Source organism: Gambusia affinis, linkage group LG24 (genome assembly GCF_019740435.1).
Source record: "Gambusia affinis linkage group LG24, SWU_Gaff_1.0, whole genome shotgun sequence".
Lineage (NCBI taxonomy): Eukaryota > Metazoa > Chordata > Actinopteri > Cyprinodontiformes > Poeciliidae > Gambusia > Gambusia affinis.
In genome coordinates, this window is record NC_057891.1 from 10,837,127 (window position 1) to 11,302,159 (window position 465,033).

Here is a 465,033-nt window from a genome sequence, read left to right on the forward strand (position 1 = left end):
GATGGGCTCAGAAGAACTTTCTTTTTTGTACTGTCTAGACAACAATTCCCGTCTTCATTTAGGTATTTGTTTTGTAACTGTTAATTTTTTTTAAGAATTGCTTTTCGCTCAAAGTCTCAATGATTCAGAAAGCTCCTGCATGTCGAGTCTAGTGGTTTTAATCATCCCAACATGATCTTTTTGCTGCAGTTTTCAAGCAGAGGCATCGTTCATCCTTGTCACATTCAGCTATTTCAATCTTTATGATTATTTCTTTGCAATAGCTGAGGTGAACAGCTATAAAAGTCAGGTTTTCATCCCTCAAGGAGGTTTGTATGAGGAGTTATTGCTTTGTTTCACCAAACTACAAGATTTTCTACATTTCCAAACAAGGGAACCTGCTGGAAATGGAGAGTATAAATGACAGTCAAACAGAGTTCGCCGTTAAATTCACGGTCAACTCGAATCAACTGTGACCGGCTATGAGCGGCTGTGACACCTCCCTCCGTTTCTGTCTGGAAGGCGCCGTGCCGTGTTCTGCGCACATCGGTGATCTCAGCCAGCGATTCCCTCCCTTCCAGCTCCGAATGTGACACGGTGAAATGAGAGCGGCGGCGCCTACGCCGTCCGTCAGAGGGGAAATGTGTCATGCATACTTTGGAGTTTGAACACCGTCTGCAGCCATGAGAAAGCGGACATTTTCTTTGTGTTTTATATTTACGACCGCCTTCCCTCATTTCTCTGAGCTCTAGTTAAGTAAGGCGAGACTCGAGAGTTAAACCCGGGCTGCCACTCTAGAGCTTATTCACCTCAACGAAGGGGAATTTCTGTTCAGTGGCTCTGAGGTTTGGGTAGATTCAGAAATACGTCTGTCCGTTATGACATTGCTGCTGCGAATTTTGCTTTAATTTGTAAAAATCCATCTGGAAACTTGCTCAGTTTTCAACTCGTTTGCCATAAACTTTTGATAAACTTCTCGGAATATTGTGACTTTGTTCTTGTGCATTTCTCACATAATACATAATACTACTGTTTTATTCTTGTATTTAATTCACCAATTAAATACAGCAAGATCCTTTCAGATATGAACCTGACAAGAGACGAAGAATAATCATATTTTGAGTTTGGTTTCTGGGGCCAAACTACAAAGCTTCTGAAATGCAGGTATTTCCTCTCTTAAATAAATGTAAGACGCAAAAACTAATCAAGAAATGCCTGAATGAGCTAAAACAGATCCTTTCCAGGACGGAGAAGCCTATCTGACTACCAAATGAGCTTTAAAACCTCTTCTCGGCACCTGATTAGGTTTTTAGCGCCGACCTCCATTTTCACACTTTTGGCCTTTCAGGGCTTCCATAGTGTAAAAGCTGAAGTCCGAACACAGAAAGAAAAAGGAAAAAAAGTCACAAATAAACAAAGAAAAGCACACAGATAGCTCCAATGTAACTGATCTGTATTGCTTTAATGTCTTTTTTTTTTCTCATTCGGAACAGGTAAGCCATGACAGTATAATGTAAATGACAAGAGCAACAAAATCTGAGACTCTTTTGTACATCCTCTGCAACACATTCATACAACAGACAAATGCCATTTGTCAAGAGGTCAAACAATCTTTTTTTAATTTTTTTTTTATTACATAAGGTAACTCTTGACTCAAAGCCAACAGGTACAATGCAATTCAATATAAATATTCATTTAGGCAACATTTAATTATGGCATTTTATTATTATTTTTTTCTTTCCAAATGGCTACAGATGGGAAGAAGCTTGTTAGTTCTCAAATCAAGCCCGGTGTAACCCCCCTCCGCGCCATTGTACATTCCGAAAAATCGCCATCGCTTCAAAAAGGAAAGTGACACAAACGCGAACTGAAAGAATAAATAAGAATAAATAATCCGCTGACTCTCAAAAGAGACCTTTGGCAGTCGGACAAAGCTGCAGCTGTGGAGGTTTTAGCATCGCCGTGAGACACTTCGGACTTTATTTACCTCCAGCACTGACACCCATACGAAATTTACGCCACTCCTCTCTATTGTGGACATTTGTGTGTTTGTGCTCCTCCGATGCACAGCAGGCTCGTTTTTTTTTGTTGTTTTTTTTCCCCCCTCCACAGGCGATGGAGGCGGACACATTTTTGGAGCGCTGAGACCTCAGTACAAACAAATGGGGAAAAAAATAATAAAAATAAAACATTCGTAGTAGAGTGAGTCAACTGTACGTCCCATAACACTTGTGTGTGTCCTCTCCTGTTGGGAAACGTCCGCAAATTCAATTGAAGAAATCGGAAACAGAAAAGCCATTTGGTATAAAACGAAGCGGCACGAAGAAATGCAATCTTTGGCAAAATGATAAATGGAACCAGCATGAGTACATATTGCAGTGAGGTCTGGCTTCTGAACTTCCTCTTTTTTTTTTCTTTTTTTTTCTTGAAAAAACAAACAAACAAACAAAAAAATATCTAAACTCTACAAATGCATCTGCACGCAAGAAAACGCTCATCAGCTTCTGTCCATGCAACTTTAGCTCATTCATGCCCCGCCTCTTTTCTGAGAGAAAGCAAAACGGAAAAAAAATTAAAAAATAACAATAATACAATGAGCCGAAAAAGAAACGTACATGTACAAAGTAATGTACACCATATATTCAAACACATCTCAAAATCCTCAGACTTTGAAATCATTAGCCAAAATAAGTTTTTTTTTTCTCAACCCATTTTGTCTTTATCGAGACTGTACAATATATCTATATATTAGTAATCATGAGGGAACAAAGCAATAAAAATAAATACTTTTTCGCTATGTCACCGTTCAAAGAAGTATATCTATGTACATTTATACCAGTATCAATTTTTTTTCATTAGCTTATTGTGAGTGCATGTGGGTCAGCAAGCAGGTGTTGCGCACAGTGTGTTGTTTTTCCTCTGTCGTTCCAGAAGGTAGCTAAACGTGAAATCTGACGACGCTTAAAAGTGAAGAAACTCACTTTGCACTACACTGTTCTTACCAAAAGGAAACCTGGCTCAAATCAACGACAACCGAGTTGAATGTGTGTTCAACGAGCGGGCTTTAACGCTAGTTTTTAACCCTCCTTTCTGCTCTACAGCTTGAAAGAATAAAATAAAAAATAGGTGAAAACAACAAAATTAAATAAAATTTGTCTCCTTATGAAAAGTAATCTTGATATTTTGTAGGTTTTTCTCCCTTTGTCCTCAAAAGTATTGAAATGAAATGATTGAAACACTGTAAAGTTACATAGCAAAAACAGAACAAGTTCCAATGAGAAACTATTATGACTCAAAAACACAAAAATAAAAAGACACTTTTTAAGTTAGTAATGATTAAGCATGTATTCAGTATTTTTTTTTTCCTGTCTTTTGTTCCAAAAGAAAATCGTTAAATCGTTAAAAATCGTTAAAACCTCTCAGGTTTTTTTTTTTTGTAACGAACACAAATTTGGGGTTGAACAGAAAATAGGTGAGCCCGTCTCACGTTGTGCTGACGGGACGACGTGACGACACCAGAGCTGGAGATACGAGACCTGAACTCTGGTTGTCACTCGGAAGGGATTGAGGCTAAAATGGACCAACAAAAAAAGAAAAAAAGAGAGAGAAAATAAAAAATAAAAACTTTGGAGTACGTCACTTCTCAAATATTTCCCAAAATGTGCCAAAAAACTTTTCTTTTTTTTTGCAACACCGTGAAACAAACAGCAGTGTTTCCACAAAAAAATGATTTAAAAAAAGAACTGGAGAAAATCAGAATATTTGCTGAACATTTTGTCTTTTTTTTTTGTCAGCATCCTTTTTGCTTCAAATGTGAAACATGAAATGAACATTTATGAAAGGAGCAAAAGTCGAATTCCCTGATAATCAGAAAGACGTGACTACAAAGGAAGAAAAGAAAATGAATGATTTCATTTAGCTTTTTCGTTTGTTTTGTTCTATGAGGTACTAAAATGTCAAATTTTGCAGCGCAAATCACAAAGAGAAACCCAAAACCGTTCTGGGTCCATATAGTTCAGCCTAGTTCTGTTCTCAGCAGACAAAAATGTATAAATATTTTAAAAATGTTTGTCTCAAAAGGTCCTGAATAGTTAAACGTGGGAGGACTCTGTAACAGAAAATAAAAATCAGAACTTATTGCTTACATGAACCAATAACAACAGGAAATACACAAACGGAACAGAACAGGATGAAAAAAAAAAAAGAAAAAGAAAAATGTAATAAAAAAATAAATATATAAACTTGCCATCAGAATAGCTACTTCAGTAATCTGTCAAATTTTCAGAACTCTGAAAAGACTAAAAAATGTCTATTTCATGCAGGTTTTGACAAGTTTAACTCTTGTCTAAAGGTAGATATTTCTTTATCCCATTTTTTTTTTTTTTTAAATTGCACACGCATGGCAAAGAATGTTCTCAGTGACGGTAAACGGAGTTATGACGGAGGTGCATTTTGGGACAATAACATGCATAAAGAACAGTGCATAGGTCCAGGTCATTGGGCCGGTTCCCGGTGGTTTCCAGTGTGTTTCTGTGGCAGCGTCTTACAAACAGATCAGTTACTGCAAAGCAGGTGCTGATGGAGGAAGTCTGTAAGGAAGGAGCAGTGGCGCCATCTTGTGGACAGACTGTCTGCACGTCTTTAGGCGGCTTGATGATTTCAGGCTGGAGCTTCTACAGCAGTTCTTTTATTTTAAAGGACTGGATGCTGAAAGAAAGCGAGCATGGGTTTGCACCGACACAAAATGGCCCTAAAGGTTGTGTTTTTTTTTTTGTTTGTTTTTTTTTTTTAAGTAGATGAGGTCTGCTATGCAGTTTAGATCAGTTGTTTCACTGCGAAGCCCTTTCCAACACACAGCAGACCCGTAAAATGACCTCTAAGTTGTTCACATTTACGTTTTTTTGTGGAAAGTAGAAGAACCGAGCTTTAAAGATCAAGCTAACATGCATAACGACTTCAGAAAGTTTTTTTTTTTTTTCCACCCTCTTTTTTTTTTTCCTGAAGAATCTTTCTTCTCGTTTTGTTTGTCTTTTGTTTCACTTCATCTTTTAAAAAGAGAAAAATATTAATGGCTTACTAGCTACATCATTCTTGCACTTGTATTGCAACTACCTTTGGTAAATCAACAAAACGAACGGGGGGCGGGGGAATTTAAAAAAATCCACAAAAAAAATCCACAAGTTCTTACATGTTCCCGTCACTCAACGTTACAACGTCGCGTTCCTGTCGCGTGCTCAGCTCCACTCCACACGTCCGCTAGCTCCACTCTGTGCCGACGCCTCCGGCTGGAGACGGCTCCCGAGAAAGACACACCAGCAAGGCAGACAGGGGAAAAAAGAGAAGGCGAGAACAAAGAAAACAAACCGGGAATAAAAAAAAAATAAAAATAGGACAACGTTGAGTCCTTTTAAAAAAGACGCCAACGATGATGGAAGATTGCAACCCGGCCTACTGCCGTTTGACGTTTCAGGGTTTCACCGCTTCATCGTCTTGGAGACAAAGCTGACGATGGCCGAGGCCGGCTGGTCTGGGTCCAGCTCAGCAAACAGATGGCTGACATTGTCCGTTGTGCTTCCTTGTTTCCTCGCAACGAACCCAAAAAGCCTGGAAGAGAAGAAACATCTTAGCTTAAACTCTAAAGTATCACAATAACTCAGCTGTTGAAATGTGAGCTTACCTTACTGATCCACCTCCTTCTTTTACCCATCTAGTGAACAAAAATAGGAATTTTATATTGTATTACAATTTGGTGGTTGTCAACATACACGCTGCTAATTGTCGGTGAAACATAATTCTTACTTTCTGTCTTGGGGGTCCAAATCACAGTATGTAACTGTGTTAAGAGGATAATGTCGCCGGAAGAAAATTCTGTACCAAAAGACACAAATGACCTATTACCAGAGACTCAAGGCCCACATACACTCAGGCGTTCTTCACTCTGCGGAGGTCTGCGCGTACTCGAGGCAAACTCGAAGTGGACGTCCGCGCAAAGATTCACTTTTCACGCCTGTGTACACGCGCACCGAAGGAGACGTTCCCATCAAACTGCGTCTGTGTGCGACGACGACGCGATGAGGTCGAGAGCCGGCACGACCAGCTGCGAGGACGCGCGGCTGCTAGATTGCTGGAGAAGAAACGAGGCCGGGCGCCCAGCTAGCTCACAACACTTGCTGGTATCCATTCAGATTACGGGAAATGAACGCGTTTTTTTTTTTCAGAAGAGATCTATGCCATCTACAAACTCGACTATGAAATCCCAACTGTCCGTGGGCATTGTACGCAGAGTGTTTAAGGTACGCCTGAATATGTGGAAGCCTTTATGCTATCATCATGGTATTATTAGAGGCTACTGTAGTTTCCTTACTTTCTCTGGCTGTCAGTGAGGGTGATGCCCTGCATGGACACCTTGAAGTGGACAGTGGTGGCCGCTGGGAGTGGGTTGGTTGCCAGTGTCTGACTAATGGCCTTGGCAATGGCCTGAGGCCCCGTGAGTGACTCCATGTCCACGGAGTTGATGAAGAGAACATTACATGCTGTGAATGAAGGAAACGGGAGCCGGTCAGTGTCAGCTGATAGAGGATGACTGGAAGAGCCAATCATGCATATTCAACAGTCAAATGTGAGTATTTTTAATGCCGTTTCCCAGTTATATAGAGCATAACAATCCAAGGTGCTTCAAGAGAAAGCTGTTGTACTTCTTGTTTCTCGAAGATCCTTCACATCTGACTCTTCAGTTCTCATCCTGGGTTTGGAATATCAGGCTTCTTAGATGTAGGCAGAATTGTCACACTAATAGGACTGTTAAGGTCACATTAGTCATTGACCCGATGACCAGTGGGTCAATGAACCACTGACTGTTGTCAAACAGGCTATTTGACAATTGGGGACAATGTTTATCTCTGATCTGAGGCAAATTTTAGAACAACTCGTTTTGCTGCGTTTTAAAAAAAAAAATTTTTATGTGTTTAAAACATTTCATGCACAGCGTTCCATTCCACCTCTTTCTGCCATTCTTGCAGCGATATGCCTTTTGCTCCAAACTTTATTAAAGATGTCAACAATGGATGGAAGACTTGTGTCCATCCAACCTTCCATGTTTGAGCCAGAGTCTGACCCAGAGCAGGAGAACGAAGACGATGGAGTCATGACCTGGTTCAGCAGTACCACAGCAAACGCAGTGACGTCACAGCCAACAAAACATTATAGTGAACAGAGAAAATGAATAGTCTACAAAATATAACATACAGATATCTACACAGCACCACGAGAGAATGAATTTGCATTCATTCAAGGGCTCCAAAAGTGGATTTTTGGACGATATGTCCCCCTTTAACTGTCCTTTTAGTGTGAATTTCCATGCCACAGGTTTTGCAGGTGAGCAGATTCCAGAGCAAAACTGTCTGGATGAGAACAAGGAGACCTTCGATAAACAACAAGTCAGGTGCTTTCCATTTAGGAATTTGGGAGGCTTTACACACAGATACTCTTCTACTGTCACTCGCATGCATGCCTTGTCCATGCAATAGTAAATATCTTCAGGAATCATTTAAAGCCAACTCCATTACAGCATGTTCAGAACTACAAAAACCGTGCAAAACCAGTATTTACCATAGGCTTCCTCAGGAACCTTCTGAACTGTAAAATAAGGGTGACAACATTTGAGACAATGTTTCTAAAATATGTTGTCTAATTTTACTCTACACATAAGTACCTTATGTCCTTCACTTTCTGTAAAGTCTTCTTTGCCAAATATAATAATAATAATAATAATAATAATAATAATAATAATAATAATAATAATAATAATAATAATAATAATAATAATAATAATAATAATAATAATAACAAAAACAGTTTCTAGGGACTCTGACCAGTGCTGGCTGCCTTGTTTGTTTCCAGAAAGTCTCCCAATGCAACAACTAGTTGCATTGGGAGTTGCATTAAAAAAAGACTAGTAGTAGAAAACAACTGCATGATAAAACTGCAGAATCCCTACTAAAAACCTAGCATTTCTACTCTTAATTTCCATGAATCCTTACCAGCTCCCTGTTTGAGAAGCTCAACAACTGGATCAGTGGGTGTAGCAAGTTCCAGCGCCTCTTCATTTGGATCTTTAGGTCGGGAGATTAAGTGGTTATGATCAGAAAACAAATGCTAGGCACATCACAGAATGAAGGCAACAATCACTTCTTCATGAGAATCAGACAGCGTTAGGGTGTTCCTGACCTTTGGTGGGGATCATCAGCTTGCAGGGTAGAGCCAGAGGAGTCATTGCATGTTGGTACACCAGAGCAGAGAGACATCCTGCAAATACACACACACACATGCAAAAAAATAAATAAAATCTTTGTGTGAAACTGGACCGCCGGATTCAAGAACTCCCAACTCAGACAAAAGGTCAGATACCCACCAAAATAGGGTTCATTGGGGCAACCTTTCAGGCGAACGCCTTTGGGGCTGGTCTCAATCAGGAAGTGCCTCACCAGCTCGTTGGTCATGTCGGCAGCTACCAAAGGATCACAATACATGACATCATGCGAGTAAAACAGGACACAAACCTCATGAAAGTGCTGAATGTGTCACTGAGGTTACCTTTTTTGTTTTGCTGGACAGTTGGTGGGGGGCAGGCCACCTTCATGGCCAGACCGTAGGCTCCACGGAAAGAGTGGCTGTCCCGAATGATGAATGCCCCTGGCTCCCTGTCCTTTAACAGACTAATGGCTGGAAAGAGGATGTAGGAAGTCAGAATACAAAGGAAAATACTGGATAAACTCTAGTGTATACCTCTAGATACAGCTGAGACTAGAGGTAGTCTAGTCTCAAAACTAGTCTAAAAAAACTATATTATGCCTTAATATAGTTTTTTTCCACTGTCTGACGTTAAATCAGACTAAAATGTGAGCAGTTTTTAAGGCTCGTGGTTTTTTTCTGCACAGCATTTGTAAATCTTTGGGTTTGGCTGTATTTAGAGCCCTCACCTTGTTCTCTGGAGATATCTGGCTTGTACCAGAACCTCGAAGTGTCCTGGACAAACTTAACATTCATCTTAATGTCTGGATAACCATCTGTTTAAAATAAAACAAACAGGAAAGATGATTACTGCGTACACAAGCCAGCTGCAAGCTAACACAACCCGTCCCGTGTCTCACCATAGATGGACTTGGAGACGTCTGGCAGGGCGTGTGTGCCGGAAAGGTTTGGCGTGCTGCCACCGCTGGCTGGCGTCAGGTTCCTGTTGTCTGTCCTCTCTGCGTCTCCGCTGGACATGTGTCTCTTCTCTGGAAGCTGTGGGGAGACGGGGAAGGCCGGGGTGGGAGGCGGCTGGGCGCTCCCCTGGCGAGAGGCGGCCCCCAGCTCATCGGGTGTGCTGCGGCCGCTCGACGCCGTGCGGCGCCCCATCAGTGGACTCGGGGGGACGGCGGCGGCTGCAGTTTTAGTGTTTCTGCCTATCAGAGGGCTGGATGGGGGCTGGTGTCTGGTCAGGGAGGGGCTGGCTTGACCTAGGCGCTTTTGAAGGGCAGGGCTGGGAGGCGTGTTGGTGGCCACTGTGCGGTGGAGGGTGTTGGGGCTGCCGGGGACCGTGTGCACACCCATGATGTTGACCTGGGAGCCCTCAGGGGACGCGGGCCTATTGGTGTAGGGGGAGGCGGGACTGTGGGGGGCGCTGTCTGAAGAACCAGTCCTCCTTCTGAAAATTAAAAACCCATTTACGTTTTCCTGAATATTCACATTTACTAAATTCTCCTACATACAGGCCCTTCCAAACGTGTCAACACCCCTTGAAATTGTTTTTTTGTTTTTTTTCCTACAACCCTCTTTATACAAATAAGGTATATTATTGGGATTTTTATGCTATCGACCAAAACAAAGTAGGGTATAATTATAGTACACATTCCAAGTTATCAAACAGTACAGTACGCTCAATCGGTTATTCCAAGTATTTTAGACTTATGACACTGTAGCACAAATTTGTAAGAAGCCTCTCTTTAGACTATTATCACCAATTCGCATCTTTAACGCAATCAAGTTGAAGGAGAACAGTACTGGAGGGACTTTGCTGCCATCTAGAAGCCAGAATCTGTCTAGCCTTCAGGTTATAGAACCAGGCTGTATCTGAAGTACTTTAACTATGGATCGGATCACACAAATCCATCGGTGTAGTTAAGGTCCATCTTGAAAATCTTCAGTGAAATCTAAATGTCAGATTTTAAATGTTGTCTAAATATTGCAAATTTACATCAAATCTGAATGTCTGTCTTTTATTATATTTCTAAATACAATCATTAAGTAACCCAACACGCCTACATGACAAATGGCAGTGGTGCTTAATGAAGCAAAAGCAAAAAATGAGTGTAATAAAAATTTAATGAACTGTATATTTCTACAAGCCAGTGCATGGAAGTTGGTTGAGCAATACTGACCTACTGAAAATGCTTGTGTTTACTTAATTGCGGGCGGTCAGAGTGGGAAGAACTCACCCGTCAGTGGTGTGGACAGGACTGCTGAAGGACAGAGGAGCTGGGAACGGTTGTGGTCTCGAGTCCCCGGCGCTGCGATCATCTGAGGAGCACAGGAAAAAACAAAAAAAAAAACGCTCAACTCCAAAAGAAAATGTTTGCTTGCAATAAAATACAAGGTTGTTTATAAAAATGAAAAAAAATTAAAAAGTCTGAAGAATGTGAAACTAGTTCAAAGCAGAAGTGTCCCTACCTTGCTGTGCATTATTACAATCAGAGTCTTCAAAAAGGAAGGACAAAAAAAGAAGACAGGAGCTCAAAACAGGAATGTGGAAGCATGTCCCTTATGCTTCTACATTTAAACAACTTTTTCAGCATTTTCACATCAAAGTGGAGGATTCGTGGAGTTCATTAAGTCGGTTAATTTGAGGAGTTTCCAAGTATGAAAGCAAAAACGTAATTTCTTTGAGATCTTCAAGATTTTCTTTTGCAAACACGACAGTCACCTCTGTTCCTTTTAGCAACGTGACCCTCACATGGAGACCCTAAATAAATCCAATTTGTTGCCATTTGAATGTATCTTCAGTTATCTGTGTCTGAAATCAGCATTTGTTTGATCAGCTACAGAACAGAGTTGCTCCTTAGAACACTGACCTGATCCACCTTGTTGATGAGGTTTTAGTCCCAGAGCAGACAGAGGCGTCTTCGTCAAACCTGGAGTAGATCGAGCTACAAAAAAATTACACAAAAGCAGTCTTTGTGTTATTCCTTAGATATTTTGACCTTCGATCCAGGTTTAATTTGAACTCTAGGGTTTTTCATTGCTTACATTTCGCTACACAAAGGAATTCTTGTTGCATAAATGTTAATCTAATATTATTTGCAACATAGAATTTCATTAAAATTTGTTCTTTAGGCAATCCAGCAACAAAGTGAAAATTTTTATGCTTTGTCTTTTTATATATATATATATATTTTTTTTTTCTTTTTTTTAAAGGATAAATAAAGAGGAATCCATTGAAATCAAATTTAAAATCCTAATTCAAAGAGTCAGAAGAATTCTTACCACTGCTTTCAAAAGAGGAACTATTTCCATGGCGACCAATCTCATCATCCTCAAATGCTTCCCGGTAACTGTGCATAAGACCCTGAAGAAAAAAGTATTGTCAGACGGAACTTCTCAACAGTTATTTTAATCTTAAAACATACCAGTGTGCTTAAAGTCCATTAATACACATAGCGGAAACCATTGGAGCGCTATCACAGATGCTAACATCCAATGTCTTCCTTAAATCCACTCTTGGGGATACAGACAATTATTGCCAAAAAAAAAACAAAAAATACATAAATAATAAAAAAATGGTCCTGCTGGTTTGGCTGCTTTGCAAACACCAGCTTCCCAAGTACTGAATTTACTTTTGATTATTTCACCTGTGGTCTACAAAAAAAAAAGGTTGCAGATTTGCAAATTTTCTGCAAATAATTTGGAGTTATGTTCCATAGAAAAATCTGCAAACACTAAACAGCAAATAGGTAGCAGTTTACTGTAATGCTAGTTAGTGCAAAAGAATGTTTCAGAGACAGAGGTGTGTAACTGCCTCTGAAACGCAGGTGAGCGAAGATTTTGGGCAAAAATAATATATATATATAAATCTCTGTCCACACTGCATGAAGAGATTTACAGTTACAGTCTGCTCTGCTAGGCTTGGCCCAAAGATCAGGTGTACCTCTCTGGGTCTTCCACCTGGATTCAGAGCCAGGTTGTTGGCGAAATCCGGCGAATGAGATGCCGAGACGTTGTCATGACCACACTGGTAGTGTCCCTCGCTCGTGGTCCGGCGCCTGCCCGTCTCCTGCGTCACCTCTGGGGTCATTCCTCTGGAACGAACTCCTGAAACCCACCGAGATATTCACTGCAGAACTCAGGACATACTTTCTAGAAAAGCTCGTAGAACATTTTCCAACTTGCCAAGCCACAAGCAAACTATCCACACCTGACTCTGGTAGAACCCAGCTCAAATTTTTGATTAGAATTTTATTGGGAGTCGAAAGTAAAACTACATGATTGGGGAAAATAAACAAGCGAGGCAGGAAAAATACATCAACCACATGAGAAAGTGAAAAGTGAGGGAAAAATGGACAAACCAGAGAAGGAATAGGAGCGATGGCGGTCAGATTGTTGGGATGTCATGCTTTCACTGATGCCCCGAATACGAGCGTTGTACTCTGTTCCAGGGGGAAGAAAATTCAGGTGATGGAGGGGAAGCAGCAGGTGGAGGAAGAGGAGGGTGAGGAGGGTGCAGAGGAAGATGCAATGACAGCAAGAGGTTTTCCACAAAGATGGATTAAACAAAACAAGCAAAAAAAAAGAGAAAGAAATCAAATATGGAAATAAGCTTGGAAACCCTTCCCCCACTAGGAGGCACCAGAGAGCTTATTTACATGAAAGTGCATTCTGAATGCATTCTTACTCTCCTTCCCATCTCTGCTGTCACCAGCTGCACTTTGGTTCAGTTGCAGAGCTAATTTTATGTGGCCAGGTCAGAACTGCGGTACAGAACTCCACCGTGGATCTGCAATACAAACTGCTGAAAGCGGCACTGCTCACGTTCTGGTACACACAACGTGAGTCTTCTTTAAGTCTCTGTCAGCACTTTGGAAGCAGCCAGGTAACTGCATCATTTTAGTGAGATAATGCGGAGTCCTGCACTATTCCTACATCCTGTTTTAAGGATTATCAACCGTTTTTACAAGTAAACATAAAGAAAAACATCTTACAACAGAGAAGCTCCCACGTATATACCCAACATCAATGTAAATACTTTGTAAATACCTCAGGTAAACTCTAAGAAGGAAAGAAGACTGAATCCTGATTTGGAAAATTATTCATATCTACTTTCCATATATTTCATAGGAAAGTTAAGGCGTTTCAGTCATGTCAATCAAAAACTAAAACAAAGTACACACAAAGTTGTATGTTTTAAGTCCTTTTTTCGTTCCCTAAGGTTTAGACTTAGTAAAAACCCATGTTTCAGTTTCCCAGAACATAAAAATTGTTTCAGTTCATTGAATCGAACACAGGTCCACAAAAAATTATGTAATAAGAAACTGTTTTTAATGGGTTTTATGGAATAATAAAAAATTTCTGGCTTTCCTTTAGTTGTATCATGTAAATAGTGTAATCATAAAAATGAATAGATATAAACGCTTGAAATAAATCACTCCATTTGTAGTGAATCGATCAGTTCAACAACTAACATAAAACCTGAATGCCTTACCAGCGATACGGTGAGCAACCAGGCCTTCCAAGTTCAGAGTCTCCTCCTCTGCATCTTGCTCTCTTGGCAAGGGAGAAGAAGACATTTCCTTGGGTTGGGGTGTGAGGGTAGGAAGAGGAGAAGAAGAGGTGCTGTATCCTGGGTAGGGCGATGACCCCTGTAGGTCTGGGGAGTGTGAAACTCTGCTTGTTGAGTTTATTAGTTTCTGGGGAGACTGCTGGTTGAGATTAGCGGAAGTATCAATGGGATAGTGATGGGTTGCTTGGCGTGTGTGGAGGTAGGGCTCAGGGGTGTGTGTTGGGGTGGTGTTTTGGTATGGGTAACCAGTGTTGGACCTTTGGGGTGAATATGTTGGAGACTCCGTGACGGGACTCTGGTTTGGCACTGCTGGGACCCTCCCAGGTTGCCGCTGATGAGAGGTGCTGTTCATTGACCCCAAGTTGTTGTAGCCATGGATGGCAGAATCCCCTTGGTAGGATGGCCTAGCCAGGGTCTGAGAGAATGGTATCTGGGATGAACTGAGGGTGTTATCTCCAGGTGGTGCACTGTGGGACTTAGACATGTGCGAGTTGATTGGATCTAGATCAAGCATTAGCATGTTAAGTGCCTCTATGGACTGTTCAATGTCTCGCTGTGAGGCAGAGGTTGGGAAATGAGGGAGGCTGTGGGTTGACTGAGGAGGAGGCCCAAAGGGATCATCTGGAAGACTATGCTGGTGCCAATGGTTAAGACCTCTTTGAACTGCCTCTCGACTACTGGTACTCCTTTCCGGGGCTTTGGGCATCATTTTAGGGTTGGTCTCAGGGCTGCTGGGTGGCTGAATCCCAATGGACTGTGAATGGTACATTCCTCCTCCATTTTGGTAGTTGTTGTACCCCACCTGCGGTGATGGTGAATCTACGGACCTCTCCTGCATTGCTGTAGGAGTTCGCACTCCATGTACAGGCATTTCGTTCAGCTTTTCCCCAAGAGCGTTTCTCTCAAGGTACGGCCCGTCGTTCTGGCCACCAACAGGTGTCTGTGATTGGTAGTAGAGGCTCGCTGGCGTTGCCTGACCCTCTAAAGATGAGAGTGTACCCAAGCTATCAACGCTGTTGCCCTCTTGACTAATAGGAAGCTCGTCGTCAAGGATATCAGTTTCACGCTCCTCTATTGAGGGTGCCCTAAGAATCCTGGTATGGCCCCCGTTGACATGCACCTGCGCTGGAACCAGGTGTCGAACCCCTCCCCCTGGACTGGTAGATGTGGACAAGTAAGCCTGGCGCTGAGTTGGTGGCTCAAGGCCACTAAGAAGCTGGTCTAGTTCTCGTTTCTCCTGGGGGCTAAGTGTTGGGTGGGGTGTAGTTGAGTTGTTGTGACCTGCAGCTGTGTGCAAGGAATGGCTGTGCTCATCAGTTCGATCAGTCTTGATTGATGCGGTAGAGTTTCCTGAGTCACTGCTCACAGAAAGGGTATGATCTACGGCAGGAAGGGAGGTGTGGCCTGCCACTGGAAGGGACTGCTCAGTCTTTTGGAGGTGATGGTTAGATTGCTGCAATGAGCCCTCTGTATTCGTCAAGGGGTTTTCAAGGACTGGAAGGCCATTAATGGTAACAACTCCCTCCAGGGAGTCTTTCTTCCGGACCCGGGCATAAAGACTTCCATCAAGTGGACCTTGAGTATGACCAATGTCTGAAAGAACAAAAAGGAGAAAATCATATTTAAAGTAGATGTCAAAGACAAGTACAGCTTTATTCATGAAGTGGTACATTTGCTCTAACCAGAAGCATAGAGGCCACCCTTTTGCATCCAACTTTTGCAGTCCAAAGGTTCTGCATGTGTCCCCTCTACCAGCAACATAACCTCTTCAGCTCTATTAATAGCCAATTTGTAGTTCTGAAGCTCCTGTCATGTTGCGTCAGCACAGGCCCATAGGGGCCAACATGAAACAGCTAGGGTCCTGCCCTACAAATGGAAACATTTTAAACAGTGCCAGCTTGAATGCCTGGAGATGAACTAGGTGAGGAGAAGCAATCTTCCTCAGGTTGACTTCTGGCTGCTAAAATATATTAGTCATCTCAAAATGGTTACAAACATTTTGGAGAACGTTTTACTTTCTGCTGCATTTGACTAGTTATTGGCTTGGGAATACAGACCAAGTATCAAAGACATTTTTGATATAGGTTACACTTCCAAAAGGTATAACTCAGTTTATCAGAAATTCCATATTATTGTTAACCATATTGATATAACTAAACACTAAACCAAAGTTGGCTTCAATAATACAGGTTGCATTTGCAAAGTGACAGAAAATATTAATGACACTGGCTCATATGTGGGGGAGGTTCCAGATTGAGTGACGCCCCCTGGGGCCAGATGGTGGATCGCTTGGACTGTAGCTATTTCAAAACCCATGTCAACAACAAGTTCTTGGATGCAGTAGCAACAAGAATAAGCGGCACGAGAGGAGGCTGTAAACACAGTTTGTCCCAGTGGTTGCGCTACATGTTAACACATTATGAAAGTATAAACATAGGTTTAGATTACAATTTCTTGAGGAATAGTCGGGTTTGGTCCACCACATAATGCACTAATTACAACCAGAACGAACACTCCTTCATTATAAAAAGCAGTACATTTAGAATGTAAAAACAAAATCACAACAACGCTATGCCGTAGTAATAAACTCAACAGAAATCTCATTTTTACCTGCACTAGGAGAATTTTTAGATCAATGTATAATCCAAGAATATTTCCTCATCTTGAGACAGACTGTACATTAGTCGATCATTCGGCTCAGACGAACAAGACTTTCTCCCTCCGTCCTGAGTCACAACCTAACATCGTCTAACATGTGCTCCACTGGAGTGAGGTAGAACTCTACCACTGAAGCTGCCAGGAGGGGTGAGCTGGCACTCGGATGATTTCTTACTGTTCCCGGCAGCTGGGGAGGGGACTCTACCAACGTAACCACATCCATCATTACCCAGCTGTCCGGGAAGATATGCTGTTTCGGACAAACTGCGGTTCCTACGCCAATGCCATTGGGGGTTCCCTGTACCACGTGTCAATAAAATCCAACTTATTTAATCCTTGCCCTTTTTCTTTACATTTAAAATCTTTTTCAAGGCATGAACGTTTGGTATTTTGTTTAATTTATGTGTGAGCTGTATTCTCCACTATGCAACCTCTTTGGCTGTCTCCACCTTCTGACCTTTAACAGGAGAGGCAGTGTCCTTGTTCTTGTTTATAGAAAATTATCTTTAAAAGCTCACTGGCAAAAAAATGACTCAACTTAACTAGGGCTGAGCAGATCAAGGAACACAACAGTGCCATAAACATCACAACATTGATGTTTATGGCATCAATGCCATAAACATCATGGCATTGATGCCACTTCTAAGAACATTGTTCTTAGAAGTGGTTTGCATGATGTGTCGTTACCCCACTGGTTTCTGCATCTAGAATGGCTACCAGGGGAGATTAAAGGATCTCTTAAATAAAAGAACATTATAACATATTGTAACGCTCAAAAAGGACAATTTTACATAATACCATCCTTTAAGCCCAATCTTAATATAAATTTTCTACAAAATAATTAAACAAAAACCTAATAATGTCTATGTAGACTTTTGAGGCTTAATAGTTGATTCATTACTTTCAAATCATGAATTTCTCTCTGAAAAATGGAATTGGATGAATTGGGGGCTTGTCTGGGATTTGACCTGGAAACCTGTCTCAGCTTAAATTAATAAATATATTAGTAGTAAATGGAATCTGTTGACTTTAAGACAATTACTGCTCTTGAAGATATATTAAATATTTTATAAATGTTACCGCATTTGGTACTGGTATAGAAAGTCAGGTCCCGACTAGTTATCTCCAATCTGAATACTGTAATGGGAATTAAAAGATTGTTCACTTTGTGAACAGCGACACATCACTGCTCTCACATTTTTTAAAATGTAATATTACAGCCAGATGGCACTACTACCAGCTACTCCATGAAATGACCCTGATTATAAATAACAAACAAACAGTACTCTATTGGAATGGGACAAATACCTTTCCTCTGATGTCAGTGAATAACCTAAGCTCAGCTCAATTTAGATCGGTTGACTCACAGCACAAATAGCTAACAACTTGCTTCCTTTTCTAGAGAATGAGTGCAACGTCTGCAGCATCTTTGTGCTTCAGAAAACAGAGCTACATGTACCAGTGCACATTTTAATACTTAAACAATTCAGTTTGTTTAAGTAAAAACTTATGGGTTTGTCAGTATCTCGTTTTTTATTAACACCTGTGTGTGTTCTACATTCTTTCATGTGACAGGTGCTTTCCCTTTTGGTGAAGGTGCAATAATTATATCTCACACAGCATCACACACAAAACCTCCAAAGTACCTCCAAAAGTCAAAATGGGTCCATCACTTCATGATGCCGTAGTTAGGCTAAATAGTCAGATACTTTTTTACCACATTATCATTATTCGCTACTTGACCTTGTAATATTTACCCATGCATTCTTTGGTTAAACAAAAAATAATTAAATTTTAGTTTCATGTTGTATCTGAACAATAAATATATGTAATGATTTACAATGGCTACCTAAAACAGTTTGTTAATCTGCATCTCTATTGATGTGCTTATTATTTACATTGTAATTAGCCATGTGCTATCCAGCCTCTTTGGTTTATGACTAATAATATTTTTTTCCTTGCTAGTTCATATTTGTTCCAACACTGATCTATAATTAAGTGCCATGGTGTTAAAGAGAGTTTGGTGTCACGTTATGCTTCACTGTTATGATAATTAACCTCATGCTAATTAGCCTTGAGTGAACATACCTCTTGAATAAAAATGTGAAAAAAATGTTTCAGTTTTTTTTATCATTGTCAGTTTATCTGTTATCATTGGCAATTTTTAATTGCTCACTATAGTGATAAAAAAAAGCTTGACATTAGGCATTAATGATTGATAAAATGATTAACGTGCTAGTGAGTCACACTGGAATCAGTCAAATGTTAACCAGAGTAGAAATGTGGTTTTTCTGGTAATATTTCTCCATTATTATCAATTATTGCTGTCATATCACTGGGTTGACTACAGTTCTGAGGAATATCTCAGTCGATTCCTGTAAACATGATACATGAATCAATTTCAGTAACCTGCGCTCAAACTTTACCTTAAAAAAAGTTTCAAAAAATTACAAAAACAGCTACTAATAATCTCTTAATCATTCATTTTGTCGGCACAGCTGGAAAGAGTCGTTCCTGTGAAGGATGAGGTGACAGCCCATCAGTGAAAAAGGTGTCATGGCCGCCGTATCGGTGACTGGCACAAGGACAACTTCTGCCGTTTTATATTTGCAATGTCTGCCTCTCAGCGCGTCTGTCACCGTCCAGCTGTCACGGTGTGCAGTGACGTGATGCGATTCTGTCTGAGTCCGTCACCAGAGATTGCTTTCAGGATGATGTCACCTATCCGTCCGTCCATCCGTCCGCCTGTCTCTCTGTCTGTCACCCGAGTGGCTGTCATAAAAACCTATCCGTTGGACCGTCTGTCACTAACTGTGACTTCCAGGCATGTTGGATTCCCAGAAAATGGTGAGATGCAATGGATTTTAGAGAAAAATGTGCACGAAACTTATTGCATATGATAAAAGACTAAATGGAGCCAGGCGGGACCATGTGAGGGTATTTGGTCTGCATGTCTGCCCCCAACTGGAGTCCTTTTTTCCATCCGTTCATCTGCATTTCACTCACAAGGATCAGGCGCCTGTCAAAACACCGCATCTGCTCGCTGTCTACCTACATGTCCGATTCTCTGGGAGCTTTGAAGAACCAAATTCCCCCCCAAGAGAAAGACTTCCACTGCCCTCTTTAGGTATTCAACACCTTGTAAAAATAGCTGCAGGGAACGCCAAATGCAGCCTGTAGCTTCCTTCAGGTGGAAATCTGATTATACTTCAAATTTAAGTAATTTTGATTAGGATAGAATTACTTAAGTACACATCAGAAGCAATTCAACCGGTTTCCACCAAGTCACTGGTGCCACGTTTATTAGAATCCCAATTATTCTTCTAAAATAAATAAATAAGAAATCAGATAAATGTGCAACTGAAGTATTTGTCGTCTTTAATCATTTCAGATAATTACTCCTGCCCGATCGGTTCGTATCTCTCCAAAACGGGAAAGTCAGAAAGATTTGTGTTGATTCTGATTAGGCAAGCAGTTATTTCTCAACTGATTATACACGTATCTACAGTTAGAGCAATATTTCAGATTTTTTAGCAGTACATTAAATGGTTGCTGAACAACTAGAACCAATTTAGGTGGATTTTTTTTTTCTTGTCAAAAGAAAAAGGGAAAAAATAGCTCAGTGGTTCCGATAAGAATCTCTTCCATTTTTTCCCACCACAAAAGATGCGAAATGTATCTATTAGACGCGACAGTCGACGCATTCCAACACGACTTCGTGGGACAAAACGACGAGCAGAGCGACAGGGATGCAGTAATGAAAAGGAGGACGTTGGCAGGATTTGTGGGCTGCAGCTGGAACGCCCAATGCTGCCAGCAGGAGGTCCAGCTAGACGTGTTACGGACTCGGCTGGTATGGATAAACCCAACTTAATGAATAGACGTTTATTGATTCAACGCAGACGCATCATTTCCTCAATCGCTCTGCACCGCATCTCCCGTTTTTCACCGTTCTTCCACAGACTCGGCTCCTCGCCGCTCTCCCTGTCCTGCAGCCCAAGGTCTCTGCACGCACCAATCAGCGCCTCTAATAGTTTTGGCGGACCCAAATTGCAGCCTGCTCATAAAATGTTCCACACTCAAATTGCTTGCTCCATGACTCATTTGGTACCGCATGGGCGCCAAACACACAGGATGCAGCGTTGCCAAGGAAACATGATAAACAGACAGGCAGGTTCCAGACTGAGCAGAAAAGTTGAAATGCAGTATTTCTTTATATAAAAAATAAAAATAAAAAATAAAAATAGGATCTAACTTTTCATTTTGACATAATTTTATTGCACGTTTATGCAAGCAGACAATTAAATTCCAAAATATGAGTCATGTTACACTTACTAGAAAGTCCTGCTGTCAGCGCCGCTTCATGATTTCTTCCAACTTGTATTTGTTAAAAAATATCCCCAATCTTCAATATTGCGTTAAAAAAAAAAAAAAAAGTCCTCACTTACAACACAAAAATTCGGAATAGCGATCTGTTTTCCCCTCGGAGCCTCACTGTCCCTCGTCCCTCTCTGTCTGTCTGTCTGTCTGTCTCTGGGCAGTTATTCCAGACATGTTTGAGGGCTCAGCCCCAGCCAAATATGGGCGGAGGGCAGTAAACAAGGAGGCACAGTCTGCCTGCACCGTCACTGATCTACTGTACGTTACACACACACACACATGCACACACACACAAGTTTGTATCAGGACCTTGAATTGACATTTGTTCATTTCTGTAACATAACCCTAACCATTACCAGTACATTCCCTAACTTTTAAGTTAAGTATGATTCACATCATAAATCTAAATCTTACCTCCGACCCTAAAATTAGCACCAAGAGACCAATGCCACATCCGAATCTTTCTTAAACTCTCAGTATTTTTAACAACACTGAAAGTTGTTAGAAATATAAATAAAGAATACAAATCAAAAGTACCTTTCAATGGCTACATTTACAAGGAAGAGCATAGTCAAAGATAATGTTGTTTGGACAGAAGAGTCAAAGATGGAATTGTTCTGCCAAGTCAAGTTTTTTTTTAGTGTATAACATTTCAGCAATGAGGCAGTTCAGAGTCCTTCGTGTGACAAAAACGGAACTCAGTTAACAAACAAAATTACGTCAATGACAAATGAAAAAGTTGGAAAGCAGACCAGAATTATGGCAGCTCTAGACAGTTCCTTTAGCCTTGATTTAAAGGAAGTCAGTGTTTCAGCTGTTTTCCAGGCATTTTTGGTTTATAGAAGCTGGATGCTGATTTTTTCCATGTTTGATTCTGGTTCTGGACGCAGAGCAGAACCAGAACCAGAACCAGAAGATTTGAGAAGTCTGGAAGGTTGATCCGACAACAGCAGGTTTTTATGCCGTTCAGTAATATATAAACCAACAGATTTACATATTTTAAAGTCTGTTCTCTGAGCTGCAGGGAGCCGATGGAAGGACTTTAGACCAGCTTTGTGCTCCTTCCAGAGGATGACCCAGTTTCTCTGTTTGGAAGCTGATTTGCTGGTGTTGATAGTAAACAAGCCCCTCCGAGGCGCAAGCAGTGGCCTTCTGACCCCGCTGCCCTCCAGGCTGGCAGCTGCTGCCAAACTACAGGACTGCCTATGAGGCGATGGAAACACACAAACGGCACTGCCCGCACACACACACACACACACTTCAACAGGAAATCGCAGCGAAAGGGAAGTAATTAAATTTTTTAAGCGGGAAAGGTCGCTTCCCACCACTGCGTTGGAATAGTTTAAAATCAGTCACTGTGGAAGGCTATGATTCAAGCTATTTACCCTAATAAATAAAATAATATTTCTAAAACTGCCTTTTTGGATTTGGACTAGTTTGATGAGCTGAAACATTCATATGTGACAAAACAGAAGACATCTATCACCAGACAAAAACTCTGTGCGCTTTAGAAACCACTCTGACTCCTAGAGGTTGGTAATGCTAATGCTAATGCTAACATGAAAAACATTGATTTCTCCTCAAATGCAGGCTAGGGCTGCATAAAAATGAAACTGCCCTTTGAAAGCTGCTGAAAACAAAACAAATAGCGGCTTCATAAAGAAGGGGAACGCTGTACAGGAAGGTCGGGAAAGGCTGCCAAGTGCGGCTCTACTGAGACTCACAAGTCCTCCTGTCTGAGCAGGTTTTTATGGCAGTAATCATCATCACTGAAAGGAGCCCAGGGACCTGGCCAGATCATCAGACTGTTAGAGATGGAAGGAAAGTCTTCTTTGCGTTGCATTATTCAGCGGAAATCTACGGAAGGCCATTTCTACCAACATTAAGAATCCAAAGTTGTGCTTTTTTTCAACCAGCTTCGCAAATAAGCCCAACTTCTGTAATATGGAGAGCATTTGTGGACATTGATTTCTCCATCTCCATCTCCCATTTCGCCCAGTACTGTTGTTCTGTCACATGATATTTGACATGCACGACTGAAAATGAAATCAAACATAAACACATTCAAAGATAGAAACCTTTTTAAATATGCTGGAGTTTAAAGTTCCAAGGTGAGGAAATGGGTTGAACATTTTTTTATTTTTTTTTATTCAACATATCGACTCCTTCAACGACAAACTGATGCGTTACAGCAGATCCTTCCTCCCACTCTAGAACCATCAATAAGTATTTGCGCACCTGTAAATACTTTTAAATAACATTTCTTCTGTCGCTGCACATTTGATTTCTGCACCTGTTTATTTTTCATATACTGTTTTTTTCATATTTATGTATGAAAACAAATATCATTCTGCTCAGATGCAGATTTCTTGTATTGGAGTAGGCCCTTTTTGATGACTGCGTGCTATTTTTATGTTACGGTCAAGAACAGCATGCTGTTAATTCTATTATTATTACAAATCTTGTTTCATATACGTTTATAACACTTTTTGATGTTTTTTGTGTGTGTGACTCTACATACCTTCATGCTGCTGCTGCACCTGAACAGAACTTCCCAAATGCGAGAGAATGAAATACATTTCTATTCTATTCTGCTGTTTATCCGGTTTGCCACTAGAGGGCTCTGCTCATGAAGAACTTGCAGAGCTCAGAGCTACGCGGAGCTTCCAGGTATATCATCAACGTTTTCGGCAACATATTTCGTTTCTATTTAAATTCTCAAGCCCCCGACGGGAACATTAGCCGTGAGCTCAGCAGCTCGTTGGAGCTGATCCTAGTAGGTGTTTCAGTTTACAACCGTTCCCCCCCATCTGGGGGGGGTTAGCTTGTTGCAGGGTGACTGACGCCCCCCTATTTCTGCAGTGGCTATTTAAAGAACTCAATGACAGGACAGAGGAGGACAAGAAGGGGGTGTGAAGCTTCACAGGCAACAAAAATCTGGAGCTGGCTGCTGTTGCTTTCTTTTTTTTTTTGTGATCAGTTTTAGATTTTTAGTCTTTATTATAATAATAATAATTTGGTTTTAGGCTTAAGAACATATCTATTCCCTACTTAGGGGGCTGAAGGAAGCTGTCAGGCAACATTCTGAATTGACCAACGTTTGGTTTCAAGAATTTGCTCAAATATATACATGATCTACTGTCTTACGGGAACAAATGACTAACTTGAATTACAAAGCTTGAGGACTTTCTGAGACAGAAAATGTCCACGCAAGGAGTGTGTGAGGACATACCGTTCTCGGTGTCCACTGCGTCCTCACTGGGATGGCTGAAGCTCTCGTATGAGTCCCAGCGGATCAGGGGGTCCTGGGTGTTGTAGTCCACAGAAACACTTGGCCCGTTCTCCAAGTGGTCCAGACCTAGCGTACGAAATTTATTATTATTTGTTTTTTAAAAAGAAGCATTTTTAGTTGAATTCTCTCCCGATGGGTAAACCGGGTGTTCAAAGTGGTTAGAAAGTCGGAGTACCTCTGATTTTTTCTGGTCCGTAGGAGAAAACAAACTCCACCTTCCCGTACTCTGGAAACCTTTCATCTGTACAAACACACAGCAGAAGGCAGCATGCGTCTTTGTCTAGAACTGCATGAAAGTTAAAAAGACTGGTGAGGCGTGACCCTAATTGATTCAGAACATGTTGGGACATAAAAAGCCAAACGCTTCTCGATCACCAGGACGTGTCGTCAAATGTTCTGTGGACATTTTAGCTCTGAGTTCAGTCAGACATGTTAGTAGCGATGCTCTGGTCTGATGCTTCACAACCTGAACCATGTTGGCCTAATGGAGTGTCCTATTTAAAGGCCGATCTGAAATCTGTGATCAAAAAGTCCCCAATGTGGCTCAATATAGACAATTATTTCAATAAAAGTTGATTAAATTTCCACCATAGTGATATAAAACATTCACTAGCCATGTTTCCATCAAATAGTCACACGGATTTTGAGCAAGCTTTTTAAATGTCACAAAAAAAAAATTCAAATTAGGTGTTTTTCCATCTACTAGTTTGGAGTGAATCAGTCAGGCTATGAAAAGTGGAATTTCGTCAGATGCTGGCCGTAATAAACAGGAAGTAGATGTTGGAGCGGAAACCCTCCCGTTATTAACAACACGGGAAATAATTTGATTGAGTTTTTAAAAAATGACTGTTTTTCCTCTTCAGATAAATATACAATCAGAATTAAAGGCTGTCCTTTCATTTAGCTGAATTGAAGGGGAAAAGCATAAGCTATAATTACATAGTCATTCTTTTTATCTTCATTTTTATGATTTCTTTATTCAAAAGGACAGTATTTTTTTTTTTTTGGTGGGGGGGGCAATTTAAATCCTAATAAATCTTAAATGCAGCAGAAGAAAACATGTTTTTACAAGATCCTTATTTTATTTTGTCCTAAAAAAACCAATTAGCATTAAAATTTCTATGCTTTGCCAACGTTATCTTAATTTGAAGCTATTGTTTATTACAGTCAATAATCATATCAATATATAGAAATAGCTTTTATAAATTCTCTATGTAACATTTTCGTAAAATTGCATACCTAAATTATTTTTATTGAAAATGGAATGTGAATAATGTCAATACATTTGAGAAAGAATATAATAAATATATATCTTAATTTATTTCAAACAAAATTGGAAGAATTTTAATTTAAAATTTATTGTAGATCTCTAAAAAATAAATAGCAATCAGTTATACTTCATGGAGCAATTAGCTTTCCAATAGCGCAGTTTGACCAGAAGAGGGCACTGTTGATTATGAAACTCTAGACAATCTGTCTAAGCCTTTGACTTTGATCTTTATGTCCAAGTGTCTTTTTTTTTAACATGCAGCGAGAAATTATTTTACGACTCATACGTATAATTCCACTGTTAATAACAGATAATAACACCTTTGAAGGTCTCATCAAGCTCCGACTTCCCAAAAACGACCCCAAGGTCGTGGATGGCACAAGTGTGGAACTGGACCCTGAACATCACGTCTCTGGTCGGGTTCCTGTATCTCTTATGGTAACACTTCAGCTACAAAGAACAGAGTAGGAATTGTTACAACAGATGGAATATAACAATATAAGTATAAAAAGACTGCAGTCCTACCAGGATGTCTCCTTTCAGAAGCAGTCCAGGTTCTATGGTGATGCAGATACTGGTGTTGCTGTCTCCCTGCACATTGCTGCCAAAGCCAAAGACAGTAAGGCTCTTTCAGTTGGGAATCACATCAAGCGTTAGACTCTCTGCAGACTCAAAGCCAAACCACACTGAACTGGAAGAAAAGTTTCCATACTAGATTCCGGATGTGTAGACCGGCTGCATCGCCTGGTAGATCTTCAAGAACGGCCGACATCCTGTCGGGAAGCGGCAACAAGACGAGTGAGACGCGCCGGCAAGCTGCGTCTCTCCTGCAGACCTTTGGCTGGGGAACTCACCGCCTTTGGATTCAAAGTTGGGTATGCCGTGCATGATGACATGATGCAGGAAGAGTGGCTTGTTGTTGATCTTGATGTGTCCAGACAGGAGGCCGTTGAAGTACTGCACATACCTGCAGACACACCATGGGCATCCTCAGTCTGCCCCCCAGGCTCCAATCTGCTCCACTCACAGTAGGTGGTGGTTTTAAACGGGGTCATTTTTATAGGCAGCTGCCCAGGCCAACATTGAGAGACCAACTTTCTATATTCCAGTAAAAATGTGCAAATATATGCTCTAAGAAAAACAAAAAACAAAATTGGACCAAAACACAATTTTCAGATATTCACTATCTTCCCCCTATATTTTAGTGATCTTCCCTATTTCAGTTGGATTACCTTTTGAATTCTAACCCAGTTTCAGTCTCAGTATGACGTGTCTTTATCCTCCTTAGGATCCGATGTGTACGGAGGGCTGCTAGGTGTCTGTAGAGTTAGTATAGTCTGGTTGTTAACGATGCTAATGACGATTGTATCAAAAGTAACCTTGACCTCCAGGTCTCCATGTAAAACACATCCTCCTTGTTCTCCTGTCAGTGACCAGATGTTTTGGTTTCTGGGAAGTTCAATTGGCCTGGCGAAGAGCGAAGGAGCTGCAGCTACAATATGATGGTTACTTATTTATTTTTACCCAAAATGTCACTGAAATAAAGAGTTTTCTGGAAGGGAGCAAAAAAAATAAAAGTCCACCTTTTTTTTGTTGTTGTTGTTTTTTTTTGCCTTTTGGAGAATTTCTGTAGGTTCACTTTGTGGTTCCCTCTGAAAGAGCTTTCTAACACTTTCCAGTTTGACAAATATCAAAAACTGAAATGTAATTCACAGAAATTTTTGCAATTTCATTTTCATCGGTGACTTGATTACTACAATTCAAACAATATGCTTTGTTTTATTTGAAAGAAATACACTCATTATTAATTTAATTATAATACTAAATGCATAAACCTAAGGAGTATATAATCAAAATAAATGGGTATCGTTCCACTGATGAACATGGACCATGTAAGGTCTACATCAGAATTATCTAAAAAGAAAAAGTAAAAGGAAATTTGTCATGTAATAAAATTTCTTCAAGTTAACTTTTCAGTGGAATTAATAATAAAAAGTAGCCATAGAAAATAAAGGGATAACGATTTACCTTCTCTGTGACGGCTGACCGACAGGAAGAGCTTTGTCCTCGTAGAATCGCCTCATGGCAAACCTGTCGAGCGCCTGGTCAGCACTGCATGGCATGAAATCACACAGATGTTATTATTCTGGATTTAAATTCAAAATGGTTCCTTTTTTTTTTTTTCCTATAAGGCAAGCAAAACTCTTTTCACAACTTTATGAAAATACCTCTTGGCTTTAAGTCCTCCTGGCTGGGGCCCGTTTTAAAACATCTGGTTGTATTAAACATGGATGACATTTTTCTCTCACAACGCCAGGAAAATAAACTAGTTAGGACGGACTGCTAAGCTAAAATATCACATCGGTGTTTAATACTCAAGGCCTTCGTTTGATGGATTGTTACTCCTGTCCTCACATCCCCCCTAAAAAAACGGGGGTTTGAAAGATCAAAGTACTCAAATGACAATTTTTCAGAAAGCGACAGCCTCAAATCTTCTACCGTGGCATTGTGGACTTCACACAGAAACTTAGAAAACAGCACAGGTGCATTGATAACATGTTTGCGTACCTTGCAGATATGTTGCTGTAGTGCATGTATGCAGCCACCACTACGCCTGTTCGGCCTCGATTCCCCTGCAAAACCGCAGAAACACACAAGAAGACCGAGTTAAAGTGAAGTTCACGTTGGAAACACTGCAACCACTTCCTGAAAGTTCAGAGAAGGATTTCAATTTTCATGATGTGACACCAGGCAGGACGTGGCGCGTTTGAGGCGTCGACTTGAAGCGCATCTACAGGTGTGCCTCCATTTCTGTTTGATGTTTTCAATTAGCCAATCAGAAGCTTTCGAAGCCATTTCCCCAAATCATTTGGTTATCTTAGAAAGCAACGTCTGGCATCTAGCTAAAAAAACAATAAACACTTTTTTTAAAGTGTGGCTGATCTAAAGCAGAAGTTTATTCAGACTTCAAAAATGGTTTGAAACAAATAAATTTTTTGAATTAGTTCTTTATTTTTGATAATACATATTTTTCTAAATATTGTTTGATTTAATGTCAAAGAATAAAATGTCTGGAGGTCATGTAAGTTCAGGAAAATTCATTCTAATGGGATATGCAAGACTCTATATAAATTCATAAAAATGAATCTACACAAAAAATTTTATGGATAAAATATGTATTGATTATTTTTTATGAATATAAAAATTCATAAAAATTGATACATATTAAAAAACATTTTATGAATTTATTTTGTAGCTTTCTTGTGTCTTCCCCAGATCTTTCTTCCTATTCTAACCCCTGAGTGTTTGGTCACCTTGTTGTGCAGCAGCACGACGTTGCGCTGGTCTCCGCTCAGCCACGTGTCCATGGTTTTGCACATGCTGCAGATCTTGTCCAGCGCCGGAGCGTGATGATCCGGCCAGCCGAACTCCAGGACCTGAGCCGGACCAATCAGAAATCGTTCGGAAAGCACGAGCCCGTTTCACTTTTCACATTTCACTTTCACGCGGCCTCCGCTTCCCACCAAACCGCGTTCGTACCTTGTGGTTTAACTTGGTTAGGTCGTTCCGCTGCTCGCTCAGATTGAGCACCTGAGGCAAATGAGACAAGAAGGACACATTAAAGCGGTTCAGCTGGACGGAGAACGGGTTCTGGGCCCGGACTAGTCTCACCAGGTAGTGTTCGCCGTGCTTGGACCGCAGCATGGTGGCCACCTCTTTGAGGTTGTTGGCGTAGCTGCGCTCGTCGGCCGCGGCGGGGAAGGAGAGGGAGATGATCCTCTCGGTGATGTAGACCAGGTCCACCTCATAGCTCTCCTCCATGGCCTGAAGCGCGCTGTGCGGCAGAGGCACAGACATCTAATCTGAGTTTTGCATAGTTGCTGCGACATCTTTGGGGGAAAAAAAATCCTCCATTCCTCTTGGGAACAGATGACAAACATCCACTTGACCAAATCTAAATCTTGCTTAATTACCACGCTCTCAGGTGTTTCCTATTGGTAGAGAAGGAAAAGCCTATTCTACAAATAGTCTCATGTCATATTTACACCACAGGGAGAAAAAATAAATAAATCGCAGCTAATTATTAAATGTTGAAAAATTGTTAGAAGCAGGGGCTAGGATATGCTGGACAATGTGAATATAGAACATTTACCCTGACTGCTTTCTCAGAACCTCCACACTTCTGCAGGACCTTGTAGATCCCTAAGAGAAACAGGAGAACAGAAAAAGAAAATAATCATCTGCAAAACATCATGTTCTGTCACTCGGTGATTATATGCACCAACAGTGTGCCACCGATTGGTAGGAAAGAGTCAATAAACAGTCAAACCTGGAGAAAAGAAGCACGAAAACATTGAGCATTAAATGTAAAGATGGAGGAAATTGTTTGAAAAATAAAAGCAATTAATAAATAAAACATCCAGCTGTGACAAAAAAATCCCTGAAATTTGAACAATTTAGAAAATGTGTTTATTAATAATAATATCATTTATTTTTTTCAGTTTAACACCCTATGCAAACATTATACAAATGCCATTAACACCAGCTCATATCCTTTAAGTGAACTGCAAGAAATACAGAAAAAAAAAAAAAAATCAGGCATCGGAAGCAAATACAGAAACATCAGTGCTGCATTGCTCACAATATTAAAAATATATGGAACAAAAGACAAGAGAAAAAAAAAAAGAAATAGCTGCTGTCCAAAAGTATTTGCCACCTAATATTTCAAATAATCAAACATAACTTGAGAAAAATCCAAAATCACTTTTCACACGATTATTTTATTACAGAAGATCAGCAACAAACCAGGAAAAACGTATGCAGCCCCTCACACCTACTGATAACGATAGTTTTAATTCAGTCACACTAGGTGCAGCCCTTTAATCTGATTTGAGTCCTGACTTTGACTAGGCCATTGCACCATCTTCAAAAATGACAGCATCTGAAACGCCCTTAACCGACTGAATGCATTAACTCAGCTCTGACAGTTAACAGCTGCATGGTGAGCAATCGGCTTCATCAGCCGTCTGACTGATGAAACTTTAATTTGAAAAAAACAAAAAAAACAATCATAAAATCCTGACGGAACTGATCAGTTTCAAAACATGTTCGATATTATTTAATTTTAATACTTATCGAACGCAGACGCAACTATTTATTAATATTTTTCCAGTAGATTCTGGTGCACCTGGCCTTTTCCTGATCTTAATAAGGGCCACAATTGGAAAGGGGTGGGTCCCAGCAGCTGAGGGCCTCATGCATGCCAGCACTACAACTGCGTCATCCAGTCTTTATTAGTGATAATTTGATAAATCATGCTGCATTTTGTCTCCTGCCTTCTCTGTCTTTGCTTTGCATTTAGTTGAACTTTTCCTTTCTCGTAGATATTCCCCTCCAACTCCATATTCCATCTGAATTACGCCTCAGTCTGGAGAAACTGACTAAGAATGCTGGGAATGTGAGAGGAAAAACCGGCGGCCCAATGTTTTCCCTGTCTGACGAGCTTCGTTTTGGTCGACAGCGTCTGGAATCAGAGTCTGGCTCATCTGGCCTCAGCGGAGCCGCCACGGTTTTCAGCACCAAACCACCGTGGACACATCCTGCAGAAACGAACCCAACAAAACCGCCACCTTCTCCACAGACGTACCAACAAAAAAAAACACAGAGGAATGATCTGGCACTTTGAATGAAAAACCAAGCTCATCTGGGAGGAAATATCAAAATTAATCGGAGCTTCTTTTTGAGAGAAAATGAAAGTCACCATTTGTGAATTCCGTTTGCTGAGGATGCGAGAAAGAAGATAATTTACTGAGTCTTTTTATCATTATTATTATTATTATTATTATTATTCTGCAGAGTTTTGTGTGAGTTTCTATAAAAGCTGGTGAACAAAGGGAACCATCTGTGTTTATATTGCTGCTCTGAGTCATCGTTGATCTAATTATTCGGGTAACATCTGACACAAACGCTGACTCGTTAGAAACGAAAGGCAGAGAAGGCAAGGGATGCGAGAAGAAAATTGTGCTTTAACAAATGTTCCGCTTTTTTCCTGCCTTCTGCTTTAAATAAACAGTTTTCCTTTCACATTAGCAGCACTCCTCATGGAAACAAAGATCAGGAAAAACACCTCGGATCCTGTCGGACATGAGTATTTAATATCTGGACAGATTTGAAAAGAGTTTCAAAATTGCCTTCCTGTCCTAGGAAGACCTAGTCTAAGGAAGACCAGAGGAACTGCATGGAAGGACAGATGGATGGTGTTCAAATAAACACAAGTCTTGCATAATTCTTGTTCCACAGATTAGAGTTGCACTGACAGTAGCAGCATTAAATGAATGAACAGACTTACCGGTGTATCTACATGCTTTAGCGGCAGCTGTGGAGTGGGAGGCTGCAGAGACAGAGGAAGGGTCATCAGATCACTGGCTTTATTTCACCACAAGGAACCAACAGCATGTTCAGGTTAAAAAAAGGAAGGAAGAAATTGGAATAAAAGATTCAAAAGGGCCGGTTCTTGTCGCTGAACTTCTACTTTGGTCATCCAATTCCTAGATATTGTTACAGATGAAGAGCAGAAAACACAACTTCTCATGCTGAACGCTTAGAAATCGGAAGACTGATGAATCCGCTGGTCTTCCAATCACAGTCCGCCATTGGCTGAGCTTACATTGTTCATGAAAGAGAAGGAAAACTTCAATTTCTAGCTCATTAAAATGAAAATGAGTCAAGTCTTTGCGCCACAGAGCATAAATCATTTTCTGCAAGGCTTCGGAAACAGAAAAAAAAAAAAAAGAGAAATAAAATTGCTCTGGCTGAAGCTCCTCTTCCTCCTCCTGCAGCTTGGTGTTGAAGTTCCTTCAGACACTTGAAAGTAATGAGGATGTGTCTCTTCAGAGAAGAGTTTGCCCCCTCTATTGCCCCTTGAGCATCTACCCATCTGACCAGTTTTAAAAGCCTACACTCTTTCAAATGTGAAGGTCTTTATTATAATTGGTGGACTAAATCTGTTTTCATTGTAGACGACTATCAACTGGTCTTTAAAGTTATTTATATCTAAGTCTTAATAGGAATGACAGACCCAAGTCTCTGGTGTTTTTCTATTCATTTTTTGTGTCCCTCATGTGTCAAAATCACAGATCATAATCATCCCAATATCTCCATGTTCATCTCTGCCCACAACCCGACCCCTTTCATCACCTCTGAAGATGAACACACTTCGTCCGCTTCAGTCTGAGCAGACAGGGGGAAAGCGCTCGTGCTTACAGACGCCGACCTTTGACCCATTTGATCTACAATCCCAGGATGTCCCTTCCTGGATTAGTGTATTAGAGGATTTCGAGGCCAGTAACTGTCTGAATATTTGCTCAAAGATCTCGTACTCACCGGCTCACAGCTGGTCGCTGTCTGACATGATGTGGTGACCTGGGGGCGAAAAGAGAGCCGATGAGCGAGGAGGGCAGGCGTGTAAGGACAAGTCACAGAAACAGCAAAGAGTGAAAACATAAGCTCAACACAGCAGCACCAGTGGACATTTCTGTTTATTTTCCCAACATAAATCACATCCATTCCCTTTAATTTCACTCTATAATCCTGCCCCGATTTTCCATGGCCCCCCATACAGCTCTGTGCCCTTTAGAGGGGGCTTCCAGCCTCACTTTAGAAGCTATTAATTTGAGAAAAACAAACAGGGCTAAAACAAAACCAGCTGCCAACAGATCTCTAAAATAAGCTTCCATATGTCAACTTTGTTGCTTCAATCTGTTCAGCACTAATTATTAGGTCACTTTATGGCTTTAAAAGTGTCAGTTTTACTATGTTGGCTTATTTTTATTTTTTATTTTTTTATATATATGGACAAAAATGTTCTCTTTTTTTTTCTTTTTTTTTTTTCCAAACTCAAATGGAAGCAAGTAACAATGTTTTGGATGCGGAAAAGCCTTTATTAACAGAGGATCTGTAGCTAAAGTGAGTACAGGTGAGAGGGAGTAAGCAAGACAATAGCTAAAACCTAACCTTCATCTCAGGTTGTAGCATAGAAAGTCACTACATGAAGATAAAAAAAAAAGTTGCAACCAATTTAGGGCTGTCAACATTAATGCGATTAATCTAAAAAGTTTAATGCATTATTACTACATAATGCAGATTAATGTAATATTTTGACCGAAAAGCCTCACTCCTGCAGAGGGTTACCTAGTTCACGGTGTGGTACAAGTGTGGAGTCACAAAAGCAAGTGAAAATATGAGGGAGGGCAGTTAGACTGGAGAGCTCAGCGCAAAATTTTCCTTTAAAAAACACAGTCTGATCCCAAGACGACAAGTCCTGTCTAAAAGCAGAACATTTTTGATTCATCCAGGCTTTTATTTCGTCAAGACATTGGGACTTATGGATTTGATACAGTCGAGTACCATCGGCACAGCCGTGGAAATAATCCCATGCCGTCTGGAAACATATACAGTAGAAAGAACTGGCCTAAGCACTGAACCCTGTGGAACTCCACGATTATGGTTCGTGTCAAAACACTTTGTTGCCCGCCAGAAATTGTGAGTCCAGTGGAAAGTGGGAGTTCAACTGGCAAGCAGAAAGCTCTTCCTGCTGGAATGAAGGTGTTGGGTACATGCTACTCTACTGGTTGCTAGGTATAATATCATCTGTCTGTTAGTAAGTATGTAGGTACCTCACAAAGAACATATAAAGCACACCCAACCCATGCAGTATCGCACATGCAATACACAAAAATGGGGGTTTTGAGTGTGTTTCTGCTTCTACTTTGTTGATTGTACAAGCTAGCACTAGCTAGCAAGCTAATTTGGTAAGAGTTCAAGGTAAGAGTTTAAAACTCTTGTGCGACAAAATTAGGATTAGTTATGGCCTTTTTATTGATTTTTGTCAGCTGGAAATTTATCTGGGAGATAATTATAATAGTTGGAGTTTAATACTGCTGATTAGCAGCCAACACTATAAGTTTTTTCTTTGTTTTGTTTTTTTCTCCCCTCCAGGGGGTGTTTTGTGGGCTCTAGGTTCCCTTATATGACAGTAGGCTGACAGAAGGGGGGGAAGGAGAGGGGGGAAGACATGCAGCAAACGTCAGCCGGGTCCGGGAATCGAACCCGCGACCGCCACGCCGAGGACTGAAGGCCTCCAAATGTGGGTCGCGCTATCCCCTACGCCACCACAGCACGCCCCCAACACTATAAGTTTAACAGTAAGTGATATGTAGCCAATATTTAAAGGACAGAGTATGTGAGAACAGCAGTGTAGGCCTCCCAACAAATGTGACCTGTACCCTAATTTTACTGTCACCTCTAAATTAGCAGGGTGTTGATTTCCTGATGTTGCAATGCAACATGACGCATCTTTTAATAGCAACCCGGCCATCACCAGCCCATTTGGACGTCAGAAAAGTTTTCTTACATTACCCACGGCAAGTGAGTGGCTCCTAATAGTCTGGATCTTCCCCTGTGTCTAAAATCACTGATTATAGAGCACAAACAACAATTCTATGGTAACTTATAGCTACCATCTGATTGTATTTACTCCAGTGTGTACAGATAATCACGCAGAGGGAAAGTTCGTAAGGGAAACAGAGTTAAGTGGGAGCCTATAACACCTGGTATCCCAACATGCTGTGAGCTGACAGCTATTTACAACCACAGGGATGAGAGAGCGCTATCAACGGATAGCAGGCACAGTTAGGAAGGAAGCTGCCATAATTATTTGCTGAGGGAAAACAAAGAGCTCATTGGCTTTGCAATCAAAGTTATCAACAGTACCAGTGGCTGGATAAGAAGCAATCGCATCCATAACATGCCGACGTGCAAAACTAAAGAGTCGGTCGACAAGTCGTCGCTGGTGTGCGGCTTGCTCTGAAGGAACAAATATCGGAAACGGTACGAGAAGGTGATGAAGATTAAAGGGATCCGAGGAAAGAGTTTTCTGCTACTTGACTAAACCTGGCTCTACCTGCAATCAGAGCAATGATTACCTGGAGCTTTCCAGCCACAAACACTCCATGAGTGTCTGACCTGAAACAACTGCTGGATGTATAAAAAAGCAATTTATGTCCACTGCTGAGTATGGTGGGGGAGCAGTGATGCTGTGGGTCTGTCTCTTCCAGAGGATGTAAGACCTGGTCTAAACTGTACAGAAAACCTTTGAAAGAAGAGAGCAAAAGAGAGTTCCCAAGACTCTGGACTATCCAGACAGACTGTGCAAAGGGGTTTGGGCAAAGGTCCAGCACTAAAATTATTTTGAGACTTTTTCCCCCCACATCTTTACCAAATGTCCAAACAAGAGTGGAGGGAACTGTAGTGTGTTTCAAGGAGACTGCAGAAGGTGGTGGACATATAAACATGCGGCAGCGTGCTCTGTCCTGGTTGACCAAGGAATTTCACTCTGAAAACCAGTGACAGGATTTGTTCAAATCTAAAGTTAAAGCGACAGGTGAGATTCTTTTCTACTTTCTAAGTGCTTGTTCATACCGAGGTTCTTTGGTCTCTTCGAAAGATGTAGCGGTCAGGCTACAGTTTGCTAGAAAGGACAATCTAATTCTGTGTGTTTCAGCAACATTTGTCTTCATTTGGGGTTTTCTAACTGATATTCTCTACCTAACATTTAGGTTTTCCAAGACATTTCTTGCCCTCTTGACCTGCTAGCTCAAGGACTGTGATCTTAGCACATCAACATGACCTTAGCTGATGGATCCCATTGGGTCACTAGGGACGTCTGAGAAGGAATAAAACAAGAGGTCAAAGGAAAGACCCAAGGGAGGCTTCTGGAATCTTGGACTGGATAAGAGGCCCCATTAGGGGCCAAACAGAGGAAAGTTAAGGCTGGTCATTGTTCAACACTAAAGGTCAAGTCTCTCAGGTGAGATTCTTTCTATTTCAGTGCTTTTCATACCGAGGTTCAGAATCACCAAGAGTTTGAATGATTTCAGAAAGGACAATCTAATTTGTGTGTTTCAGCAACATTTGTCTTCATTTGGGGTTTTCTAACTTATATTCTCTACCTAACATTTAGGTTTTCCAAGACATTTCTTGCCCTCTTGACCTGCTAGCTCAATTGTTACTGTGATCTTAGCACATCAACATGACCTTAGTTGATGGGAGAAAGCATGCGTTTGCCACCGTGCATAAATCATCCCACAGGTTCCACTAAATAAGCCCGCCGTTGGTCCGACCGCACTAAGAATTCCTCAGGCGCTCCTTTCTGCCCACACAAGAGCTGCTACCACACTGATGGCGGCGAGCCCAAGGAAGAAAATTCTTCTCTCTCTAAACGCGGGGCCAAATAAGGACTGAAGCTCAACCGGGTTTGCTGCGCAGAGATTTATACATTGACTGGGTTTCTGTTTTACTTTGAGGTCTTTGCAAATTTGGCGGAGAGGATGCTCTTTTCCTTCTTGACACAATGTCAAACATGCAATACATGTTTGAGATATTGTTACAGAAAAAGGCACTTTCAGTGACTGCTTATAGATTTGATTTTCCTCAATCTAGGAGCGAAATACTCAATTAAAGCTGATACAACTATCTCAAAAAAACTAACTAACTATTCAATGTAATTTACAGTCAAAAATATGAATTTCTGTTTTGTCTACGTGGTTGATATAACTAGTGTTCAGTGTCTACTAACATTATGTAATGACTTGGCAACAAATACACTGGATGTTTGTATACATGCATACAGTTTCTCCATAATTGTCCAATGTTGCAGATGATTGATCACTAACTAACCAAAGAATTGAACAGAAGCAACAACACTAGTATTCACCTGTTTGAGAATTTTTCTCTAAGTGACTGCAAATTATTCGTGAATTTATTTGAAGAGGATATTTTCCTCTACCACTACAACTATAACGCAGTACCATATAACATGCCTATAGTCAATGCAAAGCCCACAATACAACTTTAAGTCTGATTTGATCAAACAAACATAAAATTATTTTAAAATGTTAGTTGTCAAAACATCTTCCTGGTATTTAAAAAGTTCAAATCCATTCTCAATCTCTTGGATGTCACCAGCGGGGATTTGTTTTGGAAATGAGAACTAAATGACTACCACATGGCTAACACTCCATAAGCAAGCATGGAAATTGGTGACAAGCAGCGTTAGCGTCTCCTCTAAACAGTTCGGACAATCTTCGCCACAAGTTACAGGCAGGTATTGGCGACGCGATTCATCGCAGCGAATTGCCATGATGGCGCAGCTATTATGAAGGCCGGCAAGTTCGGCACTGACACTGTTCCACCTCCAAACCGACATGCCATTGTTTGGTGGGAGAGCAGAGTGCGGCTTTCTGTAGTGGACACGCGAGGGGCCACAAACTGCGGATCAGGGAGAAGGCAGCTATTTGATCATCAAGTGAGAGCTGAGCAGGCTGTGGCTTGGCTGTTGTACCCCTGGTTACAGCTTAAATCACTGGATAGACGACAAAACACTCCAATAAACAGGAAAATGATGAATGTCAGATGTGTGATTGTGGCTCACTTTGGATACAGGTTGAAAACCACCAAATCTGAACGGCTGCCTTGAAATTTCACGCAAGATGAACATGACTGCATATAATCACAGGACATTTGATCTGGGATTCAGTCATGGGAGACTTCTAGTGTTTGGCACCAAGCTGACAGAAATCTACCTGATTCCTATTTCCTTTTGCAGGGAAATAAAAACGTCTGCAAATTTGTCAAACTTTTAACAGCCGGGCTTCTGTGGACCGGCGCATGTTTTGGTCATTACTGGAAGGCGCTGATCGGCATGTCCCGGACAGCCTATCAGTTCCGGTTTAATTAGGGACGACGGCGGGAAGCAGTTTCTCGCCTGACCACTAATTACACGGCGAAGGAAGGGGAAACGACTCCAAGCCAACATCAAAGCTGCAAAAAAAACTCAATAAAACAACAAGAGCTGAGAACCTGATGTGTACTTTTACGTTTGGTCTGACCGCCTCAGAGAAAAATATACCAGAATATGTTAAGTTGCAGAAAGAAAAAGCTCACTATTCTTCACTTATTGACAGATGTGAATCAGCGGTTAAGCATCAATGCTTATATAAAATTTTTTCAGCATATATTTTGCAAGCCAGAGGAGCTTGCAGTTTGAACCGAGTTTTGTTAATGTTTCACGTTTTATGAAGCTATTCAGTGTTTGCAGGGAACTGTTAAGACATAAATCTCTGGGAGAGTTAAAGTGAAGCAACAAATGCCCTTGAGATTTGGCAAATGAAAAAGTGCAGCATCAGGATGAGGTTAAGTAAAAAACATTGGCCAAAGACTTAGGAGAGGATTAGAGTTACAACTGTTTCTCTCTCAACTTTTGGCCCTTTCAGTGAAATCAATCAGAATTTATTGCCATGCCTTTATTAGATTGAGGTCAAAGGTGATTAACTGCCAGCATCCTCTCTCAAAAGGAGAAAAGCACGAGAAGAGATGTGAAGGAAGAGTGCGGATGAAATTCCTCGTCAGCAATGCTGCAGCAGATTTTCCCGGGAGAAGGGAAAACACATGTTTTGCCTGCTGTGTTGACCAGTTGTTCCCAGTCTCTTGCTGACTCCGCTGCCACAAATCACCGCTCGTCAGGTCACGAAAGGCTCCCCCCCCGGGGGACTCCAACAGCAACTCCCGTCAACTCGGCCTGCCTCGTTCCCACGGGACAAACTTTCCCATGGCTGAGTCAGAGCAGCCCACATTCAAAACATCCCGAGGAAAAAACGAAGCTTCTGCTGGAGTTGATATCCAGGAGCCTCTCGTGGTCGACGCTGTACAGCTTACTCGCCTACTTTACCTATTCTATATTTAAAAAAACCCCACAGAAAACCTTTTGTCAAAGCTGACAACACATCCCATAAACATTCTTACCTGCACGCAGTCCTGTTCTGCCTTGCTGCTACTTTTACATACTCCCTGCCTTCACACCCCTTCTAAGAGAGTCAAGGCAAGAAAGCGAGTACTGTAATGCAGAGACCGTCCTCCTCTGCCCCCTTACTCCAAACAACAGCAGTAATCCCAAACGCGTGCCAGTAGAGCTACTGGACTTGAGTCTGCGTGAATGCGGACTTGTCTGCTCAGCCTCTGGACTGGACCAGGATGCACACGTTTTACTGCTGGCTTTGGATCCTCCCGTCAACTGCCAAGAAATTTCAAAAGACACTATATAAGGCCAAGAAAGTGGCTAGGGGCTCCTTAAGACTCCGGTACCCAAAATGAGAGAGCAAAAGTCATTCAGGGGCAGTAACTGTATCCCTCTGTATTCCTCCTTCTGCTAACACACTCTCCTCCCTTCTTTCCCTTGTAGGTCTCTTTGGAAGCTGCTGACTCTACAGAGAAGGGGGAAAGGTTGTTGTTGTTTCAGTTGAGCAAATTAGGCTAAATATAGATTCACTGAATTGAAAATGCATTTGATGGAAAGTTAAAAAGATCATGAGCTCAGCAAAATGCCGATTCCATATGTGGTCTAGACGCACGCTGTAGTTTGTCCAGCAGATTCCGACCCTCAGAAACGATTGCTCCAAGAAGGCGTGGACTGTTGATTTTACCAAATCGCTAATGATTGGCCGTAACGTATGTGAAGTCATCAACTCGATGAGACCTTCCGGAAACGGCCACAATACCTTTACCAGCAATAAAATGTCTTAAACATTTCTCCTGCTCTGATTCTAAATGCTCAATCTTTGGAATTGTGGCCGACACAGACTGAGCATTTTCATTCACTTCCTCTGATGCCAAACTACAACCATTTATAGATAGACTACAACTTTACAACAACGTGGAAAATCGACGTCATTGTTCACAACTCCTTCTTGGTTTTATCTACCACCATAGTGGTACAAAGAAAGGGAGTTGAAGATATCTTCACCGTAGCGCATATTCTTGTATTTGTAAACATATTGCTAATCTTCAAAATCAGTTTTTTGGGGGGTTTTCTGGTCACAATTCAGAGACAAATTTTTTTTCTCCTAATGTTTTTATCGACTGTTTAACAATAAAATATGCACCTTATGAAAATAAAACAGTTTGTTTTTTTGTACGCATTCAAAAGTCATAAATTCGGGTCAACTGCCTGTTGCAAAGACCACCAGAAAGTTCTCCTTTTTAAAAGACAGATGGAGGATTTATGTAGTCGCCACCCTCTGGGTTTTTCAGCTCCTTAAGTGAACTTAGTTCTTGACCTCCAGATGATGACGGAGGTAAATTAGTCCATCAGTCATCAGCTAGCGCCTGGTTATTATAACGTTTATGCCATTTGTCTGCCAACACTATCTCTCAGCTACCGGGCTGCGTCTGTACTGCTGAAGGGTGTTGCTATGGAAGCATGCGGCGGCGGCTCTTTGAAGTGACGTGTCTGTACCGGGGAAACAGAGTTCCTTCTGTGTTGCACGGCCGGGGAATGAAGAGGTTTGGCTCTGGTTGTTCTCAGCGTGTGAGCGTGTGAGCTTGTGTGCGCGTCCCGTCGTTTTTTCGTCTCTCCCTCACGGTCGTGCCTTTTCCACTTTCATGCTTGGATAGGTACTTTTTTTGTTTTTTGTTTGTTTTTTTTCCACGCCAACATTCCTGAACCTTCCTCATCCCCGTTGAGTTCTCAGTGCGGTTTTTGGTCTCGGCCCACTTTCTCTATTTTGGAAGATAAACCTGATCAAAAATAAGAACCGTAGATGGGGAAAATATTCAAACTTTACTAAAAATAAGTTAGGAGTGCCTGTTCAGGGCTTAATCTGAAGAGGGGATTTTGGGATCAGTGATTGCAGAATCTATGAATGTTCTTCGCATAATAACGAAGTTATGAAAATTATACCCGTTAAGCCCATAATGACGCTTGCAATTTAATAATTGTTGGGAAGCAGCTGCACAAGCCACTATCTAAACAAACTATCTTTGGCGATAATGGCCACCATGTTGGCCCGGTGATAAGTAACCTAGCATAACCGTAACCACTAGAAGCATACTAAATAATATGTAAAAAATAGTCTTTTTTGCATTTTAAGGTAACAATTTCTTACAAATTCTTTTCATTTGTGTTGCTTAAACTGCCACGTTTCTCTAGATACTGATTTTTGCTACTCAGGTGGAAGTGGAGGTTCAGTAAAAAAAAAAAAACCACTGCTCAGCAGCAGCATTAGCTTAAATGCAAGCTTGTGGGAATGCGAAACCTAAGAGAAGTTTTTACTGCTTAAATCTGCTCCTCCCTTACTTAACTGCAGACTTTTTCTATGAGAATTTTATTCTAGGGTGTTCAATATTCAGTGTCACATACGTCAAGGGTGGAGCAAAACAGAAAAAAAAAAAAAAAAAAAAAAAATGAAAGGCTTTGGAAATTAAAAGGCAAATTGCTGGTGTGCTCTGGTTCGGGTTGTTTACAATCCTGTATGTGAAACTCAGAACTGATTTAAAAAAAAACCCAAACAATTATCACATGGTTTTTTTGATTTTTGTTGGAGTTTTTTTTTTTTTTTTTTTTTTTAATTGATGATGCTGCTACAAGTGTTTTGAGTGTTTAGTATGACTAATAAAGTTCTACATAAGTTCTGTCATGCTAATGTTCTGTGCAATTCTGAATCAAAGACAGTTTTTGTCATAAGTTTCGTATTATTTACTATGTGATTTAAAATAATAGCTGTAGTAAAGTAGAATGGAATTGATTTAGTGTCAATCAACGTTGCTTTAAACGGCCAAAACTGTTCCAGCTATGTGTCCCCTAACGCCACTTTATAGAGCATGTCATTTGCAAAGCATCTAATTAGAGGCCTCTCCCAGTTTCCACACATCACACAAGCACGGATGTGGATGAAAATGTCAGGATGCTTAGATTACAAAGTGTTGACCTCGGTGTTTCACAGTTTAAGACTCCCAGTCTAACCTTAAAACTGGGGCTCAGCTGTTTTATGGGCCATGCAAGAAAATTCTAATAACCAGATTATCTTTTATTTTTGACAATAAAAGTTGCGTCGTGAGACGCCGTCCTGGTTGGTGGATCCGTCCACACTTCGTAAAGTTTAGTTGCACGTCAAATTTGCGCTCACAAATTTTCATTTGACCAATATGTTTTTGTTTTGTGTGTAACTAGCCAAACGTATCAGTTTGAACATGATGCATTTAGAGCTCCCCCTTTTTTTTAACATTCTATTCGTGGATTGCGGCCACTTTGTAACCGCCGTGTTTCATGCTGTTCGTTCTCCGAAATATACGACTTTAAGACGTGGAAATTTGTTCTGTGGCCGAGGTGGAATGGGAGCGTTAAAACGTGCAAAATGTCAGGGACCACCGCATTCATTTAGCGAGGAACATAAACATGCGATAATTGGATTTTAGGAAAAAAAGAAGTCATTTTGAGACAAATTAATCTCCGGCATTGTTGTGTGCATGACAAATATTTAAACTTCATGCGTTCTCGCTGGTTTTCGTCCAACCCCTTCCCATCATTCCTCTCTCTCCCTAAGCCTCCCTGCCAAACCCCGCTCGCGTATTCCAACCCGCCGGCCCAGCGAACACGACAAACCACGGGAACAGCATTCCTGGAGGCTTGTCTGGGATAAATCAGGAGGAATAATGAGAACGGCTCTCTGTAGAGGGCAGGAGAGAAAAGAGAGGATGTGACCGACTGATGCTTAGCGAGATAAAACAGAGGACTGCACTCTGAGTATTTAATGGCATGCTGTTTGGAGGATCTACTTGCATAGTTTGGTTGTGCTAGTGCCAAGTTTATGTCAGGCCAAGATCCACAAGATAAATAAGGGGGAAAAAAAAGGCAACACTGGAATAAAACCAGGGAAATTCATTACTGAAATCAAGTGAAGCAATCTCAGCGCCTCACCTAAACTGAAGTTAAGTCTGAAAACAGACGGAGTTGCGAAGAAATTCTGAACTGATGCTCTGTAGAGAAGGATCCAACGTTCACCGGACGTTTGAGCCAGTAGCAAGTCGGTCGAAGTGGATTTCTGCCAAGTTGAAACAACTCCCAGCCCAAAACTCTCACGATTCTCGCAAACGCCATGAAAAGAATTTTAGATCAATTCGTATCAAAAAGTTCCACCGTTCTAAAATTCTTATACAGGCATTGCCAGATTTACTGTAGTTTCTCTAAATTAGACTGTTTTTAACAAAGTTGAATTATTGATTTAAAGTGTGTATTCCAGAGTCATCATCGAGAATCAACGACATGGAGTTAAAGTTAGAATTAGACAGAAATTTCTTTGTTGCCTAAAACTTAGGGATGAATGACAGATTGGTTCTATCAGATATGAAAATCAGTCCCATTTTTTTCATATGGGCCCCTACTAAAAATCCAACAGATTGCTTTTATTTGACTCAATTAGATTTAATAAACTAAAAGTTGAACATCTGTGAAAGTCGCCCACAGGTTGGCCTGATGCTGGCCATGAAGGATCCTGTAGCCACACACGGGACGCACATTTCAGATAGAGAAACGTGCGCAGTACGGAAAAAATAAAATAAAATAAAATATAGGTCCAATAAATAAATAAATTGACACCTACAAAGAGATCAATAAATACAGGTAAATAAAAGAATAAAGTAACTTCAACGAATTAAATTAATGCATATCGCACAAAAATAAAAACTTAAATAAATAAATACATAAAAATTACAGAAAACAATATTGACTAGTCCAAAATGCATATAAAAAAATCAGAGGAATTAATGTAAAATAAATATAAAACATTTAATTGAAATAATTTCAGAACAGTTTGGATTTTTATGAACAAAAATTATAAAGAGACTTTTGTATTCTTCATCAACTTTACAATGTAACAGCAAACATAAGAATCTTTAAAAAAACAAATGTAAATTACAATTCCTTATTTACTCGCAAAAGCTTGAACAACAAATAAATAAATTAGCTGCAATGTTTCTTGATAATGTGAAGAGGTCAGGTTGGAGGAGCGCAGCAGGCTCAGGGTCTTACCTTCACTTCACACTTTTTATGGCAGGACAGGCGGCATGCTGAAACAACAGAGGCGGGTTATTAATTGATTATTGAGTAGCTTAAAAACAAAACAAAAAAAAACAACAACAACAACAAAACACAAACATATGCTTGGTGTAAAAGCAGAATCATTTTTTATTGCTAAATAACTTCCAGCTCCAGTTTTGAGAGTAGGATGCTACAGTGCTGCCCTCCAGTGGACAAAAACAGCAATCAACCACTTTTTTTGTCTTTAAATTTATTGATTTATTTTAACATTTAGAGATCTATAGTGACTTTTTTTTTTTTTTTTTTCAACTTTCATGTGATTTAAAAATAATTTGATGGAGGCTGGGAGCCCTATCCCGCAGCTGGTGGTCTTTACGAGCAGAGATGTTTCTGGTTGCCTGAGTGGTAGGAAAACACTCCCAGGTTAAATCAGGTAAACCTGTGTCATGATGATGAATGAATTACTTAGTAGCTGTGCTGGTGAAGTGCTGCCTGCTAATTATTTCAATCAGAAAGGCAAAGCAGAGCGGAAACGTTCAGCTCGGCTCTGTTGACGTTCTGATGTGACCTTTTACATCCTCTTGGATCTAGAAAAAAGTTTCACACTGCAGAAGCCCTTGTTTGACTCCCCCAAACCGAGGAGGAATGCCTCTGTGTTTATCAAGTTGTTTGTGATATGGGCAATATGGCTCTCACCCAGGGCACAATTGCTTCAGGTGACACAAGCATTCAAAAGAGACAAAGGTCATGAAAGTGGTTCTCCTCTCATTTTCCATCCGTGATGCAGAGCAGCAACAAACATTCATTCTGGACCCACAATGCATTGCTGTAGAATTACAGTAAACTATTTGAAATTAGCCTTTTTGACAAAAAACATATTATGGTCAAATAGGCAACATTAGCAACACATGTTGCAACACATGTTGTGTCAGTGGCACGCACTAGCATTAGCCAAACTAATGGTTACGATCAGTGCTTTGTGGCTAAAATAGCTAACGTTTCGGCTATGCTAGCCTGTTTCTTAGCTCTGCTTTGCTCCTGCTGACCATCAAACAACCTCACTGCATCCAGCCATCACAAGTCTCGCTTTTCCTGCCCCACTCCATCACACTGCCAACACTAACAGCTGTTTGGTTTTGAAGAGCGAATTTTACTGCCACAAGGTTAGCCAAAAAAAGGCCAAAATCCGTCAGTGAACAAGAAAATATCTGGAAGTTGAATGTTACGACGTTTCTCTCGCTCTTTTTGTCACCTTGAACAGAAAATCGATGAATACATCACGCAGGAGGTAAAATCTCCAAGCTACCTGCTACTTTCTGGATGTAGTTTCTGTTGGGTTTTAGCTTGTCTTCTGCTGTATTTTAGGGTGTATGACGATTAAACCAAGAAGATGAAAGAGAACAGAATTCTCTTGTGTCCTCATTTTCTTTTGCTCTTCCAGGTCTAACTCCTTATTTCCTCTCTTCTCCCCCTATTTTAGCTCCTTCGCCTGCCTCTGCCCCACACCCCATCCCTCACCCCCTTTTTCCCTCTCTTTTGCCTCTTATCTAGGCTAATGCAGCAGCAGCCATGCTAATTTTAAACACCAAATCCTCAGCCAAAGCCCTTCACAAGCCCCATCCTCTTTCTCATTTCTCTACACTCTTCATCTCAGCCTCAGCTAAAGCCGCTGTCTTTGTGACGTCGTTCGAAAGTGACAGAGCGATCGACTGAAGATGTGTGAAAGGCAATAAAGGGAGAAAATGAGGAAGGCAAATATTTCTCTTGGAGGGACAATGAAAAATTTGGGTAATCAAAGCATGTTGGTAACACTTGCAAGAGGAGTTTAGTCGTATTTCTGCTTGTTCAGAAAAGCAATATTAGCTAAAGCTGTGTTTAAATTTGACACATACAGTGGCTTTCAAACAGTCAATGTGTCTGATGTAAAGATTAGGCCAAACAGATCATCAGAGAACCTATTGATCTAGGTTAGTCAAGATCAGCTGTTCTAGCTGGATGTTTACTGCCATCATCAGGACAATGCATATATCCATCTATCCATCCATCCTTCCAGGCTCAGACATCTCTCTGCTTGGTGTCTCTATCCAAGTATGCTAGGTGATTTTAAGGTGTTCCCAGGACAGAAGGAACTTAATCAGATACCTGAACCATTTCGGCTGACTGATTTTGATATTGACCCTTTGCAAGTAGGTCACCTAATCACGCAATAGTGGGATGACAGACATCATAAGTGAGGGACGGGAGTGTTGAACGGAGTAACTGCGATTGTTTTCCCAAGTTGGTTTTGCCAGTGTAACCCTCAACTTCTACTTGTTCATGTTAAGCTAATTCATCTGTGGAAGCAGTTCATCACAGACAGTGGTATTTACAAAAGTTGAACAAAGCTAGGTTTGAAACCAACCCAGACCTTCTCCTTCCTGACATGTTTGTTGATCTGATCAAATCACCAATTTTGTCCGAATTCACACCACATGATTTGTACCAGGATGTCATATACGGTGTTTCTTCTTAGACTGGAGGAGAACGTTAGTTGCTGTTTTATTGTGTAGGCAACCGCTAAAGACTAAAACTTACCAAAAGCCTCCTCTTTAATTCTAAATTCAAGTCAATGTCGCTGAAAGAACATGAAGTTCTCTGTGAAACATGGTGGTGGCAGCTTCGTGATTTGATGTTACGTTTCTTCAGATTAATGTGAGGGTTTTTTTTTTTTTGTCAACATAGATGAAGGAATGAATTGTTTTGGCCCCAAACTTGCCTGGGAGTCCTAAATCAAACAACACAGGACTCTAAACAGTTTCAAGAATTGTTGCCAAAAGATGATTTAGGTAAAATAATCACTTTTGACAAAAAAAATACTATCTGAATCCCAGACACTCACCTTTGCAGATGAGACCCTCCTTAGTGATGGCCTGCTTGCATATATCACAACTCTTTGCCTTCTTGAAGGGCTTCAGCTTGAAGGTGTGTGTGTGGACGCCCTCCAGCTCGTCGGGCTGCAGGAAAACAACAAAAGAGGAAAACATCAGAGTTCAGTCGACAGAACGGAACAAGATATTCACTGATAATTTCACGCATTTATTCACGGGACAGATTGGGCCGTTGATGTCACTGGATTCCAGTGAACCAGATCTCTACTGTCACTGATACAGCGTTTGACAGAGAGGATTTACATGCCTGATTGCTTTTAGGCTTTAAATGATGCATCTCAATGCATTTTCTCTGCAGTGGAACTACAGCAAACAACAATGATGATTTTTAGGATTTCCACGCATACACCACGCTAATCTTTGGCTAACTGTCTCTTAGGAAGCGATAACTCACCTTAGAGTTATTCCAGTGTCTACTCAAACATGCTTGTTGTCATTGTCAACAAAGTGAATGAGCACAATTTGAAAACAAAATAGATTCAGAATCAGTCAGATTACTCTACATCTACATGTTTACTGATAGTCTACTGCTACCGATTAAACTTTAAAAGGATTTCATAACTCATTTTTTCATTAAAAAGGACAATTTTTGTTGTTTTAAGTACAATTGGATTCAATAAATAATTTTTAAGAAGTTGTACGGGGAGTCATTTGCTCACGTTCATTGGATTTTATTTGTTGAACTGAACGACTGATTCAGGATAAGGACTTCATAGGGAACTTTGTCGCAGGATTCATTGAAAAATACGACGGAAACACGCTTTGCATCTTGATATTTCCAAGAAGTCCTTGGGGTGCAACAAGAGGATGACAGCTTCACAGGGAATCTGGCAGTCAGAGAAAATAACGCTGACACAAATGGAGGTGGTGACTGCAGCTGTGGTGCGTTGAGTGTTTTTCTTTTTTATCCATCACAGAGAATCCCCATGAGACGCTAAACAAGTCCATTCCACGACTTATCTCATTCACTATCAAAGAAGAACTGCTTTAAAGTGTCCTGCCAAACAGCTGCATGTTCATCTGCTCTGATTCGATTTGTACAAAGTGTTTCATTCCTCGACAAAATAAAAAAAAATAAAAAATCCGAACACATCCAACGCGTTTAGATCTCCTTCTCTCTTCTCTTGTGTCTGAGCAGCCGCCTTATGACTCACAGTAATGATGCCATTTCCTGCGTGTATTTGTGCAGCTGTGCCGCTCTGGGCTCTAGGAGCCAGCATCTTGATCCAGCTGTCACCTCGACAGGTTAAATGAAGGAAGGATTCCCTCCATGGCCGAGCCAAACTGATTCAGTGAGTCACCGCTGACGGCGAGGAAAAACCTGGGATATGCAACATGTGGTCAGTCAGCGATGACTCTAGCTTCTCTTTCAGCAGCTTCCGTGATTTAGCGTTAGCGTTCAGCTGAGTGAAAAACTAATTCCTCCTCCACTGAAACAAACTAGTGCTAAAAATAAATGACTAAAGCTACATATTGTAATACAGGAAACACCGACGCGCGTTTTGGAAACATGAAGAAGTGCTATTTGTACTTCCTCCAAGTGTTAAACGGCCTCAAACAACAACAAGCTAACCATTACAAGGTTCATTAAATATTAATGCTGACTGGATACCGAAGGTCTATAGAGATCACTTCTAGGATTTCTGACCAACAGTTGGTTGGTCTAAATGAGATTTTTAAAATTCCCACTTTAAACTCAGAATTCTGAGGTAGTCCACTTCATTTTCAATCAAGTTCATTTAACACTTTCCATTGTTTATTTCGCCTTTACACATTCATAAAGATGAAGGTAGAGTTTCAGTCTTCAGTACTTTTAGCACTTTGCCTTTGGAAACACTCCCAATAAATACTCTGCTCTGTTTCCATTATTCTTCATCCACACCATCTTTACCGTTGAGAAAACAGATGAAACCCTTCAGCTTGCGTACTTCTTGATAAAAGTTATTTATGCGCCGTCATATTTGAGCTCATTTTCCTTTTAGCCTTTCACGTTTTTCCCCCCTCCATGTCCCACATCTAATTTGGCTCAGAGCTTATTTATTTATTTATTTTCAAAAGTCTGCTTCTCATCGTTTTACTTGCTTATCTGCCCACATCTTAATGGGTTTTGTCACACTGTGACACTCTCACCACAGCTCGGGAGAGAAATCCTGAATTTGGCTGCACTGAGCCGGACAGAGCATGTTAAAGAAAACAGCATGCTAGAAGAGATTTATCTTTAATTATTGGTGATTTTTGAACTGTTTTTGGAGCACTCAGAGCTGACTGATGTCTCATGTGAAAACTGAAGGACTTAAACTAGCAAGTAACAAGACGTGCAGGAAGAAAGGATAAGGTTAGGGTCTTCCTCAGAGGTTTTTATGTCTTTCACTACTGTAGTTCTTGGTGCAGCGCCACCACAGGGGCGGAGGTGAACAGCTTTTTCAATTAGGTTGGTTAGCTTGACACAGTGCAGTGTGAAAGTGAACCGCAGCAGCTGAAAATGGAACAAATGTTTAATCAAATAGAATCCGACTACCAGACGTGAAAACACCCTAAGTGTCTGGATAAAAAAAAAAACATTTATAGCCAAGAGAAAGAACGTCTTTCATCAGTCCTGACACTGGACTCTTGCGAATGAATTATGAAGAAAAATGTTGGAGTAACACCTTTAACAATCCTTCGTTGCTTTAGCTTTAAATCTCCACAATTGACATGTAAACCAATAAAACAATCTCGCTTCAAAAATCTGTAAATCTTCATCGAATTCTGAGAAGATTTAACAAATCTGGGTGCCTCACAGCAGAAACTCCGTTTTTCGTCTTGCATTTTTACAGAAATTTTAAAAGTTTCTTTCTTCAGGCTTCGTCGTTTATTCATGTCCTTCAAATTAGCCGACATTGTTCAAAAATTAATAATCAATATCCAATTGCTTTTACCAACTCGTCCGCGCAAAAGGGTTTTTACAGTGCAGGTCCGGTCCGGGTTTATAAATAGAACTCAAAGCACCTCGGTGCCACTCCACAGCCCCGATGTTAAAGATGACCTGGCAGAAAGCCACTGGAAAGCTGAACCAATCACACGCGGCCAGCTGTGTCACAGCCAGGTGCCATGGTTACCTGACTGCTGTGGCAACCGGGGTCAACGCGCCCTGTCGCACCACGATGGATGAGGCGCGACGGGAAGAACGGGAGAATAAAAGCATCCGGAAGTTTGCGGACACACACTGGCCAGGAAGTATCGAGAAAACGGGGGCATCAAATATTAGCTGTGTGTGGGCAAGAGCTACATCTGGAATTTACTGTCACTGTTTAAATAAGAGTGGATTAGATAGATTTCAGTAAAACAAACAAACAAAAAAAAACCATCAAAAAACAAAAGCAAAACAATAGAAGTGAGTTGTGCTGGGGGAAGGGGTTAAACTTTTCTTTTGTCTGAAGGTAAATATGCTATGTAGCTTTATTATCTTGAATTTAGCCACAAACAAAAGAAAACTAAAATGCTTTTCCTGTAATTACCAGCAATAATCTTGCTGCAAAAGTCACTTCACGTTTCCAAATTTAACTGGAAACCCATGCGCTCCTCGCCCTGCAGGCTGCAGGAGATTCCCAGGAGGAACAATGTACAGGAGAGTCATGCTGAGTGGCAAGGAAGTCGAAGCAGAAATGGATGTAGATGACGGGCGGGAAAAAAAAGAGATGGTTTAAAGGAAAAGAAGGAGAGGAAGACGGAACAAGAAGAGAGTATGATTGTGTACATGTGTGCACGTACAGAGGAGACCCAGTAAATCAAGGCTCGCCGCTCTTCTCCTGCAGTTGCACTTAGCTAATGAAAAGCATCGCTACGCCAGTTCGACCGCGACCCCACTTAGAGCCGAAGAGACGGGAGGGAGGAAGTCTCAAAGACGAGCTTCTATCCCTCTGCCCGGACACGGACTGATATGAACCCTGTAAAGAGCCTTTTTCCTTATTTCTGTCTGACATTATATCCGTTTAGTCGATTCTTTCCAATCTATTTTCTGTTCATTTTAAGCTGAGCCAAACTCCATCCTCAGATAAAGCCCGCTGTCATTGGAGGAAGGTGTAAATATGACAGTAAAACCATCGTAATCCAGAGGAGCACCACTTTGAGGTGCTCCGTCCGCAATGCCCAACAATAGTGTACATCCATGAACACAAGCTAACCCACATCCATTTTCATTCCCATATTTAAAGCCGGCGAACCGTTTCTATTCCAAGACTTCCACATATGTTTCCGTTTATTGCCCAGTAAGAGGGAAGTCTTTCTGCATGAATTGGGAGAATGGGTCTTAAGCACACAATGCGGGGACATGTTGAAGTAAAGATGTGTGGTATCGTCTTGCATTATGAGCTCATTTGACACAAACCGTGCAGCCCTTCAAACGCTCGGGTAGAATTCTCAAACAGAGCGCTGTAAAGCAAGCACATCTCGGAATAAAATACGACACTGAAGTGACTTGTTTGAACTTGATTATGTTTTTCAGAGCCATGTGTGGCTGTTCAGCTGTACTCAACTCTAGAAAAATGATAATTTCAGTCGCTGTTAGCGTATGTTTGAGTCGTGTAGAGAAAAGGCTGGAGATCATGACGGCATGAGGGACACGCCGCCGAAAGAGAGGGAGTCCAGATCCCGCCCGACCCGCTGGTCACCCCTCTTACTGGATGAGACCGCAACGCAGCACCTGCTTTCAATTTGGAGCGAATTGAAATTCTGTTGGGAACAATGCTGGCCTTTGTGAGACAGAGAGCTGCAGAAAACAGGAATAGCCGAGGAGCGATACTAGAAGGAGAGAGTGAAGAAACCAGATTTCATAAAAGGTAGCCGGGTAAATATGTAGAGCAATTCCTTACATAAATACATATCAACATGTCATTGCTGTTGCTCAATTTCATTTTCAGAAATCATCGTTCTTCAGTCCGTTACATGTAAAAGCATTCCAATCATTTATACATTCATTTTTGTTGAATTTCCCCCCCAACTGGACAGCAACGAGAGTACATGACATTCAAGTCTAATCTGAGAAATGGAGACAACAAAACTTCACCACAGTTTTAAAAAGTTAGATTGTGAAAAAATGGACTAATTAAAGTTCATTTTAATGAGATGGGACTGCGAGTCCCTCCCCTGCTTGTTTCTGGGCCTTAAGTTGGCCGTTGAATGGAAACCAAAGTGGAACGAAACGTGTGCAGTTTCCTAAGAGCTTCTGTGACTTTAACTTCATCAGGTCAAGCCCTCAAGAAAGGAAAACAAATTATACGTGGAGAGGCACGTTCAAGACTGAAAGACTTTGGACCAGTTACTGAATAATCCAGGAGTATTAGACGGCAATTAGACGTGTGATCAGGAAATTGGACGGCTGAGTAAGAAGTAGTTGAACATGGAGAAAAAGCTCATCAAGAGCTACTAGAAAGAAGATTTTGACTGAAACAAAGCCACTAATTAAAGTTCCATCTTTAAAAAAAAAAAAAACACTTGAATCCCAAAATCACTAAGTAACAGTTCAAGGAATCCTTTCTTGTTTTCAACAAGAACATAATGACAGAAGGAAAGCTTAATTATTCTGGTTATAAGCCCTTGGGAGACCTTCTTCATTGTGCGTATGACACATTAATGATGGGTAAAAGAATCACCCATCTTCATAACTAGCAAGTATCGTAACATCATAACATAAGAAGGTAAGCTGCCCTCGAAACCTGACAACTTTCTGACGCACAGGAACAACTTTCATTAAGCAACAGCTGGCAATCTTAACCCAATCATATTTGCAGAATTATTCTAAATGGACGACCAATTTAAGGGCGTCTCCATCGAGCTAACGTACAAACTTTGACAAAACCACTCCAGACTTTCTGCTAGAGAGCTAAATTCATGGTTCCCTTCATCACAGCTAATCCTTCAAATACTGAGGAGTCACGTATCACGTATGCTGATGGCAGTGAAGCACTACCATCAGCATACCTTTGGGATGAGTTGTCATTGATTTTGGGAGATACAGTTCCATGTTTCTGTAGTTTGGATATCGGTTTTCATGGTTCCCAAACCCTTTCCATAAATGTCCATGGCATTGTTCCTGTTCTCCACAAAACAAAGTCACACCCAAATTGTTAGCCTACATCATTTATTTATGGGATTTTGTTAGTGGCCCCAAGTGCTCAAATAAGTAATATCTGAATTAATCAGAAAATAGGTTAGGATGCCCTCAGTTGGAGCCACTTCAAACATTCAGTTTTGCAAAGATGGGTGAATGTTCATCAGTGCAGACGGAGTGTGTGCACAGCAGAGCATGAGATAAAGGAATCTCAATGGGTCCAAACTGGTGACATTAAGTAGCATTTGTATTGATTCTAGACGGACAGACAATTCATGATTTAAAGGGAGTGATTACTTTTTCACACTGAGCCAAACTGCTTTGGGAAGGTTTTTTTACTCAGCTGAGTGTCATTCTGCATGAAAGCACTTACCTTTGAGTGTGAAGACCTGACTGCAGCTGTTTGTCCTGTTTGTGCATGTGTGCAGTGCAATCGATATCAGGTTTAGACAGAGAGAGCCAAAGATCAATGTGCTGTGATCATCAAGTCTGGCCTGCTTATGATCATTGCTCTGCAGCTAATGAACCTGGACTTGCATGCTGGCTAATGAGCTCTGCTGTTTCTGACTATTGTTTCAGGAAAAAAGAGAGAAACTTTTAAAACGAACGCAAAGATGTAGTGTTTGAATTATTCATTAAGAAGTGCTACAGCTGATGTTCTAACACACACTGCAGCTTTTTACGTGGTTTGATCTTGGGAAGCAGGTACTTCTAACTTTTTAAATGTCTTTGATAAGATTTAGGGATACATGGGTCACATTCAGTTGTGACCCACAATGAAACATCTCAAACATAATGTTTCATTGTGTGTGAGCTAAAGGAGTGAAAAGCAAACATCCGATTTCCAGATGTTATCTGTTCAAAAATATTACAAGCTGGTTGAAAATAGGGGAGCACTGATTCCAGTTTGCTGCCGATTCCGATGTTGGCTGATACCCTATCTTTGTTTTTGTCTGAAATGTCACTAAGTATAGCAAGAAAGTCGCTGAGTTTACAACAGTGAATTATTGTTATACAGTGAACTACAGCAACTAATGTTGCAAACGTGCAGACATGACCTGGTGAGCCGGTCTACCACTCAAACCTCTCTCACAGGAGAGCAGACAAAGACAGTGGTTGAGTTTTAGACCTTTGCTGAGGTAGATAAGATCAGGGGAAAAGATTAGCTTCACATGCAAGTGTAGGCCAATCACCAATCTCCCAAAATTAAGGAAATCTGCGCCAATAACTCAATTAAAACAATGAGTATTATCCTAAATGGGCAGTTTACAAATCAACTTGTTGGTGCACTACTCTGAGACAGTAAAAGAATTACCTTGTTCAATCTGAAGTGTAGTATAGTTTAAGACTGATTCATCACGATTAATCAACTTAATCGCTCCAGCCCAATGACAGTTCATGAAATATTTCCCCGTGGGAATGTGCATTTAGCTTGGAATTTTAAGTGTTGGACCATAAACATAGATCTGTTAGGTTTCATGAACTCAACTTGCTGCTCGTTTTCTAGAATAACAAACTTGTCCAGCGATGTCACACTGTGACCATACCAGTTCCACGAGTACTACCCAAAACATGCATGCAACAGAGTTGTTTTGGTAAGAAAAGTGCTGAAAATACAGATCCGAACTGTGCTTCAGTCTTGATCTACTAGCTGTGTATTTCCTGTAGCCATCCCCATGTTAAAGCTTCACAATTTTTGACATTTAAGACTTCTAAAGGCAGAGAGAAACCATCTCATCTGGCAGCTACTGAGGTATGCGGGCTGAAATTCAAACTGCAGTATGAGAAATGGGGGCAGAGCATCTCACAGTGCCCAGGGGAAGGGTGCTAAAGCTGAGTTGAGGGCTAGCTGATGGTGGCCTGGGGGTCTGGAGGGAGGTGTTCAGTCACAATGGATATAAATCACCTGGTCATAAATACACAGAGCATTGTTTAGCCAGAGTGACAGCAAAAGGTCTCTGAGGAAAGTCTTCACTCCATGTTGGCCATGCATTCATGCACAGTTACACAGAAAAAAAAAAAGAAAAAAAAAACTGGAGCAAGGATGAAGCTCTAGTGAGAACTGGAACCAAGACAGGACAGGACGTCCCATTGGAGGCTCATGACCAGAACTGGGTCTGAGTACAATTCTGTCACTGGGAGGACATCAGCATCAAAAAGCCAACATTCAGCTGTCAACTCCATAACATCATTAGAATGAGCAACAGAAACTGTGCAAATGAACACTATAAGCTGAACCAATGAGTGACTAGCTTGGTAAAAACTAGCTCCTCGTTCTACGCTGTAAACAACCATCAGCCACTGAAGACTTTTGCTGAATCCCGTGAAGAGAAGGCCACAATGTCATTGCAAGCAATAAAATGTCGTAAGTATTTTGGACTAAATGGTTTTGTTCACTTCCTCTGCTGCCATTGCCAAACTACAACAACAGGCAGATTACAGTTCTAAGACAGTCACTGTTCACATCTCTTCCTACAGTTCACTGATTGGCTCGGTTGAAATTGATCCTTAGAAATCCAGTTCTATGGGACACTGAAAGGAGATGAGAATCAAGCGCAACTACATAAGAAGGCAATGGCCAAGATAACGTGTCACTAAAAGTTTGGAAAAAGACAAATTGATCAATCGGTCAAATGTGATTACCTCTTAGGCTATCAAGAACAAGAGTTATTGTTTATGGTGTTCATAAGCAGAATCTGAAATTGAAGTCATGGAGGGTCTCTTCAGGTTCTCACCTTCGTTTTTTTGTGGATAATGTGGTTCTGTCGTCCTTTTCAAGCCATGACGTTCAACATTCATTGGAGATGTCGGTGACTGAATGTAAAGCAGGCGGGATGATAGTCAGTGGAGGTGGTTGTGTCTCTGAAACCTCCTTGAAGGTTTTCAAGTCAGATCCGAAGTGGAAGATCTCTAAATCCCTTCTGGCCTGGAAATACTTTGGGATCCTCCAGAAGGAGCAACAGGGTGACACTAAGGAGAGGGGTGTCTGGGATTTTCTCCTGTACCCGCTATGTTTGCAACTTTATCTTAGAAAGCATCCATCAATGTTGTAGATTGATAGATGTACAACGTCATCAGAAAACCTCCAAGCTTTGTCTTTTAACTTTAAAAGAAAATGATTAACGCGGTTTCTGTGGTATTTTTATGGAACTCTTAAGCCCACGGCCACACAAGGAGGATCCACGGTAAATTTATCACTCAATAATTTCTTCACTCAACACAAGCTGATTACAAGGCAGGGCTAGCATGATTACAAGAGAAAAAGGAAATTTCTAGAACACATACACACACGTGCACCAACTCAAACAGAGGTGTCACACGCAGAGGCATGGCAGGCAGTAACAGTCCGATCAAAGGCTGATTGATTTTCAGAGCTCTCTGGGGATTCTGGTCGGTCAATAAGGGACTCTGTTAGACAACTCAGGACATGATGGATCTGCCATACGTCTTGCCTGACAGCATTGCAGCTTCCGTGAACTTGGCTAGAGCAGAAAATAGAAATATTTATTTGAGCTGCCTTGAAATTGTGAGGCTTCAGTTAAGTGAAGGTGAAAAGATTTGAGGAATGTAAAAGGGGAGCCCCCGCTCCCCCCAAAAAAATTATTTTGCGCATGTCAAGTAAGTTTTGTTAAGCTCCTTTGCATTTTATACAACAGTAATGAGCTCACAAATGTATTTGACCAGCGCTGTAGGAACTAGCTGGCATTTGTAGCTTCTTCTGTCAAATCTAATATTCTCTCTCAGCGTGTGGGGCTGATAAATTATTAATAGCATGTATTTGAGGAGCTTTCTGAGAAGCACCTTCTCACACGTCACTCAGCCTCTCCACTCTTGTTCCTCTCTGTTGATGACGTCACACCTCCTAACATCCCTTTCCTGCTCAGCGTTCAGCTCCTTTCTGTTGTCGGTGTAAAGGCTCTTGATGCGCTATTGAAGGCTTCCATCTGCTCTGCTTTGCATGGGAGTGTTTTCCTTCCACCCTGCCTCTTTCCACTTGCATCTAAATAGCCCTGTGCTCCACTGCAAGCTGGAGAAAAGTAGGGCAGATGCCTCATGTACATGTGTGTGTCCCATCATTGCATACTGTGTGTGCATATTCTGCAATCTAAAGAAACCATTAATTCAATTCTAAAGCTAATGGTAGACACTTAAGGTAAAGAGATGATGCAAAGTCTTGACCTTGTAAAATGCTATCAAAAACATAAAGAAGGTGTAAAAAGACAGAAAGGAGTTAAGGGTCTTTTGCCCAAGTTGATGTGTATCACAAATTTCAAGGGGTTGTTTGGCGTGTTTCTGTGGAAAGCCCCCGGTTTCTGAAGCACTCAGTCAGTCCCAGATAGAAGAAGGAGATTAAATTATACAGGAGAGCCCAGAAATAGCTCCAGTGCCAAGGCCGCGTGGACCCCAGACGCGAGAACAAGGCATTGCAAGTCGCCACAGGAACAGTCAACCGGATTAGTGCTGCCCAGACCACCGAACGGAGAAGTCTACTATAAATTGGACGTGCGATGGGATGAATGAGAAGGAACATAGTGGTCCTTGAACTTCCAAAGCAAATATGAAATCAGATTTGTGGGACAAAAAAAACTTTCATGCTTCAAGTGAACTCATCAGTGGACACCCTGTTGGGATTTCTAAAGCAACTTTTCAGCGTGAACTGTTCACTTCCTCAGAGTTTACATTTAAACACAATCACCCTCTTAATTGAACATGGAAGCCAGCTGTGAAGAAATATCCTTCCTAATTTATGTCCCTTTCTCGTTTAGATTTGTTTGTCTTTCTGAAAATGTTTTACACAAAATGTAGATCTCTTACCCAGAACATGCAAGAGAGGCAGACCCAAGTCCTGGCCCTTCCGGCCAGAGCAGAGGGCAATGACAGAGAGACAGAAGGCATCCTTTAAAAAAAAATAAAATAAAATAAAAAATATCCAAGCTCACAGCCAGAATCCACAGTGTTCCCAAAAATTCTGAGCGTTTCCACCCAAACCCTGGTAACAAAGATCCATGCCAGCCGTTTGAGATGCACAGAGGAGTAACAAACCCGGTGCTGCTTGGCTTTAGTCAGTCTCCCTCATGTGAGCGCCCTCCCTTCTCCTACGTCTTGAAGCTGTCCCTCTTATTCTCTAGCTCACTTCTGCCTTGCAGTCCTTTCCTCTTGAAGTGTGGTAACTTTATTCCATTTTTTGGGGGGGAAGGAGGTGAGTGCTAACCTTTACTTTTCTCTCCAAACACTCCCTCTCCTCAAATGATCCTTGTTAGCCCCTCCTTTCCCCTTCCCTCTCTTTACACACATGCACATACATACTCTATTCACTGACCAACCCTCCACCCCCACTTTTAGCTTCCTTGCATCGCATACCTCACCTCTCCTTCCCTCCATTTTTTCTCCTGGAAGCATGCTCACTCATGTCTGCGCTAATGTCACTTCAATTTTTCATCGGCAGCCCCTTCCTGTTTCCAAATCGTCTCTCCTCCTGTGAAATATCTGCAGGACAAACTGGCTGCTGTGACTCTGCCAAGGCCCAGTCCAAGTGCCTACACAATATACAGTGCATCAGAAAAGTTCCTTGCAACAGATATGCAGATTTGTATGTGATATCATAACCCTATATGTGTTTGTTTATCTTGAATTTAGTTATTATTGCGCAAAGTCTCTAAAATCAGATTACTAACAAATTTTGTACAATAATGACAGGAATTGCTATGTTGCTATAGGGTCTAAAGGAGTTGCCATGCCTCTGTTAATTTATCACCACATCCTCATATCCATCCCTTCTACCTTCATCCAGCCCTCAAAACAAAGAGCCATAGAGACAGTTGTGCTAAGGGCCCCAAAACTCTCTTTCCGTTATGGCTGATATGTTTGCCAGATCAGCAGATCTCCAACATCCTGACCCCTAAACCCTACTGTTGGGTTCACTCCTAACCCTTATGACAGTAAACACAAACTACATTCATGAACCAGAATAAACACGGACAGGTTTTCTTTGTTCATGCACCAGCTGGAAAGGAATGGTATTTGCAAGAGTAAGGGCTTTGGACTTCAGGATCTCAGAGTTGGTTGGTCCAAACTTTTAAAGTTTTTCAACCCTCTAATGAAAGAGGACATTCATTCATCAAACAATGAAGGACTCATGTGGCTTCTGGACTTCCCGCTCCCACTCTGGCACTCGACAGGGTTTGTCCCCAGTAGGGAGTCAGGATGATGTCACAGCAAGGACTGCCAACTGCCTCAACAAGCCTTACAAGCAACACCCAATGGAAGGTGGCTAAGCATCCACACCGGGAACATCTTCAGACCCAAAGAACAGTTTTTCCAAACTATTGATGATTGTTCAGGAAGTTCACCAACAAGCTTCCAATTACATTCTCTTCATCTAGATGTTCTAGTTTTGTTGTCCTCTTGGCAACTCAAACATCAACTACACCAAAAACAAACTTTGTAAATTTTGCTGCAATTTATTTTCATTGTACTCAACATGCTGTTGAAACACGTGCAAAGGACAATGTTAGATTCTCCAATATGATGGCATATTGTCAAGACACTTGGTCCCATGAGTGGAACTCTCATACATTTACACATTTACATGATTGAACAGCCACCCTCACTGGTCATTAGTAGATGTTGCAAGAACAAATCAGTGTTTCTTACAGTAACTGTAGAAAGTTCATGATTATTATTATTTTTTAAATATATAAGACAAAAATTCTGTGATGAATTTCTGATATTGTCCACTATTAAAGGCAGACTCGAGAACTGCTCAGAGATGATCATGCATCTTGAGTGACAGGATTCCATGTGTCAATGAATACACAACCATGTATACAACCTGTTATACAACCATCTACTGCAAGATCTGTTGGCCAGGAGTATACACAGCAGCCCTAAACATTGAACAAGAAGAAGTGTGAGAAAATTTTCTAACTGAACCTGCTCTTCAGGTGATTCTTAATTGGTCATAAGCTGATATCTGATTTTCTAGAAATGCCAGGACAGGATGTTTAAAAAGAAAAAGAGAGAAAAAAAAATCAATTTTAGATCTCGCATTTATCTTAAACTTTTATATGTTACAATTTCAGTTTTGCCAACTTATAGATGGTGCTACTTTGTTTCATCTAAATCATCCTGTTAAATTTCACACTTAGCACTGTTTTTCTGGAGCTGAGTCTTTCTGCTGAAATGACAAATGTAAGTCAGCATTAACTTTTATGCTGTGTAATGTATTTTTAGGAAATGTTTATTTTTTGCAAAATCAAACAACTATAAAACATGAAGGTATTAAAAAGAATAAAACTCCATAAGACATATAAGAAGTTTAGAATAGTCATTTAAATTAGTGAATTATTCAGAGTTTTTCAGCAGCTTTTTTTAGTAAGTGACATTTTTTATCTTTCTGATCTTTTTAGAATTATTTGTTACTCATTTATTCTACTGACCTAATGCATTGGACCCGAATGCATTGGAGTGTTGTGTCCACCTTAAAACAAGATCATGAATAGAAATGCCTAACTCTTAACAATGGATAACAAAAACTTCTACAGATGTCAAACTTTATTCAGATGAAAGTAAACAGCCAAATAAAGTAGCGCTTTAGGATTCAAAATGAATTTAGGGGAAGCTAAATGCGCTAAATGTTTTCAAAGTTAAACAGAAAATTTGAACCGCTGAAGTGTGCCAACCCAGTAAATGATCAGGGACGCTCCTCGAGTGCAGAGCACCTAACGATCCCTTCTTACTCTGTTTGAAAACACATTTAAATTAGTTTTTATGCAGAATATTGAGTCTCTCTTTGTATTCTGCGGGCTTTATAATTAGTAAAACAGAACAGCTAAAATGCTTGCAGAAAGGCTAGAGTACCAAATATTCATCCATACACTGCATTGCACATGGAAAAGAATCGCAGAATGCATGTGTTTGTGTGCACAAACCGCAGCACTGAATCAACATTACCCCCGCTGCACAGGGACATTACATCACTCCACAGTCAGATCCATAAAGGGCTAAGAGCCAATTCATTTTGAGAAAACACCCCCTATTGATCCACGCTGCTTTCCATCACTTCCACTGTAACAGTTACCTCAATCTATAGGCTCACCTGACACATTATCTCTGTGTGTGTGTTTATGAGCGAGGCGGCCTCTGCCTGTGTATTTACATAACAGGACGGCATTAGGGAAATGCTGGAGAAGTCACTTAACTGCTAGGAAGCTTTGTTCAGATAGATTTTTTGTGCATGTGTTTGATGCATTACAGCCATGTTTTTTTTTTCTTTCTTGCTCTAAACTGGGCTGCTAGCAGCCCCTAGTGGCCTCCAAATAGTCAACAGCAGATTGACTCCATGTTTGCTTCTATAGTTATTCCTCATATAATCACTCTGAAGGATACTTCAACAGCGAAACTCACTGATTCCAAAGGTGCTGGGCAAGCTTTGCTTTATAAATGCACTTGAACCAGTAGAACTCTCGATTCTGACGCAGACGACATCATTAACAATCTTTGCCACCTGTTTAAAGCCTGTGAAAACTCAGACTTGCATAGATAGACATGGATAGATTCATTAATAACCAAAAATGTGTTAGAAAAGATCTATTTGAGAAGAGGAGTCTCCTGCTGTTGCTGAAGAATCCATCACATTTTAAACATTCATGCTAAAATAATAAAGAATCCATCAAGCTCTGTGGGCCTGGAAAATTCCCTTTCTGCTCTCTGGGTGGAATTTACAGGGCAAGGACGCATTTATTAAACTACTACAGATGCAGGTAAAAGCTGAGTAAATTATAAAGAGCATATGAAGGGGAAGGGAAAAACAAGCTTAAAACGCCACAGAATGATGTCGAAGGAGAGGATGCTTCCTTCATAAAGCTGCATCATTGTCGCCTTAGTAACACATATGGAGGAAAGCTTCACCCAGCACCACTCCCACCTCCCCCCCCACTCCCCCGCCCCATCTGCCTCTTAGAAAACCACCGCACATCCACGGCCGAACACGCATCACGTCTCCTGTAGTAACCCGGCCCCGTCATGTGGGGACTGCTTGAGCCGCGTTGCCATGGAAACTGAACACCTCACAGCAGTCCTCAGAGGGAAGATGTGGAGCCACCATACCTCTCCACTTTCACCTCCCAGTCGGCTTTTCAGCTCAACAGGGCAACAGCAGACGTTACGGAAATCTATTTGTCATGCAGCAACTTGCTTGAGTATTGAACTGAAAGTCAAATAGCACAGAAGGGACGTAGAAGGGACTAGATGGAAGTGAAATAACCACAAAAAAAAAGATGACTAAGACTGAGAAAGAAAAAAAAAATCAAGAATGTGATAATGGCATAGAAATGAACCACAAAGAGATCAAAAATTAAGAAATGAACCCCCAAGGAGACATAAATTTCAAGTACACAGACAGTGGCTGACAAAAAATGACCAAAATTACATCTAAATTAAATACGCAATTACAATCAGGAGACAAATGAAGGAAATTTGGAAAATGTCGATTGAAATGCAAACAACACTTACGAAAACAAGTCAAGAGAAGCTGAACTAGACATGAAATGGTTATTGTACCCCTGGACCTGTTGTGTCCTGATCCATCTACATTTATGGTGAAGAAAACTCTCCAGAGAAAGCTCTGTTTTATTTATATTATTTTTTCTAAGTAAAACAAATTCTTACTGACAAACTATATATCAAATATCTAGACATCTGACAGAATCTCACACTGCCCTTACTTAACAATATAAGGGTTCAGACATGCAAACGAATCATGCAGGCTGCATGAATAGTCTCTCAAAAGACTAAAGGCTGGCGTGTTAAGGTTATGCTTTTGAGAACAAGCAATGGTATTTTCAGTAAACCAATCAACATTTTTGCTGAATTATGCGTCATTACTGCAAGGCAAGTAAAAACATGGAAATTATGGAAATTGAACTGAGGAAAAAGGGACCTATGAGTGGATTTCCACACACAAACGCTACAAGAGAATGTGTCGAAAGGAGGGGCAGAGTGGTGGGAATGAGTGCGGGCGAAGAGATAAGGAGCTGCGGCAATTGGGCGAGGGTGGTGGTGGTGCCGCGGAGGGGAGTGGGTTTTCTCTTGGTGTTGGTGCTGGAAGAGACGTGTGCCTGCAGCATTGTGAGCTACAGCGTCACCAGCAGACTATGTAATGACACTACGGGAGGATCACAGCAAGTTTAAACCCTCATGTTCAGAATCCTAGGAAAGTTTCTAAAATTGACGATTTGCTTTATGGTTATATTCTGCTAAGGGCATTTTGCGATACGGTGATTTTGTTCATGTTCCTTGAGTAACAGACCCTCCATAACACCTGGCACACTCTTCTTGATGTCACTGGAAAAGTTACCAGAACAATAGTTGCTACACGACTCATCTGATGAATCAAATAAATGAAAAATGTATAGATTGCCAGTTAAGCTACCTCTAAAGCATGTTGGCTTGTTGGTTACTGTTCAATGAACTCTATTTGGCCTTAGAAATATGACACATGACTGACGAAGTATGTTGTAAGCATGACAGACTTGCAATCACCAACTAAGAACAGGTTAAACAGGATAAAAAGGAGGGAATACCGCAAGTCCTTTTCTATGAAATGCTCCCATAATGGTGCATCTCAGTTCTGCAGGTTTTAAATCAAGGTGACCCTCCTTGGCAGCAGGATTTGCCAGAAGTTTCAATGGCAAATCTTTAAATCAGATCACAAAAGTTCTCCATTCACCTAAAGTTAGCCACCTGAAGACCTCCTGAACATATAACACTGACCTTGAATCAGCACTTGGAGCCCTTTGTCAATGGTCTTCTAGAGACAATGGTCCATTGCCAAGCTCATTTTTTGCAGCTACGTCATTTTGGTGGTTTAGGCAAGGCCAGTTGAATGCAAGTCACAGTTGGGTAATTTGATTGAGAACAGAACCAATCCTGAAGTAGACTCCATGCAGATTGATCAGTTCAATTAGATGCTAAAGCAGCAGAGAGGCAGTTGGAGAACAGTCCTTTAAGTCAGTCATTTCCTACTACCCTTCTTGCACATTCATTGAGGTCTTACCTTGTTTCGCTTGGCTCCTCGCAGAGGAAAGAAACAGGCAAAGAGGAACTTGCCCCAGCTAATGACAGCAGCCAGGCACCAGTTGAGGCGAGCCATGCCTGTGTCTGTCCCGTCTTGTCTGCCAGCCTTCTTATCTCCCACTCTCTGCACTGGCAAAGGATCCTGCAACCGTCTTCAAGACTATGGAAAGACAGGAGATCCTCTTGTCCTAGTCCCTGGAGCAAATATGAAGTGTCTGAGTCAGACAATGATTGAGGATTTATGTTCCTTTCAGGAGGTTTTGGAAATTTTGGATGTCTGTCTGCAATTCCAATTTGTAAGGAAACAAGGGGGGCTACCAGCAATCCCTGAAAAGGACTAGACCTTTGAACGATCTTGGAGGACCTGGAGCATTTTTTGAGCTAAAAAATGTCTCCCTGTCTGTTCATCCATTCGTCTTCTCAGCCTGGTCTGGATGAGTCAGTCCTCAAAGTGTGATCAGTACCGTCGGCTGCATAATGCGAAGAGCCCGCTGCTGATCGACGACACCGCTACACCTACGCTGGCATACCCTCACTCACTTTTCCCCCTCTCACACACATACATACGCTCGCCTGCATGTAACGCTGTCCTGGCAAATGTGTTCGCAGGCAGAACAGCCCCCAGCCCCCCGCCCCTTCCTCCTCTCTCATCACTTGGCTACCTCTTCAGGCTCAGGATCGCCGGTGCTTCGCATTCACACACTCCGCTTACACACACTTGTCCATCTCTTTCGCTCCGTCCTTCTCAGCGACACACACGCTCTCACACACATACATGCAGTGATGCTGCAGCATTTACTCAGTCAGAGCGGGAGGAGGGGAGCAAAAGAGTCAGGAGGGGTGGGGGGGTGGGGGAATGAAGGGGAGCAAGGAAAAGGGGGCGGGGGGTGCCCGCATTTGCAGGGATATTTGGAGTTAAAAATGATGACATAAACAAAAGTATGCAACAGACGGGATGGAAAAAGGCTCACAGGAGAAAATATGGATGAATGCGAGAGGACAGGAAAGGAAGGCAATGACAAAATGGGAAGCAGCAGGTCGCTGGAAGAAAAGCAGGAGAGGGGAGTGTGTTTTAGAAAACTGTGCACACACGCAGACGGATGGATGAAAGCTGAAGCTGATGCGATGCAGGCGCAGGTCGGTGACTGTAGTCTGAGAAGAACTGGGTCGCAGAAAGGAGGAGAGGGAGAAAGGACGGAGGAGAGGGGCATGGTGTTGAATCATTGTGTCTTGGGTGATTATTTCCTACTATCTCTCCCACTCTCTCTCTTTCCATACACAAACACACATGCACGCACACGCCCACACACACACACTACTGCAGGTGGTGCACAGCCTCATTCACTCTGCTGCAGTCTCTCTACGCTTCAGTGGGAGCACATTCTCACTGCAGAACGCTTTCCTCTGCTATACCCCCACCCCCTCCATCCAATCTCCAAACCCCTTTCCATGCAGCACACCACTGCCACACTAATACAATCACAACACATCAAAGCAATGAGCAAAGGAGATAAACTGTGCAGAGGAGGCTTTTCTGTCAACCAAAGCTTGCTTAGCCTACAGGGCCGATGGGGGAACACAAATGGTTCCCTCTTTGATCCTAGAAAAATAAGTTCAAATCCTTTTGATTTTACTCTAATATCCTGAAATGCAGAAGCCACCTAATGAATGTGTGGAGATTTAATCAGAGAAGCAGCGAAGAGGCCAATGGTAACTCTGCAGAAGCTGCAGAGTCCTACAGCTCAGGTAGATGAAGCATTCAACAGAACCATTACTAGCAGTGGCCTCTGCAAATCTGCCTTTATGGAACAATGCCAAGAAACCATAGTTGAAAGAAGCCTATGGCAAGATATTGACTGAGGTCAGTAGGAGAGTGTCATTATCATCAGTGAAGTGAGTTCTGTACCAACATGGGCTTAAAGGCCGCTCAGTGAGGAAGAAGCCATTATTTTGGAACCAACATAAAAAGACAATAATAGCTTGAAAACGTAATACCTTCACTGTTGGAGAATTTGTCGTTGGACATAATGACCATCACTACACTTGGGCAGTAACCTTACAAGCCTCACTGCTGTTCCAAATGGGGAGCACTGTGGTGGCAGCATCACGTTTTCTACAGGTGGAAGTGCAGCACTTCACAAAACAGATGCAAGCAAAGCGCAGTTCAAACCTGACACAGTAGGAATGAGCCATATTTCTTCTTCGCTATCATAAGAATTTTATCAAAAAATATCCAGAACACTTCACCCGAATAATACAGTTTAAAAGGCAATTCATGTACGTAAACTTTTAATATTAAAGAAAGATTCAAAATGAGCTCTGTCTTATTTTAGATTCAGGCTAGGTCTCTAAAATGAGAGACACTTCTTTGGGAACAGTAATGCAGACTTGCTAAACAAGGAAGACAAGTGTTTCAAAAGAAAAATTAAGAAGACCATAAACCAGGAAGAGAGCAGGTGGCCTCAGGTGTCTTCTATCAAACAGCCTTGATTTTTCTCCTCAGGGAGGTTTCATAACAATTCACACCTTCGACATGTGACTGTATCACCTCACATGATGTCCTCATTAGAAAGCACCTCATAAGTAGCAATCGCCCAAACGACTAATGGAGACCTATGGGACCTTAACAGTCCTATAAGTGCAACTGTCCAATCCCAGAAACCTCATTCTCTGGTTAAAACTTGTGCTTTGCCTTTCGATTGTTATGTCCTTGATGGCAGAGCATCTACTTATCTTTCTTTGCAAAAGCTGCAACAAAGTGATATTTAGCTACAGCTATGAAACCCTATGCCATGTAGTGAAATAAAAAGATATTTCTAAGGTTGGTCTGCACAGGTGTTATGCAAACTAAACCTCCTTTCTGTTTTCGCCAGTACCATTTCTCTCTCTACAGGAGGAATGAACGAGGAACATGTTCTGCCCAGTGTGAGACCGGGCATGTGTCCCATTTCTGGCAATGTGCTGACCTTACCCATTAGGCATAAGCAACTTGCATAATCACTGCTGACTTCTATTGACTGGCTTGTCACGCTGTCTATGCCTTTGACTGGAAAGCCTGCGAAAAAGTGCTAGTTGCCAGTAATACTTCTGTCTAAGTGACTTTTTATTGTCATCTTTGGAAACATGGGAATTTTCCATGAAATGCAGAAAAGTAGGTTGATGTGCAGTCAGTTGCACAATTGAACTCTACCTTTAGTTTTATTTTTTCCAAATTAGGACATTAATTTAAGTTTCAGGTCATTTCTGCAGAACAGTGTCATAAATCTTCATTTTTAAACAAAGGTAGAGAAATTTAACTTATAGCAGAAAGGAAAAAAAATAAGCATAAACTTAACATATTGGTGTAAATGTGGTAGTTTTTTCAAATGTTCCAGTTGAGGAAAGGATGATCATCTTAGATCTCACCTCAAGCATTTTTGAAATAAATTAAAATTGCAAAAACTCTTCAGGAAATGATCCCAATAATTAGGCTAGGTGGTGTTATTGTTGGCATTAGCCATCAGATATAAAGACAAGACTTTTCCAAAAATCTGTGGGATCTTTAAATGTAAAGAAAAGCACTAAAATGTGACCCATGTTGACATTTGAACTGATATGAAAGGTTTCATTTTTAGACTGGAAGGTCCAGGTATTCTGAAAACAGTCAGGCAACTTTGAATGGCGGCTGCAAGACAAACAGGAGGCAGAAGGAGGTGGAGGGTTTAGTTTTGTGCACCAGCAGCCCATTCACATTCAGTGCACAGAGTGTGCACTGTACAGGGCAGATAGCAGATTAGGCCCCACTGCACACCTCATCATTCACCAACATGCACACTAATATGCTTCCCATTTCTTTCCGTTTTTTCAGGTTTCTCTCAAACACAGGCTAAGCTCAGAAATATGCTGTTTTTCTACTTTTCTTCATTGTACAGATTCACTATATTTAGGTTTTAAAAATGTATCTTTAAATAGTTGGTGTATAAAAGGATCAAACTCAAATTCAACATCCTGCTTTGACATTGTACAACAACGAAGCCAATCCAGACTCCCAGGTCATATGTAAAAAAATATAATAGTAATATAACACTGTGCTTTTTCTGAAATGTCTTGCTTCATTAGATCTAATCCAGCAAAAAGCACCGCAGAGACAGAGGTGACCCCTTTTTGGCCTGTAATCAATGACTCAGTCTATTAAGTGAAGGTGCCCTAATCAGTCAATCTCAGTGGCACATGAGCATTGTAGTAGCAGGTACTTTACGTTTGTCTAAATCGCCATAATATCCTATATGTTTTCATAATTAAAAAGAAGGCCAGGATTAGGGTCTTCAGTTCTCATACAGTCTTATTTTGTGGCCTGCTCTTGGAAAATCCTCCAGGTGACAGGTCCATTTTTAGCAGGAGCAAATCATGCTCAGGGACAGGGAGGCACCTGAGTGCACTTAGAGTGGAGGTCTATGGGCGGTGACACTTCTGGGGCTGGCTGCCAAAGGAAACTCAGTTATCTAGAAACATCTACTCCCCTCCCACACCTACCCCCACCATCAACACACATACAAACACGTGACCCTTACCAGCCTTTCCAGCATCACCTAGAGATATGAAACCACAGGAAGTCTTAACATTAGCAGGTAAGCTGCTGAACACACGTGTACTGGATCGGTGGTGGTCTGGAATTTACCTCACAACCCTGAAGATGGAGCGATAGCACAATGCATTCTTCTGCTCTAAAAAGTTGCGCTTGTTTTGTCACCAATCCACGTTTTCTAACAAACTAACAAAACTAGCCTCGGAGGATTCATTGATGAGGTACTGATACCAAGGTACATGGAGTTCATTGACTACATATCCAGTCTCAAGCATTTGATCTTTGAGATGCATCATAATTTTGCAAAGGCCATTGCTAAGTTGTGGCTAGGTCGATAAAACTTCTTTCAACTGGCGACTTGCCAGACCGGGGCATCTTGGCACTCGCTTTGAATATCACCAGAAATTACATTGGTGATTGCATTTTATAATTGTTCTCAACGGTTGATGTTGTACCCAACTGCAGAGAAACAAAACCGGAGTGGTTTTGAAGATTTAAGAAAAAGCAAAAAAGGAAAGAGTAACTTACAAAAACCACAAGAAACCAGAGTTGAACAAACGCAATCAACAATGAAAACCCAAGGAAGGAGACACAGGGAAAATGCATGGGAATCTGAAAAAAAATGGGAGAAACCAGCAAGGAGTGACTGAGAATGAGGTGCTTAAGTACTGTGAGGCTGAATGAAAGATATTGGCTGATTAGCTAATGGGTTGCAGGTGTGATTAGAGAACAGAAGGCAGGCTGAGGAGAGAGGAAGTGACATAGGAGCAAGGGACAGTACAATGGGGATCAGAAAACAAATCTAACAAAATAACTGGACATAAGAAACATAATAAAAACAAGAGTTACTAAGAAAAGTACTACAAACATAACTAAAATCAATAAGAAGGGCCTGAAATAAAAGCAGAAACAAGGCCGAATTAAAAACTAACAAATCCCAAAACAAACTCAAACAACCCAAGAGCCTGACAATAATTGTTGCCTTTTAATCTCCTCAAATATGTAATCCTTTTTCACCCTAAATAATTTCCAACAAACGTAACACCAGACTTTTCTTTTCAACTTATGACAGTTTGTGAGTTTGTATGCTACATGGCCATAGCCTTATTAGCGTAGATATTGTTATTAAAGTTTCTTCTTTCTAGTCCTTTTCCTCGTCTAAGGGCAACCCATGTTAGCTCAGCAGTGTTTCTTATGTAGTCTTCAGCGATGCAAACATCCCAGATAAACAGCAATCAGGTATCAGCCAGACGACAGTAGCGCAATGCAACTCAACAGATCCGTTATCGTCACCATCAGCCGCAGGCCAAAGCCAAATTGGAATTGACCAGAGTCTCAGCTCTCTGTCTTTCAGTGATCCATGTTCTGCCGTTTTCAGCTAAGCAAGTTGGGGAAGGTTGGTGTATCTGTTCAGACTACAGGAGTTGTCAGGGTAGTGGCAACTTATCACGATTGTTATGAGACTGAAACAAAAGACAACTATGAATTCTTAAAATGCTGCGTTCTTACAGCCACAAGGTGTTAGCCTTCTGCAGCGAAGCAGGACATTGAATCGAAACCATTTCCATGTGGAGCAAGCTTGGAAAAAGCCTGAGGGAAGATTTTCTACAACCCACCAACAGAAATACACACACACACCTCCATATCAAAGGATTCAGCTCATAGCACACATCCCGCTGCTGACTTGGCTGTTTTCCAGCATGCTTTTAGCCCCGCTAATGTAGCTACCTATGTAGGTTAAAGACCCCCTTGCGGTCAACAAAAACACCAGTGCCAGGGGAGACATCTCAAGGTGAACACGGTGCTCCGATCATACACTTCCCTTTCAGAGGTACTGTCAACACTGAGCAAGACAGGAAAGACAATGTCAGAAAGACACATTTCAGCTGCTGTTGATTTATTCAGAGAGGGAAAGGACAAAGGAAACATTCAACGTCATTTCCAACCTTAGAGTAATAAACCTGAATTCTCATTTCAACTGGAGTAAGAATTTCTGTCGTATGTAGAAAGACGGACTCTACATTGAAATCCCCCGGCTTGATCTGCTGTGCTTAGGAATTTTCAGACTCCTTAATTCCCTAAATGAGCAAAGAAATCAATAGGAAGAGCACAGGCTTTTACTCTGTGTAATTATACAAATTTATCACCGATCACAGCCTCGTATTTGAATACTGGCTGCAGAGACTCTGTTATACTGTGAGGCAAAGTGACAGATCAGCGCAATGCAGTTCATCTGTAAAGAAAGACTCAGCAGAGTGTTATCGGGGATAAGGGCAATTTGCAGTGCTGGAGATAAAGATTAGAGGAAATACCCATAAAGCCAGAGAGGGAGAGAACATTGGCCAGCACTGATTTTCTTCTGGCTAATCAAAAAGCTGGTATTTAACATTCTGTGAGAAACAGTAGAGACCTCTTTAAAGTGTTTACTATCTGGCATAAAGAACTGAACACAAAAACACTTATTTGGTGTTTGGTTGATTGCTTTTTAGGAAATAAAATGGTTTTACTCTGTTGGAAAGCCACTTAAATGAAGCCACATCAAACAGTTCAGTCGTTGGGTCTACCAATGCCAAACAGCTCATTCTGCTACTGACTAACGTTTGGTTTCGTTTATTGGATTGGGAGATGGAAGTCAGAAGAAGGAAGACATATTGATAATATCCCACTTATGCTGATGATGTTATTATTTGTGACAGATTTTGCTGCACCATGCTTGGCAGTTAGTTGTCGAAGCCCCAACTTGACCCCTTTATGGTGGAATTCAGTCATTAAAAAGACAAAAAAAAAATGATAGCTTGTTTTAATTTTGCTGTTTAAAAACATGATTACAATGAACATTTTGGCTTGATCTCCATTTTCAGTGTGTATGTTCTTTAGCTCAAGACTCTTCCTTACAATCTCTCAGTAATAACGGTTTTAGGTTTTCCTAAAAGCACAACTATTTCGCCAGATAGATACCATTTTAATATGAGCATTCTTCCCATATATAGAGGCTCATATGCACATATTAATTTCCCTTTCTAAAGGAGTTCGGTTACTTTAAAGGTACAATTACTGATATAAAACTTGTGGTTGGATGAAACTAAAATGAAAGAATAGCAAAATTGTCAAGGTGGAAGAGAAAGGAGGATGTCATGTTTTATGTTTTAGAAAGCCTCAGATGCAGGCAGAAGTCAGAGTACTGAGTAACTGAGAAAAACAAAGACATGCAAGTCTGTCGTGACGGAAAACAAGGACAATAATGGGAGGGATGAGTGGAAAATAACATCAGATACAGGTGAGGGTAATCAGCGTCAAGAATCAGATTTGTGCTTCCATATGTCATACTAAATCAGATACATATCTGATAGATGCCTCATGTCAATGAAGAAGCCAGATTTACTGTATCTGGACACAAACCAGTTAAACAAGCAGTGATTTTTTTTTCTTTGCTAACTTTATCTTCTGATCTTGTGAGTTCTAGTGTTAAACAACTTTAAAACTGATCGTTACAAAGCGCCGTCCACTATTACTTCGGTAAACAGTTGTGCTGCTGTCTGACCTCTACACTCTTTTGTGCATGAAGTCTGATTGCGGCCACACTTATTTAGTAGTATAAAAATCTGAATTGAGCACTTAATTAAACAAACAAAAAAAATGTATTAAACTATTTAGATACAAAACTTTTAAATCCATACCCAAAACATTTGACCCAAGCCATAAAATTTAAAAAGTGATTCTGCCAAATATTATAGGTTAGGAATGAAGACTTTGTAATTTTAAAGAAAGTAGCAGGGACTTTGATACTACTAACAGTGAAAGTGATCAAAAGAAAAGGAGAAGAGACTGTCCTTCAGAGTCTGAGTCTAGGAGAGTCAGTGAGCGATGCGTCTTCCCTGAGGGAATTCTAGTAAATGAAGCGTTCTAACCGCTTGGTTTATCCAATGGGACAGAACCTGAGGCAGCACTGTCAGACTGTCACAACACACTCGTGTACACAAGCAGGCAGAGACAATCTGCACACAGAGCTAGGAGAAACACATTCGAGCTCTTTTCCATCCAGTTTCTGCATCAACAATATGTATTTATATCAGTCGTTTTGCTTATGGGATAAAGGAAATGAAATGTGTGAAAACCGACCGTCTGTCAGCGGACCAAACGTGAGGATGACGCTTTCCGGTAACAAATTCGTCTTTTCCTGGTGTCTGTGCACTGTTGCCATGGGAGACGTTTATGTAAGCCATGTCTAATCCTGTTAGCGGTTACTTAGGCTGCAGAGATGCACAAGTGTACACTCCGGCCAAAAAGAAAGACATCCCAGCTTTTCTCTCTTTAAGCAAACGCTTCCAACATCGTCAATGTCAGGAACAGACGACCTGCACATTTAGCCTAATCACGACAGGCATTGGTAAACGAAAGATATCTGGCTATTTCCTCTGTGAAGGGCATGGATGCAGGTCCGATTGTTACAGTAAACAAGCAGAGTGTTTAAAATAGTCACACAAAAGAGGATTATACAGAATGAAAGGGGAGCGAGTGGGAGTGGAACAAAATGACTAAAGTAGAGGCAGACGTGAACGATGAGACTTCTCGATGGAGCGTTTAGGTCTCATAAAGATCCACTCACCAGCCATTTCATTAGGTGCATCTGATCAATTGCTTCTGTACAGAAGCAGCTCATGAGCTTATTACATGGCAGAAACCCTATGGCTCTATGAATCTAGATTTGGTGAAGGCAAATTGCCAAAGTTCAAACTTTGCATCAGAATGAGAAAGAAGGGGAGTTTAAGGGACTTTGAATGCGGCATGGTCTGAGTACTCACAATCAGAAACCTCACAATCTTTTGTGGTTTGATGAAACTAAAATGAAAGAATAGCAAAATTGTCAAGGTGGAAGAGAAAGGAGGATGCCATGGATTTTGATGCACAACGGGAACTTAGACCACTAGGAACAAGAAACTGAGGATAATTCTCACCAAAATTTGTCAATGTCAGATGAAAAGTCAATGACTCTCTGACCATGTCCATCCTTTTATGACACCAATGTACACATCTTCTACTGGGATCTTCCAGCACAATAATGCAACTGGTTTTTTGAACAAGACATTGAATTCACTGTACCTCAAAAGTCTCCATGGTCACCAGATCCAAGTCCAGTTGAGGAACTTGGGGATGTGGTGGATTCACAGCATTGAAACATTGTGGTGGATAGATATGGGTTCTCTCTCTCTTCTTTCTGGGTACTCCAGCTTCCTCACACACATCTCCAAAGTCTGCTTTTTCACCTAAAGATGGCAGTGGTTAAAAGATGTCCTCACAAGGGTGCACCGATTTATCGGCTCTGATTTCCTTAATTTTGGGAGAACGGTTATCAGCCAATACTTACCTGTGAAGCCGATCTTACCTCCCTATCTTCTCTACCTCAGCTAAAGTCTAAAAATCAACCACTGTCGTCTTCTGCTCTCCTGTGTGAAAGGTTTGACTGATAGATGCAGACAGCTCATGTCTGCATCTTTGCAGTTAACAATAGTCACCCCATTGTTACTGTCTTAGTGGCTTTTGGTTATATTTAGCCAAAAGACTCAGCAGGTCAGGCTGTTTAAAGATCTGCAATCTTTGATCAGCCAGAGAAAAGCAATCATTGCAGCCCTACTCACAGTCTAACTTCGGAGGCCATGGTAAGCGGTGGCATGCTGGTAGAATCGCACCAAACAATAATAAAATCTGAAGTTTCTTCCCTTACATACTTTTAAAAAAAAATAATACAATTCTGTTGAACTATGCAGAAATAGGCACTAGTGGTGCAGCAGAGGTACATCTAAAAGTTGCAGGACACCAGCCCTTGAGGACTGGAGTTTGACACCCCTGCTCTAGAGGGCGATGCACGGGGGAATTCTGTCTTTACGGCAACATATAAAGCAAAAGAGCCCAGCCAACATTTCTTATTTGCTGTGCGCATGAAAACATGTCTATAGATTTGTGGTTTTGTGATGATAAAGCAGTTGTAAAACGAACTGTTTACTCTCAGCAGCCAGCACAGCACTGCAGTGCAGTCACGTGTGACGTTTCAATAGTTCAGACCCCTGTTACATCTCAGCTACTCTGATTCGTTGTGGTAAAAACAGAGAAATCATACGGTCTCCTCACCTTCCCTTCTGCTCCATTACAGACCCAGGTCTGTAATCTGGCCGACTGTTGGCATCTGGCTAATGACTGTTGTGGTGATGACAGATTGGTTGTCCTGGTATTTGCTTTTTCTCCAGTGCCAGAAGCCAGGGGCGCAAAGCTGGATTCAAATTGTATGTCGCGCTCATTGGAGAAGAAATGAACCATCAGAGGTTGGCTCAGCAGCAGCCAGGGAGGAGGAGAGTAGAGCAGGAAGCATTGCCCTGAGTCAGTGGAAGTTTGTAAAGGAAAGCTGTGTTGATTGATGACACACACACAAAAACAAACATATTTAATGTTTTTCTAAGAAAAATCATTAAATTTAGATTAGATAAAGATTTGGGCGTATTCCAACTTCAAGATGTAAGGCAGAAAAAAAGGAAAGCTTTGCCTACTGGCTCAGATACTTTTCACACAAGTTCACCAACTCAGTCTTCCTCTCCATCTACAAAGATGGCACCAACAGAAGACTCACCAACAGAAGAAGTATACCCTTTTCAAATCAAATGTTATGAACACACAGAATTAATGTCTAAAATTAGCTATGCTGTCATTTTAGCGTTATTAGCAGCTTACCGCTTTTCTGTGTCCCCTGCTTCAATAGAGAAAATAAACTGACCCTGAACCAGATGAAGTCTTTCGGAAAATGACTCTTGTTACTGGTGGAGGTTGTTGAAGAACATGTCCTTAAAGCGCTCTGCTCTGACGGACTTTCCCCACGAATGTGGGAACATTCCCGAGAGAAGTAACATTTAACCAGACAGGCTCCGATACGGAACCGAACATTTTGACTTGTCCACTTGCAACTTCTACACAACTGAACTTGGACTACTACAGAATTACTGTGAGGAAGAAAAAATGGCGGATTCACAAAACTCGTTAGCCAGGAGTTATGTTCCAGAGCAGTGATGTCATAGCCAAGGAAACGTAGGAAGTAGAGGAAAATTATCAGACTTAAAAATATAACTCAAAAAGAAAAGCCTTATTTATTAATACAAAATAAAAATAAAAAATAATTTAATGCACGTAGTGTTGCTATATACTCATGTACAGTAGGTGGCGCCGGTATGCACCTGTAAGTTGCTTACGACCCGCCATAATAGAAAAGAAGAAGAAGAACATAAAGATAACTACGCAGCACCGGGAGAGAAAACTTTTTTTTTATTTCATTCCTGGGCACTCACAGTACAAGAAAATTTATTTAAGGGCTAAAAAGGTCAATTTTACATGATTTGTTCCCTTTAAAGAAGCAAACATTGCATCATCTGCAAAAAGTAGCTTTCCAAGCAACCTGCGTCTGAAGATTATTTATAAAGTTCCTTCCCTCAAGATTCCAGAAGGGAAAGCAATATTTATGTTGCAGTTTACCCACATCTCTGCCTTTGCTAATTTATAGAAATGACGCAACACATTCAGTATAACCTAAGTCAAAATGTAAAAGATCTGAAAATCTGCGCCAGCGGTACATCCCACTCATTCTGTGCCAGATCAGCAGCAGCGGTCTGACATTGTGAAGCCGTGCAGTGTGCGATATGAGGAGTGACCCGAGTGTGTGGAGGGTAAACGGAGAGAGTCCCTCAGAGATGGGGGGAGGAGGGGGGTCATGCTTGTTCTCCCTCGCCCTCTTTTTAGAGTTCAGACAAGTCCCATGATGATAGGAGATTAATGAAGCTGCTTTGGCACTGTGATCCCTACAGGACACACAGTCACAGGCATACAAGGACTATTCATTCTAGATTATCACAGCTTCCATCTACCTCACTCCAGCAATTTTACATCCGAGAAGGCTTTTTTTTTTCTTCCACCGATAAAATTCGACACATCCTTTCAGTTCTATGCATTTTGTCATTAATGTCAAGTCAGAAACGAAACCTTCTCAGCGACATTTTGAGGATGTCTTTTAGCAATGTGAGTACAGTGATGATATAAGCAAGCTGCACCACATCTCAGAGTCAGAAGGATGTCGCATTAACACATGGACTTATCTCCTGCCTGCAGTCAGGTCATCTGGTTTCGCAGACCAACACTGCCCCCCTGTGGTTGATCTTATGTACTACAACCTTACCCGGCCTTCAGTCAAGTATTTATCTGAATGGTGAAATGCACTTTAGGAACCATCTGGATCAGAGTAACACACAAGATAAAAAATAAAGAAAGAACTTAGGATTCTGATGTTTAATTGATATGCAAATATCAAATTTGTTACCTCCCATCGTGGTGTTTTAGACATTCAAAAAAAAAAAAACACAAGAGCACGTTCCCCCCCCCCCCCAGCACTTACATCTTTTTCAGATTGGTTGGGTGCTGCCTCTCTTCCAGAAATTTGCAGAATTAATTTTTCTTCATGGCTATCAAATGCAGAACCATTACCAAGAAGAAAGTCTGACTGAAGTCAATGATTCATGTCTTTTATTCTTTAAATCATAGGCTAATCTCAGATCATCCAGAAAATGTCTCATTTACCTTTGTCAATGGTGGGCACCTCTAACTAAAAATTTAAATTCTGTTAACCCTAAAGTACTAAACATTAGTTCCACTAACACGCTACACTAACAAGATAGTTAGTGGGATATAATGATAAAGCACGATCTTCATTCAAATTATATCTGCCCATGAAAAATGACAACCCTTGAGCACCAATTTAATTTTAACATAAGTTACGTCTTACAACGCCCTAAAATGTTATATTGCTTTTATGTTTACATCTCGTTTTTCTTTTGTCTGTCTGAATGTTTTAAAGTTCCTGGGTAAAAAAAAAGAAAAGAGAACTGCTGTGTAAACAATCTTCAACCTTCACACCAGACTTCTCGAAATTGATAAAACTTCCACACAGACGTTGAGCTTCATTCAGCTCAACGTTTGCAAAACTGGCGACTTGTAATTTATCCAGAACAGTTAACATAGCGGAAGTTAAGTGTGCTAAATGGGTTGAAAGTTAGCAAAAATTCGAAACCACTAAAAAATTTACTCTGCTACTAGGTCATTAGCAGAAGTGTACCCACCTGAATCCATATGGAACGCCAAACACTTTTGCCAATTGTTCCTAGTTACAACACACTATTTAGGACAAGGTCATTTATGAAAAATCTAAACTTCATACATTGCAGAATTTATTTACTTATTAAAGTAAAAGTAATTTCACAATATATCCACAATCCATTGTTGTGGATCTTCTTTCAGTCACCTACGTTTTGAACATGAAAAAAACAACAAAAACACCTGAACACACTTTTCCACCTAACTTGAAACAGCCAGTGAAATTTATTTGAATTAAATAAAGTCTGGTACATTTCACAGCTATAGGAGCCTACACAGTAAGCAGAACGTCTTGTTGTCCGTGCGCAGAACTACGCCACAGGGTAGTCCGTGACAGTTTTTGTCGCGTAAATACTGCCGGGGACATGATGGCAGCAGCCAGATATTGCTCCCCTTTACATAACAATAACTTTAAAAAAGGAGATACAAAGAAACTTGTGCGACTTTAGGAAGCATTTATACGGTTTTTCTCCAATATACGTCACCAAATCGTCATGCTGTGAAAAGAAAACCACAGAAGTTTTTTTTTTTTAGTTAACACAACGACATGATTAATAATGTTATAGTGTTGTATACCTAGCCTCTAAAATTAACAATTCATCTCTCAAGGATGTTTCTCTTCTCTAAAATCGTTTCTCAGTAGTTCCGTCCAGTCAGGAAGATCAATGATCGATCGATTCAGGAAAGCACAGCCTGAGAGTTCTTGATACCGATCATATTGTCTGCACTCATTGACCTCCTCATGGCAGATTTGCTCAAGTCCTTGTACTTGTCTTCACACAGCCTGGATATGGCCTACGGAAAGTGTAAACACAAAACTTTCAGTGCCCGAAAACAAGGCCAAAAGGTACACCAAAGGGAAAAAAACAAAACAAAACACTTTACGCACCTCCAGTTTCTGGGCTCGCTTATTGCTGAGTGGCTCCAGAGGGAAGTTGAGGTTGTTGTCATCGGCCAGAGAGCGCAGGTCAAAGTAATACTTGGCGTAGACGCTAGCCGGAACGTTGATGTTAAACTGTAGCAGCTCCAAGAAGTGGCGCTCCATCTCATTCCTGACCAACGCAAAGATCTCATCAGTTGTTGAGTCCATCTAAAGTCCATCTTAAAAGAAAGCCAGTTGAGGAGCAGCACTCACATGTCCTCCACTGTGATGTCCTTTAGGATCTGGCAATAATCGACGTTCCAGACGGCCTGGTCGTCCCAGACTTTGGATGCTAGCAAGATGGCGCCGAGAACAATGCGCTTCCAGTTGGAGGGACAAATGTCTAGCTCAGCATACGTCAAAAGCCTTTCAAGGTACACCTGGAAAGAGACAAATCATCCAAATGGGAATACCACTGTCCCAAACTGCAAAGTCTTTTATCTTACATATAGAAATCAAGATGTATGTGCTTACCAGAGTAACGATGGCGCACTCGGCCGTGAGCTGCGCCGAGCTGAAGAGCGTCCTGATGAAGCGGTAGATGAGTTTGTGTTCGGGATCGACCACAGAATAATCATCTGGAATCTTTTCTCTCTGTTGGGAGGGAGACTCAAGTTTCATCAGGTCCCACTGAACAAGTGGCCTGACGTTTGGTGACAGACTCACCGACAGAGGGTGCTTCTTCTCATCGAATATATCCAGCGAGCGGTTGGAATCTCTGCGGAAATATATCCAAAACCACAGAGAGCTAAACTTTTAAATGTCAAGAGTTGTCTTTAAAAATGGGACAAACAAGAAATACCATAAACCCCCTGTACTTGTGGTGGTTAAAGACCCCCACTAAGAACATTTATAACTGCCTAGCAAATCAGAACCAAGCTGGTGCTCCTGGATTGGCTGCTTTGCAAATGCCAGGATGTCAAGTAGCATGGTGCGGGGAGTATTTTCGCTTTCAGCTTGCTGTGAGGAGAGGAATACATGACAACAGTCCAAACTTTTCCTACCTGTTTTTGATGTGATAGTATATGGCCAAAGCAACACTGGAAAACACAGAATAAAAGATTTAAGGAAAAAAAAAAACATGAGGAGAGAGAGAGAAAAAAAAAAAAAGCTTCCATCACATGTCTGCATTTATTAGTAACCTTAACGACCTAAAGAGGTGAGAATGCTTACCATCTGATGGTGCTCTTCAGGTTTGGCTGGCTGACTGTGCTGTCGTCAATAAAAATTGTTGAACAAGAGCTGTATTTTTTAGTCAGGAGTCCTGGGGACATCTGGGACGTTCACAACAATCAGCATTAAAACAAGGATTTTTCAAGTTGACAATGTCCTGGCTTATTTACATGCTTGTTTCACTAAACCCAACATCTCCATCCCGCATCATCAAATGCTTACTTTCTGCTTTCTGCTCATAATACTGTGATTTAATGCACATCGGCTACTCCTAGGAATAAGATAAAACCGGGCTACCATTTGTGTTAGGGAGAAAATTCAAATGGTCCTGAATTTTGGGAGATCGGCCGATACCTACATGTGAAACCGATCTTATCCACCGATCTTTTCTACCTCTGCAAATGTCTGAAAATCAGCCACTGTCCCCTTCTGCTGTACCAAGGGAGAGGGCCAACTGAGTTGCCCACCCACTGGGTCACGCCTGCACATGTACGGTTAATAGTAGTCACCCCACTGTTCCCAACTTTGAGACTTTTCAGAAAAAAAATGGACCGGTATGTAAAAATCGTTAACGGACAAAATCTGAATCATCAGGTCAGGCGATCTGGTGATCGACCAACCACTGCAATAGGTGCGCCCAATTCCTATGTTCAAATGTTATGATCATCTGAAATATCGAGACAAAAGACGAACAACTGAAATCAGTTTTTAAATCATGCTTACGCATGAAATTATACATTTGATAAAAAAAAAAAATTGGCCTCAGGTTTCTTTTGGGGGTTTCCGAAGGTAAAACAGATGAACTTACATGGTTCATGTAGTTGCTTTTCCTTTTTTCCCGCACTGAGAATGAGACAAAACGAGTCAGACAGGCAAGTAAATAATAACTAGGCACTCTAGAGAGAGGAATACCGACCATCCGTCTGGGACTTGTTGAGGAAGAGGGTGCTGGCTCTGGGATGGTCCGATGGGTTTGCCTCATGGGCCAATTCTGTTGCAAAGGAAACATTTCACTGAACTAATGGTGACACATTAACATCAGAGGGCATTTCTCCTGCCCACGAGCCAAACCAACCGTCAGGAAGCTCCCTGTCGCTGATGTGCTGCAGGTAGGTGCCCGTGTCCTCACTCACGTCCTCTGTGGTGGTGATGGGACACTCGTCCAGGTCCACGTGTCTCCGGTGGAGTTTTGGACTCTCTCCTGGAGAGAAGCAGCAGGACACGGAGCCTCCCATTGCTGACCTACAGCTGTCCTGCTGCAGCCAGAGCTGGTTCCCATATAACTAAAGCTTGGGCCTTCTGCTGACAACGCCGCACTCCAGGGGTCAAAGTTCAACCTAAACCTTTTAGGAAGGAAGTGGGTATGGGGGGCGCTTAAAAACACATAACACCTTTAGATGGGTTTTATATCAGTTTCATGGCGCCAAACATTCAGCTTAGTGAAAATGTTACTCTCTAGCTGCAGAAAGGGGTGCATGGAACCACTAAGGTTTCTGCACAGACAGCTGACATATTCAGGGCGTCTGCATGCTTTCCCCAGGATTTGCATGGATGAAACCAGCAGTTTCCCAACAATAACTATTTAAAATGCAATCTGATTGAACAAAGCGGAGTTTCTAGCGATACAGCAGTCCCAGGCTCGTCTATCTGCCTCCATGGCTATCCGACTAACGCTTAGTTCTACCCAGGCTCGGTTGCTCCCCCTTCCAAGGAATAATGGATCAATCCATGTCCGCTGCAGCCGCAGGACCTGCCTCAGGCCCGGGCTGGTCCACCGGAACAGAACACGGACTCAGCAGCTGGAAAAACCTCCAAACGTAACCGGGAGCACAGGAAGGAAGCGCCTATTACTGATACAGAGAATGTCCATCTCGTCGCATTTGCAGGAGACACGTCCTCTACGTCACAGCGGTGGTAGCGTAGCAGCAGCGTTCAGTGGCAGCTTCCGAATTTTGGATTTCAAAATAAAACGCCGTGTGCCCAATGTGTTCGCTCAAATGCCATTTGATTAGAGATACATGTGCAAGCAGCTGGCTATCACACATTGTAAATCAGCAATGGTGATGCGGTCGGAATTAAAATCACTTTTTGAATGAATATTTAACATGAAATTTGGTTAAACCTGCTGTCTGACAAAATATTAATGTCTATCTTCAGCTCGTCATCTTAAATCGCGTAATTACTATGCTTTTATTCTGAATACCTAGCGCCAATGAAACGGAAGCGACAACGTTTCAAAGCTAATTGATTAATGATTGATTTAATGAAGAGACCACGCCTCTCGAACGGCTTTCAGAAAAACACGCTCTCTCATTGGGTAATATTATCTAAGGTGTAACCTGATTGGTCGACTCGTTCATTGATGGGACTAGATCCAGACCGCTTTGTGCTGTCTATGTATAGGTTTAATCTAACAAGAGACATTTTATTAAGATACATGTTCGGTGTGAACCGACGTCCGTATTATCGTGGACTGGTACCGAAATATCAGTATACCTAAACAAATGTACACCTAGAGGTGGACCGGAGATGATGTTAAAAAGTCACAGAAGATGGCACTACTGAGTCAGTAAGCTATCAAGATGCGAGAAGAAGAGTTTTCACACTGGCTATGTTATTTATTTGAAGCATGGCTCTTGTTCCTTATGAAGAAAACCCCCTTCCTGCATTTTCCAAACTCCATAACTCCTCAGCACAATTCCGTTTTGCTAACCAGGAGCTCCGTCTGGCTCAGGACTGGAAGAGGCTGGGGGTGGCTGCAGTAGTCTGGGATGCGGTAAGTGACTCACTTTGCCGCAACTCATTGGGCTTCGGGAGAAATCTGCAATAATATATTTTTTGCCCCCTTTCCAGGCGGTTGTTATGTGTATGTATCTGGAGCTGGGAGCCGTGGAGCTAAAGGGGAAGAAGGTCGTTGAACTGGGAGCTGGGACTGGACTGGTGGGGATTGTGGCAGCTCTGCTGGGTAAGCTTATAGCTGACTGACTGGTGTTTTCCAAAGCCAGTATCCAAGCCGATATTTAGCACTTTATGTTAGGTTTACACCCTAGAAATCTATCTTTAAAATCAAATAAATTATATATATAATTATTTTTTTAAATGCTGCTATATATTAGCATACAAGTACAAGATAATTGCTTAGGGGTTGTGGCAGCATTTGGAAAATGAAGGCATTTAAAGTATTCACAGTATTTGTCTGATGCTGATTATTGGAAAAAAAAAGAAAAAGACTGAGCAATAATTCATAAAACATCCCTCTTCCCCCAGGTGCTCATGTGACCATCACAGACAGAGAGCCTGCCCTGGAGTTCCTGTCTGCCAACGTTGCGGCCAACCTCCCGCCACCGGCCGGTGACTTGGTGGTGGTCTCGGAGCTGACCTGGGGTCAGGGCCTGGAGCGCTTCCCAGAAGGGGGATTTGACGTGGTTCTGGGAGCGGACATCGTTTACCTGGAGGATACCTTTCCGTCCCTGCTGCAGACCCTGGAGCATTTATGCTCGGACAGCACCGTCGTTTTGCTGGCCTGCAAGATCCGCTACGAACGGGACGCGCGCTTCCTGAGCATGCTGAGGCGCAGCTTCGCCGTGGAGCAGGTCCACTACGACAAAGACAGGGACATCCGTCTGTACGAGGCGTCCAGACTCCCTAGAAGAAGGGATTTATGATAAGTCGGATGTATGTTTTACAAAGCAATCCGGGAAGGTTAAAGAGAATAAAAAATAAAAAAAAAGGAGCAAGAACACGTTTATTTTCAGCTGCCAAAACTCTCATTTATATGGCTCTAACATAAATGCACTGTTATACATGTTAATGTTGACATTTAGAAAATGTGAATAAAAAAAAAATTAAAAAGCAGCATTAAAAAAAAAGCATACCAATTTATGACCATACATAAGAGTACAATATGGCATTCTGTTTCATGAAAATAACAGCTTTGTTCTGATTTGGTCTCACTTTGCTTTGCGTTTTCAGGGTTTCGTGAAATTTGGAACAAATCCCGTCTTTAACCAAACACCCGTCTGCGTTCGGTTCAGGGAGCAGTTAGCTCTGAGCCTTTCGGGGTTTTTTAATTTTATTTTTTTACTTTTTTGAAATGTCTCAGGATTGTAAAAGCAAGGAAAGTGCTTGTTGTCTTACAGACTCCTCAGGTGAGAGGGGGAGACGTGTGTGGGGGGGGTCTTTATAAAAAAAAAAAAAAAAAAGAAGTTCCTGTTGAGGATAAAAATGGAACGTTCAACTGCAGAGACTCGTCTTCCCTCCCAAAACTGTCCAAATATGGAACCAGGCATATTGTACATTATAAAACAAGCAATCTGTTCATCCAGTGAGCTTACAAATAAAGTTACGATGAATAGAAGTAGAAATCTTCAGTTTTTTTTTTTTTTTACCAGGTTCTAATAGTATTTATACAGACTGTTAAGACCAGAATAAGTAAAAAAAATCATTTTAATTACAAGAAAGGAACTGAGAATAAAGGTAATAAAGTAATAGCAGGATGACGCTAATTTCAAAACTACATGGAATATAATGTATTAAAACGAGGAATGTTGAGGATTTTGTGTAATTATACTTTGGTATCTTTTTTAACAAATTACATCAATTTAAACAGCATAAAACTATTATGAGCAGGACTTTGAACAGTCTACTTTGAAGAGGGGGGGGGACAAACAACTTGTCACAATGGTCACATTAGATCTTAACTAAAAATGATTTTTCTTGTAATTCTATGAATTTCTTCTAGTACAATTGTGTCTATTCTCATAATATAAGCTTATTCTTGCAATTAAAAAAAGTATTCTCTTAGACTGGCCCTAATAGTCATATGTTTATATGTTTAAATTTCTCAAAGTTATGGCCCAATTTCAAAAGTTGAGAGTTAAAAACCAAGTACGCCAAGTGTTAAGCACGGTGGTGGGGGGGTGATGATTTGGGCCTGTGACATGCGAGGTCACCTGTCTGAACGTTCATTGGGCTATATTTCAGTTTTCCACATTGATAATCCATTTTTCTGCATTAAATTCTGACTTTTTCAAAGTAGGTTAGATTTAAATAACATTTTTAACCTGATAAAATAAAAGCCCTGCCTATTATGTCATAATACACAAAAAAACCTTTCTAATTTACAGATGTACTTTTTGCTTTAATATATGCACATACTCATTTTTGCTGCAAAATGTGTTTCTGTAAAAAAAAAAGAAGTAAAATTAGCTTTAAAAATAAATTTTCATGACAGTTTTTTTACATTCACTGTTAATAAAAACAAAACAAAAAAAAAACACCAAAAACCAGAGAAACCATTACGTTATCATCAAAATGATTTAGCAATATTTTTATCTTCTAGAAAAAAAAGGGGGGGAAAAAATAAGACAAATGGTGTCTCAAATGTTTCCCAAGTTCAATACTGTACTTTTAAAGCTGCATTTTACAGTTCATATTTAGCTGTTTGTCCTAAAAAGGGATATGTAAAAAAAAAATATACATATGGCGTCACAGAAGCAAATAAATTGAGAATAAACAAAATACAAGTCAGAGATAAAACGGCCCACCTACAGTTCATAGCGTGATTAGGTAACAGATTAATGCAAGTTAGGAATAGAAACGTAACCTCTGAGTTATCAAGCGACCGGCCTTTTGGGAGGTGGTTGATGTCACTTCCTCTTTGCTGGTGATTCAGCCCAGCTTGATTGGGCCCAAGTGACTGGAATGGTTTCCATGACGCTCACTGTCCTCTTATGAAGGAAAAGCGAGGCGTAAAGAGGGACAGGTGTGTTTTATGTCTCAGTAATTCCCACTGTCAGATTTATCATCAGTTTTTTTGTTTGTTTTTTTTTTTTTTGTAAGAAAGCAGGAAACGTAGAAAAGGAGTGGTGGCTTCCGGGTGCGGCTCTGAGCAGAGTCTCTGTACATGGAGGTGGGGGGTTGGGGGGAGGGGCTCTACTCTGATTTGTGGCAGTACAAGTCTTTGAGGGCTTTGAGTTCCTCGATGAGGGTTTTGTTCTGGTTCTCCAGTACGGCCACACGGTTCTCCAAACACTTCACGTACTCCTTCTTCTTCCTGCGACACTCCCGGGCTGCCTCTCTGCGTCACACACACACACACACACACACACACACACACAGCCCAATAAAGTTTCGTATTACTTTAAAAAAAAAAACTTTTCTGTGTCACTTCCAGACGGTAAGCAGCACCTGTTTTTCATTAGCCGGACCTCCCTTTTCCGTGTGACTTCCTCTGTGCCGCCTCCTGTTCCCAGCGCGGGAGACGCTGTCATGACGACACCCGGCGTGATGGTGCTGGTTGGAGCTGTCCGGATCTGATAGGCCTGGACGTCGCCGGAAGCAGCTGATTGGAGGAAACCGACAGACACGCAGGGCATGTTTAAGACAAACAGGAAGTGGTGCAGCGCCATGACGACTGATCTAGTCAGTGAAATACAGTGAAGTTGTTGGGTAAACTAGCAAAGAGTGTCCTTGGTTTCACCTTGAACCACGACCTGGTTGCTGGGGACGAGGATCTGCTGGCCATCGCTGGTCTGGGCGTACTGCAGGATGGTGGTGCCGGGCTGCGAGGCGGTGGCGTTGGCCATGGTGAGGGTCTGCAGGCCCTGGACCCCGTCGGTGCCGTTGCTGGCCAGCTGGATGGCCCCGCCCTGCGTGATGGCGACTGCAGAGGGAGCCGCTGCTTCAGCTTCCACAGATCACACCTGAAAAGCTCACCATCTCACAATTAAACTTACTGTACTGCCCACTGCTGGTCTGATAGATGGGGGTGGGCATGGTAACTGTGGTGATGGCTGGACCCGAGTCGTCTTCAGATTTCTCCTCCTCAATGCGAGGCACGGCGGGAGCGTCGGACGACAGGTCGTTGAGAATCTTCCTGTTTGGGAGGATCAGAGCAGATGATGAAGGTTTTGGCGCTGAAACATCAGAGAAGTCTTCCTCTTCTCTCCTCTCTGACCTGTAGGACGGCCGTCTGGACAGAATCTCTCTTCTCTTCTGGGAATCCGTGACGCTGTCCACAGACTCCTGGGAGTCCTCGCTCTCCACGGTGGAGATCTGGAAGAGCAGAGGGCTTTGAGTGGCAGAGGCCTGGGCGGGCGCGGCGAGGCGAGTTAGCGGCGTACCTGAACGGCCTGGACCTGAGGCGACTGGATGACGGAGGACTGAGCCGCCTGGATCACGCCGTGCACCTGCACCGTCTGACCGTTGGGGAGCTGCACAATGGTGACCCCTGGGGTGCTGGACGTCACCTGGCCTGCTGTGATGGGCGCCTGCAGACACAGCAGCATGCCAGCGGCTCGGCTTTAACGAACCAACCCAAGCGGCGGCCCGGTAGTCGGCCATGATGGACGGAGGGGATTACCTGGGCAAGGGTGATCTGCTGCGCCTCGGACTCAGAGACTGCTGCTTCACCGCTCTGCTGCACCTCTGAACCGGCTTCCATCTTCATCTAGAATCGGCAGCGGACAGAAACATTACATTACAAAGTATTCGCTCTCCACTTACACGTTTGGTTCGTGTACCAGGAAGAGTTCAGAGAAAAAAGGGCTCCAAACCAACCTGAGTTTAAAATACAAACTATTGCTGATCAAAACCAAAACCTCCCTCTGATTCACCCACTTGTAGGTGGAAGAAAACTACTGAGAATTCAACACGGTGGTGGCAGTGTGGTGCTCGGGGACTGCTCTGCTTCTGTCTTTTCTCCAGCAGAAAAGACAGAACTGCTCCACAAACTAATCACAAATATTAACTTCCAAAAAAAAGCAGTTATATTATTACTATTTTTATACAATCACAAATAAATCTTTGAAAACTACTTTACCCTAAAATATTAATATTAAAATGAAAATCATTGTGGGATTATAGCCACTATAGAGGCAGATAATATAGACCTACTTTTTCCTTAATAATTAAAAAGTATTTTTGCTATTACTATTTTTATTAAGTGTTTTATTGCTACTATGAAGCCCTAAGACAGCCCAAAGGTTTGCTGCAACATTTTGATGCCTCATTCTCTATTCATTATTTATATGCGATACATATGTAAGAACATGATTCAATATTTAAGTAACTAGGCAGGCGGAAAAGTGAAAAAGACAGTTTCCAGCATGCTTTTACTGGGGGAAAAATGTGACGCCATCTGGTGGACAAATCTTGTCGTGGTGAAAACTTAAAGAAAAAATTTAAATATATATACATAAAGCTACAATCGGCCAGAAATAGATAGCACGTCTGATAAAAACAGATGACTGCAGGCTAGTAATAGGCTGAAAACTTGAATCATTCAGCACCTCTTAGTCGCTCCAAAACTGGTACTTCATTTTATGGGCGTTAATCATATATTTCCCTCTCGTCCGTTTCAAAATCAAAATAGCAATGACGTCATTGATAATTGTGGTACAACTGTAGCATTCTATGTTGGCGGCAGTAAGAAGAATCGTTAGTGCATTTTGGGATTTTCCCTCAATGCTTTTACAAAAACAACAAAGCTTGAAACAATCAAGAAAGCCCGGTGATAAAGTTGCATCCACATTGCTCTGTCCTACTGTACAGTAAACTGCATAGCAGTTTGGAAATGTTGAGTTCTGGCTCTGACAAAGGGTGTGGTTTAGCTTTACGGACTGCAGAAAAACACAGTTAAAACATTTGCTCCAAAGTTCACCTGGGCTACATGAAGACTTGGCAAAAACTGCTGAATGGCGTTAAAAACTATGCATCATTTTTATTTCTAGCCTGCGGCTAAATGAACAGCTAGGAATAGCATTGCTATTAATGTTAGCATGCTATGTGGCTAACATCACAGTAATGAATGAGGCTAGAGTTTAGCAAAAGTTAATTTATGCTATATTAATACTCCAGTTACTTAGCCTTAATGTTAATATATATATCTCAATGTTTGGAGCCTGGTGTTAGCATTTCAATGTAGCTTTCCCTGAAGCCGTGTTAGCCGATACCGCTATGTTGCTAGCTGGAAGCTTGCATGGAGGGAAATGTCTGCATGCCAGTTTTTTCTTTACAGGACACATTTACTACTTTATTTCATCCGTCATAAGCCACTACTGATTGAAAATAAGGCTATGTTAACGTTGAAGAGCAATGTGGTTCAGAAACGAATTCCTATGCATTTTATTAAATTAAATAATAAAACCCACTCCCATATTAATACCTATGTCTCAGCCTGCAGAGACTGACTCATTTTGTGAGCCTCCGCCGCCGCAACAGCCGCCGCCATGATCTCTTTGTTGGCCCTGTGCGGAAATTTGGCTACAAATATCGTCAGCGGGCAGCCATATATATTATCTGTTTAGCAAACATCGGACGCGTGTCCTCTTACCAACACAGACTCGCTTCGTCACTCCCGGGTCTACGGAGCTCCACTTTTATTCAGACCGACACGTAAGAGACCGCGTCAGGCTACACCTCCGTCGCGTCACCGAGAACAACAACACGGAGAGGAGGACGAGGCAGACGACGACAGCAAAGGATCAACTCTGGCGAGAAGCTCCGAGGCTCGGCGGGTGAAGCCGAAAGGTTACGGAAAATGCCGACACGGAGATAACCGAGAATGTAGCTTTTTCTAGTTCACTTTACTTAAAATAATGCAAAGAAACGGCAAATATAAACGTTTTAATTTGGAACGTTTTATGTTGTTTTTTTCCCCAGAAAAAAAAGCTATTATTTAGTCTTCCTTCTACTGCCACCTACTGTAGTGGAGTGAGGACTGGGACGCTAAAAGTGCACTAAAATTACAAACTAAAGTGTTTAGTTTTAAAACGAATAAAAATGTCTCTCTGTCCTCTCCATTATTTTTCTTCATGCTCCACATTGAGAGCTAGAAAAACATCTTGTATATCCAAAATGTATCCATTTAAGGATATTTCATTTAAAGGGAAATGAAACCTTTTTAGCAATTGGTAGAGGTACACACATTGCACACTGGGTCGTGGTGGCCACAATTTAAGACTAGAATAGAAATGCACAAACATTCAGTTTCATAAAACAAACCCTTGAGCTGTAGTTGCAATTATTGGCCATGTGATGGCAGCAAAATCTTTCCTTATTTTCGTTCTCTGCTTCAGTCGCGTCAAATTACTGTAATCCTCGCCTAATATGATCGAATACACGTGAGTCATCCTTCAAATGCTTGACAGGCATTGCATTAGCAGGTCATTTGAATGGGAAGACCACGGCTGCATTATTTATCAGGTAATAAACCGCAACATGCTTGCTCTTCCTGTGCTTGTTGACTAGAGCCATGAAATGTGCTCATTAACTCTCGCCACTCGGTGCACCAGGATGCTTTCTGCGGGAATGAAATTGGTCCTAAGCAGCTACAGCTGGTCCAAATCCTGCGAGGACGGGAATGGGATTTCAGTCCAATTTATGGCCATCATTTATATGTACGAGGTCATTCCAGGCGCTCTGCATACACATCAGCAACACTTGTGGATGTGCTCAGTTTCTCCTCTTGGCTGATTTACTCCATCAGTGTGGAAATAATCTTGATCTGACCTTGCTGTTTAAAATAATAATAATAATAATAATAATAGCTTGAAGTAAAATCTTAAAATCTGCACTTTCCAGCCGTGATAATGAAGCATCTGATAAACATCCGTCACCAGGCTGCCTTTATTTCTACTGCGAGAGTGCATGTCAGAAACTTGATTGTGCATTGATTTCCGGTAATGATGACCACCAGCTAGGATAGCCTTAGCTAACCATAATTAGCCCAGCATCAGAGGAGAGCTTCCCCTTTTTATCAATGAATGTTGCACCTGGAGATTCTCTGTTGCAAATTCTACGCATGTTTTCGGTTTAACTGCATTTTTGATCATTCATTCACAAGAAAAATGAGCGAATGATTGCATCCTCAACTGCACCTTTCTGTGTGCCTGCAGCTGCGGTTTAGTCGTAGCAGCTAAAATAGGGAATAGATTCAAAATAAAAATATTGCCTCAATTTTCTTGAAGAAAACTGAAGTTTTTTTTTTTTTCTTTAAATATTACCCATGTGCCGTCTTCCAATGTGGTGTAAGGGTGGGTTTATTAAATCCAAGTATTAATAGAAATGTTTAAAAGTTCTAAGTTAGATTAGGGCTAGGGTTAGCCTTTTAGTACAAATTCTTTTACAAAAAACTTTAATAAAAAAATATACTGCAAAATTATAAAAAAGACTGATAACATCACCGATCTCCTAGTTAAGGTAGATCAAAGCACTGCACTGAGCAGCAGGCTTTTTTAAAATGGGCTCTATAATTTGTTTTTCTATTGTTTCTGCTTATTATGTTAAAATATTAAGTATTTGGTAGACACCTATAAACATCTGTTCTAAGTTTTATCAAAACAATTCCAAGGAAAAGCAACAAAAACACCTAAAAGTCAGCAGTTTGATTTGCAAAATTTAAACCGCTCTGGAATTTTGCAACCAAAATAAAAATGTTGTGGCGCTACTTTTGAAATATTTGCAAGGAAATTTGCTGGGGTTATTTGTGATAATTTCAGTATACCGCTTTGCTCTCACGTCTGTTACGTATGACGGCAAATGTGACATATATGGAGGCCTCAGTCCTCGACGTCACAGGTTCAAATCCAGGCCTGATGTCTTCCCACCTCTCTCATTACACACCTTCCTGTCTGACCACTGTCATATAAAGGCTACTAGAGCCAATAAAACCTTCCAATAGAAAAAAAAAAAAGACAAAGAAATTGTCCTGTTGTGCATCTGTTGATGGACCCAAAGGCAGAGAGACAGAGGCAGCTTGTAGATAAATGATTTGATAAAATAAACTAACAAAAACTACAGGGAACCAGGAGCAAAGAGGAAAAAAACACCATCAGAGAATCAAGGCGGTTAGGAGGAGTGTGAACAGGAGAAAGGTTGAAATACTTTGAGGGTGAATGTTGGAACAAAAGACCTGGGCTGATTGGCTAACGGGTTGCAGGTGTGAGGAAAGAGAGTTATTCCTTGTAATCTAAGAGCAACAAACAGTAACTGTACAAAATAAATAAACATAATGAACTAGAATCACTAAGAAGAACTGAACTAATGTAAAATAGATCTAATCAAAGATGGAGACAAAGGAACACAGAATGATAACAAAAAAACAAAACAAAAAACTAGAACCAAATCATCAAACCGACCCCAGGATGTGACGGAAATACAGTTTCCTCCAGGTGGGATCTAGCATCGGAAACGCGATGCTGTTGACTTTGTGTGATCAGCATCATCTCAGGAAAACCTAAAAACTGAAGGGAGAGCGAAATAATAAAAAGTATCATACTATTTATATTGGCCACGTATTTACTTGATACCAAACGCGGCTCTACCTGTTTGGCAGTTTGCGAATTTATTTGCTGACCTGAAACATTTAATTGTGACAGAACCGCGAAAATAAATCAAGAGAAATCTGAAAGGAGGCGCTGCACTGTGTGAGTAGGAGGAGGATGGGAGCATGAAGCAGAAACCCGACTTCAATCCGAAGCCCATCCCTCTTCTCTCCCCTTAAACCCAGCTGTTAAAGCCCCCGGCTTAATGCAAGTCTCTAACACCCCCATCGACATCCAGCCCTCCATGTCACTCTCCTTAATTTGTCTCTCCCTTCTTTTCATCTTCTCTCCTTCCATTTGTACCACACTGTGTATTTTTTTTTAATCAAGCAGTCATACAAATATATTTTTGAAAAAAAAATCACGGCCCAGTCCAATTCTTGGCGAACCGTCTCTGCGCTGATGCGGTGATGCCCCGCGAATTATTAATATTCCGTCGACGTTGTTGTCTGCCTTTTAGATGCAGCCCCTCAGTCAAAGAAAATACCATACCTGCCAGTCAAGCAGGGGGCGCCGTGGCAGAGATCAGGTCACATGGCCGCGCCGGGAGGTCAAGAGAGCGAGCAAAAAATACGAACACACAGCCAGGAACACGTGGTGCATTTGAATACCACTGACCTTATATGCATGCTGCTTTTCATTGTGGTGTGGAATTACCTGAATTGCATATGAACCAGTGCACCTGGCTGGGGTTGCCATGGATACAGGGCCCCACTCTCATACCCTCCCTCTCTTTCTTGCTCTGTATCTCACAAGCCAACTCCTTAAATTTGAAGATGTGAGTTTCAGAGATAGAAAGGAAAACTATTGCTCGGTATCAAGCGGCAGCTGTGAGGCAGGGAAGTTTATCTGAACACGGAGCCGGCGCCGGCTGACCCAAACCTCCCGCTAATCTGGCCGGAGGCGGCAGCTCGCATCGGCCGATCTCAATCAGCCGGCTCCTTCTTCCTCCCAGCAGCTCCCCTCCCCCATCACTCCCATTTTTATTTAAAGGTTAAATATGTTCAAGTCTAATCACATCGCCATAAGCACTTTGAATAAGTCACCTCTCAGTGGATATATCAAGGTAAGGATTTTCTTCTTCTACTACTTCTTTTTTTGTGTCCTCGACTGAATCTTGAGACACGGAGAAAATCTAAAATGTAAATGTGATTTCATTTTCAGTTTCATTACGAAACAATCATTGCGTTGTCAGTCACCTCCACTCTTCCATACAGACAGACAGACAGACAGACATAAATGACACCTTTCACTTCGTCCAATTTGTGTTCATCACAAAATGCAACGGCGCAAAAGTCAAGGCACGACAACAGAAGACGACGCATGCAATCAAACAAACAAACAAAAATTCAAAAGCAAAACAAATATAAGATACACAATCCTAACAAACCCAGTAATAATATGTATTTTTTTGGGGGGGTATTCTCATCAGTTCAATTTACTTGGAAGAAGACACTTTATAATACAAACCCATTGGTTCAGAGCTAATTCTATAGAATTTCTATTGAATTATTAATAATTTTTGGTAGGTTTTGCCATGTCTAATTTCATACTTTACTCATGTGTCCTGATTATTAATTATTTCTTTTGGATTATTCCTGTCATGTTCTTGTGTCGGTGTTTTGGTTTTCTTATTCATCCTCATTAGTTTCATTTGTGCTTGTTTAGGTTTGGAGTTCATTTCTTCGCTTAGAAGGCGTTATGTCCTTCTTAATGTTACGCTTCTTGTGTATTTGGATTTTTTTTTTTCGTAGATTTTTTTTTTCTTAAAGCCTGTTTCTCCTGTTTCTCAGTTCAGCTAATTGTCCCAGATATCCAGCTCATTGAACCCCGCTGTGTTTCTCCATCTTAGTTATGCCACTCATCTATCTCACCAGCTATTTAGATTCCTGGCTTCTTTATTCTCTTTAACTCTGGTTTTTTTCTTCTTTTTTTTTTTTTAGAAAATATATTTTGTTTACCGCGACACTTAAGCGGTTGTCTGTAGTTTGGCTCTCTAAGGTCCACAATGACAGTCCATATGGAGTTCAAATCAATCCAGTTCAGGCAGAAAAGAAAATCAACTTATCAACTCTGCACTAATTCCTCATTCTGTGTAAGAACGTGGGGACAGTGGGTCAGTAAGAGGGGAAAAAAACCCGTAGAGTTCATTATACCCAAATGTCCCAGTAGAGCCGTGTTTACCACAAAGGGGCGTCACTGTGTGTAGAGTGAGATTATTTCTCAGGGCAAAATTAGATTGAAAAAATATTGCATTTTGTCCCCAGATAAATTAAGCCCCTGTTGAGTAACTGGCTGTTATGACCATCTTTATGACAGCTATTTGGTTTGAACTAAGGCTGAAAAGTTTGGAAATGAATGTCTTAGACATAATTGAGAAGGCCAGTAAGGTCAAAGTCCTTCAGAAAAGGAAAACGTCCGACATGCTGGGAATCAGTCGGCAAAGAGCAACATGAAGGTTCAAGATTAGAGGCAGCAGGAGTTGCTTCAAGGTGAAAGTGGATCAGGCAACAAGAACCATCTACGTCTGGTCATTTTCCCCCATAAGAACAAATAATGAGGTAAAAATGACGCTCTGAGACTTCATGCAGTGATTATAGATATATATTTAAAGGCAGCCTGTATTGTCTGTAGTGCAGAATGAACCCAAGGTTATCTTTTTGTTTCTGTGTAGCATCAACAGCAAGATTCTGGTCAATTCTAGCTAAATCTTCTCACCCTTCATCCTCGACGCCACGTCTGTCTGACTGCTTTGAAAATGTTTGAAAATGATTGGTCGATTTCATGACCAATCAAGCAGAAGCTCAATTTGAGCCACTGATGTCCTGTGTGTTGGGTTTCATCAGGAAATGGTGATGACTTCCAAATGGGGAAACTTTTTCAATATTCTGCTCATGTCGCCAAAGCACAATTTTGCAATTACACTGTTTCCATATGCTAATATTAAAATTAAAATCACACATGAATAAGCGTGGTGACATAATGAGTTATTAAAAATCAAGGCGGAGAATATAAACAGTTGCATGAGTTATAGTAAAATTTCAGATATATTCATATTTCAGACAGAAATATGTCTTATTCAGACATTGAAGCGACAAGTTCCTTATACTTATATAATATTTTTAGAAAAATATTCAACTAAACTATTCTTCCAACCTGCGCTTCTTCTTTTCAGTTTCTTTCGTTTTTCTTTTTTTTTGCACAAACAGCGCTGGTCTTCCTTTTGTTCTTGGCGCGGTTTCATAACCGCTAAGATTTCAACAGTTTTTTTTGCACCAGTTTCCGTGACGCTGGTCGTCGTGAGAATCTAACAACGGAGTAAGAATGAAAGACAAATGAAATATTTGTGAACAAAACCTCCGGCGCAAGCTTTTTATTTGTTTCAAGTCACCTCATGGAGTAGGAAGGCAATAAGTAACATATACACAGATGGAAATCCACAGTCCTTTGTGTGTGAGTGTGTTAGACCTCTCTCTGTCATAACATGTCATTTTAGACAGTATTATTCCCAACAGAGGCAGATGCTTCAGCTCAGTGACACAGACCATAAGGTCATCTGTCAAACAAAGGAGCAAAGTGTGTCTTTATAGTAGAACTGTGTAGGCTTGTATTAAATATATATATAAATATATATATCTATATATATATATATATATATATATATGAAGAGAAGCTGCCAATTCACACATCTAAAGTCCTTTTACCCAGCAAACCCTGCTGTTATCCCTCCCCGACTCCTCCTACAGAGTTCAAAGGTTGCCATGGTAACCTGCATCCTAGTAGGAAGACAATGTGCTCTGCCCCGAAGCAAGTGGAGCAAGTGCGGGTGGCGGGTGGGGAGGATTCTGTGACCTTTGACCCATGACGGTGGGGAACAGAAGTGGGATGAGGGGGGAGCGAGCGCAGCGGGGCTGCAGGTTGGTTTGATCCTCTCTGGGGGCCGGCGCTAAAGGTTGTGGGCGGAGCAGCTTCAGAGCTCAGCGACTCGTGCCGGGTCGCATCCCGGATTTTCCAGAGGGCCCTGGGCGGCAGAGATAGCTGCCCTCTAATCCGCGGGGCCGTCTCACCTTGCCTCCACCGTGTCGCTGTGATAGAGCATCTTTTGTGTCAGATCTCCACTGCTGCCACCGTCGCCGGGACACACTGCGATGGCCGCTTTGTGCGAATGTGTGTACACGCTTGTGTGTGACAGGGGAACTGAAAGGTACACATTTCACGCCTTTCACGACTGACAGATGTGAAAGGTGCATTCAAAGTCACATCGTCGCAGAGAGTAAGACTACCACCGGACAGGAAATGACACACATCTACTTCTGTTTGTGAGCGTGATTCCAAATGATGGATATCTGGGTCAAGACCGGCTTTCATCACACACACTGATACATTTACCTACAATCAGTTCAGATACAAATCATTTCTATGCAAAGAATCCCTACAAAATGTCAGAAATATATATTATCACAAGCATTTCCTAATCCAAATAGTTTGAGGAGAACTTCAGTTGTGGCATTTCTGCAAACCTCAGACTGCTGATTTGTCCCATGACATTTTGTCATTTGTCTTGCCAGAGGCGCCTTGGGCCAACATTGGTTTTCCATCACTCATTTGCACATCAAGATGTCAATAATATCATGTCACCATGTGGGTCAATTAACCTTGTGAACCTTGTTGAAGCAACCTTAGAAGTAGGAGGGTTTGATATGGTGGTCAGAGACCCTTCTGAGTGTAGGGAGAGTAATAGAACCAAAGGATGGATGGAACAACTTTCAGAATAGTTTATCATCAGATGAATGTATGGCACCAATCTCAGGGTTTGATGCAGACATATAGATTTACACAGAGTACAATATTTTTGTATTGCTGAAAATGATACATTCTCACAGAACAAAATGTAAGATTTGAAAAAAAAAAAATAAATAAATTCACTGCCACAAAATAAACAAAAATCCTCTAGACCCCTTGGATGTTTTCAAAAGTCAGAAACTGAGGAGTATTTGCGGAGAACTACTCTGTGAACGTGTTCGCACAGAGGAACCGAAGAGGACAGACGGGTTATTTACTGTGCGGCCCAGGCGACCTGTCCGTCCTCACGTCGGGCCCCGGCAGATTAAGATGCAGCCGTTGGCGGCTGCCAGAGCAGGCGGAGATTGATGGGGAGCACGGGGGCCGCAGAGGCCCCGCAGAATTCTGAGCAGAGCCTGTGGGCATCATCCAGCAGCGCTGCTGGCAGCAGGCGGCTTCCTCCTCCTCTCTTTTGTCACCTCTGTTTCTGTGTTACTTTCTGTCACTTTTCTGCATCTCTGTTTTTTTATTTTCCGCTGCCCCAAAGATAATAAGGCCATTTCATTGTCTTGAATGGAAGACGAAGGAACACCCACTGGAGATAGAGCTGCACCACCAGTTAACCCAAAATGTCCCAGACAACCAAATTTGTTTTGATTGTTGACAAAAACCCAGAAACCACTTAAACCGATTCTGCTAAAACACCAGGGCCACTGTCCTTCACGCCAGTTCTTTTTGTCCGCTTTAGTCCAACTCTCTCTGTTGTGCAGTTCAAATCCATAGGTGAATGCCAAGCAACTACAGCATTCTGGGTAAATACAACCAAAACAAACGTGCGAGTCTAGTGTTAGTGGGAGAAATGGCTTGTGGTGTTTTGCCAAAGGTAAAAAAAGGAATCTTACAACCGCTAAAATCTGACCCCACCCCATTTTTGTTTACATTTTGTAAAGAAGGAAGTTGTGATCAGTGTTTTCTTCAAAGGTTTTCATGTTGTGACCTTCAGTGGTTCTTGGTACAGCGACCCCACAGGTGAGGCGTGAAACTGGTTGCTCAAAAGGTTTGGTTGGTTTGACACAATGCAGTGAGAAAGTGAACCGCAGCAGCTGAAAATGGAAGAAATGTTACAATGCTGGTCCCCAGTCGAATCAAATCTACCTGTTTGTAGATTTGGGAGGATTGTAACCAATATCAGTGAGGCTGTCAAATCCAAGAACAAATTGTTCAACTTCCTCTCCAGTCACCAACTAGACACTTGTAGTTTGAATACAATTGGATGTCCCAACCAGACAATAATCTGGAACAAGCTCATTTTTTGTTGTTTTCAGTAAGCCTTCATCAGCGTCTTTGAATTTTTTTTCCCCACACATCTTAACTGAAAAAGTAGTAGTCTGGCTCTGTACGTCTTCCAAGTTCCCGAGGACAGCTGAGGAACTTAAACTGGGTGGCGAAAAAAAAAAAAAAAAAAAAAGCAATTATCTCAGTATGTCAACATATGCATATCAGCTTGTACTCTGTGGCTCCTCTTCCTTGTGCTGCAGGGATGCAAACAGAAAGATGAGAATGGAAGATGGATGCTTGGATGTGTGTGCGTGCTGGCATCAGAGTGTGTGTACCCCAAGCAAAATGCACTGGTAAGGTTTTTTTGTCGGAGTCCCCAGGGCAGCAGACCCATGAGTCAGCGGCCAGTAGGATTTATAGCCAATTGATTAAATTAGCATTTGTTCTGCTTCTGGGACATCAGCTTGTCAGTATAAACACACGCTGAAGCAAACACACACAGACACACTCCCACGCTGGCAAACAAACACCTGAACAGCAACTGCAGTTATGGAATGAAATCGGACATTAAGGAAAGCAGGGGGACAAAAAAAAAAAAAAAGGTCAATGGAGTAGCAGCAGACAATTAGCAATGATGTCAATAAGTCAATGTGATTAACATCCGGATCACTGGGATGTAAGTACTCAAAGAAACACACGCTGCACTCCCAGAAGCCTGTTCCTGAGTAGCTCCTTCAGTGAGAGGTTGCACACACCGGGCCTGCTGACAAGCCTTTTTTATGACATTCATCAAAGCCATCTGCCATTTTCCGCTCAATTAATTTGTTATGGGAAGTAGGATCAATTAAGTGCGGACCGTAATGGCTTTATATCCTTGTTTCCCTTTTATAGCCCAATATTTTCTGTGCTCCACTCTGGCATGAAAAGGGGGAATCGATATGCTGGGCTATTTTCCCCTTCCGTGGACTAATTTGTTTTTGCCACTTTCTTCTTGGCATGATAAACTGGCTGTAATGAGGGGTTAGGATGGAAGAGACCTGAGGTGGGAGGGTGGACCCTCCTTTAAGCCAGGAGGTCTAATGGACGATGCAAGGCGAGACCAGCTCTAATCTGACAAGATCCCATCTGGATGTCAGAAGTAACGTTTCCCCTATGTACCTCAAGGTTTGGCAGTATCAACAGGGATTGACCTTTGCTTTGTTATCATTTAAACTGTTGGTCAGCCGCTGAGACAGTCAGTAGCTTAGACCGGGGCAAAGACGGCAATGATAAGGACAGTCATGGGACAGTTGGTTTGACAGTGATGAGTGTAGCAGAGTGGGCAGGCGGCGGCATTAGTACGAGCGTCACGAGCCTCGCCCTGTTCACCATGACCCCTTGCATTGTATTGATCCCGGCCCGGTTAAGCCTGCTGATGGGCTTGATGATACGACGAAGAAGCGGGAGGTGGCCAATAAGAGGGTACTTAAGTGTGTGCCTGGCTCTAGAGAGTGGCGAGGAAGCCTTATTACTCCTGAAGCAGCGCCGATGACATTGCCGTATTGATTTTGACATTATCTGGTTGGGATATGCTTCTGTAGCCAAGTCTTAAACCGAGGTGACCTGGGTGTCAACATGTTTGTGTCAGCTAGCTTTAAGGGGCAAGAAGGTTGCAACTGTGCAGCAAAGCTGAGTAGTGTGTCGCACTGCCTTGTTTCTACGGAGCGGTACGGTATGCTATTTTATGGACCACCGTATTCTGGACAGCTTTTCTGCCGCACGTTTGACTCTCATTGGACGGGCGGGTCAAAATCCAAATGACTAATGTGGCACACTTGTATGTCTCATGCTCTTTTGTGCCCTAATCAATGTTGGGTGATGCCAGTTGCTGCCCCCCTAATCGTACCGTACCATACTCAAATGGATCTAAACTGAAGAAGGGTCAGGAATGATGTGGTGCGGGTCAGTTGTGTGGACTCTTATAAGGGAAACAGACAAAATGGCTTGCTGAACTGAACCTATGTTGTGCCAATCAGTGGAAACAAGACATTAGTTAGCAAGCTGTTATCTAATTGCACATTTAATACATAACTAAATATTTAGGTTGCTAGCTAAATATTTAGCTAATATGCAATTTGTGTGGAAATAAGTGGAAGTCGACTATCAAAATAAAAACTAGGTCTTAAGGTCCTTCATATAAAACTCCACACCTGCAATACAATAACTTCAGTTGTTTTGCAAACAAATGTGCCGCTTTGACGGCTATACAAATGTTTTTTCATGGATCTACGGCAATATCTGCCTCTGTGGTCCAGCCAGAACACTCCCAGTTCATGTTCGATTCATTCTTAAGTTGCTTTCGCGCAGCTGTCAAAGATTTCATACAAACAATATGTTGACTTTTTTTTTTTTTTTCATATAAACCATTTTCTCTTACAAATGAATAAGTCAGAAGTGTTCAGCTTTGATATCCGATCTAAAGGAAGATAAGAGTGAATCAAACGTGTACCTTGAGTGTTCTGGCTCGACCACAGTGGCACATGGCAGTCCAGTCTGTCAGTTCAAAATTTTCTTGACACAACAACAGACCCTAAAATGAATGAATACCGAACATCCTATTAGCTTGGGTATTTGTCAGTTTTGAGACGGCTGTAACAGAATATTTTTACATATATATATATATTTATATATATATATATATATATATATATATATATATATATATATATATATATATATATATATATTTATAAATAACATGTAATCACCCTCAAGTAATATAGCTATCATATTCAAACAATTTAATGTAAAACTAGTCTAAATAAGATTGTTTAAAAAACAATAACAACAAATATTCTAATCAAAGATTTCATAGTTTTTTTCAGCGCTGTTTTAAAAAGTATCTCTAACCTAATTTTAGAGCAGCTTTCCCTGCTGCCTGTTTGCAAAGGTCGAAGTTCCCCATTGTTTTCAAAAGTGCATTAAGGCACTAAAGCAGTTACCACAGTAGGAAATGCAATTCATCACTTGATGGATGATGACCCCCCTTTAAACCAAACATGGCTGTGTGGCTCCATGAAGTTGTGCTCATTTCATTTGTATTGAAAGTAGCGCTGTACTGCCGGCACTGCGAAGGAACAAATCAATCCACGTCTCCACCTACATTTTCCCTTCCCGAGGTTTTGTTTAGACAGGGAGAAGAAGTATGTAACTCAGAGTGTGTTATTGGGAAAAATGAAAATAAAGTGTGGCTATGAATTCTGAAATTATTAACCTGCAGATTAAATCTCAGTGGCTTAGTATTTGTAAAGCAGTTCAGTAAAGAACGTCATATATCTTTGTTTCATTGGGTACACAAAGACAAAACATAACAAATTCTCCATATTAGTTTATGAGCTAATCTTGTCATCATGGTACTTTAGTTTTCTATAAAAAGTACTGCCTTTAATCTCTTGTGCAGGTATGCACAAGAGTGTGTCAGGAAAATGTGAGTAAGCAGGGTTCATAAACCATAAATATTGTTTTCTTTTTATGGAGGTTTGTTTCTGAGTGAGTAGCTTTCATCGCCAGAAACTTTCTCAGTATTTTGCAAGCTAGCTCATCCATGCAATTACTTTTTACAGCTTATTCTGCATGGCACGTCAAAACATACAACGTACTTTCCTGAGACATGCAGAGTACTCAAAGCAGTTTTATTACAAAATTCTTTTTTTTAATTTTTTTACAGAAAGTACTGTGTTAGTCCTGTAAATGCCAGATTTATAGCTTGTAAGTCCCAGAAAATTCCCACAAATGTTTTAGAATTAGCAAGTAAATGTCTTCTAAGCTTTGAGGAAACTAACATGTAGGGTCCAGATAAGTAAGCTGAATGTTCTGGAAAGTGTCCTGTCAGTTCTGGGTAAGTAAACTAAACGTACTTCTAGCCATCCTTCATTTCCCAGGGAAATGACCCAAAAGTTCTATAAGGACCCTATAAGTTCAACAACGTCGCCCACTAATATCTAATTAGTTCACTTTAAAATAACTACGCAGTAGATGATACGGAAATAACTTACAGGTTCTCTGTAAATGCACTGCAACTAAACTGAAAACGTAATTTACTTGCGTAATTAAACTTTCCTATCAAAGATAAACGACTTTTATCTTACAACCTTTCCGTCTGTTGCATTACCCGTTGACTCCTACCACAATGAAAAAGTACCTTGTACCAAAAAAAAGGTATTAAAGACAATTAGAGAATAAAAGTGGGTCGACTGAGCTGAAGATAACTAAGATAGTTTAGCCTGAAAAGGATAAGTAGGAATGTTGGAGAGTTTCTTGTTAACAGGTGTACCAAAGGAAAGTGGGCCAAGTATCACCAAGGTAGACCTGAGGAAAACCTGCAGAGTAGCTCACCAAATCAGCTTTAGCTACTAGTTAGAAGAAGACCAGGGGAGGTACACCTACCTGGGAATCAGGTGTTTGGAATCTGCAATTACCACAGCTAACATCAAGTTGTCACACCCTATTGAGACAGAAAGATGAACCTCAAGGAAATTTGCTGCAAGAAGATGAAGAGGAATGGTGATCACTGCCAGACTCCAAACACTTTCCCAGTTGTGTTTCTTTCAGTGGGTGTGTGCTTATACTCAGACTCAAAAATGATTATATGAAGGAGCTTCTCTTCACAGAAATTTGTGCATCCGTCATAAAATTACCACTCATTTGTCTCACCCCAAGAATAATTTTAGGGGCATTTGCATTGGAAGGTACACCCCCACAGTCTCAAGAGACACTTCACAACTTTCAGGGTTGTGTATATTTGTACTTCTTCGTGCTAAATGTACATTGAAGTGAGCGCAGGTGAATGGTCAGCCCTGTTGGACACAAGTTTCATTGGTAATCAGGCTGCAAATGGTGGGCGGAGAGCAAGACTTGGCTGCCCGTCAAGACCGGCCACAGATTAAAAGTCCATCGATCCGGCAGTAATTTATTTATCAATTCAACCAAAAATTAAACATTGACCTCCTTCTCTGAAATCCGTCCATTTAATCTTGCTGACTGAGTGAGTTGAATACCAAGGGCGATGTCAAATGTAGGGCCCCGTCTTTCCAAACAGGATAAACAGGTCACGGTGAGAAGCATCTTTCCTGCTCTTCCTTTCAATTCTGAGTTTGAATGTAAGACTGTGAAAAGTTCCAGGCACCAGCTCCTGCTTTTCTTTCAAACCCCCGGGATATTCCTCTTCAGACAATACAGCCCTGCACCAAACACCCCCCCCCCCTCCCCCACCACCTCCTCCTCCACCACCACCTTAGCCATATTCCCGTCACTTCTCTCGTTCTTCTCATCTTTGCTTTTCTCTCCGGCTATCACAGAGTGCCGCCTTTCTTCCCCGCACTTATTTTACTCCCGAACGCACCAACCATACCTAGGCACTGCAACTTCCTTATCAGCACATCAAAGTCTTATTGGTCCCCCCACCTCCTTCCTCCTTCGCATTGGTTACAGATGTGCAGAGTTTCTCTCAGGGCCCGCATCCTGCTGACTCCAGAAAACAAACAATCACATCATTATGAAAGCTTTCATCCGTTTCTTGCGCGTTTTCGTCTTTCTCCTCATGCTCTGAGTGAATCAGAGGGTTACCTTGCTCACACTCTTGCAGGCGGTGTGTGTTTGTTGGGTGCCTCGCCTCACCTCACCTCACAGCCACTACTTCTCTGTCCTGCTCACCCCTTCCTGAACCCTCCCCACGACTGACCCTGTAATTCAATTAAAAGCACATTAAGGTGAAATGAATTGCATTAAATTTAATTAGCTGCTGACGAAGGCTGGCTGGATGTATCGCTGGCTTGGAGCCGATCTCTTAGATGGGAAGCAGGGACTCGCGGGACAGATGACCACCGTTCACCTTTAACCCACGGATCTCCAAGAGGTGAGTACCATTAGCTGGCAAGCTGACAGAGGTTTTGCCGTGCCCTGATGCCAATCTGGCTCGTATCTGTAAGGAACAAGAGACAGATTCATTGTAGCTTGTTTAAAGGCATCGACCAACACGCTCACTGACCCACTGCAGACGTCGGTCATTGTTTTTCTTGCTACACTGTGACTGAGCGGATAAAATAAAGTAAATCAGGTCGTTGGACGATACCCTATTTAAATCCAAGCTAACTCAAAAATATTTCATTAATTATGAAGGGAAATTCAATGTTGTAATTCACATACGTGTCTTCAGAGATGTTGTAGTTGCTGATTATAGCTGTGTGCTGGAAGGATCCATCTGAAGAACCGTCTGACAGTTTAATAGTCCAATTTGTTAGAGACTTGAAATTTTGGCATGGCCATCACTGATACCTGATCTCAGTCCTGCAGAGCATTTGTGGGCAGATCTGGAAAGGTGAGTGATGTGGCCTACATACCTGCTCAGTTATCCCAGCTCAGGAGGAATGGCCCAACATTTCAACAATTACTAGAAGCTTTTGGAAGAAAAATGAAGACATGATTACGGCATTGAGTACACAGAAATGATAAATTTTCTTTTTTTGTTGTTTTTTTTAGGTTGTCCCACATTTCACCCAAAGCCCAAAAGTCAATTATGTGGCTTATCTAAGACTTTGGTATTTTGCAAAGAATTGTACATAAGTCCTCACAGTGTCTGATGAGTGTTCCTCAAAAATACAAAAAGCAGATAGTAGAAGCAGACTAGTTGAAAGTCAAAGCAACATCTGTATGCCTGTAAATATCTGCTTTCAACTGTAGTATTGATCAGTCATAATTTCTCTGATTAAAGACTTGAGACTTGCCTTGGACTTGTGAACATCTCTGCTGAATGACCTCAGCCACCTCAGAAGTGGTTCAAAGTCTTCTGATGTGATCTTTTTCGCCTCACTCGGATCCAAATCATTACTGCTGCTGCAACGCAAAGAAATGGTTTATTACATTTCGCAAACTTTTGGGACGCTTCTTGCTGTGCTGCACAATTCATCCCTGCCCTCCCGCAACCCCCTTCCTTCCTCTTATCCCCCCTTCTCTCTGGAAACCTTTCCTGCTGCAGCCTCCCAATGTGCACAGTCAGCAGAGCAGTCAGCGCAACCCACTGTGGCATTTGCATCGTGTGACTGAGTGTGTGTTAGTTTGTGTGTGTGCACATCTTCTAATGAAGAGAGACAGCCTTTGCTGGGGTCCCTGATTCCACGGCGTGAGGGGTCTCAGGTAGCCAGTGGACAGCTGGTGTGTTTGCTGTAGTTCACATGTTCACATATGTGCGTTCTTGCAGTATTTGCATGCTTGCAGGTTGACTTTTTAGGATATGCAAGTTTGCACTGATGTGCATCGGTATGCAGTAAATACATAAATGTGTAGGCGTGTATGTATGGGTGTGTGTGTGTGTGTGAGAGAGAGAGAGAGAGAGAGAGAGAGAAATGAGATCCAGGTTCTGGCCTCTCCATTTCTCTCTGCAGGTAATAAAAATATAGAGTGCCCTCCAGATCCCTTTATAGAGCGAGAGTTGAGACCGCAGCGAAATCTAGGACAGGCTCCATTGATTTGGAGGCTACAGTATTACTAGCCATCATAGCCGAGGCAATATGAGAGGACTTTTTTTAAAATCATACCACCAACCCCCTGAGTCCAGGGGGACGGAGAGAAGGGGAGGAAGAAGTAATTGGGAAAACTTCTGCCCACATTTCCTCTTGAACAATGCCTCTTGATTTTACAATCAAGCTCTTGCTTCTCTAAAGAAGACGCACCAAATGTAAGGGGTGCGAGGCAGAGCTCCTTTGAAATAGTGAGCATGTTTTCTTTTTGCTACAAGGAAGGAAATTAGCATTTTTCTTTCAGTGGATCCAGGGAGCATGCTGGAGTATGTCGTGTTACTCTCGGGTCCTTTAAACGTGTTAAAAGCCCATTGTACGATTTTCCCCAAAATGTCAGTCACAGGAAGAGAGGGAAAAGGAGCGACTTCTTCCAGTGGCGCTCATTGGTACCTTTTCTACACCATCGCTTTTTGTACTTCAAAGGTGTGGTGCAAAATGGGAAGAAAATGTTTTTCATCTTCTCCAGGATTGGACTCTTCTAGATCTCAGGAGAGGGAGCGGAGTGTTCTGGGTCGGGCCAGGATTCGACCCCCTCTGTCTGGCTAAATAAGATAAGACCCCCGTCATTGTATCCCTCCACTCCACAGCCCTGACCACATCAAATATTCATGGGCCACAGCAGACTCTTAAGTAAACTGGCCAATTTGTCGCGGAAGACGTGCATTAAGATTGGCTGGGCCGATACGCGACTGGCCCCACGGGGGTGGAGAGCGGGCCCAGACAGGAGGATGGGTGGCTGCCATCTTGGCTATAGTCTCTCTATTGTTGCCGCCCAATGGAGCGGGAAGGGGCGAGGGGAGCGGCACGTGGCATGGCGTGAATGGGAGGAAGATAACAAGAGGTCACAGGGAGCTTCCTTTCAGTCAGAGGGAATTTGGGAGGAAGAGGAAGGCCACGGAGAAGATAGGAGGAGTCATGTTTGAAGGACAAAAGGGAATGAAGTGGGTGTGTTTAACAGATGCTATCCACAAGACAAACAAGCAAAAAGTACACATGTAGCACAGGCACTTCTGGACAGAAGACTCCTGTCAATGTGCGGTACAACTCACTGTCCAGGTCAACTCGGAGAGCGCCAGGATAAAATGAAAAAAGTTCTCTTTGCGTTTTATGTTTTAGATTGATGATTCTGTAGAATATCGTCTGTGCTGCCAGGATATTTAAGTATTTATCATGTCATGATGGTCATGAGAGCAAAGAGCAACAGTCTTAAGAAATCCAACTGCCACTGGAGATTCTTCCTGCCCACGGCATTTCTACTCATATTCTCTTTCTGAGTGTTTTCCTGCTCATCAAGTGAACAAATGGATGCCCTGCATGACCTGAATGTCTTCAGTTTTTCGAAGGCGATATTATTGCAATTACACATAAACTCCTATGTGTCTAACTTAAGAGACTTGCTTCAAAATTTTGGAGGGTTTGCCCCAGGGGAACATGATCTGGTGCATGAAAGTTATAACCACCATTCATTCCAAATGTAACAGCTCTGCACAAAAGAATTCAAGGACAATCCATGGGTACACTACATCTCCCTCGAGGACAGCAGTTGACAAGTCACGAAAACAGATTGTTATTTTCCCTTATGGGTGCACAAGTTAAGCGGCGGCAAGGGATAGACACAGCTATACGTTACGGCCTCTCCCTGTGGGAAATCTGATGAAAATGAGCTGAATGGCCTCCTGGAGTTAAAAAAAAGAAAAAAAAGGAAGGCAAAAAAGTTAGCAAGGAAGGATTCCCACAGGTGGCAGATGAGGACGAGGCGTGACATTGGTGGTCAAGATCATGGCAGCGGTAGTTATGAGGTCGCAGCCGCCGAGAGCCGACGCATGTTCAGAGAGCGACCGGATTGCCGGGTGACCCCTGGAAGCCTGCTCGTCATCTGGCACTAAAATCCTCCAGGGATCTTGGCACAAAGCCGGCCCTGAATATTAATTGTGACATTCCGCCTCTCGTGTACAACGCAAGAACAAAAGAAAGAGCGGAGAAAAAAAAAACAACAACAACAAAACAAAAAAAAACAAGGGAATAAATAATTTGTGTGACAGTGGCTACTGTTCACTTCCTCACTGCTGAGGAGAGCCGCCTGCCACGTTCAAATGTATTTAAACCATCTGAAAGCTCGCACCACGGCGCTGAAAGAGCTTATTTCTTCTGCTCTCTGAGAGGGACGATTGTTGCCTCAATGGGCCGCGTGCTGAATGAGTCTATTTACATGCTAATAGCCACGCAGTGCAATTTCCTTATCATGTATGTAAATGAACGCACTGGCTGGATCTATGTTGGCCAAATATAAACAGTCAACAATATGCTGACTTCATGGTAACGCTTCACTTTATTTATGCAGTCTGTAATTAAACACTGCCGACGCACACGATTCCACGTTGATAGCCTCGTTAGCATTAATTAAGTCTAATTAGGAAGACGAACCAATTTATCACACCTGTGGTTTTCAGGAAGTGGCGCATCCCGGAAAATCTGCTGGTCTGGAGGAATCCAGGCTAAAGCGAGACGTATAACAGGAGCTGGAGTGGGAGTTTGAAGACCTGCATGCAGGAGCAAAGCAACGAAGAATAGTATGTATGAAGGCAGAATGTGTAGGCGAGGATGATTAGTTTCAGCTCTGCCATCTGCAGACAGGCGGACAGGTTTGTTTCTGAAACGACGGGGCAGAGAACCTAATTTAGCTGAAACAAAGTCAGCAGACAAAAGATTTTACTTTCAGGGCTCCTACACACATTCCAGTCTGTAGAACCGCGTGAACAATTTGCACAGAATAACAAATACATCATGGAAATGTTTGGAGAGTGGCTAGGCTTTTTCACTTGACAAAATTGACTTCTCCAGCTTTTAATATACGTTTGGTTATTTAGAAGTAAATGCAACTGTTCGGAATGATTTTTTTTTTTTTTTTACTAGGTTTTGATTTTTTTTCTGAAACTACATTGTTGAAAGTGTTTTAAGAGACCCAAAATGTTTTTTTAATTTTAAAAAAACAAAAACAAATAATTTGCAGAGTATAAATGCAGCTCTTATGTATTCATATGGACGGCACAGTTTTATGCCTATTTTACATCATGTTACTCCTCTTGATTTCAGTCGAGGCTCAACGTCGTTCTTGGGTTTCATCAGACATTTATTGTATTATGTGGACAATGTGTCTTATAGTGCCTAAAAAATGCCGTCAGAGTATTTGCATACATAAGACAAACTAAATAAAACTGTACCTCAATGGCTGCGTTAACTCAAGATGGGATCCTTCATGAACAAAATAAAACATTATTTGTCTTCCTGGCCAAACTTCTTGTAACCATGAAGGTACAGTGCTCCACCTGGATCTTTAAGTGTGCCAGCTAATATTTCCCCATAGGCAACAATGGGACATGTGGAATAAAATATCAGCCCCCCCCAACCCTGTGCGTCCCGCCCCCACCCCTACAGTTTAACATGTTTTTAACCAAATAAATGAACATTAACAACACAAATTTACTGAAAGTTATTACTTATTTATAACTTAAAGTTTCATATCAAATGCCAGTATGTACTTATTGCCATTTTTAACTGAACAATAAAATAATGAATAAAATTTCTTAGAGATGCCTTGATGGCAGCTGCACATCAAGCTAAATCGTACTAAGCTCTCCTTTTGTTTTGTTTTTTTTGTGTATTTTTAACAGGATAACAGCGCTGCTTCTCCAAATCTGCGTGCCTCCACTGCCGACCAAGGATGCAGGTGTGTGTATGATCGTGTGACAGAGTTCGAGGTCACTCCCATAAAAACTGGAGGGGGGGCGTTTTGACCGTGAGAGGAAATCCAATTAAGACCTCAGTACAGTCGTGGTGGCATTTAACAAATAACTCTCCTCTGTGTCTCTCCCGGCACAGCACAGTGCAGTAATAATACCACACTCGCTCTAAGTTATTGTCTTATACAGTATTATGTCTCCTATATGTCAGAGAGGAGTTATGTTTCCATATACCGCTGTGATGAAGGCATTTGTCAACACCTACTGTAACGACTAATCATCAGTGCTTATATCCATCAGTTGTTTATGCACACACATGGACAAAGATCCAGACCTATCCATCCTCTGAAATATGTGCATTATCCTGGGGTTGTCATAATGCGATGTTTCTAGGACTCTAAGGCAAGCAACAACTACGGACACCCAAACAGTTTTAACGGATTTATTCAACAGTAGAAAGTGCAGGAGAGAGTGGCGGGGCGTCGATCTGCGACAGCAGGGAGGGGGACCGGATCAACGGAGGAACTGCAAAGGGGCGAGCGGTTAAGAGGGAAGAAATGAAGGGAATGTTGGGGGAAACCTGATGGTGACTTACAGTCTGCGGGTTGAGGTCAGCTGAGGAGGATACAGGGGGGTTCCAACTGTGGGTGTGGTGGTTTCCAGATAGGAGAGTTCCAGCAGGTAATTCAGGGCGGACAGGCAGCAGCTGAGTGGTGGGTGTGACGCACCCAGGCGCAAGGCCCAACAGAGCAGCTACAATCAGATTCCTCAGGTGAGTCTGGTTCTGAGCGAGTTCCGCGTGGATTCACTGGAGAGGAAGGAAGAGATGAAAATGAGTCAGGACAAAGAGTACACGAGGTATTCAGCACTGACAGCTGAGAGTACCACAATAGAAGCGGAACCATCTGGCATCTGATTCAGGAAGCCGCTCCTCTTTAAGGACCTTGCAGATTGGTGGTGATGAATAGCAGCTGGATCCCATCAACCTGCCACCCTGTGAAGGAGAAGAAAACCACTCCCCTGCAGAACCCAACAGTACCCCCCCCTCAACGGATGCCACCTGGCGGCCGACCCGAGGAAGACGCAGCGGAGCGCTCAAAAGAGGAAATGAGGGTCGGATCCAGGATAAAGGACCGTGGAACCCAGGACCGGTCCTCAGGGCCATAACCCTCCCAGTCCACCAGGTACTGCTTACCCCGTCCACGGGGACGCACATCCACAATACGTCGAACAGTGTAGACCGGGTGGCCATCAACAACCCGGGGGGGCGGAGGGGGCTCGGACGGAGGGCACAAAGGACTAGAGACGTAGGGTCTGACCTGAGAAACGTGAAACACAGGGTGGACACGGAAATGGGCAGGCAACTTCAGGCGGACAGCAGAAGGGCTAAGGACGGTGTCAACAACGAACAGACCCAGAAACCTGGGGGACAGCTTGCGGGAACAGGATTTTAAAGGGAAGTTCTTTGACGACAACCAAACGCGCTGGCCGGGCGAGAAAGTGGGGGCTGGAATTCGCTTCCTGTCTGCTAGACGCTTATTCTGAGCAGACGTTCATTGAAGGGCAGCCTTAGTCTGGTTCCAAATACGTTGACAGTTTTGCATGTAAAGTCTGACAGACGGAATGACTGCATCTGGGAAGGAAGTAGGTAGTAGGGAGGGTTGGAACCCTTGAGACGCCTCGAATGGAGATAACCCTGTCGCAGACGATATGTGCGTGTTATGGGCGTACTCCACCCACGGTAAGAGAACACTCCAAGACGTGGGGTTGGAGGCGCAGAGGCAGCGCAGGGTGTTCTCCAGTTCCTGGTTAAGCCGTTCACATTGCCCATTAGTTTGAGGATGGAACCCCGAAGACAAACACGGACGGGCTCCGAGCACAGAACAGAAGTTCCGCCAGAGCTGGGAACAGAACTGAGGCCCCCTGTCGGAGACAATCTCCGCAGGGATGCCATGGAGGCGAAAAACGTGGCGAAAGAGAAGTTTTGCAGTCTCGGCGGCCGAGGGGAGTTTAGTGAGGGCGACCAAATGACAAGCCTTGGAAAAACGGTCTATAATAGTGAGGATGACATTTTTCCGTTTGGATGTGGGGAGACCAGTAACAAAATCTAGGGAGATGTGGGACCAGGGACGACTAGGAATGGACAGTGGTTGTAACAGACCAGAAGGTGGGCGGTGTGAGGTCTTGTTCCTAGCACAGGTGGAACAGGCAGAGACATATTCAACGACATCTTTATTGAGTGAGGGCCACCAAAAGTAACGACGCAGGAAGCCGACTGTACGGCTTACCCCAGGATGACCGGAGAAGCCAGATGAGTGTGCCCAATGGATGGCTCGACCCCGGACAGAGGCGGGGACATACTGCCGGTTGGGAGGACCACCTCCTGGGTCTGGTTCAGTGGTTAGAGCCTCTTGGATGGCTCTCTCCACATCCCAGGTAAGGGACCCGATGGTGCAGGAGGCTGGGAGTATGGATCCGGGAGACTCGGAAGGGTCATCTGGAGAGTGGAGTCTGGAGAGGGCATCTGGCTTGGTGTTCTTGGAACCCGGGCGATAGGTGATATTGAGGTTGAAACGGGAGAAAAAGAGAGACCAACGGAACTGGCGTGGATTCAGGCGTTTGGCGGACTGAAGGTAAGCCAGATTTTTATGGTCTGTCCAGACAATGACTGGGAGCTCAGTACCCTCAAGCCAGTGTCTCCACTCCTCAAGGGCCAGTTTGATGGCCAGGAGCTCCCGGTCACCAATGTCATACCTGCTTTCGGTGGGGGAAAACTTCTTAGAGAAGAAGGCACACGGGTGGAGCTTGCCATCTTTGGGAGAGCGCTGTGACAGGATGGCCCCCACACCTGTTTCAGATGCATCCACCTCCACTGTAAATTGAGCAGAAGGGTCAGGATGAATGAGAATGGGAGCATCCACAAACCTTCTCTTTAGCTCAACAAAAGCAAGTCCGGCCTCTGGGGTCCAGCTGAATGGGTGTTTGGTGGAGGTCAGACTGGTCAGAGGGGTTGCGATGACACTGAAGTTTCGGATGAACCGCCGGTAGAAATTAGCGAACCCCAGAAAGCGCTGGAGTTGCTTTCTGGAGTTCGGAACCGGCCATTCCTCAACAGCCTTGATCTTAGCCGGGTCCGTCTTCACCTGCCCGCCCTCAAACACAAAGCCAAGAAAGGTAATGGATGTTACATGAAACTGACACTTCTCAGCCTTGACAAAGAGCCGGTTTTCCAGCAACCTTTGGAGGACCAATCTGACATGCCGGCGGTGCTCATCCATGCTGTTGGAGAAGATAAGAATGTCGTCAAGATAGACAAAAACAAACACATTGAGATAGTCCCGAAGGACATCATTAACCAAATTCTGAAAGGTGGCGGGGGCATTGCAGAGGCCAAAGGGCATAACCAGATACTCAAAATGACCAAAGTGGGTTTTGAATGCCGTTTTCCATTCATCACCCTCTCGAATGCGAATGAGATGATACGCATTGCGCAGGTCGAGCTTGGAGAAGATGGAGGCTTGGTGAACAGGTTCAAAAACTGAGGACAATAAAGGGAGAGAATATTTGTTTTTTACGGTGATTTGATTAAGACCTCTATAATCAATACACGGCCGGAGAGAGTTATCCTTCTTAGATACGAAGAAGAATCCCGCGCCCAGGGGGGAAGATGAATGACGAATGAGACCAGCCTTAAGTGAGTCATTAATATACTGCTCCAGTGTTTCCCTTTCTTGTTTCGAGATGTTAAATAACCGGCTGGAAGGAAGTGGGGCTCCTGGAAGGAGGTCGATACAGCAGTCATAGGGACGATGTGGAGGGAGAGATTGGGCGAGATCTTTACTGAAAACCCGATGGAGATCATGGTATTCAGTGGGAATATTTGTGAGATCAGGTTCACCAATAGGCTGGGATTGCTCAGAGGGCAGGGCCGGTTTAGCAGATTGCAGGCATTGGTTTAGACAGTAAGGACTCCATGAGTCGATGCGAGCATCAGCCCAGTTAATGTGGGGGTTGTGCTTGCGGAGCCAGGGGAACCCAAGAACCAGAGGGGCATCCTTAGTAGGAAACACAAAGCATTGAATGAGCTCCTGGTGGTTGCCCGAGACGTGGAGGGAAACTGGGTAGGTTTGATGGGTAATGTTGGCCATGGGACTGCCATCTAAGGCAGCCACCCAGAGAAGGTAAGGCCTGGACCTGGATCTGATATTTCTCAACTAAAACAGGGTGTATGAGATTCTGCTCTGAACCGGAGTCTACCAAGGCTTGGAAGGGATAGGAATGCTGCTGAATGGTGAGAATAGCAGGAAGATTTAGCTGGAGGTAATTATTCTCTCTAGATTCGCCCGCCAGAACCCCCATACTTACTGGCGGGCCAGGGTGTTTGGGCGAATAGGACATGCTGAGATGAAATGTTGAGGAGAGCCACAGTAAAGACAACAGCCAGAGGCTAAACGGCGCTGCCGTTCCTCTGGGGTTAGCCGGGCTCGGCCTAACTGCATAGGCTCGGGTACATTCTGGATAGAAGGACTGGATGTGTCTGGGCTGGGAGAACCCCTTCTAATGGAGAACTGAGATGACTGGGAATTTGAGGATCGGGATCTAGTTCTAAGTCGATTATCAATCTTGATGGCCAGGTTAATTAATTCGTCCAGGGAGTCAGGTTCGTCTCGGCAAGCCAGCTCATCTTTTAATTTTTCATTCAGAGCATGTTGGAAGGCTCCTTTAAGAGCTGGTTCATTCCAACCTGCCGCTGTACCCAGAGTACGAAACTCAACGGCAAAATCGGCCACAGACTTATTTCCCTGCCTTAAATCCCAAATTCTTTTAGAGGCAACTTCTTCCCCAAGTTTGGGACAAAAAGTCTGTTTGAAGAGTTCTATGAAATCATCAAAGAGTAAAGAGCTGATGTTCTCTTCGTCCACTATGGTCTCCGCCCATCTAAGTGCTCGATCCTTTAACAGTCCTACAATAAAAGAAATCTTGCTGGCGTCATCCGGAAATGAGCGGGGAGAGCGGCGAAAGGCTAGAGAACATTGCAGTAGAAAACCCTTGCTTTTCCCCAGCTCACCTGAGTATTGTTCGGGAACGGGCATGATGACGTCACGAGGCAGCGGAGGAGCGGAGGAAGCCGAAGTAGGAGCAGGCGCAGGGGCTGGAACAGGAGCCGGAGCCGGAGCTGGGTTAGCGGGGGAAATCCTGTCCTGCAAAATCTGAATCTGATTTGTCATTTGGTGTAAGTGCTGGAGTATGGAGTTCTGCTGATGCAGCACACCATTGATTGCGCGTCGTGTCGGCCCAGGAGGACGCCCTGTTCAGACAGAGCGGTCCGTAGTTGTGCTGCAGAGTCCGATTGGCCAGATGGTTCTGTCATAATGCGATGTTTCTAGGACTCTAAGGCAAGCAACAACTACGGACACCCAAACAGTTTTAACGGATTTATTCAACAGTAGAAAGTGCAGGAGAGAGGGGCGGGGCGTCGATCTGCGACAGCAGGGAGGGGGACCGGATCAACGGAGGAACTGCAAAGGGGGCGAGCGGTTAAGAGGGAAGAAATGAAGGGAATGTTGGGGGGAACCTGATGGTGACTTACAGTCTGCGGGTTGAGGTCAGCTGAGGAGGATACAGGGGGTTCCAACTGTGGGTGTGGTGGTTTCCAGATAGGAGAGTTCCAGCAGGTAATTCAGGGCAGACAGGCAGCAGCTGAGTGGTGGGTGAGCACCCAGGCGCAAGGCCCAACGGAGCAGCTACAATCAGATTCCTCAGGTGAGTCTGGTTCTGAGCGAGTTCAGCGTGGATTCACTGGAGAGGAAGGAAGAGATGAAAATGAGTCAGGACAAAGAGTACACAAGGTATTCAGCACTGACAGCTGAGAGTACCACAATAGAAGCGGAACCATCTGGCATCTGATTCAGGGAAGCCGCTCCTCTTTAAGGACCTTGCAGATTGGTGGTGATGAATAGCAGCTGGATCCCATCAACCTGCCACCCTGTGAAGGAGAAGAAAACCACTCCCCTGCAGAACCCAACAGGGGTGGGTAAAAAAAAAAAAAAAAAATCAATGAAAAGCAATATCCTATTGGATTTAGTTTACGCCACTGACCTATTTTTGAGAGCTTCCTCGTAGATCAAGGGAGCAGCGGTGAGCGGGTGACCTGCTAACCTCCATCCAGGGTCACGGCGTCGATGCGCCTGAGACACCCGGCTTGATACGAGTTCCAAGGGACTGTCCACTTCAAAAAAAAAAGAAAAAAAAAAAAGGTTTAAACATTCTTTGTGCCACCAACAGGGACAGAGCAAGAAAACGCCGTTCATATTCGAAATCGGGTTATTAAGTAGCAATGGGAAAATCTTTAGGGTTTCAGGACTGTAAAGAAAATGTTGCGCGCACACACATCTGATTTCACCTTTCATCCACAAGATCAGCTTTGACCTTTCAGTTTAAGCTATAAAAGCCTCTTACTCCTCACAGCTGGGTCTCAAAGATGTTTTCAAAACCGCCGAAATTTTTGTGCCCCATCATCTGTGGGACATTGTTTACTGTTTTATATACCCTGTTGGATTATTCTTTTCAGGTCTATTCTTTCTATGTCTCCCAGTATTTATCTATTCAGTCATTTTCCATCAGATGGAAAGATGTTCCGTCACTAAGCCCACTTTGGCTTCCACTTTGTTGGTGTTCCCTGCCAGGTTTTGTAAGTCAGTTGCCCTCATCAGAAAACTTCACCATGTACTGGCCCTTTAAGAAAATGGGAGCAGTTATGACTGCATTGGTTCTTGTCCCAAAAGAGTTCAAGTTATTTTGAAATACCTGGATCAGAAAAGAACTTTGCGTACAAGCTGACCAATAGAAATACTCGCATTTGCCTCGGATCGATGACTTAACGCTGTTGCTAACGTTCTATTAGACAAATAAAAATGTCTTCCTTTGGAGGAAGTCCTGCCCCCAGACGTGTGGAACACAATTTGTAAAACGTGATTTGAAAATCGTGCAATTTTGTAGTACAAAGTCATGAAGAAAAAATTAGAAAAAGATTGAGAAGTTTCATTCTTTCCTTATAACAATATTGGAACAAATAATTACGTGGTGGTTGGGGATTTTTTTGAATGCCCTGCTCACAAATCACATTACTTATTCTGTGGTTTAGTCAGTTTAATGTCTCATTTAACCTCTTCTAGAGTCCTTTTTGTTGGTTTTTATGACTTCTGATTAGCATTGAGTTTTCTTTCTTAATAAATCTCCCAGCTCAATGAACCCTCTACAGATGCACCCAGCTAGGCCCAGAGGACCAAAAGCAAAAACCCTGTGCGTCCGCCGTTCCCTGCCTTTCCGTCTCCTCCCAACCAACACATCTGAACCCGGCGTCACAAAGCGACACGGTGGCAGGAGACCAACTTGTGGCGCTGCTCGTCTGGGAAGATAATGAGTTCCCACAGGCCGGAGATAGGGCACGGAGTGTGCGCCGAAGATGCATGCATGTGTGTCTTTTGTCTTTGTTATTTAAGAACAGAAAGGCTCTGGTAGAAAAGAGACGAGGGGGAAATTCTTTAAACTTTCAGCTTGAAATGGGGCCCAGTTTGGTCAACCCCCAGCAGGCTGGTCTGTAATGAGGACTGCTTCTGCTCCCTCTGTCAGTTTCTTTTTTCTCTTTCTGTCTCTGCTCTCCACACTTGATGGTACGGACAACAGATCACTCCCAGGAGAATCGGCCCTAAAACATTATCCATCATGTTGGCAGCTCAAGAGTCTTAAAGTGAAGAAAATATCATGTACCACTCATAGATAAACCCCTCCCTCACGTTCCCTTCCCCCCCCATTCCTTCCTTCGATCGTAACCTTTTCTTTTACTTTCGGTAACAAAGCAGATATTGAAGAAGAGGTTGAAGCTTTATTGTTGAAAGGAAGCAAGTTCAATACCTAAAATTAAAAAAATAACCAAAAGAACCCTGAAGTTTCCACGATGGATCTTAAATTGATAACTGCCGGATATTGGAGGCTCACCACTTTCGCGAACACTTATCAAGGAATGCGGCAGTACAATCTGGCGGGGAAATTGCCGGCAGTTTGTCATCCCGCCTGTATATGTCCTTGTAAAAATAAAAGTGCACACGTTTAAGTGTTGATGAGAGGGACGGGGTGAGATAGAAACTAAGGAATGAAGGGAAGAGGGCTTGAGGGGCAAAGGGACTGTGATAAAAACCGTTCCTGCTGTAACTTTGATTTGCGGCTATAAGGGAGATCAAAAGAAGCGCCTCATTAAGATCCACTTAACTTTGTAACGACGCCAATTATAACGATTAGATATTCAGTTTGATCAAAATAAATATTCTTGTTGATTTAATTACACTTGACAGCTTTAAGTGTTATAACTTATCTACGAGAGAATATTTGCAAGCCAAACCAAAGCTATGGCATGCTAATAGCTGACTAGCTGCTAGCTACTTAGCTAACAACTAGCTGATAGTTATTATCTATTGGACACAGTACCAAGTGCCGTTGGTACTTCTCAGAGACATCTTTAAAATCCGTCCAATGAAAGATTGCCCGTTCCTCATGTGCAGCTAATACAGCTCACAGCACCTAATTGAGATCAAGATCTGAGCTTTGACTAGGCCCAGGACTTTCCAGTTCTTCATTCTCACCAAATCCTTGGTGAATGTACTGAAATGTTTTGGCCAATTGAGATATTGCAGGATCTAGTTCCGGTCCAGCTTCCACATTTCTACGGATGGTCTCAGATTTTCCTCAAGCACCTTCTGATTCATGGTTGATATGATGATGTTTCCTGGGACGATGCAGGTTGGCACTAAACATTTCCTCTCCTCTGATGCCCACATCATTCTGTTTCATTCTCATCTGTCTAGTGAACATTATTCCGCAAGTTCTCTTTGGCAAACATTGGTTTGGTCTTTTTAAGGGCTCTTGCATACTTTCTACTTTTAATATGTTTTATAGAAAGTATAAACATTCTATGCACGAAGTCTCTTTATGATTGTACAGACATGAACTTTGTCTTCGATCGGCGTCAGAGTTCGATTGCACTTTCACTCCCCGCCAAACAAACCAGACTTTCTAGGCAAATTGACTGGAGTTGGACTGAAGAGGACTGGTGGGAATGAACCCTAAGATGACTCTTATCCTGAACCTGGGCAAAACCTGGTTTTCCCTTGAGATTCTAAAATGGATTCTATAATGTACTTTTTTTTTTTGGCTGTAGCTTTAGGAATCAGGAATCTTTGGACAGGAAATAGTCCAAAGACTTGATGCAGCTTGGTTGAGTAAACCACTTTATATTGAATAAAGTTGGGATTCATAGTTAGAATAGTTTACGGTCGATATAAGAAAAAAATCCAGCTTATTCTCCAACTGTCAGCCACCCACTCTATCCCCTTAGCATGCTCTCTCTCTCTCTCTGCTTCCATGTCATCCTCACCGCCTCCTGCATTGGTGCATCCCTGACACTGACCAGGAATAATGAGGTCTTGACTTGTCCGACGCTGGCCAATTTCTGTGGCTGGTGGTCAGCAGGAGCTGGATTAAATGAAATTATACTGCAGGAATGTGGCTGTTGTCTCACCATCCGACTCAGGTTAAGGGTGTTGTTAGACCTCCAGGCTTTTGAGTTACTCCTCCAAGTCAGTGCTGTCAAAAATCCACAACTGTCGCTTTGGAAAAAGTTGCAATGCCATAAAAATCGAAACGTAGCAAAAGTTTGAGAAAATACTGAAAAGTAGTTTCTTTTTTTGTGTGTGTGTGACTGAGCACAGTTTTTTCAAGGTTTACGCTGCCTTAATAAATACAAAAGGCAAGAAGAACTGGCAGGAGGACAAATGTATTGAGGTGTGCGACAACTCTGTAAGGAATGATAAAGAGACACGGGGAGAGACTGCTGATTTTACTGCTCCAAGGCCGACGTGCTTCGATTTATGGGCACAAATTTGTGTGTGTGTGAGTCTTCCTGCACTGCTGACCTTGTAAAACTCCTAAAATCTGTTTGAATTCATTCAGCGCTGTGACCCTGTCCGTTTCCACGGCGTTATTAAGAGACGAGTCGCGCGGAGACGCTTTAAGAGGGACTTAAAAGACAATCCAGTCCAGAGATGCTTTTATATAGCGATAAATCTTCTGAGTCTGTGATCTTTGAGGCGCGCGAGAGTTATTTTGTGATTTACGGCCTCAGTCTTTGATGTGTTCCGATTTCTTTCAGAGCAAATAATTTCTTGCTGAGTGTTGAATGATGTTGTAAAAATGGCTTTACGAGGAGAGGAGCCGCTCGCTGACTCACTGAGAGCAAATCGTGACATTTTATGACAAATTACGTTTTGCACGTAAAAGGGATTGCCGTCGCTTAAAGTTTATTGTCAAGTCATCTGTATAAAGGTGAAAAGGGAAGAAACGATTACATGTTGTACATTACATTGTGCTTTTTTTTCTACTGATATCTAGTGTAGTCATCTAATAAATTGAGAAGAGCTTTCCAAACATGCAATATTATGCTGTATTAATAGCATAGATAGCCATTGACCATAATCACGTGAGGTACCCCAAGGCTCAATCCTAGGACTCCTCTTACTTAATATCTACATGCTCCCACTGGCTCAGGTTGTAACAGGAAATGTGATTAGCTACCATAACTATGCAGATGATGCACAGATCTATATTATGACGTCACTAGGTGGCTCCGAACCCATCCAATCCAATAAACAGACGCTTAGAGCAGATAAATGTGTGAAAGTGCCAAAGCGTTCTCCGGCTGAACAGAAACAAACTGGAGGTGATTGTCACCTGAAGAGCATATGTTGCGTTTTTACATTAGGTTTCATTTTTATGATGTTTTGTGAACCCTGTAGTGGATCAAATTGCAACTGGAGTTTCAAACACCACTTTGAAAAGGCTGAGTTGTCTCAGCAGCCTTCTGACGGATGCAACACTGTATCTCTGGATGCAGTCGTGATTCCAGTCCAAGATCACCATAGGGGTTTGCAGCTTATTTAAAAAAAATTCAAAGAGAATGTCTAGATGTGGTCAATAAAGCACCTCCACTTGTTGGAGGGGGTGTCGCACTGCTGAATAGAGCCGAAGACGCCGTTAACGGCGGCTGAATGATGCGCACACGGCGGCGCAGCTGAGGGGGAGGCGAGCGCTCTGTTCACAGCACAGCCGAGGAAAAGGAAGAAAAGAGAACGCTGGCAGACTGTGACGACAGAGGCACAACCTTGAAACCTTAGGTGGGCGAGAAAGGAGCCTGAGGGGGCTTTATGTTGGTGTGCCAGCGAGGGAGGGAGATCAGAGGCCCGGTGCTGCTCACTGACAAGAGCCTCCATGCAGGGACAAGGACACATGGGACTTCACTTTCTTCCCTCCGCTTCCTGCAGGTGACCTGTTCATATTCACACCTGCAGCACGCAGCTGAACATTGGCTTGCGGCTTAACGGAGACAGACACACATCTGTCTCAGAGTGTGATATGCCGTGCACATGCTGCCATTTTTTTATGCATAATTTCAATTAAATATGGCTTAAGTGACAACATTCTGCGGGACTTCATTCTATCTTCGACATGCACGTTACATTGGTTGTTTTCGCCGGAACCTTTGGTTTGTCTTGGAGGATGTGAAGGAAGCACATTGTCCTTGATTTTGATGTTTTGAATACAAACCACTGGTTTCATTGTCTCCCAGTTATACCTGTTGGTGATTTTCTTTAGAAGCGTAAATCTAATCTTTTACCACCCCGCCGCGTAATTTCATTAGGCGGCCTTGGTCTGCTCGTCCACAAACAGAGGATATGCATGCAGGCACACTCACCCCCGCTTCTCCTTTTTAGGACAGCATCCGCTGGATGAAAGGTGCAGCTCCGCTGTAACCCCTCTCTCCCCTCGGTTGACAAACATCAAAAAGAAGGGCGCTCTTTCCAAAAAATTAAAAACTCACCCAGGCCTCAGAGAGAGAGAAAGGTTTTTTTTTTTTTTTTCCCCCTTCTTCTCTGAGAGGAAGGAGGGCGATAGAGAGAAAAGAGAACATGGCTGACACTGAGCCTGGTGCCTTATTCATGACCTAGGCGCTCCCCGTCGGTGTGTGTGTGTGTGTGTGTTGGGTTTCGGTGATTAGCACGAGGATGTTCTGGAGGAAGAGCGAAGGTGCCAGGCGGCCGCCTCGAGCGAAGTAGTACACAAGAAGGAGAGCGGAGGAGAGTGGGTGTTGGTGAGAGACGGAGCGATTGTACGCTGCTGCAATGATTAAGTCATTTCTTATACTCGCCTTTGAGTGTCTTGTCTTTGATGCTGTAAAGGGGAAAAAAAAGCCCCTCCCACACAGACATCATTAAGGAACAGAGGATATGTCTCTCCAAGTTGGATGCATGGGGGTGAAGAGGTGATGTGGAACTAAGGAGTGTCTGACAACTCATCCACAGAGATGCAACATGGCAGATTTGTATTGCCATGTTAGCTTTTTGTGGGGGTAACACAAACATGTTTAGGGTGTTTGGCAAAAAACCAACTCCAGTAATCTGAATCTGACTTGTACGTTGAGAATTACCACCTGCTCGTTGTTTTTTCCCCCGTTTGATCTGTGATCCGTTTGAATGCAGCAACCTGCAGGCAACAAGCAATGAAACGACAGATTTGAGCGGAATTGCTTTAAATATGTTATCAGTAGCATGTAAAAAAAAAAAAATCCTCGTCCTTCGATCAGTAGCCTTAATCTTGTCCAAGGCCATGTTGTGATATTGAGTTGGAAGACCTCAACCCCCAAGATTTTCCTGAAATGACAGAGCTACCTCTAGTTTTAATGTATATTAAGCTATACCTGGTGTTTAAAGTGTTTAAAAAGACGTATGCCAGTTTCTTTAGAGGAGGTTTCAAGTATTCTTGGACTTTAGCTATACTCAAATGCTTGCAATTGCTCACGAATAACGATGGTCCTCTGTAAAAACAACCAAAACTTTGACAAAGTTTCCCACTCTAGCAGGCGTCCGTTGTTTTTCTGCTAAACGTTTGTCATCCAAGGAGTCGAGGAAACACTGAAATACTTGTTCTTTTTATCGTGAGGCACTAATCCAGAGAACCTTCCGACTGTGTAATTAACACCTGCCTTTTATTGCCTCTATATTTGCCTTCAGCTGTTATTAGAGGTACAGATTTGTACTGTTAATTGTCAGGAATGACTGAAGGCTCTTCTCCAACGGCTGGGTCAATGAATATTCGGTTTCTAGTTAGTCATGGCTCTAATATCGGTTAGAATTTAATTTATGAAGCACATTATATCTAAAAGAGTTGTTTTTGAAATTAAAATGCATGAACTTCAACACCTACCCAAAAATAAAAGCGCTGTAAATACAAACATCCTCCCACAGAGAGCGGTTAGCTGTAAACGGATGGAATTAGTTGGAGAGAAGGTCGGAGACCTTCAGCAGTGATATAACCTGCAATAAGCAGCAGCAGTGGGAGGACCAGCAGATTGTGGCGGCAAAAGAGCCGGTGAAGTAATTCCCTATGGGGAGATCATTTACAGCAGAATGTTTACTGATCCGAGGATCAGGTATGGAAATAATATGCTTGGAACAAAATGAGCTTAACTGCAGCTTGGGAGAGTTTGAACATTTAAAGTGGTTGGAAAAGTATGAATGTAAACTTAAAGAAGATGCTTAAAGTGAAGAAAAACTCTTTGCTTTCTGTTTGAAGTTTAAATATGGTGGGTGAATGTGCGAGCCCTGTAGAGGGAGAAGAAAGTGGCGTTTGCATAGCTAAAGTGCTAAGTTTACTTTTGGCCCCATGCGAGTCGACAGCCTGTTTCAGCAGCTCCCACTCACTGAGTTTTCTCTTTTTAAATTTACATTTGGACATGTTGTTTCTGTTGCTCACACAATAGAGTTGACAGTTTTGCGGACAATACTTTATTTTTTTTTATTTAGATTTGTTGTGTTTATGCCGTACTTGTGTTCAGAGACGGTGCGAGCGACCACGCACTCTTCGTCTCCTCCAGGGATCATTCTGCCAAGACAATAAAGTTCAAGAGAGTGTAGGTTCTTCATTTTTAACCAACGGGGGCTCGTGGCACAATAAAGTGTGTCTCCACTGGAGCAGCTTTAAGCAGTTCTGTGGTTCAGCAGAACTGCTTTCCTGGCTTGGTTTCTAAGTTCATTCAGATGCAATTTATGTAATGAGAGAAGAGCCTTTTTCCAAACTAACAATTCTTGTTCATCTTCTTTCTGTTTGTCCTGCCTTCATCTTTAGCATTTAGCATGCTATCTTAGCGCCATGGAGTTCAAAATGGAGCTTTTTGTAGTTTCTCTTGAACCCTTCCCCAGATTGATGGGCAGCAATAATCGCTTCACTAAGGTCTTTCCATCCTGGCATTGCATTAACACACACCTAACTGTTGATGTCAGTGGAACATTTCTTCTCCCTTTGACCGTGTAGCATGGGAAATTACAGAATACTGACCTCTGACATCATCTGTAGATCCAGATACTCAAACCTCGCAAGTCTCCACTGGCTTCCATGATCTCCTTTTGGATGACATGATGCAGAGATGGAGCAGAACATGGCTGTTGTGTTTGTCCTTTCTTTACAGTCAGGGAGATCAAAAGGAACCTGAAGTCTTGACGTTGTTGGTTCTGTGTGCCGTCAATATGAAAGACTCCCAGACTGACAGACACAAAAAGGCTTTTTGGATTTCATGCAACTGCAGGAAGCTGCCTTTCCTTCAGAATTTGCCACATGACATTGATGGAGTGCCTGTCTGCTCCAACGACGTGTTAGTCCACACGTGTGCGCTCGCAGACACAACCGGGAGTGTGTTTCAAAGGTTCTGACAACATCATTAGTGTGTTTCTGTCTCTTTCTTCAAGCTCTTGCATCTTTCACCCAAATCTCTCCTTTCTTTGCGTTGGTGTCTCTCCTGACGGGAATCGCTGGGAAACGGGTGGAAAGCTGCAAACATCAAACATTCCCCCTGCTGCATCCCAGCAGAAGATCAATGTGCCGGAGTGGAGATAATGCACATCTGCAGGGCGACAACAGATGACTGAGTCTCAGTCTCTGCCCCCGTTGTACAGTGTTCATCCCGGCGGAGCCCCCAGTAAGTGGTAATCCCACAACTACGAGCCACATCTGCAGACGAAAAATGGTTTTCATTCATTTTTTTCCCCCTGTCATGGTAAATATAATGGAGCTTTGATTACAGGATGTTCACACAAAAACAATTTGCACGTCCGTCATACACCTTTTAACCTCCATTTAGATGCAGCTGCCATCAAATCCCGTGTTATTATCCCATTTTCAGTGCTTGAGAGTGCATTTCGTTGTGTTCACACACGAACCACAGAATCTCTGTAAAGACCAGATGTATGACATTAGTGAACGATAAAATCTGGTGAAACAATCCGATGCCACCTTCTGTGTTTGCAAATTCAAGGAGATCTTTTACCGCTTGAGTTTTGAAAGAAAGCTAAGAAATGCACAAAAGATGAAGAGAGGATCGACTAAACAAAGGGTGCTGGAAAAAAGAAGTAAAAAATTGGTGCTCTTCACTTCTGGGCCTCGTGCCCCGTTCTCTCGACATGAGAGGGGGGCCTCTGATGAGGTGTTGATTGCCTGTGGGCACGAGTGGTTTCTCCAAACACTCCAAAAGTGGCCTATCCTCTGATTAGATTCAAGTGTTCTAACGGCAAATAGGCCGAGACTCTCAGCCGAACATTACAGCATTGAGATGGACCCGGAGGCAAGGGCTTTCATTAGAACGCAGGCTTATACGTGACTTGTTCCAACCCGAAGGTGATTCTGCGAACAGTACAAGTTGTTCTTATCGAAAGCAGACATGTGTTTTCGCTGTATTCAGTTGCAGTCACAGCAGAGCACTGATAAAAGTGTCGCAGGGTTATTTGTGGGGAAGTGGCGGGTCGCTGGAAGAATCAGGACTGGATGATGCTAAGAGCTGCTATGCCAGATGTTCTAAGAGACTGAGAAAAGCAGGTAGCTTAATGTAAAGCTGCAGGTCGTTTTTTTTTTTTTTTTTTTGAAGAAAAGTGTCTTGTTAAACCATGTCCTGGTTTGAGTCAGCTGTATACATACTCAAGCATAAATAAGTTTTAGGTTGCATCAAGATCCTTGGTTTAAATCACAGATGGGGGTGGGGTGGGGTTCTGCACGAACTTTTCATGTTCTCCCTTTTCAAGTGTGGGTTCTTTCCTCCAGCTTCTTCCCAGTGTCCGGGAGAACTATCAGGTAACCGATTGCCATTAAGTATGATTGTTTGTGCATGCTTGTTGTGGCCCTGTGAAGGACTGGTGACCTGTTCAGGGCTGCCCCACCTCTTGCCCAATGACTGCTGAAGATGATCCTACAAAGATAACCGTGTATTGACAATCAACAAACTGATATGTTCTTCTGATCGATGAGGATCATGATGTGTTAGCTTCTTTTGCAACCAGACGGCTTCGCCATCTGACTCTTAATACATATAAAGGAGGGAAAAACATATGTCATCCCAATGTTTGTATTCCAAACTAATGCATCCACCTCCAGTTGACCCAGCACTTCATCACTATATTGTCACACAACACCTGCTGTGGAGTAAAGAAGTGTTGGGGTGGTGTGACAGCTACAATAGATCCTCTTTGCTGAACAGTAGGTTCACAATCATGTACCAACATGCAGCCAACACAAGCCAAACTGCCGCTCGTCTTCAAAGGTTCAATCACACACACACACACGCCATCACACACGCCGTCTGCCATGCATTTACAGGCATGCAGACGACGCATGAATATTTAACAGGCTTCAGTCTGCATGCGTTCCATATATGTCACCATGAGAGTCTCGAGAGCTAGTTGTAGGGCAGGGGGCTGATGAGCAGAGTGTGTGTGTGTGTGTGTCTATGGTGGGTTCCAAGTGGCCATCTTCATATATCATGTAGCTCCTCCTTTGCCAAAAGCGCTGCTTCTGTCAAGTGTGCGTGATGAGCACCAACAAGACCTTTCTGCACTTCACCCCATCATCTGTGTGTACGCATGCGTGTTCGTGTGTGTGTGTGTGTGTGTGTCTTTGGAGAAGAAGAAAAGAGAAAATGAGGCAGGGGGAACATTATCTGCTGAGTGAGGAAAGCAGGTCAGTAGAGCAGGTGGGAGTGCTTGTGTTTGTTGGGTGAAGACCTGTTGGAGCGATGGAGTTTGCCAAAGTTTTGGTTGTTTTTGTGGTGGTTCATCGATTAGCGTATTGGGAGGAGATTAGGGACCACAACTGTTAGCAAAAATAGACAAATGCTTAAGTCTAAAAACTCTTAGAACTGTCTATTTTAATAGTTCAAGCACTAAATGCACCTAAATATCCATGTATACCTACAGTGTAAACTGTCTTAGCAGAAGCTAAGATGTACAGTCTTCATTATATCAGCTTGTTGAGGTTTGGCCAATCAGCACCAAGGAAAAGAGCATGGTGCTCCTGAACTGAAATCCCAAAGATGTACTATTTCAGCAAAGTTTCTTTCAGTTTCTGTTCCCTGCAGTGGCTCTTTTGTTCCTCCAGCTTCTCTTCAGATGTCAACAGCCGTGTGAACGAAATCCTAGCCTTCTGCTTTTCCTCTCCAACGTCTCATGACATCACGAGTGTGAGACATCATGCTGTGGGCGGACATGAGGTGATGAACCGCTGCGAGTCGCATTTACACATCAAGCCAACCAGTCGGGCCTTGACCCGTTTCTGGCTGTTTCTGTGCATCACAGAGGAATCTCACTGTCTGCATCAGGAGCCTGATTGTTTCTGTAACGTTCTTGTTGGGATCGAATGGATATTTAGTCAAAGCATAGCTTTAATCATTATAAAGTTCCATTTCATGATTTTACGTGCTTGGAAATAAAATCCAAACCACACAAAAAGAACTTCTCCCCTTAAACCAATAGCTGGTTGTGTCATCCATGGGGGCAACAACTGGTGCTCTTCCTTTTAGAATGGTTTCATTCAGCTACACTGGAGTCATTTATACAGGAAACTTCAAGTTGAGGTCATCCTACAGGATCGTACTTTGATTTATGTCTGGATTTTGACTTGGCCACTACCATAACCTTTGAGCCATTCACAGGTGTGCTTTGGATCATTGCTCTGTCGCAAAACTCAACTGTACTTGAGCCAAAGGTCGCAAAGTGATGGCTAGATCCAACAAACCAATCAACCAACCAACATCAGCTTAGGAACTCTTTGCAGCTGTTTGAAATGAGAGACGCTCTCTCTCAGTCGGCTGTTGCAGGCGCAGTGGTGCCCAGTGATTGCAAATGCTAACTTAATCAAAGGTTACATCTTGTTTATGTCCACCACTGTCCTTCATGGGATCTCAGATTTTTCCAACCTTCAGAAAGTTCTTCCAACTGTGTGTTCTGCCCTGGAAAATCAAGTTTCACTGGATGCTTCATGGTTGAGGGGCTTGTAGGTTATAGGTTTGCAAAAGTAGAAGTGCTTTAGTTTGCTTTATTTTCAAATGCTATTTTTTTACTGATATTAATAGCTTCCCCACAAATGATCCCCACTGTGTTACAACTACTTTGCTTTCCTTGGCGACTTGAGAAATGAGAATCAAGGCTTTAGTTTTTCCAAACGTGGCCGTTATGATTTAAAAACAAAAAGTAGGATTAAATCAGAAAAACAATCAGGAGCTAGTAAGTTACTTAAATATCCCACATTTCTATTTCCTGCAGATCTCAGCCTTTCAGTCCTGTTGGCCACAGCCAGTCACTGAGCTCAGCGCTGAATCTTATTTGCATGAGAGGTGAGGGGGCTAATGCTTTTCATAAAACACCAAACGGAAGTGATATATGTAAATTCGGATTTAGGGGATAAGGCTCCCGTCAGCTTCAATAAGTATTGTTGCCCTTGTGTGTGTGTGTGTGTGCGTGTGTGTGTGTGTGTGTGTGTGTGTTTGCACTGTTCCAGCCAGTCGCTGTAGGCTATAGAAATCCATATAAATTAGCCCTTTAACTGTAATATAGCTTCAATTAAAGCCAACCTCATAATGGTATACCGAAGTGTGGTTCAGTGTGTGTTCCATATGAACATATGTTCATACACCCCGGAGGTAAATAGCTCCCTACACTTCTAAATCACACCTTGAGCCGGTGGATGACTGCAGGCCAGCGGGCTCTGTGTCCGAAGCTGATAGTGCCGCTTCACGTCTCAACCTACGTCTGGCTTCATGTCGCCCAGCATCACGTTCCGCACGGCGCCGGGGGACGGGGGCGAAGCGCTGATAAGGCGTGGAGAGGTCAGTGCTGTGGAGAGATAGGGCGGCGACATGCAAACCAAGCCAAGCGCGACCAGCTTCTTACTCGCTTTCATTTCCGCCTCTCCGTCCTTCTGGCCGTCCTCAGTGTGGGCCTTGTTATCTGCCGCGGCTCTAATGTGCTTCTCTGCTCTCTTGTTTAGGTGCGAATCTGCCGTTTTCGTTTTCGTTAAATAATTTTCCCTCCCCGTCTTTTCAGTGGGAGCAAAAAAAAAGTAAGGATGAGTCGAGGTAAAGCCTTGGCATTGATTTTCCTCCCACTCCTCCGCTGCAGCTGTCCTTGAATATAAATGACTGTGTCTCAACCCACTCGTGTCTGCAAGGGTCCCAGAATTCTTTATGCCCATCACTGAGAGGATCCACGTCATTTTCTGAGCTCCCCCAAATCGGCATCTCTCAAGACCTCAGCATCAGCCTCATCACTCAAACTCACTCTGACACCCAAAAAGGGGAACCAAACCAGGAGAATTTGATCCGTGGGAGCAGGTTCCTTTAATCTCCCTCCAACCCCCCCAACCAATCTTTCAGGGCTGGGACACTTACTGTACAACTCACTCATCTCCAGCAGTGAGCTTTGATTCTCTCGCTCCCCTCTGCTGATTTCGCATAATCACACCGTAATGAGGTTGGCTGCGGTGCGCCGGCGTAGTCCTGCTGCCCAGCTAGCTTGTGCGTGCATGTCAACGGGCGGAGGAGCTGGTGAAGGAGGGAAGAGGTCTGGAGCCTCTCTACTTTGAGAGCACATTTGTTAGAAATACAATTACAGAGGCGCACAGAAGCATATCAGGCCTCACAATGATTTCTCCATTCTCCAGCCGCTGGAGCGGCTAATTTCCTTAGCAGCTAAGTACTTATAGATTGGTGTGTAACAGAAGCTCGTGAAGCCCGGCGGACGAGGGCAATGTATCGCATGATTGTTTCTGGGCCATATCTGACTTGTATTGAAGGCTGCATTAACATGTAGCACTCTGATTAAATAAACAACAAGGAGTGGGTGGTCCAACATTTACCACAGGCCCAAATAGATGCCCGTAAAGGTATTCACACCCCTATTTTGTCATGTTTCATGTTAGGATTTGTTCAGAAACCAGCCTTCATTTCCACTCAGCCCACTTTACTCTGTAATCTGGAAATCAAATCCAGCTCTACCAATTGTCCTTTGAAGTCACCTTTATAACTGTAATGATTGTATTTTAGTTTAGCTTGGGGTTCATCCTGTAACTAAACACTCACTCCATCTGTCCCAGTCACCTTGCCATTGTGTCTTTGGGCAAAACACTTCACCCGCTTTGTCTGCTGGTGCTGGTCAGAGGGTTGAATGGTCCATCTACCCTACTGCAAACCTTTAACTGATATCTTAAATAACAAAATGTCAGTTTAGAGTTTTTAGCACTGTTTTATTTCAGAAGAAGATCCTAAATTGAAACGTATTCCTTGATTCTGCAAGGCTCTCTGGGAAATCCAGATTTCTCCCACAGTCCAAAAACAAGGAGAGGTATGAAAGGTTTCTTGGTCTCTTTATATTCTGCCTAGATATATATGTGTGTCTGGCATTTATTATTATGTAGGGCCCATTTTACCAACAGATGCTATGTTGGGAGGACCTACTTCTTTTAATGGGCCCCCACTTCTTCCATAAGAAGAACCGCTGGTTTTAGGTTTACTTTAAGTGTAGAGTTATGCCTGTAGTTGTATTGCTTAGGTTCAGGTTTAGGGTTAAAGTACATCTTTCTGCTCACAAAGTCCTTGTGAAACAGAAACATGTACTCTGTGTGTGTGGGATTGCTTGTCTTGTGTGTCTAGGTATTGCCCTGTGATGGACTGGCAGCAGAGACCTGCCAGGGTGTGCCCCCATTCATGCCCACCTGGGATAGATCAAAGGTATATGTACCTTCAGGATCCAGCCCACTCTAACCACTTATTAGATTTCTCTTGCTGGGCAAAGATGCCTCTGAAAATCCTGGGTGAAAGATGCTGGCAGATAAAGTGCTTGTGGAACCCCTTAATCAGGTCGCAGTAGGTGAACCGATGACGGACTGATTAACTTATTAGACTTAGACTCCGAGTCCAAAGCTGATGGTACAGCTTCACAACTCAACCCACATCTGATTCTTCAAATGTGTCCCTGAGTCAACGACACAACAAAATGTTGGTTTTATGACTATCAATGAGTTTCATGCATATCTACTCCTGGATATTCTGCTGAATCTGTATCCAGGAAGTTAAGAAAGAAAAACAATTCAAGTTTACAGGCTGATCAAAATCTGTGGAGATTTTTGAACGTACGTCGCAATTTTCCAGTTATCGGGAGTCACAGCAATAAACTATTGTAATGTTTGCATTATTGCTTACTCAATTCCCTTTTGGGTGTTTTTACTTCCAGTTCAACTGTCTCAATGTTGTTTCACAGCCGCTAAAGATGTTGTTACAAATGTGGTTTTAAAATGGTGTGGGACACTCATTATACCACTCAGTCATTAACAAACACTGGGATGTTGGCATGAATTATTTGGTGTCCCTAGCAGGCCTTCTCGGGATATTCAGGAGGAGGGGTGTTGCTGAATCAATAGCCATAAGGAGCCTGGCTCCCGTTTGCTTTCAAGATCTACAGCCGAAGGAGCCAGTCATCAAAAGTTAATGAGCTATTTAGACCACGCTGTTTCTCCGGCTCGCTGCTGAGAAAACACTGCCGAACCGAGGAGAACAGAGGCCCCAGCACATGTGAGGATATGTTTTGTATGCTTTATGCGTCTCCTATCTACAGAGGGAGATCGGCAGCCGAGCCAGAACAAAGCAGTGGTTATCATGAATGTGCAGTTGTTGGCACATTGTTCGCTTCAAATGCTTTACATGGGTTGCAACCCTTTTATTCAGCTGGTTATGGACAAAACAGAGCTGCTTTTTGGCGATTCCAACTGCATTTATGATCTTAATCCAACTTTTTTCCCTCTTGCTTTTGAGTTTCAAGTGAGAAGCGATGCACAGCAAATAAAACCGCAGTAGTCACGCTCTCCTTTTGCTCCAGCCCTCCCTCTTTTGTTACACATGAGGCATGATGCAGACATTTCACCTATGAATGTCTGCCTGGATGCCGACCTTGTTTAGGAAATAGCACTACAACCTTTCGAGGTCGAGGCCTTTATTCCCAGAAGGCCAGTGGGAGAATGGGACGTTTTAATTTCTATAGCAAAGACAGAAATTACCTCTGAGAATTAACCTTAAAATGAAACATCACCCAACAGAGTGGTAAAATACAACCCACATACATATATGTACAATTTCCTTCTCATCAAGGGTGTCTGAACAAAGAGAACATTTTTCTATGACAGAAATTAAAGAGTACCGAACATGGTCAAAAGCGACAAAAAGAACAAGATGACGGAGATGTTAGAGAGTGCATGATATGTAGTTTTAAGGTCAAACAAACAACAACAACAACAACAAAAAAATCTCAACTAAAATATTAATTAGAAATTAAATTTACGATCCATTTTATTCTGCAGGAGGGTGGAAAAGCACGCTTTCCTGGCCGGAGCCCAAGAGGGATGTTCATCGGTCACTGATGAGCACTCTCCACAGGACTGGAGCAACAGCCACTGAATTATTGAAGATCGCAGCGTCCCTAAGGTGAGGCGCCGCATGGAAGTCTTCCGTCTTCGGGCCTGACAAAGAGAGAAGAAGGCTCGATGAAACATGGTGGGGCGCTTACAAGCCATCCGTCACGGTCCCTCCCCGCTCACATGGAGACGGGATTGGATTTCCGACCGGCGGGGATTTGTTGTGTCAGGAATGAGAGAGGGGATTGAGCAATCTCTCAGCGAGATGGTGTGATAAGACTAGCAATGGTTGTTCCTGGAGTTTCCTAAGTATAACATGTTAATCATCTGCTTGTAGAGATATTTGCTATGACTTGCATATCTGTGCAAGTTATAGGTGTGAGACTGTGGGGCTTCAGCCTGACCCAGCGCACCAGCCCTAATACCATCACCAGTCTCCTCTGGCGCCTCCATTATACTGGCCTTTTCCTCAAGCTGCATGTGAAACATAAAAACAAGCCCCAGCTTTCGATTTAGACATTGAAGTTTTGCGCTGACACAAAAATGTGAGTGATTTGGTAAGACAGGATGGGTTATTTGTATTTATGATGGCGATGTTGTTTCTACATGATTTAAAGGGGCCTTGCAAAAGTTTTCCGCTCCACTTTTGTCAAGTTAGAGCACACGTTTCGGTGTAATGCGTTAAGATTTTATATGACACGCTGACACTTGTGAGTAATAGTGAAGTGGACGTCAAACTATGTTTCCAAAATGTTTAACAATGGGACAAGGTTTACCCCTTTACTCTCATACCAATATATAAAATCAGTGCTTTCTTATACATATACTGAATAAATAATCTTTTTATTTTAAAATGTTCACTTCCTCTATGTTCATTCCCACTTAAAATGCCTCAAATACACAATTAAATTGCACTTTTCAAACATGAGATATGTAATTTATTATGCTCCTGACTATTGATGTGAGAGTGAACATAATATGATCCTTTGGTGCTTAGACCTTTTGTCCATTTTCTCTTTTTGATCATTTCTTTGTGTATGCCATTTGAGTTGACTCCTTGTGTTAGTTCACTTATTGTCATTCTTTGTGTTTTGGATTTGCTCCATTAGATTTGAGCTCTTCTGATCTTTAGTCTCTTGCTATTTGTGACCTGAAAGTGTCTCTACCATCAAAAAGTGGCTAGTTTACCTTTTAAAGGTGATGTGTAAAGAGGAAACCTTTGCTCTCTAGTACTAACCCTAACCTTAAAGCTCTAACTCATGGAAGAAAAAGAAAATGAGTGAAAATTCATAAAGAAGTTCTAAATCAAACAAAATTTTTCCATAGCTCTTAAGCACAAAGCAACTCTCTAAAGCTTAATGTGTAATTCCTGTAATTCCCGTTTTGTCTTAATTTTTTGAAATGCTTTGTTCTTCTGATCTTTTTAAGAATCCTTTATTTTCTATCTCACTTCTCCCATATTCCTACACACGTTCTCGTCTTTTTGAACAGCCACAGCGAACAAGACAAACACGAGCGCAAACACCTTTCCCCAGCTCCCCCCGCCACCCCGCCTCTGTCTCCCATGTGGGTAGTTGCATCAGGAGCCTCTGACTGTTGTCATGGAGCGAAACATCCCCCAAAGGCCTCGGCGGGATCATGCAGCCTTCCCTTTGCCTCCAACAGGCGACGTAAAAAAGCACCCTGCCAAGCAGCCAGCTGCCTTCCACAGGTGCTGTCAACAGGCAGAGGAAACAAGGATGGGAGGCAGGGAAACAAACACAGACAGACCCTCTTACTACAGATGCTCGCCGTGTCGGGTGCGTGTTCTCGGCACGGCCCCTGCTTACTTTCGCAGTCTGCAGCTGCATCGCTTCCGATCGCGTAGCAACCCCAGCTGGCGTCATCATCGGTACCCACAGGAGATTTGGCAGCACGCAAACACTGGCTGCATGGATGCACAACCAGCAGGCTAGAGAGAAAGCTGGCGCCTGGTCTAGAACAGCACTTTCACCAGTCAACTTAAGCAATCTGATGGTTTGATCCACATTGTTGAGGAGACGGTACTTGTCACTACAGAGAAACCAGTCACAAAACACACCCAAGGTTCATCTTGGAATGCAACAGTGGGACAGCACACAGGAACATCGCAGGAGAATCAAGAGTCAACAAGCATCCCTTTGCTGCGGTCGCATTGCAATGGAACAGCAAGTCACTACATTAGTTGCAGTGTACTTAAACTCAGTTATGTAGGATTATTATGGCAATGTGTCTTGTACACCAACCAAACCAAGGGTCTCTGGCAACACCCTAGAGTCCCAGAAGATGACTTGGTAAATGTAGGATGGATGTTTTGAAGCAGAGGGCTTGGTTTAGTTTTAGACCAAAATTGCAACATTTGCATGAAAACCTCTGAAGAAGACACTGAGGGAACCTTTCATCAGATGACTGTAGGATTTCTCTTTTGCCTTTGTCAGATGTACCGAAGAACACACTTCAACAATAAGATGAGGCAGAAGACCATGGAGAATGTTGCACTAAGACAGCACCAGTCCACGTCCTGCTTGTGGAGGAGTCTCCGGTCCGCTTGGCATTCCCACATGAACCACACCAGAGTTCAGTTCGACCGAGCCGAGACCGAGGTATGTAGGAGGACCAGGTGTTGTTTTCGTCGCCATCAGAGCTCAATTGAGCATTCACAACTCCAAAAGCAAAGTGGAATTTCTAGCTAAATGAGCTGGAGTTGGATTAAAGCAGACTGAACTGGCTGGTGTGAACGCACCTGCTGAAACATTAGCAGCAGGCTACAGGAGCTACTGTATCTGTCGAGTGGGTAGAAGGGTTGTTTTGCAATCAGAATATTTCTTCTGGATGGAAGAGGGTTTAGTTCACCAATGTCCAAACGTTTTGCCGTGACGGGCAAAATCCCCAAAAACTCCAGCACCCAAATCTTCAAGCTCTACATAAATGTCGCTTGACGTATGAGGTTTGTAGAAAATCGAAAGTCATAGATTGGCGACCACAAGACGATAAAGCCATCAAAATCTTTACTTTGAAGGAAGTCACATATTCAAAATAAAGGATCAGACTTTGTCTAACAGAAGGCAGAATGCTCGCCTGCCATAGTAATGTGTGCAGCACAATTAAAGAGCCAGAACAAATAGACACAGACAGACTGGAATCAGCAGTCAGCTAATGGTCAGAATGGGGCAGTCTGCTTCCTGAATTGTTAATAAACTCTCTCTGAGACGGATGGGTTTGATTGATTGGTGCAGACCTGTAACAATGTGAGCTTTATTTCTGCACTCAGACTCATTTACCTTCTCTGTCTCTGCTGTTTGGTTCCTCCTTCTGCGGCTTTATCAGCAGCGGCTCCCAATAAGCCCTGACGAATCGTCTCGGAATGTTGGAGCGAAGCTGTGGAGTCCAAACGCCACATCCATCACTGGTTCTCACCAGAAAGAGTCATTTTTTTACATGAGTGTTTGCACACTGTAGATTTTTATCAGCTTCTGTTTGAATGGCTGTTGTGGATGATAACCATCTGTGTGTGTGTGCTGAGATGTTCTAAATGGGTATGCATGTCCACTATGCTTCCTTTATCACACCCGGCTGCAGGATAGCAATCGGTTTTTGCTTGAGCTTTTGCCTGGTAGATAATTATCACTTGGTATGTGTGTGTGTGTGTGTGTGTTTCTGCATGGTTTTTCTATTTGTCTGTGAGTCACGTCTCAGACAGACAGGTAAACACACCACCTCTCATCTTGTTGACTTCACCTAAGCTTCCAGATTGTATTTTGACAGCGCCGATCGTCTTGAACCAAATCCTGGCATCCTGCACCAGACACGACGCCTCCAGGATCTTATTAAACAGAAACGGGATACAGGAGTGAAGAAGTGGCGCAGAATGAAAAAATGGAAGTGCAGCATGGAGTAGAGTACTCTTTATTAGAAGTGACTGCCTGTTTTTGTGCAGGAAGGTCAGTGTGGATAAGGGGAAAGACAGAGATGTTTAGCAGCAAAGTGCTTTCTAATGTGTTGTCAAGGCCGAGACGAAGACGATAAGATAGCGATCCCTGGCAGCTGTGTGAGTCTGGTTGCCAGAGAGCTTCTCCGGCTAATCTATGCACACCGGAGATGGGGAGCCGACCAGCCAGAGATCGTTGAGATGAGCGTGAGGAAATGAAAACGGTCAAAAACAAAAGAAGAACAGTATCCCGGTGGAATATTCTTGGTTCACCCTGAGAGCTGCTTAGTGAGTGAGAAAGGCCCGTTTAGCCACCTATCTATCGAAGGCGGTGTCTCTCTACTTTTGAGAAATGCATCTCCTCCTGCAGCCTAGCGTCTCTTTCCTCTCCTCCTTACCTGCTCACCAATCCCTTCTCTCATTTCTTTTCTTCCAGCCTCCTGAGCTGAGGCCAATCTGTCTGCTCGCCATCCATCCACTTCATCCCCATCTTCTTCTTCTCTCCCATCACTCCTCGATCTCAGCTGCATTTTTTCCCCTCTCACCTTGCCGTCTCGTTTCTCCCTCCTTCGCCCTCCATTTAAAAAGCCTGTTGCTGATCCATCAAGCTTGCTGCTGGAGTGCGCTCCCACTCCTTTCTCACGGCAAGTGAAGTCTCTCTCCGAGGAGGAAGGTAGCCTCTACTCCACTTCGATACCAGCCAGTTATTAATTACTCCCCGATTCCTCATCTGTCTGCAGAGGGAAGTAATTACGTCGCGGCCCGTTTCTCCCCCGTCGCCGGCATCAGAAATGACGCGATAACCAGAAACCCAAATTACTCCCGCTGATGAGACAATCATTGAGCGAGAGAGAGCAGGCCGAAGATTTTTTCAGCCCCACCGTGCTTCGCCCCGTCAGAGTAATGGCGCCTTGATTCAGTCTGGGATGTCTTCCCGACATATTCGCCGGGCATTTCCAATTTCCTTCTTGCAAAACACTAGAAGATGGGTAGGGAGAGATAGGCAGAAAGAATTAAACATGGATTTTCCCTCTGTCTTTCAGGTTTTTTTTTTGTTTTTTTTTCCCCTTTTCCTTCTCTGCTTCTCTTTTTTTCGCTCCTTAGAAGACAGAGCAATCATGAGTTGTTTCCAGCTCCAATCAGCGTTCTGCAGCTGGAGAGGAGTGATGATGGAAGAGGAACATTAGCACCGGATCCTCATCTGCCTCTGAAGAGAGAAGGAAGGAAGAAGTGAAAAAAACAATTAAAGATTCCTTTCGTTTTCAGGCTTTCTGCGCGTTTTTCTTCAGACACACAGGTGTACCTTGATATATTCGGACACTTCCTTCAATCAGTGTGTGGAATGTACATCGATTTGCCAGAGCAATCACTAATTTTCCATTATGTCTCTTATGATTGAGAAATAGTAGATCCCTAAACGTGGAATTTAGCAACAATTAAGAATTCTTTTCTGAGTTCGTAGGTCAGTCCTGCTAAGCTGCTTTGGTGCAAACAAATCCAAATTCAATATAAAAACTCTGCACTTTTTACTTTTATTTGAGTAATTTTATCATGAAGTTTATAAGATCACATCAGGTTTTGACTAAGCAGTTCTCCTTCTACCCTTTCAAAACTGCACCCACAGAACTCCAAGGTCAGGGACATTTTTTAATGAAAACACTAAAATACAATAACACAATTAAATTGCAAATCGGTTTCAAAGTTATGCGGGTCGTAAATATTTTTTTCATAAATTACAATGAAAAGAGAATGTGTAATCACATTACATAGTGCATCACCACGCCTTTCCAACAGTGCCAATTAGCATAATATCTGACCCTCAGATAGCAACGATCTCACAGGTCACGGATGAAGATGGCTGTCATGACTTGTGACCTGTGTGATCCTGGCTATTTGAGGGTCAAATATTATTCTTAGTACATCCAGATTTATAAAATATGTGGCAGAACTGGGAACAGCTATTCGGAGCATAGACAAAATAAAATTCCAATCTCACATAGTGTTTATTTTGCTGTTTGAGATGCACATTTAGGCAAAAGCAAGTTCCAAATTTCTGCCGATTCCAAGCAAACAACAACATTTTTGCTAACACCGTGAACATGAGGGTCTTTGTTGGTGTGTAAAGATCTGCTTTTAGTCATGCTAGCGCCCAAACACACAAAGTTAAATCCTGTCTTCTTTTTATTTCTTTTTGCTCTACAATGAAACCAAAATTCTGCATCTGAGTGGATCTAAAATGTAGCATAGCGTCTATGAAGTGCAGACTACTCCCTAATCAGACAGTGTACATTTTCAGAACTTTCCTTAATGAGGGTTTCTAGACACACTTTCCAGACGAGACATTTCAGAATGCATCAACCTTATCTTTACACCAAAGCTGTCAAACTGCTGTTTAAATTAAGCAAAGAAAAAAAAAAACTGGCCGGAGGAGCTTTCTATGTTGCATTACAGTAGCTGTCAAGTGCTTATTGATTGGTTACAGTGGATAAGGGTGGCTCCATTCCTGCCAGGCGTGCGTAACATTTGACACGTGCATGTATGCAAGAGGTGTAGTCACAGAGCTGTGCATGAGATCTCACTAGATTTGTTCTACAACTTCCCCTGCTTGGCTTCTCAGAGACTCTTCAGTCCAGCGGGATCAGGATCCTTATAGTCTTTTTTTTTTTTTTTTTTTACAACCACTGGCTAATGTTGCCATGGGGGAATGTAACAGGGCCATAACGAGACGATCTCATTCCATATGCGGAGGATATGAAGGGGAATTTGTCTGCTTCAGCAGTGACAGGAGCAATCTGTACTGTGGGTTAGCTCCAATAAAGAATCAGTAGGAGGGGGGGGGAACAAAACCCTCAGTGTTATTCAGGATTATGGTGTAGGAGCCCATTGAAAATCTAATGGACTAGTCACATCAAATAGACTTGGTGGGAGCTTGCATGTACGCCACCAAGCACACAAACTCGCACCCCGAAAGAGAAGCCATTACCAGCAGGAGTTGGGCCATTACTCTCTGTCCAGTATCCCAGTGTGTGAGCTCCGGCCCTAATGTCCCCAGTCCCAGAGGGGGTTTCACCGCAGTTTGCTCTTTCTGAATAATTATCAGTCAACCTTGTATTAAATGCAAAGGCCATAAAAATACCCTATGATACTTCATTGTGCATATTAAGCACCTATGAAATGTGGAAGGAAGGCCACCCAGAGACGTATCGGGGCTTGATTTAACAGCTTTCCAGGGCAAACATTTTTGCAACGCTAAAATGCTGTAATATGTTGAAGTAAGGGATTGGACTAAAGAGTCTGAACCAGAGTAGCTCCAGCTATCGGAGCAAAAACCAGAAAAAGACAAAAATATTCACTGTTCATTTAGAAGGCTTAATTTTCCACACTGAGCCTTCGAACTGCATTACACCTGGACGCTATAGCAACACCTAGCATCCAGTGTTTGGGATGACCAGGACTCTTTGACGTTACAGTGGGAAAATATTCTCTTTGCAGATTTGTTCCAAATTGGAGAGTTTTAGGAATGAGAGGAGGTGAAAGTGTGTACTTTGACTAGGCCAATTCAAAACCTTCCTATAGATTTCTAAGCCACTGGGGAGAAAATGGCCGGATAACCCAAGTAACTTTGAGCTTAAAGTAACAAACTGATGGCCGGACATCAGAATTTATGGTTTTTATAATTACAGTTGAGATTCTGAATCATAAAACTACCCCGGTGTTTTACTGCAATTATGTTACTTTTACACCCGACACAATGTGACACCACCTCCTTGGGGTTCACCGTTTTGTTTGTTGTTGAATCGTGCACTTGTTGTATATTGTTCTAGAGTTCTTGGATGAGTTGTGAACGAGATCTGGGATGAATTCAGATAGACCGCCAATTTCTGGAAATGTTCGCCACTCTTCCGTCTTTTCTCTCTTCATGAATAATGGTTCTCTGAGTCCTGGATTTCAATCTGCTCTTGAATTAATTTACACTTGGACCTGATGTGTTGCTTCTTGGGGTGTTCTGTACTACATTGTGTTGCCCTGTTTAAGGTATTTATTGATTCTGCAGGCCTCTGCATAATCTGGCCTGTGAAAATGAACTGAATTTGTACAAAAAAAAACATGAAGGGAAAAATACTTTGTACAGGAAAATGGCTTTTGAGTAGCTGTGAATTGAAGAGACCATGCATGAAACGATAAAATTGGGTTTCTTAATAATGAAGCCCATAGGCAGCGTTTACGCACATAACATTTTTAAGTAATTAAAATGTTATCCCAGCAGGTGTCAGCTGAACATATTACTAATCCTTTATCTTGATGTTCCTCACTGTTTGGTTAGTAACGAAATGATGTACTTTCAACTCCTTTTACTGTCTGTGAATCAGAAACACCATAAGACATAATTTTGACAGCAGAAATCCCTTTTAGGAATAATGTTCCTTTCAGCTTCAGTGGTGACTGGGCGTTTTTCAGAAGCACATATCTAAAAGTGCCATGTTGCAGCGCAGCTTTAAACGCATATCAATGCCAAGCCCTCAGGCCGTGTTGGGTGGAGAGATGTGAGCCTGGCACATAGGCTGCCTGTTCCCTGACACCCCCCTTCACCAGTCATAATCTGCGTAAGTCATCCTTGATTAACCCCTGCTGAATGACTCTAATTACAGCCAATTAGCCCGGGCAGAATGAGACGCTCTCCATGCAGATGAACACGATGGAGAGGAGGGATGGAGGGACAGAATAGAGGGTGGGGGGGGGGCTTGAAAAGGAGATGTAGAGAGCTGGGGGGACGCGTGGGATGACGGAGCGATGGAGGTGCTCAGGGCACGGGGAGAGTGCCGGGATGCGGCGCGAGGTTGCAGGAGAAATAATGAGGGGATGAAAGAAAGGAAAAAGCCAGAATGAGTATCCGGCTGTGCAGCACACCAGTCAGGCAGTCATGAATAAACTCTTGTAAGGGCAGATTAGAAGTGATGAAATGTGACTTTATGCCAGGATAGAAACACTGCCGGTGTCTGGTTCACTTGCTCGGGTCGCTGAAAATCAATGCAGTACTTCAATCAAGGTATTGATCAAATCTGCGCCCTTATGCAAGAAGCGGTTTTAGAAGCAGAGACGGCTTCATTTTAAGCGCCAAAGGCTTCAGCAGTTGCATGAGGTGTGCCGAGGTGGAATGCACGCATGTTCGAAATGTGCCTAAACCAGGAGAATCGTTCAGAAAGTTCTAATGACATATCAATACCTTGCAGATTCAAGGAGGAGGATCTGAAAAGAGAATGTTCCCAGAGATACAGCTGGAACAGAAGTCTTTTAGGATTAGCATTTAGTAGAGAAGAAAGAGATAGTTGATGTTTGAAGAGTTCAGGACTTCTGGTGTGGTGTAGCTCTGACAGCACAGCCATTGATTTATTTAAAGGTGAGGACGCAGACCTCGTATTCAGTCTGGAGAATGAGGTTAATGTGGGCATCTCATCGGGATCTGTTTTGGATATCCTACAGCGTTTAAATGTTTTTGAATCCTGATGGTATGTGTAGAGAAGACCAACGTGTGGAAGAACTTCTTGATTTCAGGAATACAGCAGGTTGCTACGGCAACAGTTCTGGCAGAGACAGGACCAAACTCTCTGAAAAATTAACTTTTTTTTACTTGTCGTACCTCTGCAGAGTGTTGCTTTTCGATTTCATTGTGCGAGGGTTTCTACCTTCTTGAAAGCACTGAATGTAACACCCTTTATTTCCCAGCTGGGTTTCAAATCATTATGGCAGATTTGCATAAATTCATCCACACGTAAAAGTCGTCATCTGTATGGATGGCAGCCTGCGCTCCAGATATTAGTGACTGAAACAAACAGCTCAAGGTTAAAATGTCTTCTCTCACAGCCGTTCAGTTTCATGCCGGGTTGAATGAGGCCTACAGCTGGACTCATTGCTGCAACTGTATCTCTTGTTGTCCTGCAACTTACAAGTTGCCTTCTTGGAATATGAAGTACAGTTTACTAGAACTTACAGGGTCTGTGACTGTAATTCGTATTAACTCGTCTAGGTCATAAATCTTGAGTAAATTTGCAGATATTACAGGGTCAGTCTTGCTTGATTTTTAGCTAAGAAAACAGATGTATTAAATAATGATCTTTTATTATTTTTTGCTTTTTATGCTACAGTTTGTATTTATCAATTATGCAGAGTAAGTGGTAAATAGAAAACTGGACAACTCAGCACTGAAAAGGTTCTAGGACCGTCTGAACCATAAAAATCCAGCACAGCGTCTGACTCCAATTTAAATGACAGGGACCCTCATTATTGGGTTTGTTGTTTAGATTTTCTATCCCCTCAATCTTTATCTATCCAGACAGCAAATATACTAACCAAACACCTATGCCAACATCCCTCTGGCCCTTTCTCCACTATCAACCAGCAGCAGGGTTGAGAGGCCAGAGAGAAGAGCCCACTCAGACTGCCCAGTGATTGCCTCAGTCTATCATCAGCCAGAAGATTTCTATTATTGCAGATGGATGATTGGTCTGGCTAGCTGCCGGCCTGGCAAAGCAAGCTCATTTCAGAGCAGTTTGAAGTGCAAGCTCCGCTGCACAGAGGCGAGCAAGGGGGCTGCGAATTTGTAAAGGAGGGGCGGGCGGATTTGGTGATTTGGTGTTGAAATAATGGAGCAGAAACAGCCGTAATGACGAGGCACGCTGGTGGCGGGAGCATTATGCGCAAAAGGACGAGGCTGTTAATGCGGACGGCCTCTATTTCCAACAACAATTTAGACGCTAATGGGGAGCGCTTTCCTGCCAAACAAATAGACGCCCCACTCGCAGAACCAGGAGTGTGTTCAGGGTTTTGTACCGTGTTGTTGGATCAGTCAACATCATCTCCGCCTGCGTGTTTCATCAACCCGGATCCAGTTCCAATCAAATAACCCGGTGCAGTCATTGTTTTTGAGAACATTTCCCATCATTGTCTTTGTGTCACACAAAAGACTGCCTGTATTCTGCGCAAAAAAAAAATACAAAATTAAAAACAAAACAAGCCCCTTAAGGGCATACGCTTGAGATCAACCTTAACGTCATATGACTATCACATGGCTGCTCCCGCCTCTCCGTCCTTTGTGCTGTTGCTCTGCTGCAGATCGAATTACCACAACACATTTCAGCCATGAATGTGACTATTTAAAGCACTTCTTCACGGTCCGTCTCTGCAGCAGCAGCTCTGCTCCGGCGCCCCGCCCCGGGGGTCAGCTGGCTCTGCTGTCGACGAGGCTCCCGATTCTGCAACCTGCAACCTAAATCGATAATCTTAAGGGAATTTACAGTATCTGACTACATGGCCTATGCACTTGGGAGATTGGAGACGCACCAAGGAAATGCAACCCTACATGAGGTTTTTTTATACACTATTGATCTCTGCGTTCAGAGCTTTAAAGCCACATCTGGGGGAACAAGAACAAATGTAGAATGCTATTTGTGATGTGAAGTGCTTGACTTTTAGGATAAAAAGGTTTGATTATAAGGATACAATTTAGTTCTTCATGCACGTGAAAGGTAGAGATTATAAATTGATGATTTACTCAGCCAACTCTTCACTTTCTTTTCTTGTTTTTGTCTGTCTGATTTTATTTTGTTTCATCTGTTTACGCTGCCGAGATGCTTTGAACCGAGAGGCGGCGGCGGCGGCGGCAGGCGGCTGCCGCTGTCACCTGCTAATGTCAGCGGTAATGATGTGAGGCGGCTTTACCTTGAAACTCCGTCACAGAGCCAGGACTCAATCATTTCATTTAGGCAAAACAAAGTGCGACAGCAACAACTGTGAACCAGCCAACACAGAGAGACGGGGGGAGAGAGAGACAGAGAGAAAGAGAGAGAGAGAGAGAGAGAGAGAGAGAGAGAGAGAGAGAGACCAGGAAGCGGCGATGCTTTCCTCTGAAACTCGTTCTGTGAAGACCTTTGAAGTTGTGACATACCTGTGGTGGAAAATAGAGCGAGACTCTACCGGTTTCGGGTGGGAGATCAAAGAGCGACCGGGTTCTCGTCAACTTTTGACCTCCATACCTGTGAGGGATCATCTGGGGGTTTGGGGCCAGCTGTCGCTCCAAAGGCTGCCGTGTGTTCGGAGGAAGTGAAAAGGGGAATGGGAAGTGAAATAAAGTGCATTCAAGTAAACAAGTTTATGTGAATAAAAGTGCATTTAATGGGGATGAGGCAAGTTTTCCGAGACTTGTTTTCCTTATTATATCCAAGCGGTTTCATGAAAAGTTGAAGAAATATATTTTTTTTAAAAGCAGCTGAACCGAAATGAACCCCTCCAGCTCATCCCCTCCGCTCATCGGGAGTGTGTTTTATTAGTGTGCAAGGAGTCCAAGAAGATGAAGCAGAAGTTTGCTTTTTGTAGAGAACCGATTGAAGAAAGCATGAAAAACCCTAAAGACGAGCCGGTTTGAGTTTTCTGCCAGATAAATCATAGTTTCACTTAAACTATTCTGGTATTCCTAACTTCTAAAGATCTTGAGAGAGGGCAAAGAGAGTTTGTCTTTGTGTCATGTCCTATAATAGGAAGACATGAAATGAAGGTGTGCTAATTGAAAGCACCTCAACTCAGGTGGGCTACATAGAAACGCATGACACCTTTTATATTTTTACCTGTTTAATGTTTTTTTCAGGGAATACATTGGCAAAGAACCCACGGTTAAAGCAGTATATCCAAAACACATTTCTCTTTTCTGTTTTATTTTAATTTATCAGCCTGAAGTTGTAAAACAATCCAGCATAATTCCGATTGTTTTGAACGTCGTCAAGCTAATTGGTTCTGGTGCGACCCGTTCCAGTCTCATCAGCTGGAATTAGCCAAACTGGAACTCTGTGCGCTCCCACTTTAGCTTCCTCCAACTCATGCATATCATAGATTTAAAAAAAAAAAAAGAAAAAAAAAGTGCTCACCATTATCCCTGGGCACACAGCGTTATATTGTGGATGCTGACATTGCTCTTACCTGGCAGTTGGTGCTTTTACTATATTAATAATGGAGCAGGCGCCATCCATCATGGGGATATGAGGCTGCTAATCATGTCTGCTCCCTGCATATTCACTCCTTTCATCAGGAGAAGGAGAGGCGCTGCGTTGCGAGGCGAACTGCGGGGAAAGGCAGGAGGGACGGCGCTGAGCTGAACAGAGTGGGGAAGTGGTGGCAGAAGAGCGGGAGGGGGAAGAGGAAGAGGAAGAAGAACAGGGGACGGCGTCAGTGAGCTGAACACATGACAGATGCCCTTGGCCTTTTGCTGAATGGCTTCCCTGTTGGCAGGAGTTAACCAGTGTATTTAAACAGGACAAGACGAATGGGACCTCTTCTCCCTTCTGCTCACTGAACCGGCCCATTTCTATTCCAACTCAGCGTTCCCTCCAGTGGGATGCTAATATGGCTAGCTGACACCGCGAGGGTTCAAACTTCATAACGTCATCTTGTTGTAAAGTTCACTTTGATGGTGCCATTTCAAGTTGAAACTTTAGAAATTAATTGGTTTGCTTTTAGTTTTAATTGGTATTTTAAGGAAGTTAGCATATAGCATTACTTGTACTCGTTTCTCTCTGCTTTTTTTCTCATGGGTTTTTTTTTTTTTAAGAACAAGCTAATTTACATGGAAAACGTTGCCTGATGTTTGCAGAAACACACATCCCGCCTGGCCTCAGCTGCTTTCTGCCTCCTGTAACAGAGGAACCTTAAGTGTCTGTGCTTTGCTTCATTTTCGCTCATTTGGAGTAATGCGACATCCGCATGCACCGATGTGTTTGAACCGAACATTTCCACAAATCCAGAGGCTAAAATTGCTTTCCGTATATCATCGTCCTAACTTTTGTCCTGTGAGAATCTAAAAGCAACCTCTTTTCTTTCTTTTTTTTTTTTTTTTTTTTTTTTTGCCAAACGTCTGCTCTTTGCTCCACAAAAGAAAAATAAATTTGCTCTTGATTGATGGGCCTGATTAAAGGAAGATAAGATTTTGAAAACGTGGCCATATGCCTGGCATACGCGTTGCCTCTTTTGGCTCAAAGCCTAGTGGCAGAACATCTTCAATATCCTGACATCTTCCTCATGTTGCTCCTCCGTGGGGAAGAGGGGAGAACGTGGAGGTGGGTGATGAGTTGTTGGAGAGTGGAAGAGGGGTGGATTTCAGAACGACAGGCATACTTGGAACAGAGATAATGAGCGCTTGGGGGTGCCTGGGGTGCAAACTCCTTCCTTCCACCAGATAGCTGGAAGGGAAGGGAATGGAAGCGGGGTGGAGGTGGAGGGAGGTAGTTAAGGGAGCCGAGGGGCCAGGCGAAAGCTGCCCTCTGAGTGATGTTTGATGTGGCGCTGCTGTTGCTTCCCATGCCAAGTAAAAAGGCGAGCCAGCCAGGAGGCCATGAGGGGCGGCTGTTAAGTGCCAATTAGGCAACGATGAGTGGGAGTCAGAGATAGCCAATTGCATTCACCACTCCTGAATTTTACCAGGGACGAGTAGTCAAATGCTAAAACATCCGCGACATAATCCCCTTCGGTTTTCCTTAAGTCGCTCCCCCCCCCTCTTTCACCCTCTGTCTCCCCTGGCGCCTGTTGGGTAACGTCGCATCAGCGTCAGTTAGACGAAAAATAGGCTATGATTCGCCGCTCCATTTACTTTTGTCTCTGTATGGCCTTGACCTCAACTGAGGACCACTGAAAGGAATATTTTTGCAGAAGCTTGTCACATTATGCAAAAGGACAATGACTGTTGTCAGGCGTCCAATTAGTGAGGGGATTCACAGCCATTCCAGCCTGCAACGCAAAGAGACAGGAGAAGGAAAATGGAGCTTACATCTCAATGTGTGCACATGCCTAACCTTATGTAGCAATAAAGTCTAAGGAGTATTTTTTTTTTCAGAATGGTGAATTTTTTCCTGATCACTATCTCTCTGGAAAGTCATTTTAGATTCAGCAGTAGGGCTGAACATTGGCATTTAAAAACCATGTTCCTCTTGGCTTCAGCCAAGGACTGGAAGAGAGAAAGGAGTGGCAAGGTGCTGATAATCAATTGCAAATGCTTGATAAGTTGATTGCCATCAGGGTACTGCAGACAGGTGTGTAGCAGTTAGCTGCAAAGTTCAATACAGTCAGAAAAATACTACAGGTGAAAGTCTTGACAGCCTCTTCTTTCTAAAAACAATATGGTAGGTTAATTTAAGAATGACCTTAAGTCAGAGGTGGATACTGCTAATGCGCTAATTCTTCATTTTGCTCTTTAGCGGTGTTGCTAGCTTTGAAAACATGTACTGTAGTAGATTTAGGTTCTGTTGTAAAACACTAATGTATTTATTGTCTCATTGACACATGGAGGGTATCTACATGGCTGAATTAGTGCTCTAGCATTAGCTTCTGCTAATTACTATGTTGGCATAGCACTTTAGTGTTAGCAGAAGTAATGTTTAGGATTTAGGATTAGCACATCTAACTTCATCATTTGCATTGTCTATGGCCTTCAGTCAAGAACAAGAACAAACAAAAACTTCTGGTCCAAAGTGTTTACATTTGTCTCACTGTGTCTTCAGCAGAACACTTATAACAAACATCATTGAAAATTAACAGATTATCTGGAAGAAAAGAATAAGTGAAGAGCTTCATGAAACGTCTTTACTACAGACTCACTGGAGTTACCATGGATAGTTTTCAAAAACATTAAAACTTCCAACTAGAACAGGTTCAAGTTGTGTCGAAGAAATAACTGTATCACGACCTGCATTACCCGTACACGTTGACCTTGTCATTTTTCCAAGGTCAAATCAAAGTCCAGACTCAACTTGATTGAAGAGAAGAGAAATGAATGTATAGGAATTGTAATGAAGTGAAGTAAAGAGTTTCAGAGACTGAAAAACACCACTGAAAGCTATTTTTGCTAAACATGCTTCTATAAGCAAGTCAGTCACCACTTGAAATGTCCCAACAGTGTCAAGCCAAATCAAAAAGTGCAAAAATATTCTTTTCAAATTTCTTCTAAGGAAGAGAGGAAATAATGTTAGAGAGTTGCAAACCGTTTCTAAGGCAGCAGCTATGGCAACTGTGGCTATCATGAGGCAGCTGACCTTGTTTTCCGAGAAAGAAGTCAAGCATTTATCGGAATGCAGGTGCACACTCCTGTTACAGTACCTCATAATCAGGCTGCCTGATTTTTTATTTTTTTTTTACCCTCCTTCCGCATGAAATTGCACAACCGGGTAAATTACTTTGATAGATTCACAATGGCTCCAAATGTAAACGCGTCACTCGCCATCGCGGTCGCTGACAGTGAATGAGGCTCTTCATGTCCGAGCTCTCAGTCAGCCAGTCTTGTTTATGTGTGCGTCGCTCACATCCCGGGCCTATCAGTAATTTCCCCGAGCCGCCGCCTCAGATCCGCCCGTGCCCCCGCGCTGTGTTTTGTATATTCATGTGTGTGCCTTCCTATCTTAATCCTAGCTATTACTCGCATGGCTGGCCATGTCAAGGGGAGATTTGCTCACTCACAGTGAATGGGCCAATATTGACAGCACGCCCACCGCATCAGCGATCGGTGTTAGGGCTTAGCGAGCAGTAGATTCACCGGTTAGAGGCTGAATGCTAAAGGGAGGTTGGGGGGGCTGCGATCGGTGTGTTGGGAAACAATCCTCCCAGGGAATCTATGCAAATTGCTAAATGTTATTCAGAGACTGTCAGGTGCGATAATTTACCAGCGGGATGATGTTATGATGCCCATGTGCTAGTTCTTCTAATCTTAATACACTGGATTACACTTTCTAGTGGTTGTAGGCCAATTTTGTGTTTATTTTAAACCATTTTTTCTTTTTTTTTTTTCTCAAACCAGATTTGAAGTTTGATCTCTGTTTTGCTCATGGTGCTGAAGACAACAAAGGTACATCAGGCAACATTTAGCTTAATTAGTCTTAAATTTATAGCCCTGTTAAGATGAGAACTGAAATACACAAAGTTGTTCATGTGTCTTATTTTAGTGCAAACATACTTTGATTGCAACATAACCTTGAAATTAGAGAAATGTTCCTAAGGCGGACCAAATTTCTATAAAAAAGCTTCGAATTAAAAAGAAAAGAGAATAAATCAAAGGTAGGCAAGTACTTGCCTACCTTTGATTGTACGCAAGCAAAGGTTCCAGTGGTGTTCAGGGATCAAATTTAAAGTTTAATTGGATGATGGTACTCATCAAAAATGTAATCTAAAACACACTCCTAATTAATAGATAAAATAATCTCATTAAAAGTGCTGTTACAAGCTTTAAAAATAGATTCACACTCTTCACAAACACCAAGAAATTCTTAGAAAGGTCTAAAGTTGATGTCCGCAGAGTTTTCACAGAGAGATGTTAATGGCTAGAAAAATCCGCAGCTAATGAACTTGAAACAAATTGACATGACTTGGTGTCATCATTAGTGGTGGGTGGTGATTGAGAGACCCAGACTGACAAGACTGGGGAGCCAGTAGTCGCTTATGTCCAAATGCAAACTGAACTGTTGTTGAGGCGACACAGTGACAGTTGATGCAACAAACTATTATCAGTGACGAAGCAACAGAAAACTGGGGAGTACTTTACCAAAGGAGGAAAATTACTTTCAGTTTCTCCTCATCCACAGCCGAAATGAAGATTCTCCTTCGCCCAAAAATTTTTTTTGGAAAAGTATTGGTTTATAAAAGTCCAGGTGAATATTACAGATGTGCCATTGTCGGACATTTTGGCATGATGTGTGCAATTACAGATTTCTCTCTTCTTTTTTTTAATGTCTTTTCTTTTTCTTTCATTATTCCTTACCCAACTTATATTTTGCTATGAGTATTCATTACAATTAACAACAATGTTTTCTTTTTTTTAAAAATAGTACTCTTCTGTGTGCCCTGCGTCAGACTGGCGACCTGTCCAGGGTGAACCCCGCCTCTCGCCTGGGACGCAGCTGGAGATTGGCACCAGCAACCCTCCCGACCCCATTAGGGAAGAAGGGTGTAAAGAAAATGGATGGATGGATGGATGGATGGACTCTTCTGTGTACTCTGGAGTCAGAAAATCAAACTCTGCAGGGCAGCGCATCTGGAGCCCATCGTTTGATTTGGATGATTGACACGTCCGATAGCCAATAGAATCAGGAGGAGATTGATACATAATCCACCAATCACAACCAGGGAAAATGTGTGAGGGAAAGACCCAGCTGTGTTAAAGTTCGTCTGAGTTTTCCACAGGGTGTCCAAGGAGACAGAATAGTTAAAAAAAAAAAAAAAATAGTTGCCCTTGAAGCACGTCGGTGTGACACAAGGACAATGGATTACAGGAGCTGAGTAGAAATATTTACTGTAACATGGATTATGGCCATAAAACAGGGAAGGTATGACTGAATTTATATGTTTGATATGAGCCTTGTTTCTTTGTCTTTGGTGAGTTTTCAGTGAGTTTTGCACATAGCGTGGAGATTCTGGCTTTATTGGAAACGGCAAACATGAGTTTGAATCTGATTGGTAGTGTTGTGGACAGGGCGGTGTTGCCTTGTTGTTGCTGTGTGTTTTACCTGAGTTGCCTCTTTAGCATCTATTTACAGCTTTGGAACTGCTTTGTAAACGGTCTTCACTCCCTTCAAAATAAGAGCATAAATCCAAGTGCCAATCATAACAGTCTGTAGCCAAAACTTCAACGCAGACGTAGAACTTTTATTCAAATGAAAATTAGAAAACAGACAAGTAAATTTGTGCGTTGGAATTTTATCTGGTAAAATTTTAAGCGCGCTAAACATTTTCAAAGTTAACAAAAGCACCGCATGAAAAATTAGCTGTGCTGTTAGCCGATTAGTAAAAGTGTGCGCTCTTGTCTAACTGGTTTAGCTGAGAGAAAGAAAAAAAAAAAGACACTTTCTGTCATCTTCTCCTGCCTCCCCAGTAATGTTAGGCAGCACATGAACAATGCATAAAAACAACAGAATTTATCTGTTAAATATTTTAGACTCCAGTCAACCGTGCAGCAGTCGTCTGTACGGGCTGTCGTGTGTCTCCATCACACCTTTCGTACAGAGTTCCTATAAGAAACAAAGTAATCGTGGCAGTAAAATGCCGAGCAGGATTCCAGGAAGGGAAGATGGATATGATACAAGTGGAGACGAATGCAGAGCGAGATCGCAAATAAAAGCTGCATGTGTGAGGACGTGAAGAGCAGGAGGGAGAGAGAGAGAGACCAAGTGAGTTGTGTCAAACGGATAAATGTCAGAGAGAGCTTCATCGTCTGCCTGAGCTGGTGCAGCTCTCCCCTCCCTAAAATGCCAGGCGTAAATCTCATGCAGCCGGTCGGTCTCAGTCAGTCGGCCTCACCGAGCGCAGTAATGAGATTACAGTTTCCACCGATGCTGCCTCGCATGTGTGAAACAGAATGGTGTGGAAGAGGGGCCTGCCGTCCTCCGTGGCTTACAAAGAATCAGCAGCAAAACGCCGGGCATTGAGGAAGATTTGGCCTCTTTCAGTGTCATTTCTCTCAACCAGCGTATCATCTCTGGGAAGAGACTCGTCTTTACAGAGCGTGTCTGGAAAAAAAAAACAAAAAAACTGGCTGCTGAAGGGCAGATGTGAAGGCTAGCATTCCCTCATTCTTTGCCAGAATAATATGTAGAATGGGAAAAGGTTGTAAAAAATGGGGAAATGTGGCTCTACAGCCAGGGCACTATCTGTCAGGGGCGTGACACAAGCATGGGAAGGAAAAAGGGGGAAAAAAAACCCAACTATTTGTCGTGTCCTCTTGGGATTTTATTCCCAAACTCGAACAAGATACTTAGGAAATGACAGGTAAATTTTAATTTTTTTATATAAAACTGAAAAGTGTGGCAAGCATTTGTATTAAACCTTTTTATTCAACAGTTGACTGTATGTTTAAGGTTACTGTCCAGCTGGAATTTGGGTCTTTTCTAGCTCTCTTTGGTAAAAAACTAAACAAAAAAACCCAACAACTTAGAACCAAGTCAGAATCTTCAAATTAAACAACCAAACCGTTCTGTTTTGACAGAGGGCTTCTTGCATGTGCCAGCCCTGATAGATGGCGCCCTGTGTGGGGAGCCGGATCCCCCATGCAGAAAGCTCCCTGTGTTTGCATTAATGCTTTAAGTGGCCCTCTTAAAGCATTAATGCAAGTCTAAATACCCTCCACAAACAGCTCACCTATGGAGCCCATATGCAGCTGGCCGAAGTGCCTCTGCAGCCAATCACCACCTGAGAATCCCTCAAGTCCCGCCTCCAATCACCATCCGCACCTCTCCCTCCCCAAAGTCACCCGCCCCACTCGGCAAAAAGGCAAAGCAAGGGGAGTTTGATTGACAAATCTCCCCCCCTCCCCCCCTCACACACGCCCCTTCACTTAGCGGAGCCCCGCCCTCTCCGCTGGCTCCCTATCACAGGCTGTTTTGGCAACACGGAATACGCGTGGAGCGTCCGTCCACCTCCAGTCTCCTTTACGCACCGATTATGCGCGCAGGTACAGGGACTCGAACTGCTCCGCGTCCGGCCGCTGCACTGCGCTTTTAACCCCGCCACACGGACCAACATGACCCAAGCGGATGTAGAAGTCTGACATTTCTGACGTTTCTTTGTGGATCATTCTGCCGCTTCCTCCCCGGTTGTTTTTTTTTTTTTTTTCCTTCTCCCTTCCTCCTTTCCCTCTCTCCTTCTCTCTCTCGCTCTCTGCGGAGCGTCAGCATGGATGTCTTGGCAAACCACGGCATCTTTCAGGAACTTCAGCTCGTCCACGACACGGGCTACTTCTCGGCCATGCCGTCGCTGGAGGAGAACTGGCAGCAGGTACGTGGCCGAAACCTCCGCGCATCCATCAGAGCCATGCGCTCGGGATGCAGGCGATAACTTTCTTCCCCTCCGCCCCCCTTCCCTAAAAAGCTTATTTATGCACTAATAAAGCTGTCAGGCGCTTTACTGGAAGATGAAGATCCAGATCTCATAATCCAGACTGAATTGGTCGTGAATAATAAATGCATCCTTTAGATTAGCCAGTTGTAACCCCCCTCCTCCTCTCATGGATAGAAGTCCCCTCTCTTATCCATAATAGATACCCTTACATGTCTGGCTTTTTTTTTCTGCCATTTTTAATTGGAAGAGGAGTGGAGAAATCATCTGCTCTCTCATTCCCACCTTTTATCCCTCTTGCTGCGTGGAAGTTCCGCTTGGAGAAGTGGGAAGCACATGAGCCGGCTGAGAAAACACATAATCTGCAGTTTTCCCTTTTCATTTTTCAGCGCAGCGCAGACATCCTGTGCATGTTTGCGAGTCTTTAGATAAATTTTGGATAAATTACAGGAATAAATGAATGGATTTGTCGTTCTACTCTCAGGTGTTTCTTTACAAAAAATCTAATAAATTTTATTGCAATTTAGAATTGCATACAGGAGCCACTTGCGGACAGAGGAATAAGCAAACTTAGCAGCTGCTTTGGTCCTCCCCACCTGCAGGGGGAGCACTGGAGTTTCTAGAAAAGTCAGGTTTATAAATGTATATTTTGTAGCTTTGTTATTAGTATAACTGGAGCACCCAAGTGTGATGCTATGCTTAGCTAGGTCTTCCACACCAGCAGGGGGAGCAGAGCACAAAAACGCTCAATTCAATTCAGATTTTGTTAAAGACACAGAACCCTGGTCCATAGCGGAGATAAAATTAGAAAGGGGAAATGAAAAATAATTATAAATGACTACTGATAAGGAAAATGTAACTTAACAACTGTATTTGTTATGTGTTAGTGCTACTACCAAATAAGTTAGCTAGCATTAAACGCTACGCTCTAGAGGTTTAGGATTCATACCTATCAGTTCTTTTAACGTTTGAATGCAAAATATTAATATATAACTCGCATGCAGCTAATTAATACAATCTTTTCAGACTTGAACCACTAAATGATGATTGATTATGTTAAACGTACTGTGCCCAAAACGTCTGAGGATATTAAAGCAATGTGAGTATTTGGAGAAGAATTTAAGATCAGTTTTGCATAAATTTTTAAGATGTGAGAGAACTAAGCAGCTAGTCAAGTCCTCCTCACCAGCAGTGTGTGGGGGTGGGGCTAAAGCACTATAATTGTCAGAAAATGTTTTGTAGCGCTAACCCCAGTGAATAATTGTAATACTCTACTTTGTTAACAATAATCCAAAGTTCTAAGCACGTCTAAATTGTAAATAAAAACATTAAATACAGCTTTTTCAAGAAGCATTCTCAATATAGAAATCACTTCAAGGCAAAAAAAAGCGATCCACTGATTAAAAAAAAAAAAAAGAAAAAGTTTTAATTCATTTTTTTTTTTTACTTGTAGCTATATTTGGCGTATATCTTAGAAAATGTGTGACTTCCCACTATTCAGCGATGGGCCGGCTCTGCCTGCATTGCTGCTGCTCTCCACAGAGCACATGACTGACTAGGGGAATAATGCAAAACAGAGAGAGAGAGAAGGAAGGAAGGAAAATCAATGCATGGAAATATGATGCCGTTATTGTTCTTGTAATAGTAGCTTCAGGTTTTGTTTTTTGTTTTTTTGTTTTTTCTTCCCTCTCTGCTCCATGCTGGAGGAGGCAGGATGGAGGAGGGGAGAAACCGGTGCGTGACCGCAGATCTCCTCTCCGTGGCCGAGGAGTCTAATTGGCATCCTACTGTTCGCCACCGACGCATCTTTTCATAACAAGTCTCAAACTCCCTGCCTTCACTGTCAGTGTTGTTCTTAAAAAAAAAAAAAAAAGAAAGAAAGATAAAAGGAAAGAAAAATCGCATCGTGTACCATATGCAGCACTGCTTCTCACCACACAGCCTGCGTCTCAAAATCAATACCTGATGCAAATGGAAGAGGGAGACAGCTGCGTGTGTAGGCTGGGAAAGCTCTTATCTGTGAGCAGCGAAAATGTCAGTTTTTGCTTTGACGGGAATTGTTTTTCAGCACACTCACTCCGATATAATGCCTGTTTTGGAGGGGGGGGAAGGGAAGCGCTTGCTGTTTTAAAAAGAACTAAACACTTTGAGTTAAAGGTTTTGATTTGCTCCCATTTGGCAGCTGGCATCTATTTCCTGCTCTGAGTTAAGAGACATCATCACAACAATATATATGGAAAGCACTTAGTTTAAAATTAAGAACCTTTGGCTTTATTTTACATCTCCATCCCATTACATGGCCTTTGATAACATTAAACAAATTCAATCTTTTATTTTCTTTTTTTAACGCCAATTTGGATGCAGATGAATTATTATTCAGTAGAAACACATGGGACATGTCCAAACACATGCAAGTCAGGTTCACTGATTCTCAAAGTTGGTATGGTTTGCGTCTGGGTTGGCCTATGGAGCCTCTTGCTCATTGACTGCTGGACACTGGCTCCAGGTGACCGCCCAGGCTGAATCAGGTATGAGAATTAGATGAGTGTACCATCCTCCTGTAGATACTCTCTCATTAGCACCAAATTGGTGGCAAAAGACAGAATAAGTGGCCTTGGTAATCGTTGGTCACTGAAACTATCTTTGGATACCTGGAGGCTAAAAGCTAACCAACAGACAAGTCAGTAAGAGATTGTCAAGAAGTTGAGGTAAAACTACAATTCTGTGTTATCCAAAGTGGAAAAGTTTTTCATTTGATGTATTTAACAGGTGAGAAAACTTATGAAAAAGAAAACGGAGTAAAAGAAAAAAATTTTTACTTCAAGACTGCAGTTTCTCCTTGCATCCACACGTTCTGTAGCGATAGTCCAGCCTGTCCGCACAGGGCAGACACGCATGTTGGGTTAGTTAACCGACTGCAATTAATCTGAAGTGTGTGTGCATGGTTGTCTTCCTGTGTCTAGGTTGGTCTATGATGGACTGGTGACCTCTCCAGGGTGTACCCTGCCTCTCGCCCAATTACTGCTGCAGCCCTCGCTTTACCACACACTGATCCCCAACCTGACTCATGACCCTGCGTGGTTGAAGTCGGTATCAGAATGACAATAGGCCAGAATAGGTCTGAGTTCACATGAAATCTGAAAGTTATGCAGTCTTACATTGAAGCTGAACTAGATCCACAACTGCAGCTCCACGGTACAATACATCGGACTATGTCATGTACTTTTCCAAACCCTGTTAACCCTGGTTAGTTGGTTAAACCTGATCAAATATGGCTAAACTACATATTGGTGATTGAATCCTTTACACCACCCCTCCGTTTTCTGCAAACAGAGTCCTGAAGGACGCCTCTTTTAGTCAGGTTTCACTGTAAGCCCCAAGTGTGAAGCCACCTGCTGTGACCAAAACAGCACTGTTTAACACCGCGAGATGAAAACAAGTCGCTTAACAGCATTGGGGGGAAAAAAGAACAAAAACAGTTTCCAGTTAGAAGCATTTTCTGAAAGGGTTTAAAACCTCAATGTCCTGCTGTGAATCACTGAAGTAAATATCTCAGAAGTTGTTTTTTGGCAAACAACCCCTCCTTTGGAGAAAAAGATCACACTGCTTCCTTGTGAGCACGAGGATTATGACTGGCCCCACATTATGAAATCCCCTCTCCCCATGCAGGGCAGAGATGTTCTTGGCAAAGCACTCATTGTGCTCATTGTAGCCGGATGAAGATGGCACAACACAAGCCCTGCTGAATGCAGGAATTATGAGTCGTGGCTCGCCTTAAAAGCTTTGTCTCCTGCAGTGGACCCATGGCTTTAGCCGTCCCTTCTGTATTCCTGGCACAATTTAGAATTTGATGCTTTTACAGCTCCTGATGGCGAGATAGGAGGCCGTTGTAGTCGGCCCCTAAATGGGTCCCTGAGACGCGATGGCAGGAGTGATGACTGGGTCCCCTGTTGGTGTCTGCGAGGCGTGATTCAGCCGGTTATAGGGGGATGGGGAGCAGAGGAGGGGATAAAGTGTTTTGGAGGTCTGCAGATGGTACATTTGAGGCTGCTATTTGTTCCACTATTGAAGCTAATGGCGCCAAACTGAACTGTGCAAATCCCTGTACAGTTGGTTGTTCAGATTTGGTTTGGAACAAACAGCAGGGCTGAGCGGGATTTGGAACGAGCGGAGCTGGTCAAAAAAAAAAAACAAAACTTCCTCATTATGCGAGGAACCCAGTTTCCCTGACAGCCAAGAGAGAGCGTGTGTTGCTTTGCATCTCCGGACCAAAAGAAATGGCTCGTTATCTTGGCTGCAATATCCAGTAGACTGACATTTGCTCAGATAAAGCCTGATTTAGCTTCACTGTCAAAAAAATGAACTGAAATGTATCCTCAGACACGCATTTAAGAAGGAGAATTATAGATTTGCACAACTTAAGCCTTTTCTAAACAGCTGCAGATTTCACGATAATCAGTTCAAATCATTTAAATGATAGAGTACAAGTTCTGAAAATACTTATGTGCTTAGGGAGAGTCTGTAAAGGAGAGCCAAACAATTTCAGAGGAAAATAAAATGGCGTGGAACAATTCATGAACCGCTAAGACTCAAGCCTGCGAGGGACTGGAAACATCAGGTTTAATGTCCAGAGTGAAGTGAGTTTGAAATGACACCAGACAAATGTTTTCTAGAGAACGGTGTTGAACTATTTCACCACAATTACAAGAAACATGTCTATAGAAATGTGGAGAATTCTTGCCTTACTGTTAAGAGTGGTGGAGGCGGCGTCATGCTGACTCTGTCTTATTCTTATAGTGTACCGCACTGGTCCAGCTTCACCTCAAATCAACTACTTGGACACAATTGTTTGTTCACACTCAAATTCATTTCAATGTTAAATCCATAAAAGCCCACAAGGAATAACATTCTTGCCCATATGTAATAAATTTCTAGTTGACATTGTCGACTTTTCAGCCGCGCCTAGTCCCAGCACTTGACCCTGATGGAGGGGATGTAACCGAACACCAACCTTAGTGGTGTATCATTGACCTCTGGACACACTCCATACACTCCAACACATATATCATCCTTCAGGGCTCCAGCACACACAGTCCTAGGACACGCATGTAAACAGAGTTCCCGATGCTTACCCAAGCAAAAATATCTGGATGAGGCTGCTGGGTGCATTATGGGCCTGGCAGCCTATGTGACTGTGGCATTCCTAAATGCGGACAGATCAGCGGGGCAACCGCCATATGCAAACAGTGTTCACAGACGCATCCACTCACATCCAGTCCATGTTGGCGACTCAATAACATGCACATCTCCCGAGTGGCAGCTCGGTCTGCAGGATGGGGGGGTGAGGGGTTGTTGGTGGAAGTTGCAGAGCACGCACATTCTCCCAACCGCAGGGTTTTGCATTTCACAGTCCGGTGGGCTGCTCCAACCCCCCCGGCCCCCCACCACCCTTCCCCACCTTTCCACCCTGCACTACCCTTAGGGGTGACGGGCATACGCAGACAGACATTCAGAGAACAAGTGTGTAGGGAGGAATGGAGCTTCATGATGAGCAGGAAGAAGAAGCGAGGGATGCAGATAGATGGAGTCATTTAGCATTTTGACGGAGGCCTCGGAGGGAAATGTTTCCCCACGTTGGGCTATTAAAGCTGTGGTCAGCAGCAGTGGAGTGCATCAGCATTAAGGACCCTCTCTGGTTGCCTCCAGAGTTTGTGAGGATTAAGGGACAATAGTGGAACTGTGAAGCTCCATATGCAGCCTTGTGCATGTCTGACTGTGTATGTCTCAATATGTTATGTAATCCTCAACAGGCCACAGCTGCTTTCTCACACAGCATCTCTTCTTTCTCCTTTCCTTCTTATAGAATTAGCAGATTCTGGATTTTTGATCTCAGCAGAGCTGTTGTGTTAGCTTGGCTTATGTTCAATTTTACCCACGTTGTATAGTTGAAACACCTTGGCTGCTAGGTAACTGTGCTCTCAGATGTTCTGGTTGGCAAAGCAGGAACGCATGGACCAGTTGTAAAACGTGTTTTTCAGGTAACCTTACACTGACTGCTGCTTGATGGCATGCTACAGAATTCAGTTAGTCTGGAAAGGACGTTTCCTGAATGTGTTCCCGTTTTCTGACGTGATGCAAAACGTCTTCATTGGACGATCTACCCCACGATGATCGGATGTGGAGAGCAGAGCTTGACTCCCGCCTCCAAGCCGATGGCAGTCAGATGATTTTTGAAGATGGATGCTGCGTAGAATGCATCTGACACGGCCTTGGCTGTGACTCGGTGAGCCATGAAAGGAAGTCTTTCATGTGCCCTGCTGCTCAGCGCACCATCTCTCCTGGACTCTTTTCAGCATTCTCAACCACAACATTCTTCCTTGGTGCATTGATCCTAAGAATGTGAAATTATTCGTCATTTTTGTACAGATACAGTTTTGATCACAAGTTTTTAATAATTCCATACATCCACTAATCGCTCGCTAATATTCCATGGTTGTATTTATCTGTATTTATCCCAGATTCGGTCTGGTTGTGGGTTGGGGATTATTGTCCTGTTGAAACACTCAGGTCTGTTTTATACCTTCTAATATTTGAAGAAATTTGAGTCAGTCTCCCTTTATCACTCCACACACTTATTTGCCATGCATCAGTGTTCTTGGCTGCAAATCAGACCCTAAACATGATGCTCCCACTGTCATGCTTTAGAGATTTAAAGGTACTTTTAACGGTATTCTTAGATCTTTGGAACATGCAACCTTACTAGAGTTAAGCATTGCATAAAAAGTTTTGATGGATGTTTGGGATCATTATCTTGTTATGCATTTGAGGTGACGTTAAAGTGGTGAAATGAGCTGGGGCTGGGTGTTCAGCGCCAGCCCCAAGAGCCGGGATTCATCAGGTTCTCCAGAGTTGTGGTAATGAACCATCCATTTCATTCAGGAGTGTGGAACATGATATGCATTTAAGACATTAGCTCTTAAGGGGCCAGCACGGTTAGACCCAAGTCAAACTGTCGACACATGGTTGCAGAAAGTTTGTTTTCAGATGCACCCTTCGAGGTCTATGAGACCCACTGAGCCGGGCGCCTGTGGAGCCCCTTCTGCTGTCATGTACTCTATGGTGTTTTGTCATTTGTGGTACAGTAAACCTGAAAGTACCATTACAATGGCACAGTAAAGACAATGATCCTGACAGAGAGGAACGACTATTGCGAGTTCACAAGTTTCCCGGAGGAGGAAATAATGATTGGCAAGCTGCACAATTTCATTTTATTTTTCGTATTGTAAGCCAAGTAAAGAACAAAGAATGGATGTTCTCCTGATATGACAGCCCAGAAGGAAGGAATTTAGTGTTTTAGTCCAACAGTACGTACGTTGGACAATTCCACCTTAAATCTATTCATCCTCCTATCTAGCAGAAAAATCCAACAGTTTACCTCATAAACAAACACAACCACAAATTTCTGACCAACCACACAATAGTTATACCTGAGAATAAGACAACAAGATTGTCATTACGCTTTCTCCAGAGTTAGCTTGTCCATCTGGGGAGCTACAAATTTTGATTTGTAGATCATGTGTGTTTTTAAACTTCTTACAGCAATTTTTTCCCCCTAAGTCTTCTGAGAATGTCATTTTCAATTTACTGAAGGTATTCTTGTCCTATTCACGGCCCATCCAGTTTGTGTATGTTGTGTAATAAGATGTGGGATCGACCCCCTGACCCAGTAACATCCATTGTGCCATAGGAGTGCTTAGTGAACTCTGCCACCTCTGTCTCATCACTCAGGCAGCATAGAGGCGATTGCCCATGATAGGTGCCGGCTACTGCTTTATGGGCACTGATGAAAAGGTGGGGAAGCACTGATGAAAAAAAGGACAGCCGGGGAAGTGTTCATTTGTCTGACGATCTGCTGACAGAAAGGCAGGCGGTGAGGGGTCTGTGTGGGGAGAAGGAGGCAGGGGGCGGCGGGATAGGAGCAGTGAACAAGCACATCTTTATGTATGGCTTCCGTCTGCGAAGCGCTCTGCCACCTCGGCTTTGATTAACAGCGAGGAGAGGAGCCAGTCATTTTTTTCGCCTCGCTCAAGCACACATGGCTTGGCAATGACTTTCACATCATTTGAGGCGAAATCGGGGAGCCGTTACAGCACCTTACAGTGATCCGACATGCTTTGCTGCTGCCATCCGGCTTGGCAACCGGAGGGAGAAAAGAGAAACGGAAGACAAGTCTTCAACACTTGTTTTAAGCTTTGAAATAAGCAATACCTCTCTGTCTCATGACTTCTTTTTGTTACTCTTTGACAAAATCTGATCTTCACTTAAAGTATTTCTCTGCAAAACCTTGAAAGGGAAACCTTTACATCAACGAAGACCCTAAAAGTAGAACTTTGCAAATAAAGAGCCAAGGATTAAAATGTGATTTGTTTTTGCTTTGTAATGAACAGCTAAGACTGGAACATAAAAACACTATCTTGGAGTTCTTGCGTTGGGCTTCGTCTTTATCAGCAACGGTCTTCAGTTCTGCAACAAGTGTCTCTTACCATGGTCATTGGTATTCCATCCAGGACTGGCAGTCATGGAGGCTCAATGCCTGGGCAGACATGCTAATTGCCTCTGCGTGCGTTGTGCTTGACACACACAAAGTCTTAAAATAAAATTAAAGACGCATCTGCTGAGCTAATAGAGGAGCTGAAACCGAGAGAAGGCAGTCAGTCTTAAGGCCAGACTAGTAAATCCGTTGCTAAGGGAACCAAGGTGCATTCTTGTACAGTGTTCTTCAAGCAAAACCAGCAACTGGTTGAAATTAGCAATGAGTGGGTGTAAGACTGATGTCCCTGGTGAACAAATTCACCTTGTTTGCATTAATCAATTCAAAAATGTTGAGGAAATGCTCATGTAAAACACCAGCCATGAGTCATTCTATGCAAACATCTCCTTTCCCTACCTTTCTTTTTCACTGTTTAATCAACCCACCTGCTCATGTGTTTGGGCATCCAGTGACCACACATACACACTCCATTCAGGCATTTCATAGCACTAATTGGCTCCGAAATCCGAGGCATCGCATCCCATCTTCCTACCTACCTGTTGCTAGGCAGCCTTGGCAAGCAGGAAGATCAGCTTTTTGTTTGTTTAGCTGTCTGCCTGCAAGGCTAATCTCACCTCAAGGGAGTCCTAGCCATCCAGAAACTAGAGACCCAGTCATGTGGACCATCTCTCTCAGAAGGCAGAGCTGGAAGAATGGGGAGGAAGAGACGGACCGGAGAAAGAGGCAAGGGCAATTTGCCCTGAGTAAACACTGCTGCTTGTTGTTGTCATTCGAAGCAAGTTATCAATCACAGCCTTAAGCTCTCAGTGCTGACAACCGCAAAGGCAGGACGTCCTTTGAAAGCAGTTGGAAGGTTGTCATGAAATTTCTTGGAATCCAGTGTACTGGCAGAGAAATGCAGCCATGTGCTTGAGTTTCTGCTTTGCTACGTAAGCACCTTTGCATGCAGTGATGTGTACGGTTTGCATGCCGGCCTCAGTGCTCAGCTGTCGTAGTCCGACATGCAAAGCCAGCTTGTGTGGGTTTACATGTCCTCCAGCTCACTGCTCCAGAGCTGTCCAACTGGTCCGCCGGCTGACCGGATGGTTTTATCAGACATACCTCACCGTCCGCTGTTATCTCTCCATCTTACCTTCATATCCTGCTGCCTTTTCTTTAATCTCTTTATCTTCTTCCTCATTTATTAGATCAAGCCTCAGACTTCAGTCGAATCTTTCTATCGTCTCGTGCACTTTCCATTTGTCCAAACTGGTTTCCTTCAATTAATCGGCCTGAAACCAGGGACGAGGACACAGATGGGTGGTCAGAAATATAGAAACTCCATTTTCCACTGACGGCAGCTGGAACTAGGTGTGCTGGAAGTATTACCAGGGTGACAAATTACCCTAAGGTATCTCCAGCTAACTGGGTACATTTTGTAGTTTAGGTAGTCCAGCTCCCTCCAGAGTTGAATTTTCTCTGAAAAAGAAATAATGGATTCTGCTTGAACTTGGATCAGCCCAAGCTTTTGCTGTGAAATATAGCACTTTAATACATCCGTGTATAAAAAGGCTGTGTAGGTGTCAGAGCAGACAGACAAAGCAGCTGTGGAGATTCTGCACCTTGCTCCACTCTTCGAATAGGCCGGGAAGTGCCCTTGTGTGATTTAATGAGACCTATGGGAAGAACCATTCGTCAGTGTGACAGCACACCTCTGTTTCCCATTGTTCTCTGCTGGTACTTGAGGAGAGCAGTGTGTGTTTTAGCCTTAATGATGGGCTGGCAGGCCTTTGATTAGATGAATCTCCTGGTGCTAATTAAGATTTAGTCTACCAAAAGACATCTGTGTTTATGCCTTCAGCCCACTCAGAGACCCTGGAAGAACACGCCAGTGTGCACGAGCAATTTAACGGAAGGCGACGTTGATGTTTCGGCCCAAATGGTGTTTTGGCAGTGACCTGCGTTTGACATAAATGCAGGTCGTGAGAAGCAGTATGTACACTAAAAACAGTTGAGGTTTACTCCCAAATTGCTTGGTTGTTTGTTGTTGTATTCAACTTCCCTATATTGACTGTCTGCAGTAGCCTAGCCGTTAAAAGACACTGTTTTGATTTCAAGTTCCCAAAAATTGGCTGCAATTGCAAAACACAACAAAGACTTTAACATTTTCTGAAAGCTGGTTTGCTTTTAGATAGGCAAACAAGTTTGAAGTTAAACTCTTGACAGTTTTTCAACCTTAAATAAGGCAGACTGTTGCCTAAACCAGGACCTGAAAGAAAGTAATTTAATGACTAATTGGTGTCTTTACTAGCAGAATGTAACCATGAAATAGAAAGCTATTGCAGCCCATTAGAGTCAATAGAACATTAAAAATATTGTGAGTATTTTCACTGATTAAGCAATTTGAAAAAGTGATGTGTTGTTTTTAGACGACCTCCCATCACTGATAGGTCGATTCTTACTTGGTAACCCTCTTTTCTGTCCGTTGTATATTTGGAAACGTTTGATTTCTGTGACTTCATTCTCTCTAGATACAGAAGACGGCCCACTAACCGAAGTTCACAGCCATGTAGTTAGAGAGCCAGCTGTTTAATTTTGAGGACAAGTTTGTTGCCAATGTCGTATTTACACAAGGCGGCCCATTGGGGCTGGACGCCAAAACTCTCACAAACTTGCTTTTGAAATCTGCTAAAGAATGATAAATTAAACTTTACTGTTGGGAATAAATGATAGAAATGTTAACAAGAAGCACTTTGTGGACTTAAACATTTAGCGACTCCTGCTGTGGATGTTATTTACATCCGTGTTTGAACTAAAGCTGATGCTCTGGCATGAATATTTCATCCAGTTTTCTGTTGGATGTTTTCGGGGAAGGCATTTGATGATCCGTGCTTACAAGAACGAAGGGATCCCCTTTTGCTGCTCGTCCCTGCTCTGCAGTTTACTGCCATGTGTTATTCAGTCTATTGCCCCAGATATTATTTCATTGTAAAGTGATGCCAATTAGTAAAGCCAGCCGTCAGTAGCTCTGGTCTGGCTCCCTCTACGCTCCGGCAGGGACACTTATTTGGGTCGGCTGCTATTTTCGGCCCCGGCGATGTTGCCAGGAATACCTCAGGGAGCAGCCACTGTTTTATAAGAGAGCACATCAATAATTTTCAACCGTGTACGTGTGTGTCTATGAGGAAGAAGGACGGAGACAGACGGAGGTTACTGGGTTTGCATCCGCTGTATCTTTACCAGAGCAGGTGTTCCTTGCAGGGTTTGGAAAAAAAACCCAAAAAATAAATAAATCTTGAACTTGAACTTTTTCACATTGTTACATAATGGAACGATGTGGAAAACATAAATGAACATTGGCAACGATGTTAAGAAAATGAATACGTGGAGTGCAAAAATCCAGGAAGACAAACTGCCTTTGAAAATCAGATAATCTGTAAGCATCCAGTTAAAGCTATTGTGGTATAATATACATCGAAGCTTTTATATTTAGCTTAAACAGCCTTGTAACAGTCAAAAGCTCAATCTAATAAATAAATTGAGGCATGGCTGGAAAATTGACATTCCCACACACACTCAGGATTCAGTGGTGAATAGGTGAGCTTCATCTAGACATCCTCGACAGCTTCGTAAACACATAGTTGGGGTCTGTATTAAAACAAATGTTTTCGCCACGTTGCTTAAAAAGTAACAGCGTACACATGGGATTACCAGAAAACATTTCATTCAAACAAATCAACCCACAGCATTGCTTTAAATGTCAGAATCTTTCAAAACGACCACGACTTCCTGTTAGGGATTAAACATGGCAACAGGACGTCATCATGACGACGAATACATCATGACCCCATGATGTATTTTCAGGATTTTCTTTGTAGAAAGTACAAATACGTATTCCTTTTCTTATCCTTCATAATTATGCTTGACTTTATGCTGATTTATAAAATAAAATCTTGGTAAAGTTCACAGAGGTCTGTGGTTGTGCTGTGACAAAGTGTCTAAAAAGCATTTTTTTTGACGCGACTGCTTTCAAATACCAATCTGACCTTATAAATTAGAGCTTAAGGTAGTTTTACCCCCCAAGTCATCTGCTTTATCAGACCAAGCCTACAGGGTAAAGTCAATGACTTCCCACTACCGTTCTAAGTGTGTCTAACCGCCCTCCCCTCTCTGCTGAGCGGCCGCACATTGTCGGGATGAAATTGGGGTGAAAAGTCTCCGCGGTCCCCTTCTGATTCCCACTGAAAAACCAGCCGCTCTGCACTGGAGAGGTTACCGAGTTCAGCCTGCCTCTCTTCCTCAGCCCCCGCCTGGTACATACACCCTTAACTCGCACGCACTCTTTCTCTCTGTGGTATCTCGTGGAGAAGAGCCCACAGCAGACGGGAGAGGAAACATCTTTCAATATTTTAAGCAGCTTGCCTGGGCTAATCTTCGTCGCTCAGGTCTGTTTTGAAAGCGACGTCCCTGTGGGATAAAGAGAGAATGACAGTACCCACCTCTGGTTTGAATGCACACGAAGTCATCCGGTTTGGTAACTGAACCGGTTCCTTGCAAACTTGTCGCGTTCAGCTTTTATTTATTTTTTTAATTTTTTTGTTACACTGTGCCACTGACCTGCTTCCTTAACCTTTAATTTGGTGGCATAATGAATGCCAAAGCTGGCATTCTGTGTCTCTACAGGTGCACAAGCTCAAAGCAAAGCTGACTTTTCATTCAGGCTTTCAGAAGCATGTGAGAATGAAACGTTTGGGCTCTTATCAGAGTGTGGGCACCGCACCAGAGTTGACACTTTGCGCCTCGCAGATGCTACTTCCAACCAGTCCTCTACGAGTAGGTGGTTGAGTCTTTCTGCTCCGCTGTTTCCTTTATCGGAAAGCCCGTTTCTCACTTTTGTTTCTCTTTCCCTTCCCCAGCCAAGGCCTCCATTGTCCTGCACCCATAATTGTGCGCAGTAATGAAGATTAGCCCGCCTGCTGAACACAATGGGGTCCCCACATCCGGGGCACAGACTTCCCAAATCCTGCCACAAGCTGCTAACCCCGGTGTAAAAGCTCCTTCTAGCCACACGTTTTCATGGTCTGGTTCATTGAGTCAGAAGCACAATCACATAAGCATGACCAATGTTCAATGTGCCCCCCCCCCCCCCTTCTTCCCCGATTAGATTAGGGTGGTTTTGACAGCTGAGAGAGAGCGCTATGGCGATAAACAGCATCTCACCCAAATCCATTTACAGAGAGACAGAGTTCCTTTCCCCAGCGAGCGCAACATGGCTCCAGTCAGCAGGATTACCCTCCTCCCCCAAACCCCCGTGACCCGCTATTCTCCGTTCCTGTATCTATCTCATTCGCCTCTCCATCGGTCTTAAGATGCGTCGTCTCTTGTGTTGATCCTATTTCACTCTAACCTCTCCTACCCTCCTCTTAATACCAGAACAAAGACATTCTCCACACTTTGTCACAAGCTATTTAGATGGCGCCAGAGAGGTCTCTATATGCAGTGTACTTGTTGTATCCGGAGTCTAAGAACCCTTAATAACGCCCGTGTCAGGCTCAAGGTCGGTACGTCTTCGTTTTCTTGTGTTTGCTCGCCGTGCTGCTGCTCAGAGGGAACATGTGTAGCTTTGTCTGAGCGGAGGAATGGATTACACAAATGGGACTGCGGCTGAAATAATGGCGGAAATCGAACTGCATGAAGTACTTGAAAAAGGTGTTTATCTAGCAGTTCGAACAGCGTAGAAAAGTCTGGAAATTCAAGTCGGTCAGGATGAAGATAAGGTATCGTAACTTCTGAACTGTTCAGAGCCGAAGATACTTTTATGGTTGTGTTCAGAAAACAAGAGACGTCCGGCTGCCTTTTTACTTCAACACTTAGGATTGATGTGTCTTAAATGTCTGAGAATCTCCACTTTACCTCAAGGTTAGATTGGTTTCAAACAGTGAAAAGGTCTGAGGCCACAGAAACTTTAAAAATGCGTATTAATGGCAAGAAACATTTTAGACCTTCTTTAATTCTTTGTTTTCTTTTCAAAAAGAGACGGCCAACAGCGGAGCGCTTTACTCCCGTTTTTACACCGACCCCCAGGTTGAACTTTGAAGTTGGGCAAGAAAAAGTATGAATACCAAGTTGTGGACCGCAGCAATTTCCCAACGGCTCTCGCTCAGAGACACAGAGAGACAAATTTAGGCCTGGAAAAAAAACACACATGGTGCAAGAAATAGTTCAGGATGAGAGGTTGAATCTATTTACAGACTTTCTCTAATTAAATTTATCCTTTAGAGCAAATAGGAAACAGCATTCGAATAAGAAGTAGCGTTTTTTTGTTTGTTTTTCTTTTTTTTTTTATGTTTTATCATCCAGAAATATTTGCCTTTAAGCTGACTTGAAGTTCACAGCAAAGAGAAGTGTTGCTGCTCATGTAACCCCTCCAGAAGCTCCTGGTTAAACTTCAGGCCTGTGTGAAAAACGCAGCAGAAGTGATGAACTTCGTCTTGATCTTGGCCAGATCTTGGTAATTTCCCAGTTTCTATTTCTCTTTTGCCGTGTTTTGGCCCGACTGCTCTCCCCCCAAGCCTGTTTGAGGAGAACTTTCACATGAACAGATGGAAATTCAGCGTGCTGTTTAACGAGTTATAAAAGAGAACCTTTAATAGCCTGAAACATTTATATTCACTGCATTTCTGCTCAAAATCAACTTATTTCATAATGGAAGCTATAAAAAGAGACATTATTGTTTGAGATTAGGCAAAGTACAGCCACGTCTGCTTTGGACCAATGCTGAGAAGACTGCTGCTAAACGGACTCGCTCTTTTAGCAGCGAGTTCTGGTTTGCTTTTTGGATGGTCGAGAACTTCAGGGTGCGAGTCCGCAGTTGAAAAGGCGTCAGGAGATTTAAAAAGTGATGACCAAGATCAGAAAACTGTCCACAGAGAACCAGCACCGTCGTTGGACTACTTCTAATCAGCATTTTAGAAGACAAAATGAAGAACACACAAGATGGTGTTGATTGGAAATCCTGTCAAAGACTCATCGTTTCCCACGGAAGTAAAAACAAATATGGAGAATTCTCCAATCTCCCCTTTGGTCAGAGGTTTTGGGGGAAAAAAATCCTTTTTATCAATGGGGAACAAAATTTTCATGTTGATGAAAGTCAAAAATGTATAGAAATGTATTCATTTCCCCAGATATCCAGCAATGTGTGGACTAATCCTTTCTTTCTCTAATTAAATTTAAAGGAGTTTTTCTGGTTTGGTAATACTTCCAAACCCTAAATAAGAGGCTGAAAATGTCGCAATACTTTCAACTCATGGCATTTGCTCTCTTTAAGACAATGACGAAGAAACAAGTTTGACGTTGTGCTGTGCTGCAGGTATCATTGTCACTGGTTTGTCGGTGAGTTCTTTTGACATTAAGGTCGATGTCCGATATTACCTTTTACAGCTAATATCGGCCGATACCGATACTATACCGATAAAATCGCACATCCCTACTTCCAATTGTGTTTGGCTGTTTGTAATTCTCTTTCTCCACCTTTTTCCAGTAAATTTGCTAAAGATTCAACTTTTTCCATGCATTCCTGGGACGAAGATATATATGTATATATATATATATATATATTCCACCTTGTTTTAGCGCCCTCACATTAGCGCTGTGCTAATATTGTGCTAAAGGAAGACAAGAGGGGAGGTCCCGGGTGTCAGCCTGACGCGGACGCGTGCCTCTCTGTTGTGTCTGCTCACAGAAAACAACGGTAAAATGTCTCCCTGCTCCATTAAGCAGAGGTCAGCAGGTAATTTTTTATTTTTTTCTGCGGTCCGAGTGCTTCATCATTGTGGCTTTCCTGCCAGATGAAAGGTGCTTTGAAGATCACACACAAACACACACACGCACACGCACACACGCGCGCGCATGCATGTCGTTAGTGTGAAGATGCCTTCCATCAGACAAGAAATAAAAATAAAAAAAACGGGGTACAATCCAAGCAGAAAATGCAGTTTGGAGCTTTTATTTGTGCACCCATCCTGACCAGGATTGACTCAGGATAAAGCAGCTGGCAGCTTTACAACCAAATGTGCATTATTCCCTCAAACTCCGTCAGCAAATTGCGCTTTAACAACTGGCGGCGTGTGTTATCAGCTCGCAGCCCGCTCTGTGTAAAAGCGCCTGGAGGTGCTCGCTTTGACGGAGGAGGCTGATTATTACCGCGCGGCTAATGTCGTCTGATAAGGCCGTGTGTGTAATTAAGCCGTTTCCGCGGCGCCTTATCTGGAGCTAGGAGGCTGCCTGGAGAGATGGAGCTGTTAGTCAAACGGGAGGAGGAGGACAGATCTGCTCTGTGGCGTTTAAATTCCTGTGCTTGCTTCAAACTTTTTCCCTCCAAAATCATAAGGTGCATTTCAATCGTTTAGAGTCATTTATGTACTGTTTGTTGCCTCACATATTTGCTCATCCTTATAAATCATTGGATTCTGGTGTTGTAGGGACTTCAAGCAACATCTTGACTTTGGTCTGATTTCTAACAAGGTGAGCTTTGGACCACTGTGACACTTTTCCGTTGTTTATTCTGTTGCGTTATCGTTTTGTACGGCACTTTGCAGTTCCAACCTGCTTCTACATTAAAAGTGCTATACAGATCAATTTAACTCTGGAAGGACATTCTGGTTCCAGTCTCTGGTTCAGAAGTTTCTTAAAGGTACAGCCAGGAGAATCTCATAAAAAACGAGGATGTTTCTTGTTTTAAAAATAGTCTTGTTTTAACCAGATGCAAAACTCGTTGAATGGAGATGAGTTTAATTTGTTGTTATAGCGAGAAATGTTCTCATTTTAACAAGATATTAATAATGCGTTCCTGACTTGATGTGAAGGCAAACAGGGTCTCACTTTGACTCTGTCTTCTCACTCTGTTTCTTACAAAAATCCCAAAAGATTTTTCTATCTTACTCTTCTGAGTGTTGTTATTTAAAAGAGAAGACATTTTGATTTTGATAAGATCTGAATCCTAAGTTATTTTTATCTTATGATGAGAAAGTTTCCTTGTTTCAACGAGACCCCCCTGTCGGTCTGCTAGTGGTGTGCAACGTTTTCACACCACACTTTTTCCTTCCTCTCAACTTTCTTTGACAAAGCCTGGATAAAGCTCTGCAAGCAGCCGGCTTATTTAGCAGATTCCTTTTGTGGCATGTTTGACATTTGCCAAGTCAGCAGGCTTTCTCGTGATTTTGTGAGGCATTTCTAAAAAAAAACCAAAAAACTCTTGAGTTTATCATTTGTCGTTGTGACCCTGCTTCCTCCGTCTGCTCCCACATGCCTCCTGGCCGAACCCCACGCCTCCCGCTGCGCTCCCTGTCGGGGAAAACCAAAACGCCACTCAGATCGAGAAAACAATGGATCTCTGTGCAGGCTCAGCGCTGGAGGGCAGGACACCCCCCCACCCACCCCAACCTCCTCCGTCTCAGCAGGGATCCGCCCCCGACACCCAAGCTGTGCTCCGAAGATTTTCAGATCTGGGGGATCTTAGGAGACCATGCAAGGAGCAAAAAAAAAAAAAAAAAAACCCTGAAGGGGAGATTAGAAGATAGACAGTCTCTGGGAGGGGTGGGGTTTGGGGTGCTGCTGAAGTTCAGCTCAGGAAAGCTATAGATTACCGTCTGTGTCAGCTGCGACGCCCGCTGCTGATGAGCTCCTGCGCGGTATCATTTTGTATCGATTAGCACACACACACACACACACACACACACACGCAGAGAGAGAGAGAGAGAAAGCGTTGCCTGGATGGCCACTGCCCCGGGCTACTGGTCATTTAGCTGTCACCTCAAAGTGATGGCCTGGCCCGGCACAGCAGATCAATGGGAGACAGAGACCCAATAACGTGTGGCGGAAAACACACACACACACACACACACAAAGAGAAACACTACACTTTGAATCAAACGACAGCCCAAACTTTTACCTCGATAAAAGCGTCGGATTCATCCGCCGAAATACAAGCGGCGGTAATAAAGACGACTGTAAAGAAAGTCGGTTGAGTCGTAAAAAAAAAATGAAATCAAAAGAACGGGAGGAGTGATGAGACAATTTGGTTAGTGGGAGAGGTTTCATATCGATGTCTGCGCTGATGTGATTGTTACCTACCTGTAGGGGAGGAGGGGAGAAAAGGGATTAAAAATCTCACAGGGATTTTTAATCACAGAGGCACGGCGCTCCTCAAATCCAGTGAAAACAAACCAAGGTCTTTTTTTATTATTATTATTATTATTATTATTATTATTATTTATTTTTTCTGGCCACTCGCTTTGTGTGGTTTGAATAAAAAAAAAAGAAAACGCGACGAGCAGTAAACAGGCCGGCCACTCGAATGCGACGCAACAAAAGAAGCGGAGTGAGGCCGCGGAGGAGCGGATGGAAATTCGTCCGTGACGTGAATGTTTCTGACTTTCGAAATGAGTAAGCAAACTCCGCCTGTGAAAGTGGCCAAAGCAAACAATCAGTGTGTCACGTCGATGACAAAGGGGGTTGTTTTTCCAATTTGTGGCAAACGATGATGGCAATCAGAGGCGCACTCTGAGCCAAGGCTGTCCTGCTGCGGTGACGCAATCCAAAGAAACAGAATGAGAGCAGAGTTCAGGAAACCACGAGAATTCACGTTTCAGAAAGAATACTCCAGATCTGAATACCTTTGGTTTGTACAATAAAACCGGTTACGGAATCTAATTTCAGCGTAACCAACTTAAAGTGTTAGAACACATCATAACACCTCCTCCACCATCGGTCACAGAGGAAGTTTTGATATTGTCTTGTTATAGAGTCAAATAATCTGCCAGTGGAACTAGTACTTTTTCATCAATATTAAGAAATGATTTTACTTAAACAAGCCTATATATCTTGCTAAAAAAGTAACCTTTAAGTTAGCTTCGTCTTACTTTAAGAGCATTTTGATATTTGCACTAGAAACTTGACCAAAACTCCTTGGTAAGATTTTGAGTTTTTGTAGAGTTAGGGGGCTTCGCAGCGTTACGTTGGCGCACAGATAAAGACTTACTTAAGATAACTTAAGACTAGCAATAATTTGGTAAATATAAGGCTTTTTTAAGATGTAAAACTTCTATTTTTGAATTTTAGACTTTCTACCTCCGTACAGCTCAAGGGTTCAGAAACTGCTGTTCTCGAGGCGAGCTGCAGACCGCCACGATCCAGTCATATTGTTTGCAGTATTTGACTTTAAACCGATTTTCCGTTGGGACAACACTGGATCTGATATGTCAATGAGCAACTTGTGTTTTGCATAAACCATTAAGATGAGCAGGCAAACGGAAAACTGACGAATTTGATCAGGAATTATGCAACCTGACGAAGAGACGACGCTGCTGGGAGTCATAAGTCATCTTTTAAAAGATGTGACAGCACCCCTCCGCCCCGCTGCTTCAGCCTCCATGTGTTTAACAATAGAGCCGCGTCGCCCTCCTCCAGCTCAGGGGCCTCTTAAGAGCCATGCCCTTTCCAACCCTGCTGCCATAAGCGGCGAATATTATTCATAGCACCTTGTCTCCATCATGGCATCTGTAAAAACCAAACACGATCACCCTAAAATTAATGAGCCGCATCCTCCCCATCACATTTATCTGTTTAGTGGTGTTTTGGGCCCTCCTTTAGGGCATATGCATGCTCCTCTGTTCATATTTATAACCCAGGCTTTTTATTAGCGGCGTGGCGGGGCGCTAACAGTTGGGAGGCAGCAGGAGCTTTGATGGCGATGGCAGGCGGCTCGGCGCGAGCCAAATGCAAAGGGAGGAGACGGTGAGAGAGGATGGGATGCCAGAAGCAGGGGAGGACGGAGGAGGGGGAGGAGGAGAAGTGGAGATTTACAGGGAATAGGTGGAAGTAAGTGGATCAAGTTGGCTGCATCAGGTGTTCAGGAAGTATCTGCTGCGGTACAAGCCGTTCAAACCTGAGGTGCATAAACACAAATGTGTTCTCTATAAACACACAGCTTTCATGTGTCAGGTATTATCTGGTATATTAGTACCAATTATGCATGGTTTTGTAGTAGCTATAAACTGAATGAGAAATGATGAGATCTTTATGAATAAATGAGGAAAGCAGAAGTAATTATTATGAGTTCTTTATGCACTGAATTGCTGAATGGAGTTAAAGCTGAAAAATAGTCATGGCACAGGATTCCTACACCGTCTGGAAAAGACTTTCTTTATTGCATTATGCCATGTCCTTCATTCCATTTCCTTCATCTCTTCCTTATTTCCTTCCGTGTGTTCTTTCTTTCTTTCTCAGCATTTCTCTAAACTTAAGAAACAGGAATTAACCATAAAAGATAAGCAGATGAAACGTCTTGATCCTTCATTCTTCGATCCCTCCCCGATTACAAGAGACGTTACCTGACATAACCAGGAAAACTGGCTGCTGATGGCCGGAAAGGTCAGCGTGGGTTTGATGCGCCCGACGCGATTAGGTTTTTCTTTTTTCCTCTCTCTCTCTCTCTCGCCGCTGCAGCTTCTTTATCAGTGGCATTTTGAGCTATCGCAGTCAGAATGTTGTGATGGCGAACAGTTTAGATGAAATCGTCGTCGGGTTTCATGCAGCCACTTCAGGTTCACCACGGTGCTTACACAGGAAACAAAAACAGAGCCATTGCTAAAGAGTTTGTGATTTCTTCTTGAGAGGTATTCTGAGATTATTTTTGCACAAATTTACAGTCGATATAAGTGGCATTTGGAACTGCTTATGTTCTTAAGGTGATACAGATGTTTCTGTCGCAAACTCTTGTATTCAAGGGCCAGACGTTCGTGTTGGATTTATTCACACCAAACATATATATGTTCAAAAGGCTTTGTGAGTTTAGCCAGCTCTCTGTTATTCCTTCAAAAAAAAAAAATCTTTCGTCTTCTAAACTTACTCTTTATTCAACACATTTGGAGACATCAAGAGAATGCAGGAGAATACTGGACAGAAATGTCGTCATCTCCTTCAGTCTTGCTCTCAGTGTCTTTGCGGAGTGTTTCATCAGTTTACATGTTCTCTTATCAATCTTGGAAAAATGTCTGACTTTAGTCACCTTATATGGAAACTTGTAGTCCTTGTTGCTGAATCAGGGACTTCCGTCCTAGAGCCATTTGGAGCGTGTCTCTTCCTACTTTGACACTTTAATCGTTTCAAGAGAAGGTGAAAGAATCAATGCAGGTCCACAGAGGCATCAGGAAAAATGTTACTTTATTTATTTATGGGTATCCTGTCTGGCAGCCTGATAAGACTTCCCCTGAATAAATTAGTTCCTCGATGCTGTTGGTGCTCTGTGCAAAAATCTCTTAACAACCATCCATGCTGGAATTTCCCTCTCAAGAGTTTATTTCTCACCATTTAAAGAGAGTGAAACCATACAGTAGTATCCAGTTGAGAGCTTAATCCAGAGGTTGGCGCTGTCACGCTTGTCAATATTCTGAAATAAATTATTCATCAATCCTACCCCACAACGGAGAGCCGCTTCTCTTTGCTGGAGCAGCCGAGGATGTTGGATCAGCCACTGGATTTGTCTCAGCTTATCTTTGCTGCCATAAAGTACTCATCCCGAGAGCCCTTTAGGAAACGGACCCTGGCTCTGCGCGCAGCCAACTGCTGCCGCGTCTCCAGATCGGCGTTTGTCCAAGCTGGACTTAGTCCACGAGCGTTCCTTTATCCTGGCTGTTGTGCCAAACTTTCGGCGCTTGATTATTTGCCTACACACGGATGCAAGTTGCCCACTCGATGCCATGAGACCAGCAAGAAGACATGTTTATGCACGTGCGTGGGTGTTCGCACAAAGACGCAGACAAGAGCTGCATAATTGCACACGGAGTGTGGTAATTACTCACATTTTACTCGCGCTTGCCAAATTATGGGCACACACTGTCAAACTTGCCGCATACAGAACAGCGTACCCTCATCACTGCCCACCGGGCGCACAGGAACTGCTGATCAGCTGCATGACCTTCTCTGCAACAATGTTAATGCCACCACCTGGGGGAGGAGGGGTAGAGAAGGTAGGAAGGGGCTTGATGGAGTGAAGGGGAGGAACACAGAAGCTAGAAAAAGGTGCATGATAAGCTTGTCATACTTGCCACCTACTCACCTGGAATCTCTTTTATCCTCCGTGCCTTGTCAGCGTACCTCGTTCCACATGCATGCTGGGGTGTAAGTACAGTGCATGCCTGAACGCCGGCACGCCGCGTCACACACGACATCCTAGTCCATCACCGTGGGTCGCAACCTAACATTTAGCGTGCACGAACGCGAGGCCCTGCGGTTTGCCCGCTGACAGGATCCCGTTACGCCAAATGTCACGGTTGCAAAGCGGATTCACCCCCTGCGGTGAGAATGAAGTCAAGACCTTCCCTTGCTCTCTCTTCCCCTCTGCCTGCCTACCTCGCCTTGTCCTTCCATCACTCCTTCTCCTTCGTCGCCCGCTCAGCACCGTCTCTCGCTTAACGCCTTCTATCCTCTTTCCTGCTTCCTTCAACTACCTCAAGCACACACACAGTGCGGTTTGCAGTCCTCATCAGTTTGCTGAATAAAGTCCCCTTTGACTTGCTGGTTTTAGAAGATAATTAGTCCTCAACTGAGGTAGAGGAGGGGACGACGAGGAAAAAGGAGGACAGAGGAAAAGGTTGAATTCAGGAAATCGATCTGGGTTGAGTTGAAGATGAAGTGACGAGAACGGTTGAAAGATCCTTTCAGATAATGTTGCGGACAGAGCAGTTTCTTTTTCTTCTATATCTCTAAAAGCTAAAGTGTTGGTTTATTCCCTGCTTCCCATGTTTCCACACCATCGATACTTAATTTAGCCCTGAAAGTAGGCATAACAGAGGATAAATCCTTCTTATTTTATTGGGATTTCATTGCCTTGTACCAACAAAGACCATTCACTGCGGGAAAGAAGAAAGATGTACGCGTACAGTGTGGATAGGAGACAAGGCGCATTACCTCCACTTCTCACTGTAGATGTGTCCTGAACAGCTTTTTAATTTGAAGCCCTGTTTTGTTCCTAGAAAGAAATAGCTTCGAGGAGCAACCGCGCTCCCTTGGCAACAGACACCCCTTCTATTTTTAGAAGGTGCAAACAAGGAAAGAGGCGAGTTCGGAGTGGGATCCTAAACGTCTCTGATGTGTTCAGTCTGTGTAGTCTTATTCCTGATAATGGGACCAGCTACTCCTGTCTGTCAGTGCCTATTTACGCGCCAACGAAGAGGCGAGATGCACGCACCCAACGGAGCCGCTAGCCTCCATCTCGGCTGTCAGAATGGGTTAGTGGGTACAAGCGAAACACAACCATCCCCGGGATCAAACCGCCGCCGTTTCCGCTCAAACATAATAGCTTCATCCTTGGACACGGAGCGCCTCGCTCCCCGCGCCGGGCCCTCGCTGCTTAGAGTCTTGCCAGCTTGTTGTGAAGTAATAGACTTCTCAGGATGCCAGTTCACAGGAATAGGGGATGCAAGTCTTTTATTTGCTCTCCGTAGGGAGAGGTGTTTGGAGTAATAGGGATGAAGCAGACCATAACTACAGCTGAATAAATCTCCCTATCTCTACCCAGGGGAAGCTGGTTCGTCAAAGCTCCATAAAATGTTGCTCGGTGGGGGTTTTGCTCAGTTTGGGACTTCTTCCCCTGCTACCCGCTCTTCTCTGCAGCAGTTGCAATCAATCAGGGTTTAATCAGCCGTCTTGCTGGAGTTTTCAGGTAATCATGGCTGTCATTGTGGCTATCTGTGCGTGTGACAGCTGTGCAGCACAGCAGAGCGTCATGCGGGGTTTTTTTTTTTTTCATGTTGGAGCATAACGGATGATCTGATGGCTGTTGAAACGGCTAAGTGGTTATATGAGAGGGAAGACGGACATGCCTGAAAGTTGCCTGATCCGAATGTAATAGAGCGTTTCTCTCTGTGCCGCAGACCTGCCTGGAGTTGGAGCGTTACCTGCAGACGGAGCCCAAGCGTCTGTCGGAGCTCTTCGACCAGGACCTGGACGGCCTCCTGACTCCGGCCTACCTGAAGGAGGACGGCGAAGAAGACCTGCCTGAGGCTCTGCTCCCAGGCCTCCCTGAGCCTCCAAGCCCACCTCCGGTCACCCTTTGTCCATTGAGGCAGAACTTAACCTCAACAAAAGACCTCAAACCCAAAGGGCAAGGGCCGGAAACTTCAGACGGAACAGAAGGGGTCCACCTGGCCCAGCTGAGTGCCGTCACCTCTCTAACTCCCCCGTCTTCTCCGGAGCTGGGCCGGCACCTGGTCAAACCCAGCCAGACGCTGACGGCCTCCGCGGACGGGACGCTCACCTTGAAGCTCGTGGCCAGGAAGGTGGGGCTCAGCGCTGCCCGGCTAGTGACGGGACACGCGCTTCCAGTCCAGGTAAAAGAGGAAGAGGAAGGGGCGGCGTGCCTGATCGGGGGAGAGCTACCAGAGAACAAGAAGAGGATCCACCGCTGCCAATTCAACGGCTGCAGGAAGGTGTACACCAAGAGCTCCCACCTGAAGGCCCACCAGAGGACGCATACAGGTGAGAGGAAGCTTTGTGGCTCCTTTCCGTAATTGTTTGTTTTCCGGGTGTATTTTGTTATCCACTAACCTCGTCTGAGAGTAACATCTGCTCATGCTCCGTCAAAAATAGTCACCCTTCTGTTTCCAACTTCGTGACTTTGTCGTTATATTTGGCAACTTTTCAGACAAAAAATGTTATATTGGCCAAAACCAGAATCAACAGCTCAGGCTTTTTAAAGATCGGCGATCGGCCAGAAAACTGCAATCGGTGCACTCTGAGTTTTATCTGTATTCTTTTACATTTAAGAAGCATGGCGACAGTTCTGGATGTCTTTTTAAGCTTGATAAACACTTGTCTTGGTGTCGTTTCTTTGTTTTTCTTTACTTCTTTTGTTTTATACCAGAGAGTTTCTCACCAAAGCAGAGGTCCAGTAGACTTATGCAAACTCTGTGTTTATGTTAGTGGTGGTAGGACAGAAAAGAAATTCCCCTGACCTTCCTTCCTACAACCTGCTGGCGTTTAGCAGTTGCCATGGTGACATGGTGACCCCCCACCCCCTGCAACTCCCAAATCTTATCCTCCTGCTTACCATGAGGTATTGCCCTGATGAGATATGGCCACATTTTCTTATATTCAATGTCTGACTATGAAAGATAAAATCATTACTTGACTTCCATGTTCACTTGTCTTTCCCATTTTAAATTGTGGCTACGGAATTTGAGTTTAATAAGAGGTGCTTGGGTGCCAATAAATGAGTCATCTGGGATTTTTATTTTTATTTTATTTTATTTTTTTGACTTTCTGATATTGTAATAAAAGTTGAATTTATTTAACGGTTTTATGCGTTTCCTCGTTTATCCCAGGACGTTAATGACTATGGAGGATCCTCTACAGACCCACAGCAGGTGTTGGTTGCACCGTAAAAAAAAAAAAAAAAAATGTAAAAAAGCAATGAAAGATAAAAACGTGAATGACTTTGGCAGTACCTTCTCCATTTATCGCCCTCTAAGTAAATCTCCCTGCCATACTGGGGCAGGTCCTCCTTGTCAAGGTTCCTCTACAGAAGGATGGAAGGAGGGGGGGCTCAGAAGCTATAACTCTCCGTCTCTTCCATCTCAATCCCGAACCACTCAGACCTCTGTCAGGGAGCTGTCCTCCGACTGAGTAACTGCACAGTGATGGATGGATTGACCTGGATAGGCCGCCATTTCCCAGCTTCATCCCAGGCACCTGTCCTCCGTTCGTTCCGTAGGTCCGAGGTGGGAGAACGTGGTCTGATAGGATCATTTTTAAGACAAGAGAGTGAGGCAGAGGGAGAACAATCAGGGTTTCTGGTATTAATTAGCAGGATTTCTGGTGGGTGTTCACACTGAACTCCTGAGACTTTCTGCTTCAGACCTGGTTGCTGAGGTTGAGAACTGTGCATTTCAGATTCTATTAGAAATAATTGTGTTTAGCAGGTCTGGTCTCCAGCCGCCCTTAAGGAAGGCGCGCAGGAGCTATAATTGGATGATTATTGACATTTAATACGTATATAGCTGTTTCTTCTAACTGGAGGGATACAGAAACCAACGTCCATCACGACAAACACACTTACAGGCGCTCATATTAGATTTCTCCTCTCCCCGCCGTCTAAACGGATCCGCCTGCACCGCTGACGGATCACCGAGGCAGAAGACGTCACATGTGCTTGTTTCTATTTTCATGAGTGTGATTTTGGGGGGAGGGGGGGACCCACAAACAATCAAGTTGTCAACATTTGCATGCTGGGGATAACAGAGACATGATGCATGTGTGATCACACCCTCAGTGGTGTGCAGGCATCGGCTTGACTGCAGCAAGAGGCCAGCAGACGTGCCATCGTCGATTCCTCCCAGTGTGGCAGGTCCACCGCTGATGGGATTTACCCATCATACCAACTGGGACGCCAGGCAGAGGTTCGTTCTGTTGGCGATCCCGGTTAAATGTGGTCAAACACAAATTCTAGGCTGCATTTTGAGATTTTCCTTCTTTTTTTGTTGCCAGTTTTAACGCTGAAGTGCAAACGTGTCATCCTGCTTCTCCTTTATTGGTTTTTAAAGCCGAGCCAGGGCCTGAGCCAGCTGAGCCAGGGCCTCGGGCTCCCAGACCAGCAGGGCACCTGTACCCCCCCTCCCCCGCTTCCAAGAGCACTGCGATTAGAGGCCCAAACGTACTTCTGTTTCAGGAATGAGAGATGACTGATTATGTCATAGAAAATATTTTAAATATTTTGTTGTTTGTTAAAGTAAAAAAAAAAAAAGGCAAGATTAAAGATTTAAAGAGGATTTATGGAGCAACATAGTTCCACATATAATATAACTTTACTATTGTATTACAAATTTATTCTTGTATTATTATGAATATTTTCACATTATTACAACTTTATTTCTTTTGATATGACTATTTGCATATTTTTGCGCAACTTTATTCTTGTATCATTACAACTTTATTCTGACTTTATTCTTGCTATTAAATTACATTTTTTTATTCAAAAGTTCTTAGTCTGGCAGTAGTACCCCATTGTAGCAGCTAACAGTTGTTAGCTGCCGCTACCCACCACACCATTTCCACAATAACACATGGCAGTCGCAGCATCATGCTGTGGGAAGATGGACTTCATATTCTGGGACTTTATTGAAATCCATTTGGAAGGAATGAATTTCTTCAACATGGTCCGCACTACTAGTATTGTGTTTTAAACAGTTCCTTCAGTCTTTCGCTGAAATTCGAGGACAACCTAAACTTTTTCGGCAAACATTTGGAGTCAAGTTACCTCCGAAAAAAATCTGTGAAATACTGAACCTTGAATAAGTTTGTAACTTCCTGATTTAAAAAAAAAATCAAATGCCAAAGTTTTCTTGCACTGAAAGGAAACCTGTCCTGTTACTCAAAGCAGTGAGGCAGGAAGACGAAGGAGAAACTGTTGACAAAAGGAAACCAAAGTGAGACGAAGAGCAGAAGAAGAAGAGATGGAGGCGCTGGGTGAACAAAGCGGAGACAAACGGGGGAGGTACAGTACAGAACCTCTTTGCAGCCTACAACAGTGCCACAGGCTCCCTCATTCACTGAGCCATTATCCTGACAAGTTTAAAGATGTCATTACTCAAATCCTCTTTTTCTTAGTTGTTATTTCCATAAATTACCAAACGAGGGGAAAAAGGCTACGATTTAACCTGGAATTAGACGGGCTGAGTGGAAATGACAGTGCCCTGTAGAGCTTTTTTTTGTGAATAGGCTTATGGCAGATAAGGAATAGTACAATTAGATTTTGAGGCCGGGGTGAAAAAAAAAAAAAAAAAACGAAGACTGTTGGGTTGTTCTGCCTTCTGTCTTCTTTCTCATTACCTCGCCTCATCCTCCGTTCTGTCCTCCTTAACGCGCGTTTTTCTGGAATACACCCCCGGGCTGCGTGTGTTCATCTTCATCCTGCTCATATTCTGCCACTCTCCTCTTCACCCTCCACGTTTTGATAAGGTATTGTTAAATAACAGCAAATAAATTAGGTCTGTTTCTTTGAAGAATGTGAGTTTTATTAATAGGATTCCCAGGAAGTCCAGAAGAAGTCCATTTATTATGCATAAAGGAAACCAGGCAAGAAGGGTTTCATGGACAAAAGTTACTGCTGAGGCAGAGTAGGTGGGGTCAACTGATGTCCTTCTATCCATACATCTGTAGGTTCGTCATCCATCCATCCATCCATCCATCCATCCACAGAGCTACAACTGAATGCTTGAACTGGCACATGTGATAACGGTTCAGTTAAAACCTAGACGTAAGGCTTGACGGTTTATGTTCACATGCTCTGCTGCCTGTCCGCTCTGACTGAACTTAAGGCTCTTTGCTGTTTTTTGCAAAGAAAGAAACATTTTCATTTACCGCAAACAGAAAATTGCTTTTATTTTCCGTCGTTCCCCTCTAACCTGTGTGTCTGTCCTCTCCCTCGCCGCGGTGCCGCCCCAGCCTGAGCGTCTGTAATGACCTGGGAGACCCGGACGCTCTGCCCGGCTTCTGGCTAATGGAGGGAATGTAATTAAGTTCCAGCGCTGGCACCTGAGAGGCGGCGGAGCACGGCGCGCCGCTGCTCGTGCTTGCACCCGAGAGAGCGTTCGGAAGTAACAGATTACACATAATGGGATTACGGTGACTCAGGGAAACACCCAGTTATCAGATTACACATGAGAAATGTGTTTTGGAAGGAGACTGCACATTTGCTGCTTCCTCTGATGAATAAAAAAAAAAAAAAAAAAAAAAAAAAAGCAGCTGTAAAACAGATGGAGTTCTTTTTTTTCTTGATTCACAAATTAACACTTTCAATAAATAATCCACTTAACTTCATAATCTTCATTCAGTGTTTTCATTAAACTAATCCAAAGTTAACAGTAATATAATCTGATTACGGCTGAGTTGGGGCTAATCTGGATTAGATGGAGCTGTCAGTCTAGAGCGGTGTTGGTGAGAGGCAACAGGAGCCGGCTGCGTTCGCCCGGTTTGTCGGACGGTGTCTTAAGGGAGACGAGTGCCGTGGTGATGGGGGGGACTTGTTGCCAGGCAACATGAGCAGTGTATGGTTGGAGAAGTCGGTAGCTGAGTGGCTGTGTACTGCTGCAGGCTGCCGCCCCTCCGTCTCCTCCACCACCACTATCACCACCAAGCAACTGGCTCTGCGCTCTGCCAGCGCGCTCGCTAATTGGCCGGCGTGCCGGTGCCAGATCCAGCCGGCTGCACCGACTGCTGCCTCCTCGTGTTCCACCCTTCCCCTTATCCTCTACACACACACTCTCACGCACGTACAGATGCGACGCGCCCCTCCCCCTTGCAGACATTGCTAGGCAACACACACAGGCATCCCTGCCTCCTGGGGATTTCATTGGCCAGAGGCAGAAAGGGTCGGACCTGCTGCGGACGCGGTCCAGGGAACCGGACTAACTGCTGAGACCAAACCAAACAAACTGAATTATACTAAGCAAAACCTTGTCAGACATAGTGCATTGTTGAGTAACAGTGAGGTTATTGTATTTTCACAGGAACAGTTTTGAATTGCTTTTACTCCATTTATTTAACGCGATATGAATTTGTAATCTCTTTTTTTTTTCTTTCTTTCTTGGAGGTCATTTCTGTCAGCTAATAAATTTAGCTTGATTTGAGGAATTCGCGTCTGAAAAAAAAGATGCAAACCAGATGTAATCCGTAAGAGGGAAAATACTTTATGAGAAGCACCGTATGTAATGCATCTTCTACTGTTTGTTATTGTCCATGAATACATTTTAAAAGCTAACCTGTTGATGGTTGAAAACATTCAATTTGATCAAATATGCTATTTATTGTGGTTGTTCGGTGAAGATTGTCATAGAAGATTTGTGATTACAATTGTCTAGTACAGTTATAATATTGCAGTATTTTCTAAACCTACCTTTAACTGCAGAAGTAAACAGATGTGTTCTCCAAACGCCTGTCAGTAGGTTAAGTCCAAATTTACCTTAATATGGACTGTATTGATATACACAGTGTAAACTGTCAGCACTGCAGCAGTAGCTAACGTGCATTGTAATCCTTATTCTGGTTCCTGGTGGTTTAGCCAATCAGCACCTAGGAAAATGAATGGCGCTTGTAGATTGGCTGATTTGCAAACACCAGCCTGAAGCATCTTAAGTAGCATTGCTCCTCAGTATTTCAGGTTCCCAAGTTGCGTTTTCCTTGGAATGTTTTAGATGTGAGCTAGAAAAAAATTAGCATATGAAAAAATACTCAACCACAAATAGGGGGAGTCTTGTATTTTAATAAACGCAGCACATTAGTCATTTAGCCCCACCTTGTGGTTAGATGTGGTAGTGCATTAGAAAAAAAGTTGCAGCGTTGGTGTGGAATTCAAAAGTAATGATTGATCTCTACTCTGAAACTTTTCTTGCATACAGTTCTTTGTTTGTCCATTATAAACCAATGCGGCAAAAACTCTTAAAATTTTACATCCGACATTTTAAGAGATGTTTCTGCAAATAGCAGTAGTTCAGAGTGAAGACTTATCTTTTCGTCTCTTGGAGATCATCACCTCCTCAGTGGTCGGACCCCCGACCTGTCGTTTCACACCTTTCCAACGTCTCTGAGTCCTGCTAATTAAGTGTTCCTCAACATGGCTTCTGGCTGATCCACAGTCCTTGAACCGAGCAGACGTTGTGAGATCTGTTTCATCTTTAGATTTGTTGTGGCTTGCTCGGCGATTCATGTTGATCCCCACTGACTTAGCAGCAGATGTTCCCTTTGACTTGTTTGCTTTGGACATACTGTGCAAACATAGATTTTTTTTTTTTTTTCCTTTTCTTTCGTTTTTGAAATTTCTACATCCCGTGGTACCGATAATGCCGTAAAACAAGCGCCGTCTTTGAACAAGAACTTGACAGCAGTTGATCCATCGATTGTGTCTCCTTTATGGTCACATTGGATGGATTAAGCCGGCGTTGGTGTGGAAAGCACTCAAGCTGTGCTGGTCAGTGTGTCTGGATTCAACCAGATGGGATGTGACTGATGCAGTTGACATCTTCGGAGCTGGACACAGCTGGTGTATTGTGGCTTCCTTGCCATTATGTGACTGGCCTAATTATCACCACCCCCTCTCCTCCTTCTTCTTCTTTCCCTGCCGGCATATCTGCAGCCTCCCCTGCCTTAATCCACTTCTGCGGCACTTCTCTCCTACTCACACTCGTCTCAGCTTCTCTTCCCAGACTCTCATCCACCTTGGCTCTAATCTCACCCCTCCACACACACACACACACACACACACACACCTTCGCTTCTCCCGATCCACTTCTTGCAACCCCTTCTCTGCTCTTTTGCATGTTCAGCAAGGTCATAGACCAGTGGGATTTTCTCCATTCTAGTTGAACATTTCATGATATTTTCAGTCTCCTAAAACAGGACAAACTTGCATACGGAATGGGGAATTTTATACGTTTCCGATTATTTCTTTGGTTTTTTTTCCAATGTTCTTTGGCAGTACATTTTACATTTTTGGAACCATGTTTATTTCCCCATGAATGAATGAATGAATGAATATACTTTAATAATCCCAGAGGGAACCTGACAATAAATTTGTAAAGAAATGTTATTGCTGGTCAGTGACTATTGACTGGTATAGGCTATAAGATTGGATGTCTTATTCAATGAATATGTTGAAGAAAGAAAACGTATTGACAGTTTAACAATTCACTCCATTGACAAGTGGGACTTTAGTAATGTGTGGAAGTCTGGCACCAGCCAGGTCACACACTGCCCTGAGATGGCATCTCATTCTTCAGCCAATGTATCTGAACTCAAGGCTATGAAATGTCTTACTCTGTAACTAACTGCCAAGAGCCTCAAACAGACACCAAAAATGTCAGTTTTTGCAATTCTTGATTGTAAGAGTCATAGTTTTTTTTCTGTATTAAATTTAATTTCAGGTGCTGTCTTGAAAAGTTTTAAATTGGACTTGCTTAAGCCTGCAGATATCTCCAACATTCGCCATGCTTCAGTCTTACTATTATGCAAACTTTGAGTTTTTTTCAAAACAGAAAAAAGAAAATGCAAATTAGCCACGTTTTCTATCTACTGGTTCGGAGTGGATCAACCGGGCTATGCAGAGCGTGATTTCGTCAAATATTGATTCTACGCATGGCTGTGATAAACAGGATGTAGCGGTTGTTAACTAGCATGGACCACACATTTCAGAAAAATTTTGTTGCTGTCAGGCAACTTGTAATTGTTCTGTCAAGTCAACTAGTGTTGACGATGTTACATGCTGTCTGGTGACACAGAGACAGAACGGCAATTGGAATGCGGCAGATATATATTTCATATCCCATTAATGACTCAACGCTTTTTTCTTTTTTGGAAAAACTAGAACCAGCTGAAGCGAGTAGAAAAACCTTTTTCTTTTCTTTTGTGAAATTGAGGAAGTTATTTTAAATACTACCATTTCAATAAACCTGCTCTAATGCGAGACTTCAGCAAAACGATGGAAACACATTTAATGACAAGTCTTGTTTTTTCCCAATGAGAGGGGTCACTGTTTCCACCAAAAGCTGTGTGGCCCTGTTAGTTCTTCACATTTATAAATATGAAACCATTTAAGAGGGAACAAACTAGCTGTCTAACAGTGTATCAGGCATTGCCAAGATGTTTCAGCCAAACGTAAATTTCCTTGTTTTTTTCTTTTTGTGCTGAGTATATTTAACTCAGAGGAACCTGATATTTGCTGCTGCGGTTCATAACTAAATAAGAATATGACGGGTGATGAAAGTGGTGCTTATCTATATTTTTTTCTTTACTTTCATGCTCCAGGTGAGAAGCCGTACAAGTGCTCATGGGAGGGCTGCGAGTGGCGATTCGCCAGGAGCGACGAGCTGACGAGGCACTACCGCAAACACACGGGTGCCAAGCCTTTTAAGTGCAACCACTGTGACAGGTCTGTCAAAACACAACTCTCCCTCCTTTCACGCCGTCTGATGTGTTGCGCTCCCATTTTCCTGCTGTTATTCGTGTTTTCTGCAAAGTTCGCCACCAGATACTACTAACACATTCTAAACTGTTCTGGTTCTGACCCAGTTTGAAAGCGTGCTGGCAGGATTGCTAATGTGTGCTTCTCTGAAACCTGCAAAGTCTTTCAGGGGAGAACCCAGAGAGTGCTCACTCTGCTTACATTTAGCCTGGTGCTGCATATTAAACCTGGATTGAGCCTTGATACGGAGGCTGCTTTCAGATTGGAACAAAAGTGCCAAACAGGTGTGGAATCAATTCATGCCGTCACACAAAAGTCTATAACATATTAATCTTCTCTTTTGGGCCCGTAAGTTTGGAGTTTTTATAAGATCAGATAACATTTACTGAAATTGTTTTACTTAGCAAAACCAAAGGAGCACTTCATTTTTCAAGCAGAAATGTAATTTTCAAGCAGTGTACCATTATTGCACCAAAATTAGCCAATATGTTATTTTGCTTTTTTGTCTTTATTTTCAAACTGTGCTAATATACAATAAATGTTGTGTTAATGCACTTTACATGACAAAATGGTCAGATACTGAAGCACTGGTCCAGGGATACTTTCTATAGAATTAACAAGACAGAAAAAAGTCTGTTTTAATTTAAAGTCATTTTTTTATGGCTCCTCCAATATCCATGAAGAATTTAAAGTGATAGGAAAGAAGCACAGTAATTACAGTGAGAAAGGGATTTTCATTGCCTTTAAAAAAATTGTGTAAAATTTGTAAAAGGTAAAAATATATATTTAATATATATTTTAATTTACTTTAAACACAAAAATGTTTCACTTTTTATTGTCCCTATATAGAAACATGTTCTTAGTTGGTAGGAAAATAATTCCTATAAGAGAAAGGCACATTTTTGCAAGTATTTAAGGCTTAAAGTCCTGGACGAGCCCCCAAATTATTTTACAAAACTTTAGTAAGGTGGTAACAGAGGAGACACTTTAACTTCAGTGGATAAAAAACTAATTTAAATAATATTTAAAAACACTGCAAGATGAACATTTAATAGAAAAAGTAAACTGGAGATCCAATATGTCGCTTGTTCTTGAAGTAAAATGACAATAACTAGCCCAGAATATACTCTGAAACTGAGTTTACATTCTACTCATTCAAAGTTTTACTCTATTTCTTCCTTAAAAAAGATTTGTATAAGTTCTGAACTATAGATACAGACATATTACATATATTGTGACCTACATTATTACAAATAAAAAAACATCTTCAGATTTTGTGACAGATTTTTGTAATTTTTCTCTTTTTTTTGGAGCAAAATGCAATGTTTGAAAAAAACAAGCACTGGATGAAACTGATTGTACGGTATGTTTTTATGCTTATCATTACCAAAATAACAAGGTAAGATGGGGTTTTAGGGGCAGGCTAAGGAAAACATTTTTATTACGTGAATAAAGTCATATGATATGGTGCAACTTTATTCTTGTAATTACATTTAATCTTTGTTTTTCTTTTCTTAGTCTGGCCCTAATAGTCCATTGTAACAAAGAATGTTTTTATTGTCTTTTTTTTATCATTTTATTTGAACTCTCGCCAAATTTCTTAATAAATAACTTATTTTAATGATATTTTGGTTTCTTTTTGCAGCATAGTTCCAGGTTGAGCTTTCTGTAAATGATGTGCAACAATCTTAAGTTATTCATGAGGATGGAACTCAATGAAGATGTCATCCATTTGTCAAATGTGGCGTAAATTATCCACTGTATGGGAGCTTTTAAGTACAGCGACAGTGTGGAAATTGGACACAATAGAGGAAGTTAGTGAATATGGGACCTCTTGAATCATGCATAGGTTCATTATTATAGGACAAAAAGAAATCCCTTCTCACCTGGGGTACTTTCCTTAATGTCGATAAGATTGGGGGGTCTTTGAGTGTGTGTTAATGAACAGCAGGCCGGACAGCGACAGCTAAATCAAGTCCCAGCTGGGTAGACTGTAAGTACAGTATTTTTCCCCACCAGAAGCCTCCCCGCCCTGCAGGCATACCCCTAATTTGGGCCCACCTCTGTCATGTGTCAGAAGGCGTCCAGCCCTTCCAGCCTAAAGACCCAAACACACACATGCCTCCTGCTGAGATTAAAGAAGAGGGGAAACAGTGGAGACAAAAAAAAAAAAAAGTCGAGGGGAAGATTGAGGATTGCGGGGGGTGTTGTGGGGTGAGACAGACCCACGGTGTGCCAGCTGGTGTCGTGCCCCCAAGTCGTGACTCATACTTCGCCATCTGTCTCCGAGAGTGTACACGCACACGCACACGCACACACACACACACACACACACACGCCCTCACATACGCCTAAAGACACACAAGAAGAGTGACGAATGACTCCGTAGCGCTTTGTTCATGCCACGGATGTGTATGGATAAACACACACATAAAGGCAGGACAGAAAGTGGGGTGACATGGAGGTTCAACCTGTCTGTTTGGCAGACAGGACGAACTGTTGATCATCTTAAAAACAATCAGCAGTTGACGTCATGTGAATGCAATCTTTTTTTATTTTCTGCACCATTTTTGCAACATATTTTAGGGCTGAGATCCCATAGTTGTATGTTAGACATATTCATTTATTATAGCAGTAAATGCCCTTTTTTCCTGCCACCTAACCACTACAAGTAGTTTGTTTATGCTAGCAAAGGGATGTGGGGAGTACTAATAGTTTCTTTGTGATGTAGTGAGAGCAAATTAGTTGGTCCCTTCTGTCAATCATACCTACCTGTTACCATTTTATTCCAAACTCCTCAAATTTCATTGGCGTAAGCAAACCACTTCATACCATTGAACCCAACTTCTGTATATCAGTCGATGTGTATTGAAAGTCAGGTGTTTTGATGAGTTCTGGAGATAAATATTGATATGCATCATTTGATAATTTCCCACAGATCGATCGGCTATTACAGCCTGATTTCATGAGTTGGGGTTTGCTGGTGTAGATCCACAGTCATTCAGAACATGAATATGCTAAGTGTTTGAGTAGAAGGCAACCAGATTTCTCTCGTTTCTTGAAGATGTTTCACCTCTCCCCCAAAGCCTGTTAACTTCTGAACATGGGTTGGAAATAAGTTTATAATTTGTAGTCTGAACCATCACACTGATAGGGCCATTAAGGTCCTGGAATGAATAATTAAGGAAATATAAGTCATCGGCCCCGCCCTCCATTTAGGTCAATACTTCTGTTTTTCTCATTTGGTGCTCCAAACATATCCCTAACCCTGCTGTGTGACTTGTTTTGGTCCCATTTCTGAAGGTGTGAAAAGCTGTTAAAACTCCTGGAGAGACGAGTCCGAGCTGCACTGTAGGTGTTGGAAAGATGAAACCTGAGGTCACCTCCTCTGTAATGTTGGTTTTTAATTATTAACATGGAGGAAAACAGTCTCTGTCTGAGAGTGTTGTTAGGTTTAAAATGCAACATGATGTTGTAATTGGAACTTTCTCCAAGAAGAATAATTCCTGTTGATTTTAAGTCAAACAACACTTCTCCAGTCTCCAGTGGACTGGTTGGAGCATTGTTCCTAGGGATGAAGATGGTGTCACGAAGGGAACCCACGGTCTCAAAGTGACATCTGTTTCTGCAAATGCAGCTTGGGAGGTGTAAAGAGGACAGGCACTCTCCTGGACGAAGTCCTTTTGTCCGACAGACGGATGAAGGCCCACAGTCCAAAGGGACGTCCACTGTTGGATCCCCATATAGCCAGCTGCAGTTTGACTCCTTACGTTCTGGGGGGGGAGGGGAAAAGCCCTCAGATTATGATAGTGGAAAAACTGTGCCATGCGGAAAACATACCTAACAAGATTTCTTTGTCATGGCAACAATTTTAGAAGTCCTCAGAACCCTGAATCAGATGAGTTTTGTCTCGTCACTGAGTGAAACATTGTGCATGTATTCAATGCGGGAATATCAACTTCAGTCAATGAAGACCTGAAATTTGATTTGGTCTTGGGCTGGAAGACTTGAGGGCAAAAGGTTTGAAACTTCACCTGGATTTTCTCCTAAAAACAAAAAAATGTAATCTTGACGATGACTTTCTTTGCAAAAACTTGATACATACCTTGGACATGGCCCTCAAAGAACTTGGCACTTAAGTCGGACTTGCCCTCTGACAAATTGAGATTTGATTCCGACTTTTAGAGACTTCACTTGGACTTGTCTGTCAAAGGCTTAAAAGTTGAAATGGGTGAAATGAGGAGGCCAAGGGGAAGTGGTAATGCAAATAAGATGATCAATAATGAAATAAGATTCACCCTAAAAGAACTCTTCCTCTCAGATGTTTCTTACACACCAATTACCAAAGCAAACAGCTCCCTATTACCTCTCACAAAGCAACCCTCTTATTTGGAAGGCACTTCTCATGGGAATAGAGCAGTTGTTTTCCTCTACAAACTCTCAGCGGAAGCATAGTTTATCCAGACATGCATATGAAGAAAAAAAAAAAAGTAAGGGTCTGATAAAGGCTGCATAAATGCGCGTGAGTGTGTGGAGGCAGGAACAGGAATGAGCCAGCTGAAAGCCTTTATTATGTCAGTTTGTGGCAATCAGCTTGAACTCCTCATTTTCGCAAACATTTTTCAAAAACCCCTCGCTGATAACAAAAGACAAGAGCAATTTCATTTTTCACCGTGGAGCAACGCCCCAGCAATTCCACCAGGCTGTTTTTTTTTGTTTTTTTTTTTTAGATGAGAGACTTCGAGCCGTCTAATTTAGCTGTCGTTTCCCAGCGCGTGTTTTGCATGCCGCCTTTTATTCTCCTCCTTTGCTCCCCCCCCCACCCTCAACACTGTTTCAACAGATCCATCTGCAGGCTCTCTAGTTATTCATGGCGCAGCTGAAGTCATTAGGAGTTCTGCTGAAAACGCTGATTATGAATTAGTTACACATATACTAATTGCGTGCGCATTAGCGGCTCGGCACTCACTAGCTAACAGCAACATTTAGCTCCGTCTACAAAACAAACTTCTTCCTCATGCTTTAGTAACGAGCTAACAAGCTGTTCTCTGTTTTCTCCTCCTTCTTCGGCTGCAGGTGCTTCTCGCGGTCGGATCATTTGGCGCTGCACATGAAAAGGCACATCTGAGGAGTCGGCGAGACGTCAACGGGAGCGAAGGGAGGAGATGGACTGTCGACGGCTGAAAACTAACAAGAGGAAGACGGCGAGGATGGATTTGGAAGACGGCGGGACGACCAGGTCGTATGCAGAACTGAGATCAAACAACACCCCAATCTATGACTCTCCAAGGGTTTGGTGGAGGACGTCATGGCAGCTCTTTGTTTTCGTCATCCGATGAGTGATCAAGCCGCATCGCTCGGCAATTGTACAGTCACACGTTTTCAACATTCCTACTCTTCAGAAATTCCACATAATCAAAAGGATTTTCAGCATTCATCTAGTCAAACCTGCCACAGCGTTTAGAATCATCCGTAGAGTTTTGGGCCAACGCCAAATGGATCTTTCTGCTCTTCTGGTGTCGGAGTCCTCAGAGACATGTTGCACCGATGTGTGGTCGTTCTGTTGCACTGACTCTCCCCCCTCCCCCACCGTCCCACCCCAGATCAACTTCTGCTGAGACAAACTTATCGACTCCGGGAACGTCAGAGGAAACTGACCGTTTGGAGAGATCTATGGCAGCTTTCTAAGAGTGCGTTTCCTTCTTCAGACCTTATCAGTTGTTGGCAAAAAAAACGATTGCACAATTGACTCTTTCCAACTTTTTGTAAAAAAAAAAAAAAAAAAAAAAAAAGAAGAAGAAGAAAAAACATTTAAAAAAAAACAAACCTTCCAATGTCCAAATGAAACGCTGGCTTTCTTGTGCCACCTGAGCACAAGTTCAAGCAGCTAGCCCACTGCGATAGCACACCGAACACAAAACGAGATCACTATGTATTTAAAGGCTATATTGTTTCTAAACAGATCCTGTAACTCTTTTGAAAAAGACCATTTTAAATAGACACGTCACAGGAGAAGAACTCACAGGAAGTGGATGCAGCCAGAAGGAAAGAAAAGACGGATGCCTGAAATGATCTCTTTGGGATTTGAGAGTGATTGGCACCAACCAAGCCGCTGGTCTGAGACGGTCCAGCTCACATTCCTGCAGAACTCTTCCAATTAAGCATCTCTCTGACTTGACTTCAAGTAAAAAAAAAAAAAAAATGTATTGGACGTCTCCCTAAATTTGACTCTCTGTACATCCAAGAAGATTTCTGCTGACTCCCCTGGCCAGCATGTATGTCGGAATGCTGATATTTCCCCCCCACAGGACTGACTCTTAGGAAGGCACAGTCAATCAATCAATTGGGTCCTGTCAGAGAAAATCAATGTGAATGTATCTGTTGCAATCCTGGCCATTTTTGCAAGACCCATTAAAACACTGGAGGATGGTGGGGGAGACCATACTAGACACTGTTTCTGTTCTCTTTCGCTTTAGGGGGAAAATGACTGGACTTGGAGAAACTGGCTGGTAGCTTTTGACATTTTACCGGCTCTCATGGACCAGCATGAGGGCAGATTTTCAGTGGGTGGCTAAAATGGGCTAGGGGAGGGTGGATCTGCTCAGTCAGCAATGGTAATTGTCCCCATCAGCTTATGCAATTGTGACAGAGCGAGTCAAACATCCACACCCGGAACACGGCAATTGGCGTTTTTAGAGAGAGAAGAACTAAAATCTGATTCTTAGATGTCTTAAATTCACAGATGCATTTGAGATGGATACAAGATTGCACACAAGCTTGGATATCAGTTGATTAGCTTTGATTTTGCTGGTTTACTGCCTAGAAGGAAAAGTCTTCAGAGTAAAAGGTCTGCGTCAGAGTTACAGCTGAAATAAGTCACAAGAGATAAAGACGACTGAAAACCTTAGAGCACAAGTTTTACCAGCTTGCACCAGCTGTCTTAAAGAGGGGCCAAATTATGAAAAGGTTTAGTCCAAAAACCTTCGGCTTGTGCAGATTACAGGACAATTGCTTGGGCCGTCTTAGAAAAATCTCATCGTCTCATATTGCGAAATTGTTCTGATTAATTTACAAAGATAACGCTGTTTAAGGTGTCCAATGTACGGACAGGAGCGATGCCAGGAGTTGAGGAAGGTAGGATGAGCAGAGTTGGTAAGTGTTTGTGAAGTGGGGAACAGCAGAAGCAGCACCGGAACAAAACTGACTAGTTCTTGTGGTTGAGGTGTAGCAGATTTTATTGAGCGCGGTGGCCATCTTGCAAAAACTCTGAAATGACCATTTTACAAATCCACAGCCCAGATTACCACATAAAACACTTTTTTGCTAATTTTTGTATCAAATTTTCCTCCAACCTTTAGCGACCTTAGCAAAAAGTGCAGCCGACTGGTGAAAGAAAAATATGCTAAACTGGCAGAAACTAGCAATGCTGTTCAGCATGAAAGCTGGGTAGAACCGTTTGTTTGGTGGAAAGCCCAATTCAAGCTGGTTGAAGGTTTGTCAAAAGGTTTACTTTTGATTTGGCTAACATGACTTGGAATCGAGTATGCCAGGCTGCAGTATGGAGTTTTTGCGTGGAGCCAGTGTAGGCGGAGCTACAGGATTTGGCACACCCCTTACTGGTCCTACCCAGTCCGAGCTAAGAAACATTCACGGACAAATAATTCATATTCATACTTTCCAAAACGGTAAAAGTGATACATTTTTACTCTGGAGATTATGAAAAACAACATGAAACTTATTTATTTATGTATTTATTTATTTATTTATGTATTTATTTATTTTTTTGTTACGTTTTTAAGGCCATCCACGCTGCATTTTCTTCATCATATGTGCAAAAACATGACTCTTCCAATAAAGCAAAGAGCGTCAACATTTCAAATTCCAAGCAGATTTGCTGTAGTGTAATTTTCTGACTGTACATGAAAGAGGAAATGAAGAACGGCAGTTTCACCTTTCCTATGGTGACTGCTGACCACTGACGGCAGCTCTATGTGTGTGTTTCAGTATTTAAGTTCGATATGCTTCTATTGAATGAATCTGTGCGTTTATATATATAAGCTGGAGACTGTTCGGCATCGATTGAAATTGTGGATTTAAACAAGAACAACTCATGTTTGTTTGCTTGACTTTCTTTGAATTTTTAACAAGAAGCCGATCTGAAATGTTCGCCCGCCTCCTTTTGTGGGCGGCTGACGGAAGCAAAATTGTTCTCCAGGAGTCGTGGGAACCTGAAATCTCGAAATGTGAATGTGTTTTCTTGGGGGGGGGGGAAGAAAAAAAAAAGAAAAAGAAAAAAGTCTTCATGTCGTCTCTGAGGATGCGTTTACGTTCCGTGTCATCTTAATGATTGATTCAGTTCTGCTGTGCCTGTGTGTTCTTCTTCGTCTGTGTTTCTGCACTCTGACTTTTTTCTTTTTTCTTTCAAGAGAAAAAAAACAAACAAAAAAATCACTTGCATATCTGATGTTTTTGTTTACCTGTCTGCAGTCCTAACAACAATGCTCTACCATGATCACAAAGTCTGTACAGTGGGGTTCTCTTTTTAGCACCACGTCCACACACTGACGCTGACTCTCTGTAAACACTTTGCACCGACACCTACAGACGCGTAGCTCTGCTCATTCCTCGTATTTTTCACTGATTTAAAGAAAAAAACCCAAAACAAAACAATTCTTTCATTGGAGGCTGCAGCTCGAGCTTTTCCTGCAGAATGTGTGAGGGTAACATACATTACTATGTGTGACACCACCTCCGTTTCCACCAGGTCTGAATTTTAAATCAAACACACCTCCCCTTTTTCTACCAGCACACTCTCTTTTCCCTCCATTCCCCCCCTCCCCCCACTCGATCCCTTTTCCCTCTCTATTGTCCTTCTGTTTGTGTTCTCTCTGTACAAAGTGTTTCAAATTTATCATTTGTATATTATGATGTATGGGTACGATAATGTTCTTTATTATGGAAAAATGAGAAAGATTTATTTTTGTTACCGGTTTGTTTCATAATTCCTTTTTTAAATTGGTATTGTAATATCTCTATGCAAGGAAACTGTTCGGTGAATCGTTTTTATTTAAGAATGTAATTATGTGTAATAAATGGTAGAAGCAGTTTGGCATGGAGTATTCCTGCTTCTTCGGCTGGTCTGTTCCCCCGAGTGACAATGCCCACCTAATCACCAATCTTCACGCTGGATATTTCCCCCCCCCGCCCCGATTTCTTATCGAGTCTCAATCACGGAGCCCATTCAGCCATTGTGCTCACAAAGGGCGAGCGACCGCGTTGCCTTTCTTTTTTTTTTTTTTTCTGTTATTAGAGGTCCGGCCACAAGTTTGAGAGCTAAACAGGAACACGGACGAGTCGAAAGGAAGGACGGGGCCAATTGAATTTACGCCCTCCTTTTTCTGCTAAGCCCAAGAGGAATGAGAAGACCGGCTGATTTATCTCCGTTTTCGATCAAACGCGGGAAATACGCCGGAATACCTTCGGTTTGCCTCGGTGCACGCTCTCGTTGTCTCCCTCCAAGGGAGCTATAGCGTGTTAATTACATCTGTTACCAACCAAGGTGATGACTTATCCACTATTCCTGCCTTTTGACCATGACAAACTGATAAAAGGGTAATCGAATAACTAATGGCTAATTAGGGAGTAATTACTCCCTGGTAAATGGCCCTATGCAGTGTATTAATTCTCCTTGGGTCTAGCAGTGAGAAACTCCCATAAGGTTTTTTGTTTCATTTAATGCTCCCTAATTGAAATGGGCACCCTCATCAAGAAGCTTACATGTATCTGTCGAACTTAATGTACTTCTATCTGTAATTACAGACAGGCTGCGTATTATCTACCTCCCTGCAACGTCTGCGTGAGACTGCAGAAGCCCCATTATGACACAAAGAACCATGAAGCCATTACTCAGGAAAGGTCGCGTGTCGGGAGCGTCGTTGTCTTCCGGTGCGACGGACGACAGCGGGAATGTGAGTTTACAGACAAGCTAGCTGGTTTGGATCTGGGAACTGTTGGCCAGCTTCAGCAGTCTGTAGTTTAGACAAAACGGTCACCTGGAGCTGTTTTGTAATTGAAGTGGATGGAGTGAACTGGAGAGCAGAGTATAAGAGAATCCTCCTACGGTTTCCTCTTTAGTCGCTAAAACGAAGCCTGAACCGTTTGGTAGCAAGAGAATCTACATCAGCTGTTCTCTACAAGGCCAGACAAACTGGGATGCCAATTAGCAAAACTTAAATACTTCTTATAGATATGCTATTTATAGGAAAAATTCAAATGTTCCTAAAGTATGTCTGTTCCTTTCACAGATGAATCCCACTTGCTCTGCAATCCAGTCCAGGTTTCTTCTTATTGGGTTCCTTTATCTTAAAGTCAAACTTAGTTTCACAGTCAAACCAATGAGTTACTCTGTATTTATTGCATGACTAATACAAAAGCAATCACTGATTTTTCCTTTAGTTGTATTTATTTCTCATCATATCCCCTTCCAGAAGTGCATTTACTCACCAGACTTTATGAAAAAGTAGTAATATGGCGGTTGAAAAGTTAATTAGCTAGTTAAAACTCACAACATGACAATATCATGCTTCCTGCTTTACTAAGCTAAAGGTATCCATCCACAACTCAAGCAGGGTACTGCACTAACAGAATAGTGCAAATTCGGCATACCAGCAGTGATGGTTGATGAAAATTGACACAATTTTATTTTAAACTACTAAAGATTTTTAGGTGCGACGCAAAGTACTGGTGTTTTAATTACCACGCTTTTTGCATTCTCTATAATTTCATAGGAAATTTGTCCAGAAATGTACTGGAAAGCAGATTTTGGTGCAACAAAAAAAATGTAAAAAAAAAAAGAAAAAAGAAAGAAAGAAGTTTTTTGTTAATTTATTAAACTATTTAAGTGTCTCCTCAAATCTTGTTCTTATTACTGAGAATAGTCTAGATTTGTTTTTTTTCAATCAAACTCAATGACTTTATTTTAAAAAGGTGCTTAGTTTATTGGTAGACAAATAAAAAAAAAATTAAAAATCAAAATTAGGAGTTTTTTCAATCCAGACTAACTTTACCTCAACACCTACAGCCCATTGACCTTTGACCCCCATGATGAATCCGCCTGGGTGCAACTACAAAGATAAATGCCATCCTGCAGCTTTAGCACACGGACCTGCAGTGGAAACAGAAAAGAGACATGGTCACATTAAGTTGTGAACAAATTCAAAGGAAATCAAACGGAATAAAACAAATATAGATTTTTCAGCGTCGAAACAAAGCGACAAAAAATGAATGATTGAGTTGCTGATGATCTTTCCATCTTTTCCTGCATCGCTACATAATAAAACAACCATACATTCTGTTTTGGAGAGAGATAGCTGAAGCAAAGATCAAACATTATGTATTATTTATCTAGTTCGACTTCACATGGAGGAACAACTAATTCATTTTGCCACTTTGTTTTGGAAACAGAAGAACCAAAGACAACAACGCACAAATGATCGACTTAGCCGTTAGCAGTTAGCCGTCGTGGTCTGAACGTCTGACCGGTCCGGTTAAACATCTTATTGTTCTTCAAACCTTGCCTGTGGCTGAGCATTAGGGCTTAATCTAACACAGCTGATGAAATCCATGATATTATTCCGGTCAATATATCCACGAGGGTTCACGCAGTTTAATTAAAAAACAAAATTAAACATGCCCCCACATGATCTTCCTTCCTAACGGCACTTGACAGTGAATGCAACTGAATTAACGCAGACACGGTGCGGTAAGAGGTGGATTTGTTATCCGGATAATTACACCGGGGGATGCCAAGCAGAAAAACGTGAATAATAGAAAAGATAAGTCGATAAACACGTCTTTTTCAATGCTTGATGACATGTACTCTGTCTCTGTTTTCACACACCGCCATCAAATGATAACATCTTTGTAATTCTAGAAGGACAACAAGAAATTAAACATGCGCGGGTAGCGTTTTAATTCTGTTGACACCATATTTAATTAATGCCTTTTCTGGAGCAAGTTCGTTATTATGCCGTTGGTGTTGAATTGAGATTTGTTTACTCACAGATCAGTATTCAGATCCAAAAGATCTGAGCAATTGCTAAATGAAAAGAAAGCAACAAAATGTCGTTTTGGTGATTAGAAACGAAACCCAGCGGACGTTTAATTCCTGTCTCCAGATTTTTTAAAAAATTTTCTGTTGAGCAGTGATTGTTTTGCGTCCTGCGGGATTATGAGCCGTGCCCTTGAATCTTCCACTTCCTCTGCAGCACTAAACACCTGAGCCCATTTCCGAAGCGGTGCCTTTTTTTGTTTTTTTTTGTTTCATATACAATGATTCGGTTACAGCTCCTACCGCTGGAGGAGGGCGTAAATGGCGGAAAAGTGCTGAATAGAAGCCCTTGTAATAAAAGGGGGAACGGGGATTCTTGAGGCAGACCTGACGAGCTGAACGTTAAGCTTTCTTTTTTTTTTTTCTTTTTTTCTCTCATGTGGTTGTAACGGGAGATTTTACAGAGGGAGCTGCCAATGCCCGTGGGTGCTTTATAGTCGTCTGGCAGCCATATTGGGATGTTTCTGTCAAATCTGCCAATGGAGTCGGAGACATGCTGAGAGACCCGACAGGTTTAACATCTCCTTTACTCTCATCTCTTTTTATGCTCTCTATGAAACTCGAGTGATAACAAGGATGGAATTACAAACAATTTCATATCCGATTGCGCGAACCAACGATTCTCCACTTGCAGTCCTGCGGGGGTATCATCAGAAATCCAAAACTAGAGATGCAGACCGGGGGACTCTCGAGCAGCCAACTGCTTGGGTGTTCTCAATTATCGGGAATATGTCGTTGCGGCTCTCTGTAATTAAAGTCTAATCATGCCGGTGGATTCAGGGAAGCGTCCTCGTCAAACTTTCATTAATCTGCCTCCTTGTGAGGGCTAGCACCAACCCGAGTGGTCAAACGGATACATCAAGACGTTGTGTTTTGGGAAAATTTGGATGTTTACTGTAAGGCTTTTTATAAGGCGTTTCATGGAAATGAGTGCGGAAAAATAGAATAGGTTTTTGAGCTTCTAAAAATCTTCACTGAGCCTTTTAATAGATCAACATTCAGCTTAAGTTCTGAATATTAATTCATCAAAGCAGATATAACTGAATATGTAAGAAATGAATCTTTGACGGGTTTGGCATTCTGACTTGGCAAGTGGTTTTGAACTGGATACAATAAATCTTTCAAATGTTCTCAGGTTGACTAGGAAGTTAGCTGCTCAATAAGCTGGAATTACTTTGTACCGGGGTTTTCAACAAAACTTGAAAATTGGTTAGCAGCCTGGCCATTGCCTTCCTGTGCAATATTTTCAAAAAAACAGTTCTGGCTTCCAGGTATTTTGACAGCTTTATCACAACATAAGCATTAGCGTGCTAATTTTAACATACCGTTGTTAGCTTCTAATTATAGCATTTTGTTGGCGCTCTGTTAGTGTTTTCTAATGCATAAAAGGATGAATATCCATGAAAAGCTAACTAGCTTAAACACCAAAGCTTACAAAAACAATTCAAACGGAAGTTCACTTTATAGAACTGTAGCTTTCCTGTGAAAGAACTGATTTGACTTTGTGGTTTTAAATGCAAGCACATTGAACATGTGTCTAATCAAGTCAAATAATACGACCCAGAACACTTCCCACTGCATTTGTGCTTTAGGCCACCAGGTTTTTGGTCAAAGGAACACTGAGAGTGCAGAAAAAGAAAAAAATCTCTGTTTTTTAAGGATTTTAGTTAAATTAAGACTAAAACCCCATAGGCTATATGGCGCTGGGTCTGTGTCTGCACTTGTTCTCACGCTTCCCTCCGACCGTTCCCTCCTCTGGGATAGTTTGGAATAAAACTACAGGCGAGATGTTTGTGTTTGAAGCGGGAACAAGCAGCTGGAAAGCCTGGTGGTCCCGTGCTCGGAGTCAGATCAACCGGAGCGCCATGTGAGAGCACCTGGCTCCCTCATACACTGCCTGCTTGACAGACAGCACAGACACCCGGAGGTCCAATGAGAGAGCGCCGTGTATGAGCCACTGCCGCTCTACAGGGCCATGAATTATGCAGGAAGCTTTTTCTCTCCTCCCTCTGTCTGTCTCCCCCTCTGCCCCCTGCTCTGCGGTAAAAATAGATCAACAGACCTTAGCGTTCAGCTCTTCTTTTTTTTTTTTTTGCCTCTCACTTTCACTTGGATCCCACCAGGTGCAGCGACTGCTGGCACGCGCCCCACATTTCTTCGCCTCGGTGTTTGTGCTTCCGAGGCTTAAGCGCGTGGGTGTTTACACACTCTTTTCGGCGTGTGTGCATGTGTGTGTGTGTATACATGTCAGCCTGGGTTGTTTCATCAGTTTGCACTGCACTCAACTTCCAATAAAAGTGGGATATTAGTCTCACAGTCGTTTTCCTGGTTATTATCGAAGGAAGGATTTTGGAGGAGGTATTATTTGGCAGCGGCTGGTGGCGTGACATTTGCAGATATTGCATTATAGCTTGTACTTTGAGCCCAAAAGCATGTGAACTCGCCATTATCTTGGAACTGAGTGCTTGAATACAATCAGAAGGCACACCAATGGAGCAGAAAATCTACCAAAAACAGAAAGGGCATGTAATTTCTTTTGAATTTTCTTCAAATTTAGCTGCGGTTTCCTTTATTTCTTCTTCTCGCTCTTTCTTCCCTCTGTATGTATGAATGTCTGTAACCTTTATGTAACCATGTATGGCTCACTGAGGTTAAAAATCTCTGTTTCAAGGGAGGCCTGGCCAAATCAAAACAACACTTATCAAAACCCAATTGAAATGCAAGACAGATAATAAAGGAAGAAAAATAACAAAGAGCAAAAACAGCCATAAAAGTAAGAAGCAACTTGAAATTATTAAAAAAGTATTTACAGAAAAATACCGTATTTACAAACCGTAAAGAGTGGCTTCAAATACATTAAAAGAGAAAACTATGTGCATTGATGTCTGGATTAATTTGCTGATTATGTAAGTTTTGAAATAAATATTGGTGAGAACATTTAAACACCTAAGTTATGATGTCAGAGGTAATGAGTTCATTTGGACGCATTTTGTATACAGAATGGGGGAATATTTGATTTGGAAGAAAATGGAAAGCTGAAAACTGTTGTGTTGAGCAATGTGTGATCAGGTGGCAGCCGAATGCTACATGCTAGCCATGCAAAAGCCGTACCCGTCTCCGTCAGAGGGTGGCGCCAAAGACACAACAGATGAAAAGGTTAAATCAAAAAACAAAAACTGTGAAATGGAAATTTTTCTAATGAAGAATTACTTTATTATTTCTTTTCAGTCCATTTCTTACGTTTCTCTTAATACATTGTTCAACCAGGACATTATCGCCGCCTATCATTATCCTGACAACTACATATCTCAGCCTGGTTGTTCAGCTGGCAAAAAAAAAAAATAGTATGAGTGGGAAACGTGCTTGTTCACAAAGACTCGGAGACGTATGTCAACCCTTTAAAGGTCATCAGACATAGTGGGGTCTCTTATAGGCCCGTTCCTGCATTACTAGCTATTGATAGAGGTCACATTGTGGGTTTGCATGAAGGCGGACATTCATAATGAGCAACATCTGATGGTTCCTTGATGTAACAGGTAGTTCCAAAATTGAGTCATTCGGTATATCAGGCAACAATACAACATGGCACCTACTAACAAACATTGGTGTAATCTTTCTTTGTGTGCGCCAAACCGTGTCTAACTATGAGTTCTTATGGATGATAGGCTGCTTTTAACATTTGGAGGTTTTCCTGACTTGTGCCTGTGGAAGATCCCCCGGGGAGGAACACTTTGGAATCCCTTTAGACTGAGCTGGAGCTGAAGAATCCCATAGCTAAAAATATTGGTACCTGTCCAAGTTGATATTAGGCTCCTGTACAAGAGGAGCAGGGGAATCTATTCCATATTGTCCGTTTTTATAACAGTAATTGCCTCATCTTTCAAATGATGCGTTCAATGTCCAGTCCTTGTGTCTGGACAGGAACGTCCATTCTCTGGTCACTTTCTTGTTTAGACTGTCCATGTAATACTTCACCTCTATCCATGAGTCCATACTAACTGCCTGGAGGTTTTCAGCCTATGAAGAGATGCCACGGAGGATCTGGGACTCCATGGAGATCTAAATGTCATTTCTGGCTTGGGAATACCTGGGAGTCCCTTAGAATTGGTTTCTGGATCTGTTACCTCTTTAATCCAACCTCAGAAGTAGAGAAGACAATACAAAGTTGGCAGTACTTCTCCATAGACTACAAATGAGGGGTCGATTGTTTATCTCGAATATAGGGTAAAGGGTCAATACTTTGTAAAGTTCCAAAACTAGAATCTTGTAAATGGACAGAATTCAGAGTTTCTCCTATAAAAAGTTGTAAAAATTTATGACAAGTATCAGAACCAAATGATCTGCTGCCAACTTTGCCCTTAAGACCAAAGTTTAAGCAAAAAGAATATATATTTGCACGTAATTGTATGCATCAGCTCATGGCATTCTTGCACGATAAGCGTAAAGGTCTTCTGTTGCCGAGTGCCAAGTCTCCCGGAGGACCATTGATCCACGTCTACGACCACAGAGGGCTCTGCGGCTCCTCCCTGATTGCCATTCTGCTGCTAATTAAACAGTCCGGCTTAACGAGTCCACGCTGATAACAAGGTCGGAAGAAAAGGTCATGGCACCACGTTCGCCTCAACCAGACGGTGTCAATAAGAGCGCCGTCCGAGAGGGCAGGCACTCAGAGAGAGAGGTAATCATCTGGAAGGTTTGGAACAGAGAGAGAATGGCAGATGAAGTGGAAAGAAGAAGACGCTTGTTTGAAGGAAGCAGAGCATCAATACCGTTAAATCCTAGCAAATTTTAGGTTTCATCTACCACACCAACCAATAAAGAGACCCTCGAACTCGCCGCTGACTCTGAATTCAATCAGCATCTTCAAGATATTTAAGGAGCAGACATGAAAAGAAGTGTATTGATTCGAGGAGGCCATATAACAAGAGGGACGCGGTCGCCTTGCTGGATTTTTTCCAACCGGGCTGCAGAGGAGCCCTGAGCACGACACGCCAACACATGACCTATATATATATCTCCTATCTGGCCCTCATCATTTATCTTACAGCGGCAGAATCAGGATAGATTGGTTCAATTAGACTGGCCTTTAATGTAATCTGTTTAATCCATTTCTATCATCAAAGCCAATACCTACCTCTCTCCTCGGAGAGTGGGATTAGCACCGGGAGTGCACATCCAAGCAAGAAAAAGAAGAGAAATAAATACAGCCTTTGCGTTGATCAGCTCCCCTTTAATAGTCGGAATATTTGTTCTTTCCGACTGGGCTGCGAGGAAAAGCAGAAAGTGTGGAGTGAAGTTTTTATGGGTGAGATTTAAGATCTTCATATCCTGCCAGAGATTGGAAACACGGTTTGTCGCGATGCCCAGCGCCACTGTAAAAATTAAAGACTTGGCTCCCTTTTTAGTGTCTTCACAAACCTTTAATAAGCTGATTCTATTACGAGACAAGAAGACCGTATCTTCTTGGAAGAAAGTACCTTAAACATTAATTCTGTTTCTAGTGAATAAATTGGCAAAATACTGACATTACACGGTTCGTTTCTAGAGTTCCCATTGCATTCTCAGGCTATTTGACTCGCTTTTGCAATGACTGGACATTTTGTATTGATTGAGGAGGTGATTTAAGTACATACTTTTGCAATATTTTTTAGTTCTGCCTGTTAAGAGGTGATCTGTTGAATTGCAAATGAATCTCAATCTTAGTCATTGTTCTTTTCTGGTATTCTTTTCTGGTTGGCTCAGAGTCCAACAGAATTTGAGAAAATGAATTTTCTTGAAATATGCCGGAATTTAGGCAACAGTTAGTTTCAGGAAAACACTTTTTAAAACCAGTTTTAGTAAGTTGGTTCCTTACTTTGGTCCCAAATCCACCTGTGGTGCCATCTTTCTTTGGGAATTTGCAACAAAATATTTCACAGAGCTAAATCTAAGTCATGACTCTGCTTATGTGATCAAATCAACAAAAATGAGGGAGAGGGTATGGATCAATTTCCAACTTTTGCAAATATTCCTGTCAGAAACAATAATAAAATCCAAAGCTGAAGGGCCATTCCATAATTTTTTTCTGTCTGGGTAACCCTTTGAGTACCTGTATACAATCCTTCACAAAATCGTAAGAAAAGCCTTGAATTTAAGTGGTAAACTCAACCAAATTCAGGAACCTTGAGTCAAAGTTTAAATCAAAAGCAAAAGGATCTAGAGAACATAAAACCAATAAATATTTCTGAATAACTCAAACATCCAAATCTAATATGATAAACGAGTTGGCTGAAACCTGAAGATATAATGTTCCAAATGTCATCATTTGGATATAAATCAATATTAAAAGCCCTGTAATTTTCCAAAAACAATTTTTTTATGTCCTTTAGACTTTATCAAGATATAGATTCTAAATACTCACCTTTTTTTCTTCACATAATTTTACTTTTAGCAGACTTTGCAAGAACTGGATGAACATTCTGTTTATTTGTTAAGAAAATGAAATGAGATCTAACTGGGATGGGCGTACGGTGCATTGATTATTTAAGAGGGCTAAAACCTTCTCTTTTGGCAAACTGGCATGACAATCAAATTAGGTATTGAAGAGCGTACTTTACATCTTACCAGTTTATGTTAATAAGTGCTTATTCACATCAATAACCTGCTGCCAGGAGCTCAAGAGCTATAACATCCTAGCTTGTCATCCGTTTTCATTTCAAGGTTTGTTTGTTTTTTTTGTTTGCTTTTTTTACGCTCCTTCACAGACAAAGATTGCGTTTGAGGACTCAGGGGTCCGCCATCCGAAAACCCATGACAATATTTCCCCCCCCACCAACATTACATGGCTTTCAGTGAGGCAGCAAGACTGTTTTGTAAATTCATGGATTTCATCCAGCAGCTGCAATCTGCTTCTACCTGCTGAGATTTCTGCAGGGAAGTGGGATTTTTTACACTGAATACCCATCCACCCCCCCTCATGTCTCTGTGCTGGCTCTCTCAGAGGAAGGAATGAAATCAGCGTGCAGGTAGACGCTGCACTCATGCATTTATTTTTGTTGGAGAAATGTGAGTTTTTTCTTCTTCTTCTTCTTCTTTTCATGCATAATGCTTATGCATGCAGCAGCACGCTCGTTTATCTCTCCCTCCACGATCCGCAACTTTCAACTGTTTTCCCTTCCACCTGTCTTTATGAAGCCTGCCTTTTAAATCCAGTGTTTGTAATAATTCTCTCTCTCATATAGTGTGGATTACCTGTGTGATTGCTTTCCAGGAGAATTCCCCCGCGGAGCATTAGCAACACGGCTCGTCACACTCCCAACCCCCCTCGCCACCCCAACCTTCTCGTTTTTATGTGCCTGCAGATATTAAAGCTATATATGGTGCTGCTACGCTGGAGTCCATTAACTTTTGTCTTATGGCTCCCGTGTGTTTGCAGAATTGTTTTGCAGAGAGGCTTTAATGAGACTCGGCTGGTGAGGCCTCGGTGATGCATTGGTCATGTCTGCTTAAACACGTGTTGACAGGCTTGTCCTCCACAAGCAGGATTCACCTCCACACACACACACACACGCACACACACACACAGCTGTGAACGGTGACTTGACTGCAGCTGACAGGTTTGATCAAAGCTGATTGAATAGGAGACATGAGGCATGGAGGTGGAGGGGGGGTTGAGGAGAGGACGTCCTACGCCTTCCCCTCGCTCCCACTTTCTCCGCTGCAAATCATATTTGACGGACAATATTGATCACATGGATCTGAGTGATCAATGCTTCAATTTGTTAAAAGGGCAAAATTCACGTTTTTAAACAACAAAAAGTGGAATACAAAACTATGTTTTGCCAAATGGAACAAAAACATTCCACTTTTAATCTTTCTTAAGTTACATGTCATCATCCAACCTATGTGACAAGAAGTAGACAAGTCTCTGTTCATTCAGGTTTGTGGAAAATATACAGAGATGTGCATTTGCTGCCATCTGGTGAATTTTCAATGCAAGTACATGCCATTGTAACTTCCGCATTATTTCCAGTATGTAGAAATGAAACACTGATAAACATTCTGATGTGTAATAATATCACCAGACAAATGATGTAAAGCACTTTGAACTGCCTTGTTGCTGAAATATGCTGTACAAATATTTTTGATTGGTTGGTTGGTCTAGGAATCTAACAGCACATGAAGCCTCACCAGGCTGATATGTTTTTGATAAATTTCATAGCTGGATGTAGCAGGACGAATGACTCCTGCTCAATGACTGGGAACACCTGCCTCATGAACCGCCAGCAGGGGGTGCTGTGAGTACAAAGGGAGGCTCTTTTACTTGTGACATGGTCACGTTTCAGTGTGAGGCATTTAGCAGTGAGCACAAATCAGCTAACTTCAGTAAGTGTTGCTTCTCCTGCGTTTAGAGCTGCATATGGCCGTTTTCATTCAGCTCGTTTGTGACGCAGAAACAGATGATGTAGAATCTCCTGCTTTGGCTGGGGTTTGGTAGTAACTTCATCTCCCCCACGTGACCATAGCAACGTAGAAGGGGTGTGTATTGTGTGCTCATTACATCCAAATTGTTCAAGTACAGAAATCTTGACTATTTTTTGAAATCACTGGTTTGCTGCTCCTCCTGTTGCTGCTGGGCCAGAAGGAACTCTCTGGTTTGGGTGGAGTTCTTCAGAAGGTCTGGAAGGTGAAAGCTGCTCCTTCCTCTGCACTCAACCATCACATTGATTTCCATTTCTTTTCGGATAGTGAAGCTGTTGCAGCTCAATGGAGACCCTGCTGTTAGAAAACACTTCAATTTCAAATGCTTTGACCTTCAAATTGCTAGCGTACTGTGGTTAATCAGTCATATATAATTATGAAATCCGTCCGTTAATCTGTAACTCGCTGGTTGACTACAGACACGCTTTTACTGCCGAGTCATAGTTCTCCGATGGACGTAGTGGAGACGTTCCGACTTTCTCCTGAAGCTCTGCTTTCTTTCTGGCTTGTTTTATGATTGCTCCTTTTCTCTTGAGTTCAGAAACTCGACATTCGATTGGTTCTTCAATCTGGAGAAGCGGGGTTTTCTCTTCTTTCTTTTCTGTCCGCTCTGGTTTTTATTGCTCCTTTAAAAAGATGGCTGTGCGGCTCTTTGAAGGGAAAGACCACGCAGTCTCTTACCTGCAGTACAGAGTGACGCCCCATGAAATGATCAGCAAAATTATGAGCTACATGGAGCAGAAGGTAGGCCTATGTTATATTTCCTTCATACTCCAATGCTCGTATTTTCTTTGATACTATTACAGAAATAATGAATTGCTTCTTGTCTTCTGTTACTTTTCTCTGTGCCTCATGCTGAGGAACATGTACCACTGGTGAAACATGAGCGCCCTCTAGTGATGCATGGGAGTAGTGTACTACCCAAATCACAGGGCGTTCTAGGGAAAACTGCATGCCTCTTTGCAAGGTTTTTTTTGTTTTTTGTTTTTTTGGTCAATGAAACGTTTACAATCATCAAATATGTTTTATTAAAAGTAAAAAAGTAACTAGAGTAAATACAAGAATCACTTTTTAAATGAGTCTACTCATTAAAGAAAATAACCTATCTCTAACTAACCACTTCTGGTCAGTGTTTTACTGTAGAGGAATTTTGGCCCACTTTTCTTTGCAGAATTGTTTTAATTTCATATTTAATGGCAGTCAAGAATGAGGGTCCTGTTTTTATAAATCCAACATCATCTCAAGTCCAGACTTTGACTAGGCCACCACAGAGTTCATAATATTGTTGTAGTATTGTTAGACAGATATTTTATCTGAGCTTTTGCAGTAAAACAGCATCAAGTTAGAGAACCCTCATCTTTATTCCGTTCAGACACAGCAGCAGTACAAACTGGCCGTGGATGTGGGCTGTGGTCCGGGGAAATGGACAGTCCTTCTGGCTCCTTACTTCACTAGGGTGGTTGGAACGGACATCAGCCAGGCTATGGTAGAAAGAGCGCTAGCCAAAAGCCACCCACCAAACATTTCATTCAGGTGAGCAAGAAAAAAAACATTCTAATTCATTTAGATGAATTCAAAATGTGTAAGATATAAGAACCAACTTGAGCACCCGGGAGGAATAGTCCAACTTTTGGAGCAGAAAAATATCCCCTTTTCTTTCTCGTATTTAAACAAACTGAAATGTTGGAGCACAAACAAGATAACTTGGTCATAAATAATCCTCCAAATGAATCAATGACCACTTAAAAATAGAGCTGCGTACTGTTAAGAACTAAAACAAGCTGGTTTTCTGTAGCTGGATGTTATATTTAGCTACAGTTTAGCATTGGCATGGTCAGCACAGATCAGTATCAATTCTGTTTTGACTGATTTAGAACTGAACTCCAGCATTTAACGTTATCATGTGACAAATTGAACATTCAGCTTCTTTCTACAACGTTAGCACACAGTTGGATTCCTCAGCTTCTGCTAAATAACTAGAACAACGCTCTTTAGCATTCTTTACAGATTTCTGGAAACTTTTTTCCTCGTCTCTCGTATTATCTGACCACAGACATTGCCCTGCAGAGGAGATGCCCTTCGCCTCAGGGGAGGTGGACCTTGTGACAGCCATGACGGCGGCCCACTGGTTCGACCGGCCGCGGTTCCTCCAGGAGGTTGACAGGGTGCTCAGACCTGGAGGCTGCCTTGCTCTCCTGAGCTACACCATGGACATGATCCTGGAATACGGAGAAGTCTCAAAGGTCCTGAACAACATCTGCCAAGAGGTACAGTCCAGATCTTAGGCGTTAGCCATTGTTGCATTTATGAAAGAGGACTAAAACCCCTTCTCCATTGTCAAGTCTCACTCTAGCTGGGTAACACCTGGTTTGATTCTTGACAAGTTGAGAGGATCTCCCTTGGCATTGGGTTCCTCATTATTTTGGGAATGTTGGAACAGGCCGTAACCCCACAGCAGCTGAGGTTGACACTCGGCAATGGAGAACCTCGAGGTTGTTGTTTGGTAGACGCAATTTAAACGCCGATATTTTACTTGGTTTTAAATTCAAACAGCCTAAAGTGTGAAGTAGTTAAGATTAAAGCCCACAGTGATGTTACATCTGATCCTCCATCAAGACGCCATCATGGCTGACTCAAGTAATTCTAGATACTCCATTTTGTCTGACAGAAATTAATTACTGGCCCAAATGTAGGCAAAACTAGTTAAAGACATGCCGGTGGAGAAGGGGCTTTAGTGTTCAAACACGTATAAATGAAAAGTTCCAGCTTGTCCTAAGAGATGTCTCGACCTCCGTCACCAGTTCTATGCTGCACTGCTTCCCTACCGTAGTTCTTATTTAGGACCAAGCTCCAGGAAGATTTACTCTGACATGTTTAACTCCTGCTCTTACCCTGACAAAGAATGGTGAGTCCTTCCCGACATGCTTTTGTTGTTGGCCTGCTGTATTTATAGACTAACACTCCTGAATGTCTCCGTAGGACTGAGTGCCATCCAGTGAGAAGGACCCTTCCAGTGAGTGGATTCATAGGCATGGTGGAGACGTTCTCCAGCTACCAGCAGCTGAAACAGAAGGACCCTTCTGAAGCTGATCATCTCTCCCACAGAATCCTGACCAAGTGAGATATCAACGCTAACGCCTTCCCACCTCCCTTCTCATACTCTCTGCCTTGGCTTCATCCGTCATTATCAAAAACTGCTGAGATGTGTGTGTGAATACTGTCACAGTCCTGGCCTTTAATCAGAAAATCCAAGCATTGCTTGACTAAGCTCAACTGTCGAAGGTTTCTGCCGCTTCGATAACACAACCGTCATTAATTCCCCCTGCCAGTGACACGGGGGGGAGGACAGCTAAGCAATCACAGTGTATGTAGAAGTGCTGAGGCATGACTTTTACATGCATGGGGGAAATGAAAAAAAACTTTGACATTGTGTTTAATTACTGACACCACATTAATATTTAAGTAAAGCTCTGGTTTCTGTCTCTTCAAAAAAAGAAAAAAAGAAAAAAAGAATCAGCTTTATTTTTGAATTTATTTTAAATTCACCCATTGAATAGTCAGGTTTTTTTCTTTTCTTTTTCTTTTTTTATCATGTTACTGACTGCCATGAACGTGCCCTGTCCTGACACTGAAGTGATGGTGATCGTGAACTATTTCGGCATGCTGGCGTGCAAACCTTCATCTGAATGAAACTTTCTGCGCTTTGGAACTCCACGCAGTGCGCAAACCCAAACCTGGAAACCCCAGACGGAGGATCTGAGGACGCCGATTCATGGCTTTTGCTCCACACTTTTAATGGGTAATGAATATTTAGCAGTGCTGGTGCTCTGTGGGAACATGTTAAAAGTCAAGAAAAATACAAATCTAACAGTTGGATCAAGTACTTTCATTTTCAGTTCATGAAATCGGAAGAAGTGTAGCAAGATATGAATTCGGGAAATGAATATAATTTTCCTAAAATTTTATAGCACTACTGACAAAAATAATACTTAAGGATAGCTGGAAAAAAAAAAGTTTTCAGTTACAGCCGTAATAACCAAACTCGCATTCAGACATAAAAAGAAAGAAAAGCAGCTAAATCTTTAACAAAACCAGCATGCAGCAACTTAATCTCATATTTCACTGGTGATTGGAATTATTATTATTATTATTATTATTATTATTATTATTATTATTATTATTATTATTATTATTATTATTATTATTATTATTATTGTGTTCCTTTTCAGTTTATTTTGTTGCACATAAACAAACTAGTTTGCATACACACATTCACTCGTGGAATTTTGAGCCTCTCTGCTTGCTGTCAGTTTTCTTGTTCTTATGATTATTAAATAGCAACAGAGAAACACTTTGTTCTCTGTTAATCTTTCATTGGTAAATGCTAAACACTCAGCCGCTGGACAATCACAATGTGTATTTTAAACACAAAATATGACAATTGGAGTGAATACCAAGGCGCATGTCTCCTTGGGACAGCCTTAAGTTGTTTTTCTGTATATATGCACAGTTATTTCTTTGTATTTTTCTGCACGTTGTGTTTTGTTTTTTGTTTTTTTTATTGATAGATCTATGCATACACGTTAACTCTGACTTTGTTTTCAGATCAGAACTGACAGCTAATATCAGGTCACCCTTGTCACTTGTGAAAGAGCGATGTTGAAGTCACTCTTACTCTAATCAGCCAACCAATGCCTATAAATGAGGAGCAGATGTGCCTTAAATCACCTTTTCTTGTCTTAACACCTTCTAAACAAGCAGCAGTCATTGTCAGCTGTGAGAAGAATTATTGACCATAATGACATTTTTTTTGTTTGTTTGTTTTTTTGTGGATTTTCAAGAACTTTTGGCTGCGACAAAAAAGTCAAATGTACTCGCAGGTCCTGGCATAAACACTTTTGGACAGTTTTCAGAAATCTCCACAAGGAGATTCTTTTGTCACAGATCAGAGGCTGATCCCAACATTTACCTTATAGCCATGACTGTAAATCGCAAAATCGTACAAAAGAACTTTCAGGATAATACAAATAAACATAAGCCCAAACTCAATTTGTTGTGCTTTTGCTTTTGTTTTACATTTTCAAGAGTCCTGCACCTCATTTCCTCTCAGCTGTTGATGCAGACGTGGTTTAAACTCGAGACTTTAAGACAAGACTCGAGTCTTGTCTTCGCTACAGTTTAGCGTCTTCTAAGATGCACATCAGCTTCTCAAAGTACATGACGTCCACCGACTGTGGCTCGTGAGGCTATGAGTCCATCTCCAAGTCCTGAGACCAACTCAAGCTCCTTCACCACCTCTACAGCATCCCTTCCGTGCGTTTGCTCCTCCAAACCACGACTGCGGTCATGAGCAGGGTGATCAGCACCGACACTCCGATGAAGGGCGCGAGGACGCCGATTGACGGCTCGTGGAGGAGCCGGCCGGTCACGGCGCAGTGGTGGAAGTACGTATTATGAATCTTCATGAAGAAGTCGTCCACCAGCCGGTTGGGCCAGAAGCAATCCATACTCAAGGCCACTTGGCAGGTGCAGTTAGTCAGTCCCTCGTAGATCCTGCAAAAACCAAGACACACACACACACACACCAGTGAATATTTGCTTAAAGACTTTAGATGAAACACTAAAATTAACCCGACTTTCAAGCGTCCGAGGGACGTTCAAGTCTCTCAAGTTAAAATCTAAAATGATATTGAGTCTGAATTTTACATTTGCAGTCTTTGGACTGAAATATTCTTTCCTGATGTCTTTGATTCTCCTCTCCGTGTGAAAGAGCAGCAGGGGATTTCTGACGGTAGTGGGGGGCAAGAAAAAGAGCTGAAGAGTTTCTAGAATTACCAGTGAGCTTAACAGAGCTATATATAACTGCTTAGTTGGTGGAGGGCAAAAGAAATGGAGATGCATTCCAACTGAGGAGCGCGCTCATTGGAGCACTGCGACATTCCAGAGAGAGAGTCTTCTCTGGGTGAAGTGTGACTGTGTCTGAGGACGATCGAAATGAGGAAAAGCAAAGTCAATCTGTGGCAGAAACAGAAACAAACGTTAGATGATTTCATTACATAATCACAATTCTGGATGACTAAGCAGACTTATCAAGAACAAGATTAAGTGGCACGGAAAGATTAAAAGGGTTTAATTCAGTGAGAATTGACAGCATGAAAGTCCCGTCCTGAGGCAGAACATTCATAGCCCCTCTGTTCTGGAGGATGTTTTTCTAATTGTGTCTCTTTCCAGATCCTCTCTGGTGGAAGTTATTTTTAAAGGCTTTTGTGACCTTGTTTAGCATGTCCGTGGTTAAATTTAGGTTGATACTCCGAAACATCAAACCTACATCAGATTCTGGTCATTGACTTCGGCGTACAGATGAGGTCAGATGTTTACCCACTGTCATCCCTTGACATTTTCTCAGAAGTGCCAGGCCCACACTGGAGATCTCCAGCAAGTTCTAGCGTCCTGTTGCACCAGGACTACTTTAGGTCTGTCATGACAAAACCTAAAGGTTCAACTTTGACCAGGGCTTCTCCTGCTCCACCACTACACCATCAATATCAAAAGAGGGAGTCAGAGAAGCAGAGGGTTGAGCCAAATTAGTGGCCAGAACAACATCAGTCTCACCATAATGAAGCACTCAGCTCTAGGAATGTGGTCATGTTGAGTATCTATGAACTCGGCTGAGTACAAAGAACCCATCTTGTTTGGGATCCCACCTATCTAGGGCAGAGCCCTTTGGATTTGATTGTTTTTCCTCAATATTTCCTGTTATTTTCAAATCAGAGGTCTTCTGAATATAGCTACTTGAGTTTTATTTCACACCAGGAAAGCGCATTGGTCAGTTTGTTTGGTCCAGACCGGAAGCCGACTTTATTTATTTATTTTTGTTTGGTGTAGTTTGGGTTCAAATTGGGCTTTTTTGCAAATGGACTATAATAAACAAAGCTAGATGGGTGACAACCATTCGAGAGAAATGACAGGTTTCCCAGGATCTCAGCTCCACTTCGGCTTGAGAATCACCCAAATTATATTTAACACACTATATAATTAAGAAGTGGCAAACAGGTGTTAATTTAATCATTACAAAGGAAACCCCCGTTTTTGATTCATTTAGAAAATCAACATAAAAATATTTAATCTCTTTCCATTGTTTTTTTTTTTTTTTAAATAATAGCATAAATGCATATTTCAAGTACATTTGATCAATATTCAAAATAATAAAAAGTAGTATTCACATTTAGATGGATAATGTGGCACTCAAGTTTCAGTAGTTTATTCTTCTTATTAATCTTTATGAGGTAAATCTCAGTTGATTTATTATACATCGGATTTTTCCAAGTCTCATCTAATTTAGCTAGTACTTATTTCCGCCAGTAGATGGCAGTAGTGATTTAGCTGTGAGCGAGACTCACTGACGCTCCTCGGCATTTTACGGCAGCGGCATTAAGGCCCTGTTGCACTACCACCCTCATTCCACCCTCGTGTCCTTGAAATGCGCACAGGAATTAATTTTTATTTTGAATTTATTTTGCACAAAGTCATTACAGGGCAAACTTCTGATATAATTATAAAATTAACATCTTTTTTTGTGGGAGTGGAATAGAAACCTATTTGATTATTATGTACTTTAGCAATATCATGATTTTAAAAAAAAAAAATTTCCTCTCAGACTAGAGGAGAAGAAAAACCGAATCATCAGAGTTTCTGATGAATTTCTTGTTACATTTTTGGTCTGTAAAGTCACAACATTCATAATTTCTTTTAAAAATGACATTTTAGTTCCATTAGTCTTTTCACTTTTCAAATGTAGTATCAGGCCTTTTTTTCCCTATTTTTTAGATATGCCGTATGTTTGTCCTTAACTTGATCTTTGTTGGCACATTAGCTCCACTTTATACCAAACTAACTTTTAGCTGCATAAAAGAGATAGTGGGTAAAAAAAATTCTGTCTCTAATTAGGATTTTTAAATTAAACATTAGTACATTTTGATGTGTTTTTTTTTTTTTTTCAAATTCACAGACTGTCGCAAAAAAGAGAGAGAACAAAATCAGTTTTGAAAAGTAAAGTATTGAAATATTTTTTGTTTCACTCTACTGAACATGTGTGATTACATAGAATTGTCTTTATTAAATAAGTCATAGCAAAGCACATATCTCCAACAAATATCTCCAACAATGACTAAGGAAATCAAAAATACCTTTACTGTACATTTAAAAGAATTTGTTTTGTTGTAGTTGTACTTTTTAGCAGCACAAATGCCTCAACAGTGACCAGTCCAGCTATTTAGGATGTCGAAGTTACAACACTAGGGGGCGTACTCTCCCAATTCTCACATTTTTGCTGCTTTTAAACCTGCGCACCAATACTTATTTCCACCAGTAGATGGCAGTAGTGATTTAGCCGCGAGCTAAATCACTACTGTTGATTTAGCAGTCGAAGGGCCTTGATGGGCACTTGAACTGAATCCACACTTCACAGAGGGGCGTAGAGTGCGCACTGAGTATTGGGACTGGGCCTAAGTTTAAAGTTTAGAAGCCCAGTCAGAAATGTGTCTGTGTACTGCTGACTTTCTAAAGCTCTCCTTTGTGTTACAGGTGAGGTTAAACACACAGAAGTTTGATGGAGCCATGTCTTATTTTGTAAAATTTTCACAAAGTGACTTTACCACTTCCCTTTGTTTGCTAAATTTGGTTAGCCTTGTAAGCTAAGTTGCTTCTTTTCACTGAGTACTTTGTATGACAGGGATGTCACTCTCTGTTTTTGATTGTCAAAGTCCATTGTTGTCTTTGCTCTCTGAAGTAGTGCTCTGAAGCATTTTTGTTTAGAAAGAATATATTTTCTCATTTCTGCCTTTATTCCTTTTATTGTTATTTCTACTATGGGCATTTTACAGCCGTGGCAGGAAGTTAGCATTTTGAAGGTCAGCCAGAAATGACTGACCTAAAGCTTTGTTTTGTGTTACAGACAAAAATAAACACTTGGGGTGCCGGAATTAAAGTTGTCCTCATTCCAGGTGCAACACAGGAAGTCTATCGGAAATAGATAATGAAAATTTACTTTACAGAGGTTTTTTTTTTGGGCTCACATATTTGCAAAAACACATTTCCATTTTCTGCATTGCTGGGTTCTAAGTACATGGTTTTTGCTCCATGATGTTAAATCTAACATGGTGTCAGACATTGTAACTTGTAAATAGCACTTGCTTAAAAACAAATAGTGTTTTACATAAAATCCAGTATGGAATTAGCTACAATGCGAGTAGCTTTTAGTTTAAGTCTTCAATGAGAAGTGTACCCAGTTTGAAGACTGCATACCTCAGGTTAGGCGCTACCTACTGAAAACTAATCTCGAGAACCCCACTAAAAAACTATTAAAGCTGGGGAAACAGAAATGCGTTTTTATTTATCCATTCTGTGAATATTTTATCACTACTGCATTTTTAATATTATCTGTAACAAACGGTTCAGCCAATTAGATTTGATCTATAAAATAACACACATCAAATTTGTGTGAAGTCAAGTTCTTATTTTAAAATGGGGAAGAAAACATCAAAAAAGGCTAAATCCTATTTGTATTCCCTAAATCCTTTCATTTTGCTCTCTTCAGTGCTGCCATCGCGCATTCTTACCAGCAGTTTTATTACACCAGTGCAAACCTCGAAATGCCTGTACTTTTTTTTTTTTTTTTTTTTGCAGCACAGAGAGCGCCAGCAACCAATTATTTTGTTCTGGACCAGGCGAGGACAGGGAGCCGGGAGGGAAATCACGTAGTTCTGTCAGAAACTTCTTCAGAGCCTTTTTATCCTCCTGCCTGACTCATCCTCCGGCAACCGCTGCTGGTGCTTGGAAAGGAAAGGCCACTGTTTCGCTTTCAAACGCGCACGCCGCCAAGTGTGATGTCAGACCGATTCGGGGAACGCGGCTCCGACTGAGCGACCGGTCGACTTTGAGCAATAGATATTGTGGGAGAGAAAACGGGGAAAACTCAAAGCGGCAGACGGAAACCGAGAAGGGAAAGGCAGAAAAAGCATTGTAGAGATAAAACTAACAGCTAGCTAGACTATCAAATATAGGAGAAAGTACTCCTGGTCCAGGTCTCTACGTTCTTCTGGGCAACAGACTGACCTATTCACTCTTAAACTCTATTTATTTATATTTACCATAGAAACTGCTCCTTGTCCACTACTTGTTTGTCTCTTTTCTCTCTCTCTCGTTATCAATAATTTCTCATATGTGAAGCCTTTTTATGTTGCTTTGCCATAGAAAGTGCCACAGGCTCTAGGATTTGTTTTTAAATGATAGACCTGAAGCTATGGGGACTATTTTTTGTTTGCTATAGAAAGTTTTCCTTGTTCTGTTTGTCTTTGTTTTGTTGTTCTTCTGCCACTAATTTTACACACTCTCTATTCCCCTCATAGAAAGTACCACCAGCTGAGATCTTCTACATTTATCTTTGCGTGTTTCCTGGTTGGGGAAACATTGCCAACACTTTTTCCATTTGTTATTCTTTCCACATAGAAAGGTCTCCTGAGGCAGTGTGTTTGTGTTTAACTTTTTAAAGTTTTTCCTGAGCCGAGTTGACACGTTTTCCATTTGAAGGGATGCTTTCCAGTGTTTTTCGATTTCACTCACTCCACTATTTCCGGCCAGCTGCACCACGTTCCTGAGTCCAGGCTGACCATCTCCTCCTTGAAGTGGTTGAAGCAGAGGTCGTCGATCACCTTCTGGTAGAGCAGGCTGTCACATCCATACTCCGAAGGACCGACGTGAGCTGCAGAGAGGATCCAGTCATAAAGGTGCTTCTTTTTTTTTTTCTGTGATTGGCAGAAAATAACCATTGTTGCGAGTATGAAAGAAATATGACACAAAGCGCTTCAGTGGTTATCTGCTCCTTTTCATCCCCCCCCCTCATAATTAGGAATATGTTTGGGCAACAAAACAAGGTCACATCCTGGCTCCGCGTTTCCCCGCAGGACCGTTTCTTCCCTATTAGTCTGCTACTTTCGCAAAGAAAAGATTTCTTTAATTTCCAATCAGAGTCCCAATCCCGTTTGTTTACCTCGGAGACGCGAGCAAGCGGCTTCTTAATGTGGAGGCAGGCGGTGGCCGTCCCGTCGGACCTGAGGCTGAATGGAAAGACGGTGTGGAGGGAGGGAGGGGCGGGGGAACGGCTTGCTGCTCAGATCTGGAAAGGCGGCGGATCTCGGGCTGCGGCGGCCCGATAAGGCCCAACCGTTTGGCCCCGGTGTTTGTTCCGACTCGTCGGGCTCTCTGAGGGAGCCGCAGCCTCACAGGGACAACCAGTGTGTTTGAGTTTTCAAAAGGACAGCGGCTCAGAATCAGCAGCTACGAGTCATTTCCTTTTTTTTCCTTCTGTAATTTTGCGGGAGAAAAAAACCCCCAAACAAAACATTTCCTGAATCAAAACTAATAACTAGTGTCTCGCTGTTTAATCACCAGATGGGTCTTCCTATGTACCATTGAGCATTAGCTGCAAGATATTCCAGCTATCAAAATAAATGGCTTGCCATACTTATGTAACAGAAATCAAATATTCTGTTTTATTTTATTAATAAACGCTCATGTTTTGATGTCTAATGTTGTTGAATTTCTCTGTAAAACCCCAAACAAACATCTTGTTTTGATATCTAGTTTACAGTGAGGTCTGCCCTGTTTGAACCTCTAAAGCTCAATTGTTTGGGAAGATGCTTGGCGTTTATAACAGCTCCCAGCCTCTCACTGTTGAATCACCAAAACTTTCTCAGAATGTCCAGAAAAGTCTGGAATATCTGATTGTTCTATTTCTACTTGTGTAAACGAAAAAATAGTTCCAATTCCAAACTGTTGCAGCGTTCCATCACGAAGTCCAACTTGTGTTGAAAGATGTCTTCAGTTCCACGTTTTTCTGCATCTCCCAGAGTTCTACGGCCAGTAACTCAGCCGGCCAGAGTAATAAGAGAAGAAACTCCTTTAGAGACTCACCTGCCAGCAGCAGCAGCAGCAGCAGCAGCAGCAGAGCCATGCTGGAAACAAACTTCACCTCCTCACTGGCTGCAGCTCGGAAAACACGGGCCTCGTTCTGGACTCGCCTCTCCAGCCAGAGCTGTTGGTTCTGGACGGGCAGACCGCCGGTTCCAGTGAGACTCCTGCCCGCTCCCCACCGCCCCCATCACAGCCTGTCATCTGAGCCCCGAGTCCCACACAGCGGACAGAACAAAGTCAGGGTCCAAAATTAGAGCAGGGGTGCATTGTGAATGCCGCAGGTCGTCACGGCAGAGACCAACCAGATCACCGCGGCGACGCGCAGCCACAGGAAGTTATGAAAATACAGCAGAGTTCAGAGTTCAAATCTAAATCAAACACATAGCACCAAAGTGAATAAAGATAAAATTTTTATTAAAATCAAATCAAAATGATTAAATAAACTGAAAGTTTTGTGTGATCAAATACCAGAAAATATTGAAATTTTGACATTGACAACATTTAAGTTAAGTAATAAATAGTAGAGTATGCAGAACTAAAATATATGCACTATGTGTTTTACCCAAAAATTGATTTGCATACCTGCAAAAAACAACAAAAAAAGCCAACAAACAAAACATTAAATTAAATTGAATGTTGTTAGTGAAATTACAAATATTACTTTATGTGGCAGCCAAAAATGTAATTAAGCTCAGTAAAGCTGAAATAGAAATACATTTAAAAAGATTTAGAGGTAAATTGCTTATGCTGAACTTGTTCATAGATCCTTTAAATAATCGTTTCAATTAAAATTAAAGAAATATACAAGCACATGCAGATATTATTAAAATGATTCCTGTGAGTTTTTGTGCCCAATGAATGAAAATGTAAAATAAATAAATACATACATTCATATTCTCAAATTACAAATACTGAATCAAATGTCTGTCCAAAACATTTTTAATCAAAATTAAATCAATAAAAACAGAGCTATCCCTTTCTGTTTCCGCTAGAGGGCAGCAGAGGACATTAAATAAAACTTCCTCGTGTCACAGTGGGTCCATATCGACTCTTGTCTGTTAAGCCCTGGATGCTGAGCTGAGGACTCGGGTCAGGTTGTCTAGAAATAAACATCTGCTTACTTTGACTAAACCTTCCTCTCACTACACCTTTTTAACCGAATTGTTCGTGTTCCTGCTTCTGGTTACTTCAAACGTATTGATGAGTCAGTTCCAGTGTTTAATAAGGCGCTAATAAGCTGACTTATGCGGATAAAGAATAACCAAAACCAAGCAGCTGCTGACAGGTGCAGTGACAGCCGCAATCACTCCTGTTAGCCAATCAGGAGGCGCGTTGGGCTCATTAGGAGATGGGTGTGTGATGTGATTGGCTGAGGGAGGTGTCGATTAGGCGGAAAAAGCGTGTGCAGAGCACCTACACCCCATTCTCCCCCCTCCTATCCCAACACGCACCCTCCCTCCCCCCTGCTGCTTGCTCGGCTCCCCCCTCCCCTCTCCAATCCAAGAACCGGCGCAATGGCAGAGTGAGGAGTAAATGGCTCAGAGTGTCCGCGGCGGAAAGCGACCTAAACACCGGACTGGGAGCCCACAAACAAACCCAGCAGAGCGGGAAGCCGTCACAGCACCCGGGGACACTTTCATTCCGACACTTTCAGCCCGTTTTATTCCTCTTCTATTTTTTTTTTTGGGAGAGCGCGTTAGAACAGCGAGGATATCTTAATTTGGACATGTGAGTTATACGGGAGTTAACAAGACAAGGAGGCTTTCTTCTTCTTCTTCTTCTTCTTCTTCCTCTTCTTCTTCTTCTCCTGGTTTTGGATCAAAGATGAAGTTCCAGGCGTGCGTTTTAGTCACTTTGGCGGTGATCCGCTGGTGTGCAGCGCAGTCAGGTGAGTGTTTGGATGCATGGATGGGTGGATGGTTGCGCGTCCGTGCGCATCGGTTCCTTCGGAAAAATGGAGCGCAGCTCCTTGAAACTGAACACAAGTTCTCATGTGAGTCATGCCCGACCCTCTCACACCTGCAGCGGAGCCTGCTCCAAAAAAAAAAACAAAAAAACAAAAAAAAAAAACATCCACTCGCATTCAGCTAATCTGTTTTGTGAAATACGAACCTCATCTTTGCGCAGTTTCTTAGTGTGTTCATGCCACTGCAGCTATTTGCGGATGTTTTTTTTTCTTTTCTTTTTTTTTTGTTGCATGATTTAAGTATCAGCTGCTGTGCGAATCATTTAGAAACCAAGCGGTCAGGAGTCATCAGGACCCCTGAGGTTTGGGTCCTTCTGAATGTTCCTGCAGTGACGCTTAGAAGTCAACTGAAAGAACTTCCTGAGTGGGATTTTTTTTTTGGGGGGCTTGAATCGATTGTTTTTGCAGTGCATTCGTTTCTAAAGTCATTAATGTGTTTAACTTTTCTTTCACACTGGAGAAAAGCTGCTCTTAATTAGCATAAATTGAACCTTGCATACTTTCTATCCCAGGGATGGGACCAGTTCTAGGAGCAGCAGTCTTTAATTCCAGGTTTGAACTGGAAGAAAAAGTGAAAGAAACATCGTTAAAAGCGAACCATGCATACCTTCTACTGCAGGTCCAGATGGGATGATTTTGAACCATCACAGCCTCATGTATGTCCAGCTTCGAACTGAATCAAGTGCAAGCATGGACTGTTCAGTTAGATGGAAAACCGGATCGAATGTTTTTAAATGTGTACTTTCTATCCCAGGGCCAGATATTTATTCTAAATTTGCACAGTTTTGATGTATGTCAGACTGATATTTAGATTGCGGTGGCTAATCCTAGCTGCAGACTGCTGGAATGAAGAAAAACAGCAAGATATGTCTGTACTAGAACGGATAAGACCATGCCTCCTTTCTACATACGTCCAAATGGAAGGGACTAGTTTTAGTTTACTATGAAGGTGATGTATGTATTCCAGGTTGTTTGTAAGCTTAGAAAATGGAAGTTGGGCACGAATAAAGTGTGAAGAAACATTTCCAAAAGCAGAAACTGAACCATGTATACTTTCTACTTGAGGGCCAGGGTTTTTTCCCTGAGGGCACAGTTGTGTGGAATAAAACACAGTTTGGATGCGATCATTACTTTACATTGATATTTAGTCCTAATAGTTCAGAAAACAACTAAGTTGAAACACTGAATCACTGCAACTTGTTAAAATCACAAAGTGAACAATGCATACTTTCAAGCTCATTTTGGGACAGGATCCTTTTACCCTAGTGTACGATGCTACAGCACAGATGACTGATTCGACGCGCTACTCAGCTCAAACTGATTCCAGAAAGGGGATAAATTGAGCAAGGTATACTTTGAAGCCCATGTAGGACAATACAGTGAAGGTCACAGTTTTGATGCGTTCTTCAGCTCAAACATCAATTAAACTGATACACAGACTTTGATTTGAGAAAGTGGGGGGGAAAACTAACAAGGCGTACCTTCAAATCTAACAGCAGAAAGATGGAATCAGCACTTATTAATGAATGCAGTGTTTTAAAACTCAACAAACTGGGCCATGAATACTTTCTTGTTCAGGTCCAAATGGGATCAGTTTGTCCTGAAACTGGCTGTAAAAGTCACAAATTGAACGATGCATACTTTCTAGCACAGGTCCGGCTGGATGAGGTCAGTTTGCCCTAACCCCGAACACAAACTGAACTATGTTTACTTTCTAGTTTAGGTTCACATAGAACATTAGATCAATTTGGATTCTAAAAAAAAAAAAGCAAACTTGTGTTGTTGTTTACTCACAATTGAAATATGCACACCATCACCCCTGGTGAAATTTAAAGCAGAACATTTTGGATATTTTATGTAAACTAGTACAAATGGGCAAAAAGACATAAGTTGAACCATGCATACTTTCTAGTCCAGGTTTAGATGGGATTGTGTTGTTGTACAATCTAAGAGTACAATGTTGTAACTGAACCGGAGAAAAGTGACAAACCAAAGGTCTTACAACTGAACACATTTGACGGTGCATACTTTCTATCCCAGCTCCTCTCCTTAGTGGCAGCTCCAGCAGATGCCAACATGCACTCTCTCACAGTCTGGGTGCTGCTTTGGTGTGGATCTGGCATTGTTGGGAGCTGAATGCAGCCTATTAAAACGAGTGGATGGATGCTGGGATGGATAGGAGCGGGGCAGGGATGAACGAGGGAAGAAAAGTGGCACCCTCTCCGCTTTATTTATTCTCAATGCGCACGCTGCCATCCGAGATATTTGTGATGCAAATTCGGCCCAAGAATCCGAGCTATGCCTTGTGGGAAGTTCACTGAATGTGTGTGTGTGTGTGTGTGTGGGCGTTTGTCGATGTTTGCTTCTTTCTTTTCGTTTGCTCTCCTTCTCGTCACCCTTGCCGCTTTAGAAAGAATCCCACCCAGCTCCGTATGTTTGTGTTTACCTACATGACAGTCCGAGTGAAGCCAAGGTTGGAGCCGTTTTCTTTCTTCCCGTGATTGAAGCTGTCTGCTCGCTCCTGCAGCGAGACAAATGTCTGTAGCGTTCCTGCCAGTCAGCTCCACCAGGCTGTGTGTTCCACTAAACTGGGCGTGATGTGGCGTACGAACACACGTGTGCACCGCAAGCTGCTTGATTTATAGTTCCTGCTGGATTCTGGCCGGCTGTTGGCTCCTGTTAATCTCAGTTTAATCCAAAATGAAGATAAAATCGCCCAGTCTCTTCTCCGTCGGGTGCCGTAGAAGAGACTGGGCCAAACTTTCTTGATAAGTTTCTAAAATGAGGTGTTTTAATCCAGAATTTGCTGTTCGACATGAGCTGTATTCTCATTTAGAGCAGTTTTTTTTTAAATATGCTTGCAGTATTTGGACACCATTCATGTTTGTTGAGTTTCATATCTGGATACAACGATGTCTTAGAGCAAACAGTCTGAACAGATGAACCGATCATGTACTCTAAAATTCAGGCAGAGATTTTAAAGAGCTGAGATTAACAGCTTTTAGGTAAAAAGCTTTGATCAAGCTTGACATCCTGAATCAGAATGATTGAAATAGTAATTTTAGATTTATAGCACCTTACCCAGTTTAGCTGTTAGTCTCTGGCATCAGTTTGAGAAAGGTTTGGCCTCACTCCCCACTTTCAGGTGTGTGGTGTTTGAGGAGTTTCCTGCAGGTACAAGCTGGTTTAAAGTCACCCTACAGAACGTGTGTCAAACTCGAGGCCTGGGGGCCAAGTATGGCCCGCCATTGCTTCTTATGTAGCCCTCTAAGACTCCAAATTACATCAATATGTCCCTCCAGGTTTTCACAAATTCGCAAGATTCACACAAAATCAACAGATCCCCACATTTGTTTCTGACCTTACTGCAAATTTTTCTCAGAATTGGCCAAAAACATGGGGTTCAAGTGACAGCTGCCTCTGCCTCACTTGATGTGAAACTGTAGTTTGTGATTGATTAAAATTAGCCCGATAGATAGCGCAACTATCATAAAAATCCCTTCCAAATATTCCTAAATTAGCGCCACGAAATCTGCGATTTTGATTGCAAAAAAACACAAAAACAATCACAAAATCCTGGATGACTGATCAGTGTGAAAAGATGTTTAGCATTATTTCATTTTAACAAACACTTGAATGCTGAAACAAACAGCTATTTATTGATATTTTAACAGTTCAATGGGGTTTATCAATAGATTCTGGCGCAACCGGCCCTTTAAGAACATTCAGATTTTTGATATGACCCAAAATGAAAATGAGTTTGATGCCTCTACCCTTCAGCATCTGAGTAATATCATGATCTGGACTTTAACTGGGCCATTTCATTTCTTCATTTCCTACCAGTCTGTTGGGAGTGAGTGGGTCTACTGGTATGTTGTCACTAAGGAAGGTGGATGTTCTTTAGTCTCCGCAACATGGAGTCCAGAAGGATTTCCAAAAATCAGAAGTTGTCTTCCTACAAAAGGAAAGAAAAAAAAATTGTCATAGCCTTCTTTAAGCCAGCTGACAAGAAAATCCTAGCGAGTAACTTTTTGCAACTTTGCCTTCAATAATAGAAATCAGGCAACCATTTAGTCAATTTATGCTAAACTCAAAACAAAAAAAATTAGACTTCGCATTGATTTAAAAAATTTTTTTTTTTAAATATTTGTTTTTAATTTTGGTCAATCACGGTTACTGCCTGATTGATCGTTGCATCAATAATAATTGGTCTGGTTGCCTACTAAAGGATGTTTTTGCCCCTTGAAATTTATAAGAAATCCTCCAGAGAAACAAAGATTGCTAGTCACATTAATAATAAACTAATCAGACTTTCAATAGTCAACATGAAAATCATCTCACAGTTAAGGAAATGTTTGTTCCCATGTGGATAAAAGAGGCTATAGTACATCCCAGCTAACCCGAACCTCTTAAAGGCACGGAATATTAGTTAAGGTGTTTAAGCTTCTTAAAAGATTGTAACAACAAAAGTCATAAAAATCGACGTTGCTCTGGTGTCTGGGTGTAAATGAATCCTCTCGGTTTGTTCAGACAATTGTATCTGCTGGTGTGGGATTATGTGTGTGTGTGTGTGTGTATGGATGACATTTTGAAAACGGCGCGTTCTCCTGTTGGAGCGGTCGAGAGAGAAGACGCCCCGACCAAAGCCGGTATCAAATTTGTCAGCCAGCGGATGTGGTTTAGGCTTTGTAGAAAGGAAATGAGAATTTATTACAAGCTAATTAAGCACTTTTTTTTTTTTTGATACCATCAGTCTGGACTGTGAGGCCTTTATTTGACAGCATGAGAGATGTGGTCGGGGGGACCGGGTGGAAGCTGGGTGTGGGAATTCAATCTCGCTTTAAATTAGTCAACATTGCTATCGTAACTTGATATCTGCCAGGCTCGACTCCTGCCAGGCTTTTGCTGCGAGCTGACGGAGATTTCTGCCGCTCCTGTGCATTAGTCAGTGTCCTCGGGTGAAAGAGACGTAGTGGGAACAGAACTTGGCAGTTTACACAAAAGAATAATAATTGCAGTTCAGAGAGGGTGACATTCAGGTGTTATTTGCTTCCTCTGACGAAGCCGGACGATCGCAGTGGTCTTCGAGGGAAGCCTTTATAGATGACTGTGTGGCGCGTGGGGGGTGATGGAACGCTTTTCCAAGGCCAGAGACAGCAGTACACAACCTCTCATGGTACCCGCCGTCTGAATCAGCGCTCAGATTATTATCTTGACGGCCCCAACAAAGATGATGCTGTTCTCCCTCACGAGAAAAGTGATGTCTTCTTTCTCTCCTCTTCTCCCTTCTTCTCAGGCATTCGATCTGTCGACGTCACGAGCCTGTTTGCTTGACATTTTGTTTGCGACCCCGGCTGTACAGAAGGGCTTCTGTTCTTTGAGTTTGTGCGCCGCCAAATATTTACATGTGTAATCACAACTGCACAGCGTGGGAAGGAAAACACACAAGACTTGGGTGCAAAATAGCGGCTTTATTGGTTATCCTTCGAGCTCCTTAATGCCTCGCCGTGCTGGCTCTGCGCTTGTGTGCTTGGCAGCACAGACTTTTGAACGCCCAGTGGCTTTGCCTGCTAATGATGAGCGGGGTTTGGCTTTGGTTGAGCCGAGGCATGCGGCGCCAACTCCTGGTGGGAGTTAGATTGGCCGGTTGGAAAACTGGACGCCTGGAACCAATGTCTCTCTTTTTTCTTTTTTTTTTTTTTGTCCTCAACAGGACTGAGATCTCACTCCTAAACAAAAGACGGAGGCACCAAATTCTACAGAAAAAAAAAAATCACTGCTCCCATGTCTTGCTTAAGGTGACTCTTTTAATGCCTCTAATCCACACAGGCAGTGATGGGTCTAAGGCTTTCCATTTAATGGTTAGTTCCATTCTTTTGGAAATCACGACATGTTTATGAAACCAATTAGTTAAATTTTTTTTTGGCCTGTAAAAGAGAAACGGTGAAATCTACTGGATGATAAAAACGCTAATCACCTGTAATTATAGATTTCGCCCTGAGGGCTGACATGGATTAGTTAATGGATCAGTATCCTGGTACATACTGCTGTTATGAGTGCAATTACAAGCATAAAATTACTTGTGTTGTCTCTCAAAAGTAATATTAAATGCTCCAGTAAATAATATGAGGCATTCTGCAATTTAAATTCTTAAACGATAAGAATTTGGTGTTGAACTTTTTATTAAAACAATTTATCTTCATAAGGTCATATGAGCCCTGTGAAGCTGTGCAGTGGACATGCAAAAGAGCATATTCTGCGTTGATTTATTATGTATTTAAAACTCTCCCAGAATTTCAGGATCCTATTTCATTTTTCTTTTATTTTATCTATAGACGATGTGTAGATGAATGCACAAACAATAAGCTAAACATGATTGTTCAAACGCTTGCGTATTGCCAGTAGGATCCCATGCATATAAATCGCACATCTCCCTGTACAGATGTCCTTCTGACATTCAAGAAACAACTGTGTGACTTTCTGTTGTTATTTCCTGAACTTCGTAGGTAAACCAACTAAATGCATTCAGTTCTCGGCAACGAACCTGAAAGCATGAAGACTGTGAGGACTTATGTCTATAAGAGGCTCTAGGTTATGACTTCGAGCATTCAAAGACTTTAACAGATCTTATATAATCTGGTAAATGTTGAACTTGGCAGAGCTGACATACGGTTTGTACTAAATTGCAACTCAACACAACAAGATGTAGTGTCTTTATTGTAAAAGCGAGGTAAGAATACCTTTACATGCTTAATAGTCAGGCCTCAGGAAGAATCTTGCATCATTATGATTGGGCCCTAAAGTCCCAATAAAGAAAAATGCTTGCATTTAACATTCCAGGCCCTGAAGAGAGAATGAAAGAGAGTAAACACACACAGACCGTGATCAAGGTACGGCGCACGGGAGAGAAAAGAAAGAGGAAGCTTTTCTTTTTTTCTGTCTCCCAGGCCTCTTGAAGGTTTGTTCGGCCCGCCACTTGTAATTCCACTCAGAGACAAATGTCTCCATCCTGCGCTTTAGGGGCTTCCTACACACAAGCCCGCATATACACACACAGTGGAGGGCTTTGGAAACGCACACACAAATCCTGTGCAGCAGCGCAGGTTAGCTTCCAACACCTCAGATTTCTCCTTTCATTTAAAGCCCTTCATCAACTTTCCTTCACTTGTCATCTCCTTTTCACTTTGCTATTAGCAGATCTTTCTCTCTCACACACCCTGCCTCCTCCCTCCTGTCCTCAGCCATTAACATCTCCCTCTGTTTGTTTTATTTGCTAGCTCCGTTTCATCCGCCTTTTACCACGTTACTTTCCTCGTTAGTCGCTTTTTTCCCTTTTTTTTTTTTTTTTTACTCCCTGTGTCCCTTTCCTCTCTTGCTTCCTCTTCATCCCACTCACAAACAGTCTTTCTGTCTTTCATTAGCTGTGTGTGCTTGCGAGGCTGTCGCAGCACACACGGACAGAATAAGAAAACAGACCTTTTAATCACGACATCCAATTTGTTTCACGGACAACATGCTGTCAGCAGCACCGTCATACACTGTTCAACTAGTATTTACGTGTAAACATGTGTAGACGTGCTTGTTTGCTCCAGGGAGTTATAAAGATGCTGATCCTTCTTTTTAGCTAGCTGCTAACTTACTGACAGCTAGCTGCTAGCTTGTTAAATGAGTGTTTTGTTGTGAAGTAGCCAGGAATAGTCTAAATTCTCGAGGAAATTCGATGGTGCTGTCCTTCTGCGTATTGTTGAGTAGCATTTTGCTAGTAACGATTGAATAATTTTTCAAGAACTCCAGAGAACATCTATATTGAAAAACTAAAAGTAGACTTTGACTTTGGAGGTTATTTGAGAGCTGAAGTCTGACGGTGTGTCCAAATCTGTTGCCCGCAGAGACTAGAAGTCAGCTGTTGTTAAATTGGACGGTCCAGCCTTCAGATATATTACTACTTTAACCTCGAGTATATTCCGTCACTTAGCAACCATTACGGTGCTAAAAACAAGCTGGTTGAAATAGAGCTTGAAATCTTGCTGAGTTTAAAAAAAAAAATTATTTAATCCTTTTTGCTAACTATTGAATTGTTTTAATAAATAACTTTTTATTTTATTATAAACAGAAGAGCCTTACCACACATCCGCGTCAAGGATTTAATTTTTGTACCGCTTTACTATAGTCCTATTTAAAACTGTACTCCTCTCCCGCTCTATTTCCCTCATCGTCCGCCATTGTTGCAAGAAAAAAATCTCACGCAGTGAATCTTGCGATACGTTGGGCTGCGAAGAAAACACCAGACAAAACCGACCTGTCCTTTTATGTCCTTCAAAAAAGAAGGCAGCATTTCTAAGCTGCATTTGGAGGATTCCTCAAATTTGGTGATTGTTGTGATGGAATTGGCCCTTAAATGGAATGTTGACACCATAAGCACAAAAAATGTTTTGTCCCTGGTTGCTATGGTGATTTCAGCCTGCGCTACGGAGCAGAGGGAAGGGTAGCACACATCCCACATTCAATCAGACAGAAAGTGAGGTGCTTATCACCACAAATGGTCTCTCATTGAAACGTATCGAAATGTTTTATTTTTGGAGTTGTGAATGGCTACAGGATGTGTTCACTTCTTCTGACTTTCATGCAGAATCTGTTCCGAGTTGAATCAGTTCTGGCATCTCTCCCCACGTGAAACCTCTCCCCTAATCCATCTGATTTCCAGAAAACTTTCTCTGACTAAATAGTCCATTCATAAAAAAATTATAAGAGATATTTAAAAGCCAATGGACAGACAACTTCTCTAGCATCTAACAGTTGAACTGGGTGTATGCGAATGTATATGATGCCTGAGCGCAGCGGCAAAGTAAGGCAAGCTTTGTGATTTTATTTCCCTAAATAAAGTTATATTGCCATGGTAACCAAAAACATCACCAGATGTAATGGCACACATTTCAGTTCCGAAGCTGCTTATTTTTTATGTACATAGATTGAGTGGGTGCACTCTTCTGTCCAGGTTGTGTTGAAGCATCACATTGCTCTCTGTGCATTTCCATGGCAGCCATCACTGGAATAATGTATATAGCTTTTGCAAATAACAGCAGTTTACCGTGTTTCTGTTGGTGTTCTGTGTTTGCATCAACAGGCGATATATGTCTAGACAAGAGAAATCAGTGCATGGCATGCACATACATGCATGCATGTATATCTGTGCTAATGTGCAAGAGGAGTTGGATTGGGTTTTGACACTTTAGCGGTGCTGTGCTCGGGCACGGGGCCAACGCAGGAAGTGGAGCGCCGCTCAGCCGCCTTTGATTGGCAGCACTCCTTTGGTGAAGCAGGATGAAGCGCGATCGACTCCGTCTTTCACAGTCTGGGCTCTTTCTTTCAGTTCCTGTGCCCTCTTTAACTTGCTTTTGCTTTGGCTGTCTGCTCATGCTTTTAGCTTTGCACAATAGAGGGCATTAAATTCCCAGTAGATTGTCTTTTTTTTTCTTTTTTCTCCTCTCTCTCTTTTATTAAAAGCGTGTTTTAATAAAAGCTAATGTAGAAGAAAAATCAGGCGCATTACAGTCTTAATTTTCTAAATATGAGGTTGCTTTTGACTAGCAAACTTTGCTCTTGTGGACATCAGTCACTAGTTTACTCTTATGCGCGTTTCAGTGATTGTGTATGTGTAGCCAACCCCGCTGGTGCATTGTCTCCCAGCTAATCCCTAGTAAGACATTCATGGCAGCTAATCTGTTTAATTACACTACAAATTAAGGATATTTACTGTTCCAAGACTTTTATGCGACACCCGCCTTAATCAGGGCCCTAATCTCTCTGGCACAGTCGGAGTGTGTATTACTTTGGGTGCACACGTGACTGTCTGCGTTGTGATTGATATTCTGCATGCTTGCTGTTTATCAGCCTGTTTCTGCCAGCGTCTGTCTCCATCGCTGCGCTTTAATTCTCTCCTGGTTGTTTGCCCACAATGAAAGAGAAAAGAAAACAAGAGATTATTGTATTTTTCCGGCTGTCGTCGAAGGCTGAGAGAGGCATCACTTAGGAGGATTAAGATCTAATATCAGTGAAACGTGGACATCGGCTCAAATGGCGCCTCATCTTCTACTCATGTTCTGTGAAATCTGATGGATTAAAGGTGGTCTGAAAACATGGAAACATGCTTTTTTGGGGGGGGTGAGGTGCTGCAGAGTTAGTGATTCTGTAAGAGATTTATTAGGATCTGACCATATTTGTCTTATGTTTTAGCTCTTTGTTTAGATTATAATAAATAGTTGTTTTTTTTATGTTAGAATCAGATAATTGATTAAAAGTCCAACTGGAAGGAATATAGTGACCTAAACCAAATTTTATTGAATCCAAGCATTGTATAATGTGTTATGGCTGCAGCCTCCCCTTGTGGTGGCGAATGGATATAGCACCCTTACACAATGAAATAAAAAGTAGTAAGAAACCTTGTCTTTTAAAGAAGTATTTTCCAATAAAATATCATCTCCTTCGTTGCCAAGGAGGAAAGACATGAATGTAGGAATCAGGGTTAGCAGTGCAACCTGGCAAGCCTAGACTAGCGACCTTAACCATTGGAAAACAAGGCTAACAGGTGGGGTTTTTCTTATTTAGCTTTTTTGTGGTAACAATGAATAAAGTTTTCACAAACTGTCGCAAAGAATCTGTAACCTGCATGATAATTCAATAGTTTTACTTAGTCTGTATGTTACTATTCTTACTTCTAATGTAGTTGTAATGCCGAGAATTATTAAAAATGTTCCCTTTTTGCATTTTTGTGAATAGAATGAAGATTTTGTTGCTGTTTTTTAAAGCTGCAGTATGTAACTTTTCACAAAAAAAAAAAAAAAAAAAAAAAAAAAAAATATATATATATATATATATATATATATGTATACACATTTCTTTTCATATTTGTGATGATAATCTGTAGACAAAAAAATCTAGCTCCTCTGCCTTCTTCCAGTGCTAACTACAAACAACCAATCAGAACCAGGGGGCGGGTCTTAGCCCTGTCAATTACAATCTCATCCTCCTCTCCCCTTAAAGCTGCAGTTTTTAACTGTCTGCAGATCCTGTAGTTAGCATAGCCACTGATGTTGGCACATAAACAGTTTTCCTGTAAGTTGTTTCTCCACCATTAGCACATTTAGCAGTGAGTGTATGAAGGTGATTTACAGCGCTAAGACCCTCCTCCTGGTTCTGATTGGTCGTTTTTGGTCAGAGCTACTATTGTCTTCAGGTAGCAATAGTAGCTCAAAGACGAGGTAGAGTAGACATGAGTATGTTGCTAATTATTTGTAGTTGTTTTCCGATTAAGAAAAATAAATACGCATGCTTTAGTAAACAGCATGTTCTCTTGTTTTTTATATTTTGAAGAGCTTATTGTCACATGACATTTATATGGAAGAGAAACAGGAAGTCAGGGATTCCTAATTAAATGTTTTACAGAGGTTCTGAGCTCAATGTTTTGCTCGCCGTGTTTCCAACATACCCCAGGTGCAGGCAAGCGTGTAAGTGTGTGTGCGCTCCTCGTTTTTCAAAATAAAATTATTCTTATTCTTGCCGTGTATGTTTGAGAAATTACAAAATTGGAAATAAAATCTAGTTTTTGATCTGCGGTCTGTTGTCTGCAACGCTCAGCAACTGCTCTGTTGAACATTTTTAATCTACCGTTTTAAACTCTGTCAGCTGTAATTTCCAAGCAACACATGACAGGTGTATGTGTTAGCATTACAATTTATGTACATGGAGTTAGAGGTTGTCTGTACCTGTTCAGATGGGGCACACTGTCCTTTTTTTTTTTTTTTTCCACCCTTCCCAACAGCCCCTCCCGAGATGGTGGCGTGTAATAAATGAGTGGGCGCGATAAAGTGGCAGCCATGACAGGCGACCAGGGAGGGTGGGAATAGAGCGAGTAGACGTGGGGAGAGAAAATGTGGAGGGGGTTATGTGTGTGTGTGTGTGTGTGCTGGGGAGACAAAGCGAGACAAAGCGGAGGTAAAAGAGATGGAAAGTCTCTGAGGATAGATAAGGAGCGAGCATGAGAGGATGAGGGGGAGACAATGGAAGGTGAGAGGAGGGCGACGGTGAGGGATTGTTGCTCGGAACAATACCTCGGCCAGAGGTGGAGACTCTTTCTCTGTTACTGCTTGTTCTTTTTATCCTCATTACCCCCTCACCGACCCTCTTCAGGCTTTTCCCCTGTCTTGTCTGAAGTCACCTTGCAGCCCGGCAGAAATATGGCCGCACCTTTGGCAGGTTTAAAGGTACATAAAACCCGCGAAGGTGAGGGCCCTCTCTTCCTTCACCACCGGCAACCATGAAAAGAGCACATTAACAAGCGTCCGTACATGTCTGTGCTTCATAAAGTTGTCTTCAGCTGAAAAGTTTCCCGTGTGCTTCTGGGCGGCAGTGAGAGAGCCATTGCTTTGGGCAAGGTGAGCGCGAGCCTGTGGCCGGCCGCCTCCGAGACGTCTGACAAAGACAGAGAGAAAAGGCAAAGAGGGGTGGTCTAATTTCAGCCAAGAGAGGCCTGGATCAAGTCTGTGTGCTGTTCCAGTATGTGTCGGTGTGTGTGTGTCCGGCAAAGGTTAAGGTGGAGTGAGTAAGACAGTGTGTTGTCTCTGAGGAGTACAGCTATCACCACCGCTGAACGCTCCAATTAATCAACCCAGGCCACGTGTGTGTGCGTAGACTCTGAGTGTGTCTGTTAGGATTCTGGTGCGTTTGTGTGTGTAGGGAGGGGTGCGGGGGGGTGTGTGTGTACCACATTCAGGATGTGTTGCACACATAAACAGCCTGGTTCTGGTGTGTCTCCATGGATAATGCTAATGGGGTCACTTGTTTGCTGTTGTTGAAGCGCAGATGAAGATCTAACAGAAGTTCTTTGTGGGGTTTTTTTGTTGCATTTTCAACGAGATTTTGTATAACTAATCCAAGACAAAAGATTTGACACTATGTCTCCCCTCAGGGGACACTTAAAAGAGAGTTGGTCTCTGCAATTTTCTCTCTTTTAACATAACAATCTAAATGGAAGACTATATGGGATCTGTGGATATGCATGAAGTTGTTTTATGTTTCTAAATGCTAATAAAGTGTATTTGATTTGATCATCATTGGTGTTACCAGCTCTGGTTGCTCACCCAAAGCATTCAGGATTGTTTCAGTGCCATCAGAGACCATAGAGATGCAAAACCTGGTGCTCATCAATCTGGTAACACCTAGAAGGCAACTTCCAAACTATCTTAAACCCAAACCTGTACAAGACAGAGTGTTAGCAAGGGGGAAACATTTAACTTCTTGCTCATAAGGCAAGATTTGTATGCTGATTTTAGCCCCTTTTTTCCTATTAGAAGATATTCCTGCAGTGTGGTCAGAGTGATTCTTTGGGATCTTCTGTGAGCACAAACCAGAACACAGAGTTGTTGCTCCTACCGTGGACACGACATACTTAACCTAACCTGCTGTATCTAAGATGTTTTTTTCTTGTCGTGTGTGTGTGTGGTCTCAAATTGTTTATTCAGCATGTCTTTCCTGTTATGGACTGTGGACTTGCCTCTTGCCCAATGACTGCTAGAGAGTGACACCAGTGACCAGGCTATTGATGGACGGATAATTCTGCTACCCGTTGTAACTTGGTTGTCTTGTCTTATCTTATCTTATCTTATCTTATCTTATCCTGTCTTGTCAGAGCTTATCCGATTGGCCCAATTAAGGTCGATCAGGATCCTACTGGGGTGCCGAGAAGATGGATTTGGGAACCACAAGCAGGAGGCAATTCCAGTCTTTGAGTTTTACTGCCCAGAATTTATTAGATATTATATTTCATGAATCCACCTGATTTGAAGGAATGACTCACTAGTGTGATCCTGCATGGGGGAAATCTAAAATCGCCTTCATACCAGAGGCTTTCTACAAACTTCGTGCTACACCTCATATAGCCTACATGGAGCTCTAGTGCGGGTCTATTAATTAAGAGGTAAAATACAATTTTTAGAATGTAATATATAGTTTTATGTATTTGTTGGGAATGTGAGCAGAACAAAGACATTAGTGTAGTTTATCATATCTCATGTTGTGAAGCAGATGAGTAGAGAGCTGGTAGGTGGAGTACCCTCACTGACTACTAGCTATTAAGCTAGGTCATTAAATAACTGTGCGTTTGTATCTGTAGATGTTGTTTGTGTGTTTGTTGCATGAATATCTGAAACATATTCCATCGGTGCAAACAAATAAATGCACAATACTTTAGAGAAATGGGAGTAAGATGCAGATTAAAGTAGTTTTCATGTGCACGGAATTTAAACACTCCGTGCATTTGAATAGAGATGCCGTTATCTCGTAGGTTCATTCCAAGTCCATTAAATTCCACAGCGACTGCATGTATTCATGTGTTTTCCGGTAGATAAGCACTGTGAGAAAATGAAAAGACAGAGAGACGTTTTACCAAAAAAAAAAACCTGAGATAAACATGAGGGCAGAGAGAGTCGAGACGCATGTGGTTTCTTCGTCGGACGGCTCAGGCAGCGCCTCGATACTGTCACGCTGCTGCCCCCGGTGAGCCCCCGTTCCGCTTGAAAATGAAATTCTCGAAAAGCTTTCACTCTCTTGAAATCTTGTTTCCAACGTGGGGCGGAGGGGGCAAACAAAGAGGTGATACAGAGCTTTTACAGGAGAATACAAAACAAGAAAGAGAAAATAAGACCTGGTTTTCTAGGAGCCATTTGAGTTAGTTGTCACTTTTAAATAGGTGGGAACTAATTTGAACTAGTTTGATCTGGTGTAATCTGGTCCACTTGGCACCAAACGTCCTACAAAATGTTGGTTTTCGAATACATTTTCAATGAGTCGCCAATATGTTTGCAAACTTATGTCTTGTAGTGTTTCAAAATAAAATCCTTTTAGAATCTGTATGAAATGTTTCATTATAGCTAATAATTTTTAAGCCTTAGTTTTCCCTTTTCGTTTTAGCTCTTCAATCCAGAATTAACTTAAAAAAAGTTCGGTCCTTGTACCACTCTTTGAGCGTTTTTGAAACATATTTAGACAAAAGAAAAAAAGAACTTTAGAAACTTTAGAAACACCACCATAATCCCACTAAGCGTGTCAGAAATTAGTGGACACCATGGTTCTAGTTCACCCCGAAAGTAGACCGCAAAATGTTAAAAGAAGTTTTTATGATCCTCAGATGTTATTTTGGGCTAGCTTATGGAAGGTGCGCAAGAAAGAAACATGAAGGTCAGGCTGAAGTTATTACAGAAACAAAGACAACAACTTGGCCAGGTCACAATTATAAAATCAACATTGAATTCTGCTGTTTATCCTTTATCACTGAGGAAAATATGAGCACTGGAACAGTGGTTTGGTTTCTCTTTGACGTAGTACCAACATTATAGCCTCTCATTTAAATGGTAGCAAAGTTTTGGCCTCTCGTTGACGCGGTGACAGTGTTTTGGTCTGACGGAAACTCAAAGGTTTCATGACGGGCTCCGGAGTGCAAATTCTTTAGAAAGGAATTGCAAATCACTGGCCGTCTGAATGCAAACCAAGAACATTTGGAGGAAATGGCTTCACAGCATCTCGCACAGTTTTCTCCCGCTTACAGCACAACAACATCAACGGCCGGCCTCCGTATTCTCTCTGTGTTGCTGAACTTCTTCATATTATTTGGTGATTTGGAAACATTGTGAGAGTGAAGGAATGGAAAGTCCTGGGTCTAGTCAAAGCCCAGATTTGAGCAAGCTGAGATATAGGGGGGGGGGAAATCAGTTTTGTTATCTTTTATTTAATAGGTAAAGCAATGTTTATTTGTGGTGTTTATTTGCAATTAAATTTATTTTCTTGAGATAAAAAAAACAAAACAAGATACTCTTTTTCAGGTGTCCTAATTTTGCTCAGGACTGTAAGCACCTCCATACGAGGAAGTAATAGATTGCCAATACAGTGATTTTTCCATGCCAGAAGCATCAGAAATTGGCTGCAATCTCACACAATTCTTATATATTAAAAGCACATTACTAATTTCAGACATTTCTGCTGTCCATCATAGTTCCCAGAGCAAAAACCGGTGAGTGATTTCTATCACAGCTGCCCTCAGACTAAATGTCAGAGATGGAAAAGAGCTCACCAGCAAAGACTTGGTGTGAAAAAAACATTTATTTTTTTTTTCTCTTCTTCTCAGCGAAACGCAGAGATAAGACGGCAAGAGAGAGGGGTTGTTATGGAGAAAGTGCCAGACAGAATATTTACACATATCCAGACACAGACGGCGTCAGGCTAAAGAGCAGAAAAACATAAAGTACAGGACGGGGGAGGACATGTCGTTTGTTCTACATATGAACTCGTTTCATTTCCCTCTTCATAGCCGATTCTCATTTCCTCTCCGAGGTGTGATATCTACCTGCAGGAAGGATGTGTGACACATGTAGGTAAGAGACGAGATTAACAAGAAGGTCGAGCTGCATGAATAAAACACACGACATCCAACCCGAGGACGTATTCTTCCAGAGAATTACCAGCAATAAAGACAAGAGGGCAGAAGAGGAAAGAAAAAAAATATATAAAAATAAAAAGGCAGAGGTGAGAGGAAGGGAAACAGTTGCAGCCCTGCGGGCTTCGCACACAGAGACGAGCCAGTGCAGCTATTTGCCTTTTATTTCTTCTCACCATCTGCCCCTCAGATTCACTCGTTTACTTAATTAGAGCGCTGCCTTTCAGGGCCGACGCTCTCAAACCGCACTGGCCGTGTGGCTGTGTGACCTGTCTTTATTAGCAGTTGTGCAGGCACTTCAGGCGTTCCTGAACATAGCGGTACGCGTGCGTGAGTTCTGGAGGGCTGACCCGAGGCAGGTCTTGCTCATTACAGAACGAGCGGGTGATTGTAGGCGAATCCTCCCAAACCAAAATCTGGTAATGCGAGATGTAAATATGAGCGGTGACCTGTGCTTGAGCTCAGATGTTTTGCTCGACACGCTCCACTGACTCCAGGAGAGTTTAAGCCTCTGTTAAGCTTTTGTTATTAATTATCCTGAGCCGCTTTAATTCCACCGTGTCACTGATTAAAGGAAGCTAATAGACTTTTTTTTTGCCCAGAATAAGCCAAGACCTGTTGTAAATTTTGAACTAAAAAGTAGTAAAATAATAGCAGTGTATGTAAAGTTCAAATTTTTTTTGATAATTTAATGGCTTTTATATGCTTACATGCAAATGTATTGGGAACAAGTCATATTTATATTTAACTACAAATACGATTTAAGGAATGTTTCCCTGAATGATTTGGCTTTCCTGCGAATCACTGAACTTGGATTTAATTGTACAGCCAATGTTTCTTAGAACACCTTTCACATCTTGGTTCCTTAATAACCCTACAACCATGAACTCCCCACTTTGTCATTTCGTGACAATAAAGGCGACCAATTGGGATCACAGACTGTTTGTGCTTTCAAAGCATGCTGTCGAGACTGCAGAACCAAAGGGGCGTGGCCTACAACTCAAAAATAATAGCAGTGTGTGTAAACAGGAGCACCTGATTCCCCTAGCACTGAACATTGGCTAAATCCTTGCTCTGTCACATATCGCTCAATCTGTTCATATAGTACTTTTAATTTTTTGTTCCTAAATCTTTCTGGTTTTAGTTTTTATTTTAAGGCTGTTGAGATAATTTTGTCTTGACTTTGTTTGGCCAAATTAGCTTTGAAGAAGTCCAGAGGATTTGTAAAGTCCCTGAATGGCAGAATTGTAGGTTCCTGGTAGAAAGAAATACTGTTTACATATGACAGGCACGGCCAATATGTAAACATGCTAGGAAATGTATTGGTATGACTTGTAGCTAGCTAGCAAAGCTGAAATCAACATCACAGCACAGCACTAAGATCGGTAGGAGTAAAACGGGATTCATCTTAGAATTTCAGTGGGATGCTTTGTAAATTTTTCAAATGTTTGGAAATGCTTGTTTTTACACTACCTCGCCTCTGCTCTAGTATTTTTGCAAGACAGTCTTTTGCAAATAGGGCATCACTTATTCCCGTTAACATTTCATTAGGTTGGAGCAAACAGAGAGAGGGATCTTTGATCATTTGTACTTTTCACAATTTCCCCTGATCATTTAAAGTACAAACTCTTCTCAAATTCGTCTTTTAGGGTTCCCAGCTGATTTCTGTGGGTTTAGATTTGGCAAGCGAGATGCCAGTTGAACCAGACTGATTGGTCATCTGATCTTGGGTCACTAGCCTCTTGAAAAATCCAGGCAGAGCCAATTTTCTATTTTCTTACAGATTTTTATTTAGCATATCCCTTGGTGCCATGTACTTTGAATAGGTTTACCAGCCATTTGAAAGTGAAACTAGCCCACATCGTCATACATCCTCCACCAAGCTTTTCAATGTACTCACAGACTTTGTGACCCCAAGATGCCACTGCCTACCTGAGTCAAAAATTCCTTCACTCACATCTCTGTGCGGGTGCCAATAAGGGGTTGAAGTCAAATTACACCTTTTTGAGATGCCACCTTTGTTTCATTGTGCAGTCACAATATTTTCAAGACAAAGTTACTGCTGTGCTACCACTAGAGGCAACAGCCTTTATGTGTTGTACAGTGTTTGTTGCCAATCCAAGGCTCCAGGCCATATGTCTACTTGGCCCTGTGACTTCCTCCTGTGCCAGCACAAAGGAGTAGTAGTAATACTATTTCCACTCCTCCTCTGAACATAATTTCCTACAAAACACTGAAACACAATGAAAGAAAAGCCGCATTTAACAGGCTGCTTTAAAGAGGCTTTAGCTTGGAGGGGAAACCTTTTTATCGTCTCTTACTGTGTTAATAGAGCTATTTGGAGCGTGAGACGCCATTAGTTAGCAATTTTCCTCTTAGAGAATTATAGTGGCTGTGCACTGAAAATCTGAAACACTGAAGTCCATGAACTGAGCTAACAAAACCAGTAACATTACAGCAGAAGGCTTGGAGTCGAGATTTGTTTAGCTGTTGCCTTGCAAGCTGATATTTTTGCCTGTGCATTGTTTTAACATTACAAGCCATTCGCTTTGCAATCTGCAGACGAGGTTATACGAGACCATCCATCATTCCTGAGCGCGAGGACACTGACGGGTTGATGTGTGTTATTTAATAAAAGGCCAGCGTCTCCTTGATGAAATGGCATTCCGATATATCCATTGTGTTGCATTGTGTCACACTGCAACACAATGAGAGCTAATGCAGTAATCAGCAACATATTTTTGTCATTATGTGAATGAGCATTGTCTGACCAATTGCTCTGCTTGGGTCAATTTTTCAATTGGTTGCTGATTGTTGGCTGCAGTAGAGCTTTTGTACTTGAACCAACAATGACAAGCAGATTGAGCGTCAGCCGCCACATTTGAGTGATTTCTTAAGTGTTTTGCAGAAAACACGCATAACTAAATGCAGCTGTTGGTTTGCTACCATTATTGGATCGATATTTGGCAGTTGCTTTCAAACACTGGGCACCTTTTAGTGGCTATTAAAGGTTCCTAAGTCCTTGTCTTCAGTTGATTCATTGGAAAATTGAGGTCAAATTTAAGTCGTATGCTGTGGTTCTCAACAGGAGAAGAGCTGGACTGCTGCCAATTGAGTTTGTGCCTCAATTGGAAGTACAACTGTTGACATGTCTTGCCTTGTTCTTGAGTGGTGATAGAAGGAAGATGGAGAGATAGATTGGATTATTGTGGTGAAGAAAGAGCTCAACCAAAGAAAGCAAAACTGTAGTTTTTCAGTGTTTCCCGGATCTGATCAGGACACATCTGGGGAAAATCTCTCTGGAGGTTTTCTGATCAAGTTCCACAGTGAAGAGAACGGGGGCAAACCCAGAATTTGCTAAAGGAACTGTGTTGCCTTTCTGCTTTGGGTTCTCAGAGAAGCACCTGGAGAATGAGAGGTGCTATTGGTTCTGTTCTTGACAGTCTCTGGTTAATGGAAATCAACTGACGGATTGATGGAATAAAGAAAGTTTGAAGCTTTTTGCCTGTCCAAACTTAGTCGGGAATGTTATGATCTATATGCCACAATGCAGTGGAAGTAATGGAGACCTAATGTACCAGTGGTACTAACGTACTAGCCGCTTCAGAGTGTCAAGATGTCATTATTTCTTCAACCAAATACAAACAACATTTGGATCATGGACAGGCTCAGGTCGACTTAGAAAATGACAAATTTTCAACCAACACGGTTTTGAGCGGTAGAAACAAAGAGGGTAAATAAAGTCAGGAATTCCAAGAGCTGACTGAGTTTGAAAGTGTTTTGTGGGTTTTTGTTTTTTTCCCCCCTCTTCTTTTTGCCGTTTTCATAGCAGAGTGCTTCCAGGCTGAGCACTCTTTGTTGTGTGACATCAAACATGAGAAAACTGCATTCACACTCCTTCAAACACTTTGTGACAAGTTCAACTCGGCAGCTCCTTTAACCGTGTATGCGTCATTGGAGACCACATCAGCTCTCGCCGAAGACAAACGGGAGGGAAGGGGGGAAAAAAACCCCAAAGGAAGCTCGTCTCATTTCTGCCTCACATCTAAACTGTTTCCATTTAAACTTAATAAAGGCCTTTTATCACCTCTGAAAGCAACTTAGGCTTGATATCTTCAATATTCCTGCCTCCCCTCCTCCCACCGATATTGATTCCTCACTGCAGAAACACCTTTGGCTCACGTCAGAGTTTATACGCCTCCGGCATCCTGAAAGTAAATGTACTTAAAAAGTGATGAGTCGAGGCGAGGGAAACACCCGAAAAGCTCTGGAACGCAGGAGGGTGATGCAACGACGCAGCTCTATCACTGGGAGGGCTGCACTAATCGGCTGTCCTGGGGAGGGACACCGCGGGGGGTACCTACTTATCAAGACTGGTTTGGAGAATCTCACCGAATGGGTAACAATGGGGAAGAAAACCAGAGGATTGTATGTGTGTGTAGCTGAACAAGGCAGTCGTCGTGCTCTGAAAAGAAATAATAATCATTTTCTTTTGTACTTGGCCGTTTGAAACACATTGCTTCTTCTTGAGAAGAAATTTCGTAATTAATCCCTTTTCCACATCCTGGCTTCACTCACAGCAAGGGTTAGTGAAATTAGTTGTACTGCAATACAGTGTTTTATTTACTCATTTAGTCAAGTTGAGACGGATTCCAAAGCTTGAAGTGAAAAGCTTTTCTTTGTTCACTAATATAAATATTATAGTTTTTAAAATTGTTTTCATGATGCTTCAAGCCATAATACCCAGAAATTCCAGAGTAACTAATTTTACTTAAGTAAGCAGATGCAAGGCAGATGCCTGCTAACTGTTAATTAGTGCTGCCTAGTGGTGGCTCAGCTTTATGAGGGGCCAATTTCTGGATTCTTGTCCAAATATAAACAAATATATCTCCATCAATATAATTACTAATGCTAACATTCAGCCAGTTAGCTAATCTTACTGATTTTAAGACCGATGTTTGGGAAGGAAAGACTCTCTTCACTCATTTATCGGTACAAAGATAAATGACGCAACGTTATTTCTTCTTAGTGCTAAAAAAATTTACACAATATTTCATTGATTCCAATTATTACCTCAGATTTGAATTCTCACATTCACGCAACACATAAATATTGACAGCAACAGTTACCCGACAAGAAGACGATACGGGTTTGCATCAACGTTGACATCAAGAAGATCCAGTTGACGTTTAACCACACAACAGAGTTGGCCTAAAAATCCGGAACATTGCAATAAGTGTTCCAGCTCCTATTCCATTCCTCCATGGGAAATCCGCTTGAAAATCGTCGCGAGGTGACGACAGCTGTCATCTGTTGGGAATTGCTAAACCTGAATGTGTTGATGCTCAGATGTGTCAGGTAGGGATTGTCCCTTTGTAGGGAAAAGCAGCAGAAATCTCTGGTTTTGATTGTGTTGTTCGCGCCTTCGATTAATGATTCTGCCTCTGAGATGCACATCGTGTTTGTAGGCAGTAGATCACAGATTCAGTCCACTACACGCACGCGCAAATTAAAACTGATCATCATATTTAAATCTGGGCGTATTAGTTGCACTCTGGAGGAGAATGCAGCTGCACTCATATCGGCACAGCTTCCCAGATGCCTCCAACTGCAGCCCTGTTATAAAAATATACTGCCATATAAAACACTTAGTGCACATTTGCCTGTGTGTGCCAGTATAATGAGCATCTGTGCATTTTTCCCCCCTTTAATGAAATGTTATTACCTTTAACGGTGCACCTGCCTGTTCAGATAAAAAACATCAAGATTTGCCTATTTTTTTTTTTTTTGAGGGAGCCCTTTGAAATGCCATCCGGCAATGGGGTTGGTGGGTTGTTAGTGTTAGTGCGGAGGACTCACACTCGCATTTGTGCAGCCGAACAGTCTGTTGGGAAAATAGTACTGCTAATTAGTGGAATTAGCCACAGATCAAAAGGTTCAATTAAAAAGTGGTGTTGCAGCATAGAAGGCAGCGGGCCTAATTTGCATCACAACACGTGTTTTGCTGCGGACGGGCTGTCGAAGGCACGGACAGACAGGGAGACCACACAATATGGCGCACACCTCACGGGAAATGCAATAAAAGGGCAACTGGTCAGTTTGAAATGACCGCGTTTCAGTTTACCCCGCAGATGGACTTTTCAGACGTACAAAACACATTCGAAGTCTCTTCAATTTGGTCTCCCAAACGGACTTGGGCGCACGCAGGGACAAAATCGAAACAAACGCAAACGCATGCGAGGACGCATTGCGAAACGCGCAGCAGCTAATCAGCGGCATTAATGCGAACACGTGGAGCCGCTGTCCGCATGTGCCGCCTATTGTTAGCCTTTTGAGTTCCAGACTTAATTAAGAGCATAATGAAGTGCGTGCTGTTACCGCTCTGCTCAGTGGGGTGTGCTGTTGTGTGTGCACACAAGCGTGTTTCCATGCATGTGGATTTCCTCGGAGCTATTAAACAAAGCCTTGATGAATATGGCCAATTCGCAGCACCTCTAATTTAGCGCTTAAATACCACATGTTTGACTCCTAATTAAATACAACCTCCAAACCAGCAGCAAATGTGATTTTGTGAGGGTTTCTGTTGTCTGACTGCATAAATGCCATGAATACAATTTTCTTGCACAGATTTTGTCTTTGAATAATCTAGATCTGTGTTTCTTTGTTTTCTCTCTGTACAGTCTTCAGTCTTTCACTGCGATACCCTCACACTTCTTTGGACTTTTTGTTGATTTTTGTTGCTGTATGCATCTTGAGTTATGTTTTTTCTTCCCTCAAAGGACCTCCAGACTTTGTTGCCTTTTTTGCATAGAAAATAAGTTTAAAAAAAAAAATTAAAAAAGCAGTCACAGGCTAAATAAAACCTGTCAAAAATCCTGGAGATCTATCGATCAAAGCCACTTAGATTACAAGAAAGCCTTGCAAAGTCAATTTGGGTGGTTTAATACTTTGACAAAGATTGTCATTAATTTTTTTATTTGCACTGTTTCAGCCTAAGACACATCCTCCAGAAGGCAGCATGTAATGTCTTAATTTGGTTTTACAATGGACTGACACAACCTTGAAGAACAGAAATGATTTCAGAAAAACGACAAACATGTACAATTTCTCTTTAGCAGGCAAATGTCACTTTTGAACTGCTGAATGTCCGTCAAACCTTCTGGCCAACCAAATGCCACCCAATAAAGCAACACGTCAACAGATCACCCAATGTAGCAACCAACACATCAACCAACAGTGTACCAACCAGTCAACCAATCAGCTCATCAATCAACCAATGTACTAATCAGTGGACCAACCAACCGGACAACTACACAATATGTGAACCACCCAGTTAACCAACCAGCCAATCAGACAACTGATCAACTAACATACCAATAGACACACCAACCCACCAGTAAACCAGCCAAACAATGAATCAACCAACAACCCCATTGTTGCTTGATCAATGATTGATTGGTACCAATGATTGGTACACTGGTTGGTACATTAGCCAACCAATGTACCAACCAGTCAGACAACCAGATAACACATAAATCATCTAATGTACCATAAATCACCGACCAGCCAGATTGAATATATCAGCCAACACATTGACTAGTTTACCAACCAGCAAACATCAAGTTACTAACCAACAGTAAGAATAAAATGTATTTTTAAACTTCCTTTTGTAAAGTTCTTGTACAAATCTGGTTTCAACTTTGCTTAAAACAAGTTTTCCCTCTTGAATTTAAAGTTCCAGCATCATAATGTTTGTGTTTTTGATTGAGTGTATACATTGCTCTGAAAGCTCCACCAATCAGCATGTATATGCTGATATTTACTCAACAGTAAAGGACCACTTGTGCAGACGGCGTCATCGCTGGTCCTTCTAAACGTTTTGCATATTCAGCTTGCTTCCCCAGTGAAAGCGGTGTTGTTCGGTTAGTTTTAGGATGCGTGTGTGTGCGTGTGTGTGTGTGTATTCCTGCCTGCTGCAGTGGCACTTTGTGGCTGCATGCTGTGTTAAATGGGAGTGTCCAGGCTGCTCCCAGGCCTCATTCATCAGTTTCACGCTGGAGCAGTTCTGGCTGTGGGGAAATCCGCCTGGGACACACACACACACGCACCCACACACACAAAATCAGTTTGGACAAATGTACAATGCCTTAAACAGCCCTTACCAGCATAAATAACAGCTTTGACTGATAACACTGATGTGTGGTTAAGTTGCACACGCTGTCTTCAGCTCACATAAGCAGTGTTTGATGCCGACACTTCCTCTGTGACCTTTTGTCCTCTCCCTGGTGTCCCCGCACCAATTTTTATTTATTTTTTCCCTTCCTAACCCCTCTTTGATATTTCACAGCTGAGTCTCTCACGCATGATTTCATCGGCAACTTTGGCTGTTGCTGTTTCACCCATTCACACTGCGCCCTCCTGCTTGACCCCAAACTTGCCATTGGTTACCATTGGCAAGCATCCACCAATTCCTTACAGATGTAATAAAAAATAAATAAAATAAAATAAAATAAAAAAAGCAAAAAGAGAAAGCACATGAATTTGAAGATTCGTGTTTCCCAACTCGTACCTTCCTTTTGTCTTTGTGCTAAATGCTTTCGATGCACTCTGGTTATTTATTTTTCTATTAAAAGGCAACATTTTCAAGCTTTGCCTGTTTCGTTCTTCCAGGGCCGTGTCTTTTAAAAGGTTCTGTGAAACCACAATTGTTTGGGTGCCATTTGTTGAACTCTTCTATTGAGCCAGCCTGATGTGAGTGCATTTCTTGTTCACTAAGTAGCGCCTGGCCGCCGATCCCTGGCGTTCATTGCATTATTTAAATCAAGCACTTTGAGAGGACAATGGATTTTGCCAGGAGTTGCTTTTAAGTTTCCCATCAAGCGCTGAAATGAAACTTCTTGGAAAGAATAAGGCACGCCGAGTGTGTCTTAATGCGATTTCTGACACTTTTTCAACTTTATTTTAACACATTCGAAGTGGCTGACTTTTTTGTGTGGTAGCACGCTATACAAATACTGTATGTAAACACCTCAGAAATGTAAAAAAAAAACCCCAACTAATTTAAGGTTGTTTTAATGCCTTAAATTAGAAAAAATAAACACGAGGTGAAGTCGCATTTTGTTTTCATTTTTACCATTCAGCAGTAGTGGACACACTTCCAAATAATGCGCTGATGCACATTCTTGTAAGTGTGTCCACTAAAGCTATTTTTTTTTCTCAAGCACTAATTTATTTATAAGCTTTCAGTTGAATGAAGCTCAATATTTGTATCGAAGTTTTGGTTGTCGACTTAAACATTCACATAGTTATACATCATATTTTAAAATGGGTGAAAAGTCTTTACACAGCAGCTCTGTTTTATGTCTTATTTCCCCCAAATCAACAACATGTAGTTTTCTGGTGAATTTACGGAATTTCTTTCCTCTTAGTTTGCACGGTGTTTTAGCTCTGTTTCAGTGAAAATATCTGCCTTTGTAGTCTGAAATGACTATTCCTCATGATAAGCAAAGAGGAAAAATAAAGTAAATATTAAGCAGGAGCTTGTTAGAGCTGCAAAGAGAAGCAGGGAAAATCCACCGGAGGGTTTTCCCCAGATAAAATGTAGTTGGTACTTGAGCTTGTTTTACTGTCCAAACAAGTCTGGAGCTCTCCGAGTGGATTGGAAATTGGAATATTACCTTGATGCACAAACGCCAAAGTGTTTGACTAGACAGGAGAGAGATGAGAAAGCTTCTTTTACTCTTCAGTCTGTTCAGCTTGATGGAAAAGGTTGCATTTTTATCCTGATATCTGTGTTATTTGTGTTATTTTGCACAAACCCACAGTAAATTCTTCTTCCAATGAGGTTAACTCAACCCTTGCAGGTTACCTCCTCTGTATTGTGAAGATTTCCAAACCCATTTACCTGTTTAAAGCTTGTTTACCGTTTCTGTGACCCTCTCGCTCCGGGAAAATAAGATGTGCCTCCTGACTCCCGTCGCTTCATTTTCACCCTCTGTGGAGGGCGTGAATTGGTGAGAAAGCATGTTGCAGTCATGTTTGCTTTTTTTATGTTGCTTGATCTCGTCTGAGCTCTCTTTCCTGGCTGGATGTACTCTTGTTTTATAACTTCTCCCCTCTGGGAGGCCAGTTTCCTTCTTAATGAGCCATCCCACGACCCCCTTGAGGGTTCAGAGCGTGTGATTGGCAGGGGTTATAATCTGCGTAATGGCATCTAGTAGTGGTGGTAGCGCCAGCTGCCCGCCAAGGTGTTGAGAAAGCCTGCAGGAGAGGAAGATGTTCGATGCAATGTGCCACCTTTCTCCTCCGTTTCTCCCATTCCATCCTCTCCTTTCGCCTCCCTCGTCTCGTTTTCGCTCCTCGCTTCGCCGTGCCGCCATGGAGGTGTCATTAGCACCATGTCCTAATTAGTCCGGTGCCAGCTAACGGCGGGCTTGTGACGCCTTGTCTCTGGGGAGGCAAGCCTTGCTAATTTCAATAAGAGTAAACAAGCAAAGCTCTCCCTACGGAGAGTTATGGATTAATTAGAGAGCGTCCAAAGCGCACGCCCAGTGAAGGAATGATGATTTGGAGAGAGGGACGTTTGGGAACAAGAGTTTGTTGCGGAAAACCAGGAAATAAGCATCGTGTTGGTTTGGTGCAACACTCAAAAGGCCCAACGAAGTCGAACGAGGTCGCTTGCTTTTCCACCGCAGACTGTGCGCGTTCTGCTCTGGGCTCGGATCTCTTCTGTAAAGCCAGCCAGTTTTCATTTAACCTCACAGAGCCGCTCTGTGCTCTCCTGAGTTCTGATTTTCCCGCCTTGCTGAGCATTCATACGCTGCTTAATATCCACAGAGTGACCCGAGAGCCTCCACGAAGCAAGTGGGGCTGCTTCCTCTGGATCTAGCTGACGTTGATTCTTGAGCACAAATTCATTAAATGAGAGAAATACATACAGATTTCATGGTCGCTTAGCTTGCAAAAGGTTTCCAGAAATGTGATAGATAACTTGATTTTTCCCATTTGGATGTGACATTTATCCAGCTCTGGAGTTTAGAGAAGCTTTCTGGCTGAAATCACATCATGATTATAATTTATTGCATTAAAAAGACCTTGTTCGTATAAAAAAAATAAAGAACACAACATAATTATTAAGTTCATCTTTAAAAATGTTCACAATATGATGTCTGATATGTTTATTCAAACTTAAAAATCGGTAGCTACTTCATAGCTAGCGTTACTCTTTGGTTGAAATATCTTTGGTGTAGGAATTTGCCGGTTTATGGCAGCAGTCTCAGGGAAGTTGGCATCAACCCTTTATAATATTTAAAAATGATCATATATTCTCCTCAATAATATAGAAAATAATGTATATTTGTGGGTTCTAAGATGGTTGGTCGCCAAGTCCCGCTACGACAGAGCATCTTCAAACCATAACACTTTCATCTTCATGCTGAAAATGTCTCTTTTCACATTTTAACTTGCATTGTTAAGGAACTTTTTAGTGTTGGTAAACATTATTAAATATCTATCTGGTTCAATATACTAGAAAGACATCTTCATAGGGTGTCCCAACATTTTGCCCGACTGCATATCCTAGCTTGTTTTCCGACTGCACACATTGTCAAATGCGTACCGTTTTATAACCGAGGATATTTTTTTTTAATTATCATTACCAATTCTGTTACTAAAATAAAACTACATAAAACCTACTGGAATTGGTAGTTTATACTACAAAATAATTTCGTACAAAATAAAAGTCAATACAGAATGAAATGTTTTCACTGTTTGTAACGTTCACTCCTGTTTAGTTAGGCTTTGTTCACTGGCTTGAAAAAAATAGACTTTTTGAGATTTTGGTTTAAGTAGATAAAGCTGGGGGTCGGGGGGTTAAAGCTTTTTTTGTCCTCCAACTGGATTAGAGTTCATTTCTAAAACAAATGGCTTTATGCTGCACATCATAATAATGCCTTAATGTTAACTGTACTGTCAAAATATTTACTTATTTTTCAATCTTCAGCTGATTATCAGCTTTTTTCCAGTTTTCTGATGAAGTTTTTCTCTGAAACAGATGGCTTGTTCTGCCATCAGAAAGATATGTTTGATAGTGTCTGGCCTTCGTGAAACATTTTACAGTGACGACTTTCCAGATGTTTTAGGCTGGCTTCCAGGTTTACTCTCAAAATGTTTGATAACCATAACTTTTTGTGACGGACAGAAATGGGTTTCAGCACTGCTCTGGACCCAGAATACTAAGAATACTAATATTACCTAGTACTATAACTCACGATGCAGTCAGATAAAACGTTATAAACATAAATAAACTTTATCGTCCCCTGACATGTCAAATCCCGTGTCCTTTACACCCACTGCTTGTTGCTACAACTTCTCTTTTAGGGAAGTCTTCAGCTTTGTCTGATCAGGGCCAGGTGTTGTGATGGCCCAGTCAAAGTCCAGACCTTATCTTGGATGAAATGCGGTGGTGGAAATCACAATGACGTCAAGAAGTGAAACACTGTCCGCTGAAAGATCAAATTAAACCCCACCACCCAGGTGGCTGTACAACCAGCCACTCTTCTTCTGTCCACATGCCTTTACATTTTGACACTTCCTGTCAGATACTTTTTTTAAAAATTTTTGCCTCTTTCATGGCGGATGAGTTGATGCAAATGTTGAACAGGTGCCATGCTCACATCCACCCGCGCACAGGAAGTCACAGTTGTCAATACCTGACAAACAGACCGCTGTGTGCTCTCCTATCTGGCTCTCAGGTTCTGGTTTTGAAAAACAAGCCTTCGCATCTCACTCTTCTGCAGACGCTATCACACTCTTCTTTCACACCTGATTAATCATCATATTGAACTTTGTGCCACTCAACAAAAACCATTTGGCAGAGTCTGGTGTTTGCGTTATCTACTCTCCTTCCCTTTTATTATCCTTTATGTTTTGCTACGTGTGGACGAGCTTTTTTTTTTTTTTTTTTTTTTTGCTTCAACCGCTGTTTAAGGGGGTTCACTGATGGGGCTTTTTAAAAAATTATTATTATTGCCACACGCCAGATCTGTGTGCTGTCAGGTCACGCACTAATGATCGAGCTCCGCATCCTTCCCAGACTGGATTAACTTCTGTCTCGAGAGTCAAAAAACGTATTTGTGGGCAGTAAAACTCGTTTGAGGTGACATTTGGACAAAACGTGGCAAAAAAAAAAAAAAAAAAAAAAAAAAACGTTGTGAGAATGTATCTTGGCAAAAAAAAAATAAAAAAATAGAAATCTTCTCTCACTCCCCTAAAATGACAGCTGCTGAAGCTACCTCAAGGGAGAGGGGGTGTGGGAGTCGACATGATAGATGGTTATTTTTCAAGAAGACGTTAAAGTTAACACTCTTAACTGTGTGCGTTTTGAGTTTTGTCACCAGAATGCTGGTTGTGTGTGAGAGCAGGGAACAGAAAAGGAGGGGGAGGAAGTTAGATGGAGGGCAATATGGGGTATTGGAAGGATTTATGGTTGTAATAATGGAATCTCAGTGGTTGGGCCATTGACACTGAAGCATTTTCTCTCATCCTTCTCCCATTATTAGATGGATGGAACAGGAGGGAGTAAGCACAGCAGCATATGGGCGGGAGTGAATGGCATGCTGCTCCTCGTGCTGCCTTTGTACCATCCCCGCATCCAAACATCCACAGACACAATAAATTATTTTCTTGGTGATTAACTACCATTTCAGTTCCCTGGATGGTATGACATCAAAAGGTTTCGCCTTTGTCATTTAATGTGCATTCATTCATCATCTGAATATTTTCTTTTCATTAGATAAACCAGTTGGGAAATCACTTTTTTCCAAAGTAAAGACAATCATTTCCAGTACAACCCTTACTCCTCAGCCACCTCACAAAGGGGTTTAGGAAACCGACTCTTTGTGAGATGGGACATGGAGCCGAACCAGTATGTCCCTTCCAACCAGGTCTTGACTTATTGTCCAGTTGGACTACACGGTTGTGTAAATTGTCAGGTAAATTGGACAGCTAAAGTTGCGGTTAGGATTGGGAATTAAAATTCCTGGTTTTGTTGTTTGTCCAACAATCATCAAGCAACCAAACAACTAACCCCAATCAGCTAGGTTCTAGCCATCAGCTAGGTTCTACTCAAAGCAGACGCCGGTACTCTGTGTTGCATTGCAAGCTGCTCTTCACATCGAAGTGTTTGCTGAGTGACACTGATCTGACAAGGTTCAGAGGACGCACAGCCGCCTGACTGTCGCTTTGTGCCTCAGTAACAGTCCGATGGCTGACCTGATAGAGAAGGAACGAGGCTAGGCTCCCGACCAGCTCATCAAACTTGAAGGAATTCATCACAACAAATGCAGGCCATCGGAAGTCTCCGCTATGAAATCTCCCTCGCTGTCCAAGTTTGTGGGCGCCTTAACCACTCAGCTAGAGTGTTTGCATCTCTCTCTTAATTCCTGCTGCAGCTATGTGCATGACAGTCTGATTCAAGAATATGTCCAGTTTGCATATTCCTGTTGCAACTGGTTTTTGTGATTGTGATACAGATATTGAGAGCCAAAAAACACACCAAAGGTACTGCTTTGTGAATCTTCCCCGAAGTCGTACTGCTGGAAACAGTATCTAGTTTCTGGTTCGGAAGTTGGCAACAAGATGCAACTTCGTGCCGTTTTGCTAATCCTTGCTAACTGAAGACGGTCTTCAGAGACCTGTCTGCTAATGTTCCAGTTTTAGAACACATATAGCCACGTATGAATGTTTCGATGATGCTTTCTTATGTTTTCATGTCTGACTGAATTGAGGAATACAGCTCAGACAGTACATGACCGTCCTGTCTGTAGGAAAATACTCCCGATCTTTGGGTTATGACCATACCAGTCACATCCTCAGCTATATTCTCTACATCTCTATCAATGCACCTCATGCAACACTAGTATTTTCATTATTATTATTATTATTATTCCCTAGTCAAGGTAAGCTCGTTCTATAGACTTACAGGTTATAGCGTTCTTTAGTAGCCACTGTGCTAATCATGCTAATGATGTTTACGTTCAGATCTGGTCTCAGAGTTATTCTGTCCATTTAAGCTCTATTAGGTCCCACATGAAAACCCACCGACTCATACAGCTCATGTCTTCCAAGGCCATTATGTTGCACTTTCTGATTATCTCTGTTGTTGTAAACACCGGCAGCAGTAACTGTTTACATTAATGTGATTTGTTCTTATTATCTTTCCTTAAGGTCACCACCACATTAAGCCGAATAGCTCGGGAACTCTTTCCCTTATTCAGCTGAATGCAAATGAATTTGAGTCATAAAATCAGTTCTGTCCTGGTTCAGACTCGGCTGATAGTGAAGAACCTTAAAATATGCCGGGTTAAAGACAACTTTTCCTCCAGTTAGCAGATATCATTCTATCTCTATCAGTCTATATTGATATGTATATTATGATTGGAAAAATATTCACTTTACTCATTTACTTTCATTATTCTTTCCTCTCTTCCTTGTGTCCTTTCATCTTCCACTCCATCCATCCTCTCCTGTTGTCCCTCCTGTCTTACTTTTGACCTCATGTCTTCTTCCTGTTTTCATTTCCTTCCCTCTTTGCGTCCTTTCCTCCTCACATTTCTCTCTTATGCCCTTCACTTCTCCATTCTCCCTTCTTCTTCTACTGCTTTTTCACGTTTCCTCGCGTCCTTCCTTCACTTTGTATTTCCTTTCTTCCTTTTCTCCTTTCATCTGTCCTTCCACTCATCCATCCGGTCTTCCTTTCATTCGTCGTCCTCCGGCTTTTTACTTTAATTCTATCCATTCTTCACTTGTGTTGTCTTTCTACTCTCCCTTCTTCTATGTCCTTTCTTTCCTTTAACTTGTTCCTTGTCATTCCTTCCTTAGTCAAGTTTTTTTCATTTCCTCTGCATGGTTCTCTCACATCTCCTTTTCTTCCTTCTTTTCCTTCCTTTCTTCCTTTATGCCCTTCTTTACTTCCTTCTGTCCAGTTGCTAACTTGTATCGTCCCTTTAATTCTTTCCTTGTTTTCTTGTTTCCTCCTGTCTGTTGCGGTTTCCATACTTGCCTGCTTCGGCATAAAAAAAAAATATATATATATATATATTTTTATGAATGTATTTTAAAATGGATGAAAGAACCAGTCTGGATGTTTCTAGTTTTCCTCAGTGCTTCAAGTTACTTTCAGCTCTTCATGAAGTTCATCATATAGAACAAATTGCCACACATCTTTCTTTGTCAACTACATTTATTGCGTTTTCAACGCCCCACATGTTCATTACGCTGGAAAGAAAAAATCCCCTCTGCCGTGGCAGATTGCTGCAAACAATGCTCACTGACCGTCAGTAAACACCTGCTATTTGATGATTAACACCTGCTGCGCTGTAAGAAGCACCTGGTTCCCCCGAATTGATTATTCCGCTGCGACAGAAGCGGGATGTAATGAATCGCAATAATGAATCCCCATCGTTTTCATTATTTACATCAAAGCAGAACCCAGAGCACTCTGATTACAGAACTACTTTCACGTGACAACTGAAATATCACGAACAAATTATTGTAGCTTTTCTACAGGATCTGTCAGACCTTGTTACCGGGGTAACAAATCTCCCTTTATAACCCCAGTATTTGTCCTCATTATTACCTAATTGTTACATCCACCGGATATTTTTTTTTTAACAAAACGCAGAACAAGGTACAAACTGAGTGTAAAATCACCAATGCGTGGTTTTAGTGTATCCTTGTTTGCGGTGTTCTGCTGGCTAGCTCTACCGCTAAACTGGACCAAAGTATTAAGACCCTTCTGTAGGCATCCGGGCCCCGTCTGAATGATACAAGGACAGAGAATCTCTTTAATAGTCAAACATGGAAGTCCACTCAAAAATACTTTCAAATTAGTGACTTGCTTGTGATTTAAACGAAGTAACTCGTCAGGGTTTAATGGTAAAAGCTTTTTGCTCCAACATCCAGCTCTGTTGAGGTGAAAGGTCAGCATTTTGTTGTTCTCTTAAATTGCGGTGTCGTGTTTTCAGTCTTTCACGCCGAACAGGTCTGACCTGCATACCCATTAGAAACAGAGCGTTAGACAAAGAGGTGGACTTTGGAGGAAGAAGGTTCACGTTTTCTTCCGTTTTCCAACAAGGACGAAGTTGCAAGCGTACCGACAGCAGAAGTGGAGGCCGATCACTCCCCCTCTGCCCTGAAGAACGCCGCTCCGTTTTTCCCAGACAAGAAAAAAAAAAAAAAAAAAAGGCGAGGAGTTGGCAGGAGTTGTGCAGAAGTGCCCTCGTGTTCACCCGCTGCTGTATTTCAAACAAGAGAGCGATTGAAATATATGCTAATCCTCGGCTCGCTGCGCAGCGCGGAGCGGCATAACATTTCCATAGCGATGCAGACATTTTTGTGGGATTAAGGAGGGGTGAGGATGTGGTCGGGGAACCCCAGCCGCACACACACACACACACACACACAAAGGCTGACAGTAGACGCGGCAAAAGGCACGTGTTTAACCATGATTGATGCACTGTCAGTAACGTAGAGGACAGTCAGAATCTGGATTAGAGAAAATGACCCATGGGAGCAGGAGAGGAGACGGCGAACGAGGGGAAATTTGCTCTCTATAAATCATTTTCTCACTTTAAAGCTCAATCTATGACCAGGCCAGTCCACCAAACTAAAGACTTCCTCCCTTTTGATCTGCGCCTGTTGTTTCGTTGAGAAGGCTTTTTTATTCCCGCCGTAACTTCAAAGGAACAGTTGTGTATGAAATTAAAGTGACACAAGGCTGGTGTTGCCGTCTCGGTGGGAATTTATCTTCATTTAAGTCAATCCCCTGATAAGATAACAATCAGCTGGAAGCACAGGTGTTACTACTCAGTTGGTAAATAGATAGAGACGACAGCAGTGGTTTTCTTTTCTGTTGATCAGATCCAAAATTACAAACTATTCCAGGATATTAAAGTTTAGTCCAACCTTTGGTGTAGGAATGTTTTATTGTTTAAAGGTCTTCCGCTGCTTCACACGCTGCAGAGCTAGAGCTGGAAGCAGTTCTCAAAAAGTTCGACCCATTATAAGAATCCATATCTCATAAAAATAATGGCCGAAAATATCCTTAGATGACCACGACCTATAATAGCAACAATTTGAACTGCATTTTATGTATCGATATGTAAGGATTTTTCAATTTAAAAAAAAAAAAAAGAAAAAGAAAAAAATTGTTAAGGACCATTTTTTGCACTGTTGACCTAAATTTTACAAAAAGTAAAAAAAAAAGACGTTCAGAATACAAGACAAAAGTACCAAAATATTCAAAGGTGTGTAGTAACTAACTAGTTACATTTACATGAGTAAGTTTTTGGAGAAAGTCCACTGTTAGGAGTAGTGTTACGGCGCCGCACCAAAAGAAAAGGTTATTTGGAAAAGTGTTTGTTTTGCTTGAATTTTTTATTTTGTGACTATATTTATTTGTTAGGGATTTTTATTTTTTGTCTTGAAATTACCATAATTTTAGAGCTTAGCTTTTTATTTATTTTTTTTCTTACTCAGCCTTTTAATCAAATACTGTTTTACTTCGGAGTCATTACCTGGTTGGCTGCTTTTTCCTTTTAAACCGAGTATGTAGTGCTACTCTTACTTGGACGCAAGTAAGAGTCCAGTTCTCATCTGGACTAATGTCCAGATGAGAAATAACATCAGTGTTCCTATATTTAATACTTTTTCAATACATATTTAACTGGCATTTTGTCACATAACGAAGAAATAAAATGTGCCAGTGCGTCCTCTTATTTGCTCTAGTAACAGAAAGTCGTTCCTCATTCTTGCATTCCTGGAGGTTCTAACGCACAGACAAGAGAGTGAAGCAGAGATCCCCCCAATCCCCCCCGCCCCCCGGCCGCTCTCACAGAGCCGAGAAGGTCGAGAGAGAGAAACGGCGAGGCCCCATTCCACGCCTCATTGAGTCCTCGTTCATAACGGCCGGCACTTCATTAAAAAGTTGAGGCATCCTCAGTGGAAACCGGAAAAAAAACAAAACAAAAAAAAAAAGAAGACCGCTCGGTGTTCATCTTCCGTCACGACGGTTATTTATTGTAACCGAGGCGCATCGGAGCGTACCGTTGCAAATTTGTAATTTATGATAACTGCGCTCTGCAAATGTGTAAATAAATTATATGATGATTATTTCCGGAGGGGGCTGGGGGGGGCACGGGGTGGAGAGGAAGCGCCGGCGTCGGGTCTCATCAGACCACCGCTGAAGAATCGTTCAAGCAAAAAAAAAAAAAACCCCGGAGATCGCACTCAAGTGAGCCGGGCGGAACGCGGTGTCAGAACACTTGTCCTCTCACACATGAATGCAGACGGATCAGTTGCACATGCAAGCTCCACTGATTAAAGATAAAACAAAAAACACAAAAAAAAATAACAACTGAGATATGCATCATCGTTTTTTTGCCTAATAACAAAAGTCTACACTCATTTGTCGAAATACATTCAACGAATAGAAAGGGGTGAAGAGGGAAGCTTGTTTTTCCTATTTATAACACCTGGATGAGAAAGTTAAAACACTTAAAATGAAGCATTCAGTTTCAAATAGGACATCCATCAACAGTGATGTTCTTATGACCCTTATGTGTCATTAATGTTTGTGTACTTCTATTATTTCTGTCGTGATCTGTGTTTTTTGGGTTTATTTTGAAGTTTCCTGTGTGTCTGAGTCTCTGTGTTGTCCTGTCTCCCCGTGATTAGTCCCCAGGTGTGTCTCGTTTCCTGATTACCCTCTTGTGTATTTAGTGTCACCTGTGTGTGTCTGTCTTCGTCGGATCCTCAGTCAGTCTGTGTACGTCTTCGCATGTCTGTTTACGTCTGAAAACGTCTCAGTTTAGAGTTGACTGATAAGTCCTCGTTCGTCCCTGTCGCTACCTGTGGGGAGCATTAGCCTTCCGCTCCGTCAGTGCTGCCAGGTCTGAGAACTGTGTTTTGTTTATTTGATTATCATAGAGTTGACTGTTTAGTCCTCGCTTTTTCCTGTCGCTGCCTGTTGGGAGCTTTAGCCTTCCGCTCCGTCAGTGCTGCCAGGTCTGTGGACTGTTTTCTGTTCTTTTATTTTTCAATAAAACTCCTGCATCTCACCTCATCTGGGTTCCGCTGCGTTTACCTCACCGCCTCAACACACCACCTTATGACAATTTCTCTATGTATTCAGTTAATTAGTGATATTTGAACGGTCTTGCCCAAGATGTCGACTTCTCTATGTTTAGTTTTTTGGTTTATTCTCAAGTTCTGCTCTTTGTTTATCTTCTGGTCTTGGTTCTACTCCACTTTTCCCTCAACCTGCCAGTTTTCTCCCTGCCACAGCTTCTTCCTCCCTCTGGTCAATCATTCTCGTTGCTTGGTTCACTTCCTCCTCTCATCGGTTCATCAATTCTCACGGTTCCTCCTGCTCGTCTCCTGTGCTCCAGGTTCCTACTCTCCTTCTCAAAAATTGTCCAAAACTTTCTTGCTTGTACTAAACAGCTGCCTCAGCTTTAATTGATGTCAGATTATAGACATTTAAAAAAAAATCTTTTGGACTGGAGTTCAATACATGTTTTTTGTTGCTGTTGTTGTTTTTTTTTAAGTATTCAGCTTCTGCAAAGCTTAGCCTACCAATAATTTAGTGAGTTACTAACACACAACTCCAGAAATGCAGTGATTGCTGGGTAGGTTTTTGGATGCACTGTTGCGTTCCTTCTAAAATCCAGACAAGGAGAATTTTCAAGAAAAAAAGTTAGTTTTTTTTGTTTATTAACTTGCTGCATTAAACCGGCTTATGTCCTATTAAATATCCATTTGATTGCTGTGTTCCCACAGAATTGGTTAATCATGCTATTAAATTCTGACTCCAAGAAAGCGTTTCCTGCAGCAGTTCAGAGAAAAACACAAAACAATTTAATCTTTCTTTATAATTTCTCACTCTTTCAAAACAAGATGACATTTCTGTTTTTGCTTCTTTTTTTTGTTTTGTTCATTTTGTGTCTAGCTGAACTTCTTTTCTATTACACAAACGTTTGTTGATTGCAGGCAGGGGGGAAAAAAACGATTTAAAGTTTAAACGTTACACTTTTGTGGTATTTCAACTGAACCACAAAATAGATTTTTTATTTTTTTTTTAATTAAAACATAGGCAGCGGAAAGGGATTTGTAGCAAGTACAATAATTTACTGGAAAGACATGCTGCAATGCTAAAACGATTCAACAACAAAAAAAGCAAAACAATTTTTTTCTCCTGACTATCTAATTATCAGCACCAGTTTTGTTCTGTTCCCAGTGGTGTTAGCACAAGGAGCCCTAAATTAGCCTCTGTTCTGTGATGGGTCAAATGTAAAAAAAACCCCAAAACAAAACAAAAAAAAACATTTTAATTTGTGGCTATGAGAAAATGTTGACGCAATCTTTAAACTACAGCTTATTTTTGCTTTTACCTTTCCTGATTTAAGGCAAAACCTTCAGTTCCACCTTAACAAAAACCCACGTTAGCATTAGCACAAGCCACTGTTTTCAGCTGAATTTCTAAACACAACCTGCATCTCTGGTTACAAACACTGTCAGTCTTCACAACAGTGCCAGTTGGTGTTCATAGATCCTGCTTTAATAAGTGTGTATAACTCCAATTAGCAGACTTTTGTCAGCGATTAACAGTCAAAAATGCTAATATGGATTGTGCTTAAAATCCAGCCCCGTTCCATTTTAAAACACTCTTTATGAATTTGATCCCATGCTGTCAACTAGACAAAAATAATACTGTTTAAGGAGACACAAAAAGCTCCTGCACTTATCGTTACGAGCTGTCTGTCTTTCCTTTCCTTTCCGTGCTAGCTTAGCATATTTTTTCATGAAGAGTCCTGCCAATGCAGGCTGGTTGGCGTAAGCTCTCATGTTATGATCATGTTGAATGAAAAGTTGGGATATTTACGCAAAACGTCATTGAACATTGAACGTCGTCGTCTCCAACAATAGTTTCGCAGCGAAAGGGGGCGATTAAAATTTGACTTTGGTAAATCTCCCTGCTCTGTTGCCACGCTAGCAGTTTGTTCCGCTGACTGCGTGCATTGACTGAAATTTGCGGATTTGTGGAGCTTCTACGAACGGTTTGTGTTGGGATCTGTCTTGATGCGTTCACTTCTTTCGGTTAAAGGAGCGAACTTCATGAATTGATTTTTTTTTTTTTTTTTTTTTTTTAAACAGCAGGTCATGAAGTAGCTGAAAGCTGTCTCTGCCCTCTTAATTGAGCCTCGGTGAGAAAGATAAGGTCAATCTATTATGTTTTAAGAAATATTTGGTCTTTTTTTTGTGTAGAAATACTCCAAAATTTTTAGTCAGTGTAAATAAATAGCATTTTGTGACTTGGCGATCTATATTTGTCTTCAAACCCTTTTTCTTTCATATTATTTCACATCGAGGTGATGTGAATTAGCTTCTTTCATTAAAAGTTCACCTGCCAGCAGCCTGAATAATGCTTTCTGACTCTGATTTTTACTCTTAAGACACACTTGTTTCTCTCTCTCTTGTGGGCGGGTCGCCACCGGAGAGCACGATGGGTTCTTTTCATCTCGGTCTGTATCCCTCTATCACCATCCTCTGCGTATTGATCGCGCTCTGACCCCCTTGCCCCGAGTGTGAGTAATGGAATTGCCTGTCGTGGACACAGGCTCCGTAAGAGGACTGGAAAGGGTTCTGGATTTATCACATCAGCAGTGAGCCAGGGGTGTTTTCCATGGAGAGGAAGGAGCAAAAGGAGAACCCGAAGTTAATAGCATCGTTCCTCAGTGCACTGAGCTTGTGATCTTCCAAACATTCAATGCTTTTTCCGGATGTGAAAGCTTCTTGCAATACAAATCCTTCACATAACCGTCACATGTTCATTAAGTTATATCCACATTGAACCACTCCTTCAGGGTAAAAACCTGTTTTGGTCAACATTCAAAGAGTTTCTAGGGACAAATATAAAATGATGCAAATCAAAGAGACTTTTGAGTCAAACTTTTAACATTGCTGGTCTACGATGTGGAATAAGATCACTACTTGCGGTTATATTACCTTTTATGGGCTGTAATTCAACATTTAGAGAGTTTCAAAAGACAGATTAACAAGTGATCGCCTGAAATCTAAGAAAGCAGACATCCGAGTCATCCCAGCACCGCTGCTTTTAAAAATAGTGGTGACTTTTGAATTGCTGGCAGATACATTTCAGGCATGTTGCTTATTAAAGTCTGATATCTCCAATAAAGTCAGTCTCGCAGCGGTAAAATGCTCTGACATTTACAGAAACCAACTGAGAGGAAAAAGACTCCAGGTCAGCTCTGGCGACTCGCTGGACCGAGATGAGATGACATGCCACTCAAGAGTATATCAGGTTTCAATCTGACAGATGGCAACGGCGTGGGGAGGGGCGGCTCGGCGATGGGAAAAGATTGTGGTTGAAAATAGGGCAGCGTGGATTACGGAAAGGTGTGAGGAGTGCCATGGATGCCTTTAAGGGAATGTTTGTACTGGTTTCCACAGTGACACGACGTCTGTGTGGATGTGTCCAACAACAACAGGACTACAGTTATTTTTGGGAGATGCTGGGAGTGTGATGGAATGAAAAGATTACCCCGGAGTGTGTGCTGCGAAGAAAAAGTGCAATCCCTCTGTCCTTTTGCCACCTTTTTAGCAAAGTGTTCGGCTATTTTACAGAAACAAAGTTAATAGACTATGTGAGCTTCAAGGCTTTGCGAGGTTTATGATGAAAGACAGCATTATATCTCCTCACTACTTTCAGAGGACAGTGTAGAGTTTTGAGTGAAAACGGCAATAAAAACGGACGTTTTTCAATAACTTGAAAAAAGTTAATGTGCCCTTTTAATTTGTCTTTAGAGGCCTGGAATCAACTTTAAATAATGGCTAAATAAAGCATTTTCAACACCCAAAATGCTTTATTCACACTCTTTCTAACTAGTATGGACCACATGTTACAGTCTTCCCAACCTGAGCTGAAGGTTTCATGCCTCTGGTAAGGCACAGACCCCCCCCGAGTGGTTGGGAGCGTTCAACGCATCAGAGCTTATTTGTTTCCACCTCCCTCTTTTTCAGAGCACAACATTTTTCTAATTTTTGTTTTTTTATTTTCACAAATTTGAAGTTAGCGAGTTAGTTCAAATGTAGCTGTTTCTAAAAAGTGAAGTATCCTTACTCGATACTTCAAAATGTGCACGAAACACTTTGATGGCACACGTTAAAAATTCCAGACATTACAACGAAGTTGCAACAAAGGCAGAGCACACAAATCCTTCGGCTTATCTTAGCAGTTGCGTACTGGTCAATGGAACTTGGCGACACCGTTTATGAAGGTTGGGAATGTACAATCAGTGTAAGGAGAACTCGCAAACATCAAATATAATGAGATTAGAATTGAAAAGAGTTGGGGGTTTTTTCCCCCTCACAATTTCATTGAAAAGCTGAAACTCGGACATGGATTAATGAAATAATATGTTAATATCACACAGCTCATGAAAAACTGGTACCACATGCGAGGAAAGTAAGCCACAAAAATCATTCATGGAAAATGAAGTGGAAGAAAAAAAAAATGGTGGTAGAAGAGCTGCAACGGTAAAAAAAACCAAAAAAACAATCTACATAAAGTAAAACAAAGTCACTATTTGAATTTAATTACAGTAACAAATTGACATTTTGATTATATTTACTGAAGTATACCCTTGATCTCCAGACACTCCAGAACATTGATTGCTAAGTATGTTATTAGCATAGTCCTAAAAAAACAAGCATAAATTGCCATCAGTAGATAAGAGTGGAACTATCGCAGTTAAAGTGGCTTATTTTACCCACATGGGTTTGGCAATGTTTGCGCTCTTTAACCTGTGATTTATTTATTTATTTTTTTCGTCTTGGATGTACAGATTTTTGCTACCGTTAGGAAACCTTCTCTGTATCTCCGACAGAGATATTCTTTGACACATTTTCCCCGCATATTTTTATAGAATTTTTTTTTTTACACAGCGTTTGCTTTAGACCTTCCACCTCCGTCACCCGACCCACATGGAGAGAGTGCGCATGCGCAGGAAGAGCGAACGCCAGGAATCTGGATTCCCCCTTGAAATAGCCGGACCTCTTGCGCGATGCCGTGACACACTCACCCAGAATAGCAGAGCTTGCCACATCCATTGCATTCCAGTGCCCAGCTGGCTACATTGTGTCGACACATGGACCACTGCAGACTTGCACATAGCTTCTTTAGAAATACATCTTTGATATTCTCCTATCAAGAACGTGACCCTCTTTCTGCCTTGGAAAAAAAAAAGAAAAAAAAAAGTTTGTTTCTGACCTTCTGATTTTTTTTTTTTTCAGCTGGTATTGCAATTGTGTGCACTAGCCTTGACATCCCCCACCCCCTCCGCCCCTCTCGACGAACAATACATGTTCGGCCTTAGAATTCCTGCCGCTAATCCGTCAGCTGCTCGGAGTTGGCAGCAGATGGCCGAGGCACAGGAATATTCTCAACCTGCACCAATTGCAGCGCGTTATCAGATATCAATTTGTCAACAGAGCTGTCTGGTGGGTCGGCTGGCTGGTCGGCTGCTTTAGACCCTGAAGGGAGAGGTGAGTTGGCAGCTCAGACAGCCAAAAAGGAGGGAGGAAGCCAAGGAACCAGTTTGTTTTCAGCTGAAAAAGAGGCTGACTTTCAGAGAAAAGTTGGATAAAGTTGAAAACATACCGTGGAGATGTATCAAACTTTAGCCTACTCTTCACTTTTAATAAATTCTTTGACATGCAGTTGGTGGTTTGATAATGGCTTTTTAACTGCAGTGTTGTGGGTGTATTGTGTTTGATTTATAATCTGCAAGCGGATTTATATCCATCTCAGCGCCGCGACTGCAGTTCAGCACAAACTCTAAAGAATCCATGACTCAAAGCATTTCACCGCCATTGTCCTTGTTTCCTGTATTTATTCTCACCTCTCTCTCAGAGCGCATTGATCGTGAAATTTCATGCTGGATGGCTGCGCTGTGCGCTGAGGTTTTTCAGGCAACGCATGCTGAAGCCTTTTTGTGTTTTGTTTTCTTGTTGTTTTTTTTTCTGGCTTCTGATTTTAGTGACTAAATTTTAAAGAACTAAATGTCAAATCAGTCAAAATAAGAATTAAAGTTGAGTAGAACAGAAGTGGAAAAAGTATGACGGTACAAATGATTTTGACAGTTAGTTAGTCGTATCTATTTATTAGCAGTAAATTAAATATATGACATAGATATTACAAAAGTCTTTTCCATATTCCAATAATTACCTTGAAACGTTAGCATGTCAGCATAGAAAGCTCCAATGTTATTTTTCCTGTTATTTTTTCAGTTTTGCTGCTGTAATGCTAAGAAATGTGCTAGCATCACATGCTAACAACTTGGTGCCAGATGCCACAATGCACCTTCAGCGGACTAGTGAGTATTATAAACCTAAATTGCTATGACAATTTTAGGCAGTGGGTAGTGATCCTATGCTTTACAAGCAGACAGACTGATGACCAGTTGGTTCTAAGCCTCGTGATGACCGGCTGATACCTCATCTTCCCTGTTTGTATTCAAACTAGTTCTCAAACTGCTCATCACCTCTTACCTTCGAACACGAAAAATCAAGTCAGTCTCATTCAGTCGTACTTCCTGTGGGTTTTGTTGCTAACAGGCTCACTGAGGACTCTATTAGCGCTGCTTTTACAGCCCTTAGCATTCCTTCCTGATTCCTTGTTGCCATTTTAGTTTCCATTGAAGTCTTTACCATGCTCCTTTCTCCAGTAGTTTTCATTAGGTGGTGGGATAACACTTTCTTTGTTAGCTTGCCATAAAACATTTGGGCGTAAATGTTTACTAGCTTTTTTTTTTACACGTGGAATCGCGAGTATCACTACTTATAAGAGTACCAGGCTGTAAGAACTGGTATCAGAAAAAAGTGTAAAACTTTCGTCTGTCTCGACAGTGTAGTTGAAAGGTTGTCAGCGAGTCACACGCCGACTCATCCGAGCAACCACCCTCACGCCTCCCGTCGACGCTTTTATTTTTGGTCTCAGGGCATATCGTCCTGTTTGGGCCACTCTAAAAGAAAATATATTTTAAAAAATTCCATGCGTGGCACATAGCTGAATTAAAACCTATTATGAAATCTGACAGAGCCATTAAGAAGACGGATGGTCCATGTCGTCTGTGGGTTTGACTCACGATCGGGGCGATCGCCGTCCGAACAAAAGCTCGGCCTTTAACTAGCCCCCCCCGTTAGACTTGGGGGTTATGACCTGGTGCACTTGGAGTTCTTTTCTCTGTGAAAACATGTAAAAACATCTGTTTATGAAGCGAAGGGGATCTGACGGAGACAGAGCTCCTCTTGGGTTCACGAGGTGAGGGACAAAGTGGGTGGAGGAATGATGGATGGCAGAGGGAAACATGGAGGAAGGGGCGGCCATCGCTCAGTAGGAGGAATTTATAGAACAAAAAGTACCGTGTCATTGCTTTGCTTCGAGATTTCATGTGACGGTTTGTGCGAGTTCTGGCTTTTTTTTTTTTTTTTTTTTTATGTCATAAAGCACCTCTCAAATTTTAAATGGCTTTTCCTTTTCAAGTCACTACAGCACAGAAAGTCGTACATAACTGAAGAGGAAGAAATTGGACAGATGGCTTTTGTGTTTGTGACTGAAGTCTTTGCACATTCTGTCCTAAGCTTTTCCCTATTCCATAGAGAGTTTCTATGATCATCCATATTAGAGCAGTAGTAGTCATTTCGGTTGAAGGCAAAGGTCAGCAAGCTTTACAACCCAAGGAGTCTTTCTTTCCCTTCCTCCTTCATCTGATCAGCTGATCTACGATATCAAATTTGCTATGATTCGATTTAAATCTTTAAATTTAGCCTCAAGTAAAACAAACATTTTCTTCACTTGAAAATGTCATAAAGTAAGGACAAAAGACCTCCGCATAACTACAGAGGAAACTGGGACACACTTCAAACGTATCTTTGGATTTACAGGCGATGCTTCACTCTGTATCACTTCAGGTCAAAGTCTTGAAGAGCCAACATAAAAGATCTTGAAGACGCATGCGCTCCCTCTTCCACAGTGTCAGTAGATGACATTAAATGCCACATAAACATAGGAAAGTTTACGGTTGTTGCATGATAAAAACGGAAAAACGGTTCAAGGTTAACGACCAGCCTTGCGAAGGCACTTTATGTACGAAGAAATCATTTTCCAGCTGGGTCCGTCTGTAGCTCCTTGGAATAAATTGTCTTCGGAAATTCATTGTTTTGTTTTTTTTCTCTTGTTTTGTTATCTACCGTTATTTACCCTGGAAAGCAGTTAAACTTAGAGTAAATGGAAAAGAAAACTCTTCCCACTATATAAAATTAGCAAGCATCCAGCCCGCAGAATGCCATCTCCTGACACAAACATAATGTAAATCCTGCTGCAGCCAGAGGAACTGGAGGGAAAAACTCTCCTAAAGCGATTTCACACACAGCCACAAGTTCAAGAAAGAAAAGTTGCATATAAAGCTGTTCCCGTTCTCTGGGGTGGAAGGATTTCATGAACTCATACATGGCGGTCATCCATCACCCCTACTGACCAATTACTGTACCTACCTGCACCTCTAATGAGCTGCGAGGCCCACAATGGAATAAGAGACAGGATTGGGCAAATAAATAATTAATCAAGCGTTGGAGATTTTTTTATTTGCTGGCCTGCAGTTATTGAGAAACCGGGGCCTTTTTCAATTATCCGGTTTTTATGAACTCTGGAGTCGCCACTGTCGGACCGGATGGATTATCTCCATCCTGAATGCGTTCGAAAAGAGCTCTCCTTCCTCGTCTGTTTTTTGCCTCGGGCAACAAAACGTTTGACAAATTTCTATGAGGAGAGTTTTCCAGTGACTCATCAATCCAGACTAAAAATTCATTTAGACCAGTGGTGTCCATCTGAGGCCTTGGAATCGTTTTGTGTGGGCCCCTGACTATAGCTCAACATCCGGCAAATGGAGCCGAGGCAGATGGAGACTTCTAACTTTTTAGTGGCAGATTTATGTCCTCCTAAATTTAGAGTTCTTGTGGCTTGGAACAGATTAACAAAAAAAACCCACCTTTTTTGAGGTAGTGCAACTTGTGGCGGAATTACGGCGCTCCATTCGGTCTGGAAGGGCTGAGATTCTTTATTGGATCTATAACAATTTGTTCTTTTCTAGATTGTTCCACTGTACTTAACAATTAATTAAATTCAGCCCAGTATATTTAGAATATATCAACATTACAGCTACGCTAATGCGTTCGGACCAAATAAGTTAGCAAACGACGCCACTTTGAATTTCCTCTTTCTGTTCTGGCCAATACAGTGGATCCAGGTATATGTAGGAATTTGTGGAATACTTGAGATTCTTTCCTCCATTACAATAGTTCAAGCACCAAATATAACTTAATATTTATTATTCCACACAATGAAAACTATCTTGGCGCTCCAGCAGAAACTAACAGCTACAGTCTTTCTTATCACTGCTCCTATGGGTTCAGCCAATGAGCGCTAGGGAAGATTTATGCCACTAGATTGGTTGCTTTGGAAATGCCAGCCAATAGCGTGTCAAGTGACATTGCACCTAGATACTTCAGCTTCCCAGTGGACTTCGATTTGCTCTCTATAAATAAGCCAAAGAGGTTTTAAGGGTTCTGGTCTGCGGTGCGTCGAGTCAGGACTGAAACCTTTCAGGCGTATTGAGCAACTGAATGTCTGGATGAGGAGAAACGAAAAGTAGGCACCCGGCCTACGGAGGAGTATGGCGTTCACACAGTTATATTGGCACAAATCTTATCATCGGTACAGATTTGGTTAGGTGGTTTGGAGTCTCTGCTGACGGTTTGAAATGTTTCCCCAGTTTTACCTGTGTGTGAACTGAGGGCCAACCTAGCAACACACAGGGACCATTTTTTTTTCTCCTAATCTGTCCTGCATAAACTGTGAAACTAACCCCAGAGATCCAAATAGTCAGCCGATGAGTGAGCAGCATCACTCGGACTCCCGATGGGTTCCAACCTTTCGCTTGACGTCACTCCCAAGGTCAAAGCCGTAGTAATATTTTTTTTTAGTGTCTGCAGACATAGCTGATATAAATAGCTTGAGTTGTTTCCATTTAAGGTTGCTCGGTTAAAAACTGGGAGAAGGGGAAGGAAAAGGGAGACAGATTATCATCCAAAGCGGTGTGACCTCTGGCAGAGTCCCCCGCTCGCTATCTAACTGCCTCTAACTTTATTTGGCTGTCAACTTGAAAGAGGCTAACTGCTGCGGCACACATGCTCGCACTCACACAGACCCCCTTTCTCCCCTCCATATGGCATCGTTTAAAACTCCTGTTTGTGTTTATTAGGAAACAAAGTCCCCATCGTGGACCACAATGGAAAGTGACTGAAGGGGGTTTCTGTTCAATTTAGCAAACATGCTAAGAGTCCATAGCTTGGGTGATGTTACAGTGATAGGGGTCACTAGAAGTCATGGACAGACTGGGCTTTATATTTAGCTCACTTTTCCAAAGCTCCTCGCTGGTACATAGTGTTAGGTACTCTCAGGCTAATCCTCTGATAGGGAATCACTGCACCTATTATGAATTAACAAATGGATTAGAAGCATGAGCTCACCATTATGCCATATCTCACTGATTAAATATGCGATATGCGGCGCTACATATCCTCCAAGGCAAAAAAAAGAAAAAAATCATTACCTGAAGCTCAATTATTCAGCCTGGCGAATTCATTATTCAGTTGTGCTAAAATACATGTCTGCTCCTTACAAGAGTTATGATTTTGTGGGACAGATGAGCCCTCTATTTGCCTTTAAAGAGTACTTGAATCTGTATTAGCCGCGACTCATTCTGAAAGAGTTTGCTTCTTCTGTGTCTAATTTTGGAACAAAGTGATTAATGATTAATTGAAAGCCTTTCCCGACTTTATCTATGCCCAGGTCTCGTTATTATTGCGGCTGGGCTGAAAAGTCCACTGTCTTGGCCAGGCTGTCTACGGCGCGTGCTTTGTATATGTGAGGTTCTTCATGTCCCTCGTGGTAATGCTGACATAAGCGGACGCAACGAGTCTGCTCAGATGGATGGCCTTATTTGCGAGTTATGTAGCTTATTGTAGTTTTACCTTTGAAACATGTAAAAACTGATTCAGACATCTTAGTTGGATGGATGAATGGCTGGGTAGTTGAATGAAAAGGTGAACATGTCACGGATGTATGGATAAATGAGAGATATGTGATGCGTTGAAATAATAAAAGAACGGATAGCTGGATGCAGTGGTGGGCACCACTAAGTAAAACATTAGTTGTGCTAACTCTGACGCAAACGCTAAAGCGCTACAGCAACATGGTAGTTAGCGAAAGCTAATGCTAAAGCTCTTTACTAACTTAGTGTTTTTTCCAGAAGCTAATGCTACAGCTCTCACCAACATGCTACTTAGCGGAAGCGATATTGGCATATGTGATGTACAGGTTTAAAAGTGTTTACTTCTATAGCAATGCATCCTGGGTACATTTAAGCATCATTTGTTGCGCAGCGTCACAGTACAAGGACGTGAGGAGAGGAAACAAAACAGCTGCGTCCAAATAAAAGCATGAATATGAACGGCTAACTACGTAAAGAATTCCTAAAAGTAAGTTGGTGGAAGAATTAATTTAGAGGAAGCCAAGTGTGAAAACACATTTTCAATGTTAGCAAAGGCGCTAAACAAAAGAATTAGCTCTAAACAAAAACCCGCTAATATGCTACTAGCATACTAGCGGAAGAGTGCTAACCACTGGATGGATTGACTGAGAGACATGTTCCTAATTTTTAAATCATGCCATAGGCATTAAATGATGAACGTAATATTTACCAACACCAAGGAAACCGTAAATAAGAAATAAAACACGTCTGTAAATCGAATTCTTTACTTTTTCAGACTTTTCCAGACGGTGGAGGGGCCTTGGGACTGGCAGTGTTTGTTCCCCAACATCATATCACAGACATACAAACAAAATAATGGGGATCTGTCGTAGAGGTCAAAGATGGCAACACTCAGCTCTTTGGGCCCTGCTCATAATAACGATGAAAAATGGCCTCTTGGTGCGTGGCCTGTGCGCATGACAGGGCAACCCAGTACTGGTGTGTGCGCGTGTGTATGCGTACGTGCGCTCCTTTCTGTTCCTTCTGCATCTTGGCTCGAGCTCGCTCTGGGAAAATGCGAAACAATCAGAGGCAAATTGCCGCGCAACGCACACAAGTAGAAGGGGAAGTGCTCGCACGCTCTCAGAGGACGCTCGCTGGCAGCGTGCGAACAGCAGCCTGCTGATGGATGTGAAGCAGAAATGATACACACTGATAGCGCTGTGCCTGTTTTGGTCCCCTGAAAGATAGATGGCGGAGTGAGTGCTGCTGCTCGAGTCGGAGACGACGCCTTTTTTTGCAAAGCGTTTGGCGTCGGGTCCCGGAAAATGTATTCATGGCACCCTTCATAACTGGAGTACCCTTTAAAACACTTCTGGAAATAGCCGGGGAAAGATGCACGGCCTCAGCCGAGCAGCGTCGCTGCCAGCTCGTGTAAAAAAAGGCAGACTCCACTACACACTGTTGTTTTCTATCTGCGGCGTAATGGAGTGAGAAAATAACTCTGGCAAACTGGCTCCTCAGGTTAAGTGTGGTCCGGCATGAAATCTGTTTGCGGCAATGATGAGTATCAACATTGTTCTCGGGCTCCCGGTTGCCACGTCAGCGCCCGCCTAATGGAGAGGTGCTGCACAAATTGACAGCCAAGACGCAGCGAGGGGCTGGGGAAGCGGGGCCTACAGGTGTGTGAGCGCAACAAGGAGCAGGTTTTACTCGGCTGATTGTTTAATAAATGTTTGTTCCCGCCAAGCGTGGCGGTTCCACGCTGGTTGGTTTTAGCTAATGACCCTCGCTGTCTGCGTGGTCCCCTTATCTCGACATGGATAATAGGGACAATCTGGCTGATTGATAGGGATGTCGTAATGAGGTGAATTCTGTGTGTGTGTGGATGCTGGAGGAATTTTCAAGCCTAATTTAATGGCAGTTTTGTTTACACGGCCTCCAGGACGTGCGATTGAGTAATTAGAAGTAGGACATGACAGTTTCCATCCCTTGTTTTTGCCTTTCAGCGACGGATCGCCTGCTGAGTTGTGACTCGCCGTACGTTTCGCCCTTTCCTCCCTCCCTTTTTCCTCGCCGCTGACAGGTTGCACCTGTTTTCGCCCGCTATGGCCAGATGGACAATTCTCCACTACACCTGCCCCTCTTGGTGACATCACCTGCTTTGTACCCAGCCTCTGAACTGGCATCTGAACACACACAGTCGGAGTCCATGGATACCCCGTCTCTAAACTTGGCACCAAGAACACAGTTTACTATGTCAACATGCAGTTTATTAAGGATGCTTTTGTTGATCTAGAGGACATTTAATGTCTCTCTACTGGCCCTCCATAACCTCAGGATTACTTTGTACACTTTGGACGTAAAAGCCTACTCCTAGATTTGTTATATTTTTAGTTTGGTTACAGAAAAATTCTACAGTCTTTGTCTTATGAGATCATACTGTGTTTTCTCTTTATCATGGTTAACATTAATGCAATAAACCCAGCAAAACCAGGAGAAATACAGTAAAGGTTGCAGCCAACAAACTTCCAATAGTGAAATTATTTCATACATTAATGGACCAAGTAGAGATTTGATGTCTGAATTGCTTTTTTTTTTTTTTAATACAAATATGTTTTCATTCTCATGAAAAGCTATAATACTATTAGCGGCTGCCTTTCTGTCACCTAGCTGTGTTGGAGTGCCAATGCTTGCTTCCAGAGAAACAAGACTAAGAAGTGAAGATTTTGTCTTTTAATTTTTAGCTCTGGTTTTTTTTTTTTTTTTTAAATACAGTTTCTGTTAACAAGACAATGTTAAAATATTTGTTTATAAAAATCTGTCTTTTCGGCTTCTTTTCCGACCCTTTCTGGCAGCTAGCTGTTATGCAATGCTAATGTTAGCATGCATACAGCGATAAGTGGAGAATTAGTTTAAGCTACAAATATATTTTTATTCTCAGCTATTGAAGTGATGTAACTATACCATTTCTTTATGTAGCAACTACCTGTTCTGCAGTGTTTCAACTAGCATGTGAACATAATTGATAAGTTCATTTCAGCAAACATAGAAGATCTTCAATTCTGAAATAATTCCTCCTGTTGTCAATTTTTGACATCACAAAATTCCAGCATTATAAAAAGTAGGTGTGTAAACTGTATTATTTGAATTTTTTTTTTTTTTTTACGCTTGCAACATGCATGTGTAAAAATGCATGTTTGTGCCCGAACATTTGAAATGAGAAACTGTTGCGGAACCAAATCTTTGTGTGTCGCAGCACAATTGTTACGATTAATTTGTCTGTTTCTAAAACGTCGAGTCAAAAAATACATTTTAAGGTGTTTTGAGTTTTCAGATTATTTCACACATTTGGAGCAACACCTCATAATCTCAAACAAGAGTTTTTTCATGAACTACAGTGACTACTGATGAAGGAAAAGGCAAAACGTATAGAAATGTGAATCTTTCCTTGCGTGTAGCTTGCACACTGCGCTAGTGGTGTCCCCCAACTCAAAGATGGCCGCTCCCCGGGCTTGGCCTGGAGGGAAGAGAATTCGGAGCGAAAACCATCATTACTCAGCAGAGATGGTCTGAGCGTACGACAACAGCTGAAGGAGACAAACCAGGCTGTCTTCGATAGATTATGACAGCTGGCTGAGAAAAGGCGTTTCTGTGTGGAGCTGCAGTCTTGAGGTGGCCCCTGAATAGGCAGGCGGCGGTGAAACAAAAAGGGGGGCTTGGTGAGTCCCGCAGAGACCCTCAGATCCCTGAAGGGAAGGCATGGTGTTTTCTCTGACTTAAAATCGAGAGGCTGATAAACTCGGCACTGAGTCGCCTCAGAAGCTTTCATCTCTAGGAGTGTGTTTAACTGGGCTCTTCTGATGCCTCTCTGGTCGGCTGTTTGATGTTGCTGCTGGTACCACTGCAAGAAGCAACACTCATAGGATGTCCTGATGAGTGTTTTTCTAAAATAATTTTAAAAAAAATACTTCCTAGTGTGGCTTAAATTCAGACCCCACCACTTTTAATCCAACTTTATTCCATCAGCTGTACCATTAAACCCGGTGACCTTCTTGTGACAGAAATGCAGCTGCTGCTGAAAATATGAAATACAACATGGGGCTACTTGGCTTCTGTCGAAGCTAAAATACAGGACGTTTTGCGTCAAGTTCAAACCAACTGTTGCCTGTTAAGGTTCACTGTTTAGGAGTGGTATACACTAGCACGCGTCAGTGCAAGTGGAAAGCTAGAGAGTTCCCTTGGTGATGCCTGCAGTGTTGTAGAGAAGAGCATTTTCCAACCTTGTTCTACTACAGCGCCACTCGGCAGTGACAGCGAGTGTCGCTCAGTAAGAACCGAGCGGAGAGCTGGTGGAGGCCGATCGCAGACACCCACCTCCTCCAGAAACAGCGGAGGGACGGTGGCTGATGTCTGTTTTAATGCGCGCTGATAAACAGGCTGACAGCGGCGGAGCTCTCTCTGCTCAGCAGGGTGACGGCTCCACGCAGCTGAGACGCGGCATGGAGTGCATCTGTCACCGGACCCCCCACCCCAAAAAAACCCCCAAAAACTCAAGTAATCCGTCCGCCGGCCTCCGCCATGCGAGGAGCGCTTTTTGTTTCCTTGTCACCGGTACAAGCAGGGTCATGATCGGGGAAGCTGTCGCCCTCCTCCGCACACATCACAACACAAACAATCCTTTGCTCTTTCTTTTTTCTTTTTTTTTCTGTTTTGTTTTGTTTTTTATTCCCAGCCTGCCCGGAGCTACATTCAGAAGTTGAACACTGAGGCTGCTTTTGAAGCATCTTTTCCACGAATGTGCCGATATTAAAAAATAACAATAATGGCAAATCAGAGCCGACACGAGGAGAGGTCTTTTTTTTTTCTTTTTTTTTAGCGGTGGCGTGATAACTCGTCTTCGTCTGCCTGCACAAAAGGCTCACAGGAAATAAGATAAACAAATTAGAAATGGAGACGGCTACCGGGCGAGTGAGCAGGTGTGTGGCTACTCGCCGCCGCGGCTCTGCTCGCTTCGGGCGGGGAAAACACGACCCTGTCTGAGAGGGAGGGAAGAGGGGGGTGGGGGGGCTGGCCGTGACTCACTCCACAACAAAACATTATTAATACCGTGAAGAAAGAGTTTTCTTCGTTTCTGGCCTCCTTCCAGTATTTTAACTTCTCAAGTGTTTTTTTTTTCTTTCCTTTTTTTTCCCCCCCATTTTTTTGTTTTGCATAAATTCAATCAAACCTAAGATCAGCGTCCAAAAGATAATTCTGAGTAGAGACGGCACTGCGTTCATGTAGTTTATCTCTTGATGAAGAAGTCTTCACATTCTGTTTCAAAAATCTCTGCAAGTAAACGCCAAAACTGGACTTTGTTTAACTAAATCTGTGTGGGAATAAAGCTAATTTGCTCCTTACACACCTTCCAGGCACTTTTATATCCATCACTAGGAATTTGCCGAGTCCTCCACTCTATAACTTTGTAGCTCAAACATTTTCATAATGCCACTATAAGCCAGCCCAGGTAAACGGTTCTGGAGTTTTTGTAGTATTCACGCAGCACATCCTGCTCTCATCCCCCCAAGCCACAAGGTGGTGCTGCAGACGATCATTGTCTTCCATTCCACTGCTGGTCAGCCTAACCTCGCTGCTGATAGGAAGTCAATAGATTGTGACTCCCATGTGACTGTGTGAAGTTTTACATGACAACTGGTTGTGATTTGCTACCAGACTGTAAATTGATCCCCCATTTTAGAAAGGCAGGGACTTTGTTCCACTATAAATATGCTGGAATTTTGGACTGCGGGCACTGTGATGTGTGATTTCTCCTCCTTCAGAGATTCTTTATAGAACAGTCCGGGATGAGCACCCTGTTTATTGGGAAACAGCTTGAAGCTTGGAGCTTCTTTGCTATTGCCAATCGTACTGGTTCAACATTACTCTCAAATCCTACAGTTACAACACCAATTCTCAGTTTTTGTGCCTGTCCGGGAAATATCTGTTAATGAGAACATTAAGATCTTCACTTGAACACAAACTATTTCTGTGGTATTGTATCCTACTGAACAACAAAAGCTAATGCTACTTTGTGAGATCAGCTTGAGTTGAAAATTGATTTGAATTTCACTTTATCCATTATAAGCCTTATTGTAAGCTCTTCAAATCTGGACAATGGTTATACTGGAAACAAGTTGTACCGAGTGATGTTGCATCGATGATAACTTTGCTTTCATTAGTAAGGTCGGCTCTATTCCAAGGACTGTGTGTTTCTTTGAGTTTCTTAAAACAGTTTCAGAAATCATTAGCAGGTTGAAGGATTCCAGTCTGAAATGTTGAATAGCCTGCCAAACAGTCCAAACATGCCTGAATGGTGAACGTCTAAAGCAGCAGTTAAGAGAGCGTCGGCAGGGGGCAGGGGGCAGGGGGCAGGGTGTATGTTGGCGGACTATCTCAGCAATGCGTGGGGTGTTTGGAGTAGAGTCGGGGTCAGGGTATTTTTAGTTCTTGTGCATGTACATACCTCCAGACGCAATGTGCCACCTGCTGGATCCTGTCAGCTGTTGAGTAACGATAGATATGGGGCGGATACCCCGAGGTATGACTCCTGAGACCTTTGCTGTGGGTCTGTTTCATTTCACGCCTCCCATAAATCTACCCAAAATAAAAACAAAATGGCCGGCGAAGATAGGAAAGTGTGCAGAGAAAAAAAATACCGACTTTCTCTTGAGAAAGTCCTCAAGTAGATGCAGGTTGACCGTTGGTGGTGAATGAGAAATTTTATTCAGCTTTATGGATGTTGAAAGCTGCTCTGTAGTCTCTTAGTATCCCCAACAATGGCGGCCACAGCTGCTCTTGTCCACTAAACCAAGGTTCGTATTGCAGCAGCTGGGCCCTCTTTTGTGGAAGACTAATTTTATCCTATTTTATTATCCAGTTCATAAAGCCATATGAAGGCCAAGCTATTAATTTCAAATGTTTGAAATGTTGGTTTGACATTCACATTTCTAAGGGTTCTTTCCTCCAAAACTCTGTAATAAAAAGGAAACTATGTGAGTGACAAGCACTTGTCCTTGTGGTCGAAGCAATCGAAGTGACGGAACAATAAAAGCCCAGACCAAGATTATAGACACCTTGGACAGAGAGCTCTAACTCTGTTTTTGTGCATATGTGTGTGTTGTCTGCACAGACTATATTCTTTTAATGATCCACTGCAACTTTGGCCCGTGGGATGTAAGGGTGGGTGGGTGGGTGGGTAGGTGGGGGGCACCCTGCAGATATCCTTTTTTTTTTTGTTGCTCAGCAACAATGCTAAATGTACAGTAAACAAGTTCTACGGGGGTTTGTGTGTTTGCTGCTGCCAGTTCGCTTTTAACTCCACTCTGAGCTCTTAGGCACTGGACAAGAGCTGCAGTGTGAAACACACTCCAGCCTCTAATTTTGGATAAGGTGGAGCTTAACTTTAGATTAGCAGTATGCTGATAAAACAACCCAGTCACATGTTTGACTAATGTTCTATGCTTAACTTATTATTCGTAAATAAGAATAGGGACAGTGGTTGCGACCTGCTTAGTTACTTCAAGTTTTTACAATCATTTTAGAATAAAGAAAGAATGAAAATTTATGGATGTAATATGCATGTTGCAGCCTTATTGAGACCTAATTTGTCTACAACTGATGCAGGTAAAGAGGTCAATGTTAGTAAGTTTATCAAAAGTAACCTTTTTTCCTATCGGCTGTAATTCAATTGTTCCTCTAAGGCCCTAAATTAGGCGTTAACATTTCAGTTTTTTAATCTACGTGATTCAGTAATTGAGTTTTTGTGAATTGAATTATTGACATTCTTTCACGTGTATTGAATTCTATATCAACATTCCAACCAACCTGCAACCAATCAAGCAAACTTAGCAACTAACAAACCAAATGACCTTTCAACCAACCACCAATGAGTCAATGTGCAAAACCAATGCAACAGATCATCCAACCAACCTGCCAAACTTTAATGTATTGACCAACAAACTTAAACCTATTCGCCCAATTACCAGAGATCTAACCAATGTACCAACCACGATAAACCAATAGACATATAATAAAAAAATCTACTTATACTTTGATGTCCTCAAAACAAACGTTATAGTGGACCCACGTAAAACGTAAATGTAAACGAGTGCTTTAGACATTTATGTACAATAAAACTAGTTCGCTTTAAATATGAGACATAAGCCGCTGCGAGGTAAGCATCTCGCTATTCCTAAACTGTTGAGACTGGCTGGGGTGGGAAGCACCTGAACATGGCAGCCATTGACGAACAAAAGAGGTTGTCCTCTTGTCAGCGCCACAAAGACACGTGCAATGCGACAAGGACCAGCATGATGAGCCGTTCCATTGTCTCTGCTCGTCCATTGTTTCCCTGCATCGCAGATAGAAAGTTTGGCAGGGAACCGGACTGTGTCCTGCCACCTGCTTTCACATCCGAAACAAAAACGAAGGGCCGGCCCGAGCCGCTGGACGATTTCCAGTCCAGCTGTTGGTTCTGAAGGCTCGTGGGAGGACGGTGACAATCAGGACCCTCCCTTTTTGAGCTCTGCTCTGTCATTTGTCTTGCAAGGGCACAAATGAACCTGGAATAGCAGCTCCTGTGCATAAAACATATGCAGATAAATTGATTTGTGAAAGCACAACCACAAGATAGCTTCAGCTCGCTTTGGGAAACAACCGACAACCCTTTTCAAAGGGAGAGAAAGTCGTTTTTTGCTATCTGTCCCGCATCTTCCCTCTCTCAATAAAATTCCATGTTTATCATAGAGTTTGTTGATGGAGCAGTTTCTGTGCTCCCCCCCTCCTTCCACATGATTTACAGAGCCAACATTTTCTACCGCCTCAGGCTGTTTACCTTTTTTATGTTATCAAAAGCCACTGTATTTTATTCATCTATGGCAATCTTACAGCTAGGTCCTCCCATCTGTTCTTGGAATGTTTCAAATCATCCACGGTAATGCAGAGGGAATTGATGACAGCTAGCAGTGGGGAACACAATCGCTGCACTGTCAGGGCAATGACTGAAACTGGCCATTGAGTCAAAATCACTTTTTTAAACAAGACATTGTCCAGATTTGTGGCACCATAAGAAGGACAAGGCTGGAGTGAGAGGTCAGAGGATGATGGGTAGATATCTGATATAATCAACAGTCACAACAATGATATATAGAATACCATCTCTGGAAACACACTTTGTCAGGCCCTAAGGCAAACTACCCGCAGCAGCAGAGCAGAAAACCGAGAATGCTCACCAAAATTAGACAATTTCGTCCTGGAAAAAAAGTAGTTTTATTTAACGTTCAGTATTGTCAAATGTGGCCCGAATTCAGCACCATCATCCAATTAATGAATGCGAGGTGTTGCATTGGCATCCAAGTTTACAAGATCTCAGTCCAGGTGAGAATCCATCTAAAACAGATTGAACAAGCCACCTCACAACCTACAGCTGCTAACATCTGAATGCCAGAAAACACATGGTTGAGTCCATTGCTTGACAGTTTGTGTCTGTTTGGGCAGCAAAATGGGGATCAGCATGCTATTTAGTGTGATGGTCATAATGTTATGACTGATTGGTATATATTAAATTGTACTGGGCATCTGTCATGATGTTTGGACTTTTGGAAATGGATCAAAATGTGGGGTATTTGTCAGGTTTTGAAGTTACGTTTTGACCCCAATTGCATTGAAAACAACTCTTTCCTGATCTGAAGTCAAGAAATTTTGTCTTAAATCAATGATTTGACAGGTGTTCCTTTCAATAAACCCAACTTAAAGACTGAGTTTTAGCTTGTCCTTCTTATCCTAAATGATCTGTTGTGTGTTTTTTATTAGTATGGACGTCTAGTCGTTCCATTTTCCTTTGACCTCTCTGCTTACAGTCACTTGACATTTTTATGTCATGTTGATTGCCATTGAAAGTGGCATTCAGGCCCATGAGTATTCTTACGCTATATTAATTTCCCTTGAAAGCGTCTGTTAGTCAATATATTGTTTTTCTGTTACCTAATTTGTATTCAGGCCGTAGGAGTTGAGGGGGACACCATCCTGTTGCTCTGTAAAGTAATCCAATGATTTTACTATTGGTGGTTGAGGCCAGTGAAACACACCGCACCTCTATTCATCCCTGGGGGGGGGTAATAAGCAGACATCAGTCATGTCGAGGAGAATGTGGCCTGGGTTTGCCCAGATCTTATCTCCAAATTGCTATTGCCTCCACCTGCAACGCTGGCGCGTGAGATTGTGTCTCTGGAAACACGTGTTTGGACAGTGTCGGGCGGTTCCTGCCGTTTAGTCGAGGACGGGGATCGAGTGATGGGGTCGTGCCTTCCCAGAGTACTTACCTGTCATTAGGAGCAGATCAGCAGCGATACAAAGGAAGATACCGCATCACGGCAGCTGCAAACAATTTAATCCCTTTTCCGTGTTTCGCATCTGATCGGATGACAAATGGCGAAGATACCGCGTGCATGTTGGGTGGTGTCTGCTTGTTCTTTTTCCCCCAGCCCCGTAGGTGTTTGCATTTTGTGCTTTTGTCTGAGAAATGTCATTGGGGCATGCTGATATTTGTGCTATTTGTTTTTCGGCTCTTGTCTTTGGTCGCGCACAAGCGGTGCCGCGCTGGGTCGTGCCGGGAGGACATGCGCAGGCTCATTTTTTATCCCTCTCCTCCGGTCGCCTCAGTCGAGGGGGAGGCTTTGTCACCAGCTATCTGCCTGCCAGCGCCTGGTATTGTTATTCCAAGGTACAGGCCGGTTAACATTTCTCTTGTCACTGCTGCATCTCCTCCACAACCCAGCAGGGCAAGAAAAGCTGAAGGAGGAAGGAGGGGTGGCTATACTGCCTCTTTTTTTCCCTCTTCCTTTTTTCTGATGGCCTGCAAAAACTGTGGGAAAAAAAACCCTTGTCATCCAGGGTTGGCGTTAGAGTTAGCCCTTATGTCATCTAACCATCTCTGCTTCGTCTCAGCAGATTCTCCTTGTGTGAGATGTAAAAATCCACAGAAACGTTTGATCTCACGCCTGATTGCAACAACAAAATACCTCCCAAACATCTTTGATTTTCTAGGCCAACGTTAAGCAATCAGAACCCTGCTGAGAGTCCTCTGTCAGCACTGTCCAACAGGAAATCCTCCTATCAGCCAGTACCAGGCGAGGCACCTGATAAATACCTGTATTCATCAACGAATGTGGTTTTTATAAATATCATTTCCCGCAGTGATGAATGCCACTGATGAGGCGGACTCACGCTGAGTGATTAGGCAATTAGCGTTAACACTTGGACACGACGGAAGCTGTAGGCGTCTGCCAGATGCACGGTTCCCACCGGACCTTTTCCAAGCCGATGATGGGGCTTTTACTGTGTGCATATTCCTGAGGTTTATTTACCCTGCGAGAGGCTGCCAATCTTTTGCTCCGCTCGGCTGGGAGCAGCTCGTAACTCAGGCGGTCTATCAAATCAATGTGAGGCGTATTGAGCGCTGATTGAGGACGGTAATTAGGGATGCAAGTCATTTTCATTACTTGGGGTTAGGGGAGGGCTGGCACCCCAAAGGAAGGGTAATGAATCTTTTCTGGTTCTCATCAAGGGTCTTCAGCACCCATAGGGACACTCATTGGCCTCTGCATTGGTGTTCCCCCTTTTATGTCACACCTACAGTTAATGGCCTCAATACAATAAGTAGGGTGTTGAACTCTGAGGAACCTTTGGACATTGTCAGGACCAAAGGTTTTACGTAGAACTTAGGAGTTTGTGCCTACAAATTTGTTTGTCTAAATCAGAGGTGCCCAAAGCCGGTCCTCGAGGGCCGGCATCCTGCATGTTGTAGTTCTCTCCCTGGTGGTAGTAACAACCTTTTCAGCATGTCAATGTTCTTCTTAGGCCTTCTAATGAGCCATCGTTTGATCCAGGTGCGTTAAACCAGCCCCTGTTCTATTAAACAGAACTACAAAAAAAGACAACACTTTTTTTGGATGGAACAAAATGCCTCCAACTTGATTCATGGTAGAGCTTGATAAATCTGACCTCTTATTTTATATTAAAAATAACATTTTCTTGAGTCTTCTGCTGTTCTTCCTGGTATTTCCTGCATAATATCTTGGATTCTTCCTCTACAAAAGTGATTTCTTATCTGCCCCTGTTATCACAAGGGCCATGTCCAATAATATTAACCTCACCTTACATACGAATTCAAGGTATGAAAGTCTCACCTTAAAGTTCTTGATGATTCGTGTAATGTTTAACTTTATTATCTATCTTTATTATCAATTCTCTAAATTGTTCGAAGAGCCAGTTCCCCTTTTTACGGTCATCAGAAATATCTTGAGCGTCCTTGAAAATAGACTTTTGTTCCAACATAAGCTCTTGAAGTTAATAAACTCTTTGCAAAGAACTAAATTAATCACTTTAAATTAATAAGCTTCCAGGCAGAATATCATTTAAAGCAGAACGAGGAAGTATAAATGATCAGCTGGGTGTGAGTGTGCTTCGTCGCAGCCGGTGACACTTCCCTCAAAACATTAAGTGATTATTTATGAAGAGACTGGTAAATAAAATTACATTTACAAGCTCGGAACATGGAAATTCTAATAGCTTTCAGATGATGGAAAATCTAGCGTGAAACAGCTCAGCCGCAACTGAAATACGATCATTTAAAACGGTGGGAGAAAACGCAGCAAAAAAAGGCATCCGCTCGTATTCAGCAGAGGTTGAGACTCTTGAAGTTGGACTGGAACATGGAGTTGTTGTGTTTTCTGTTGTCCGTTCGTTGTAAAGAGGTTCATTTTGACATTTAGAGAAAAAAAAAAGGGGGGGAGCACTTTTGAGTGTCACCACAGATCTCATACTTGAGTTACAAATGGCCGCTGAAAACGAAAAGTCCTTGGAAAGTTTAATGGTTGCTTGTATCTATTGAATGTTGTCATGACCTACAGAGCTCACATAATGTAGCAAAAGAGTCGTTGCTTTTATTTTGCTGTTCTAATGACAAATCATCAAACATTTCAAATTAATTTCAATTGGTTTTAAAGTTATGTAAAGCATATTTTCAAAACTGAATCTAAATTATTATGCAATCTAACTTGAAAAGGTCTTTAATTAACATGTAGAAAACCTGCAAATGGGTTGGGAACAAATTCATTCCGATTGTTCAATGAAAGTAGTTGGAACAAATAGGCAATTTTACGATGTTATTGTTTTACAAATACCGACGTAAATTATTGTCAGAAGTGTTATCGTTGGCATGGAAACAATCCTATGACATTTAAACAATGGCTAAGTGCAGTTTTAATGAACAATTCTTCTATCTTCCCCCAGCAGCGAGCTGTGCTGCATTGCTAATGCTACCTTGTTTTGTAACGGAATCACGAGTTTAGATTGGGTTTCAGCTGTGAAACAAGTTACTTCTATCCTTTATCTCAACTTTACTTTCACATATGAACGAATACAGCATTTTTGAGCAGCTAGCCTTGTCACAGTCCTAATGCTAAGTGAACCGCAACATATTTATTGAGAATGTTAAGTAAACAATGTCTTTAAAATAATCTTGTGCTTTCTAATACTTTTTTCTGTAGTTTTTAAGTGAATGTTTAATGTTTTATGCTTAAACATTAAGCACATTAAGCGTGTATTTTTCTGCAATGCGCTAACAGGAACTTAGCAACTATATTGTTTTCTGCTACATATTGAATACATGACTGATTTTCTCAAACTGTTAAAATGTTTGTTTAATATAAAACATTCGAATGCGGACAAACCCTAAAAACTAAAATACCCATGTTCTACCAGTAGGTGGCAACATTGCTGACTAAAAAAATCGCCATCTCATACTACAAAATAAGAACAAAAATCGTACTTATTTATATTTTATTTTTGTTTGTTTTAAACAATTTAACGCTTTAAATAAACCATGTCTAGATGTTACTGTTTCTGCTCGATATACAACTCGGCAGTGGCGGGCAAACAGACAGCAGGCTGATTGGTGGATGGGACGACATACCAGCACCTTGCAGTTTCTGCGATCTGTATTCATTGAAGCTTTTCTCTCGTCACTTCAGATCCGTTCATTCATTTTGACTCTGGCTCTGAGAGAGGAATCTTATTTATAAGTACATTGGAGCCGGCCGCTCAGTGTCCGAACCGCTCTTGTACCAACATTGAAATTTCACACTTCACTGCCCGTTCCTTTTCCCCTCCCGAATAATGAGCAGCTCATAGTCCTTATCTATAAGTGACGTTTCCATTGGGTGATTTAACCTCAGTTGTTGCTATCTTTGGACCGAGGGAGTGTGACCTGTTCCACAGGCAAAAAAAAAAAAGAAAAAAAAAAGAGGACAATCTTCAGTCAAGCGTTGCTAAGACGATTACCCTTTTCCTTCTTTTTGATTTCTGCTCATCATTGCTCCCACTTCGTTTCAGAAGCGCTGCTGTAACCTTAAAAAGGAAATCATCTGCAATCTGTCTGTTTAAATTATCTTTTCGAGAATGAAAGACGTTCGTTTTTGTTTGAGGTCTCTTTCCTTTTTTTTTTCTTTCATTTGCAAGCCTTGTGTTAGAAAGTCTATGTCCAAAACTTTAAACTTAACTTTACTCTGCTCTGATAGTTGCTCTAAAAGTGGGTAGCCACTATGGAAGACACATAAGACAGCTTTAATCTGGGCCTTTTTCTTTTTTTTTACTAGAGGAACTTTTTGCTTCTTATCTGATCGTCTTGCAGAACATAATATAGCGATTTAGTTGATCTGTTGAGGTCTTTGAGCTTTGCAGCAATGTTGGGCCAATTGCTATGAGGAGAAAAGTAGGCATTCGATGACCCCTACATAATGGTATAATGCCTGTAATTATGACAGCTGAGGATGGACATGGAGTTAATGGAGCCACCACATCAAAACACACTAACAGTGAAGCCCGCTGTGCCAGCTCATCTGAGTCAAGGCGGTTGCCAGAAATAGCCCTGATTGGGCCCTAAATAATTCAGTGTCATTTTTTTCTCCCTCTACCATGCTTCCTCCAAAAAGAACCGGGGGAGCAATTGATGAGAGCGGGTGAATATTTAATGGCCTCGGAGTCTTCGCGGACAAACCGGGGGCCTTCGGTTGACAAGATCCAAGGAATCAAACGGCGAGGAGAGCGAGGCAAGGGACGTTGCTCAGCGAGGGGCAACGCAAACAGAGAGGGAAGACGGCAGCAAGCAGAGGCAGATCTGCACCGCGTAGCTAACAAGTCCTCAAGCATTTAAGCGTCTGATTAAAAGTTCAACGCAAGTGTTTGATTGTCCTTGCGACCAACTTTGCTCGAGCACTTCTTGGCTGAATGTCATGATGATTGTTAACAGATGGGTGTTTTATAAGAGGTTTTACATTTTTTGCGGTACAAATGGTCTTTTTGGCGCTTTCAAACCAGCAAGAATGTGAGAGAGAACACTTTGTTGCTTCACTTTCTTCTTGACCGTGTAAGGGTAATTTCCCAGTAGATGTGATGTGAGCCGTATTGTCATTGGACAATTCTGGGTCAGAGCGTCCACAACATGATTTCCATGTTCAGTGACAATCTCCATAAAATCTGTGAGGCCTGCAGAGAACTGCCTGATTGGAAATAATTAGTTAGCTTCTGTGAGCAATCAGTTTGACTAAATTCTATTTCAAGGTGTCAAATCAAAAGGGGGTAGAATGCATATATACCGTAACCAAAGCTACCATTGTGTTTCTTTAAATTCCCAAAATTTTTCCCAAACTTGCTATACTCCATGAAGAGTTTTGTTGCCATGCCATGTGACGGCTGCCCTCCATATTTTTCTGCCCTAGACATTTTTGACATTTAATCTGTTGCTTTGCTATTCGACGTGAAACCGGACGAGGAAGCCAATTAAGCTAACTAATAAACCACATGTCGAACCTGGTAACTGATTGACTGGCGTTCAGTCCGCCCTTAGATTGCAGCTGATTTGAGCTGTGGTTCCATTACCCTCCACCCGCACAAAACCAGGGGGAAAAAACCAGGCAAGAGGTGGAATTAAATATTCCGTCCTCAGAGCCTTGATATTCATGTATATTCAGCACCGAGAACGTTTTTTTGAAAATGAACAATCACAGACGGAAAAGGTCACCGTTGTGCTGAAGTAGTGCATTATGGGAGTGAAATAATTGCTTTTCTCACATTAGTTCCTATTGTAATGAAATTGTGGCAGTGCCCTGACACTGAATGACAGATTATGCCACGGTTCAATCGCACAAGTGTGGGTGTGTGAGGTTGGTGGGGGGTAAGGGCAGGGGTTTGGGTGTTGGTGGTAGTGGGGGTCAATTGGCTTTTGTTGGGAAGGAAGCCTCTCCCAAGTCTCTACATAAATCATTTGTATCACTTTCAGTCCTTTTTAACTAACGGCGCCACTTTCATCAAGGGTTTGTGTCATTGCACTCTAATTGTTTTGAAGTGAGAGCTATTGTCTGAGGAGGGAGAATGAATAGAGCATAATGATTTGTAATGTGGCATATTTAAAGACACGTAGCAGCACCGTGGAGGAGTAATTTAGCGTCTCTGTCTCTTTCCTCTCCCTCTGTCAACCCTCGTCTTTGGTTGGCCTCGCGCACGCTCGCCGTGCGCCCAAGCTTAGCGCCTATTTCTTTGGCGGCGCTCAGATCTTTGAAACCCAACTGTGTTAATCACGGTTTATGTGTGGGAGACATCAAACCTCCCTTCACTTTGCCTGCCTCACCTGCTGCGTTAACACACACCGAGCGCACACGCCGGCCTCTGAAGGGCACCTTCGCCGGAGCCCCTTTCATTTACAAGGCAGACGATGGGCGATCACTTATCCGCTATCCACGGACAGTTTTTACACCTCTCAAATCTGCTCAGCAGGTTTTCCGGACTGCCTGGTCTCTCGCACCGTCGTCTCTGCGTCTGAAGCCTCGGCAAGCAACGGCCCCAAGGGTATTGACCGTCAATGGAAAATGCTCTGGTCACAATCAGACTAAAAACAGACGCTGTAGATCAGGGGTCTCAAACTCAATTTCCCTGGGGGCCGATGGAGGTAGAGTCTGGGTGAGGCTGGGCCGCATCGGGTTTTCCACAAGAAAAGCTCTTACAAAAACATTCCAATGTTAGCAAATGACTTTATTTTTATTTTTTAAACACAAAATAAGATGAAAAAATAAATAAATTAACAATTCATAAGAAAAAAAATTAATCAGTAATAAATAAATAAAATATAATAATAACACAGCAGCTATAGAAGACTAGATAAATGTAATTATAATATTTCAGATTCAAATGGCTGTATTAACAGTTCTTTAACCTTTAACTTTCTGAACATGAATGGAACATTGAACATAAACTGTTATGAATATAACAGTTTATAAACTGTTTCTTCTGCCTACTTCATACAGCGAGAGGTCTGGCAGCGTTTCCTCTCGCATAGCCGAGCCACATTTGGCTTAAGGGAGGAGGCAGTTGAGACCCTAAGTAGAGCTTGAAGATGCTCGTCAGTAAGTCTGGACCTGTACTTGGACTTATTGAAGTTCAAGGTAGAGAAGAGCTTTTCGCACAAGTATGTGCTCCCAAAAAGACACATGGTCCGCTTGAACATTCGGGAAAGCTCAGGGAAGCTGGGTGGCAATTCTCTCAAAAATTGTCCAAGCTTGTCTGCTTTTCCACTCACCTCCCTGAAATTGGCTTTGAGTTCAGAGTGGCACTGAGGGTCAATGAGCTCCATTTGAAGCACTGTGATTGGTAAGTTAGTTCAGCTCCGCACACAACACTGAAAAGTGCCAATCATATCAAACTCGCGGGCAGTGTTGGTATAGTTACTTTGAAAAAGTAACTTTAATCGGACTACTGATTACTCCTTGAAAAAGTAACTTAGTTAGATTACTGACTACTTGATTTGGAAAGTAACTAAGTTACACTAAAAGTAACTTTTTAGTTACTTTCAGCAGGTGCTAACAACAACGCTCCACCTCCTGTGAAAATCACATTGAGCTTTGCCAATACTTTTTTGCAAGCTATTTTATAATGGTAACATCAACAATGTGTCTCCACTGATAAGGTTGAACTGAAGAGGAGATTGTAGAAAAATAAAAAACGTGAGTAGTTTGTGTGGTCCACTGTTGTCTGGAAAACTCTAAGAAGGATTTTAAAGACCCCCCCCTCCCCGGCCTCCAGGTTCTGCGTTCTGCCCTGCGTTTGGTGTCACAGCGCACAGAGCTCCTCCTGCAACTCACAGCTCAGATGGCTGCACAGATTTGTGACACTTATCTTAGTATTAATAATTAGAATTAAGTTGCCATTATAATTATTGGAAACTACGGACACGTTCATTCGTGGTTGTTTTCACGTTTATTGCGCTGTTTAAATTAGTCTCGATGTTTGCAGTTTTCTGGAGCGCAACGCGAAGCTCGACGTCATTCAGAGGTAATACATTAACTTGACATTAACAAAGACACAGCGAGACGGATCATCTGAGAAATGATGAACAGGAGAGACTGAGTAAAACTACCATAATGACGGACAAATTCTTGGATTTTATTATGATTCTATGCTTATTTCCAAACCCAAATGAGCAACTTCACGTTCAAAAAGCAGGCCCAAAAAGGCGCAACCCGCCGCTCATTAAATCGGCAAGCAACTTTAAAAAATGAAGCCCAAAGCCGCTTATAATAATCGGACTTGTCAGCAGAATCTCAAAATAGTTCCAGTTTTTCCACCAACAAAATGCGCATCTCCCTCCATTGTTTACATTTCTGTCGCATAGAGACGTCGGTCACTCGACAAGACGAGTAGAGGAAATACGATTAAATAACAAAAGAAGATAGTAACGCAAAAATGATTTTGATAAGTAACTGTAGTCTGACTACTGGATTTGAAATAGCATATTACTCGTTACTGAAAAAAGTGGTCCGACGTCAGTAACACGTTACAAATTAACGCGTTACTGACATCACTGCTCGCGGGCCACACTAACATTAAACTTTCATATTAAGGTGGGGGCCACAAACTATCGTCCCGAGGGCCGCAGTTGGCCCGCGAGTCTGAGACCCCTGCTGTAGAAGGTTAGGCAATTACTTTTGCTCACCTGATGTATCAGCCCTGGCATTGTTTGGTGTGCGTTTCATTAGATTCTCTTAAAGGAAAAAAAAGAGGGTGGTGGTGCAGAGAGTTCCCGTCGATGCTGACTTTCCTTCATGATCTCGGCAGTTGCAAACCACGATGTCAGTGGAATGTTGGGTGGCGTCTATGAGGCGTGAAATTGATTCTGAATCTAGGAAAACGTTAAAAGACAATTTATTACCAACAGTCCAGATTTCTTCTGTGCCTTGTGATGTACAGAGCTGTAAAAACGTATTTGCCTTCTTAAAATGTTCTGTTCCTTTTCTTTGTTACTCTGACACTTGTTTAATGTTTAACTTGAATATCAAAAATAACTTTGAGTAAGTCTAATTAATATACTGGAGGATTTGAGCGGTCTGTTCAAGGTCCTGCCATGGCATCTCAGTCGGAATCAGGTCCAGACTTTGACTGGACCTTTCCATTGCGTTCGGTTCTTGTTTAGCTGTGGAGAAGTGGACTTGCTGTTGTAATCTTTAGCTTAAGATCACAAACTGAATGCCGGATTCATGGTCCTGTCAATTATGGAACAGTGTGACATGACAATGACTCTGAACTGTGTGTGTCTTATGATGAGAACCTTCAACTTTTAAATGACTGGATGGGAATCAGAAAATGGAAAGTCCTGGGCTGCAAAAGAACCCACCAAATTGGAAACCAATTAAAGAACTGAATCATATTCATAATTAGTTCATAACTGCTGCAGCTACAATAATATAATAGTGAAATATATATATTTTTTTGCAGGGATTATCTTAAAAACAGAAAAGTGATGTCTTTGTCACAGGTTGTTGTCTGTTAGGTGTCCGTTGGGTTTGGGAGCAAATTCACATCTCAAAGAGGTTCAATGTTTGTTTAGTGTACAAAATTCAAATTCCAGACTAAAAATGAGCGAGAAAGCAGCCAAACTGTAACAAAAAACTCTTTCAGAAAGCCTCCAAAGCTATAGGTTAAGACCAAAAGATTACACCAAAGTCTAAGTTGATGCAAACAAACTAGAAAGTAAAGAACGGGTCAAGACTTTTGGCTTTATTCTAAGGTTGTTGTTTTTTCTGATTGTGGCAGATTTCAAACCTGGCCTGGGGCTTCACCATGAGTTGGAACAAAACTGAAGTCTTACAGTATTTACAGTGCGTGTTTATCTTCAGTCATCTTAAGCTAGAAGTCGAGTTAGGACTCACACAGCAAGCCAGTATATTTCTTCACACCTCTGCAGAAGTGCTGTGATCTACGTGGAACCTCATCCAAACCCATTTTCACTGTTTACCCACATTGACCTTTCTGCTAATTGCTTTTATGATGATGAATGGAGGAAGGTGACGGCGAGAAGGCGGAAGGAAGCGTCTCTTTCCCAGCGCCGCTCGACTCAGACATCCTCGCCGGGTTTTCTTTATGCTGATCACAGCTTTCACAATTAGACAAACTGTGATAACGCCGTTTATGCAGCGGGGAGATCCATAGCAATTGTGCTTGGAGGGCGTTTGGTGTGGTGCGGGACGGCGACGACGCTTATCCCTCACACAGACACCCAGCAGCAGACTGTTTGGGAGCGTTGTAGGGCGGGAGGCTGCTGGACAATTTCTGGGCTCTGGAAGTGAGAATAAGCCAAATTTCTTTTGTTTTCATTCTTTTTTCCACAGAAAGTACCCCTGGTCCAGTCCTTCTATGGTCCCTTTCTTGACTGAAGCAACTGAGGTGGCATTACTGCCATTTGTTTTGCCTTCTCTCTTTGTTGTTATATCATTGTCTCCTTAATTTGTCTTCCCTCAGGAAACCTTTACCCCTGTGTTTAGCTGTGCCTTGTTCCTAAACTGAGACATGGCTTTTAGAAAGTACTTTATTGATTGAGATTCTGTGTTTAGCTGTTTTTCCTGGACTGAGGTATTAGTGAACGTATTGCTGGAATTAATTTTGCTCGTTTATTTCCTGTATTTCTATTTCTTGCTCAGTGCTTTTGTGTTTAGCTTTTAACGGTAATGTTTTATTGGAATGGCTGTGCATAAGACTGACATAATACTGTCAGAAATATGATACAACACCCGTTATGAACATGAAGGAGTCTTTGTGAATGTTTACAACTATTGTCATGAAGTGTCATTTAGTAAATAATGACACATTATGCAAATTTGACACCTTTAATGGACTTTTAATGCAAATTGTAGTACAACTTTGCATTAAAAGTGTCATTATTTACCAAATGACACTTCATGACAGCATTCATAAAGACTCCTTCACATTCATAACAGGTGTTATGCCATGTTTACGACAGTGCCATGTCGGTCTTATGCACACTCCTTCAGATACAGCTTACGAAGAAGAACTTCGTTAGCTGTATCTGTTTCCCAGACTAGGGCATTGATGAAGCTGTTTTCAAATGATTTTTTTGTTCTTAGACAGTTTTATTTTCTTTGGAAAGTACTCTAGACATATATTTTTGTAACCATCTTCTAATATTGAGATATTACTGACACGAATTGCTAACCATTCTCTTTGGTTCCTGGTTCATTGTTTAGTTGTGTCTCTTTCTTTATATTGCTGTCTCTTATTGGCTTTCTTTTCTTATGAAGGACAGTTCTGTGGTCAGCTGTCTCTCTCCAGTAATATCCGTTAAGGAAATCATTTAGTGTCTATAGAAAATGCTCCCCTTTCTCTTAAAACTGAATAAGTAAATATATTAGGTTTGCTACACTGTAGAAATTGAGATTGGCTTTCCTGACTTTTCTTTGTTTTGTAGAGAGGTGAATTACTAATAAACTATTGACATCTGGTCTGTTTTATCTTCTGATTACTTCAGCTACTTTATGTAGAAACAAACTCTGTTGTCTGTAGTGAGGATGCGACAGTGTCAGCTTGTCATTCTCTTCAATGAAGTACAAATAGATCAATACTCTACTGCACACTTATGAAGGCGCTAGTCTTCATGAGGGCAGTTATTAGTGCTTTCTGTGCTTTTCCAGATAATCCTGTTTCCTTAAGGGCCCTGCCCATTGATGAGGATTGACACATCCTGCTTTTCACTCTTCCTTTCATCCGCTTCCTTGGTGCATACTCACGTCCGGAGTGGCTAGGTCGGCTCGTGTCTTGGCGAAAACCAGAAGTATGTTTGCTGTTTGGTTGACAGGATGCACTGCTCTGCTGCTTCCCTCCACTGATCAGATTTCTCTCGGTTTTAGAAGATTCTTGAAGGCAGAATTCATATGTTCCACTCCAGTGATGAAAACACAACTGATTCAAAAGGTATTTCTTGTTTCCAGTAGTACAGAGTGGAAGGGATTTGCCATGTTTGACCCATTTATCCCTGAGGGAGAACAAGGAGATTAAAAATGTGTCATCTTCCTGGTCAGAGATAACAGAAATGCACATTCTTTACACATAATTTTTTTTAAGTAGAAAGGTAGAATGCTGTTGCTACCCGTTATTCTAAGGCTGCCTTCCCACCAGCCCTCTTCAGTCCTCTAGTCCGTTTGACTTTCTTGCCCGGTTCGTGTGGCAAAGGTGTGAATGCAGAATCGAACTCTGCTCCACCTGCAAACCACATTCTGGGTTCAGTTGACGTGAGCTCTGGTATGGTTCATGTTGGAAGTCTGTGTTTAAATGTTATCCTTAAGATTGTACTAATGGTGTGTTCACACCCAATGGGTTTCGAGCGTCTGATGTGTTTGGTTTACATTTGAACCGTTTTGAGCATCCGACGCGTCAAGAGCATCCAAAGGAAAATAACGGCTAGAGCTGACGCGTCGGACGCGCCCTCCATGTGCCTCCTCGTAGACTTTGAATGTAAGCCAGACGCGCAAAACTCTAGATGTAGAGCAAAATGACCAGCGTCTGCATCCAAATGGCACACGCGTCAATCTTGAAGCGTTGGACGCATTTTTGATTTGTTGTGAACACACCATAATGATGATACCAATAAACCCCAAATCAGTTCATCTGTACCAGCTGATCTCCAGTAGCAGCCTTTAAGGAAATAATTTAGTGTCTATAGAAAGTGCTCCCATTTCTCTTACCTCTGAATGATTCTCAGACATCATTCAGAGGTTTCTAAATACTCTAGATCCTGGTTTCCTGAACATCACAATGAACTTACTGTACTACAGTGGCCTTCACCTTCCCCAGATCTCAATCCAGTAGAAGATCTTTGAGATACTACAGGATTAGCATCTGCTAATTAGAAAAAAAACATTGACAGATTGGTTGACCAGAAAGCCCAAAACCACATTTCAGCTCAATATTTCTGTCTGGACAGCCAGTGCACATTCCAGGGTTCTGTTTTGTCGCCGTTTTGCTGCCACATGTTCTCTCCATCCGTCCTGCAGTGGCATTTGGCAGCTGCTCGGTGGCCCATTTGCCGCTGCTCCCCGCCGTAACTCTCACACCGTCTGTCTCAGGTTGATGCACTGCTCCCAGATGTGGATGTTCGTGCCTCCGCAGTTATTTTGTTAGTAAAACTGAGTTAATTAGAAGCAACAAACTCAGTAATACATGTGAGTGTGTAACATCTTCAGGGCTAGTGTTGAAATGTTGGAGAGATTGCACGTTCGACAGCTGGGGCTTTTTACATTTCCATATATCTTTACTCGCTCGTCTGGCTGAGAAACGGCAAACCTCTCCCTCTCTCTTGTTTCCTCTCGCGGTCTTTCATTGTGGTCCAGCACATTGATGTTACAGATATGAATCCCTATCCGGCAGCAATCCGCCTGATCTCCAGTTTGATGCATCACAAGCAACAGCTCTCTCTTTTCTCGTTCCAGCAGCAATAAAATGCAATATTCCCTTTAACATGCCCGCAGACACTTTTTCTGCCCTTCATGTGATATTTGGCAGATAAAGCCAATCTTTATTCCCATAAAGTGCGAGCTCTAGAGTTGTTCCTCCTTATTTCCTGCAGAGTGCTGAATGTTATCCAATGAGAGATCAGAATATTTTCTCAAATCAATGTTATGTCATACCTGATCTGCAGCTAACGGACCATGGGTCGTGGTACCTCATCGGGCAATGGAAGGTATCATCTGATTAGTATTTTCTCAACTTCCAACAGGCAGGATTTGGTAAATGTGAAGCCTATTGGAGATCTCAGTCTTTAGATGCAGGACAAATACCCAATAGCCTCAGCTAATGATGCGTCGATCTCTTCAGAAGGGAATCCTCCAGAAAAGCCTGGTCAATTGCCCTGAGGCCCTTTCTGGTTGTAAGTTTACAGAAAGAACAAAAGGATCTACGGAGGCGTCTCTCATGACTGAATCAGGGATCTCGTAATCTCCGGCGCAAGGAAAGCGGAAACTCTGCCTCTGGTGGGAAACGAGAAACCAGAGTCACGTCTTTGTTAGCCGCTGCTCTCCGACCCCGGCTGATGAAACCGAGGTTTGAATTTCCTAATGAGAAATCAATGGGAGTGAGGCAGGAGCCCCCAGGTCCCCCTGGCCTTGTTCCTCCATTTTTCCAGCTCTGACTTTCCCTTCAGCTTCTTAGAGCTTTTCTCCCATCGTGATAAACATCTTCCGATTTTCGAAATAGACTTATTTTTCAGCCAAAGAAGCCACAGCCCTTTAAGGGGTTGCCAGTGTAGGTGTTTATGTCTGTGAGCTTGAAATCTCTGTTTACTATATGTCTGAGTGTAGCTGGGATGACGATCCGTCGATCTGAACCCCGCTCTCTGAGCTCTCTGAGGTATTCCTGGACTGAAAGCTCAAGGTTTCTCAAAAGAAAACTCCTTTTACTGGAACAAATCAGCAGTCTGAGAGGGAGGGAACTGTCAACAGAAACGCTTCTTGTCCTCGCATCGCAACCTCATCGTCAGTTTCCAGCTCGTCTTTAGCGATCAAAACATGCAAAAAGAAAACGTGTCCGGAATATTTTGTGTTTGACAGATCTGAGTTGAAACAGCCCTAGGTTGACAAACAAATTTAATATCCACCCTGTATTTACACCTCATGCTGCAACACTGTCTGCAGGACTCATCGTTGAGGGGTATTAATTATGGATTCTATAGCCCTGACCCTATGATCAGTTTCTTCTTTCTTGTCTTCTCTCTAGGTAAGCCACGATTCCCTCTTTCCCTGCCTAACTAATGTGGCTGCGGACGCTTCCCTGCAGCAGTCATGAGTAATGTATGGCTTATTTATCATGATTCAAGCTGATTATGGATGAACGTTTTGTGCCATTATTCAACAAACACCGCTGGTTCGGGATTGTGTTATGGTTGATTGGAATCAAATTAAATCCCTGTTTGCTGCTAGATGACGAACGTGGAAGAGGAATGATTAGTGGAAGGCTCTCTGTCTTCTTTCATGCAAAGCTGAGGATTAGGTTATTTCCCCATTTTTTTTATGGGGATTAAATGCTTCACAATGAACTGAGAATTTGGCAGCATTAAAGTCAGAAAAGGTATAAATTTGCTTTAAATGATCATAAAGAGTGGCTCCGTTGGCGTTCGTTAACACTGTATGTAAAAATGTTAGAAAAAGCGAAGGTCATATCGAGCTGATGGTCGATAATATAAACCACAGAGAGTTTGCTAAGATAAAAAGCCGAGGCTTAGCAGTGGTCATATACGAATATGTCATTACTAGAACACAAATGAACCAGATGATGTCCTGGAACTCAATGTTCCATGTTTCACTGCCTGAGAAAGTTTCAAAGATGAAAATTCACTATTATTATTATTATTACCACATCTGTTAAAACAAAATCGCATAATGATGCAGAGTTGAATATTCCGGTGGTCATTTCTGGCCTGTTTAAGATAAAATACCTTGCACATGTTGTTGTTGCTGCTCGCTACATTTTTTTCCCCCCTTTTGCTTCACATTCCTGAGGTCGCAGTGCTTTTTCTGACGTCTGTGTTGTTGTTTGCAACATTCATATGTTTGCAATGCGTTTCCCCATCTTGCTGCATGTTTGCACCAGACAGTAAGTATCACGCGATACTGCAAACAGGATAGGCTACTGTTTATTTCACCGTTCTATGAAACAGTTGCTAGTACTTAATGGTATTATTGTTTTAATAAGTTATTTGAAACCTTACTTATTTTCTACATTAGACATGTGAAATAAATAACTTCATATTTCTTCTTCAGAAATATCATTGATTGTTAGTCATGATAACTCTTATACATTACTTTAAAGATTGTTTATTTTGCTATTATACCATTAATATATGATAAATACTATGTTAAGCACTTTGGCTACCATAGATGTTTTTGAAATGTGGTATAGAAATAAAGTTGGTGGATTGATAATGAAATCCATAAATATTTGAGACCTTCTCTAAAAACTCGTATAACTTCCTATTTCAATAAGTATATGAAAACATGCCTTAATGTGCATTAATACGCTCAGGGGAAACTCTACCACACAAACTAACATCTGTTCTTCTTCTTCTTCTTCTGTCTTGGAGGTTCAGCCAATGAGAATGGCTGCTTTGTTGACGTCAGCCAATAGCGTGTCGAGCAGCATTGTTTCTAGATATCGCAGCTTCCCACGGTGCAATTTTCTTGGAATCTTTCAGCAATGCTTTACGAAAAACTCCACAGGCTGATTTTGCGTGATTATGTGGAGTTACGTTCCACAGAAAAATATGTGAATACCGAACCCCAAACTCGTATGGGTCCACTTTCGATTAATAAGAGAGGTCGGTGAACTGCTCCCCTACAGCAGCATTTTAGGTCTAAAAACTCGTTGTACTGTTAGACTTTTGTAAAATCTCTATTTTATCTTTATTTAAGAGGGGAAGGTTTGTGGGAGGGCTGGAATACCAACCTGACCAGGCGATTGTTAGCAAAGCAACAGCCCTGGGGCTCCATACGAGTCACTAAATAATACCTAGCTTAGAGTCCAGGGCAAGTTGCCCAACAAAGGGAGAATGGATGTTAATGGCTGTAGTCTGTGAGTAAACTGATTCGAATCTGACCTGTCTCTGGTATTTTAATGTGGGGGAAAAAATTCAACTTAAACTGTGTTACGACATGAAACAAGTTATAAAATATAGCAGTTTATAGAATACAGGTGGTGTATAATTAAAATTTCTCACAGGGTAAAACATTTTCAAACTCTTTCATCATGTTTTTTTGTTTGTGTTTGTGGTTTTTTTTTGTTTTGTTTTTTTTTTACGTTGACAAAGTAAACATCAGTTCTAAAGCAGCGTCTGGTAAAAACCAGAAAACCAGCAGTCAGATTCCTGGCAGGTGCAGCGACATTCCTACTAATTGACCCAAAAGAATGTTGTTGTTTTTTTTTTTGTCATTTATTTTGTTTCCCTCCAACATTTCCCAAACAGTAATCACGCCAGTCAAAAACGCGCTCTTTATATGACAAACACATGGATCTGCTTCCATATTCCTCAGCAAATGGACTGACCCCCGTCCTCCTCATGTTTCCATCAGCAATTAATTAATGCCTGACAAACATTTAAACCTTGCTGCTGCCTCTGATTTTTTTTTTTTTTTGCCTAATTGCCGAGCCGTTCGACTTGATAGATGCGTGCACGGGCACACCAGAACATGCTTGCTGTAATTTTACCGACAGCTGCTGTGTGGTTTATTCAGAGGTGATTAAATACTCAGAAAGAAGCGACGGCTCCATGCGCCGTGAAGCTCTCGGCCGATCCGAGTGAATCTCAGAGTTTTGAGCGAGTCCTCAGCGGAGATGTTCGTCTAAATAGTTCCTCTCTAAACGTTCACTGCACCTCTTCGGTATTTAATGAGGCTCCCAGCTACATTCTGTAGCCGGAGCCATTCCTCTTCAGTTTCTTTGAATATTTGGGAAGAATTTGTTTTATTTATTCATTTATTTCTTTTCAACCAAGCCGGGTTGCAGCTCCTTCCTTTCACCCGATCTGCACAGGTGATCGTTTAAAAATTACAAGAGACGAGCTCAAGCCGAGCCACGCTTTCATGCGTACTTAAAAAAAAAAGAAAAAGTAAGTGTAAACACATCGCCTGCAGAGCAGCTGAAACTGAGAGAATAACTAAGCGGAATATCTAATTCATAGGCTGACTTTACCAGCAGTCTTTGAACATCGCTTTGTTGCTCTCGGATGGAGACGCGTCAAACCCTGAGCTTGTGGCCGATGAGTGTTTCTCAATGCCAGAGTGGCTTTTTTTTCTTTCCAGTTTGCTCCTCTGAATTGACTGTAAGTGCACATTGTGTTTTTCTTTTTGCCTGCAGGCTCTAAAGACCGCAGTCCCTCATACGCAGCTGACAGCAGAAAGTGTTCAGATTACAGCATTTTTGCGGGCTTTTCTTCTCTTCAGGTACGCGCTTCACTGAGGCTCGCTCCGCGCCTCCGGGGAGGGCAGTTGTTCTCATTCAGCCGGGGTTACAGATCTGGGCCAGGATCGAGCGTCTGGACGAGCTGAAAAGCGATCCCCGTTGGTTGTTTTCTGGTCCAGTGTTTCTGCAGCTTTTATGCTTTGCTTCTGCTAGATTTGTTGATTCCATAGCTTTAAAGTCATCGCCCTCTCGAGGTCAGTTTTATTGCCAAGAAACCTGCAAATATGACTTCTTGAGCTCCGTGATGTAACCGTACATCTGCAAAGAGGAGCTATTGGTCCTTCTAAAGGTTTGCGATGGTCTTGGCGAGAGAGTATTCCAGTCAATAATCAAAGATGGCTGCATTCTCATGGATGAATTAATTTTATTGTCTATCTTCTGAAAATCCTTCTGTAGTCATTATTACATTCCTAACTAATGGAAAGAGGTTGACACTATCAAAACTGATTTTGTTAATGCCAATCTTTCAGACTGATGATTCAGTAGCAGTGAATGGAGGCCATTAATGGAGGCTTTTAACTTGGCGTAGTGGTAAATCTGCTACTACGCTGTTTGCCATCTGTCCCTGTATGCTGGGGTGTTGAAAAATATGTAACGTTTGTTTAAATGTGAGGATATGAAGTGGATTTTGTGGAACTTGTCACACATTCGAAAGCCAGACACTCTTTCTGATGCGTTCCTGTTTTGAACAGTGTGGGTGTATTGGCATCAAGTGTGTGGAAATCAGTGTGTCGCTGTATCAGGATATTAACTATTAGTTTTCTGTCAGTTGATGACCTGTAGGTGACCCCTAGTGGTCAGATAATTATTAGCTGAACTAAGCATTGAATAGGTCAACCTTATATTTCACTCTTAGTTTCAAGCATCCTGCATGCCGAGGTGTGAGTCTCAAAATCAAAGATCATCACATCTTTGGTTTTTACCAGATATTTGTTGGGATATTTGAGTAGCAGTTGTTCAAATGCTGTCCGACTGTTGCCAGTGGTGATCGGCGCTAGCTTGTATGCTGTCCACACGCGTCAGAACTGTGCTGCAAGGCGCAAAGTATTTTTAAAAATAGTATTATTTCTGCTCCAGTATTAAATGTTGCTCTCCAATAATTTATCGGGGGATTTAGAAATAGGATTCAGTTCACCAAATTCTGGTTCCCTGGAAATCGTCCCGGAAGGCAAAATGAAGTTTAAGTGTTCGGAACGAGAAATTGGAACGCTAATCCTCTAGAAGTCCATTGCCAGAAACATTCCGGACAGAATCCGTGTGATCTGTAGACGACCCTGGGTGGACGTCGGTCGTTCCCAAACAGCTCAGAGATGCGGACAGGAGGAAGGAGGCATCAAAGAAGAGGAAAATCATCTTAATCCTGGAGCAAATCTTTGAACTACATTAAATAAATGTAGCAGATGAACTCAGCCGTTTAATCTATATTTTAGTTTCATCTCCTTCTTGCCGGTTTTAATCGAATACAGTGGAAGGCAGTCAGTGTTTCCTCTGATTTACTAACATTTCCATAATTTTTAAGCTGTCAGATTTTTGTAGATCATTTCGTGATGTTAATTACAAGTTCGGAAAGCCTTCCATCCTGCCGCATGGACGGCTTACTTTTGTTTTAAATATTTGCCACAAATAACATCTTCTTTGAGAGCTTGAACCTCTGTCATGAATGTTTAATGACGGTGATTCATTCCGTATATATGATGTTTGCGAGGCTTCAGCATCAAACCCAGGCTCTCCTTCATGAATCTCTGGATTACCACAGATTTTTTTTCTGCCCCCCCCCCGCGCCCCCCCCCCCCCTCCTCCTTTTCGTCTTCTGAACGAAGTCCGCAGAGAGAAAGATGCAGAAATTCTGCAGGCTGCTGAACTGATGCACATGCTTCTTTTCCAAAGAGGCTTTGCGATGCAGCGACTAAGATGTGGGGATTTTTAATAGTTTGTGACTTTTTTAGGGTTGAATCCGTGAGGACGTGGTGCGGCTTTTATTGCAGAATGTGGGGGATCGATTTGAGGGAAACGTCTTGGGCCAACACATCCCCCTTTTGTAGTTATAGGCTTAACGATCAGGAGCTACAGAATCCTGTAGTCGCATGTCTAAATGTAAATGGTCTTCAGGTGAGTGATGAGACCAAAACTGGACTTTCTGGATTTCATGCAGAATCCTTTGCCAGGAACACATCATCCTGCGGTAAAGCATGGTGGTGGCAGCATCATGATGTTTACAACCATCACAGTACTGACTTCAAATAGATCTCCTGTCACTTCATAATTATTCACTACTTTGTGTTTGTCTGTAGATCTGCCACAATGATACATTTTGTGGGACGATAAATTCTCCCCGAAATGATCGCGGTAATCGATAATATCGTTGCTTTGGAACCATTTTCAAATAATATATTGGTATTGGTGCAATCATGCAAGCGTGCACAATAGACAAATATCCAGAATAAACTCCAATAACCAAAAGAAATCAAGAGCACACACAACCAAAGGCGTAAATAAAATGGATTATAAAACCTTTGGAAATAGATTTAAAAAAAAATCTTGTTTGCTTCGTTGAAAACACATTTGGCTAAAACATGTCGAGCATGTTCGTGTTCTCAAAGAAGTGCTTGCCGATTCTCTTTGAGCCTCTGATGACCCCTCATCGAGCCTCACACACACACACACACACACACACACACAAATGATGTTTTCGCAGTTCGTTTCCCCAAAGCTTCCGTATAAAATATAAAAGATGTCCCCCGTGACGCCGCAACTCGGAGCCACGTCTAGAAATCACAACACATCAAGGAGCAAAATCCCATGTTCCAACCGCTTGGTGGTTTCACAGAAATCATGAGCGGCACGCTTCAGATATAATAAAGAAAAGTAAAAAAAAAAAAAACCGGGGGGAGGGATATATTTCCTGTCTTTGACAGTTGCAGCTTGGTGTATATTAATTCAGAGCCAAAGAGAGGAAGAGCAGAATTTAAAGCTCCAGCCCCGACATAATAAAGGATTGAAGTATGAGGAGTACAGATGCTGGAAAAAGAGAGAGAGAGAGAGAAAATGCAAGACGGAGTAAAAAGGAGAGAAATAATACAAAAGAAGACTTTTTTTTTACTATTCTCATTCTATCCTAATGTAAGGCTCTCGTGGCAGAGAGGAACACGGGGCGTGTGGAGAATGGCTGATGAGCCCTCAATCAGATTCCTCGACTCAAACCTGGAATGTTGGGAAAAGCATCCGTTTGAGGGTGACAGCGGTGAACTTTTGACCCCTGCTTCCAGCAATGGGCTCTATGAGAGATTAAAGGGACCCATAAGTCCTCTTCTCACTGGGTGAAATACTCCAAGGAGTGGATTTCTAAATCATTCTACGTCAACATTAGTGTTTCAAAAGGAAGATTTTTTTTCATTCTTAATTCCATAATATGATATATTTTAGGATTTACATAGACTTCCCTATGTCAGTTCCAAAATTCGACTTCTTCGGCTGGATAAACTCAACTTCCGGCTAATTTGAAAATCTGATGCGAATCGTATTCCATCACTTACTGTCAGATTCATTCGACTAACAATTATCTCACCATTTGGGGCCAATAAAACGCGGAGAGACGGTCACTTCATCCTTTCATGGAAGTACCATCCCTGGTCGTGACTCGGCAGAACGCTGGGAATTTCAGCATAGCCCCATTTTTCATCTGTAACAACACATTCTTCTAAACATGGCAGTTGTGGTGGTCTTATTATCATTGTCTTTGTGGTTTGAATCATTAAAATATTTTTTCCCCCCACTGTCTGCATTTTTAGAGGTTTTAAAAAATTTGGTGAGCACAGACATTGTTTCTGAAATGATGATGTTTGACAGTGTGACTATGGCTTTTCCAAACTGATAGATGCCAGTGAATGTATTCCTCTTTTGCTCCTGCTGTTTCTTGAGACGTGTTGCTGTGAGATTTCGTACGCTACTTCCTGTTGTGGAACGGATTCTGCGTAAATGATTTCTTGGTTCTAGCGTGTTGAAGCTGGGGCAGTGGGGAGGTAAGACCTGCATCCTCTCACAGAAGCACTCGTAAATAAACGCCGCCGCACTGTTTTTGGTGACGTTTCAAGAAGCCCAGTTTCATCTTTATCTGCCGGTTTGAATACGACAAACACGCATTTTCAGCAGATCCCCTTTTCTCTCTCCTCCTCTCCCTTTCTTCTCTGCCTCGGATGCTTTCCTCCCCAGTGGACGTCCGCTACATCCGCTCATAAAAGAACAAGTGTGCTTGTCCGTATCTTTGACAGCCCCAGCCCAGACCCACAGACAGCGCTACACTTGTCACGTTCGCCTCACTTGATGCAGTCCCCCGATGCAGATAGCCCTAAAAATGTTTCCCCCCCCCCCTCCGCCCCCTTTAACCTCCCGAAACACACAAGACACATTGGCTCACTCCGCTGCAGTAAAACCAAACGTTTCACTGATATGTGGGTAGTGGGTAAATTTTGGCGGTGAAGTGAGTGTTTGTGCTATAACTTCACATTCCTCGTCCAGGGAGACTGAAGCAGACGTGTGATGTGCCAGCCATCTTTTTCCATCTTTTTTTTGTCCTTCTCACTTCTTCACTGCCTTAACTGTGGAGTGATGAATGTCCCCCCCCCGCCCCCCCCTCCTCTCTAATGTCTCTCTGTCTTAGCCTTCACTGCTCCTCAGCACCATAATAATCGCCGCCTTCCCTCACTCAGCCCCTTCTCCTTTGCAAGGTCACTCCTCTCCCTTTGTGTTACCTCCGGAGTCGCGCTCAGAAAGCCTCATTCCCCATCAGTTATGAGGCTTTTGTAAATATTTAGTGCAGGCATTTGCACGCGCACCTCATCATTTTCATTCACTATATAATTCACTGGAGGATTAACGTGCGGTTGGATCGTGTCCTTGATGCGGAGATACGGCGGGGCTGTGAATTTCTTAACACTCGAGTCACAATAAACACACCAGCAGCCCGACTCTGTGCTGGTTATGCAGCCATTTTTAATTGGCAGAATTACAGACTTCTCCTCTATCACTAAATGCAGCTCTGTTCATTGAAGTGGAGATATGAGGTTGAGCAGAGTGTGTCTTTTTGTGATTTTCTTTTTCTTTCTTATGGGAAACTTATCTCCTCCACACATAAATTTTGTTGTTTGTGTGAGTGAGTTTGGTACTTTATTGCTTTAGTGTGGTTCAGAAGTTAACATCCACTAATCATGGGCATTATTATCATTAATTGTGGACAAATGCTGCAGAAAGTATTGACTCACCTTTGCTGGTTATTGGATTCCCTGGCCACAAAGGCTTGGCAATGAACTGATTGCTCTCTGGAGACCAGTAAAAGCAAAATGGAAGCAACTGGGTACCATAGCAACAAATACTGAGTTGGTCACGGAGGGTAGCTTTCTAGAGAGTCAACAAACAACTTCCAAACTTCCGGTTAGCAATTGTACCAAAAATCTAAAAAAAATGGCAGTCAATTACTTCCCAACTAGTGGTGACTACTGCGTTTGTAATCGGCTTAAAGTTCTCCTGAGAAATTAAACGTGTTTTTTATTATTTTTGTTTCCTATTAAACAATGTTTGGGTCTTGCTGTGAAAATATCTGGTCTTAGGAGCAAAGTTAGGGTTCCATAGTGAAGATCCTGGATGCTGGGTTGAAATCTTGTGGAAATTTATGTTTTCTGTGGCAACTCTATCACATTCAGGTGTTAGCATGTGTGTGTTAATGCATGTGTGCAATCTATTTTATCCATTTATTTTCACTATACACAATGTTCAGCACTATTCATCACCTGCAACCATAATAAATAACCTTTCAAACACTACTTGTTTACCCTATGTGGTATTGCAGAATGCAGCTTCTGCTTCACTGTGTGTGTCCGCACAGCTGTTTTCATGGCGTTCTTTGCCAGTGGCCTAATGCAAGTTCACAGAGGCTCAATAAACTGCATGGCAAGCTGTGTCAAGCTGAGTGCTCTCAGCGAGTACAAGAGATTGGTTGATAGATAGATTTCACACTCTGGTGGGTTGAATTTCATGTAGACTTCACACTAGCTTTGGCGTTTTGTAAAGGAGCGTAACAGGTGATTATTCCACTCGGGTTTGTGGGGAGGGAGAGAAGGAGTAAGACATACTGTCAGTTTACCTTCTCACGGAGAAGGCAAACTAATCCATCAATAAAATCTTGTGTAAAAGCATCAAAGTGGTATTTTTGAGCACGTTCAGGGTTCTCATTTCTGCTCTATCGTCTTCGTCAGCAGCAGTGCCGTTACCCTCAAAGCAACTAGCTCCAGAGCTGAGACCAACCCATTATAAAAACTCCTCAGCCCGGTCGAGTTTGATGGATTATGTGGAGCGGGTGACCAGCGGTCCGAGTGTTGCGGTCCGTGTTGATTGACAGGTGACACAGGCGCTGGAGACTCAACATCCAGACTCACTGGTTTCATCCGTCCAACTTCCCCCAGGATGGAGGCCTGATAGAAGAAGTCAGAGTTGCGGAGACACTTTCTAATTGGCAGCGGGTGATAGGTGGATGACTGCCGCCCGTCTCTCATACATTAAAGTGTATTTAAACACGTTTCCAGACTGGAAAGGTCAGCCACACATGGACGAAAAGGCGAAGGTAGACACACACACATGCACTGTGATATTTCAGCAGACATCTGATGCTCTGATTTCAGCTGGGGACACACACACTCAGAAGATGAATGACAGGGTTGGGCAGCTTTGGGCACAGTTAAAGTTGTTTCTTGGAGTCTGAAATCCCCCCATATGCAACTGGAACAGACAAGCGGCAAAGAGCTGTTACTCCCGCTGCTCCCTCTGGACTCTCTGCCTGTCTTTCTATTGCTTTCTAACTTTCTTTAGCAGAGTCTCATTCTTCTTCGTGTTCTCATTGAAAAGCCATCATAAATGCCTTCGAACTCGTTCGTTCAATCTCCAGAGCGAGCTGGGTGTGGCGATTTCTGCACTGAGGCCGCAGTCAGCCCAGCTCACGTTTCCCAGCCCGGCGTTTTACAGAAAGCCGCATTTCAACGAACAACGTAGGTGAAACGCTACAAATGAGTAATCGAAGGTCATTTTCTAGTAATGTTGCCGGGAATACTTTCGTGATAATGTTCAAAAACAAACGTTCTGCATCTCACCCCGAGAAACTTTCCAGTGGCATCTCCAGGTTTTCGTTTTTGTCGTTTCGTTTTGGTAAGCTAATTTGGATTTCACGTCAGGGCAAATAAACAGCTATTTACGAGCAAAACCTCACCGACCACTAGGGGGTGCCTGTGGACCACAGTTTTGAGAAAGACAGCTCTAATGGCAGCTCACCATAGGAAAGAAAAAGTGAAATAATATGTCTTTGCTTTTTTATGAGCATTGAAACATATTTAACTTTACAAGATCACAAGTTTGGTTTGACATTTACTTTGACGTCATCACTTTTCATTCATTTCACAGAACTGTAAATAAAAACGACCATCTCTTTTGGTTGGAGGATATCCCTTTTTTTTAAATTTTAGATTTTTACCATGAAATATTTGGTACAGAATTAGCTTTTGAAACATTCAGAAACATTTTCCTTTCATTTCAATCCCCAATTCATTCATTATATTTTAGCTTCCTGTTACAATTAGAAACCAAGAATCTCTTCAACATGTCATATCTTCTATGTAGAACACTATTAAACATTACTTCTGTGCCCACTAGAACATTTTGACTTGTAGTTTTTCCACTTCCCTTCCATTCTCCTCCAGCAAATCTTCATTTTCTTACATTTACTCACTCCCTTCTGTTTTCCGTAATCATCAAGTAGGTTCCATCTCGTTACTATGATGATTAGAAGGAACTGGATGTAGGATGAATTTTTCCGGCACACATTAAAATGTCCGATGGCATTGTTGATTGTTCTTCATTACTGTAGTAAATTTAGGATTTTTGGAAAGTGACTCTGCACAAAGGGATTATAGCGTCCTTCCGTCGTGATTATGGCCTATAAAATGTATTACTTTCATAAAACGGCCAATAAACATTACCCGACATTAAGGATGCACCTGCTAGGGGGAAAAACTCTCGGCATCACAACTTTTTGGTCGTGAAAAAAGGCCTTCCGCTATAGACGGATTAACACTATCTTTTTAAATAACATTATAGTCTCTCACGGTTTTCTATTTCCTGCTACTCTTTTTATATTTACTGTAACCCCCTCCTCTGTGTTTACAGCTTCAGACCTTGTGCCCCAGCCTGTTTGTAGCATCAACTGCACCTTGGAGCCCCGATTCATTCCTGCTGACACCACGCATGGCGCTGTGCTCCACAGCTGCACACCCATGCAAACACGCTCCAGTCAGCCTCTGCTGGGGAAACCCGTGTTTTTTTTTTTTTGTTTTTTTTTTTGTTTTTTTTTTCTGTTTCTCCCGTCTCGTCAGTGTTCCGTCTTCACTCGCGCTACAATTCGGTTTGGTCCCGACTTCAAACAAGCCTGCCTGCACAGCCACAAAGACGCAAAGTGTCGCCACATGAAAGAGGAGAAAAGTCGCAGCGGAAGACTCACTTAATGTCTGCGACGGAGTGACACGTTCTTCTCTGCACACTGTTTAATTTGTGTGCGTTTCCGCGGATTGTATTCGCTTACGGCAATTCCAAATGGGACAAACATGAAAATTCTGAATCTATATTAGATGTTTGGCGATGGAGTGTTGGTTTCCGTGCGCGCGTCTCGTGTCGTCTTCCCCTCCGGCCCTGTGAGTGTCTGGGCCCCAGATGCCGCTGCATTGGAGCCCCGCCGGCCCCCGGCCACCCCCCACCCCCAGTCGTCAGCACTCCCGTCTGCCTCAGCTGCAGCTCTTGCCGCCGCACGGCGTCACCTCGGGGACGCTCTCACAAAGAGGGGCGCCTAATGAATGTGGAAGATGAGAATACCACTTTGATGAACTCTGTTACTCAATTAGCGCAATTAATTTTCCTGTGGCGCCGCTGAGCAAAATGGAGTCACGGATGATTGAGTCACCGTTTCGCTATCTTATTTTAGTTTTAGGCGGCTCTGCTTGTGAGAGCGAATGTGCTGAGGCAGTGAGGAAAAGAGAATTTTATAGAGAATCTCATTTTGTTTGTGAGGGTGGGGAAAAAAAAAAACAACCAAAAACGATATTGTATTCTTGCCTGTTCGCTGCGCAAGACTAGCTTTAGCCTTATCTCCTCTAAGCTAATACTTTTCACGCCTGATTTAGCCTGGACTGAATTACAAATCGAAAAAGATGATCTGAAATAGAAAAGGAAACAAATCACTGATTTACTCTGACGTGAAATAAAAAGGGAGGCTGGGGAGAGATGATGTAAAAACTTGTTTAATATGATCAAAAGATGGCAAATGAATAGGATAAACATAAGATAAACATAAGGAAAAATCCAGAATGGAAATATGAGTCTCTACTTTCTTAAAAGTGTAACCTAAACATTCCACACTAAAGATAAGAAACGCACTATTTTCTTATAAATTGATATGCATTTTTTTTTACTTATTAATAGTTTGAACAAATAAGGTTTCGAGATATTCTTCTAAAATACTTAAAATCCTGCCGCTTGGAGAAAATATGTACGCCTCAGCATTCTAAAGTTATCGTAATAATCCGTTTCAAACAAGGCTTGTGAAAGCTCTGAAAACACGTGTTGTAAGTATCGTATTTTAAATCTTCAGGATGATGCAACAGACTGCTCAACAGTTTTAATTGAAGTGGATAATTACTGTGCTTGAGCAATTTTAATGATTCTCGAAACTGCACCAATTACATGTGGGTTAGTAGCATGCTAACAAAAAGCGTTAAATTCCTGAAATAGAGCACTTTTTAAACCAATTTAATTAATGAACTGAACGTGACTGCATTGTTTGATAACTAGAATCGATCGATAACTGATATGATTAGACTGAGTGGATAATTTGTTTTTTGGGGGGGTTTGTTTGTGAATGAGTATCCTTGCTGCTATAAAACACATTTTGCTCTTGATATGTAAAACTGTTGGGGTGAAAATGAGAGAAATCCTTGGGTCAGCTTTGCAATCACTTGAACATTTTTTTTAAATGATTATTTCCAATAGCATCTTAACAAAGTTTATCTAACATTAGCATGCTATTTAGTTCATTTTCTGACTGGTAAATGAACTAAATAGTTAGCTAGCATGTTAGAGCTAATATAGACAGGGGCACTACTGTTTATTTTCTGAAATATACCTTGTTGCTTAAAAGCCATTTTTTCAATATAAAAAGTATCAAAAAGCCAAAGTAAATATATTTTTAAGTGATAAATTGTAAATAGACAATAAAAATGATTAACTCTTTAGACTGTATACCTGCTGTACATAAAAAGTTAATAATCTGTGCTTAATATCTAACTAACGTATAATTAGCTGTATGTTTTGTGCAAAACTTGCAGCGTTTATAGATTTTAATTCACAAAAACTATAAAAATGTATTAATTATTTTTTATACGCCCCACACCTCCCACGATTCGGATGGCCCAATCAGCGTTGAAGTCAGTGTTTTTGCTGAAGCCATTTGGCCTGAGCAGCTTCGAGTCACCCTCAGACCTGTTACCATGCAACCACGTCAAAGTGCTTGGCATCGCGGGGCCGTCATGCGGGCACCCGGCACGCCTGCAGATGGTGGGGCGGTCAGAACAGGCTGCGAGAGTGCTCCCCTTCAGCGCTCCGCGTGCACACACGTCGACACGCGCGCAGCGCTGCCGGCCGTTGTTCCGCGCGCTATCGGCCAAGCCGGCTCAACTCCCACTCCGCTCGTCGACGGTCTAATTATTGCGGCTCGTGCTGGAAGCTGTTAGTCAACCCTGTTTACTGGCAACTTCGTCGTTTTTTTTTGTTTTTGTTTGTTTTCTTCCGCAGGTAGACACCGAGTCAACACGGTTTAAATCCTGAACGCTCGCCATGACGGTGATTATTGTGATGCTGACTAATTGCAAATTCATCTATACCTCGCCACATATCAGGCTGGAAGCAACTTAAGCAAACATGGCTTTGAGTGACAGGTGGATGCTTCTAGGAGCCAGCATGGCGGCAGTTGGCAGGCAGCGGTGACAGTCGTCCTGCTGCCACACAAGCTGCTCATGCTGCTGAAACTGCTGCCTGGTCCAGGCTGGTCAATCCGCCCTGCTCCTTACATGCTCCTCTCCCCATTGATCAATCCGTGCATCGTCTTCCTTCACCCACTGACCTTCATTTATGCCTTTATTTTTGGTAAGTTTTTAGAAAAATTCTAAAAGGAACTGCTGAAAAAATAAACCTTCTGAGGATTTATGGGCGAGAATATTTTGTTGTGAAGCAGCATATTATCTTTAATGTTGTTGAGAACAACTGAAAAGGAGGCGTGATGAGAAGCAGATGGGGATCTTTTAATGAGGTGGATAACCTGGGTTTCAAGAGTCTAGGTGCAGCTTTTCCACAACAATTTGTCTCATTTTTTTCCTTTCATAAATAACTTACAGCCACCCTGGGCCAGCACACTCCTGGCCAAGGATAAAATGTCAGCTATAATGTTTGTGTGAGTCTGTTATTGGATATTGTTTTTATTGTTACAAGGTTGCTGATGGCTGTCTCTGGCAGCTCTGTATTGCTGAACGGGGCATAAACTAAAATTGCATGTTTGGCTGGAGCAGTGGCGTGTCCCTCAACGGTACAAAATGTGTGACACACCATTGTAAGGTAAAACTTTAGTAAAATAAAGTTTTTTTTTAATCAGTAAAATTAAATCAAATCATAATTCTTGCATACCATTGCTTATCTGTGTAGAATTTTGACAGCCCTTACATTATCTGTAAGTATGTACAATACTGCTTTTGCAATTAGGTATAGAAATTTACATTTTCTGTTGTAAAGGTACAATGATTGACATGCTGATTGGTCTATCTAATGATCTCTTGATTGGTTGGAATGTAGGTAAATTAACAATTTGTTTGGATTTTCAATGGATGATATCTTATTTAGCACATAGTTTCATTGACTTGTTTGCTCTGTAGGTTGGTTGGTACTTACGGTAGTTACATTGACTGGTTGGTATATTGGTTACTACACAGGTTAAGGACCATCAGTTTGTTGTTTAGATTGTTGACACTGGTTTCTAGGGAGGGGTGTTTGTGCATTTTTAATTACTTCTTTCATTAATTAGAGTGAACATTTTTTTTCTTACCTTTGGTTCTTCAGGGATTGAGAGTACAATAAAATAAAGGAAACATAATTCTTAAGAGTCCACTGACACTTAGAAATGGAAATGAAGAGAATTAAAAAGTCATTTTTGCCGAGTGATTTACGAAATATTTTACAGTAATGGGGTAATTTCCTAAATATGACTTTTTGTTGTGGGCTCTAGTGTCCCTTATTTGAAAGCAGGCTGATAGGACAGGGGGAAGGACATGCGGTAAATGTCAACGGATCCAGGAATCGAACCTGCGACGGCCGCGTCGAGGACTTGAGGCCTCCAAATCGTGGTTCGCGTTATCCCCTATGCCACCATGGCTCCCTTTGTAGGTTTTCAGAGCACCTGCTGCTATGAGGAGTTAAGAGGGCAGAACTACAGCACACACCCTTAAGGAACATCCCTCAATGGGAACCCTAGGTAGAGTTGGAGAGTGTCACTGGTCAAGAGGGTTGTCTGGTTTTCACCTCTGAACCTTTTACAGCTTGATCTCCGATACCAATGGATGCATAAAAAGAGTTCCAGTCTTTTATGTTTCGACAAACTGCTCGAAGTTCAATAAATTGAAAGTTGTATCTACCAAAACTACCAGACTGAAGGTGATGGTGAGACTCCATCTAAGTGTCCATATGTGCAGAGGAGACAAACGTCCTCTATGAGAGGACAAAAGACCTGCTTCTACCAAATAACGCTCTAAGAGGGACACTTGTATAATATCAGCAGGGTTCATGGCTCCTTGTGCTAATTTGCCTTTGCGTGGATATCTCAGAGCAATGTTGCATGTGGTGGTAAATACGTTAAGCCACAACCCTGTTGTGTTGCAGGAAAGCGGAGGTGTCTGATACAGCACTCACACCGCGCTAAAGCACCACCTACGGGTACCACGTCCCTCAACAGACCTTCAGTCTTACACACATGCTCATGCATCAACACACAACGGAAATCAGGATGCCACGGTAAAATGAAACCCGCCTGTGCCCAGAAAACAAAGGTCCAGTGCAATAACTTTGCATAACACAAATCATTTCTTCTGGGGGAAGAAGTGGAACTGTAATATAAGTATGTAAGTTTGTCTCCATGTTTGTGAGCGGGTCTGAGACACTGGGGTGACATAAAATTTGTCGCCATCTGGTTTTCCAGCCCGACAATTAGGACACAGTCTGAGCAGCAGAAGCCAAGTTTGTCCTAATGCAATAGTCAGCCAACACACACACATACGCACTTACGCACACACACACAAGCATTCCTCTTGTGGTGGCTGTGGATCGATGGTGTACCTTGTCTGCCACTCTCTTTCACACAAGCACCAGACTGTAAATCACACAGATAAGCCGGGACCTATAAAGTATTGGACCTGAAGGCTTTTTGAGCACTCTCACGCACTCGGCTATACACATAAAGGACAGGTGGATTGGCAAAAGAACTTGACGTGATAAAAAGCAAGAGAAGACAATGACATCAGGAGCACTGATCTTCTTGGAACAAAAATGTACCTATGGCATTCACAGAATAATAGGTATGGTAGAATATTACCATACTTCAAGTCTTCATATAACTGGCAATGAAAATGCTAAACATAAACAGAGTTGCAAGTTGCATGGCTTTATGATTCAGTATGGATTCTGTAGAGCTGTTGTAGAAATCTAGAGGTTCTAATTGTGAGCAACGTCCCCCTAGAGGGGATTAGTGGTACGACACAATCCCTCCTGTACACTTTGCCCATTTGTAGGGTTAGGTGATGAGTTCCAAAGGGTTAATATTGTTTGGTTGATCAGTTGATTGGCTGGTTGACACACTGGTTGCTTGAATGACGCCTTTGTTGCCGCTAAATGCTGCAAAAACCGCTGACTAATCAACAAGTTCTTCTAGTTTTGGCTCCTAAGATCATTAGCAGTGTTGAAATTGTTCTCCTTTCCTCTTCTCATCCAAATGCTTCCTTGACAATTACAGTCATGACTCAGCACATGAACTCACCAAGACTGACTTGCAATATGTTTGTAAATCTGGTTGTAATAGGGAGCAATTAGCGTCAAATGACTCAGGTTTTTTTTGTGTGTTTGTGTGTGTGTGTGTGTGTGTGCTCTGCATTCAACATCTTGTGGGTTTTGAGTCACTTCAGCAATATTAGTCAGCGTGTGTGTGTCTGCAGATGTGCGTGTGTATGTTTTGGCAGCCAGCTACTGCCTTTAGTGTCAAAAGTGTTTCATTCAGAGCCAGATGAAATCCCTCCTGCTTCCACAGCAGCGATCAGACGACGCATCATGCAGTCGTCGCCGTGGGCTAACGCGCAAAAGCTCCCTCAGACGCAGGTGGATCTTTGCTGTTTTTATATTTGCATGTGTGTGTGTGTGTATAGAGTCTGAAATAGGGCGGAGGAGCTTATTACATGTCCCCAATGCTTTCTGTTTTCAACAGCAGAATCCCCTCTCGGGGAAAAAAAATCAAAAGAATGAGAATAACTTAAAACACACATTGGAAACTTTTCAAATACGCGAGGGAACGACAACCAAGAAGAAGCAAGAGGAGCCATTAGCTGCTTTTACAAAAACAATAAAGGTTTGCTTCTGATTGATCTGCTTACCCTTGGAAATATTAGTAAATATTTACCTGTGTAGAGCGTTTCAACAGAAAGTAGATGAAAACAAAACTTTTGATGCATTGATTAGCTAATGTTGAATTTGACTTAGTAAAAATTGTAAAAAAAATAAAAATAAAAAAAAGGAAGCAACATTAAAAGTTATTTTTCTTCACCAAATTTTAGAGATCATTGTTTGGAAAGGTTTCAGTGTTTTAGTGTCAGATATGGTTCATGTCAATTTGCTTGAAGTGTAAATGAAAGTTTGAACTCAACATGCAGACGGTGGAGCGGCCATTTTTGTTTTTCCTAATTAGTTTTTGTCCGTCAGCGGTTTTCCGGGCGCCTCCTTCGCGCTCGCGGGGTGTGTTCCCCCCGGAGTGTGTGAGTGTGGATAAACCTCTACACTGACAGATGTGTGAGCGTGTGTTTGGATGTCTGAGTGGCTGGCGCGTAATGACCAGTGGCAGGTAGAAAGGTGATGGATTGCCTGATTAGTGGTCTGGCTGGGCTCTCCTTACAGATGGGCTGCTGGATGTGGGCATCTGGCCTTGACATGCACACGCACGCAAACACACAGCCACATGCCCGCCGCTCGCTCTTTCTACTCTTGTGTACCCTTATGAGACGTGCATGCACAAATCCAAACATTTCTGTCTTGCTGCACCATCTGCCTGGTGTCTTCCCTTCATCTCCTCCTCGTCCTCCCTTTGCCCTTCTCTTTTAGGGTGTGCGTGTGTGTGTGTGTGTGTGTGTGCGCGAGCTCATGCTTTGCTCGTTAGTCAGTGTAATTACCAGGGAAAGGGAGCAGATTAGGGTGTTTACGCGCCAAGATGTTTACATGGGCACACGCACATGCTGCCCGGATCACCAATACAACGGATTAAAGACACACACACACACACACCTACGCACACATACAAGCAGTGATAACAGTTGAACGTGCCGCGTGCGTGTATATCCATGACTCACGCTCACTGGCATTAATGAATGTACTTTCTGATTAATGAGAATTGGATTATGTTTAAAAGTTGCATAAATTAATTAAGAATTGATCATGAGGCCCACACACAGAGCTGTGCAAAAGTTTTCAACCACTCCTCCGTTGCTTTCAAGTCTTTAGAAGAATAGAAAAATCCTTTATTGTCCCACATTTGGGTTCATTTCTGTGCAACAGGATCAAAGTGACGGCAAATAAAATATATATGTATGAAACAAAACCGAATGAAGATAAAATGCTGGACATTAAGGGCAACATTTCAACATAAATACTCTATAATGACTAAAGAGTATTTATGTTGCTTGTAATGCTAATAGCAACTAGCCACAGCAAAAGTTAGCAAATCCTGCTCGAATGGGTTTGATTATAGATCTTTAGAAAGCCTGACCTGGCAAATCTGATTCCGATGTCGTTAAATATAGCAAGAAAGGCTCTGTCATGCTGCGGGCCCATGTCCAGTTGGGTTAATTACCTTAACTACTGTATTTAGAACTCCAGCAGCTTCACTAGATGTTTTCCTCCCCCCTCCCCCTCGGCAATCCCGGAGCATCATGCGCTCATCAGCAGGTCAGAACTCCGTCCCAGACTCTGGGATCCTCTTTTACCGCAGCCTGATGATGTTGTACATCTCCCATCGGGGTGAAAGACAGTCAAACCCCTTCCCCCCACCACTCCTTCTGCCTCCACTCCACCGAGGCGGTTACAGTGCTCAGCAATGCAGATCCCCACATTTCATGGTTCTCCCTCTCATCTCCATGCAGGAAGACGATAATGTGATGCGTCGTACGCCTATTCAGGCTCACGGTAATATCATTTGCAGTGTTTTCGTCTCTGCCTTTCGGTCCAAGCTCCATAAAGCTAATCACAGCACTTGGCTCTTGGTTCAGGAAGGGCAAAGGAGGGAGGATGCGAGAGGGCTAAGCAGGGGCTAATGGCATTTTAAGGATGGGGGACCACTCCCATTACTTATTATAATGAAAAACCAATGCGTACAACTTGTGTGAGGCTCAGACTTGTGTATAGAGATAGACGGATGAATAGATAGATGATGGATGGAGTATTTTGAGATTTTATGCAGTTAAAGAACCATCCAGCGCCTTTGACTGTGAAATGTTTCCTGTGGGTGATATCATGCAGAGGACACGGAGCCCTCATTGAGTTAATTAAACCTTGGCGAAATGATATAAAAGAATAAAAGTCTAGGACCGGTCGAGTGATGCTGCTGTAAAAATGCAATTTTCGAGTTATGAAGTTGTTTCATGCACTGAAAAGAGGTTTCATAGGAATTCAAATAAAAATGGTAACAGGCCAGACATCTCGTAAACCGAATGGCTTTTTGAAATCCTGAGCCGGAGAGTCGTTTTCACCATGCTTGAGACACAAACTCCTGAAATAAAACCGTGTTTTTCAAGCCACTTGGCCTTGCTACTACCTCCTTTTTAATTCAAGTCGAGAGCTGACATTTAGATTTGAAGGAAAAACGCTTCAGCATCCACAAAATTGTATATCTAAAGCTAAAAGATGAAATATAACAATCCCCTGCAGGGGGAAAAACTGATAAGGTCACCAATGTGAGAGGCAAAGAATTACATCAATTACATTATATATATATTATAATACAGACCAGAAGAGTGATGTCTCTGTGTTCCAGCTGCAGGAATAGCTTCCTGGTTTATGGGATTTCCTGACCATAGAAGTGCATATCTGAGGTCAGACACTGATGTTGGATGAGGAGGCCCCTGAGAGTAATGCACTCTTTCATATATGTCAGTTAATATTGTGGTTTTTATGTGTTTTTATGATTCGACCAAAACTAATTGGTACATATTTTTGAAGTAGAAGTTATAAAAGTGTAAAAGGCACCAAAATTATTAACATTAGGGCAGAATTGAACTTTTGATAAGCCTAGATGAACATACAATGGAATTGTGGTTTTTGGCTCTCTTTCTGCACCACTTTGTTTTGTTTCGAGCATGAAAAATGTGGAAAAAGTTCAATCAGTATAAATCGATTTTCAAGCTCATGAATGCTCTTTTCACTGACTGAAACACTTCCTGGTACAGAAGTACAGTGAGGAACTGTACTTATCCTCACATGCTTATATTTCTTTCCACAAACTCCTTCTTTTCCACTTAAGAAGTGGAGTTGTGTAAACAATGCGTCAAAAACTGGGTGAAGTGTCCAGAGAGATGAGGGAGCGCAGTGACTCTTCATCTGGCTGTCAGCATCCTCCTCTTTGCCAAATAATACATCTATGTCCCTCAGTTTTTATCTTTCCACTCTCCAACTGCAGTGCGTCTCCGTTGAGCTTTCTGACTGGCTCTTTCTTTTTTTCTTTTTTCTTTTTTCTTCCAAGTGACCTCGCTGTAGTTGCTTGTACTTTGGAGGTTGTTTGCTTTCGCCAGCTTTGTGCATAGAAGGTTTGATAGGTTTCAACAACTTGAAATAAGTAAGGATGACTGGAAAAGATGCTCACCGCTGAGGCTTGATCAGACATTGCAGTCCAATTACTGCAATCCTTGTCATCTGGGATAAGGAAATGGGGAAGCAGTGAAGTGATGAGTGTTTGACATTTCCGACGTTAAATGACATACAGTTGAGATTTACGGTACATCTCAAACTAATCACTGAAATTTAGCCGCTCTGTGTGAGAAATAATTTTGAAATGTACAGTTTATTAGATGTTAATCAATTGGTTTTGATTGATCTGCAATCAACCTTGGACAGTACGGCTACTCTTTGCCCAATTTTAGATTTTAAATATTCTAGAAACATAGTTGTGAACTCTCCTGAATCTCCTACTTTTCCTTTTCCTTTTCTCACGCAGACTGACGAATGAAAGTTGTGGTATTTCTTCCCCGAAACTCCTCTTGGATATCTCTCCATAACTTGGAGAGATATGCAGAATTCATAAATTTGAAACAAAAACAACGATGGACCCAGAACCAATTGATCATTTGACATCTTTCTATTGTTTTCCTTCCAGACCTTCCTACCATTGCACGAGCTATTTTTTTTTTTGATTAATTGAGTAAAATATCTTGCATGTCAGACATATCAGACATGGCAGCTTCATTAAATCCAGCCTGAGAATTATCATCATCCCAGAAACCTACTTCTGTCATGAGATCATTCAGCTTTTAATACTCAAGCTAACACCAGTTAGCATTCTTTTCTGAGTGTTAAACTTTCTTGACATGTTCCTGTGCTTTTGGCGACAGCCCAAGTACACTTGGCTAAAATTAGCAACAAATGAATTGACAGATGGCCACAGTTAGCCAGAGGTAGCTACATACTCTAGATTAGATAGTTACACTTCTAAGCTGTACTTATTGGAGCAGTTTAAATATTATAATTCTGGCTACACTTAGCTGTGGTGTTTATACAATTAACAACTGTTACCTGCTCTTTTAGTTAGCGATGCTTCATAGCTAGCTGTAGCTGACTGCATTCTTTCATTAAAGGATACAATTACTCAGAGAAACATACAATTAACTTTAACTAGTTTCACTTTTAGCCCCTGTTAGCCCTGGTTTACAACACTTTGAGCTACACAATCTAACAATTAGCTTAGTTTGCAGTTAGCTACACTTGTAGCTCCATTTATTTGGCTCTTTAGCCAGTTCGCTAGAATTAAATTTTAGCATTCAGGCACATTTTATTCTTCTACGAATAACTTCATTGTTAGGCACAGACAGTTATAATTAACTACATTTTATTGTAGTTCAAAACCGTAAACTACAATTTGCTACACCGTTAGCGGGAGACTGCCAAAGTTGGCTTTATTTTTGTCAGACTGTCGGAACACCAAAAAAAGATTGTAAATTTAAAATACATATTTTTCTGAACCTCAGACAGCACGGCTGCTCTTCGCCCAATTTTTGCTTTTAAATATTCTAGAAGCATACTTGTGAACTCTTCTGATTCTCATACTTTTCCTTTTTCTTTTCTCACGCAGACCGACTAAAGAAAGTTGCTATAACAACTCGTTTCTGAGGAACTGCCTGTAATTACTAATTCTTGACACATTGTCAACTTTGACTGTCTTTCTTGTTCGATGTGCTCGTCTTCTCACCACAAACATCTTTTCATGTGTTGGTGGCTGCAGATAAAAACACATTCACCTGGCACTATCTACTGCCTGTGGCAGGAGACCAGCGGATTTTGCCCAAACACAACTGGAGATTTTTGTTGCACGGTCTCAGCTCAACAGTTCAGTGAAGGCTGCTCACACTAGCGTACTATTTCCCAAGCACATTTACCCTTTACTTCACTGGTGTTGCTCCCATTTAATCTGGTTACTATGCAAAAGGGATAAAAATAATAAAAGCACTACTGTTTTTTTATTACAAATGTTTGTCTGTTCGTGTTGCTATGAACCGTGCTAAACGTTATTGATTCTCCATGTTTTCTGTATTTAGACTTTTCTCATCTGTTTGCAAAATCTGCGTTGTCTGTAATGGAGATTATGGAATATTTCGAGAACATAACACTTCCATCCAGCCAGCCACTCTGTTTGTGCTTTCACGGTTGCTTTAATAAGAGGAAAAGTGGATTGATACACTCATCAGAACAACCCTACTCACCCATTCCTCCTTTAGAAAACTCTGTCTCTGTAATTTGTATCCCGGTTCTTCACCGCTCCGTTCTCCCATTCTGTTTGCACAGTACTCGACCTCCGTTGATTGTAAAAGTACATGCATATACCTTGATTTCAAGCTGCTGGTTAAGGCTTCAAGCAGATTGTACAGTCAAATTATCCCGAAGGCCAAGGACGTGAATCAAGGGCCTCTTCTGACAATCAAATCTCGTCAAGCTCCTTTTATTAACATGGAGAACGTGTACGTGTAAATGCTACAGTGCTGCAAAAGTTTTGTGAAAAAAAAAACCAAAAAAAAAACCCCGTCTTAAATTCACCAGATGGGTAGAGCACAGGACCCGCAAATGAAACGCATGCCAATCTCTGCTGGGTATTTCTCATCCTGAAAACACATTTGGCAAGTAGCGCCGGCGTGATCAGAGACAGAGAAAACTGGCAGGTCGGAAAGCAAGGATGGCGCGGGAGATAACAGGCAGTTGGACGGGAAAGGTAGAAAAATGAAACATCCGCAGAGCTAGCAGGACGGGCTCTGTGCAGTCATGGATTGATACGTTCACTAGTCCCCGGCTGTGTTGACAGGTGGGTCCAGTGAACCCTTACGGTGTGGTTTTGCCAAGTGAAGCTTTCAATCCACTGCAAAGCCGCCACGCCAGGCTTCAGCTGTGGAGATGAAGACGAGGGCCAGTGAGTTCGCCCGGTTGAACCTTTTCACTGATAGAGAAAGCAGACTTTGGACATGATTCAAAGAGCTTAAGGAGTTTCAAAATCTGCCAGGGAGCAGCCGGTAAAAATTACTCACACACATTTGCGAGGACTTCTCTTGAACTTTCGTGAACCCTCGTCCGGATAAAGCAGGAAAATGATCGGATCTCGGTGTAGAGAACAGACTCGATAATTAGCCAGGTTTATGATGGAGGTGAGAGTCGATGGTGGCGTGTTTGTATTGCAGAAAGGAAAGTGACCTCCCAAAGCTCTTTAGACTACACACCACATTCACAAAGACACGTTCATACGCCGACACATCAGTAGGCTGGCTGGGGTCAGGTGCTTTGCACATCCAAACGTGGCAGAGGAGGAAGATTCTTGAAACTCTCCCTGTTTTTAGAAAAAGTCTGTACTTTTTTCACCTACTGTGCCTTATTCTTTAGTTGCCTCGATGACCTCTGTTGATCTAAGTACTACAAGCGGGAAGGGTCCATTTTATTCAAAGGTCTAAGATGGCTGTGAGCGCCTTCAAAGAAGCAGAGCTTTCATGCTGGACAAAGTTCTTTATTTTGCATGGTTGCAGAAGCAAAAATGTTTTAAGCTGCTAATAAACAATGAAGCAAGAGGGCCACATTTTTTGGACTGAAAGAAATTTGATCCCTCCCTGCAGCAAGTCAAATTCCTTGATCATTACCCTTTTTTTACAGTGACCAGTCAGACGGCATAAAGGCAGAAACCAATGTTGACAGGCGTGTGCTGGTCTGACAGGGTTTCTACAAGAATCTTTGCTAAGCCTGGTGGTCCACCATGTTTTGCATCAACAAATGTCCAGGTGTTTAGTTCACAGTAAACTATTACTGTGAACTTATGCTACTGGAAGACGTTGTGGACAATACCTAAACAACTAGCGTCTGAAAAACAGCAAACCAAAAGAAATTGCGTAAAAAATAAAATCCCTAAATCCCAATTAGGTAACAAGCCAGTGGACCTAAAAATGATATATAATGCTGATTCCATTTAGAGCCGGCCCAAGGCATAAAATGAACTAAACAGCTGCTGATGGGGCCCCCCATAAGACAACAGATGAACCTAAAACAATTACTCACTGTCCCTGTCTAAATGAGAAGATTTTGACCTACTGGAGATGCTTCGAGTCCAACCACGACTACTCTCTGAGAAGAATCCCAGCCTTTGTCCTTCTCTTCCTTTTTTTTTCTGCTTACTAATTGTCTTACCATGAAAAGACACCCTGCTTGCATCTCCTCTTTGTATTCTTCTGCATCTGCAAGCGTTTCCCCCCCAGAGAAGCAAAACTGAGCCTTCCTCCTTTGCAAAAAACCACTTCATCTCTCTGTGAGCTTATGTGCTCCACACAGCCAGCCACCGGGGGCCTCTGTAAGTCCCTGAGTATCGCAGCCCTCCCTTGATCTTATTTACTTAGTATTCCATTAGAACCTAGAAACAAGGTGAAGGATCGAATAAGTTGGTCAAGAAAAGATCGGTAGAAGGAGGAATAGCTGCCTCGAACTCCCTTTACAACATATCCACTTTGCTCTTTGACACTCGAAAGAACTTCCACCCTGTGGTAACTTTTCAAAGGCTGCAGTAATGTCCTTTGAAGCGGCCATCAAAAATAAGTGCTTTTTTTTTTCTTTTTTTTTTATCCGCTCCTTTTTTGTCGGGCTGAATCCTCCGAGGGGTTCGATGACTTCTTGTCTGACTTGTGTTGGAAGGGAGGAAGGCAGAAAGAAGAGTATAAAAAAAAGGGGCCAACAGAAAACAAGGAAGTGTTCTTTATTTCTGCGCTCTTCCTCTGTTGAGTTCGATTTGTACTGGTGCTGTCATTTCAAACCCTGAGAGCGCCAAAGTGTTCCACTTTATCGCTTGAGTTTCATTTTGGCGCCTTGCTAGGCTCCTGTTTACATTCATATTTCAAAGGGGATGTTTTCTAAATTTTCCAAAGCAGACGACACAGACTCTCACTCAGGAAAACCACGTGTCGTTTTCTTCGGTAGTTCTTAGCACAGCGCCACCACAGGAGAGGAGGTGAACAGTTTGGTTTTTTTGTATTAGTGTGGATCGTTCAAATGCAGAAAATGTTCCAGTTTTCTTCTGAGTCCCTTGATGATTTTGAATTTTTAAGACATTAGGTGAACTCATGAACAGCCTGTGTTCAATAACTGGCCTACTCAAATTTCTTGCTGGTGTTTTTAAATGCTACTTGTGGGAACTTTCATTACTACCATCAATAATCAGACAGAGAAGAACACTTTAAAAATTAAAGAAGATTAACCACCGACTGCAGACGTCCAAAACTTGAAGGTTTCTAAAGATTATTAACCACACGCAGCTAAATTAAATTAGCTAAATTTGGCAGCAGAGAATTATTTATTATGATTATCAGAAATATTTTCTCGGCCATCAAAAACAGGTGCAGCTGAAGCCCTTTGCTAGTCCTGTTAAATGAAAAGCCGCTTTGATTATAAAACTGCTGCAATTTGCAAGATAAATAATACAATTTCAGCTGAAATTGTGGAACACTGATAGAAATAAAGAATTAAAAATTAATCACTTCTCCTTTTTATCTATTGTTTTTGCATTGCTCGCTCTTCACTTGGTGTAATTGGTTCCAAAAATGGAGATTAGAATAGATATACATGAATATTTATGAGCTGAAAATTAAGTTAGTTGTTACCTTAGTTGAGCGTCAAGGTCCTCAGTAGGACATTAATGAAGTCCTTTTGCAATAAACGCCCAGTTACCTGAATATATGACTGTACAGCGGCCCTTTAACTGACTAGAATCATTTCCATCTTTCATTCTTTCACTCCGAACTTCTCAGAAATACATTTCATAGGCACTTCTTTTAATTGCACAACTGAACCAGAAGAAGAGAACATTATTAAAAGTGGAATTACTTGCTGTCTCAGTAAATCACAAGGTGTTTTATCTGCCTGAATCGCTCTGAATGTCACTCTGAAAACCCCCACGTCGTATCCTCCATGCGAGGCAAGTCTTTGTAGGTTAGCTTCGAAAGATGATGTGCTTGATTTTTTTTTATTTTTTTTTAACTTGTCTTTGTGTTTTATAAAATGAACAGATGTACGGGTGGAATTGGACACAAAGCGGTAGATTTCCTCATGGCAACCCAAGACAGGACAGAATAAAGCAACAGCAAAAAACATCCAAAGATAACCAAAGGAAAGCATTGAGAGCACCAATGATAGTAGGATATCCATGGATATTCTTGGAGATGTCCAAGGATAGTTGGTATGTCCAAACATGGTCGCCTTCACAATAAGGCAAATTGGTAAAGTTGTTCTATGAACTACCAAAGCTCAATCCTTCCGTGAACATGATCGCCAGTGCCGCTCTCTGCCCTCTAGTCTGACATTGTACCTACGAAGAAAAGAAACAAAATGGCCACTTTCAATTTTGACTTAGTGTTCCAGCTGCCTGCATTTGTAAAGTTACACAGTCAAAAGTTAACAGCAATTATTTGGGTTATTTACCCTTTTTTTTTTGGTTTGGTTTTTTTCCCACCAGGGGGTCTTTTTTTGTGGGTTCTAGTGTCCCTTATGTGACAGTAGGCTGACAGGAAAGGGGGAAGGAGAGGGGGAAGACATGCAGCAAATGTCGGTCGGGTCCGGGAATCGAACCAGCGATGGCCGCGTCGGGGACTCAAGGCCTCCGAATGTGGGTCGCGCTATCCCCTACGCCACCACAGCACGCCCTGTCATAAGGTTTTTGAAGGTCTTTTTTTCACCATGACATTCTTACATTTACTAGTTTCTCTATTGCTAAAGCTAAAGATTTAGCTTGTCAGCTAAAAGTTCAGTTACAGGGGTGTGTTGTGGTGGCGCAGGGGGTCAGCACGCCCCACGTTTGGAGGCCCTAGTCCTCGTTGCAGACGTTGTGGGTTCGACTCCTGGTCCTGGCGACCTTTGCCGCATGTCTTCCCCCCTCTTCTCACCCCTTTTCCTGTCTGCCTACTGTCGCAAAAAATACGAGCCACTAGCGCTGCAAAAACTCTTTGGAGAAGAAAAAGTAAAAAAAAAAAAAGTTCAGTTACAGGTAAATATTTAGTTTCGAAGTTAAATATTTAGCTTGCTTGGTTAGCTTGCTAAATATTTAGCGAGCAAATGTTTAGCATGTTTAATTTTGTTTGCTAATTAAACGTTTAGTTTTAAACTGTGACTTTTACAAGGGAGTGTATAGCATGGTGAAAATATGAGATTTCTTTAAAAAATAAATAAATAAATTGGGTTGAATTTTTTAAAAATTATTGCTGTTTTTGACTGCGCAGCTTGTAAAGCTGCACACCACACAGACTAGACAGACATGAGGGTATTTAGTCACAGAAACATGAAATCTATTCTTGGGGGAAACACTTTTACCAACTGTCAAAAATAGCTGTGGCACTATCATGCTGTGCTACAGAGTAGGATATTGGTAATGGAACAATTAATATGCATAAATGTTAATCATAACTGTGTCTCTTCATCAGATCCAGAAGAGTTTTACCTTCCACCAATCTGTCAAACAGCAGCTGTTCTATCTGTGCACGTTTCCATGTGGGGAAGTTCTGCTTCCAAGAGATAAAATGTCAGAATTGGAGACAGTTTTTTTTTTGTTTTTTTTTCTGGCCTCACAAACAGAGTATGCATTTCTGCTTCACTTACCAGGTTTGCGGGCGAGCCAAATGAGAATGTAAATAGGGAAAACACACACAGCATAAACGCATCTGTATCCTGCCAGTGTGGCTGTGCTCTTCAAATGATTTCAATAGCCTCGCAGCGCTGCATCGCCACTTCTCCATAGCAACTTTCACAGATGTGACGTTCGCAGCGGAACGTAATAGCCCATAGACGGCCATCATTTCCAGCGCCGCGTTCCTTCGAACCAGGCAATGTGTTTGCCGTTTTGGCACGACGAGGATCCATTACCAAGAGGAGCGATCTGAACTTCCTTCCATTTATTACCAGCCGACATAATGGCTGATTTATGCCTACAAAGACAACAATGTACAGTTGGCTTTCTCTCCATCTGCTGCTGCCTACACACCACCGCCCCCCTAGTACATGAGCCCCCCCACCTCACCCCCGCCCTCCCATCCTTCTCAAAAGTTGCAAGGAAGAGTTGTGGAAACAAGCGTAGGAGATGGTTCATGTTTGTCTTTTGAACTTCACAGCAGTGAGGGGCTTTCAAACGTTCCCAGGTGCGGATTTTTTCTTAGATGCTCGGAGGAAGGGCAGGGAGTTCAGGGAGAGAGAGGGAGAGTTGAAGGAGGAATAGAAAAGAAAAGAAAAGTACCAGCAAAAGAAGAGAACTAAAGAGAGGACCAGCATAGAAAGGGAGCAGAACGTGGAGAGCAGAAGCAGGTTTGTGTAGCCCGCTGGGGGTGAAACGGTAAGCCACTTTCTATGTTTTGGTGGAAGAGGATTGATTTCCCCTTCGGTGACCTCTGTCTTAGTCACTGCTGTTGCCAAGTGTGGTACAAAAGTGTTTTAGCTGGAGGTGGAAATACGTCGGGCCGCTGCGTGCGGAGACAACAGTGAGGCGGAAAAGTTGTGCAGATTTGTGGGCCGACAGGCGTGGCCTTTGATCACAGCCCTACCGAGCCGTCTCCACCAGAGCCAACAGCAGCTCTTATCCGAAAGAACGTCCCCTTTATTGTCTTTACCAGAAAAACGAGTCAGCTGGAGGCGCCATTTTTGTGAAGCTTTCAGCCTCCAGGACAACATGTAGAGAATCCAGCAGATGCACTAAGCTGGTGGTGAGGAATTGAACCGGCTTCTCCTGATCTTGGTCACCATTGACTCGACTCCTGATGCAACAAACCGTTATTTCTCTCTTTCTTTTTTTTTTTTTTATCAAACAATCATTGTGATATATAAGCTGATGCATTCAGTTTATAGATTGTGTATCAATGTGTGGCTGCGTTTAATACCTTTAAGAAGGTGTTATTTTGACAGTTATTAGTTTAACACCAATCATTTTTGCATTTTGTAGTGTACAATAAAAAAAACAACATCCTGAAATATTAGTCAACTCCAAATATTCAGTCTTTGTTTTGGTTTTGGAAGGTATAGTCCTCTGGGATTTAGTTCAGGGATTGAGCTTTTGAGATGCAAATCAGCTGCTCCCAGTTGAGAAAACAATGCGTTGTTGCCACGGCTACTCTTGACCACTGTCTGAAAGCCGAAGGATGGGAGCAAAAATCCTTCCAGCATCCAAAACAGTTATGACCAAAAGATTACAATGAGAGCAAGTCAGAACTAACGGAACACAGTTGCATCAACATGCTGCCACCATAGGGGGGCGCTATTTTAGAACAACTGGGGGGACTTAAGCCCCTTCCTCACTTTCAAATCCCACAGAAACATGAGATAGGAAGTTTGCTGCTGCTAAACATAACCTTCCAGAACAGCTTTAGGATGAATTACATTGGAGGCTCCGCCCCAGGCTTTCTCGTCCAACACCAGTGTCTGACCTCCTGAATAGACTTCTGGAAGTATAGTGAAAGCCTCGCATGAACACACCAGACAGTGATTTTGGTCTAGCCTGATTTTGCACACAGAGTGCAGCCTAGCCTGTAGATACAGTGAAGAAAATTTTAATTTCCAGGGAACTCTGAAGGATTCATAATGTATAAAAGGTGTGGTTTCCTTTTGCCTTGCAAAAGTAAAGTATTTACTCTCCCTGCAATTTTAGGTTGTTTTATTTATTTCTTTTCCTCTTGTCTCATTTTCATTCGCGCTCCAGCGGTGCAGAAACCCTGCATGTTCTCAGGCCTCCTTCAACAGGTCACGTCCCCACGTCGGATCACTGGAACATAAAATTAAAAAGACTCTTAGCCTTTTGACATCCCTCCTCGGGGCCTCAAAAGTTAATCTGTCCTTTGTTGGATTCAAATTAACTTGACCTCACCCCCCCCCCCCCCAACACCCCTTTTAACAGCCTGCATGTTCCAGAGAACCTCTTAAATGGCGCGGGCCGGACCGCCGCTGTTTGCCTAAACGATACAAGCTGCCACAAGGACAAACACATGCACTCATCTTTAAGAATAAAGGTGTTAAAAAAAAGGAGGAGGCAGGGGGAGGTCATCACAGGTGAAGGCCAAAGCTTCCCCGGCAGCGGCAACGAGGAGCGAGTGAGAAACAGAGGAGAAAAAAGAAGAAAAAAAAAGCGGCGGCGGAACGCAGAGCGGGTATAAATCAGCGCGCTGTAAAACTGCAGCAGCACTCCGCCCCACCCTCATAAATTGGCATCTCCCTGCCAGCCCGCGCTCCGGCGGCCGGCCTCACACATGCTTTATGACAAGAGGATCAGGCCGCTGAGTGAGCTGAGGCGGGGGGGTCGTATATCTGAGAGGCAGGAGAGAGGGGCTTGAGTCGAGCGAACTGAAACAAGGAGAAAGTTTAGGATAAAAGCTGAAAAAAAAAAAAAAAAGACGAGGTGAGGAAACTTTTTTACTGAAGAGCATGTAATTTTATTTTATTTCCCCCCCCCCTCCTCTCTTTCTTCACATTTTAATGAAGAATAATTGATTCCCTAGAAACTCCTACAACTGCTTTGGTTTAGGATGGAAGCGTCACATTTAATGCCTTCCATATGTTATTGGTGACAAGTACGTGGACGTAGAAATATCTGCTAATTATAAAGGAATTTACTTAAATAATGGAGCCATTAGCATCAATAGGTATTGGGGGTTGGTTTACAGCACCTGTAAGTGAAAGTAAATAAATCTGGATTTATCTTCTAGGTCAAAAAGAAAGCACACCCAGCAGATTGCGGACTGTATGAAATATGGCCAAATTTGGAAATATGTGAAAAAACGTAAAGCACCCAACAACTCCACAGCTTGTATAGCAGAGATACTTTAAAGTAATTGCTCTGTGGCGCGGTAGATTATTTTAGCTCAGCATTTGAGCTTTTTAGCTAACTTTGAAATCATTTAGCATGCCTAGCTTCGCCTCAATTCATTTTTCCGGACAACTGCTAGCGTGATAATTTATCAGCTGTTTTGCCAACATCCAGTTGAATAACTGAATTTGATATCTGTGTTGAGGTTTTAGCTAGGAACTTTGAGAAGCTAGATGTTCACGTTCATGCTCTTATTTTGAAGTGGTGAAGACTGCTTGCTCAGTTGGTCTGTTTCCTCTCCTCGCGCTTTCTCGCTCAAAACCTTTCTACTTTCAAGCAAGGAAGAAACAGGAAGAAACTTAAAACATGAATGTTAGAGAACAAGATATAAACATAAACACAATATCTAAGGGTATTATGGAAGTTGTGAGTTTTAATTGGGGCTCAAGGGCAGATATAAATTGACTGGCTTTAGCATTTAAGCTTGATTTTAAGGACTCTATATAGATATTAAATGAATATGATAAATGTGGAAATTAGGCTTTTCTTGCTGTTGTGTCAAGGGGTGAATATGATATGTATGTGCCATAAATAATGAAAAGTTCTGTATTACATTTGGCCCTGTTGAAGGCAATGCACTACGTTTCATCATAGGCTGTGTCATTGAATTTAGCAATTTAGCATTAGCTTCCTCAAACTGTAACGTTGCTATAGTGCGTTAGTGTCCGTGGAGCTAAAATTTCGGATTAGTTCTTCTGGGTTAGCACAGCTAATGTTTTAGCTAGCAGTGTCCATCTCTCTTGGTTGTGTGGCTGAAAAACAAGCCCAGATCATCATCCCGTCACCACCGAGCTCGACATTTGGTAGGTGATGTTTTCTGCTGCTGTGGTTGGCCTTCGCAAATGTTTAAAAGGTTTCCTTGTTCTGAGCGTTTCACGGCCCGACGTTAGGGTCAACTTTTACAGTGATGAGTAAATTGGTCGCTGTCTTTAAGTGTTTTTAATGATGGATTGAAATTCTAATCCAAGAACTCCAAGAATGGTAGTGAGAGACTGTCTTCCTGTCTTTCAGACATTGCGTCCCTAGTTTTGGAATCCAAAGTTGCCCACAATAGTTGGTTTTCTTTCCAACTCTGCATCTTTTCTTCTCAAATCCTATCCTTGGAGGTTCTAAATTCTTTACAATATTCTCCCCAAACAGGTGCTGGCCCGCTTACCGAATGCCTCTAATGTGAGACGAGCTTTAATTGAATTCAGCGGCCAATCGATCAGCCATTCACCGTATTGATTGAAGGGAGTGAGATGCTTCATATTTTCAACGGCGGGCTGTTTTTCAGCGTTGTTCGCCAGATCGATGCGTCTTTTACTTCTCGAGTGTCTTGGGTGAAATCCCGGGTTTTCTGTGCGGGGTCCTTTCCTTAACCTCCTCTCCATACAGAGGAGGGCATTCATTTACCTACAGGGGGCAATTTCGCTCGCGTAAACTGTTCCGCGGCGCCATTCTTCACCCTTTATGGGCCCATTTCATCAAAATCCCTGTTTGAAAATAGATTTTCTTTCACAATCATTTTAAAATTATGAGGCTCCCGCATACAGAAAGCTCTTCCCGTCGGTTCTCCAGCCTTGTGCTCAGGGTCAGTTATGTACCCTGAGAGGCAGATTCAGGGGCGATTTTTATTTTATTTTTTATTTATTTTTTTCTTGCTTGTGTTGTAAAGATTGAAGAGCTGCTGGTGCCTTTCATCTCATGGGTCATGTCAGAACTGGTCATAGCCTGTAAATCCTTGAAATGCCCTTAAAAGTTTTTAAAAGCTACTAAATTGCTGCAGAACTATTGATTTTTTCTTTCTTTCTTTTCTTGGTTTCCATCTGTTGGAGGAAAGTTGGTGTTAACAAGAATTCTGTCAGACTCGCGTCCGGCTATATTTACTCTCCCTCCTTTGTCGAACCGCCTCCACTTGATTTACAGCCACCAGGCAATTCGGACTTTGACTAGGCCGTACAAATACAAGAATATGCTTGCTATACCGAGAGCTGAAAGGACACACGGACAATCTTTGTCAAAATCTGTCATTTTGTGATGAGAAAAGAGAAGTTTTCTTTTTAGTCTGGTTCTGATTTGTGAGATTGCCACATAAAGTCCTCCAGAGTTTTCTCTGTTTTCTCATCCATAGTGTTTTACCTCATATTTCATCTTTCTTTTTCATTATTCTTCAATTTCACCCCGTCTTCATCGCTTTCAAAAGTGAAAGTTTTCCAGTAAAGCTCAAAATTTTACCAAATAAAAAATCATAACCAGACATGCAAAATATCTGCAAATAAAAGTTGTTTCTCTTTGATTTTTGGACATTCAGGAAGGAAGCGATTTTAATCCCCTTCTCTGCTGCTACTCAGAGTGAGACGGAGAACAGGCACAAGGGGAGGGAAGGGTGCATGTGGGCTTTTATGCTCATAATTGTATAAAACTGTTGCTTTCAATATTTTTACATCAGTTTGAGACATTTACAGTTTTTAGTGCTGCTGCATTCTAAATTACAGAAAACATTCGTTTCGCAGTGAAAAATGTAACATTTTATGTATTTTATGTGATTCAAGGTCTAATATCAACATGACATTAATTTGGTCTTCAGTTTAAACATCCTTCCCGAAGACGGACATTTTAAAAACTGAGAATCTCTTTTGCGAGCATTTTTTTTTTTTTTTCCATCCAGTTTGATGGAAGCGCTCCCAGTTAGTAAACTGGTCCCTTTGGAGATGACTTTCTCAAACTGCTTTGTGCGCACACTTGTCACATTCGGACTCGGTGTGTGTTTTCCATGCCGACTGGATCAGTTGATCTTTGTACAGGACTAGGAAAACCCGAGGGAGTGAGGTTACAACTGTTACAATACATGCAATTACAAGCTACTTAATAAAACATGCACACACTCACTGCACAGCGCCGTCTCATTATGTTACAGCTGCGGCTGCTAAGTACAGCGTTTAACAACAGGGCTGATTGTTTCTGCACGGGCGTGTGGCTGAGGAGGGGTCTTTGTTTTGTTGCCACGAATCATTCAAACTTGTTTGAAATAGTTAGAATTTGAGCGTTCCCACATGTAAACGGACTTCTCCTGAAAACTTGATGTTTCTACAGCAACTTAGTGCATTACTGCCACCTTGTGGTGGTGTCAAGCATGTTCAAATGTTGGAGTTTACTTACCTTAAGGATTATCACAGCATACAGCTCTGACAGGCACTCTAAGCTATTTATCGGTGACCCTTTTTAAAAAAAAATTTTTTTCCCCAGTCCTGGATCTCGTTCTGTTATAAAGAGGTGAGAAAAGTCATTCGGATTCCAAAACGCTTCGATTTTTATATTTTGCGACATTAAAGCCACGGGCGTAAATGGATTTTATATGCGAGACCAGTATGTAGTACTGCTTGACTGTTTTTTTTGTTTGTTTTTTTACAAACACAAATCTAAAAAGTGTGGCATGCAGTTTTGGTCGATTTGCATCTGTAGAGAGGAAAATCGACACCTTCTGCTTAGTAAAGCAGCTCAGTCTCAATGTGACTAGATAATCTGGTAAACATCAATTCCCTGCTCTTTTCCCATTGGACTTTGCCGTGGACTTTGACTAGGCCATTAGACATGACTATGCTTTGACTGTAGCACTACAGTTTGGGGGGTGTCCTGCTAGTCTCAAGGCTTTTTCAATCTCTTAGGTTTTCCTTCAGAATTGACAACTCTGCTTTTGCCCTTATTCCCACAGCTTGATGCTGCCAACACCATGTTTTACCACTTGACATATTTTCTTTGAGCTAACTCATCAAATGAAAACAACGCTGCCTGTCCGTACATATCACAGACAACAAATTCTGACTGGACAAAATGTAAAGCTCTAACATCATATAATACACATTTTACCAATAGGGTAAAATTACACTTTAGACCCTGAAGGGTTGAATTTCTGTATTTAATTCAAGAAATCTTAGGTTTCCTTCTTTTAAATATCTTTTTGTTTCTATTTCTACCCTTAATGTGTGTGAATTGGCTCAAGAATTTCTTGTGCTGTCAAAGTCCACTTGTGTTTTTCAGACGAGGTTGCTTTATTTTAGAGGAATAACTGAGGGGAAATCCATCTATGTGTCTCTAAAATATGTCAGTGTTTGTAAAAGCTCCCATCTCCTGGGTCTGGATAATTAAAACATCTCATCTTGATTTCCCTCAGATCAACGTCTCAGACAAAACAAGTCGGTCTCGTCGGTTTTTGGGTCGAACTCTGGCTCAGTTAGCGTGTTTTATTTCCCCCTTGCTGTGCATTTATCTCTCTTCTAAAGAGACTTTATGATCATAAGACAAACTCAGAAGGTGCCTGAGTGAAACCCTCGCTTTATACTGACATTTTCTTGAACCTTGTGCAAGTCTCATTAGTCACAACCGCTTTAGCCAAAAAGGTGCTAATGTGCTAACGCTCCCAGGAAGTCATCAGGATCCTCCAGTTCAGTGTTTCAGCCCTGTGGAGGAGGCTGTTTGTGATGTGGAGGCATCATTGAGTCAGGATGAGATGAGAGGATGAGAGCAGCCGTAATGTGCCGTAAAGAGCGTAAAGCAGAAGACGTGTTTGAGGAAGAAGGAGGAACCCGACTCCTGCGTCTCTGTCAGACTCTTTGTGTCACGCGGACGCAGCGAAACAAATCCACGCCCACGGCGACCTGCGTCCTCTCAGGGTGGTGCAGGGTAATGGTGCTGCAGCGCCGCTGATGACACTAATTAAACCGCCGCATCTGGGCCCGGCTCCACATCTGGAGCAGCTGGTGGCTCCGCCTGCGGAACAGAACCTCAGGTTCATCGCTGACAAGATGGCAGAGATGCTCGTGAACTTCCTCTTCCAGGTTTCATGAAGTCTTCAGCTTTTCTTTCCTTTTCTGTCCAGTTTTTTTGCCCACCTAAATTCGACCTACAAATCATTCAGGCATCCTAAAGTCAAAGATCGAACCACACAACTTGGCAAAGACCATATTTTGATCCACAAATTTAAAACACATATGTAAGGAGGTCAGTGCTCTTTGCTGTTGGGGAGAAGTTTAAAACACCCAAGTAGAGTCCAACGATGAGGCAAGTCCGATGAGAATTGGTCAAGAATTACACAGTTCCCATAAAAAGCCCAAGAAAATGTTATATTTTTTTCCAAATTTGAAGCGATCCTTTGCTCCTCTGTTTGGAATAACGTCCCTTTTAGAGTAAATAGTCTTAGTGTGTTCAATTGCATTTGCTTCGGGTTTGTCGCCAGCTTCTCCACATTCATTCTCCAGCCTTCCTACCATATCTCTTGAGGCTCCGTGACATTCCTGTAACAAGTAGCTTATTGCAGCGTTATTGCCCAAGCATCGGGACACCGTGAGGGGCCTGAGGGCATGAGAGATGGCCCTGACAGGTCCCGGGGTTTCTGCCGTCACTGTCAGGGAGCCAGCAGCTCGGGCGGATGCGATCGTCAACCGGCGGCTCGGCTCCCACAAATGCGGCGGCGTCTGTTAGCAGGCACACGGTGCAGCGCGCGGTGGGGGACGTGCACGGGAGCGCGACAGCCTGCAGTACATGCACATGCAAAATGAAAACATAATGTTGTTCTTGCCACAGCACGACAGGAACACACACACACACACTCGCACCCCTACACATACAACTTGGCGAGTCCTTTGAGAGGCCCCTGACAGTTTTGCCCTGAGCTTTCAATCCGTCTCAGGGAGCTCCAAACACCCAGTGCAATTACTCTTTCTTGCTGACTGCACCTGCACAACATAATTGAGAAGGCTACTGAGGCTTTGTCACTTAAGGTAAAGATGTAGAAGGAGGAAAAAAAGAGGTGCCTTGGCTGAGCTGTGGAACTGCAGAAGTTGCTCGAGTTGGTGTGAGACTTCGAGGGCATAGAATTAAAAACAAGAGACCGCTCCTCAGCAATCACTAACGACTTTTCAAGGTTCAGCTGAGACCAATGCCAGAAAGCGAGAATGAAATATTAACACCTCATCCGTCGGTGTGAGTTTGACATTAATACCTCATGAGTCTGCTTTAATGATCAGAGAATTAGTTAAGCTGCACTTGGTGCGACTGGGGCTCATGTCTGGAAACCAGGGGGTTCTCTTAATGTCTTTGTGTGGCTCTAATAGAACTAGCAGCGGATCATTGTTGGTAATGAGGACACTGACCTGGATCTCATTACTGCTGCTGCCTTTTTTTATCTCATTAAATGTGGTAAAGGGTAAAGATGATCTAGATGGGAGTTGTGACACAGCTTAAGGTTATGTCACTACCTGATTTAAAAGAAGAAGAAGAGATAAAAAGAAAGTTGTTGCGTAAGATTGCAAGTTTTTATCAGTGCTTGTCAATTGACATTTAGGCGGTTTGCTTGGACTGTACCTCAGTTTCGAGGCAATTTTCAGAGTTCCTTTTTCCCTCTGTTCCACATGAGGAGGATATTGCATTGATGTTGCCCTTTGCTGACACTGAAATGCATTTCTAAATCTCTGCCGGAATGAAACTAAATCGCTGCAAGAGGAAACAATGTTTTAAGGTAATTTGAGTTGCTCTTTCAGGACAGGAAAAAGAAAAAGGCAAGACACAAGAAAACAGACCTGAACATTTGAATATTGCTTAACAGTGAAGCAGTTTCAGTATTGACTAACTTTATAAAATCCTAAAAAAGAAGTCCTTGACATAGCCCAGGAGGTTTGATGGTTTTTGAAGAGAGTCAGGCATTCTGAATTAGACACATGTAAGATGTTTTCTTTGCCATCAGTGGTATAAAATGGTGAATCCCAGTGTAGTTAAAGAAGGGACATTTAAAACCACTTCAGGTCCGTATTGTAAATATGTCTTACCAGTGACCGCCAATCCACAAAGCTCCAACACAGTTCTATCTAAGAGTTGCATTTTCTGGTATTGTTTCAACTCAGTATAGCTTCCATTGTGAGGTGACAATGACAGTTATTGTGTCCAATGACTTGCCACACCAGGCAGTGTGTCTCAGACTTGAAATTAATCCAAGTGACCTTTTCGGATTTAGCTGATTTTAGCCAAATGTGTTCAGGATCTCATTCTTTGACCATTGGCGAGGACTGGGACTTAAATATGCTTTTGAGAGCCTGAGTTTTGCCTTGCAGCTCCGAGTTTTTCCTGGTAATATGAGTCTTGTCTCAAACCACAACTGACTGGTAGGGTTTTGCGAATTAAGCAGTACTAAAATCCAGGGAAGAGTATATCCCATGATTCGAGATAATGTCGGTACAGCATCGTCATGAATGTTGGTATTCAGCTTTTCCAAAGCCAGCTCTCTTGACACTTTGGCAGCTGTGCCTCAGGGGGAGAAGCAGTCACTCTGGAGTCTCAGTCAGTGTCCCAGCCTTCTGGTTCTTTGGTCCAAGTGTTTCAACCGCCTAGGGCAAGATTCTGAACCTGGAGAAAAAGTTTCTCATAGAAAATAGGAAGAACGGTGTACAAGATTTGCTTGTGAATTTGTCAATAGTACCTGTAAGGTCAGTGCATTTACCTCCTTGGACCATTCATTGATGAAATGAGAGACTTGGAAACACAATATTTAGGAAAAGTCACTCTAAAAAATGGCTTAGTGAAAATTTGGAACGTACCGTTAAGATTAGCGAGAGAGAGTTATTACAGAAAAGCTTCCAAGGAGGATTGTGATTATTTGGAAAAAATATAATTTGTCCTTTTTTTGCCAGATTTTAAGAGGCTGTACCAATCTCTGGCCAAACACAGAGGATTAACATCTGGCTATCCAAGTGTAGCCTAAAAGAAAGCAGATCCTTAAGCATTAGACTGCAGAGTTTCTTGGTAGACTTCCAGAGGTTTATTTTACCACAAGGTTGCCAGGAAATGAGCGTCATTGCCTGGGCTCATCTCCAGACATGATTTATCACATAAGACTCTGAGCGCGATCCTTTCTACTGGTAATACGAGTCTTTTTAAGCAACAGACAGACGATTTCATGTTTCTGTTCTAAGCTCGCTGTATCCTTCATCCAACCCTACGTTCAGCATACAGATTTTCAGCATGAGTCAACTTGACTCACAGGGAGAAAATTATTTTGAAACTCCTGTCTTTGGAATCCATCTGTCTCAATAAAAGGGCTGAGTTAACCCCCGGGCCCCTGGTGACGCCAACCTTACATCCTTCATCCGCTCCTAATTCATATTTGTGCTGCCGATTACTTGACACTGATTCAAACATTTCTGTCGATTTCACCTTGAGCCGTCCATCACTTTAGGATTCCAGTCAGTCTTTTTTTTCTGTCCTTGCTTCCAGCCAAGGCTTAAATTTATTGCGTTTCTGCACACCCAAACCCTGGCACTTGATGTTTGCTGAAATGTTAACCAGATGAAAGATAGATTGCGTCTATTTCTGCCTTTTTATGACTTATCTTGTTGCAATCTAAAACCATCTGTGTTTCTCTCATCTCTGCCTTTTCTCAGTCGTCTTCCATCGCCGTCTCCATCCATGAAAGCGTTGTAACGGGCGTCCCTTAAAGGCATTCTGAGTCTCTTCTTCCAATCTCTTAGTCCTCCCTCTCGGTCTGCCATCCATCTTATTCTCTCTATCATCCGTGCTAACCCTTTCAGAACAGACAAACCTGCCAGAGACACACGCTCCCCTGTCATTTGTCAACAGTGTCAGCTTGGATGGAAAGAAACCTCCGCCCGCTCAGGCTTCTTGATGTCAAATCCCAGCACAGGAGAGTAGGCAGGTGATATCCCCCGTTAGACAGAGAGGAGAGCCCTGCTGCATAATGGAAGTGAAAGGAGATTGTCACATCATGTTAGGAAATGTTCTAAACTCTCGGTTGCCTCAGCTGAAAATCTTTCATAAATGGGGATTCTGAGTTCAGTCGTGGATTGTCGAGAATACACTGGAGTGCTAAGAAAGTACATTTCAGGGAACGTGTCTTCTCAACTTTAGACTTTGAGGCTATTCGTGTTTTCAGATGTTTTTCCCCATGCGAAGTAATTGCCTCGAAACTTTCATGTGTTTCCGGGGAGATTGGTGAATCCTGATCGCGTGAAGCAATAACCCAGTCTTAGACCCAGGAAGCCAGAACCGTTTTTGCATCGGATCTGATGGAAAATCAGGCCGGACGATGCACACAGCAACTAGAACATGCTAGCGCTAAAGAGGCCTAGCGGTTCCCTGCGACTGTCTGGCATAGACAGACCCGGGGTCGGGTTTTAGTCAGAGCTGTACGCAGAAATCTGATGAAAATGTTGTGACAAAAGAAGAGGTGAGACCCATCCACTTCAGAGGAAAATACAAACTAAAATCTTTTACTCGCTCATGTTAGGAGCTCAGAAGTGCAGAAAAGAAAATGAAAGAGTGAAACGGCAATCTTGTTCAAGCAGCTTTCTGTTTGCGTTTACACTGCTGGGATTTCCGGGACATTCTCTCGCTCTTGAGAGGCCAGCGGCCCGTAAAGCGACTGACATGTTGGATATTGTGTATCAGACATGAGAGCTGTGTTTTGGGCCGAAAGTTTGCTCAGATTAAAAAGTCATAACACATTCCAAACATCCTCGGTGTGCTGCCAGGTTTTCAGTTTTTTCCCCCCTCTGCTCTCCATTTCGGCCAACTCTGACCGCTATGGACTTAAAAAAAAAAAAAAAAAGATCTATCATGGAAGTACAGAGTCCATCACATTTAGGAATGCTGGTCTTTCCCTAAAGCTTCCTGTTTTAAATCTGCTTTCCCCAAACCAACTTAGAGCAAAGTATTGATATGCTGTCGATAGCTCAACCCTATAGAATTAATTATGACCAATTAATGCTGCACTCTAGGAAATTAGAAGATAAATTATTAACAATTAAAGCATTGAGTTGTGCTTCATTTGAAGACGCAACTATGATGTTTGGGTTTTTGCTGTTTTGCTTCAATTAGTTAACAATGTTTCTCTTATCCTGACCAACTTTTCCAGATAAAAGATATACTTTTAAACAATACATTAGAAAGTTGACTCATTTAACATCCAGCAAGAACAGCAGTAAAAATACTCCTGACTTTGGTACAATGATGTCTTCAGTACAGCATAATCTGCCCTCGTCACTAACCGATCCTTCGTCTTCACTCTGACTGCCTTTATGTTGTCGGCTGCTTTTACAAAAACCACAATAAAAAAAAAGAAAAGGTAGCAGCTCATGTCTTAACTTTGCCAGCGAAGCGTCAAAAGCAATTAAGTCTCGGCATTTGAGGTCCTGCTTTCAAGTAAAATGAGAGGGAGGGGGAGTGGGAGGGAGAACGGGCTGGGGGAGGAAATGAGGAAGGTCACGATGAGGTCTTCACAAAGATGCTGCATGCAGCCAAATGGAAAACTACAAACAATGACAACGGCATTGCCTAAAATGTTTGCTTTTGACGTTTTAAACTCCCGTTCTTGGGTATAAAGAATATCTAAAAGTGTCTGGTATACCATCAGGAACACAGGCTTTCACCGTGTTGTTTACAAATTCGCAAATGTTTCTGGGGGACTTGAGACCAGCCTTGGTCATTACTTCATGTGTCGGTTATCTTGATGCGTTGACATTTGTGGACAAGATCTTGCTAGATGGATCTCTCCAAGCAACAGGTACAACGATGAAGAGGCGGCCGCCATTATTCACGTCAAAGTCGGAGGTCATAATGTTATGCCTGATGCGTGTATTTTAAGTGTTCTTCTCTGTATTGCATTTATTTAGGTTTTCATGCAGTCCGGAGAGGAAAGACATTGAACTGACTCAACTGGAATCTTTTTTTTTTTTTTTTTTTTAAAGCACTAAGGTTGAAATTATGATCGATAGGGAACATGTTGAGATTTCTGTAGCTGGGTTCAATCATAAATTATTCTCTAAAAAGCAGTAATGCTTAAACCCAGGAGCATTGCAGCCAATTTAGCTGTTATGCTAACACTCAGCTAAGCAAACACTGCGGTTATTTCCCAGATGTGATGAAAATTGTTGATCTAGGATTATGCAAGAACAGTTATTCAAAGAAAACGTAAACATTTTTACTTCCAGTAATGTTTAAGTAACGTTTAAGTAACGTTTAAGTAATGTAGTTCATTAGCAGCCCAGATGCTAGTGCTCCTTCCTGCAGCTTGTAATGTGTCATGTTTGTGTCTTGTTGCCATTGAGCCGAGCAGAATCGCGCATCATTTGCATATTTACAGATCAATGTTTAGTAAATGATGCAAAAGGTGGCAGAGTTGCTGCTCACTTATTACAAGGCCTCTTAAAGCAAGATCTTATCCGTGCGGAATATTTGCTTTGGTCATAAATTCATATGGGCGTGTAAAGGTTAGAAAACAGAGGGTGGGAGTTTGCCCTTTTAGCAATGATTAGATTATTAAGTCACCTGTATTTAAATGATCTTAATGTTTGTGCAGTTCTGCTCTTATTATGTGTACAATTAATACAAGCATTAGCTGTAAACTACAGGACAGAAAGCTTCTCATGGTCTCCGGCCAGCATAATGTATAATATGTTTTCTCTAAGCTCAAGCCAACTGTGGAAAGGAGGGCATTACAGACCTCAGAGTTTATTAGCACCCCAATGAGCAATAACCATCACTCACTTAGCACCAAGCGCAATAACCCGTTTAATGTCATAATTATTGATCGGGTTTGATAGCCGCACCAAAAGGTCAATTTTTTTTATTTTTCTTCCCTCCACCCCGCTCCGTTAATGTGAAAGCAGGTTGAGCCTGCTGAGCGTCTCACTGCTTGGCTGACTGGTGGCAGAGATAAAAAAAAAAATAAAAAATTTAAAATAAAATGTCTTCAACTAATGCACAATAATAGAATATATATATATATCAATGTCTGGCTTTATTTGCTGATTTATACTCAGATTTCAACAGTTACATGTGTGTCTCTTCTGATCAGTCGAGGCTGCACGACTTTAGATTTTCTTCAGAGAAAGGCATGTTAACAAATTGCAACAAAGTTCTAAAACAAAAATGGACAAAATGGGAGGACACCGTCTGATTTCTCTGTCTGCCAGACAGCTGGCGACTCTCTCTGTGGACCCGACTGCCACCGTCCAGCCAAAAATTACAAACTGGCTTAATTATCTTCAGAACTCAAGAGACTACCAACCGTCGCTGACAAATATAGCAACTTAAATCAACAGAAGCTAACACCAGCAGCAACAAAGAACTTGACAGTTTTCTAAAAAAAAAGAAAAAAAAAAGTGACATGCAGAAGTGCTAATGGCAAATTTGGAACATGTGCTAATGCTAAGGCCAGGCTTAAAAATAAATCTATAAAATATATATAGCTTCCTCGCTTTTCATGGAAAATGTAGCATTACCGCTGCAGCACCGCTAGCTAACACAGAAAGCTAGAAAAGCAGCGCTTATGTGAGACATTGGATCAAAAACTATTTATCCTGCATCATAGCAAAGTGTTATTCGCTTTAGCAGTATAATCGATGAGAGCAAAAATAAAATGAACAGCTAGAACTGAATATATCATCATATTTTATTAGAGGTAAAGCACATCAACTCAAAAGAACCCCTGCAAACAAATGCAAAAGAGCGACAAAGTAAACAGTGCAAGACAAATGGGCAATGCTGTAAACACTACGGCATATTACTCCATGCTTTGTTCTTACCTCAATCACCTCTACCCATCTTTGGTTGCCGTGCAACTCCTGACTCATCAGACACTATAGTCAGACACCCCGCACTGTTGGGTGCAAGGGGCTAAATTATACGCCCCTTTTTAATAAGGCTATGGATTGTTTGAGGAATGACACCGGCACTACTGTTGATTATATCGAAGGCCCCTTGTTTTATATCTTGCGAATGTCAGATTTCTGCTATTTACATCCCTCAGCTCCTGCGTGCCAGCAAATGGTTATTGATTTTGCCAAAGATTAATGGTTGGGGAGTGTGAAATTAAAAACAAAAGGAAAAAAAAGAATGTGTGTGAGTGTGGGAGGGGAGGGGAGGGGCTTGAGGAGTGTTGTGTAGTAAAGATAGTAAAAATAAAAAGATCTCACAGGCAAAGGCAACGGGCGAAAAAAATAGAAATATCCACAACTAAAGTAGCTTTTTGGAACAACATGTGAGGTTACTAAATCAGCTGGGCGTCCATCTTGGCCTCCAGAGTAATCAAAGTATTTCTTATTATCATCCTCTTTTTTTTTTTTTTTTCCAAGTGGTTGTCTCCATCGTGGGATCCTCTGTAGCACCGTTTGATGCCGTTGCCATGTCTCCGTTGAAATGTTTCGCCTACAGCTACAATCCGTGGTCAAGAGCAGCTCTGTCTGCGCCAAGGCCTTCATCTTCTCTGTCAGACTTCCTGTTCTGCTGTTCCGACTGTCCCACAAGTTGTTTTTTTTTTTTTTTTAGAAAAAATAAAAAATTAGACGAATCTTCTGGACATTTCATTGAAAGTCTTACGAGTTTTATGACCTTTTTCTGCTTTATTTTGCGGTTGCGTTGAACGTAGAACACTGATCAACATCTACGACGTCTGAAGCGCAAAATTAGAAATGAGCTCTTTGGCACCCGCTGCGCTCTTCACCGAGGCGTCAGTAACAGAGGATGCTAAAGTGCATAGCTTCATATCACAACAAATTAATTGAGCTCTCCTTCCAGCTTCAGTCTTTAATACATTTCGAATGGCAATGTTTCTGATAGTTTTGTTTTTTTTCTTTATAGTTCAGACCAGTTCTTTATAATTCCTCTAAAATCGAATATTTTTGGTGTTTCTCAGTGTCTGATTCTGTTGGAGCTGATGTTGTTTCAGGTTTCCTCTGCTTCCCTTGGAAGTTGAGCTTCAGTGTTTTCTCAATACTTCCAGTCCATAATCTCTTGACAACAATAGGAATGAGGGATGAAACATAAATAGTTTATTTCAGACGGGTGTGGAAGGAGGACTCGGCTCTGCACGTTTTCAACGGCGTCCGTGTTGAATAAAATGTAAAAAAGTAAAATAAAATAAAAAATACGGCTTTATTACCGCAATATCCAAAAGTGTGAAATAATCCTTTAAGCGCGAGTGCAGCCGTAAAGGTGGGAACGACATGGAAGACCTTGTAGGAAAACAGACATCGACCGCATCAGGAGACAAAGTGGCATCAAAAACACGATGGAAGCGAGACGCTGGAGGGGAGAGAAAAAAAAAAGAGAGAGAGAAAAAACGATGAGGAATGCAAAAGGAAGAGTGTGAAAAAGATGACAGGAGTGGAATGAGGTGTTGGCAGGACAGAAGGAGGGAAGGCGGCCGGTTCCTACAGAAAGATGAATGACATCTTAGATTCTCTCAGCAATAAAGAGCCTCCCCAGACGCAGGCTGTCACCGTTTAGATGGACGCCTTCGCACCCAGGTTCTCATTTGCCTCTCTGTTGCTGAGACGCCCCAAAATCCCCCTGCCCTGTTTATGGACTGAGGTTCCAAACCTAAAATGATCTAAAAATAATTTTGATCAAAAGTGAACGGTACACCCGGTGTCCTGAGCACAACTGCTGACGGGAAACATTTTGATGTGAGAATACATTTTAGCCATTAGAGATTTAAAATCTGACCTGGACTTGACCTTCAGAGAAAGGAGAGGGGGCTAAGAATTAAGACTTGACTAGTATTTCCTGTTATTAATAAAAATGTAACTTGGACTTGCTTCTTATAGAAGTTTAAGAATATACAGCTCTGGAAAACGTCCCGCCAGATGTTGATTTCTGAACTCTTCCTGAGTTAAAATATTAGTTTTGTTGTTTCCAAATGAATATGAACTTGATTTCTTTCCATTATGTGAGGTTTGAAAGAGCTGCATCTTTTTGTTGTTTTGACCCTTCCTCGTTTTCTGTAAATATAATTGTTGATGTTTTATCGGAGGCATGTTGTCAGTAGTTCATAGAATAAAAAGAACAATGTTCATTTTACTCAAACATGCACCTATAAAAAGTAAAATCAGGGAAGCGGATCGTTCTCTTAATTTTTTTTTTTTTTTTTTTTTTTCCAGAGCAAGAAAAGTCTGGAATTGTTTTGTTTTGTTTTTTTTGTTTTGTTTTTTTTTGTTCAGTTTAAGAAATTGAGAACAACTTGAAACTTCACTTCAACAAGAATTAAGATTTGAATTTTAGTTGACGTTAAAAGATTCGGACTTTTCTTCGACTTTCCACTCAGAAATTTTGAACCTGAATAATCTCGTGTAAATAGTGTTTCTCTTCCCGTTAGTGTTTTGTTGACTGCTTAATTTCTTAAAATGTTGCACTTCCTGTTGTGGTCAAAGGCTCTCTAAATGTTTCGCCGAGTCCCGGGACATGTCTCCGCTTTTTCATGGTCGTCGGCGGATTTTCGCCGCCGTGTCTCTCGCATCTGAGCGAACGGCGGAAACATCTGTGTGTGTGTGTGTGTGTGTGTGCGTGCGCGTTTCATTTTCACTCCGGCATGTCGTGTTTGTGAGCACAACTCAAACCCAACAGCTGTGTTTGGAATAATGGCGACTCCTGCACGCTGTAGAGAAACACACACACACACACGCACACACACACACACACGCACACACCTCAGAGTGATTTATAAAGTGTAGTTGAGCAGACTTGAAGAGGCCCAATCAAACACAGCGACGCTCTGCAGCGTCCTCACATGGAAACCCAGACGCCTTGCAGCGTAAATGTCCTCCAACCTTCCTTCACAATCATTTCTCCCATATGGCTCCTACTAATATTCAGCTCGGAGCCAACACACTGGAACTGACACTCACACACACACGTTATCATGGTGTGTGTGTGTGTGTGTTGAGATCAGAGGCAGTCCTTCTGTGCTACATTAACTGCAAACTTCATTTCCCCACAAAGAGAAGCCACCGGCTGAAAATTGGCTGAGACGAGTCATTAAACCTGTGTCAGACACACACACATATATATACACACACACACACGCATCTGCTACACAAATGACCCTGCTTCATGCACGCACGCACACACACACACACGTGTCAGCGTGCCTGGTGATGTTCCTCACACATTGCTTAGAAATGCTGGGCGCCGTGCCGGAGCAGCTCCATGTTTTAGTCGGCCGCCGGATGGTTTGGTGGGAATGGCGGACAGTTTTTTTTTTTTTTTTTTTTAAAGGTCACATGACTCATGTCTCCGAACCCCAGCTGGCCTCAGCTCAGCCAACCAGCTACAGCTCGACAGCGGATCCTAAGACGGGTCAAACCATTGTGTTGCCGGAGCAACCACGTGGCGTTTGCGTTCGGCTTAATCTTGACGGCGAAGTTTGAGAGCGGATCGACACCGGAGGCCGGTGCGCTTCCAAACTTAAACCTCCCTTGCTCAAAGGCGAGGTCGGAGTTGCCCCCCCTGCACCCCCGCTCCAGCTGCCTCTTCAGCAGTTCCCTCCTCTCTATCCTGTCTCTTCTTCTTTATTTTTATCAAGCCTCAATCAGCCACTTGTCAGCCTCCCTCATGTCAAACAGCTTCCCGCTTCCCAGCGTGTTTTCTATCTGCCAGGCGTCCATTCCCATCAACGGCTTTAATCAGCAGGCAGTCCAGCTTCCTGACCTCAACAGGTTTCTAGCAAAGGACTATGGTTAAGCTAGCAATAACAATTAGAACAAAACGATCTTTTTGGCACGCAATCACAATCGCTAACATGACATTTATTAAAGCTGCCATGGAGCTAATAGCGTAAAGCTAGCAAACGTAACCAGAGTAGCACTGAGATTATGGGCTGTAAACATCCTCAGCTAGAACCAGTTCATAATGAACAACACTCTTCATTTTTTTAAAGGAGGTAGAGAGGTGCAACTATGTCAAATTAAAAGAAAGCGGCTGAAAAAAGAGAGATTTAGTGTCAAAAAATATAAGGGGAAGACTAGAAAGGTTTTCTTGAAACTTTTTTTTTTTTTTTTGCGTGGACGTTTTTAGGTTATAAACAAAAGTGAGTTTACAAGAATTTATTTATTTTTTTTTCCCATTTGACAAAAAAAAATAATAATTTTGCCTCTCTCCAATTAAAATATTTCATTAACTGTTTAACTGTGACTCCGCTGGACATAGTGACAGTCCAATCTAATCACTGGTAAGCTGTAATTTCAAACATTTTGGATGTTTCGTTTCAGCTTTATGACATTACCTTTAGAAAATGATTCAATGTCAACGAGTCTCTTTATATAGGAAGAGTATTTGCTGAAGTCAGCTAATGTTAATATTTGTAGGAACCTTTTTTTTTATTTACTTTTCAGTCACAAGTGTTACGAATAAGACGCCAAATTTGAAAACGTAAACATCCTGGCCAGCTGTGGGAGTTTCCAAGTCCACATTTAAGAGTCATAATTAACCGTTAACCGCGTTATTAACAAAGAGCCTCGTCGTGTGGCTGAAAAGCCGCCAGACAGGAGTTTTAATTTTCAGTATCAGTGGTTTCTGTAATCGGAGGTAATTTGCTTCTTGCGTGTTTCTAATTTTGGGATAAAAGTCACAATTTGGTGCCGCAGCGTGAGCTCCTGTGAGCCTTTAAGCTGCGCTTGCCGCCTCATCAGAACCGCCTCGCAGCCGCCCGGCGGTGATGAAGATGATGGCGATAGAAGGCTGCCGGACCTGTGAGTAATTCCAGCTGTTTGAAGCCAGCCTGGTGGGAGCTTAGCACTGGAAGTTCCCGTTTGGTGGAACTGCGTCTCCGAGCGGGAAAGAGGATCCAGTCAGTATTTTCTGCGGGTTGTTGCGAAGTCCGAATGCGTTTGCCTTCAGAGTGTCGGTGCGCGTCGACACAAAGGATTATCGACTACAAAGTTGTTTCTCCCGTATTGTTTTCAGCTCAGAAAATGAGAGTAACAACAACAACAAAACAAAGCATGAATGAAATGTAGATTTTGAAGCTAACGTTACACAAAAAACGGATCCGGGCTTCTTTTAACGTCCCTCGCCTTGCAGACCAAAGTGTGCAACATGAAGGGAGACGTTCAGTGGAGTGCAGCAACTGCTGACTTCTTCAACTCCATTATTCCGATCCCAACTCTATTAAAACAGCACGACCCCAAAGTCTGGAGTTTGGACAAATTAGCGCGACTTAAATGGAGTCATTTAAATTCATTAGCAGCTGGTTATGTGATAATCGTTAAATGTATTTCTGTGGCTGAATTATTTTGCGGTTTAATAGGACACATAATAATTACTCTTTCTGCTGCTAGTACTGCATGTTAACTAGCTGACCTACTTCTTTTAGCTCAAACTGAATGTGATTTCAAGAGGAATGGAATCGCATTAAAAAGCCACAGTAGCTACATCCATACATGACTTTTTTATTATTATTGTAAGCACTAGCATAGCATGTAAAGTGTTATGCTAGGTGTTCGGGTCTTTTAAACAGAGTGGATCCAAAGTGTGGCTTACGGGCCATTTTGCTACTGGAAATCTTTTTGAAATGGAAAATGTTACATGGTACAAAATACTCATAGCAAACAATCGTCTTGATTTGATGATTTTGGGCCATTTGGCAAAAACATTTGGACGCCGTAGAATGAAGTGTTTGATTTGATCATATATTTGCATATAACATAAATGTTTCTTTGTTACTTTCTTCTTCTTTTCTTTTCTTTTTTTTTTTTTTTTTTGCTTTGACGATGGTAAAATGTAGAAGAAATGATCTTGATTAATAACCTGCTTTAGATCTTAATTTAGATATTAATTCACCCCAAGGTCACATTTATTACTGTTGAGCAGGGGGCCCAACATGAGGCTCGAGGGCCGCTGGTGTGACGTTGATGTTGCGTCAGGCTTTTTGGAAGCCTGTTAGCATGTCTGTTAGCAGCAGGCTAGCAAACTCAAATAAACTGCTGTCATACGTACAATGTTATGTTTTCTGCTGTGCAATCCAAACTGCCTCATGATTAAACTAATAATTAAGATACTATTGAAGACTGAGACCAGTCTGGGAAGGAGGGAGATGTCAACCATCTAATCCAATAAAGTTATGAACACCTGTTAGAAATTCATAACCATGTTAGATGTGACAGGTTAGCAGAGCTGAGCTAGGCTAGTAGGACACTCAGTGACAACGTTTCATCTTGGAGGCTAATAAAAAAAAACAAAAAAAACTCATATTCTACAAGTTTATTACACAGAGTTGTGTGTTTAAACACTTCTGCTAATTCTGCTTATTGTGGCTGATGGATGTGTGTCCATTGTGCTGTAAACAGGTGTAATAATAGAAAGTTTGGTGGAAGAAAGAATTGTTAGAGAAATGAGCTCACCCAAAGCTGGCTGCACTACATGAATATTCTTAGAGCGTTAGTTATTTCACTGGATCATATTAGTCTGTGGTGCATCCATCATTCTTCATTTCTGCATTTAAACATTTTTTTTTTTCTTTTTTGTCAGTTTTTTTTTTTCTACTGACAAAAAAAACTACCATTAAAGTAGATTAGGATACATGTAATAGTTTGGAAGGTAAGAGGAGTGAAATAGAAAAAAAAAAAATACATATTTGAAATGTACGTGAATTTCAAATGACAACCTAACCTATCAGTTCCACTTGTGATTTTGAATAATGTAAGGCCGGAGTGAATGGTGGTTTTTCTGAATAAAGTTATCAGACTGTTCGTCGTGCCATAAAGTCCATTTTGTCATAATAAAGAAGTCATTAAATGTCTCCTGCTTCGGTGGGATTTCTGCCATTCCTCTCCAGTCGGGTTCCTCCCAGATCACACATTATCTCAACAAACCTCCGTTCAGATCGACGCGCCGCAGTCGTTGCTGCAGAGTGCAACGCGTTGCATCAGAGCGGGGAAACGTCTCCCAGGAGCAGATTAGGAAACGCCGTCTGTGAGAACCGTCTGCGGACGTCTGGCCTTTGTGCCGCTAAAAACTCATTGCTGCAGACTTTTGCAGGACGCCGGCTGTTTATCACTCCGACTCTTGGGACGTTTTTCCCTGCAGCTTAAGTAACAAATAGGCCCGTTGAATTATCTCTGCCCAAAGTCACTTCTTTAGAGTTTCTGGGCTGGAATTGAGCCCGGATCTAACATTTAGTCACCCAGACCCGGAGACGCGTCTGCTGGGGAAGCTTCAGCTTCCCGACACAAAAAAAAAAAACCCCTCTTGAGTCCGCCGACCTGCACCACACCGAGCGAATGAACGAACCACGTGGAACAGGAAGTGACGTCTGAGCAGAGCTGGAACAGGAAGTTGGGCAGAGCTGCGTTAGAGGGATGTGGACTCTGTGGAAGAGAGCTTACAGTAGAGAGAGCCGCTGTGAATGCTAATGTCTCCCACACACAAGGTTGTCTTTCTCTCTTTGTCTTGCTTCATTCTATTTCGATTTATTTCTTTGCTTGGCTTCACCTTGCTGTCTCACCCCAAATCAGTGAGTGTGTGTGTGTGTGTGTCTGATATTGGCTTTTCAGAGCAGCTTTCCCCTCACTTTTCACCTCTCCCCACTGATGTTTTATAAGGACACACAGACTGAAGTCGACACACACACACACACACACACTCGGTTTAGGTTTTAATAACAGATTATTACAGGAGCCTGCTAACCTTTCATCTCCTCACACAGATAGAAAAATAAATCCTCATGCACACGCGCGTATTGATTGGACTCTTTTCTTTTTTTTTTTGTTGGACTTCCTGTCGTGTTTGGACATGTTTCATAACTCGCCTCTCCGTTTGTGTGTGGTCAGCAGATCTCATTTATCACCATTGTCCAGGTCCTTCTTTCCCCCCTTTTTTTTTTATATTTCCTGCCTTCCTGTCCCAAAAACCCAGCAGCAGCACCGCGGTTCATCGAGCGGACGGAGCCGCTCATCTTCGCCGAGCCAACGATCCATAAAGCAATATGGGAGTTTATGAGCTTTCAATGTGGTTCAATATGGGACCGAGTTCAGCTAGGCAATGGCTCTCCTTTCTAACTGAAACAGAGACAACATTCATCAGAACATCTCACACGCTGTTAGGTTAACATATATAAGGTCACGATTGGGCATTAAAAAGGTCAGGAACGCAGGTTTAACAGGTTTATGACATCGTTTGAACCACTGAGAGCAAAGTTTGATTTTTAAATATCCGTTGGAACCGGTGCGTCTGAGATCATTAAACTGGTTCACATGTGACAGAATCGGCGAAATGAGGTAAGAAAAGCCTCATCTTGTTTCTGCATCTTCCTGTCAGGCAAAGTTTAAAAAAACAAACAAAAAAACAAAAAAACATGTTGTTGCGAAATCGAGGGCAAACAAATGAAATCTTCAAAACTTTTCCAAAAAAAGTTGTCTTCTGGTGTTTGTTGAAGCACATCCGCCACTTTTAATCATCCAGGAACTGACTTTTTTTTCTTTTTTTTTCTTCCTACTTTTGCAAAATAGCTGAAGCTGTCAGTCAGACTGGAGGAAAAAGTTCCTGAAGATCAGTTTTAAAGTTATACCACCAATTAGAGTTAGATTATATTATCACTGATATAGGTTTAAAATAATTTTTTTAATCAATATATGTATATATATATATATATAATTATTACTGGAGAACAATAATCCGATGCATTTCGTTGTTAAAAGATTTTTTTCAAGGTTTTACAGATTAGTTGGAAAGTATTTTCCATTGCAATAGTTTACTATTTCTACAGTTATGATTGTATCCTTGATTGACTTCCATTGTTGGAATCTCACGATTCTGAGCTTTCAAACGATGTATAATATGTATATTCACATAAAATTGGTGTTGCAAAAATCAAAATGCATATCATTAGTTAGCCAAAAGGATAACATTATCTTGCTTGCTAATATGATGCTAGCATGATGGCCAACAGTGTATGTTTACACGTTGTTAGCGACAATTAGTTAAAACAATAATTCCAGCTAAAACGCTAACAATTGCTTGATGATTCGCATTAACTTCATTTCGTCTGTAAAATTTTTGCTTTTAGTTGAGAATATTAGCAAAATGCTAACATTAGCTTGCATGCTAACATTAACCAGAATGAATAATTGATAATTATTCATTCAATTACTTTAATTATTGATAATGATCATTTGAATGTTAGCATAATAACCATCACTAGGCTAACATCTCCCTCTGTCTTGTATGCTACTAACAGTTTGAGCAATGCTAAAATGCTAATGCTAGCTAACAAACTAATAGTTCTATTGTAGTTTTAAATTACAGATTGACTCTATTTGTGGTTACAAGTCTGAATAAATCATTACCTAAACGAATGGATACTCCAGTGGAGAGTAGCTTATATGATTTCTAATATAAGCATAATTGATGGTGTGATATGATGCTGATATTTGTCTGTGATGCAACATGAATTCAGAACGTTGACATGTTGTGCTGCAACAGGAGCCTTTCGGAGAGGCGAGGTGTTTAACATTCTGCATTGTGAGCGTTTTAAAGCGACTGAGCCACGAATATCTTCAGAACGCCGTGAGAAGAGGAGAGGAATAAACAGCTGAAATCCTCGTCTGAAATACGAACAGCGGCTTCTGTATGCCGCCTGAAGAAAACATGAAGAATCACTCGGACCAACAAGCTCTTTCTAAGAAAATCTAAACGGGGAAAACGTCACAACTCTACTTTTTGTTTGTTGTTTTTTTTCCCCATAAAATGTAGTTTTCTACCTGATGTTATTGACATTTCATCTGCGTATGAAACCCAAAAAAACAACAAGTTCAGGACGAGCTTTTCGCGCGAGCAAATGATGAAATATGTTTATGTTTTCCTGAGCGAAGCCAAGCATGGCTCCGACATGTTAGCGCACGACAATGATAGATGTTCTTCCTTCCTCCTCATATTTTGAGCTTCAATACGTTTGCCAGTCTGGCTGTCTGGACCTCTGATGAAGAAGGAACTATGTTGCTTTCTTATTAATTTAAGATCAATGCTTTTCAAAAAAAGCATTGATCTTTGATGTTTTTGTACACCTTTTTTTTTATTATTTCAAAGTAATATGAAAAAGTATCTGATTAATGATTTAAAATTTACCTCAAAATAAGGAGATAAAGTTTATTTATTCAAGCTTTGTCGTCCAGAGATTAATAAAATAAAATAGATACCGAATATGTATTATATTAAAATGTATTGGGATGTTTTGTGCAGATTAAAGATAATATCCAAAGGAATTTTATCTCGAAACAATCAAAAAATGAACAAAAAAAAACTGAGAGAAATTATTAGTATGGCAGAAATACCAATATAAGCTTTTTTAAAGATTAAATAATATGGTTAATAATTTATCACCACAAAAACAGTCTTCAATATGTCGAGATGACTATGATTTGAATAATCATAAAAACATCACCAAATTAAATTAGTATTCACAATATCAGTTTAACACAAAGAGAAATATTGAATTGACTTATAATTACAGTTTTTATTACTAAAAATAATAATATATTAATGTGTTGCCGCAAAAATAAATGAAAATATCATTGTGATTGTGATTAAAGGACGTTCGCTGAGGCAGAATGATGTAATAAATACGTTATAATTAAATCCCTTCATGTTTAAGTCAGCACAAAACGCGCATAATGGTGAGATAATGAAACGTTAATCATAAAAAATTATCATTCATTAGCTTGAAAATGAACCGATTAAATCTTTATTAAAACAAATACCTGTTGATCATGTTCAGATATTAAAGTAAATCACTTTTAAATTGCGTGAAAACCAAATCATAAGCAGAGGAAAATGATTCTTATTGCAAGATAATGAAACAATAGAGCTGTCATCACTGCAAAACAAGATGAAATCACTTATTTTAATCTCATTTTATCTAAAAAGTGTAATCAAAAGCAAAAAATAAATCAAATAGGGATGAATAAAATAATTTTTGTCTTTATTTTATACAACAATAATTGCCTTCAAACATTTGATTCCGATATGGAACGTGTTTTTAATTCTACGAAACTTTAAACTCATAAAACCGAACATGCTTTTCATGCACAGGAACGGGCAGAATATTTTTCGGAGCATTTTTAGCGGAGATAAATATGAAAACCAGAGGGGGGAAAAATCAAATTCAAATTCAAATTTGAGCACTGTAAAAACCACACGTCGGGTTCAGAGAGAGTTGAACAAACTTTAATGGGCCGTTTGAGTCAGAGCACACACTCACACACACCCACACACACATGCTGAACGAAGCAGATGGTCTCCGGGTTGAGGGGGGGACCCATAAGGGCTGGAAACGGGAGGAACTAATTACAGAGGTAGCTGCTGCATCTGACAAACCTCTTTCATTCATCAGCAGGCCGCTGCATTTCTTCACTTATTTCTCCTCGAATTATGAGGAAAATTGGATTTTCTGTTCAACTCGACGTTTTCTGGTGTGGATTATTTAGCAGGAAGATGTTTTTCGGGAAATGTGGGTCATTGTTCCATAATCCACGCAATAAAGGTCCAGGTTTCTAAAAGGTTGATTTATTTTGGAACACACTTTAAAAACCCAAAGACATTTTAAGCATTCATTTGCTTTCACTCTGAATGCGGTGGCTTATTTTTTGTAGTTAACTGAAACCATCTCAAGTAGATCTTCACATCTCAACCTTGTCCCTGGTTCTGTGTGCGCTTGTGTCCAGTCTGCCCGGGTACGGAGAACAAGCTGAGCACGCTGTCCGACCTGGACCAGCAGTACCGCACCCTGAGGAAGCTCTACGAGAACTGCGAGGTCGTCATGGGAAACCTGGAGATCACCAGCATCGACCGAAATCGCAACCTGTCCTTCCTGAAGGTAGGAGTGTGTGTTCTGTGTCGCTGTGAGGGAAGATCGGGCCGAGAGGGGAGCTGTGTGTTCAGCACCATGGACAGAGACCGGCTGCTGGCCAGCAGCTCTACACGCTCGTTTAACATTCAGATATTTAATAACACAATGAACATTTTAGTGTGCAGATTCTTGCTCAGAGGAACTCTTGCTTTCCATATTGATTTATATTTCGAGTGGTTTATTTAACTTAATCATTTCCTAATCTGTTCTTCTTTTTCTGTAAATGTTTGAATTTGCCTGCAGAACATTTTGAAAATGTTTTTTCTTATTTTTTTATAGTCTGCATCTTGTATTGTTTTGCTACTTTAGTTGTCTCCATATACTTCATATTAATAGTGTTTTTCAAATTTTGTTTTGTTTGTTGCTTCTTGTGTGTTCTTCATGGGTTTAATTTTTAATATTAGATTAATTTAATGATTTTTCATCTTTTCTTCCTTTTTTTTTTTTTACACCAACTGAACTCAATGATGCTAACAAACTGCGACATTTTATTTGACCAAAAACGACCAAACAAATTTGCAGATTTAGACAACAATTGTTAAATCTCAGTTTAAAAACAAGCAAACATGCTACGCTAGTATGCTAATGCTAACAAAGAGTTATAGCATTTCATTTTATGCATTCTGGTAGTTTTCATGCCTTTTTCTATTATCTAATTCTTTATTTTAATACTTTAAGCCATATGAATACTTTTTTTTTTTTATTCATCCATACTGCTCCCCCCCCCATGCAATGGCACTGCGACCCCCCTAGAGGGCGCGCCCCACACTTTCGCTACCACTGCTTTAATATATTAGATTGTATTTATAGTTGAAACCAGAAGTTTCATTCCCCTTTCTTTGTTCAACTTTCTCTTGTTTTGATCAGTTAGAATTTACCAAATGCCACAATAACAACAGAACATGTCTGATTTATATATTGAAGTCTTCCAGCTGACATCAGAATCGTCACTGTCTCTTTAAACTGAGGGATTAGAGTCAATTTGAAGCTCGACACACAGCGTCCACAAGTGCAGCACTGAATCAAGCCGTCCAGGAATTAGACGGGTTCTGGTCCCACATCAAGTCTTTGGTTCCTTTGGGAGACATCTGCATTCAGGACTGCTGATCGAGAGTCTTATCTGCAGGGAAGCGTTTTTTTTTTTTGTTTTTTTTTTGTTTTTTTTATGAGCGGTGAAACGACCCCCGTGCGTCTTCCAGGACGGTAAACGCCGTGTGACGTCGTAGACACAGAGAGAGGCTCCACCTTCTGGGTGAGAAGCTGCTTCCTGTTGTCGGGACTCGGTGCGTTTCTATTGCATTCGCCATCGGGGCCTAACCCCTCCCCCCGCTCCCCTCCTGCTGTTTAATGAAGTGAGGTGCAGTCTAATTACTGGGCCAGCACTATCAAATGAAGAGCAAAAACAGTCCCATTAGACTCGGCATCATTAGGGAAACAATTAGGCATCTGTGGGATCGTTAAATGAATGTGAAAGAGGTGAGGCGGATCTGGAGCTGCAAACATCCTGCTGGTCACCAGCAACCAGACTGATTCCATCAACATCCTAACGGCTGCAATTATAGGACAGCTTTTAAAGCGTCTTATAATTCTTCTAAATCAAATGTTTAGGCTAAAAACAAAGAGCAAGGCATGTTTTCCTCTTGAATGCAGCTGCACAGTCAGAACTTCTTCATCTCTCTCTGCGCAACTTCCATCCTTTCCCTCCTCTGCCAGTCCTGGGCTTTAACATAATGTTCTCAAGTTGCAGTGCAACGGTTCACGCAAAGTTCAAAATCGAGACTCGTAACTGGAACACATCTCGACACTTCCCGAGCCTCTGGACGGATCCGCAGGAGCTCGGGTGGATGTGGACAAACGGAGGGCGGAGGCAGCGAAGAAAGGAGCCGGAGGGGCGCCGCTTTTACAGCAGGCGGGAAAAAAAAAAAAAAAAAAACAGAAAACAGCTGCTGCGCTAAAATTACAATTTTCAGCTACTCTGCCGCCAGGCTGTGTGTTTTTATCTGCATGGATCTGAATGTTTGAGAGCTTAAAGGAGACAGGAGAGGAATTTAAAGAAAAGAGCTTGGAGGAAAACCGGGCGCTGACATTTAGACAGACTAGATTTTCCACCGCTGCACAGCTAGCTTAGCGCTCTGTGTCACCATAAAGCTCTCCTGAGGTTAGCCTCTCTGAGGGGACAAAGTGGTATTTTAAAACCAGGTAAACACTACCTGCTCACGAGAGCTGAGCATATTTACAATGCTAATGCTACTGTAAGTGGCTAACGGTCAGGATTGTAGATGTGCAACAATTATCATTTTTAACAGTCGCTTTTGGGCCCACAAAGCATGCTAAGAAGACAGGGTTTGAAATCTTGTCAGGATTTTACCAAAGGTTGAGTTGTTGCTAACGTTAGCTAAGGTGTTCTACTCAGTTTCCATATTGTTTTGTTGTATGTAAGGGAACTACTATTATTGAAAAAACACCACAGAAACTTACATCATTAATGGCGAATTAGCCTGTCTAGCCTAGCATCAAGCTTTTTTAGTAACTTTTTTTTAAAACTAAATACAAACTATTTGCAGATATTCCAACTCTTTGTGGAGTCACCTTTTTTTATTTTATCTCGGTGCTGATTGGCTGATCCCTCAAAAGCAGTGATAAGGACGACTGTAGGTGTTAGCTTCTGCTAATATGGCTTCCACTGTGAGTATTTATGCATAATAAGCTATATTTGTGGTTTGCGTTATTAAAACAGGCAGCTGTGTCGGTCCACGTTTACAACATGTCAGTTCATTACGCACCATGTTTGGAATCACAATGTGTTTGGATGATCGGATCGTCGCGTATGAATCACCACGCTCTGTCATAATTCACGTGGGGGTGTGAAGATATAAACATTGCATAGTTTGGCTCCAGAGAAGGAGACCGAGAACAAGGCATGTAGGAAACATAAGGAAGAGTTGGATAGAGTTGGAGTGTGAAGGCAGCCTGGCGACTGGCGGGCCAACAGGAGGACGAGCCAACCCAACACAGGAGGAGGACAGCGAAACCAACCGAAGGTTTGAAAACTCTAGAAACACTAACCAGTCTAACTGTAAGTAGAGAATTACAACAAGTAGTCATGACCTGGTTAAAACTGTAAAAAATTTTAGCACTTTGTAGAAAACTCCCAGTAAAGCTGCTGAGGGCTAACAGGTGATCAAGTGGACAGCTGCAGCCTGCCTCCACCCGCTTGGCTCTCTGGGTGGGGCAGCTCTAAGGAGAGATGAATGACACAGCTGCGGAGGTGTGTGTTCGGCGTCGACATAAAGACATACACACACACTTTGCTGAGCTTATCTCCTGCAAACAGCAGCCGGGGGGAGACAGGAGGAGAGATGGCGGCTGCAGAACTCTGTGGTGTTTGATGGCAGAGGAGTTCCTCTGTGGCTGGAGGACCAGAGAAGAAGAGAGAGGCGTCTTAAAGCGACACGTTTCCTCACAGCTTCAGGTTTACAGTCGGGACTCAGAGAGAAGGAGTCTCTCTGAGTCCCGACTATCATTCCTAAACTGTCTAAAGTTTAGGAATGATAGATGATAAAATACATTCTCTATCTCTTTATCTCGACTTCTTTGTGTCCTGACTTCTTTGCTTCCTAGAATTTATTTTCCTCTCTTTCTGTTGCTTTTTCCCCACCACATCTCTTCTTTCCTTTTTTGGAGAACAATTCTTTCCTCCTTCATCTCCTTCCTTCCTTTCTTGTCTTTTTTCTGTTTTCCTCTTATGTCCAAACTTTGTTTGCTTTTTCACTTGTTCCTCTTTTTCTTCCTTTCCTCCTCATGTCTTTCCTTCCTGCCTTTCTCCCTTTCTTCCTCTCATCTGTCCTTTGCATCCCTCCGTTCTTTCCTGTATCCTTCCTTGTTTCTTTCTTCTCATAAATTTTTTTTGGGTTAAATTCTCGTCTTTCTTCCAGTAGAAACATCAGTCACAGAGTAACAGCTGAGGCTCATTTATGAAATCAAACGAACAAATAAAGGATTTCTTTAGTCCCACATCCTGATGCTGCCACCACCACCGACATGTGATGACATAAGTCGGCTTTTGTCTCGTCTCACCATAAGATCTTTCTCCAGAAGACGTCCGGCTTGTCCATGTTGGAAGCTACAGTTTTTGGGGTCATGACCTCTCAGGATCACCTGCTGGTAGGAATTTGATGATTTCTGGGTTCTTCCCGACTTCCTGTCCTCGCTGGGACGTCCTGAAACCAACGTCAGTCAGAATGACTGCTTCTCCTTGACTCATCACTCAGCTCATCAGATCAGTCTGCTCTATTTCCTACCAGAGTGGCTCCATGTCATTCATTTCCACTCAGGCAGTAATTCAGGCAGCTCTCTGTCAGACCCGTTTCACTGGTCTGACCTTCAGTAATGTTTACCGTTTATCTTTTTGCGTCAGAAAAAAAAAAAAAGTAGAAGTGCATCATTCAGTGTTTTGAACTTTGCACTTTGCCTTTCAGATTGAGGAAAACGGGAAGGAAACTCACAGAAATGTAAACTTTAGAGGCATTTCAGGACATAAGGGGACGAATTAGAGAACGGTTCTTTGGGTCCAGTCTTTGGCTACATTCATGGACGCTAGCTCCGGGAAAAAAAAACACAAACAGAAATGCTTAAGCTGCTTCTTGATATCAGGAACTGAACGGCAGATTCTGTGTTAAGAGACATAGATCGACTCCGTGACCATCTTTGAGTCTCTGCTTTGTGACAGTAAACCAACTGCTTGGTCTTCCTGCCAATCAGAGCTTTTCTCTTGAAGCGACAGAGGCCATTTCCCTGCAGACGGACCCGATAGCGCGGTGTAGAGACAGAGGTCAAGAGTTGCTCCCATTCACCTCCTGGACGTTTCACACTGTTGTGCTCCTCGAACACACATTGTCCGCTTCAGGGCCTCTTCACGCCTCCCCTCCCGCTGCCCCCCGCGGTGGGGCGGATCACGGCGTTTCATTAGCCTCTGAACCGGTGGAGGAGCTCATAAAAGGCTGGGACTGTCGGCTGAAATGGGAGGTTGTTAGCGCCCGGCGGCGGCGCCATAATTACAGCTCTTGACGCGGGAAACGAGCGTCCTGCATGCGCCAGCCGGCTAACCCGTCAGATCCCAGTGCCGCGTCCCTGTGTTGCTGCTAGCGCGCTAATTGTTGGGTAATGACGGCGTTTCAGTCCAAGAAAAGAAAAACATCATCCTCTTTTGTTTCGCTTTTTCTTTTTTTTTTTTACCTGCTGTTTAATTGCAGCTCATCGGTTCTCATGTGAGGCTTTGTTTCCAGAATATCTGGAATTTGTTGAAATGAAGAAGAGAGTGGACAATGAAGGCTTTTTCTCTCTGTTGTCATTGTAATTATGAAAAAATTACTAGAGAACGTTGAATATTCTGTAAATCTTCCTTTCTCTGATTTGCTTTTTTCAAGCAATTCTTTAGAAATTGAGGAACTACTCGGATTTCTGTTGTAAAGAAAAACTATCAAACAGATTGCTGAGGGTTTGCTGAAGGATCTCATTGAGGTCAAGATCTGGGTTTTGAGTAGGTCCAGACCTTCCCATGTTCCTTCCGCATCAGCCGGTCCTGGGTGGATTCCTGTGTTTGTTTTGGGTCTCGACCTTGTTGAAGGGCCCAGCTCTGCTACAGTTTTAGTTTTTATTTACTTGGACGTCTGTACGGCCCACAGCCCTGCTGGTCAACAATACAGCCAGCCTGCATCATCCAGCATTTACTGTTGGTAATGCTGATGTAACTCCTGCTACTTATTCTATCAGTTTTGCTTTCTACTGTCTGTCCCACATGGGAATCATATTCAAATTCAACTATCATTTGGTGGTTTTTGAGAGTCTTCACCCATAAATGCAAAGAATATGGCAGCAAAATTAATTTCTCCACTTGTATTTGCTTTCCTTTCTGGATTCTTTGCAATAAACCACAAACTATGCCTTTCTAATCATCGGTTTTGCTATGAACTGATGGTTACTAGACAATGAATGGACATAAAGCAATAAACCTAACAATAAGAAGTAATCTAGAGTGCGCAAGAAGAATTCTATTGATTTAGAGTTTTGGGACGTCAATATGGAGCCGCGTTTTTCAAAACCAGCGACAATTAGCTGTCAGTTTTTGGCCTGGGCTGTTGTGGGAGTTGCAGCTCTTCAGTTTGGGGGTTTTGGGGTGTTTTCTGCCCTCGGGGAGGTGGACTAGTAGGTGGTACCACCGAGACCCGGCTGCAGCTCATTACTGGGCTCCTTCTTGTTTTGCCTGCAGCGCTAGAGAGAGAGATGTTGCTCCTCTGCAGGAAGTAAGAGGAGCAGACACACGTCATAGAAACATGCGTGTGTGTGTGTGTGTGTGTGTGTGTGTCTGGGGATCAACAGAAACACTCCAGCATGCAACCTGCGGTTTGGAGCGCAGTGTGTGTGTGTGTGTTGAGGATTGGTTTTTCTGTCTGCTTGATCAAAGCAGACATGGTGCAGAGCAGAGGTCTCCGAGGTGAAATTAAAGCCTTGCTTCTTCCGCGGTGGTGGGAGGGGTGTACGGGGGCGGGGGAAGTGATTACCATTAAATTAAAAGGTACGGCCATAAAAGCAAACCCCGGCGATTCATCAAAACGATCCCGCGGCGCGTCTTTTGCTTATCAAATTGTAGAATATTGTCCGTGACACCAGCGTAGCAGGGGCGTAATTAATGCACTAAATCAATTCCGAATCACTCGGCGCGGAGTGGCCCTGCTGGGACGCCGTCATTATTGCAAATTATAGTGGCAGATGCACGGGGGCCAGGAGGAACAGGTAGCGCTCTGGCTTCCTGTCCTTCACTTGTTTCCCTCACCTGCTTCCCGTTAGCTGCTGTTCGGCTAGCTTCTGCCTGAAGTAAAGACTTAAAGGACAGGCAGGACGTCAGAGGTGAAGCTTTTCAATGTTTCTATAGCTCGGGGTTATGTCTGTAAAGGAGTGCCGGTTTGTTGGAAATGTTCTCAGTTTATGCTGAAAACACTCGACTTCCTCGACGTGTTGATCGAGTCTGCATCGTCTTCGCTCTTCAACAAACCGCTCTGGAAACTTCCTACTTCCAACCTTCGCTGGGCTTTCTGGAGCGGAAACTTTTCTCTGATTTTCTTGAGCCCCTGAAGACTAGCGGCTGTGATGAAGCTGCACCAGTGGTGATGCACAGACAAGGACGAAAACGCGCCGTGCACTGAGATAATTAAACTCTTGGATATGAAGCAACATTTCTTCAGTATTTCACTTCCCAAGTTCGTCGTAACATTTAAGAACATTGCTTCAAAGTTGTTTCATATGAAACTCAGGGTTTAAATGAATCTTTCTAAAGTTCCCCGTGTATGTTAAGAACATGACATCTGCCTTGCCAGGCAGGAAGCAAAACCATGAAGTTTTCCACGTGAAAACCTGGGAAGGACAAACTGTCCCGTATGTAATCTGCAGCTGCAGACGTCTGAACGGAACAAGGCTTCGGCTCTGAACACAAATAAATAATAGAGCGTCTCTCATCTCTCTTCCACGAACATTTTCAGACCTTCACATTTCACAACTCATGAATACTTTCCCTTATAAGAGTCCGGATTGTACAGCTGCACGTCTGGCTGCGTTGAGATCATTTTTAAAGCAGCTCATCATAGCTGCAGGATGTATGCATATTGCATCTTTATGACATCTCCAGAGAATTTGGGACTCTGTGATTTATAAGAAACACTCTGGATGTTTCCCAACGTTCACCCAGCAAGAGACGAACTTCTTCAGCACTGTTCCACTGATTGTTTAAGGGCTTTGTTTGCATATTAAGCCCCATGTTAAGATCATGCAACAATATTACGTCTTTTTACTGGTGTAAAGTCTTTTATCTTTCATATGGTAATGATCTAAGAAGAAATATTTAGAGATGTAGATAGTAACAGTGACTCCCTGACTTCTGTGATTAAGTTGCACCATGTAAATGATAAAATTAACATAGTTTATAACAACTTGTGATCCTAATTGAATAAATAAGCATTAAATTGTGTTTGTTTGTTTTTTTGCCAAGTTATATTCATTTATTCATTGAGCTTTGGGCGTTTAGCAGTTTCAGCATTTAGGTTTGTCCTTCATCGTATCGTTTCTCTGTCTTAAACTCATTTCAATCAAATTCGATATGGAGGCAAATTTAGAAAACTGCAACATGCACATTATAATTTGTATTTGAATATCTACAAAAAGGAATAGAAAATGTAATGAGGACAAGATATTCATAAAAACCTGCAAACCGCCAGAGCTTGAATATGATCTAGCTGATTAAAATAAGAAATGTTGTAATGACATGGAAAGCTTGCTATAATATTATGAAACTCACCTTGAGCCCTGAGGTAAGTTGTTTGCCGTAGACGTTTGTTAAGTTTATCTTTTTTTAAGGTCACAGCCAAACAATCTATAAAACCCTGCAACAGATTGTTAAAAACGTTATGCTAATTAATAGCCCAAAAATACTTTAAAGTCTTAGCTAACCTGCTAATTTTAGCTGAGTGCTTTGGAGTTTATGCTAACTTTGAAGTTGTTTCTCAAACTTGGCCAATACTTAACTGTTTGGTAAACCTTCTGTTGTATAAAGCTCAACATTTGTGTTGAAGTTTTGATTTTTCGACTGCTAATAATTCGTCTGGTAATTAGACGGTTAAATTCGTGCTCTTATTTTGAAAGGGTTGGACGTTGTTTATGCAGCAGTTCTGTTTCCTTGTGTTCTTTTCCCACATTACTCCCTTATTTCAAAGAAGGGTTTTTAGGTTTTCAAGGGAAGATATCATTTGAATAGTTTGAGCATTTAAACATGATTTTATTTATTTATTTCAAACGGCCAATAAAAAGTAAAAACATAAAACATAAAACTAATAATCTTGCTGAATGACATGCAGTTTTGCATAATTTTTTCAATTTTCAGGACTGTGGAAGAAATTGGGTTTTGTTGCAGATGCTTGGAGGTGTTGATATTCCCGTAAATTATAATATCCCATTGACATTCTTTTGTAGCGTCAGTGATTCTTAACATTAGTTAGCGTTGCTAACTTACAGAAGAGTTGCAAACCAGGAAGTGGTTTGTGGGCGTGTGTGTGTGTGTGTGTGTGTGTGTCCTCCACGTCGGACGTGGGATCAGCCCCAGAGTTCACCAGGCTGCAGCATCAGAATCAATAAAACGGATAAATATAATGCCGGGTTTTATCAGAGCGGGCCTCCGCAGGCCTCCGCTTCCTGACCTCTGCCTGTAGGGGGCAGTGGCGGTCGCCGCTTCCCCTGGAGGCGTCCACACATGGCGGGTCCAGGAAGTTTTCAGTTTGAAATAAATAGATTACAAAAGTGAAAATGCTTTCCTTCGTGAATAAACCTGATCCAGTTCAATAATATCTGGAGCTAAAAATGTATTTCCTCTGTAATTTTCATGCTATCAAAAGTATTCTCCCCCCTTGGATGCGATTTTAAACCTCAATCATGACCAACAAAATTTATTTTTTACTAAGGTAAATATTTTCATTTCATATTATTATTTGATTGTTTTCATTTTAAAGCTTTGTTTTAGTCTGTCAAAACAAAAAAGGAAAGAAACAATGATTCGGTGAACATATTAGAAGAGTTTTCTACATTTTAAGACATAATTTAATAAATAAATCTATTTAAATTCCACTAACAAATGATATGCGGCTAAAACATGAAGAAGCCAAGCCTTACCTAGCGAGAAAATGACAAGCAATAACTGCAAATTATTTTTGACCAAGACAATCACAGAGGATGTTCTGAAGGCAGCCTTCTGATTATGCGACAAGAATGGCAGAACCCTGCAATCCATATTTGATTAATATGTAGATCGCAAAACGGGAATATGAAGAGAACGACCTCGGATCAAATAAGCGAAGAAAGAGAAGGTGACAGACGAAACCGAACGGAAGCGAGTTTTCTCCCGTGTGTTGCCGTCACAACTGGAATCTCCCCGACTCGGAAAGAAACACAAAGAGAATCTGCATGTCGCGCTCATGGGCTTGTAACGCACATGGAAATACACATGCTCCTTACAAACACGCTCTGTGTTAAAGTCACCGGAGGAAAAAAAAGTGTTTCTTCTTCTCGGTCTGTTTTCTGAAACTGTCCTCGTGAATCAGTTTGTGGCCGTTTTTAATACCTGCAGAAAGGCCAAAGAAGAAGGCTAGCAGCGCCACATGCTAACGTGATTCTGTGGTACAGATGACCCATATCAGTGGTGGGAAACGCTAACTGAACGTTAGTTCTCTGCTTTTGTACGGATTTGCGGCGATAATTTAGTGTGCCTATGAATTTAGGGGCCATCTTGTCTATGAGGAGGTTGGAGAAGGTGTAAATACACACAACAGGCAGTTTTATGTTTATATATTTCAACATTTATAATTACATTATTTGTGACTTAAAGCATAGAGGTTTTTGTGAAATGTGCTTAATTTTATGTTGCTCTTGTTGCACTGCAGTAAATCATTAAGTGGATAAATGCCTAACGAACTGTACAGAGCCAACACTTTTTGGTCCCAAATGATGGACCAGAACTATGAGGAGAGAGAACAGACTAAAAGTCTTGCCCCTGGTTGTGACGTCGTTGTGACACTGAGGCGGTAGGGTCAGAATCTGGCATGAGCAACATAAAAGTTTGGATCTGTCCTGTGTTGTGTTGACAGATCAGGTTGGTGTTGGAGGTGTAATGCTGAGTGGGGCACCAAATATCTGACGTCGAAAACATGTCAGATATATGTGTTACCATCTTCTGATTGCTATTTCCAGCAGGATAAGGTACTGTAGCGCCTTGACGATGAGTCCGCTGCCCTCCGGTGGCCTCCTGTAGGAAGTGACAGCTGGAAGTTCCAATCAGCCAAGAAATCTTTGTGACGTCCTGGAGAGAATGTGGATCTGGTGTCAGAGATGCTGATCCTCCTCTTCATCAAGCAAAACTTGCTTTCTTCAGGGAATCATGACTAATGTCACTCCGGATGATGAAACTCAGCCGTTCTTAGCGTCGATGTAAATTCTTTCAGCAGTAAGATCTAAAGACGCTCACAGCTGAGTTGCATATCTCAGACGTCATAATCTAGAGCATGACTAAGCCTGGAAAATCAGAGCTTACGCAAATTGTGGGTCATGAAAAGGTAAATGTGAGGAAAATATCCAAGGTAATAAAGTATGGAGATGCTAAAATCATTTGCAAAAAAGATGACTAATACCTTCCCTCTGCTTTACAAGCACTGGCTTTATAAAGAGACAAGCCTGATCAAATCTGACATGACTCTAATCAGTCACGCAGCTTTCCTGGTAACCTGCCACAAAATGGAATTGCTGTTTGCAGATTCTACTGTTTGCTTTTCATTAAGAGGGAGGAAAATAGACGGTAATTGTTTCTGGTCTTCTTGTCTGGTGACGACGAAATAAGCAGCCAATGTAGAAGGAAATGAGCGTAATTGCAGAAAACGGTGCTGGTTTATAGAGACGCACACTGTTCATCAGGGTAAAGACTGAATGTTTTTACACATCTTCCTTTGATCTGAGTGTTAGGTGATTTTTCCACTCAATGGACTTTAAATAGCAACTCCTAACTTCACAGCTAACTATGCTTTGTCTTCCTTATGTCAATCGAAATAAAGAAACTTTCTCTTGCAGGCTGGATTGTATCTTCTGCCATTTATGTTTCCGATTTATTGTCACAACTAGAAAAATACGCCTCTAAGATAAGTGGATTGTAAGCTCAGAGCAGCCCTGAGTTTTGGATTTTAGATTGTAAAATCCAAAATGGCTGCCAGGCATGTAGAGTGCATGGGAAGTTAGTGTGAGAATCTTCTTTGCTCCTCTCTGTCAAAAACCAGTGACCTGCAGTATCGTACGTTTTTTTCATGAACAACAGACCTTGGTGTTTGGGTGTTTTATTGTTAGCTGCGTAGTGATTAGCATGCCCAGTGGTTGTCTGCTTGGAGCTAGAACGTTCTAGAATCGGAGGTGACATCGTCCGCAGCGCTGGAAAAACAATATCAACCTAATCTTAAAGTGACTTTGTGCGTTAACATGCATGTTCTCTTTTGTGTGAAAATGTTCAGTGTGTTGGAGGGCAAAGAGTATATTGGCTGGTATGAAGGTAATGTCTGTGTAATAGAAGAGGAGAATTGTAAGAGTGTGCTGCCCCATGTGAGGGGAAATGTGATTTATGTCCCCACTGGCCTCTTCTAACACAATCATTAACTGAAACCGCTATTTTGCTTCTATACATTCACATCCTCTCCTCGCTGGGAATTCATGCATTTTTGTCTCTTTTGCCGTTGACATGAATTTATTATCCAAGCTAAGTCTTGCATTGTCTTCCTATGGCTGCATCCAACCTCTGCAGAGGGCCCAATCATCAATCACTTGGAAGGGCCATTAAGCACCTTTTCTTTTCCTTGGTGGAGTGAGCTGACATTAGGCCTCACTGGCCCCACTTTCTCCTCTACATGGACTCATCGGACCCTTCCTCAACGCCGCCATTTGGGTTCTAGCAGCGATGTAGGCGACTGAAACCAGCACTACGTGACCTCGGTAGTGTCGGACATAACATGGCCCTTGCCTTTTTTTTTTTGTTGACAGTCAATGTCAAGCAAGCAGGAGCCAGCCTGTGGGTGATGTACACAAGCTTTGTCACATAACTGCATTATGTAGGGTCCCCAAAGGCAACAGCATAATGTGATACTCCACTCTGCTGTTGCTGGGTTCCTACAACAGCCTTGCCTCATGAGTTATGCATTAGTGTTTTTATTTTTGTTAGCTGCAGCTCCGAATTCAGACACCGTACGGCTTTGTCATTGTTTCGGTTTTTTCTCCTAATGTCCTGCAAACCGTCCTCCTCCTCCCCCTCCCCCTCTGGAAGATTTTAATTTCACAATCAGGCTCTTGACCGTAAATGCGTCTTGACAACGCAGACGGCGATCGTGAAGTTGGCCTATATGAGATTGTCGGGCTGTCGGAGGCGATGAGTATCAGCGGCGAAAGCCTATGGCAGAGCAGATGCTGGAGGCGCTCCCCTGGATATCAACCCCACATACACACTTCTACACGGCAGGGCTGTCAACCTAAAGTGATTGTCGACGCTAGCTGGGAGTGTTGAAACTAAATCGTGTCCATGTCTTGGTATGAGAGGGATTCGGTGACTTCAGCGGCACGTCGAGTGGCTGCAGTGTAAAATGAAAAAGTTTTACACACTTCATTTGGGCTCACAAATCAAAGTCTATAATCTGAGTTTATATTTTTTTTGAAATCGAGGAAATCTAAAATTGTGTACATTTTCACACAAGCGTCTGTTCTTTCATCCCATTGTTCTTAGCAACGTTGCTTCAGTTCATTGACCTGTATGTACATTTATTACTGAAACAGCCTATGAAGTTCCCACCGCAACAATTCAACCAGGTTCCAGTCTGGAAGTGAGGCTTTAAGCTGCCATGTTTGAATAAATTGCTCTGTTGATGATCAGGCTCCAATTGTTGGACAGATCTCATGTGACTGATGTTAGCATTAGCATCATGGTCTGACACAGGGCAAAGTTCATCATAGTCCAACTGATACATTTGAATTATGTACCAAAGGCTATTTAACATCCAACAAGAGGATGCGATATAGAACTCATGATAGCATTAGCATAATAATGCTAGTTTTTAGGAGTTCAGTTGCCATGCATTTACTTCTGTTTTTGTAAAGACCAGATCATTTTTATGGTTTCCTGATATGAAAAAGTAAATATTATAACAAAGTCTGTTTTTAAACGGATCTTTTTTTTCCTCCACACAGTTTTCTTCTTATCTTTGAGGATTTGTAATTACTTTCATAACGTGAGCTCTAACCGGCCAAAGATCTTTTTGCGCTTTGTAATGTTGATTTTTTTTCTCCAATTCCAGTGGAACAAAGGATAAAACTTTTAGATTTAGGAGTGAATAAGAGCAGCCTTAAAAGAAGAAAGTAGGCTGACATTAAAGGTTGCTGGTCAAGGATCTAAACCTCCTTAAATACGGTGGGAGTTTAACCCCCTCTGAACATGAGAAGTCATGTGTGGGTTCACTTCCTCTCACATGTTTGATGTCGTTTTCATTTGAAGTGAGGGAAATCTCCTCCATATCTCAAGAGCTGTTTTTCTGCGCTTTGTTGATCTTACACGAATACTTCGGAGTACAATCGGCAGAAAGTTGAGATCTCTCCTCACGTGTGCCTTCAAAATAACAACTCTACCGAGCTTCCACCGCGGCGACGTTCCATCCATCTGGATATTTATTCGTTTCAAAGTCAACACCTCTTTCTTCCCCTCCTCCTGCTTCATTTCTTTGGACTTCTTCAGATCTTGGATGTAAAAACGTCACATGCTCTCTGCAGGCTGGACCGCTGAACCGAGGCTCCCGGCTCAAAAAACCATGTGTGTCTGTTTTCTCACGGAGCTCATTGAACAGAATGTAAACATGTCTCTTCCTACCCGCTGACTTCACTGCTGCGTGGAGTAGGAACATGCCGAGGCTTACATGGACCGCTGCACTCTCCTTGACTCGCCGGCAAAGGGCTCTATATGGAAATGAGCCATAATGGCCGTAATATGATCTCCATCTCTTGTATTTTATATAGGTGTCGTTAAATTTTTTTTATTTTTTTTTTCCAGTCGTGGTGCATTTCCTCTATCTCTCTTTTGTATCTCCGTCTTCTCTCCGTTCTTCCTGACATCCAGATGACAGGAACAGGTGCCCTATTAATTATGCTTTAATCTATATCTCCCCTGTGTTCCACCTTCTGTGCAAACTTCATCTCCAAACTTTTGATCTCTGGGCACCATTGTTGTTTCCTGGGTGCCGTTTTGAAAAAAACTTTAGCCAACCAGTCATCCAGGTGTTGAAGAGAAGGAAAATAAAAAGCGAATAAATGAGGTGGAAGATAAAAAACTAACATGTTAGCATGCTGAATCAAGAAAACACTGCTGTTCTGTTGGAAGGTCTCTACTCTTCTGCAGCCTCTTTCTTCCAGGGTTTTCCTGTATTTATCAAGGATGCTAATGTCCTAGCATCCTTGGCTAAAGCTAGCCAAGGACTAAGTGGTTGGGAAGGACCAGCAACACGATGGTTGCCTTTTATGAGATTGAACTTGTTGCCTGGATGCAGTAGTGTTACTGATATTTTTGAATATTTTTCAGGGCTGACAATACATTTAATCCTCATAGGAGTTTCAATGTACACAATATTCACAGATTTTTTTTTTCTTTTTTGTGGAACATAACTTAACATTAATTGTTAAGTTTTGTTTTAGCTAACCTGTGGAGTTTTGGCTATTCATTGATCTTTTTGTAGCACATTTCTAATATAAATATACATATATATAAAAGCCTGGAAAGCTAAAAGCAGTGCTACTTGAGATGCTATTGGCTGGTGTTTGCAAAGCAGCCAATCCAGGAGCAGCATTTATCCTCCTGGGTGCTGATTGGCCTAAGAGCAGAGATATGGAAGTCTGTGGATATTATCTTCTCTGGTAGCGCTAAGACGGTTTCTACTGAACATATTGAATATTTGGTGAGCTATCACATTAGCTTACCAAAGCTAATATGTATTTACATTTATTTACATAAAACACATTGCCTAACAGCATTAAATTGTCCTATTGGACGTACTCACTCTGACTGTAACTTAGAGATGAAGACGCTAAAACTCAAATAGTGAGGTCATCATAATCATGATCATTTTGGCAAATTGCCAAATGGGCAGCCTCCCAGGGGGACATTAGAAAGAGGGGTGAACTCATTACATAAAAATCACATCTGTTTGCTTCTCTCTGCTTTTATTATTTACAATAAGGTGTTTTTTTGTTGTTGTTTTTTTTTTTTACAGTGAACGAAGCGTCTAAGAATTAGTGAAGTCATTGCAAGAAAATGCCGGTTCTGTTTAGATATGCTTCTAATATTTAATACAGATTATAATACCATATGGTTTTAAAGCCATCGTGGGATAAGCAGGCAGACTTTTAGCTGTCAGTCACAATGCCTGCTTCAAAAGTGGATCTCGTAAAGGCAAAGAGAGCTGCCTTTGTTGAAAGGGTTTTCTATAAAGACAAGAAAGTATGTAGAGATGAAACAAAACGTTCCTCTTCAGATTGGTTTCAGCTCTGAAGCTGTGAACAAGTTTCTGTTTCCTTCAATCTCATCTTTAATATCAGACTAAGATAAGCAGAGTTAATAGGAAAAGAACTCTTCAAATGATCATTTGAATAAAGCCAACCAAAAGTACTCCACAAACAACTGCGGTTAAACCAGAACAATCCTCAATTATCCGAACGATCAGAGCAAGTGCTTTTTTTTAAACTCAGCACTAGTCATATTGTTTATTAATATCAGGTGAGAGGATGTTGCTGCTGTTGGCCCTCAGCTCCACTGGGTTCAGGTTACATTTGAATATTTTATTATCCAAAGATGTCAAACCGTTTTCACATGATACTATCTCAATATCTGATTAAATCCTGGCTGCAATTTCTAATTTTTGTGGCGCTTATTGCTGAGGAACCCAGACATTATCAGATATTGTTTTTGGTTTTTTTGGTTTTTTTATGATCGCAACAAACATCTCATTATTTTCCGCTAACAAATCCGGGACTTTAGAGATCCAGCTGCTTCGACCCAAATCGGCTTAGCCGGATCAAAACAAACAGTCAGAAAAGAGAAATCCAGACATGACTGTTTCTTTTTAAACATAAAAACGATTAAGGACCCTCACTGTCATGAGCAAGCGGTGACACAGTGGAAAATCAAAGCAAACTCCACAGGTTAGCAAAAGTAAGTTGTGCACATTCGTGTCTAAAGTTTCCAGATCAGATGTAAAAGAGGCTCTGAATTGATTCTCAGAAAGACTCCTGGAGGAAAGTGTGTGCGTAACTATTAACTGTGTTTGGCGAGGTTCCCTGGGTAACTGCAAAGTAGGCTAAATGAGTAAATTACAATAGACGCACAGGCAATTAGACTGAAAACATCATACACTTTGTTAGATTTGCTAACATAAGTGCCTGGAAGTTATGTTTCAATTACAGCCGGAGGATGCCAAGCACCGGGGGGAGTCGCTTGATGCTTTACAGCATCCATGTTAAACCTGGTTTTATCAACAGCTGCTGAGTTATGGCACAGCTAACTGCAAAAGCAGAAAGAGCCAATCACAACAAACCGTTTCAGAACATTAAACAGCTGTTGAATGGGAACATACAGTTCCTCAAACTACATCAACGAATGGCAGGAGCTGGATTTCTTTCCGGTTTCCAACTCACATCCTCCTCAGCAGTTTTTTTTTTTTTTTTTTTTTTTTTTGCTTTGGTCTAGCAGCTGAGAAAAATGTTAGCGTTAGCTGGCGTTTATGTCAGTGTGCTAGTTTGACCCAGGGAAAGTACATTCTTTGCTAAGAAAGCTCAAAATAGACAAATTTGTTTTACGCAACTGGATTGTAATCTTAAGACTAGAATCTTAGTGAACAAATGTTAGTGTGAGCATGTTAACTCATGTATAAGTACACTGGTGTGATACATACAGCATTAGCATTAGCATTACACACTGAAGTTTTTTTTATCTATTTTCTCCCTTCCCTTTCTCTAATGTCCAAAGTAGTTACCGGTGTATTTGAATACACTTTCTAAAATATTTAATTTATTTAAATGACTTAGCATTCAGGGAATTGCCAGAACTAGCATGCTTGTTTTAGCATTAAAATGCTGCTTTGACTCGGGGCAAAGTCTATTGGGTTTTTTTTTTTTCTTTTTGAGATAGAACTCACTTGTAATAGCTTCAGCTTCCATCCGCATCTTGTTAAATTTGAGCACCTGACCCAGCGGGCCGCGGTGAGCAGCTTACAGCCCCTTCGCTTTCTGAGTTGTTGCCGCTGAAACAGAGCCGGGTTGATGTGGCGGGAGGGGAAAACGCAGGTGCTTGTGTTTACTTCCCTCCGGACCTCCCTCCTCCTTGTCTCACAGAGGAATGCAGATAAATATTGATCAAGAAAGCTTTCAGGACAGGAAAAAAAACCAAAACACAACGAAAAATACCTCAACCAAAGGTAATTAAATAATGTCAAAGTGAGAAGAATGAGGAAAGGCAGGGTAATCCTTTAATTTAATTATATAAATTACAACAAAATATCCTTTTCAAAATCAGTTTTTCGCCGCTCGCTTGCCACACTCTTCCCTCGCCGCTTCTGCTGGAAAGGCTTTCCTGCGGTTGCTAAGAAACAGGGAAACGTTCTTTTTTTTTTTTTTGGTGTTGGATTTTCGCCAGCAGGTCCCGGAGGCTGGAAGGGAGAAGGGGGCAACAGTGGAGGCACTGTGGCGTCTGCCAGCAGCCGAGTGCGGGCCCACAGCTGGGTCGAGCTGCGGCGCAGTCATGACGCCTCCTCCACACGCACCTGGATAGAGGCTGAATCACAAGATGGAAGAAGTTGCAGGAAGTTCTGCAAACAAATGAAATTCGTGAAACAGATATGACAGAGGATGATTTTACCAAAGGGTTTATGACAGGCCCCACAATGGAAATCATTTCCCAATAAGTATGCTAATCAAAGGCTCCTCTGAAATGGATTCTACTGCTCTTTTATTATGTCGCTCTTTCTCTTTCCCTATGATTGACACATTGTAATCTTGCTAATAAGCACCTCCACTGAATGTTTCCTTCCTATTGTGTTTGTATTTCAATAGGCCTACTTGGCAGGTGTGCGCTGGTGTTTGCTTGGCACTCACCATGGAAGCTAATCTCAGCTACCTGCTATTATCCCAGAATACAGCCCCCCACCCCACATGCTGTCAGTCTCCAATAATGTACCCCAGGGGTCAGCAGCCAATCAAACCCCACATTACTCATTCACTCCTTCCCTCCCAACCAATCATCGACATCATTACTGGCCTGTCTCTGGTCATTAAGAGGAGTCTTGAGGACCTTTTTTTTTCTTCCCCCTTCCTACCCTGTCATGGGATGTTTGAGATTCACCTAAAATAGGACTTGAATGGTCATTAAAGACTGACTTGACTTTATGTCTTCTGGAGAATGAATATATCCATCAGTTATTGCCAGACTGTGGAGACGAGAGCTGAAGCGGAGATCCCCAGAACTCAGTTCCCTCCTCTAAGTCATCTGGGTCTTAAGATATCTGTGACATTAAATCTTTCATGCGAGTCCAGGAATTACCCCGAGGCCTCTTTCTAGTGACTCTTGTCAAACCTCCCTCATAGGAAGGCATCCAAAAGGGATTTCTACCAGATACCCAAACCACTTCACCTGACACCGCCCCAAGCCACTCCAAAGCACACAACGTAGGGGTCACAGCTTAAGGGGAGATTTCCAGAGGCAAGCTACCCCCACTAATTAATCTTGAGGGATTTTGAGTTGTTTCTAAACCGGGTGTGACATTTAATCTTCCTAGTGGGTCCCCAATTTCTCCCAAGGTCTCCTAACGCAGGATAATCTACGAAACGTCCCCCTAAGGAGGCAAACAGGAAAGTGTCCTTAAGAGTGCCCAAAACACTTCCACTGATTCTACTCCTTACTTATCTCCCAGACGTGTTGAAGGCAACTGAGTTTATCCTTTCAGTAGCTCTGGGTCCTATTGGGCAAACTGAAGGTATTCTTACCAGATGACTAAACAACTTCTGATTCAGCAACTGAGTTTGATGATTCAATGAAAATCTGGAGTGAGAGCAAAGGCTGACACAGATGCAGGCGAGCATAAATACAAGAGGAGATAATCGGGGGAACGAGAAACAGCTGGGAGCAATGACATACAGACAGGGTGGGGCGGCTAAATTGACCAAAACCAGCACTCAGAAATTCACGTCCTCACACCTTCTTCTGAAGGGAATCACATAAATCACTGGTGTCGAACTCCAGTCCTTAAGGGCCGCTGTCCTGCAGTTTTTAGATGTGCCACAGGTACAAAACACTGGAATGAAATGGCTTAATTACCTCCTCTTTGTGTAGATCAGTTCTCCAGAGCCTCAATGACCTAATTATTCCATTCAGGTGGTGCAGCAGAGGCACATCTAAAAGTTGCTGGACACCGGCCCTTGAGAACTAGAGTTTGAGACCCCTGACATATTTCTTCTCCAAATCAAGGAAACAGATCAGGACCACTGAAGAAACCTTCAAAAGACCTTGAAGTTTCTTTGCATGATGAAAAATGTCTATTTCAGGTACATCTTTCAGTCTTCTTTACAAGTAAATTAATCAACGATTTTAATTCACATTCCCTCTTAAAAAGTGTTTCTGTCTTCAGTTCATTTTATGAACTTATTTACATGGATCTCACTTAATTCATTTGGTTCTGTGACGACAAATTACTTGTTTGCGTTCAATTCAATTCAAAGAGTTACAAATCTTACTAGCTTGAATTAACATAATTAACTTAAAGCAGCGCTTCTCAACTCCAGTCCTCAGGCCCCCCCTGCGCTGCATGTTTTGGATGTTCCTCTATTCCAGAGCAGCTGATTCAAATGACTGCATGACCATCAAGTGCTGCAGAAGCCTGTTGGTCACCAACAGATTCAGTCCAGGTGTGTAGCAGAAAGGAAACGCCTAAAACATGCAGAGCCGGGGGCGCTGAGGACCGCAATGGAGAAACACTGACTTAAAGGAACATTTTACTTTGACTTTACTTGAAACAATTGAGTATAATGCCAGTTTTGTCTCCTACATTTGACCAACTCAAAGATGACAATACAACAACATCAACAACAAAAAAACCAAAACACCTCACTCGGTTATGGATAAAAATGAAGAAATGGTTGAGTAAACAGAGGTAAAAGGTGCTTTCAGAGTCAGGGTTGTGTTGTACTGTTTGCTTCAATGTGTTTCTGATCCACTTACCAGTTAATGTGGAAGACTGAAAACATTTCGGGCTGCTTTTTGAGCAATTCCAGTTCTTGTTTCTAGGTCAGGGTAGCTAAGTGGCTGTTTTTATGTTGTATATGAATATCGAAAGAGCTTCAAGCCAAGCGGCGTCAAAATTCTGTGCACATTTGACCAATAAGTTGCTTTTTTTTTTAATTTTTTTTTTTTTTTTTACTACATTTATTCGTTACGTTTATTTAGTGGTGACCCAAGGTTGAGTACTACTACTCTTCTTGAGAATTTAAATGAGGCTATCTTAAAAAAAAAAATCCAAAGCGCTCGTTCATTTTACTCCCGGTCCTTCAGGCTGACTCTGCAGCTGAATTAATTCGCCTCATCAAGTCCAAAATACAGAGATAATCAGCCTGATTTTTATAGTGACTTCTGAGAAGGTCAGCTGCTACACGAAGAGGCAGATGGTCGAGGTCTTCCAATCTGTTAAGACCGATTACTTCAACTTGAATTAAAGCCAAATCATTTTTCTGTTTGTTTTTTGTTTTTCCCCCCCAACATGAATAAAATGAAAGCTGAGTAAAGCACACTGATTTTTAATTTGAAGTAAATATTTTCAGTAGTTATTAGAGATTCTCTTTAAAAACAACGGAGGAACTCGGGCTACGGAAGTCTAAACAGGCGGTGACTGAGGTGACATTTCTATCATTTTTTCTTCTCTCAACATCCAAATATTTCATAAGGTTGACATTTTAAAATGCTAATTTGCAGACAGGAAATGAAAGGAATGCAGAGGCACCTCACAGGTAATGAATCAGAAAGCTGCAGCCAAGAAGTTCTTGATATTGAGCATTGTTTTAAAAACTTAAGCATCTTTCACTCCTATGTATTTTGCTTCTAAACAGGCAAACTTTTCAGCTTTGAAAATTTTTCACAGTTTTGATAGGAGTTTATTACGTGACTCTTTTGGGAGGGGGTTAGGTCAGAAGCTAATTTTTCATTTAGCACTTAAGCATCCTTGCTAACTTTGAAAACGCCTAGCTTCCCCCTTATTTATTTTTTTTGGATCAATTCTAAAGTGCTAATTTACTTTGCTGCTTTGTAAACCTTCAGTTCAAGTTGAAGTCACCTGCTAAGAAATAATTCAGATAGTTAGATGCTCTTCTTTTGACGTAGGTAAAAAGCTATAAATGTAGCAGTTCCATTTCCTCTTCCTACATGCCTTTTGATTTTTCAATAAACTTTATTGAACAAAGGGTTAACAAACAACGAGTAAAGGAATGATGAAGAATAAACTCATTAACAAACAACAAGGGTTGTTGGTTAAAGAAAAAAAATCACATACAATTGTTTCAACATGGTTGAATTTGGTGCTTTAGCACTTAGCATTAGCTTCCTCTAAACACCATGTTGGTATAGCATTTTGGCATTAGGAGAACTTATGTTTATGATTAGTTCTTTGGGCTAGCATAGCTAGCGTGGTAGCATGTTGACCTTCTTGTCACTTGAAGCTTTCTCCACTCTGCTTTTACAGGTTTCTGTGCTTTCCTTTTGGGTTATCTTCATGTTCAACTCCTTTACCTGTTCTTTCCTTTTCCTTGCAGTCCATAAGAGAAGTGACGGGCTATGTGTTGGTGGCGCTCAATCAGTTTGAGTCCCTGCCGCTGGAAAACCTGCGGATCATCCGAGGCACCAAGCTGTATGAGGGCCGCTACGCTCTGGCCATCTTCCTCAACTACAGGCGGGACGGCTTCTACGGCCTGAGGCAGCTGGGCCTCCGCAACCTGACGGGTGAGACGGGCCGCCGTCCGACTGCACAGAAACATCTGGGAGAGTGTGAAATCAGTAGCTGCAAGGTGGAAAGAAACATAAAGAGATGTTGGCGTTTCCAGACTTCGTTCCCAGTTCCATTGTCCTTCATTCCTCTGTCACGTCTTTCCTTTCTCTCTTTATTCTGCTCTTACTTCTTTTCCTCCTTCTGTCCAAACATGCTCTCCTTCCTTCCTCCTCTCTGCATCCTGTTTTCTCCTCCACATAGTGTCATTCCTTCCTTTAGTTTTTTTATTCAAATATCCTCCCTTTCTTCTTTCTCTTTCTTAAATCCCTCCATTCTTCCATTTGTCCTTCAATCTTCCTCTCCTCCTTATGCTCTTCATATTTTATTTCCTTCTTCCAGTTTTCTGTCCTTTTTGTTCTTCCTTTTTTCCATTGCTTTACACTTTATTCTTCCTTTTGCTTTTCTTTCCTTTGTGACTCCTCCCTTTCTTCCATGTGTCTTTTCTTTCCCTTCTTCCCTCTGTCATGTCCTTCCTTCCTTCCTCACCTCCCTGATGTCTTCAATCACTTCCTTTCCTTCGATCTTCTACCCTTAATTCCCTCCTTGTTTTTATTTTTTTGTTATTTCTTCTCTAATTTTTTTTCCTTTTCATGTCCTTCATTCCTTTCCTTTCATATATTTCTATTATCAGTCCTTCCATCCTCCTCTCTCAGATCTGGTGAAGCCTGTGCAGGAGTTGTGTGTTTTAAATCCTCTCTGAGGTGAGAACTAAAACAAAAAAAAAAAAAGAAAAAAAAAAAAAGGGAAACTTCTCCAAAGCCTGAGCGGCCAAACAAATCAAATGGATTTGATCGTCTTTGCGATAAATCAGAGGCAGTAAATGTAATATTTAGCCGTTTAAACTCCCCCTCACAATGAATTATGGGCTCTTTTTTTAATTTGTGCTTCCAACACATTTTCTGCTCTAAAAGAAAAGATGCCGGTTTGAATTCTCTTTTTTTTTCTTTTCCCTCCCACACACATACAAGCAGTTTTATTGCAGCTTTAAAAGCTGAAAGTCACAGAACTGGAACTTTATTTTACCTTTTTATTGAACTCTTGCGGCTGTAAATGTGGAACCAGATGACAAATGAAAACTTGTCGCACTGACTAAAGGAAACGGTTTTGGGATCAACGCTATCTGAGCATCTGCTTCTATTTGCTTCATCCGGTTTCCCTCCATCATGTAATCGAAGGAATCAAACAAACTGGACATGTTTTATTTGTTTTTTTTGTTTTGTTTTTTTCCTGCTTGCTGACGATCCTTGGAGAAATCCTTTCCGGTCTCCAAACAGCAGTTACTTTGTCTTTAAGCTTGTTGGTTTTTGGAGGAAATGTGTTGGATGTCTTGATGGCTGGAAAAAAAACAATCCTCACCACATTCATTGTTGCGTTTCCAGCGTGAATTGAAATCAAAAAGCTTTGTTTCACGCTGGGGAAGTAAAAATCCCGTCCAACACGTACGTCCTCGGAACCGTCTGCAAAAAAAGCCAAAGAGGAGTGCGTCACAAACGGCCACTTCCTGTTAATCGGCACACACACTGTATTTGTTGTGATTTTATTTTTTTTTTTAAATTAAAAAATAGCTGCGTGTTTCTATTCAAAGCTAGCTGCCACGCGGAAGAGAACAGCTATCGGTGCAGAAAAAGTTCCCCAGCAGGAATTTACTGCAGGCCCGTGTCGTATTGACTTTGCAGCGCCGCTTTGGAGATTGATGGTCGGGGAGCAAACAGTGATCCATATTAGGCCTCAGATTTATTGTGATAAGCAGCGTTTTATGGAGTCTGAATGCCGTGATAAGGCACTCCTGAGAGCTGTAAGGCCGTGTTGACATTCGGCGATGGTACAGCGGGGGGGGGTTACCTCTTTAACAGCCCCAACTAGGGAAGGAAAACCTAAATGCACCTTCATCCCTGGATGACTCACAAATTCTGCTCCACAAATAACACAGAAGAAGCGGGAAAATGGTGTTTTTCTCAAGTAACTGAGAAATTTCCTCTATTTTTAACCAACCTCAAGGACTCTCAAGGTAAACCGGCAGGAGACGCGTTTTGCTCAGCAGCTCAGTGGATGTGTAAGTTTAGCATCAGCAAAACCACAAAGCCTTAGCAAGTGTTTTTCTCTCGTTTCTAGTAGGAATATCTCAGTGCAGTTGAAATGGCAAGTAACTTTCCCCCAAAAAACTGGAGCTAGTTTTAAGGCAACAACTGCTTAGTTTAGATTTTTTTTAAAAAGGCCAGTCCCATTGAAAGACTATTTCACTTATAACAACATAGTTTTCCCATGTTATTAGTGAAATAATCTGACAGTAGAACTAGTACTTTTTCATCAATATTAAAAAATTAACTTAAAATAGTCTGTTATATCTGGCTGAAAACTTGCAAGTTTCAAGTGTACTAAGATATTTACCTTAGAAACTTGACCGAAAGAGTTAAGATTTTGTCTTTGCAGTGTGTTTATTTCTGGTTGCCAGTTAAGCTGTTAAAGATGCATCCGGAGCCAGACCACCTCGTTCCTCCCGGGACGTTAATGAGGAATCCAGCTAACTCGATGACTTGTGCTAATCCATTAGAAGTCCCAGCTGCTCGGTCCTGCAGACTCTGGAGCTGTGAAATCCTTCGCTGGTTGAGTTTTGCTGCAGTCGGTCCGCAGACAGCTGTGCAGACGTCAAAACCAGCAGCTTGTTCAGCTTGAACTCTGATGCCGCTGCAGCCATATGAACTGTGCACACACTTTAGCGCGTTGCCACGGAGCTAATTACCCCACGTCGAGCAGCAGCAGGCGCAACAACCGTCGGATCTCAAAGACCATCAGAACTGATGAAGTGTTGCGTTTAAAACGCTCTGATCCTGTTCCTGACACTTTTTTGTGTTTGATTCTCTCTTTTTTTTCCTGTCCATATGGACATAAACCAAATTCTTTGGCAGATATTCTCCCATATTCCTACATCCAGAACCCAGGTAGCAGTCCTCCCTTCCCCTCTTTTATCATTTCTCTGTTCTTTCATGTAAATTGCTTCCACTGAGGCTCACTGGGGCTGCGGCTTCCTCCCCCGATTGGAGGCTAATCGTGTCGCACTAATTGCAGCATTTGTGTGGGCATTTCGCAGGTATTTAGGCCAAATTACCACCAGCAGTTGCCGCTGAGATAAATTGATTAATAGAGCTCGTTATAATTAACCCCACGTGCGTCTTCATTTGCGAGAGCATGACTATTGATTCCACGGGTCACACGCCTCTGCCCAGTCAACAGAGAAATCTCTGAATTTCACTCATTTTAAAAACAAATTGAGCATAAATGACAAAAACTAACTTTTTTTTTTTTGTATCGTGTTGTAAAAGGATAAAATAGAACTTATGCAGAAGAGAGCTGCAAATCTAAAAATAAAATAATGACACTTTCAATGCTAAGTTGACCATTTTAATGGACTTTTAATGCCACTTTGCATCGAAAGTGTCATTATTTACCAAATAACACTTCATGACAGCAGTCTTAAACATTCATGAACACTCCATTATCTTCATCCCAGGTGTTATGTCACGTTTATGACAGTGTTACCGCATCAAAGTGTTGCCAAATAATCAATGTACCATCTGTCAAGCGTGGAGGAGGAAGTGGCACAAAGTGTAGCAAATGGAAAAGTGGACAAATATCTTGAATTCTTTAAAAAATATCCAACGTCTGTCAGCGCCAAAAGTAAAACCTGGGAACAATGTAGCATTTCAGCAGGGCCAATCAACCAATTAATCAAGTTTATTTGTACACCACATTTCAGCTTTAGATCATAAAAATACAAAGTCAACAATTGAAACGATATATTTTGTCAAGTGCCGTCGTTCCACATCAGAATATTGATTAATGTTTCATTGATTGTGTTTCAGAAGCCGCTCTAAACTGGTGGACTTGAGTCTGGATTTGAAGGAACTCAGTGTTTCGGAAGTTTGTTCCAGATTTGCGGTGCATAGAAGCTGAAGGCTGCTTTTCCGTGTGTACCAGATGTATTGTACAAGAACAATACCTCAGTTAATGAAGCTATGGAATGTCTGATAACAGGCAAATTTTGATGCATTTGATTTCTGAGCCAGAGACTAACGCTGGAAGGGACCAAACAAGAAATAAAAAGGCAGATGATTGAACGGCTCAAAGGCAGTGGAAGCCCGCATATGGAAGGTGTGTTCCTGTGGGGAAGACTGCACTTTAAGTTAGCGCTATATGTTGGGGAATGTCAAATATGGCAGAGGGCGTCTAGAGGCTGTTTTCAAAGATCAACAGTTGGCACCTCATTCCTCCAGATCAACACATATATGCTCCACGAATAATCCGAACTTACTCATGTCAAAAAAAGAAAAGAAAAAAGTTTTTTCAGAAGTGGTGATCTTTATTTACATTTTTCTCTTACAAGCTTTTCTCTGTTCTCTTTTTGGCCTTCATCTTTTCTTACAGATCAAGCTGTTCTGTCTAACCCAAACCCAATTCATTCAATACTTGCAAAATCTCGTTCCAGCATGAAGCTGAAACTGGTTTAGCTGTTGTGAAGGTTTTACGTCATCCAAAACTTTTTATTGTCTGGTCTTTTTCTCAGATTTTCCTCTCATTATCGTTCAGTCTTGGTTCATCGCACATTATGCACGATAAGCACGTTATGCAACGCCGATGACTGAGTCTGAGGAACACTGCGGTCCTTGAGTTTTCACATCAAAGATGAGATCTGCTCTGTAATATGTTGTCTTGAGTAAAGGTTTTAGTCGTGCAACTTGGCAGTTTTAGCATGTCAAATTTCAGCCAAGTAGTGCAGCCGTCAAGTGAAAGTGCAGCTGTTGCACAGATTGGCAGTCAAGCGTTGGACCTTCCCTAATCACTTCTTTGCGCGTTTCGCCAGCTGCTTTCAGAAATCACGCAGACTTTCCTGATGGAGGAGCGAACGGAGCCGCCGTAATTGCGTTTGGAGTTTGTTTAGGCCAAAAATATTCTCCCTCCATTGCCTCTTTACTTAACATAAAGCCTGTGGTGTGATCTCCAGAAAGTGGTGTAATTACAGGAAGATCAAATAGAGCAAAAGCGGCTAATGCTAATACGCACTCTCGATCTGGACCGTTAGAGGAAAGAGGGAGAGAGTAGAGAGTTGGGGCCCATTAATAATGAATCCAGTGTCATCATTAAGGCACCAGATGATTAAAACATATCTCCCAGCTTCAAACGCTGCTTTGCCATCCTAGGAAATGCTGCATTTGTGAATCTGCAAAGCAAGAGAGCCCTTCAGACTGCTTGTGAAATAAAGTTTTGCTCTTTTTCTTTTTTCTTTTTTTTCTTTCATCTCGTCCAGAAACACCAAAGCACCAACATTCCTTTTTGAAAACAAAAATACAGCTCCAGTTCAGTGGGATGTAACGCATCCCATAAATCTGCACAGACGTCTCAATGATATGAACTTTTACACCGAGTTGGTGTAAATTGTCTTTGCCGCAGCTTCTTGAGATGACAAGGTTATGTCAACTCGATGTAGATAGTTCCAATACGAAACCTTTAAATCTTCTTGATGGAAAAGACGAATCACTACTCGGACTGAAGACCAGATGTACTAAATTATCTCTCGTTAATATTCATGCTCAGGAGAATGCAAAGCTTCACCTTTGGCTTGATTTCTGCAACCAAGCAGTCATTGTCATTCAACGCTTGTGCTCAGGCTTATTGTTGTTCTGCAGCGGGAGTCTTTTAAGTCCATTGACAGGGAGAGCTGAGGGGCCCCTGGTTTGTCTCCATTAGGGGCCGTAACACTCATGGAAGGAGGAATAAATGATCTCTAATGGATCGGAAGCAGTCCTCTGAGGGCAGTATGTCCACCGCCCTGTACGATGATCCTTGACGTTAAGATTACCCGACTCCGGCTGAGTGAACCGACTCCGCACCTTACATCACCTCAGTTAGCAACTCTGACTTTTGCTCCAATAAATTGTCTAATATCATCTATAAACTCAGCCTCCCGGATCATTCTTCAACACTTTGGGATTCGATACTCTTTGGCTGGAGGAGAATGACTCATCAGTCCAATACAAGCACTCTCAACTAACCTTGATGACGAAACCTAGCCCTACAGAGTAAAGGGAACTTTACTTGTGTCCCTAAATCTGCTGACCTTTTTTTTTTTTTTTTTTGGCTATAGACAAAACAAATCTTTTGCCAGAAGCGTTTCCTTCCTGAAAACTTTGATCTAAGGCTGTTTTCCCACCTGCTAATTTGGTTTTGGTCACATTTATTCCATTTCCAGCTGCTATGCCACTGAGTCAAACCAGCCAAACACTTTAAGCAACCTATTCCCCTCCTCGTCTGTGGGGGGCGCTGCACCAAGAACCACTGAAGGAAATGACACAAAAACCTCTGAAGATTTCACTGAGCGCAACCATGAACTATATGTAAGCTAAAATAGAGTAGCATCAGGTTATAGCAGTTGTGAAGTTTCTCTTTTGAGCCGTTTCTCCTGCTGCCGTTAGACTTGTTCGCTTGTTTTGGTCGCATTTACCCAGAATGCCGGGCGCCTTAGTCCACTTCCTTCTCTTGAAAGCAGACTTCATTCCATGCGCACAAATTTCGCCTGTGGAGGAACAAACAGCGCCATAGAGTATATTTAACCTTTGCTTTACGACAATCCCAAAGTAAGAACCTGATTTTGTGGGATTTTAGTCTAAAGGACATGATGGTCAAAGCAGAAGGTTGATTATTTCTTTGGAGAATCATGATGACCTAGTATTTAAAGACTCTGTTCTAGCCAAAGGTTCCAATAACCTTTAGCAAACATATAGGCTACCAGTTAACATGTAGAAACCTCCTAATGGTTCTTCTGGACATCCGTAAACTGCAGTTCTTAAACAAGTGGCTCTAGAAAGTCTTTATTTACTTCCATTTGAGAGATATTTTGACCAATTAAACAAGGTAAAGTATAAATCAAAACCACTTTTGGTGCATTTATGTCCATTAAACTACCAGAGTCAAAAGTTGACTTTGTCCTTCAGTAAACTGTTCTTGAGACCAGGCCTTCTGATGACTGGAAGTGTCCATTTGACAGTAATTACACTGAGACCGGCTGATTGTTCTGCTCTCGGAGGCGTCCACGCTCTGACATTGCCTCCCATTTGCATGATTTAGGGTCCGGATGAAAACAGAGTTGTCCTCCAGGATCTCCGGACACTCTGACTCCGATGCGGGTCGATGATGTCTTTGGGTTCTCCGAGCCCCGTCTGCACCTCGAAACACTAATAAAGCACGTCCAGTCCCTATCACTGATGAATAATAATGTGTGCTGCACGTCTGGAGAAGTCATAAACCAGAGATGGCCAAAATAAAAAGACATGAATTCTTGTTGTGAAAAACTCATCAAAAGTCATGTTAAATATTCTGTAGAGCCAGATGGAGGCAATTTACCGTACCGAGTTGGTTTGTTGGTGTGTGTGCGTGCGTCTGTGTGCTCCAAATTATCCAAGCGGAGGGATGAGTGCAGCAGCTCTTTGCCAGAGAATGACAAATTGCCCATTTAGCCCATTGTAAGTGTCAATTTTAATGCAGAGGGGTTAGGTCTGTTTCAGCACTTGCTAACCATTCTGCAGGGTAAAAATCTGAAATATGGTTTAGCTTGAACTACAAAATCCGTGTCAGGGCGGAAGTGCGTGCATGTTTCCAGTCCGCAGACGGCAAAACACACACAGGAAACTTTCTTTCTGCGTGCGAGTATATAATAAGAGCTACATTTCAAGTTCTGAGGCCGGCGGCTCAGCAGTTTTCGTCCTGCCGTCACGGCTCCCCCATGGCTCGTTCGCGGTGCCCTTTAAATTTCAGTTTGATGTCGCAATCTTGAACAATTGTACCCAAACACAATTTCCAGCTCAATCTCTGAGCGGACCCCGGCTCGTCGGGGGTAACTCCGCTGTAAAACAGCCTGTCACCGCCGTTGTGGAAAGAAAAAAGAAATAAAGAAAAAAAAACAGCGCAGCAATTTCTCGGAGGGTTGTTGAGCACCGAGAGTGGCAATTTATTTGATGAGTGAGTTGCTTGACCTGAGGGTCAGAAGGAGCTATTAAAAAATGGGGTAAAAACCTCAAAAAACAAAGCTTTTATATTTATTTATATATACAAATATATATATATATATATATATTTTTTTTTTCTGAATTCTGACTTTGTCATCGGGATTTTAAAGCTGAATCTTGGACGAGGAACAGTGTTGATGACTGCACCGGTAATCAGAGGAAATCCAAGTATTAATGTTTTCAACGTGTTTATGTATGACTTGACTGATGCAACACACAGCAGTGATCGAGAACGTTGACCTGGCATTTAACCTTTTACTAGCCCCCCCCCCACCCCCACTCCCCTTGTCGTGTTTGGCCGGTTCTTTTGTTCGCCCGTGCTGATTGGAGGCCCTCTGACTCGGCTTCATCTGAATGCAGGAAGCGGTGACAGAAGAGGGCCTATTAGGACTGGAGCCCATCCGGCCCTTTAAGTGCGCTGCGTCTCCAGCTCCATTTTCATTTGCCTCCATTATTGAATTTACCGGCTTCTGGTTCGCCGTGATTGCATTTTGTGTCACCCCTAAAAAATAATAATAATAATAATTAAAGAAATACTCCCCCCCCATCTCTCATCACCCAAGGTAGAGATCTTTTGTAAACATGGCTGCTAATCAAGCAGTATTGAGATGGAGGTGGGAGAAGAAAGTGATGGCAGGGATTCATTTAGCGTCCATTGAAGCTTTAAGGTGGTGGTGGGGTGAGGGGTGCTATCTCCACCCTCCCACCTACGCAGCATCCATAATCTCCTAAGGTGAAGCATTTTTCATCAGGATTCACTGCAAAACAATATCAGTCCAGACTGCTAAATTTAATCTGAGAGCTTTAAAACCCGATTATGGTTATCTGAAGGGCCGCGGCGGCCGGCTCCTGGAGGGCGGGGCTAAGTCAGAGAGACGGGGTTGGACCTCCCCCGCTCTGTCTCCCCTCACCCATTCGTCACCCGCCGCAATATCTCCTTGGCTGGCAGGGCTAATAATGGAGAAGAGGGGAAAGGGGACTCGGGAGAGCCGCCTCCGCCTCCACGGTGCAGAGGCGGTTCCTCTGAAGTCAGAGGATCTCACTTGGAAAGATTGTATCGTTTATAAAACGGAGCACCAAACGGCTTTGGCAGCTTTTTAGGCGTGTGACTAATACAGCGCACCCGACATTTCCCTCTGACTTCCTAACTCGCGCCGTTAGGAGCTCGATTTGATTTCGGGTCACTCCAACACGAAAGCGTCTCTCCTCCACCTGCCTGACGGCGATCCGGCTCCTGCTTTCCGCCTGCGTGCTCTTCGCAATCTGCAGCCGTTTATCCGGCTGCAGGCGGGATGCAGAATACTTATTCATAGAATTTGGGTAGTCGATTTCACTTACGTAGCCTCTTTCTCAACAGCCCGCTTTAATGTAAACACACTTGGAGGCTCGGGGGGGCGAGGGGAGGAGGTTTACCTCGGGCTGTGGCGCTTGTTTTACAGAAGAGTCAGGAGTTCGCCTCAGATTGCAGGATTTCCTTGTAATCTGAGGCAAACTTTAATTTAATTTTGAACTGTTTTTAGGAGCTTGCATATCACATCTGTGTCAAAAGGTCTCCAGATAAAGAAGTTATTCTTTTTTGTTTTATAACCTCTGGCAAAAAAAATAAATAAAAAAAAATCTATAATTAATACTTTAAATTGGTTACAATCAGAATCACCAAGCACTAAGAATAAGCATCATGTAATTTTGAGGGGAAACAATATGTTGAAGGGCACAATGATGACAATTGTATTATGAAATAATTCAATGCTGAGCTGAAAATTGTGGAATTACTCACTGCATAAGAAAAACACTGAATTACATCTGACAGAAAACCTAAATGTTGGGGAAATGGTTATGGAATTGAAAACATTTTAGAAAACATTATAGATTCACCTTTTTTTGAAATAAATAACAGCATTGAAGAAAGAAATATGGAATCATTAAATGTTAAAAACTAACTTAGATTAGTGGGAGAAGAAAATATTTATCCGTCTGACTAAACATTCTCTAAAGAGCAGAGATTTTGTACTTTTCACCAAAAATATAGATGTGCAATTTTGAGGCGCGTGTGCAAACAATTTTATTTATATAACATAAAAAAGGAGCAATGGTCCAACTTTAGCTCAATAAAAGTGGAGCAATAAAACATACTGACCTTTAAAGTTTTCTGCAAAAAAATAAACAGGCAGTGTCTTGTAAGGAATCTAATATTCATGTCACATAAAATGGCCACTCATCAGGTGTCAAAAGTCAGCATTCTGAGGCAGATCTACAATGATCCAAAATACACCTATAGAACGGTCTGAAAATCCAGGCCTAGTCAATGCACAGATCTTGATCACGTTGAGATGCTACACACTGACTTGAAACAGACTGAACCAGTTTGTCATACACTGTTTCTGATTGTGAGTTTTCACACAGGCCAGTGAAGGGCACCTAAAACGCCAAACCAGGTAGGGTCTCAGAGCTGCACGTGTGTGCCGATTCTTGTTGCTTTTCGCCGAGTTCCACTCCAATAGAAACGACAGCAGGAGAGCGGGTGAGAACCGGGGGTTGGGCGTTCCTGCAGGATGATCCTAATGAAGACGAGCAGAGGGCGGATGCCCTGGGCGCGCGCCGCTTTAGCTGCGTGGAAAGCGACACGCCCGCCGCCAAGACGAGACAATAAGGGTAAACGCACGGACTCATCAGCGTAGGACGGATCGCTGTCGCAGCCTTATTCATCAGCGTAATTAGGCAGGGGAAGAGATGCGGGACAAGTGGCTAGCAGCACTGATGAAAGCTCATCAGCAGCCTTCGTTCAGAGCCGCGGTCACTGATTGGTGCTTTGGCTATCATTGCCTGGAAGCTACTTCAAACTAAAGGACTGTGCTCTGCTGAATGCCTATGAAATGGGCTTAATTGGCTTATAAAGGCAGACGGGCACGGAAATGGTTTTTACTTTTGCTAACAGTCTTTTCCCCATTCTGGGAATGTTGCTGTACAGATGAATCGGCCGATGCGTGCCAATAATATCATACATCCCTAGGGTTAGGGTTAGGCTAACCCTCTGCCTTAGAAATCTCCTCCAAGTCTGTTCACTTCCAGAGAAACTTTCTACTCACACAGATTTTTTTTCTGGATTATTCGTTTCTTTATAGTCTCAACTCAAAAATGGGTTTGGTAGAGAGATATTTCAAGACGTCTTATGCCTCCCGGAGGAACCAAACGGCAACAATTTTTTTCCCCCTGAAGTGTTTGAGAGAAGGTAACTGAGGATTAAGTGTCGGACCTATTCTACGCATCTTCCTCAAATGAAAAAGCAGGTTAAGACCAAAGGAAAGCATTGGGGTGTTTGTATTTAGCTGACACACATTGCTCCATAACCCAGAAGAAATGGATAAATATCTCATTTTAATACAGTGGGGGTATTAATTTAATAATTTTTTTTTTTTTGTATATTTTGAGGAATTCTCCCAATCCCAGCCCACACCGTGTTCCACCGCACACCTTGGCTCGTACCTCTGATTCAACCCAACACTTCAACCTCCACTCGCCAAGAATCTTACTCCTCCATTACGCTGAGAGCTTCTTTTTTTTTTTTTTTTTTTTTTTTTATTCCACTGCCAAGAGATCTGTAGCAGCAACGCCACACCAGAAGCAAAACATGACCTGACCATATGGCAGCGGGGCTTTCGGCGGCCTTGTGCGCACATTAAACGGCGTCACGGGGAGCACAGCGCGCCGGTGGCGCCACCGGGCGACTGCGCCACTGGGCGACAGCGCTGGTGGAACATACAGAATCCCAGAAGCGGAAGATAAAGGCTCCAGATTGGGGCCTGCTTGTAAAATGTAGCCAAGCTCTTATTGAAATCAAGAACTTCCTGGCAAATTTATGTGAAGCTTGCCAAAAAAAAAAAAAAATTGAAAGAATGCAGCATCTCGAAGTAAAATGACTAATTATATCATTGAATTCTATATCTGTGATCCTCCAAATTTTCAGCCTAAAATAAGTTATTATTCGAAATATTGCTAGACTCAGCTGCCAAACGGGGTCATGTTCTATTATTCTAGTTCTAGTCATTTTTGCAGTTCATTCAAAAAAAAAAAAAAAAGGTATAATCAGAAAATGTTTAAACCTTTTTATTTAACACCTTTGAATAATTTTGCTTTTGGAGCCGGCGCTACTCTGACCATGGTTAATTTTTTTTTAATTCCAGGTTTTATGTCTCAGCTCAATTTTCTTGAATTTTGTAACATTTGAACTTTCACGCAAACATAATGCCCTCCACTAATACATAAATCAGAAATTAAATATATTTTTAGAATAAAAAAAAATAAAAATAAAAAATAGAACATCAAATTATTTATTTTTTTTAGCATTATTTTTCATAGTTTCAGTATCCCATTTGGATATATTACATTTTATTTTCAACCGGACTAATAGTTTTTTATTTTATTTTAAGGGTTTAAGAGGTTTAAACGTTTTAGTGATTAATTGTATCGTAATAATGTGGTGTGATTTAATATCTGACATTTAGACATTAAGCTGAACGTCAGACAAATTAAAAACTGGTGAAATTCTACACATATCATAATGTATAACATTTAAATGCTTCTCAAAAATCTCCCTTATTTCCACAAGTAAGTTCACAAAATATTACAAGGAAAGTAGTCATATTTTCAAAATGCTTAATTTTTCCAGGTAAGTACACTAACATGCACAAAAGGCCAAAATAGTATGTAATGCACTCCACACCAAAGCAATGCTGTGACAGCTGGAAAGGAACAAAGTTAGCTTTAATGATTGTCTGCTTGTTTTTTATTCTTATTTCCTTTTCCAGTAGTCTATGTCAACTGAAGAGGACCAAAAGTGATATGGAAAGCCAATAGTGTCACAAATACTATTTGGTGTCTAATTATACAAGTAAAATAAACCCCAACTGCTGCTTAGACAGTATCACACATCACTTTTTTTTCTTGAGTTTTGCACAGTTTTTCTATTTTCAAATTAAAATTAAAAAGTTTGTTAAAATATTTAAAGTTTATGAAGAATAACATTTGGCGGGACGCCGATCCGTCCTCTGCGGCTTCCTGATGGAAACCTGGAGTTGTCGGCGGTGCTGGAGTGCAGCAGGCGGCCGCGGCCCCAGTAATGAATGGCCACCTGGTCCAGGCTTGTCATCCCCGGCGCTGGAAGAGTTAGCGCCCCTGCTTGGATGGACGGCAATTTGTTTTGCTGGAGTGCGGCCGCTGGCATTTACAGGAACATCTGGGGGCCGAGTCGGGCCCTGACAGGGGGACGGCTCTCCAGAAAGTATCAAAATCCATTATATCTGCCATTACCCAAAGGTCCCAGGTGGGAAAGGCAGTTCAGTGTGTCATTTTTGACTTTTTCTGCTATTTACCTTTTTGGTTGTCTTGGGAACGTGAAGCCTCTCCAGCACTTGTGTTAAGTCAATAATGTCCCTATAACCACTGCTGTCCTGCTGGACAGTGAATCATCTCCTTATATTTACCGGTTCATCTGTTTTACTGCAAGAACGTATGTCTCAGAATTTTATTTATTTATTTTTTATAAAATGTAATATAAATTCAATTGGAGAGATTTCATTTGGTTGTGACGTTTTCTGCAGTGCAGTGGGAACTGGCTTCAATGTTTAGAGGTGGAAAAGCGATGATAGGGTGCAGCAAAACATTAGTTTAATAAAATATGAAGTATTTGAGCAGTAATAGTGGATGAAGCGACAGAAGCTGAGTGTCCGGATGCTGCATTGACATCCGGACCACCATCGATCCCCTCCACCTCTCCAGATTCTACCGGGAACATCTGCTGAGTTCGGAGTTCCACCTAAACTAAGACATCATTCAGAAGCTCAAGGCCGGCCGCCGTTACCGAGCGACGGGTCGCCTCGGTTACAGTCCGGCGTCCTTTTCTCCGCATCCGTCACAGCGCTGCAGGATCTGGGCTGAGGTCGGACCAAGGTCACCTCTGGTCACCCATCCGTCTCACCCTGCGTCGCCTCTTCTAAAGAGTGTTCTTTGCGTCGTTTTGAAGGGAGCTGGCGACTGTTTCTGCTTGTAAACGGGGGCGTGCGGTGATGGATGCTCCGCGCTGACGGGAACATGATTACATGAACCGGGCGCTGCGGGCCGTTCGGCAGGCAGACGAAGCGCCATGTCACCTCTAAAGAGGCCGTGAATGAATGTCCCTGTCTCCACCAAGGCCCACTTCCTTAATCAGGGTGTCTGATGGTAATGATTAGCTTCCTGTGTGCGGCGTCCCGAGCTGCCGAGGCGTCCGCATAATTCATACGCTGTTAATAATCTGCCCGGAGAGACAATGCCCTGCTTTTCTTTCTGGGCTTATCCGTCTCTAATCTGAGCCGCATTCCAACTTATTTTAAATTAAATTTCATTTATTATGACAAGTGCTTTCCTGGAATAAGGCTTCGTGTTGGAGGATACAGGGAATGCGGGGTGATTGCATCTAAATCCCCTCCCTCCGCCCTCTCCTGGAGGTTTAGCGATGCACCGGGTGGCAGCTGCAGAGGAAGTGGCGGCGGCGGCGACGACGGTGGATCTGCCGCCACAGGTCATGGCTCGGGAGGGAGGTGGATTACCGCCGCATCATTATAGTCAGAGTCTGTGTCCAAAACCTGGATTAGTAACATAGAGGGGGATTAGGCTTCATTATCCTACTCTGGCATCTGTTAAGGCCGCCGGTCCTTGAGAAAAACATATTTTTGCCGTTTCAGCCTGCTCTGTATGGGGATCCTGCCTTTACGGCGGCGGCGCCGCTAACCTTCCTGAAAAGTCACATGGTTCAGAAATCCGATTTCATTAAGCAGCTGTTGTTGTTCTGAGCCGCAGACACAAACCTTCATGTGTTCTAATGGGGTTTTATGCCAGGGGGGGGAAAAAAAGAAAAAGTTTTTATATTAATGTGACAAATATCTCAAAGTAAAATCCAGTACAGAAACCAACCTATGGAAACCCTAGTAGAGGGGTGTTGAAAGTGTGGGTCAGGGGCCGTTTGCAGCCCTTGGAATGATTTTGCGCGGCCCTTGATGACAACTTTCCAGCTCAGGAAGTGATGCAAGCACAGAATTCAGACTACTCTGCTTGTTTCATTAGTGTATTATGTTTTTAAGTTATTTTTAGCATTTTTATAATTGATCAATTTTCCTCGGTTGTCAGACCTACCAGGTCATCTCAAACGAAAGCAACCCACTGTTCCCAACTTAGCGACTTCTCAGGCAAAAAAACCCTAAAAAAAATCCAAATCAGTCTCTCAAGAGTTCTAAAAGTCGGCGATCATCAAGAAACTGAAGTCGGTGCGCTGCTACTCGCAACACTAGAGCTGGTCTAGTCCATACAATGTCAATAAAACGTGTTTGAGTGGTCGGGCATCTGAAAACAAAATTCGAAAAGACACAATCTGTAAGAAGAACCAGCCTTTAGTTGAAGGAAATCGAGTGTGTTTGATGATTTAACTTCACTTTCCGATAAGACAGCAGATACTCTAGATGCACCAGTCTCCTGTCTCAGCCTGTTGTTTGCCTTCCAGACTGAGGAAATCTGCAGCTAAATGAAATCGCTTAATTTTAAAATGACACAATATATTCTCCTTAAAAGCTTTTGTTAAGTTTGCATGTGAAATCCCTCCAGCAGCCTTTAGTTGATTAGTCTCTTTATTCCACCCATCAGTGCTTGTGGACGTGGCATTGAATTTCGGCGCACATTTGTCAATAGCATTTACCTTCATGCTCAGACGCGCTTCAAGGGAACTCCGTTTGCAACGCGGGGCTTCCACACAAAAGAACCATAAGAGTTAACCTTGAAGTATTGATTTCCTGCCACGGTGTACATGTGCCATAAACCCGCCATAAATCCACGGCTCTCTCCTCATTTTTCTTCCTGTCTCCCTCTACCTTTTCTCTCCCCGCGCAGAGATACTGAGCGGCGGCGTCTACGTGGACCAGAACAAGTTCCTGTGCCACGCTGACACCATCCACTGGCGCGATATTATCAAGAATCCCCAGGCGGAGCTGCTGGTGGTCCCGTCCAACAACAGCAACAACGGATGTGAGTAAAGTCCAAAAGCTCCCTGCCGCCCCCACCCCGGACCCACGCATGAACATTCATGACCTATCGCTTTTATTTCATTCTGTTTGGCTGCTGGGGGATTTGGAAGCGAAATCACTTGGTGTTAGATCAACATGCGAACCTTTCCAGTGGAGTTGAAACCAGCGAGGCTTTTGCAGTAAAGCCCATGGAGCTGCTGTCGGCTGGGCTCTTTGTAAATCTCAATAAAACTGACAGCTAGTTTGAAGTGGCGCGCTTCCCTCTCTGTCCGGTGGACATTTGGTGTCAGACGAACTGGCGGCTGAAGACAGACTCTTGCAAACTTTTCTGTGTGTGTATCTCAACCTTTGGGTGAGTTGAAAGGATAAATTACGAGGTTTGTCTGGACAATTTTGGAATTTAACTGGAATAAATTATCCTCACTACTGTGACCACCTCTATAGAGGCTGGTGCTCTGGCAGTTTGCTGCTCTGAGACGAACTGGAGTTCACAAAATGCTACCGATAAGGAAATGTTGCTGCACATCTAAATGGAAGAGGCTTTAAAACACTTCGGGGTGAGAGAGATTAGTCACGAGTGGAAAACATTGGAAAAAGTTGCCAAGCTTCAGGTTCATTCAAGTCCCAAAGGGAAATTAGTGTTACAGCAAGTAAAAAGTCAAAAAAGACATAAAAACAAAGAGACATACAATCAAAGTTCTAAAAATGAGGGGCAATAGAATGTCTCAAAACAAAAGAAAATGTGTCACTCCACACAAGAGTGCCAGTCGAGTATATCATCATCATCAACCAACAATTACAACTAACTATCAGTAAATAAATGTAGAAATCAAAAGTCAGATGCTGATCCTTCTGTCTTGCTAGTCTTCCCCAGCAAATTCGACCCAAGTTTTGACCAGATAACGCTCAAAGACACTGCAAAGCTGGAAGAGTTCTGAAAGAACGTGCGTAAAGAATGAAGCGTTTTTGCAAAGATGCAGCTGCAGAAACCATAAGACCTCTGGAGTGACGCGCTTTGGACAGAAGAGACCACAACGGGAGTGTCTGGACACAATGCAAACAACGGTCGATTGAGGACACAACGGTCGATTGAGGACACAACGGTCGATTGAGGACACAACGGTCGATTGAGGACACAACGGTCGATTGAGGACACAACGGTCGATTGAGGAGCAGAAACCTCGAGGACGCTGGTTCTTTGGAGGTTTCCAATAGAATCAGACAGCAGCCTTTAATCTGGATTAGTGGATATTAAATTCACAGAACAACCAATCCGTTATTCTGCTTTATCAAGATCTTGAGCAGAATTGTGTCTGGGTCTCAACAACTTGAAACCGTAGCTAACCAGACCTCATGGAGAGCAAGTTACTGAAAGAGCAAGAAAAACATTTTGGGAGAGTCCTTTAGATGCAAAATGTGTGAAGCATTGTTATTTTGTTGATTAGCTGGTGCTGATGGAGGAGGAGGGGGGGTAAAGCACTAAAGCGTGGAGGAGGTAGGCCAACAAAAATGACAAGAGTGCGTGGGAGGGGAGGTTGCCAAATTGGCGCCCGTTGCCAAGATGTAGTCAGTATTTAACATTAGGGACCTGTGGTGGGAGTGGCTAAAGGGGCCGGGTGACAATCGGCGGCGTTGTTCCACTCACTGTGTAATTAACCCATAGTCAATTAAGTCTTGATGATGGGCCACAGCCAGATGAGCGCTGTCAGGTCCCACTTTCGCTGACAGAAAGGGAGTAGAGGGCGCTTTTTCACGCTCCTCTTCCTCACCGACCACAACCACTCTATTGTCTCGTCAGCTCAGGAGTTTCCACTATTGTGTCCCTGTCACCAGTCAGGAGAAAGTTTTGGCGCTCCGCTCGCTTTCTTTGGAGCTTGTCTGACAGGTTTGCTTTGTTTTCCAGGCAGGCGCTGCCATCGCTCCTGCATCGGACGCTGCTGGGGTCCTCAGGAAAGCCAGTGTCAAACATGTGAGTCTGGACAGTTTATATCCCTAGGTCTTATGGACATCAATTGAAATAACTCCATGGAGATCAAACCTAAAAGGTATTTAGGATGGGGCTGTTCTATGTTGCACCTAAGTACATCCCTAGCTGGGATTGAAAATGTTCTCTGGCATTAGAATGGAGTCCTTGGATCTCAAGGTTTGACCGAAGCGTTATTGATTTTCTGCTCGCCCTCTCGTCAACCATCGCTGGCCAATCAATGAATGCAGTCTGATGTCAGTCAAATCACCAGGTGGTTCCAAAAAATGGGGAGGAACCTCATTAGATCCGCGATTGGAGATGAACCGGTTAGAATGAAGCCAATACTGGCACAACCAATTCTACATGACACGTAGGACCAAGTGGGGTTATAAGTCATTCTTGATTGTGCAACACATCGAAGGCCCAGATGGATTGGGTTCCAATCTTTCCATAGAGTTAAGTTAGTTCAAACCTTTGAAACAAAGTCAATATGGAGCAGTTATGAGGATTGGTCTCACTTTCTTAGAGCATTTCACATAAAGGCCCCATACGGGGCGCCAGTGGAGAAGATTGTTCGAAAGCAAAGTAAAGGGTTCTTTAGGAGAAAATGGAGCTTTCAGATTCACTTTGTTTGATTTTCATATAAGTAAGAAAATGTATCTGTTGCTTCCACCAGCAGGTACATTTTCTTTACAATGAGTCAATGATTGTAACTTTAACTCAGGAAAAAAAAAAAAAAACAGCTGTTTTAGAGAGGATTTTCTTGCTGCTCTTATTGAATTATTAAAGGCTGATAATTTAATAAACCAACATGCTGGGCAACAATAAACAGGCAGAATGCTCGAGAAGTGAACCCGTGCGAGTGTTAGCAGTTTGTAGAATGAATGCTGTTTTTCACAGATTAATGAACCGCAGGGGCTTGTTGTTGTTGTTGTTGTTGTTGTTCCACATCTGTAGCGTTATGCTGGCAGCCCAGCAGTTATTAATTCCTCCAACCTTCTGATTGTTGGCTGCGACATTCTGTCTGGTGTGTAAAACTGCTTCTTGGCTCCAATGTAAAACAGAAAACAGCATTAAGAGAACGGCAATGTACAAAAATGAGGACAGAATTTTAGCAATACTGTGAAACTGCTTAAGGACTGACACAAAACTTAATAAAAGATAAAGAATTAACTAAGGTATATAAGTATGAATTCTTGCTATGATTGGCTGAAAATGAAGAAATGGAAAATTGTGGCCTAGTCAAAGTTAGTTTTGGCACCATTGAGTGAAACCCTCTAACATCTCACAGCTAAAAGTGAGCTAAAGTGTAGGAAGATTTTGATCTTTTCCTGTGCAATAAAAGATATTTTTGCTGTTATCTATTTTTATTTAATGAATAAAAACTGGTTAAATTTTCTATGAATCAGACCATCATTATTATTTAATGAACATTGTATAGTCACATTCTCACAGGGTTTCCAGATACATAGCAACAAACGTTTGCTACATTGCTCCTGCTTGGCAAATAAAAAAGAAAATAAATTTTTTTAAAAATGGAGCTTCAGAACTATTATGGCAACGGATAAATACAGTTTTCTTTTTTATGGCAAGCAGAAGTCTTTTCTTTCCCTTACTCGGGAATAACATGCCAGGCTCCGACATGCCACCTCTGATTCGTACCTGCCAAGCACAATTTTCAGCTGCTTGGTTCTGAGCTGAGGCAGAGTCTCTCTGGCAGGTGTTGAGTGAACCAGAGGGCGCTTCACGGGGTCTTTTTTTTTCTTTTCTTTTCTTCTTCTCTTTACGTCTGTCTAAGTCTGTAAGTATGTGCTCACAAATCCACTTGTCTCGACCTTTAGGAAGCAGAAACCTTTCATTTCATTCGTGTCACATAACGGTCGCGGAGGCTGAGGATGGTGGTATATTGTCTCTTTTAGGAATGTGGGTGCGTGTGCCTGCGTGTCAGACCTTTTAAAATTCGCTCTTCTCACTTCTTGGGCAGTGACAAAATCGGTGTGTGCAGAGCAGTGTGACGGTCGCTGCTTCGGGCCTTACGTCAGCGACTGCTGCCATCGAGAATGCGCCGGCGGCTGCTCTGGCCCCAAGGACACCGACTGCTTTGTGAGTCTGCTCTTTGATTTCTCTTCTTTAACTTTTGAAATGATCCACTTTGCTTCTAATGCTTTTACTAAAGTGTAACCTTGTTGAATTTTGTTCCACATTTTATTAGGTTAAAACCACCAACTTCCATTAATTATGTTGGAATTCATCGAATGAAATCTACTGCAACAAATTTACTTCAAAATCATGAAAGTTATAAAAAAGGAACCTCGCTGGTGCTAGCTGGTGAAGCTGCTAGCTTGCTAGCTGGTGAAGCTGCTAGCTTGCTAGCTGGTGAAGCTGCTAGCTTGCTAGCTGGTGAAGCTGCTAGCTTGCTAGCTGGTGAAGCTGCTAGCTTGCTAGCTGGTGAAGCTGCTAGCTTGCTAGCTGGTTGTTGTAACTTATTAACCACTTAGACATGCTAACGGCTGGCACACTGTGTTAGCTAGTATGACATTAGCGACGTCTTCATAACTTTTCTTTCCGCCTCAGTTAACACAGAACTTCCTGTTATGCTTCACAATAAAATCATCAACATAAATCACTGTTTTAATAACGTAACAGTAGTGATCTTTTTTTAGAGATGTTTATAAGTAGGGAGGGCTAAATCTTTATACCCTGCCACTACATTTAAGAAAAATCCATTTTGATTCCTGAAATAATGCCAAACTGACACGAGTATTAAGAACAAAAAATTAGGGAATACAATATCCGTAATATTTCTGCTGCTGGAACTAGCCAATCAGTGTTTGTGGTGGAGAAACGCCCACTTTGACTCTACAGATAAACCCGTCCCATAACGCCCTCTGATACCGCCAGTCCCCTCTTAGAATGGACCAGTCAAAGTCCAGTTCTAGATCCAATTGAGAATTTATGGCATATCTTGAAAATGCTCGTCAACACACACAATCTCCATCTAAGATATTCAGCTTTAATTGCAGCCATATGTCGGTTCTGCTCTACTTTGTGTCATTTCTCCGGATTAAAATTAAACCAGTTTGTGGTTGCAATGTGACAAAATGGTAAAAAGTGATTTTCCAACGCTCCGTGCTTGCTGACAAACCATTTTACAAGCTTGTAAAAGTTCACCGTTATCAAATTTGGGATTTGGCGTTCCAATTATGATCGTTTTCATCACCCCAACTTCTTGTTGTTTTGCAAACTTGCGCGTCGAAGGAGTGGATATTGCTGCTGTAACTCACCTAAAGGCCCGTCCAACTCAATTACCAGCGGCCATGGACATCAAGACGCTGAAAGGGGGCTTTATGGGAGAACATTACGCCGTTTACATCATGGCCTTGGATCAATGGCTTCAATTTTTCTCCCATTTGGCATCCGCAGAGACAGGAAGCAGGCGCATGATTCGCATGTTGGAATGCGACGTAAAAATGATCTGCTGCTGTAATTCTCCTTCCCTCACTGTGACTGATGTCTCTCACCTCACCAGCGACTCCACACCTTTATGGGAGGAGATGCAAGCATTTAAAATTTGGGCTTATTTATTTATTTCAAAGAAGCCGCAAATTATCAACACACTAAAAACAAAAAATACAGACTGAAATATTTCATCTACATTCTATTTAGCCCCAAATCATAACTAGTTTTTCGGTAATATCCAAAAACCCGAGCTTAGTTTGGGCAGCATTAAAAAAGGGTTCATGTGTACTAAATTTAAAATTACTTTTCACTTGCCTGAAGAAGTTTTCTATTCTTTATTTCCTCTTTCTTTTCACCTCTTGGACAGCTGTTTTTTTTTGTGTGTAACCATGGCAACAAGGTATTGTTTTTGCATCTGGGAGCAGCTAATTAACATCTTCTAAACTTAAATATTCCTTGAACTGTGACCCCGAATCCCAGAAATGTGAAAAAGGAAGCTTCATGGATGAAGAATCATTTCCTCCAGCGTCTCTCCGCCGGTTTTTCTATCCATACGACCAGACAGAAATGGAAACAGCAAAAGCAAAGGATGTGGATTAGCAGAGCTAGCTAGCAGCTGATGATGTGGTCAGGACGTGCTGCTGTGGAGTCTCGTCTCTTCTGCCTGGATACTGAACTGTTAGCATGTCATGCTGGTCATGAGACGGTTATAGAGCAGGTCTTCAGTCAGAGGCTTCTTCAGATTCAATGCGAGACTGACTGCTTCACCTTTCGGGAGAAATAAAGTATTTTTGAATTGTCTTACCCTGGACATTCTGTGGATGTAAAGTTAGCATTCCAATTCCATCATAATGATGATGAGGTCAAAATCAGTACATGATGCCCCTCCCCTTCCTTCCTAAACATATCCTACATTTATCTGTTTAAAATTGGCCCACCACGTCCTCCTGACTAGTTACCTTGACAATTTGTGGATTATCATCTCTCCCAACTGAATTAAGTCAGTCATTTAACAGGCAGAATATTCCAAAATGGTGGCGCAAATCTGGTCCCACACAGTAGAGGCAACCAGACCCGCCATACTGTTAGGTTGAGTTGTCAGAAAATGTAAGGGGCTTTAAAATTCAAGAAAACTGATGAGGCAAAGTGAATATTTGCATTTATTTCTTCTAAACAGTATTTCTGTCTTCCATATTTGTTGTTGGCATAGAGCAGGGGTGCCGAACTCATTTTCCTTTTAGGCCAAATGAAGAACACGAATGCTCTTAAAGGGCCGGTTGTGCCAAAATGTATTGATAAAACGTGTTAACAAACTGTTAAAATGTCAATGAATTCTGAAAAATTAAATATTGTTGAACAGCTTTTCAAACCCTCCAGTATTTTGTGATACTTTTTGTGATTTTTTATTTTTTTTTTGCAATAAAAATCAGTGTTTGGAAATGTTTGACAATATTTGCGCTAAGTATGATGGTAAATGCAACTTTTTAATTACCCGCTGAATAGATTATTGTCTATAATTGACATCAATTAAAGCTGAAACAGCTGTTTAGTACAAGTAAGAAAGTTTTTGGCAACTTTTGAGAAAAAACTGCAATAAACTCCCAATTGTCAGCGCAATTTGTAAAAAAGTTTTTTTTGTGTGTGAATTTCCACGATAATTCTCAAGAAACTGGAGGGCCTGATTGACATAACTTGGCAGTAAACAAATAAAAACTGCATTGATTTGATTGAGCATAATATTTAAGCACACTTAGTGTTTCGTCTAGAATCCAGAGGGCCACATAAAAAGCTACGGTGGGCCACATTCTGCCCACGGGCCTTGAATTTGACGCATGTGGCGGAGAGAATCGGATTTTCTGATTGTATTATGATGTAACAGCCACTGCTGCCAGTAGATCACAGTGACTATAATGTTACACCTGTATTATTTTGCAGGCCTGCACCAACTTCAACAACAGCGGCGCCTGCGTCACCCAGTGCCCCCAGCCGTTTGTCTACAACCCCACCTCCTTCCAGCTGGAGCCCAACCCCCGAGCCAAGTACACGTACGGAGCCTTCTGCGTGAAGAAATGCCCCCGTAAGTCCGAGGCGCCGTTGACGCTCTTAAAGGTGTTAATGAAGTCTTCCTGAAGAAGTGAGCATGCTCTAATCTCTGCTGAAATTAGACTCCAGGCGATTATTGCGAGGTAAGATAAGTGGCTCCAGCCTAAACAAATGGTGTAGCTCAATTAGCTAAGTTGCCGCACCATCTGCTTGGACTGATGTCGGCGAAGAAGCAAAGAGCCGCCCTCCGTTCTCGGCTGAGGAGGGTCTGCAGTGCAGGAGCAATTAGCCCAGCGTGTATTAAAAGCCAGGCGACAGATTGCAGATTCGGAATCCACTGATCATCAGATGAGATCCGTCATCCCTCAGCTCTGGGTTTGCGCCGTCAGAGGGAGAGTCTGTGTTCATGGCTTCTCGTTTCTGGCAGATAACTTCGTGGTGGACCACAGCTCCTGCGTCAGAGCGTGTCCCAGCAACAAGATGGAGGTGGAGGAGAACCGCATCAAAATGTGCATCCCATGCACCGACATCTGCCCTAAAGGTGAGCCGTGTTGTCAGCCGTGTTGACAGTAAATCCAGTTCTGGAGTTTTGCTTTCTGTGATCTGAAAATTGCTTCTGGTGAACGTTCCTCTCCGGAGGAGAAATGCGGCGTCAGTGAAGGTCACACGCTTGATCCCGACATCAGTCAGAACGTTAATTAAGAGAAAATAGCCTCTTAATGAGAAGCGGCTACCTGAAGTCGTTTTGCTACAGCGGCGTCAGCTAACGGCACATAATGCCTGTCGTGGAATTAAGCTGCATTAGCTCAGTAGTGAAGATTATCCTCTTCATCATGTTGTTCCCCACAAAGGTAACCAATCTGCCCTTTCTCTTCAGAGAGGAAGGCAATAATGTTTTCCTCCAGGCGGCACGCGGCGGCCGAGCCGTCAGCCGATTGGCCGATCCCCTGATTACATCGTCACGTCACAGGGACGGGTTAATGAGGGATAGCCGAAGGAACTGTGGGAAATGATAACAAATTAACATTTCAGATATGGAATTGGCCGGTATAAATCACTATCAGGAAGTGGTTACACCACTTAATGCCAGCCTTATTCATCATCCCTCCCTTCTGCCCGTGTCAGAAACACTTGGCTCACGCCAGGCTGACTGTAATTAATGCAGATGTAATGAATTCATTATGGAGAGGGAATGGATGGAGATTGGCCCGTGCTTTCATCAAAAGAATTCAAATGCGTGGAGCAGGGCCACGGCCCCGCCGGAGCACCAAAGGACTTTATTTTGATGAAAGAGAATGGGGGGGGGGAAACATTACAAGGGGGAAGAAAAATGGCTTCCAGTGGTTCTTACAAGGACGCCTCGTCATGGCAGCGCTAACTACCGGATTGACGTGCGACTGTGTTTGCGTTGTCAGTGTGCGACGGCATCGGGACGGGCAGCCTGCAGACGGCTCAGACTGTGGACGCCAGCAACATAGACAAGTTCATCAACTGCACCAAAATCAACGGCAATCTCATCTTTCTCATCACCGGCATCAAAGGGTGAGTAACGAGATCGGTCACTTAGTAACGTATGACCAGAATGCAGAAAAACCCAACAGAATACCAGCCAGACAAGAAAAACAAAACTCATGCAAATGATCAAGCTCAGTGCTGTAGGAGTGATGCTTCGGACTTGGTTTTGCAACTAGAGCCATGAAGTTCTCTGTGAGACGGTTTGGATCATTCCTGAAGGCAACGCTACAAACTGTTGAACTTTAAGATGTACTTACTTTATAGAACAGGGTGCTTTGAAAGTTTCTGTTTGCTGCTAAAAGAAAACTTGAATGTAGACCCAGAACTTAGGCAGCGGTGAGACTTTGGAACTTTGGAACCTTGGCTTTCCCTTCTGGACCTGTGATCTCTAGTTCTGGATCTTGTAGAAGATCAAGAGATTTCTACTGGATCGACCAACAGAGATGGATTGTACTTTATTTATAGGTTTGTATCAGTGGGGAAGTTGCAGACCACGGTAGACGATGTTTGGTCAGAACCACAGTGTACCGGCTGCCAAGCACGGTGGTAGAGGAACACAATTGTTGAATTTGTCTCGAACGAAGTGATGGTCTCTGAAGTGATTGCTGTGTGTTTCATAGGGACATGTACCACGGTATCGGACCTTTGGACCCGGAGCGTCTCAGCGTCTTCCGCACCGTCAAGGAGATCACAGGTGGCCCGTTTGGTTTGTGTTTACTGTATGTGTGCGTGATGGTTCGACAGACTTTCAGAGTGCGTGTGTTTGTGTATGTTTATGCATTAGCTCTTACGGCCCTAAAGGGGCTTGTCTACAAACCGCTTTTCTTCATATTAAACCACGACTTGCAGTTGAACCAAACGGCTAATGGAGTGAAACTGCATTTTCATTATGGAAGCACCAGCAATAAAATAGAGCAATGGCCACTCCACTCCCCGCCATTTCCTGCTTCATCCCTGTTAATGTCATTTCCATAGAGGCTGATCTGATAGAATCTGTCATTAAACGGCAAGTGCAACCAGACTGAATGTGCAAAGTATGAAATCTATTCTTTTAATTAGTGCAGTCTGCTTTCTGTTTATGTCTCCACCAAAGAAATAAACCCTTCTTCCATTTCCCCTTTCATCATTCCCTTATAAAAACAACAAAAAAGAAAAAAAGCAGCAGTGAACATCTGAGGAAAGTGTAAAGTCAAAGTCCATGTGGTGTGCTCTCAGGGTACCTGAACATCCAGTCTTGGCCTGAAAACATGACGGATCTGAGCGTTTTCTCCAACTTGGCGACCATCGGAGGCAGATCTCTCTATAGGTAGGATTCAACTGATACAGGTGGAAGCGTAACACGCATGCAGAGTTATGCATTGGTTATGCAACAAAAACAAAATTAGCACAAGAAGTAAAGTTTTTTGTAGTATTAAGTTGTTCTTTGTGGTGACAATGCTTCTTGGCGATGCATCTGACAAAATCTCAGTACAGAGAGATGGAAAACAAGCGAGCGACTGGAAAAAAAACGTTCAGATGTCTCTGTTGGGGCCCGCGGACCTGCTTGCAGTACTGACCTCGACTCCGTAGAACCCTTACAGCGAGGGGACCAAATCAGGATCATAAATGTTCTTATAAAGGCTCGCTTGGGACAGGACAAAACCGGTTACCAAACTGTTGAAATACAAAGAAATTCTTAAAATAAAATAAAAATAAAAAAATTTAAAAATCTTTTCAGTCCCTCCAGAATTTGCCGATTGTCTTTCTGACTCGCCGTATCATTAAGAATTATAACTTGACATCAAGTAAAGCTGAAGCTGCTGTTTTAGTAGAGGCAAGAAATACTGCCACCTGCAGGTGGGAGTAAAAAGTTACTTAGATCCAATGTTTTTCACCATTTTTAACAATAATTTGCAAAAAAATCTCCCGTTTAAGTATTAGAGTATCAGTGCGATAAAGTGCAGGGATTTGTTTATTTTGCGCAAAACAACTTTGGTGGAACTGATTGATGTAATTTGGCAGTAAACAAATAAATTTGATTTGATTGATAAAATAATATTTAAGCACACTGTTATCTTGGCGGTTCGATTTATGTGTCCCTTTAGAGTCTGGAGGAATACGTTAAAAGCGATAGCGAGCCGGAATTGGCACATGAACCTTAAAGGATGATGATGATGGTACCAGAGTGACCAACACAACCATGAGCGGTTCTCTCCTCTTGCAGCGGGACCGGCATTTCTCTGCTGATCCTGAAGCAGCTCTGGATCTCCGCCCTCCACTTCCAATCTCTGAACGAGATCAGTGCCGGAAACGTCTACATCATGAACAACACCCGCCTCTGCTTCTACAACACCGTCAACTGGACGTCGCTCTTCAGGACCTCCAGCCAAAAGGTCGTCGTCCGCAACAACCGGGACCCCAAGGAGTGCAGTGAGTAACTACGGATGTTGCATCTGGGAGCCTTCAAGGTTTGAAAATTGTTGACAAGAGCTACAATAGTTGAATGAATTTATGGTAGGAGAATAGCGGAAGTGTGTCCGCCACTACTAGCTTAGATTATAGTAGTTTTTCTTATAGAAAAGAATAGCCACATCTAAATGAAAGTATCAGAGGTGGGCAGAGTACCCAAAAATTGTACACAAATTGTGACCATCACAGTTAGCCTCTTTTGACCGGATATTCCCCGCAGCAGAGCGGTTTTGCTGTCAACATTAAAACCAATTTTCTTTGGGAGTAAAGCTGAAGGCAGCCGCTCTGCGCTTTATTAAACCAGGAGGAAATTATAATCCAATTGGTTCCTTAAATTTGTTTAAAGCATTCTCTGATAAACAGCTACTTTAATGAACTTTCCTCAAACTCTGCAGCCAATTAACGTCCATTCAAAGCTTATTAAAGTGGTCAGGGAGGAGGGGGTTTGTTTTCAGTCTGTATCGATATAAACTACAGGTATGAGGAAGAAAAAGAGAAGGTCTGTCTAATTTGGATTTTATTTTATTTTTTAAATATTGAAATGAATTTTGATAACTCTGATCTTTACTCAGCCCTGAATAGGATGGGAAAAAATAGGAAAGTAAAGATAGTAACCGACTGAACTTTAAAGACTTTAACCCCTGCTGGAGATGCGTGCAAAAGCCCAGGTATTCCATAAATCGTCAAGGAGACGCGCAGAGACTCATTCTCATCATTTTAATCATCTACATCTCAACTTGAATGAATGTATTGAAATTTAAAAAATGATTTTTAAACTTCCTTTGCTTTCACATCAACAAGTATAATAGGGGGGTTTACATGCAATTTGGAGGTGTGGGCGCTTCTCCTTTTCTGTTTCATTGTGGACCACCTACTGTGATAAAAGATGAATTTATTTTTCAAAACATTTCTACAGATGTGAAGACTGTTTACTGTGTACTCATACATGATACATGAAACTGTATCTCTGCTCCGCCGTCTCTGTTAGAAGTATATGGGGGGCATTTAGTGCAAAAACTAACTAAACAAACTTTTATCTGTGTCTTCTTGGAGTTTTGGTTTCAATACCAGTTGCTTTAAATACTTAATTTACAAAAAAAAATCAGCTGCTCACTCTTTCACATAAGGAGTGTGTGTGTCTTTTCATGTTGTGTCTCTTCCTGTCCCAGCTGTCTTTGTTAGCCTAGCGGCCTTTTAAGCTCTTCATTCTGTCTATCGTTTGGTTTTTGATGCCTTGTGGCGTTGTGGTTGTTGTTTCCTTGTAAAGCACTTTGCTGCAGCCTCTGTTGTTGGAAACAGGCTTTATAAATAAATGTGACCTTGACCTCAGATGAAAACGATACACTGTGTTCTGATTAAGTTAAAACCTACATGTTTGTCAAGCACAAATACAAACTGAAATGCCCGTGTCCATGGCAACAGTATCAGTTTTCGACTCTTACCACCTGGCTGTGAAAGGCCTCGTTCAGCTTCATTGTGACATTAAAGCCCTGAGGTGGGTTCAGTTATTACTACGCTGTTTGATTTGATTGTTTTCTACTCTAGATAAATAGAGTTAGATGTTATGGGTTCGGCAGATCATTTCTGTCTGGGTTTGAAGCTGGAGCCAGAGTTCCTGGAGGTCTGCGTTTGGTTTAGATGCTGAGCGAAGCGTTTCGGAGGATTACTTCCTTAAATTTTGTGACTCGCATAATCACAAACAATCTTTGCTACACTACTGAACTATAAAGCTGGCTTCAGCAGATGAGAAAATCCAACAAACGAAGCGGAGATGTCTAGAAAATCTTCAGAAAAGTTTCAAAATCTTGGCTTCCTGTTTCAAAGTTAATCTTGAAACTGGACTCATTAGCAGGTTAATGAGTCCAGTGTGTGTGTGCATGTGTGTCAGGGCTTGATCGATTGGAGCTAATACAGGCCCTCTTTATTAGGCTCAGCCCTATTGTATGTCATTGACTGCTCTGCTGTTGACAGAGGGTCTGGCCCCCCTCCGGGAGGCCCCCAGGGACTTCTTATGTCACTCATCGGATGGGGGAACCAGTGAGTCCGATGAGGTGGATTGATTGCTCCGGCTTGACAGGAAAGAAGAAATGGGGGGCGGGGGGCAAGGTTTCTGGATTAGGCACTCTCTTCACGCGGAGGTGTTGGGAATACCGATGAATCCCACACTGTTAGGCAGGAAAAATGACTCCTTCATGTCTTTCCTCCTCAACAGCTCAGCACCAGATGGTGTGCGACCGCATGTGTTCGGACGATGGCTGTTGGGGCCCGGGGCCCGACCAGTGCCTCTCCTGCCGCTACTTCAAACGAGGCCGCACCTGCGTGGAGTCCTGCAACCTGTTTGACGGGTGAGAACAGAGTCCAAAACGCTCAGAGAGACAACTGCGTAGATCATCAGCAGCCGACCGTTATGGTTTATGAAGCCACATTAATTTCTCTCAGCATGCGACGAACAGCTTAAGACGGTTTAAGCTGCTTTAATACACTAACAATGAAGCCAAAACATCCTCAAGGGCTCTGGAGGAGGTACGTCTAATTGCAGATTGGTGTGGATGTAATGAAGTGAGTCAATAAGGAATTTCACAGTGTGAACCGTCAAAGGAGCATTTGGCAGGATGTTACAGCCATCCACTAAGATCAATTGAAATGTATTGTTGAAGGATTCGATTGAAAATGGCCCATTTGGACTGACTGAATGAATGTTTACAGCTCTGAGCTGAAGGCTGACTGAAAGGCAGGGAAGAACTGACTGGTTTTTGTCTGTTGTGCCTCTTCACACCTGTGACTGTTCTTGTTGGTTGTTTGTGTGCTGTGGATCATTTTCCTGGATACGGTGCTCTACATGGCGGGCACACTTCTGTTATGGCGCTATTTTTAACATAGCGCTTTTGCTAACGTTAAAAGTGTTTAACTTTGAACTGGCTTCCCCTAAATTCTAAGGCGCTAATTTACTTGTAACCTTTCAGTTGAATAAAGTTAAAGTTTTGGTTAAGGGCTTCAAGCAGTTAGACATTGATATTCATGGGTGAAGACTGATTTGGCTGCAGTTCTCTCTTCCCCCCCAAGTAACTTAATTTCAAACAAGAAACATCCAAGAACAAAATAAAACAGACAATAAGATATAAACATAAATACAATATTTAAGCACTTTTTAGAGTCATATTGTATAATTGTGTAAAAATTAAATTGGAGCTCATGTAGTTTTTGCCATCGGCAGATATAACTTGGACTTAAGTTAGTGCTTTAGCATTAGCTTTTGCTAAGTACCATGTTGGTATAGCGTTGAAGCATCAGCAGAACTAATGTTTATGATTAGTGCTTTAGGGTTAGCATGTTTAACTAGCTGGGGCCAACCACTGTTCTCAAATATTACTAAGTGGTTTTCTAACAGTGACAGATGTCGAAGATTTCTATCATCTAGGATTGTTTTTTTTGTTTTTTTTTTCTCCCCCTTATACAACCAGGTTGGTTTGGAGTTCTTTTTAAAACCTCCTGTTCTAGATGTTCCCCTTGAATGAATCCTGGTTGAGTGAAGGAATGTTTTGCATCGGGGCTCTCAGAACCATCCGTCTAAGATAAAGCTGCACCAGCAGCGCCTGCCGAGACATAAATCAGCCTTTTTTGTTTTTCTTTTTTGTTTCACTGAGGCAAAAGCGGTGATGTCAGGGCTGTGTTTCCCTCTGGAGAGGGTTTATGAGAGCACGCAACCCTCTGTCATGTTGACTTGTTGCTGGTCCTTTTCCGCTGCCATTTGTGGGAGGGAGGCTTTGAAGTCGCCGGGGGGGAAAAAGCAGCTCAGAGCGAAAGCTTTGAAGAAGACGAGGGAGAGGCTCGTGGTTTGGCAGCTTCTGAAGCGTGCTTGTTTCCTTTACTGTAAATACAGTCAACGCATGATACTGCCAGGGATATTCACAATGTCTGCCTGTTGATTTGTGTGACTGGCCTGATCCGTGTTATTAAAATATGTCCAACCTAAAATCAACAAACGCCTGATGACAGAAAAATGAGCAGATATGTAATGAAGCTCATTTTCATATGCAGCATCCAGGCAACATGAGTGGCTTTGTATTGTTCAGGTACATCTCAAAAAATGAGATTATTGTGAAAGAGTTCAATATTTTTATCATTGCTATTTTATATTATTTCAATAAGCAGCGAAATATTTATTGTAATTTTGTTTTTTGTGGCAAATTTTGTATCCCCAAAAAGTAGAATGTTGTAGAAAGTTGCATTTTGGAAGTTCATGGTTTCCCACCCTAATGAACTCAAAACACCTGAGGTCTCAGTCTGGGTCAGTAGGACACAATCGTCATGGATACCCCTCCTCCCCCACCCACCCACCCACAAAGAGAGGCTGGGTGCTTGGAAAGGCAATTGCTGAACAAGCGAGATGTTCAGAGTGTCGTATCATTCAAGCATATTCATAGAAAATGAAGTGGAAGGAAAAGGTGTGGTCGTAAAAAGCATCAGCAACAGCGAGAACCGAAACCTTGAGATTCTTGATTCAGTCAAAATCCTTTCAAGAGAACCAACATGGATTGAGTTCATAGGAATTAACATTCTTCTCAATAGTCTAACATTTTTGTTAAAATTAATGTTTTTAGTAATCTTGTGTAATGTTTTTATTTTCTAAGACAATAGATTATCAATATCCATTATCTGTAAGGCATAATCAATCAAAATATACAACTTTTTTATGTTCATTTTATTTCATACATACAGTTAATGTATGTTGTGTAGGCTTTAATTTGCTTAATGAGAGCTGAAATAATTGACTCCAAGTAGGTTAGACCAAGAATGGTTGGAACCAGGTTACAGATGAAATATTAATTTAATTGATTTAAAGATTCTTGAGTGGGATAAAATTTTATTTATATAAAGTATGTAGATAAAAATCTGTTTTGTGGTTGATCCCCAGAAACCAGAATATTAGTGGGAATTCCAAGTCTTCTCTAAAGGTTTGAAGATCGTGTACTTAACTAAGGTGGTTAAAATGTCATGCCTGGTCTCTGAATCAAAGTCTGATTCAGAGACGAGTAAATGACTTTAAAAAAAACAGGAAAAAAATTGTGATGGCAAATACAGCTAATGTATTGTTCTTAAAAAACATATTTGTACGAATATTCTATCATCTGCATAAAGACGAATCCAGATTTAGCCATTCCTCGTCCTTCTTCGTCTACATTACCAATTTTCATTTCAATCTTTCTATCTCTTAATAGACATTTTTCTGGATTTAACACCACTATTTTAGGTTATACTGAGTTCACTTCAGATTGGTTTAATATCTTCCTTTTTTTTCTGGGCCTGCAGAAGCCTATATCTCTGAAGGATTTTGCGCGAGCTCATTAAAAATGTTTTCAGGTTGGTGATTTTAAATCTTAAGATTGCCCACTCCGCTCTTGTTCTGTATATCCATTCTTAATGAGCAAAGGCACTAATTCCCCTCAGTTTATAAGTCTGTTGAATAAAACAAAGGCATGCGCAAGAGGGGAAAAGAAAAAGACTTGAGATGGTGTCCGCTGGGGGTTTGCGAAGGAGAGAGGAACTGGGTAAAGGGAGGCACTGGAAACGCTTAATTAAAAAGTTGCTCTGGTGGGTTGACCATGCTCTGGTTCACTGGATGTTTTGAGGTCTGAATGGTCGGGGCCACAGTCCTGCTTAAATTCCTGCTAAAGCAGGGATAATCCCCCATCAGGTCATCCCCCAATGGGGCCCTGGCACACACTTTCAGCCGTGAAGAGGGCCAATCAGGAGGAACGGCTTTGACAGAATGGAAATGACCCTGGAGAGCGCCGCCACAGTGGTCTTTGTCTCTCACCCATCCTCCTTCGTGTTTCTTACCCCATTCAGCCGGCAAAAAAAAAAAGATATCTGTCCACCGCCTGGCCTTCTTTTAAATGATTCCCCTGGACACAGCGTCTGGGAGACCAATCTAATTTATTTTTGGAAAAGGGGGAAAGAAAGACAAAGGAGAACGGCGCTAACAGCCTGCTTTTGAGTCCTGTGTCAACATTTTCACCACTAGAATCTGACATGTTGTGTCTTTGGATGTTTGAAACAAATTGCCCCGATTAAAATGAACCAGTGAGGGACGGCTTGAAGAAAAGACAGTCTGACATCAAAGCTCAGCAAAAAGGAACACTGGGATTTTATCTTCACTTTAATCATCCTTTAATATGATCCCATTGAACCCGGGGAGTGTCAGAACGTCTCTTTTCTTTTTTGGTAGCTACGTCAAAAAGATTTTCAAATATACTCACTGCACGAAAACGCATAAAACCCAAATGCCCACAGGAGATGGGAGCTTCTCGGTGTCCAATTGTGAAAAACCGGATCATGAGGCGGAAACTGTTGCGTCCGTGTTCCGTCAATAAAACTGCAAGCTAACAAAAACACACCGATTCGTTATCCCAAAGAGGGTTCGCCCGGTGCGGGGCGAATCCTCCTCCGAGGGCGTCCGTCCTCCGCGTCGGCCGATCGATCCCTCTGATGTGAAAAGCGGTTTTGATCGGCAGCGGTTGCTATTGACAGCAGGCGTCCTCCATCCGCCGGAGACGCCTCGCTTCAAACAGGCATGATAATTCGCTGATTCGGGCAGAGAGAAAAACAGTCAGAAACATATAGATCGGATGCCAGCACACATTCCCACAACCTGCCGCACACACACACACACCCACACACACTCACACACACACTCACGGGGCGGAACACTGTGGCCTGAGGCAGTGCTGAGCTCCTGCCACTGTAATTGCAGTGTATGTACCCAATATTGAGCTCTATTGTTTACTGTCTTCTCCTTTAGATGAAAACAAAACCAACTATATTGCTTTAACTGGCTGAACAAAGGCTCTGGCAGATCTGCTACAATCTGCAGAAAACAGTAACCATCCTTTCTGGCGGGGATAAAAAAGAAAAAAAAAGAAAACATGTTTTCTTTTTCACTTTTAGTCTACATTTTCAAACCTCGTTATCCCGTCCTAATGCGCTCGCTTTGTTCATTCCCTTTCACTCTCTCCAAAGCGAATTTCTATTTCTATGAGTTTCATGACTGTAAAAAAAAAAAAAAAAAAAGCTGTTTTTTTTTTTTTTTTCCATCAGTCTTGTCTTTATGGATGTCGGTTAAAATAAACATCCAGGCTGACCAGACTGCTGCAAGTGAAACTGCCAGAAAAAAGACAAGTCGATGGCAGAAAACACATCTGCTACTCCAGTGAACAAGCCAGGGCGATACTGATGTAACAGTCTTCTTATAGCCTACTGTAGTGTTCTCCTGATCAATATTTCAGTGTGAGTACACTCAGATCTATAATCCATGCATCACTGTTTTGATCTTCTTGCCTTCCATCAGGGAAGCGCGGGAATTTGCCAATGGATCCGTGTGCCTGGACTGCGACAGCCAATGCGAGAAGATGGACGGAAACAGCCTAACGTGTCTTGGCCCGGTAAGACCCGCCGGATCGAACCGAGCCGCCTTTTTTTTTTTTTTTTTTTTGCCTACGAACGCACTTGAGGAATCTGGAAAGAGACTCCTCATTTGTCTGCTCAAGATAGTTTCATATCGTCTGAAGTGAACTTATTTTGTTGGAGTCTATCTGTTTTCCGCATGGGGTTTGAGTAAGTGTAGGTGCTGTTTGCAAAGGTGAATGGAAGGTAATGGGAGAAATGATGAACTACCACTCCTGTTTAGCTCCCAGCAGGCGCACATACACATTCGACACAAGCAACAAAAACGATTATGTCCTAACCTTCATATAAACTAACTTTTAGAGACTTGTGTAAAGGCTTCTTCCTGCACTGAGAAAGTTACCAGGCAGAGTTTACAAAAGCGGAGCGTGGAAATGTGTCACAATGTCAAACTAGAACTAGGTGGGGGTTCCAAGCCCCCACCCAGGAAGTGCGTCCTAACTCCGCCTCTCCACCCTCCACACGTTCAACTTTACAAAACAGGACGGTAAAGTACCACATCGTCTGCTTATGTTGCTCAGCATAGACAATTTTTATTCTTTTACAAAATAGAAAAAAAAAAATTAACCACCTATAATAATAGGAAGTAGTAGACATTTCTCTTTCTTCTTCTAAAAAAAAAGTGCAATTTCACATCTATGACAACTTACCTGTCTCTTTTGGCAACATCGGACTATTTTCTTTGTTTATTGTCCTGCTAAAGTCTAAAATTTCATGACAGTTTTTATTTTAATATCTGTGGCCTCCGATCATTTTCATCTCAACTATTTTGGCCCGAATGTCGAAAAGTTTTAGACTAAACACAAGATCCGTTGTGTGTAACATTAATATAAACCAAAAAGTATTTTTGGCAACCGTTAGCCGATGACTTAAAAAATCAATTCTTAGTCATTTTTTGGCTCTTAGCTGATGACTATAGTGAGCTGATGGTTAAGTTATACTTTGCTTTATAAAGTAGTTGTTGGGAATCATTAGCTGGACTTTTCAAGAGTAAATCAAGGGTCAACTGTTTGTAACCATTAGCTCGTTACATCTAAATGAAACCCTTATGTAGCTTTCGGCTTCGTTTTAGCTAATGCAAACATTGATTAACTTCATTTTGCTTCATTTTAGCGAATGGCTACCAGACTAAGCCATTAAGTAACAATTGTCTTACTTTTAACCTTCTAGACAGAGTCGTTGGATAACTTCAAATAAACCACAGTGAACTGTTGACCGCTGAATCGTTATTAATTAATAATACATGTATTTTTGATGTGTTTATCAGAAGGTTCAAGCTTTGTTTCAGTTCACAAACATTTGTCACCGCCTGGGCAGTACAGAAAATAAGAACATTCCGCAGTTTCCTCCTCTATTCTCAGCAACTCCCAAAGTTTTTAGACGAATCAGTGGAACATATTGTCGACTAGCACACCAAATGTGGACGTGATATGTTTATTTACACAATACCCAGGTTCATATTTGCAAAGGTGCATTACGGGGAGACGAACCCAATGTCCTGCATGGCTGATTTGGATGAATAAAGTGATTTGTGTGACTAACCTTTTCTGGCCGCCCCGTGAGAAAAGGAACAAGAGACGGAAAAGAGAGCGACTCCTCAGCGACGCACGCACGCCGCCGACGTTAAGATGCCGCTCACATCTGAGTAGTAAATAACACCAGAGTCGGTCATCCGCGCCCGCTCAAACATGCATACATATGCGACCACATTGAGACATCCGTATGCGCCCGCACCGACACGCACAAACATGCAGTGTGAGAATAATGTTTATTGATGGCGTGTGGCCGGATTTGTCAGACTTGGAAAGGCTGTCCATCAGGTCACTGTGGTAGTCATTAGCAGCAGAGCGTGGTGCCAAAACTCCCTGAACTTCATCCAGACAGCGGCTCCAGCATACGCATACAAACTCCGCCGCCTCCCCAGAATTGTAAGTCAAGTTTTTTTTTTTTTATTCGATTCGTCGACACCATCTTTCCATCAGACGCGTAAACACGCTGAGTACAGTCTGGGGTTTGTTTTTTTTCCCCCCGCACTTTTATCCCTGCTCACTCTTCACTAGCCATCTTACTTATTCATGATGCGGCTGCAGCTGAGCGTTTTGCTCAGTTACCGTTTGTCATCTCCTCCATCACTTTCACCACGCGCTGCTTTTTGACATGGCCTGATTTTTTTCATGCATTTTGGCAATTTCAGCGAGGCTGCCTCAGAATACACTCTGGGTAATTTTTGCTCTGCACATTATAAATCGCCGGATGGAATCCGCGCGGGTTCTGCCAGGCTAAATTAGCCGCGATAGGAAGTGAGCTAAGGTGACACAATTTGCCGGTTTTTGAATTCGATTTTGCTCAATTTTGTTCTCTCCGCTCATTTCTCATTCTATTTCCCTTCTTCTTCTTTTTTTCAGCATTACCTCTTCATGTATCTTTTTTTCTCAGCTTGCCTTTCTTTGTTCGGTTGGCCCACTAATCCTGTTACTGCATCCGCCACCTCTTTGCTCTTCATTCGCCCCTTGTCAACTGCCTCCTCCTCCCTCCTCCTCGTCGTGACTCATCTTCTCATCTCCCTGTTTCTTCTTCTTCTAAACTCCCAGGGTCCAGACCAGTGTGTAAAATGCCTTCACTTCAAAGACGGGCCCAACTGTGTGGAGAAGTGCCCCGATGGACTGCAGGGCGCCAACAGCTTCATTTTCAAATACGCCAAGGCCAACAACGAGTGTCATCCCTGCCACGCCAACTGCACCCAGGGGTAAGAGAGGAAGGATGCGTGAAGATAGGCTTCATATGTCTGAAAGTTTATCCGTTTCTCTTATCTGTTCAACTGCTAGTCACTCTCAGTATGTTGCCCCAGCCTTTCAAGGCATTACAAAAGGGAAGTGCCTTTGCTCTGTCGACCTTAATGGAGCAAAACCAGATCAACTGTTAGCAAAGGGGCAGGGAGCAGCCAAACAGCAGGAGGAGGGGGAGATATGAGCTGAGGAAACCATAAAGCAGACGGCTGGCTGCAGATAAATAAAGCAAAGGGACAATTGAACAAGAGCTGCATTCATTCGGTTCAGAAGGGTCAGATTTAGCTCATTATCAGGTGTTATTGTTGCTGCAGGACTCATTTCTTATAGAGAAGACAAACTATTTTCTGGTTGCACCGGAATACTAAAGGGGAAGTGTTGTGTGTGACGTGAAGCTACATGTATGGTCTTCTGAGCCGCTGGAACACTATAGTAGTCGATGTAAGGTCTCACAACACGTCTGTTTGTTAGAACACCGACAACATTAAAGATTACCAGTGTGGATGTTGTCTTGGATATTTTGAAATTGCCATTTGAAGTCAACCGTTGATATAGAAAGGAAACATCCCCTTCTTTCCCAGCAGAGGTACGTTTTCACTGGCCAAAGTTCTGACATTAATTGAGTTTGGTTTTTGGTGACCTTGTCAAAGTTTAGCTGGATGAACACCATATCAAACATTTTTGTTGTAGAATTTGCTAGCTTAGATGACCTACCTAGGTGCTATGATATGCTAGCTTGGTCTTATGTACGCTAGATTGGTGTTATGGTATGTTAGCTTGATGCTATGGTATATTAGCTAGGTGCTACGATATGCTAGCTTGGTCTTATGTACGCTAGATTGGTGTTATGGTATGTTAGCTTTATGTTATGGTACATTAGCTAGGTGCTATGATATGCTAGCTTGGTCTTATGTACGCTAGATTGGTATTATGGTATGTTAGCTTGATGTTATGGTATATTAGCTAGCACTATGATATGCTAGCTTCGTGCTATAGTACATTAGCTTTGTACTGCATCTACTGAAAGGTAAAATGCTATCTAGTATTCATAAATATGCCACGTTTATTATGCAACATGCTAGCTTAAGGCTTTGGTCCTCTCAACCAGGTCTTCTTAGATCGAAGGCACAAAGATGATAAAGTCAAGACAAAAACTGAAGTTTTCATAATAGGAAATGATCCAAAGTTGATGTGGCAAAATCACCATTCACTTCATTTCGAATGTTGAAACAGGAAGTGATAACATCACAATGTAGGGTGTATTTTCTGCTGCCATTAAGGATAAATATACAATTAAGAACAATTTTTTCACTTAAAGCTCTTTTGTTTTCACTTCTACATTTGTATAAAAATATACAAAATGTTGATCAAATCAAAAGGTTGTTCTTGGCTTCATTAATTAACTCCAACATGATTTGTAGCTAATTAGCCAATTGCTAGGCTGTTTATTTGACTCTGAGGCAGCTCTGACAGAGCCTCAGTTGTCACCAGTTTAATTCCAGACTGAGCCAGCTCCCCTCATTTTCTGGCCAATTTGTTGTGTTTTGTGTGCTCTAACACAGTAATTCCGGAAATCTTCTCCTGCGTCTACCCTGCTGCTCAAAAGCCACAACACACGGATCGGGATTTAATGAGCAGTGACGAGTGCGCTCTAATCACTTCCTGCTCACCTGCTGTTCCCATCACTTTCCACTGAAACACCTTTCATCTGAACTCCCCTCCAGCAGCAGAGATTGCTGAGACAGATAGGAAATAACATGCACACCGCACACCTTTTCAAATTAATAACAGCTTTTCTTTAAAGGCTGATTATTTGCCCGTTTAATTTTCATTAGCATTCATTTGGAGGATTTCCTTCCTTCCGCTACTTGATCACTACGGACTTTGCATTTACTTTCTTCTTAATATCCATTCCTTTTTTTGTATACACCATCTTTAATGGTCATTTCCTTAAAGTCCAAAACACTGGAGTTCCCTTAAAGCTGCCCCGACCATTTTGAAATGGTTTGAACAGCAAACTTAAGGTGCCTGGCAGGAAAATAATAATAGTGTATAACATGGGAGTATTTAGGAGCACTGCATGAAAATATTGTTATACTCTGTAACTGGCTAATGACGTTGGAATAGGATTTTTTTCTGTAATAATTTGTTTTTGTTTTAATTTAATCGGTAGGTGTGTTAACCGAGCGTTGCCAGGCAATTAAAATCCCTGAATACCAAGAAATGAACATGAAATTCACTGATTGGCCCAAAAGCCAATCAGAATCAGCCATCATAAACACTTGGAACAAATCACTGCAAGCACAAGACTTCACGTCTCCAGTGAGCTTTGAACTAGAAGCCGTTTTTTTCTGGGAACTTGAAGGAGGAAAGCGGAGAGAGTGGATTTATCTACTGTTGCCATGCGCCGTCGCTCAGTAATATAAAACAGTGATTTAGGGCTTCTGATGTTTATTAAAAACTAAAAATACTTTCCTGCTTTCTGTGGAGTGTAATCTCGATTGTTTCTGTGTTTTATTATTATTTAATAAAGCATGTTGTAAAAGGAGCTAAATAAAGTGGCGGCGGCCAGCAGGCTGCAGTAAACCCTATCACAGCAGAACAGATGAATCTCCAAGCCACCTACACTGACCTGTCTGCACCTCCAACACAACCTCACACTGCGACTCGTTCAACCTCAGTCCTGTTCTTCAGGAGAGGAGGAGTATATCGACCTCGTTTCTGAATTCTCCGCCTTAAAGCAGATGTAGTTGGAGAGGATATTTACATCCTCAGGTTTCTTCCATTTCTGTGCTTTGCTTTGCTTTGCTGACTGACTCTTGTGCGACCACGAGCTTTCAAATATCACACCAAAACAAAAGCGTTGCCCTCCAGCCCAAACACCTCTTACCTGATACCTTGACAAGTGGTCAGCCCTGCTTCCATTTTCCAGGCGCTCCCCCTCCACCCCCCACCCCACCAGGAGACGACTGACTGACAGGGAGGAAAGACAACATGAGGTCTGCTCATAACCTGTCCCTGATTTAATAGACACTCTCTCTGGTTTCTCTGCCCTGCAGGTGCATCGGGCCACGGCTCCAGGACTGTGTGGGGATGATGGACAGGTGAGCGGGGACCGGGAGGGGGGGGGAGAGACCACCGTCAGGTTCTGCCAGAACTTGTTAAAGTTCCTGTTAAAACCCGTTTCTCTAGATGCTCGTTAACAAGAGGCTGATGTGACCCAGAATTTGTGTGTGTGTGTGTGTGCTTGCACCAAACTTGTGGTCCAGTCAGGAAGTAGATGTCTTTCTGGATTTACAAGCTTTTCGTTGAATAACGGTGCTTCCACAAATGTTGTCTCCTCAATCTGATGATTTCTCACAATTAGAAATATGACCTCAAACTGGAGACATACTGTACACTGACATAGACCACCTTCTCAGTTGTAGTAATTATGCTGATAGTTTGGATCATCCAACACAATGAAGGCTGAATATTAACTACTTCTGCTTTACAGTTTAATGGGGCTTGCCTAATGTAATATAGTATTGCATAAGTTGGCTTTAAGTGTCTGTGTCCATAAATCTATCTACAAATGGATTTATGGAGACAGTAAAGAGTTAATATTATATAGTATTAAGTTGAAACTGATTGTAGTGGGACTACTATCATGGGCAAAAGCGAATAAATTTAGTTAAAGAGCTACATACCAAAAGAAAACATTTTTTTCTGGTATTATGCCTAAAGTTGTGAAATTAATCAGTCTGCTAGCAACAATGCTAACAACCACAGGATAATAATACCCAAAAATACCTTTGTGGTATTGTTGTGGTCACACTAATGCTAATCTGTTTATAGCAAAGCAGAGCTAGATTTCTTTTAGCCCATTAGCATTTTTGCTATCTTTGAATGAGTTTGGCACATTTAGCTTCCCCTAAATTAATTTTTCCAACTAAATTCTAAAGCGCTAATTTTACGTGGCTGTTTTCTATGTTTCCAGCATAAAGTTTGACATCTGTGTTGTTGGCTGTCAAGTACTTAAACCTTTACATTCATGCTCTTATTTTGCTCTCAAAACGCTCTTATTGTGAAGATTGCTAACGCAGGAGTTCTGTTAACAACAAACAAGCAAATGAGGTATACAAAAAGAATGAAATATATGCAAAAAATGTATGAATTGTTCTGAGAACCTCTTCATGTTTTCCTCTTGGCATTTGGTGGTTAGTGCTTTAGCATTAGCTTCTGCTAAATACCATGCTGGTGTAGCGCTTTATCTTTAGTTAAGCTAATGATATGATTGGTACTTTAGGGTTAGCCCAGCTGACTTTTAAACTTTGCTACATTGACACAAGTGAAAATACTGTGATTGCCCAAAATAAATCAGTATCAGCTGAGTTCTGAGGCGGTACGTGAGATTGATTGAAATTCGTAAAACCCTTCCAGGCGTCCAGCCATAAGTACAGGAAGCAGGAGTCAGACCGTTGAACTGTTTCCTCAGGTTGATTTTGTGGCGACTCTTTTCTCTGAGTTCCTCCGACGCCATCATCCCCTGGTTGTCATCCGCTGACCCCATGTCACTCTTCCTGCTGTAAACCATTTCCTCCTCATTTAGGGAGTCTTTCCTCTCATCCAGCGCTGCCTCTACCCGTTATTCGTCTCGACGCCAGTTCAGGTTGTTTCCTCTCCAAAGCCCTTTCCACTCTTCCGTCTCTTCCCTCTTAGATTTTACAGACAGTTTTCCGTTCTGGAAAGTTCCCCTTTTCTAATCAGTTCCCTCAAACTTCAGCACATTGCTGCGTGTGTGTAATGAGGTCCGAACCCAGAGGCTCGTTCTAAATTCCAGGCTCGCCCTTCCTTAAGTCTGTCGCAATCAACGTGGCGCATGCGGCTGCACCTCGTCTTCCATTAGCGGCTAATGGCTTTTACAGCTGATAGACTTTTGAACTTCAAGTGTCGAAGCAGGGAAAGCTCCGGCATTGGGAAGGGGTGAATGTGGAGCAAAAAGGAGGAAGCGGAGGTGAATCGCCGGGAAAAAGAGTAACATAAGGGTGGAAATTAATGGTAGCTTAACAGTATCTACAAGTGCAGTTGCTATATAAATGGCAAACGCATTAGCAGTGTCATTAGGGATGAGAGAGAGCTTTTAGCACCCAACCTTTTACTCTTCCCCTAAAGCTGGTTCTTCTTCGGATGGTGGGAAAGCGTTTTGAGACGGAAAGGTATTTTTGATTACCGGATTATTAGAACGTTTCTCCAGCTGAGGGAAAGAAACATGACTGAAGTTTAAGGTTTAGCCCCCGACGTTTCCTGGTATTGATTAAGTCATGAAGAGGGGTAGACCGGGGTAATAAAAGCTGCTCCTCCTCCTCCTCCGCGGACGGAGGAACAAGAAACACACAGAATCAAACACCTTTCGGTGACTTTAGGAAATGGAAGCAGGAAGTGTCGCCAAATCTTAGGAGGTTTTCAGGAGCCTTACAGTTTAAATGGTGAGAATATGTAAGATTTTCTTTCACCTTTGCAAAGTTTGGACTCAAAGGCAAATGGCAAAAACTGTTCATCTGTCTGATTTACTTTCCAAGCTGTAATAATTTCTATAGTTTTGTGCTAGAGAATGTATGTAAACCAGACGTTTTCGTGCACTATAGATTTTTATTTTTCCCTGTTTTAGGTCAATTATGGTCATCAAAATTTGTTCAATATGCTATTTTTAAAACTTTTTTTAAAAATTATTATTATTTCTTGAAAATAAAAAGTTTAGTTACACTTCATTAATAATTGGTACCATTGCCCTAAAAACTTTGACTTGGGATCAAATGGTTTGGATCCATCTACAAGCTTTGAGAGATAGTGAGATAGAACTGAAACTTAAAACTCATTTGTCTATTGTAGGATAGACCAGTAATTACATATATATATATATATATATATATATATATATATATATATATATATATATATATATATATATATATATATATATATATATACTGGGGTTCCAGTCCATATTCTGTGCAGAATATGGACTGGAACCCCCAAGATCAAAGTGGGAAACACCCCCGAAGGTAGTGGAGAATGACCGAGCTAAGATCCTGTGGGACTTCCAGATCCAGACAGACAAAATGGTGAGGGCGAACCAACCAGACATAGTCGTGGTGGATAAACAACAGAGGAAAGCCGTTGTGGTGGATGTGGCAATACCAAGTGACTGCAACATCAGGAAAAAGGAGCATGAGAAACTAGAGAAATACCAGGGCCTAAGGGAGGAACTGGAGAGGGCCTGGAAGGTGAAGACCACAGTGGTGCCTGTGGTCATCGGGACCCTCGGGGCAGTCACCCCCAAACTGGAACAGTGGCTACAACAGATCCCAGGAGCAACATCAGACATCTCAGTCCAGATATGTGCAGTCCTAGGCACAGCCAAGATACTGCGCAGAACCCTCAAGCTCCCAGGCCTCTGGTAGAGGACCCGAGCTAAGAGGAAGAAGAATCACCACCCGCGGTGGGTGAGAAGGGAATTTTTATTTTTATATATAAATAGTTACAGTCAAGGTTTCTAGGAGGTTTGAGAATGAAGAACCTCATCTGCACTTTCCCAGACACAAGCAAAGATAAAAAGAAACTTTTTCAAAATGCTGGTGGGAGGAAAAAAACAAAACAAAAAAAAAAACCCTAATAAAACGGCTTGTGGAGTTGTTTGTTTTAAGATGTTTGTAGAAAAAAAAAAAACTGGACAAAATAAAAGCGGAACATAAGATTTAAAAAGTCCTTTTCAAACACGTTTGAAACGTCAGATTGGATGCACATTAACTGATAAACTACAGTCGAGTAGCAAACCCACTCAGGGAGCCCTTTTGATTTAGGCTGAGAATCAAAGGAGGCGTAATTTTGGTCCAGGATCCAGTGAACCCGAATCCGTCTGCAGGCGGAACAAACCCGACCGTCACAACCGGATCTGAGAGACGTCTTGCTGCCGCAAACCATGTTTACAAGCTGGTGGATTCTTGCCAAAGGGCTTCGCTGTCTTAGTTTTCCCTTTGTGCTGCATTTGCTTTTTTTTTTCTCCTTTGTTTTGAATCCTTAAAAGACTAAAAGGAAAAATATTAAACTCACTTTAAATATTAATGGCGTGTTTTTAAGGCCGTCGGGGAATTGGCTTTCCAGCACCAAACAATTTCTCAGCAAGTTTCTAACGAGACGTGCAGAACCCCCCCCCCCCCCCAAAAAAAACCCCACAACCTTTGAATTGTTGCAAGAAGCTAATTCTAAATGATTCGCTTGCAAAGTTAAATAGAGCAGGAAGTATTCCTACATCAAAAATTAGCACAACAAACAGCAGAATCCTGTCTTTAACTCTGACTTGTTGTTTACTTGTTGTTGTTTACGATTTGGGTCTGTATCCGTTGACCCTAGTTGAACTTTGTTTGAAGACGTCGGACTGCTTCAGCGGTTATTACTGCTCTCTTTCCAGGACGCCGCTGATAGCAGCCGGTGTCATTGGGGGGCTGTTCGTCGTCGTCATCCTGGCGCTCAGCGTGGCCGTTTACGTTCGACGCAAAAGCATCAAGAAGAAGAGAGCCTTGAGACGCTTCCTAGAGACGGAGGTAAGAGTTGAGTCCTTCCAGCTCCACTGCGTCGTCTTCTCTTTCTGTAATCCTTTCTTTTCCAAGCCTGTGGAGGAGTTAAATCTTGTTAATGTTTAGGAGCTACAACACTCAAAAGGAGATTGCTTAAATATATGCGTTCAATGCACTATTTGTCACGTACGTGATTGGCTCCACCCCCAAAATAAAAGCCCATCATGTGCTGAAATGAAGCCAGAGTTTTGTTACTAGCTAGCTTCGACTGTATCTGACATTGTAGGAGATGACTGGATGAAATTTCGATCCCAAACCAGAAACACAATGGTAAGACAATGTATCCCTATTAGTGAACATAGAGCTAGGAATGGGAAAAAAACCACTTGCCAGAATCTGCCACTAAAATGTCAAAACAACAACAAGAAAATGAATGAAATTGAGCCCTTTTGTCCCACTGACTTTCAAAGTCTGGTGGAAGGTTTTAGCTTGAGATTGACTTGGAAACCTGGGAAGGGAAACGTTGGCCTTCCAGCAGCAACCCTAATGGAAAACCGCGTGGCATGTCGGGAACGTCTCACATTCCAAACACAGGCAGAAAAAAACCGAGGCTAACAACGTGTTATTAAAACTCCCAAGTTTTAATAAGACTAAAACAAGCTGCTGTTTGGCCAAACCTAAACATTTAGTTTTACTTTTAGGTTGATTGTTTGTTTCTTTTTAATTGGGGGCTCTTCTGGCCTTAACATAAGCAGACCTTCAGACGTCCAACCTTGAGCAGGTGCTTCTCCAAACTGTGTGAGCGTAGGAGCTTTTTTCTTCTTCTTTTTTTACATTATGCATGTCTGCCATTGCCCATCGATCTGGCCTTGAAGAGGGTTCATTTCTTGGAAGCCTCAGGCGGGGCGGAGTGGACTTTATATTCACAGGAGAGAGTCAAAGACGGCCCTGCCAGGGATTGTGGAGTTGGCTTGCGAGGCTCGCTTCCTCTTGTGTCGCGTGGAGCCCCAGCAGTTATGTCATCAGTGTCATCGCCGCGGCCCCAGTCGGGGCAGGCTGCCTGTCGGTCTGCATTAGTGTAATTTGCAGGTAGAAGGCGCAGCGTTATAGACAGCTGTCAGGCCGGAGACGCGGGGAGGGCGACCGCGGGGCGCCGCCTGCCTCGTCCCGGCCGCACGCATCCGTCTTAATCAGCTCGGCTGTGTTCCGACAACAGCTTGACCTGGAGGGGAAGCGGATCTGCTAATGCACTGTCACGGAGGAGGAGGAGGAGCTGGGAAGGTGCTGGCCGACAGGGATTCTTTTTGCTCCTTTTGCGTCTTTCTCCCTTCATCTTGTCCTGAAACTGATTTAGAGTTCCAAAGCACGTTGCACCTTATTTATGGAGCAAAGTTTCACTTTTTAGCCTGTCCTCCCAGGATGCCTAATTGTGGTGTAAAAGCAATTAGGCCCAATCAAATCCTAAAAGCTTCCAGGTAGGTCGGCCTCGGGGTCGTACTGCAGGTTTAATCATCTCGACGGCGCGCACTGAGACACATTAGTGTATAAATCCTTAATGTGTCCGGTCTCTTTTCACGGGTCACGCCGATGGGAGCATTAAGAGAACAGAGAGGAAGGAGAGTTGAGCCTGAAAGTGACCTGTCAGAGTTGCAGCCTGTGGCAAAAAGGAAGGAATAAACTGTTCCAGACATTTCAGCAGAAGGAGATCTGGTTTTCTGCTCACTTTCATTGAATAAAACCTGCAAAGGATTCATTCCACTAGAACCTTTTCACCGTTTGTCACGTTACAAAACCGTTTAGCTCGCCTGGCTTCTGTTTTGCAGATATACTTTGAGGCGCTAAATGACTTGGTTGTTAAACATTTCTGTTTGAATAGAGTTCAATATCTGTGTCGAAGGTTTGGTCATCACTTGTGAATAATTCTTTGAGTAGTCAGACGTTTAAATTCATGCTCCCATGTCCTCTTTCTTCATTTTCAGCAGCTTTATTTAAAACAAGGAACTTACGGGAGCAAACTGAAAAACAGACGGTGGAGAAAAAGACACAACCATAACTAGAACATGTGAAATTAAATTTGAATCCAAGGTTTGTAGTTTTTCATGGGCAGATAGAGGTTGACTTAAAATGAGCTCGTTAGCTTTAGCGTCCACTAATTGTAATGTTGGCATAGTGCTTTATTATTAGCAGAACTAATGTTCATGATTAGTTCAGCAAGGTTAGCTCAGTTAGCGGTTCCCACCACTGCTCATTGTGTTCAGCTGGATTTTTGTGAAGTGAAATAAAAATCTGGCATGTTTTCCAAAGGTTCTTATAAATAATAATTTTTTTCTTTTCTTTTTTTTTTTTTTTTTTATTAAACGTGTGTAATATCCTTATTTATGGAGCATAGTTTCACTTTCTAGCCAACATGCAAAATACTGTGAGGCAGAAAACTTAACAGCTTTGGATCAATAAAAATAATGTGAGAGCTGCATTTTGGTCAGTAGTTGTTTCAGGAAGTAGAAATAATAATAATAATAATAATAATAATAATAATAATAATAATAATAATAATAATAATAATAATAATAATAATAATAATAATAATATGAAATCATGCCACACTTTTCAATTTCTGACACCGTTGATCATTTCCCTGCCAGCCCAGGTCTAGTGTTGGCCCACCACATGAAACTCTCAATAAAGCGCTGACGTTTTGCGGCTATGATTTCGCTAACTGTCTGGGAATTAAAGCGGTTTCTTTCTGAAAGGACTCTCGGCGAGAAAGAAGCGCAGCCTGTGTCAGACTTTTCCCGCGGCTCTTCTTTCAGCCTGACGAAGCTCAGCGCTCTGCGCGGCCGCCGGACGTGGGGGCCTCTCTATTCAGACGTATAATAGAGCTGACTCGGTGCCGGCGAATGGAGATCAAGCTTGTCTGGATGAGGGATTTTGGGGCGGCGAAGGCTCAGGGACTCCCCCCTCCTCTCCTCATCTGCCGCAGCTGTTTGAAAGAGAGAGCTCACCTCTTGTGTCAGATGCCTCCAGTTGTGCGCTGTCAGGATGCAATCTGAGCACTCAGCCATTATTTCCATATCAAGGACACGTGCGAAGGCTGTCTCAGTGTTGACTTGCTAAACACACTCCAAAAACCTCTCTTTATTGTTTTTTTTTTCCCCTTTCCTCCTCCCTTTTTTATTCTCTCTCTCTTTTTCTGTTTCTCACCTCGGAATAGAGAGAAATCCTGAGCCCCGTATGAAAACGTCTCATCCTGTTGTGTCTTTGTAAGGAAGGCCTCCCGAAAAGAAATTGCTTTTCTCCCTGGAAAGAACGCGGCAAACAGCCGCCTCGCCTCGCCTCGCCGCTGCGAGCTTTAAACTTTGACCCCTGTACAATGAAGCGGGACTAATGCGCTCAGAATCGCCCTCTCCATATTTCCTCAAGGTCCTCCTGCTTCTCCTCTTTAGCTGCTTTGTGTTCAGACTGGGGATGTGGACAGCTCTAGCACTGCTTACATGGATTCCCAATGTTTAGGGATAATGGACAGGATCCTGTGTCCTCCATCTGCAAAAAATTGTGAATAGACCAGATGCAGATCAGTAGCTAAAGCTGGGGGTCTAAACCTAAAGCTTGTTGTCTACTTTTTTTATGAAGTTGGGAGGCGGTGGGGATATTCGTCCCTAAAGAAGCAGACTAGTCAAGGCTAGAAAATCACGTCAGAAGCTACGAGCTCACCGTACTAGTTAGCTCAGTTCAGCATCTTTCTTTCTAGTTCTTTCTTTGAGTTGTTGCTCCGCCCTTTGGCTCATTTCTACACAAAAGCCCAACTCTTGTCCCTCACTCATTACACAGTGCAGTGGAGACCGTTACTCATCCATACCACAGACTCAATCTTAAAAAAACCCCGAAACCTGACATCTATTGGTACAAATTATGTAGCATCTACGTATCAATACCTATAACTCTACTGGTTTATATTTAGAAGAAAGAGCTATGCTCACCAATGTTTCACGTATAATTATTGAAATAAATCTTATAAAAGACAAGATGTGGAGATGACGCACAGCAAATGTGTGAATGTGGTTTGTCTTTGTTCTTTTTTTTTTTTTCATGTTCTCGTTATTTTTTCCTGTCATTTTGATTCGCGCGGGGGGAGGGAGGGGAGGCTCCGAAAAATGGAATCGACAACAAAATTTGTGCGCCTCGGCTTAAGGCGCGTCCCGCCAGCATCGCGTCGAACGTGTGTTAAGAGGGTGACTCAGTGAGTTCACTTGAAAGGTGCAGCGAGGTGCCGTCGCTCTACCGGAGTGCAGTAGCTGTGATTGGATGACGTGACTCACGCTGAACGGCAGACGTTTTTGCTTTTGTGAAAGCAGAACTGAAATGAAGCAAAGAAAGAGTCTGGGTGTTTTGATGAACGGTTGCTTTGCTTGTAAGAAATATGCAAATTGGCTTCATGTTGACCGTTATTCTTACAATTTGTGGCTTTCATTTGAAACAGAAACTGCCATTAATCACATTGACTGTTTTTGGGGTTTTTTCTTATGAATTAATTTCCTGGTGACATACAGTATTTAAATGTACATTATATATTCATATCTATATTTATGTGGAAGGCCATGATATGCCATCAAACAGAACAAATGTGACATATTAGACTTTTCTGGTTAAAAAACAATCCCATAACTTTTCCGCTACTTTTCTAACTTCCTGCTGCGGTTTGCTGTGCGACATCGCCAAAGCTAGCTTGCGCATAAACGAATGGAAAATTTCATTTCAGCCGAGTTGTTTGAATGTTTTTATTGCATATCTGTTAGCATCTCCATCTGTGAGCAAATGCGGTGTTATATAACTCCAATTCATTTTAGCCTGATTATTAAAAGTAGCATTACTGGAATATTTTTAGATAGGTTTTTTGTTTGTTTGTTTGTTTTTTAACCATCATTTAATAATCATTTTAGTAATTGCAGCTGTGTTTGAATGATTTTCCTAAATAGTCGTTTTATTCCAAACGGATCATAACTAATATTATTCTCTGCTCCTAGCTGCTGGCTAATAGTTCCTCCGTGACAAAGCTGCTTCACTTCAGTGTGTTTCAATTACAAAGCATGACAACGGCAGCATTTCTGAGCGGCTAATGTGAACATTAAAGCTTCCACCCGAGGGGCTTTCAGAGCAACTCGATGTTTGAAGACGCTGTTTACTTCTCCAGCGCTTGGTAATTCTGAGAATGTATTCTGGCTGGAGGCTCGAACGCGGGCGCTTATTTGTCCAAATGAAGCGCCGGCGTCCTGTCCACGGCGCCACCGGTGCAGCTCATTTGGCGGCGGCACTGTGCGTTATTAGCTGGTAAATAAAGTGGCGTGGCGAGAGCGCGCTCAGGAGAGTTTTACTGGCCTTGTATGTATTTAATAGAGCTCTCCTCTCAGTCCAGTCCAGCCTTGTCCTAATGAAACAATAACAGCTACAGCCTGTCACCATCTGCTCTTATTACCCCCCCTCCTCCTCCTCCACTTCCCATAACCCTCTCAGTCTCATCTCTTCCTGTCGGAGCCCCTCCATCACTTTCCACCTTCAGCTGCTCTTGTTTTCATTGCAGCCGTGCAAAAATGTTCACAAACACACAGATGACAATCATTCGCGTTGCTGCAGCAGCCTCATATGATGATGCACGGACTATAAGAAGTACAGGTAACTCTTTATTTGAAGGGGTGTGCATAAGACTGACATGACACCATGTTATGAGCACGGAGTCTTCACTGTGCAAAGTGTCTTATGGTACAAACAACAACAAAAAAAGAGACTTTTATTGACAAGTTGGATCAAAGTCCATTTAAAGTGTCAGCTTTGCATTATTTGGTGAATAATAAGAAAGTGACATTAAAACTTGCATCTAATTCATTTCAACAAATACTTTATTTATAGCTAAGGGGAAATAAATGTTGTCATACTGGATGGTGATGCTGCAGTAGTCTGTATTGCAGCAACTCTAAGGAGGCCTCTGACTGAAGACTGTTGCTGTATTACAGTCTCATGAGCATCATGACATGCTAACAGCTCAGTATCCGGGCAGCAGACATTATAGTCCACACTAACATGTTCTGATGACATCATCAGCTGCTAGCTAGCTAGCTAGCTAGCTCTCCTCCTCTTCAAATCTCGACCTGTTGGTATAATTTGATCCTCTGCCTCCTCTGGGGTTTAGGGTCAAAGTTCACATATTATTGTAGCATTTGAGATGCTAATCGGCTGCCTCCTGATGACATATATATATATATAAAAAAAAAAACATCAGCTTGTTGCCGCGGTTGCACATCATAGCTGTATGAAAGTAAAAAAAAAAAAAAAAAAAAAGTAAAAGCAAACATCCTTCCAGACGCACAGCATCCAGAACCAGAGGGAATATTTGTCTGAAATTGTAAACTTTGTAAAATCAAAACTGCAACTTCATGCAACTTTTAGCTGCTTCTTCCCTCCATACAGATCAATACCAAACAAACATTCAGCTGCATAAACATACGTCTGCATGAATATGGAAGACGACCATGATTAGAATTTGATTTAGGTAAGTAAAAACTTATATTCAAATAAGTCTAATAAATTCTTCATAGTCACCAGTCTACACTCTCTCACACACACACACACACACACAGACACTACCGCTGATACAATATGCATGCATAGATAACTGCTAATCTGCATTGAAATGCACTGTATATTGCTTATGTTTGCATTCCAATGAGAATGAACTTTGGTTCAACCGTTGACATTTTAAAGATTTGAATATCTTTTTATATTTTATCAACAAGCAGTGAGGGTTTCTCCAACTTGTCCGGCTGTAGCTCCTCTGCTTTACTTAATGTCCTTCAGCGTTTTTCTCTTTGGACCAGACGGCGCAGCGACCAACACGTTTGAACATTTCTTATATAGACACCAAGAAACCGGACGCCTCTTTTAGGGAGGCCGTTTAGGGTTAAATGTTGTTGCAGATTTAAAAAAAATAAATAAATTTTTAAAGTTCTAATTGAAGGTAAACTGCAAATTGATATGAAAGAGAATTGAACCACTTTTTTTTTTAATTCGTATCGAAATAGAATCTGACTTGGGAAAAAAAAAATTGTATCAATGAACAATGAAGATAAAATTAAACTGAAATTGTATGAAAATTGTAAATTCACATGAAACTTGCGTTAAATGTAACTGAGGTGACAAGCTGCTAAACGCCAAAAGAAAACTTGTAAAGACGACATTCAGCTGCTTGGAATGAAAATATAAAGATAACAAGCATTTGCATAAGATGGTATGAATTATATAACCATTTACTAAAATGCATCATCGTCTTCATGTTGTACTTTTTGGGCGTTTCGCTGTATTTTTACTCTACTTGAAACTTAAATTGAATTGATTGAAGGTTCCAGTTTTACAGTAAATTCCAGACGCCAAGCGTCATTCATGCTGACAGAAAACAGGAGAAGAAGAACCCGGTGTTTATAGTTTATAGCTGGTCCGGTTGAACCGAAGCCAGGTGATGCTTCTGCTTAGTAGTGTGGTTGCCATAGTAACAAACATCCCCATAAAACAACCAGATCGTCCAGATTTTACAGTGTGCGCTGTAAAACAAAATGGACTCATGTTCCAGTCACCCGTCTCACAGGACCCACTTTCTGGATTTTGGCCGAAGTGGCGGCCATTAACCGCAGTGTCATTGCGTCCCGTTCCGTAGCGCTGACGGGTCTGGACCGGTGAGTGCGCTGTGGTTGGGCCGAGCCGAGCGGCTGATCTATGGCCTCATTAGAATGTTGGATGGCTGCGGTCGGCTGGTGATTATGCTGCTGATGGAGCGCGGCCCAGCAGGGACTCGATAGGCTGATCGCTCATTAAGACGCGTATCGATCAGAGCCATCGACTCCCCCGGGCCGCCGTGGGAACAGGTGTGTCGCGCTCTGGCGGCTCCGTGCTCCTCTTACGCGGGGGGCGTTTGGTGGGGCGGAGCAGGCGGCCTATTAAAATCCCGACCGGAACGTTTCCGTGTGAGCACAGCTGCCGGGGCTCCTTGGACGTTACATGATGCTGGCAGACGACACCAGACGTCTTTAGAATCTTTTATTCTGAAAGAGAATAAGCGTCAGAGTTAAAGAATTGAGCTGCAGAGTTTTTCAGCTTCTAGCTGAAAGCGAACTCTGCATCTTTACTGCTCTTTGAAAGAAGAAAGTGTGACTCCGGCTCCTCCTGAGCCTCGACTCCTCCTGCGTCTGGATAAAGAAATGACAAAGTGTAAAATGTGCCTGCTGCTCTGAGCAGGGCCGGTTTTAATTCATTATGTTTAATAGAGCAGAGCAGCCAAGACCTTCACTCAGTTCATCTGCTGAAAACGGTTCATTTTACAAGAACCAATCACTGAGGGGGAAAAAAAAAGTTAGCTCTCGTCTTAAAAAGGATTTTTCTGCTCCAGTGCTTTGAATTTGAATATGACTGTTGGTTCCAGACAGGTGGGAGGATTTTAGGAGTTCGACAGCCGAGCCCCTCTGTGTTCACAGGGACCACAACCACTACGCACCAGATAGAAAAACACTTCTAGATGCATATTTTCATAGTTCAAACAACAAATATGCATCAATATGCATCAACACGCACGGTGGAAACTGTTTTAGCCGAAGCTAACGTCTACAATATTTCCAATTTTTGCTTCTGAGGTTTCAGCCAATCAGAGCCAAGGAAAATGAATGGTGTTTATCGATTGGCTGCTTTGCAAACACCAGCCAGCAGTGTGGCAAGTAGCATTGCTCCAAAGTATTTTAGCTGAATTTCCTTTTTTTTAGTGTCAAAGGAATCTGCAAATAGACAAATTTTAAGTTAATCATTTGGCGTTAAGCTGCAGAGACAAATTGTGACATGGAAAGAAGAGCCGTCTCCATGTCAACTTCTACTTCCTGTTTGTTACAGCCCTGCGTACCATCAACGTCTGTCGAAGTTAGCTTGGATTATTCGCTCCAAATTAGATAGAGGCACTCCTAGCTCAAGTTTTGTATTTTTAAAAGTTTACTCAAACGACACATGACCGTCAATGGAAACCTGGCCAATGACAGCTTCTGTAAGGTTAGCTGAAGAACTGTGATTGGCTGAGCTGAGGCAGTTCTACTAGAATATAGAATCTGATCAGAAACTAATTGTTCCTGTTTGTCTTCATTGATAAAGTAAGGAGTGTGTGTGTGTGTGTTGTCCAGCTGGTGGAGCCCCTGACCCCCAGTGGCACCGCCCCCAATCAGGCTCAGCTGCGCATCCTGAAGGAGACGGAGCTGAAGAGGGTCAAGATCTTGGGCTCTGGCGCGTTTGGAACCGTCTATAAGGTCAGAGGTCGTAAGAACAGAATAAAAACAAAAAAAAAAGTTTGCGATAATACATTTTACAATTCACTTCAGATTTTCATATCAGACATCATGAAGAGCAGCCATTAAACGCCTCTTGTCCCCCCACTGAGTGTGTCAGGGTCAAGGTGTGTGTTCCTGAGGACAAGTGGCTGCATCTTCATGGCCGCCGCTCGTCTGTTTCAGGGCATCTGGGTTCCAGAGGGCGAGACGGTGAAGATCCCCGTCGCCATAAAGATCCTGAGCGAGGCCACTGGTCCCAAGGCCAACGTGGAGTTCATGGACGTGAGTATTTCTGTCTCCGGGTCGTCTTGGTTCGGCTTCTCATGAGCCGGAGTCTGAGTCGGAGCTGGTAATAAAGAGAAACTGACGGCGACGTGCAGCCAGGATGTATTGAAAAAAAAAAAAAACAGCTCCTGGCTTATGAGATACGGCTTTATTGGAGTCCAGAGTGACGGAGGGAAGTGGAAGAAGGAAGTAAGCGGTGGAGTTTCTGTCAGCTTCACTCCGTCAGCCACGCTGGGTTTGACCTCTCAGGCTGTTTCACTCAAATATAGTCACATTCAAGTCATCTTCATCTTGATTCTCCTCTTTCTTAGTGGTTCTGCTGTTGATTATTCTAGTGCTAATAAACCCGTTTGAGTCAAACACCGTCGTCCCACCCCGGCATTATGCTGCGAACCAACAACCTGCCTGAACTCCAGCGTTTATGGAGCTGCGGATGAATCCCATCGAAGCAGCGAAAGGGAACTACTCAGCTGTTTTTGCCTGCTGCATCAGCTGTGATTCAGTCTCATCACCTTTTCCAGATAATAGATCCATTAGTCGTCCTGAATGTCTCACTAAGAGGCTGTCTTGGTGACATTTAGGAGCTTAACAAAACACACAGAGTGTCCGGCCTCCTGAAAGCAAAGCGTGGCGAATTTGTTACGTGACATCCATCGTTCGCCACCTGTTTGGAGGATTTTATGTCCTTTTGACAAAAGAGGAGATGCAGTTGCAAATATTCCCAAATAAATGTGATTTTTTTCTTTTTAGAAAAAGGTCTGTAATAAGGTCATAAAAAGAACACTTTAAATTACAGACTGAACTTATTTCAGTAAATCAATTCAAACTGTAGAAATAATACAGATTTGGTCCAGAGGGTAAGCACAGAAGGTCATTGCTGAAGAAGCTGGCTGCTCCCACGTTGCTCCATCCAAGCATATTAATGGAAAGTTGAGTGGAAGGAAAAAGTATCCGAAAAAAGGTTCTAAACACGAATGAATGTGGCGTGTAGCCGACTGAAACTCAAATTCACTTTTTCTGTAAACTAAAAAAAAAAGACAGATGAAAAGTTCAGTGGAAGGAAACACTGTGGCCTTTCTATGTATGAAATGGCAAATGTCTGGGACACCTTAGAGACAACGCAGAGACCCTGGGCTTTCATTGGGTTAAAGCTTGGGCAGAACGACAGCAACAAGTTGTGATGCCAACCTTAAACATGAAAGGATTCATCTGTTTATTTATTCACTTCTTGAACTTAAATATTGAAATAGAACAACTTTTCAACAGTATTTCTATATATGGATGCCCCAGTATGTCTGTTCTCGCCTACTTTTCCCATTTAACCCTTTTCTCCCCAGTTTTTCTTATCCCAACACCTTTCCTTCTTCCTCTGTTTCCTTTTTCCAGGGTTGGGTTGGTGTGTGTGCGTGTGAGTGTGAGGGTTTTGGGGCGGGTCTGTCCATCCAAAGCCAATATGCTCTGTCTGTTGGCTTGTTAAACAGCAATCTAAAGGCAGGCTCACGCTTCGCCACTGAGAAACTGGCCACTGGAGTGCCGACTCCAAGGCACACTCAGAAAATCCACAAAAATGTGTATACACACACACACACACACGTATGCAAAGAGCAGATTCTTCACAGAACGAAGCCTCCGCAGGGTTTGGATGTGAAGAATGTGGGGCGATTCGCTTGTGTTGGCAAATATGAATCAGAGCTGATTACCTGATATGTGAAATCCGTTCATTTAGAATGCCCCTATGCATGCATGCACTTGCTGAAACATGCACCGGTTTTGCAAAGCTCTGCAAGTCTATCACTCAGCGTATGTGGGTGTGTGTGTGCATTTGAAAGGAAGCAAGCACGGGAGCAGGACGGTGAAAGTCGGGTCAGCTGGCAGTAATGGAGGTCAGCGCTCAGGGAGATGAGAGAGAAACCAAAACACACACAGTCACAAAAAGTCACACACACTTGCAGGAGTCCTCAAACGTTTGCCCGGAGCGCACAGAAGGTTTAGCCGGACATAGTTTATGACTCCAGGGCCTCTTGGGCTGACAGCAAAAGAATTAAAGCATTCAGATTCCCTTTTATCTTCATCTGCTGAGCTGATGCCTGGCTCACAGAGTGGAGTCGTTAGTAGAAAGCTTGTAATCATCAGCATAGAGTTTGTAATCATCAGCATAGAGCGTGTAGTCATCTGCATAAAGCATGTAGACATCGCCATAAAGAGTGCAGTCGTCTTCGTAAATCATGTAGAAGTCTGCATAAAGTATGGAGTGGTCTACTTAAAGCCTTGAGTCGTTGGTGTGAAGCGTGTAGTCATAAGTGTAAAGTGTAGAAACGTCGCCATAAAGTCACCTGTTGATGGTGTAAAGTGTGTAGTTGTCGATGTACAGTGTGTAAAGTGTGTGGTTGTTGCTTTAAAGCATGTTCTCAGCATATAGCGTGTGGTTGTCAGCGTAAAACATGTAGGTGTCGGCATAAAGACTGTAGACATTGGCATATAGGTTGTAGTGGTCAGCATAAAGTGTGGAGTCATTAGCATACAATGTGTAGTCGACTTCACAAAGCATGGAGTCATAGGCAATGGATGTTGTGATGCTACTTTAAACAGGAAGCCTCTAATGTTGCCATAAACTTCTTTATACAGCCTGTGTCCCCCCATCTCCTGCTTAGTTTTAATCTACTCCACTCTCCTTCTAACATTAATTTTCTGAATATAAATTTTCATGTATGTGTCTGCTGCCCTGAGGGCCAAGCCCGCATTCACCTCTCCTTGACCACTTGCCATATGCAAAGAAAGCCAGTGTGAGTCCTTGAGCGTCGCAGAGAGCTGCTGAGGGACTGCGCCTCCGTGCTTGAATCTAAGCGGGAGAGTGAGAGAGGCGAAGGGAGATGAGAACGACCGAACAGAGTGCTTTCCACCGACCACTGCAATCGCAGCTTCTGCCACAAGTACCCGTCCTCGCAATCGTAACACTTCATCACCGCCACGCGTCCTTCTGCTTTGCAGCTCCGCAATAACAATTACCCAACACTGAGCCCCAACTGTTCAAACCTCTACATCCATCTGCTGCTGAGAGGGAGGGAAGGGAGGAAGAGTAGGGGGGAGGTCTGGGTGGGAAAAACGCATTTGCACAAGACATGAAGCAAGAGTGAAGGAGACGAGACAGAACAAGAGTTTGTGATCACATGCAACAAGCATGCGTGATGGACGTGTTTGGTGTCCCAACTGTGCCTGTTCAATATTAGTCTTACTGTGCTTGATGAGCTTTGAAGAAGTCAGTGTGATCTGGACATATGCTATTCATGATCCCACACGCCTGGAGTTTTGCCTCCAACTCTAAACGGCGTTAGTGTCGTACAACAGTGTAAATATTGAGTCCAAGCAGTTGTGATGTGTTCTGTTCAGTTATGTAGATTCCATTTTGACCCAGTTGTATTTAGTCCAATGCAACCCATGCTGAAGTGCATAAAGGGTCCACTGCTGTCCACTTAGTCCACTCTCTGTGTCCTCACCCCCCCTCTCACCCAGGAGGCACTGATCATGGCCAGTATGGAGCACCCCCACCTGGTGCGCCTCCTCGGTGTGTGCCTGAGCCCCACCATCCAGCTGGTCACCCAGCTCATGCCCCACGGCTGTCTCCTGGACTACGTCCACGAGCACAAGGACAACATCGGATCGCAGCTGCTGCTCAACTGGTGCGTCCAGATCGCAAAGGTAAGCAGACGCCGTCGGGTTATAGCGACGCTCTCCTGCACTGCTGCGGATGGATTGTATGGACCTGTGTTGATTTTATGTAAACGAGTAAACATCACTGTGACTGATGGGAACATGTAGTGGGTTCCCAACTCCAGGCTGACTGAAAACAAACTTTGATGTTTCTGCTTTTAAAGTGCATCGGCCAATCTTTAGAGTTTTAAGGGTTTCTAACATAAAAGGTCTGCTTTTCCTCAAATTTCAAACCTTTTCCTTCCTTCTTCAGTTATAATGCATGTTCTCTTCATTCTGTATTTTCCTCTTCATCCTCGTTATTGTGCCGAAACCCTTCCACAGACCTCCTGCCAGTGATGTGAAGCAATAGACACGCCTTGCTGACTTAAACTATGTCCTCCGATTTCGTCTCATTACTCCGAGTCTTAACGACAGCAACAAATGTTCAAGTTAAGGGCCTATCGGCTCCAGAACAAACAAAATCTGCTCTCACTGTCTTGTGTACATGTGCTTCTCCAAAGAACATTTGGGTTTTGTTTGCTGATGAAGCCAGTGTTGCCAGACTGCATGGTTCTGGGTAACTTGTGAATGTAAATTCAATAGGTTATGAGCTGTTATGCCACGCTGGGCGACTGTGGCTCAGTGTGTGGCTTAGTCGTCTTGTAATCCGATGGTTGTATGTTCAATTCCAGCTTCCTCCTGTCACATGTCCCCTGAGCAAAGGTACATAACCCCAAGTTGCCTACTGATCTGGATATCGGTGTATAAATGATTGATTCCTGCTGCAGGTATTTCATTTTAAAAGGGTTTTTTTCAAGCTATGCTAATAACCTAGCAACTAGACAATGGCATGACATGTTGCATAATTTTCTTTTGTTTTTGACTCACTTTAAAATTCATTATGTTATTGACCTGTTAGGCTGATTAATGGAAAACTATAGAAGTAACAAAGTAACATGGACGCCGTAGTGATGAAATGTGTTGTTGGTGTTCTGGAATCTGGCGTGTGGGAGATTCCTGATCGCGTTGGTAGCGATTGTTGGCCTGCCTGGTCAAAGTTAGTGGCAGACAGATGGTTCGTTTCTTCACCTGCCAAGTATTTTTAGAGTCTCTTTCCTTTTCCTCACATTATCCGCGATTGGGTTCCCAGATGGTCGTCCAGCACAAACCATCTGGCGCTCCAGGGTTGGTCAAATCCTGGTTTAAGCCGAAACTCAAACTACGCAGAGCTACTGTAAGTCACTTCACTGCAGGTATATAAACCAGTAAATATACTTGAAAAGGCTTAACAAAGATTATTTAGAGGGTGGCCTGTTTCATAGGCCTCCTTCATCAGCAGATCGGTTGGGATTGATCAGCCTGGGTCGTTAAGAGCGCTGTATTCTTGTTTCATTTAGCCAACAGTCATTTGTCAGCAATAGGAGGTCAGCGGGGGAGAAAATGGGGGTATTAACCCTTTGTCCCACCATGATGGATGATTCTGGAGGTTTTAACTCGATAGGAAAATGTTGATACCTGAGTTAGAGGTCTGGCCTGTACTCGCCCAGGCGGTTCGATAAACAGGCTGATTGTGATTGAAGGCAATCTGCTGCTATTCACGCTTGAACTGCCTGAAAATGATAAACGGATATGTTTTAAGACTCTTTGGGTTGCTGTTAGCCTGCAGCCCGACGTGGCTTCCTAATGTCCATTAATGGGTTTAATGGCACGTTGATGTACTACGTTGGCTTCACCAACATAATTTGGTTTATGTGATTGAATCATCTATATACAAGAAAAAAATATGGTATTAAAAAATGTGTTATTACTTAAATCCAGGCTCATACTCATTATACTTCCAAGAGACGTCTTAAATATAGCACAAGTTGGCTAGTTTGTGATCTCATGTTTATCTCTAATATTATGACTATGTTTTAATATTTCAATCGTATCTCTTGAGAACAATCATCACTGACCAGTTATGGATCATTTTTATGAATGAACAAACTCGTTTCATTGTGTTTTAATACAAAGTTCTCCATATAATCAAATAATTCAAGTTATAAAAGCTGAATTATGTTTTTTTTTTTTTTTGTTTTTTTGTTTTTTTTGCTCTCAGGACAATGAGCTAATTAGACTAGAATAAATATAAAACAAGATTTAAATCAAGACACAAAAAGGAACCTGATTTCAGTTTAAAACATACACATAACTAAAATGGTGTCAAGACAAAATAAGCATTCATATCTCAAGATAATAACATAACTGAACCACTATCAGCCCGAAAAAAAGAATCCTGTTTCCATGACAATATTGTTTCCTAGTCATTTCTGCTGAAAGATTATTTATACAACTACTTAATCCTATTTAGCATCAAACAGAGATTAAAGTTTGAGTCACATGACTTTTCTACTTGGTGTGATTAGATGTTTTGATCGGTGCAGTCAAACCTACTACAGGTAGGATGATGACTGCTCACAGCCTCACCGCAGAGCCCCTATTTTAATTCCACCCTCCTTGCTTCGTCGGAGAAGATAAAAAAAACGACTTACAGAATTTCGTCCCATATTTCCAGGATGAAGAAGGAAGGTTTCTCTTCCCCAGCTGCAGCAGGAAGTCCGTTTAACAAGATGGCTGCTAGTTGAAATGTTCCCAGCAGGAAGCCGGGTCGCCTCCATTTGTCTGCCGGATTCCTCCTTACAGGTTCCTCATCGCTTCGCTCCGGGATATTTTTTCAAACCGAGAAAAGGACACCCTTTCTCCGTGGTGTATCCCTGAGCATTTTTCCTCTGTGTGTGTGTGTGTGTGTGCGTGTGTGTGTGTGTGTGTGTGCATGTGTTTGAGCATGTGAGGCGAATAAATAACTGCCGGCTTCTTCTCTGAATGATCTCTGCCCTCTCAAGGTAATGATGGGGAACCTCTCTCCAGCAGCGAGAGCATTCTTCACGAGCCGCACAATTTTCTGGCTAAGGGGAGAATAATTTGCTTTGCTCTTCAGTTAGCTTTGAAAAGGTTGCAGCAGAGACGGAGGAGGGAACCTGGAGAGCAACGGAGGTCGTGTGTTTGCTCTGTTTGCTTGTACATGCAGCAGGAAATGAATTATTAGCATAAGGGAGCCAACGAAACACAACACTTAAAATGTTTTAGTTGTTTTTGTTTGGTCAAACCTTCGCCAGGTCTCACTAAATATCCTTTAGAAGACTTAATTCACCAAAATGCCTGGATGTTTCTGCTTATTTTTAACTGTAAGCAGTTCTTTAAATGTCCTGTGAGTAAATATATTTGTTCATTTATCCTTTCACATTTCGAGGAACGACTTAAAGAAATGTTCCGTCTCGTCAAGAAATCAGGACGTTAATGGATTTTGCAAAATAAAAGTCTATGAAACAAACAAAAAAAATAATAATTCTCCAGTCTGTCATGGACTAACTTTTTAATTGGGGAATTTTAGACGTTTTTTGTTGCGACTCTGCAGTTAAAGATGAATTTCTGCTGATTTGTTTGTATTTAGTGGCACATTCAGTGTGTTTGTTTTCTGCTTTCTGCTGTAATGTCATGGCAACCCTGCAGCCCCCTCCTCTGCCCCCCCCCTCCCTCCTGTAGAACAGCAGCCGTATGTGGGCTGTGACCCGGCCAGGTGACTGCAGAGCCACAAATTGATTGGCTGAGGCCTGTCGCCAGGCACTGACTCTTCATCACTGAGTGTTTTGGGCATTGAGATAATGGCCGCCATTAATCTAGAGCCACACTCAGGGCGGTGCACTCCCACTGACACACACACACACGCACACACACACACACCTAGCACAAAGCTTGCTCTAGATGTAGCTGCTTTATTCACTATCCCAGTTCTCTCCTTCTTTCTTGTCCTCCTTTCCTGTCTTTCTGGTTGTTGACTATTTGTTTCGCTTTTTTTTTTGTCTCTTATTGTTTCTAAATTTGTAGAAATATTCATAAATCTTTATTTTGTCACCTTACAGCTATAGAAGCTGTTTTATATCTAAAGTGGGGAAAAAAAGGTCAAATTTGTCACTTTTGTTTTTTTTTGCACTTTTGGAAAAAGCTAAGGCATAATGAAATCTGAAAAGTGTGGCATGATGGGTTCACTGCAGAGCCTCATGTTGTAGTTTCAGCTGCAGATATTATGGGATTCGTCACACATTATTTCTGCCCACAATTTTATGCCAGATAAATCAGGCTCACTTCAAAAGTGGTCCTCTTGGACTTTGACTAGACCATTCTGACACATGTGACAGAGACTCAGCACGCCGTCGGATGAAAATAGATCCGGTCCAGACGGCTGGCTCTGAACCAGAACCAGGACTCCAATTGTTTCTGAGCTGGAAGCGGCCGGGCTTTGAATAGGCCGCTCTTAGCCAGCTGTTGCCGGTTTCAGACGCTACTGATGAAGGCGACTCTGACCTCAGAGTTTCTGCTGATGCTGAGCTCAGAATCCTGTCTCATCTCCTGCTGCTGCTTAGTAAGGAGAACGGAGAGATTTCAGATTTTCCTCCTGATCTCTGGCTCTGGGAGTGTGTTAACATTCTGCACATCAGTAGGCGTGTGTGCGTGCGTGTGTGTGTGTGTGTGTTGAGATTTGCATCCCGCGGCGTTTCCCGCCCTGATCTGGCGGAGCTCAGAGGAAGACCTCGGTGTCACTCACTTCCCTGCAGCGCCGGGTTTCGGTGGTGAGCAAACACTAATCTCACCTGCTCTCATTAAACAGGCCTTCACTCTTCCTCCTCTTCCTCCTCCAGGAGGATGACATCTGTTCTTTGGATCAAACCATGAGGAGGAAGAACGGCGACATTTATCATCCTGATGTCTCATAGATCTATAGATCTGCGTCTGAAGAGCTTTTTTGCCGTTTTCACCTGAAATTCCGTCCTAAATCCTAAACAATTATGAAAAAGAAGATTTTTTCTTTCCTGTTTTTTTTGTTGTTTTTTTTTCTTTTTTTTTTTTTGAACTTGCGATTGAGATCAGGACTTTGTGATCACAATTCCAAAACCTTCAGGAGTGAATCTCATTGTGAAGCTGCAGTCGGGCTTGCTGAGCGGCTGTTCAGCCCGGCTCAGTGTTTCTGTTTGGTTCTGACTTCAGCAGAACTCTTTGTCTTTTGTTCTGGTGTTGATTCTCAACGCCGTCAGAATGATTGTATCAAATACTATTTTCGGCGGGGCTTTTGTTCATTTCGCCTAATTCTGTTGGCTGATTATGAGTTTATGGGATAATTCCTTTTTTTTTTTTTTTTTGATCATAGATATAGATATGTAAAAATCATAACTCAGTTGATATCTGGCTCTTTGTTTAGTGTTTTTTCATGTATTTCTAGGACGCAAGGTGATTTTAGTGACTGAGGGTTTTTTTTCTCATGTATCATGACCCGTCCTCCTCCGTGCTTCACAGAAAAAAAAAACAAAAAACATCCTCTTCATCATGAAATGAACGATTTTCGTTTCGGTATTAGTTGCGCCGCCAGTGAATGTGTTTAGTTTGAAATTCTTTTTGTGTTCCATAAAGAGCGAATATTAACTTTTTAAGGATTATAAAATTGGCTCTAATTATTAGTTGATGAATGTTGTCCTGGCAAATGTTGAACCACTGGGTTTGAGACGTGAAGCAAACGAAACAAGATTTTCATCGAGGATTTTATTTTCCCTCTAAATTAAACAGTTATTATAAATTTGTAGCGGTCAGCAGGCTGACCATGTCGCCGTGTTGTTAATAATGCAGACTCGCCGGATGACCAAAAGCTGCCCCGGAAAAGCCGGTTTCCATGACGACCCGTGAAACAAAAGCAGCTAGAGTGGTTTAAGTTGAAACCTCTGGAGGATTTCATGTCTCTGCTGACGCTGCAGAAAAAAATCTGTGTGTGTGGTGAGTTAAAGGAGGAGAGATAATCATCTGGGGTCGTTCTAATTATCTGTGAGGATCAGCGGGAGGGGGGAGAGGGGGGGGTAAAGGTTGCAGGGCGACTTCCTGATCCAGTGGATATAGAGGCCTGATTGGATCCGTCGCCTCGCTCCTCATCAGTCGCACTCATGGGGTTTCTGTGGATTCACCAACAAACGCAAACAAATCCGATTTACTCAGTCAAGTTTTAGGAACAGGATCGACCCCGAGCCCCACAAATCCATTTCTGCTCTAATAAGCATGGCCTCCCAGAGTTGGACCTTCAGCATGTCAGACTGGAGACAATCAGGACTCATTTCCACGTTGTTCATTTGTTTCTTTCTTTCTTTCTTTTTATTAATAATCGCTGCTTATGGGGAGAGATGGAAGGGACCTTTTTTTTTTTTTTTTTTTTTTTTTGAAGGACAATTATTTTGTTCCCAGACACCTCATATTTCATTTTATTTGTTGTTTCTGTTGTTTTGCTGATTGATTTTTGCTATTTAAATCTCTTCCAGTTCCAGTGTCAAATGTTCTTTAGAATTGAAAGCTTATTGACCTCTGAGAATGTGTTCTTCCATTATTTTGCCGTTACCATTGTATCACTGGAAAATTGTCTCAATACAACTATATTGAGGAACATTGAGACAATATTGCTGTATTTGTCCCAGAATAAACTTTTGGGACAATTCATTGACAAGCAAAATTTGTTATTGTGACAGGCCAGGTCCAAACTGCACCTGGAAAAAAAAAAAAAGTAACCTACAGAGGAGCACGGTGGCGGCAGTGTGATGCTCTGCGGTTTCCTGCAGCGCGTTGGACCAGGACGATCCTCCGTCTCCAGCTGTGCTAACCATCAGCTGGAATACTGGAGGCTGTAGCGAGGCGGGGAGCAGCAGGTGTTCAGAAGCAGGTGTCCTCATTGTTGTCACCTGTCTAAGCCTGAAACTGTTATTACTGTATGTACTGATGTACGTGCAGCGCTGCTAATTGTTGCTCAGATTGTCACCCCGGCTTTAATTAGGCCTTCTTAATTAATCCCATCCAGGAGGCTGTTGTTTCCTATAATTACCTTAAAAGAGCAGATTTTCATGGCGCTAATCAAAGAAGTTGTGCCGGTTTCTCTCATTCCGTGCCGCAGCAGCAGAAATTATTGACATTTGCTCATGTAAATGTGCCAGCGGTGGTCGTTCATCGCAGGCTGTGACATTTTGGAAGAATCCGAGATCTTGGAGAGGGAGCTCTGGGATTTTTTTTTTTCTTGAGGAGAGGCATAATTAAGAGCGGAGACAGGGGAGATGTCAAGCGCTGAGAAGTTCCGACGTGGTTTTAAAAATCCACTCCCGCCAGCGGGAGGATCCCCACACCGGCACACAGAAACGCGTTGGGGTGGGGTTGATGGATAGGCGGAGGTTTTCCCGCTCCACGGCGGCGGATCGGCTGAGCGCGGAGTAAATGGGCCTTCACCTGGCTGCCGCGCCGCCGTTATACCTGTCACATTATGTCACATCCGCCTTCTGCCTTCATTAACTACCCAAGCCGCTTGCCGTAGCCGTCCGGAGCTCATTTTGTCTTCAGGTGATAATTCCGACGCAGCTTCTCCTCGGCGTTCAGCGCCGATAATGGGGCTGAAAGCGGAATTTGTTGGGCTGTGGTGTGATGGAGGAGGCCTGCCTGCTTCACACAGGCGGCAGACAAAGCCGGCGCCATGCTCTGGAGGCTGCCAGCGCGCTGGGAATGCCCTGCCTATCTGCGGCGCAGCATGCGGCACATGACGGACGGCCACCTGCACCAGCTGCGCCGCCTGCGCCCAGCCCATTGTGCGCTCGCCTTATCGCGGCCGTCCCAGTTCCCGGCTCCGCTCCGCTCACATTGTCGCTGCCCGTTGAGCTGTACGGAGGTCCGCTGGCGTCATGGTGCCTGCTTTCAGGGCCAGCCACTTATCATTCCCTCTGGAAACAGACGCCTCACCTTTTGGTTCCCTTCAAACTCAGCCTAATGTCTCTTTCTTCCGTCTTTGTAAAGTTTTTGCAGTCTGTGTTGGCACCAACTAGAGGATTTTTCATGAAACCCCATGAAATTAGCTAGACATAAAGAAATAAGAACATACAAATTACGTTTTACAACGTTGACCAGTATTTTAATACTGTTCTGATTTAGACTCTCCAAAAATGCATCCTGTTCTGACTTTATCCAGGCGACAGAAGTAAGGAAATTGACCTTATAGTTGACTTTTCATGAACCTCAATCTCTACATTTTAGCTCTCCACACGACTTCTTTCAGATTAGTCGGCTTAATCTACCAGAAAATCCAATTGCATTCTTAAAACAATCAAAGCATTTCATGTGAGCTAAAAAGCAGCCGATTCTGGAAAGTCTAGATCCTGCAATGTAGCGCGAGTCCACACCTTAAGAGCATCACGGCTCCGGTTGTGAGTGCCAAACATTACAAGGACTTCTGCCTTGTTCGTTAATGAACTGGTGGTGTTCCACTTTTGACCAACACCAAGTGACCAAGGGGAATCCAGTGTGCTGGTTCAACAACCCATTCTAGGGCTATAGATGTGATCTGAAGTCATGTTCTGCATTGAATCTCAGTTCTTCATACTCACTCCGTTCCACTGTGTTGCAGCACTGAGGGAAGAGACTTAGAGACACTGAAGTTCCTCCCAAAGCCTGTTGCCACCCAAAGAACTCTCCTTCTTGTACTGATTTGGTTTGGGTGCCTTCAAACATCACCCGTTTCCTCCAGATTGGGGAACCTAGCATGCGTCATCGACGTCACAGTTCTCGCAAAAGACCAGCTGGGGAACCGTGTTGGTTTAAAAGACCTATGGGTGTTGATGGGTGAGGACCCATAAGATTGGACTTTAGGCTTACCGAAATCTTTATCCCTGTGTAAATACTACAGTAGAGAAAGGGCCTTTAAAAGGTTTGTGGATCATCCATAAATGTGTGACCTCCATCCTCTGCTGTCTTGTTGCTCAGAAAACGAGACAGCTGTAAGAATCCAGAATCCATCTGAAATCTAATTAAAGTTGATCAAACTTTTGTTACAAACTGTTATTTTGTGACGCTAATTAAATTTTTGTTGTCATTTTTTTTTTTTTTTTTTACTCGACACAAGCAGCTTTAATGTAACACAGTGGCCAAATTGGCTTAATTATTTCTGCTCAGTTTGAACTGATGTCAGTTTTATTGCCATAAATGTTGGTTCAGTCATTTCAAACCAGCCTGTAAACATTATTTGATTTGAGAACGAGACAACTGACTGAACTGCTGTAAACTCCCCAACTTTCTTTCCTTTTTATGGCAGATAACTGGTGAATATTCTGCACCGAACCTCTCTAAAATAAAGCTGGTATTAGATTTAAAAAAGGCATAAATCATGTGGTCTTCATGAAATGAGTCCATATTATCGACATCAATGAAAAGTGCTAAACATTCATCCATTTGTCTCTAATGCGCATATTTTCTTCAATGAAATTGTCTCATTCATGCAGATAGTTTTGTGGTTTTTAATGTGAACAATAAAGACATGAACCCCAGCCATACTTTTTAGTGAATGTTTAATAATGTAAAAAGTAAAAGAGCCACTGCATGGCTAAAGCAGGGCCAGGCTAAGCATTCATGCTTAAACCTAAGCGTACGTTTGAATTTTATTGGACAAAGCAAAACATAAGCAGACAGATCAAATAACACTGGAGCATCTGAATATTTAAGATAGCTCTAATCCTGGGATTAGTTTTGTTTTTAACCTTTACTTTTAAATCCATCAAAATGAACCAAACCGAGATTTTATGACTTTTCAGTGGATGACCGCCTGTGTGCAGTTCAGTGTTTGTGTTCAAACTGCTAAAACGGTAAAACCAGAGGATCTGGATGACATTAAAGGACACAAAATTAACTTGCATGACTTTAAATTATCTGGAAAAACACTTAAAGAGATTTTTTTATTAAGTAAATAAAAAGTTTTTAGAACTTTTGGGCTATTGAGCATCCAGCAGAAAAGGTAACTTGGTGGGAAATTGTTTTATAGATTCAGAAGTCTTTCTTTGGGTTGTCTTCTGGAGTGGATGTTGGGTGGTGAAGAGCTGGCCTGACTGTAAATGGAATCGGTTCTCTGCAGGCCAGTTTTCTGACTGCCACTCCGATTTTTTTTTTTTTTTTACAAAAGTCTAAAAAAGAACAATCTCTCTCTTTTTTTTTTTAAGCTACTACATTGACCACTCAGTTTGACTCTAATTTACAGCATTCGAACATATTCTCTTCCTCGGTGCATTAAAAACCTTCCAAAGTCTCGTCTCTGACAAGAGCATTTCCTGCCCAAACTCTCATTGCTCTGACTGTGCACTTCTCCTCTTGATCCACTCACATTGTTTCCTTTAAATAGATTTAGCTTTTAATGCTTACAGTGGGCTTTCTTACTGTGGTGAAGCTATAATGCTTCTGCTGTTCACTTGTAAATCACTGTGAAAGCAATAGTCTGCGCAGTGACCAATATACATTTAGATTAAATTATAGTACAGAAACTGTAGAGTTTCCCTACAAGCTACAGTAGTGATAGGAGGCTTACATGCACTTGTAATTGACATGAATGCCATGCTTTTATTTTTTTATTTTTTGTATGTTTTCCAACACCGGTGAGTCAGATAGCCTGGTTTACAGGTGGCTACTAAGCTGACGGAAGAGTTTTGAGAAAGCCATCTCAGAAAGTTATTGTTGTAGATTTGGGATCCTTGCACCTTAGAAGTATTTGCGAGGAATTTTGCAATATTCATACGTTTGCATGAAGATAAATGAGACTTATTGTAAGGCTGAGGCAGCAGTGGAGTAGAAAAAAGAAACTCTGCCACCTGCAGGTGGAAGTTAGCATCACTCAAACACAAAGTTTTTGGCCATTTATCCAGAAAATTTGCAATAAGCTCACAACTGTTTGCAGTTCTTTATAATCCATAAAATGCTTAGAAAATCTGCTGTGCATAATAATTTGGATCAGAGCCTTTTGAGTTTTTTATAAAAAAAATATAAAAAAATCCTGTTGTCATTTGGAGCTTTGCTCAGTAAAATTTGATTTATACTGTAATACTTCATGACTTGAAAATTATACTGACCATCATTTGCATTGAGCATTTAAGAAAAGCTTGAGAAAAATATCACTTGCATAATAATTTGGAACACGGCGTATTAGCTTCCATGGAACTGATCCTGAATTCAGCTGAAGGTTCTGCCGCAGAACAACAGAAGTGCCCGTCGGAGATGTTTCTCTGAGATGATGATATACTCCGGTGTCTGCTGCTGTGGGAGGCGAACAAAGCAGGCAAGGCCAGGCCGATTGGAGTGTATTAAGCTGGATGTTAAACAAGTAAACGCCACTTTGCTGGTAGATCAATGGAAACACCTTGGTGAGAAGCAATGAAAAATTTACACCAAGGCCCACGCTTCGGCTGGCGCCAGAGAATCATCGGACATTTGAAACATTTAGGTGTGTGTGTGTTGGGGGAACTGTAAATGCGTGTATTGTTGTTGTTGTTGTCTCGAGCCAAGCCGACTCTCGCCGCGGTCGCCGCCCCTCTCTGCCTCCCCTTTCCTCGCAGATGAATGTGAGGATAAATCGATAGCGCCGACGTCTGACTCGCCGCTAGCTGAGCCCTCATCCATCATACTCCGGCCTTGCTGGGAGTGACACACACACATATACATACACACACGACATGACGGGGACATCCAAGAGACCACCAGCGCTGAAGAGCAAGACATTTTCCCAGGGCGTATGTGCAATATATCTATCTGTCAGTCTGTTTGCATGGTTCCCTCTTTTATCCACCAAGTTGGATCACTTCCTCTTTGCTGTTGGGCTCAATTCCCCAACCCAGGACACAATGTGCTGTGACAGGGCTGCAGGCAACACCCCCACCTGACTGGAAGTGTGTTTAAAATAGATTGCTTCTCAGGCGATCAATAACAATGCTGATTACAATAAGCCCAAAGACGAGCGTGCCACGCAATATTTATCTCCGATGTCGATGTCGAGAGAAATTAGGAATCAATGGGCCACACAGCCCATTAATACACTTCGACTTAAAGTGACGGGGCAATGAGGTGAGGCCGCCGCACCGACTGCAGGGGAATGTACAACAGCTCAAGGAGCCAATTAATTTCCAGCCTCCTAGGGAGGTAAACAGCGGCGTCCTGGTGGAGGATGTGGGCCGCTCCAGGTCGGGGCGGTGCCGCTGATTGCTCTGCTTTAACATCGTTTAAGTGTCACACTCCCAAGAGTGTCTGGGTTGATGGAGACCCAGCCAAGGTTGGATCATTTGTGATTACAAGCGCAAGTAATTATAAGGAGTCCAGTTCTGAGAATCAGGCAGCAGGGAATTTCCACACATCTTCATTTTTGTTGGGCAAATGGGCCAAAATGCAGGTGAACTTTCACCTGCAGGTGAAGCCTGAATTTTTTGTCTGTTTATGACGTGTTTAACTATAGTATGGTTACAGGAAAAATGTTAGTTATTATCCATAAAAACTCAACTAAACAGTTATGGCTGCACCTCCAACCTTCTCTGGTATCTTAAGAAAACAATGCAAACATGTTTCACTCTCCACAATCCCAAGATTGGGGGATTGAAAAGGCTCACAAAACTTTCCCTTTGTGGTTTGCAGGTTTGAGAATAAACTTTCTGACACTTCTGAACTGCTTAGAGTCATGCACATGAGGTATTATAGCCATTATACATCAAATCTAAGTGTCTGCACGGGTGTGAAGTTAATGCTGATGACGGTTGTGACAATAATTTTATGTTAGTGCTGACATTTAACGCTTCAGCGGTCTTAGGCTGGAGATTTAAAAAGATAAATGACTCCACGATAGGATCCCTCATCGTCTCTCTGTCTGCCTCTCCCGCCCTCTCAGGGGATGATGTACCTGGAGGAAAGGCGGTTGGTCCACAGAGACCTGGCGGCTCGGAACGTGCTCGTCAAGTCGCCCAATCACATCAAGATCACCGACTTCGGCTTGGCCCGGCTCCTGGACGCCGACGAGAAGGAGTACAACGCGGACGGGGGCAAGGTTGGTGTAAGTGGAAGCTTGAGAACGTCTTGGTGTGTGTCAAGTGCTTCAGACGGCTGACCTAGTTAGACAAAACCAGTAACCAGGTAAGGAAAGAGCAGAGGAACATCATGGATCACCTGTAAACACATCAGATTCTTTAACTTTCTTCAGAACTTTAGATATTTAAATATGATAGTGGGTAAAACATTGCCCTAAGATGGGTGATGAGTCTTCATAAGCGGATACATCATCACTGGTCAACAGTTCCTTGTGCATAAGAAGATGCAGCATCAATATGGCCGCACAGAATCAAGGTAATACCTCATAATTCGGCAGCTTGTAGCTTGTAACATCATCAGATCTGCAGATAACCCAACTGTCATTGACATCTAAGATGCTAACCAAGGTCTGTAGAGTCTGTCAAAGAGCCATGTGTTTATTTTCTTTGACCAATGCACAATCTGTCTGGAGGTCATCCGGTGCTGGAAAGACTCCCGACTCTCCTAGAAATGTCTTTCTTTAAAGATTTGCTGACTTTGAATGACTCAACAACGACAAACGTTTTGGCAGCACAAAAATCTCATTGCCATACAGCAAGGGCAAGTAGAATAAAAACACGACATTATCAGAAGAAAGTCATCAAATGATAAGAAAAAAGTTGTTTTAAAGAGAACAAAGCTTCCAGTCAACCCAGTTCTGTCTTCTAAATAAAGTCAATTATTTCAAAGTCCTGCTACTGGTAATAATTTGATGCTGATGTGTTAAAACATTATTTTCTTACTTACTTCTAAAACTGATCCCAAAGTAAAACTCCACAAGATGCTCAGCATTAATGATTTAAGTTAGTTTTTTTTTTTTTTTGACGTTCTCATGTAAATTACTTCAAACTCCCAATGTAAAACTTTATTCTGGCAATATTCTAAATGTATCTTGATTTTATTTAGACTTTTTTTTTCTGGTAATATTATGACTATTTCTCTTTAACTCTGTGCTTATAACATTATAAGCTTATTCTCGGAATGTCATGTCTTTATTCTGGTATCATCATGAAGCCGTCATTCTTGAAATAAAAAAAAACAAAACAAAACAAAAAAACATTTTCTTACCCTGGCACTAACACTCCAGTTTATTTTCACACCCAGGAACAGAGCAGAGCTGTTCTCAGATGTGCAGCAGCACGTTAGCAGGTCTCTGTCGCCTCTTGTCCCGCCCTGTAAACACTCATTTTAAATGTCAATACAACAAATGACCCGGCAAGATTCAGCTGTTCTGACGCGTCTTCTCCCAGACAACCTTGCGAGCACAGAGCCGCGATTTTCCCCGACGTCCTCATGCAGCAGTGCCGAAATGACTTTCCACGTCTCTTAACGGGCAGCATTTATAACCAGCAATCAAATAGCTATTTTCCGCCTGCTCAGCGGCACGGAAACGGAAAATTGTTAACAGGAACGGCCGACCCGCGGAGCTGTGTGTTGCCTCTATCTCGGCGGAAATTAATTGTAATAGTTAGCCACCTGGAAGGAATGAGCAGAATGGCAAAATTCAGAAGGTTTTCTATTTCATACCCAGAATTGTATAAAGTATTTAACTGTTTTGAGTTTGCTTTTTAAACCTTTTTCCTCTTAAACCTTATTCTGTAGAAATTTGACCTAGACTAGAAAAAGGTCTTCATCCCTCATGGGAACCTTGAGGTTTAAACTTGTATGAAGACAGTTTGACAAGACGGCCGAGGAACAAATGAAATCAGTAAAAACATATCCGTTCTCCGATGGGAGAGTGTCGGGGAAAAGTTTGTTTTGTGGAATTTAGAGGCTCTTCGTCCAAGCAGGCAACAAAGTCGGGTTGTTTTGTTTGTGGACCGCATCAATCAGGAGACCTCCACTCCCCCACCGCTCCAGACCCGCTATGCAAATTGTTCTGATCAACTCCTGTTATTAAATTGGCTTTTCATTGCCGCATCTATTCAGCTGGAGGCCCGAAAGGTTCGCCGCCGCACGTTGAGTCCAGGCTGTTATTGCTGACGGACGGGGGAGGGGGGGAGAAGAAGGGGAAAAAAAATGATTTCATAACCCGGACGAGTCGCAAGCAGCCATCTGAGTGATTGACTCCATGTTGGTTTTCACTGATGCCTTGATAAATGAGAGCTGTTGTCGGCACATCTGCATGTTCTCGGTAAAAATAGACGCGACGCGGGAGATCCATCAACAGGAAGTGGAGGTGCAAACTGAAGCCTGTCATTTCCTTCTTTCTTTCTTCATTTCCCTAAAGAGAGTGTGTGCATGTGTGTGTGTGTGTTCCGGGCAAGGAGGTCGACGCCCCAACATGTGTGTGTTCACGTGAAAACGGGAAGCATAATTGGCCTCCTGTGAGTTTGGGAATCAAGTTGCTGTTAGGAAAGGTGACCGTCAGGAGATGCGCGAGCGACGTTCCTCCCCGATCCGTTGGAAACGTTCAGGTGAATTGGGAATATATAAATGCATAACCTCCTGTAGCCATAAAACATGCATGTCTGTGATAAATTCATAAAACGCTGACTCAGCTGCGTTAGCTCAATACAAGGATAGCAGAAAAGTGGCCATTCATATTCAGACGAATACTTACTTCGTTTTTTTTTTTTTTCTACATTTTGCCAAATGTTTCACACAAACATGTGGGAGTAAATCCACAACATCCAACTGATACGTGTGTGTGCGTGCGTGGGCGTGTGCGTGTGTGTGTGTGTGTGTGTTGGGTTTTGTGCCTGCAGTAGAAAGTGGCACTCTACTGGTAAATAATAATTGTGCTCCTATTGACGTTTGGTATGGATATGACACCATACAAGAGGAATGAATTATCATTGAGTGCGGTTCACTATTTATGTTAATACAAGTATTATTGAGCAAAAACAACAAAATAAAACACAAAATCAGCTTGGAACAGACGGGCTTCCTGTTGATTAACATGGAAATTTCGCCACATTTCAGGTTTAAAATCTGGGCACAAGACTTTAGCACAGTAATTTCTAATAAATACCGCTTCCAATTTTTTAACAAGGTTGGCCACATTTTTGTTTTACGTACAAAGATTCCCACCAGATCGTGTTTCGGGTACACCCGTAATACCGACACACCGGCTACATCCACCAACAGTAACGATAGGCGACCAACCCTCTTCTCTCAGCTCATTCGTGGTTCATTTCTGCTTCTAAAGGATCTGATTGGACGCTGGGAAAGACTATTGTTGTGTTCAAGTTGTACTATAAGGAGTTAGCCTATCGGTGAAGCGAGTCAAACCTAAAATAGCATCTCGAAGCTAAACATGGAGCAGCTAATGCTAGTGTCCACATTTCTAAAGAAGTTCCACCTTGAATAAAATCCAATCAGATGGTTGAAGAACCTGAAGAACAGATTAAAATGTATAAATATGTTTATTGATGAGCTCATTTGTCTATTTATTCAATCATTTGGCAGTAAAAAAAGGGGTTTGAGTTGAAAATGTTGCTTATTTTGCCACCTGGAATTAACTAGATTAATGACACTAATCTAATCCCACCAGTATTGAGATGATATTCCCATCATCCTCTGTGTGTCTCCTCAGATGCCCGTCAAGTGGATGGCCCTGGAGTGCATCCACTACAGGAAGTTCACACATCAGAGCGACGTGTGGAGCTACGGTGGGTGCTAAACGCTAACCGACCCCCAGGTCCTGCTTCCTTTGCCCCCCCGCACGCCTTACTGTCTGTCTCACCTCTCGTCTCCTCTCTTCTCCTTGTTCTTGCTTTCCTGGATGCGTTGCGGTGAAAGGAGTGACCATTTGGGAGCTGATGACATTCGGCGGCAAACCGTACGACGGCATCCCCACGCGGGAGATCCCAGACATCCTGGAGAAGGGCGAGCGACTGCCGCAGCCTCCCATATGCACCATCGACGTCTACATGGTCATGGTGAAATGTGAGCAGATGCACATGCTCCAGTAAACACCCCTGATGAAATATGTGCTTTATGTGAGGCAAGGCGGAGAGTTTTGTTGCTGCTTTTAGCCTGGAAACAGAAAAAAGCAGCTGAAACCACAGAGCTGTTGGTTAATATGCGGCTGGTGTCAGCACCTCTAAAGACCACTAATTAAAACATCACATCTGGAGTAATGTAGGAGTGACTGGGATTACATGCTGGATCCATGGCTGGAGTAGAAGCTACTTTGATGATGTTGCCAGGCAACTACGTAGACAGAGTAGAAGAAGAAGCTGCTAAAAGATCAGCAGAATTCAGTGAGCTCAGAGAAGTTTATTTATTTAGCAAAGGTCTTCAACAGGGTTCTGTCAGAATTTTTGTTCTAATTTATCTACTGTTATCAGTCTTTAAGTTAAATGTTTGCAAGGACATTTTTTCAAATGGTACAGCTCTAAAAAAAGGGAAAACAAGACAAAAAAGAAAAGAGCTCACTTCCTGTTTGTGTTATTTTTGCATCCTTTTATCTCCGCTGTTAACGTTAAAAGTTAACAGAGAAGAAAATCAGAGACTGCGACATTACTCACCTTCTAATGGACGGTTCCACATTTCCCCACAAAGTCTGTGGGGGAAAAAAAACAAAAAAAATCCTGGGTGGATGGATACTCAGAAACATTCAAACAGTAAAAATGGATTAAAGGTTTTGGGGGAAGACGTCACATGAACCCATGAATAATTATTAAACTAGTAAACTCAGCAAATCAAAATGATTTCATCTGTCCTGCAGACCAGAAGTAGAACTAAATGGATTCTTGCTTTTCTTTTCCCCAAATGCTCCTTTGCTGAAGTTGTTGCAGATCAGTTGGACTTTAATAAAAAAATCAACTTTAATATTCGTCTGCTGAGAAGTCATTGATGAGCTGCTGTCTCCTAGCAAGGCGCCAGGATGATGAGATGCTGGTTTAACTCCGTGACGGACAGGCCGGCCTCTCCAGAGACTCCAGTCCGGTTCTTTGTTGGTGCCATCCTCCATCTGGACCGCCACGCTTCCTCACCCCCAAACCTCTCCCCAGCTCATACCGCCGTTCCAAAGCCCCTCTCTCCCTGCGTCCCCTCCAGGCCGTTTCCAGAACCCCGGTGCTTCTGGGCCGGGTTGCCGACTGATCCACCCTCCCATATTTCCAGGAAGCGCTCCAGACGCACGTTGCCAGGACATGCTTCAGGCTGTGCCAGCCACCGGCTTCTTGGCCGGATTCCCCCGTGCCGTCTGGTCATCACTCAACCCCGTCTGAACTCATCTGTGTCTGAAATGCCCCGAAAAAAAAAATCAATCCATACAAAATGTGTTTCTGGTTACTTGGGCTTTTGTCGCACAGTTTCGGAATCCTGAACGTTCGTCTTAATTCTCATGAAGGTAAGCTCAGAGAGAGTTACTGCTCTGGTCCAACATGAAGTTGGAGTATCTAACGGTGTACAACGAGTTTGTCTGGACTGAGGCAGAGTCTGAAAGCCCTGCAGCACATTTCACTCCCCTATCGCTCCCAACTTATCCAAAGGTCTAACTAAAACATATCTTGTTTTGTTTTGGGGTTTTTTGACGATGGATTCTTTTAAGAACTTTAGCTCACAAACAAATTCTATAAAACTATCAGGACTTAACAATAAACAGTGAACATATTAGCATGTGCACTAACGGTGCAAGCCACTGAAATGTCTCCCTAGCGTACTAGCAGGTTAGATCTCCAAATAAAAAAGCAGCACATTAGCAAAGTGCTGCTTTCCAACACCAACACATCTCAGCATACTTGACTGATGACTCTGATGTTCGTTCTTGTCAAATGTCAAAGATCAGAACCCAGCTTGGTTGTTTTTCTGGATCTAGAACCTCAGACTTATTATGCACAACATATTACTGCTCTTATAAATAGTTTTAAATGCTTTTTTTTTTTTTTAAATCCCAGTCAAATCACAACATGCTTAACATAATAGTTCTGTGCCTGGAGGTTTGAGCATGAACTTAAACACCTCCTCATTAATTCAACTGAATAGCAGAAACCATTCTGAAGTAGTTTGAATGTTGTCCAGACAATTAAAGTGAAGTTTGATCCAATCTTGTTATTTTACAGCAAAGTGATATTAATAAAGCCAGCTTACTAAAACGTTAGCTACACTAACCCTAGAGCACTTATCATAAACTTTAGTTCCACTAATGCTAAAGAGATACAACACAATTAGCAGACGTTAATGCTAAAGCGCTCTATCTACATGTTTTTTTAGCAGAAGCTAATGCTAAAGCCATACAACAACATGGTAATTAGCAGAAGCTTATACTAAAATGTTATGTACATATTTTTTAGCAGAAGCTAACAATAAAGTGCTATATTCAACATATTTTTTTAGCAGAAGATAACGATAAAGTGCTATATTCAACATATTTTTTAGCAGAACCTAACGAAAAAGTGCTATATTCAACATATTTTTTTAGCAGAAGCTAACGATAAATTGCTATATTCAACATATTTTTTTAGCAGAAGCTAACGATAAAGTGCTATATTCAACATATTTTTTTAGCAGAAGCTAACAATAAAGTGCTATATTCAACATATTTTTTTTAGCAGAAGCTAACGATAAAGTGCTATATTCAACAAATTTTTTAGCAGAAGCTAATGATAAAGTGCTATATTCAACATAATTTTTTAGCAGAAGCTAATGATAAAGTGCTATATTCAACATATTTTTTTAGCAGAAGCTAACAATAAAGTGCTATATTCAACATATTTTTTTTAGCAGAAGCTAACGATAAAGTGCTATATTCAACAAATTTTTTAGCAGAAGCTAATGATAAAGTGCTATATTCAACATATTTTTTTAGCAGAAGCTAACGATAAATTGCTATATTCAACATATTTTTTTAGCAGAAGCTAACGATAAAGTGCTATATTCAACATATTTTTTTAGCAGAAGCTAATGATAAAGTGCTATGTTCAACATATTTTTTAGCAGAAGCTAATGATAAAGGGCTATATTCAACATATTTTTTAGCAGAAACTAATGATAAAGGGCTATATTCAACATATTTTTTAGCAGAAGCTAATGATAAAGCTCTTGCGCCAGCTACAAAGCTCTTGTACCTTTTCATATTTGTGATATTTTTCATGCATTTGTTGAATTGGTTGTTTGTTTGTGTCATCTTTCAAAAAAAAAAAAAACAAGGAGAGAAATAACTTGGAAAGAGGAAATGGAACTACCATGTAAACAATCTTCATCCACTTCAAAAAAAAAAAGAACGTGAATGTAAGTGTCCAACTACTTGAGGAATTCTCAACAGTCAATAATCAACTCTTCCACTCAGATATCAAACTTTACTCAGGAAAGCTTGCAAATTAGCGCTTTAGGGAATTTAGGGAAAGCTAAATGTTTTCAAAGCTAGGAAAAACATTAAACATGTGAAACAAAAAATTAGCTTCACTATTAGCAAATTAAGGAAAGTGTGCCAAGTCCACTGCTAAATAAACAAGTAAATAAATATTAAGGTTTGGAATATTTTTTTTAATTTCCTGACTAAAATCTTTCTTTTATCTCTGAAATATGGCTTTAACTATGAAACATAGATGACCAAATCTCAAGACAAATTCTTCTACGACAGCAGAACTTTGTTTATAACTAACCAGACTCCCTTTAATTATTGTGATGGGCGTATCCAGAGAAGTTTTCACCTTTTCCATGATGTGTATTGTTTTTATTTTTGTTATGTTTTCATTTTTATTTTTGAGTAATACTCAGCAGTCAGAGTAGTAGAGGAAGTAATGGAGGCTGTCTCAGTGAAATCAGCAGCACTGTGCCCAGTCACCACCTGCCGCTTCGCTTTCTCTTCAGGGATTAGCTGTGTTTACTGCAGCTGGCGCCCGAAGGAGAGAGAAACATGGACCTTGGACTTGACGACGAAGTAAAAACAGAAATATGCTTTACTCCTCCTTTTATCTGCCTCTTCAAACGGCCTTGAGCAGCACACTTCATACACTTCATTGTACAGGACTCGATAAAAAAAAAAAAAAAAAAGAGCATCGCCGCTGCTCAACCGGCATTCTGTGGAGAAACGAAGGTTGAAGTTATAAAGGAAGAAAATTATAAAGAGGTTGTGTTTTTTTTTCGTTTTTTTTTTCTCTTGCATCCAGAATTGAATTTAGTTGATTTGGGGGACAATTGGGTGCCTCCTGTGAAAATACACAAATTACATGTATTCATGTGTCCCAATTTGCGGAGGAGCGGCAATGAATGGGCTGTAAAAGCCAGAGGTCAGCTCAAGTTTTCTTTTTTTTTTTTTTTTTGTTAAAGATGGTGAAGAATCTTTAGAAAGGCTGAAGTGAAAGAAGCAGCAGATGGTCTCGCTCTTTCTCTTTTATCCATTCTGATGTTTATGAGCTTCTCTTTGTTGCCTGCTTTCTCCTCAGGCTGGATGATCGATGCAGACAGCAGGCCCAAGTTCAAGGAACTGGCTGCAGAGTTCTGCAGAATGGCCCGTGACCCCCAGCGGTACCTGGTCATCCAGGTATGCTCACTGGACACTTATTTATCGACGGCTATTTTTGCAAACCGGATTTAGGAAGATTGCCGTCTTCCTAAGAAATAAGACGTACTTTTGTTGTCTTTTCCTGGTGTTAGAAGTTGATGGGAGAAACGTTTAAGGTTGACAGAAAAACGAACTACGTTCCTGTTTCCGTTCGGTTGTTAGGGAGACGACCGCATGAAGCTGCCCAGCCCCAACGACAGCAAGTTCTTCCAGAGCCTGCTGGACGAGGAGGACCTGGACGACCTGATGGACGCCGAGGAGTACCTGGTGCCTCGGGGTTTCAACATGGCCGCCACGTCGGGCTGCGCGAGGCCTCGTGTTGACTCCAACCGAGTAAGAGTACTTCTCTCGTTCGGCAAAACATTTTCAGTTTGGTGAAGTGATAAAACATCAAACTAAATGTCTCCACAGTAAGACATGAACTCAGCACCAATGAACGGATCGGCAGGTCTGGCAAACTGTAACTTCATAACCCAGAACTTGTAACATATTACAGCTTAATTCTGTTCACCGGAAGCTAGCTAAATCATAACCCCAACACGTAATTTAACAGATAATATTAGAAAACCGTAAATAATCGGCACACAACATATTCTGTTACTGCTTCATCTGATGAGTTCATAACATGGAATGTTTGCGAATAATTTGTAAAAGTTCGTAAAACTTTAAGTTACCCCAGAGGAAGGCAGAAAAGTTAAATTTACACCAATTCACGGTTAAACCATGTAGTTACTGTACAAGTTTAAAACAATCATCTGAAAATAACTGTTTCCTAAATCTGTTAGCTTGAATAAAAAAATCGTTGTGCCTAAAGTTGAACTAAAGCGGTTTATAAAACGGGTTTTAACTTATCAATATGGAGTGAGAGTAAAAAGAAATCTCGCCCCGAAGAGTCTGTGGTTCTTAATGTATAAATAAACAAGTTATTTAAAGATTTAACTTCAAGTCTCCAAAAAATCCCACTGACTCCACCATGTCATTATTTATTGCTTAGATCTGATCATAAAATGGACAAATTCTTCACAAACCATGAACACACATTAAGAGATGGTACCGCCAGCAAAATTAAAGATGTGCTTTGTTGTTAACCTTAGCATTCAGAGTTGTGAAAATTATTCCTACCTTCTGGTTTCTTCCGTTTTTCTGTCTCAGAACATCAAACAAACACATTTGTTCCATTTGTTATGGAAAAAAAAAACCACACAGGCATTCAGACCAACCCAACCCAAAGTTAATGAGAAAACATCACAAATGAATGTTTCAGCCTGTTTTGGTCTATTTGTCTCGTCACACTGAGTCAGACCTGCAGAGTGAGGAAGTCACTTAAAAACAGTTCCTACTGCGACTGAAAAAGCTTCAGTCTGGTAAGAGTTACATCACCATTGATATGTTTTGGACCATTTTGGATCATTTGCAATAAACTCACAATAATGCATTAGTCTGGGGGGGGGAAAAATGTAGGGATTTGTTGATTTTTGTGTGAACTTTGGTGAAAAACTGGAGGGACTGCGAACGCCTGATAACACTCTGCACTCGGATTACTAGCCTGGAAATTTGCTTCATCTGCAACATGTGTTGTGAAAGCAAACACACAAGACAAATACTCTCCTACATTGAAAACATTAAGAAAATGTTTTTCACAAACATTTAACAGACAACTAGATCATTTGGGTCAGTTTAAATATTGGCTGTTCCACCAAATGTCTTCATTTCTGAAGATTTCCCTCTCTGTATTTTGATCTTCCTGAGCCACCGTCCAGTGATTTATTTCTGCTAATGCTCCACCTGTTGCTTCATTTACATTCCAGCAGTCTGCCTTAAATCTGGACTCTTTATGCTATTTGATGGAGGAAGAAAGAAAAACCTGTAAAGGATTTACGCGTCTCAGGAGATCAAGGGTTAGATATAGAACCTGGAATGGATGGATGAACGATAAACCATTGGTTGGATAGATAGATGGATAAACCTTTGGATGAATGATGGATAGACGAATGAGCTGTTGGATGGATGATGATATTTGGAGGTTTAGATAATAACCAGTTAATCCCTGCTGTTCATTAACTGCAACTTTTGAAGTTAAGATTGTGAATTAATAATAACTTGTTTTATTCAACTTATATTTAAATATAGTTATTAACCTGCAGTGTAAAGCAGCTGTGTTTCTACCATTTAAGAATGCCAATGTTTCCCTCAGAACCAGTTTGGCTATCGGGACGGGGGCCCGAACACAGTGGAGGGGTCTCTGGTGGGGGCCCATGGCGGAGGGAACCAGGAGGCATCCAGCAGCCAGGGCCCGGTTCTGGAGGACCAACCGGTAAGAGTACCTCCATAAAGCAGCCAGACCAAGTTTGGTGAAGGATAAAACATCAAACTAAATGTCTTCCTGGGGACAGGCCGTCAGCACCACCAAACGGATCGGCAGGTCTGGCAAACTGTAACTTCAGGTACTAGAAGCAGAAGCAAAGCATGATGGGACTTAATTCTGTTCACTCAAGCTAGCTAAATCATAACCCCAACACGTTCATTTTTAACAGATAATATTAGATTAACCTGAATAATCGCACACAACATATTCTGTTACTGCTTCATCTGATGAGAACCATGGAATGCCTTTGATCATAATTTGCAAAAGTTCCTGAAACTTTAAGTTACCCCAGAGGAAGGCAGAAAAGTTAAATTTACACCAATTCACGGTTAAACCATGTAGTTACTGTACAAGTTTAAAACAATCATCTGAAAATAACTGTTTCCTAAATCTGTCTAGCTTGAATAAAAAATCACAGTGCCTAAAGTTGAACTAAAGCGGTTTATAAAACGGGTTTTAACTTATCAATATGGAGTGAGAGTAAAAAGAAATCTTCGCCTCAAGAGTCTGTGGTTCTTAATGTATAACAAACAAGTTATTTAAAGATTTAACTTCAAGTCTCCAAAAATCCACTGACTCACCATGTCATTATTTATTGCTTAGATCTGATCATAAAATGGACAAATTCTTCACAAACCATGCCACATTAAGAGATGGCTCCCACCACCGCCAGCAAAATTAAAGATGTGCTTTGTTGTTAACCTTCCAGCATTCAGAGTTGTGAAAAATTATTCCTACCTTCTGGTTTCTTCCGCTTCTGTCTCAGAACATCAAACAAACACATTTGTTCCATTTGTTATGGCCACACAGGCATTCAGACCAACCCAACTCCAGTTAATGAGAAAACATCACAAATGAATGTTTCAGCCTGTTTTTCTATTTGTCTCGTCACACTGAGTCAGACCTGCAGAGTGAGGAAGTCACTTAGTTAGCTTCAGTCTGGTAAGAGCATCCACCAGCTCTGGCCTCCTGCCATCCAGACATCCTTTCTGGTTCCACCATCAGTGGCGTCAAAGACCCGCCTGACTCTTTCCAGAGATTGCGCCATCTGCTGTAGCAACATCCAAAGGAGTTGGACAGGTACAACCAACTCAAACACCTTCCCTACATCCAGTCCAGTCCATTTCCGTTTTTGTAGATAGAGACTATCTTCCAACGCATCCATGGCAACAAAGATCAGGCAACGAAAGACGGAGGCACTCTGTGATGTTGGCGCACAACTGTCAGACTTAAAAGGATCAAGCTCTGGGGACATGAACTCACTGCCAGCCACCTCAGTGTCACTTATGTGAGAGAAACAGAAGGTTTTCTGTTATTTTCCAGCAAAAAAACAAACAGACAAAAAAAACAAAGCCAGAAGATGAGCAATAGATTCCGAAACAAGAAAAATTAGTCAGGTTTTGCGATGAAAAGAAGCAAAATGTGGGAAACTGAGGCAGAGTTTGGTTTAGTTTTTGGAGAGAGCAGCAGAATCAGACTTATCCGTCATATTCAGTGTTTTTGCCTTTCGGATTATACCGCGTGTTCTTGAATCTTTCCATTGAATATGTGAAACCCATCTAATCTCACTGTTACTGTGATACTGTGATGGCCAGAACTACAGTGATCTCTTCTATTTGTAGTTCAACCACAAACTGTAAACTATTCGCCTGAAAATTTCCTGGGCAACAACTGTTTTTTTTTTATTATTATTATTCTTTTTGTTGTAAACTTGGAGATTATGATCAAAATAATCAAGGAACAAAAAAAGTACACTGTTATTACTTTTTTATACACTGGTTCCAGTGCGGAAAAGTTGCATTTTCGACACTGGTTTTTCCATTCACACCGCAACGCTAACTTTGAGGAGCAAATGTTGTTATGGAAATTGCTGCATCCAGCCAAATCGTGTGTGAAGATCGTCCAAAAAGGGTCGGAACTCAAAGTGGTGATCACAGGGCGAGAGAATGTCAGACATCTACTGGGAGAACGAGGGAAGGTTCCTACAAGCCGACTAATGAAGACCTCAAGGAACGAAGAAGGCAGCACCAGCAGAGCACAGACTACTTTTTAATGTGTGGATCTGGGTTTGCATCAGTGTGACGGCGCGCGTGCGTATGTGTGTGTGTGTGTGTTTGAACAAGCCAGCCTGGCCCCTTTGAGAATGAGAGAAAAACAAGTTGCAGAAATCAGCCGCAGTGTAATTGACAGCTACAGATATCAACCAGCAGCAGGCCTAAACAAAGGCCTTTAGACGTACGGATAATGAGAAATCAAGGGTTAACTGAAGGCTCTTAGAGCGGGCCAGTGGCAACAAGTCTCGTGAAACATTTCAGAGTCCCTGCAAATCTGCTTGGTTGAGTTCAGGAACACGTGGCTTTACACTGGATCTGTTGACAAACCCTCCACATGGAGCGATTTGGTCATGAAATGTTGATGGAAGCCATGTTTCTTTTAACGTTCGGGAAGCCGTTTCCGGGGTAACGTAGACTACGTTACTCATAGGACGCCAATCTTTTCAGTTAACCTAGTCATAGTTATAATGATCACCAGTAGCATGAAGTCAAGAACCATAAAATTCCTCCAACTCTAATGTTCTTTATTGACGCATAACTTTTAAGACCTAAAAGACCAAGGACATTTACCTGTAAAGTATTTAATTTGCTTAATTTTGGTTTAATAAATTAGTTTGACTGGACTCGGACCTTTACATAACCTCCTCCACACTTATTGGGAAAACATCCTGTGCATGATGCCATGCAGTCCAACAGGGTTCCTAGGGCCTTTGGAAGAGAACCTAGCCCACAGCACCACAGATCCTCCACCGTACCCAACAATAACATGAGGTGGAAATTCTCTGTTTATTTTAGTTGTACGTTTGGCATAAGTAGTTGTGTAAGTAAAAAACTGAAATTTGTAATAGATAAAAAGTTGCGTTTTTCTAAAAACTTTCACCTTTAATAGGTGCGCTAGCAAATATGGATGGTACTCCAGGTAACCTGTATCTGTATGGTTGTTTTTACTTTTTATTTTTTCTAATATAACGTTGGTCTCCCTCCCTCAGAAACTGTAAAAAAAATTTTTTTTAATTATTCAGTATAGCCTCAGTCCAAAAAGAAACCCAGTGAACCAGAGCCGTTTGATCAGAGCCGAAGTTGAACGTGGCGAAAGCTTCACATTTTCTGTTTTAAATACACAATAAAAGCCGCACAATTATACCGTATTGTTTCAACTGCTGCCAAAAATAACATGAACATGAACACAATGATTATGAGTAACAATGACATTTTCCACATTTGTTTTCAGTTTTGAAATGAAGACTGAAGCTAAAAGACTGATAAAATTTAGCTCTAGCATTTTGTTGAAAAGACTTTAAACCAAACCTGGAAGCTAATATTTTGAAGTTAACGTATTTATACGCACATTTTACGTTATTGTTGTTCCATAAGTCATTTGATTGATTTATGTAATTTATTTATGCCACCCTTTGGCATAAACCTGTAGCCAAAATCCACAGATCCGTTCCAACGTGCGTTAATGGAGTCGTTAAATGTGTCCCGCTTTATTGTCCAGAATACTTGTGAAAAAAAGAATTGATTAATCTTTCCTCTCAAGAAAACAGTCGTTAAATTCGCCACTGATTCCTCTTCGGGGCAAACTGCCACCATCGAAGAAAAATTTTGCTGGTGTTAAAAGTTTTAAAACGGCTAATATTGTTCACTTTGTATTGCTCAGCATTAAAACTGCTTCTTCATGTGGTGGAAAACTCCATCTGAGCTACGTTCTTATTTTCCTTACGAATATTGCGCGTCTGAAAGGGTTTGACGATGCACATGTAAGAGCTGCGTGCCTTTTTCATTTCCCCGGAGCGCTTTGATCAGAGACGCGGGTAGAAATTGTCTGTTTCCATCTTGTCCCACTGAAATATTCAACGTGTTTTTCCTGCTAGTTTAACACTTAAGATATCAAATGTTCAAGCATGAGTTTGAGGAAAGTGATACGTTCAACAGGAAAAAGCACATTCGAAGGTGTTTCCTACCCGCCTAAAAAAATATTCTTGTTCCAATATTGTTGTTTTTTTATGTTTAATATTACCAGATTATGACTAATTTATCAAGTAGTATCTTGTAGCCACTTTTAGAACTCTAATTGTATGAAAAAGAAACTGAATTTATAATCAAAGTAAAAAATTTATGACATATTTCAGCTTATTTACACAGAGCAAAGGAAGCAACACTCAGTTCCAGGATTTTGAACTGAAAAAAAAAGAAACTATGAGTGCAAATGAAGACATGCTTGATTTTCTTTGCCCTTAGATAAACTTCAGGCAAAGGCAAAATATATAATAACACAGAATACATATTAGACCAAGAGGATAACTTAATTGTAAAAACACAGTGGCTCTATTTTAATCCAATCCGGTTTTCATCGACATGGTGGACTTTAAGGAGCCCTGCTGGACTTTCAGCGTCGATTAAAACGTTTTTATTTCTTTTTGTGAAGGAAATGATTATTTTTGCTGCACTGATGACTCACGTTTCAAATATATCTTGCTTTGATCTGGGGCAGTGTTACCTGCTGCTATGGCCGAAGCATTTGAGTGACTCATAGCAACAAAAACAGCCCTCAAATTGATGTTTTTTTAAAAATCCAAATCCACACATACATGTGTCTCTTTTTTATGTAACTTCTGCATGGCTTTGTATTTGGTTTTAGTTGCAAAAATCTCTTCAAAAATATTTTTGAGCAGTTGGTTTCGTTGGCACAAAAAATGGGGAGCCCCAGAAGGCACCTTCATGTTTTTGCAGGCAGATTTTTTCTGTAAGGACAGATTTCTTTGTTATTTTAGAACATACTCGCATGTATGTGAATCTGGCACAGATTGATGTTTCTTTTGGAAAACCTGGTTAGTACTGCTGGCATGGAAAACCGAAATACGATCTGTTGTATTCATGGATGGAGTTTTGTTTTTGTTTTTTGTTTTTTCCCGAAGTTTTCTTCTTTTTATATAGTAAATTTAATTTTATGTTACTGTTTAAGCCGCAGCTCAAAGGCACATCGCCTTGTTCCAAACAAAATAGCTTATTAACACTCGCCTAAATTGAGCCGTCACCAGTTTTGGCTGTTGCCATTAAAAACCTGAACACACGAAGGATGGAGGATGGAGGCAAGTAACGTTTACACTATGCTATATGATAAATTATCTAGGCCATTGACTACAAATAAACAAAAACCACAGGCTAGTATTGTCTTGAAATAGTAGTTTTTGTGGAAAACACCTCTTTAGAGATGCTTGAACGTGTTTCTTACGAACCCAATTATGTATATGTGAATTAGTTTAACGTTGCTTTCCAGGTATTTGCCTAAAGTGGTCTATACACCAAAAGACACTTTAGCTAGCTTCACATTTTTGTATCGACAAAGAACTATTGAGGCACCTGATAATACTTTTTATTTCTATTAAAAAAAAACAATATACAAATTTATGTGTGAACTTGACATATCCTAAACTACACAAACACTTGTTGTGTAGTTTGTGCACGTTAAACGCATGTTTAGCGTACGCTAGCATGTACGCTAAGCATGCGTACATGCTAGTACATGCCACGATATAAAATTTTGGTCATACTGCTCATGTCTAAACTTAGTCAAACAAGGTTTAATGGAAGGAACCGCTGTCGCGTTTAAGAAAGAATCCATTCAAACAGCTATATTGTGTAAAATCTGTATTCACGAAGTCGCTGATATCGTTAACTTAGGGAAATCTTTTAACGAAGGTCTAAATCAGTTTCTGCTTCATCGTAAGAAAAACGAAAATGGTGGTCATGTTATGTACATGTAAACATGGCTGAACTTTTAATTTTTTAAATATTTTTATCAGTTTTATTTGTCGACACAAAACTGAAAGGCTGATATTCACTAGATTTCTTTTAAGCCACAGAATTGCAGCACTTTGAATGCTTATCTTTTTATAAGCACATAAAGTGAAGCTATTGTATCTTTCTTTCCATCTAAACGGATATGTACTGTAAATATGAAAACTGGAAGACAAATATTTGCGTTGTCAAATGAACAGGAACGGCAAACAGCTGTGCTTGTTTATGAATTTAGCGACACGACTTCCACGTGCACCAATTTTAAAGGAGGACCTGAAACCACAAAGGTCTCCTGTTTTGAAATATTTCTTTCTTTTTTATTTGAGAAAACAGTTCAACGTATTACTTATATTTTATTTAATAACTTTTTTGTGAGCTTGGACCATATTATTTAAATGAATTTGTACAGTACGCCCAGAAGGCGCAAAAGACGGTTTTAAATAAAAACAGGTGTGAACAAAATGTTTTATTTATTATTTATTTTTATTTAATAGTCTAACCATGTACTGTATGTGTGAAGGAGGCATAAACACTGATTTTTAAAATATTGTTTCACGCTACTGATTACCTGAAGCTACGCAGCAAAGGTCATTTCTTGGCTGGTTTTCTTCCATGCAGAATAAAGCAGAGTATGATTTGTTGTAAATAATGTTTGCTTAAAGTGGTTGAGAATAACCTTGAAATTGTTGTCCAGTGTACAACAAATTTAACAGATATTTCCGCAAGTTAGACAGCACAAACTGGGACTGAAATATTTCAAGAGATATCTGGGTGTGTGTGTGTGTGTGTGTGAGAGAGAGTGTGTGTGTATGTTTTCTCCATGCCATCAAGGACGTAGTTCATCCACTGTACACTATTTAACATGTTTGTAAAAATCTAGCTCCAAACTTTGATTTTTAATCGCACAATTTGTCACGTAAATGGGAAGTCGTGCGCTCTTTTCCACAATAAAACACCAGATCAGTGAACCTGTACAGAATCTCTGGGGAGGGAATCCTCCAGAATTTATCTACACATACTACCACAACAAATGTGAATAGTATTTTTCTAAAGCACTGTAATGGCCGACATGGTGAATTTGTACATAAATGGGAGGCGAAGCTTTGAATTTACGTCGGTCGTTTCTCTCCGACTCTGTTTTTTTTTTTCTCCTGCTTATCACAACTTGTACAAAAAGAGACGTACATATTTGCTTTCTGTGACTGTATCTTTGGATTTTCAAAGTGCTTGTTGACCTTTTTTTTATCATGTAAAACTCTGTTCAGTGGCCCTCCTCTTGGCCTCAGTGGCTGTCCTCATGGATTTTTTTTGTTGTTGTTTTATGTAAACACTCAAACTCTACAAAAGTGATGGAGGCAGGCTAATAAGTGTAATATCTCAGTTCATACCTGCCAGATTAACCCACCCATACTTACAAGCATATTTTCCTTTTATTTAGCACCATAACTGTGAAACCAGTGCTGCCAACTAATCTAGACAGTGCTACTTTCTCTGCTTAGTTTCTACTAAATATATTACTGAGCCAAGTCTAACTCCATCCTTTCCCTGAAAGGCAGAGCACATCTTTCTCAACCACTTTGTTTCCCTTTTCATTTTTTATTTTTTTGCATGCTTTTAGAGGTGATGTTCCACACTTTCTCCTCTTCTCAAGCATCGTCATTGGTGACTATCTCTTCAAGTCCTTCGAAATCACACCCAAAGCTTTATATCAGAGTAAAACCCTTCCTCATGTTTGTTACATGAATCTGTCAAAAGTATATTTTTAATTTAATATAAATAAAGATTGATTCCGTATTGTTTGCGGTCATTTTTGGAGTGATTCTTTCCACGTGTGCTCAGATTTTGCATCAAAGGTGGGTTGTTTTTTTTCCTGCTTACAGATTTCTGTTGCACTTACGTCTTTCATCAAGCTAACAAGACAAAGATACAACACAAAGAGCAAACCACTTTGTTTCTCCGCAGGAAGCAGCTGTCTAAACCAATCCTTGCGTTAAAAAAGTATTTGTCTTCTTCACATAATGAGTGGCGGGTTGCTTTTGGAGATTTGAGAAATTCTGGTAACTTTGGGAAATGGAGTCTGGAAACACCTGGAATTTCTTCATGATAAAGACAGAGGTGTGCAGTTCTGGTTTGGGAGTTTCTTAACAATATCCACAATTGATTGGTTCGCGAGAAACCAAGCAGTCATATAAATGATTTCCCTTTAGCTGGGAAACGAGCCCAAGTGATCACCTCTCCACCACGGTGCATCATGGCTGGTAGGAGCAAACGGAGGTTGCGATTAATTTTTTACATTTTGGCAGAAAATGTATGTTTGTTTTTGTTGTTTTTTTTTCTTGGCCCTGACTTTCAGTTGGATTTGTTTCCTCCGGATGTTGACCTCAGAGAAGCTGCAGTCCGGGTTCAAGCGTCCCCCGCCTGACGCGTGCCGACGTTCAGGCTTCAATAATAAAACCCAACAGATGTCGTCTGCAATCAAAAACACGCCACGGTCTGCTTCCTCTGACCCCGACGCCTTCAGATCAGCGCCGCGGAAAAGTCGGACCGGAGACGGGATTTGCGCGCTTTGATGCTCAGAAGGACTAGCAGATGAAGACCACGCGCATCAAACGGTCTGCGGCGGAGGACGAGTTGGCCTCAGCCCGGCGTTTTGCTCTCGTTTTCCTCCTGCCTCGTGCTGCGCTTAATCCGCTGTTTACCCAAGCGTCGGTTACGTAAACTGGCATCGGCAACATCGTTTGCTATGCAGCGCTCCTCCAGTGCTGCTTG

General features: G+C 42.1%; 8 protein-coding genes and 3 long non-coding RNA genes across 34 annotated transcripts; 4 read left to right on the forward strand and 7 right to left on the reverse strand.

Moving 5' to 3' along the window:
- Nucleotides 1-1,422: 1,422 nt before the first annotated feature.
- tns1a (tensin 1a) lies at nt 1,423-65,015 on the reverse strand. 12 transcript variants are annotated; one of them, XM_044110391.1, is made up of 35 exons: nt 64,755-65,015; nt 64,392-64,606; nt 47,199-47,313; nt 44,312-44,349; nt 32,776-32,814; nt 31,742-31,783; nt 29,546-29,595; nt 29,065-29,227; nt 28,933-28,983; nt 28,707-28,829; nt 27,961-28,025; nt 27,421-27,504; nt 26,105-26,359; nt 25,918-25,993; nt 25,713-25,842; nt 24,298-24,363; nt 24,063-24,188; nt 13,715-15,385; nt 12,582-12,662; nt 12,164-12,327; nt 11,503-11,584; nt 11,091-11,165; nt 10,690-10,716; nt 10,458-10,539; nt 9,129-9,667; nt 8,958-9,044; nt 8,572-8,700; nt 8,390-8,485; nt 8,206-8,283; nt 8,019-8,090; nt 7,588-7,614; nt 6,344-6,512; nt 5,779-5,847; nt 5,657-5,686; nt 1,423-5,583 (listed from the first exon to the last, which is right to left on the reverse strand). In XM_044110391.1, exons 2-35 carry the CDS (start codon nt 64,485-64,487, stop codon nt 5,454-5,456), a joined length of 5,127 nt encoding a protein of 1,708 aa, XP_043966326.1. In that variant the 5' UTR covers nt 64,488-64,606; nt 64,755-65,015; the 3' UTR covers nt 1,423-5,453. The 12 variants fall into 12 exon arrangements, with proteins under 12 accessions (XP_043966326.1, XP_043966325.1, XP_043966331.1 ...); XM_044110390.1 differs by having other exon boundaries at nt 64,730-65,015; XM_044110396.1 differs by having other exon boundaries at nt 26,105-26,165; nt 26,247-26,359; nt 64,392-65,015.
- Nucleotides 65,016-78,345: 13,330 nt separating this feature from the next.
- Nucleotides 78,346-82,182, reverse strand: LOC122827273 (cyclin-Y-like protein 1). Its single transcript, XM_044110038.1, has 10 exons — nt 81,326-82,182; nt 81,167-81,241; nt 81,059-81,093; nt 80,251-80,351; nt 80,082-80,117; nt 79,744-79,795; nt 79,552-79,671; nt 79,291-79,457; nt 79,045-79,207; nt 78,346-78,950 (listed from the first exon to the last, which is right to left on the reverse strand). Exons 1-10 carry the CDS (start codon nt 81,483-81,485, stop codon nt 78,834-78,836), a joined length of 1,026 nt encoding a protein of 341 aa, XP_043965973.1. The 5' UTR covers nt 81,486-82,182; the 3' UTR covers nt 78,346-78,833.
- A 459-nt stretch (nt 82,183-82,641) lies between these two features.
- Nucleotides 82,642-84,186, forward strand: mettl21a (methyltransferase 21A, HSPA lysine). Its single transcript, XM_044109789.1, has 3 exons — nt 82,642-83,026; nt 83,104-83,215; nt 83,518-84,186. The coding sequence occupies exons 1-3, from the start codon at nt 82,880-82,882 to the stop codon at nt 83,913-83,915; spliced, it is 657 nt and encodes a 218-aa protein (XP_043965724.1). The 5' UTR covers nt 82,642-82,879; the 3' UTR covers nt 83,916-84,186.
- LOC122827165 (cyclic AMP-responsive element-binding protein 1-like) lies at nt 83,979-90,349 on the reverse strand. 4 transcript variants are annotated; one of them, XM_044109787.1, is made up of 9 exons: nt 89,585-89,812; nt 89,417-89,498; nt 87,614-87,700; nt 87,375-87,521; nt 87,209-87,306; nt 86,988-87,127; nt 86,732-86,914; nt 86,440-86,593; nt 83,979-86,329 (listed from the first exon to the last, which is right to left on the reverse strand). In XM_044109787.1, the coding sequence occupies exons 3-9, from the start codon at nt 87,698-87,700 to the stop codon at nt 86,185-86,187; spliced, it is 954 nt and encodes a 317-aa protein (XP_043965722.1). In that variant the 5' UTR covers nt 89,417-89,498; nt 89,585-89,812; the 3' UTR covers nt 83,979-86,184. The 4 variants fall into 4 exon arrangements, with proteins under 4 accessions (XP_043965722.1, XP_043965721.1, XP_043965720.1 ...); XM_044109786.1 differs by having other exon boundaries at nt 89,417-89,514; XM_044109785.1 differs by lacking the exons at nt 89,417-89,498; nt 89,585-89,812 and adding an exon at nt 90,256-90,349.
- An 18,279-nt stretch (nt 90,350-108,628) lies between these two features.
- Nucleotides 108,629-196,190, forward strand: klf7a (Kruppel-like factor 7a). 5 transcript variants are annotated; one of them, XM_044109780.1, is made up of 7 exons: nt 108,640-108,759; nt 109,861-109,916; nt 132,700-132,823; nt 135,210-135,374; nt 178,013-178,616; nt 186,933-187,056; nt 192,166-196,190. In XM_044109780.1, the coding sequence occupies exons 4-7, from the start codon at nt 135,210-135,212 to the stop codon at nt 192,215-192,217; spliced, it is 945 nt and encodes a 314-aa protein (XP_043965715.1). In that variant the 5' UTR covers nt 108,640-108,759; nt 109,861-109,916; nt 132,700-132,823; the 3' UTR covers nt 192,218-196,190. The 5 variants fall into 5 exon arrangements, with proteins under 5 accessions (XP_043965714.1, XP_043965715.1, XP_043965719.1 ...); XM_044109779.1 differs by lacking the exon at nt 132,700-132,823 and having other exon boundaries at nt 108,629-108,759; XM_044109782.1 differs by lacking the exons at nt 108,640-108,759; nt 109,861-109,916 and adding an exon at nt 124,802-125,008.
- On the reverse strand, nt 192,860-199,148 carry LOC122827164. The gene is made up of 2 exons (XR_006369977.1): nt 198,576-199,148; nt 192,860-198,253 (listed from the first exon to the last, which is right to left on the reverse strand). It is a non-coding gene; the product is annotated as an uncharacterized LOC122827164 (long non-coding RNA).
- An 8,722-nt stretch (nt 199,149-207,870) lies between these two features.
- Nucleotides 207,871-211,348, forward strand: LOC122826850 (putative methyltransferase DDB_G0268948). Its single transcript, XM_044109172.1, has 6 exons — nt 207,871-208,402; nt 209,031-209,191; nt 209,712-209,925; nt 210,460-210,563; nt 210,638-210,775; nt 211,252-211,348. The coding sequence occupies exons 1-6, from the start codon at nt 208,172-208,174 to the stop codon at nt 211,346-211,348; spliced, it is 945 nt and encodes a 314-aa protein (XP_043965107.1). The 5' UTR covers nt 207,871-208,171.
- A 1,607-nt stretch (nt 211,349-212,955) lies between these two features.
- LOC122826848 (receptor activity-modifying protein 1-like) lies at nt 212,956-220,165 on the reverse strand. Of its 2 annotated transcripts, none has more exons than XM_044109171.1 (3): nt 219,636-220,165; nt 218,279-218,421; nt 212,956-213,211 (listed from the first exon to the last, which is right to left on the reverse strand). In XM_044109171.1, exons 1-3 carry the CDS (start codon nt 219,666-219,668, stop codon nt 212,956-212,958), a joined length of 432 nt encoding a protein of 143 aa, XP_043965106.1. In that variant the 5' UTR covers nt 219,669-220,165. The 2 variants fall into 2 exon arrangements, with proteins under 2 accessions (XP_043965106.1, XP_043965105.1); XM_044109170.1 differs by having other exon boundaries at nt 218,279-218,417; nt 219,629-220,158.
- On the forward strand, nt 218,330-456,380 carry LOC122826847 (receptor tyrosine-protein kinase erbB-4-like). 4 transcript variants are annotated; one of them, XM_044109169.1, is made up of 26 exons: nt 218,330-218,442; nt 351,102-351,253; nt 373,730-373,916; nt 389,934-390,068; nt 391,971-392,036; nt 394,018-394,136; nt 397,428-397,569; nt 397,963-398,076; nt 398,951-399,077; nt 399,671-399,744; nt 400,266-400,356; nt 401,254-401,459; nt 403,711-403,843; nt 408,847-408,940; nt 411,554-411,708; nt 414,808-414,852; nt 419,199-419,331; nt 428,505-428,627; nt 428,832-428,930; nt 432,444-432,629; nt 445,411-445,572; nt 449,125-449,200; nt 449,331-449,477; nt 453,926-454,023; nt 454,207-454,377; nt 456,239-456,380. In XM_044109169.1, exons 2-26 carry the CDS (start codon nt 351,197-351,199, stop codon nt 456,374-456,376), a joined length of 3,078 nt encoding a protein of 1,025 aa, XP_043965104.1. In that variant the 5' UTR covers nt 218,330-218,442; nt 351,102-351,196; the 3' UTR covers nt 456,377-456,380. The 4 variants fall into 4 exon arrangements, with proteins under 4 accessions (XP_043965104.1, XP_043965102.1, XP_043965101.1 ...); XM_044109167.1 differs by lacking the exon at nt 218,330-218,442 and adding an exon at nt 221,057-221,516 and having other exon boundaries at nt 432,447-432,629; XM_044109166.1 differs by lacking the exon at nt 218,330-218,442 and adding an exon at nt 221,058-221,516.
- On the reverse strand, nt 246,053-302,964 carry LOC122826851. 2 transcript variants are annotated; one of them, XR_006369879.1, is made up of 4 exons: nt 302,891-302,964; nt 288,331-288,516; nt 285,973-286,160; nt 246,053-246,162 (listed from the first exon to the last, which is right to left on the reverse strand). It is a non-coding gene; the product is annotated as an uncharacterized LOC122826851 (long non-coding RNA). The 2 variants fall into 2 exon arrangements; XR_006369880.1 differs by lacking the exon at nt 285,973-286,160.
- Nucleotides 369,705-370,986, reverse strand: LOC122826852. Its single transcript, XR_006369881.1, has 2 exons — nt 370,835-370,986; nt 369,705-369,744 (listed from the first exon to the last, which is right to left on the reverse strand). It is a non-coding gene; the product is annotated as an uncharacterized LOC122826852 (long non-coding RNA).
- Nucleotides 456,381-465,033: the final 8,653 nt, after the last annotated feature.

Excerpts from the sequence above, each read along its gene's own strand:
- klf7a (XM_044109779.1), top strand. Across the intron at positions 135,375-178,012 it reads TCGACCGAGCCGAGACCGAG|ACCTGCCTGGAGTTGGAGCG; the intron begins GTATGTAGGAGG and ends TCTGTGCCGCAG. Across the intron at positions 187,057-192,165 it reads AAGTGCAACCACTGTGACAG|GTGCTTCTCGCGGTCGGATC; the intron begins GTCTGTCAAAAC and ends CTTCGGCTGCAG.
- mettl21a (XM_044109789.1), top strand. The coding sequence starts at position 82,880 with ATGGCTCTTGTTCCTTATGAAGAAAACCCCCTTCCTGCATTTTCCAAA. Across the intron at positions 83,027-83,103 it reads CTGCAGTAGTCTGGGATGCG|GCGGTTGTTATGTGTATGTA; the intron begins GTAAGTGACTCA and ends CCCCCTTTCCAG. Across the intron at positions 83,216-83,517 it reads GATTGTGGCAGCTCTGCTGG|GTGCTCATGTGACCATCACA; the intron begins GTAAGCTTATAG and ends CTCTTCCCCCAG.
- LOC122826850 (XM_044109172.1), top strand. The coding sequence starts at position 208,172 with ATGATTGCTCCTTTTCTCTTGAGTTCAGAAACTCGACATTCGATTGGT. Across the intron at positions 209,926-210,459 it reads TGAACAACATCTGCCAAGAG|TTCTATGCTGCACTGCTTCC; the intron begins GTACAGTCCAGA and ends CTCCGTCACCAG. Across the intron at positions 210,564-210,637 it reads TCTTACCCTGACAAAGAATG|GACTGAGTGCCATCCAGTGA; the intron begins GTGAGTCCTTCC and ends ATGTCTCCGTAG.
- LOC122827165 (XM_044109785.1), bottom strand. The coding sequence starts at position 90,285 with ATGGCCAATAATTGCAACTACAGCTCAAGG. Across the intron at positions 87,522-87,613 it reads AGCAGATCACCCTTGCCCAG|GCGCCCATCACAGCAGGCCA; the intron begins GTAATCCCCTCC and ends CTGTGTCTGCAG. Across the intron at positions 86,915-86,987 it reads GACCAGCAGTGGGCAGTACA|TCGCCATCACGCAGGGCGGG; the intron begins GTAAGTTTAATT and ends CTCCCTCTGCAG.
- LOC122827273 (XM_044110038.1), bottom strand. The coding sequence starts at position 81,485 with ATGGGAGGCTCCGTGTCCTGCTGCTTCTCTCCAGGAGAGAGTCCAAAA. Across the intron at positions 81,242-81,325 it reads CGACAGGGAGCTTCCTGACG|AATTGGCCCATGAGGCAAAC; the intron begins GTTGGTTTGGCT and ends CCTTTGCAACAG. Across the intron at positions 79,672-79,743 it reads AGAAGAAGCACCCTCTGTCG|AGAGAAAAGATTCCAGATGA; the intron begins GTGAGTCTGTCA and ends CCCTCCCAACAG.
- LOC122826847 (XM_044109166.1), top strand. The coding sequence starts at position 221,453 with ATGAAGTTCCAGGCGTGCGTTTTAGTCACTTTGGCGGTGATCCGCTGG. Across the intron at positions 419,332-428,504 it reads GACGCTTCCTAGAGACGGAG|CTGGTGGAGCCCCTGACCCC; the intron begins GTAAGAGTTGAG and ends TGTGTTGTCCAG. Across the intron at positions 428,628-428,831 it reads CGTTTGGAACCGTCTATAAG|GGCATCTGGGTTCCAGAGGG; the intron begins GTCAGAGGTCGT and ends CGTCTGTTTCAG.
- tns1a (XM_044110391.1), bottom strand. The coding sequence starts at position 64,487 with ATGGCTCGCCTCAACTGGTGCCTGGCTGCTGTCATTAGCTGGGGCAAG. Across the intron at positions 12,663-13,714 it reads GGTTGCTCACCGTATCGCTG|AGTACAACGCTCGTATTCGG; the intron begins GTAAGGCATTCA and ends CCCCTGGAACAG. Across the intron at positions 8,091-8,205 it reads GCTGATGATCCCCACCAAAG|ATCCAAATGAAGAGGCGCTG; the intron begins GTCAGGAACACC and ends CCCGACCTAAAG.
- LOC122826848 (XM_044109170.1), bottom strand. The coding sequence starts at position 219,668 with ATGGCTCTGCTGCTGCTGCTGCTGCTGCTGCTGCTGGCAG. Across the intron at positions 218,418-219,628 it reads GCTGCTGCTGCTGCTGGCAG|CTCACGTCGGTCCTTCGGAG; the intron begins GTGAGTCTCTAA and ends TCCTCTCTGCAG. Across the intron at positions 213,212-218,278 it reads AGCTGGCCGGAAATAGTGGA|GATCTACGAGGGACTGACTA; the intron begins GTGAGTGAAATC and ends TGGTTTTTGCAG.